Source organism: Podarcis liolepis, assembly GCF_965112155.1.
Source record: "Podarcis liolepis genome assembly, chromosome: 4".
Classification (NCBI taxonomy): domain Eukaryota; kingdom Metazoa; phylum Chordata; class Lepidosauria; order Squamata; family Lacertidae; genus Podarcis; species Podarcis liolepis.
In genome coordinates, this window is record NC_139558.1 from 90,104,078 (window position 1) to 90,680,793 (window position 576,716).

At 45.4% G+C, this 576,716-nt stretch overlaps 1 protein-coding gene and 3 long non-coding RNA genes across 15 annotated transcripts; 3 read left to right on the forward strand and 1 right to left on the reverse strand.

Annotated features, from left to right (window-relative positions):
- Positions 1-8,668: 8,668 nt before the first annotated feature.
- Positions 8,669-471,009, reverse strand: FAT3 (FAT atypical cadherin 3). 11 transcript variants are annotated; one of them, XM_083499062.1, is made up of 31 exons: positions 470,831-471,009; positions 355,550-358,858; positions 251,823-252,137; positions 178,298-178,359; positions 150,117-150,431; positions 144,875-145,085; positions 144,364-144,432; positions 127,160-127,299; positions 111,995-112,270; positions 109,800-110,010; positions 97,658-101,731; positions 87,780-87,976; positions 86,393-86,546; positions 81,233-81,466; positions 74,930-75,319; positions 69,247-69,461; positions 67,732-67,869; positions 62,441-62,584; positions 60,475-60,672; positions 58,750-59,548; positions 48,312-48,446; positions 47,447-47,604; positions 39,767-40,235; positions 32,022-32,081; positions 27,442-27,595; positions 26,018-26,670; positions 24,795-24,908; positions 22,476-22,535; positions 15,719-15,794; positions 15,290-15,325; positions 8,669-14,593 (listed from the first exon to the last, which is right to left on the reverse strand). In XM_083499062.1, the coding sequence occupies exons 2-29, from the start codon at positions 358,839-358,841 to the stop codon at positions 15,724-15,726; spliced, it is 13,308 nt and encodes a 4,435-aa protein (XP_083355188.1). In that variant the 5' UTR covers positions 358,842-358,858; positions 470,831-471,009; the 3' UTR covers positions 8,669-14,593; positions 15,290-15,325; positions 15,719-15,723. The 11 variants fall into 11 exon arrangements, with proteins under 11 accessions (XP_083355188.1, XP_083355189.1, XP_083355187.1 ...); XM_083499063.1 differs by lacking the exon at positions 32,022-32,081 and having other exon boundaries at positions 470,831-471,008; XM_083499061.1 differs by lacking the exon at positions 15,719-15,794 and having other exon boundaries at positions 470,831-471,008.
- On the forward strand, positions 190,381-191,853 carry LOC310705468. Its single transcript, XR_014525313.1, has 3 exons — positions 190,381-190,531; positions 191,048-191,230; positions 191,745-191,853. It is a non-coding gene; the product is annotated as an uncharacterized lncRNA (long non-coding RNA).
- A 25,443-nt stretch (positions 471,010-496,452) lies between the features above and the next one.
- LOC310705484 lies at positions 496,453-502,279 on the forward strand. Its single transcript, XR_014525330.1, has 3 exons — positions 496,453-496,740; positions 497,738-497,783; positions 501,690-502,279. It is a non-coding gene; the product is annotated as an uncharacterized lncRNA (long non-coding RNA).
- A 13,370-nt stretch (positions 502,280-515,649) lies between these two features.
- Positions 515,650-523,041, forward strand: LOC310705425. 2 transcript variants are annotated; one of them, XR_014525267.1, is made up of 4 exons: positions 515,650-515,854; positions 517,807-518,285; positions 520,026-520,163; positions 521,246-523,041. It is a non-coding gene; the product is annotated as an uncharacterized lncRNA (long non-coding RNA). The 2 variants fall into 2 exon arrangements; XR_014525268.1 differs by lacking the exon at positions 521,246-523,041 and having other exon boundaries at positions 520,026-520,566.
- Positions 523,042-576,716: the final 53,675 nt, after the last annotated feature.

Genomic DNA, 576,716 nt, shown 5'->3' on the forward strand with positions numbered 1-576,716 from the left:
TCTGTCTGAATTATCTCCAACAAAAAGGACTCTGGTGGGGTGTGTTTTTTTTGTTGTTTTTTGAGGGGGTTAGGTACTTTTAAACTTTTTTTCAATTCTTTATGAATCATTTCCCAATACTCTTTTACAAGTCCACCACATATGAAAGAACGTTCCCTCAAACTCATTACATCTCCAGCACTTATCTGGTTCAGTCTTATACACCTTAGCAGGCCTACTCGGAGTTAAATACCATCTGTAAATCATTTTCATGTAGTTCTCCTGCAAAGAATAACGTGCTGTGAACTTCAAATCACTTTTCCAAAGTTTTCCCCAGAGGTTGGGGAAACTTTTCCAGTCCAACTCCAACATTCCCTCCTATGGAACCATGTGGAGACCCTATGTCGGTGGTTGGCAGGCCAGAGGCAAAAGGGCCAGAGTTGTGGGTGCAACTCTTACCTTAGTTGCGTAGTCTACATTCCAGCCGCACAAAACTCAGAGGTTTCTACACATACACGCACTGGCCTCTATTCTCATGCATAGCTAAACCATGGAATTTGTGTTGAGAATTCCATTCCACCTTAAGGAACAGGGCATTGTCGGCCAGAGGGTGCTAAAGAAGGATAGAACTTTCTTTATGTATGCGACAACAGCTGCAAGAATACTTATTGCAAAATATTGGAAGACAGAAGATTTGCCCACGCTGGAAGAATGGCAGACGCAACTGATAGACTACATGGAATTGGCAGAAATGACTGGCAGAATCCGAGACCTGGGAGAAGAGACAGTGGAAGAGGACTGGAAAAAATTTAAGGACTATTTGCAAAAGTATTGTAAATTGTATGAATGCTAGAATGATGCAGGATATAAAGATAATATGGCCTTAGTGACTTAGAAGAGAGGAGTATGAAAATAATCTAACTATAAGAACGATGGTGGAATTTGAATAACATTATGTCAAGATTAAATACTTAAATATTTGACAACAAAGGGTAAAATTGGAGACATAATAGCTGAAACGTACAATTTAAAACAAGCTTGGAGAGAAGGTGAATTATTGCTGAACAAGTTTTTCTAAATGGGAACACAGAAAAGGGAGATGTGAGGGAGTCAGAAAAGAGGGTTATGGAAATCTGACTAACGAAACTGAACTATATTTTATGTCTTTTTTGTGACCTTCTGTTCGATGCTTTTTCTTTTTTCTTTGTGTGTGTTTTTTTTATTTTGGTGATGGTGTTTTTTATTGTCTTTGGGTTGTCGATGTGTATGGTGTTATACTGTTTAAAATCTTCAATAAATATTTTATATATTAAAAAAAAAGGAACAGGCATGTGGAATTATTGTGTGTCACGTGTCTGTTTACATTCCAGACATGAGAGCATTGGGCGGCTCTCAGTGCATCCTGCGAAGGCTCCATTTTCCTGCTCTTTGCTTCAGCCAGGAAAACAGCAATTACTGTTTCTTTAGCTGGCAATTTGCACCCACAGGCCACCATTTTGAATGGCTTTGAAAGAGGAACTGGAACATTCATGGTGGAGAAAGCAGTCGAGGATGGCTAGCCACATTATGGCCATCCTCTGGCTCCATGGTTGGAGAGAGCAATGTTTCTGTATACCAGTCACTGGAAACCACAGGAGGGGAGAGAGTGCTTGTTTCCCACAGGCAACTGGTTGGCCACTGTGAGAACAGGATTCTGGACTAGAAGGGCCATTGGCCTAGTCATTGGCAGGACACATTGCAGCTAGACAAAAGAACTTGGAAAGGGTGCAGAGCAGAGCTGGTGAGGGGTGTGGCCTGAGGGGAAGAGGTGTGGCCAGGGATCCCCCTCTTCATCCCTAATGGTAGTATAAGCACCCCCATCATTCTGCCCGGACGCTGAGGTCCAGCGCCGAGGGCCTTCTGGCGGTTCCCTCACTGCAAGAAGCAAAGCTACAGGGAACCAGGCAGAGGGCCTTCTCGGTAGTGGTGCCCGCCCTTTGGAATGCCGTCCCATCAGATGTCAAAGAGATAAACAACTACCTAACATTTAGAAGACATCTTCAGGGAAGTTTTTAATGTGTGACATTTTAATGTATTTTTAATCTTTGTTGGAAGCTGCCCAGAGTGGCTGGGGAGACCCAGCCAGATGGGCGGGGTATATTATTATTATTATTATTATTATTATTATTATTATTATTATGAAACACTGGCCTGTGAGCGCTCAAGTTGGAGAATAGCCTCTACCAAAGGCGTCTTGGACTTTGAAGAAGCATGAACCCAGGACAAAAAGGAGAAACGAGTTAAGAGGAAGGCACGTTTGCCAAATCCTAACCGTGATCAACCCATGTCCCTGCTGTGGAAAGACGTGTGGATCCAGAATTAGCCTCCACAGTCTCTTACAGACTCACTGTTAAATCTGTGTTCATGGAAGACAATCTTACTCTTCTACAAATGATAGCCAAAGAAGTAGTCATTACCTACTTCTGGAAGACAAAGGCTCTCATCTTTAGTTCCAGAAAACATTGCGAAGCAGTTGCTATCATCTGTAGCAGCATAGCAACTGCTGCCTTTCATCCCAGTACAGTTTTGCTATGAGAAAAGTCTGTCTTGAAAGGGAAAATGCCCCCGCCCAAACCATCAGAGCGATGCAAACAATAATGAAAGGGAACTTACCACCTCCCAGCGCTGACATCAGTGAACAACTCTCCCTTATTACTCACTGCTCTGTAACTCAATTTTCCTTGGTTTTCAGAGGGAAAGGACAGGTGACTTTCCATTGATCAGTTTCTGGATCCGGGTTCTGTTGAAGAGTGTCAGAGAGAACAAAAACCTTGCGCAATATTTCTGGGTCCAAGAGCAGGTGGAGAAGGTCCTCTGTGCCTTGGAGATAAACTCCTATGTAAAGGGAGGTAGATTATTACATCCCCTTCCACACACAACCACCACCTGACCAAGGGGATGGATGTTAACGGGCACTGGGTCACATATTTGCCTGCGGCTTAATTTCGCTCCTGCGCTATCTATCCTCCTGCACTTTTGCCACTTCAGTTAGAAGACTGTTATGAAAATGCAGCAGTCTGATTGGTCCTAGAACAATAGGATTCAGAATGCAGCAGTTTAATTGGTCCTGGAACAGTAGGATTCAGAATGCAGCAGTTTAATTGGTCCTAGAACAGTAGGAGCCAGAATGCAGGAGTCTGATTGGTCCACAGGAGTCACCCAATCCAGCTCCAGGTGGAAGTGAACCCGCAACCTGATTGGCCTACAGAAGAATCCTGGAATTAGCCAATCACGTGGGGCCCATTGTGTAAATAATGTATATAAAGCAGACATTCTGGGGGAACTTCCATTCCTCCTCACCACTATGAGCTGAATAAAGAGCATGAAATCCACTCTCGACTTCGAGTATATTTCAAAGACAAATGCAAAGGCTTCACCCAACGCCCTCCCATCAACTCCACATAAAGCAGACACGGTGCTACAACCATTTGCCTTAATTGCTGGTTGCAGCATGAAAAACTCTACTAAAAAATCTTATTACTTAAGAGCTGTGTTACACATCCAACACCCTTGAATGGCGGCCACACAGCAGAGGACCAAATACCTGGTCTCTGCTGCCCCCCAGAGGGCAAGAGTTACAGGTTAAGTTTACATATTTTGCTTGAGATTCGAAGAAGCAGCTTCGTGAAGTTCATAGCTGTTTGACAATGGAAAGGTAGAAACATACAATTGTAGATGTTATGTACTGAGTTGAATAGGATTAAAAATGCAGCAGTCTGATTGGTCCTAGAACAATAGGATTCAGAATGCAGCAGTCTGATTGGTCCACAGGAGCCACCCAATCCAACTCTGAATCCGCAACCTGATTGGCCTACAGGAGAATCCCAGAACTAGCCAATCACGTGGGGCCTATTGAGTAAATAATGTATATAAAGCAGACATTTCGGGGGAACTTCCATTCCTCACTACTCTGAGCTGAATAAAGAGCATGAAATCCACACTCGACTCCGAGAATATTTCAGTAGAGTTGGAAGGCACCTTGAGGGGTCAGCTCATCCAAACCCCCTGCAGTGCAGGAATATGCAGATCACTACAAAAAAAGACAGCCCCTAACGCCAGACGTAGAAATCTATAAAGCTGTGGCACAAAAGAAAAAAGAATTGTGAGGGAGGAGGGTGGGGGAGAGGAAGCAAAGTCATTCACAAGTTCTTAGTTCCTTGCTCTTCTAATGCTCAAGAAGAAACTGGAGCTCAAAGCTGCTGGTTTTTCTGCTGCGCTGAAGAAGTGGCCCTGCAGCCCTCCTCTCCCCTCTTCTGATCCAGCTTGATGGAACGCTTGCTGCCAGGTGATATAGGCTGTACGGATTGGGCCCAGAAGGAGGGGGCAAGTGGGTAGGCCATGGCAACAGCAGAAAGGACGAGGGAGGCCTGCTCACAGTCCAGGATCCCTCCAAAACTTGGAGCCAGTTCAGCCACCAGTATCCCAGGGGTTCCTAAACACCCAGGGGGAACCAGGTTGGGATTCCTTCCAGCTCTGCAATACTATGATGCGCTCCTAAAAGATTTGGCATTGCCAGACCAGAGAACAGTTCTGAGACATTTCTTGTCCAACACTGCCACCATGTGGCATTATTTCCTTCTCCCCACCCAAAGTCAAACTGGTCTTAAAAGGAAACGCTTCTCGTGGTGTTTCTCTCAAACCAACTTCAGGGTAGTTTCAGTGCGCACGCAGCCAGAGACTACGCCCGCGTGGAAACTTCCTCTACTCTTCCCATTTCAACTCTCTCCTGGATCTGGGAGACAGTGGTGCAAGAGATTGTGGGGAAGCACCTGTCCATTCACTTGCCTCTCCTGCCTCTTCCTCTAGCTTTGAAGCTTCCCCTGCGTCAGAATCTTGCCTCCTGGGTGGTACAGATCCCCACAAATCACTCCCCCCCTGCTCCCGAGTCAGACTCGTTCCCCTTCCCCCGATGCACAGTCGACATCCTTCTGCTAGCCTCTGACACAATGTGCCATTTAATTAATTCATTTATTTCATAAAATTTATATACTGCTTCATTTTAAAAAAAATAAATAAAACAAAGCTCAAAGAAAGGTTTTAGTCCTTCAAAATCGCCCTCCAAAGGGGACCTCTGCTGTTTCAAAATGCATGTTTAGTCAGCAGTGTGGTAATTTCAGAAGCTAGCCGCCTTTTTTTTTTTAAAAAAAAATACTTTTCAGTTTCTGAAGATGCTTATAACCAACAACCCCCATATATACCCCCCCCACCCCAAGAAACAATCCATGCATATACAGTGTAAACGATACTGTCAAACAGTAAGCCGATTCGTATAATATATAGTTGATAGATGGTGATCAGTTAAGTGTCTTCTGGTGGAACAGACTTCAATGTGAAGTGGTGGACACTCCTTCCTGGGAGGTTTTTAAGCAGAGGTTTGATAGTCATCAGTCATGTATGATTTATTTGAGATTCCTGCATTACAGGCGGTTGGACCAATTATTATTATTATTATTATTATTATTATTATTATTATTATTATACCCCGCCCATCTGGCTGGGTTTCCCCAGTCACTCGGGGCGGCTTTCAACAGAATATTAAAATACAGTAGTCTATTAAACATTAAAGGCTGCCTTCAGATGTCTTCTGGTAGTTGTTGTTCTCTTTGGCATCTGGTGGGAGGGCGTTCCACAGGGCGGGAGCCACTACTGAGAAGGCCCTCTGCCTGGTTGCCTATAACTTGGCTTCTCACAGTGAGGGAACCACCAGAAGGCCCTCAGAGCTGGACCTCAGTGTCTGGGCAAAATGATGGGGATGGAGATGCTCCTTCAGGTATACTGGACCAAGGCCGTTTAGCTCTACAGTTCTCTGATTCTACACTCTCAGTCTTAACCTATCATCTCAGAGTGACGGTCTCAGTAGCTGATCTCAACTTGTCCATGTCTGCTTTCCCCACTCCTTCAAATTCTTCGCCTTTTCATCTTCCCTACATGCTATCTTCCTTCATCTCTGCACCTCCTCCTTGGGTCTGGCTCCACCTACATTTGGCTCTGGCCCCATTTACCGGCTGCTGTGCTCAGTGCGATGATTGTTCCAGGCTGCCAGGGACTGGAAGCCCCCTTGGCACAAGCTGAATGTCGGAAACATAAATTCCAACTTTGCAATGCTTTCTTTGGCCCGCCCTGAATTTCCCAGCATTCAGCATTCCAGAACAGACCTGGGTTCTGGTGTTGCAAAACCTCTTTTCTTTGCTCACCTTTTCTTCCATGCCTCACATAACTTTCACACGTGGTCTCAGAGGAAGGGGGCTGCGTCTTTCTCCATGTAGATCATTTAGCAACTCAAACATAATTACCCAGCTCCTCCTGAGAGACAGCTGTGCTCCAGGCAACAGCACCACAGCACAGCTTTCTTTATTATTAATGACAATGCTCCAGATCGATAGCAGGGTATTGATTGAACTTCCAACCACAGAAGTAATTATAAGACTGATATTTAATTCAGCCACAGACATGTTGCTTAAATGGTGCATTTGTGCTCCCGGAACATCCGTTATTCTATTTTCTTTCCGGCATACTTTGCAATGTGCATAATTTCATTTGGATCAAACACCTAGGGCTGTAGCCATTGCTTTGCTACACAGAGTAAACCTGTCGAAATGACTGGACCTATGCAAGGCTGCTGAGCAGGAGCCAAGACCTTGAGAAGGGAGAGCTTGGGTGGACAGCAACAATATTGGATGCGTGCTGCTATACATAGTATTGGTAAGCCCTTTTATATTGCTCCCTTTCTTGTTTGATGCTGGCTTTTAATGCTTGCTTTTGTAAGTAGCTCCGAGTGCACCTTTCCGAATAATATTGTTATGAATTGGGGTGGCAGGGAATAGGCTACATGACAAGATCCTTCTACTCCCTGGATCCAGCAAGTGTTGAAATATAATCAAGGATTCAAAGCTGGCTTCCTGGTGAAGTGATAGGTTGTTAAGAGAACAAAGGAAGTGGATCTGTGCCGGGTGAAAACTTATTGGTAGTTAAAAAGACAAAGGGCAGAGCTGAGACCTGAGGTGTGTGAGCTCGAAGTAGATAGAAGCCAGAAATAGAGTATGATGCTCGATTTCCACTGAAATCCATGGGAGAAACAAGACCCTCTTGGGGTGTTAATACTGTGAACACCTCTGTCATAGGCTCCGATTGCATATATGTGCAAATAAACCATATATCATGAAGACATGATATATCTGCCGAGTGGCTGAATGAGTGAGTGGCAAGATGAATGTTTGGCAGCTTAGCTGAATGGCTCAAAAAGGGACCAGCTGAGTGAGTTGATGGGTCAGTAGCTGTGTGGCTACTCAGTGAAAGACTGAGTAACTGGGAGACTGGCTGAATGACTGGCAAAGTGTGAGTGGCTATATTCCAAGAGAGGAGCAAAATCTGGGACATGGCAGGTAAGGGCTCGTCCTATTGCGCGCGCGCGCGCACACACACACACACACACACACACACAAAATGAGCCTTGGGCAGTCAGGAGAACAAGAGAGCCAATGCTTGTCCACCTCCCTATTGACCCTAGGATGCAGGAATTGAGAACTATTCCATCAGGAAGTTTGAGGGCAAATCTACAGGGCTTCTGTCAATGGCAGGCATAGCCAGAGGCAAAAGTGAACCTTACCTTTGTACAAGAGGCTACAGTCATGCAGAAGCCAGAGGTTTCTATATATATGCAGGTCCCACAATCTGCCCGCCCGAAATGCAAAAATTCACTTATCTGAGCATAAAATAATTTTGCCCAAACCTCGCTATATGTTCTGCAGCTTCAGATACTGAACAGCCGGTTTGCCCACTTCCTTACGTGATTGTGCTTTGCTGGTCAGCGGTAGCCATTTTCAGGCAGAAAACAAGAAGGGAGAGAGACAGCTTTGCTATTGTTGTTGTTGACTCATGTCCGACTCTTTGTGACCCAATGGAGACAGCAAAATCAGACAAATCAGAGATCAGGAGAGATCAGGTATGTAAGTTTTCCCTTTGTCTCTCTTTTGCTGGTCGGCTGCAGACATTTCAGGAAGAAACCATGGAGTGGGGGGGGGGGGGGACAAGACTGGACAAATCCTGGAGTTGGTCAGTTTCATTGTAGATGGCTCTTTATTCAGAGAAACAAGATAGCTCAGGCCAGGCCTAGAGAGGGCACCAACTCTTCATGGTAGAAGTGGCCCCATGGGCCAGTCGTGAGCACTGAAGGTCCCTGATTTCCCACAGCTCTCCAAGCCTTCCTTCCCAGGCAATCTGAGGCTCCAACGCCTTGTCTGTTTTTGCTCCACCCTCTTCATACCTCTTCTGGTCCTGGGAGACCAGCAGGGAGGGGAAGCTGGTCACAGCAGGAGGAAGGCATTTGCGCCTCTTTAGCAGCCTGACATCTCTGCCTCTCAGCCCTGCTCCTCTCCTCTTCTGCCTCCGATTCTGGACTGCTCTCTGCCGCAGCCTCTCCCTGCTCACTAAAGCCTGTTACCTCTTCAGCTTCTGACACCTCCTCCCCCCAGTCTGCTCCCTCTGACCTCTCATCGCCATCCCACCACCAATCCCTTAGCTCTGAGCCTTCTTCCCTCGGGGGTTCCCCAGCTGGTGCCTATGACAACACCTCTGCCTCCAGCCAGTCCATGTTCACTTGTACTGTACAGTGCGAATGCACCCCAATGGAAAAAGCCAATGAAGAGTCAACTCGATGCGTTTTTGTTTTTACTTGAAAACTGGTTTTAAATTTTGGCAGTTACAAACCTGTACACATTTTTTTCTGTCTTTTTTTTTCTTTTTTAGCAAAATAACACAAGACAATACTGCCAACAGCAAATATGAAAGACCGATGCGTTTGCCGACGAGGGACCAGATCACACGAAGTGATAACCTTCCCTTTGCATAAAGTTGTTGTGTAGTTGGAATAATGGCGGAACCTCAAATGCCTAAGTGAAACAGCATTAGAAAACATGTCTGTAATAGCATTTGTGCAAAGACCCATTCATCTGAAGGGGTGGGGTTCATTAGGAAGCAGTCTTAGAAACTGAGAGAAATGTTAATGAGAAACAGCTGATTCAAAGAAAAGTTACAGTACATTCTGAAGTGATTAAGAAGTGTTGTTTTCCCGACCTATTCACCTTTTTTTGTTGATTTCTCCATTACCTTAAATCTGACATTGATGAGCTTCTTCAGAATACATAAATGAACACGGAAAAAAAGAAATTAAAAGCAACTTGATTGGCATCAAATATCTACAAAAGCCAGGTAATTCCAAAATTATTATGTACATTATTTTATAAACTTTTTTTTTAAAACACCAGAAACATACATCTTTTACAAACCAGCCTGCTTGCAACAGGTAAAATTTACAAGACAACTATCTTTCTTATACAGTGCTTCAAAAGAACTCCTTACATTTCCCAGACGACCCTCTCCAAATGCAGTTACTATGGGCTTGTAAAATTGTTCTGGAAACAACCCAGGTCTCTGATAATGACAGGATTTAGCTATACAGTGAGGGTTCAAATCTCCACCACCCGGTTCAATTTTATCCTTAACACTGCCGGTATCAAACCCTGGTTATGGCCTTGTAATACAACATTTGTAAATTATTGCTTTATAAAAAAAAATTACATGATGGGAATCATTTCATTTGCAGTACTCTCCAGTTGCCCCTCTCACATGTGAAGTAACAACGAACTCAGTGCCTTTTTGTTTGGTGCATAGCCTTGGAAACAGCAAGCTGAAATTAACAGTCTGCAACGGACAAGCTTACAGTAAATTGCATTACAGATATGTCGGGTGTGAGGACAAGTGCCAAACAGGCAAAACCGTGATTACAAAATGATTTCAGAAACACCAAATGTTGCATCATCACGAACACGCCTCCCACCTCCATTTCCTGATTTAAGGTCTTTCCGCAAACTATTTTTTGAAACTACAGTTCAATACGATAGCCCTGTCAAAACCTTCTTACAATTCTTTCCCTCTAGAATCTGAAAACTCAGCCCACTAACGTGACGGCAATGCCAAATTCTTACCACGAGGAAACCAGAAGTCTGTGACCCTTGGTAGTATATGAATTCATCATGATATACCATGAGAGGTTTGGAGTCACAAATACCTCATGGGCAATCCTTTTCTTTGGATAGATTTGGTTTACTCTTTTGTTAGTGGGACAATCTTTTAACACTGAAAGCAGATCTGGGCAGCATACGATCCACAAAACGTCTCCAGGATGTCCCAGTCTACTACATGGAGGGAAGAGAAGTCAGAAATGTGGTTTTCCCTGCCTGGAGTCTGAAGTGCTTCAGGGTAGAATCCTACTTCCTCAGTCAGGCTATGGGCACATTCATACCACACATTAAAAAAACGGCCACTTTACATAGTAATGGCTTCCTTCAAAGAATTCTGGTAGCTGTAGTTTGCAAAGGGTGCTGAGAGGAAGTCCCTGTTCCTCTCCCAGAACTACAACTCCCAGAGTGGGAGTTTAACAGTCAATCCCTCTCCTCGGGAACAGGATAGCTCTGGGAGGGGAAGAGGGATCTCTTTAACAACTCTTGGACAAACTACAGCCCCCAGAATTCTTTGGGAGGAAAGCCATGACCATTTCTAGTAGTATCATAGTGCTTTAAATGTATTATAGTGCGAATGTGGCCTGTGAGCCTTGCAAGACCAGCTCAAATTCAGTTGACTCAATCGAGTCACGGAACTTTCTTACAACTAACCTTTGCCACACGTCACTGGCGCTAATCCAAACCGAACACAAATCGGAAGCAGAAATGATGATTCACACAATGTTTTCTTCTAGATCGTGGCCAATGTTGTTAGGGATTTATTTATTTTTTAGCCTGGAGGATTAAGGGTGGAAACATGCTAGCAGGTCTGTGTGGAGTTAAGGAAGAGCCTAAATGAAAATATGGTGCATGGGTTAATGAATACAATTATTTCTGAGGTTTGCACAGCTGGACTTTCCCCCTTGCATAAGTTGGGCAACTGTATGGGCCGAGGGGGCAGAGAGCAGCTGGAGGAAAAAGAGAGAGGGGAGGAGACTGGTTGGCTGCATAGGCTTTGGGAAGAAGGGGAAGGACCGAAAACTGCAGGGCTCCCACAGAGGGGAGGGCAGCTTAGGATGTCCAAGAATGGAAGATATTCCCTGCTCAGGAGCCAAGGCTCCCACCATGCTGCTAACGTTAGGCAGCGTTAGAGTCCTTTGTGCGGAAGACTTGTAAAAAACAGGTGGGGGACACACCAAGTGCAGGGAATAGCGACGTTTAACTTCTGGCTTGTGCATTAAGGGGTTCCCGCTTTTCACTTTATTTCCCTGTGTGACCCTGTTGATATGTTGCAGTAAAAATAAAAAATAAACCTAGATATTGAGCGCCCCTGGGAAACACGAGCTGGAATGCACCCTCTGTGAAGTGTAAACCAGGTAGGGATTATTTCGCAATTACTTCGTGGTGGGGGACAGATGTCACTGGTTCAGTCGAAGAAAGGTTCAAAGTTCACGCGTGCAATAGCTGAAGCGACCCAACGCATACTGGGTGCGAACTACGGCAGAACACCTCACTGCCCATCCCACTATTGAAAAAGGAAGTTAAATTCTCCTGTCCCACCAGGGCAATTCACACACACACACACATCAGCGAGCTTCTCCATCGAGGAAGCACCTCTGAGTCAGCAGACCCTTTTGGCCAGTGTTGGCCGCCCCTCGCTTGGAAGAACTGGTTTGAGTTTGGGAGACAAATTTGCTATTTAGCTTCTTCTTCACAACTGGCAGACAGGAAGTTCAAGTAATATCGCTTCCCCACCCACCGACCCTCCCAGAAAACACATCGGAGGTGGAAGGACTGAGAAAGCAAAGGTATCACAAATTTGTTACGTCCATGATATTCTTGAGGGGAAACCAAGAAAAATGTCCATTAATTTAACAGGAAGTATGGACAGGCCTATATTTATCAAAATATTCATATGGGTGATATATTTGCCTTGGCTCAAAACCCATTTTTAACAGATGTCTCAGTGCTCTATCCAGAATGTTTGCTGCGGTACAAATCTTTGCGATGATGCTCTTAAGAGAATGTGGGGAAAGGGGAAGTAACATTGAATTACGAACTCCACGATGTGGATTTCAGAGTCCCTTTGCTATTAAAAGTGTTACATGGCGGTTGTGTTGTTTATTCCTTCTTGTTGCTTTTAACCATTTTGACTGCTGGGTGGCAGCTTATGAACAATATTTCTCGTGGCAGAAAGAACTGGCTGCTGATTAGCTTAATGAAAGCTGAAACGATGAAATTCGGTTCAGTCAGCAGAAAAGAAGAAAGGAAAAAAAAAACCCCAGTTCATGGAAGGGAAGCACTGGGAACACTCATTTAACGTCGTGTTGACGGGAACTTGGATAAGGCAGGGGCGTGAAAAACCTGTTAGGGCATCTATTCATCCGTGACTCCACTCCAGGGGGAATGATTTATTCATTCTGTACCCTTCCTGGCTGGCTGAATTCTCTTAGTAAAGGGAGAGTGGCTTCCCCTCCCACCTTTAAACTGTAAATAGGCAAAATAAAATAAATAAAAATTATTTTAAGAGACGGCAACCCCTTTCCCTTTTTGCAGCATTAAAGCCGGGGATGCAAATATGGCTGGGGAACACTTCCCCAGACCGCCACAATTTTCTAGTTTTTTTTTTTTTTTAAAGAGAGCATGTGGATGAACAAAAAGTGGTGATGAATCCCAAAAAGCCTACAGTGGGCCGTGAGGGACCGAACACACCAAAATAAATAAGTAAGTAAAAATAGTGTGGATGCCTTGGGAGTTTTTTTGCACAGACCACGTGTGGGATGCAGAAGCAGCTCTTCAGCAGAGTTCCTTGAAGAACTGCAAATCCTGCGTCCTTGGAGCGCCTCTCAGCAGAGTGGCCAAGTGCGAAGGAGAGCCGGGCTCCCGAATCCTTTCACTGATGTGCAGTGGCTGGAGTTTTTCTGCAGCTGCTGCTTACTCCTGCAAGACGAGCTGCCCCAATCCTCCTTCTTTCCTGGAACTACAGGATGGTCAGTATGGTCTTAAGTACATTTCATGCTCTTTTGATGAGATCAAGGCACCGATTGCTACTAAGGAGTTGGTCTGGCAGTGTGTTAGCTCACCATCGTGCACAAGCCGAGGCACAGTGACCCACTGGATTCAACTGAGAGCATGCAGTGATTGTTGCAGATTCCACATGGTTTGCAGCAGATGGGATGCCCCGCCACTCAGTGTCTCAAGATGGTGCCAAAGTATCTCTCAATCCCTCTTGCTTTGGGGCTGGAGGAATAACTACGACCAGCAGATCAGATCCACTGAAATTAACAGACACAGCTAACTTAGATGCTTAAGTCTACCCTGCGTGGGGCTAAAACTGGAAACAACTCTTAGAATACAAACACAGTCACTTTAACTACATCCATAACATGGCAGAAAGGGATCTTATTATGGACTGTTGGTTTGGAAAGGATGTCCCTTTCCCCTCCTTAAAATTCAGATTTACTTTGTGCAGCAGCAGCAGCAGCCTTGGCACCTAATTCACCCTTATTTCTCACTTCACCCAAGTTTGACCCATGCAGCCACAGTTCTAGGACCCAGGAAACGAGTTCCAGCTTTTCTTGAATACTGCAAGTGCTTCAGCCTTGTAACACTTTTAATAGCGTGATCCCCCACAAAGCCGGTAGGAGGAGAATTCAGTCTGCCACCACACAATGGAGAACCTCTATGCTTGGCAACAAACAAACAACGTCAACTCCAAGGGATCGAGAGCCTTCTCCAGCTACCAATTTTGGGAGGCAACCATTTGCTCTCTCCTTTCACATGGTCACCACGGATTTCTCGACAGGGTTAAAAATGGGTTATGCTATATTTCCACTTTGCCCCATATACAGATCTATTTATTTATTTTCTCAGTGAAAAGAAAGCCTTCTTGACAGTTAATGCTATGAATGGGACCAAATGACAGAAACAACGTCAACCAAAGAGGCTCCTTCACACTTGGGTCTGGTGGTGGGTCTCCACAAATGGAATGTGAACGTGGTGGTGGTCAAGGCGCAGCTCCTCAATGCTTTCATAGTCACTCATGGCCACCTCAGAGTCATCAAAGCCACAGCCCATAGAAACGTCAGACGACGATGCGTCCAGGGAATTGTGTAAGGACAAGGGCTTCTTGGCCAGGCTATTGTTCTCTGCGTTTGGTCCTGGGCCAACGCCAAAAGTACTAAACTCGTTCCCAGTCTGAGACCCGCCGTTGTCCATCTCGTTGGGGAACTGGTGCGGAGGGAGGTACTGGCTCGGGTGGAACTGTGGCCGCCGCCTGCAATCCGGGCTAAGTGTGCCAGCCATGGAGACCGGCTGGGATGAAGGAAGGGCTTCGTATTGGTCTGGGTAATCCTCCGGGAGGGGAGGCGGCAACTGGTCCTGGTTTAAAAACTCCTCATCCTGTGGCGGAGGGTAGTCGCTGTCAATATCGTAGCCGCCAAGGTAGTAGTCTGTTTCCAGCTCCCTTGTGCTCCCGTGATGCACTGAGCTGCCATCTGTTGTCTCATAATTGGGCACCTCCTCAATGTCAGATAGTCGAGCGCTCGGCATCCAATCAGAGGTGTCCCAGTGATAAGCTGTGGAAGGAAGCAAACCCACAGTGAATGGGGAGGGAGGCGTTAAGTCTTGGAAGAGAGGCAGTCAATGGCATGCACCCGGCATGAAACAAATCCCCACTGCGTCCGAGCATAATGAAGCTGTATATGCAAAAAAATAGCTGGCATGCATCACCGTTGTTTTGCTTTTTAAAACCCTGGCCAACCATGCTTTGGCCCAAGTGGAGAGAAGCGATATAACGTCACGACGACAACCAATGCAACACAGCCAAGTTTATGTTAGAAAGGAAGAGTCTGAGAAATAAATAAAAAATGCCGAAAACCCAACATAAGGTTCCACGCATGGGAGGCGAGCATCAAACTGTTAGCGCAGAACGCAAATATATACATTAATAGAAGTCAGCATGCTCTTGCTGCTGCGTTCTTTTCCAAGATCTTGGTCTGGGGAGGGAAAGCAAAATTACACAGGCACACAAAATAAATAGGCGGAGATGGAAAAGAACCAACAAATCCCTGGAAGAAAAAGGAAAACAAAATTCCGCCCCACCCCCGCCTTGGGCACCCAAAATATATACATGCTCAGACATGCAGAACGTGGGCACAGCATGATCTAAAAGGTGAAGGCCGAACTGAGTGTATTAGTAATGTGTTAAAACTCCGGCCTTTGAGACCCCCCCTCCACATTCCCACGAATTTCAGCAGGCAGGTATGCGTCACCTCTGTTGTAGTTCTGTCCTTGATCCATATCAGTCACTGTTAAATACAAAGTGGGAGAAAAAGCAACACTGGAAACTCTCAGGCCTGCACATTGCAGAAAAATCTCACATTGCTTCTAAAACACATCTGACTTAAAAGTATTATGAAAAGCGCTTTTAAGCAAAGCTTCAGTTTAAGGTTTATCTTTTTAAAAAGCAAATAAATCTGATTTTTCTAGGCAGAAGTCAATCGACACAATCGCTTTACGTCTAATCATTACGACTATAGTTATCTGAATCAAACATGCACAGCTGACTCAAGCACATAGCTTTAACACAAACAAAAAAACCCTATGCAGTTCCCCCCCTCTCTCGCTCTCTTAAAATTTGCGAAGTATGCTTTATCTCTCTCTTGCTCACTGTGATACAGAAAAAAAAAATAAGAATCTACCATTCTCAGGGCCGGTTCAAACAAATCTGGGCCCAAGTACGCTCAGATACCACGGTGAGAGGCACGGTATAACAACCTGAACAGAACAGAATAGAAAGGCAGTCAATTGGGCCACCGGAAGCAAATACGACAGAGCCCTCTCCTAGCTAGAAAGAGGAGACTTTCCATATGGAGCGTGGAACGAGGCCGGGGGAAGCAAACAGCCTGGGTTCCTTCTCTGCCTTTATCTTAGGGTCTGCTAAGGATAAGCCACCATGGTGGGGTGCTGCTGCGCTCCCAACACCGAAGTCACTGTTACTTACTGGGATGGAGCAAGGCAGGTGGCAGCAACCTCAGGGCCATGCGGGCACTTTGGTGGAGCCAATCCCTTGCTTCCACTGGTGCATCTACACTGTGCCAACTTTGCTGCCACCCCAGTAAGTGGTAGGGTGTGAGGGAGGTCCCCAGAATCCACCCCACTATCTTGGTGGCTCCAAATACCAAGTCCGACTGCTGGCCCAGGTTGTTGTTATCTAGCCTTAGGGCTCATGCAGACTTCCTTTTGCACCACACATTCCAGGCACTTGAAAGCTCTGTGTCTGGGAGGTTTGTTTTTGTTTGTCCCCATGCTTTACCCAGGAAAACCTTGAATCGGAGCAAACGGCAATCCGCAGAAAAGCCGACTGCCGTTCGCTCTGCTTCAGTGGTAAAAGGTGGGTTTTCCCAGGGAAAGCACTGGGACAAAAAACCAAAGACACCTCTTGGAAACAAGAGCTCTAAAGCCCAGATGTATGCCTAGAAACATGGACGAAAAGAAGACTGGATGAGCCCATAGTAGCAGATTGCATCTCTCCAAGCTTTCTTTCAGGCAGTGGTCTTTCTTAGCCTACCTAGAGGTGGCAGGGATTGAACCTGGGACCTTTCACATTCAAACTACGTTTCCGAGCACAATTCAAAGTGTTGGTGCTGACCTTTAAAGCCCTAAATGGCCTCGGTCCAGTATGTCTGAAGGAGCGTCCCCATCCCCATCGTTCTACCCGGACACTGAGGTCCAGCGCCAAGGGATCTCTGGTGGTTCCCTCACTGGGAGAAGCCAAGTTACAGGGAACCAGGCAGAGGGCCTTCTCGGTAGTGGCGCCTGCCCTGTGGCACGCCCTCCCACCAGATGTCAAAGAGAAGAACAACTATCTGACTTTAGGAAGACATCTGAAGGCAGCCCTGTTTAGGGAAGCTTTTAATGTTTGATGCATTACTGTATTTTAATATTTTGTTTGAAGCCACCCAGAGTGGCTGGGGAAGCCCAGCCAGATGGGCGGGGTATAAATAATAAATTATTATTATTATTAGCTTGTTCTGTACTGCTGAGTTGTGCAGTTTTTTCTGCAGGAATGCAAATAAGCACCTCATATCCCAATATAGGGTTGCCATTCTGCCGTTAGCAACAGTGTCTGGGCAAAAATCGGCAAAACATCTGGGAGAATCCGGATGCATGGCAGCCCAACAGCCTTGAGCAAAATTAGAAAAGCTCAACAACTTTGCCAAAAAAAAAGAAAAAGAAAAAAAGGCGCAACAATCTTTCTGTCCGGACTTTCACTGTTTGGAATATGGCAACCCTATCATAATAGGTGAACAGCAAGAGGGATTTAAAGGCATAGGATGGAAAGAAGCCAGAAAGTAGGCTGTCCTTTTGGAGAAAAGGGTAGTTATGATGCAGCCCTAATAGGACTTTTTTATTATTATCGGGAGATATGACCTGAACGAATTGTTCAGGGCAAACCTTCTGAAATCAATGGACATGATAATTCATTTCTACTCTTAACAAAACTTAGGTGGAAGCAACCCTACGTTTTTCAACTATGGAGCCCAGAAGTTTACTTTTTATTGTTTTTTTAAAAAGAAGGTATGGAGCAGTCTTTGGGGCAGAACTGCAGTGAAATTTATTTTGGGGAGAAAAAGACTTTCCCCCTGGAACGCTAACCCTGCAGAAGCTTGGTGAAGCATGGGATCCTTTCAGAAGATAGCATTTTGTGATATGTTTGGACCACGTCTCCTGTGATTATCATTTAAAGGCTTTACTTAATTATAAAGGCTGAAGTGGAACACGACAAAACTGGGCTGTCCTGGATGCAGAAATTCCTCAAGCCCCAGCTGGTGAACCTGAGGTTCTCGCCAGGATTTGAGCTGGGGCAAATTCTGGCAAAACAAAAACAAAAAACCTCAATCTCTGCATTCTTCACACGGGAGCTTTGATGGCAATGAAAGATGAACTGAAACGAGGCGAGCGAGATGGTCGGCAGAAGGAAAACCCTTTTTTGTGACCAGTGGTTACAGCTCAGGTAGCACTGTCTGAACCGGCCCTGACTGCTCCAAAAGAACAAAACAAAAAACTGACTCAAAAGCATTGCATTGAGATGAAACGAGGACCGTTTCTGGGTCACTGGTTTTATGCCCATACCCCACTCAGCGCGGAGGTACCGCGCGTCTTAGTGCATGCCTATATGGACAGTTTATATTTATGCTACACAGCAGAACCTCACTAACCTCCTCACTTGCCCACCATGCAGTTCAAAAGGACTTCCCTTCCTTTCCCACATTGAAGCAAGATTTATGCAAGCAAGGTGTTGTGGACATGCTGCCATCTGCCTCATTGCAGGGCAGATTTGAGGGTAAACCATACGCGGAACGAGTCTGCCCCTGCAGCTTGATAGAGGAAGAAACTGTCATGCCTTGTTACGCTGCCGTTTCTACGGGGATATACGCTCGGTATTTATTATCCCTGCTATGCAAAAATCTCCAAATGAATCTGAACTTCGGTGTCTAAAATCCCTGGTAGAGGACAAGGATCCTGAGATCACGTTAAGGGTCGCCAAATTCTGTGCGATTGCCATAAAATGTAGGGAACAAGCTGTGCTATCACAATGATTAAGGCCTTAAATGATAAATTTAGGTTATATGTTAGTGACTAAGTTTTAATTTATAAATTTTTTAACTGTTGCTCTATCTGTATTGTCCCTGTTATACCTAATAGCAAATTTAAATGTATCCCTATCGTGTTTTATGACTTCCTTGATATTTTATGTGGGCTGGAACTGGTCTGCGACCGAAATAATAAAATTCATTCAAGGTCTTGTGGATCCATCAAATGCAGAGCTGCGCTACAGAATACACTACAGAATATTTCGCTGTAGGGACTACAGGGACTATGGCCACCTAATTATTGAATGTCTTCTTTCATAAATCGGTTTTGTCCTGTTTACACACATGGTGCATGGGCAATTCACATTAAAACACCTATTTCTAATGGCATTTTCTCATAAAACCTGCAATTCTAAAATGTTTTCACTCAGAAAGCATCTCTATTAAAAATAGCATGTACAAATGCATATTCTTTTAAGTCATGACCAGATGGATGGGAGGTGGCCTGCTCCTGATGGGTTACACTCCACCTGAAGGATCAGGTAGTCAGCTTGCAGGTACTTCTGGATCCCTTGTTGTCACTTGAGGCTCAGGCGGCCTCAGTGGCGCAGAGTGCCTTCCATCAGCTTCGGCTGGTGGCCTATCTACACCCCTAACGGGACAGGGACAGCCTAACTTCTGTCATCTATGATCTGGTAACCTCCAGGTTAGATTACTGCAATACGTCACACATGGGGCTGCCTCTGAAGATGGTTCAGAAGCTTCAGCTGGGGCAGAATTCAGCAGCCTGGGGCAAGGCGGTTTAAGCATGTAATCCTGATTCTGGCCTGACTGCACTGGCTGCCAAATAGTTCCCAGGCCCAATTCAAAGTGCTGGTTTTTTTTACCTATAAAGCCTTAACACAGCTCAGAACTGCAATACTTCAAGGATCGCCTCTCTCCATATGAACTGAAAAGCAGCAATGCGGGAGCGAGCAGCAATGCGGGAGCGAGCTGCAGCTGGCTGGAATGCAAAACAGGATGTTGATGTTTGGGACTGTACCATGGGAACAAAGGGGCAGTCTATTCACTGTACTGAGCACCGGATGTTAGCTCAGAGTGTCATCTGACCTGTACTGGAAGTACAGGGGTGGAGTCTCTCTCTCTCTACTGTTGGAGATTGAACTGTGCAGACGCATTTCTCTGTACTGCTGCAAGGACAGAAATAAAGCTATGTAAATTGATTTCTGTCTGTCTCTTTCCCCTCCCTGGGGAGGCAGGGAGGAGGGAGGAGTGGTGTGTCCCTCTCACGCTGAGTGGGATCGCCGATAGTGACCTTGCCTGTATCCTGCCGGGAGACGCAGACGGGGAGGTCAACAAGGATCTCAAGCCTAGTGCCTGGAGAGTGGCCAGTTTCCTCTGACTGAGGCTAGAGAATCCGACACCCATACCCTGCACTCATCATCTGAGGCCCTAATGAATCTCTGAGGCCCCCTCCATGAGAGGTCCAGAAGGTGGCAACATGGGAACGGGCCTTTTCTGCGGTGCCTCCTTGATTGTGGAATGCTCTCGCCAGAGAGGCTTGCCTGGTGGGTTCACCACAAATCTTTAGGTCCCAGGTGCAAACTTTTTCTCTTCTCCTTGGCCTTTGGCTAATTAAATGACCTATAGCCTTTTAAACTGTGTGTGTATGAGGGGTTTGTGTGTTACTGTTTTGTCTGTTATTATGGTATATATTCCTGTGCTTTTATATTGTAAACCACCCTGTGATCCTCAGAGGAAACGTGGCATATGAATTTAATAAATAAAATAAAAAATAAATGGAATGAATTGCATTGCAAAAATAAAAATCTGAAGCACAGCTTTGCTTCGATCAGTATATTAGTCCAGGAGGCGCAAAGCAGGTCAACGGATGCTGGAATTTGCAAAGAACCAATTAATCAAACTTCTTTTTTTCACATCAGGCCCATGGGCTGTGCCCCAAGCTGAGGTCGGGTTCAAACTAAACTGGGGATTATTATTCTTATTTATTCAATTTATATACCGCCCTTTATCAAAAGATCCCAGGGTGGTATGGTCCGCCAAACAAATAGTCCTACTTGGATCTCCTGGTACATTTTTACTTTTAACATTGCTAGTTAGGGACATAGTTGGGTTTAGGGACTTTGGGGGGGAAAGAAAAGATTTTGTTAATAGAGAAAACTGCAATCTAGATTATTATTATTATTATTATTATTATTATTATTATTATTATTATTATTATTAAAAAGCTCCTTTATGCTAAACCAGAACATTGGTCCACTTAGCCCAGTATCATTTATTCTGACAGAGTCAGCTCTTTAAAGTTTCAAGCAAGGATCTTTCCCAGCTGTACTTCCTGAGACCATTCAACGGGACAAGCTGTGGATTAATCCTGAGGCCTTCTGCATTCAAAGCATACGCTCTACCTGGCAGACATCCAAGATGAAACGGCTTCCAAATCAGGCCTTTTGAGCAGGTGTGATCGCAACTGGAAAGCTTATCATGGCTGGGAGAAGCAGCCCAACGGGATATCAATGCTAAGGCAGGGACCTCAGCTTAAAAGCAAGCGGCTTCTATAAAAGCCAATTCTAAAGGAGCTTTCTTGAGATGGTCTGAAAGAGATCCTAGTTTTGCAGAAGATGGCCCTAGCAAAGAACGAAGCTATTTCCAGCTGGACTATACTATACCAGCTTCTTAATCCTGCCCACCGCGTTAGGATTTGCACTATGCTGAAGTTATCTTTGGCAGGCAGAGGCGTCTGGGATTGGACGTTTGGTATCTGGGGGATACAGAAAGCAACTTCTGGTCCTGGGTTCAAACCTCACTGCTAACACAACTGCATGAAGTAGCCTGAAGCCAGAGGGGAGGAAGCTTTTTCAGTCCAAGGTTGACAGGGGCAGGGGCCAGAGGTAAAAGTGAATGAAACAACAATTGAAATTTTTCTCATTTGCACAGCAGTCTGGTCTCTACATGCACCTGTCCATATACCACATCTATAAGAGCAAGAGGCATGATCAGAGTTCATGGACAAAATTCAGCCAGGTAAACAAACTCGGGGGCAAAGCAGGGCTAGTGAGGGTTGTGGCTTGGGGAGAGGAGGTGTGGCTTAGGGAGAGGAGGTGTGGCTTGGGGAGAGGGGTGTGGCTTAGGGAGAGGGTGTGTGGCTTGGGGAGAGTTCCAAGGGCCAGTCACAGAGGCCTGGACTGCATTTGGCCTCTGGGCCAGAAGCTTCCCAGCTCCATCTTAGGCAAACCACTGTTTCTCAGTCTCTGCCAGCTATATGCAGAAGACAGCATGATTGGCTTATTTTACAAGGTGATTTAAATTACGCTTTTTGAGGAAGCAGGGTCTGCCCCATTAAAAAATTGGCTAAATTTGGCTAAACAAGTTGGCTCCACAAAAACGTGAAGCTTTGCTCTTTGTGTATTGTTTATTTACCACGGTGTCACTGTGCTTTGGATAAGCTAGCAATGTGTCTGATGCCGCAGCATCTTCTCAAATCCATTTTTTCTTTGGGGACGCTTTCTGACAACGTAATCCCTCTGGGACCATTAGGACCGTAAATGACACTGCATGTTGGGGTGGGAGGGGCGAACCAAACCCCAAACCCGCTCTCCTCCTAAACACTGACTCTCTGATGTCAACAAAAGTCATAATAATGAACTGCTTGCCTTCCTCCCAGGCCACCCCTCTCCCCACCTTAAAGACCTTGCTTATTCGTCAAACGGAATCGTTTGCTGCGGCCTGGCTAGTTAGGGCGAGTTAATGAGTTTCTGCTGCAGCTTTTCACACAGAAGAACAAAACGGAAAAACAACGACGCGGCAATTCAGGAGAAATAAGTTTTTAAAAATGATTAAATACCTTCATTTTCTATATTGTCAACTACGTTGTTGACAAGCTGTATGACAGTCACTATGGAAGCTTGTGGGAGAAGGAGAGCAGAAATAAAGGGAAGGGTAGCTTCATGTTAGTATTTATAACACACAACGTTCTAAGGCTACCAATATTAAATTCTCACAGCGCAGACAGGGTTGCTGGGACCAGGGGTGGGTGGGGGAAGTCTATGGGCATGGGAAGGGGAGGCGGTGGCATTAATGAATTATGCAGCGGCTTGAAGGACATTTCAATTTCAGATAATCCCATACAATTCCACCACCCCCCAACAGAAAAGCAAATGGGGATACATTCAAAGGCAGTACTTTCAGAAAGCTCATATGCAGTGATGAATATCAGTTCATAAATTCAGCCTGGATTGTCCAGCAGATTCAATTAACCAGGACAGTATCTTGCCTACCTGACACTAATCTCTAATTAATCCTCGCTTAAAGGCCTCCAAAGGCAAGCTGCTATCCTCCTGGCGACCATTATCTTTTTAGGCAATCACAAGGATATGAGATGGTGTGAAAGTCTTTTGGTCTAAATCTTTTTTTCCAATAAGAACGCTTTCACTTTATTATACTGTGCCTACGAGAACAAAGCCCTGGTGGGGGAAACGAACAAATCGAGCAGTCTTAATTAAAAGATCATCACCGAATAGCTTTCGCTGAAGGCAGGGCTAACCAAAGTCGTGCCCTGCAGATGTTGGGGGCTAGCACCCCAATCAGCCCTAGCTAGCATGGCAAATCACCATGGTTGAGGAGAGTTGATGGTCTAAAACATCAGGCTACCCTTGATTTAAGGAACTGGCTTAAAAAATCCAGAAACTGTTATAGATCAAAGATGGCTACTAGGGGCATCAATGGACGGGGGGGGGGGGGGCTGACGGCCACCTCAAAAATTTTCAAGGAGAGGGCCGGGCTGCCTCAAAATTCTGCGGCGGCAACAAGTGCTTGCAGCACAACATGCTCACCTCACTCGCACGTGCATGAGTGACGTCAGCATGTTGCACGGCATGCAAGCATGTTGCACATGTGCGCATGCTGCGCCGGTCCCCTTAATTGTGGGGGCAAGCCGGCATGCTTGATGGCCACACTTTCAGCATTGGGGCTGCCGCATTTTCACCAGCTTTGTAGAAGAGGGACATTTCATCTCAGAAGGAACCGGGTGAAAAACTGATGGACTCCTTATCTGTGTCATATAGCAACATACTGAGCCAGACAGCTGGAGTTCCACCTAGTCCAGTATTCCCTACTCGGACCAGAAGTGGCTCTCTTGGTTCTCAGATGGAGTTCTTTTCCAACGACTGAGACCTGATCCTTTAACCCAGTGATGGCCAAACTTGGCCCTCCAGCTGTTTTGGGACCACAACTCCTGTTATGTACTGAGTTGAATAAGATCCTAAAAGCAGCAGTCTGATTGGTCCTAGGATTCAGAATGCAGTAGTCTGATTGGTCCTAGAACAATAGGGTCCTGAATGCAGCAGTCTGATTGGTCCTAGAACAATAGGATCCAGAATGCAGCAGTCTGATTGGTCCTAGAACAATAGGATCCAGAATGCTGCAGTCTGATTGGTCCACAGGAGCCACCCAATCCAGCTCCAGGTGGAAGTGAATCCGCAACCTGATTGGCCTACAGGAAAATCCTGGAATTAGCCAGTCACATGGGGCCCATTGTGTAAATAATGTATATAAAGCAGACATTCTGGGAGAACTTCCATTCCTCCCCACCACTATGAGCTGAATAAAGAGCATGAAATCCCCTCTCGACTCCGAGTATATTTCAACTCCCATCATCTCTAGCTCACAGGACCAGTGGTAAGGGGTGACGGGAACTGTAGTCCCAAAACAGCTGGAGAGCCACGTTTGGCCATCAACACTTTAACCAAATGCAGAATTTTAAATCTTCTGCACGCAGAACGTGTGCTCTGCCACTGATCTGAATTTGTAAGATTTTAAAATATCCTCTCTTGTGATGATTATTTTGTAGTAGTTTGTAAAAAAAGTATTTATACCAGAATAGCCGTCTTCAGCATAGCAAACTTTAGGGAAAGCATGGACTGTTCTTTAAGTCAGTTACCTCTGACTTAAGTCAGTTACCTCTGGCACATAGCTGTGCACAACTGATCGTGCTCCTTTCCCCTTCAGCTAGGAGCCATTCCAGGAGACTCTGTACTACAGAGTGGACACACCATGCTATTCAGCATCTCAGTTATCCACATCACAAGAAAGTCTGGTAGAACACCAGTATACATATAATACACTCTTGGTGATAAGTGAGGGGGTTAAAATAGTATGCCATTACCGTTATCATCGCCTGAGTCTGACTGGTAAGAACTGAGGGACTGGACTTCAGAGTTGCTGCCTTTATTGCTGCCTGAAAAACAGGTCACCTCTTCCACGTCATCAAGTCCTTTGCCTAGACATACAAAAGAAAGAAAGAAAAGGAAATCAAAGCTACTTCAACTATTATTACTACTGTTGTTATATTCAATATATGTACGACCTGCCCATTCCTGCCAAGTTGGAATTCAAGGCGGTTTACAACATTTAAAATAATTAATTATAAGAAACAACCCCGCTTAAAAGATTTTAAAAATAAAAATCTCTCCTTCGTGCTCTTTTCACCCCCTTCTGCTGCCTTATCTGCTAAAGGTAAAGAGAAAGGCAGCGGGAATATTTGGAAGGCTGGTGGTGGCAGAATTCTGACATCCAGATGTGGCCCAAAGGCTGGCAATTAATAACCCCCATTTTAGTGAAAAGGTTTGTGTATCTGCCTCACCACAAAAATGTGAGTTGTTTTCAGACCACTCCATGTGCAGCCGTAATGCACTCCCCGTTTATCCTTTCATGTTGTATATTTTTAGGTTGTGAAGGTGAGGGCAGGGATTGTGCGTTATTCTCTCTTGATCTGCAAGCCACTCTGACAGCCATGGTGGGAATAAATTAATGAGTGAATGAAGTAATAAATAGGGGGCGGGGAGAGCCCTGTAATCCACATGTTTAGAAAGCTGGCATGAGTTTGACTTTGTGGTTTTGACTTTCTGTAAGTTATGCTAGAAAAATGCGACCCGTGCTGCTGATAATGTGACTCATGCAATACATTGGCAATCAATCTACACAGAACAATAATTATAAATACTTTATCATTGTCTACAACTTTATTAACATCTATCTACAACTCCACTAGCATCTCTCGGTATTGTGAATAACACCGAACTTACCTTTTGTTGGTATCTTCATGAACTTATCTAAAAGACTGAGTTAAGCATTTGAAAAATCTACTGAAATCAGACATTATAAGTTCATTTTAAGCTGGGTAGTTCGCAAGTCTCTGTGGCTTTGTTTAACGTTTTGTATTTTTGTATTTTTCTCAGAAGGTTGATACAATTATTGTTTTCTGTAAGTTATGGCTGCAAAATTTCTAGTGATAATTTTATTGCTTCTATCTTGTTCGCAAGCCACTTTTGAGGTTTCTTCCTACAATCGAAGCAGTATACAAAATTTCGCGAAACCTAAACCACTCACTTTCAGTGCCGTTTTCCCAGGTCTTCCTGATGGAGTCGCAGTCGGAACGGCAGGGAGACACAGCAGGAAGGTTGGGGGCCACACTGCACACGACGACTCCTCGCCTGGCTGTCAGGATCCGAGGAGACTCTGGGTGGAATGTTGTCATCTCCTGATGCTCCACCCCGAGCCCATCAACGATCTTGTCCAAATTGTTCCTTGAGTCACTCTGGAAGCAAGGGGTGTAGGCCATGGGCCTCACGGGGACCTGAGGTGGCCCCACCTCCTGATAAATATTGCGGCCATCCCCGCTGTTCCTCATGTTTTTGAACTGAATCCCGTTGCTCTTGTGAAGCAGAGCGGCAGTCGCCGGGTCTTGCACCAAGGTGATGTTGTTGCGGGAGTAGTTCTTCCTGAACACTTTCTTGCGGAACACTACGAAAAGGACGACCAGCAGGAATATGACGAAAAGCACGACAGCAATGCCGATGAGCTCCTCTTTGCCCACGTAAGAATGGCCGGCTTGGATGTTTGGGACGACCACCGGTCTCAGCCCACAGTGTTGGCCCACGTATCCCGGAGTGCAGTTGCATAGAAAGGACCCAAATACGTTGACGCAAGAGCCGCCATTTTCGCACTCTTCTCTCTCGCATTCGTTAATATCCTCCTCACACCTGAAGGGGAAAAAAAGTAGGGGTGACATCAGAGGCCACAGGTGGCCCTCTAGGAGCACCTCTGCCACCATCGATCAGCCCGGGCACTGAAATCTAGCATCTAGCAGTTCCCTCCCTGCTAGAAGTGAGGTTACAGGGAACCAGGCAGAGGGCCTTCTCGGTAGTGGTGCCCGCCCTGTGGAATGCCCTCCCATTAGATGTCAAGGAGATAAACTATATGACTTTTAAAAGACATTTGAAGGCAGCCCTGAATAGAGAAGTTTTTAATGTTTGATGTTTTACTGGGCTAATGTGTTTCACTTGTTGGACAACCCAGTCAGATTGGGACAACCCAGTCAGACTGTGACAACCGAGTCAGGATTATCCCCAGGCCACACACCACCCTGAGCCCATCTCCTCCCCCTTGATTGTTTTCTCATGTGCCCTCAGATCATTACTTTATACACAGAGCAAAGGGCTGAGTTAGGCTAGCCTTCTTCAGATGATGTCCTCCTGAACTTTGGACTACAACTCCCATCTTCCCTGACCACTGGCTATCCTGATTGAGGACGATAGGAACTGTAGTCCAAATCACCTGGAGGGCAACGAGTTGGGGAAGGCTGAGTTAGGCCAATGGTCCTCATTGCGCTTACTTGCATTAACTCTTCAAGGTTTATTTCCCACTTTGCTACAAGATGAGGTCGTTTACCGGAGATGCTGGACCCGTAACCTAGGTGCATAGTACCGCATGACCTCCCACACCTCCCCAGGCAGCACAAGCATCAAACTTACGTCAGTCCCGTTAACCCGCTCTTGCAGTTGCAGATGAAAGCGTTGCCAATGGGATCGCATGAGCCTCCATTGCGGCAAGGATTTGGAAAGCAGGCAGTGATCTCTGACTCGCAGTTTCGCCCGGTGAACTGAGAGAGGCAACTGCACTGGTAACCTAAGGTGTTTAAAAGCAAACAAACACACAAATCAAAGATTGCTCTTCAAACATGATACAGTACAGTTTCCCTATTAGCATTCGTAAATGGGGCTTTATTTCCCCCTAGTGGCTGGCTTAAGAATACGGCTCATTTTGGAGCCATATAAATCTACAGCTTTCAGTTGCAAGGTCTGAGGAACAACTTCCCGTATTACATTGTTTAAGCATAATCTCTATTTAAGCAAAACGTCATGTCTGAATGACCTTAGGCGACAATGGTTTTAAAGATCCCATGTTGATCGCTATCTTTTTTTAACGAAGAGGTTGAAGGACATTTAAGCTTAATATAAAAGAAGACTAATGGCCTGGTTTTTTAAAAATATATATAAAAAACCAGTGTTTCTTTAACACTATCAAAGAGTAGTCATACTTCTGGATAATAGCTGACCCGTCTTATTGCAACGCTTTCTCTCCACAAGAGGAGTGGGGAACTTGTAACCCTCCATGTATTGCTGTATTCCAGCTCCCATCAGCCTCCGCGAACGTGGTAAATGGTCAGGAATGATGGGAGTTGTGGACCAACAACACTTGTAGGGCCGCAGGTTACCTGTACCTGTTCTATAACACACCTGTTTAAGCTGTGATCTTCTCCCTAAGCTGTATGCTGTTTTTGCAAGTCTCAGTTTAATCAATGTTCTGGTGAGCCATGTATGGGAGGGATGGGCTATATTTGGCTTAGTAAGGGTCACAAGCTGGGTCCAGCAGATGTACTGGGGGATTCTCAAAAGCGATTCCAAGAATGCCTTTCAGTTTGGAATGTGCTGCTTGATAATGCTGCTGGTGGAAGGTAAAAAGCAAGGGAGAACCAGTTTAAAATTGAATGCAAATTCTAGTCGACGCACACGCTGAATTTCACAGCTACGTGAAATGCAGGAGCTGATTTCATCATCATGTGTGAATGAAAAGTGAGAGAAGCTTCAGTGGCTGCAAACAAGTGCCATCAACTACTAGCACAGCTGTTTCTGTATTTGGCAGGTGGTGTGTGTTTGCAATTTACAACAAGGATATTGTAAGGAATGTTAAATGCCACCTGCAACTTTTCTGCCAATGGGTGATATCTCGGTAAGTCATACTCAGAGTAAAACCATTGGAACCAATGGACGTAATCGCACAATGTCCAAAATATTTTCCCATGACAAAAATAAGCACTGCCAATCCATCAGTAGAAACAGGTTAATTTGACTGAAGCCAAGGCATAAATGACTATCCCTTCAATATGGTTTCAAGAGATATTTCATCTTTTATCTCTCAAACTGCACAGAAGCTGATGAAGTTACAACAGTGTCTTACACAGGAATAACAAACAGGTCTTGATTCAGTTATTTCATCGTTTCTGCTGAAAACAAATGAACTTAAGGGCTTAAATCCACAAACCAGCTAGCTGGAGAACTCTGAATTAAGTATCCTTTAATTCCATCAAGCAACCAAATAAAATACTTTGGTTTAAATCTTTTCTGAAAGGTAAACAGAGGCTTCCTTTCTGAAGTGGAATAAATGAATACCTTTGCTTCCTGCGTGCTATTTTTGGGCTGGTTCATACATGACATTATTTATTTGTTTGCACCTGAGATGTACTCTTGACTAGATGAAGCGTGAACAACAAGAGAAGAGAAGAAACTTGTGTTTACAGACATGTGTACTCTTGCATTAGGGGGCAGCGGAGTTTTAGAAATTTGACGTTTCTGAATTCTGATATAAACTGATATGTGAACCTGAGCTTAGATATCCATTGGCTGTTGGATTTATTTATTTTTAATGTTCCAACAAAATTCTCATCTAAAAAAAAAGCATTAAAATGATGTTTAAAAACAAATGCTTGGAATCACGGAATCATAGTGTTGGAAAGGGACCCCCAGGGGTCATCTAGTCCAGCCCCCTTGCCATGTAGGAATCTCAGCTCAAGCATCCCTGGCACATGGCCATCCAACCTCTGCTAAAAAAAATGCATTATTCTGAGGGAAAACCTGTTTTTATTTTTGCCCCTCTAAATCTAACATTTTACACGAGGGACTTTTAAAAGCAACATTTGCAGATTAATGTGGAAATGGGGACAGAACAGACTATGGGACTCACTTCCAGAGAGGAGGCTGTGATCGTCACCAACCTGGATGGCTTTATAGAGGGCTGGCCAAATTCAGGGGCAGGGTGGGCTTTCAATGGCTACTAGCACAATGGCCATCTTTTGCCTCTACTGTCAGAGACAATATGCCTCTGGATACCCCAGTTGCTGGGGATTGCAGGTGGGCAGAGTGCTGCTGTGCTCCTGTCCTGCTGGGAGACTTCCCACAGGCATCTGGCTGGCCAGTCAGAATAGGATGCTGGACTAGGCCGGCCATTGGCCTGATCTGGCAGGGCTCCTCTTATGACATGTGTTTATAAGAATTTTAAGGTCTTAGATATATACTAAATGTTCATAAATGTACCAAGCAAACATGTATATAAATATATAAAGCACATGTCTGGAGCAGCACAGGAAGACAGTCCTGAAACCATTTTGACTCCCAAGCTGACCAAATGTTTCTCTGCAAAGGAGGGAGGAGGTGAAAAAACCTTCCTTGTTACAGGAATTTAGTAAGAAATGGCCAGACTACCAGGAAAGGCAATCAGATAAGGCATTATCAGACAACATGGCAGACAGGAAAAACAACAACATTCAAATTTCTGTTGTAGACCACTTTTTCTGTGATGTAGGTATGATGTTTTTGGGGGGTGGTCTTGGGTTACACCCCTTCTGTGATAAATGTATGATGTACGGAGGGGTGGTCTTGAGCTCCAGGGCAGGGAATTTAAAATGTCTATATAAGGGCAGGCACACTTTTTTCTGGGTCCTCCTCTGTGTGAGGGGAGCACTCTGTTGCAACAGCTTTAATAAAGATCAGGCTTACTAGCTGCTTTGCTTCTCAATATTCTCTGGTTGGCCTCTGTTATTTTCTCCTACCAATAGGGAACCCACGTAAGGACTCTATACTGTGGTACCTTGGATTACAGACGCTTCAGGTTACAGACTCCACTAGCCCAGAAATAGTATCTCAGGTTAAGAACTTTGCTTCAGGATCAGAACAGAAATTGTGTGGCGGCGGCGCAGCAGCAGTGGGAGACCCCATTAGCTAAAGTGGTACCTCAGGTTAAGAACAGTTTCAGGTTAAGAACGGACCTCCAGAATGAATTAAGTTCTTAACCCGAGGTACCACTGTATGGGCTTCTTGGATACCCCATAAGGGAAAAAGGGCAGATTTTGTTAACAACACATGTCCCTGGTTCACAGTGACTGAGTAATGTGCGGAAAGGCCTTCAGTCCTGTTCTACCATGGCTGCCACCAGCATCTCTTCCGGCAAACGCAATCCTCTGCCACACACGGCTGCAGTTTGAGGGCATCTGACAAAGTGCAGAGACTTTGCACCCAGCCCCATTTAATTACGTATGCTCTTTTTAATGTGCAGAGGATCTCTTGGGCTAATGAATTTATTTTGCCTTGGAACTGGGGGCGGGAGAGGAAAGGAAAAAAAGAGTGGCCACATCGATGTCACAGCAGATTGCTTTATAGATTGGCTGGCGCATAGTTAGGGTCCATTGCTTTAGAATTATGGCACCATAACAATCCTTTATTTACATATACTGCTGAGACAGTGAAAAAAAAAACCCCAAGCAAATAGATTTCCTAACGAGAGAAAAAGAGAGCGAGCCTGCATGCTGAAATATCCCCCCAGGGTGTTCGTTTTCCAGCGGCAGCAGCAGCAACAACGAAAGCATGGAGGCCTAAGTAGCTTTGGAGCAGAGAATGGAGAGGCAAACCATTTCACTGCAGAGCTGTTTATATGCCTCTCATAATAAAATGAACCCATCATTTGGAGATGTATTCACACAGCCCATTCCCCTCCCAGCAGCCAATGTAAAATTTGAAATATCTAACTCTGCCTGGGGGGAGGACAGAAGGCGGAAATTATCCTAAAGTGATTTGTTAGAAAGGTTTCAATTTGCACATCACGCTATTTGCTGACTGGTCGTGTAAATAGACTCCAGCGAAATCAATAGGAAGAGGAGCCTAGTTTCCTCCTTTTACTTAGTTTATTCATGCGGCGAACGCTTGACCTAATTTATTATACGCCATCCAAGTTAAAGTTAGGCATTTGTTTTATCCTCACTCCCCAGGGACGTAAATAATCTTGTTTAGCAATTTCCTTGAAAGCTTCTACATCTTTTGAATTATTACCCTTCTTTCCTTGCTGGGTCCTGCTACGTGCTCTCTTTCCTCAACCTCCTATTTGCAGATAAAGAGCCATTAAACATACAAGTTAGCCCCAACATGCGCCCTGATGCCTCATATTAAATTCCAAGCCTGCTGTCTTTACTTGTTTAATGTGCTAAAGCTTTTACATTCACTACCTTTCAGCTCTCTGGGCACCATCTTCAGTTCAGCTGACGTGCCCTCAAGCTCACTCCCCGCTAAACCAAAGCAAACGAGAAAGGAGTCAGTGTTAATATTCGTACCACAGAGGGGTTTTCTGAACCAAACGGGGAAGAACTACTGAGAGTGGGAATCAGGGTCATGCAGGACTACTGAGCAGTGTCCTGGCAAATGCTGAAATGGCCCCTGAACCTCCATAGCATATGATAGCTCGGTTGGTAGGAGCACGGTGCTGATGATACCAAGGTTGCAGGTTCGATCCCCAATAAGGGGCAGCTGCGTATTCCTGCATTGCAACTCTGTGATTCTATGGTTTCCTGCATCCCTGTATGGGAGAAGTGTCCTGTGTACAGCAACAGTCTGAGAAGGGTCCTGGACGTGTCATGTGAGAGAAAATGCAGGTCATGGGAAATTCAAATTCAGTTCCTGGGTGGTTTAGGACGCGAATGCCCTCTCACGGGCCAAGACTCAGGGCCAATCTGGACATTGCAACAAATTGCATATTTTGCGTGCCCCATGTCTAGGGGGCATATTTTGCATGCCCCATGCATTGCTGTTGTAATATCTGAAGAGCAACTCCTCCTAATAGGGAACCCAAGTGGTGAGTGCCAACAGACTTGGATGCCGATATGAGACCACTGAGAAGGAAGAGGGAGGCATCAAGGGAACCCCAAAATTTGCAACAGTAGAAAACTAAGGGGGAAACTCCTCCTTCCTCAGTAGCTGAATGAGGACTGCTCATGTTCAATAGCCGTGTACTGTTGAGTGCAAGCTGGAGGAGAAAAAATGGTGGGGAATTGGGGAGTGATTCCCTGCTTTAGTTTGCTGCATCTTACTCATATCCTGCAGAACAGCACAGTTGGCTGCCTGGAACCCTGAAGAGGAGCACTCTCCTCTTAGAGAGGAAGATAGGCAACCATGTTTTGTTGCAGGTCCCAGATGTAGAAGTGAGATGAGCGACGTTCAGTTGCACATCCAGCTTGTGAATCTTATCTACGCCAGTTTCCCTTTGTGATAGTGTGGCAGACGACAAACTGGGAATGCGAAACAGTTACACCTGTCGCTGTGCCCCTGCAGACACACCTTAGGCTCGCACAAGGATGCATCAGCACAGTGGAATCCTGAATGCTTGGGCTTGCACTGCAGCCTAAAGCAAGAATCATGGAATTGCAGAGTTGGAAGGGACCCTGGCGGTCTTCTAGTCCAACCCCCTGCAATGCAGGAATCTCAGCAAAATTCAGAAGCTCAGAAGGCATTCTCAGACAAAGAAATAATAAGCATACGTATGCATGTAGGTGTGTGTGTGTATATTTCTGTGATTAACAAAACAGAGGTTTTATTTTTGTGGCAAAACATTTCCGCCTTCATCAGTGTGTGTGCTTCTTTTTTAATCAGAGCAGCTGACGAAGGTGGAAAGGGAAACGTTTTGCCATATAAATATCTGTTTTGTTAATCACAGTAACGTACGTATATATTATTTTAGTGATGAACCAAATCCCCAGAGGGATCAAGAGCAAGTTTGTGTGAAGAGCTGTTTGATGCTTAGCTCTCTATCTCTCTATTTGTGGGGCAATCCTTGTTAGGATATTTCCGTTCCACCTTAAAGGGAGCAGGCTTTGTGAGTAACAGAGTCTGCGCATGTCCTAGTCATAGGATGTTTATGTTCTTGCTGAGATTCCTTTCGTTTTCTCAGTTGGCCGAAGATGCTGACACAGATCGGTCACATTTTCTTTTGTTCTGTTAAACGCTAATAAAGTCTGTAAATTATGCTCTTCTGCGGTGCAAGCTTTTGGCTGTGTTTCTGCTGATAAACAGTGTACACCCAGCCCTGGAATGTGGCTAGGAATTTCCAGAGGCTTCGTGTCGCTAACTGCTGGATCTGCCTATCTACGGGAGGCCGATGGATCGTCCAGAACTCCGGCTTGGGGGCTCATGATGGACACTATCTCCCTGGCAGTTTCCCAACAACAAGGTTTCGGGCCCAGATTCACGGCACCTACAGGAGAGTAAAGCTGCAACAGACTGCGTTTGAGAGGTATGAAGGGGGGAAAAGCAAAAGGGACGCTTTTTCTGTTATACCTCGGCAAAGAGCCTTTGATCTCCGGCAAGGCTAAATTGGCCTGGGAGCTGAGCCAAAGAGTTCGTGATTAATGAGCTGCCAAGATAAGGGGTCTTTGAAGGCATAGGGCTCACGGCTAAAGTAAAAGCTGGAATGGAGTTTTTCCAAGCTTCTGGAAATGCTGAATCCCTTAAGTTGCATGGGCAGAATTATGAACCCTGGGCAAAATGGTGTGAGAGTTTACTGCGTCAGTTTGGGGTGTGGCATGTTGTTTCTGGAGCCCCCCCAGTTCCTCTGACAGAGAGATGGAAATCAGCTGATTCGAAAGCGATGGACATAATAGTCCTATCCGTATCTCTTGAGGAAATTAAGACGCTGGCTGGCAACACCACTGCACGTGCAATGTGGTCTGCTTTAAAAGAAGCTCACAAAGCAAAAATCCCAGCCCAGAGTTTGACTGCATCGGAGGTCCTAGCTGTTTCCCAGAATGCGAATGAGTCCAGGGATGCTGAGGGCACCGGTTGCAAGCTGCAGGGGGAGCTGACCGTCACGTCATCCCAGGCAGCATTCCAGCCTCCAGGGGGAGCCAAGGAGTCGGCAGCTGAGAGCTCTGGTTCTCGTGAGAACCAAGGCCATCGCCTTTGCAGAGGCCGGAAAGGCAAAGGTAAACAGAGCCACAGGCAGACACCTGCAGATGGCCAGGAGCAGAGGGAGGGTGAAGAGCCCGCGCAAGGGAAAAACAAAGCGTTGTTTACTGGCACAGCTTCACCAAAGGCTAAAGGCACGTCTGCAGATGGCCAGAAGCAGGGGGGCGAGCTGCAAAAGCCCACGTCAGTGGAAAGCAAGGTTTTGCTTGCTGGCACAGCTTCACCAAAGGCTAAAGGCAAGTCTGCTGGCCAGGAGCAGCAGGGGGGCAAGCTGCAAAAGCCCAAACCGCTGGAAAACAAGGGTTTGCTTGCTGTAAAGACTGCTCCAACAGCCAAAGGCGACTTTGTTGTGGATTCAGGCTGCACGCGCCACATCTCCAAGGACAGGCATCTCTTTATCTCCTTCAAGCCTCAGGAAGGTGAGATCCACCTGGCTGATGGAAGGACGTTGCAAATTGCTGGAGAAGGGACTGTGAGACTTGCAAGTTTGCACACAACCATCAGCGGTGTACTGTATGTTCCAGGAGCGGCGAGCAACTTGTTGAGCGTCCCACAGCTTACTGGGCGTGGTTTTCAGATTTCCTTCAAGAGGAGCGTCTGTGTCATCAGTAAAGGCAAAGAGGACTATTTGCATGCAAAGTTTATGGATGGTTTGTTCCATATAACTTATGATGACACTGCTGTTGTATCTAATGTTGATTCTTGTTGTGTTGCACAAACTAACAAAGTTCTTCATGCAGGTTGCATTCATGATGCGCATCGAAGATTTTGTCACCTCTCTTGGAAGGCACTGGCCAAGATGCCAGAAGTGGTTGAGGGTTTGAACATCAAACCCTGTAAATTTCACATGAAATGTGTATCTTGTGCAGAGAACAAGGTGAAGGTTGCTCCAAAAGGCAAGGAGTCTAGCAGGCAGGCTTCCAAGCCCTACCAGCTAGTGCATGCGGACCTGGTTGGGCCACTTGCGCCCTCTTTAGGAGGAGCAAGGTACTTCATGATTCTGATTGATTCTTTTTCCAGGTACATTCATGTGTATTTGCTCGAACAGAAATCGCAAGCGTTTCCAAAGTTTAAGGAATTCTGTGCTTGGTTGGAGAATGTGCACAGTAAACGTATTTCTTGTTTGTTTACTGATCGGGGCGGGGAGTTTACTTCTCAGCAGTTTGAAGCTTTCCTGACTGAGAAGGGAATCCAGCATGACATGTCAACGCCCAGATCGCCATGGATGAATGGGCTTGCGGAGAGAGCAAATCAAACATTGCTGCAAGGAATCAAAACCTTGTTGCATGATGCCAATCTCCCTGATAAGTTTTGGGGGGAAGCTCTGGGGAATTTGGTTTACACCGTTAATCGCAGATTGTCATCACCCATTGGTTGTACCCCCTATGAGAAGATGTTTGGCAAGAAACCCAACACCAAACACATGAGAATTTTTGGTTCTGACATGTGGGTACGCACACAACAAACCAACAAGCTTGGGAAGCGTGGGGCACATGGTTTGTTCATGGGGTACGAAAAAGGTGCATACAGGGTATGGATGACTGACTCTAAATCCATTAAGTTCACAAGGAGTGTTGAGTACAATCCTAAGTGGGGGGAAAATGTGGGAATTTTCCAGAGTTACCCAGAGGAGGATGAAGGTGATGTCAAGCAAGCAGCTAAAGCTGAGGAAGCTGCTGAGGATGATGATGATGATGATGATGAGGATGATGATGATGATGATCAGAGTTCGGATTCCAGTTCAGTGGGCGGCGCTGCTGCTGCTGATGTCAGTGACAGTGATGACACAGCAGACTACAAGAGCGCACAGGCCTCAGTCAGACCATCTGATGCGTCTGACAATGAACTGGAAGAACCACTGTTCACCATTGGCCACTTTTCTCCTAAGAAAGAGGAGATGAGTCCAGAAGACTTGCGTCTAGTACGCAGATCTGAAAGGGCGACCAAAGGCAGACCTCCAAAGAGGTATGCTGATGAGTTTGCTAAGACAGCAACTGCTGTTCTTAGTAGCTCAGAGAAAGTATGGGAACCTTCAAGCTTCAAAGAGGTTCAAGAGTTAACCTCTAAAGATGCTGAGCCTTGGCTTAATGCCATGAAGGCTGAAGTTGATTCCTTGAACAGGAACCAAACTTGGGAATTGGTACCGGTAGTCCCAGGAATGAGACTGGTTGGCAGCAAATGGGTCTTCAAGGCCAAGACAGACCAGAATGGCAAGGTAGTCAGACACAAAGCCAGGTTGGTTGCCAGAGGTTTTTCACAGGTACCAGGACAGGATTACCACGAGACCTACTCACCCACAGTCAAATATGAGAGCATTCGGCTGATGCTCAAGGTCGCTGCGGAGGAGAAACTGCATGTTTCCCACCACGACATTAATACAGCTTTTTTGTACGGGATTTTGAATGAACAGCTGTTCATGCTTCCACCTGATGGGATGGAGATACAGAAGGGTATGGTCTGTAAACTGCGGAAATCCTTATATGGTCTCAAGCAGAGTGCCAGGTGTTGGAACACAAAACTCACTGAGACATTGCTTTCTCTAGGTTTTCACCAGGGCAAAGCTGATCCATGTGTGTTTGTCAAGGAGGAGGGGCAAAACAAACTGTATTGTTTATGTTTTGTTGATGATCTTCTGATGTTTTGGAAGAATCAGGCTTTTTACCAAAGCACCCTAGCTCAGCTGAAGGAGCACTTTGACATGAAGGATCTTGGTGAGGTATCCAACTATCTTTCTCTGCAGGTGGAGAAGGACCAAGCAGGTAATTTTCTGGTACACCAAACACAGAAAATTGCTGATGTGTTAACCAAGTTGAATTTGGTTGATGCAAACCCAGCAGACACACCGATGGTGACAGGTTACCAGGTAGACAGTACTGCTGAAGCGTTTTCTGACACAACGCTATACAGATGCATTCTAGGCAAGCTGAATTTCATTGCCAGATGTTCAAGACCTGACATTGCTGTAAGCTGTAATCTGCTTAGCAGACATGCCAACAATCCTACGGTTCAGGATTGGAAAGCTCTGAAGCGCATAGCCCGCTATTTGAAAGGGACTATGCACTACAGGCTGTGGTTCACCAGTCAGAAGACTGGAGGTCTTGAAATCTTTGCTGATGCAAGTTTTGGAAGTGACACCACGGATGGTACAAGCACTTCTGGTGTGTGCTACATGTACAACCACTGCCTGTTTGACTGGTTGTGCAAGAAGCAAACAACAGTGAGCCTAAGTTCCTGTGAAGCAGAACTCAATGCTCTGTCATTTTCACTCATGGATTGTGAATGGTTGATGCAACTGTTTAAGGACATCAGGGTGTCTGTGAAATGTCCTATACAAGTGTATCAAGACAATAGATCGTGTTTGGCTTTGCTGAACTCCGAGAGTTGCAAGCAGAGAACCAAGTACTTGCAGATTAAGCTACATCGTGCAAGAGAGTGTATTCAGAAAGGACTGATTCAGGTGTCCTACATGGCAGGAAATGAAATTCCTGCTGATCTGTTGTCTAAGGTTGTTAACAAAGAACAACATAAGGTTTATGTACAAAGGTTGCAATTGAGTGAACCACAGGTACAACAGGTTACACGGAAAGGGGGAGGATGTTAGGATATTTCCGTTCCACCTTAAAGGGAGCAGGCTTTGTGAGTAACAGAGTCTGCGCATGTCCTAGTCATAGGATGTTTATGTTCTTGCTGAGATTCCTTTCGTTTTCTCAGTTGGCCGAAGATGCTGACACAGATCGGTCACATTTTCTTTTGTTCTGTTAAACGCTAATAAAGTCTGTAAATTATGCTCTTCTGCGGTGCAAGCTTTTGGCTGTGTTTCTGCTGATAAACAGTGTACACCCAGCCCTGGAATGTGGCTAGGAATTTCCAGAGGCTTCGTGTCGCTAACTGCTGGATCTGCCTATCTACGGGAGGCCGATGGATCGTCCAGAACTCCGGCTTGGGGGCTCATGATGGACACTATCTCCCTGGCAGTTTCCCAACAATCCTATCTCAGGGATGTTTTTGATTGGGACAAGGGAGCTATTGGGTCTGTCTGAGGTCACGATTCTATGGACCAGTTCACATTTAAAGTGACCTGCAAACAGCAGCCAGGCAGAGGAAGGTCATTTGTAAGAATTGTACATATACAGTGGTACCTCTGGTTAAGAACTTAATTCGTTCCGGAGGTCCCTTCTTAACCAGAAACTGTTCTTAACCTGAGGTACCACTTTAGCTAATGGGGCCTCCTGCTGCTGCTGCACCACTGGCGCACGATTTCTGCTCTCATCCTGAAGTAAAGTTCTTAACCCGAGGTACTACTTCCGGGTTAGCGGAGTCTGTAACCTGAAGCGTTTGTAACCCAAGGTACCACTGTACCTCCACTTCTTCCAGGATACAGTGGACCCTCTGGATATGGATTTAATTTGTTCTGGGGGTCCGTGAGCACCCTGAAAAATCTGTAACCAGAGGCACCGCTTCTGCGCATGATGTGATAGAGCACTTCTATGCATGCGCGTGGCACACAGAGCGCTTCTGGATATGTGGCGAAACCCAAAAAATACTTCTGGGTTTGCCACTTTCGCAACCCGGAGATTACATATCCAGAGAGGTACGTAACCAGAGAGTACACTGTATATGTTTGCAGCAGCTAGATGTGGCACTTCCATTTATTCGGTCTTACGAAGGCCTCCTTTGCTGCTACAAACTCAGTTGTGACCCAGCCTACTCGGCTCCAGAAATGCTTCCACACAGCCTGCCATATTGGCCAAACCACCCAACAATACTATTGATCAGAGCTGGAAGGGACGCAGCAAGATGTTGCTAATTGAAATGAGGCAGATTATTAAGCTGGTAGTTCTGTGCCAAGAAGGAAGCAGAGGCTGTTTCCAACCCATTCCTTAGTTCAACAAAACCTCTTTCTCTCTCAATGCCCCCTCTGCCCCCAAACGGTGACTGCTGGCATGAGAAACTTAAAGCTCAACTCATCTCCCTCCCCCCACCTCTGGAAATGTAAGGCTGAATGCAAGATATTCACCACCAGATGGCACACTCAGACAAGTCCCTCCATTCTGGCAAGGGCTCCTCTCGCAGGCGTCCGGATACAGCACGCAGCCCAGCTTCAGCTCTGTAAGGCCGACCACTTCTGCAAAGCTGCTGCGCTTGTTCTGCAGCGGCAGCTCGTTGTTGTTGAGGACGACGGAGTCCAAGCAGCCCTGGAAGCCGCTCGAGACCTGCGTGGCTCTCTTGTCCGTCAGGCTCCGGACGTTGTCCACCTGCACCTGGGCGCCGAAGTAAACTGAGCTGTCGGTGCTGAGCGTCTGGAAGTAGAGCGGGGCTTTGCGGCGCTCCACGTAGCTGTCGTCGAGCGACAGGCTGGTGAAATTCCGGTTCAGCTCCAGGAAGACCGAGTGCCAGCTCCCATCATTAACAGCTCTGCCGGAAATCCCCAAGATGCCCGGGCCGGTTCCGCAGTCCAACTGGAACCACAGTTTGCCATCCACGATCTGCAATGGGAAAGTGGAAATGTCAGGTCAATGAAGGACTGCATGCCCTTAGATTTGTTCTGTAATGCAATGTGGTCAGCATCAGCAGTGTGCGCAAACATTCTGCTGTTATTGATCGCAGCAGGATGGTGGTTACATTTAAGTAACCTGCAAAGCACAGGCATCTCTCCACTTACATATGTACTGCTGGGAAATAAATAAACAGGTTCACACCTGGAAATGGTGAGAGAGAGCTGGAGGGTCCTCAAGGCTCACGAGGAGACCCTCCCTGGAGCCCAAAGAGGGTGTCAGTGAGGATGGAGGAAGCTCCAAACAGACCAGAGGTGCAGCAGGGCTTTGTTTACGTTGCTCAGCCTAACAGCTGACGTGCGGGGTAGTGCAGCAGCAAGAGTCACTTTCCCACACGTCATCTAGCCCCTTGCTGGCCCCAGAGCTTCAATTCTAGTTGTGGATATTTTGGGAAACAGTACTTTTTGTATTGATTGGAGAGAGAGCGGCAGAGAGGCTCTTTAAAGGGTTCTCCCCACTTCACGCAATTTCACTTATGTGTGTGGGGGCCTGGAACGTAACTCCCAAATTAGGGGGGGTGCACCTGCATAGGGATTCTGCACCAGCAACTTCTGTGTGTTAGGTTGCTTAGGGATATATTCACATTTTCTGATCGGTGCAGGACTAGCTACCGTTGAAGACTCCATTGCCATGACAATTTATTTTTAGCAGTTGACTTTATAACACCATCTCTGCACTTCCTGAGCTGAAGAAGCCTTCACCGCCCCTTTACCTTTGTTTGCATGTCTCTGCTATCTGACTCATCTTTGCCTCTATACAACAGGGCAAACCCTATTGCTCTTAGAACATGGTTTTTTTGCTTGCTTCCAGTCTTACTCCTGCTTCTGCTGCAACTTCCTAGTGTCTCTCTCAGTCACTCCTATTGCTTCTTCTCACTCTGTTAATAACCAGAATAACCAGAGTTGGCCTCTGCCCATTTACAGTACATTGCATTACATTGAGAATGGACTGCAATATTGCAATGACAGCGGGAAGCAGCTGCTGGCAAATGTCCTAAAAATGACCTAACCAAATGGCTTGTGACTAGTGATGGGCAAGCCACCCATGGACTGCCTGAGAGACAACCTTTACAGAACAACAAACCCCTGTGTTGCAAACTTAACACAACAAACAATACAAGCAACACAAAGACCAGTATACTAGATAGCACTGCAATTCTTATTGCATAATATACATGATTTAGTACAACAAAAACAAAATGTGTACACTTGTAAATTCTCTAATATATTTGAAATCAAATGAACACACGTCTGTCAATCTTTGAAAGTCCGTAGAAGTATAATAAGTCTATGGTTGAAACAAAGTAATAGATGCTATCCTGTAGGCTAAGCGGCAAAACTTTTTTTAGGCATTCATGGTGCCGAAGTAGTGAGTGGTTACATATTCTCATGACCACTGCTCCTTGTGCATTTTTCTAATTTATGGGTTGTGCTGAAGACGATTCCAGCAAAACAGTGAGATTATCCGGGATCACTGTCCAACGTTGTTATTCACTTACTACTTTGGCACCATGAAGCAACCTTAGCTGTCCTCGTCCCACACGTCCCGTCCCACCGCACAAGTTGGGAAATGGGTCTAGTTCCTCTTAGATCCCTTGCCCTCAACTGACAGCTTTTGCAAGGTCAAGGGTGGTCTAGGCAGTCCTTCTCCTGGCTCTGCAAAAGTTTTGTTTTAGGAGGTTTCAGTTTGGAAAGTGGGATGGTGATGAGCCAAGGATTCTTCTAGAGCTTGAATTTTAATCCTATCAGAAGAAGAATTCTTAGGGGGTTGCAATGCTTGTCTCTTTCTTGAGGTGAGAATTACTAGCCCAGGCTATGATATCTGGGGCCAAGTGTGGCATAATTCAATGCCATATCTGGTTGTAACCTATCTGTAGTCATAATAAACAAGAAAGAAAGAGATGTACAAGCCCGGTTCTGATACTTACTGGACCAGTGCTGCTATCTGTGTGGAAGAGGACCAGCTATGCCTCCCTCCTTTCCACCACATACATAACATAACATGAGTGATGGGGTCCTCATGGAAGCCAATAAAAGGTAAAGGTAAAGGGACTTCCCACAAACAGGGGAACAATATAAGGTAAAGGGACCCCTGACCATTAGGTCCAGTCGCGGCTGGCTCGGGTTGTGGTGCTCATCTCGCTTTATTGGCCGAGGGAGCCGGTGTACAGCTTCTGGGTCATGTGGCCAGCATGACTAAGCCGCTTCTGGCGAACCAGAGCAGTGCACGGAAACGCCGTTTACCTTCCCGCCGGAGCAGTACCTATTTATCTACTTGCACTTTGACGTGCTTTCGAACTGCTAGGTTGGCAGGAGCAGGGATCGAGCAACGGGAGCTCACCCCGTCGCGGGGATTCGAACTGCCGACCTTCTGGTCGGCAAGTCCTAGGCAGAAGTGAGGGTGGGTATGCCCTTTCTCCTCCATCACAGAATTTGCAGTACCTGCCCAAAAAGCATTTCAAGTAGACTTCAGATTCCATCTTAGGAGAGGAAAAATGAGGTTGAGCCTACATATGTGATGCTCCCACACAGGTGGCAGCCGAGGACAAACCCAAAAGCAAGCAGACAAAGAGGGACTTGAGACTTTGCTGAATGCCGAGGGAACAGATTGCAACCTGTATGCGAAGAAGCACATCAGCTGCCTTTCCACCTGGCCATTATGCAAATCCACCAGAACCCTCTGTGTTTCCGTGTCCTCTTCTTCCCTTACCATCCCTTCCCTTTTATGCCACATCTGCTAGATTGTAAACCGTTCTGGCAGCCATTCTGCCTATTTCATCCTTCGCGCAGTACAAAATAGAATTTTTAAGTGCTTCATAAATAAGAAGAATGAGGAAAGCCTGTGGCAGGTTCAAGGGTGGACGGCAGCGCTGAGGACACCACCGTTCCTGGCCAGGATAGCTGTCTGCCGATGCAACTCGCAGCCTGGAGACAGTTTATGGTCCTTAAGAGCAGTGAAGGCAGTATGAGAGAGACACCGTTTCCTGTGATGGTGATGTTGTGCCTCCCTTCAAGCAGGCTGGCAGAGTTTTGAAGCTCCTACCAAACCTTGCATGGGACGCGGATGGCGCTGTGGGTTAAACCACAGAGCTTAGGACTTGCCGATCAGAAGGTCGGCGGTTCGAATCCCCGCGATGGGGTGAGCCCCTGTTGCTCGGTCCCTGCTCCTGCCCACCTAGCAGTTCAAAAGCACGTCAAAGTGCAAGTAGATAAATAGGTACCGCTCTGGTGGGAAGATAAACAGCGTTTCCGTGCGCTGCTCTGGTTCGCCAGAAGCGGCTTAGTCATGCTGGCCACATGACCCGGAAGCTGTACGCTGGCTCCCTCGGCCAATAAAGCGAGATGAGCGCCGCAACCCCAGAGTCGATCATGACTGGACCTAATGGTCAGGGGTCCCTTTACCTTTTTTACCAAACCTTGCAATGCAGGTTTCATTAGAAACAAGAGTGGGAAGGAACACACATACCACAGGTGCCAACAGCAGTATCATTCCCTTCTCAACACTGCCGTTGTCTCTAGCCACAGTTGCAAGAAAGCCATTTAAGAATGCAAGTGAGTAAGAAGAGCTTGGCTAGATCAGAACAAAAGCCTATCTAGTCCAGCATCTTGTTCTCACAGTGACCAACCAGATGGGAAGTCTTTAAATAGGACCCAAATATAGCAGTGATGATCAGCAACTGGTATTCAGCTGCTGTGGTTCTCAGCACCTGGTACTCACACAACTGCCTGCAACACAACCTGCAACACAACCACCAAAGCTAGTGGCCACTGACAACCTTTTCCTCCATGAATTTGTCAAATCCTCCCTGAGAGCCATTCAAGTCTGTCGTTTTCTTTTGGGACCGCTGTATGCAGGAAAAGGGATGAATACTGCCTCCCCCGTACCACCCTCCCAATCCTGACCACCCCTACAATTTAGTGGGGAAAGGGCGTAGGGGAAAACAACAACAATGGCAGTGTAATTCTTTCAGCAAAGGTAATGGTTAAAATGAATCCTAGGGAGGAGAAACAGACCACAGAAAAGGAAATAGCTAGGACATTCTATGGAAGTCATAGCCAGACAGAACAGCAGCGGGCTGTGCACAACTGGGGAAAATACAAAGCTTTTTTTTTTTAAATCAAATTCTGAAAGCTGAAAAAGGAAGCCACAAGAGAGAGACGCTGATGATGTTTTGCAGCTGCCATGTAAAATGCTAGCCCCACAGGCTTAGTGAGCACAGCAACTCTTCATGGCAGAACTTGCCCCAATGAGGTAGTTGTGGGGGCTGAAGGTCCCCGCCTTCCCACAGTTGCCTAAGCCTCCTCCTCCTCCGGGTCCTTCCCAAGCAATCTGAGACTATGCTGGGGTGCCTGACTCTGCACCTCCCTCTTCATACCTCTTCTGGTCCTTGGGGACTGGGGGAGAAGAGCGTGTTGAAGCAGGAGAGGGCTACACCTTGGATTTTCACGAGCCTGACTCGTCTCTGTCTCTTGGCCCTCCTCCTCTCCAGCCTCTGAGCCTGGACTGCTCTCTGCCCCAGCCTCTTCCTGCTCACTAAACCCTGTTACCTCTTCAGCTTCTGACACCTCTTCTTCCCAGTCTTCTCCCTCTGACCACTCATCATCGTCCCACCACCACTCCTCTGCATCCAGCCAGTCCATGACATCACGTCACTCACCTGCTTTCCTCTAGAGATTCAACCTGGATAGAATATGCCCTTGAAATGTAGCAATACGTCTTGGCTGCCTAGACGGAGGAGGTGGTATGTCTGTCTGCAGCTGCTGGGGCGATAGCTACTACAGATATATGGGCACCAGAAAGCTGGGGGAAGTTCCCCTCCCCTGCTGTACCTAGATGTGCATCCACATAAAACCTCATTATCCTGACCAAGCAGGAGAGTATGAAGCAACCACTAAGGGGATATACAAATTGGCATGCTTGAACGGCTTCCCCAAATAAGCAAAGCGAGATGAATGGGCATCGTATATCATTTTAGAATATTAGCCTGGATAAGGTGCTTGGATGTCATCCATTTCTGCATATCAACACAGGCAATGAAACCATCAAACGGTCCTTTTGGGACCTCCCTAGACTTGCAAAGTCCATCTGCAGTCACAGCTCATGAATACAAAATGGTGCCTGCCCATCCATCCAGGGGAATATTTAGTTAGTGGGATTGCATTTCAGGTTCATTTGGGCGAAATGTTAGGTTTAATTAAAATATTACTTTCTCCAGCTCCTGCTGCACCTGGGATCACATCCAAGGCTTCCTGTAGCTGAAGCAATGGGAGTTTCAGGAGACCCTTGACGGGGGTAACGTATGGCAGCCTCACACTTTTCAGTATTGAATTTTACTCAGTGAGGCCACATATACATCACCAAGTGCCTCTGATGGCAAGGACAGAGAAACAGAGATTTCTTTTGTGTGCATTCTGGCTCCCACATGAAAACACAGGTTCTGCTAGTCCTGTACTGTCGGATGCAGATCAAGAGTTTTGAAGGCGGTGAGGACAGAGTTCTGTGCAAATGGGCTCTCAGAATTGCTCCTCCGTGCTTTTCAGGTAGAAAAACTGGGGCAGAAGGAAGAGGCATTTCACTGAACTAGATTAACTGCAACTAATCCATCTGCAGGAATATGGGACTGGTCTGATCCCATGTAAAAAGGGAGGTGGGAATTCTAACTTTAATAGCAAAAAGGAGTGAAATGCTCTTTTCCTTGCAGCCACCTCCTTGCAGTTCCCCAACACTATTGTTGTTGTTATTATTATAGCAGGAATAATATTTTTATTATTATTTATATGCCGCCCACCTGACTGTGTTGGGCAAGCCAGTGGGTGGTTCCCGGCAAAATATTAATAACACATTAAGACATCAAACTTTAAAAGCTTCCCTATACAGTTGTGCCTTGGAAATCGAACGGAATCTGTTCCGGAAGTCCATTTGACTTCCAAAACGTTCAAAAACCAAACCGCAGCTTCTGATTGGCTGCAGGAAGCTGTGCTGGACGTTCGGCTTCCAAAAATCAGTTGAAAACCGGAACACTCACTTTGCGTTTTGATCGTTCGGGAGCCACAAGGTGTTCGAGATCCAAGGTATGACTGTACAGGGCTGCCTTCAGATGTCTTCTAAGACTCAAAAAGCTGTTTATTTCCTTGACATTTGATGGGTGTTCCACAAGGTGGGCACCACTACCGAGAAGGCCCTGTCTAGGGCATCCAGTTTTTTGGGGCTGTGCTCTCACGTGGGTCATGTGAGCTCAGTTAGTTTGAGCATGGTGTTGATAAAGCCATGGTTGTGGATTTGATCTGCGTATGGGCGCATTGAAGGGAGTTGGGCTAGATGATCCATGGGGTCTTTCCAATTATATATATAATATATATATATAATCTTTTTACATTTTGAAATAAGACTTGGGAGATTAGGCTACCGCTTGCCAAAGGGAGGGAAAAAGTTAATTAAGGAAGATGGACGGCTAACAAGGCTGACTATTTTTTTATCACTCACTCTTGAGAGGGCCCAGAATACATGCACCCCATTTTTGCGCTGGGACATGTTGGGAGGGTATGGTGGCACCATTTGCATAACAAAAACTACAGCAGAGATATCGACCTTTTCAAAAGTTCATGGCTTGGCTTTTGAAAAGCAGGGGGTCCACCGTGCTTAGCTAATTAGGAATCGCTGCCACAGGTGATCAAACCTCGGGGAAGGGATGTAGTTCAGTGGTAGGGTATCTGGTTGCCTTGTATAGGGTCCCAGGTTCAATCCCCAGGTCTTCTGTCAATCCTTGAAAAGCTTCTGCCAATCAGTGTGGACAATACTGACCTACGTGGACTGATGGTGCTTCCTGTGTAACTAAGGGCAGCTTTGACAGGCATTGCCGGAATAAGTCGCCTGGGCTTGCTACAGCCTATTACACCCCCAGGAGCATTTCCCCCCCCAATAGAAACATGACTATCAGAAACAATGAGACAGTTCCCTCATTGTTGCTGAAGCTGTGGTTTCGTTCCTCATTATCCTACAGAAAGAAAAGCCCCAAGAGCGCCAAAGTTTCTGCATCCACAGCTAAAAATGGGGGCAGCATTCCCAGCAGTGGGAGCCCAAAGAGAGGGAAGCGTATAATCAAGAAAAATAACTGCGGGGAAAGATAAACTTATTTTCATTACCTTCAGAATTATACAGGGATTTGCTCTGGTGTACATTATAATCCCGTTGCTTTGCAGAGTCCGCAGACGCAGCGCCAACTTGAATTCCTCCTTCTTGCTATTTTCAGAAACCCGGTATTTGATGTAACTATTCCCAGCAAAGCTAAGGGAAGTGTGTCCTGAGAAAACCATTTGGAGAAGAGGCAAAAATAGAGAGAGACAAGCCATATATATATATATATATATATATATATACACACACACACACACACACACACACACACACACACTTTGAAATAAGACTTGGGAGATTATCCTACCGCTTGCCAAAGGGAAAAAAAAAGTTAATTAAGGAAGATGCACCGCTAACAAGGCTGATAAGGGAGAATATTTTTTTAAAAAAGAAGAGCCCATCTTCTGATAGATTAAAAACTTGTCCCTCTTGTACAAGCACCTTACATTAAGGAAGATTAATTCACTAATAAGGGGGGAAAATGTTGTTTCTTGATAGGAATTACTACCATGCATAAAATGCAATCGGGTCTATTTGTAGTGAACAAACCAGATAACAATTTTTATTATTATTTTAGCGCTGGTACATGGGGGAAGCCCTGTACAACTTGTGTTTTGCCAAGCTGAATACAGCCTACCAGCCATGTGTTCTGATGGACCTTTGTTAACCTGGCACCCTCCAAATAGATTTGAACTAAAATTCCCATCAGCCCTAGCAAAAATGCTGCATTTGCAAAGTCTGGCCGACTCAAGAACCAGCTTGGAAAAGCAGTAAAGCTCATTGCTGCCCCAACCCTCTTTTCATCCGCATTGAACTTCTACAACCAAGATGGTTTGGGTGATACCTGATGGTGCGACAGAACAGAGCGTGTACCTGAGCACTCCCCGAGCTTTCCAGGAGGGCACTGGCAGATGAATGGCCTCCGGTTGATTTCGTAGCCCACGCATTGCATATCTCCGGGACAGGGTTTCTCTGTGCAGGGATCACTAGAGCCTGGACACAATCCTCCTGTTGCAAATTGAGAAGAAAACAGATACTGCTACGTTATCCATCACATAAAGGAAAAACCTTCTTTGGAGGAATTACAGAATTTTAAGAGTCAGATGGTGTGAGGAATGAGGATGCTTTTTCACATAAACCACAAATGCAACAAGCCAGACAGATGTTAGGGGCGCAGGTGGCGCTGTGGGTTAAACCACAGAACCTAGGACTTGCCGATCAGAAGGTCAGCAGTTCGAATCCCCGCGACGGGGTGAGCTCCCGTTGCTCAGTCCCAGCTCCTGCCAACCTAGCAGTTCGAAAGCACGTCAAAGTGCAAGTAGATAAACAGGTACCGCTCTGGCGGGAAGGTAAACGGCGTTTCCGTGCGCTGCTCTGGTTCGCCAGAAGTGGCTTAGTCATGCTGGCCACATGACCCGGAAGCTGTACGCTGGCTCCCTTGGCCAATAAAGCGAGATGAGCGCCGCAACCCCAGAGTCGATCATGACTGGACCTAATGGTCAGGGGTCCATTTACCTTTACTTTTAAACAGATATTAGCAGTTCAGATCGATTCACATCTGATAACTAGAAAGGTTTAGAGCACGTGGCCAGAATGAGGTTATAACAGTTATTGACAAGACACCTGCAGTCTAGGTTGACTCACTTCTCATAACTGGAGATGTTTAGAACTTGTGGTCAAGGTGTGGTTATTTTTGCTTGGCTTAGCAAGTAACTGCATAGGAACATAGACCAAATAAGGGGAATAATAAATAAGGCTAGAGGGGCACTGAAATCAGAGTAATGGGAGATGTAAACAGGGGCGGGAATGTTAGCAGGGAAATTAGCCGGTCATGATAGGCTGTAAGCCTTGCAGAACCCAGCCAATGGGGAGACAAGGGAGGGAATCTGCGCTTTGGGTATAGGGAATATAAGCTTATGCTTTGCCAAAGCTGGGGTGTGCCTACTTTGGACACCTGATCTTGCAAGAACGTATTGCACTAAATAAACTCTTTACTGCTTCACTAATTTTGTTCAGATTTCATTTTAAGGTGTGGGATTCAGGGTCTTAGGGCCCACTTATTACAGACGGGACCTTGGCTAATCCAAATCTTGCAACAAATCTTGTAACTGGAGCATCTCTGAGATGCACGACTGTGGGATCACATACTCCACTTCTTCAACATTGTGAGCAACTTTTCCCTCCTTCCTCCTCTCTTCTGGATGAATTTCTATGTCCTTCCCTCTTGGGAACCATCCATGATGCAGTGTTGTGCTTTTACCAGTGTTTTTGCTAATCATGGCCATCTGAAAACACAGCTTGCAAATCTCATTCTATCCAAAACTCAGCCCTAATGGAAGGACACTTTTTTTTTTGCAAATACTTTCGAGTCCCAAGAAATATGGTTCCTTTCAGAGATCTTTCAGGGAGGATTGTGCCAGGGGCAAGTGCCTGCATTGCGGGGCCCCCCACAAACCCCCCCCCCCACTAATTCTAAGCGACAACTGGTGTTGCCATCCAGCTGAGTCTGAAGCTATGGGGCACCATCACAAAGCCAAATATGACTGATAAGATGGAAGCATTATATCAACATGTTGGCTATGTGATATCATGTGGTTAGCAAGAATGTGGAAGTTTGAGGAGAAAAGGCTCTGAACCATTAGCTGACCAAGGCTGTAAACTAAGAAAAACAGCACAAAAGTATGCACAGAGGGCATTGTGGAACCCTGAAAGTTCTGTTTTCAAAATGACCATGTTCTCCTGCAAAATTTTGGCTGCAATTCTCCTTCTGACCATAAGCTTGATCCACAGTTAAATGCGTTTGTCTGTCTGTTCATCTGGCTATAATATCTAAACATGGCATGTGCATGTGTGGTATCTTAAAACAAATTCAGGAAGAACAACTCCTTCCTGTTGCAATTAAAGCAATCTCTGTTAGTCTCAGCCAAATCAGGATTCTCTGACCATCTCATTTATTTGGCTCCCAAGTCTTATTTACAGAGTATAAAGGACACAGTGAACTTGTACGGGGGCAAAGACTCCTTGTAGTTATCACAGACAGTGAGTCCCTAATGCACTTCACCACAAGGGAAGCATGGTGTTGCTCGAGGCATAGCTCCAATTACTTTGCATCGTAGGTCTTTTCCTGGAAACAGAAAAATTATTACTGTAGGCTTCTAAGTGGACACGGCCTGCCTACAAATACGGCAGCAACCCGTAAATGCCTGTGCTTGATCTACAGTGCATTGCGGTCAATTTAATCTTTCCGGGCGCTCCTCTCACTTTGTCAAATATTTGCTTGCTAGGTCTTGAAGGAATAAAACAGCTCAAAGGGCCCTGCCTTGCCACCGCCGTGCAAAACGATGCGTGGAAATTCTTACAAACAATGTACAGTGCTGAGTGCGATATGGGAATATACGAGCCACAATGGAAAATCTTATACCAGGCTTGGTCTTAAGTTTATGGCACTGTGTAGGACACCTTCATATTATGGAGGCTTGCATCATAACAACAAAAGGCATTGACAAGCAAGCTGTCCGGCCAGAGGATGAATCTGAAATGGAAAATGTCCAACATGCTGTCTCCTCCCATTGAGTATATACAGTGGTACCTCTGGTTGTGAACGGGATCCATTCCAGAGGCCCGTTCGCAACATGAAAAGAGCGCAACCTGAACCGCCTTATCTGCACAGGTGCGTGGCGCGATTTAGCGCTTGTGCGCATGTGTCAAAACCCAGAAGTGACCCTTTCTGGTACTTCCGGGTTGCCGCGGGACGCAACCTGAAAGAACGTAACATGAAGCAAACGTAACATGAGGTATAACTGTACTCACTTTCCATTGCCCCAAATAATATTAATCTTCACCCCTCTTTTGCGTTTAGAGTTAGCCATTGTGGGGCCAAATATTACCAGTTCAGGAGACCATATTTGGCTCAGGGGATGCCGGTAGCAGGTAGAACTGCCAGCCTGCTCCTGTGTCAACAGCACAGAGGGAGGCAACCTGTGGCCATTCAGGTGTTTCTAGACTACAACTCCCATCATCCTTCACCACTGGCCATCCGGCTGGGACTGATGGGTGTTGGAACCCACGACATCTGGAAAGCCACAGGTTCTCCACACCTGCTGTTAAACCGTCTTGAGTTGCAAAAAATCAGTAGGTGAAGCTTTTCATACCTTGAGCACATAGTACGGCAGTCATGGAATCATTTATCCTGTTATTTCACATTCTCATTTCAAGGTTATTTTCTTCCTATCCTGCTTGCTTCTTTTAAAAATCATGGCTTCTCTTTCAGGGCTGGAGGAAATCCTTATTCTATTTTGTTGTTTTTATGTGTATTTTAAAATGCGTGGATAACTTGGCTGCAGTGATATAAGGCTCTGCTAAAAAATGCAAAGCAGTTGAAATAGTATCTTCCGGAGTTCCCAATTGTCCATCTGATTCCACTGGCTCTTTCAATGTATCTATGTATCGCCTAGGCACTTGCGCAGAGATCTGTATGCACAGGTTATTTGTCCTCAGAACACAATTAAATTTTATGTCATGTCAGGCGATAATTTTCAACAAGCCTCTCCGCGGCTGACAGATAGACAAGTCACTTGGGCAAAAAAGCTGCAGGACTCATGAATATACATAAGCTTGTTGGAAGACAACCCTGCGGAGAGTTTGGAACAAGGCACCGCATGTTTTCACAACCTTTTAACCTCTGGTGAAATCTCTGACACCAAGCAATAAAATCAATACACAGCCTTGTAATCAATCTTTGCCATGTTTCGGCTGATTCCCACTCTGGGCAGAATAAACTCCCCATGAAGCCCAGAGACATGTGGGAAGAAGCTTATAATTTAATGCGACAGGCCTGCATGACCCAGCAAGCCAAACACAGCTCACCAGTCATGCACTAGGGCATTCCAGGCCTAGGCAGGCAGCACAAACAGCAGTGTGTGGGTGTGTGATGTCAAACTCTTGCTGGGCTTTCACTCACGGCTCACGGGCTGTGTTCTGTTTGATGAGGCACAAGGTGTGTGGGCCTGAGCTACAAAGTTCATATAAACTGACAGGTGCGCAGGCAAACTGTCTCAGGTAATCTCTGTGATGGCAGAGGCCTTCAGATCCTACAGTAGCAAGACCCCAAGTGAACCACAACCCTCCACGCTAGCCAAAAAACACCCCAAAGAAACTCACCGATACTTTGGCTGAACTACAAATGGGTCATAAACCCTCAATCAGCCCAAGATACACATGGGTATGTGACTGAAAAGGTTCCTGTAGTTGGTTGAGATGCTCAAGGTGGCTATTTTCCGACACATTTGTGATGAGCCTCCCGATTCTCCAAGGAAGCAAATGACATTTAGGTTGCTGAACTGAGTCAACACGAAACAGATCCATTTATCAGCTGCCCAGCGGCAGACGTACCCACTGTCAGGAGCTACCAGGGCTGGAACCATGAACTTTAGGATGAGTGGCAAGCCACTAAGGTAGAACTGTTCCCAGGGCTGTGATGTCTTGTAGGCGGCAGAGCAGGGTTTCCCAAACTTGGGTCTCCAGCTATTTCTGTACTGCAACACCCATCATTCCTAGCTATCAGGATCAGTGGTCAGCAATGATAGGAACTGTACTCCCAAAACAGCTGCAGACCCAAGTTTGGGAGCTCAGGCTGTAGAGCAACCCTGCCTAGCTAGGCAGCTTATTGGCCTCCCCTAAACTGGCAGGGGCTATAAAATGTGCTGAATTACTATAGTAAATAAAATCTGCATGCAAAATGTGTGCTCTGCTGCCGGGTTGGATATACATTTGGGCTCTTTTCAGCAAGCTAGTCCCAGCTTGCGCACGAGCTGGTGCTAGGATGCGATCGCAGAACTAGGGTTTCATTAAATCAGCAGTTACCCCAGGCCTCTGTCACGACTGCAGCACTGTGGCAAAAGCAGAAGGGCACCTAAGTGCAAATGCCAGGAGCCACAACTGTTAGTGCTATCGTGTGCTTCTTCCGATTCTTTTCTTTTCTTATTTTTAATCGTCAAGAGGTGTTTTCCACCAAGCAACCGGGGTCACATAGGATGGCTCCATCCCGTTTTGCCAATACTGTGACGCCGCTCCAGCTCTGGCACTGCTGCCTAGTCCTTGCACAAAGCCACTATTCAGGCAAGCCAGCGTTCCCATCAAACTGTAAGAGCGGTCCTGACAGATAAACTACAGGCATTTCAACTTTTTATTCAAGCTTCTGTAGGTGAATTTTATAGCTGTCACAAAACTTTTAAAATATTGAAGCTCTGGAGAGGGTTCTTTATGTCTGCCTTTGTGGATATAAGGGCCCCAAGCTACAAATCTTGTCTTATTGCCTTGCTCCTGGCTAACATGCATTTTCAGGGTGATTTCACAATGGCAGGGACCAAAAGCCACTAAAGCACTCACCAGGACATTATCCACCTTTGGGGATTTATAGCCCAGGCTTGAGTCTCTGCTCTGAAGTCCAGCATATCCTCCGCCCCCCACTGCCCGCTGTTCTTTGTTTCTTCCCGCAATTAGAACCAACAAATATACAATCTCTAGGCAACCCCAAAATAAACAGATGACACTCCCCTGCGGGAACAGGAACAGGAACAGGACTGTGCTTCTGGACTACAGATATAAAGTAGAGGGTCAACCAATGTATCAAGTCTCTTTAATATGATGGGATGGATCCATCTGATTTTAGAAACGAGTAAATGTGACAATTAGTTGGAGAGCAAGTGTAGTACACTGGGTAGACTCAACCTCATCTTGGATTGGAGAGGTGAGGGGGTCAAATTCCTGTGTGGCCACAGAGCTCGTCACACCCCAGGAGGCAAGTCACGATATCTCAGTTTAAGCTACCCCAAGGTCTGCTGTGAGGTTAAGCTGGGATAAAAGAAGATGAGTGATATCGAATGAGTGGTCCTACTCAGAGTAGACCCACTGATGTCAGTAGGTCTGCTCTGAGTAGGACTTTGCTGGCTGTCACTCAATGATTTTATTTGTTGGGATGGAATCGTTTTAGTAGGGTTAGGGTCTGGCAAAATAAGGCCCAGATATAACTAATTTATTTTATTTATTATGCTATGCTTTTAAGTTTATTCACCAGTCTACACATATTTATGTTTGATTGCTGTGCATATTTTTATGTGTTTGGAAAATGAAATTAAATTCAAATATCAAATGGGAATATATGCAGGTTGCAAACGTGTCCCTAAAATCTTTGAGCTAGTACAATGAGCTGGAATGGGAAGATGGACCTCCTTTCCATCTAAGATTGCTATGGCAAAATACCAGAATCAGTGTTCAATCCTGACAATACTTGCAGATTTAGGTGTCGTCTTTTTGACATCTTTTCCATGGTGGTGATCACTATGGCCACCACCAACTCAACAACCGAGTGCTTCATCTGAGTTTTCCTTCATAATAATCACTTATTACTTATACCCCACCCATTTGACTGGGTTGCCCCAGCCACTCTGAGTGTCTTCCAACATAACAAAAACACAGCAAAATGTCAAACATTAAGAACTTCCCGATACAGGGCTGCCTTCAGATGTCTGCAGAAAGTTGTGTAGATCAGTTTGACATGGATTGGGCGCTGGCTACCATTACAAATAAGATCATATGAATGCACAAAGCAAAACACATGGTGTAGACTGCTTTCCACACAGGTACATGATTTGGAACTGTGAAAATGCAGGAAACTGGACACAAGGCAAACGTGAAGAAGCAGTATAGAGAAGGTCCATATGCACTACACACTAAAACCAGAGAATGATGTTGTTAAAATAGCAAAGCACCAATAAACTGTGGTCAAAACATGTCATTGCTGCAGGACCATGAAATCTAGCTAGAACTGGAGCGACTCTGGACAACGTCACCTTTGTTAGTAAGGAAGCGGCTGCCTGACAACATGGTGATGACTCCATGGATCCATTTTCCTGGATTTACATGGATATGCATTAACGCTCAACTGCGCAGTGCAGAATCCACCCACCATCGTGGATACATACTGATGTGTAAGCAAATGCTATTATCATGATGGCAGCATCTACATGGTGCCAAAACTGGTGTGGCTGCTACATCACCCAAAGGTAGATCGCTTCTGGCTCAGTACGTCAACTGTTCTTTGCACGCCACGCCATGTCAGAGCTGGTGCGATACTGTGGGGTGAGCTGTAAACTCCCTGCACAAAATCTCAGCTCGGCCCCAAATATTCACAGTGACGATAAGACAGAGAAAACCAATACTACTGATCCACGCTGCTGCGCTGTTGTGAGGATTACTAAGGCAGTCTATATAAAGTGCTCTGAACACCTAGGAAGTGCCTTTTGCTAAATATTATTATTAAGAGATTTGGCTATTATGTCATGTGCAGACACAGCCTACCAGCAGGAACAGGAACACCAATCACTTTTCAAAACTGGATGCTTATTATTAGATTACTGAAGTTGTAGTGGAGTGTAAGGTTCAAGCTACTGATTGCTTCTTTCAGAGTGTCAAGCTAGAAAATAAGACTCGAAAACCCAAAGCACTGCTTTCTCCCCCTGCCCTAGCCCCGGTCGCATCTTATATTTTATTTTCCAGACAGGAAAACTAACTGCTGTCATGCTTTAGAGTGACATTCTGTCAATGCTAATACTGACTTGTGGCAACTGGTATTTAAACTATATTGTATACTGTGTTACGGTGTCAGCAAAGTTCCTGAACGGTTACATCAATGTCACATTACTGACTCCTTAGTTTCCACCATTCTCCCTTCTAACTATGGCTCTCAGAATTGTTGGTGGGAGAAGAAAACTCTTAACCACCAAAACCGTAAGTCTCTAAAAGCAGAGGCTGTGGAGCCTGTGACCCAATTTTGTTGGGACTCGAACTTGCAATTGCTTCAGTCAGCATGATCAGAAATGATGGGACCTGAAAGTCTAATGACATCTGCAGAGCAACATTAAACAATACCATAACTAGACAATACTGCATGGGCTGCCTGGGAATGAGGCATGCCCGTAAGTGGGGTGGGTGGGAACTAGGTATCGGACATGAAAATTTTGTTAAGAAAAGGTCTTGCATTTCACCATTAATCACTGGTTGAAAGGGAATATAACCAACAGCAATGATGTGCAAGATCCGCAGGATTTACCGTATTTTTCGCTCTATAAAATGCACCAGACCACAAGACTGTGTTTTTGGAGGAGGAAAACAAGAAAAAAAATATTCTGAATCTCAGAAGCCAGAACAGCAAGAGGGATCGCTGCACAGTGAAAGCAGCAATCCCTCTTGCTGTTCTGGCTTCTGGGATAGCTGCACAGCCTGCATTGGCTCCATAAGACGCACACACATTTCCCCTTACTTTTTAGGAGGGAAAAAGTGAGTCTTATAGAGCAAAAAATACGGTAATTGTTTCTGGTTAGATGAACACATTTTAAGTCACATTTTCTTTACTTCTTTGGATGCAGGCGAAAACCCTACCTTATGGACATTAACATTACCAGAGAAGGAAAACAAAAGCACTGGACCCAGTCTCACTGAGGCATCTGGATGGGTAAACATGCTTCTGAAAAAATTTCATTACAGTCGGTGGGATTAGTTCAGAAGACTTAAAAATTAAACTTTATGGATTGTAGCCTAAAGATTTGGACAGAACCACCTACATATCTGGATGCTGTCCAACCTGAATCAAAGTTCCAAACCCCTGGAGATGCCCAAACCCTTGCTTTCCTGTCTTTCGGACTACGCGGTGTTTTGATAACTCAGTTTGCTAATCAAGGTAAACTAGGTAAAACTGCTGCACAGCTGGCCTGAATAAATAGTGAATAACCATGGCATCTGCCAGTGGGAATAGCATTCCTAGTAAAATACAAATTTCAAGAATGTTGCTTGCTTCTGCTCTAGATTTCTTGAGCTGCAAGCTGACCATTTATTTATCAGACCTGTAGCCTTGGATTTATACACTCACCTGGGAGCCACAGGGGGATAAGGAATTGCATGTAGGTGAGTGAGCAAGGTAATAATGCACAGACCCAAAGCCCACCTAGTCTAGCAGCCCACCAACCACATGCCTATGGGAAGCCCACAAACAGGATCTGAGTGCAATGATGCTCTCTCCAATAGTGATTCACAGCAACTAGAAGTGTGGTTGGGAAGGAGCACTCCATCCTTCCGCTGTGTCCAGCATGGAAATTGAGTGGGCTGTCAGAGCAGAGAAGCTCTCTTCTCCATGCCCAGCACAGAAATACAGTGGTACCTCGGGTTAAGAACTTAATTCGTTCTGGAGGTCCGTTCTTAACCTGAAACTGTTCTTAGCCTAAAGCACCACTTTAGCTAATGGGGCCTCCTGCTGCCGCCGTGCTGCCAGAGCACGATTTCTGTTCTCATCCTGAAGCAAAGTTCTTAACCCGAGGTACTATTTCTGGATTAGTGGAGCCTGTAACCTGAAGCGTATATAACCCAAGGTACAGAAAATTACTGGAGGGAAGACAGAGCTCTTGGTCCCTTCTCTGCCAGATCCCACCAAGCTAGCAACATTTTCCTGCAGATGAACGAGTAATTTTTTTGTGGGTATGTTTCCAAGCCTCACCTCCCTGTGATGCTCACGCCCCGGAGTGTCAATTCTATAAAAAAGAAGCAGCACCCCAAAACTGTGGCACGTACGTAAATGGTGCCTAATTTTAACAGAAAGCAAATGTGCAGTATTCCGCGGCAATGATAACCACACCCCCTTCAAGAATGGTACAAAAGTTTCAGATTACAATCTCACAAGGTGGTTTATTAAAGGGGGGGAGGAGCTACATCCTTAGCATAGCATTGAGCACAGGCAGAAAAAGAAGGTCAAGAACCCTCCTTTGCTATCAATTACTTAATGAAATGCTTTTTTGGTTTTCATTACTCCAGCAAAAAAAAAGGGAATGAGACAAGCCCTTTTTAACTTTATCACTTGGGTCAAATGTCACCTTCTATTTGAAAATACTGAATACAGTCTGGGGCTGTTCTTACACAGCCACCCTTCATGCCCCCCCCCCGATTCGGCTAGAAAGCCCTATAACCTTTCTTCGTGGCACGAGGTTTACGGATCCCTTTGACTGGCCTGCCCCTGGAAACTTTGGACAGCTTTGTTCCATGGAGGTCAAGGTTCACCGGCTCCCATTTGACATCAATAAACGCAAGCCATTCCTGCTGAGCGTGAGAAATCGATTCTCAGCTGTACATTTTCCAAAAGCTCTTTTTAAACTAACTGAATGGAACTGGCTGGCGTTAGAGAAATAAAAACTATGCTCCGATGTAAGGACGGGGAGGAATGGGATTGGTGGCGGCAGAAGAGAGGGGGGCAGGAGAGACCACTCACCATTACAAGAGCAGCGTACGTTTCGGAAGAATCGGGGACACACAAAACTAATCCGCGCTGTGCTGTAGGTCATCAGGGAATGGGAATCAATAGAGAGGCTTTGCTCACAGTGCTGCTCCTGACAATCCAATCCGGAGCAATTCTTCTCCAGTATAGCTGAGACGCGGATCACATTTTCCAGGTGTCGCCTTGCATTGGTGAGCTTCTGAATCAAGTAGGCAGGCTTATAGAAGCCGCCCGTGTGCATCTGAACCGCGAACAGCATGTCGAGCTGGTTGGTGCCCGCCACGGGCTGAATACTGATGATGTGCAAGCTGTCTTGCTTCTGGGTGAGCACGGCGTTGCGCAGGGTGCGCCTGAAGCCGTGCATATGGAGCCCCACAAAATCCTCGGGGGAGACGTTCTCGAAACGGATGGTGACCGTGTTCTGAAGCATTTCCTGCATCAGCTGCTCCACGTGGACCGTCACGTCCATGGGCACCTGGAACCTCCCGTCGCTGACCGATACATTCAGGATGTACTTCCCGCTATCCAACCCGCCCAGGGCAATGATCTTCCCATCGTGGTTGTTGACCTTGAACAAACTTTTCTGCTCGGACTTCAGGCCGTATGTGAGGATGTCGTACATGTCTTGGTCCGTCGCGTGTATCTTCCCGATGACGCCTCCTGGGAAGTCATCTTCCATAGTGACGATAAAAATCTCCAGAGGGATGGCTGTTGGCTTGTGGATACTTTCTTCGATGACCCGGATTTGGATATAGGTGTGGGATACCTGCTGAGGTTTTCCAGAATCCTTTGCCTAGTTTGATGCATGATAAAATTGCAAAACAAAACACACTGTTACTTCAAATAATGGTCGATGAAGATCCGAGCACTCCATTTTCTGGAAGAACTTCAGAGTCTTTGCAGTACAAACTCTGATCCCAAATAAACAGTTCTAAAATAATAAGGAAACACACATGCACAGGTAAATCTGCCAAGTTTCTCTGTCAGTGTTCGTTGTGCAGCCCACATTAGCTTTGAAACTTGACCCAAGGCTACAATCCTAAATGCACTTACTAGGAAGTGAGACTCAGCAAACTCAGTGGGAATTAATTACGAGTACCTGTGTTTCACACTTAGGATTGTGTTATGACTCTTCCTGAATTGTTGGAACTGGAACCTGGGAGAAATTCATGAGAAATTCATCTTCCCCTCAATAGTTTGGGTTGGAGGGTAGCGAGTGTATAGTTCCCCTGGACCCTTGCTATTTTTGCAAAGATTACCTGGATTACCCTCTTCCCAAATGGGCAGATTGCATATGCAGATTGCAAAACAGGATGTATACACAGAGGCCTAACAGCCTGTGTGATCTCTGTCCCTTTTATGTAATTAGATCAGGGAACATTTGCAAAATGCATGCTCTTTTTGGCAGCAGAGTTCTGGTCCTTCCTGCTTACACAGTAAAACAGTGGCTTTGCCTGCATGTGTGACAACAACAACAATAATTAAAATCCTGCATCATTAATGTTAATCAGCTCCCAAATTCCATTTAACGTGAACGGTTTTGTAAGGTATCTGGTTAATTAGCCATCTCTACAGAATTAAAAGTGGGTAATAAAATACACAATTTTGTGCACAGTACAAGGGGGTGAAATCAGAAAGATGGCACACAGGCCTAATGAGAGGACGACAGTTTGCCATGAGAACTGTTCCCCAACATTTTGTGTACGAAGAGAACAGTACCTGAATGCAGAGCACATATTCAGTTGCTTCCCTGTACTTGAAGACGACTGCAGATCGTAAGACGCCTTGCTGGTCCAATGCAAACTCTTCGCCTTCATTACCCGTCAAGATGGAAAAGGTGAAAGGGGGTCCATTGTGCAGAGAGTCTTTGTCTGTCACCACCAGCTGCAGAATGCTTGTTCCCACTGGTTTATTTTCCTTTGTGCATACACACAGTGTATATGTTAAGAAAAGGGTTTTAATTATACATCTCAATACATTTTTGCCTGCTGCATAGAATGCATACGAATGTGGGGTTTTTTTTATGAGGGTTCTTTTGTTTGTCTGCAAAAAAATCTCCCACTTTGATTCTGCATAAGAGCAAGTTGTAGCAAAATGCCTGCTAGGCTTGCTTATTTGTACTGATGGGATTGTTCTGATGTCTATATGGAGCAGGGGTGGGCAACCTTTGAACTCCCAGATGTTGTTGAACTACAACTCCCATCATCCTTGACCACTGGCCATGTTAGCCAGGGGTTGGTAGGACCTGAGAGCTCAGCAACATCTGAAGAACCACATATTGCCCACTCCCAATTCACAGCAAGATAGGTAATTTTTAATTAGGGATGTAGTCACACATTTTGGGGTGATTTAAAGGAGAGTGAATTGTCAGTGATATTTTATCACCAAAAAAGGAGGAGGGAGCACCCCTTTGATTTTAGACCTCTGTTGGCTGTTACTTTCTTTAGACTCTGTTCACTGCAGTGACAAAGTAATTTGCATCTGTACTGTCCCCACAACAGACCCATGTGGGGCGTAAACTGGGTAGGCAGTGCAGAAACTACAGAAGTACTGCTGGAGAAAACTACGCTTGCTGGAAGCATACATGTGAATGTGGACAACAGAGCAAGCAACTTCAAGAAGCAGACGTGCACTTGTTTCTCTTTCATCATTCAGCTGTGTGTTGCTGTACGAGTGCAAGCCAAACAGGAGCAAAGTACAGTTTGCCAAACACAACTGTGAAAATTGGAAGTGCTGAAACAGCGCTTCTGACTCCCAAGCAGGGATGGGTGACTCTGTCAATATCCGTTTCCCTCAGTTTCTATTTCTCCAGCCTTAAATTTGGTTCTTCATTCACATTTCTGCATCAGTTTGTAGTTATTTTGTTTGTTTTTAAGTCCTCTCCTCATGAAACTTCATCAGTGAATGTTTCGCAATATACACACGTTTGTGTGCAAATTTGCCAAATGTACAGATTTTTGCTAACCAATTATCCCAATTATAATGCATTTTTTAATTTTCACCAGCAATTACAGACTTTTGCTAAGATATTTCCCCTAACATAATGCATTTTATATCCCAGCCAGATGGGTGGGGAAGAAGAAGGAGGAGAATAGCAAAAATAGAGCACTTTCTGCTAACATGTACATATCTGTATGCATTACTAGCCTGGAGAACGGCAATGCAATGTGAAGAGAAGTGTGAATTTCGAAGAACAGTTGTGGCTTTGGTTTCTGAAAGTGTGGTTTGTTTCTGACTAGGAAGACCAAGTCTTCCCTAGGTCACATCCTTCACTTCCCATGCCAGGAGTGTGGCACCCCCAGATGCTACTGAACTCCAATGCCAATGAGCTCTTATCACTGCACATGGGGCTGATGAGAATTGGGAGTCCAACAGTGTATGGAGGCCACAGGTTCCTCAACTCCACTACAGGGACTTACATGGAGGTGCTCTTAGGTATATGTGGGCCTCTAGCTATTAAACTGCTACTTATGCAAATCAGTCATAAAATGCTGCAAAGGACCTAGATGGTTCCTTATCACTGCAAACATAAGACCTGTTACAGACCTAAGGAATAATGTTCTTATCCTTTCCAGGGGGGTAGGGACAGAAGAGATAATTCATTGCTGATAAGCTACTTAAATCGTACCTAAAGCATCAGATTAGGACTGGAGATTTTCTTTCTGATGTTCAGGACCAAACTTACTTGAATCACAGCTGTATAGTTGGCAGGTGTAAATACAGGGCTGTTATCGTTCACGTCAGAAATGTCAACGTTGACCGTCACAGACGCCGACAGAGGAGGAGTCCCACTGTCTCTTGCCTGTATGACTAACGAGTATCCAGAAACCTGCAAAAAAATTTTAAAAAATACATTACATTTTTAAATCGGCTTGAAAAGCCTTCGGAATTCCACCTTGGATTTGCTACTAACTGCATAGGTTTGCGTGTGGAACTGAATGAGGGAGCAATGGATGGGTGGAATTTTGTGGTGACAGAATAGAGACGGTGCCATTTCAGGAGCCAGGTGGCAAATTCATCTGTCTGATTGGTCCTCTGTGTAAAACAACAACAACAACAACAGTGTGGAGTTGGCTTATTCAGAAAAGGGAAAGCGTCTCTCTAAAGCTTTTGTCAGTTGAGAAAAACATTCATTCTTTCAGTAATTTAGGGAAGATTGTAAAAAAATATTTTTGTGTTAAGGAGAAATATCGTCCTCACTCTGGATTGGCATGCAAATTTTCATATACCCAAAATGGATTGGCTGCGTGGCGCTGTGTCAACAACATGCTCATTCCTGTTTTGGGGCCATATTCACAGGAAGATGCAGGTTTTATTTATTTATTTATTAGAAATCCAGTGCCAAAACAGCTGTTGATTGGATAGTGCACAGTCCTCAAATAGTCAATGTAATACATAAATACAAAATAAAAAAATGAACTCTTCCTATGAGGATTGCCCACCCCTCTGCCCTGTGGGGGTGAGTATTAAGAATCACACACCCCACCAGAAAACTGAAGTGGTACAGTCCACGCTACCACCTTATGCTGATTCATGAGTTCCTTAGAAACTTTTATTGCACGCCATGTATTCTAACACAAGGCCTCATTGCATTCTCTGGCCTTTATATATCTGTGTTTCCATGTTTACTGCTGCAGTGCATCTCAGATTCTGCTTTCTAAAATAAGGCAATCCATAACCATAATGGCTCTGTGGCATCAAAATTACTGAGCCAGATGATACAAGCTGCAGATAATGGGACACTTAAAAAAAAAAAAAACAATACAGCTCCTTGCATAAGAAATCTAGTACCAGCCATTATAAATTTAACTAAGTTGTGCACAGGAAGCAATTTTAAGCTTCATAAGCGTCAGAAATAAACTTAGGCACAGGAATGGATTTCAAAAGGCGTTACTGAAACCACATCCAGCATAGCTACCAGCCTGAGTGCCCCTTTGGTTAAAAGCTGAAGCCTTGAGCCCAATCCTGTGAGCAGTGGCAGTCAAGCACTAGTTCCTGGCATCACGCCACTCAAAGGCACTTCTGAAACTGGAACTTGCATTCTTGGGTTCTTACCAGTCATATATGCAGAAAAAGTGCAAGGCCCTCTCTGGGACTGCGAATGCCAGGGAAAGTCACATTTTTTTAGATGCCCTCATATATAACCAACAAACGTACATTTCCCCGTATATGCAAATCTAACAGATCTTCCTCTTCTGCCTGGAGTGCTAGCTTTCACATGCAGGGGCCTATTTTTTGTTTTGTTTTAAGAAGAAGGAACATTCAAACTCTGAGAGGTTGCAATCGAGAGATAGTCAAAGGCGCAGTACTATCCTATCTGTATTTATTTGAAAGCTAAACCCCATTAGCTTCCTTCCAGTAGCACCTTAAAGACCAACTAAGTTAGTTCTTGGTACTGGAAGGAATTTTTTTATTTTGACTATGGCAGACCAACACGGCTACCTATCTGTAACTGGACCCATTAGCTTCATTAGCCTGGCCTTTGGTTTGGACTCAGTCTGACCCTTCTGTTTCCCTCCCCTTATGGTCTTGATTTATCGGGTATTTTAAAATGAGGCTGCATTTTAAATTGCATTTTAACCTGTATTTTAAATTGGTTCCCCCCCTTTCTCTTTTCCCCCTATTATGTTTTTACGGTGATTTTATTGGTGTTAGCCGCCCTGAGCCCAACTCTGGCTGGGGAGGGCGGGGTATAAATAATAATAATAATAATAATAATAATAATAATTAATAATAATAATAATAATAATAATAATAATAATAAATGAACTATGCACTAAGGAGAACCACCCCAATGCCATTCAGGGAGGGGAGGGCCAGTTGTGACCCTCCAGGCTTCTCTATCTGTCCCTTGGGCTAGGCCACACCTCTCACTGGGACCGCTTAATACCCTAAGAGGTTTCATCCGGCTGGAATGTATCCTTGATCTCTGTTAATGCCTCCAGCTTGCCTGTATGGAGGACAGAGAGGGCTGTGTAAATGGGTTAGTTGCCCCGCCCAGTTTTGCCTCTGGCCCCGCCCACTTCCTGGAGGGTTTCCTCGGAAGGTTGCCCAGAATGGAGTATGTCCTTTAGCCTGGAGAAGGTTCTCTCCCCACACTGGGTTAGTATGGCAGTCAGAGAGGCAGAGCGGTGGGGTGGTAGTAGAACTGCTTGCTTGCTGGTGTCTCTTTCCCCTGTTATTGTACGTAACCTGGGAAATATGATGTGAGTTGCCAGCACTTGGGCAATCTCCCTGTAATATGCAATTTGGAATTTAGGCATGATTAGAAATTGTGAATAGTGATTAGGACGCGGGTGGTGCTGTGGGTTAAACCACAGAGCCTAGGACTTGCTGATCAGATCAGAAGGTCGGTGGTTCAAATCCCCGCGACGGGGTGAGCTCCCGTTGCTCGGTCCCTGCTCCTGCCAACCTAGCAGTTCGAAAGCACGAAGTGCAAGTAGATAAATAGGTACCGCTCCGGCGGGAAGGTAAACGGCGTTTCCGTGAGCTGCTCTGGTTCTCCAGAAGCGGCTTAGTCATGCTGGCCACATGACCCAGAAGCTGTACGCCGGCTCCCTCAGCCAATAAAGCAAGATGAGTGCCGCAACCCCAGAGTCAGCCATGACCTAATGGTCAGGGGTCCCTTTACCTTTACCTTTACCTAGGAATTGCAACTTTTGCCGATTTCATTCAGAGCAATGGGATTCAGTGTTTGCTGAACTCCCACCTGATCCAGCAAAACTCCAGCTCGGCTACTTCTTTCTCAAGATTATTTTTCCTACGGTCTACAGATGGCAATAAATCCACACACCCTCTGCTTCTCCTGCATTCTGCTGGCAAACTATCTGCAATGGTGATTCCAAATATTGACAGCTTTATCCAGCTGACATGTTAATACGGGTGGGATGTTTTCTTTTGCATTAAGCAGCCTTGAGGCAAACAGAATTATTTTCCAAGAGGAGGTTTTTATTTTATTTATTATTTAAAAAAAAAACACCTGTTTGCTTGTGGAATTTAGTACCTCTGACATTACCTTGTTTGCTGGGAAAAACCGAGCAGGATTTACTTCTGTTTTCCACAATTAAGAAAGCGGTGTCACTTAAAAAACAACAACAACTGCATGGCACACTGCAACAGAGAATCCGTGGTTTCTTTGAGGAAAAAGTGTTTGTGCATTCCAAAGACCCCTAGTCTAGACACATGCAGAAGACTGAGATGGTGGAATGTACTGTTCCATTGCTGGTGATATATGTATGTATTTGTAATATATTTTACCCGCCATTCCCCATTCTAACAGTATAATCAGGCAATGAAAAACAAGCAAAACAGTTCATACACAATTATAAAAAAAACCAGTAACACAATTCCAAACAAAAGCAGCCCAACGCAGATGAAACAGGACAAAAGAGGTGGGTCCCATTCCTAACTATCGAAAGCTGGGGGAAAGTGGTATGCCTTTAGCATAGGAAGGAAGCTATATAATGAAGGTGCTAGATGCAACTTTGTGGGGAGGGGGTTCCACATTTTAGGGGCTGCCACAGAGAAATCCCTCTCCCAGGCCATGATTCCCCCACTTCTGAGGGTGGCAGAGCTACCAAGAGGGTGCTGCTCCCAAGAGTGACTGAAGGGATGGAGGTGGTCTTTCAGATACTTGGGATCCAAGTCATGCTGCCATGCTGAAACTGGAATCCCAGTCTAATTCCAAACCAGGTTCACACTGGTGTTTAACATGAGCACATTGGATTGGGCTGAGTTTTGGCACGGCATGTATATAGATTATACACGGATGTGTATAATTGTCCTTTAGACATTACCCCATTTGGGCATTCTTCTTACTGGTGAAGACAGTCATGAAATGGAGAGGGGTGGGTGTGTGCTGGCAAGCTGCACATCTCCAGCATATGACCTTCCCTCAGAGCTCTCCTTGGTTCTGCAACTCCTGACCCGACTTGCACCAGGACAGGACAGAGTGTTGCTTCTTTCATACGCTTTGGAGACCAGAGGCCAAACTCATTTATTCCCATCTGTCCTGGGACCTGTAAATCCTACTGGCAACACTGGCTTCTATTATCCCCAGGGTCTTTGTGCCCCTTTTATTGTGTTTGTCCCTCCCTTCTGCTGTCAGCTAACCCTGTAGGCTCATCTTCCCACAGGAAAAGCTAACAGAAGCTGAGGACCCCTGGGATTTGTAGTTTGGGAATGCCACACACTCTTCTTTTGATCTTGGAAACTGTAGCTCTTAGAGCATGGGTAGACAATATAGTGCCCTCCAGAAGTTGTTGGTCTCCAGCAGTGTTTCCCAAACTTGGGTCTCCTTGAACTGTTTTTGAACTACAGTTCCCACCATCCCTGACCACTGGTCCGGCTAGCTAGGGATAATGGGAGCTGTAGTCCAAAAACTGCTGGAGACCCATGCTTGTGAAACACTGGTCCACAGCTAATCTCCATTCCTGACCTCCGACCAAGCTAGCTAAGGCTGATGGACGTCTTGAGGGCAATATGTTGGTCATCTCCGCCTTAGAGTTACAAAGAAAGTTGCCTTGTATCAATACAGGCCATTGGTCCATCTACGCTCAGTACTGTCAACACTGACTGGAAGTAGCTCCCCAGGGTTTCAGATGTGGCAGATTCCCAGCCCTCCCTGGAGATACCATGGGTTGAATCAAGGACTTCCTGTGTGTGAAGTGGCCTTTCCCCAGGATCTCTTATATTAACCACTGTAGTTTCTTCTTCTGAAAATCTTTTTCAACGGAGTTTTCAAACACCATTGGAAACAAGTGATGTCAAAGCTTGCTAAACGCTTTAAAAAGGCATTGGTACATTGGGGATGATCGAAAACAAGATATATAAATTCTGGAGTATTTTCTTGTGATAATTATACTGTTGCAAGAGGGACATTTAAACACTGATGCCCGTAGTCGTAAGCAAAGCTAACATGTGAAAATATTGTGTTTCCAAAGAAGTGGAAAAGCAATGAATCTGAGGTGGCCTTACCCTTTCTCGGTCCAATCTCTTCTTAACCTTTATAAGTCCCAAGCTAGGATCAATTGAAAACTCATTGCTCCGATCTCCATTGATTATGGAAAAATGGATCTGCCCATTGGGAGGACTGTCAAGGTCTTCAGCTATCAGCTTTTTGGAGAATGGGGGTAGGGAGGAAGAAACGAAAGTGAGAAATACGGATTCATGCATAAACAAATTCCATGGCACAATGATTCACTAGATACACATGCTTACACACTTTATTAAATAACACCATTCCAATGCATAAAATGGCTTGTATTTCCCCAGCACGAGACTTCAGCGCTACTACAAAAGGGATGAAATCTATGCATGTTCTGTGCAAATCTTAGGGAATATAACGCTGCTGCTCCTTGCTATTAATGCTCAACAAGAACATTTTTGTTAGGTGCTTGACAGTTCCGGGGCATGGAACCGGAGCAGTCAGGTCACAAAGCTCTGCAGACTTAGACTGAAGCACAGAGGGAAATGATGTGTCAGATCTTGTGGGAGGCCCAGACAGGCCTAGGAATGAGATGTGCAGAGAGACTGGAAAATTTGTATGAAAGGTGCCCCTTCCCCTATGAGTTGCCAACACTTATACCGTTATTATTTTGTAAAGATGTGATTCCTTCTATTTTAATAGTGCATTTTCACACCCATTCAAAAGTAAGCCCCACTGAATTAAATGAGGCTTACTCCCAGGCAAACCGCATAATATTGTAGCCTAAATCAGAAACCTGTACTGTTTTATTCATATATATATATATATAGTGTGTGTGTGCGCGCATCTGTATCTATCTTTTGCAATCATTGATTTTAGCTGCAGAATTCATTTTTCTTAAAGTTAGTGCTCACAACTCTGATGTTCCAACAGAAGGCAGGATGCAAATGTCTAGAATGAATTATGAAAAACTAAAGGCTGGTTCTTTAGAAAGCACTGAAAGTGAGGTTTGTATTTTGCATCAGTGGGCTAGAGGGTGGTGACCAGATATGACTAGAGGCTGGAAAGAGTTTGGAAACTCAATTTAAAATATATCAGCAGAAGACCAGTAAATACATTTTGGTTTACTCCATTTTTGCAGTAAAAAGGAGCCCTGTCTCCACTTATGGAGAGAACGACATAGGCAAACCAGGTCTTTACCCAGACCGTGACAGGCACGACTCTGGAGTATTTATAACCCGAATGGTAAAAGTAATGCACTGAATGGGAGGAGTTATGTCTCGCGGGTGGTGGTAATGCAACAGTTTCAGCCATCTCCTTGCAGACTTGCCCAAAAGGGGCTCCAGGATATATATTAGGGACCCCTCAAGATCTTGTCTTAGTGACTCCTGACAGTGCTGTACAAGAAACAGAATCCCTGCCAGCGGTTCTGATGCACTTCTGAAGTTATTGAAATTACCCACCAATAAAATACACAAACAAACACTTCATGGAAACCTAGGCAAGGATTTGGTTATACTGGCTCCAAGCTGGCGTATCAATATGGTAAACGTTTCGCAACTCACCGTTATCAATGAATCGCCTACTGAGGCATCCTCGCTGATGACGGAACTGTAGACTTCTTGGCTAAATCTCGGAGCGTTATCGTTAACGTCTGTCACATTTATATTCACTGTTGCCACAGCGCTTAGCGCCGGGCTGCCCCCATCTTTGGCTTCGATGACTAGGAAGAAGTCCTTGCACGTTTCATAGTCCAGAGGTTCAATTACAGATATGGACCCTTGGAGACGGAAGAGAGAATTTCAGTAAAGCACAACACTAAGGACACACAAGCAGATTTTGAATACTGATGTTAGCGACTCCAGTGAATGCAGAAGAGGCCAGGCTACATGAGGACCAGTTCTGATATACCTTTCCTTGTTTTGTAAGAAGCCTGTAAAAATTGCAGAAATCTAGGCAAGCTGTTAAATTGTTTTTATATGCAACAACTGCGGCAAGAGTATTGTTAGCCGAGAAATGGAAACAAGAAGAAATTCCGACGAAAGAAGAATGGCAGATGAAATTAATGGACTATGCAGAATTGGACAAATGATAGGAAGAATTCGAAACCTGCGGGACCAGAGATTTACAGAAGAGTGGAAGAAGCATATGAATTATTTGAAGATCAACTGCAATCAACAAATTACACTTGTAGGACTACAAGAAGTTTTGTAAGGAGAAATATAAGAAGTGTTACAAAGTAGAAAAAGATAGAGATACAGAGATATTGGTTATGAGTTTGAAATGTAATAGGGAAGATAAGAAATGCATACTAAGTGATTAGATTGGAAAATTTTCAGACAGGATTGTTGGAAGCCAAAAAAATTGAATAAGATCTAAAAGTATGTTTAATTACTGTTGAAAATAATATGTTAAAAAACTAATAAAAAATTATGTATTAAATTTTTCTTTTGCAGAAATCAGAGATACTATTAACCATGGTTAAGGACAGAAGAATAATCCTGTTGGATCAGGCCAAAGACCCATCTATCCAAGCATCCTATTCCCACAGAAGCCAACCAGGGTGGGCAGCCTGCAAATAGCTTCTAAATCCTCATGTAAGGATGAGTTGGGCACGAGGTTTATGCAGAATTCCCTATCTTAAAGTACAGTAATATAAGAACTGGAACCAAAAGAACTGTCACAGAAAGACTTCTGACCTCACCCCTCTTTGAGACATCCTCAGATTCACAGCACAAAATGGGCAATTGACTAGCCAATCTGAGTTTATGACTCAACTGTGCAGACAGGCAATGGACAACTGCTGACAAAAGCCCTGACGTATTCAGGTGGATGTCATAGGAGCCAACTCCTAGCGGCCATGGGGGCTTTGGTCCCCACAATAAAATATTTGAGGAGGCCGGGCTCCCACAATGTTGATGGACATTCCCATTCAAATTGTGTGTGCGCACCACATCATGTGATCGATTATGTGGGACGGGGCTTACCTGGCCCCCCACAACATTTTATGCAAGTTGGCACTCCATCCAACCTCAGAAAGAAGCCCTCTGTGAGGACAGACATGCACCAGCACAAAGCATCCATTTGTCATTGGTCCATGGATAAGGAGATTTCCTTTTAAAAGCCTCAATCGGGCATTTTACATAATTATAAGACAGCCTGGAATCTTCAGTTTCTGCCACCGAGCTGCTGATAAGGGAGCTGTCACACATTAATGCATAATAAATGCCTTTCCCCCTCCTTCTCTGGTGATTAAACGTCACCCTGGCTATTTTATTGATTTATCTTCCTGCCTTCGTTGTAAAATACAGCTTTAACCATTATTTTCCGTACCCATTCCAGGGGTGTTGATATGCTAATGCCATTAAGCTCTCCTAAATAATAAACCTTAAGGTGCACTTGAGTAGCATTTTTAAAAAAAATAAAACCACACACTTCAGGGTAAGAAATGAGTTTTCATGACCAAGGGAAGAGAGGAACTGCCAGACAGAGGAATATAGAGAAAGATCAACTCATTATTTTAGGCCAATGGTTCTCAAAAGGAAAAGACAGACCCTATAGACATGTGGAAATAATTTGCCTGGAGAAGCAAAAGGTTGTCACTCCTTGGTATATCGTGATCTGATCAAGAAAGGGCACTTGCCCAAACCAATAGGATTCACAGCTACAATATGTGGTTATGGCCTGCTGTTTGTACTTTCTGGAGACAAGTGAAGACATTTTTCAAATTTTTCAAAGTGCTGGTGCTTATCTTTCAAATGGCTTGCAACCTGGCATGAGGGGGACACCTCCTCTCATATGATCATCCGTGGAGACCCTCCTATTGGTGCCCACACTATCACAAGCGAGGGAAACCTTTTTGGATTGTGGCACCATGCTTGTGGAACTCTCTTCCCAGGCAAGCTCACCTGGTGCCTGTCATATAAAGGTAAAGGGACCCCTGACCATTAGGTCCAGTCGTGACCGACTCTGGGATTGCGGTGCTCATCTCGCTTTATTGGCCAAGGGAGCCAGTGTACAGCTTCCGGGTCATGTGGCTAGCATGACTAAGCCGCTTCTGGCGAACCAGAGCAGCGCACGGAAACGTTGTTTACCTTCCCACCAGAGTGGTACCTATTTATCTACTTGCACTTTGACGTGCTTTCGAACTGCTAGGTTGGCAGGAGCAGGGACCGAGCAACGGGAGCTCACCCCGTCGCAGGGATTCGAACCACCGACCTTCTGATCGGCAAGTCCTAGGCTCGGTGGTTTAACCCACAGCGCCACCCACGTCCCTTGGTGCCTGTCATATAACCTTTTCATTAACCTGGGTTTTTAATCTCTTAATGCGTTTTTAAACTTCTGCTCTGATAATGTTCAGCGCTGCCTTTTACAGCTGCAAACAGGTGCTTTATGAATTATTACAAGCCACCCTGACAGTTCTGAAGGTCAGGACAGAAGTGTTTTAAATAAAATCAATAATAAATAATTTACTGCACCAAACTAGGTTTTCTGGAATCCCCCCTGTATGTGGGTCAAGGGCTATTTCTCCCTTTCTCTTGCTTTGGTAACTATAATAGGGTGGCTGAATATTGACAAATTGAGTACATGGTTCTGTAGGACCCAGAAGAAGACGGGGAGGAAAAATTGGTTTGCTTCACATTTTAATGTGACCCAAATCCACATTTCCTGCACCAAAACGCAAAAAAATAAATAAAATGCAGCTTCCTTCAGAATCCACACTTCTTTGTATTTTGTGATACAGTTCTCCAGCCAAAAGTTGTGTATGAATTTGTGTACATTAGGAGAATTTTGCACAAAAATGCACGTTAGCGAAAATAACATACGAAGATGCACTATTGGGGGAAACTACTGTTATTCTTCCTATTGCAGCCTTCCTTTTGCAACAAGCCTTTCAAGTGGAGGTGGTTATCTCAGTCTGTATCTGCACTGGCCTTAATTTATTTATGTTTTTATTGTTAAAGTGAAATAATAGATCAAGTATATATTACACAAACATGTGTATATTAGGTAAAAGGTGTGTATTACACAAAACTACAAAGAAAAATGTCTGTGTTTGTGGAGATGTGACAAATTTTCATGTGAACTTTAAAAACGATTTCAAACAGATCTTGAAACGAGGTGAGCCAAACTTAATGAGAGAAGCCAAAATCGACAGATTCAGCTGCCATGAGCCTGAAGGTATGAACCTGGTCAATTACACCATCCCAAAGTGAGGGGAAATGTAGGCCAGCAAAGTTGGCTGAAGGATGAAAAGACAAAACCTGAAAGGATTTCACAATGCATTTTCAGTTTTTCCTAAGCACTGCTATCTGCTGATTTCAGTAAGGATTAACTGGCAAGTCCATTTTACTCTTTGCTGTTTGACCTGACAGAGGTATGATTAAGTCACTGACAGCTCACTGATGTCCCTGGATTCTTAAAAAAAAAAAAAAAAAGGAAAAGGAAATTGAGATTTTCACCTTGAAGGCCTCTATGCCAGGTGGATTGAACAAAGAATGAAACTTGTGTCCTATATTATAGTTTATACTGCATTTGTATGCTAAATGTATAGCATTGAATTGTCAGTTATTTTAATCATTGGCCATTGTGGCTATTTGAATTACGGTGTTATTAATTTCTTTTCCTCTGTCTAGTCGAAAGTTTCTCAGAAATGGCTTCATCTTCACCCAGGTGTTTTATAGGTGTGGGAAGATTTTCCATTGTGTTCACAATTAACTACATTGTTGTGTTAACTTCTGACTGATGGTGGTAGGCACATGTCGTTATGCTACCCTATGGCTTCTTAAGGATTTTTTGAAAATAATTATCCTCCTCACTAGGATGTATATATTGAAACTAGAAACTAAAGGGGTAAGCATTATCTGGCCTTCTGTAAGACTGGTTCTGTATGTCAGTATACCTACTTTTTATAATTCCAAGTATTTATGTTGTTTCAGTGCATGATTTAAACACCTTGACTTTGGACAATTATATTGAAGCCTATGGGCAATTGATGAAATTGCATAATGTATTGAGAGAGTTAAAACCTGGTCTCCTAGATCCTAGTGCAACACTTTAACCACTACCTCACAATGGCTCTCCGTGATAGTATTACCACAGAAAAGCATTTAGATGCACATTTTATCTCCATGTACCTATTTCTGAACACATTCCAGCCTGTTATGCTTTTAAAAATGTACTTTGTTATGTTTTTTGAGCCAAGAACTGTTATCAGACGATCCAGAGAAGTATGAAATCCAGAGGATAATTGATGTTCCAACTGGCAGATTAGTTCAGGAGATGCAAATTAAGGTTGGTTCACTTAAAAATGCAGAACAAACTTATCCTTGATCTCTAGCATGTGCTACATGCCAAAAAGTTTGCATTTTGAATGTTGATACACCATGAACCATCATTGGTCAATGCCAGTTCCACCCATATGCCATATGATAACAGTAATATTAGTAGGGTACTTTATAGGATTGTTGCAAAGAGTACTTTACAAAAGCATGTGAATATGATCAAAGTAATACACACTTGGGCTCCATGATCACTGCAGATGGTGACAGCAGTCACAAAATTAAAAAACGCCTGCTTCTTGGGAGAAAAGCAATGACAAACCAAGACAGCATTTTAAAAAGCAGAGACATCACCTTGCCAACAAAGGCCCGTATAGTTAAAGCTATGGTTTTCCCAGTAGTGACGCATGGAAGTGAGAGCTGGACCATAAAGAAGGCTGATCGCCAAAGAATTGATGCTTTTGAATTATGGTGCTGGGGGAGACTCTTGAGAGTCCCATGGACTGCAAGAAGATCAAACCTATCTATTCTGAAGGAAATCAGCCCTGAGTGCTCACTGGAAGGACAGATCCTGAAGCTGAGGCTCCAATACTTTGGCCATCTCATGAGAAGAGAAGACTCCCTGGAAAAGACCCTGATGTTGGGAAAGATGGAGGGTACAAGGAGAAGGGCAGAACAGAGGCCGAGATGGTTGGACAGTGTTCTCGAAGCTACCAGTATGAGTTTGACCAAAGTGCGGGAGGCAGTGGAAGACAGGAGTGCCTGGCTTGCTCTGGTCCATGGGGTCACGAAGAGTCGGACACGACTAAACAACTAAACAACAACAACAACAACAACACCACACACAACACAACCAGTCTTCTGCTGCTCCTGTTATGTCCCCTTTTCCTTTCCTGAACCTTCAGGATAGAAATTTAAACAGTAAAATTTAAATATTTTTTAATGACACTTTCCCTCCCTTACATACCTGTCTTTGAATTGATCCTGAATTTCCCCTTTTCATTCCCAGACCTGATGATGTAGGTGATCTCTGCATTTGTACCAATGTCTTTGCTTGTGGCAAAAACGGAGAGAACTTCAGCATTGGGCGAGGTGTCCTCAGGCACTGAAACAAGGTAGTCTCTCCTCTCAAAGACAGGAGGGTTGTCGTTAATGTCTAGAACCGTAATGGTCACGGTGGCGAACGAGGACAGGGTCTGCACAATGCTCTGGTCTGTGGCTTTGACAGTGACATTATACGATGGCTGGAGTTCTCTATCCAATGGATGCTCCAAGATGATGATTCCCGAGGATTTGTCCACAGAGAAAAAGCCGCCTGAAGAATCTGCTAGGGAATAGACAATCTTTCTGTTCACACCTAAGAAGAAAAGAAGAAGAAATAGAAGGCGCTGTTAATTAAGGAGACCAATGTTGTAACATCTGCCCTGTGAGAAATAAGAGTCCAGAAGGGAGGTAATCATTTCAGCATTTCATGAGACGAGATCCAATTACGCTTGCTCTGGGGCATTTCCAAAAAGGACACAGAGACACTGAAATATGAACAGAGCCCATGATGAACAGAGCAAGATGGTGGTGGGTGAGGGCAAGGTGGCAAACTGGAATTCCCAGAGGCCAAGTGTGATGTTAACATATGAGAGTGCTGGAGGGGAAATAGTTAAACAGGTTACCCAATCAGGATCCAGGGGGGTGGAGTCAGAGGGACTATAAAAGCAGCTCTGGGAGCGGCAAAGGGAGGAGTCCGTCGGGAGGTTGGTTGGAGTGGGAGTGAATTGGGATAGAGTTTGTGGGTAGGTTGAGTTAGTGTAGCGAAATAAGCTGAGTCAGGAACAGTTAGGAGCTAGGAAGACGAGTAAATATCTGAGAGGTGGTTTAGTGAGTGAGAGCAGGGAGCGGAAGTTATAGGTCTGGATAGGCACCCCATGATTGTAATTGACTGAGACTGTTTATGGAACCACACGCTTGTTAAACTGCAATAAATAAACAGAAGTTAATGTTCCAATTTAACCCTGAATGGACTCAGTATTGTACCAGGTAGGGCCTGGGTGGTGGCAGCGAGAACTAAAGTGGTGGCACAGGGATCAATAGACGGTGAAACGTCCGGGGACCCTCTGTGATCGCCACACCAAGTTCCTGCACCACTGAGGCAGCTGAAGGAGCCTCAGGCTGCACGGTGGCATGCAGAGGTACCACCTGGGCAGCCTTACAAGCTCTGTCAGTTGACTTGGCACCCAGTCAGGTGACCCAGGGAGCTAATACAATGCCACCTTTAGGACATGGTCTGTCCCTCAGCTGAAGCAAATTGTTTCCTAGTGTGATAATGTGCCAGACAAGAGGACATGATTGCTCCTCACCCTGCCTCTGCAATGTAACCTTTTGCGCCTAGCTTGAAGTGCCACTCATTAGTTACAGAACAAGACTACTATTTCTTCTTTTTTTTTTTTTGCCTGCTTTAGACTACACAGACTGCCAAGCCAGGGGGCTGACAGCTTGTTCTCTCCTCTGATCCCTGTACCGCTTGGGATACCATTCCCATTGAACTGTGACACAGAGCTGTCTTTGGTCATCCCACCAGAACGTGGTGGGATGACCAAAGTGTGTGCCAAAAAGTGTGTCTGGAGAGGAGGGGTTATGTGTACAAGAATCCTGCCCCAAGAATCCTATGCAAACTGGGCAGGTACGCTGCCCAGGTTGTGCTGGAAGGTCTAAAGAAGACACCTGTGCGTGTTTGACTAAATGTACTGAGAAGCCTCTTTATGATCAGGAACCCTGCTGATGTGCTTAGAAGACTTCACGTAAACATGTGAAGGTTGGGGGTGGCAATGTGTACAGGGGCATTGGGGTGGGGCATGTGTCGCCAACCTCCTACACATTTTTCTTCCCTCCCGTGCTCAGGCAGAACACCTGGAAAGGGCTGGTGCAATAGGCCAATCAGAGCTCTGTGTTGACATCAGGCACTGGAACAGCGTTAACTGCACTTCTTCTAAGTTGCAGTAATCAGGGCTGGTAACACCATTAAGCAAGATGAGAGGGTATCCTTCGGGCAATAGATTTTTGAGCACTGTGGAAGATAGTAAAATTGTCAGTTATTTTGCATATTATTTTCATTCCCATAGGGGATGGGTGGTATTTGGATTTTCTGTCTCAGATATCAGGTTGCCTGACAATGACTATTAAGTCAACGTTCTAATTACCAAACTCGGCAGGAGGAAGAAAGACGAAGAGAATAAACAAAAACCACTGCCCACGTTGTAAGAGGCAAGGGACAAGGTGTGACCAATGAAGCCGCTGAGAGAAAGTGGGAGAAGAAAAATGGGAGAAATAAAGCACAACGTATCACGTTCATATCTATTAAAAGAAACCCATTTTGCAATCTAAGATCTCTACAGATTGTGCTGAACAGGCTAGCAGGACCACCCCGGGGCAACATAGCAACTGTTCACAGTTCAAAATGGCAGCTCCTTTGAGGCACTTCCTGCTCCACTTCCTGTTTCCCATTGCCAGGGAAGCTGCCACTTGGAACTGCTCTTATTTCAAAGTGTCTTGTCTCTGGGTGCCCATCCTTCTCTGTTAACACTCAGGGGTGGAGATGTCTGCTAAACAAGAGAGCCAACCACAGCCACTTCCCGAATTACAGGGAGTCGTACGCTGAAGCTGACTCGAGACCTGAAGGGAAAGTATTGTTGTGATTGCCAAATTTCTTTCCACTGTAGCGGGACAGCTACTTGAAACCTAATTAAACGCCAATGCCAAAGCAAAGCCATATACGTTCCCATGTTGATGTATTTATTTCTACAGCCCAGCAACGGAAACAGCAAACAAAGAACATTGCTGTAAAAGTGACAATGTACTGAAGCTGGTGATTCCTTATCCTCAGAGGCAGTTGCAGAATTGCGGCCCCATTGTTCGAAAGCAGAAACTTAAAAGCTTGACATTAATCAGACACACCAGAGCTACTGATCTTCCTCCCAGGCATATTCTGTTAATTTAAAATTTTGTGTCGGTATTTTATGTCTTTTTGCAGTGACAGGAATGCATGGTAAAAAAAAAATTAAAAAGAAGGGGGGGGGAGATGATCAAAAGCAACGGAAAATTACTTTTGTTTTCTGCCTGATATAGCAGAAGTGCAGCTGCTTCACCAGAGGGATCTGGGGGACTCCGTTTCCTCCAACCATATTCGTAACGAGCAGCCACAAAAACAGAACACGGACTCTCGCTTAAATTGCATTACGAAAGATTAGATCACCCTCTATGGAGGAAGACTTGACAAGAAGAAGAAAAACCACCCTTCTTAATATAACCGAGACAGTATCATAAGCCTAGAAAAAGTCATTAAGCCCAAATGGTATTTAAACAATAATTTTACCATTTATCATCTGCAGGGTCAATACACATAGGATATATTTCCAAACACTCAGAAGTCATTAAAAGTATGTGGCATTTAAATGATGATTTTATTATCTGTCTATTCTGATACACAAAGGATATGTGACCGAGCATTCAGAAGCCATCACAAATGCAAGGCATTTAAATGATGGTTTTATCATCCATCATTACTGTTATTTATTTGTATTGCTAGAATTCCCCATGGCCTGAAGAGAAGGCATTGGTGGGTTTTACGGCACATAAATATGGGGTTACAGATAGCTTGGATTTTTTATTTGTCAGTGAGGATTTGGAAGATTTCGTTTTAGTAACTGTTCGGTATGGAGACATCACATGGGATCCATTTCTCCTGGTCTGAGATGTAATGAGGAGAAACATATAGCATGTCTTATAATGGGTTTGAGATCCTTTGCGATTTGTTGTGTTTTCCTTCCACATGAAGACAGAAACGTTGAGAGTAAGACAGAGAACATCTCTCATAACCAGGTGCAGGGATAAGCAAGAGGAGATGGTTTGCAACACCACTGGTGAGAAAATGCTGGAGCAGAAAGAATTTCTCATCCAGCTATGCAGTTCTGAAGATCATTAAATCTGGATTAGTCAGCCATCAACACCTGTGACCATCCTCTTCCATGCTCAAAATCACAGTGGGCTACTGAGTAAGTTTGTGGGTCCCTTTCCTGCACATCTCTGAGCTACGTTTTCACTGAGGTGATAAACCTATGCCTCGGTTGTACTGCTTCAACAAGGAAGGGGAACTGAACAACTGGATGCTTCTCTGTATATAACAAATTATAGAGCTGAGCCAAATATTCTCAGAATAGTTTTTTTCTGAAAGGGAACCCCCCCCCCCGATATTTTCCCCTTTCCTTAGTTCCCCAGAAAAAGGCCATTCTACAGAGTTTTTGCCAAATATTTCCCACAGTGGTGTGCCTCATCATCCCCAAGAAACTCTTGTACAATTTCTTTCCCCTGACACAGAGAAATATGGTGAAATTGTTCCTCCAGTTTCGTTGCCCAGAGATAGGCTGGAGACTTTTGAGAGGCCATTCTGGTAGGAGCTGATAGGAGTATAGTTCAAAACATCTCAAGGGCATTGGCTTGTGAAGGCTGGCACAAACTACCATGGTTTTGTGTGATGTTTGAAAGTAACAGATGTCTTAAGGTTACTTCATAGACTCCCCCCCCCCCAGCCTTTGACACAGAGAAAAGGTATGAGGAGCATGTCTGTGAAGCATTTAATTAGTTTACCTGGTTGTGGCTACTTGGATTACCACCAGCTGCCTGAATTATGTAGTTCTGATGAGACAAACTATCTTCTAATTATACACAGGGGTGTTAGGGAGGTCATTCTCCCCAGGATTTCCCTACTTCAGGGTTTTAAAAATCCCGAAAGACAAAAAAGAGAGAACCAATCTCAGGATATTGAAGAAAGAGTAATGCGCTTTTTTAAAAAAATAAAAGAAGAGAGTGCCCAACACAATTCAGCGAGAACAGGCAAGATATGGAGACAACACTGTTATTGACAATGGAATTTCTGTGTGAATGATAGTAATGAGAGTTTATATAAATATGTTACTTTTGAGATTGTATTTGGAGATTTTCATATGTTTTAAGTACAGCTTATTAATTGTTGTACCATTTCTTGCAGAACACCCCCCCCCCGGAAGGCCTGTTCTCATTAGTCACTAATAAAAACATGAATTACTCTTTCTGCAGCATCTTGAGATTGGATTTTTTTTTATCTCTTTCACAGGATGCTTCCCATCCCCCCCCCCCCCGTGCATCGTAAAAACTTTACTAACTTTCCTCAAACTAATAATTAGAAGCTGCCCTCTTGACTCTGCCCCCTCCCCACTCTTCTGTAACAGAAATAAACTTTTAAAGTGCACCATAAAACCAAGTGCAGGGCATGTTTGCAAACGGCAAGTGTGTATGATGGCTTCATGTCTTCAGTATGGAAAGATTTATAGCCGTATTAGCAGAGTGCTGAATCAAGAGATCTCCCTTTTAATATCCACATATCAATACTGTCATGTTTCATTACTAGCATTTTGCGTTACTAGCATTTGACCCTAATAGCTAATCAGTATGGAGAATTGAAGGTCTGCAGGATGAAAATTATAGAATGAAAGCTTCAAGTGATGTCTCTACTAGTAATCATTACCATAAAAGCTGCTGACTCCAAGCTTTCTTCTGAACTGCCGTAATCGCTTATTTCGGACATCAAGTGCCCTGGCTTACGGCATCACAAAAGTAGAGAACTGTAGATGCAATAAAATTTTGCAAAGGAATTTTACACTTGCATTTCCAAGCGCTAAAAATGTCTGAACCCGAGATCTAAACGCCAACATTTAACCTGAAATTCCAAGTTCAAAGACTCCCTTACTGTTATTCTGAAAGTTTGGATTTCAAAATACGAATCCCAAGTTTTGAATAATTCATATTGAAAAATCAAAACTTTGGTACTCAGAAGTCATCGTGCAAGTTAAGATTTGAGAAGAAGAACATTGTGTTTACAAGGAATTCAAAGGCTGTATGCTGCATTCCATATTGGTTTTAACACAAACTGTAGCTCAGTGGTACAGCACATGTTCCTCATGAGGAAGGTCTCAGGTTGAATTACCAGTATCTCTGGATAGGGCTGGCAATGTCCCTAGTATGATACCCTGGAGAGCTGCTGGCAGTCTGTGTAGACAATATTGAGCTACATGGACCAATGGTCCAACTAAGACACTTTCTTATCTTCCGATGTTACTAGTGTTCCGATGTTACTAGCGTAAGAAAGCAGAAAGTAGAAGAATGTAGGCAAAGAACAGAGATTTGCAAGCTCTGCCAACCTACAAAATATTTGTGGTTTGCGTCCATTGCAGTCTTATTGACTTACCTACATCAGGATCGTTGGCTTGGACTCTCGTCAGCAAAGCTTTAGTGGCCGTGTTCTCATAGACACATGCGGTGTAATGGTCAGAAGAAAACGCTGGTGGGTTATCATTAACATCTTCCAGGATGAGATGGATTTCGGACTGACAAAACCTTCCTCCTCCGTCCGTTGCCCTTGCGATCAGGTTGTACACAGGGATCTTCTCGCGGTCTAATGGGGCTAAGGTTTTGAGTTCCCCTAAAATCAATTGATTGGAAAATGGGGGGAGAAATGAAACCAGAGTCAACATCATACTTGCCATTTGTTGTTACTGTTACTATTGCTTTGTTGCTGCAATGCAATTTCACTTTCAAAATGGTTCACCAGTATGAGCCAGTATGGTGTGAGAGCCAGTGTGGTGTAGTGGTTAAGAGCGGTAGTCTCGTTATCAGGGGAACCGGGTTCGTTTCTCCGCTCCTCCACATGCAGCAGCTGGGTGACCTTGGGCCAGTCACACTTCTTTGAAGTCTCTCAGCCCCACTCACCTCAAAGGGTGTTTGTTGTGGGGGAGGAAGGGAAAGGAGAATGTTAGCCGCTTTGAGACTCCTGAAAGGGAGTGAAAGGCGGGATATCAAATCCAAACTCTTCACGACCTAAGAACTGAGCAAAAGGAATATCACAGAAAGGAACTGCCCAAGCTCCTCTTTCCCTTTGCATCTTGCTCAGGTGCTTCCACCCAAATTCAGGCAATTCCAGCTTCCCACACTGCAGTCTACTATGCCCCAGCACACACTGTGCAACAGGCCCCCAGGCCTCCATTGATATCTTTATGGGGTATGGGAAAGCTCTCTTGATATCTTTATGGGATATGGGAAAGCTCTCTTGCCCAAGCTACCTTCCACTTGCAATTCTCAGGAGGATACGTATTTTTGAACGTTTGCTTGTCTCAAGGACATAGTAAAATGATTCTATAAAAGGATGTGCCCAAGATCATTATCAGTTGAAGCAATCATGCTTTGTTCTTCAAATAGTTAATGCAAAGCCATTGATTTTAGTTGAAGCAAACCACCGGATTTTTCTCTTCCTTCTTTGGTTCTTACGCAATGAACAAATTTTGCATTCAACAACTTTTGACTTAACAAATAGGACGGGTAGTGGCATGCCAAGGTTTTGACAACTCATGGGTTTTGCAATCAAAAGAAATGCAGAATCAGACCAAAGGCCTGTATCGAGTGCAGCTTCCTGCTTCACCAAGTGACCAACCAGTTGTCTCTTGGGTAGTCCACAAGCAAGACATGGGGGCATTAGTCCTCTTCTCGTTCCCCCACTCCCTGCCAACTGGTATTCAGAGGTCTACTACAACTCATGCAGCATGTAGACATGATAGCTGGGGTAGCCAATGACAGACGTGTTCGCGCAACACTTTCTACCACATTGCCAGGGCCAAGGTGTGTTTGTTGGATTCAGACCTATACTTGGATGCTGTGTTCTTCATTCCAGGGACCCTGAAGCCAGTTGCTGGAATTGCAGCTTGAAACAGAAGCTGGAGAACACTAGGTAAAGTCTACTGTTATGCTGATCAGGCAAGGAAGGAAGAACAGGCTTCTGGTATTAGGTCTGTCCAATCCAAAGCATCCATAATGCCTACCAATCACATGGACTGCTGTTGCTCTGAAGAGAGCTGTGTGCACGCTGTCCTATGTTGTACTCTGCCTTCCCAGCCACAGTGGGTGCTTCTTGGTGACCTGTTTATTGAGCACTCATCCTGATTTGCTTGCAGGGAGATTAGACGATGTTGGCTACTTAATCAACAATGGTTCCAATTTGTTTGCATGGAGATTAGATGGTGTCGTATTAAATCAAGTGTTATGCAGTACATTCTAGCACATTTATTGCTAAAACTCTTATCTTTGGGGGTAGTGGATTTGTTGTACAAGACCTCTCAACAATAATTGCACAGCCTGAACCTGTCAGCAAAGTGACTAAGTCCCACACCAAGATGGCGACAGTCTGGAAGTGCCTGTACATCCTTCAATTTCGGTGTTATACTCACAAAATGTACTGCCTTTTTCTTTTTTTTGAAAGCACAAACTCCTTGCACCTGCTGATGGGATAATTAATTAACCATGGAGGTCTCTGTGCTTTTAAAGTGGCATCACAGCTTCTTTACTATCACAGCACATAACCCTTGCCTTCCTCGTGTCTTTCTCACTGCATGGGATATGGCAAAGCACCAAACTTACTGGAGCTTTCTGCTTTCAGTATCTGTGCTATGTTAAAATTAGCCAGCAACTCCATCTGATTGCAACTTCATTGAACATAAGCAGATATTCTTCCTGATCCATGAGAAAAGCAATGCTTTCTGCTGCATGCCAGCACCTAGCAACTGTGGGTAGCTGCTGGCATTGCTTTGGCTCTCCCACTGTGCCCATGCCTTGGTCTGAGAAGCTGCTGGTCATTACGATTTTCCCAGCATGCCCTGAAGCTCCCAGTGTAGCACAGGAAATTGAAATGGAGGGCAGTTTCCCAGACCCAAACCTTTCAATTAGGTAAGCCTGTGGTTTGGGAGAGACACACTATGGAGGGGGCCATATTGTCACTTGGTGTCAATTGGAGAAACTAACTTTGGAGGTGGGGGCTCAAATCTGGAGCCAAGCTTGGCCTCTTTCTAGGCCCAACAGAACCTTTCACTAATTGAGGAAGCTACTGCGACACACCAGTGTGTCTGCACAGCCCCAACCCTGCTGCCACCTTGCTCCTCCCAGTAAGCACCAGAGGCTCAGCTGCTGGGAGGCTATTGCTGCAGTTCCTGCCCCACTAGGAGAGCCATTCCTGGGATGAGCCAATAGCCCGATTCATCATAAGGCAGCTTCTTATGTTCCCTCCCACCCACCACGGTTAGGATCTGTCTGACACTTAAGGATGGATGGATCTGTCAATTTATGTTTTCTCGTTTTCCCCATCTTAAGTTGCGTTCTCCACATTTCCACATCTGTTTGAATTAAGAAAAAAAAGTCCGCATGAAAATTAATAAGGATTTTAGTGTATATTTCTCCTAATACATACACTTTTTTCTATGCAATTTCCCCTAGTATGTACATTTTTTGCAAACCAATTTTCCTCGCTGCAATGCATTTTTATGTTACATTCACCAGTACATTCATTTTTAAAAAAATAAGTGCACTTTGTACATGTCACCTGGCTGCAGTATCACATTGCAACATTTGGATAAGTTCGAGTTTTGAAGGCTGTTTGTGCTTCAGCCTGTGTATTCTTTTTTGGGAAAGTGTGAATCATGTAGGTTTCCTTTGAGTGCAAACTGTACTGAATTTCTCTGCATTCCCTGTTATCAGGTCCTCAGCCGGCCTTGCGGATAGGCTGTGTGGGGCAGCAGCAGTGGGAGCAGTGGTTCCTTTCTTCTCCCCTGCCCTTGGGAGAGGAAAAAGGAAGGTCTCACATCCATGCCTCACACAAACCTCTCATCCGCAGCCCTTATGGCTGTCTCTTCAAAGCAGGAGGTCCTTGCCTGCTTACACAAATCCCCCCTGAGCAAGCAAATGCAGCAGCTGCCTCAGCAAATGAGAAGCTCCAGCTTCATCAAAAGACAGCAGCAGGTTGGGTTGGTGTGTGGGAGATTTTCGTAGAGCAATAGAAAGTGTTAACGGCTCCTTCACCTTCCTTGTCTGAAGCCAGGCATAGGAGGTCTCTGTGGCCTCCGTATAGGGTTCTGACTGCTGCTACTGTGCATCTGGATATCTGTGTTCATTCGCCATATTTGGAGGCATAATATTGGTTGCTGGGGAGGAACAACTGGAGAGGGCTACTGCCCTTATGTTCTGTTGCACATGGGCTTCCTAGAGGCATCTGGTTGGTCACTATGGGGAAAAGGATGCTGGGCTGGTTGTTTTTTATTGTCTCGTGACAGGCTTACATGATATCGATCTGCAGGGAAACAGACTACTCAGATCTAGGTAAAAAAAATCAAGGAGTTGATGATAGCTCTACTCCATCCCTAGGAATATCTAGCTTTTCAAGCATCAGTTACTCAGCACAATAAGCTGTAAGCTACCTTGCCTCTGTACTGTTTACTCTGTCTTTTCAATGGGGAGTGAGCTGTTATTTTTCCTGTTCCCATTGTTCCCTCTAACGCAGAGCTTCCTAAACTTTTCATGCTGGTGGCACGCTTTTTAGACATGCATCATTTCATGACACAGTACAGTGGTGCCTCGCAAGACGAAAAGAATCCGTTCTGTGATTCTCTTCGTCTAGCGGTTTTTTCTTCTTGCGAAGCAAGCCCATTGACGGATTAGCGGATTAGCGCTATTAGCGGCTATTAGCGGCTTATCTGCTGATCGGATCAGCTGATAAGCAGCTTAGCGGCTTAGAAAAAGGGGGGAAGGGAAAAAAACCGGCAGGAACTCGCAATACATTGTCGTCTTGCGAAGCAAGCCCATAGGAGATTCGTTTTGCGAAGCACCTCCAAAATGGAAAACCCTTTTGTCTAGCGGGTTTTCCGTCTTGCGAGGCATTCGTCTTGCGGGGCACCACTGTAATTCAGTTTTACTAGCAAACCAGAGTTTAAACTAACCCTTTTCCAGCCCCAGGAAGAGCACGGGGAGTGTTCGCACGACACACAGTTTGGAAAGCTCTGCTCTAATGGTCACCCCCGTTTTCCTTCTACTTAACAAGTCCGCTTACCTTGAGGGTGGGCGGTTTTGAGGCCTTGCAGCAATCTGGCGAGGGGGACAGGGGTCTGGCTGTCTGCCTACCGGTGACTGGCCAGTCTGGTGGGCTTTTGGGTGGGCCTCCTCCTAGGGGAGGGCTCGGCTGGCCAATCAGACCAGTTGGGCCTTCCCCCCCGGGGGGGGGGAATAAATTGCAGCTCGACCCAGCAGTACTTCCTTCTGCTTCTCTTTGCCAGACATTTAACAAAGGGATACTGCCTTACCTTTCAAAGCAGCATCAGTCCTAACAATTTTCTTCTGCTCCTTCTTCAAGAAAGACAGACGTAACCACACCCTCTTCCAGAACAATTTAAACAACTTCTTTTATGAGAATCTGCAGCGCACATTTCTATGGCTCAGCAGTAACCTAGCATTAAACTCCTCAGCGTGACATGCAGACCATACAGAGAGAGCCATCACTCCAACATTAAACCAGCAGTGAAGACTATTTTCATCTTACCACTTTCTGGTTCCAAGAAAAACTTGTTGTTCCCAGGGCCGTACAGCGAGTAACGAATTTCCCCGTTGGATCCGATGTCCGCGTCTTTGGCGCCCATTTTAAGGATGACTCTGTTGGGTGGAATGTCCTCGGGAAACAATGCCATATATGTGACCTGAGGACCAAAACCCAAAACGACAGGATGTGATTGCTGTTGTGAATGAAACTGTATGTATGGCTTTAGAAAAGAGATGGCTTTTGCGCAATGAGGGGCCATAGCTCAGCAGCACAGTATCTGCTTTACACACTGAAGGTTCCAGATTCAATTCCCGGCATCTCCAGGTAGGACTGGGAATGTCCCCTGCCGGAGACGCCAGGGACCTGCTGCCAGCCCGTGTAAACGATACTGAGCTAGGTGGGCCAATGACAGCTTCACATTTCCAATTTCTCATTATCTCATGGACATCTCAGCATTGGACTTGCAAAAACAAAAAACAAAAAACAAACAAAAAAACCCAAGGTACAGAAAATACAAACCCAAGCTTTCCAGTATAAATTAAGTGGATACTCAGGGATGATAGAAGACCACCTTGGCTGTGAGTCCTAGAAGACCTATCCCCTGTTTTGCAGGCTTTTTTTCACTTGGCCTGGGAGGGTGGGGCCTGGACTGACTCCAGCTACAAAAGTAGAGGCTACTAAACAGGCTCTTGGGTTGGTATTGTTGAGGGTTTTTCGTTGGTGAGGGGGCATACTAATTTGTGTACAGTTGTACCTTGGTTCTCAAATTTAATCCATTCCGGGATTCTGTTCAACTTCCAAAACGGTTTGAAAACCAAGGCATGGCTTCCGATTGGCTGCAGGAGCTTCCTGCACCCAATCAGAAGCTGCAGAAGTCGTGTCGGATGTTCGGCTTCTGAAAAACGTTCGCAAACCGGAACACTCACTTCTGGGATTTTGGCATTCAGGAGCCGATTTGTTCGGGATCCAAGCCGTTCAATTACCAAGGTACCACTTTATCTTTATTTTCAGATTTTACGATTTATATGGAAATTGTTCAATATGGTCGAACTTTTTGGCATGCTTTATTTATCGTTTATGACTACTTTTGCTACATTTGTAATTATGTAAATGCTGTCATGTTGTAAGCCGCCTTGAGCTTGGTTTTAGCTCTGGAAAGGTGACATACAAATAAAATGATGTATGTCTGAGTTGTAGTCAACATATGGAGAAGCACCTATATACATCCCTGGTCTTTGTGATGCTCCTTATCTGGTATGATTTTGTACTGCATTGTCCAGGCATTTCACTGGCCAATTTAAATTTGCCAATGGGAAGGTGTGATATATATAAACCTAGACAACAACACTCTATTTTTAATTTTGTTAAAAAAAATATGTTGCCAACCAACCTGATCGCAGACAGGGCTGTTGTCATTAACATCTGTGACAATCACTTCCACAGCACTCTGTGTTACAAACAGTCCATCAGTCGCTGTAATATTCAGAAGGTAGACATCCTGTTCTTCCCGATCTAATGGTCTCTTGACATAAACCTTCCATTCATTCTGAACCATGCCAAGGGCGAACTTCCCTTTGGGATTTCCTCCTGTGGAAAGAGACATTAACTGTCATTAGAGCCACATATATTGTTCTCCAGGGACACGAGTGGCGCTGTGGGTTAAACCACAGAGCCTAGGACTTGCCCATCAGAAGGTTGGCGGTTCGAATCCCCGTGATGGGGTGAGCTCCCGTCGCTCGGTCCCTGCTCCTGCCAACCTAGCAGTTTGAAAGCACATCAAAGTGCAAGGAGATAAATAGGTACCACTCTGGCGGGAAGGTAAACGGCGTTTCTGTGCATTGCTCTGGTTTGCCAGAAGCGGCTTAGTCATGCTGGCCACATGACCCAGAAGCTGTACGCGGCTCCCTTGGCCAATAAAGCGAGATGAGCGCCGCAACCCCAGAGTCGGCCACGACTGGACCTAATGGTCAGGGATCCCTTTACCTTATATGGTTCCCCTGTTTGTGGGAAGTCTCACAAAAAGTGAAAGCCTGGAGGTGTGTTCCAACCTTGAATGGTTTTCATCAAGAGAAGGAGCTGACTTTGGTTTTATTTTACTTGCTTCCTCACCTGCACTCAACCCTCCCAATTTCACAAAATCTTTCCAGAGCTGACACTAGCAAAACAGTACAGGTGGTCAGCTTTGCTTTAGACTCCTGATAACTATTTGGCTAACTGTGGTCCTCTGTCTTCTGCAACTACTCCAAAAGCTTCTCCCACAAGTCAAAACTGGTAACTTTCAAGGAAACAATAACAATAAAGTTTTGAGATGATCCCGTTGTTTAGCTTGCATTAAGGGCAATCAGACTCAAACTGTGAACAATCAATAGCCTCCTCTTCACGACGGCACGACTGTCTTTCCACTTCAGTCTCAAGAGAGGATGTACTACAAGCCCCTCACTCTTGTTACCAAGACAATTTCATTAGCTCTTGATTATGCAATCAAGGGAGTGCAGCAGGTTTCCATTAAGGAATCGTCTAATGAAAGCTTTTATCACACTGCAGTGTTGTTTCTATTTTCATTACAATTTTTGTTGCGTGCGTGCGTGTGTCTGCAGAACACACAAAGACACATGTGCCTTAAGTAGACCTAACGAGGGGTCGTTTAAGGAGCAGCTTAAGATAAGGCCGGCAATTAGATCAAATTTATACAAGAGGAAAAGGCAGCCAGGAGAAGGGATGAAGCCAATCAGCTTCCTATTACGCTGAAACTGTGACACCGAACCCGACGATATTACTTTTCTGCATCATTACACCGCATGGCAACTAAATCAAGTCAGAATGCTTGTCCCCAGCTATCCTCCGAGAGGAAAATAAGACCATTTCACACACTAGGGGATACGGGAAATTAAAAGCATTGCCAAAACAGTCCTGGTGGATGGCCATTAACGTTTCCAGCGGTTATTTATGTTTCCGCTTAAAATGTTACATGTGCCAGTTTGTTCTGTGCAGTAATCACCTTCAACATGGCTATTCCTTGCTCATGAATTTCCCCGGGGCACCTGGCTAGCCATACTCGGAGACAGTGCACTGGGCAAGGGAGACCTCTGTTATCAACAGTACAAGCAATGCGATGTCTGCTCCGTTCCACTGAGTTCAATGGAGCTTACTCCCAGCGTAAGGCACCAGGAAATCAGGTCAGATCTTGTTACAACAGAGACGCAGTCTCGCCGGTCCTGCTCACCTTGTGATGCAAACATGGCGCAACAGCCATTTATGGAAGTCCACTAGGAGCCTGATAAAACACCAGTAATTTGTTGGCTGCCCGGGATTGCACAACAGCAGTGACAATGGTGGGGGTTGCGAACATTTGAAGAGCTGTTTGACAAGGTCTGCTATGTGAGAAGTGAGGTTACAGGGAACCAGGCAGAGGGCCTTCTCGGTAGTGACGCCCGCCCTGTGGAACGCCCTCCCATCAGATGTCAAAGAGATAAACAACTACCTAACATTTAGAAGACATCTGAAGGCAGCGCTGTTCACAGAAGTTTTTAATGTGTGACATTTTAATGTATTTTTAATCTTTGTTGGAAGCCGCCCAGAGTGGCTGGGGAAGCCCAGCCAGATGGGCGGGGTACAAATAATTAATTATTATTAATTATTATTCTGTGAAGAACATGTTGTGGAATACACCTCGAATAAGGCACCAGTCTGGATGCCTTTAGCTGACACCATCCTGCCTGACTTCAAATTACAAGAATGAGATTCTGACTAAACATCAGGAAGAACTTTCTGACAATAAGAGTTGTTCGACAGTGGGACGGTCTCCCTCGGGAGGTTGTGAGCTCTCCCTCCTTGGAGGTTTTTTAGCAAAGGCCGGATGGCCATCTGCCATGGATGCTTGAGCTGAGATTCCTGCATTGCAGGAGGTTGGAATAGATGACCCTTGGGGTCCTTTGCAACTCCACACTTCTATGAGGCCTGGTAGGTCACATGTTATGTAGACCTGGCCTCTATGGAAATGCATGTTCCTTTTGAAATTGGTGCAGAGAATGCAAAATAAATAAATAAATAAATAAATAAATAAATAAATGGCTTGCAGTAAGTCAGATCTCTTAATTCATTCAACCCCACAGAAGCAGATTTCCAAGGTTTCCGATGGGGCCGTTTCTCAGCCCTACCTGGAAATGCCAGGATTCGAACCTGGGACCTTCAGCATGTAAAGCAGATGCTCTCCCATTGGCCTGTGGTTCTTTCTCACGCATGAAACAGATATCAGCGCATGCATGTGTAGCGAGCTTTCCTACCAGGCGGCTGCGTTCAGCCACGCAACAATCCCTCTGCATTCTGATGTGTAACATGGTCTCTCCCTGAACTTCTGAATCACACTCAACAAAGATGTAACACAAATAAATGAGCCTTAACAGTACGATAGTTTAAATATTCTTGGGATTAAAGGGAGTGGGGAAAGTACACAGATATATTTCCTCCCCGCCTCTTGCAAAGTTCTATGTATGCTTTCCTGCCGACCTTGTTCTGTAGTGATTAATTAGCTCTCCCCATCAACATATTTAAGGCAGGTTCAGCATCTTAAGGGCGCTCTAATTAATTCATTTTTCATTGTAGATTTTTTTTCAAACGAAGGCTCCTGGCTGCAAATGTTAATGGCTAATTTTTAAAATCCACCCGCAGTTTTTCTTCCTAAGTTCTGCTTGGGCATCACAACATCTAAGCGTTCGCTCCAAAAAAACCCCACCACCCCAACTTTCCCCAAAGGCCTTGAGACAAGAAAAATATGCACTTTTCTCTCTCGTTTGTTTTTGTTTACTGCATGGTTGAATAACATCCCCATCCAAACCTTCCCTCCTCAGCAAATGTTGCAAAGCATACTTCAGAGCTCAGCGAGATGAAAGGGAATATGCAGATCAGAAATGAAATCTTTCAAGCACATTTTGGCGAGCCACATGCAAAGGAAGTTTAAGAGGCAGAGACTGTGTGATCGCATGAATTCTTGCTGTGAGTGCTAAGTTAAAAACGAATAAAGTCTAAATTATAAATATATTAAAAAGGATGAAGACGGGCCATAGCTCATCTCCCGTGCACACGAATGGCCGAAGGCTCAATCTCCACCGATGCCAGCATGCTTTTGCCTGGGATAGCTCAGCCGGTAGAGCATGAGACTCTAAACCTCAGGGTTGTGGGTTTGAGCTCCATGTCGGGCAAAAAGATTCCTGCATTCCAGGGGGTTGGACTAGATGACCCCTGTGGTCCCTTCCAACTCTACAAGTCTATGATTCCAGTGTCTCCAGGTGGAGTTGAGAGGAACCTCTCCGAAATCCTGGAAAGCGGCTGTGCGTATTCCTTGGAAAGTATGAACGAGGTACATTCTCCTTTAAATGTGAACTGAATAGAATTTCTTCTCCATCCCCTCATACTTTCTGCTTCTTCATGTCTGAATTGGCTAGAATCAGCATCATGGTTGAATAGTGCTCTTTCTCAGGTAGAACTAAATTAAAAAATTCCTTCCAGTAGCACCTTAAAGGTAAAGGGACCCCTGACCATTAGGTCTAGTTGTGACCAACTCTGAGGTTGCAGTGCCCATCTGCCGGCGTACAGCTTCTGTGTCATGTGGCCAGCATGACTAAGCCACTTCTGGTGAACCAGAGCAGCAAACGGAAACGCCATTTACCTTCCCGCCGGAGTGGTACCTATTTATCTACTTGCACTTTGACGTGCTTGTGAACTGCTAGGTTGGCAGGAGCAGGGACTGAGCAACGGGAGCTCACCCCATCACGGGTTTTCGAACTGCCAACCTTCTGATCGGCAAGTCCTAGGCTCTGTGGTTTAACCCACAGTGCCACCCGCGTCCCTTAGTAGCACCTTAGAGACCAACTAAGTTTGTTATTGGCATGAGCTTTCGTGTGCGTGCACACATCTTCAGATACAGATAGAACTGCTTTCCTTTCGCTGTGTCCTGGGCATTATACTGACTGAAATGTCTGAGGCAGCGCATATCCAAGCCTCTTAGGACACACATGGTGGGTGGGGAGTGTGAAAACACAATTCTACAGACGTTGCAATATTGTAATAATTTGGCCCATTATTAATCCCAATAATGGCAAAATGATGATTTACAGATCATTAGCATCAAGGAGCTCAGGAACTGTGGATCACCTACTAACCGCGGGAGTAGTTTGTTACTCAGACAGAGGGAAGCCTACAGCAAAACGCTGAAGTGAATGAAAGCATTCTTCCAAAAAGTGCTGAGATCTCTTGAGAGCAGAGCAGACGTCCGTATGATTTTACATTTCTAGCTCAAGATGGATTGTCCACATCTTGCAGGTAACCACTGCCTTCCCTTTGAGGGCAGATCTAAAAGACTGCTCAGACCGCAACAAACACTGTTCACATTAATTATCCCCTCTCCCTCACCTCTGGGTTCAGTGATCCGCTTGCTTGCGGAGACTTCGTGAAGTAAATGGTTCGTGCATGATTGTATTTACAGACCAGCCTTCTGAGCCTCGGAGTGACAGAATGGCATTGGCAAAGGAAAGCCAAACACTTGAACTGATCCCAGTGGAATGTTCCAGCTTGCAGAGTGAGCTCACTTTGGGGCGGGGCTACCGGTGGGAATAATTTCTAAAAACCTTCAAGTGTTAAGTTAAACCTTTAAAAATCCACAGTGCCACCAAAATTGCTGAATATGCTCAGAAACAAATGGAGCGAAATGCCCATGATATTCGTTTTCTGGAATTTGTATCTCAATAAATGACACAATGGTGACTGATGGGAAAAGATGTAGCTCAGCTGTAGAGCATATGTTTTAACACACAGGAGGATGCAGGTTCAATCTCTGACATCTCTACACAGAGCTCAGAAAGGGCCATGTCTGAAACCCAGTAAAGCTGTTACTGGTTCTTGTACACCGTGGTGGGGAACCTGAGGCTCTCTAGATATTGTTGGATGCCAGCTTCCATCAGCCCCAGCCAGCAGGGCCAATAGTCAAAGATGATGAGAACTGTAGCTGAGCAACATTTGGAAGGACTACAGCCCTAGTGTAGTAATTCCTGATCTAGTTGGACTGATGGTCTGACTCTGTACGAGGGAGCTTCCTGTGTTCCTATTTACACTCCTTCTGTACTAGCAGATCTTAGCCTTGAGTTCACATTGGTCTACTCTGAAGAAGGAAACCATGGCTTGGTTACATTTAATCGGATGAATTCAAGTCAATTGTAAATCAAGGGTAAAAATCGGCAGCAGATTGTTACATATGAGTATGCTCCACAAGATACAGGGCTTATCCGCACTTAGCTTTCCTCCGTTCTTTCCAGGCATGGTCCACAATTTAAAGCTCTGTGTCCAAGCACCCTTTTCTTTTGCTTTGGAATTTCCCCCATGAAAATCCACTCAATCAGAACAAATGTCAATCCACTGAAAACCTGAATTGACGTTTGCTCTGAATCAGCTTTAAAGAGCTGCTTTCTGCAGGGAAAGCTCAGGGCAAAAAACAACACTCAGACACGGAGTGGACCTTGGCCTGGAAAGAGCAGGGCAAAAGCTAAGTGTGGATAAGCCCATAAAGTACTGCTGCTCTATGATCTTCCGAAAATTCATGAGCAATGTTAGCTGCTATTGGACAGGTCTTGAGTATGTCACGTGAAGGCATCTAGCTTCAACCCACAGTCACAAGGAAGAAGATCACAATGTCAAATTCTTCCAAGTGTTTATGTATGTAGCAGATCCGCACCCTTGTGGATAAAGGCTGGTAGGAACTGGATTGTACACACAGCCAGAGGGCAGCTATTTATTTTTCTGATTGGGTCAGATCATGGAGGTAGCTGCTGACTTCTCATGTCCACAACATGGTTCACAGAAGGCTTCCTTATAAGGTTGTGCACATACCCAGGCGCACCCACAACGGTATGCACAAATCCAGCAGGATGCACTGGCTACAGGGAAGTTAACCAAAACGGGTTAATCTGTAATTGTCTTGTGCTGTGCACTGGAACTGGTGACTTAACACCACAATTTCCAGAGGGCTAGCTGTGTCATAGTGAAAACACTCATTACTGCTGTTGTCATGGGTCACTGTGCTTATTTTTGCATACATTCAAGCTCTAATTGAATCGGCTGATTAGCATTCTACGTCCTTTTAAATGTGTTTGTGGGAGAAGGGTTATTGTTTTTTTATTATGAATTTTGTGTTCTCATTTTTTATTTTTATGTTGTGAACTGCCCTGTGATCTTCAGGTGAAGGGTGGTATACAAATTTTAATCATCACCACCACCACCACTCACCATTTTCCTTTGACTTCATTGCTTACTGTTCCCTCCCTCATGTGTAAATATTTGTGCTATGGAGGATAACACTTCATAGAAATCTATCTAAGGCTTATGATCCGAGGCCCTGTTGTGAGTTAGAACAGGGCCTTTTCAGCAGTGGCACCACAGTTGTGAAGAGAGAGGCTCACTTGGCCCCATCTTTATGGTCTTTTTGATGCCATTGGTGCCAGGTGATATACCTTTCCATTCACCCAGGTCTTCTGAACAAGTTGTGCTTCACAGATATGCCTTCTTTCTGCTGGATATGCAGCAGGAACCTCGCTATGAGTTCTTAGGGAATGTGCTTCCATTTCCAAAGCACCCTTCCTTCCTTCCTTCATATGCATCTAACTGGCAATTCTGTGCTTTGGCCACATTGTGACTCTCCCTTATCTCTAGTCTGAAAATTAAAAGTTAATTGTGCGGTGATGATAATACATAAATATAGAGAGATTTATGAGTGTGGAAGATTTTACTTTCACACCAAATAACGTTTCACTTTCCTTTTTTGGGCGGGGGGGGGTTGGGGGGAGATAGTCAGGAATGAATTAAATCCCTTGAAGGCGGCAATACTTTGAACATCCACCGTCACAAATCCATGCCGATCGGTGCTTCATGCCTGTTGATGCACGTTGTGAGACAAGAGTTTTAAAATTGGAATTCACTGACAGCAATGAGAACTGGAGACTCAGCCCCCCAAACTGTGGGCTCCTCTATTAAAATGAGACTTGAAATCTAATCCTCTGCATGGACCGGGGGACTTAGGGCGGCTCTCTGTTTATTTTGATATTTAAGGGAAACCTCAGCGTGGCACGAATTCCTCTTTGCAGTAAGTTAAAAGGGTTACTTCATTAGGAGATCGGGATGATTAAACATGAGAGAGAGACTGTAGTCCTAAAACTGGCTTGACACGTATCTCCGAACACCGGGGAACAAAGAGCACTCAGATGCATTTGGGACTAACTATCGTAATTTGCTAATGTGTGAAACTGGTATCTCCTACAGCAACTGTAATGTGTGGACCTTACACATGAATAAGTGTGCACAGGACTGCAGCATAGCGCGCGCACACCCTGGTATCTCTATTACCACAGCAGAAGGGGCTTAAGGAGCCTCATTATGGGTTGGCATTTAAATGCACACAACGTGGCTCTTACTTGGCATGAAATGGTACCTGCTTAACGAGGACAAGCAGATGTTTTAGCGGGATAGTAACATTTCCACCCGTCCTGGAAAGCTTCATCGTTTTTCTCTGCTTCCAAGTTGTACGGTCACATTCATGTTTGGATACATCTTGTTTGAGCGGACGGCAAACGCAGCCCCAGCTTATCTGCCGCCATCTCATGCAAGATGTGAAGCTATTCCACAACCGTGGGCCCACACTACCCAATGGTCATTCCCATAAGCACGTGGAATATTCTCTCAAGTAATTCAACTCAGTCCTTATAGCTGTCCACAAATGCTCAAGGTGGTCAGTCATTTTTGGTTTTACCTTCACAGAAAGCCTGTGAGATAAGATTATTGTTTGAGGCACGGTGGCTGGCTCAATGGGCAGAATTCAGTTTGGCGACAGAACACATGGCTGGATGCAGAAGGTCTCAAATTCAACGCCTGGTGTCTCCAGTGAAAAGGGGATTTCAGGAAGAGGAAAGCTCCCTGCCCACAGAAACTCAGAGAACTAATGACAGTCAGAGGAGACAATACTGGGCTAGATGGACCAATAATCTGCTCCAGTGTAAGGCAGCTTCACTTACTCACGGCTGTCAGGGCCAAATTATATGGCCTAATCTGCTTAGAATTCTATTTTGCCATTAAGTGATACAGGACGAGGATGATGGGAGCTTTGGCTGCAAAAAGCAACAAGGTTGACACCGGGCAAGCCGCAGCAAATGGCTAGTGGGTTGAATTCCACTTGCTAGGCCACAAAGTGCTTGCACTGAATGAAAATATGAAAACAACATCCTTAAGACAATCGCTCAGCACAATGGGAAGAAAGAAAATGTGCTAATAGCAAGATGGCCCAACAGTTATTTGTGGTCCCAACCTTTAAAAAAGGTCAAAGAAGCCCAAGCCATATATTATTTATTTGTTTATATATATGGGAACTATCGCTTCTTTCTTTTCTATGGCTACTTAATGCCTTTAAAAACGAATGTTTCTAATGAGGTTTGCTATCTAGGAATGGAAAGGATGCTTTTTAATTAAGTAAAATAAGACAGTTATGAATGCACAAAAGTCTCCCACCCACCCAATGCCTACCCCCTCTGCCTACTCTGAAAAACAAATGTTGCTCATTTTCTCTGGCTGATGCACAATGCTACAATCCTTTCCATGCTGATAACATAAATCTTAAGGGGGTTATATAAAGAGGCTGCTAAACGGCAGCACAGTGTGAAGTGTGAGTTGGTTAAATTAAAAAGGCCCAATACAAATTATGCTTTCCCCTGTTTTTATGCTCTTAGGGCTAAACCAAGCAAGAGAATAATACCCTAAAAATGGTTTGTGTGGATCTGTGTCGTGATATGTTAAGTTCTCAGCAATTTCTGGCACCCAGACCTACACACATTACTCTCTCTGCTGGAGGTTTTTAAGCAGAGGTTGGGCAGCCATCTGTCTTGGATACTTTAGTCGAGATTCCTGTATTTCAGGGGGCTGGATGACCCTTGGGGTCCCTTCCAACTCTACAATTCTATGGTTCTATGATTGGTTCTTTGTGCCAGGGATCAAAACAGGCTTGTGATGAACATATGAAGCTGCCTTGTACTATGGCAAACCACTGCTCCACTTTCCATAATGCTCTCTATTCTGAGTGGTGACAGACCTCCAAGGTCTCAAGCAAAGATAGGTATTTCCTAGTTCTGCTCTGCAAGATGCTTTTTAAGCAGAAAAGTCATGGACTGAGCACCTGTGCTTTGCCACTGAGTTCAAACTCTCCCCGCCTTTAGCCCTCCAACCCGAGAGGCCCATTACCTGTAATGTGATAGCTAACTTGGCGGTTGACATCAGATGTATCCTCATCCCAAGTGCTGAGGACAGCCACAACTTCGCCTGGCGAGTCGCTCTCCTTCACGGACCCCCTGTACAGCTCATGCTCAAACACTGGAGCATTATCGTTGATGTCTGTCACCGTGACGGAGATCAAGGCAGTTGATGAGAGGGATAGGGCTTCTCCCAGGTCGGAAGACACTACAGTGAAGGCAAAGGTGGGGTTCTTCTCATGGTCCAAGTCTTTCAAGGTGCTGATCCAGCCACTGTTGCTGTCAATGGTGAACACCTCTGTGATTGTGTCAGCATCCGATTCTGCTGAGAGAGAGTACGTGACTTGACCATTTGCCCCCCAGTCTGCATCAATGGCTTTAACCTGGATAAGTTTGGTTCCTATGGGCATTCCTTCCATTATGATGGCTTCATAGCTGGCTGCCTCAAACATGGGTTTGTTGTCATTGACGTCCAAAATTTTAATGTCCACATCCACTGTTAACACAACATCCACTTTATCTAGCTGTATAGTTGCAGCAACCTTAAAGTGAAAGGCAGGAGTTGTCTCATGGTCCAGTCTCTTATCAAGTTTTATGATGCCGGTGTCCTGCTCTATAATAAACACTCCATCCTTGTTGTTCCCTGGCAATTCACCATTAACTGTGCTATAGGTGGCACCCTGACTTGGCAAAACATGCAGAACATCAACGGTACTACCTATTACAGTGTCTTCCGATAGTGTAAAGGAATATTGGGGTTGAGAAAAAGAAGGCAAGATGGTTTCTGGAGGTAAAACATGAATGTACACAGGGATAAGCGAATGCTTCACAGGAATGCCGCCATCAACTGCTTTGACAAAGAAGGAGAGCACTGTGTTTTTAAGCTGGTTAAAGTTGCCCTTGGTTACCATCCACCCATTGTCAGGGTCAATTTCCAGCAGATCTGCCACAGAAACCGAGGCCTCGCTGTACAACGAGTAGGCAATCCTCGCATTTGCACCATCATCTGGATCAACTGCTTGGACCTGGGTGACCAAATGACCCTTTCCAACATCTGCTTTGACGCTTGCCCTGTATTCAACTGTCATGAACTGGGGAGCATTGTCATTCTCGTCCACCACTATGACTCGCACGGTACAGAATGTGGTTCTCCCTCCTCCATCGAGGGCTCTCAGGAAGATGGTGATGTCACCTTCCAAAGGGATCTCCCGATCAAGTTTCTCAGTTGTGATGATCTGTCCGTTGTTATCAATCAAAAAACGATCCTTGGCAAAGTCGTTTATGATTGAATAGCTTATTTGCCCATATATGCCCGAGTCTCCGTCCGTTGCTTTCACATGGATTACCTTGGTTCCAGGAGCGGCGTTTTCTCTAACCTCCGCCACGTAAATACTCTGTGTGAAGACAGGACTGTACAAGTTCGCTCCGAGAATCCGGATATGGACCTGGGCTGTGCTTGTGAACAAACCATCGGAGACAGAGACATTCAGGCTGTACATTGACTCCATCCTCTGCTTCCGATGGTTTGACAGGGAGATGACCCCACTTTTGCTGTCCATCACAAAACTTGTACGGTCATTTCCAGACAAGATGCTGTACTCCAACCGGTCATAATCAGAGCTGTCTGCATCAGAAGCTTGGACGCAAGTCACAAAATGGCCCCGAGGAGCTAGCTCACTGACGTACGATTCATATATCAATTGGTTAAAAACGGGAGGGTTGTCATTCATGTCTGTTACGAAGATGCTGACTAGAACTTCACTGCTCAGAGGTGGGAATCCGTTATCCGTTGCCCGCACTTTCAGACTGCATTGCTGCATCAGCTCGTGGTCCAGCAAGCGGGCTGTTAGGATCAAGCCACTCGTGCCATCGATGTGAAAGTAATCTGTGCTGTTGAAGTTGTCCTGGACTATCTGGTACTGAACAATTTTGTTGTTCTCCGAATCCGCATCCGTAGCAACAACCTGCAAAACAGGTGTCCCAATCAGAGACGCTTCAGATAAAGTGGCATTATATGCAAAGTGGTCGAAAACCGGAGCATTGTCATTGACATCGTTGATAATTAAGTCCACCGTTACTTCAGCTCGGGCACCGGTGAGAGCATCGCTGGCTCTCACAGTCAATTTGAAAATGGGGTTTACTTCATAGTCTAATGGACTGATGACATTGAGGACTCCGGTGTCAAAATCAATGTTGAACTGATTATAGGGATCACCGTCTACAATGATGTAAATGATTCCTTGACCTTCTGGGCTGGTTGCGTTGATGCTCAGAATTGGGGTGTGCATTTCGATGTCTTCGTTTACAGAGGCCGTATAGAAAGGCTTGTTGAAAACGGGCATTGCTTTGTTAACTATCGTAATGGGCAGTTCTACAGATGCAGACAGTGATGGATTGCCTCCATCTTTGGCAATGACGATAATTAGATACTCGATGTTAGATAAGTCAGAATTAAAGGCTGCTTTTAATGTGACGCTGCCAGTGTGCCTGTCAATTTCAAAGTGCCCATAGTCCTCCTTCAGCAGGTACGATACGTCGCCGTTTGCATCCTTATCTTTATCAATTGCCGTGACTCGGTATATCAGGGTGCCGGGATCAGCTTCAACTTGTACAGCGGCATAGTATGGGAGCCCAACAAACACCGGCGCATTGTCATTGATGTCTTCAATGTGAACTCTGACAACCACCCTGGCTACCCTCAGGTGATCCAGCTCACGACTAGCCTCTACCACCAGCTCGTAAAATTCCTGTTCCTCTCTGTCAAATGGGATGCCAGTAGTTTGAATGACACCCAGAGTGGATTTGATCTTGAATTTGTTCCCTGGGTTTAATATGCTGTACTTCAAGGGCTCGTTAAGGCGGTTTCCAACAGCGTTGACCACTGCTACTTTTGTGATATTGGTGCTGTTTTCTGAGATGGATGTGGAGTAAAGGCTTTGTGTGAAGTGCAGGCCACTGTCCATGGCTTCTTTGACCATTATGGTCACTACGGCAGTGCTATAGAACTTCCCATCGGATACTTTTGCTATAAGCATGTAATGATCTTTGGAGAGGCTGTTGTTTTTTATAGTCAGCACCCCGGAAACAGAATCGATGAGGAAATACTCTGTGCTGCCTTCAATCAGGCTGTAGGTCATTTCAGGTGGGACTTCTGAATCTGGGTCCGCAGCCCTGAGCTTAAGAACCTCAACTCCAACGTATGTTGGTAGGAGCAAGATGGTCTCAAACATGGCCTGGCTGAAAACTGGAGGGTTATCATTGACATCTGTTACATCAATGGTGACTTCAGCTGGATTTTCTGCAGTAAGCTGTGGATTTCCACTGTCTCGAACGTGGACGTGAAAATGGAAATGTGCAATGGTTTCATGATCTAAGTCAGCAATAGTCCTAATTGCACCTGTACTGGAGTCTACGGTGAAATAGTTCTTTGCAGTGGACTCAACAATCTGGTAGACAAGCAAAGCGTTCTGATTACTGTCTGCATCTGTGGCTCGTATCACAAGCGGATTGTTCCCTAAGCTTCGGACGATGCTATTTACAGGTGCAGCCTCACTGATGCTGCCCAGGTATTTTGAGAAGAGGAAGACTGGTGGGTTGTCATTTTCGTCGATGATCTGGATGTTCACAGTGGCATTGGATGCCATCCCGGCCATGTTTGTGGCTTGTACGGTGAGCTGGTACGAGGAAGTGCGTTCATAATCGAGGGGCTTTTGAGTAGTGATGACCCCAGAGTAGGGGTTTATAGCAAAGGCTCCGTTGGTGTTGCCCTCCTTAACCTCATAAACTAGCGTAGACTGGCTGATTGCTGAGACCAAGATAACTGAAGTTCCAAAGTCAACATTTTCATTCACTTCAGCTTGCCATTCCTTGTGCGTGAACTTCGGATGAGAATTGTCTGACATGGTCACAGATATGCGGACAATGGCTGTGGCTGACAGTGGTGGAGAGCCCTGGTCGGTCACTTTGACTGACAGAACGAACTGGTTCATGGTGGTCAGGTCTGGTTCCTTCAGCACCGTGATGATGCCTAGAACTGGCTCAATCTTGAATGTGTTCCCAGTATTCCCTAAAAGAGAAAAGAAAATAGGAATATATATCAAAAATGAAATGTAAATATGTAAAAATGATGAGCAATATGTTCAAAGTTCACTTGTTGGTATCACGTCATGCTTGCATAGCTCAAGGCCCACCAATCCAAACTCAGTCCATCAACCATATACAATGGTACCTCAGGTTACAGACGGTTTAGGTTACAGACTCCGCTAACCCAGAAATAGTACCTCAGGTTAAGAACTTTGCTTCAGGATGAGAACAGAAATTGCGCGGCAGCCACGGCTGCAGCGGGAGGCCTCATTAGCTAAAGTGGTACTTCAGGTTAAGAACAGTTTCAGGTTAAGAATGGACCTCCAGAACAAATTAAGTTCTTAACTCAAGGTACCACTGTGTGGCCTGCTGCCAACCCAACCTTCACTATTTTTGCTATCCCCAGTGAGCAGCAAAAACAAGAATTTTGTCAGGAACAGGCATCTCCAAACTCAGCCCTCCAGCTGTTTTGGGACTACAACTCCCATCATCCCTAGCTAACAGGACCAGTGGTCAGGGATGATAGGAACTGTAGTCCCAAAACAGCTGGAGGGCCGAGCTTGGGGATGCCTGGTCAAGAACCTGGTAAGCCATCATTAATGGCCTGACGGTTGTGTTTTTCTTGGTGAGACTAACTCTGCATGCACACAGCTGCATTTTATACTAAAACCAAGCAGAACTAGGTCTGATCACTGCCCAGTTGGGATCCCTGTATAAACCACTCTGAGAAATCTGAAGTATGATCTTGATATAAGTACAGAATTCAAGCCGATTAATCTAATATGATGCAGAAGATCTGTGGGCAAGACTTTTAAAACCAATGGATTGCACTAAGACTACCAAGGGGCTATCTCTATACTAGAAAACATTATTCATTAAGAACAAATAAAACTTGGCAGATGAAGATGATGGACTATATGGAACTTGCCAAATGGACTGGGAGACTCCAAGACCAGAGAGAAGAGAGGGTGGAAGAAGACTGGAAGAAGTTTAAGGAATATTTGAAAGAATATATTAATATTTAAACCTTAGAATAGCTTAGGAAGTGGATATAGGCTGTAGGGTTAGAAGTAGAAGATAGGGTATTTTAAAATAGTATTATTTGTAAGTGATAAAATATGAAGTTATTTTAAGTATGATTAAAAAAAATGGTTAGAAATTATGATATTTGTAAACTGCTAAAGATGAAGTCAAATGAAAATCAGATAGGTGGGACTTGGGGAAGCCAACTTAACAATGTTTAGAAAAATAAGGATATAACAAGAATTTGTTTGTATTGTTTGTCTTTCCTGTCTGTGCTTTTTATCTGTGTTATAAAAGGAATAAAAAAAAAATTGGGGAAAAAAAGATCAAATAAAACTCTATTGCATTCCCCAAGGAGTTGCAGGAAACTGACATTTCAAGGCTGTGCTGATCATTCTCTCCAGAACACCTGTATCACCGACAAAATGTGGAATGATGCCCTTCCCTCATCCATATGTGAAGCAGCAACCATCAGTTGCTTCGGGTGTCTTGGCAACACTTATCTTTTTGCTCAGGGTTTGCGTGACTCACAAAAGTGGACCCTGATTTATGTGTATGAATCCCCAAAATCTTCATTTTCATTTGATTATATATGGTTTGAGGTTATATTTTTGTTTTCACGGATGTCACTTTTATATAGTACATAGTGTGCACCGCATAGAGGTTTTAAAATGTATATATCAAATGCTTTTACATAAATAAGTAAATAAATGTGTGATTACACTTCCCACCGCTTTTTGAAGAGATCACAGTAGTTTAAGTCTATAGTGCAGAGATGCTGTAAAAGGGTAAACAAACCATTGCCAACCTTGGTGCCCTCTAGACATTTTGGACTACAATTCCCATCGGTCAAAGCCAGCACAGCTGTACTGGCTGGGGCTGATGAGAACTGCAGTCCAAAATATCTGGAGGGCACTAGATAGGCAGAAGCCACCTGCAAATCATTAACTGGGCTGTAGTATTGATACAGTACCACCTGCTAGGATCTATGTGACCGACTGCAGCTGATCTATGGACTTTGCTTGCTTGCATTATGCGATTTGCACAGTAATCCTACCCAGAAGTAAGCCCCACTAAATTCAACAGGATTTCCTTCCAGGTGAGTGTGTATAGGATTGCAGCCTTATCCTAAACTCGCTCGCCCCAGAGTTAGTCCTATCAAATGCAGTGGGGCTTACTTCTAAATCAATATGCATAGGATTACACTAACAAGGCTGTGATTTTACACATGTTTACTAGAAAATGCATTTTACTGAAAGCTCCTGGACTTCAAAGAAGAAGGGTTTAAGATATGGCACAAAATAGAGATAAAAGACGAAGAAGCCAAATTGTTCAATGCATGAGCAACAGTTCACGGCCTGAAATAATGAGGATTTTGAGCAATTTAATATTACTGGTTGAATGCTTCAATAGGACTGAAGGCGAAGCATGAGAGCAGCATATATATATATATATTTCAAGAAATACACACAAAATAATAGCACATCAAATAGATAAAAGGAAGCTAATGACAGCAAGGTTTGTTTATTGATCTTAGTGGATAGGGGAAAATCAAGAAGAATCATTGTTCAGTGAAGACGTAAAAGGGCTCCTTGGAAGGTCAGGGTTTGCCACATAGAATAATCAGGCAGGATCAAGAGACTCTTTTGTCAAAAGCATACAATGAGGACCGAAATGACCTGTTCCAAGGAACATGGAGCTGGTGGTGGAATCAACAGAAACTCCCTGCATTCAATTTGTCCTCACCTGCCTAATGTGTTGTCAAGCTTATTCTATGCCCTGGAACACAGAGAGCTGCATTCTACTGAGACAGACCACTGGCCCATTTACTTCAGTATTGTCTACAATGATTGGCAGCAGCAGTCTAGGGTTTCAGACAAGGATCTAACCCAGTCCTAACCTGAGATGCTGGGGATTGAACATGGAACCTTCTGCCTGCAAAACAGGTGGTTTACCGATGAGCCAAGGCCCTTGGTTTAGTTTTCATTGAGTTCACCTTTACTGTATCTTTTTAACCTTACTGTACACAGCTTAGAGACTCTGCTGTTAAAGTGCAAAATGAATTGTGGAAATAAAATAGGAATAGATTGATAGGGCAAAGGCAGCACAGGGAAGGGGAGTGGTGGAGCTTGCTGAATATCCCCACCCTCCCTGGCATGATTTCCATCATGTGTAGTTTTTGGACACCATGAGACAAGACACAGGCTAAGTTCAACTCCATGTTGCAAAGGGACATTTCAACACAGGGCTCCTATTTTCAGCGAGACACTCCTGCCGCTTGCAATATTTTTGCCCTCTGTGTTACGTTCCATCTACAGCAGTGGTTCCCAACCTTTCTTCCCTTTGAGCCACCTTAAAGTAGCTGAGGATCTTGCAGGAGTGTTTAATGGTTGTTTGTCTTGCTGTAGCTTTGGGCCAGATGCTGTATGGTTTTTAATTGTATTGTACAGCTTCCTTCATTTCTTATAAATTGTATTTCATTTGTATTACACATGACCACAAATCCAGACAGGCTGCAGACCACCTGAATGAAGCATGTAGACCACTGGTTGTCCATAGACCACAATTTTGGAACTCCTGGTCCACAGATTGACAAAAAGGATGAGTTAATAGGTGACAGAGGTAATACATGATTCAACCAACAAATGGGCCTGTATGTGCCTCTACCATCTGTATAGTTTCTAGGATGGAAATATATGAACACATCTATACATTTCTGTGCTCATCACCTCTTATCTGGATTCAGATTTTGTTAAAGTGTGTGCGCATTGGTTTCTTTTACTGAGTGCTGTGCTCACATGAGCTGAATTCCCTGAGAAGTAAGGAACCATGCATATAAGCTGAACCCATCAGTTAAAATTAGCATCCTCCCTGCACATCCTTTCATGGGTCAGAGGAACAACAGCCTCAGAAAGTCCTATAACGCTGCATCGAGGAACATCTGGGGATAACGAAATGGTGGGAATTTGCAGCTGAAACAGAGGTTTGAAACCTTGACTTGCTGGCAACATAGGAGGATGAAATCGAAATCAGAGGCAGTCGTGGGGAGATAGTCTCATCAAAGGGTTTCAAGCTTTGGAATAATTGGTCTGGGTAGAAGCCTCACACTGTCCACACTTCCAGGCCACTGCCTCATCCCTCCCTCCTCCATGATTATGGGAGCCATTTTATTACACACTTTTCACAGCTGATCTTAACACCATTGTATCACTCTATCCATTCACCATAGGGCCAAATTAGACACTTGGAAGCAGATCTAAGTCTCAAAGCAACAGGAGCAAGACTGTTTGCAGCGAAGAAGCGTTGGACAAGGGGAGGGATGGCTGAGCCTTAAACCTGCCACTCCCTCCCTGCCTCGCAACCCCGCCTCCCCACCTTTCTACCCAAATGCGGTCCAAATGGATTTTTACCACAACACCAAGGGGTAGTGGCTTGAGGGAGGGAGCTGAAAAGTGCTGACTGGGTCATGCACTCCTCTTCCGCTTGCCATCTCCCCTGATGCTTTGCAGCTGTTTAGTAGCAACTAGGGTTTAAGATCTGGGTCTTCTGTCAATTTGCTGAGTTACCTCTGCTAATTCCCTTTAAAAGAAGCTAAACGTGTCAACCTCATGCACTTAGACGACAACAACCTCATGATGCCATCTTAATGATTCATGATGCTATAGAGCAGTGTGTCTCAACCGGTGAGTCCCCAGATATTGTTGGACTACAACTCCCATCATTCCTAGCCAGCATGACCAGTGGTCAGGGATGATGGGAGTTGTAGTTCAACAACATCTGGGGACCCACAGGTTGAGAACCACTGCTATAGACTGAGTGGGGAGGTGTATAGATCGGGATACACAAATTCAGTACTGTATAACATTGAAAATCATAAATAAAATACAATAAATCAGTGTTGATTGGTAAGGGTGATCAAGCCTGCAGTTCCAGGGGGAGGGCACACATAGGTGAATTGGAATTGTGATTGGCAGAACTGAAAGCAAATACAATGCAGGAAGAGACCTAGTCCAGGGGCCAGCAAACTTTTTCAGCAGGGGGCCGGGTCCACTGTCCCTCAGACCTTGTGGGGGGGCTGGACTATTTTTTTTTGGGGGGGTGAACAAATTCCTATGCCCCACAAATAACCTAGAGATGCATTTTAAATAAAAGCACACATTCTACTCATGTAAAAACACGCTGATTCCCGGACTGTCCCTGGGCCAGATTGAGAAGGCGATTGGGCCAGATCTGACCTCCGGACCTTAGTTTGCCTACCCATGACCTAGTCTAACGTGGTCCTGGTTGCAAGAATCTATCCCTTCTGTTATCATGCTAGAGTTATCCAAACATTGGCAAATTAGATAAATGTGCAGTAGGACAAGTGGAACATGCTCAGTCCATATCCTGCCCTTGCATGTTTGCTGTAATTGTGCATGCATAAGAATGTAAATCTGCTAATGCATGATCCATCCCAGACTGTGGATTTGTGAGCACAGGCCTGTATGTAGCAAGCCACTGGATAAACGTTCCACAGAACTCTGTGCACATGGTTGAGGTTAAGTGGGTAAGCCTGAGGGCAGGGAGGGCGGGCTCAAAAGACTGACCCAATGTTTGTTTATTGTACTCAGGTTGCCAGATGTATATCTATGCAAGCTGAAAGATCCGAGTCCTTGGCCACTGTTCTAAAATGCAGGCAGAGGAATGTAAGTCCAGAAGTAGCTGGCAATGGTTGACAGAAGCAAGTTTCCATTACCGGAAAAGAGCGAGAGGCTGCCAGTTGGGCTCCTTGAAATAAACGGTGGGGCAGGAGGCAAAAGAACAATGACCACAGGAAAGTAATGGAAGCAATGGCCTCAACTAGACAGGAAAATTGCTGCAGGATAAAGTGAACTGGACTGCCAAGGTTGAAATGCATCAAACTTGGAGTGATTCTGCAGCCATCTTCTACAACCAAATGAAAGCATTTATCTATCATGCTGAAACCGAGGGGGAGAGAGAAGGAGAGGCAGAGGAGGGAGAAGGGCTACTCATTCAGCTTTGCTGAAAGTTCAGCTCCCTTCAGTTCCTTCTCTTTTTGAGTTGTTTCCATGCCAGCTGGTCAACAAAAGAATTTTTTAAGATTAATAATTGGTGCTTGAGTTTGCTTGCTTTCCCTCTTCCACCCACACACCTTCTTTCCTTTTATGTTGACTGACCCAACCCAAAGAGTACTCATTAATGGTTCCTCATTGTTGTTGTTGTTTAGTTGTTTAGTTGTGTCTGACTCTTCGTGACCCCATGGACCAGAGCCTGCCAGGCACTCCTGTCTTCCACTGCCTCCCGCAGTTTGGTCAAACTCATGCTAGTAGCTTCGAGAACACTGTCCAACCATCTCGTCCTCTGTCCTCCCCTTCTCCTTGTGCCCTCCATCTTTCCCAACATCAGGGTCTTTTCCAGGGAGTCTTCTCTTCTCATGTGGTGGCCAAAGTATTGGAGCCTCAGCTTCAGGATCTGTCCTTCCAGTGAGCACTCAGGGCTGATTTCCTTCAGAATGGAGAGGTTTGATCTTCTTGTAGTCCATGGGACTCTCAAGAGTCTCCTCCAGCACCATAATTCAAAAGCATCCATTCCTCATCAATTCCTCATTACCCTGGGGAAAAAGTGGCAAGTGGGGTGCTGCAGGGTTCTGTCCTGGGCCCGTTGTTGTTTATCGTATTTATAAATGACTTGGATGAGGGAATTGAGGGGATGCTCATCAAATTTGCAGATGACACCAAACTGGGAGGGGTAGCTAATACCGTAGAAGAAAGTATCGGAATTCAAAATGACTTTAACAGATTGAAGAACTGGGTGCAAGCTAACAAAATGAATTTCAGTAGTAACAAATGTAAGGTTCTGCACTTAGGCAGAAAGAAGCAGATGCACAAATATTGGATGGGGGGGGGGGACACCTGGCTTACTAGCAGTACATGTGAAAAGGATCTAGAGGTCTTGGTGGACCACAAGCTTAGCATGAGTCAACAGTGTGATGCAACAGCAAAAAAACTGCTAATGCTATTCTAGGCTGCATCAACAGAAGTCTAGTGTCCAGATCAAGGGAAGTAATAGTACTACTCTATTCTGCCTTAGTGAGACCACACTTGGAATACTGTGTCCAATTCTGGGTACCGCAATTCAAGAAGGATGTTGACAAGCTGGAATGTGTGCAGAGGAGGGCGAACAAGATGATCAAGGGTCTGGAAACTAAGCTTTTTGAAGGAGCTGGGTAGGTTTACAGCCTGGAATAGAGGAGACTGAGAGGATATATGATCACCATCTTCAAATAACTTAAGGGCTGTCATATGGAGAAGGGAGCATGCTTGTTTTCTCCTGCTCTGGAGGGCAGGACTCGAATCCATGGCTTCAAGTTGAAAGAAAGGAGATTCTGACTAAACATTCGGAAAAACTTTCAGACAGTAGGAGCTCTTCAGCAGTGGAACAGACTCCTACAAGAAGTGGTGGTCTCTCCTTCCTTGGAGGTTTCTAAGCAGAGGTTGGATGGCCATCTGTCATGGATGCTTTAGCTGAGATTCCTGCATTGCAAGGGGGTTGGACTGGATGACACTTGGGGTCTCTTCCAACTCTAAGTTTTTATGATTCTATGTCAAGCTCTCTAGATTATAATCCTGTGAACATTTTGTTTTTACTGACCTCTGGAAGCTATTCTGGGAACCTTTCTGGTTGGGTATTGGTGATGGAGATGCTTTAAGTCAGCAAATAATAGAAAATTATTGGGCTCAATGGGGCTTATTCCTTAGTAAGTGTGTTTAGCAATGCAAGTACAGCAGCAGCAGCAAGAACAACAATGGTGCAATTCTGAGATGCATAAAAAGGCCCTGCAAGGCACCATCTCTTGAATGCAAGACAGAAGAAGGCAAACGAGTTAAACATAAGGCCTCATTGATTTCTAAGGAACCTTGGCATACTTACCTTCCTTGCTGTAATCTTTAATTCTATCCAACAATTGCATTACATCGTATGATTTTATTATGTGCAACCTCACAGTGCAAAAAACCTCACTTGCTAACCTGCTTCAATTGTGTAGATCAGCTCTGCGTTTTCGCCTTTGTCTTTGTCCAAGGCGGTGACCTGCAGAACAGCAGACCCAATGGCAGCTGATTCAAACACAGAGGCTTCGTACAAAGGGCTGGAGAAGTACGGACTGTGATCGTTGGAGTCTTCCACGTTGACAATTACCCTTGCCAAATTCCGCCGATAGGGGAACTCTTGGTCACGAACCTGGGGAGAAGGAGCAACAATCACTGGAGCACAGAGACAAACTGGTAGGGCCACAAAACCCGGTCAACGTTACATCTGGGGAAGAAGTCATGAATTCAATACTTCTTTACACACTGCCTCGTTAAACTAGGGAGTTTGGTACTGCAATGTGTAGTAACAAGTTTCTTTGGGGAATTATAGGGACAGAACTACCTAAAATGTACATAAACTTATTCATGCATGCTACTACAGCCCCCTTACTTTCCCCCAAATGGAAAAGGTAGAAGTCCCAGCAAAGGAAGAATGAATGCAAAAACTTATGGAATATGCAAAAATGGTGAAACTTACCAGAAGAATAAGAAATCAAGATAACAAACTTTTTATATCTGAAGAAGTGTGCATGCACATGAAAGCTTATACCCAGAACAAACTTAGTGCTACTGGACAATTATTTATTTGTTTATTTATTTAAACTTTTTTAATAAAATAATGGAAATGGTTTATTGAATATTTACAGATAAATTGCAAACAGATAAGAACATTGACAGGATTATTGTAATAACCTGCAGTTTCATAAGAGTATATATTTTAAGCAGATGAACGAATTAAGTTAATTTGGATATGTAGAAGATATGAAAAACCAATTTAAGGAACCGTAGAAAGAGGGGGAAGGAAGTAAAGTTTTGAAATGTTAAAATGACTGTAAAATTATTGAAATGTATAAACCTGAAAATCATGGATAAAATTAAAAAAAATATGTAGTAACAGATCCTGGCCTTGAGGGTAAAGCTATATACCTGAATAGTAGCTGGTTGGTTGAAAATACTTCGCTATCACCGTTTATTAGGTTTTGCTTCTGGAGCAGAACCAGTGTGCTAGCCATCCATCTTTTTTCCTGCTTTTTAGTTCCAGATTTTGTACAGATACGGCACATGCATCAACCGCTCTGGTTTTAAGGACACGTTCTCACTCCCAACCAAGCTAAACAGCTCCCTGATATGCTCCAGCATGCAGGCAAATCACAGGGCAGGAAAGAGATCCTGATGTGATTGTGCAATAGATCGTGACTAGAGAGGCAGCTGGACATTTGCAGGCTATGAAGTTGACTATCTCCGCGCTAAATACTATGACAAGGAGAACTGAGTGAGATACAGTCATCCCTGGAAAAAACTAGTAAAATTTCTCAGAAGGTGTGAGATGAAGGTCAAGGTTAGTTTGGAAGTTCTAACCCACTGCCAACAAACAACGATAATAATTTCTGCTCCATAATACAGTGGTACCTCGGGTTAAGAACTTAATTCGTTCTGGAGGTCTGTTCTTAACCTGAAACTGTTCTTAACCTGAAGCACCACTTTAGCTAATGGGGCCTCCCGCTGCCGCCGCCACACAATTTCTGTTCTCATCCTAGAGCAAAGTTCTTAACCTGAGGTACTATTTCTGGGTTAGTGGAGTCTGTAACCTGAAGCGTCTGTAACCTGAGGTACCACTGTATTCAGCATCCACTTCACAGCAGAACACCCCCCCCCCACACACACACAATTTAGGCGCATAAACTAGTGTCTTCTGTCTTGGGAAAATCCTACAGAAATGCAAGATGAATCAGAGCACTTTGCTTTCAATAACAGGGCACGGGCAAGGAGAACGATAATCACCTTGTTTAATAGATTCTGAAAGAACTTTAAAAACTTCTCCTGAGAAACACTTTAAGGGAGTCACCTCTGATAAAAGGCCCAGGCATTGGGAGATTATAATGTTTCTTCCGTGTTCTCCCTTAAGATGGCAAAACCATTTTGTGAGATAAAAAACGCTTTCATAGTAAGCCTCACAAAGCTTCAGCACTGAAAGAACGGAACGAATAAATAAATGCACGCCAGTGGAGGGAGGAAAATTAATTACTGCTTCCTTGCCAATTTTTAAAGCCCCTGTGCTTATCAGTAGACTATAGCATACACCTATTAATAGGCACTGATTGTGCCTGAGCACACATTTAATATTCAGTTCTTACCATTACGTTTAGGATGTGCTTATCTTGGGCTTCGTGGTCTAAGCGCTCGGCGGTGTACAGAACTCCTGTGTTGGGATCCATCCTGAACTTCCTCACACTGACTGAGTCAATACTGCTATGAATGATGTAGCTGAGCTTGTGCTTCTCATCTCTGTCTATGGCTTCGACTTGCAGGATCTCAGTGTCAGGGAGGATGTCCTCAGAAATCGTGACGTCGTAACTCGGGTGGGAAAATTCTGGACCGTTATCGTTGTTGTCCAATACTTTGATGAGAACCTGCAATATAAAAAGAGGGAAAGCGGGGTTTCGTGTTGGAGAAGAAGCAAATTATACACAGATACCTGCCACACTGGCTGTTTTCAAACATATAATGATGATAGATTACGCTTACTTGCACACAAGCAAATTGCACCTGCTTCACTCCTCCCAGCTCCTATTAGGAGGAAGCAAACCGCAATATCCGGCTTACAGTTCCATCCAAACTAGGGATTGTGGTTTGTTTCACTCCCAGAAAACAATAAACTTCAGACCAAGTTTGATCTTGGCTTATCATCTGGACTCAGTCCTTGGAACTCTTGGCTTGAGGAAACCCCAGTACTTTATTTAAGAAACACAGTCTCATCATGAGCTCCAGGTACAGGATACATGGTTCATAAAGCAAAGTTCCAGGATGCATCACCAGGCAGTAGAAAAGACACCGTGTCTTTGCCAAGTTTGGAGGAGTGTGAGTTTCAAAGGATGGTTGCGTTTCAGTTCCTGCATGGTTTCAGAAAGTGCAAAATAGGCTGGTGTGCCTTTAAATGAGAACTGAATCAAGATTCTCCCCCATCGCTATAGACTAACCATTCCAGTATTTCTGTGGGGAAGCCTTGGCAGGCCACAATAAAACACATAAAATAGATGTACGTGACCGTTCCAAGGTTAAGTCCCATTCAGTTCAATAGGGAATAGACAGGTGTAGGATATCACTGTAAAGAAATCATCCCTTCATTCCCTACTTGTTTCCTATCTGAGAAAGGAAACTTATATGAGACTTAAGTTGTCTGGTGCTTGAGGTTAATTGCCTGGTTTCAAAGCAGCACAATGAAGGTGTTAGCTTGCCTTGTAGCAAGTCTGACCAACAAGGTCAGAGACATAAGAAGAGCTTGCTGGATCAGGCCAGTGGTCCATCTCGTCCAGCATCCAGCTCTCACAGTGGCTAACCAGATGCCTGCAGGAAACTGACAAGCGCAGGATCTGAGCACAAGAACACTCTGTCGTCCAGTGGCTTCCATAAACTGCTATTCGGAAGTGTTACTGCCTCCAACTGTGAAGGCGCAGGTATCATGGCTAGTGGCCATCAACAGCCTTTTCCTCCATGGATTTTAATGCCATCTAAGTTAGGGACGCGGGTGGCGCTAAGGGACGCGGGTGGCGCTGTGGGTAAAACCACAGTGCCTAGGACTTGCCGATCGTATGGTCGGCGGTTCGAATCCCCGCGGTGGGGTGAGCTCCCGTCTTTCGGTCCCAGCTCCTGCCCACCTAGCAGTCCGAAAGCACCCTTAAAAAAAGTGCAAGTAGATAAATAGGTACCGCTTTATAGCGGGAAGGTAAACGGCGTTCCGTGTGCTGCGCTGGTGCAGGCTCACCAGAGCAGCGATGTCACACTGGCCATGTGACCCGGAAGTGTCTGCGGACGGCGCCGGCTCCCGGCCTCTAGAGTGAGATGAGCGCACAACCCTAGAGTCTGTCAAGACTGGCCCATACGGGCAGGGTTACCTTTACCTTTAAGTTAGTGGACCGGGATGCGGGTGGCGCTGTGAGTTAAACCACAGAGGCTAGGACTTGCCGATCAGAAGGTCGGCGGTTTGAATCCCCACGACGGGGTGAGCTCCCGTTGCTCGGTCCCTGCTCCTGCCAACCTAGCAGTTCACAAGCACGTCAAAGTGCAAGTAGATAAATAGGTACCGCTCCGGCGGGAAGGTAAACGGCATTTCCGTGCGCTGCTCTGGTTCACCAGAAGCGGCTAAGTCATGCTGGCCACATGACCCGGAAGCTGTACGCCGGCTCCCTCGGCCCATAGAGCGAGATGAGCGCCGCAACACCAGAGTTGGCCATGACTGGACCTAATGGTCAGGGGTCCCTTTCCCTTTACCTTAAGTTAGTGGACACCACTGCTTCCTGTGGGATCGAGTTCCATAGTTCAACTATGCACCGCATGAATAAGTACTATTAAAAAATCTGACCTGAATCTTCCAACAACTAACTTCACTGGATATCTATAAGTTCTGGTCTTACAAGAGAGGAAGAAAAAAACTTTTCTCCATCCACATTCTCCATGCCATGCACCATGATATAAACGTCTGTACTGAGAAGATGCTGATCTCCAGGATTTCAGATGGGGCTCTTCCAACTCAGCTGAAGATGCCAAGGATCAAACCCTGCAAAGGATGTTCTCTACCATGGGGTATAATGTAGTGAAGGGAGAACAGACTGTGGCTCAAATTCCTCTCTCTTCCACCGTATTCCAAAGCACCGCTGCAGCAAAAAGTTTATTTGATGCTCCACCAGATGAATCACTGACTTCTGTAAAGTTTTTTTTCTGAATGAATTGCCTGCCACTTCACCCCTGCCTCGTTCGGCTGCTTGTGTAGATGAGGTCGGCGTGGCCACCGTCTCACTGCTACCTCCATCAACAATGTGAGCCATTATAAAGCTACTGGCAGCACTCAGCAGCTGTTTTGCCTGACACAGGTTCAGTCAAGATGCGGAGAGTGTGAGTTCTGGAAAAAATCCGAAGGGCAGACGGAGCTAATAAGAAAACAACTCACCGCCCCCACACTTTTTAAGTGTGCGTAGGGGGTAGAGGGGTGGGTGGAGAGGATGTCTCCTCGAACGCGTTTACAAGGCTTCAGTCTGAGCCCAGTCACTTACACCCACACTTCGCGTTTTAATGGAGGAAAAGATTTACTTATAAGCTATTATGATAGTATTTTATTAAAAGAGGTTGCCCTTGGAGAGACATGAAACATTAGCTTTCCGCGACGTTAGTGAGACGTTTGCTGAATGCTTTACCAGAAAGTGCCTAAACAATTCCCAAAAAATTGCCTGTAATGACCTACCCTGGGAACAGTCTAGAAGGCAGTTGCAATAAAATTCCCTCTAAGTTAAGACTATATTGCATGCTTAGGGTAGGCTTGGGATGGAGTCGTTTCTGTGAGCTTTACACGCCTGGGGGAACAGAAGAGGGAAGACGGGGTACCCAGATTTGCTGAAGATGGAGGCAGCAGTAGAAACGATGGATACCCTGTAAAATCCAAACTGCTAATGATTACAAATATCCCTTGCATGCTATGGCTTGGGATACTCACTGGGATACTCTGTTGGCCTTCAGAAAACAAGGAATGGTAGAAATCATTAAAACTGAGCACACAGTTGGGAACTTAGGTTGCTAAACAACAACAGCAACAACAGCCACAACAATAATATGGAAAAATAAAAAAATTCCTTCCTGTAGCACCTTAAAGACCAACTAAGTTAGTTCTTGGTATAAGCTTTCGTGTGCATGCACACTTCTTCAGATACACTGGAAGTGTGCATGCACACGAAAGCTTATACCAAGAACTAACTTAGTTGGTCTTTAAGGAAGGAATTTTTTTATTTTGACTATGGCAGACCAACACGGCTACCTATCTGTAACAATAATATGGAAAGTTAAGAATGGAAGAACTGAAAACCAAAGGTCTAATTCTGTTTTGTTGGGTCTAAAGTAATGCCCCGTTCTATGCATATGATGAATGATATTACAACTAATGGCACCAACACGGCATAAACATACATTGTGGCTGCCATACACGATGCCCACGAACCTGAGTAAGTCCGTATGAAATTAAAGAGTATTCTGAGAAGATATGCACAGACCTGCTATATGTATTTTTAAAAGCTGTGATGTATCTGAGATGGACCAATGCATACCAGAGGATCAAAATTATTACTTTGCCACATTTACGGAAGAGATTGTGGGTGGGTGGGGAGCTTACACTGAGCTGTGTGTTCCCACAGCATTCTTACAACAATCCTCTGTAGCAGATTAGGCTCAAGGTCACCTGGCAACCTCAATCCCAGAATCATGAAACAGTAGAGCTGGAAGGGACAATCTAGTCCAACCCCCTGCAATGCAGGAATCTCAACTAAAGCATCAATGTCTGAGCACCTCCATCATTCTGCCCGGACACTGAGGTCCAGCACCGAGGGCCTTCTGCGGTTCCCTCGCTGCGAGAAGCCAAGTTACAGGTAACCAGGCAGAGGGCCTTCTTGGTAGCGGCACCCACCCTGTGAAATGCCCTCCCACCAGATGTCAAAGAGAAAAATAACTACCAAACTTTTAGAAGAAATCTGAAGGCAGCCCTAATTAGGGAAGCTTTTAATGTTTAATAGCTTAGTGTATTTTAATGTTTTGTTCGAAGCCGCCCAGAGTGGCTGGGGAAACTCAGGCAGATGGGCGGGGTATAAATAAATTAATAATAATAATAATAATAATAATAATAATAATAATAATAATAATAATAATTAGCAGGAATTCAAACAGTCATGTTGTACGAAGCTACCTTATACAAAGTCCATCTTATTGGTCCATCTATCCCAGCATGCCTTCTATTTGACTCCCAGAATGGTTCAAAAACCACGGCGTAGCTTCTGATTCACTGCAGGAGCTTCCTGAACTCAATCAGAAGCCATGGAAGCCGCGTCAGACATTCAGCTTCCAAAAAAAGTTTGCAAATCGGAACACTCACTTCTGGGTTTCCGGTGTTCCGGAGCCGATTTGTTCGACAACCAAGGTACCACTGTAATGTTTATTATCCCTTTTAGTAGTAGTGAAAATACAAGGAACCCAATCTGGATAAGAAGCCGGGGTAGTCCTGATGCAGATTGTTCCCCTGCCCTGCACACTTGTTATTTGAATTTGAAGCAAATGAGAGATCCCCCCCCCCAATTCAAAAGCCATTCACACAATTGCTAATTGCATAAACAGCATCACGTCTAGTTTGGCCCTGATGTAAAAGCCTTAACATTTTAAATGTCATAAGCTCCCATTTTCACATGAATATTGTTTTAGTTCAGGGGAATTGGCCCTGCTGGGGAGATTTTTTTTAAATCACACACAGAAGATTAATTGCAAGTCTACAGGGAAAAACAAAACCAGCGTGTGCTCACTTCAGAACGTTTGTTGCCCAAATATTGCAAGAATCGGCTGTTTAATGGGCTATCCAAAAGCTTTACTCCACTAAAGAGAAATACTAGAAAAAAATGAGAAAATATATATACATATCACATAATGTATATTTATGCATCTGTGCGTGAGAAGGGGGGGCAGGGCTTATCCACACCTGCCTTTGCTTTGCTCTTTCCAGGCATGGTTCACATTTTAAAGTTGTGTGCCAAAATACCCTTTTTTTAAACCCAGAGCTTTCCCTGCAAAAATCCGCTCTCTGTAGCTGAATCGGAGCAAACAGCAATGTTTGCACCAATTGAGCGCCAAAGAGCAGGCTTTTGCAGGGAAAGCTCTAGGGCAAAACAAACAAACAAACAAACAAACCGTTCAGACACTGAGCTTTTAAGTGCAGACTCGTGCCTAGAAAGAGTGGCGCAAAAGGCAAATGTGGAAAAGGCCAGAATGAGAGGGAAGAGAGGATGGATACGCAGACAGAGGTCTTTCAGCTACTGGTCCATCAATCTGTTAGGGAGAGATTACTCGTTAATATCCCAGAATGATAAGTCAACGTGGACTAATTGCTAGGAGATGTTTTCCTTCCACCAGGAACTGTTGAGTGTTTTGAAGGAAACAGAAAAGTTTGGGGGGGGGGAGGAGAGGAAACAGGATGCAGACACACACCTGGAGGATGGTTCGGAAAAGGTAAGAGATAGTAAACTGCATCAAGGTCTGGATGCAAGCAAGGCATCAGCTGGATTTGGGAACCAGAAAAGTAATTATGATGCTCAAGTAACATGACTACAGGCTGTTTGACACACACACACACACACACACACACACACACACACACACAATTCCTCTTCCTACTCAGAGAGAAAGTGTTGCTTCCTCCTTCCTACCACTTTCCTACCTTGTTGTTGTTGTTTAGTCGTTTAGTCGTGTCCGACTCTTCGTGACCCCATGGACCAGAGCACGCCAGGCACTTCTGTCCTCCACTGCCTCCCGCAGTTTGGTCAAACTCATGCTGGTAGCTTCAAGAACACCATCCAACCATCTCATTCTCTGTCGTCCCCTTCTCCTTGTGCCCTCCATCTTTCCCAACATCAGGGCCTTTTCCAGGGAGTCTTCTCTTCTCATGAGGTGGCCAAAGTATTGGAGTCTCAGCTTCACGATCTGTCCTTCCAGTGAGCACTCAGGGCTGATTTCCTTCAGAATGGAGAGGTTTGATCTTCTTGCAGTCCATGGGACTCTCAAGAGTCTCCTCCAGCACCAGAATTCAAAAGCATCAATTCTTCGGCGATTAGCCTTCTTTATGGTCCAGCTCTCACTTCCATACATCACTACTGGGAAAACCATAGCTTTAACTATACGGACCTTTGTTGGCAAGGTGATGTCTCTGCTTTTTAAGATGTTGTCTAGGTTTGCCATCGCCTTTCTCCCAAGGAGCAGGCGTCTTTTAATTTCGTGACTGCTGTCACCATCTGCACTGATCATGGAGCCCAAGAACACAGCAAAGCAATTGTCTCTTACTTCTATTAGGCATCAGGGTTATGACACCAGAGTAGAGAGCAGAAGAGATGTGCTTTCTGTCAGGAAGAGAAGGAGCTTGGAAAGACATGTTGCCTGCACCCAAATTCATGCCAAACAGTCTCCTTTGAGAACTTCAGCTCACCTGCTTATATACCTCTGCCTGTTCCAAACTGACTGCAGTCCACTATTCCTCATTCCTTCCTCTTCCTGCCTGCAGACCAGCTACAAATCTTGGGATTGTTCTTCTGCTTTCATTTCTATGCTCTGAGCAGACTCTGTAATTCATCCCATCTCTTGCCTTTGCTCTCAGAAAAAGCCTCTTGAATACTGACATCCTCACTGCAACAATCCTTGTTCCTCGGCTCAAATTTCGGCCCTGACCCATAAACAGATTGGGCACAGTTCTCTTGATCATGACAAACAACAACTAAATCAAACTAATATACAATTAATTCAGCGCTGCTAGTGTGGGCAGCTCTGAAAGATAAACATAGTGAGCAGAAGGCGAGTAGACCACTGAGCTGCTGCAACGCGTTTGAATTTTACAGAGGTTCATTCCGGTATGCTTACGCTTTCAGAAAGAAAGAAAAAAATGTCACGGGGAAATGTTAATGCTTGTGTTCTGCCAAGTGCCAATGGGCTCTGAAAGTTTCAATTTGTTGCAGAATTCCTCCTTAATTCACTTTCTGCAAGGTTAGTCACTCTGGTACAGCCTCATTTATCAACACACACTGGAGAACATGAGGTTTGGTGCACAAGAGCAATGTGTCTGTTACAGAAGGCAGCATAAAATCCATAGTTCTTGAGGGCTTGTCTCTCAGAGGAAGAGCAGAGCCAGGCTCAGCTGTTTGAGGTGTGCATTTGTGCGCCAGTGAATGTAGAATTTCGAGGGCTGTGTGTATATGGGCTCTTTTGACCCTATCCAATATTTATCTGCAGGTCCTGGGTTCAGGATCCATTGTGGGCTCAAGTCCAGTACATATAAGATGCAAAAGCATTTCCCTCACTGTTCAGAACTTCAGACAGTGGGGAGACCTCATGTTTTTTCAATCCCTTTGCACAGTGTGGCAAATTATCTTATCAACAGTGGGTATTCCCTCTCACCTCCTGAACTTCCAACAAAAGACCTGCTTATAGGAAGGGAACAATTTCTCCTTTTTGTTGTTGTTTAGTCGTTTAGTCGTGTCCGACTCTCCGTGACCCCATGGACCAGAGCACGCCAGGCACCCCTGTCCTCCACTGCCTCCCGCAGTTTGCTCAAACTCATGCTGGTAGCTTCAAGAACACTATCCAACCATCTCATCCTCTGTCGTCCCCTTCTCCTTGTGCCCTCCATCTTTCCCAGCATCAGGGTCTTTTCCAGGGAGTCTTCTCTTCTCATGAGGTGGCCAGAGTATTGGAGCCTCAGCTTCATGATCTGTCCTTCCAGTGAGCACTCAGGGCTGATTTCCTTAAGAATGGATAGGTTTCATCTTCTTGCAGTCCATGGGACTCTCAAGAGTCTCCTCCAGCACCATAATTCAAAAGCATCAATTCTTTGGCATTCATGGTGAAAAGGGGAGTTGCTCTCCCTCTGGTGGTTTTTTTTTTGGGGGGGGGGGTGGACTTTACCTAGGAGACCTGGTTTAAAATCGTAGCCAGATATGATGTCACTGGATTGCCATGGGCAAGCCAACTTATTTTTTTAATGATGGTTTTATTGTTTTATTAATACTAGTTTTGTTTTACGGATCTGGAAGCCACATTGGGTCTATGCATCCAAGAAGAGTGGGCAAGAATTATAGCAATAGAAATAGTTGCATTAGGCCCATGGATTTTAATGGCAAATAGCCATGAAAGAACAAACTGGGTTAGCAGACAAGCAGTGCATCAGGAGACAAACAGTCCATTTGTTTGCAGGTTCTCAGTTGGCATTGTTGATGCTCTACCATTCTGTTAGAAAGGATACTCAGAATAGGCTTGGTATACCTGAATATCAGAGAATGAAAGATGCAGCTTAACAAAAAAACCCTATTGTATAATCCTTTTATTGTGCAGAACTGACTGTCCAGGACAATTGAGATGCTCACCAAATGACGAGACTGAGATGTTCAACACAGCCCAGTTTGCTATTCTGAGCTCACATTTTTCGAACACTAAAAGGGGAAAGAGAGAAGGGAGTTGTGTGCTGGCTGCTGCTGCCAAAGTGCTTCAGTCTGGAGAGTCTTTTCCTTACTGCTATTCTTAGGGGGGTGGCTACTTGCAGCACCTTCCTTCCATATGGATGATTCAAGGTTACAAAGATGCCATGCAATCCTAAGCATGCTTATTCCAAAATAAATCCCACTAAGCTCGGTGGAACTTGCGCGCTAGTAGGGATGTTACAGAACTCTGATGAAAACAGAAATTGGAGTGGAAATCACCAATGTTCACTTATTTGCGTGTCAAGATCCCCCAGCTACCCCAGGAGAATAAAGACATGAGGACACAGAATTTTTGGTTAATGTTAGGAGTCGTGCCGCGGCTTCAATAGGCCCCGGCCACGCCCCCGAAGCGACCTGATTGGCCACCTGGCTACGTGGCATGGCGGGGTCTCACCCAGCATGACGTGGGATGCCGTTCCACCCCACACTGAGGGGAGTGGCCAGGAGGCCTGACTGCAACCCAGCCCCACAAAAAAGTGGAGCCAATATATCCCACAAATCAATCCAGCAAACACAATTGTTGTTTGCAGACTGCAAGCAATAGATAACAATACGGAATTAATGATGCTCTTTTTTCTGATCTGCATTGTGTTTCCTTTCATCTGAAATGAATGGTGCAGAGTTACATGATTAAAGTGTTTCTCCATAACGGACAGCGAGAGGAACAACATAGTTTTTGTTGGAAGCTAAATTGCAGCGGAACAGAAACAGCACTGCATGCAATGAATGCAGGGAAGAATGTAAATCGATACCTCCTTTTATCCCTACTTACTAGAAAACGAGTTTAGAATTGCAGCCGGACAGTCATGCTCCCAGACCCCTGGGATCTTCTGATTTTAAGATTCATTACTTCCACCTATTCCTAATTCAAACATCCTTGGTAAGCAAAGCTGCTAAGATGGCCATTAAACCACACAACATCTGTAATGTGGACAGAGTGAGTTCTAAACCACTGGGCCATTTCTGCTCACACTGTTAAGGCCTGTTTTTCACAAAGAGCAGATGGGTTGCATGGTGGAATGCACCCCTTGAGCACACACAAAATTCCTGCACACAGAAAAATGGAAATCTTGGAGGGCAGTCTCAATACCGAGGTGTCTCCTTCCATCAATGAACAGGCAGGGTCCTAATTAGAAGATTCTACCTGTGGGAGGGGCTATTTCACTCTCATCAGACCACCTGGCAGAGCAAGGACAACTGGGGAAAACTAGGTGTCAGAGAGAAGGATTCTAGTTCTGCCCTCTCCCTGACGTACTAGTTTTCTACGTGCATGGGAATTTATTCTCTCCTCCCATTGCCCCCATGGAAGAGCAATTCCATTCATATCAATTCACACATCCAATCTCAAGTGATATAGTCAGGATACAGGTATATGACCTCATTGGAAGTTTGAGAGAACTAGATCCAAGAGGCCTCATTTACAGTCAAGGGATGTTGCCTGAATATAAAAGATTTCCTTTTCCCTGCTTACTTCCGATTTCCCACAGTTAAAGCACTTCCAAATAAAGGCTCTTTGAGGCCCCTGAGCTTATAAATTAGCAAAGCAACACTCAAAGCATTAGCAAAGATGTTCTACTCAGGGGGTGGGGAATCGGCAGCTGAAAAGACCCGAAGAAATGCAGCTAAATCAAAGCAAATTAAAAATCCAGAGTAGGCGAGCCTCTTCCAAAGTGGGATCCAATGTTGCCCATCAGAAATACCTTTGGGTTTGGCCAAAACTGCATCTGAATAAAAAAAATAAATGTGATGTGCCAAGAACAATTACATTGGCCTTTGAAGCAAAATATTGTGGTGGTATAGCAGTCCAGTCCGAACCATGTCTACTCAGATGTAAATCCTATTGAATTCAAGGGGGTTACTCCCAGGTAAGTGGGGTTAGGATTGCAGCCTTAATACTTATTAAGTAGCTGAGTTATACAGGGCGTTTTGGAGGAAGAAGAGATGACAAGAGGGAGTAAGAGACCTACTGATTTAATATTGCTTCCAATATGGTTTTCACTAGACAAGCTGGATCATGAATCTGTGGAGGCTTCCTTCACATTTTAGAACCCATAAAGGTCCAGGGAAGGAATCATCTCCATGAATATAGGGGGCTTCAAACTCAAGTGGTTCACCCTCCAACTTCTGAAGGGCTACTAGAATGGAAACGTGGGGAGTGGATCTGCCCAACTCCTGTGCTTTGAGGACCTAGGCTAAGGTGGGAGCACCATGCATGGAAAAGCAATTCCCAACCAAAAATGCTAGACTAGCGGGGGGGGGGGGCGGCAGCGGCTTTGCCTCTTGATTCTAGGCTTCTTCACACATTACACTGAACACAGATACAAGCACTATTTACACCTGGTACAAGTGTGTACAACTGTTGATCTGCACAGGTTGTACACAAGTTCACAGATGATCTCCATTTCTTATATGTGAATAACTGTTCAGCTGTCAGGTACACAGGTTGTACATTTGTTGACTGCAACTTCTATAAACTAAGTCTGGGAGTCACTTCCCCATTCCCACAAATTTGTAACAACTAATTAAGATGTTCCTTTTAGACCTCTTGGATGAGACTGAGTTTTGAAATTTTGCAAAGTGCTCTGGCAATTTAATGGAAGGGAGAAATATAAATCCCTGACATAACACATACATACACTTATCACAATGATGAAGCTTCATTTTTTAAAATTAATACAGCGCTACTAATATGCAACATGAATTTGCCATCCTTTCCCCAAACATTCCCATAAGAAGTCTGTGGACACATCAATGCAATCTGCATTGTGCCACATGCAGGCTTTACACCAAATGATTATCACAGATGTGCGGCAAGCTCTTGATTTCCCTTTATGCACACGAGCTCGGAGTTACGTTCAAGCAGCAGAAGAGATGAAGCTGCCCCGTTCCCACCATTTCTGGAAAAAAAAGGTACAAGCCAAGACATCCCGAGGCAATTACACACACAAAAATAAAGCAAAATAATGGCGCGCGCACAAACCCAGCCTTCCGTAAATTACTGCATGCCCTCAGGCTGTGATGAATTGGGCTCAGAAAAACTCAGAAAGCCCATTGCTGGCGTGGTCCTCCTGGCTCAGTCTTTGTTAAAGTTAATCAATCTGACAGGTACCTTCATACTCACATGCGGATAATAAATCAAGTAAATCAACGTTCTCCCCACTGCCACCGTTCAGCTTGAAGTCCCAGCAAAATCCACATTAAGATGGATCTTTTCTGGCATTAAAGCATTGGTGGCGGCTATCTGTCCACAAAGAGAGTGTGATGGCTGAAGACAACTGATTAACACAAATATAATCTTTCAAAGTAGTCGCTTGGGGAGTCAAGTTGCTACACATACACACACACACACACACACACTTGACTTCTACCATTCCCCCCAGACCTCTCCTTGAATTTATAGAGAAGGGCTTAGTGCCTCCTAAAGTATCCTGAGTTTTTTCTGGTAAGCTGCCATCAAAGCTAACACACAAGTAACATAACCCCTGTGTGAATTTTAAGCCACGGTCATTTGATTCCCTTTACTAAGGTAGTAATGGGCTATGCGGAGAGCCTGGGGAGGGAGAAAAGGAAGTCATAATGGTTTTTAGGAGGCGAGGGGAAAACAACCCTGTAATAGATGGGCAACAGTGTTGGAACTAAAGCTGTTCAGCAGATCCACACCACTGATCACATTACTGAATAATAATAATAATTATTATAAAACAAGCTCTGGCATTTCTACAATGCTTTTTACCACCTCCGACTACATAGCGGACATGCTGCCAAAGGCAAGAATAAAAAAAAACTGAAGATGAGCAGGTGCTATTATGGAATGAAGATGAAATATGGTTTCATTCCATGGGTTGGAGCTCAGCTGTCTGGTGGACAAGTCTAGCTGTGACACAAGAGGGAAATTTAGGAGATATATATATATATATATATATATATATATATATATATATATATTTGTTTTCGTATGGCATGGCCCTCCTTCCTTATATCAAGGGCACTACAGATAAAATTAGCAAAATCCTCCATAAACACAATATCAAAACAGCCTTTTGCACCAACCAAAAAATAGCCAATATCCTCAGAAACCCCAAAGATAAAATCCAGTTGGAAAACCAAGGGGTCTATGAAATACCCTGCAAAGTCTGCCCAGCCACGTACATTGGACAAACAAACAGACGAATAAATGCACGTATCGCAGAACACAAGAATGCCGTCAAAAAAGAAGAAAAATCTTCCTCTCTTTTCCAACACATGAAAGAAACAGGACACGAAATTAATTTTGCAGATTCCAAATTGCTCTTTAACATGGAACATCACCACAAGAGAATAATCATGGAAGCCATCGAGATAGAGAAACACCCTCACAACATGAACAAGCGTGACGACACGTCCCGCCTGCCAGACATCTGGAAATTAACCCTCCCCACAAAAACCGACACCAGATCCAGAGGCACACAGAACGCCACCACCAATCAACCACACCAGACCCAAACCCAGACCCTCTCCACAGATAAATTACAGACACCATCCAGTAACCAAACCAGAGTGGCACCTCCGGATGCTGCACCCCCCTGCAATCCCTACACAGATCTGGCTGGCACAGGGCACAAAACCACAGCTCGCCCCTATACACGAAGCCAAGCCAAAGCACAACTAAGTGCAGTACAGCCATCTTCCCAGAAAAACTCTTCACAAATTCAAGAGGTCAAGACACGAAGGCTTTAGCAACTAATCCACACCTAATGACCCACCTAAGTGGTACTCAGAATATCACTCAAGAAATCACTCAAGATATCCCTCAAGTAATTAAGGAACAAAAGAAGAAAAGAACACTAGCCTGGGAACTTCCCCTCTGCCCAGAACTTTTGAGGCAATACACCACACCCCTCTACAGTATTTATAGGAACTCATACACTGAGATCCCGCTCTGTTCCAGTAACAAGAAGCCGAAAGCACCAGCCTGAAGATGACGAGTGAGACCTCGTCGAAACGTCGCCTAGACACCCCAACTTTTACACGGGAAGACACCCGAGGACACCAAAACCTGCATATATATATATATATATATATATAACAAAGAAGAGAACTGACATATTGGATGATTTCTTATAGCCACCCACTTCCCCAGAATCATGTTTTGGGGTTTTTCTTCTTTTCTTTTGGCAAGTATCATTGGAAGTGCAGGTGTCTTAAAGCATAAAAAGGGAATAGGCTACAGGCTGGGAGATGCTTAAGGGTCATCAAGAGATCTGCCATTGATACTTTCCTAGGGAAGGGCTTCATCCAGGCATATGGCCATATGGACAAACAAAAGGAGTTATTTCCCCCCCCCCTCCCCACATCAACTTAATTTGTTGCACAAGAGGCCTTAATCTGTTCCCAACTTTTGCTCAAGTATGTTGCTCACTCGAAGCTGTCCATGGTCCAGCAGCCTTGCATTTTCCCTTGTGTTTCTGGAATCGGACCAGAACACGAGAACTGAGGACCCACCAGGAGGAAAGGTTGAGGAGCAAACAAAAAGTCAGGAACAATGAATAGCTAAGGATGCAGGGAACACGCCAGAGATCAAGAAGACCTCAATAAAACATTGTTGCCCTATATTGGATGGAAGGCAGGCTTATAAATGTACAACTGAATGTGCAAATGGCTGAATCACTTCATTGTTAGTAATAGTAATACCTTCTCTCAGCATAGAATCATAGAATCATAGAGTTGGAAGAGACCACAAGGGCCATCGAGTCCAACCCCCTGCCAAGCAGGAAACACAATGGATGGATAGATTTTGTTTCTGGTCCAATAAGTTTTGCACTTGTTCATTCAATAGCCTGTTTCATCCACTTCTGAATTAAGCTATGGGTTTTGTTTCTAAAAGTACTGTTTAAATATGTGTTTTATCACAAACTACATATTTAAATAACAGATTTCATCTCAGCGTGTGCATTTCCAAAAGTGCCTTACTCTAAAATGCACATTTTGAATACATTTCGCTAAGTCTTTTTGCACTGAGAATTATATTGCAAAATTTGGAGAAGTGCAAAATTTGAATAACAGTTTTATTCTACTCTGCACATCAACCCAGGAGGTGACGAACAGATTGTTGGAATCCACAGAATTCAAAGGAACAAGATGCACAGCTTAAAACTGACATATGTGAAATGGTCTGAGATTCTTAAACGGCACTATTTTACATGATGCACTTGAAATAATTTGCAATTCCTGCAAAACAAAGCAGAAGCATTTGGCGTAGGAAACTGACGTGATATGCCTTACCTGAGTGCTTGCCACATTTGTGCCATCAGTGACTTCCACAGTCATGTTGTACACGGACCTCTGCTCAGCATCCAGGGGCTTTGCGATGACAATGGTCCCCACACCTTTGTCTGCGTCGAAAGAGCTCTCGAAATTCCCCCCTAGTTGTTGCAACATAAGGCACAATTAAATCTCTGGAATGTTTTTGTTGTTGTTGAGAAACAACACCTAGAGACCAGGGTATGGTAATTTACAGAGAAGCGCTGCACATAACATGCACTGCACATTTAGCAATCATTGTTCTAAGCTAATTTTTTTCCTTTCAAGCATCATTTGTACATTGTAAAACAGATGTCATAAAGGAAAGAAAGGGGGGGATAACGAAACAACCCATACTGCAGACAAAAGATTCAGCAATGCATCCAAGCGAAGCATAATTGATTCCTTAAAAAGGCTTTACAAGGCTATTAACCTACAAAGACTGATGCCCTCGTTAGTACGAACAAGCGCTTCCCCTCCTTCCTGTGATATTAATTTGGGAGCAAGATTCAAGTGTTATTTGTATGTCAATTCTGAGAAACTCACCACCACAGTTTTTAAAGCAATCTGACTAATTAATAGTCTTCTTGTGCCCCCCACAAAAAAACCTACCCATGAGGCATCACCTATCTAAAGAAGCTGCCTTAAGATTATTTGCCCAATAAGACCGCTATTGGCTATTTTGACTGGCCCAACGTGGGGCTCAAACCCGCGACCCAGAGACTGAGGGTCTCATGCTCTACCAACTAGGCAATCCCAGTAGATCTCCAGGGTCTCATGAGAAGTATCTCACATCACCTCAACTGCAGACTGAATGTGGAACCTTCTTCAAGCGAAACCTGAGGCAGATTCACTGATCTGTGGCCCTTGCTGTCAAGGACACGTATAAGAGCTGGTTCCCAACATCCTGTCACATTCTAGCATGACCAACATAATCAGGTCACAGCAAATTAAGGGAGGGTCCATGCAGATAGGATGGGGTCACTAGGAGTGCAAAGCAGGCTTAGCCCCCACACTGATGGGGTGTCCTTGAGTGCAACACTTTACTTTCTCCAAGTAAGTGCATGGCCTTCAAACACCCCGGTGAGGAAAACATAAAATGCTACACTATATATTTCTGTTGTTGTGTCTATTTATTAAATTTGCATACCACCCTTCATCCATAGATCTCAGGGAGGGTCACAACATAGAATTACAATATAAAAAACACAAAATGCACAAGAACAAGAAGAACGAAAACAAAACAATAATCCCCTCTCTCACAACACAGTTAAAGGGCATTGGACGTCAATCAGCCAAAGGCCTGATTGAAGAGGAAGGTTTTTTACCTGGCGCCTAAAGATGTATAATGAAGGCACCAGGCAAACCTCCCTAGGGAGAGCGTTCCGCAAACAGGGAGCCACCGCAGAGAAGGCCCGTCCTCGTGTTGCCACCTTTTGGTAGCTTTTGGCTGTACAACCGTTTATAAATTGGCAAACAGATGCATAAATTTTTGTGGGAACGGGAACCAGGGGGTCCGTTTCAAACACTCAAGCACATCTGGAGCTCGCTAACAGAGGGAGCAGTGATGGCCACCAACCTAGTTAGCTTTAAAAAGAGGATTACACAAATTCATAGCTATCACAGGCTAGGAGAAACAATGGCTATGGCAGGGTCTCTGCTTTCTTTCTTCCCTAGGTTACTTTTTTTAAGGGGAGTGGGGCTTATACTACAAGCAGCGGCAGCAGAAGCTACAGCAACCCTGTTGCTTGAAGCCTGACTTCTGATCTGCATCCTCCAGTATCTTGGAACCAGTGACGGAAAGGGGTGTTGAGCAAAAGGAAACTTTTTAATGGGGGGGGGAGCCTTTTGAGAATTTTCAGCTCAGCTTTAATGTACCCCCCCCCACTCTCTCACCCATCACAATGGCAAGTCTTTCGCTAGTCATAAATACCGGGCTGTAGGGTTCAAATCGTAAGCCTCCCGAGAAGGCACTTAATCCACAATCGGCAGCAAATTATTTATTATTATTAAAAAATCTTTCCTATTTAAATTAATAAGAATCTGGGTTTCTTTCACGTTTTAACACAAGACGCCTGCTGACTCAAGTTACGCGTTGAACCTCAGCTAAATTAAACTGGGAAAAGGGGGGGGGGGACCATATTTCTGTGACTCCTCCCCTCCTCACATTACTTTTTATTAAAAGTACAGATTTGACGTGAATGGGGGAAAGCCCCCACCCCACATGGTACCAGAGAGAGCCATCAATAACCCGGGACTAACAAAACGGGTCATTATGTTCAGAAACGCAACTAATCAAAAGGAACCGCAGTTGATTTCTTGTCCCCTGAACCTCCCAATGAAATAAATCCATTGCAACTGTATGTTTCCTGGAGATGGTAGGATTGGGGGGGGATGTGAGAGAGAGCTGGCCAAAGCTCCCCCCACCCCTCCATTTTAACTGAAAAAGCAAAACAGATTAATGGATCATACTGGCCTCATCCTTCAAATGGCCGTGCTGCGTCAAATCGCATGCTGAGCACTGGGAAACAAGGGTGCTCTCACCACTTCGGAGGTAGCTCACTGGCTTTCAGAATGAGCACGCACAGCGGGGGAAATTTTAACCCATTGATTAATATCACCCCCCTCCAGCAATTCTATTGAACATTTGTGCACTGGCGGCGGCGGGGGGGACGGGGACCCAACTTTATCGCTTTTTAAACCTTCCTGGGTGAGGGAGGGCAGAGAATGAAAGGGTTTCTCTTTTATTTCGACCTTGCAATTTATGCTGATTGTTTGCCGGAATTAATAACACTGAGGGGGTAACTGCATGTTTAACTCAATGTTTCCCCCCCCCCACTCCAATAAAATAAGGCCGTACTCATTTCTGATGTGCCGATCACCTGAGTTGCAACAAACCAGGGAATCAAAATAATGCCTTAAATTATGAGTTAAGCTCCTGACAGCCTCAGGACTCAACTCAACCCCTAGGGGTTTCCCATCAGGTGTTATTATCCCCCCCCCAAAAAAATAATAATAATGCAGTGCAGTTGCTTTTTCCTGCACCGGTGGATACAATAGCTTTTTAACTCTCTGACCCCTATTGTGAAGGCCCATGACGCTTTTGTAAGACACGCACTCTTATTATAAAATGCACCTCAGGCACAAAAAGGGTTTTAAAATCCACTTTTAACAGAGCCTATCTCACTGTTCCTCCTTCAGCCATCTCTGCTCTGTGCAGATTCAGGTCAATGGAAATGAGCAGGAATCCATTTCAGATTCACCTGGGATGAAGGGGGTTCAAAAGACCTTACTGCCTTCATCTCGCCCTGGGATGGCAGAACCAGTGTTATTGGCCTGGCAGGACTGCCATCAAATTTAGTGGACAAACACAGACTTTAAATAACTAAATACTATACCAACTGCACATACACACAACTAGTAATAATTTCAGTTTATCTTAAGGGTCAGTCGGATTCCATCTAGCAGCCATCAAATCTGGACTCATAGTGATCAAAAGGGGCCCAGTCAAACTGGGAGAGCCGCCATTTTAACAAGCGGCAGGAATGTAGGCTTGTGGGCATGTGTTTTAATCTGGTTTTTGGCTTACTGTTGGTTTTAATTATTTTTGAATGTTTTAAATACTTGTTTTAAACTGGTTTGTTTTTAAAAAAACAAAACAAAACTGAAAATTGTATTGTTTTATTCTTTCTGTATACCACTTGGAAGTTTACAAGCAAGTAGTATATAAATAAATAAAAAAGGGCCTTCTCCAACTGGCCCAGGGGGCGTGGCCCAGGCCCTTTCTCCCGGCTATAAAGGGACTCCTGCTGCAGGGAAGCCTCGGACCATCGGCTGGGTGAGGACTGCAGGGCCTGCTCCCTTCCAGGGCCTTCTCCAACTGGCCCAGGGGGCGTGGCCCAGGCCCTTTCTCCCGGCTATAAAGGGACTCCTGCTGCAGGGAAGCCTCGGACCATCGGCTGGGTGAGGACTGCAGGGCCTGCTCCCTTCCAGGGCCTTCTCCAACTGGCCCAGGGGGCGTGGCCCAGGCCCTTTCTCCCGGCTATAAAGGGACTCCTGCTGCAGGGAAGCCTCGGACCATCGGCTGGGTGAGGACTGCAGGGCCTGCTCCCTTCCAGGGCCTTTTCCAACTGGCCCAGGGGGCGTGGCCCAGGCCCTTTCTCCCGGCTATAAAGGGACTCCTGCTGCAGGGAAGCCTCGGACCATCGGCTGGGTGAGGACTGCAGGGCCTGCTCCCTTCCAGGGCCTTCTCCAACTGGCCCAGGGGGCGTGGCCCAGGCCCTTATTTGGAACAGACTTTTGGGGAAGCTGGGAAGTGTTCTGCAATTGCTTCCCTGTTCCAATGTGTTTTAAAATGTCCTCAAGCAGTCGGTGGCAATTTAAATTTGTATTTCTTTTTTTCCTTTTTTCTCTTGCTGGGGGTGGGTGGGTGTAATGGATATTTGGTTGGGGATTAATTTTAGTGTAATTGTTCTGTTTTTGTTTTCTGTTGTTTTATTGGTTCTGTATAGTTTGTGTTTTGTTTTTAAGGGGTGGGATCAGGGCTGCCTGGGAGTGAGGCCCCAGCCAACACGATGGCTGGGACAAGTTCCACAGGGGGGGAAGCACTGGGACATCCGATCTCGGTGATCATGGGCAGGAGGCGGAGTTACGCTAAGACCAGACCATGTCATTACCGAGGAGGCAGGTTTAGTCGTTGTTTGAAGACTATCCCTGCCTCCGGGTCTGGCCTTGACCAGATGGATACTGGAATCAACAGGGGAAACCCACATAACCTGAAGGTGTTGCTGTGTAATGCCAGGTCAATGGTGAATAAAACCACTGCCATCCACGACCTGATTGTGGATGGAGGATTTGACCTGGCTTGTGTGACAGAGACCTGGTTGAATGAGACAGATGGGCCCGTTCTTGCTGCCGCTTGCCCACCAGGTTTCTCTTACGCACAGCAACCCAGGTCATGTGGGCGGGGAGGGGGGGTTGCAGTGATTTTTAGGAAGTCATTAGTCTGCACCAGGCGTCCTACTGGGAAGACCCAGTTTTCTGAGTGCATGTTCTGGAAGTTGGGCAATAGGGGCAGTACAGGATTCCTTTTGGTGTACCGACCTCCCCGCTGCACCAAGGATTCCCTGTCCGAGCTGCTTCAGGTCGTGGCGGATGTTCTCCTGGAGACACCTAGTTTGGTTGTCCTAGGGGATTTTAACATCCACGCCGACACGACCTTACAAGGGGCCGCTCGGGACTTCGTGGAAAGCATGGCCTCCATGGGGCTGTCCCTGAATAAGTTGGGCCCAACTCATAGTCATGGACATGCCTTAGACCTGGTATTCACCTCTAGCGACGTGGGTGATCTGACACTAAGTAAAAATGAAACCAAAGAAGTGCCATGGTCAGATCACTTCCTGGTGCAACTGGACTTCTCCGCGACCCTTCCCCTCTGCAGGGAGGTGGGACCAATTCGGATGGTCCGCCCCCGCCACTTAATGGATCCAAATGGTTTCCAGAGAGTGGTAGGGGATGCTTTATCCCATGTTGATGGCCTTTCAGCTGATTCCCTGGTGGCCCGCTGGAATGCGGAGTTAACCAGGGCTATCGACTGTCTGGCTCCGAAGCGCCCTCTCCGATTGCATGGAGCCCAGACAGCCCCGTGGTTTTCTTCGGAGCTGAGGGCGATGAAACAATCGCTGAGACGGCTAGAGCGTCGGTGGCAGAAAACTCACTCCGAATCTGACCGGACACAGGTTAGAGCTCAACGTCGAGCCTACCAAGTGGCGATAGCGACAGCGAAGAAGACTTTCTTCGCCGCCTCTATTGCATCTGCAGAAAATAGTAGCAGGAGACTCTTTCAGGTGGTCCGCAATTTAACGGAACCGCCTTTACCATCGGGGCCTTGTAAAGACCCCAAGATCTCCTGCAACGATTTTGCAAAGTTTTTTGCAGATAAAATCACTCATATTCGGAAGGAGCTAGACACCACCGTGGGAGCAGGGCTGGGGCGGGAGAGTGCTAGAGCCCTGTCTGGTCAAGTTGCATGGAATCAATTTCAATCCGTTACCCCCGAGGATGTGGACAGGCTGCTTGGACGAGTGAAACCAACCACCTGTCTCCTTGATCCTTGCCCATCCTGGCTTATAAAAGCTAGCCGGGAAGGGCTGGGCGATGGGCTCTGCGGGGTGGTGAATGCTTCCCTCTGTGAGGGAACATTCCCAGATCCGCTGAAAGAGGCGGTCATTAAACCGCTTCTTAAAAAACCATCTTTAGACCCGGCCAGTATGGCCAACTATCGCCCAGTCTCAAATCTTCCATTCTTGGGCAAGGTGATTGAGCGTGTGGTTGCTGAACAACTCCAGGCACGCCTGGAGGATGCGGACCATTTGGATCCCTTCCAATCAGGGTTCAGGCCTCATCATGGGACTGAAACTGCCTTGGTCGCACTGGTTGATGATCTCCGGCGAGCTAGGGACAAAGGTGAGAGTTGTTTCCTAGTTCTGCTGGATCTCTCAGCGGCCTTTGATACAATCGACCATAACATCCTTCTGGACCGTCTAGAGGGGTTGGGAGCTGGGGGCACTGTTATACAGTGGTTTCGCTCCTTTCTCCTGGGCCGTGTTCAGAAAGTGGTGGTGGGGGATGAGTGTTCAGACCCTTGGGCCCTCACTTGTGGGGTGCCTCAGGGTTCCGTCCTCTCCCCCATGCTTTTTAACATCTATATGAAGCCGCTGGGAGAGATCATCAGGGGGTTTGGACTGGGTGTCCATCAATATGCAGATGATACCCAGCTCTACCTTTCTTTCAAATCAGAACCAGTGAAGGCGGTGAAGGTCCTGTGTGAGTGCCTGGAGGCGGTTGGAGGATGGATGGCGGCTAATGGATTGAAGTTGAATCCTGACAAGACAGAAGTACTGTTTTTGGGGGACAGGGGGCGGGCTGGTGTGGAGGACTCCCTGGTCCTGAATGGGGTAACTGTGCCCCTGAAGGACCAGGTGCGTAGCCTGGGAGTCATTTTGGACTCACAGCTGTCCATGGAGGCACAGGTCAATTCTGTATCCAGGGCAGCTGTCTACCAACTCCACCTGGTACGCAGGCTGAGACCCTACCTGCCCGCTGACTGTCTGGCCAGAGTGGTGCATGCTCTAGTTATCTCCCGCTTGGACTACTGCAATGCGCTCTACGTGGGGCTACCTTTGAAGGTGACTCGGAAACTACAACTAATCCAGAATGCGGCAGCTAGACTGGTGACTGGGGGCGGCCGCCGAGACCACATAACACCGGTCTTGAAAGACCTACATTGGCTCCCAGTACGTTTCCGAGCACAATTCAAAGTGTTGGTGTTGACCTTTAAAGCCCTAAACGGCTTCGGCCCAGTATACCTGAAGGAGCGTCTCCACCCCCATCGTTCTGCCCGGACACTGAGGTCCAGCGCCGAGGGCCTTCTGGCGGTTCCCTCATTGCGAGAAGCGAAGCTACAGGGAACCAGGCAGAGGGCCTTTTCGGTGGTGGCGCCCGCCCTGTGGAATGCCCTCCCATCGGATGTCAAGGTGATGGACAACTACCTGACATTCAGAAAACATCTTAAGGCGGCCCTATTCAGGGAAGCTTTTAATGTATGATATTTTAGTGTTTTTTGGTTTCTGTGGAAGCCGCCCAGAGTGGCTGGGGAAACCCAGCCAGATGGGCGGGGTACAAATAATAAATTATTATTATTATTATTATTATTATTATTACCGAAACCAAGAACAAAAGAGAAAGTGGGCTCCGCCATTTTCATTAGCTTGAGATCCAGCAACAGAAACCTGTTAAAAACCCCCAAGAAGATGAACAACTGGAAAAAACTCCTTTTGCACAGCAGGAGCTGCCTTAGGACTTATAATCTAGGCCACAGGAAAGAGACTTTGAAGCTGCACAACAGACAATTTACCGTCCAACATGTTTTTTTATGGGGTTTTTTTAGTACTCGAACTTCTCCTCAGAGGTGACTCTTATGCAGTTACTTTAAAGATAAATCAAAACTGTCTTCCACACTAGTTATTTTCAGATTGCTCCTTTCGTTTCCGGCTTCCGCACAAAGCAGAATAAGATAGTATTCCGAGGTAACAGAAATTTTGCTCTGTCACCGCAAGAGATGGCAGAGACCATTTCTGAACAGGTGCTTTACCAAACAGGGAGATTTATTGATATGGGGGGAGGCGCGTTCAAAAACCTGCAAACTAAACTATCCACCCTACACCTCAGAGGTCTTCCACCTCATTTTGCTGCATGTATGGCTCAGACCAGAGTTACTTCAAATTGAGATACACTTGGATCTGAGTAGGTCTGAGGGAGGAGGACCATTTTCATCCTGGGGGCCACATTCTGTCCTGGGCAACCTTTTGAGGTCCACATACAGTGGTGCCTCGCAAGACGAAATTAATTTGTTCTGCGAGTTTTGTCGTCTTGAGATTTTTTTCGTCTTGCGAAGCACGGTGTCGGGAAAGTTTTGGAAAAGCTTCAAAAATCACCAAAGTCTTCAAAAACCTCAAAAAAGGCTACCACACCGCGTTCTATGAGTTGCTCCTCGAAGTCAAGTTGCAACTGTATTAACGGTGTTAAGAAAAAGGAAACAAACTTGCAAGACGTTTCCGTCTTGCGAAGCAAGCCCATAGCGAAAATCGTCTTGCGAAGCAGCTCAAAAAACAAAAAACCCTTTCGTCTAGCGAGTTTTTTGTCTTGCGAGGCATTCGTCTTGCGAGGTACCACTGTACTAGCACTGGTCAGGGCCAGAAGCAAAAAGTACGCAGAGCAATGAATACATGCAACAACTATTACATGGAGGAGTTCAGTTTCTGGCCCCCATGCAAATTGGAGGAGCATGGCCTGCCCCATTACGTCCTGTTCTGCCCTCTTCTTCTGGGTTCTGTGTGTCGGTGATTGCGCATCAATTTGACAAAATGGCCGCCATCTGTGTCATTTTTTTTACCACTGCACATAGGGCCAGATTTAGGTTTGATGAGGCCCTAAGCTACTGAAGGTAATGGGGCCTGTTAGATGCCCAGCTGTCCTTTGTCAACAACAAATTGCCGCTGTTTTGTGTGTGTTGAATATATGCTATATGGTAATTTATGGACCTAATAGGTATCTAAAGCCATTTGCACATATTGCCATGCAACCAGTCCATGCTGAATGTAGGCACCCTATATATAGAAAGGAGCAAACTAGTGATATTTTAGGGAGCAGGCTAGCAGGCGGGGCCCATTACTTACATCATAGGAGCCTACACAGCAGAAAACACTGTTGCTGTATGTAGGTCTTATTTTATTTGTTTTTTATGTTATATTTTGGAAATGTACATCCAGGTTTTTTCCCTTTAATTTTTTTGGGGGCCCCCAAGGAAGTGGGTGACGCTGTGGGTTAAACCACAGAGCCGAGGACTTGCCGATCATAAGGTTGGCGGTTCGAATCCCCGCGACGGGGTGAGCTCCCGTTGCTCGGTCCCTGCTCCTGCCAACCTAGCAGTTTGAAAACACGTCAAAGTGCAAGTAGATAAATAGGTACCGCTCCGGCGGGAAGGTAAACGGCATTTCCGTGCACTGCTCTGGTTCGCCAGAAGCGGCTTAGTCATGCTGGCCACATGACCTGGAAGCTGTACGCCGGCTCCCTCGGCCAATAAAGCGAGATGAGCGCCGCAACCCCAGAGTCGGTCACGACTGGACCTAATGGTCAGGGGTCCCCTTACCTTTTAAGGAAGTGGGGCCCTAAGCTATAGCTTGTTTAGCTTATATGTAAATCCATAGCTGTCAACGTTTCCCTTTTTTTAAGGGAAATTCCCTTATTCCGAATAGGATCCCTCACAAGAAAAGGGAAAAGTTGACAGCTATGCAAATCTGGCATTGACTGTACAGAAGGCTAGCTTCTATGCATGCACCTCTCTCTCCTCCATCTCTCCCCTCTATCCCACACTGAAAGAGTTAAAAAACAACATGATGTCCCATCTGGTAAAATACTGAAGGAGGGGGTGAAGCTGGGCTGGGGAGTGCTGTGGCCTGGGGATAGTCTTGAGGGACACAGTCCCATGTACCTCTGAGTCTGAGGTACCCCACATCCAGTCTAGTCCTTATTAAATACACAAAGCAGAGGTTCTACCACTAAGCTTTTCATCCTGCCTGATGCATGGTACCCACCTCAGCTGTTCCCATGGGTCCTCCTCAGCCCACTGCAAGATATGGCACCGTGAACCTGGTGCTAACTTGATTTCATGCCCAAACCCCATCAATTCCCCACGTCCTTCTACGCGTGTCTCAATGACTTATCTCGGCTGTTATGTACACACTTAGCAGCAGTTAACTGCAAGCGACAACGTAATTGTTCCTGACATTTAATTAAAGTTCTGCAGACACCAAGGTATTAAAACATTTCTATTGGATTATCTGCTTTTAATTATTTGTTTGAAGCCAACCTTCAAAAATAAAAAAATAAAAATGCAAAGGAAAAGGACCTCTATTAATCGGTTATTGTGGAAGGGATCTTTTTGAAGACAAGATCTGCAGATTTCATGAAGAAATTTCTGATGAAAAAAGGGTAGCCTTGGGACTGCCAAAGCTTTTTATTTATTTATTTAAAATGAATGTTTTATGCTGATAACCGTGAAAAGGGGGGAGGGGGAATTCCGATTTTTCATTTAAGTTGCTTTGCAACCATCTTAATGAGCAATCAGAAAATCACAACGTTATCAGAGCACACTTCTTAAGACAACTTTGCCTATAAAACCTAGGAAGAATTCAAAGGGGGACGATAACGACAGCTGATGCCTTTAAAATGCCCCTTCTTTTGCTCACAAAATATAGATTAGGTTCAACTAAATCCAATATTTGTTTAAACTCTGGAGTTAGTATGTTGAGTTTCCTCCCCTCCCCTGCTAAAATTCCTACATTTTGCATAACCAATTACTCGACACATCAAATATATTTTGGGTCAAGTCCAATGATTAATTATGTTCTTGTTGCTTGGTTTCCTTTTGCTCATTTCAACATATTGTATGTACAGTCAACAATATCTGTTTGCATGTTTTAACATAGGCCTTAATATAATTATCTTGCAAAATTTCAAACTGTGTTATTTAAAGTAGGACGCCTAAAATGCAGGTGCATGCAAACATCTTTCTTTAAGACTTCTTCCTTACATCCCTGCTTATGGGTTAGTTTCCTCTGCTAATGAAGGAAACAGCAGCTAGAAATATTGGCCACTCCAGATCCCAGTGTACACCAAGACAGTGCTGTGGTACCTGCTATGAGCAATATTCAGCTTTTGGCATGTGCCAGCCACAAATATTATTATTATTACTACCTCCAGCTGGTTCCTCCCACCATTCCTTTGCAAGAACCAGTCCATGACAGCAATTTCTGGGAGGTGTGGATTAGGCTGGTATAAAATTAGGTTGCATAAAAATGTGGAGTAAATGAAATCTTTTTGCATCATTATTTGTAGGGGATTACTTGTTCTGCAGTGGTCCCCAAACTGTGGCCTGTGGACCACTGAGTTTCGTTAAGGCGGACTGTGGTGTGCCCATGAAGAACACGTACAACCTGAATTCAGTGGAAATTGAATTGTAATAATACAAAATGCCATATAAGAAATAAAAGAAGAGTTTTAAATGCCATTAAGAATGATACAGCATCCAGCACGGAACATTGTAACTGCTACAATGGGCAGAAAAATCATCAAGTGGTCTGCCAGAACCCTCAGCAGTTTTCAAGTGGTCCGTGGGAAAAGAAATTGGGAACCACTGCTCCACTGGAATGGAGCAGCAGAAGCAATGATGGCCTCATTGAAGAGTTTTTGCTGGGAGGTTAATTTCATTTCAGGATGCAGATCTGCAATAAAGATTAGCCATCCTGTCAAAAAGAAAGAAAAAAAGTTCCTGTGGCATCCTTGCTTCCTGAAATTGGGATGGCAGGTCCAGAATGAAACTGCAAATAAAGCCTGCCAATCGACTTCTTTTATCTGTTTGTTTAATCAATTGCTTTTGTAGTTCAGCATTAATGCTAGGCAATTGGAATTTAAATTAGTGTAAGGTAAAATAAATTAACGTTTGTGCTTGTGTGTGTGTGAACTCATTGATTCCACCTTCTTCTCCTTTTGAGATTTTATTTGCTTCATCTCCTTTGCCTGCAAGCAACTCTGCCTAGACCTCAAAAATAATCCCTCTTCAGATCAGAATACTAGAACAATAAGAACTATAAAACTCACAAGAGCTTCTCTTCAGGATGAAGCAGAAGCTCTGAAAGCAGTGAATGAAGAATTATTGCTGGTTAGGGAAAGGAAAAAAGAGCTTTGTCAGAAGCCCACAGATAGAAGCCACAGAGAATACCCTTCCTCAAATACATTGCTTTATTGCGGCTGAGCTCTGCCCTATATTCCACTCAGCCTGAATACTTTTTTAACTACGAGAATTACTAAAATTAATTCTGGAACTAGAACCATGCATGTTCTGCCACAGTGGTCAGTTCCTCTGCATCTCCTTCCTCGTGATAACGTGCTTTAATAAAATACAGCAGAAAACCAACCATGGTAGAATCCATCTCTTTTCCTGTGGTGTGCCCATGCTATCCTGCATCTCAGTAAAACACCACAGAAAAGTAACTTTTATATACACCAGCTTGGACAATAGTCTGCTTTCCACAGGAATTTCGCAATGCAGTGCTTTGGTAAAACACTGCAAGAAAAGAACCTCGGTGCAATTACAGATACAATCTCATCAAAGTAAAAAAAAAAATATTTTTTGGAGTGTGTTATCAAAGTACATTGGTGTACTTGCAGGCCTACGCAGAGCGGTGTGTGTGTGTGTGTGTGTGTGTAGCCAGATACACTTGCTCTAGGCCTTGGAGGGCTAAGCTGGCCAGGATGCCACACTGGGGGCCTCTTGGACTTACCCTGTAATGGCAAGAATGTCCTGTTGCCTCCCAGATGACCGGGGATTACTGCCTTGGGCCTCAGACGAGTTCTGCAGGGGCCTGTGCACTGGCAATGCTGATGGGGGTGATGTGAATGAACAATGGAGGATTCTAACAAAAGCAGGTAATTGAAGCATCCAAAATTCAGGGAATTCGCATGCAGCTATGCTGAGTTTTTTGGGACGCGGGTGGCACTGTGGGTTAAACCACAGAGCCTAGGGCTTGCCGATCAGAAGGTCGGCGGTTCGAATCCCCGCACTGGCGTCAGCTCCCGTTGCTCGGTCCCTGCTCCTGCCAACCTAGCAGTTCGAAAGCACGTCAAAGTGCAAGTAGATAAATAGGTACCACTCTGGCAGGAAGGTAAACAGTGTTTCCGTGCGCTGCTCTGGTTCTCCAGAAGTGGCTTAGTCATGCTGGCCACATGACCCGGAAACTGTACGCCAGCTCCCTCGGCCAATAAAGTGAGATGAGCGCCGCAACCCCAGAATTGGTCACGACTGGACCTAGTGGTCAGGGGTCCCTTTACTTTACCTTTATGCTGAGTTTTGGAGGCACTCTGGAGGAGAAAGGCTTTGGAAGTCCCTGCAGCTTGAAGGATTGCAAGGATAAGCCCGAAAGGACATCCCCACAGTTAAGACTGAGCTTTGGAGATGCTCAGAAGCAGAGAGAGAGAGAGACCCTAAACCCAGCATGTGGTCAGAGGAGAGTCCTTGCCCATCTTTAACTGTACGCTTACTACAAATGCACACACAAGGACAAGAGGAATGCTCTCCACTTGTGGATCTCTACCACTGTTGTTTCGGTTATCATAGAAACTTGACCACAGTAGTTTTTGCATTCTTTCCATAAACAACATATGATTCTGAAATTCAGTTCACAAAGATGAAAAGCAGTGCATGTTAGTAAATCTAGCAGAGGGAAACTGGCAGGCCTGGGATTTGGAAACTGGCTTCTAGTTGCATTTTGCAGACTGCTGATCCAGCTATGCTGCAGCTCAGACTGACAGGCCAGTATTTCAAATACCTGAATGCTATTTTTGCCTTTATTGTTTTGTGCCTACTTTCTAACACTCTTCAGTGGCATACGGGACAGAATCCTAGCATCCATTGCTGTTAGTGGAAAATGTAATCACCTAGTTTAAGTCACAGGTGGGCCAATCATGTGCCCAAGCTCTCTTTAGGTCAATCTGCTTTTAGCCCAAATGGTGAGCCATTTGTCTTGAGGTGCTCATCAGGGAGATGCCACACATTTTACTGCACCGCTACAAACCTACATTTCAGAGGCCCTGTAGTTGCATGCCTTCTGCAGACTGAGACAGCACCTTGATGTCATCAGGCCAACTGAGAATCTGTGCATTTTGCTCTTCCTGCCACCCAACCCTTCCTCCTTTCCTACTGTGCCTATTAGATTACAAACCATCCTGTCAGGAACCCGTCTATCCCCTCCTTTGTGCAGCACTCTGTAGAATTTAAAAGTACTAAATAAATAATAAAAGGGTGATTCGTTATTCCAAGAGTGCTGAGCTGCTGTTGATGCATTTACATGACAGCTGCTTTCCTCTCTGTTAATCCTGCCAGGGCTTTTACGTTTGTCCTTTAGGAGAAACTGGTACAGGTGACATCAGGTGTTTGGGTGGTCAGCAAAAGTAATCGCAATCCAGGAATAGATAGCCCAGACCAGGCATCCCCAAACTTGGCCCTCCAGCTGTTTTGGAACTACAATTCTCATCATCCCTGACCACTGGTCCTGTTAGCTAGGGATGATGGGAGTTGTAGTCCCCAGCTAGAGGGCTGAGTTTGGGGATGCCTGGCCCAGACCATCTAGTCCACAGGTGGAGAACATTTTTCCTACAGTAGGTTTTTTTTCTATTCAATATCACGCATCCATCCTCCATCCAGACTTGCAAGAGACATTTTCAGAGTTTAAAGATGCATCCTCCAAAAGGCAAAAATGTTCAGGGCACAAAGCAGAGGTATTGAAGGATGTGGCCCGAGGCAGCAACTTTCTCCAGATGTTCATGTAGAGAGAGGCCTTTATTTATCTAAACTACTTCTGTACCGTTTTGCGTTTTCTTTAAAAAAAACAAAAACCCTCTAAGCGGGTTTAGAACTTATCATATCACCTGCTTTTAAAATCTGTGGGCCTTTTTATTATTATTTTTGAGGATGCCAAGGATTGAATCTGGGATTTTCTGCATGCAAAGCATGTACTCCGCCCCTGAGCTAAGGCTGTCTCTCCCAACACATAAAGGTTACACCGGAATCGGGGAAACAGTTTCTCTCCTCTCCGACTTTCTTTCCCTAACTCAGCTGATGTTGCACCCGCTAGTTATAAATAGGAGAATCACCTGGCCTTGTCTCTGATTCAGCATGCGTCCATGAGGAGGCAATTTAGCAATATCAGCTGCAATCTCAAACGCTCTGGAGTGCTTGTTGAGCCCCGCTACAGTCAGCAGGATTTAGAAATATGCAAACCCTTCATATGCAAACAGCATCCTTCATTTGTAACACACCTGCCAATCTAGCATAGAATCAGACTCCTGGCTTCCCCCTTTCTCTATCTGTCCTCTTCTCTTTACCCCCACTTTTTTTAAAAAAACAGTGGTTACACTCAAGTTTTTTAATACAGGCTTATGAACAGCTACTTGCCTGCCCACCTGAGGCAAGGAACAATGGCCTCCAGGCGACCAAACCAAGCTACTTTTACAAAAGGTCTGGTTCTGTCCTCCTCCCCACTTCCTCTCTTTGTGACTGTCCAAATCTGTAATATAAATTACTAAGAAAGGCACAGGTGGACAAATTGTGTTGTTGTTGTTGTTTTGGCATTCATGTGTTAAGCTGCCTTTCAACCCAATGTCTCCAGGGTGGTTGGTTAATGAGGTATACGAGAGCAGCTACATATCATATAAAACATGCTAAAAGTAATTTAAAGCACACTATAGACACTGGCAGCAAAAAACAGGAGAGGAAGATTATTTGGGCCACCCAAAAGCCCTTCAAAAGAGGACCACATCTATCTAGAATCAATTAAGGATGGAGCAAGGAAAGCTTTCTAGGAAGGCAATTGCACTGTTTGGGAACCATCAAGAAGGAAGCCCTGTTCGCAGAAGCAAGTTGTCCAAAGGAAATCTCAACACATATACAGTGGTACCTCGAGTTAAGTACTTAATTTGTTCCGGAGGTCCGTACTTAACCTGAAACTGTTCTTAACCTCAAGCACCACTTTAGCTAATGGGGCCTCCCGCTGCCGCCGCGCCGTCGGAGCACAATTTCTGTTCTCATCCTGAAGCAAAGTTCTTAACCTGAAGCACTATTTCTGGGTTAGCGGAGTCTGTAACCTGAAGCGTATGTAACCCGAGGTACCACTGTATAGGGAGCAGGCAGTCCTAAAGATGTCAAGGGGCCCAGACCATTTAGGGGATTAAAGGTAAAAAAAGAAAAAAGAAATTGGCACTTCAAATTGTTGCAATATTGGTAAAATATTTCCCACAATGCTTATTCCAGGCCACATCCCAGGAGCTATTTTTGAACAAGCTGAAGTTCCTGGGCACTTTTCAAAGGCAGTGTGACGTAGGGCTCATGCTCAAAATTTCTAGGCACAAGTCCAGGCTTTCCTGGCCTGTATCAGGGTGTTGCCATTGTTTGTTTTTGCTCTGGAGCATTCCCTGTGAAAACTCGCTCTTTACCGATGAATCGGAACAAAGGGCAATCTGCAGAAAACCCAAATTGCTGTTTGTTCCGATTCAGCGTTAAAGAGCAGGTCTTCCTGGGGAAAGCAGTGGGGAGCAAAATAATAATAAAAAGCGCTCAGACACAGAACGGGAAGGTGTGACTCTGTGCCTAGAAAGCGAGGGGCAAATGTTAAGTGTGGATAAGTCCAAAGTCTAATCTGTCAAGTGGGCTTGTACAAACATTTACAGGTGGAAACATGTGCAGGCTGGTAACTTCTATGGAGTTATTTGCAAGGTCATTCCAAATTATTTAAAAGCTTGGGGTGATTGCAGGCGACAAAACTCTTAAAACTCTTCATGATCGTCAAGATATGCTGTAGTTAGAATGACTATAGGAATGGCTGACAAACGGCTTGCACAATTTCCATTTGTCGTCTCCGAGGTAGCTAGTAAAGATTTAAGTGCAGTTGGCTTCAGACTGCTCTCTTTTAAGGGTTTTTTCTTTTAAACACAACACCATCCCCCCCCCAAAGGTAAATAAATAAGGCAGTTTAGAAAGTGTACTGTAGCAAATGTGTTTGCACTGAAGGTACCTTCTGTTGAACAGTTCTGCCCACAAGCTGTCTGTAGGATATAGAACATCTCTCGAGCATGCTTGCCACCTTGAAGCACAGCAGTCGGAAGCAGAAAAAAAGAAAGAACCGAGATAACAGAATGCAAGAGGGAAAAATAAAAGCGTGAAGAGAAAAGAGAGAGAGAGAAATGAGGGACAGCCGATCTAAGTTACCATCAAAATACATTTAGAAATGGGATTAGCAAACTATGGCCAGAGAATTTAAATGACAGACAACATTAGGATTGCAAGTCAATCACATATTATGGAAGAGAAAAAGGAACAATCCAGCCATAAAAGCTTAGCTAAGGCATCATAACCAAAGCATGACAAAGTAGTATATTAAGTTAGCCATTTTCAAGTACAGCACCACAAATGCAGTCTTAATTCCGGGGAGCTAATCCCTTGTTAGTTTCCTCCTTATCAAAATCCACACCACACTTATTTCCTCCTTCTTGGAAGATGCCCACTGGCACCATGCCCACACTTACCGACAATGTCAAACCACAGCGGGATGTTGGCAGGTTGCACCGAGACCACGCCAACGATCTCCGTCACTCGGTCGCTTTCCATGACGGTGAAGTTGTAGAAGGGCTCGTCGAATGTCAGCGGGATGGGGGAAGGTGACGGTTTCTTAATCCACTCAATGTGGAGGCGAGCGGTCGAAGATTTCTGCGGCCGCCCATTGTCAACGGCTTTTATCTGTTGCACATGGAGAGAGGGAAAGAAGGCAGGTAACAATCTGGCAGACTCCTTTCTGAATAGAATTTATGTGTATTTCTCTCTCTCTCTGAAACAATCCACAATTTTCAGTTTTCCGGATGCGAGTCATAGCTGAAAGATTATTTGCCTGTGCCCAGTGCCAAATTCAATCATAAGATTTGTGTTTTGGTGGTTGGTAATATACATACCATATTTTTCGCTGTATAAGACACACTAGACCACAAGTTTTTGGAGGAGGAAAACAAGAAAAAAAATATTCTGAATCTCAGAAGCCAGAACAGCAAGAGGGATCGCTGTGCAGTGAAAGCAGCAATCCCTCTTGCTGTTCTGGCTTCTGGAATAGCTGTGCAGCCTGCATTCGCTCCATAACATGCACACACATTTCCCCTTACTTTTTAGGAAGGAAAAGGTGAGTGGTACACACACACACACATTTGGAAGGGACCACAAGGGTCATCTAGTCCAACCCCCTGCAATGCAGGAATCTTTTGCCCAACATGGGGCATGAACTCACAACCCGAGATTAAGAGTCTTGTGCTCTACCGACTGAGCTACCCTTTGGTTAAAGCAGGGATAGAGAACCTGTTTTCAGCCCAAGGGCCACATTCACTTCTGCGCAGCCTTTAAGGGGCCACATGCTAGTGGTGGGTGGGGCCAAAGGCAAATGTGGGCGGAACAACAACAGGAAAGAGCTGTATGCAGATATACTGCCCCAAATACTGTTGCTTTACTCCCATGATTTTCTGAGTTAAAGGGGGTGCAAACAGATTTTTCTCTGGACCCAAATAACGCAGAAATGAGCGCCAACCATGCACTATGCCGCATGATTGCATTTTGAGTGGGGGTTACCTTCTGGGGTTACTTGTTATATGCAAAAACATGCACAGTCAAACTGCCCCCGCATGACCATCCTTTCCAAAGCTGTGCACCGAGTCACCCCCCAAGCAAGGCTCTGGGATGCTCTTGCAAGATCTGGTGGTGCTGTCCAAGTTCCTGCGAGGTCTTGAGAGAGCATCCAACCTCAGTGTGCAAGGCAGAGAGCTTAAAAGCTGAAGGCATGGAAGTTTTTAATGTTTAATGTTTTTAATGTTTGATGTCATATTGTGTTTTCATTAGTTGAAAGGCACCCAGAGTGGCTGGGGTAACCCAGTCAGATGGGTGGCATATAAATATATTACTATTTCCATGCTGATAAAATCCTGTGCAAAAATAACTTTTAAGCTCCTTCCTTCCGTGAGTTTAACTCGTGTGATTTCAACCAAATAGTCTTCAACCATGCGAGGTTGAAATTAAATGTGAGTAAGATGTGATTGTACTGTATTCCATTCATTTTCCGGAAGTGGCTTTTGCATGATGTGAAAGCTCAGATACACTGTGATGCTGAAATGTCAGGGGGATGATGTGAATGCAGCCTAAGCTTCTATCCCATGCCAAAGAGGAAACATTGCGTATGGATCTGTAGCTGGGCTAATTGTTTAAGTGTGGTGCCAGAAGTACCATAACTCAGCTCCTGTCTTGGAAGGTGGCTACAAGAATCCATCCCGCTTATTTTCATTCTAATGAAGATCCATCCCATACTCTCGGTGGTGGAAATTCCAGGTAAAGTGCTCCTCTTGGGTGAAGATGCCACAGGATGAATTCACAGGTTTAGAACTAGGGCAGGACTGGAGAACCTGGGACCTCCCAGGTATTGCTGGACTACAACTCACATCAGCCCTTGTGTAAATGTAGATGCCCATAGACCAGGCATGGTCAAACTTGGCCCTCCAGCTGTTTTGGGACTAGAACTCCCATCATCCCTAGCTAACAGGACCAGTGGTCAGGGATGATGGGAATTGTAGTCCCAAAACAGCTGGAGGACAAAGCTTGACCATGCCTGTCATAGGCAGAGGAAGCTGGAGACTGTGGTGTGGTGTAGTGGTTAAGAGCGGTAGACTCGTAATCTGGTGAACCGGGTTCGATTCCCCGCTCCTCCACATGCAGCTGCTGGGTGACCTTGGGCCAGTCACACTTCTCTGAAGTCTCTCAGCCCCACACACCTCACAGAGTGTTTGTTGTGGGGGAGGAAGGGAAAAGGAGATTGTTAGCCGCTTTGAGACTCCTTAGGGTAGTGATAAAGCGGGATATCAAACCCAAACTCCTCCTCCTCCTGTAGTCCAACAACATCTGGAGGGACAGAGGTCCGTCCCCCCCAATGTGGTACATGGACAAATGCATATCTGCAGGGAGCTACATCAATTATACCTAGACCCCAAGAGGGAAAAAGCTTTGGTCTGGCATGGGAAAACGCAGCTTCATATGTTCCCCAGTATAGATCAGAAATAGGGAACTTTAAGCCTGGGGGCCGAATGTGGTCCTGCAGCCTTCGCTATCTTGCCCTCTGGACTTTTCCCAGGCTACATGTTCAATTGCTCTGCTTTGCAAACTCCTTAAGTGTGTCTGTCTGGGGTGGGGGTGGGGGCTGTGTCCTTGAACTGCAGCACTGCCTCTTCCTTGCCCAGATGGGGAGATGTGTGTGATATGAGGTCCATGAAGAAACATCTGACTTTCTCGTAAGTTGGAAGGCAGCCCGCTGTGAGTCACAGCTGTTGCTTCGCTCACTTTTGCCACCGGCCACAACCCCTGGCAGCTCGCCAAGCGAAGGATCTTGCTCTCTTATTAAGTTTGTGTACGCAGGTTTTCCACATTCCAGGTAATGCAGAGGATGGGGCTGCCTTTTGAAATCTGCTCCCGCTTGGGCAAATATCTAAATTAGTGCTCTATACGACTCGTGGCAGAGCTTGTGGCACCAGGCTCACCTTTTATGGCTATGTCAAACCACAGTGGGGTGGGATAGGTTTGCAGGGAGGCCAGTCCAGCAATTTCCACCACCCTGTCACTTCCCATGAATTTTTGCCTTCTCGCCTTAGTAGGTATTGCTGTCTCTAACAAGGGCTGCTATCCAAAGCAATTGGGTCTGCATAAAAAGGGAGAGGGGGGCTTCAGAGCTGCAGCTGAGCCACTCTGAGGGGCAAATCCCCACCAGCAGCCAAACCAGGGGGCTGAAGGGCGACAGCTAGATTCGGCACTCTGTGTTGAGAGTGGGTTGCCGTTCATTAAACCGGATCCCAAAGAGAGAAATCTCCTTTTCTGCTTCACAGTGTGAGTCGTGAAAAGCACCTGCTTACAGTGTTGTTTACTCTCACTTGGAAATCGCTGATAAGGCTTTTAAAAAGGATGGGGTGAGTGGGTGGGGGGTTGGAGAGGCTATCGATCTGCATGGCAGACCACCAAACACCTGTGCCCACTCAATACTTCACTGTTTACCATTTGCTTAGGTTCCTCCTCGGTCTATTTCCAATCCATGTAAAATTGTTCCAGCGAAAAACACTCCAATTAAACGTTCTGTGTTAAGGCGAGTCTGCCAAGTGCTTTTTATATTCATTAAAGTCTCGAAATTCTTACATATATTTTTTTGGGGGGAAACAATCTATTTGAATGCTCAGTTTGATTGAGGACACCTGAATTCGACTTAGTGAGATGCTTCTGGCAAAGTATGTTGTTGCCAATGAAAGCTGTTGTTGAAATACTCTTGCCAGTTTGTAAAATGGCGCAGCACTTAGGAGTCGCCCACACTTCTGCTCGTCCCTAGAAAACATGGCTATCAGTGGTTTTCTGCTTGACCTACACTTTCTAAGCATGGGTTCAAGCAGTTTCCCCCTTGCCCTACTCCTATCCCAGGGAAAACTTGCTCTTAAATCAGAGCAAATGTCAATCCGAAGAAAACCCAAATAGCTGCTTGCTCCCATTGGGCACTAAAGAGCAGTTTCCCCCTAGAGAAAGCAGAGGGACAGAAGAAAGTATGGATAAGCCTTTAGTCACAGGAAAATAAACTACATGGAGATACCTTTGAAGGCGAGTTGGAAACCTCAGCTAATCCAGAATGTGGCAGCTAGACTGGTGACTGGGAGTGGCCACTGGGACCACACAACACTGGTCTTGAAAGACCTACATTGGCTCCCAGTACGTCTCCTAGCACAATTCAAAGTGTTGGTGCTGACCTTTAAAGCCATAAATGGCCTTGACCCTGTATACCTAAAGGAGTGTCTCCACCCCCAACGTCCAGCCTGGACATTGAGGTCCAGCTCCAAGGGTTCCCTCACTGCGAAAAGTGAAGTTACAGGGAACCAGGACAAAGGGCCTTCTTGGTAGTGGCACCCACCCTGTGGAACGCCTTCCCATCAGATGTCCAAGAGATAAAGAACTATGCATTTTTTTAGAAGACATCTGAAAGTTTCTCCCACTACCTGGTACCTCATCCTCCAAACTGGAGAGGTTAGGGGCTGAGCCCAGGGCCTTTAAAGTGCAAAGCATTTGCTCTACGTGTGATTTGCAGAGGCTCAGAGGTTAGTGGCTCTGGAGATGCCAATTCAAGGAGCCCAACAGACCTCGCTATGATGTTTGGGCCTGGATCCAAGCCTTCTGATGGCGTTGGTCCAACTGCTGCTTCATGCTAATCTGGGTCAGAGTTACAGTCTGGTTTGCTGCTCAGGGTCAGATGTTATGGCCCCATTGAACGGGGTGTTGTTGACAAGAGGTCCGTGCAGCCCCTTACCCTTTTACCCCGGACTCTAGAGCTACTGCCCTTCCTCTCCCCTGTAACACACACACACCATGGACGCCTTAAGGCTTAGCCAATGTCCATATGTGACATTTATAGCAAGGAATGGTCTGTTCTTCAGCTCTCTCCATCTTCTTTTCAAAAGAAGAGATATTTTGGGTTTGTTCCCTTTCTCTCCCCCCAACCCCGGAAGCTGGGAGGGGAATTGGCAATAGTTGGCATTGTGTGTTTGGGGAAAGCCCCCTGGCATTCAGCAGGAAATCCCAAGGAAACCCAAAATGGTTTTTGTGGTGAACAAGGTGCAGAGTCCTCATAACATCAAGTCTGCTGCATAAAACAACACTGAAGGGAAGCCTTCCTATAAAACTTGGAAGTGGTGCACTTGCTCATTTCAACCATGGATGGCTTACCGTTAAGATATCGTAGCTCCCGGCTGTGAACTGCTTTCTTGAGGAGACCATCCCAGTCTTTGGGTCAATGAAAAACTTCCCGTCGTCATTCCCATCCACGATGCTGTAGGAAATCTCCGCATTGGGGCCTTCGTCCTTGTCGAAGGCGAAGGCTCTGTAGATCGGCTCGCCTCTCTTCTTCCGGTCCCTCTCCGGCAACTTGATCTGGTAGACTTTCTCTGGGAACTGGGGCTTGTTGTCGTTCTCATCAAGGACTTGGACCACCAGCCAGACTGTAGACTGCTTGGGAGAGGCGCCTCCATCCGTGACCGTAACCTGAGGGAAGAAAACGGTAACAGCAAAAGGCAAAATGTCCACAGGCGTTGTGAAAACTGTTGTGGGAATACAATGAACCTGAATGTTGGAAAATTTGGGGACAGCTAAAAGAAACCACTTCTTCACGCAAGCTGTGGAAGCCCCTCCAACAGGAGGCAGTGGTGGCCACCATCTTGGATGGTTTTAAAAGAGGACTGGACAAATTCATGGAAGAAGAGGCTATCAATGGCTACTAGCTATAATGGCTAAATTCTACACCCACGTTCAGAGGCATCATGCCTCACAATATCAGTTGCTGGGGATCACAGGTGGGCAGAGTTCTGTTGCATTTAAACTTGTGGGCTTACCCACAAGTATTTGGCTGGACACTTTGAGAATAGGATGCTAGACTACATGAGCCATTGGCCTGACCCAGCAAGCATGGTGATGTGGTCTAAACCACTGAGCCTCTTGGGCTTGCTGATCGGAAAGTCGGTGGTTCAAATCTCCACGATGGGGTGAGCTCCCTTTGCTCTGTTCCAGCTCCTGCCAACCTAGCAGGTCGAAAGCACGCAAGTGCAAGTAGATAAATAGGTAGTGCTATGGTGGGAAGGTAAACAATGTTTCCGTGCGGTCTGGTTTCTGTCACGGTGTCCTGTTGCGCCAGAAGCAGTTTAGTCATGCTGGCCACATGACCCAGAAAGCTGTCTGTGGTGAAACATTGGCTCCCTCAGCCTGAAAAGCGAAATGAGCGCCACAACCCCATAGTCGCCTTTAACTGGACTTAACCATCCAGGGGTCCTTTACCTTTACCTTTTACTTATGTTCTCAACATGGGATACTGTGTAGTTTTGGTCAACCCATGTTGAATTTGATGGGGCTTCTTCCCACATACAGGGGTAAGTGTAGTTCTGACTACAGTCCTAATCCACTTTCTACCGTGGATTTTAAAAACAGGTGGAATATACATCATTCATTATTGTCCCTTTTCACATGGAAATAAGAGATCTGATTTTTTACTCTGTTGTCAAATACAAAATCATATTTACCACAACAATTTAAAGCATTAATTAACTTGATAGTTATATTTCAGCAGATGCTCATGCCCAACAGTTTCCTGTACAAAATTTATCAAACAAAATGTTGCATCACACAAAGGACTTTTATATGTGGAATTAAGAGTGCTTGTAAAATGTTTTATATGCCCACAGGAATTCATACAATCCTACAAGGATGCAAAAGAGCAAAATACCAACAGGGTAAAAGAAAAAAACACACCACAAAACTGTCCTTCCCTGATGGCTGAGTGAGGGAAATGAAATAGGATTAAGTCTATATTGAACTGTAAAATCAAGGCAGTAAGGCTGCCTGCCTGGCAGAAAGCCCAACTGAAATCAGTGAGATTTACTTCTGAGTATACATGGCTAGGATTGCAGCCATAGATGGCTTTGTTGTAGGCCACGACTCAAATCTTTAAATTTCGTAAAGACTAACATGGCTATTCCACTGGAAATCCATTAACTTTGAAAAGGGAACACATAGGGAAGATACCGGTAACTTGATTTAGAAATGTCCGCTAATGGCTGAGATATGCCTGTTTACAATGTGCTAACATCTACATGGTAAAATTATGTAAATTTTGGGCCAGCGTGAGGATTGCAAATGCATTATCTACAATATTTTGAACTACTCAAATGCTCAAAAATGCACCAGAATGTGTATTTTGAGACAAAATATATTGGGTTGCTGTTTTTTGAGAGAGAGAAAATAGGTTTAAAATTAGTATTTAAATGGCGGGGGAGGGGGAAGGATGCAGATTAAAGGCTTCTTTTTTGGACTGGCCTTTGCCACTCAGGGTTAAGTCAGAAAAAAACCTTGAGGCCATTTCAGTGGATTTGAGCAAATGTTATTTTATTCTGCAGAGACAGAGGGTGGTTTTTTGTTTTTGTTTTTGCTTCATTCCCTCCCCTGAACTTCTTGGATCTGACGCGCTATATAAATCAAAATTACAAAACATATAAAGATTGTCAGATTCAACCCCCGCCCCCCTTGGTGATTATTCAGAACCACCAGTTTGCACTTTTAAATATAAAAAGATGAGGTAGGTAGGGGTGTGTGTGTGTGTGTGTGTGTGTGTGTGTGTGTGTGTTGGGGGGGGGGGCAGAGGGAAAGCCAGCTAAATAAACTAACACAGCAGTCACCCAGCAAAGCAATCAGTGTGAGATGGGAGGTCAGAGCAACCAGACTGAGCAAAATACAAGATCTTGGCTCGAAACCATCAAATGCTGCCACTGTGGGAATTGGGTACGTTAGCAGCTTTTTACAAAAGCAGAACCCACGCTATGTTCATGCAAGCAAAAATCCATTTCTGCCTCACCAGTGTCATGCTATAAAAGTTATTGCTGAAATGGGGGAGGAGAACGCTGAAACATATATGGATTTCAGTCTTGTTTCTAAAGTGGCACACATTACTTTTATCTCCTGGCAGCTCTCTGATCTTGCATTATCTATTTCTATGATCTCCCCCACAGTTCAATTATCAGCCATTCCACTTTAGTCTGAAGTCCGGTTGTTAATTTAACTCCTTCTGCTCCCCCCTCAGGGTTCGTTCAAATTATTTGCTCAATGAACTGTACTCTAAACCACAAGATCTCTCTCCCTCCCTCTCTCCATGCAAATGACTATGCTTCACATCAGAGAAGCTGAAGGAGGCAGAGGCTGAAATGTTTTGTAATAATAATAATAATAATAATAATAATAATAATAATAATAATAATTGTACCCCGCCCATCAGACTGGGTTACGCCAGCCACTCTGGGCAGCTTCCAATTTATATACAGTGGTACCTTTGGTTACAAACACTTCTGGTTATGAACGCTTCAGGTTACGAGCTCCGCAAACCTGGAAGTAGCTGCTCCCGGTTGCGAACTTTGCTCCAGGATGCGAACAGAAATCGCACGTCGGAGGCCCCATGAGTGAAAGCTCGCCTCAGGATAAGAATGGTTCCAGCTTAAGAACGGACCTCTGGAACGAATTAAGTTCGTAACCAGAGGTACCACTCTAAAAGCATAATAAAACATTACACATTAAATGGTTTCCCTATACAGGGCTGCCTTCAGATGTCTTCTGAAGGTTATATTGTTGCTCATCTCCTTGACATCTGACTGGAGGGTGTTCTACAGGTTGGGTGCCACCACCGAGAAGGCCCTCTGCCTGGTTCCCTGTAACCTCACTTCTCACAGTGAAGGAATCGCCAGAAGGCCCTCAGAAGTGGATCTCAGTGTCCGAGCTCAACGATGTAAGCATTTGACATCTTACAGAAAACCTTTGCCTCATTTCCCCACAGGGGCTACCACAACAAGAAGAGCTGCCAGATATTCCCCACTGTTCTTCAAAGTCCTACTGGTGAGAGGAGAAGTTTAGTTTAAACCTTTAGTGATGAACTGCAAACTACTGGGATCCACAGCAACAGTACGATCTAACCCTTTGCAACTTTGATGTCTCACTACAACCACACGCTTTCTTATGACACATGTACCTCTCAGCAGGAAAATGTGTGGTGGGGCAGCAGTGCTCAACTGACCTCCTGAAAGCAGAGTCATTTTCTGCACACTGCAAAGGAGAGAGGTGAGGCAGCAGGGAGATTCGTGGTTCAAACACATCAGGAGGAGCACCGGATTGGTTCGGCCTGTGTATTTGCAGGGCACTGACCTCCATATTGCCTTGCCCCTCTCCATTCTAGTAAGTACCAGCAGCTTTGCTGTCAAAAGATTAGGTGACTTCCCTTTCCCTACGGTGTTTCCTACTGGTAAAAAGATAAAGGTAAAGGGACCCCTGACCATTAGGTCCAGTCGTGGCCGACTCTGGGGTTGCGACGCTCATTTCGCTTTATTGGCTGAGGGAGCCGGCATACAGCTTCTGGGTCATGTGGCCAGCATGACTAAGCCGCTTCTGACGAACCAGAGCAGCGCACAGAAACACCCTTTACCTTCCCACCGGAGCAGTACCTATTTATCTACTTGCACTTTGAGGTGCTTTCGAACTGCTAGGTGGGCAGGAGCAGGGACCGTGCAATGGGAGCTCACCCCATCGCGGGGATTTGAACTGCCGACCTTCTGATTGGCAAGCCCTAGAGTCTGTGGTTTAACCCACAGCGCCACCCGCGTCCCTCCATGTAAATGAATTTTGCAAGAACGCATTCTTAAGATTTCCAGTAAAAATACAAGGCTCCTTTCCCAATCTAGGAAGAAATGTGTTTACATTTCCCTTCTACATGAAGAAGCACAACATGCCTTTGTTCTTCTGGTTACCTGAAAAGTGTTATCAAGAGTACGCAGCCACAGAAATGGATCTGAACAAATGAAGAAGCAAATCTATATGCATGGTCTAGATCTCACTTAAACTGGCAAACATGTCTCTGGACTACATCAGACTGCAGGTGGCCTTCACACAATTTGAATGGTCCTCCACAGAAACAAATGCATACAGTATACCAGGGGGAAGGGTTTTAGCCAAGGCAGGGACATAATGCAATATCTTTTATTTGGATCAATTTATGCTGGTGTAGGAACACGCATACATAATCGTAACATGTGTCAATTAATCAACAGACCAAGGAATGTTATGCTTTTTAGTGTACATGGGAAATTTTAACACATTTCTTTTTAAGTACTTGGAATCTGACAGCTCATTAATTGCAAAACTGCTTTGCATAGCTGCAGGGGACACAGAGAGGTGTGTGTGTGTCATACAAGTTTTAGAAAACGCACATTTTGATGCACAGTGCAGTTCAAAAGCATCCCCCCAACCCCCCCTTTTGAATTAGGTGTCAATTTCTTCCACTTCTACTCCATATCTATCTCAGGGTCAAATTAGGTATGAATGTAAGGGAGCCTTTTAAGGGTGTTCTTAAGATATGCCACGTTTCATTTTGAAAAGCAGCTGCGGAGGCTCTCAACCTGTACTCCATTATGGGGTGGAGGGGGGGTTACCCCATTCCCCCCCATGCTGTTTTCCAGCAAAAAAAGAAGTCTCGAAGCTTTGTAATAAATAACTTTTCATCACACACACACACACACACACACACACTGTAGTCACTCACACCAAGTTCCAGATCCACCAATCCATTCACCTCTTTCAGTGCAGGAAGGGAATGAACCTGCAATTGATGCTCATTGAATCTCTAAGATCATCGCCACCTTTTTTGCCTGTGCTCCTCAAAACTGTGCTGGCAGAAGGTGGGTCTGGTGGGAGGAGGAGAGTGAGAGCCACCGTGGAGATTCTGTAAGGGGGTGAGTATCTTGGGAGTACGTGTATATTGGTAAACACACGAAGACAAAGGGCATGCAATGAAGGCACACTTTAAGTGGAATTTTTCCTTTAATTGCATTTTTTTAAAAAAAGTTATCTGAAGCAACTATGAAATTTTTTAATCGTTGTTGCACTATAACTAAGAGTTACGCAAATAAAATAAAAATAAAAAGTACTGGGCTGCAATTCTATGCGCATCTTGGTGTAAATGCCACTGAACAAGATGAGACTTAACTCTGAGTGAACATGCAGAGAAATGTGCTGTTAGCCAAATACTCTTCTTTACCTTAAAAGCACAGGGAGAACAGAAATAAGGAGAGGGAGGGAAGGGCTGCCAACTGTGAAAAGAGAGGAAGGGGGCGAGGTTGCTTGGAATTTATTCTTTCTTTTTAAGCATTTCAACGGGCAAGAAATTTAGATTTCTGTATCCAGTTATGGCAGTTTTGCAGAGGTCTGTTATCACAGCTAGTTTTAAATTTACAGTGACTTCCACAATAGGTACCCCCCCTTCCTCCAGGATATTACGTGAGGGCTTTCTATTAACTTTACATCCTTCATAAATACACAAATATATACACGATGCAAGAAGGAGCTAGTAATATGCTGTGTGAGGTTCATCCACCAAAACAAAACAAAAATGCTCAGCATTTTTTCCCTATTCATTTTTATTGAGAAGAGGCAAATTTGTTGCTATTCTCATCTCTTTTCAAACTGTTCTTATTAATCAAGAGTGTGCTGAGGTGGCAGTATCATTTGAAGATGAGCGAAGTTCAACATTTTGAGGGATGCAGCATTGGGGATAGAGAGAGAGAAAAATTCTGCACCTGCAAGTCAGAATTAGTCTGCAGAGAAAAAATGCAGCAACAACTAAAACCGCTCAAGGGGCCTAATTTAAAGAATTTGAAGAACGAAAACCAGGAGAGTGGCACCAAAGCGTGGAGGGAAACCCAAATGCGAATTGCATGGGAAATATATAAATATAGAAAGACACCTGAAGGCAGCCCTGTTTAGGGAAGGCGGCCTTTTTCCATCTCCGCCGTATTAAGCAGTTGGTCCCTTACCTTTCTCGCCCTGATCTGGCCACAGTGACCCATGCGATGATCACCTCCAGGCTTGATTACTGTAATTCACTTCTACGCAGGGCTGCCCTTGAAGCTGACTCAGAAACTCCAGCAGGTGCAGAATGCCATGTTGAGACTCCTTACGGGTTCCTCACCGCGGGATCACATTCATCCAGTGCTTTATCAGCTGCACTGGCTCCCGGTGGAGTACAGGGTCAGGTTCAAGGTGCTGGTTTTGACCTTCAAAGTCCTATGTGGCCTAGGACCCTCGTACCTACGGGACCGCCTCTCCTGGTATGCCCCGTGGAGGACCTTAAGGTCCATAAATAACAACACTTTGGAAGTCCTGAGTCCTAAAATTTAGATTGGCCTCAACCAGGGCCAGGGCTTTTCAGTCTACCACAGGAGATCAGGGCCCTGTGGGATTTGACATCTTTCCGCAGGGCCTACAAGACGGAGCTGTTCCGCCTGGCTTTTGGGCTGGACTCAGTCTGACCCCCCTCTCATTTTTTTATTTATTTTTTGATGGAACCCCTTATATGGGATTTTGTATATAAATTTTCCCTCGGCTCTTTTTGCTGGCCCATGTAGGACCAGCATGGATAGTTGGCCCTGGTGAATATTTGACGTTTTCTCCCCTTATGATCTTGATTTATCGGCCACCACTAATACAACGTTGCATTTTAAGCTGTATTTTAACCTATATTTTAATCAACTGTTTGTTTGAAAATGTTTTTACTGTATTTTATATTTGGTCAAAATAAAAAAATTCCTTCCAGTAGCACCTTAAAGACCAACTAAGTTAGTTCTTGGTATGAGCTTTTGTGTTCATGCACACTTCTTCAGATACACAGAATATATATATATTTGGTGTTAGCCACCCTGAGCCCGGTCTTGGCCGTGGAGGGCGGGGTATAAATAAAAAGTTATTATTATTATTAACATTTGATATTTTATTGTGTTTTTAATATTCTGTTGGGAGCTGCCCAGAGGGGCAGGATATAAGTAATAATAATAATAATAATAATAAGGCTTATTATTATTATTATTATTATTATTATTATTATTAGGCTAATAATCAGGCTAGCACAAAGAAAGGCTCCCAGGTCACGGCCAATGGCCAGAAATGAGAACAATAACATTTGGAGGTACCGCATTGGCTACCACTGCAGCCGACAATACTGCAAAGACAAAGAATTTGACCTTGTGAAAGCCCAAAAGCCTGCAAGCGTTCTTTAGAACGTACCTTTAACATCCCACCTGCTTTTAAACTAGCTCCATTACTGCAGGTGACCGAGTTGGGGAAAGCTTTTATATCGAGTATTGATAGTAGGGGAGACATTCTTCTCTTAACTTCCACTGGCTCTACTTTGGTGGATAATAGTCATTCAAAACCTCTTGTCTGCGCACTTCGGGGGATAAAGTATCTCTCAGCCTGACTCCTCTCAGAGTCCTTGTGCCTGCTGAGAGCTACGCTCAGACTACAAAGCTCATCACATTACCATCTTTTCACAGGCTCATCTACCATTCATTTTCTATTCACGCAACTTGCTTGATTCCAATCTCCTCAGCCAGCGGGAACTAAACACCTTCCCTTCAAAGTTTCCTTAAAATTATGGTGATTGCTGAAGAATTCTAATCTCCCCCCTTTCCAAGCTGCCTGGCCCAGATACATATAGGACCCCTGACATCATCCCCCCCCCCCGCAGTAGCAAAGGTAGTTTCAATCCTACGGTCCTTCTCCTTTATTTCTCTATTTCTATGTTTTTAAATGCCTTTCATCTCCTATCCGTTTTGCATATGACTGGGGAAAAAACAGCATCATTTTGCAAGCTGGTAAACTATCAAATTTGACTGAATCCCCAAGAAATGGAAATCCATTCTTCAGCTGCTGTGCTGAAGTGAGTCTAAGCCTCTTTAGTTGGAAGTATGCATTGCTGACTTCAATGGGACTCACTGCTGAGTAAATGTGTGGACCTTTAGTGCACATTGTGGACAGCCTGTGGCCTAATTTCAAAAGCCCTTTGCAAGTACGGATGGACATTCAGTTTCAGATCTCCAACTCAGTCCTCCACATTTCCACATAAGTTTGCAACTCTTTTGTATGTCTTCATGCAAATTCATCAGCTGCGAGAATTTAGTCTAATACACACCTTTCTGAATATCCTTTTGCCTAATGCGCAAAGCAATTTCCCCTTAAAATGTTGCATTTTTTGCATTATATACACAGTATCTCTGCATTTACACGCATCCTTTTAATCACAGTATGTATGTGCACACTGTCTGGAGAACTTAAAGTAAAGATTTGAGTAAAGATTTGGTGAGCTCACTTTTAAATGCAAGCTGAACCGAGTTTCTTTCCCCGCTACCCCTATCTGTAAGTGATCACTTCAGACACCTGTCAAGGGTGATCTGCCCCTTCCCAGCAGCCCTCTGGATATGAAGACAGAGATGGAGAGAAGGGGTGTCAGAAATGAGAGCAAAGCAAGGATCAGAGAGGGGTTGTCAGAAAGATGGAGAGCAAAGAAGCTAGCTCTTTAGCTGAGAATCCTGTGCTTCAGGATGAAGAAGAAGAGGAGGAGTTTGGATTTGATATCCCGCCTTTCACTCCCTTTAAGGAGTCTCAAAGCGGCTAACATTCTCCTTTCCCTTCCTCCCCCACAACAAACACTCTGTGAGGTGAGTGGGGCTGAGAGACTTCAGAGAAGTGTGACTAGCCCAAGGTCACCCAGCAGCTGCATGTGGAGGAGCGGAGACTCAAACCCGGTCCCCCAGATTACGAGACTACCGCTCTTAACCACTACACCACACTGGCTGGATGAACTTTGAGGTCCCTTCCAACTCTACAATTCTGTGATACTGCTGCCCACTTCTGACTTCAGCAACAACTAGCTTCAGCCCCACACACTGCCAACCTATTCCCCCCATTTCCCATGAAGGAACACAATTTTGGTGTACACGTGGACATACAGACATTGGCAAACCCTGTGCTACGAGGTTTGTTATCTTCCGCAACCGTGTCTCTGAAAATTTTTACACAACACTTGGGAAGATGGGCAAACTAACGCCAGGGTACTGGAAGAAGCAAAGATCACCAGTGTCGAAGCAATGATTCTTCAACATCAACTTCGTTGGACTGGTCATGTTGTATGGATGCCTGATTATCGTCTTCCAAAGCAACTACTCTATTCCGAACTTAAAAATGGAAAGTGTAATGCTGGTGGTCAACAAAAGAGGTTTAAAGACTCTCTCAAGGCAAATCTTAAAAAAATGTAGTATAAATACCAACAACTGGGAAACACTGGCCTGCGAGTGCTCCAGCTGGAGAACAGCCTTTACCAAAGGTGGCATGGTCTTTGAAGACACTCAAACTCAGGATGCAAGGGAGAAACGTGCTAAGAGGAAGGCACGCTTGGCAAACCCTCACCGTGATCAACTCCCGCCCAGGAACCAATGTCCCCACTGTGGAAGGACGTGTGGGTCCAGAATTGGCCTCCACAGTCACTTACGGACTCACTGTTAAAACCATGTTCACAGAAGACAATCTTACTTGGCTACGAGTGATTGCCAAAGAAAGAAGACGAGGTCACACAAGTGGGAACAATGGCTGGGTACTATAAGAAAGCCAATGCCTTGATAATGAAAATAAGATCATGCGAGGACTTATAAATGCAGGTTTTGTCAATAGATATTTCAATGGAGCTTTCCTGCTGAATTGGGCTTCTTGGCTGCAATCTTAAGTTACAGTGTGCTTCCTAGGAAGCAGAAGCTGTTGAAACCAATGGGAGTTGCTCCTGAGCAAATAAAAGTTTGGGGTGGGGGCCTTTCAAGTCCTCCTTGCAGTGCAGTAAAAACAGCTTTAAGTGACATATGGAAAAATAATGACATAGGAGTATGTGGGAAAGGTCACTCAGGTTAGGAATAATGAGATTGCAAATGTCACTGAATACCAAATACATTTTATGCTTCACAAATCTTTTCGCACTGTTAGGAGGAAGCTTTGTTTTGTGTGCTTTTTTCCTTCCCTCAAAAAAAGAGGATTTGAAGAAATGTGTTTGCATCGAAAAATACATGTTTATTTGGTAGTAAACTGCTGCTTAAGAAAGAAAAAGCCTTATGGGAGCTGAATTGTAAACATCTCAAAACCCAGAGAGGTGCAGCTATTTAGTGCCAAAGGTAAATGCATAAAAACATACTGCGCATGAGCATCGTCTGTGCAAACCTATGAAAAGGCTGCCTTATACTAAGAGAGACAGTACAGTATTTGACCATTCTAACTGGGGGAGGCTTTCCATGGTCTAAGTCAAGGGTCAGCAACCTTTTTTACCCGTGGACCATTCCACCATCCCTCAGATCTTGTGGGGGGTCGGACTATATTTTGAAGGGGAAAAAATGAACGAATTCCTATGCCCCACAAATAACCCAGAGATGCATTTTAAATAAAAGGACATGTTCTACTCATGTAAAAACAGACTAATTCCTGGACAGTCCACGGGCCGGATTTAGAAGGCGAATGGGCCACATCCGGTCCCCGGGCTTTAGGTTGCCTACCCCTGGTCTAAGTCACTGGTCTTTTATATCCTCCAGTTAGAGATGCTTGTTAAGTATAGTAATTTAATTTACTGAAATTGTAAATGCTTGAATGCATGACTATGTGTTTAAATTTGATTGGTTGGTAACTGAATTCTAGAGAGTTCTCCAGTAGTTCTCATGTGATCGGCCAACACTGGTCACATGGGAGTCAAGGAGAGACTCCATTATATGTGAGCCAAGGTGACTGTGTTTTAGAATCCACAGTGAACACTGCTAAGTTGAATAGAGTGTGGAAGTGCTTTTTCTCTGCTGGAAAGAAAGAGAGCAAAAGGTGCAGCAGAAGGCAAAAGTGGAAATCTTTCATAGGAGCTGCAAGGCTTGGCCTGTATGAGATACAGAAGGCCGAGTGCCGAGGTCTGGAAAGAGAGGAAAATACAGTGGTTTGGAAGTTAGAAGAGGAGACTGCAAGCCCATGCTTAGAAAAGCATGCGGCTGTAAATATTATGTCTTAATTCATCTACAGTGGTGCCCCGCAAGACGAATGTCTCGCAAGACGGAAAACCCGCTAGACGAAAGGGTTTTCCGTTTTTGAGCTGCTTCGCAAGACGATTTTCCCTATGGGCTTGCTTTGCAAGACGAAAACGTCTTGCGAGTGTTCCGATTTTCCCCCGCTTCCCCCCCTTTTTCTAAACCGCTAATAGCCTTTTAGTCGCTAATCTGCTAAGCCTTTAATAGCCGCTAAGCCTTTAATAGCCGCTAAACCGCTAATAGCGCTAATCCGCTAATAGGGTTGCTTCGCAAGACGAAAAAACCGCAAGACGAAGAGACTCGCGGAACGGATTAATTTCGTCTTGCGAGGCACCGCTGTATAAGTTTCTGCAAGTAAAGCTTCTGAATGATCAAGTCTGGACATTGGTTTAATTTTCAAAGAAGGGTGTCAGTTATGTATATAATTTGAGCTACTTAGCTGCATTTCTGATACCCTTACTTCAACAACGCTGGGGACTGGCGTGGGAAAAAAATGATAAGAGATGTGCTCCTCCTCTCATTGGGGGCTGCCTACCAGAAATGACCGAGAGTAGATTCAGCACAGGCAAAACAAAACATGACACCAAGTTAAACTATGGAACTCGCTCTGACAGGAAGCAGTGATGGCCCCCAAGGATTGGACGTATTTATGGAGGAAGAGGGTATCAATGGCGACTAGCCATGATGGCTATGCTCTGCCTTCGGGGCCAAAGAGGCAGTGCCCTCATGAACTCAATGGCCAGAAGCCACAGGAGGTTTCCTTGTTCTTGCGCTCAGATCCTGCTTCCCAGGGGCATCTGGTTGGCTACTGTGGGAAAGGGATGCTGAGCTAGAAAGATCATTGGTCTAATCCAGCGGGCGCTTCCTGTGTTCTCAAGTACTTCTATTTCTTTCTGCAAAGCATTGCTTAATTTTGGAATTGGCTGCAAAAAAATATATTTGGTAAAGGCCACTGTCCCTGTGGGTTAAACCACAGAGCCAAGGACTTGCCAATCAGAAGGTCAGTGGTTCGAATCCCCGCAACGGGGTGAGCTCTCGATGCTCGGTCCCTGCTCCTGCCAACCTAGCAGTTCGAAAGAACGTCAAAGTGCAAGTAGATAAATAGGTACCACTCTGGCGGGAAGGTAAACGGCGTTTCCGTGCGCTGCTTTGGTTCGCCAGAAGCGGCTTAGTCATGCTTGCCACATGACCCAGAAGCTGTACGCCTGCTCCCTCGGCCAATAAAGCGAGGTGAGCGCCGCAACCCTGGAGTCGGCCATGACTGGACCCAATGGTCAGGGGTCCCTTTACCTTTTAGTGTCCATATTGCTGAATCCACACCCCATCAGGCCATGGCAAAGGTCTGCACCATAATGATGGTCTCTCTCTCTCTCTCTCTCTCACCATTCCCCTCCTCCTCACTTTAAAAAGGATTAGGCATAGATGGCATAAATCTGTAACTAGCCCTATACGTTACAAATCTCCCTGCATTACTTTTCTCCCAAGTTATTCGGAAGAAAGGAACAGATTAATTAAGTACTGACATTTTTATTCTTTTGGATATATTCATTCAGAAACTCCTATAGGGCTATTCGGAATAAGCACATTTCTCAGAAAGATAGATAGAAAAAAATAATAACATACTACCCTACAAACTATCTTTGTAATGTGACAGGTTAGAAAATGAAATTATGGTTCATGATATTCCTCTATTTCTTGGCATCTTGACTTCCTCAGGCTAAGAGAAAGAAATTGCTTTTTGAGGGTAAACTTCATTGCACTTGATACTTTAGAGACTTGGCACCTTTTCTTCCTCCCAAAAAAGATCTCCTGGTGAAAACCCGCAGTGTCTGGTCTGTGATTATAAATTAAATATTAACTTGCAGAACTGGTTAAACTAGAAAATGAAAACATCCAGCATTTATATACTGCGAAACACTAATAGTAAAATGCAGCAAAAACTTTTTTTATATAAAAAAAAATCAATAGCAATAAATATTATTTCGTGATGAAAATCTATCCCATTTTCTTCCACACACGTTTGGAAAGAAATTTGGCACAGCATGACCAATGGTGGCTATCTTAACATTTCTACTTGAAACCAAATCAATCTTCCAATGCCACTGGGCAACCAGTTTTACAGCCTCTCCCAGCATTAGGATTATAAAATAACAAAAAGTCTTGTGGCACTTGGAAGACTTAACAAATTCATTATGATTATATACAAGCTAAGAAATCTTCCCACACACACATGATGGATGAAGATACGAATTAAATGGATGCCAACATTAATTATCCTACAACTCTGAATAAGGTTTTTCAGCGTAGCCACTCACCATTTAATTATGCCCTCCTGCGCAAGAGATGGAAAAATCTACGGCTTTCTGTTGCCTTTGAAAAATGAGTTCAAGGAAAGATTGAAGACTACCCTATCTATTACACATAATCCTCATGTGATTCAGATGGTTTCCTATCCATATATTTTATTGGCACCACGCTACAAATTATGACAATTCTGGAGCCTTGCTTTCTTCTGCGACGGCTGGTGAATAATAGACATTTTGTTTGCAATGATACATTATTTGTTAAACTAGGAGGGGAAATAACAACAGGATCCTAAATTTTATTTGTCATTTGCTTACTCCTGCATGCATGACTTCTCTCTATTTGCGGCCTGATACAGATTTTAGTCTTTGCCTCTCCAGACACATTTTTCCTACCCGGAGTAAGAAGAAAATGTGGCTATTCTGCTAGGAACGAAATGGTGCCCTTAAATACACCTACAGTGGTGCCTCACAAGACAAAAAGAATCCGTTCTGTGAGTCTCTTCGTCTAGCGGTTTTTTCGTCTTGCGAAGCAAGCCCATTGACGGATTAGCAGATTAGCGCTATTAGCGGTTTTTAGCGGCTTATCGGCTTAGCAGATAAGCGGATAAGCGGCTTAGAAAAAGGGGGGGAGGAAAAAACCCCCGCAGGAACTCGCAACACATTTTCGTCTTGCGAAGCAAGCCCATAGGAGATTCGTTTTGCGAAGCACCTCCAAAACAGAAAACTCTTTCGTCTAGCGAGTTTTCTGTCTTGCAAGGCATTCATCTTGCAGGGCACCACTGTACTGCAAGGTCACCTCCATCCAGAATGATTTTGTCAGGAATGTCAACCCATGCTTGGCCCATTTTGAAGTCTATTTCAGCTACAGGGAAGAGTCCACAGTCCTTGTGTGCACCCCAGGAATTAAAGCAATACAGCAGTAGTAAATGAGAGGGCCTGGCAATGCTTAGGGGCTTTAAATATATTTAACAAAATAATGCAGAGGTAAAGCATACACTTCTTCTTACAGGAAAAGCTGGTAAAGGCAAACTATGAAAGACATCATGCTGCTTGAGTCTCTTTGAAGCGTCAGAACACTATGAAAAATACAAGCGCAGATATTTAATGAATCAGAACGCCCTTCTGGATGCTTGGAAGACGGTAAAAAGAAGAGCCCTTCTTTGTTTGGTAGGTAAGCCCAACATCACTGCAGAGCTACAGAGTTTAAGAAGCATGCAGCAAAGTGTGGGGTTGCAGGGAGAAGGAGAGGAGAGGTTTGAACCCTGAGCTAATCACAGAATTGTAGAGGTGGAAAGGACCTCAAGGGTCATCTATTCCAACCCCCTTGCAATGCCGGAATTTCAGCTAAAGCACACATGGCAGACGGCTACCCAACCTCTGCTTAAAAACCTCCAAAGAAGGAGAGTCCACAACTTCCAGAGGGAGACAGTTCCACTGTCCAACAGCTCTTACCATCAGAAAGTTCTATTGTTATTAGAGAAAGACAAAAACCTTTCTCTTCCCACTTTCTCCATGCCATAGTTACTTGGAAAAAAAAGTTGATTTTTTTTTAAAAAAATGTACAGATAAACCAGAAACTGGAAATTATGATAAGGCTACAATCCTAAGCATGCTGTCACGGTCCTGTCTATGGGCGATCAAAGTCCCAGTTGAGGACGTCGGGACCAGGGACAAGATGGCGGGGTGGGAGCAGGAATGAGAGTCCAGAAGTCAGAAAGCCAAGAGTCCAAGCGTCAGAGAGCCGGGAGTCAAGAAGCCAAGGGTCCGAGGGTCAGGAAGCAAGGAGTCAGGAAGCCGAGGTCCGAGGATCAGGAAGCAAGAAGCCAAACACAGCAAGGCAGGAAACATGCTGCTGTGGCAAAGAGCCAAAGGGAAATGCTGACCTTATATCCCTTCCTGGCTCTTGCCACCAGGTGCTGTGAGCTACCAAGCGGCCTCACCTGTGTGGCTGCATCTTGCCTCTCCAGAACAAACTTAGGAAGGCCCCAGTCCTGCAAAGCCCTACTGGTCACAGGGCCTGGCTCCTGCACACACTCCTGACACACGCTTACTTGAAAGTTAGCTCCAGCAAAACCATTAGGGCTTCCTTCTGATAAAACATGCCTCAGATGTGGTGGTTTCTTGTTATGTACTGAGTTGAATAGGATCCATCCAGCAGTCTGATTGGTCCTAGAACAATAGGATTCAGAATGCAGCAGTCTGACTGGTCCTAGAACAACGCAGCAGTATGATTGGTTGGCAGGAACCACCCAATCCTGCTCCAGATAGAAGTGAATCCACAACCTGATTGGCTTACAGTAGAATTCCGGAATTAGCCAATCATGTGCAGCCCATTGTGTAAATAATGTATATAAAGCAGATACTGTGAGGGGACTTTCATTCATTCCTCCTCACCACTATGAGCTGAATAAAGAGCATGAAATCACTTTGCAACTCTGGGTATATTTCATTTCTCATTTTGGAAATTGGGACGAAGCTCCTCACAGACACTTTGCCCATTCTGTGTCCTTCCGTAGCCTCCTTTCCCTTTGATGTAGTGCTTGGTAAACTGCAGCCTCAGCTAGGTCCCGCCATTTTGAATTTTGCATAAATTTGAGCTGCTCCTCCTCCTCCCTTTAAATGCCTCCACAGGGGGGCTGATGTAGTGCAGTGCTTCAAGGATTAAGCTGCAAATCAGGAAGTTGTTGACTTGAAACTCAACTTCACTTGACTCTCACAAGGGAACATGAAGCAAGCATCAGTCCTTGTAAGGATTACATGATGTGAAGTACTCTGCACTTAGGAATTATGTGCAAATGCTGCTGCTTCCGTTGCCCCTTCTCCAGTTCTATTATTACTATTACTACCCTTATTATTTTATAATACTGTATTACAATAATATTCATAAATTCGCCTCTTGTTCACTTGCAGCGAAAATCTATTAGAAAGAGCTACTTCAGAGAAGCCCTCTCAGCTTGAAATTTCTGCAAACAAAAAATGTGCGTCCCCATTACTTCGTCTTTTGTGAAGAATTCCAGGCCACCTAGCTGGAATAGTTTTCCACGGTGACGCATACACTGCCCAGTCAATGACCATTTAATTAATAATCTATAAATATTCAGCAAAGCTACTGTGCTGCTCTATAAACAGCTTTGCAAGCTGAAGGATCTATATTCTGGAACCGCCATTATTCTTATGTATGTTTACCTTCCTGTTTTGAGCCCTCATTCTGCTCCCCCTTTATCTTTTCCTCGAGCGAGAACCATGCAATTTTATTTACCCCGATATTCTCTTCTGCTGCCTCCTCTTCTCCTGATGGTCTGCTCCATTTATTTTAATTATGGGGTTATGTAGTTATTCCATTATGTTAGATTACGTTAGATTTCCTGAGCCTCGGGGGCACAGCAAGCAATAAATCTAAACAAACCCTTCGCAACAAATTTGGCTTACAGCTAGGATGCACATTGTACTGCCCTTATACAAACCTATGGCGCAACGACACTTAGAATAGTGCGCACGCTTCTGGTCACCATGTCTCAGAGATGTTTGATGTTGGAAATGGCTGGATATTCAGCTAGAAAAGGTGCAGAATAGCCAAAATCATCAGGGGTCTCGTAAAACTTCCCTAGGGCTAAAGATGAATACATTTTGTTCTCTCTTTTTAGTTTTTAAAAAAGGAGAGTAAGGGGAGGCAGGACAGAAGTCTAAAAATGATGTATGAAATCTCCCTCTCTCATAACGTGAGAACTCAGGGTCATCCAATAAAGCTGAATGGCAAGAAAATCAGGACAGACAACAGAAATAACTTCTTCACACAATGCATAGCCAAACCATGGAATCTGCTACCAAGGTAGTCACTAACAGGCAGACCAATCCAAATCCCTGGCCAGCAGTTATGGTGTGTAAAGGAAGGGGTGAAGCGACTCTTGCATCCACAGCCCCACTGCTTGTGTGTGGAAGAGGAAACAACATTTTTTGCAATGCAGCTCTCAGGGTGCGGCGGTGGAAAAGCCCAGTTCAGGTCTGTTGCCATCACAAAACAGCACAGCAGTTGACTCAGGATTCAGCAACGCATTGCCGGCCTTCCCAATGCCAAACACCTTGTTCTGAGGGTTTCTGCTGGTTACTGGACACTAACAGTGGTCACTTCCACCCAATTTGCTGTTTGGGGAAGCAGTGGCCGGCCATTGCACCTGTGGGCAGTGGAGCAACGGAGCTCGCTTGCCTGCAGGGTTGAAGAAGGGACACCCTTGCCTCATCCAAACTTCTTCCAGCCCAGCATGGTTCTGAATCTAGGTTTAGGGTTCTATAAAATGGGACTAGGCACATCACTGGAGACCGATCCAGTCACTTGCGAACAACAGCAGGAGAGGCCTGTTGCTCTCGTGTCCTTCTCGTAAGCATATGGGAGAGAGGATGCTGGGGGCCTTTGATGCATCAGGACTACAGTTGTACCTCAGGTTACATACACTTCAGGTTACAGACTCCAGTAACCCAGAAATAGTACCTCGGGTTAAGAACTTTGCTTCAGGATGAGAACAGAAATCGCACAGTGGCAGCGCAGCAGCAGCGGGAGGCCCCATTAGCTAAAGTGGTGCTTCAGGTTAAGAACAGTTTCAGGTTAAGAACGGACCTCCGGAACAAATTAAGTACGTAACCAGAGGTACCACTGTATTTTTATTCTTCTTCTTCTTATGTGATGGAGGAACCATCATTGTCCACAGGACAAATACCAGGCCTACAGTCAGAGGTGTTGAAGTGTGTGTCAGAGAATCACTGCTCAGTCGTAGAGAATCATAGCCCGATATGTTTAATGTTATTTAACTGAAGACAATCTTACTTGGCTACGAGTGATCGCCAAAGAAGGAGGAAAGGAAAAGTGACAGGCAGAGGCTTCCCCCTTTCTTTCTAACAAAAGTTGAAAATTCAGAGAAAGTGTCAGAATAATCCATAAGAGAACCAGAACCCAAGAGAGACAGAGAGGAGGAGGAGGAGGAGATGAAGATGAAGATGAAGATGAAGAAGAAGAAGAAGAAGAAGAAGAAGAAGAAGAAGAAGAAGAAGAAAACATGCTTGCTGTGGGCGATGCTGAAAATATTACACTGCCCTCAAGTCTTGTAAAATCTACTATATATATATATATCTCACAGCATAACTGTCTCATTTCTTTGTTCACACTCACTCCAGTTAAAGCAGAAAACCCTTAACTGCATTTTGTGTTATAAAACTGCTGACTAAAGGAACATAATTTAGCCTTCCTACTGTTTTTGAACAGCCGTGCTTCTCAAGTGCCTCTTTTAAAAATTAAGGGGCATAGAAGACTCCCCAAACTGCGGTAAGAGCAGGAGGGAGGAAGACAGCAGTCTCTGAAACGATGCTGTTAGCTGCTTGGCAGAATTTCACTGTAGACTGCAGGCCACATGTAAAAAAAAAGGGGGGGGGAGCTACTGGACCTGAAAATCAAATAGGACCGCTCTCAGCGATGCAGCTGACAATCCTTCATCTCTTTGGAACCTATTAATTAGGAGCAGCATGGCAATCTATGTGCCTACTTATCAATACAGACAACTGTAACGGCAGCCAGACTTTCTCATTCTGCGGAACAAGTTTTTTGAGTTTCGTTTTACAATTGTTCACCACCCGTAACAGCACTCGGCAGCCGATACAAGAAGAAAATAAAACAGGATATAAAATAATAAAACTGCACAACGCCTAATACTACTACTACTACTAATAATAATAATAATTCCCTGTCCTTCTGGCGGGGTTGCTCCAGCCACTCTGGGTGGATTCCAACACATATAAAAACATAATAAAAGATCAAACATTTAAAAATGCAACAAAAAAACCCAACCCCAATAGAAAAAGCTAGGTAAGCTAAGAACCAGCGTGCAGACACTGGGCAGTATCTCAGAGGGGAAACTCTTTAGAGAGCAGAGTGTTTTCACCAGCCACCCAAATTCTGTATGTATGATTTAGTTGAGATCCCTGCATTGCCGGGGGTCGGACTAGATGACCCCTGGGATCCCTTCCAACGCTACAATTCTATTATTCAAAATGAGAATAAGGCAGATTCTTAAACCTGTTATGGAGGACTTGCTCTGTGCACAGGATAAAGGGCTGGTGAAGTCCTGACCTTAGCATTCCTTTTATTACCACATGCGGTTTTTATTCTGCATTCTGCCCTCACTTCCCATTCTTACTTGGCCAGCCAAGTTCTCCAAAATATAGCCTTAACTACATAGCTGCTTTGTTTCTGGGAAACGCAGGAGTCATCCCAGAGAATTTCTGTCTAGTTATGCAAGCGAATATTCGAGACATAAGGACAAGTTCCAATTCACCGAATGCCCTCTTGGGAAACCATTAAGTCTCAGGCAGACTGTTGCCCATTTTAAAACCTCATGTCAGGAAGGGATAGTCAGTGTGCTATGACAAATGTGGGCAAGGTTATAACAGGAATAGCTGTACAAAATCTTAAGTTAGATTTGAGTCTGTTAGACTTGTGGCCAGTGTTTGAAAATGACTAAATCTCTTCTGTAGCAAAAACAGCAACAGCCAAGCAGACTCAGGGATAATTTGAGGTTTGAAGAAGTGCAAAAAATATTAAGAGGGGGGAGGAGCTAGGAAGAGAATTCCTGAAACATCCCTGGAGTGCATATTATGATTAGAAGCATATTAGCAGCATAGCTTGCAGCACGAGCAAAGTCGTTTCCGGTGAAAGACAAACTGCAGCAAAACAGAAACAGTGGTGTATGTGACAAATACAGTTAGGAATGGAAAGCAATGTCATCTGGAAAGCCCTCCCATCAGATGTCAAGGAAAAAAATAACTATCTGACTTTTAGAAGACATGTGAAGGCAACCCTGTTTAGGGAAGTTTTTAGTGTTTGATCTTTTATCTTGTTTTTAATATACTGTTGGGAGTGGCTGGGGAAACCCAGCCAGATGGGCAGGGTATAAATAATAAATCATTATTATATTATTATTTCTTTTAAAAAATATATTTAATCATTTTTTCAATACAAACAACAACCGCGAAAGACACATACAACAAAAACCATAATAACACAATTTGACAATTCAGATTTGAATACACTGATATACCTATGACTATACCTTTTTTAACAATATTTTCCCACCTCTCTCTCCTCCCCCTACTTCCCACCACTATCTGCCTTATCGCTTAAATATTCGTTCCAGATTTCTTCATATTTATCCATTCTTATTTTGCGTCGACATGCAATTCGTTCGTATGTAGCTAAGCTGTCCATATTGTCAATCCATGTGCTCAATGGAATCTTTTTGCAGCTCTTCCAATTCATCAACACCAGTTTTATTGTTCTTACATCCCAACTTTTTGTACCCCTATTATTGATTGAAGGGCTGTGTTCAGAAAGAGGGGGGGGGGAAGGATGCATACAGCAACTCTGCAGTGACAAGGACTGCTAATATTTCTGACCAGAGTTGTGCCTTAGTTTTTCTTCTCAGACCTCGTCTCAGGACAAATTACTTACATGGAAGACTCTTCATGGAGGTTTTTAAACAGAGGCTGAATGGACATCTGTCATGGATGCTTTAGATTGGATTAGGTGGCCGTCAAGGTTCTTTCCAAGTCTACAATTCTATGACTCCATGCTTCTATGCGTGCAGAAGCCTCATGCTCCACTAACTCACATACTCGTTGAACTTTGAAATGTTCAAAAATGTTCAAGAAGTCATGACTTGTAGTAACTAAGTAGAAACAGATAATATCCCACATGCCTCAGTAGCACGCATAATGACCAGATGTGGCTTCCCACATGTGTGAATTAAAGAACATAAGGGTCAAAGGTCAGATTTCACTCAGAGGGTGACTAGAGAAGACCTTGAAATGGATTGGGGGGGGGGAGGAGTCTTCTCTAAAGGCCTTAAAGCGTACAGGGGTATATATGAAAAGGAAAGTTCTTTAAGACAACTAAATCCACTAATAAATTGGTGGGAACAGGGTGGAGTTTATGCCTATTTCACAATATGAAAACACTTGCTGTTAATAAAGTTCACATGTGCGTCTGTAAAGGACAAAATTGCTCAAGAAACACATTTGTGGTGTCCAGATGGAGCTCTGTAAAGTGAAATCTGTCTCCTATTATCAACTAAAGCTCTCCTTTGCTAAAGAGAGAGCTCTTAAGGCATGAGGTTCTATAAAAATCTCAACTTACTAGACACAAAAACTGTCACGGCAGAACTAGATAAGAGCTTTGCCATTTTTTCCTCTCCCATTAAACATCCCTTACCTTGACTATTCTAGGTCAAGTAATGAGAAAAGAAATTGCATTCTGAGATTACCAAATGGTGGAAGATTTCGGTGAAATATTCCATGGCTGGAATGTGGGTGGTTGTTGTTGTTTTGCTTTTTGCACTGGTCAAGCAGCCATTCCTTTCATTCTGCAAATCATCTTTCCACTGGTCTGTGCCCTGCTGCCTTCCTAGGAAAGGAAAGCTGAGACAAGGATATCAGTGGGGGTTTTTTTGGGGGGTGGGGTGGGCTGAAACCCAACAGACTAGCAAGAGATAGCAAAGATGGCACCCCTCGCCCACTTTTTAAGTCCATTAAGTGCCAACGCATCTAAAATGAAACTACAGAATGATTTCTCAAGCACTGTGAGAAAGAGGCAGGAAAAACACTCCAGAATTTTTCTCATTACCCAAAAATTGGGGGCAGGATTCAACACAGATCTAGTGCTAACAGGCTGCCCAGGAAGGCATGAATGACCTCACGTACGCTAGAGCTCATTCCAAACCTTGGAGCCGAGCACAAAGGTTTGGATCTCTTTCCCTTTCCCCGTTTTAGAGCATCAATGTGCAAGTCAATGAGCTGTAACTGGATTAAACATTTCACTTCCATCAAACTGCACATGTACACTGGCAGAGCAGAGCAGCCGTAATTTATATTCTCTCCACCTCAAAGGAAACTGGTGGTAAAAAGAGAGGAGACGCTTGTATATTCATATCTGAAAATGATTCACTTTCAGCATGCGCGTTAAGACAGCTGTCACTCCGCTTGCTACCTGAACAGAATCAGACAACTAATTTCAGTATACGAACAGGCAGCAAAGAGACGGAAGGGAAAGGAAGCCCCCGGCAAAGAGCTGATTTGCAAAATGCTTACAGCCATGTTGCTACAGAGGTCTGGGCTGATTGATGTATATGCACTACAGAAAAACAACAACATGCAGCTGCCATGAAAACAGCAGCCTTGTCTGGAGCCCTGACCCGTCCCGTCCACGATCTGTTGTGAAACTCACCTCGTGTCTTGATACCATCATCACCTAAGCAAGAGCTAATCTTGCAGAAAGGAGCAAGGAAAGCAACAGAATGGTGGCACTAAAGACATAGAGCTTGATTTACTCTGTTACAAAAATTTGGAGGATGGAACGAAATAAAAGGCTGCCATTTTGGTGCCAGCCCTGCGGTTCTTATAACTTGCAGTTCTGGCCATCACTCTAAAAGCAACCGAATGCGACATTTTGTACCCCCATGGCCAGCTTCCCCAATAAATATTTGTGCTGAATGTTTGGGAAACCTTTAATTATGTATATGTGGTTTATTAATGCTTGGGCCATAGGCCATTCGCATATAAGATAAACAAGTGCAGTACAAAACCCAACAGTATGAAATACTGCATAAAACCACGTTGCTCCTTCAATTACGAATATATTATTATTGATTGAAACCGCACAAGTCCTTGCGAACACAGTGAGTCTATAGGATTAAAAGTTGTGATGGCAGGCCCAATGTTTAGTACAGCCATACCTCATGTTACGTTTGCTTCAGGTTGCGCGTTTTCAGGTTGCGTCCCGCAGCGACCCAGAAGTACCGGAAAGAGTTACTTCCGGGTTTTGCCGCTCGCGCATGCGCAGACAAGCAAAATGACATCATGCGCAGAAGCGGCGGATCGTGACCCACGCGTGCGCAGACGCGGGTTGCGTTCTTTTCAGGTTGCGAACAGGACTCCGGAATGGATCCCGTTCGCAACCAGAGGTACCAATGTAGTCTGAAGAGTTCTTGTGGCATGCACAGAAATGTTCTCAAATATTCAGTGCACCTTTTAAACAACGACAGCAAAAACGAACCAGGTAGCATGGGAATGTCGTTCCCACTTTTTATTATTTTTTATTCTCACATCTTGTTATGAAGTAATGACAATATAAGAAAAGATGATGGGGGCTTTCTCTGAGCGGGAGGGATAAGATATTAATCTCTTTTGCGCTCCCTCAGATACCTGACTGAGCAAAAGAAAAAGAGCGGCAGCCGAGAGACGAAGAAAAGAGACAAGAAGGCGGGAGGGAGAGAGAGACTCAGACAGAATTGCTCAGATTGTGCAGCGCTGCAAAGAAGTAAATACAGGTTTCCTGAAAAGCGCAATCACACCTCGCTTTGTAGGAGGTATTTATTTTCATTTATCTGTTTCACAAGAAGATAACCACCTAAATGTCATTTCTTTTACTACACCGAATGTTTTTCTTCTTCTTCTTTTTAAACCCACCATCCCAATCTTCCATCCATTTAAGGCATTTTTTTTTCCTGGCGAGTAATCAGAGGAACTGCATTTGGGGTTGCTGGAGGCTATAAAGTAATGTAATGCTCATGTAATCTCCGTCCCTTTTAAGCTTGATCTATTTTATTTGCAAGTTCGGGATGAAGCGGGATGGGTGGGGGATTTGAATGTGCGGCCCACGGAGTACCAATCAGTACCTATCAGAACAGAATAAAAGTGTTCAGATAGGCAATTTAAATAAGAGGATCACTGATTGGATTTTTTATTAAAGGGGCTTCGGGAACTGAGCAACACAGAGGGCCAGACCCTGTTTTCTGAGGGGGTGTTAAATGCAAGTCTCTGCTCATGTGGTTGGCTGGGCTAAGAAGCTTCCAATAGTCTGGTTACTCAACCTCCACAGCCACAGTTTCTTTTTTTTGCCATGTCTTGGGAGTGTCACTGGGCTTCTAATCACCAGTCCCTGAAGCCTTAAAAACATCATCACCAACAACAACTTGGGACTATAATGAGATTGCTTTTTACAAGCATATTGAGACCCGTGAAAGAGCCTTGAAGCTAGCAATCTAGAACTTTGCTTGAAGTAGGCTAGGCAAAGGTGATATTGGGAAAATGTACCTTTCTTAAAACCTCTCTATATCGATTTTATGTTATGGTTCTGAAATTGTGGAAGAGCTCAGGAGAGACACCTTATCAAGTGGAAGAGCTCTGCTGGGCATAACATACTTTGCTGGATGTCTCTGTTCAGAGGAAGCCCAAGAAAACTGAAATCTCACCCAAAGGTCATAAAAAAGTGGGACGGACTCCCCAGGAAGATGGTGGACTCTTCTTCCTTGGAGGTTTTAAATCAGATGGTGGATGGCCACAAATCAGGAATTAAAGAACCCTTTAATGAAAGAGAAGAGCGCAAAATATGGTTTGAAGCTCAACATCAAAAAAACGAAGATCATGGCCACTGGTCCCATCACCTCCTGGCAAACAGAAGGGGAAGAAATTGAAGCAGTGAGAGATTTTACTTTCTTGGGCTTCATGATCACTGCAGATGGTGACAGCAGCCGCAAAATTAAAAGACGCCTATTTCTTGGGAGAAAATAAATGACAAACCTAGACAGCATCTTAAAAAGCAGAGACATTACCTTGCCAACAAAGGTCTGTATGGTTAAAGCTATGGTTTTCCCAGTAGTGATGTATGGGAGTGAGAGCTGGACCATAAAGAAGGCTGATCGCCGAAGAATTGATGCTTTTGAATTATGGTGCTGGAGGAGACTCTTGAGAGTCCCATGGACTGCAAGAAGATCAAACCTGAGTGCTCACTGGAAGGACAGATCCTGAAGCTGAAACGCCAATACTTTGGCCACCTCATGAGAAGAGAAGACTCCCTGGAAAAGACCCTGATGTTGGGAAAGACTGAGGGCACAAGGAGAAGGGGACGACAGAGGACGAGATGGTTGGACAGTGTTCTCGAAGCTACCAGCACAGAGTTTGACCAAACTGCGGGAGGCAGTGAAAGACAGGAGTGCCTGGCATGCTCTAGTCCATGGGGTCACGAAGAGTCGGACACGACTAAACAACAAAAATTTAAGATGGTTGGACCTCAGGGTCCCTTCCAACTCTACATTACTATGACATCCCTGGAGCCTTGAAAATCTCCTTGTTTGGTGATACTGCTAAGGTTTGTTTGACATGGGACTACTGTCTCGGACCAGAACAGATGTTAAGATTTTAAACCAATATCTGAATCCATCAACACCCACCGGTAAGCCACAAATAAATAAATGTACGGAAAGTTCACCAAGGAAAATTCATCTCTGTATGCTGCGGCAGCAAAACGCCCTACAAATTCAGTGTCTTCTCCTTTGTCTATGTAGTTCCAACTCTTTCATTCCAATTCAAGCTTCACACTGATTTGTTCTGAATAGGCTAAAGAAAGACCTTTAAGGGTATTATGTCACAGTCAAATATAGAGGAAATAAGGGCAGGCTTATTTCATGAATCAAATAAAAGACCTCCATACTCCTGGGGCCCCATCAACGCCTCCCTCCGCCCCTCCTAGGCATGCACACACCATGCAAGCGAGAAAACGGAAGCTTTTAGGTCAATCTCCAGTCAGATATCTTTTCACGGGGAGCCAATTTTATTCTCTTTTTATGCCAATCAGACTCTTAATGGGAGGAAGAGTATAAAATAATTCCGGAAGGCAAAAGTGGTGCTATGGGGAGGCCATGGTTATACTGGCAATTAAAGGTTCCCCCAGGAGGTTAATTAACCACATTAGGAGCCAAACATTTCACAAAACGCTTCACAAGTGTCGTAAAACCGAGCTCTTCCTCTTCAGACAACCTAGTGCCAAACTGTCAACAGCCTGTCTGATTTTTGTTATTGAGAAACATGCCGTCAAATGGGCAAATTTTAATGCATTCTAATCACTTTGGGGGGGAGAGGTGGCGGCCAATCTGGACCTCTAATCTTTGCACCTGCCAGTCCACAATTTGGCTTCTACTAGTCACGAAAATCCTGGAGCAGTAGTGTGCTAAATCATCCCCCTTGACTATTCCATCTTCAAACAGCCTGCAACAGTGGGATTTTGTATTCATCTCCAACCTATTATTCTGAAATACCAGGTAACAGATTCCTCATTAGCCGCATGTGAATCAATCCGGAACAGACGACTAAAACCTAAGTGTAATAAATTAGCTGCCCTGCAACTCCTTCCCCAATTAAAAATAGATGCCTTTTTTCATTTTATTTGAAGGGGTATTCTCAGCAAGTATTCCGTCTGTTGTGCTCCAGTTATATGCTCAAGGCCTACAGACCAATAAAACACATATCAGGCCTGAAAACCTCTCATTAGTAGACATGCTTCTGCGGCAATTTAATTTCATTTGGCCGCTTTTCCTCAACACTGATAAATAAAGATGTTGCCTTCAAGCCCAAATGGGGCAGATGTATATGATTACTAAGTGGGTTGGGTTCGATGGAATACAAAGCACTAGGCTGAGAAGCTCCCTGCACTCCTTGTAAACAATCCAGTGTGGTGTAGTGGTTAAGAGCAGTGGACTCGTAATCTGGGGAACCGGGTTCGCTTCCCCGCTCCTCCACAGGCAGCTGCTGGGTGACCTTGGGCTAGTCACACTTCTCTGAAGTCTCTCAGCCCCACTCACCTCACAGAGTGTTTGTTGTGGAGAATGTTAGCCATTTTGAGACTCCTTACGGTAGTGATAAAGCAGGATATCAAATCCAAACTACTACTACTACTACTCTTCTTCTTCTTCCCACCACTGCTATCTCCATATTTTGCCATTTACATCCAAACTGGACAAACTATGATTTGTACAAGCCATACTCTGCCTTCAAACCAGGGTTGCAAACCCAATTCAATCGGTCTGCCATCATGGTTTGTGCGCAAACAATAGTTTCTCCAAGTTGGATGTAACAGGAAATGGTAACATGTCACTAAATCAGAAGTAACCAAAGGAATCAGACGGCACAAGGAAAGGAATGAGGGGAGAAGACAAAGGAGTGTGATAGCACCGGGCAAATTCATTTAGAATCATGTGGTTAGATCCTGCAGGACAAGCAGATTCTGCAAACCTGGTCTGCACACCCGTTTTAGAACACATTCCCTATCTCATCTTACCTCCAGAAAATGTTCTGCCTGCTGTTCACGATCCAGTTTTCTTGAAGTCGTGGTTATGAGACCTGTAAGAAAGATCAGAATTATTTTCAGTAACATGGAAAAAGAACAGGTCTCCAGATGGATCACTAGAAGCATCCAGAGCCAAACTTCCAACGTGGACCACTTTAGCATACAGAAAAAGGGTCCTTGTGCATTTCATGAACATGCTAACTGGATGGTGCTTAGGATAAAATACATTGAGGAATGTGTTCATTGGAATAAAAACAAGCATTTTAATACAAATTTCCACACTGATTTTTTTAAAAAACAAGAAACTGCAAATGAATGCACATTAACACTGGTGAAACTGACACAGATATAGACTGATCTGAGCTTCCCTACCTATGAGGACTGCACTAGGTATGTTGGGGAATGGAAAAGTTGCTTTTAATCAGCGATGACTGATTCAAAGTTTTTGCTTCATGCTACAACCAATGAGCAATTCATTTGCATGCATGAGTCTGAACGTTGTGGACAAAGAATAGTCAAGTTACCTTTGGCCCTCTTGCTAAATCCCCCCATGTAGAGTATCCCTCATCTCTTTAATAAGGGTTGAGTTCATAGAATCATGGAATCATAGAGTTGGAAGGGACCCTGTGGATCACCTAGTCCGATCCCTGCAGTGCAGGAATATGAAGCTGCCCCTTATGGGGATTGAACCGGCAACCTTTGCGTTATCAGCACCATGCTCTTAGTAGATGGTCTTCACCATCCTCCTTGGTAGAACCACTTATGATTCTATACACTCCAATTGATAACTCAATCAAAAATCAAGGCGTAGGTTTGTTTATTTCTGAGTTATATTTTCACCCTTCCCCCATAAAAACCTTGATAAATTGCATTTCCCATCCATTCTTAGTTAAGAAAGGCTCATTATCGCAACTGAAACGAGCTCTTGCATAGGCTAATACAATACATCAGAGGGGTTTTCTGAGCCAGCGCCACATGCAAGCGTCTCTAGTCTTCCTGATAGCAGGCATTATGGAAGGCATCAGAATAATAAGGGGCAATTTTATTACCCAGTATGAATAAAATGTCTTTTGAACACTAACAGCATGTTTGTCTAGCTAGCTTAGTAAATCACAGATTGGCATGATGAAACAGAGGTGCTTAGAAAAAAAAGAAAAAGAAAATAATAAAATACCCCGGAAAATAAGTTAAATGTGACTTTGGGTGTAAATAAACATATCATTTTATATAATTACTGATGTAAGCCTCTAATTTGAAAGTGAGTGTGTGCTTATCTGGGGGGGGGGGGGGAAATGGGAATTTGTTAAATATGAAATGGGAGGCAGATAATCCTGAAGACAAATGTATGATTATTTTAAAATCTGAAGCATTATTCCCCTTTTTGATTACTGGACGATGAGAGCAAAATGCCCTTTCTTTATAAGATAAGCTAAAAGAGAGATAAAGCTCTTGTTAACAGCAGTAAATGCTCCCTCATTCCAGGGGCTTTGTTTACTAGTTAAACTGCTAAACTAGTTTCTGGAAATTACACTTATTTCTTCCACACATTTCCCCCTCATGAAATAATAGTAGTGCTGGCTTTATTTTAAAATCACCATGCAAGCTCAGGTGCCGAGTTAACGGTCAGGGGTGTAAGAAAGCATTGCTTTCCGTTCTGCCCAGTATTTGTCGCAGGCACCACCGTCTCCTTTCTACTGCAGTTCATCTTTTGCCCAAGGCTACACTATCAGCCTCACTGTCTGCAACGGCAAAACTGTAACTGTGTAACTTACATAACTTACGTAATTAACTACAGTCATAGCTCTTGTTGCGTTCGCTTAATGTTGCGGATTTTCGGGTTGCAAATGTGGCAAACCCGGAAGTATATACTTCTGGGTTTCGCTGTGCGTGCACCCGCATAAGCGTTCTGCACGTTTTGCACATGCGCAGAAGCGCTTCATCATGCTCCGCGCCTGCGCAGAAGCGCCGCTCTAGTTGCGAACTTTTTGGGGTGCAAATGGCACTCCAGAACAGACCGTATCCGCAACTAGAGGTACCACTGTATTCTGTAAATTATTACGTTGTTGTTGTTAAGTTATGTCCGACTCTTCGTGACCCAATGGACCAGAGCACGCCAGGCACTCCTGTCTTCCACTGCCTCCCGCAGTTCGGTCAAACTCATGCTGGGAGCTTCGAGAACACTGCCCAACCATCTCGTCCTCCATCGTCCCCTTCTCCTTGTGCCCTCAATCTTTCCCAACATCAGGGTCTTTTCCAGGGAGTCTTCTCTTCTCATGGGGTGGCCAAAGTATTGGAGCCTCAGCTTCAGGATCTGTCCTTCCAGTGAGCACTCAGGGCTGATTCCCTTAAGAATGGATGGGTTTGATCTTGTCACCATGTAATTCCAGCCCCTTCATTTAAATGCAAAGGAAACACAATGCCCCTTGGGAAATACTGATTATCATTTGCTATAGGACTGACTTTTCCAGAGTTCTAAATCACACAGAGCAGGCTCCCCTTTTTGGAGCCATCCTTCCAACTTGCAGAGGGTGATGGAGTTAGCAATGTGGGGTGGAACAAACATGCTTGTCCTAGCTCTCCCCCACTGCGTGGAGGATATAGAACACTGGGGTAGCGCTTGAGTAGGGCGACCCCACTCATAGAGCTGAGAGCGTAACAACAGGTCAGACAGCAGAGGCAGCTTTAGGGTAACGCAACTGATTCAGCCACACTAAGTGCTGTGTTGCAGGGGGCGCCACACTAATGCTGTAGAACTGAGCACGAGGGGACTGAGGTTTAGCATCACACAAGGCGCCACTGAAATTTGAGAGCCCAAAGTCCCCCCACTGCAAGCAGAAGTTTTGAGGCTCTGGCAGAAATCCGAATTTGGGGGGCAATCTTGCCTTTAGCCCTGGGGTCCTCCACTGGGTGGGGGCAATTCCATGTGCTGCTGGTCAATGCTGCCAGAGTTGGCATGGCACTAACATTGCTACAATGGCTTTCAAGAGGGAATAAAAGGCTCCTCGGTGGGCCAATACATTCTACACACACTTGGGAGTAAATCCCATTGAACTCAGTGCAATTTACTTCAGAGTAGACATATGGTGGGTTGCTAAGGGTCTTGGTGAACGGCTTTATTTTCTTAATCTATTTCATTATACCAAATATAAGATAGAGAAAATATCTTTGAAAAACAACCACCACTTCCAGAGTGGCTCCCCATTATACTGCTACACAACACAGAAACCTATGTTTTAGCGGCAGACCACTTTTTCTGCCTGTTGCAGCAATCTTAATGTGATGTATGATTTTTAATTGGGTTTTTTATTGATTCTCTTATTTCTTAGGTACTGCATTTTATTGTATTACAATTTGAGTTCCTAATAACTCAAAGTGTAATACAATAAAATAGAATATAAGAAAAAGAGGAAGCAATAAAAATACTTTATGCAATGGATGTGTTGCGCCTTTAACCACAAATCCACAGCTATGCCATGGGCCACCTGAGCTCACAGACCACTGGTGGTCCACAGACCACAATTTGGGAACCCTTGATGTAAGAATTTGCACAAAACAAATTGTCTCAAGAAACGTTTTTAAAAAATAATCACAAGACAAAGTTACGGGCATTACATTACAATGTCACAGAAGGCACAATCACATCATAGAATTAAACTGTGTCAGTCATTCCCTTTTCACACACACACCCTCCTGAAAACTGTGGTTCAGAGAGAGGGAACAGTTGCTATTTCTAACGAAGAATTAGCCGCATCCTCTCCAAACTATAATTCCCAGGATTCTTAGGGGAAAGCCGTGACAGTTAACGTGACATAAAAAGCAATAAAAGTTTATAGCGCAGACAGGACCACAGACTATGGAATTTCTGCATTCCAAGTTATAGCCCGAGGTTAGTTACTATGATTGGACTGTGGGCAAGCTCTTGCCTGGGCTGATTTGGGTTTGGTCTGTTCCAGTCGATGTTTTATGTACCTTTTGAGATTTGAATTGAACATAAATTATCTTATTTACAAATTTTGCAGCGCACACCCTGTAACAGCCGAGCTGCCAGCAAAGGCTAAAGATATATTTTGTTCCTCCCCAAAGAACACTAAAAGTGAAACGACACCAACCCTTTATTTTTCTAATGCAACAAAGTGCCTTTCAATGAATATATTAAGATAGTGTATAAATCAAACATCACTATATAATTGCATATCCCAGATGCACTGTATCTAGCAGAAGGCCTATTTATGCTAAGCTCATAATGAGCTAGAAATGTAACAGTGGCTGAGGAAAAAAGGGAGAGTAAGTCTGCCTTGGTAGAGCTAGGCCAGGGGTCTGCAACCTTTAAGACAAAAAGAGCCACTTGGACCCGTTTCCGAAGAAAAAACAACTGGGAGCCGCAAAACTCGTCATTATAAAAATAACTTTTTTGTCACTTTTTTATTATTTCTTTGTTTGACCCCTCCGAATTACTCCTCCTCATAGAAATAAACATTAAATTAACAAGTTACCTTTTTGTGTGTGTGTGTTCTTCACTCCCCTTCAAAACAGTGACCAGCGTACATGCCCCTTACAATGTAGCGGGCGGGCAGGAAGGTGATGTCGGGACGGTGCTTGACTAACGTACGCACTGTCCCCATGCGACGTCACAGCCAGTACAGCGCCCGCCAGTGGGGAGTGTCGGGGCGCACAATGCGCCTCCTCCCCTCGCTAGTATCCGCCCCGGAGCCGCGGCAAAGGTGTAAAAGAGCCGCATGTGGGTCCGGAGCCGCGGGTTGCAGACCCCTGAGCTAGGCTATGGAAGGCTGCCTTGGTAGAGCTAGGCTATGGAAGACAGAGCTGGGGCTCACCATTTAGGGCAGCCTTCTCCAACACAGAATACCAAGATGTTGTAAGACCACAAACCCCAGTTCCATCAGTCACACTAGCCAGTGGTCTGGGATAACTCGGAAGGGGGCTTGTAGTCTCACAACATCCAGGGACCCAAAGTTGGCTGGTTTAGGTCAACCACACAGGCAGCATATTTGTGGCATCTCTGGATAGGAGATGATGTCTTGGTCTGCGCATGGTCCTTCTGCAGGTGTTAGATCCTGTTCTTGTCAAACTGGAAGCAGGAGGTAGCTGCCACAATGAGTAGAAAGAGAAGTATCTCCTTGCTCAGAATTAACCTGCAATTATCATCATCATCATTATGATTGATTGATTGTAAGGGTTTGAGATGGGAGGGTAACAGTGTGGAAAGTATCTGTGGCAGTGTGGGAAGTAATTTAGCATCATCATTGTCAATACCATATTATCACTGTCCTCCTCATCTTGCCACTGTCATCACTGCTGTATTCAAAGCATTCCACATACTCTTGAGCAACACCTTAGCAACACAGATCAGAACTTTTAGTCCCATAGTAGAGACGGGAGGCTGAGACTGACAGAGCGGTTTGTCCGAGACCACCTATAAGTTCATGGCAGATGTAAGCTTGCAGGAATCATAGAATCATAAACTTGGAAGAGACCACAAGGGCCATCGAGTCCAACCCCCTTTCCCAGTAAGATGTAATTTCAATGCAATACTGTTCAAACGATATCAACCTCAGCTCTCATCAGATTTTATAAACATGAAGTTTGAAACTGCTATCTCGCAGCCTTTGGGTGGCCAACTTTTTGAAATGCACCACCGACGTTCAAAAGGGCAAATGGTTTGGCGGCACCAATATGAATTTCTCCGCTACAGCCTGATCAGAAAACAAATGTATATATATGGTTTAACAAACATTCCTAAGACATATCATGTTTTGACATTACATATGCTTTCTAACACAACAAATAACTGCATAGTCACCAGGATTATTCAGGCTATTGATGCTGAGGGTGGTTCTGTTCTTCCTTTTGGGTCACACCTGAAATGTCCCACTACCAGACATTGCCCAGGGAAATGCAAACCTATTTGTCCGGTGCTGAAAGGATGACGAAGTTGGCACCTGCTGTGCCTCTCTGGAGAGAGCATTTAATAGATGGGAGCTGCTGCAGAAAAGGGCATTTTCTGTAGTATTTAATCCTATTTGTCATGGTGCCTGATGTGATTATGGAATGAAGAAGAAGAAAATGGCACCTGGAAGATGCATAGCAGTGCAAGAACACGAAAACACACACACAATTACAACCTGTTAATCCCAACAGGTAGATGCCAGATATTTTTCTGGAAATTGGGTGGTCTGCAGCTTTGCATGACTAAAAAAAGTTGTCCTTTTATGTACAACTGGCAAATGGGAAAAGATGGGTGCTTTCAATTTCGCCAGCTGTAATTCTTTCACAAAATACTCTATTTTTAAGAAGCGGCAAAGAGAGCATCTCGATTCTAAAGCACCAACTGCAGATGTTCCCTGTTAGGAGGAATGAATACGCATCCCCCCTCCCCTGCATTTGATAGAGCAGATTGCCAAGACGTTGCCACACTGTGACCTGAGCTTGTTTTAGGAAAGGAAAAGGCTAGAAACTGAGCTTCATCTCCCACATTAATGCAGATTTAGACTCAAGCAACACAATGGGATTGCAATTCACTTGAAGTGCAGAGTACCCAACTGGTGGATGGTTTGTTTGCCTACCCCCTAGCCTCTCCAAGTGCCACTGCCACCCCCATTAACATGGCACGAGCTTGCTTTCTGCTAAGGGGCCAAACCAATTAACATAAATTATACCCATGGGCTTCCCAAGTTTTACTCAGTTTCCCCTGGCATTTATGCATGGAAAAATTGAAGGAAATTGTATAATGATCATGTGTGCTAAGTACCAAGCTAGCCAGCAGTTAGGTAAGTATTTATAGCTACTGCTGGAAGTACTAATTACATGCTAATTACAAGCAGACCAGAATACCGTAATTTTCATTGGAATTGAGAGAGCTACACAGTTGTTAAAATCTGCGCCGAGGCTCCATATTAACAATTAGCTGTTTAGGAGACACTGAATTTTGTCTGAAGAGGCAGACAAAAAGGGACACAATTTTGTTTTATATCCATCTTTGTTTTCATTTGTCTGCAAATGAGGACAGTTTGAAACCTTTTAGCTACCAGGGAGTGAAGGGGGATATGGCTGATTGAAGAGGGTTTGTTTAAGGGAACAAGTGATTGCTCGCTTGCCCCCATTCATTAGAGACAGTTGCTCCAATTCTCTGGAGTGAGTTGGGAGTATCTTACTTAAGCTGTCAGTTTTGGAACCAATGTGATTTGGAACCAATTATTTATTTAGGGTGGACATGTGTCCTGACCCAGAGATCCATATCTGCATGTGCTACATTTGGATTATCATACTGAACCTTTTGGTCTACAGACCCAGCCCCTTGCTTTTCTCCTGCCTTTGCCATGGTTAATAGAGGAAGTCTCCCGTTTCATCCAAACTGGGAAACAAATAGTTCTTAAATCTGGAAGCCAGGTTCTTTGAAAGAACAATTGTTTGAAGCTGACTTGATATCCTTGCCTTGTAATAACTTGGTGAGCACAGTTCCCTGGTATGCACAAAATGGGAAACTGTAGTTTATTAGAGGCTCCCTGGTATAATTGTGGTTTGTGCAAAGGGAGGAGTGATGGGATTCCATACATGAGCAAAAGTCTTGTGTATATCTCAGCTTTATAAACTGAGATATGATCATCCAAACTAGTCCATTGTGTATACCAGAACTTGCAGCCCTCCCAGTGTTGTCAGGCTCTAACTCCCATCAGCCCCAGCCGGCATGGCCAACAGTCAGGGATGATGGGAGTCGTAAACCAACATCTGGAGCACCACAGGTTCCTCATCTCATTTGTGCCCAGACTAGGGTACTTTCAGGACTGGTACCTCTCCAGTTGGGAAGTGTTTGAGCAAAAGTGGTCTGCAGCTGGTGTAGAGTCCTCCTACGAGATCAGACCAGCCACCCAAGCACTTTTATAGGGAACAGGCCCTATAAAGACCTGGATTCATTCTGACTTGTTGCAATTAGAAGCTTCTTTGATGCTTCAGTTGGCCTCCTGGCAGTTCCCATTTGGGGACAAAGCAAGGCAACAATGCAAAAGCTGAACCCACACACGACATTCCTCAGGCCCCCAGTCAAGATCTGTTGCAAATTCAGATGCTGAAACCTAGGGCTCTGTGGTAGAACTTCCATGGCGTGGAAAGCAATGACAGCTGCTGTTCTGGATTATGTATACAGACGCCATTCTGCATGAGCTCCCTAACTAACTACGAACTACGTATTAGTTAGATTGACAGAATCGATGCGTTTTCAGCACCCAGAAATGGATACAGGGCTGGTGCTGTGAAGATAGTTCATCTATGCCAGCTATTCACGTCCTGATGCATCTAATCAATGCCCTTTTGCGTGTGGGAGGGTATCTATCAACTGCATAGGCTTCCTCCAAAACTGGATTAATACGGCAGCTGCAGAGCAACCTTATATCCTATGTTTCCTCTCCCACCTCATGCACAGTCCCAAGACCACCCAGGGAGCTTCACAGCTGAGTTGTGATTTGAACCCTGGTCCTAGTCCATTTTATTCTCTTTGCCTGTTACTTCATTTTCCCTTACCTGGTTTCTCTTAAATAACACTTCTTTACTTGTTCCCACCCTCCTAACAACAGCTGAGTAACTATGAACCTTATTCCAAAATGTCAAGTATGCTAGGAAACTGGGAAATTAGGATATGTTCTGGAGCTGTTGGACAACTAGATGGGGTGGAGGTGATTAGGAGGAGGTCAAATCCTTGGTTACGTCGACTGATGGCTTTGTCGATGCAATTACAATCTCATGAAACTCCTACTTTACATTATCTTCCAAGCACTATGTTGCTACTCTACACGGCTTTAAGTTGCAGTCTGACTTCTGGTTCAGAATATCATCGCCTTCCATATGACGATAATAATATACTTCGAATGAAGCAATTGCACATCAACGAGCCGATTGATTAGCTTCAGTTGCGATCTCGAGCCTGTGACCTTTTGTCACTGATTATGCTCTACTCCTTGACCCACTGGGTTGCTAACGAGCAAATCCAAACCCTGATTAGATAGCCAAATTAGCAGTGACTCCCACGCTCGCTTCTGCCATGCCCTCTGCTGGCATGCAGCCCTTGGGAAAGCTGCCCAACAGCAAATGATGCCCACGGGAGCGTTTGGAGGGGATACGGTTTTTACCAATTCCCTTTGCAGTCTCCTCAAACCTTCTGGAACCGTGGGGGGGGGGGGGGTTTGCACTGGGAACACTGTATATGTGTATGTGGGGGGGTGTATTAATCAGGAATGCCTCCTCTCTGTTTTGCCAGCAGGAGTGGAGCCCATCTCTCTACTGGTAATAAAAAGAGAGAGAGAGAGAGAGAGAGAGAGAGAGAGAGAGAGAGAGAGAGAGAAAGGAAAACATGATAAATATCCACAGTACCACGAAGAGATTAGGATGGGGTGATACCTGGTTTTCAACAGCGCAATACAGTGGTACCTCGGGTTACATACACTTCAGGTTACACACTCCGCTAACCCAGAAATAGTACCTCGGGTTAAGAACTTTGCTTCAGGATGAGAACAGAAATGGTTCTCCAGTGGCACGGAGGCAGCGGGAGGGCCCATTAGCTAAAGTGGTGCTTCAGGTTAAGAACAGTTTCAGGTTAAGAACGGACCTCCGGAACGAATTAAGTACTTAACCCGAGGTACCACTGTATATCACCAGCCCAACATGGTGATATATGATGGGAACCGGGGGGGGGGGGCGATGCACAGCCCCCGAACTAAGAAACCTCTCCAGCCGTCTTCCCTCTTGAGCACAGCACAGGACATTCTGTAACTCTTCAGTCCTGGTGCGCAGCAGTGACACATATCTGAAGACATGTGCACACTCAACAGCAGAGTGGTTGTGAAGTGTGGCATATGAGTTTATTAAGTAAAATATACAGGACAAAGCAATCATGGCGTCCCTCTCACATCTTCTCCGAGAGAGGGAGAGAGAGAGAACAAAGGACTGGCTTCCGTTTCCCACACTTTCCAAGCATGGAATGTAAACACAGACATGTGATGTAACAATCACACATCTAGCAACAGGAGAGAATGAAAATGCTGACATCATACTGATATGTCACAATGTCTGAAATAAGGATGGAGCTATGCAGAGGCGTTCGCTGGCTTCATGGTTTTTCCTGCATTGTGATTTTTGCATAGAATGAACACACACACACACACACCCACACACACACACACACACCATGATTCGCAATATATCGCCAAGTCTAAAACTAAGATTCCAATACAGTGGTGCCTCACAAGACGAAAAGAATCCGTTCTGTGATTCTCTTCGTCTAGCGGTTTTTTCATCTTGCGAAGCAAGCCCATTGGCGGATTAGCGCTATTAGCGGCTTTTAGCGGCTTATCTGCTGATCGGATCAGCTGATAAGCGGTTTAGCGGCTTAGAAAAAGGGGGGAGGAAAAAAACCAGCAGGAACTCACAAGACATTGTCGTCTTGCGAAGCAAGCCCATAGGAGATTCGTTTTGCGAAGCACCTCCAAAACGGAAAACTCTTTTGTCTAGCGAGTTTTCCGTCTTGCGAGGCATTCGTCTTGCGGGGCACCACTGTATCACAATATGGACGTCAAACAGGTTTTGGATGATACATCAATATTTCACCCAACTGTAAAGGAGACGCAAGGCATAATTGTGAAAACAAAACAAATACTCCGTTCAGCTGGTTTAGTGGTCAATTTTTATCTGATCCCCATTATTAGTTCGGGTAGTGAGAATCAGGCCACTTCACTTAGGGATGTAGGGTGAATAAAATCATTGAGTGTCCCCCCACAGGACACTGGGAGAGTGGATGTTACCGACTTTTATAGAGATAGATGGGCATGTTAAATGTGACTGAAGCCATCCGTTTTATTTGAGAGAGTTTTAAGAGCTGAGAAGAGGAAATGGCAAAGTCCACCTGAGGCAAGATTACAGCTCACACCCCCAAAGTCTCCACAGGCAGCAGCGCTATCAAGGCTCTATGGCATCAGCTGAAGAAACTTGCCTTTAATGAGCCATGCAATAACCAGAAAGGAAAGATCAGCAGTTTTGCTTCCTACTCCTGCCCTGAAGAGGATTCTCGGCTGTGTAAGTGGATAGGCTGACCCTTAAACAGCTCTGGAAAGGCTGGGCAAAGTGCTGGAGCATGGGCTCATCAACAGATATTGGCCATTATCAATGAAATATGGGGGGGGGGGTGTATAGTGGCAGGTACTCCTCCATAAGCAGAGGGGGTTTAAACAGACCTTCATGTTGACCTAAATGACCTGAGTGCTCAGAGACAACCAGAGCCAGAAACAGAGCAGAATGATCAAGATATAGGGAGGGTCTAGTCCCGCATGGCAATTCAGGCGAACTAATACCAGAGTACTGGAAGCAGCAAAGATCACCAGTGTTGAAGCAATGATTTTTCAACATCAACTTTGTTGGACTGGTCATGTTGTGTGGATGCCTGATCATCGTCTTCCAAAGCAACTACTCTATTCTGAACTTAAAAATGGAAAGCGTAATGCTGGTGGTCAACAAAAGAGGTTTCAAGACTCTCTCAAGGCGAATCTAAAAAAATGTAGTATAAACACAGACAACTGGGAAACACTGGCCTGCAAGTGCTCCAATTGGAGAACAGCTTTTACAAAAGGTGTGCTGGGATTTGAAGACACTCGGACTCAAGCCCCATTGCCTTCCATTGCCATCACTGCCCACCCCTGCCCTGCCTCCACTCTGATTGCTGTCCTGAGCCCAACGAGGAAGAAAACCAGTGAAATATATTCGGAGTCAAGAGTGGATTTCATGCTCTTTATTCAGCTCATAGTGGTGAGGAGGAATGGAAGTTCCCCCAGAATGTCTGCTTTATATACATTATTTACACAATGGGCCCCACGTGATTGGCTAATTCCGGGATTCTCCTGTAGGCCAATCAGGTTGCGGATTCACTTCCACCTGGAGCTGGATTGGGCGGCTCCTGTGGACCAATCAGACTGCTGCATTCTGGATCCCATTGTTCTAGGGCCAATCAGACTGCTGCATTCTGAATCCTATTCAACTCAGTACATAACACCAGAGTGCATCTTCCGGCTTGTTTCATGCGGGCTCATACACACTTTGTTTGTCTGTCAAAAGCACGGGTCCGAGAGGTTTCTTGTTTGTCCCATCGTTTTTCCTGGGAAAGCCTGGGCCTTAGTTCTAACACCAGAGGGAATGTGTGGAAGACCCAACTGACTTCGCACCAATTCAGAGGTAAAGAGCGGGTTTTCCTGGGAGAAAGCAGGAAACGAGTCGTGTGGGTGAGCAGCTGCACTAAAGGACCCAGGTGGATCCAGAGATAAGTGACACTGGCTTGGCTTAGACCAGCTACCAGCAACAACACTTGCCATCCCTACAACCACTGTTGGGGTTGTTTTTGTTAGGATGGCAGCACGCCTGCAGTTTGGGGAACTGATCTAAGTGCCCTCAAGGCCCCTAGGCGGCACAGCCAGGCTGCAGAATATACACCCCCAGTTGGTAACTAGGCTAAGTAACATCTACCTGGATTAGATATGCAGAGAACCCCAAGGAAAGCGGCACACTCAAAAGGGTTTCATTTGCATGTCAATAGGCAGCACAGTCTCTATCTCCTGGAGGCGGTTTCTGCACAGAATGGCTGCCCTGAATCCCAGGAAGGAGCTGAAAAGATCTAGGCAGTGTGCTTTCTTGTCCTAGTAAAGAATGGCTTTTGCATAGCGGTCAAATTGATCCCACTTTCTCTTTCTGCAGCCTCTCCTTCTAGTTTCCAGCTATCGTGCTCCAATCTCTTAACAAGGAATGAAATTATAGCAATGTGAGCCCTGCCTGGGGGCCTCTCTCTCTATCTCTCTCTCTCTCGAAAGCACCGAAGCAAGAATGATGTCCCACCTGCATTAAGCCAACGGGTACAGAAGACAAGCCACGCTTGGCCAGGTGCTATATTTTCCCTCTTGTTTACTTGAAACGAGTGTGCAGTGGGGTCTGTTAAAGGAAAACAAGGGCGACCATAATCTAACCGCATTTTATTCTGCTTGCTACGTTGCTCACCGGCTTACTAGCGGTTAGAATCACAAACCAGTTAAGCCTAATTAAGAGAAGAGTGGTCTTATTCAGCTATGCCCCCTCTGGCTTAATTAAGTGCAAAACTGATCTGATATTTAGTGCATTAAATCGGCTTCTTTAATGTAATAGCTGTGCTTCCCCCCCCCCCCCATCCCAATCAGGGTGGGGAAAGGAGCCAGGGGAATGAATACATTTCAGGGGGAAGATAAGATTAGCATACAGAAGGTCCCATGTTCAATGCTCAGCAACTCCAGGTAGCGTTAGGAGACACCCTTTTCCTGAAACCCTGAAGAGCCGCTGCCAGTCAGAATTTACATTATGGAGCTAGATGGGCCAATGGTCTAATGCAGTACAAGGCAGCTCGCTGTGTTCCTATGTCTTGTAGGAAAAACAATGGAAATGGATATCCTGAAGATAGGTATGGCTGGTTGACTGGCACAGCGAAGAGGCGCTGTCTGGATTGTAATTAAATAATAATAATGATGAGCACATTGCAAAAACATTTCAAAAGAAGCAAGAAGGTTGAAATTGAGAATAGTACTCTCACTCATACCAAGGCATGCATGCATATCTATATCTATATCTATATCTATATCTATATCTATATCTATATCTATATCTATATCTATATCTATATCTATATCTATATCTATATCTATAATCTCACCTTGCTTTATTGGCCGAGGGAGCCGGCGTACAGCTTCCAGGTCATGTGGCCAGCATGACTAAGCCGCTTCTGGCGAACCAGAGCAGCACACGGAAACGCCGTTTACCTTCCCGCCGGAGTGGTACCTATTTATCTACTTGCACTTTGAAGAGCTTTCAAACTGCTAGGTTGGCAAAAGCAGGGGCCGAGCAACGGGCGCTCACCCCGTCGTGAGGATTCGAACTGCCGACCTTCTAATCGGCAAGTCCTAGGCTCTGTGGTTTAACCCACAGTGCTACCCGCATCCCATATATATGTGTGTGTGTGTGTGTGTGTGTGTGTGTATTCTCTCTCTCTCTCTCTCTCTCTCTCTCTCATTTACCTACTCATATACTGCCCCACAATGAGGCCAAATCTAGATTCACAAAATGTTTAGGGGTATGCGTACCCTTGCGTCCCCTCAGATAAAAAGCACTGCATATATGCGAAAAATCAGCCAAACTGTGGACAAACTGTATATACCTTTCTTGTTTCCAGAAACGCAAATATTGTTCCATGGTGCCACACAATTTGAGGCCTAACATGTACTATGAGGGACGTATGCGCACTGATACACCCGTTCACATCTGCTTTCTTTCAACTAGCAGAGTATTTGGCCTGACCCGCTTTTGTACGCCCGCCACCCCCACCCCCTAAACACGGCTCTCTTTCCACCTTTATTTGAGGGAATTAACCGAGACATTTCAAAGCAGCTGATGTTTTGCAACAAGAATGAGAGGGCGACCTGACACAACTCGGCTGCGCTTTCCAAAGTCTCTATGCAAAGCAACGTCCATTTTCAACTGGCTTTGACGCAGGAGCGGGAAGCCCAGTCAACACTCAGCTCCCCTTTTGTAATAAAATAAAATAAGTGAATGAGTGAAAAAGAATTCTCTCTCTTTTTAAAAGGTGCTTTGTGTGTGCCAAACCTCAAAAAGAGGGCGATATTTGCTTGGGACCACTTTTATACGTTATGCTGGGACCAAAGAGTTGAGCTGAGCCAAGAGAGAAGAACGGGGCGATGAAAGCAAACAAGCAATTCAGCAAACGGCGTTTCCATGGAGAAATTGCTGAGCCAGCACAAAAGGGCGCAGATAAAAGTAGCGGTCAACCCAGCGGTACCCTTATTGTCGCATATAGATTTGCAAACACTGACACTTGAGCAATGCTAGGCAAGTGTGGGGTGGGGGTGTTTGAGAGGCACTTGGCCATCTGTTGCTAGGGATGACATCACCCCCTCCATCGCTTGGGCTCACACTTTTATTTCCAGCATCGTGTCTGACTCATTAAACAGCACGGCCCGTTCAGCGAGACCTCCACTGTCAGCGCTCAAGAGTCGGGGTGCAATGGAGATGATCCGCAAGCATCAGCCCGAGTTGGCACGCGGAGACGTCCATATCAGTAACAAGTGTGTGCTATCTTAAATAAGGTAAAGGTAAAAGGACCCCTGACCATTAGGTCCAGTCGTGGCCGACTCTGGGGTTGCCGCGCTCATCTCACTTTATTGGCCATGGGAGCCGGCGTACAGCTTCCGGGTCATGTGGCCAGCATGACTAAGCCGCTTCTGGCAAACCAGAGCAGCACACAGAAACGCTGTTTACCTTCCCACCAGAGCGGGATCTACTTGCACTTTGACGTGCTTTCGAACTGCTAGGTTGGCAGGAGCAGGGACCCAGCAATGGGAGCTCACCCCGTCACGGGGATTCGAACCGCCAACCTTATGATCGGCAAGTCCTAGGCTCTGTGGTTTAACCCACAGCGCCACCCGCGTCCCTTTTTTATCTTAAATTAGAGGGGGGGATCCATCATTTGCACCATTGCACTGGTCTGGAGAAGCAACAGTCGATGTTTTGCAGCAGGGCTGGGTGGCCTGTCCAAACGTTGGTAGACCACAACTCCCATCATCCCTGGCCATTGGTCAGGCCTGCTAGGGATGACAGAAGTTGGTAGCCTAGCAACACAAGGAGAGCCATGGGTTTCCCCTCCCTGTTTTATGAAAGTGCAGGTTTCCTTTTCTTTTCAAGAAGTAGGAATTGGTGCTGCCTGATATCAAAGGAAAGTCTAGACCGCAAACTGAAGCCCGTTCCAGCCTTGCTTAGTTTGGCTTCCAACAAGAACATCTGGAAACTGTATTTCTAGGAAGCCTTTCCCCAGCTTGCTGTCCTCCAGATCCTGGGGCTATAGCTTCCATCAGCTCCATCCGGCCAAAGGTCAGGGATTGTAAGAGATGCAGGCTGTGTTAGAAACTGAAAGAGGAAAACTAGGAGCTAAATGACACCTTAAGCCTAGGTTTTGGGCGCAACGATGGAATGTCTAGGCGGCGCTTTTTTTATAACAAGAACACAAAGCTGAAAACGAACGAATTTTTCACATGGTCTAGTCCATGGGTGGACAACCTAAGGCCCGGGCGCTGGATCCGGCCCAATTGCCTTCTATATCTGGCCCGCGGACGGTCTGGGAATCAGCGTGTTTTTACATGAGTAGAATGTACCCTTTTATTTAAAATGCATCTCCGGGTTATTTGTGGGGCCTGCCTGATGTTTTTACATGAGTAGAATGTATTCTTTTATTTAAAATGCATCTCTGGGTTATTTGTGGGGCACAGAAATTCCCCCCCCCCCAAATATAGTCCGCCCCCCCACAAAGTCTGAGGGACAGTGGACCGGCCCCCTGCTGAAAAAGTTTGCTGACCCCTGGTCTAGTCCTTCCCCTGCCCACCCCTCTAATATTCTTAAGAGGGTCTCTTCTCCAATCTTCAGAGTGTAGCTTGAAGTGGGGAGGCAGAAAAAAAGTCCTCCTTTCCTTCTACTCTGCAGTCTTAGGCACAGAGCTCAGAAACAATGGGAGTTTTGAACACTGGATGCTGGCCAAAACATATAGGTGCTGACCTTTAAAGCCCTAAACGGCCTCGGCCCAGTAGACCTGAAGGAGCATCTCCACCCCTATCATTCAACACTGAGGTCCAGCTCCGAGGGCCTTCTGGTGGTTCCCTCCCTGAGAGAAGTGAAGTTACAGGGAACCAGGCAGAGGGCCTTCTCGGTAGTGACACCCGCCCTGGGGAACGTCCTCCCATCAGATGTCAAGGAAATGAGCAACTATCCTACTTTTAAAAGACATCTGAAGGCAGCCCTGTTTAGGGAAGCCTTTTAGGGTTTAATGTTTTATGTTTTTATATATGCTGGAAGCCACCCAGAGTAGCTGGGGCAACCCAGTCAGATGGGCGGGGTATAATAATAATAATAATAATAATAATAATAATAATAATAATAATATCCCTGAGCTACAGCATCTTGCCTTGAGGCAGTGGGTCACCTCACAGTCAAAATGAAGCAGATTGGTGCCTTGGCCCAGACTGGTGCATGCAATATAGCCACTCTCATCACATGTGGGAAACAATGAGCCAGGACTCTCCAAGAAAGAATAATCTGGGTCAAATTTGGAGCAATACAAATCCAAAATCTGATGGGACAAGCAAGTTAGGATCCATCAGATCTGCAGCTCAGGTGGCCAATTCTTGGCTCAAGCAGCAATATGCCAGCATAACTAGCTCAACTGGGCTCACCCAGCTGAGTCAAGACCAGTAGGAAAATGGGTGTTCTGGGAGAGTAGCAGGACTGGGCTGGGGCAATAATACTGGAACACAACTCAGTTCAGCTCAATTACACGACCTGGCAGCCCAGCACTAGCAAAATGGGTGGCACAAATCAAACTCTTATTTTGAAGACTTTTTATGTCTCTTCCAGATTTAGGCCAGCTCAACTGAAAGTAGTCTACACTGAATAGAGTTTATCAGAGGTGATTTACACCAGCTTCTTATATTTAGGAGATTGCTCTCTCTAAATTTGGTTATGCTCCTATTTAATGAGTGGGATTTAAGTTATGTCACGGCTAACTTGTTCCATCGATTTCAACGTGACCTAATTTAGTCTGGCGTTGGGAAGAAGCCGCCATCAGTAAATCAAACTAGTAGCGAGGATGAGCTCAGCGACAAGGCGAAAAGTAGACCTCATCATACCATGCACCAAAATATAAATTCTGCACGAGGGAAAATGCGCACTCTGAGCTGACTTTATTGCTTGTGTTTTTGGCATGCATTTGTATGGATCCAGAGGTCTCTCTGTGTTCCAACGCCTCCAGTAGAGAACACTTATCGACAAAGACATTGTTTGGGGGATGAGCTTCACCTGGGTATCAGAGCTTCTGTGCTGTCAAGGGACTGCTGCGTAGGGATTGCTGCTTGAACATTTTTCTGCATGGGACCAATGAAGCCTCCTTTATTTGAAAGGAGCCACATAGTGAAGTCGAAGTGAAATTCCACGCCCATGGAATCGCGGAGGGTGCACAAATCCCTTTATCACAAAGCGTAGCACGCCTTAAACTTCCTGACATTCCCAGCCCAACCCAGGGCTTTCATGTGCTAGGAGAGCCGGTGGGAATGGCAGGAGCACTCTGGTACGCTAAAGGCATTAAACTTTCAGAGAGATGAAATGAAACATGACAAATTACTTAGCGAGTCCACAAAACTGTATAGACCAGAACACACTTGGGTCCTATTATTCATCCACCTTCTCTTCCAGTTTAGGGAAAGAAAAAGAATAAAGCAAGCAAGCACAGAACCTGGTTTCATTTGGCAAAAAAAGGTTTCACTGCTTATGCAGTCGGGTTTTTAAAGTGCTGTTCATTCTTTTATGAAAGGAGAGGCACCTTGGGGTCTAAACCAGGTTGCAATCTCAGCTATCAGTATCTTTAAATCCCAGATCACCCACCCACCTGCTACTTATATTTTATAAAATTCCTATAGCTATTTATATTTTATAAAAATAAATGTTACAAAATATATGTAGCGGCAACTGAAAAGGGTAGTCTCAGATCCCTCTATCCATCTCCCCTGTGCAAATACAGGGCTGAGTTCTGAAACAAGGGGTGTGCTTCATTATATTGTAGCATAGCCACATGGCTACATAGTACTGCAAAGTCAAAATGCTGATACCGGATTGGCTGGATCATGTAGTGGGGGGGGGGGAATAATTCTTTTTAGGGGGGAGAAATGTGTCAAAGGAAGTGCCAAGATTGGCAGTGAACAGAAAAAAACAACAACAATGGTGTAAGACAGGCAAACTCGGCCCTCCAGATGTTTTGGGACTACAACTCCCATCATCCCTGACCACTGGTCCTGTTAGCTAGGGATGATGGGAGTTGTAGTCCCACAACATCTGGAGAGCTGAGTTTGCCTATGCCTGGTGTAAAACAAGTTTCTGTTTTTTTGGAGAATGTTTCAGGAGCACCAAATCTTCCCCTTTCCGCACTGAAAATATGAAGCTATGAAAATTCAGCTCAGCACCAATGCTATCCAGTATGTGAAAACATGTGATATGCCATCATCCATTTTCTGTGCCTTCACAAATTGTGCCCAGCGAGATAGACTCCAAGGGAAGGAAAATCAAAGAACAATGATGTCACTTTATTTTGGGGAGGGGGGCACTTTCAAGGACAGCCATGTGCCTCGTACAACCTCTAGGGACGCCATAACAAGCCAACAGGCACATTTCCCCCTCCCGCTAAATATGAACTAGGTAAACTTAGCAAAACTACAAAGTATGAGAGGAAGCCACAGTCAACTATCAAAACCTATCCCCATAACAATTTTGATCACACACCAGTTTAGTACAGTGGTACCTCGGGTTACATACGCTTCAGGTTACAGACTCCACTAACCCAGAAATATTATCTCGGGTTAAGAACTTTGCTTCAGGATGAGAACAGAAATTGTGCCGTGGCGGCGCAGCGGCAGCAGGAAGCCCCATTAGCTTAAGTGATGCTTCAGGTTAAGAACAGTTTCAGGTTAAGAACGGACCTCCAGAACGAATTAAGTACTTAACCCGAGGTAACACTGTACAGTCATACCTCAGGTTACAGACGTTTCGTGTTGCGCACTGCGCTGAACCCGGAAGTACCGGAATGAGTTATCTCAAGGTTTTGGCGCTTGCGCAGAAGCGCTAAATTGTGCTATGTGCAGAAGCACCGAAAAACGACCCACGCGTGCGCAGACGTGGCGCTGCAGGGTGCGAATGTGCTTCCTGCATGGATCGCGTTCGCAACCCGAGCGTCTACTGTACAAATCATTCCCCTCAGTGTTAGCTTTGCAACCTATATTCGTTGTTAGAAAACAATGTTAAAGAATTAGAATGGGAAGGATCATTTTCTACATTACATCTTCCTAGAAAGCGGATGCACATCTTACATGGGTGCAGAATCCGGGTCCCCAAGAAATTTCAGCTCTTATTCAAACGAAAGCCGAAGATACTAGTCCCTGAGACTAGGCCTTGTCTGGGAAATACCTGCCAGAATCTCGGAAGAAGAAAAGGTAGCAGAATAATATGCCTGGCGCTTATTCAAACCACGAGCAATGCTACAATTATATGAAACAGGAATAACAACAGTGAGGGAGAACTAAGATACAAGAACATGCACAAATATTGGGGAAAGGTTTGTGGTTTTTTGTAATCTCAGGGAACCATTGTTTTGAAAGCACCCCTGCACCTACTCACCCTGCAAAAAAAAACACTTCAGTATTTCTGACAAACATATGCTGGAGCTTTCAGAAACAGGGGCTACGCCTACGCTTCCCACAAGTTCAACGACGCCTTGGTAACTGGGAAATTCTTCCCTCCGTCACCTTGCAGGTTGAGCGTGCCTCTTATCCTGCCTGTCACCACACTCACGCCAGCTCCAAATAATAGCTCCTGGCACACGACGCTCATATATTGTAACACATTAACAGCAAGCTGTGAGGAGCTGGCAAGTCAGAAGTAAATTGCTGGCACGGATTTTTATGAGGGCTTTTTTTTCCAGGGGGGGCAGGGAGGAATAATGTGATTAGTTGCGGTTCAATAACTGAACATATAGTGTGGTGGCGGGGGCAAGGAGGGAGGGAGGGAAAAGTTTGCATGGCTCCAGTTCAGAAAACTCTACGTGAGGGACAACAACTCTGCAATGAAACTCACAAGGAACTGTCAGTTACGACGAATCTTTTTTTAAAAAAAATAATTCAATTTTCTTTTTCATTCATTACATACATCTCATATCCATAACATTCACCATACATTCCTTCCTCCCTCCCCTCCTAGGCTTCCCCCAACTTCCGCTTCTGGTTTGTTTCTCCTTTCGCCCACCTTAACGGTAAAGGTAAAGGGACCTCTGACCATTAGGTCCAGTCGTGGCCGACTCTGGGGTTGTGGCGCTCATCTCGCTTTATTGGCCGAGGGAGCCGGCGTACAGCTTCCGGGTCATGTGGCAGCACACAGAAACGCCGTTTACCTTTCCGCCAGAGTGGTACCTATTTATCTACTTGCACTTTGACGTGCTTTTGAACCGCTAGGTGGGCAGGACCTGGGACTGAGCAACCGGAGCTCACCCCGCCGCAGAGATTTGAACCGCCGACCTTCTGGTTGGCAAGTCCTAGGCTCTGTGGTTTAATCCACAACGTCACCCGCGTCCCTTGCTACCTCCTAAAATAATAATAATAATACTAATAGAATCATAGAATCATAGAGTTGGAAGAGACCACAAGGGCCATCTAGTCCAACCCCCTGCCAAGCAGGAAACACCATCAGAGCACTCCTGACATATGGTTGTCAAGCCTCTGCTTAAAGACTTCCAAAGTAGGAGACTCCACCACACTCCTTGGCAGCAAATTCCACTGTCAAACAGCTCTTACTGTCAGGAAGGTCTTCCTAATGTTTAGGTGGAATCTTCTTTCTTGTAGTTTGGATCCATTGCTCCGTGTCCGCTTCTCTGGAGCAGCAGAAAACAACCTTTCTCCCTCCTCTATGTGACATCCTTTATATATTTGAACATGGCTATCACATCACCCCTTAACCTCCTCTTCTCCAGGCTAAACATGCCCAGCTCCCTTAGCCGTTCCTCATAAGGCATCGTTTCCAGGCCTTTGACCATTTTGGTTGCCCTCCTCTGGACACGTTCCAGTTTGTCAGTGTCCTTCTTGAACTGTGGTGCCCAGAACTGGACACAGTACTCCAGGTGAGGTCTGACCAGAGCAGAATAAAGTGGCACTATTACATAACATTTTTAAAAAAATAACATTTTTGTACAGTAACATCAAACCTAAAAATAAAAATGAATACACCATATTATTTCTCTATCTTCTACACATTTCCTACTACTCGTGATGTGAATGTTTATTTAAGTCAGTTCCGAGGAATTTTGGTAAGCAAGAGTGAGGCAGAACATTTGCCCAAGATCATTGAGAGCTGTTGCTACTGAGGTTTGCCCCGTCTCTTTGTGATGTGGGGATGAGTGGGATTTGCAATGGGTTTTTACAGCACGGACACCTCCCCTAAGGGTGCATTGTGACATGGTGAACATTGTGTTAGTTTTCCTGATTAATGCCAGTGTTTCTGTCCTGTTTTCCAATGTTCCTTTCACACAGCAGTGCCTGTCCTGTTACAGGCAGCCTCCCCGTTTACGCGGGGGTCACATTCTGAGGCACCGCACGTTTAAGTGAAATCGCGTATGTTGGGAACAACTTCGGAATAGCCTGCAAACACCTGGTACAGGCAACTTGCCATTTACGTTGGGGGGGGGTTACTTTCCCAAGTACCTCTAAACCTCTGGAAATCCTTGAAAAAACTTTTTTTAAAAAACAAGAATTCAATTGCTCCCTCCAAATCTCCTTGCTCAAAATCCAGCTCTCCACAGGCCTCAAAGGTAGTTGCAAGGGCTCCTGGGACTGCACTTGCAAAGGCTCGTGAGATTGCTAGACGCTGTTTTCGTGCCGTTTTGCACTCTCTGAGGGCTGTTTTCGCCCCTTTTGGTGCCGCTCCCGTGTTTGCAGCGATGCACGTATGCGCGGTCTTGCGTGCCTTGAATGCGCGTAAAAGGGGAATTGCCTGTACCAGCTTCTTGTGCTAAATTTCATGCGCAATAGTGGCTGTGGCATGACCAAAAAATGAACATCACTGGACAAGACCCCTACTCTGCCACCCTCTCTGCAGATGTGTGCTTCTATTCCCCCATGCTTACTCTATGAAAACAGCAGGAAAGAACTGTCTGCTGGTATACTGTCCCAAATCTTGTCACTTTACTCCAGGTTAGGAAGGCTGCAAACTGTTTTTCTTTTCTTTCCTTTCCTGGGATCAAACAGCATGGAAGTAAGCACTAAACAAGCATCGTACTTTTCTGGGAGTGTCATTTATGTTGCATGAAAACTCAAATATAACACGGTTATTAGCATTTAGGGAAATATGGGGATATGGAATGAAATGTTACGTGACTGCAAGTCAGTCACGTCGTCTTCCAAAGCATGCCATTCCACTCCAGGTTTTCCTCACTTCCCCAACAGTCAGCCTGCATCTGAGAAGGGGGCAGTTTTCCATTCTCCATACAAGAGTTTCTTCTATTGTGCTTCTGCAAACCTTCAGTTCCACTCCCTCCAAGCCTGCTGATGCCTTCCTCTTGTGCATAGATGGTACCCATCAGTTCTGTCCACACAAGGATCTAAGAACGAGCTCCCTATTGGTATGTAGGATCATTACATTTTAAGACTAATGAACTACTGAAAGCCATCAAAGCACAAGCCCTGTAGCAAGTTCTTCAGTACCCAACACTCCTAATTTGTACATACTCCTAATTAGCATGCAATGCTCCTAATTAGCCAGTGTTACTAATTAGCATGCAACCACCACCATCACTGCGGTAGGTGATGCAGTCTGATCATTGCTCTGGCCACTGCATCATTCTCTACAATGAGGGGCATGGGCTCTCCTGGGCGTCAGAGGCATCTCCCCCTTATACCTGGAGATGCCAGGGACTTAACCTGGGACCTTCTGCAAACAAAGCATGTGCTTCTCCACTGAGATATTGCATTCCTGTGCCATGTTAGGGAATGGGAATGTGTACTGTTTCCCAGGTAGCTTTCACTGATGCTCTGAAGAGTCACCTAACAAGTAGCTTTGAACTAGCAGTAAGAACTTCTATGAATGGAAAGTGGAGTGCCCAATTTTTGCCAGTCGGCCAACCCACTTTGGAACCAATGAAAGCTGCTCCTGGGGGTTGGGGGACTCTCTGGAGCAGTGTGGGGCATGGCACAGAGGGCTGCAGGGATGCAAGAATCAGATGCCCTGCCGTGCATGAATGGAAACACAAAGCAGTGTTGCAAAGCTGTCAGATGTTTCAAAGAATACCGCAGCAGACGATCAGTACCGGTTTGTGAGATGTCCAGTAACCATGTACAGTGGTACCTCGCGTTAGATACGCTTCAGGTTACATACGCTTCAGGTTACAGACTCCGCTAACCCAGAAATAGTGCTTTAGGTTAAGAACTTTGCTTCAGGATGAGAACAAGAATTGTGCCACGGCGGCAGCAGGAGGTCCCATTAGCTAAAGTGGTGCTTCAGGTTAAGAACAGTTTCAGGTTCAGAACAGACCTCCGGAATGAATTAAGTACTTAACTCAAGGTACCACTGTAATCAGACCGACATGAGCATTATCTTTTCCAATGTTTGCCGAGCTCTAGAAAGAGGTAAGCATGGTCAGCCACCATTTACATATTCAAATTAAGGTCTTTATTAAGGAACATTGACCTACCTGAAAGAGGGTATCTACTAGTCATCAACCATGTTTGCCTTTTGACACATTTACTCAAGTCCGCAATTTACTTCAAATTATTTATCTATGGGCCTGTGAGATTCTTTAATCCTTATTATGCTATCTTCACCTTGATCAATGTTTAGACTGCTGCTAATTATCACAGATATAGTCTACCAAGCAGGATATAGTGACTTATCAAGATGGATGGCCACAGAATTAAGGGACAGGGCAAATCTGAGTGTCTCTTAGCCCTGAAATTTGTTTTCAATACCAGAACCGAGCTCAGCTCACAGGCCTTTCACACAAAACCAGTTTTTTATTTCTCCTCAAGCTTTGTTTCATAGGCCAAAGAAAAGTTGTGTGCAAGCAAGAAAGGGCAAGAAAGGAGCAATTGGAGGAAAGGGGCCCAGGAAGGGCCAAACATTTCTCTCAATCCTAAACACATTTATTTAGAAGTAAGTCTCATCGATTCCAGTTAACATATTTCCAAGGCATGTGTTTAGGACCACAGCTCTGGCCTAATTATCTAAACATCATGATGCTCCACAGGCTGCCTGGATAAGATTGCTCTATAGATTGAAATAGAGAAGAAATTTGGTTCTGTCTGCATTTAAGAGAGAAATGAGCTAATTCACACTTTTTGACCGAATACAGCTACCTTTCAAGATTCATACTTCTCAGAATCTTGGGGTGCCATTTTCTAGCCAATTGTTGTGAATAAAAATGTGCAAATTACAGGAAATGATACATACAAATGCATACCTTAGCGAGCATGTAATATAATTGCATCGTGTTAGGGGAAACGGCTTCTAAAAATGTGTATTAGTAAGAAGCACATAGAAAAAATGGTGTATTATGAGAAAATGCTGATAAATTTTCATGAGGGCTTTTTTTATCTGTTCAAAAATTGCTGAGCTGAAGTTAAGACGGGGGGGGGGGGGGAGATGAGAAAGCCACAGAAATTGATATAGACAGGTGCATCCAAAACTACTTTTAGGGAAAAAAGCAACCTCATCTACATAGTGAATCCAGAATGAAAGCTCACATCCATATCCCAATCTTACTCCCCACCCCCCAACCTAAAACACTCACACATGGGATGTTTGGAAACCATATTTTGGCAGCCTCTTAAAACCATGAAGGTCTTGTTGACCTACAGCAGCATCTTAAGAGTCGAATGATGTCCATCCTAGAGGGAAATTAACACGCGCACCTTTAAGTTTTGATAAAACACAGCAACTCTTTTGCAGCACGAGAGCGAGCAGGGATTTTTTTTTTTTTTTTAAAAAGGTACAAAGAAAACCCGATCAGAGCTTTTCAACATGGCAGGTTATTCCCTTATTGAGGCCCAACGTATTGCAGCATCAAATGTCAACATCAAAACAATATAGGGGGAAAAAATAATTACAGACAGTGTTAGTGTTGTAAGCTGATAAGGACCAGATGGTCTTTTGTATTTATGGTTTGCTTTGTGCATACAAATGTGTTGGGGATCTAATTAGCCTTCTCCAAAACTCAAACTGGGTAATTACTATCATTATCCCCTTTTCAAATAAATCTGAAGTCTAAACTGCAATTAAGTTTTTTTCCCCATTTTGGTTGTTTTTTTACAGTTTTGTAGTCACACATTTTAAGGATTGTTCATTGGAATCCTTTTGCCAACGCCCCTCAAACACCCCCCCCCCCCTTATGGTGAGTGGCATAAAATGCCCTAGCTTGATTTGGGGTTTTTTATAAGAAGCAGAGTGGGTGGGAATGAAGGAAAACAGTAAGTCAGCAATATATATATTGTTGGTGATTCAGTGTTTCCCAGACAAACATTGACTCTCTTGTTCTCACAACAGCACCACTTCCATTCACACTGAGTTCACATCTACATCATACATCCAAAGCACATTTAATACACATTGAAAGCACCTGCCTTCTTCCAGAGAATCCTGGGAACTTTAGTTTGTTGAGGGTGTCTGTAATTGCAGCTCCTGTGAGTGGCAAACTACAACTCCCAGAGTTATTTGGAAGACGTTGGGTGCTTTTAACAATATGGTATGGATGTGACCTTATTTGATGGTATGGATGTGAGCCAGTGTGGTGTAGTGGTTAAGAGCGGTAGTCTCGTAATCTGGTGAACCGGGTTCGCTTCCCCGCTCCTCCACATGCAGCTGCTGGGTGACCTTGGGCCAGTCACACTTCTCTGAAGTCTCTCAGCCCCACTCACCTCACAGAGTGTTTGTTGTGGGGGAGGAAGGGAAAGGAGAATGTTAGCCGCTTTGAGACTCCTTCGGGTAGTGATAAAGCGGGATATCAAATCCAAACTCTTATTATTATTATTATTATTTATAGTTCGGGAAAGGAAGAAAGGACATAAAGAAAATCTCCATGAAATTATTTCCATCTTTTTTGGAAGATAAGAGGTGTTTTGAGACTTCCCAGCCTTGTCCTGAGGAAGAGCCCTGATGTTGTGATTCTCCACAGTAGCATCTCCTGGAAGCTGCACAACTCTGCAACTTCCTGTGCAGTAGCTCTATGTCTTTGAAACAGAGAAATTTCACCACTGGCTAAACCTCAGTTGAGAACGTAGGGGCTGACTTTCTTCCTTGGTAATGGTGTGCAAAGAGGAATGTATATGAAAATGTAGTTGCAGAAGCTCAAGATTACAACTGCTTCTTCAAAAAGCATTCCCATTGTTCAGTTTACTCTGGAGTAAATGATCCCGGGGGGAACATTTATTATCTAATGCAAACTTATTTATCAGGGTGGTAAGGGTGGAGGGGTAAGATATCAAACACCATCTGGCAGAGCTTCTGGTGCCCAAGATTCCTCCACTGATTAAGAAAATTATAAATTAATATATCTAGAATAATCCACTACTAGTTACAGAGAATTGTGCTGCCTTTCCAAAATTGTGAACATTGTAGTAACGCATAAAGACTTTGGGACTTTTGCTGCAGCCAACATTCAGTTATGAAAAACATGTACATTTTTTGCAGATATGTTTTTTGTATTTCTGCTGCTAGGCCTTAGAGCAAATTATTAGAGTATTGTTAAGCCCCCCACCACCACCCATTTACCATCTCGCACACAGCCCCCTTTCCTTTATTTCCCTTAATGGCCCATCACCCAGGCGATCACCTTGACACAGGAAGCCAGCTTGCCTTATGTTTTAACACTTGGTAGAGCCAGACGTTAGAAGGATCTTCCATATAGCCTACTTCCAACCCCCCCCCCAAAGAAATAAAAACTCATAACAAAATGATATGCTTGTCTGGCCCATTAACTTCTACACAACTATTTAACTATTGTTATGGGCTTGTTACAGATTTATCTTGAAATATTGTGATAACTTTTCTAATGTAGCGGTGTACCACTTTGAACAAGTTGTACCATGGATAAACAGCATACAAATTGTTGATGATGTTCCTCCTCTAACATTGGATAATACCTGCAAAATTTGCACATCTCCAATTCGTGTAGGGGGGGGGGACGCGGGTGGTGCTGTGGGTTAAACCACAGAGCCTAGCGCTTGCCTATCGGAAGGTCGGCGGTTCGAATCCCCGCGAAGGGGTGAGCTCCGGTTGCTCGGTCCCTGCTCCTGCCAACCTAGCAGTTCGAAAGCACAAAGTGCAAGTAGATAAATAGGTACCGCTCTGGTGGAAAGGTAAACGGCATTTCCGTGCGCTGCTCTGGTTCGCCAGAAGCGGCTTAGTCATGCTGGCCACATGACCGGGAAGCTGTACGCCGGCTCCCTCGGTCAGTAAAGCGAGATGAGCGCAGCAACCCCAGAGTTGGCCACGACCGGACCTAATGGTCAGGGGTCCCTTTACCTTTACCTTTAATTTGTGTAGGAGAGAGGGCAGAAGTTATGCACAAAATGCTTAACACACAAGGTAAATGGGCAGGCTTATTTGCTTGTGTGTGTGTGTGGTTCAGAAATGATCCAGCAAACCTAGTAAAGCTGGGAGATACAAACATGTGAGTGAGCCTTAGGGAAGAGTGTCAGGTTGTACGAAAGTGATTCATCAATAGGTCCATCTGGCTACAAGTACGAGAGAGGTGCAGAGTTTTGTGTTTCTATATAACTGCAAAAACTGGCACGTAGCCACATTGTAAATTCTCATATGCTCGAAGTAGTAATTGCTTATGAGATAAGAAGCGGCTGGTAATTCTTTTTTACGAGATAAGAAGCAGCACTCATTCTAATTGACTTTCGAATCTGCCCCAATAGGCAACACGTAGCCCGGTGATGGGAGGGAGGCCCAGGAAGCACGGCACGGCAAATAATTACTCGAGGCACGTCGATCCTCTTGGCTCCTTGCCCTCCGTATGGCAGATCACATGGCAAAAGTATCATGCCACATGAAAGCATGACAGTGCAATAGCACGCACCGGTGAACTCACTTAATGGAAAATTTAATCAAAATCTGTCCGAAAGCTAGATGAGTGGAGATGACAATGTTATAAGTTAATCACTTTTTGCTGCTCAGAAAAAAAATAATAATTACAAGTTTCTGAGAAATGGAACTCTCCTCACATCCCACTCCCTGTACCACAAATCAAAAAAACACTGTCTTGAATCTTGATTGTGCAAAGCTGAAGCGTAATCCAGACAAGACTGAGGCACTTTTAGTGGGAGGTTCCCCAGGCAGGACGGATGGGAGGTTGCCTGGTCTTGGTGGGGTTACACTCCCTCTGAAGGAATGGGTAGGTAGCTTCTGGATCATTTGCTGTCGCTTGAGGCTCAGATGGCCTTGGTGGGCTGGAGTGTCTTAAATCTGTTTCGGCTGCTGGCCTAGCTTGCGCCCCTATCTGGACAAGGATAGTGTAATTCCTGTTGTTTATGCACGGGTGAGCTCTAGGTTATAAGATGGTTTGGAAACTTCAGCTGACGCAGAATTTGGTGGCCAGGTTGCTCGCCGGGGCAAAATGGTTTTGAGCATATTACACCAATCCTGGTGCGACTGAACAGGTTGCCCATTACTTTCTGAGCCCAAATCAAATTGCTGGTTTTGACCTGGTAAAGCCCTCAGGACTGCAATACCTCAAGGACCGCCTCTCCCCGGACTCTGTGTTGATCATATGAGGCTTACCTTTGGATGCCTCCTCCACGAGAATGGGCCTTTTCTGTGGTGTCTCCCTGTTTGTGGAATGCGCTCCCCAGAGAGACTCGCCTGGTACAGGCAACTCCCCATTTACGTGAGGGTTGCTTTCGGGGGAACCTCTTAAAGAATATTCACCCAACTCCACCACAGTTGCTCCTTCCAAACCTTCTTGCTCAAACTCCAACTCTCCACAGGCCTCAAAGGTTAGTGCATGGGTGTCACGGTCTGGTTCATGGGCAATTGAAGTCCCAGCTGGGGACGTCAGGACCGGGGGCAAGATGGAGGGGTGGAAGCAGGAACGGGAGTCCAGAAGTCAGGAGTCAGGAAGCCAAGAGTCCGAGAGCCGGGAGTCAAGATGCCAAGGGTCCGAGGGTCAGGAAGCAAGGAGTAACAAAGTCAAGGGTCCGAGGGTCAGGAAGCAAAGAGTCACAAAGTCAGTGGTCCGGGGATCAAGAGGCAAGGAGCCAAATGCAGCAGGGTAGGGAACGTGTTGCTGTGGCCAAGAGCCAAACCGAAATGCTGACCTTATATCCCTTCCCGGCTCTTGCCACCAGGTGCAGTGAGTTACCAATCGGCCTCACCTGTGCGCCTTGCCTCTTCAGAACAAACTTAGGAAGGCCCCAGTCCTGCAAAGTCCTATTGGTCACAGGGCCTGGCTCCTGTATGCACTCCTGACAATGGGGATGGCCTACTTGACCCTTGAATTGCTTCCAACTCTACAATTCTATGACCCTTTTGCGGCACTGAGACACATAAAGGAGATCTGTGGTATCTGGAGACTTGATGGGATGTCAAGGGGGTTAAGGTAATGTGGTGTTCCACAGATGTTGCCAGACTCCAGCTCCCATTATCCTTGGTCACTGGTTATGCTGAATGAGTCTGGTGGGAGATTCAGCTCAGTGACATGTGTTAATTACTCCTGGATTATAAAGCAGGCAATTTATGTACACACTTCCACCAATTTTCCGATTGAAACCGGTAGGGCCATCGGCGTTAGAAAGCCAACGCAGATGAATAATGGTGTTCTGGGTTGGCCTCCCCTTACGGAACAGCCTCGTGTTGGATGATATATCGGTGCCGTGAAACGTTTTGTGTGGTATTTCACCGAGTCGCCTTGAAAGCTGGCGTCTCCGACCTTCACAAAACACTGTTTGCGGCTTGCAGATCAGCCACAGAAAGTTCCTGGGCACATCCAATTTCCTCTCCTGCCCCGGGGAGATAAATACACGTTTGGTATTTATGTATGGAGATTGTGCAGCAAATCCTCAATTAAGAAAACGCAGCATGTCAAAATCTAGCATCACCTCGCTCCTCTTTTAAGCTTGAAGGAGCTACTTTGTTTGGCTTTTTGTTTTTGCCTTTTTTCGATGGGATGCATTATTGGAACGAGCAGGTGAGAAAGGCCTTCTCTTTGTCTTGATTCTGGCACGGCATGTCATGCAGCCATCAAAACTGTTGCTCTGGTTTTACAACAATAAAGCCTATTCCAAATTACACAGCAGCAAAGCCAGGCTTGTGACTGAATGTTCGCTTGACAGAGAGTTGCAGCTAATTCACTCCTTGGTGAGTGAATCTGGATGATAGATGTTTCCAGCCTCTCTGCTTCCAGCTTTAAGGTTCACAGACTGTGGGGGGAGGGTATTTATTATGTTCCCTGGTGGCTCAAGTGGCCTCTGTGGCATAAAACACAATTAATATAGCAGTTGGTGCCCATTTGAGACTGCTGGGGTTGAAGGCAGGGAGGTCAACACTTGCTGGAGCTAGAATGACAAGCAGAAAGATGTCCTGTTCCTCTTTCCTTCTCAGTTCCACAACAGGCAATACTAAGACAAAGGAGTAGGAATGTGACAGACATTACCACCTCATGGAATGGTTGTTAGAAGGCAGGCAGGTGCTGGCTGAGACAGAAGTTTGGTCAGTGGTGGGACCTATATTATGGGTGCCCTGAAACTTGAACTGTTTTGGGGGCCTCTTCTCAACCAGCAACAAGGTCTGGGCAATTATTCAGCGGGGTTGTTCCATGATAGATCACATTTTAATAATAATAATAATAATAATAATAATAATAATAATAATAATAATAATAATACAGTGGTACCTCGGGTTACATATGCTTCAGGTTACATATGCTTCAGGTTGCAGACTCTGCTAACCCAGAAATAGTACCTCGGGTTAAGAACTTTGCTTCAGGATGAGAACAGAAATCGTGCGACGGCACAGCGGCAGTGGGAGGCCCCATTAGCTAAAGTGGTGCTTCAGGTTAAGAATAGTTTCAGGTTAAGAACGGACCTCTGGAACGAATTAAGTACGTAACCAGAGGTACCACTGTAATAATAATAGTAATAATAATAAAATAGTAATAATTACTACATCTCAGGTTTTGATTAAAATTGCTGCACTGGATTATCTCACATGTCAAAGCCCCCAGTGTGAATGAAAATTCCCTATGCCTGATAGTTTTTGAGTTACCATGACAGCCCACCTTTGTAACATCTGTGCTATTGATTCTCAACCTTTGAGATTGTTGAGCTATGTACAACAGCAACAAAAATGAATCAAATTGAGTTGTGTGACTCAAATTGGGTCTTCTAGACCCAGCATGGTTAAATCATGTGGACTAAAATCACTTCTTGGGCACTTCCGGGATGAGGGGCCCTGAATTTGAAGCTTCACTAGTTTCATATAGAGCCACGCCTCGGTTTGGTAGGGCAGAGAGCCTTATCCGTCCCTTGTGGAGCAGACCACACGGCCTACCGCCAGATAATGCTAGTGTGCCCCACATATCTTGCCTATGTGAGGACTACCTTTGAAGAAACTGAAGCTAACTCAAAACTAGATGCTGTCAAGCCTGAAGACTGGAATGTAGGGAAGATGAAACATATTGCGCCATGGTTGGAAGAACTAGAATGTTTCCCAGTTCACTTCTGAGCATAGCCTGTTGGTCTTAACCTCTGAACCTGTGGGGAACATGTGTCACTCCACATGCTTCTGTACTGGTGCAGTGGTTAAGAGCGGTAGACTCGTAATCTGGGGTACCGGGTTCGCGTCTCCGCTCCTCCACATGCAGCTGCTGGGTGACCTTGGGCCAGTCACACTTCTCTGAAGTCTCTCAGCCCCACTCACCTCACAGAGTGTTTGCTGTGGGGGAGGAAGGGAAAGGAGAAAGTTGGCCGCTTTGAGACTCCTTGGGGTAGTGATAAAGCGGGATATCAAATCCAAACTCTTCTACTATAATCACTGACCACTGACCCTGCTGGCTGGAGCTGATGGGAATTGGGGAGACACAGCTGTTTCCCACCCCTGCTTTGAAGCCCCAAATGTCACGAGGGCTGGCTACTTCAAAGGACTGACCCACTTGGAACATGAGCTGAGTACAAAGACCAGTTTGTCAAGGGCTCAGGTGGGAGGCCTTTTGCAGCCTTGCTACTTGTAAACTGAAGAGTGCAAGGATTCAACCTGGCTTGCAAAGCAAGCACTCAGTTACTGAGCTTGGTATAAGAACATGAAAATCACACATACTGTTCTGCTCCAAAATAGCCCCACACATTCCAGTCAGTGTGAGCCTACTGTGAACATTTTGGCCCTTGCTTAGTAAGATGCAGAAAAAACAGCAGGTGGACTTGTCCAGATTTTGAAACAAGACAGCACAACATACTTCTCCAGCCTGATTTGTTATCAGTTATCTCCCACCCATAATTTTCAACCTTTCCACTTAGTGCCTGGCTGGGAATTGTGTAACTCGGAAATGTGTGCCACAGACAGTTAATGCTGCCAACTGCCTTTATCTTGGAATCAGATGGTGAAGCATACCGTACCGGGCTGTACCTTGATGTCACATCAATAGTGGCAGCCAAGCTCCATTCTGCAAGCAAACGTGTCTGGCTAAGGAAGCAGATGGAACGCACTTTCCTCTTAAGCCACAACACACAGTGGCTTGCAATGTTTGCTTCTTCTTCTTTTTTTCAGAGGCAGAAGAAGAAAACAGTAAGCTCTTAATTATCAGCCATTCCATTCCTCTGAAGCACAATGTGCAGCCCTTGCCAGGAAAGTCACATATTAATTATTCCTAAATTCTGTCCTTCACTGTCATTTGGTTCTTCATTCTGCGTTACTACCTGACGTGAGGAGGACAGACGCTGAGTTATTTCTTTCATTTTGCTGCTATTTGGCACTCTTTATTATATCGGTTGTAGATTTTAAAAGCAATGAATAACACACGACTGAGAACTTTCTTGAGGCTGGAGCAGAAATGGAAAAACCTAACGGCCATCTCTATCTATCTATCTATCTATCTATCTATCTATCTATCTGTAATGTGTATGGGGTTGCTCGTGCGTTAAGTTGCCGCCTCTCCTGGTTATGTTGCCTTGTTAAACCTTTCTGTCTGGACAGCCCTTCAATTCGTGGCTGCCTCAGTCGCTAGCAGAATCCGTCAGTGGTCGTTTCTTAAATCTTTTCCAACATAAAAGTTGTTTGACACCCAGTCTCCTCCTACTCTCTCTGCGCGGAAGTCTTCTGCGCAGGGTGGGCATGGGTAGCGGAGGACCCGTGCTCTCCCCGCTGGTGTCCGGTGAAGAGTCCTGGAGCCCTCTCGCCGATTCCCCCATCAGCCCCTCTATATCCCTGGTGTTGCGCTGATTTGCTTCCCCATCTGCGGAGCTGCCTCTCATCACTTGAGAGCCTTCCCTCCGCCTCTAGCTCCGATGTCAGTTCCCTGACACTATCTATCTATCTATCTATCTATCTATCTATCTATCTATCTATCTATCTATCTACCTACCTACCTATCCATCCTTATTCCTGATTTTGCATTTGCATCCATGGACAAGAAAGAGGCTACTGGAGAGGAAGGCCAGACAATATATAAGTAGAGAAGGAAAAAGAGAGTCATCAAAGAGACTGGCCAGTATTATGATCAGAGGATAAATTTATGGGTCTGCAGTCATCACCAAGTATCCAATTCACACATGTATACATGTAAGTTTGAGTTCTCATCACCTTATGTTGTGAACCTCCCTGAGATCGATGGATGGAGGGTGGTATACAATGTTTAACAACAACAACAACAATTGAGACACCTAAGCTGTTTACATTATGAAAGAAACAAGAAAGAAAGGCACTTCGTTTTCCAAGATAAAATATTTCCAAATATTTCTAAAGTAGTGAACCGGGACTTATGCAGCCAAAAAATGGCATTATCCATGTACAAGCATCAAAGTGTGGTCGGTGGGCAAGGAATCATGATTGAGTAGGGGAGAAGAAACCAGGCAGAAGGGGCTGGAATGGAATATCCTAGAGCAGGGCAGATCTGGCTGTCTGGAACACTGAACAGGACCACCTGCATGGAACATTTGGTTAAGATAAAATACCTTTGTCCACTATCGCACCGGCCCACTCTGCTGCTTTGCCCCCTCCCTGTCTCTCTTTCCAAGCGGCTTGCCATTAGACCAGACCCCATGGGAGAACTGGCTGACTTTCATTTAAAATACTCCCAATTTCTGAACTGTAATGATATACTGCACTAGAACCTCATTTTACGCACTGATAATATATGGCACATAATGAAATATTTAATGCTGCAGGTGATTTGCAGACCACCTTTTTTTAAAAAAAGAACTGGTACCTTTGAGAAAACTATGAAAACCACACTAAGATATTCTGCTGAACGATCACATTTTCAAGCTTCCTCACCACCACTCTGTTTTTCCCCCTTACTAAGGAAGTTAGCATGAAAAATTGATTATTGCTGCTTAGGAAATAATCTGTCCCTTCTGCCTAATCTCTACCTGTAGTCATAAGACTGCCCTTGAGAATTCAAATTCATCCCAGCAGCAGCTTATTGTGATGTTAGAAGGAGAGGGTGTCAAGTTTGGGTGTGGAATAAACAAAGCAGTGGGGAAAAGATGAACTCAAAGCAAAAAAAAAAGCTGATAATTTCTTCAAAGCACACAGCCCCAAAGGGGAACCTTTAAATTAAAGAAAAGCTTATAAGCAAAGCAGGCACTATACTATAACTGGCTTTCAAGTGGATTCCTATCTCTAGCCTAGCTTCCTCTTGCAGGGGTGGGTGGAATTCTTTAAAGTATGAAGTAAATATTATGTGTCTCTTTTTTAACATTGCATGATTCATATATTTTGCTTTGCAATGTTCACTCTCTCTCACACACAGTTGCTGCACTTTACAGTGCGAGTATTTGGTTTCATTAAAATAAGCCAGAACACATCATAGTGAATGTCAAACTCTGCAAGTCACACTCTGCAAAGGACAGTAGCATGGATAGGAGACGAATTTTAAAGAATGCACGCTTCTGCAACGATTTGCACTCAAAGCTGCCCAAACCATATAAAAAAGGTCTAAAGTTCCAAAGCATTCTGGACAGTGGGGCTGCAAAAGACTTTTGCCTAAGACCCTGAAGAAATGCTACGTACCAAAACAGAATGATAGAATTGTTGAGTTGGAAGGGGCCACAAGAGTCATCTAGTCCAACCCTCTGCAAGGCAAGAATCTTCTGCCCAGAGTGGGGCTCGAAAGCCACGACCCTGAGAATAAGAATCTCATGCTCTACCAACTGAGCTATCCCAAGCTCAGCCCATACCAAGAGCCACAGACACCCTCCCGCTAAATACCAATGTTGGAGAGTACCAAGGGAAGAGCACTTCTGCCCTCATTCCCTGCTTGTGAGCTTCCTAAAAGCATCTGATGGAAGGCAGAAAGCTGGTCTAGATGATCCACTGGGATTCGTCTTATGTTCTTGCGGCCGATTCAATATAAGGGAGTTTCACATGTTCAAACTTGTTGTTGTTGTTTAGTCGTTTAGTCGTGTCCGACTCTTTGTGACCCCATGGACCAGAGCACGCCAGGCACTCCTGTCTTCCACTGCCTCCCACAGTTTGGTCAAACTCATGCTGGTAGCTTCGAGAACACTGTCCAACCACCTCATCCTCCGTCATCCCCTTCTCTTTGTGCCCTCCATCTTTCCCAACATCAGGGTCTTTTCCAGGGAGTCTTCTCTTCTCATGAGGTGGCCAAAGTACTGGAGCCTCAGCTTCAGGATCTGTCCTTCCAGTGAGCACTCAGGGCTGATTTCCTTATTTCTTTGAGAATGTTCAAACTATGGCTGCCCAAGTCATGGAACATGCACCGTGTCAAAAGCAGCGATGCACTTCTGTGTTTCGTTCTGCTCTAGGTTTTGCAGGTTTGTACCATTTCCAACCCTGGCGCTCTCGGAAGCAAGCCATTTGCACAGGAAGCATAGCTTCTGCCTTGCCCGGGGCCTGACGGAGCTGGCCCTGAACGGAGGAGTTTCTCAGGCAGGGCCAACAGATACGCAAGCCCGATAAATCAAAATGTTGATTTATGCTTTACTCTCTGGCTTCAACGTGTAGAACTCGTTTGACAAGTCAAAGGATAGCACAGCCACCTGCGGCAACATCGAGGCTTCGACGCCAACTGTGCTTTAGCCGCGTGAGTTGGTGTTTCACTAAAAACCCTGGTTCTTTCCAGTCTCTCTCTCTCTCTCTCTCTCTCTCTCTCTCCCCTGAAGGAAGAAAATGACTGCCCAGCACCTGGCCTGACGAAAATTAGATAAATTATGTATGTCGCGATGACATGCGCCGATAAAAGGAGTGGTGCGCAGAACTAGGAGTTACCATCATGCACGGTTCACCAGGAGTGAAAGAATGACACTTAATAGCAAGCAGAGCCCGTGGAGCAGAATAAATCTAGCATGGCAGGGCTAATAATAGCACATTGCAAATTTACTATACACTTCTGTTAACTGTTTGTTAGGGGAACAGAGCCCAGTGCTTGTAGCAATTCATCCTGTTCGTTGGGAATAGTGATGTGGGTTTTATTGTGGGGCAAGGGGACCCTACGCAAATCGGGTGAGGGTGATTTGCATAAAGTAACTTGCACCAGGGATCTGTATGTTTACAGCAGGGTTTTTTTTCTTCTGATGTCCTAGAGCAGGGCTGAGCAACCTCTCTCAGCCGTAGGGCCGCATCCCCTCGCTTTCTGGTGACGGCACTCCCAGAGGGGGCGGAGCAATAGGGAGGAGGACCTTCAACCTCCTGGAGTCTGAGGTTCTCTATTGCTGTGCTAGAGAGTGATCTAATTTAGCACGCTTATTTTATTTGCATACAGTAAGCAGAGCTAAAAACAGCGAAACTGCGCAGCTTGCCTAATCATGTATTTGCAATTGCCATTTGTTCATTGCTACTAATGAGCTGATGAAAGGGAGGGGGGAGGAATTCAATGGGGGAAATCCACCCCAAACCACCGATTCTTGTTGTTTAGTCGTGTCCGACTCTTCGTGACCCCACAGACCAGAGCACGCCAGTCACTCCTGTCTTCCACTGCTTCCTGCAGTTTGGTCAGACTCATGCTGGTCGCTTCGAGAACACTGTCCAACCATCTCGTCCTCTGTCGTCCCCTTCTCCTTGTGCCCTCCATCTTTCCCAACATCAGGGTCTTTTCCAGGGAGTCTTCTCTTCTCATGAGGTGGCCAAAGTATTGGAGCCTCAGCTTCACGATCTGTCCTTCCAAGTGAGTACTCAGGGCTGATTTCCTTCAGAATGGATAGGTTTGAAAACCCAAAACAAACCATCTCAGCATAGCATCTTCTAAAAATAACATACTTTTAAAAAACTTGGTGGCTTTTGTCAGTTCCCTTGGAAATGGAAAATGTGTAACACATAACCACAGTCACCATCTCACAACCAAGGACTGCAGTATTCGAAATTCTCCAGTCACTAGGCGTGTTTTGCTACTGGTGCGGGTCCAGCTATGAACATGTGGAGATCTCTGGATGCTAGATTGGTGACTGACATCTCCCTCTGGCTGGCCCCTCCAGCTTTCTTAAGAAGGTAAGCAGAAGAGCTTATTTATTGCATTCATATCCCATCCACCCCTCCAAGAAGTCCATGATTCATTCCTCTCCTCAGTTAATTCCTACCACGACCCTGTGGGGTAGGTTTAGAGGTCCAAGGTCACCCAGTGAGTTTCCTGACTGAGTGGGGATTTGAACCCTGATCTCCCAGGTCCTAGTCCAACACTCTAACCACTACAGCACCCGGTGAGCTTCCTAGCATACTTCTGCTATGGGGCAGCTATATAAATTAAGTAAGTAAATAAATATGGGGAAAGCAAAATGTCACTTAGAGAAGGATTTGAACAATATAGGGAAAACTTCAACAGTAGTACTCAAACCAGGACTATTGTTAGGCAACAGACACTAGTGTGTGTCTGTTAGTTGACAGTCTTAAGAAACATGGTTTTTCCCTCCATGACAAACTAAGGACCGGGATAACTGGATATCCCTGGGAGAGAACTGAATTAGGGGATGCCAGTAGAAGCATACGTTGTGTTGAGCTATTTCCATTGTCTTTTTTTCTTTATTTACAAACAGTCAAAACCGAATTTGCAATGGGGCTTGAAAAATTTTGATTGCAACTGTAATATACCACTTGACTGCAGTAAAATATTTGAGGGCTTTACAAGAAATATTTAAAAATTATCAATGGAAACAGTTCAAATAATTAAAGAAACGTTTTAAACAATTAGCACTAAAATAAATTAAAGCATTGTGTGTCTGGAGAGACTTGCCTAAGCAAAAATGTTTCAAGCAGGTACCCTAAAGAGTGCCTTGAGAGAGCCTGCCATATGTCAATAGGCTAGGAGTTCCAAAGTGCAATGTCACCACACTAGAAGGCAGGTTTCTTACAACTGCAGAAAGAGCATTATGTAACACCACCAGCTGCAATTGTAGAGCGAGGGAGGCTCTTCTCAGCTGCTTCCACAGCAAGCCACAAGTGCTGCATTCAGTGTTTGAGTGTGCAGACGGGTGTCTGTGCAGGGTTCACATATCTGAGCATCGCTTCCTGAATGCTCACGACACCACAATGACTCTTGCGGCTAGTCAGAAAGCCTGTTGGAGCTGGAGCGAAAACTCAGCTGAGAGAAGCACCAACAACACAAAGCTGCAATTTAACTAATCACTACTGAACATTTATGGGTGGCTTGCAGGCTCTGGAGCTATAAATAATATTGCAGAGCCGTCGCAAGCATAGCTGTCGGGGGCTGCTTTCAATAGCCTTGTCTTAAACGATGGAAATGAATTTGTCCTTTACTTTGTCAGAATCTATCAAACGGGCAGACACAATGATTGCTGCCTCTGCCCTTTGAAGTGAACCATTAGAGAGTCTATCTTGTTAAAGGTGACCCACAGAAGCTGGGTGGAAAACTCCAGCAGCTTTCGAACCGCACTGTGCCCTAACTAGCAGGGACAAAACACACACACATTGTGTTTGGAAGACACAGCAGTCAAATGTATTAGTGTTAGGTTTAATGGTCAATGCATGAGGTTCTTTTACTCTGAGTCAAACTGATCTCTCTAGCACAGTAATGTCTACACTAGAGGGAGTTGATGGTTTTCCTTTCATATGCTGCTGAACTACAGCTCCCATCATCCCAAACCCTTTGCCATGCTGGTTGGGGCTGATGGGAGTTGGAGTCCAACACTTTTCGGAGGGTCCCAGATTGGCTACACTGACTCCACCATCTCAAGCACAGATCTGGCTCAGCCTTCTTACCTGGGTTCCTTTTAAGTGGAGACGGTAGGCACCAAAATTACAAATTTCTGCATGCAATACAAATGCTGTACAGCCAACTCACAACCTGCGCTCGTTTAATGTGTGCGATCGCACAACACATGCAAGCCAGAGGGCTCAGAAGCTCATTCTGGCTCAGAAATTTCTAAGCTTTCAGGCTTGCTAACTGGGCTCTGGCAAGCTAAAATGGGAACATCCAGGAAGGTAGGGATGCGGACGACTCCAGCATCAATCTGGCAATACGTGATTTCAGCTTTACGCATAATCCCCAGACCCTACCCCCTGTGCAAATTGCGGGTCATCTGTACCACTGAACAATGCCCCGCTCCCTTTCTTCTCTTTGTTCTGCCATCCCTACAGAGCCTGACTGTCTCCAATCATGGAAACTTTCTGTTATGTGTGGTTGCATCACTTGGAAGTCTCTCCCTCAATCAGTTGTGTACTTCAGCTCATGTACTTCTGAGATTTGGAAAATATATGGAATTCATGGTGACCTCAGGGGTTCTTAAATTCTGCCGCCTCTTCCTGAAACCCTTAATTCACCAGCCATAACCATTAACTTTTAAGAAAGCAGATTCCATAACGCATTGCAACTGTGAGCAAGTTATATCCACGCAACACAACAAAATCCACGGCCGAGTACAGCTTTGAGCAAGATGCAGTGAGAATATTAAACTACGCAACCGGGAACAGTTGCTCAGAGGTGAACAATAGAATCGCACAAGGAAGTGGGTAGGTTTGTAGTTGTCAGGGGTTCAGAGACAGAGACACAGGTGAGGGAGGAGACGGAGAACGACGAGGAAGAATCCCAGGACAGTGAGGAAGAGGATGACAATGACTTGAGATCTTCCATGAGTCTCTCAAGTGAATCGGAGGATTCTCAGGAGGGGGCGCCCCTAGTCAGGACAAGGGGGGTCACAGGGGGGACCTGCCAGGAGCAGGGAAGCAGCAGGGAAACCCCGAGCGGGAGTGGGAGATCGGGGCCGGCTTCCCAGCAGGAACGAAAGGAAGAGAGGGGGGTTCCCAGTGTGACACACGGAGCGGAGCAGGAAAGAGACAGGGGAAGGAGATCTGGGGAGAACGTCCTGCCGGAAGAGGGGGAGAGTAGTACAGGGAGTAGTGTCAGTGTCAAAAGGAAGGTCAGGGGTAGCGAGCGCGCGCCAAGTTCAAATGTGGAGGCGCGCGGAAATGGAGAAAGCCCGGAGGAGGAGCCCAGCCCCAAAGCACGAAGGAGGGGGGAACAGGCATCTCAGGAATCCGCTTCGGGAGAGAGCAGGAGGGAAGGAACCCAGGGGGGCAGAAAGACCCTGCGGAAAAGGAAAGACAGGAAGCGGTGGTCTAGCACAAGCCTCATAAGTTGGTGCAGGGGCGGGGACGAGTCAGAGGGGACTTCAAACGTCTGACGTTAAAGACACGGGGCTGCACGCCTCGGTTGTGGAATCTATAATGAACTGCAATAAACATCCCTGTATATAAGAAGAGCTTGGCGTTGGTCTTTTGTGAGCTGAGACCTGAGGCAGCCCCTGACAGTAGTCAATTAATTTTTCTGAGGAAATACGTTGCTTGGGAATATTAAACAAAACAAAAAAAAAGGATTTGGGAATTGAATTCCTTTTGGGTTTCGGCACATCCACTCCAAGTTTTATCAAGTCTAAACTTCAACATCCATTAGCTGCTTGGGTGTAGGTGGAATCTTTGGCAACTAATCTGCACTTAGCAGGTCTGCTTTCTTTTCAAGTTTTTATTCCACCTAGGATAGATAAATTCTTCAGCTGTGTGAGGCAGAACACCTAGTGAGATGCAAACAGTTTCTGGCAGAAAAGCTCCACTGACACCACAACGGGGGAAGAGGTGGATTGAAAACTATAGTCTTTCATAAAGATCCAATAGAGGCTCATTTTGAGAGAGAGAGAGAGAGAGAGAGAGAGAAGCAGAAGTAGGTCATCATTTGACATACTAGAAAAGCATAAACCCTTTAAGCCTGAAGCCCTCCAAGACATTCAGTGCACTATTTATTGTCATTTTCCTTCCAAGGCTGAAGTCACTTCTGTTTTGTGGCATGGCAGTTCAGCAGCACAGAGCAAAGAGACCACCTCAATGGGTGCTTATGGTCAATAGTCAAGACATCTCATTTATGCCATGTATCTTCTCCTATGCCAGTAAAATCGCTCTGGAACAGTACAGTGTTATTGACAATCTTGAGTGGATCGGAGCAAGACAGAATAGGAATGAGGCGTGAAAAACCTTCTAGGCATGTGCATGATGGTGGCAGATTTGGTTGACACCGCGTAACTTAGCTCACCTGTAGCAACCACCTGACCAGAGGGTGGTGATGGTAAGATCAAGAATGGTGTTGCATGTTCCAAATAATTCCAAGTCACGGTTGCAAAGGAAGAAACTGGAATGCACTTTAAATGCAAATTCCTTTGCAGCCAAAGCTTGAATTTGGCACTTTATAATTTGCATGACAAAAGGGGCTGGGGCCTACGCTGGTTGTTCCACCTTCCGCTTTTCAACATCGAAATGTATCACTCTATTGCGATGTTTAGCTGGTGATGCATCACAGTGTTGAAAAGCTGGTATCTCCCAGCCCTCGTATCAACAGACATACAGTGGTACCTCGGGTTAAGTATTTAATTCGTTCTGGAGGTCCGTTCTTAACCTGAAACTGTTCTTAACCTGAAGCACCACTTTAGCTAATGGGGCCTCCTGCTGCTGCCACGCCGCTGGAGCACGATTTCTGTTCTCATCCTGAAGCAAAGTTCTTAACCTGAGGTACTATTTCTGGGTTAGCGGAGTCTGTAACCTGAAGCGTATGTAACCCGAGGTACCACTGTATTGGGTATCGATCAAGGGAAGTAATAGTACCATTCTATTCTTCCTTGGCCAGACCAAACCTGAAATACTGTGTCCAGCTCTGAGCACCACAGTTTAAGAAGGAGATTGACAAGCTGGAACATGGAGAAGAGAAAACTGAGAGGCGATATGATGGCCATCTTCAAATATCTGAAGGGCTGTCATGAGGAAGATGGAGCTTTCTGCAGCTCTAGAGGGTAGGACACAACCAATGGGTTCAAATGGCAAGAAATGAGATTCCAACTAAATATTAGGAAGAACTTTCTGGTGCTAAGAGCTGTTTGACAACGGAACAGGCTCCCTCGGAAAGTGGTGGACTTCACTGGAGATTTTTAGCAGTGATTCCAGCAATGTAGGCGGCTGGACTTGGACGTACAGTTCTGGAGGCCCACAGATTCCCCACTACTGAACAATGGTAATAATGATTATTTAATTTCTGTACTGATTCATATACTAAAAATATCTCTGAGCGGTGTGCAAAAAAACCTGAAGCAACAACAAACGACTGGGTTAAGTGGAAGAAAACGGTGACATTTAACATTCTCATGCTATCCTGTCAGTTGATGAGAACTTTTCTCGTATCATCAGTAGGAAAATAATAAGAAAAGATGAACGGGCCAAAAGGAAGGACATGAACGCCTCCAATTAAAGAAAGGTGTAAGTTTTACCAAATCCCTGTCAACTACTTCTATAAATTACAGTATAGCAGACTGCAAACCGGGAAGCTGACAGCTTGTCTACTAAATCTATATTGTAAAGAGGGAGTTTGCACAAAGACATCTTTGGTTCAAGGTTCAGTGTACCTGCATTCAAAGGGATTAAGGCACTGAAAAACTCTCCAAACGTAATTGCTTCCTATTTCACTTATGAAAGCTTCCATGGCCTCCCTGTCTGATTGTAAGAAAATAAGAAAAGACTTGCTTTTTTCGGTAAGTCCTTTTGCAACAATTTGCTATTATGCTTCCATTACAATAGCCAATACTGGATGCTTCCTAAGGAAGCATAAAGCCTCCATTATGTTCCCAACAATACAAAACTAGACATCATACAGGAGGGGTTTTTTTCCCCAAAAAAGGAAAAAAGAAAAATAGCCTCAGCAGGAGGTCACTTTCCAAATCCGTACCTAAAGGACGACAACTCTTGTACGGTACAAGTTATCTTCCATGGCAAAATGGCAGCTCTTATTCAATCTCCCTTTATTTGAAATAATGATCTCTTGCACACCCCGATTTGCTGAATGGAACTCTTGTCATCTCACGGCAAAGGTACTGCAAGAATCAACTCCACCTCTCCAACTGATTTGACAAAAGCCAGGATGTAGTTGCAAATAAGTGGAGGAAAGGAAGCTAGCTGAGATAGTTCCTTCTTAAACCCTCCAGGGAATGGGGCTGACGTTATGCATTCAGACACCTGAAACGGAGCCCAAACAACTCCCCTCCACTGCAAAATAAAGAAAAGCTGCTCATTTTAGAGCAGGAAAAGTATATTGAAGAGGCCTGTTTGAACCCCTGACCACAGCTTCTCTACTTAAAATGTGGCAGAATGCACCCTAAGGCAAGAAAGGCAACAGGATACCGTCCAGATGTTGTTGGACTACAAGTCCCATCATCCCTGACCACTGGCTATGCTGGCTGGGGCTGATGGGAGCTGGAGTCCAGCAACACCTCAAAGGCACCATGTTTGTTACCCTAGAGCAGGCTTCCTCAACCTCGGCCCTCCAGGTGTTTTGGGACTACAACTCCCATGATCCCTAGTTAGCAGGACCAGTGGTCAGGGATGATGGGAATTGTAGTCTCAAAACATCTGGAGGGCCGAGGTTGAGGAAGCCTGCTCTAGAGCAATTGCTCTGGGAGTTACAAGCTCCCACCCCAAAAATTCTAGCTCAGTAATTTGTGCACAGGCAGACCTCATACCTCAGAGCAAGGGAGTGGGGAAAAGCAAGGTTCTTGTGGACATGGCATTCAACCTGGGGTTGGAGTTATATTTCCGAAAGCAGCAAGCTACAGAGTGGAGCACTGGCTTCCCTGCTTTTAGGCCAGATTTAAAATCAGTGTGGCAGAGTTCGAGTTGTCTTTCTTTGCTGGTGGCACACCCTAGGAACCTCGCTTCAGGGGAAGAATGTAGAAAGAGCGACACATGTTAGGTACTTAGACCCACTGGGCCTGCCGCTTGCACAAGATTGATTTCCTGTATTTATGCATCCTTGCATGACAAATAGTTCCTGATACAGAAGCTGGCAGAAATGTGAATGACCCCAGTTAGCCTACGCTTGCCGATGTCTCATCTTTATTACGGAGGCAAGAGTCACTTACAGAGGGCTGGTTTTTTTATTTATTAAAAAAACGAAGTCTACCTTCAGGCACGCTTTGCGTAAGTTCAGTTTAAAGTTCTGTGTCATGTCCTGTAATCATCTGAGCAAAAGACAGCAGCAGAAGCAACAAATACATATCTAGGTAGGAGCCAGGTAAAACTGATTGCTGAACTTCATTTCACTTTCGCATCATTCTCTAGGCCAGCATTCTCCAACATTAATAATAATAATGATTAATAATAATAATAATGTATTTCTACCCCACTCATCTGGCTGGGTTTCCCCAGCCACTCTGGGCGGCTTCCAACCAGAAGGTTAAAAATACATTAAAACATCAGTCATTAAAAACTTCCCTAAACAGGGCTCCCTTCAGATGTCTTCTAAATGTCAGATAGTTGTTTATTTCTTTGATATCTGATGGGAGGGCGTTCCACAGGGTAGGCGCCACCACCGAGAAGGCCCTCTGCCTGGTTCCCTGTAACTTGGCTCCTCGCAGTGACAGAACTAGTAGAAGGCCCTCGGTGTTGGACCTTAGTGTCCGGGCTGGATGATGGGGGTGGAGACGCTCCTTCAGGTATACAGGACCGAGGCCGTTTAGGGCTTTAAAGGTCAGCACCAACACTTTGAATCGTGCTTGGAAACATATCACCAAATGCTGTGTGCTCCTCCCAGCAATCATTTCTCCTGTGGTTTACTAGCCACTCAATAACAAGAATTATCTGCAGTATCTGAATAAAATATTAGCTAGAGCTCACGGAATGTGTCGTCCCAAGTTGTCTGACAGCTCTTTCTGCAGCATTGTCATTTTAACTTCCAGAATGGGGTACATTTATGAACTGGACCTTTGCACTTTGAACAGCAAGTTGAGCTGCAGGCTGCTCGACTGGCAAGCTGAATGGTCAGTTTGCCACCTGGTTGCAAAATAAAGGGGAAGAGTGTTTCCAAAAGGGCTGTTTGGTTTTTCACAACCATCAATAGCAATTCCATTGGCATCTGAACTACATCATTGCTGTGAATCACCCCAAGATCTTTGAATTAAGGGTGGCATACTACTACTACTACTACTACTACTACTACTACTACTACTGCTACTACAGTGGTACCTCAGGTTAAGTACTTAATTCGTTCTGGAGGTCCGTACTTAACCTGAAACTGTTCTTAACCTGAAGCACCACTTTAGCTAATGGGGCCTCCTGCTGCTGCTGCCCCGCCGGAGCACGATTTCTGTTCTCATCCTGAAGCAAAGTTCTTAACCCGAGGTATTATTTCTGGGCTAGCGGAGTCTGTAACCTGAAGCGTATGTAACCTGAGGTACCACTGTACTACTAATATGACCCACATGTGAGATGGATTCATAAAGGCTTTGTTAAAAGTAGAACTGAATATAAACTTCATATTCTGCCTGCTACCCCATAGCATGGCAAGAATCTGATCTTGAGGTGCTTTTCGATGCATGCCTTGTGTGTGGGTGTGCATGATGGAAATGAAACACTTTTACTCCTAATGTAGAATAATAAGCTGACTAAATTAATTCAAAAAAATTGCTATCAACCCCCTTCTGGCTTTCTAATTCCAGCAAAACTACATGCATTAATCAGATGCACACAGACTACGTTTCTAATCTTTTATTTTTAAACGTATTGGCTACATCTGAGTTCATCTGAGCTCAAGGTGTGAAGCTAATATCCTTTTGCTGAACTGCATCTAAAACAAAATTTACCTCAAGTGCCCATGTCGTTATAAGGCTGCATATTTTGCTTTCAAGAAGAAAGAAAACAGGTGATTTTACATTCTGTGGGCAAACATTGGGGGGGGGGGGAAATCCCCTTGCTAATTTCACCTCTGCTGCCCAGCATCTATCTCAATCACCAAACTGAAGCCAAACTTTGTGAGAACTGAAAAAAGGTAGAAGCCAAACTGAGCTCCCACCACATAGGGGGACTGGGCCTTGTCCTTTGTCAATGGAGCCAGCAGAATCATGTAACATCACTGGTGGTGATATTCTGGCCCCATTTAGAAAACGTACAGTCCGTGTCACACTTTGAAGTTGCCCAATGTAACTCTGATTGCAAATTCCTGAGTACCACCCTCACCTAAAAGCCAAATAACCTCCTCTCCCTCCATCCATCCAGAATGGCAATTATTTCTACCCAAGGGGTGATGGTGTGTGTCCGTGTGTGCATTCACACCTGTGTGTGAGCGGCCTTGTGAACTGGCCTGCTGGCATTGAACACTAACACCAGGACACTAAGTCCCTCACTGTCATCACTCCTGCCCTGATCAAGGCTTTGGCACAAAGAAGAAGAAACCAGATGGACCAGTAACAGCAGAGGTGGCAAGCGGTGGGCATCTTGAGCCTTGTCCCTGAGCCTGAGCTGAACCTTGGTAGCTAGAGGCACCTTGATCATGAGACTCTGGAATTAGGGCACACCCCAGACAACACTGTTATGTGCTGGTGGCAACTTGCCCTCACAAGCTGCCATGTTTTACATCAGTGGTTCTCAACCTGTGGGTCCCCAGATGTTGTTGGACTACAACTCCCATCATACCTGAGCTCTGGCGTTGCTAGCTAGGGGTGATGGGAGTTGTAATCCAACAACATCTGGGGACCCACAGGTTGAGAAAGGCTGTTCTACACTAGCTGCAGCCTCTGGACGAAGCCAAAGGGAAGCCCCACAGGGAAGCCCCACAGAGAACGCACTGCAGTAACCCAACCGCAGTAACCCAACTGCAGTAACCCAACCGTGAAGTTGCCAATCCCTTAGCCGTGGCTAAGCTATTCTGATCCAGGAACAGCTGTAGCCATTTTACCACTCAACATTGGTAAAAGGCACTCGTGACCACTGAGATCACCTGCTCCTCCAGCGACTCCAGCTGGAGGAAGAACTTTCTGACAGCAAGAGCTGTTCGGCAGTGGAACAGTCTCCCTCTGGGGGTTGTGGACTTTCCTTCCTTGGAAGTTTAAAAGCAGAGGTTGGCTGGCCATCTGTCATGGATGCTTTAGTTGAGATTCCTTCACTGCAGGGGCTGGGCATGATGACTCTTGGGTGTCAGGTGTGCGTGCAGGAACCAGGCCCTGTGACCAATAGGACACTGCAAGACTGGGGCCTTCCTAAGTTTGTTCTGGAGAGGCAAGGCGCGGCCACACAGGTGAGGCTCACTGCACCTGGTGGCAAGAGCTGGGAAGGGATATAAGGTCAGCATTTTCCCTTCGGCTTTTTGACACAGCAACACGATCCCTGCCTTGCTGCGTTTGACTCCTTGCTTCCTGACCCTTGGACCCTTGGCTTTCTGACTCCTGACTTCTGGACTCCTGTTCCTGCTCCTACCCTGCCATCTTGCCCCCGGTCCCGACGTCCCCAGCCGGGACTTTGGTCGCCTGTGAACCGGACTGTGACACTGGGGTCTCTTCCAACTCTATGATTCTACGAATCTATGGGGGGGGGTCTTCTAGTTGCAGCTAAACTACCATTATCCTTGAGTACTGGCCATGCTGGTTGGACCTGAAGCCCAAGAACATAGGAAAGGCCACAGGCCCTGATCTGCAGCGTTTGCTCCAAATACAACTCTCACAACAGGAGCAGCTAATGGTAATAATAAAACCTTCCCTCAACATGCGCTATTTCACACACATCTCCTCAGAAACCGAAATCATTCTGGCAAAAGCACTCCAGTTGTTTCTTCTACGTTTTCTGTGATATCAAGAGAATAGCACTCTCCCACTCACCTCGCCCTCTAGCTATGCTTTACTGCTCTGCTTGGAAGGGTGGCAGAAGAATCAGCACGCAGACGGATCCCATGTACCTTTCCCCCCCAAGGTAGCGGAATAATAAGAGTGCAGATGCATGCTATATGTATCTACTTTCCCACATGAAATTGCTTGTTGCTTTCTTGCCTGAGGAGTAGTTCAGAAGCCTCGGGCGAAGCTGTCTGCTAAATTTGCACATGCCTTTCTCTTTTAAAGCAGCTGTCTCAATGAGAATTTCAACCGGTTAACCCCTCAGCCTTGCCTTTCAAATGCCCTTTGGACATTTTCTCCAGCTGCTGGGGAGCTGGTAATCTATGAGTGGCTCCCCACATGTCTGGGAGAACATTGAAACGGCCCTGCCAAAGGGGTGGGGCAGAAAGGATGGATCGTTCCTGCAAAAGCGGCAGCTTCTTGAACTGATACAGTTTAAGAAAAAAGCCCACCAACAAACCATTGAGTCATGTAAGTATTTCCATGTATGAAAGGCCTTCCTCAGATAGGGCCTTCCCAATAAAAGATGGCATCCTTTTTTTTATTTGCCAGAGTTTATTAATGTGCAGTGGTTTTATTATTTATTATAGGGGTTGGCAACCTCAGTCCCGGGGCCAAATGGGGCCTGCCAAGCATCTCAATCGCCAGGGCACACCCCTGGTTTGCAGAAGTGTTGAGCTCTGATCAGAAGTGTTGACATCTGATGATGTCTCTTGCTTGCCTGTACGGAGATTGGAGTGTGTGTGTAGAAACTAGTGTACTGTATAAGGATTGGGACATGGGTGGCACTGTGGTCTAAACCACGGACCTCTTGGGCTTGCCAATCGGAAGGTCGGCGGTTCGAATCCCGGAGTGAGCTCCCGTTGCTCTGTCCCAGCTCCTGACAACCTAACAGATCGAAAGCACGCCAGTGCAAGTAGATAAATAGGTACCGCTCTGGCGGGAAGGTAAACGGCATTTCCGTGCTCTCTGGCTTCCGTTACGGTGTCCCGTTGCACCAGTAGTGGTTTAGTCCTGCTGGCCACATGACCTGGAAAGCTGCCTGTGGACAAACGCCCGCTCCCTCAGCCTGAAAGCGAGATGAGCGCGGCAACCCCATAGTCGCCTTTGATTGGACTTAACCATCCGGGGGTCCTTTACCTTTTTTTACCTTACTGTATAAGGATTGAGTTTGCATTTGTTTCTCCACCCACTTTCGTCTCTGGCCATGCCCACTACGGGCACATGCCCATGCACCCTGTCCAGGAAGTCTGCTCAGAAGGCAATACAGCCATTGGGCTGACAAAGGTTCACCACCCATGCTTTATGAAAGTGTGGGGCCATCAGCTCAACCGACCTATTCCTTCCCATTTCTGCTCCTTCACAGACTCAGAAACCTCTGACGACGGGGTACTTTTAAGAGGAGGGCAAGAAGGCTTTAAAAAGCACACACTCCCGTTTTGCCTAAGGGCAAGTAGTGGCGCCAAGCAGCCTTACCTTACTCACTTTAACCTGCTGTAAATCTGATCCTGTTCTTTCCAAGGACCTTGGGACATTCTGATCAGTTATCAACATTAATGGAAATGAGGCACTTGCCCTTTTTAAAGCTTGCCTTGGAGACATATTCCCCCAAATATCTGCTGAAGGAAATATTTCGCTGGTGACTTCCACCTGACGCAGCACCTTCTGTGTTTGTGGACTAAGGGTTGTCGTAGGGGAGAGGAACAACCTACCTATGAGGACGGCAAGAATTGGGGTGGGGGTTTTTTACACTTAATTCATTTTCATAAACACTTATGCACAGCCAAATACTCAGCTTGTTTGGATATATCCTAGAATCATAGAACTGAAAGGGATTCTGGACATCACTCAGGGTGATAACCCTGGACATTTGGGGCAGATAAGACCAGAGTGGACAATGTCTTTGAAAAGGGAATACACCACGCAAGGATTTCTTCCAGGGTGTTTTATACATTCAAACTCCATAACTAACCACATTATTGCTTTGCGTTATAGCTATGCTGTTATTATTTTCCCCACGATGTATGGAACAACGTCAGGATGGGATACTTTAACAGTTGTTTAAACTGACATCTGGCTCGAGTTGCCTGCAGGTAGCATTTTTATCATGTCAAAGAAAGTAGAATCAAATATTGGCACACATGCACATGCACACACAGAACCCAGATCAATGTAACAGAATGCAACTCAAGTTAGCAACGTGGTGCTTCCATGTGGCATGGAAAATCTCTACACAACTTGAATGAATCATGAGGGCCGGAGCTACATGTTCTGGAAGCCGTGTGGAAGAGATAACAACAACAACAACAACAACAACAACAACAACAACAATGATGTATTATTTATACCCCGCCAATCTGGCTGGCTTTCCCCAGCCACTCCAGGCGGCTTCCAACAAAACACTAAAATACAATAGACTATTAAACATTAAAAGCTTCCCTAAACAGGGCTGCCTTCAGATTTCTTCTAAAAGTTTGGTAGTTGTTCTTTTCTTTGACATCTGGTGGGAGGGCGTTCCACAGGGCGGGTGCCACTACTGAGAAGGCCCTCTGCCTGGTTCCCTGTAACTTGGCTTCTCGCAGCGAGGGAACCGCCATTCATGGATCAGCACTCCAAACTAGGGGATGGGTGAAGAAAATAAAACATGCACTCTGAAGAGCATGCACCCTTCAAAATTCAACTCCTCTGAATTTTGCAGCACGGTTCTCCAGCCGAAACATGCGTGAAGGTACGCATAAAGCAGCATGCTGTGATGAAAAAACTTTCAAATGTGCATTATATTAGGGGAAGCGACGGGCAAAGAGGGGAACAAAACCGCAGGCAAAAATGTGTATATATTAGGAGAAATGTGCAATAAAATGCCAACAGCCTTTATGTGAGCACTTTGCAAACACTTTGCCAGCAGAGAAATGTGACGTCTAAGGCCTCTGATTTCTGCTTCTGATTTTAGTAAGGGGTTACTCCTGAGCGCATATGATTACTATCTCATGCAAAGGAACCTCTACAAACCCCAACCCATGCACACAAACTCTCTCCTATACAGATATTCAGTATCCAAGCACCTCCTAATAATATATTCTAGTAGACTCTGATGCCTAAGGCTACTTCAGATCCTGGTTCCCTCCCCTTTTCTTCAAGCAGCGGAATAACAGAGCTGATAAGATTCTTTTCAATTTCACTTCTATCCAGAGGGTTGTAAAAAGCAGAAGAGAGAAAAAAGAAAAGCCTCGGTGAGGAGCCCATTTAATTTCTGTTCTTGTCCAACATGAGAGCTGTCCTTATGGGCAGCAAAAAGAAGGGGGGGGGGAGCACTTAAAATGTAGATGTGCGGAATGGCATTACGGTCTCTGTTTACATCCAGCATCTGTTCACAACCACAACAACAGTAAACAACTAAGAAATCCTCTGGTTTAAAGGCTCAATAAAAACAGTACTTTTTTGCACATATTGATTGCTTTTATGTCCCAAGGATGGAAACGTACCAAGTTGATGGAAATAATAAGGCCTTGCTTTATATGACTGCTGCTGTTGCTGTTTCTACTTTATATTATTACCAGCATTACCGTTTCCTGAATAACCTGCTGGCTATATGGTCATCATTAGGGAGGTGCAAGAAAATACAGGTGAAACTCGAAAAAGTACGCCATAATCATCACAATTATAACAAATAAAGGCTTGACATATCTCGCTTTGCATGTCATGAGTCTATCTCATATATTAGTTTCACCTTTTAAGTTGGATTACTGAAATAAATGAACTTTTCCACGATATTCTAATTTTTCGAGTTTCACCTGTATGACGAATGACAAACCCATCTGTTGAGGACCACACCCTTTCCCATCACTAATTCCTGGAGATCCACGTATAACCCAAGGCTAACTCTGTTAATATACTTACCCTGGATGATAAAACCATTATTGTATACTATAATAATATTCAGCACACCTGTGTATTCACACTTTTTTTCAGCCATCAATTGCAAGCCCAGTTTGCCCACCATAATTTGACTACTGTACACGCAAGCGACCCCCTGCTTGATGGGGATTTTAAATGAGATTTCCTACCCAAAATCTGAGGTGAATTTAGAGGGTCAGAGGATCTTCCTAAACCCAAACGTTCCATTTAGGAAGCAGCCACAGAATTTTAATAATATCTACTCGTATGGAGGTTTTGGTAAAACACAACTTTTTTTAAAAAAATGCAAATATATTTGTATCTTAATTATTTAGCTGATTAAAACACACATGACTAATGAAGTTTTAATGGATCAATTGCTTGACAGCTCTAATTAGCCTGCTAAAAATCAGGTCTGGTTGTTTGTGTTTTTGGTGCAGCTATAATTAGACACGGCGATGCAAAGTTTCTGCGACTGTTCAGTCTTTGGTACTTTATTTCACATGAAGGTGGTTGCGAAACAAATGGTCCCCAATGACTCAAATAAGTGAGCTAAGCCACACAAGACAGACTGAAAAAGGTCAACAACCTTTTTCAGCTGTGGGCCGGTCCATTGTCCCTCAGACCATGTGGTGAGCCAGACTATATTTATTTGGGGGGGGGGGTGAATGAATTCCTATGCCCCACAAATAAGACAGAGATGCATTTTAAATAAAAGGACACCTTCTACTCATGAAAAACATGCTGATTCCCGGACCTGCTGTGGGCCGGATTGAGAAGGCGATTGGGCAGCATCTAGCCCCCGGGCCTTAGGTTGCCTACCCCTGGACTAAATAATAGAAACATTTACATCACAGTCCTGTGTGGTGACTGTTACCATTGGTTACCATTCACTAAGTCAGAAGTTGGCAACCTAAGGCCCATGGGCTGGTTCCGGTCCATGAGCTTCCTGGAACTGGCCCACAACCGTTCCGTGGATCAACGTGGGGATTCTGTGCTTTTTTTTCTTTCACGGCGCCATTTTTTTTCTTGACACGGAGACCGACTTCCAGGTCAGAAGAGCGCCGGAAATAGCTTGAGTGCACGCACAGGCGCGCAAGCTCCAGCCCACCAAGAGGTCTGCCGGGGAGTGGACCGGACCAGCCTCAAAAAACTTTGCCAATCCCTGCACTAAATTCTGCTTCAGAGTTCTTGATTTGGGTTCCCTGAACATCTGGGGAAAAGTTGTGCTGGGACATTGTCTGTTCAGTTTCTGTTAATTGATTCTCATGGGAACTTACAGATTCTGGCTTCACACAATTAACTCAAGGCAGTGTCAATTTACTCTTGGCAGAAAGCCAAGGTCTGCTTGACCTAGAAACTACTTACTCTGATTGGTTAACGACCAGCACTCAACTCTGTTATCTGGGAATGCTAGCACAGTTTGGTGTTAGGTGTGTTAGGGGTAGGAGTAGAAGTGCTGTGTATGGTTATGAGAGAGAGAGAGAGAGAGAGAGAGAGAGAGAGAGGATTTATTTTGCTTAGTTTTGTATGCAGAAACTCTGCTGGTTTTATTTTTCCTGTAAATAAATAAATAATAAATAATAAATCCTGTAAATAGTTATTCTGAGTCTAGCTGACTAGTCATTACCACCTCAACTAGCTTCTTCACTGTGCAGGAAAAACTCTGCTACGTTTGGGCTAAAGCCATTAGGCCTATGCCTGACACTTCAAAGTTCCATGATTGTCCGAGACCTTCAGAAGGCAGAATCTTCAAACAGGAGCTGTGATGGAGGAGACATCATCCTCACTCTCTAGTCCTCTACCCTAGATCTACACCTCCTCCTGAACCGATGCCAGTGGATATCACAGAATCATAATCTCATAGAATAGTAGAGTTGAAAGGGACCCCGAGTGCCATCTAGTCCACCCCCTGCAATACAGGAATCTCAAATAAAGAAACCATGATAGATGGCCATCCAACCTCTGCTCAAAAACCTCCAAAGAAGACTTCTCGAATGGAGCTGTCGTCAAAGATATTATGACTTCAGGTACTTGCTACCAAGCACATTCTTTTATAATAATAATAATATATTTACACCAGAGAGAATCATTTCTATGGCCAAGGTGCCTTCAAATGCTTTGAAACGAGGACTGGAGGCAGGTTTGCAAAATGTATAACGAATGCATAACAAATTGAGACGGCGTGTGCATGCCCCTGTTCAGGTGAAACATCTGAGGAATTCTGAGAAGGCTACCAAAATCCCTTTGCCGGGGAGGGTGTAACTCTGTACATCTGTTGGCCGTCAACTGGATTTCGCCTAAAACAAAACCTCAAGCAAGTTTCATAGGAATTTGGAAAGGGGTGGGGGAGTCGAAAGAGCTTCAGCTAAACAACCAAAATGCCTCAGAGCGATTCCACGTGCACCTAGATGGAGAGGGAAATAAAAACACACATTCCAACCTTTCGGTGGATACACAAATGTCTACAGTCCAATGCAGAGGTTGCAAATGTAAGGAATGTAAGCGACAATTCCAAATGTGACATTATTGCCTGCTGCACAATGCTATAAGATGGCATGGCATTAATGCAGGAGGGCACTGTAATAACAATAATAATAATGATGATGATGATGATGATGATGATGCCCAGACACTCTGGGTAGCTTCCAACAAGAGATTAAAAATACATTAAAAATTAAAAATACACCCACTCCCATTCCAGTTACAAAGGGAGATTGGCGACATAGCATCCAAATTATAAGATCAATCAAATATGTTGAAATCTAGACAGGGTTAACACTACAGTGGTGCCCCGTAAGACGAACACCTCGCAAGACGGAAAACCCGCTAGACGAAAGGGTTTTCCGTTTTGGAGGCGCTTCGCAAAACGAATTTCCCTATGGGCTTCCTTCGCAAGACGAAAGCCCATAGGGAAATCTCCGGGACCGCGGGGAAGCGCAGCGCGTCTTCCCCACTGTCCTCGGACCTCCTCCGAAGGCTGGTGGTGGGAGGAGGGCTCTCCTCCCGCCGCCAGCCTTCGGGGCAGCCTTTCGAAGGCTGGCGGTGGGGCGGGGAGCCCTCCTCCCACCGCCAGCCTTCGGAGCAGCCTTCCGAAGGCTGGCGGTGGGGCGGAGAGCTCTCTGCCCCACCGCCAGCCTTCGGAAGGCTGCTCCGAAGGCTGGCGGTGGGGCGGAGAGAGCTTCTCCCCGCGCCAGCCTTCGGGTGGCTGTCCTGAAGACTTGCGGTGGGAGGAGGGTTTTCCTTCCCACCACCAACATTCAGAATGCTGTTCTGAATGTTGGCGGTGGGAAGGAAAAACCCTCCTCCCACCGCAAGCCCTGGGAACAGAGGAGAAGCGCTGCGCCCCTTCCCCTCTGTTCCCGTACCTGTCCTGAAGGCTTGCGGTGGGGAGAAAAGCCCTTCTCCGCACCGCCAGCCTGGCAAACGGTTTCCATAGGAACGCATTAATTGATTTTCAATGCATTCCTATGGGAAACCGTGCTTCGCAAGACGAAAAACTCGCAAGAAGAAAAAACTTGCGGAACGAATTAATTTCGTCTTGCGAGGCACCACTGTACTAACATATGAGCTTCCCTAGATATGACATGAAAGAGTTTCAAATCTGGCCAAAGTTATATCATAAAAGTAAATAAAACGTTTTATCCACTGGCTGATTACTTACCATTGAACCAACCAATATCCGATACACCAATCACGAACCAATTTGGATTAAGTGATCATTGATATAACTTTGCTCTTAACTGGATTTTAGATGCCGATATGACAATAATCACTATTTTTGTTCTCTCAGGCCTTTTGTGAATTCTTAACGTGCTTGAAACATCTGCCCCATGTTATCAACATCTCTATATCTTTCTCTCTCTCCTGTACTGTTTTCAGACCCTTTTAAAGTATAACTGATATTTTAAACCTCATTTGTTTAAAATTTGTAAATGAGATTGAGGTCATTGGACAAAGGATGGTTTGAAAAGCTTCTAAATAAAATAATAAATTCTGGACTGCAGAACTATAGGGAGCCTTGTGTCTCATGCTTTAGGCAAAGTAGAGTCCCAAAGCATTCTTGTGATAAGTAATTTAACAAGTTGCAAAAACACACTGGGTGAAATATTGAGTTCTACCCAGACCCACTGAAATCAATGGATTTAAATGTCCACCCACAGCTTAGAGAAATTTAAAAAAAAAAATTATTTGGGATTAACTGTCGTTTTAGGAATTGCAAATTAAACAATATGTCTTTGTTTTTGAACAAGCAGTTAAGAGTTATTTGAAGAGCATGATTTCTGCCGATTCTAATACAGACTGGCCCAATTCACACCTCCCGGACTAATTTGTGGATCAGGCTGTAATTATACTTTAGATTTCATGCTTTTCCAAACAGTGTGATATACTTCTTGGCTTGAAAGAACTAACAAAATGTGCCAATGGATGTATTCTAGGATAAAAAAAAGTTTAAAAATGCAGTATGTTGAGATAAAGTATTATTTAATACTCCCCCTCCCCAAACACACACACATATTTAACTACTTTTTAAATATATATATATATTAAAATCACAGATTAAGGCAGAAATGGGATGTAACAGACTTATGAATGAACATAAACTTTGACATGGATCAGACATCCTTAAAAAGCAGTAGGAGAAATTTATTTATTTATTTATTTATTTATTTATTTATTTATTTCCACCCTGCCCATCTGGCTGGATTTCCCCAGCCACTCTGGGCGGCTTCCAACAAAATATTAAACGAAATATTAAAATACAATAGACTATTAAACATTAAAAGCTTCCCTAAACAGGGAATATGATACAGAAAAAAACAAGAGGAAAGGATCAGGAGGTGAACTATTAGGTAAGAAGAAAATGTGATTGAACCACTTCTTTCCTCTCATTATGAGTGAAATCTTACATGAGCGCAACGTGACAGAAGTCAACACAAGATCTAAACCAAAACCCAATTTCGCTCTACTGGTTTCACTTTCCCGGTGTATCATTAAAACACCTCACACATTCTTTCCATCTGCAATTTGCTTAATGCGAATATTATATGTCAAGAGTGCACTGAGTGACAGACTTTCAGAGGAGAGAAAATTCTTACTCATTTTATTAATGTGCATTACCGGTTCCCATCAATTTTTTTTTTAAAAAAAGAAAACAAACCTTTTTTTTCCACATAAAGGAAATTGAATATCTAAACGCAGGTTTTTTAATTTGAAGGGTTATTTCTAATTACATGCACAATTGCTAATCCATCTGTTTACCCCATGCTGTAAATTTCTGTGGTTATGCATGCTTGAATAACGATTAAAATTTTAAATATTGTAAGGAGTCAAGTTAACGTCTCAGGGTACAAGTCAGGCAAAGTATTATATATAAAATAGAGGGGGGTGTTCCTGCTCTGGAAACAAAATTAAGCCTGCTGTATATTTTGCTCAGTTTGTTTACTGCAAGTATTTCCTAAACATGAAAAGTTCGAACTCTATATACCTGACAAGGGTTTGAAAAGTGTGTTCATGGCCTTAGCAAGAACAAAAATGGGGTGCTCTCTCTCCCTCTTGTTCACCCCCCCAATCTTTCCAGCTCTCGATTTTTCCACAAAACTCCTTGAGTATCTAAACTGTTGATTGACATCCCTCTGTCTTAGGAGACAATGGGGGAACGCACCTTTTGGGGGGTGAGGTCAAGCTGTTGGAAGGTTGCAGCAGTCAAGCTGGAAACTGGGCAATTTAGTTCTGTGAAGAAGACCAGAGGCCTGTTAAGAGATTCTCACCAAAGTACCATTCCCATAATTCCTTGAGGGAAGCTACAAAACAGGTATAAAAAACATCAGTCTGGGTTTTCCCCGGATTGACATTTGTTCAAAATGAGCTTTAAGGAGCAGATTTTTGCAGGAAACGCTCTGGGGCAAAAGAAATGAAGGGAGCTTGGATACGGAGCTTTAAGTCGCAGACCATGCCTGGAAAAAGCAGAGGGAACCTAAGTGTGGATGAAGCCCAAGAGCTTCTGCCGGTCGCAGTAGACCAGATTTCCCCAACTGCCGCCCTACAGACTACAACTCTTAATACCTCCCGCTAGCACCTTGATGGCAGAAAGTGAGGAGGAATTAAAGAACCTTTTAATGAGGGTGAAAGAGGAGAGTGCGAAATATGGTCAGAAGCTCAACATCAAAAAAACAAAGATCATGGCCACTGGGCCCATCCTGGCAAATAGAAGGGGAAGAAATGGAGGCAGTGAGAGATTTTACTTTCTTGGGCTCCATGATCACTGCAGATGGTGACAGCAGTCACAAAATAAAAAGATGCCTGCTTCTTTGGAGAAAAGCAATGAGAAACCTAGACAGCATCTTAAAAAGGAGACACCACCTTGCCAACAAAGGCCCATATAGTTAAAGCTATGGTTTCCCCAGTAGTGATGTATGGAAGTGAGAGCTGGACCATAAAAAAGGCTGATCACCGAAGAATTGATGCTTGTGAATTATGGTGCTGGAGGAGACTCTTGAGAGTCCCATGGACTGCAAGAAGATCAAACCTATCCATTCTGAAGGAAATCAGCCCTGAGTGCTCACTGGAAGGACAGATCCTGAAGTTGAGGCTCCAATACTTTGGCCACCTCAAGAGAAGGGAAGACTCACTGGAAAAGACCCTGATGTTGGGAAAGATGGAGGGCACAAGGAGAAGGGGACGGCAGAGGACGAGATGGTTGGACGGTGTTCTTGAAGCTACCAGCATGAGTTTGACCAAACTGTGGGAGGCAGTGGAAGACAGGAGGGCCGGGCGTGCTCTGGTCCATGGGGTCGCGAAGAGTCGGACACGACTAAACGACAACAGCACGATTATTGGTTAGGGATGTTGGAAGCTGAAGCCCAAAATGTCCAGAGGGCACCAGGCTGGAAAGTGCTGAAGTAGGCAATATTGAGCTAGATGGGCATCTGGCCTGACTTGGTATAAAGCAACTGCTATTGTTTCTGTGATTTCTAAATAAAATTAGGTATTGAATGTGGAGCCCTTACTTGGCTCCTAGCCGCAGTGTCTAAGTTTTACATCCACTGTCAGAGGCATCAGGCCTCTGAATGCCGGCATCTGAGAACTGAAGGAGGGCAGAGGAAGATATCATGTCCAGTTTCCAATGTGCATCTGGTTAGCCAATATGAGAACAGGTGTCAGGAGTGCGTGCAGGAGCCAGGCCCTGTGACCAGTAGGGCTTTGCAGCACTGGGGCCTTCCTAAGTTTGTTCTGGAGAGGCAAAGCGCAGCCACACAGGTGAGGCCGCTTGGTAACTCACTGCAGCACCTGGTGGCAAGAACCGGGAAGGGATATAAGGTCAGCATTTCCCTTTGACTCTTTAGAACAGCAACGCGTTCCCTGCCTTGCTGCATTTGGCTTCTGGCTTCCTGATCCTCCCACCCTTGACTTCGTGACTCCTTGCTCCTTGACCCTCGGACCCTTGACTTTGTGACTCCTTGCTCCTTGACCCTTGGACCCTTGACTTTGTGACTCCTTGCTTCCTGATCCTCAGACCTCGGCTCCTTGACTCCTTCCTTCTCGATTCTCGGACCCTTGACTTCATGACTCCTTGCTTCTCGACCCTCAGACCCTTGACTTCATGACTCCCTGCTTCCTGACCCTTGGACCCCTGACTTCTGGACTCTCATTCCTGCTACTACCCCATCATCTTGCCCCCGGTCCCGACGTCCTCAGCCAGGACTTCGAGCACCCGTATACCGGACCGTGACAACAGGATGCTGGACTAGACGGGCCATTTTGCTGATCCAGCAGTCTCTTCCCACCAGAATGGGATCCATTTAAGGTATTGCTGCCACAACACTTCTGGGTTTTCTGCTCACCTAATTCCATTGCTGGCAGAGAAGGCACATTAGAACCATGCAATCAGGGCACTTACTACAATCTATTCCTGCTGCCCTCCTTCCCGGTTGTCAAGAAATAGGCCAACGTAGCGGAGATGAAAGGGGCAGGGAGGGAGAGGAAAGTAAGCCAGCTCTCCGACTGCCAGCTGAGCCAGAGGGAACAAGCAAATTAAGAGCCAAGTCATGGGGGAAACTAGATAGAGAGGGAGAAGAAGAAGGGGAGGAATAAAACTGCATATACCGCAAGATATGGAGCACGCGCCTTCTATATAGTTATCACTGAAGCACATACTACACATGCAGTATTTGAGGAAACGAGGGCTTTGAAGGGGGAGGAATCAGTTCTGCGGAGATAAATCATGCAGCAAGGCGGCTGGAGACATCAGCCAAAAGCCCCCAGAGCTGCCAAGGAAAGCTGCATTATCTCGGCTCAACAGCCAGCTTGGGATGCTTCCCTTCAAACATGGTGCAACCCTTCTGTCACTTTCAGACTCTGAGCCTGGAGCTGAAAAACGTCCACCTTCGGAGGCCTGGATGTGGGCCTCTGAACCCACATCAAGGAAGGCCTTCTCCTCGCAATCTCCAAGAGGCAGCTGAAAATAGTGGGAAAGTTTCCACACACACACAGTCAACTGGAATCCTATAAGGAAGAGCTTTGGGGATTTTTTGTGTATGTGTGTGTTTTGGGGTTTTTTAATGCATGTGCAATATAACCTCAAGGAGCACTGGGAGTTTTAGAAAAGAATTGAGACTGAACTGACATTTAATAAATTGGGTTGCACAGTATCAGCCACAGAGCTCCCTCTTAACTATTTCACACACCATTAGCATCTTTATAAAGTATGTGCAAACATTTCATTTATAATGGCTAGAAATGTGCCAACTTCAATGTCAGTCACAGGATCAGGGGTTGGAGAACCTGTGGATCTCCAGGTGATCTATTTATAAAATATAATTATTTACCAATATTTCCTTATAAAAAAAATCAGAGCAGTTTACAAGCACTGTGCTTAAAAAATTAATAATAATAATAATAAATTATTCAATTTATACACCGCCCTACACATACACACACACATGCCATTAAAAAAAGTTAACGTCCAAAATCAGACCACTGTTTTGGAAAGATGTATTCTTAATCACCTGACAGAATAGAGAAAGGTGTTTAAAAAGTTGAAACAGATGATGCCTCCGAAACCTCAATTGGCAGAGTATTCAACAGGACTAGGAGGAATAATAATAATAATAATAACAATAATAATAATAATTTATTATTTATACCCCGCCCATCTGGCTGGGCCTCCCCGGCCACTCTGGGCGGCTTCCATAAAAACCAAAAATACAGTAAAATATCACACGTTAAAAAGTTCCCTGAACAGGGCTGCCTTAAGATGTCTTCTGAATGTCAGGTAGTTGTTTATCGCTTTGACATCTGCTGGAAGGGCGTTCCACAGGGCGGGCGCCACTACCGAGAAGGCCCTCTGCCTGGTTCCCTGTAGCTTTGCTTCTCACAATGAGGGAACCGCTAGAAGGCCCTCGGCGCTGGACCTCAGCGTCCGGGCAGAATGATGGGGGTGGAGACGCTCCTTCAGGTATACTGGACCGAGGCCGTTTAGGACTTTAAAGGTCAGCACCAACACTTTGAATTGTGCTCGGAAACGTACTGGGAGCCAATGTAGGTCTTTCAAGACCGGTGTTATATGGTCTCGGCGGCTGCTCCCAGTCACCAGTCTGGCTGCCGCATTCTGGATTAGTTGTAGTTTCCGGGTCACCTTCAAAGGTAGCCCCACTTAAGAGGCTCAATTTCTTCTTGTTGATCAAATGAGCTGCACTAACTATGGGAACAACCAATGCTGTTGGATCCGAACTCGCGCCAACCTTCAGCAAGCATGGCTAACGGTCAGGGATGATGACAGCAGTTCAACAACCCTGCAGTATCTGCGTTTGTTTAGCACTCTTTCAGCCCTCAGACTGGCTTTCTGACTGACTGTGGAAACTCCTTCCTGACCTGACCCAGTTTTAAAACCACTGCAGCAGCACAGATGAAGAAGCGCTTTCCTTCAGGCCAAGTGGAAGAAGATTTTCCTTTGAAAAGGAGAGCGGGTATGCCTTGTACATCAATTAGTAAATCAGTGTTGTTGTTGTTAAAAAAATAAATGAATTACTTTCCAAGAAAGTAAGAGATCATTTGGCAATTTTAGATTTTTAAGAAAAGGTATAAAGTATGGCTAGTAAAGTCTATTTATTGGTTTGTGGCATTTACGTCCTACCCCAAAATGGCATGCAGCGGGGGTAGGGCACCCTCTTCCTACAAAGGGCCATGAGGCTTCACAAGCAAACTTCCAGGGGCCGCATGCTAGCAATGAGTGGGGCCTCATATAAAAAATAACAGAAATGAAAGAGGTGTGAGCAACTGATGTGGCTCTAGAAGAGGGTATATTCCAGCCATGAAAACTTCAAAGCTTCCTGTGAACACCCATTCACATTCTCAATCCAGGCAAGCAACAGTCATTATCCCAGGAACACAGTAAGATGCCTAAGCCAGATCATTGGCCCTTCGACTTTTGTAACGTCAGCTATGATTGACAGCAGCTGTCCAGGGTTTCAGGCAGGAGTTGAGCCGAGTAATGTGTACAAAGGCACACATACTAGGGTAAAGCATAAATGCACTGTATTAAGGATAACGGCTTTGGAAAAATGTGTGCATTCAACAAACATATATGGAAAGGTGTATATTAGGATAAATCTGCACTAAAATGCCCCCCCCCGGTAGAAATAATGGCACATGACACAATTATTAAAGTTAATGGGCTAAAAAAGGCCACAACTTTATTGGTTACAGGTGATGAGCGGTATTGGCTTAGGCATTGGAATTTGGACCTAACTGACTATATCTGACTTCAGCCCGTCTGCTTGAAGTCCGGGAGGGGTTAACCACCAGTCCTGCTAATGCACATCAACTAGGAAATCCCCCGGGGTCACCGATAGGCCCTAACCTCCCTAGGCTTCAGACAGGGCCCTGCCCCCTGGAATCCTTTAATGGACTACCCTTCAAAATGCGGGGCAGGTGATGGCGCTACCTCCCCTTTTTCCGAGCAGCTGGCGTGCGTGTGGGCAAAGAGGGAGATCCCCAGCCGCGTCCTGCCTTTAAAGGGGCAGGCCACACCCCCGGAGCAAGCCGATTGGCCGGCCCGGGGGTGACGCATCCGGGAATCCCCCAATCGTGCAAGGGCTGGCCTCCCACCCCCTGGGCACGTGGAGGGGCTGTGAAGCCCGCAACCCTACCTCCTCCCTAAGGCGGAAGTGGCTTTGCTCCTTTTGTACCATTCCTTTTTTTCTAAGAGAAGCCCAAAGCTGCTGACAGCAAAGAGAAAAACAAGTCAATTAAGGCAAAATATCAGAGCAAGCAATATAATGAAACAAAGCATACGTCAAAATACAAAACTGGGTCATGGCCATGTCCGTGTTAAAATAATAACACCATAAATCTTTCTAAGCCTCATTGATTCAGGTGGAGCGGTTTTCAGGGAGGAGGTTGCGAGTAGGGAAGGGAATCTCTAATCATTCTCCCTGCATTAATTAGGCTTACCAAGGGTGGGTGGGTGTTTCTGAGCCTAATTGCTGCACAGGAGGCAGAAGGTTAAGTCCAGTCGGATTCAACTATGGAGTGTGGCGCTGGTCTCGCTTTTCAGGACGAGGGAGCAGGCATTTGTCCACAGACAGCTTTCCGGGTCATGTGGCCAGCATGACTAAACCACTTCTGGCGCAACGGGACACAGTGATGGAAACCAGAGCACACAGAAACGCCATTTACCTTCCCGCCGCAGCAGTACCTATTTATCTACTTGCACTGGCGTGCTTTTGAACTGCTAGGTTGGCAGGAGCTGGGACAGGGCAACGGGAGCTCACCCCATTGCAGGGATTAGAAACGCCAACCTTCCAGTTGGCAAGCCCAAGAGGCTCAGTGGTTTAGACCATAGCGCCACCCACAGGAGACAGAGTCAAGGAGAGTCAGCTGGCAAAATCCAAAGGCTCTAGTCACCTAGCAGTTCCCCACCAATCGACAACACACATGCACTTTGGGCAAGAAAAAGCGACTTGCAAATAAAATGAATGAATGAATGAATGAATGAATGAATGAATGAATGAATGAATGAAATGGCTACATGCACAAATGATCACAGCCCTTGAGGGGAGCATTTTCTTAAAGCAGGCCCATAGCTGAAAAGGTGGCCCCTCATCCTTGCATATGGTTGTTCCAAGAACCAAATATATACAAACATTAATGAATAGAGCTGTGTGCTGTTTTAACTATATCCAAATTAGTTGCACTCAGGGTAAACCCAGTGAAATCAATGGATTTAAGACAGTCAAGTCTGTCGATTTCAATGGTTCTATTCTGAGCATGACCCAGGGAGCAACCCTACACACAAGAAGCTGGTGTAAAAGCAAGGCGGCATAACTTAAGCTGGAGTAAAGTAAACCAGATTCAAACTCCATTCAGGAGCAGTGTTGCTGCTGGCTGAGCTGGCCTAAACCTGACAGTAGCAAAACAAGCCTTTGAAATAGTGCTTGAGGTACACCAATCTTTTTACCAGCTCAACTCATGCTGCATGACCAAGTCGAACAGGCTTAGGATGCAGCCTAATTCCCTCTCTTTGGTCCTGCCCCAATCCCATTTTCCATCAGTAACCATGCTGCAGCATTCTGCACTAAACTGGCATTCTGCACAAAATCTCAGGGTCCTGGGTTGAAGCCCCATTTGGGGCAAAAAAATTCCCACATTGAAAGGGGTTGGATTAGATGACCCTTGTGGACCCTTCCAATTCTAAGATTCTATATAGGGCACTGCAGTCACCCAATCCTGAAGTCACCAGTGTCTGAACTACTGTGGCAAGGCTCTCCAGGAACGATTGCAGCTGGCATATCGTGTAGTTGCAAACCTTTGCTTCCAGGTACTGAGGCTACTTGCACTTCCAGTGACCAGGTAAAGGTAAAGGTGAAGGACCCCTGGACAGTTAAGTCCAGTCAAAGGCATAGCTGTCAACTTTCAGATTTGGAAATAAGGGATCAGCAGCCTTACCTGTCCCGGGGACAGTCTACGGGATATCTAACAATCTTTAGTCTACGGGATATCTAACAAGCAGCGGGAAACGGTGCTGCAATAAGGGAATTTCCCACAAAAAAGGGAAGGTTGACAGCTATGGTCAAAGGCGACTATGGGGTTGTGGTGGTCATCTCACTTTCCAGGCCGAGGGAGCCGGCGTTTGTCCACAGACAGCTTTCTGGGTCATGAGGCCAGCATGACTAAACCACTTCTGGCGCAATGGAACACTGTGATGGACACAAGAGTGCATGGAAATGCCGTTTACCTTCCCGCCACAGCAGTACCTATTTATCTACTCCTATTGGTGTGCTTTCAAACTGCTAGGTTGTCAGGATCCAGTGACCAAGCACGATTCAAAAGTCCCGTCCCCCCCGACTCTGTACCTACTCCTTCGGGCAGAGTGAAATCCCATTAAAAGTTCAAAAGGCACACAGGAGAATACTTTAAAAAACCCACCCATATTTATGAGGCACATAAACTGACCTGCCTGAAGGCTTAATTGAATATTTCATGGTATGTGCAACATCACCTATGCTTATTGCAGAGCATAAAAGTACCCATGAACCTTTTATCTCTCAGAAGTAAGGGCACATTAAAAGAGCATTTATTTACTTTGTCCAAAAGAGGGGAAAGATGTTCTAAAATGATTGTGGCAGGAAAAGAATCGCTACTTGCTTCAAAGATTCAATTAGGTAATATTAGATCTCATGGTTTTTTAAGGGGGGGTTAGAGTAATCCACATTATTGCTATCCTCATTATTGCTATTAATTTGCACGCCACATTAAACCATAGGTTAGCAAACAAACTATGGTTTAGTTCAGTATCGCGGTAAAGGTTTTACTCTGTTCCCCGGCACCTCGCTCCTGTCAACGACTGAATCCATGGTTTGTCCACCCCAAAGAAACCATGAGCAGTAGGCCAAGAACAAACCTTGTTTACTGATTATGGTCTGTGTGAGAGAATACAGTGGTACCTCGGGTTAAGTACTTGATTCGTTCCGGAGGTCCGTTCTTAACCTAAAGCTGTTCTTAACCTGAGGTACCACTTTAGCTAATGGGGCCTCCTGCAGCTGCCGCACCGCCACCACGCAATTTCTGTTCTCATCCTGAAGCAAAGTTCTTAACCCAAGATACTATTTCTGGGTTAGCGGAGTCTGTAACCTGAAGCGTCTGTAACCTGAAGCGTCTGTAACCCGAGGTACCACTGTACAATCACAAACCCGGGACTGGACATTCCAGCAAGCCAGGCTGTGGCAGTACAGCAGCAGCAGCAGAAACAAGGAAAGAGCAGGGTGAAAACTTTTCAGCAGCCTCCGCCAGCACTGAACCCTAGTTTTTTCTGACTACAGTAAGCCTGCAACTTGCAAGGGGGTTGTGTGCCAGGTATTGTGTCTAAAGCCAAAATTGTGCATAGTCAAAACGTGTTGGATTCAGGGTCAGGTGAGATTGTCCAAGTATTTTTTTCCGCAGAACCCCACCTGCTTTTCGACTGATTTTTATTTATTTATATTTATTTCCCACGCACATAAAGCTGAATGCACACAATTTAAATGCACCTAAAATGCAGGCTTACGGTACAGTTTGATTTAGATAAAATATACCGTTTAATTTAGTTAAAATATAGTGCAGACTAGGACACCACGGACTTGCATTTATTTAGTTTGAAAATGTTTAAACCCTTCTATCTGATGAATATTTGATGAATTATTGTATTTTAATATTTTGCTGGAAGCTGCCCAGAGTGGCTGGGAAATAAATAAATAAATAAATAAATAAATAAATAAATAAATACATACATACATACATACATACATACATACATACATAATTCTATTGATTTAATATAAAGACTGAATTATTTTTTATTTTATTTTTGCTATAATAGTTCCAAGACAATGCTTTCAACGCTGCATAGATTAGAGAGTTTTAACTGTACTGCATCTGACACTTTGGGTCAATTCTATATATCCTAAGCAGCTGAAACTGTTCCATCGCTGGTGGCTGCACAGCAGAGCAGCTGAAGTTTCTGGAAGGAGGTTCAAGGGCACCCCCACACAGAGAATAACGCCACAATACTCCGATCTACAGTTTCCAAAGGTTTTGTGATGGGAGAGAAATGCTGGCAAAGGGACAGAACCTGGAGAAAAGCAATCCTGTACTATAACCGGCTGTTTGGCAGTACCAGCTGATTGTCAAACAATATAATCAGTCCCAGTACTTCTCCAAGATGAAAAGCTTATGAGTCAAAGGGAGTTCATCCACATCGTATGGGAATACCATGGGATTGCCTATTGCATTCTGCCTGGTGCTCCCGTGTGTCGCAAGACTTCTTTTTTTTAAAAAAAAAAAGTGTGTGATGGTTTGAATTAAAATTCACTGCTTCCCTCGGAGCACAAAAAATTGCAATAAATCAATGCAATAAATTACTGCTATGCTTTGCTGTGAAATTAAGACCCATATATGGGAAATAAAGCGGCAAATTTATGGCTGCAATCAATCTGTTTTAATGTATATAACTCCATCATGTGTTTTATTTACCTTCCCACCATTCCCTGCCTCTTACTCAGGGGTCAGCAAACTTTTTCAGCAGGGGGCCGGTCCACTGTCCCTCAGACCTTGTGGGGGGCCGGGCTATATTTTGAAGGGGGGGGAATGAATGAATTCCTATGCACACAGGGAATAATGGGGCGGGGGATTCTAGAGTAAAGTTATGGAGCTCTTGCTCAAAACCATGGTTTGTCTTTTTTATGTCTGGAAGAACCAACTATAGCTAGCAAAACCATAGTTTGATATCATGGACCTCTGCCCTGAATCAAATGGAGGGGAAACAACATTGAGGCATGATAATGTGAACCAGTACAATGCCTGTTTAAATTATGTGTAGTTAGAAAGAAGGAACAGATTTTTATACCCCATCGTTTTCATACATATGTATTATGCAAAGTAGTGGCGCTGTGGTCTAAACCACAGAGCCTAAGACTTGCCGATCAGAAGGTCGGCGGTTAGAATCCCCGCGACGGGGTGAGCTCCCATTGCTCGGTCCCTGCTCCTGCCAACCTAGCAGTTTGAAAGCACGTCAAAGTGCAAGGAGATAAATAGGTACCACTCCGGCGGGAAGGTAAACGGCGTTTCAGTGCGTTGCTCTAGTTCGCCAGAAGCGGCTTAGTCATGCTGGCCACGTGACCCGGAAGCTGTATGCCGGCTCCCTCGGCCAATAAAGCGAGATGAGCACCACAACCCCAGAGTCATCCACGACTGGACCTAACGGTCAGGGGTCCCTTTGCCTATTATGCAAAGCAGCTTGCAATACTTAAAGCATATAGAATATGCATGTTAAAATATAACAAGCAAACATAATGAGAGCGTGCATAGCTGATGAAAAAGCATGCACAGAGAAATGACCAAAGTTAGTATTGTAGACAATATGCAACCTTTCTTAAACTTGGCAAAACAACAACAACAAAGGGTCTGATCATTCTTTTGACTTGTAAATACTCTATATGCAAAATGCATGCACACATTTTAATGGCTTCAGTATAATGGCATGTGTTTGTTTTGTCAATGTGACGGGACAGTTGGTTGCATAAATTATGCATAGACCATGGTTAATGCTTAAGCCTGCAGCATGAGGAATAACAAAGGAGGAGTCAAGTAATGAATCATATTGGGAAGTACAGTTCATCTAGAATTCTAGGCTACATTCTAAATAGGTTACATACATACATACATACATACATACATACATACATATTATCTTGCTCTTATTTTTTATCAAGGGTGATAAGTTGGCAGCCTAAACCAATCTTCTTTGACTCCTGCAAATGTCAATCAAGACATAACATCCAAAACTACTGGACATGTTGAAGGGACCTGGAGTCCAATACATAATGATTTCTTTGGCCTACAGTGTCAGTTGGGAAGGGGTATGGAGTGAGGGAAACGTTTTCAAAAGTTGTAAAATTATCCCAAACTATAATGCTACATATCTGATATATGGAAGCAAATGTGTGAATTGTTTAAGCAGCAAATGACTTATATTACAGAGCATCATCACCACCACCATCACCATTTATTTATTTATCATTTACTTATTATTTATTGAATATACACACATCCATGGCAGTTCACTGATGAAGGAACTGGAGAACACAATTTATCTGGGGTTTTTTTGCTGCCTTAAGTTTGTATCAGTACCACAGCTTGCTGTTTAGCAGAAATTGTACGATTTTCGTGTTTCAATTTGTTTTTAACAGGTCTGTGGCCGTACAATAAAATTTGTCATTGCTGCGGGAGAAATCGGTGGCTCTTCAAGAATACAGAGGCAACTGGTGACTGCAGCAGTAAGACATAGCTGGCAGATACCCAACCTGCCTTCTTAAAAAGGAAAAGTGATTTCACAATCACTCTAGGCAACACGGTTATACCCATGTTGGTTTTGTGTGTGTTTTACATGCTCAAAAAGCCACGCTGCAGTTTAGCTTTTGTCCCTTCCATTCCAAAGCAACCCCATGAACGGGTTGATCTTAACACCTCTTGCAGAGTAAGCTTGTTGGAAGCATGATCTCTCTCTCCCACGTGGCCCTCCATGTTCGAAGAACATCACTAATATCTACTGGTTTATGAAGACTTCATTTCAGAAAACTGAGGTTTTACGGATACGAACTCATTGTAGGTGCATGTGCTGTGCCTCACGGTTTGAAATTTGCATCTGTAGTACTATGAAAGGCTTTCCAGACTAATGAAGAAGCAAAATAAATTACAGGGGTACATGGAAAACCTAAAATGTGTTTCCAGAACCTATTACATTTGAAGAATCCAAGGGAGGGTCTTGAAATCAGACTCAAGAGTGAACCAATAACACAAGGAAGTCTTTGTATAGATAGCCATCAAAAAATAAAATTCAAGGTTGTATAGCGGGTGGGCATACCGGTGCAGTTAGAGGAGGCATCGATAGTTTAATAACATTAGAGGCGCGGGGGGGGGGGATTTCCCCAAAAGCTTAAGAAAATGCTTAAAATGTAGTTTAAAAGCCTTGGTAAAGAAAGGATTCTGGCTAGCCTTTGCTGTTCTTAAGAGCACTAACAAAAGAAGGGCTTTGTTGTTGTTTAGTTGTTTAGTCATATCCAACTCTTCGTGACCCCATGGACCAGAGCACGCCAGGCACTTCTGTCTTCCACTGCCTCCCGCACTTTGGTCAAACTCATGCTGGTAGCTTCGACAACACTGCCCAACCATCTCGTCCTCTGTCGTCCCCTTCTCCTTGTGCCCTCCATCTTTCCCAACATCAGGGTCCTTTCCAGGGAGTCTTCTCTTCTCATGAGGTGGCCAGGGTATTGGAGCCTCAGCTTCACAATCTGTCCTTCCGGTGAGCACTCAGGGCTGATTTCCTTCAGAATGGATAGGTTTCATCTTCTTGCAGTCCATGGGACTCTCAAGAGTCTCCTCCAGCACCATAATTCAAAAACATCAATTCTTTGGCGATCAGCCTTCTTTATGGTCCAGCTTTCACTTCCATACATCACTACTGGGAAAACCATAGCTTTAACTATACGGACCTTTGTTGGCAAGGTGATGTCTCTGCTTTTTAAGATGCTGTCTAGGTTTGTTATTGCTTTTCTCCCAAGTAGCAGGCGTCTTTTAATTTTGTGACTGCTGTCACCATCTGCAGTGATCATGGAGCCCAAGAAAGTAAAATCTCTTACTGCCTCCATTTCTTCCCCTTCTATTTGCCAGGAGGTGATGGGACTCCTTCATGGATCACTGCCTTGTTGTGGCGAAGGGGCTTGAATAACTAAGAGAAGCTATGAGCTATGTCATGAAGGGCCACCCAAGACGGACAGGTCATAGTGGAGAGTTTTGACTGCATGTGATCCACCTGGAGCAGGAACCGGCAAGCCACTCCAGTTTCCCTGCCATGAAAACTCCATGGACAAAGACAACAGGTATATAAAGAAGGGCTACATCTGGTTGAATCCAGAAGATAGGGCTCCCCCAAATTTCAGGTGGGTGGAATTCCGCAGTCTGGTTGAAATCCTTTAACTACAGGCCTTAAATAGATTAACATCTGTCTCAACAGGAAATGTTCACTGGCTGATACTATCACATTGTCAAAATAGGTATGTATCATTTCATAGGATACCTGAACACCTGAACTCCAGGGTGACATAAACATTAAACCAAGGCTCTCCAAGGTCACAAAATGTGAGAATTATCTGCATTTTTGTTTAATGCATACATCAATTTGTTTACAAACCTATATGATTTCCTGCTTAATTTTTCACTCTTACATCATGACTAATTGCACGGGTTGATTTAACGCTAAGTGGCAGTTACGAAAAAGACAACCACCCATCAGCCATCAAACTGAGCACTGTGGGAGTCCTTAAGAGCTATTTCTTCATGGGATTATTCCTTGCCGCACAATTCCAATTAAACAGAGACCGTCTAATCAGCACTACGCTTCCCTCAACACAGCCAAGAGACTTCTTAGGACAAAGACACCTCTAAGCTGCAACTCGGATGACAGAACTACCGGTTTTTCACCCTCTTCATGCGTCAAGGACAGTTCATAATTGCTAGATTGGTTGACAGCTGATGAAGACTTCCCCAGTTAAGCCATGACAAATGTAGCTTAGGGTCTGGCTACCATTTCGGTATGTTCTCATTAAGGCACATATCTGAAAAGATGTGCAATAATCATACAAAATCTTTTGTTGACATTGGTGATGCGGGTTGCAAATTTTCCTGCTTCACTAAGTTCAATAGTGTTGCAGGAACTCCCCCCCAATCCTTCAGTTTGTACAAACATGACACACACACTCACACACAACGTTTCTGTTATAAATTCATAGTAAATCAACCATACATCGGATTTACACCGGTCCACTTTTATTTTGCTCCAAGAAGGACCATCAAAGGGGGACGGTTTGATACAGGATGGCCATAATCCCTTAAGCGTACTAACACGTACTCAGGAGCCCTACCCAGTTGGCATGACAACCTTGATGGTCCCAGACAGAAGACCATCAAGGTCACAAAGGACTTGCATATAGGAGTGGATTCAACATGGACTGGAACAAAGGACAATGATCAGATCTTCCCTCTGGGGGCAGGAAACTGCCAGCTCCCCTTTGTCCTCTAGAAATGACTCATGGGGAGGGGGAAAGGAGGAACCAGCCAGGTGACAAGATACTCAGGTTACCTCCATAACTCCTCCCTCAACCCCTACTTTTTCTGATGTGTCAATGATGTAGTCATGATGTAGTTGTGATGTAGTTCTAGGGGTGTAGCTTGGGGGATTAGTAACTAATAAAAGTTGGGGTCTTCTTTTGTTCTGGGCTTCCATTTTGTTCCACCTTGTGGCAGGTGGGAGTCCTGTCGCGACAGTCTTCAATAAAAACCAAGCCTACTGGCTGCTGTTTTGCTCTGGTATTCCTGGCTGGTGTCCTTGTTTTTTGTCCAAGGGAGCCCACAAATTCCTCCGTTAACAAGACACAATGAATGTATGCAAACCCCAAATAAGTATGAGGCCACTAGCACCATGTTGGTTTCCGCCCTATGCATCTCCCTGTTAGCAACAGCTTAACAAATGGCTGGTCCAGAAAGAGATAAAACAGTACGTACACATTAAATATGCCAATCATCTGTACACATATCATGTCAACAGCATACAAAGTTGGAAGACATCTCCTTACCTGTTTTGGTATTGATGATGAAAAAGTTCTGAGGGTTCCCACTGGTAATCCTATAGGTCATCTTTTCATTTGTGCTGGAGTCAGGATCCTGAGCCTGTATCTGAATAACTGATACATCCTTAGGAGAGTTTTCCAAAACAGATGGGTAATATATGGGTTCAGAAGTCAACGGAGCGTTGTCGTTCACATCTTCAACCTCAATGTAGACCTCGATGGTGGTGTAAAGTGGAACAACACCACGATCTGTTGCATACACAGTTAACCAGTAGGACTGAGTCGTCTCTCGGTCCAGGATATCTGCAGTATAGATAACTCCTGCAAAAAAAGACGTGGGGGGGGGGGAAAGAGATTCAGGATCATTGGTGAAGATAAGAAAACATAACTGTTTCAAACACAAGGATGCCCCATTAAGGAAACATGAGAAAGCATTCTGAAGCCATTGTGTGTTCTTGATTTAAACAATATGGCTGTTACATTCAAGTCACCATGTGGACACATCACATCAGTTTTTGGTTATGCGCATCCTTCTTTTCTTCCATTTTTCCTCTCACATTCCTCCCTTCTTCTCCCATTTCATCATTATCCTGGAGCACTCATTACTAGCTGCCTCTCCCCACATGCATACCATGAGCACATGCTGATATATGTCAAGTCTGAGCTTATCATTCATTCATTCATGACATTCAACACACTGAAATTACACTAAAGCTCTGTTTTTGCATTCAGGTCATGCATTCCATGGACAGGCATGGAGGTAGCATAACAGGCTCTGCCTCTCACCTTACACGGACCCACTGAAGGGTTGGACAGAGCCACTGCGCATGGAACTATACGCGGGGAAGGCTGCATCCATGGGAGCAAGCAACTGCCATCAAACATCTCCTCAATTCCAAAAAGCCTTTCATGGATTCAGCTGCAGATCCAAGTGTTCAATGGATGCACATAAATAGAGGTTGCACATGGCACCTGATGCCTTTCCATTGGACCCCTGAATGGGGCATTCTTTTTGCACAAAGGTGTTTCATTTTTTTTGAGCTTTGCAAACTGCGAATTAGAAGGGACGCGGGAGGCGCTGTGGGTTAAACCACAGAGCCTAGGACTTGCCGATCAGAAGGTCAGCAGTTCGAATCCCTGCGACGGGGTGAGCTCCTGTTGCTCGGTCCCTGCTCCTGCCAACCTAGCAGTTCTAAAGCATGTCAAAGTGCAAGTAGATAAATAGGTACCGCTCTGGCGGGAAGGTAAACGGGGTTTCCGTGCGCTGCTCTGGTTCGTCAGAAGCAGCTTAGTCATGCTATCCCCATGACCCAGAAGCTGTACGCCGGCTCCCTTGGCCAATAAAGCGAGATGAGCGCCGCAACCCCAGAGTCGGTCATGACTGGACCTAATGGTCAGGGGTCCCTTTACCTTTACCTTAAACTGCAAATTGGACTTCTTTGGACTGTTTCTCTACAGCCTCACTTGACTTTTCCCTAAAGTGGTTTTAGTAACCATTCCTTGCTTACGATGAAGGTTTTATGATGGATTGACTTCTGCGAATGTTGCACTGAGACTTTAAATGGTTCGATTTCAGCAGCATGAATCAAACATTCCCAGTCCTGCTTAGAAGAGGCAAAACTGCCACAACAATTACCAAACAGTGCAGACAGCATTAAGCATACAGTGATGATGCACACCAAGTCCTGCTTCTAAAACCAGAAAGTGCAACCATGTAATTCCACCACTTTTGGTCATCCTAATCCATCATTAATATTCAGGGATGAAATGTTTTGAAAGAGATAGTCCAGGACCAAATAATAAGAGAGATATTAGCAGGAAAGCTTCAGGGCAAAATGGGAGGGAAAGAAAGTTGGGTTCAGCTATCGATGGTAGTTAAAGAGTTTGAGTACATCAATTTGTCATTCACGGGAGAAAGATTTAGCTCCTGGGCAGTGCTAATAGAGAATTTTTGATTATGCCACCCTCTGAACACTTCTCTGAGACTGCCTAGTCTTATAGAAAGTTTCAAACAGCTAGCATGTGATTCTTCCCACAAGGAATAATCTTTCTTCGTGTACAGCTGTTTTAAACCCAGGTGCCCTGAACCAATCCTGACCTCCAAAAGCAAAGTTTTAAAATGTCTAAAATTAATAAACCAATGAAGAACAGAAAACCACCACCTGGCAACAGAGAGGAAATCAGAATTGACAGATTCATGCATCCTTAGGTACAGGGCATCTCTCCCCTGGAAAGCTTTCGGTTAACAATATCGTTTTCAATATAGTTTCCTCTGCTGAGTTAACGTCACTGTTAATCTCCTATATTAATTGGCTCCTATGAAGCATCTTGAAACAATTTCACAATACAATAAAAACTTACGTAAAACCAGTTGAAACAATTACATATATAAAAACAACTTCAAATCCAATACAAATACAAGACTGGGGTTTTTAAAAATCCACTCAGAAGGCTTGCCGAAGTGTTGTTTCAAAGTGTATTTTTGTTGTGACTGTAAAGTGGGCTTCTTGGAAAAACAACAGAGAAATACTTTGTTGTATCAATAAAGCAAATACGAGGCAAATGCTATGCTTCTGCGGAAGAAATGCCAAACATTTGTCCGTTATTTTACAGAAAAGCAAACTTTGCTGGCGTATTAAGGAACCCACTGCCTAAACCTCCACATAAATGCACTCTTTTCATCCCCCAGTGAGGTGCCCCAAACTGGTCACCTGGAAGAAGCCTCCATAATTAGCGGCAAAGCTCCACCTTGTCTTTGGTCTGTGTAAAACAGGAAGCGATACATATGCTAAAAAGAACAAGGTCCATTTATCTCTGATTTAAGCCCTATGCATATTTATGTGCAAATTCAAAATACCCTTAAGGCTCTTGGCGGTGTGCCAAGGCAGCTTTCATTGATGGATAGGCTGAGAAGAACTTATCTGCTTCCCATAAGCTGCCTCTGCTTTCTCTAAGTCGACTCTTTTGAGACTCCACTTTGGATTGAGTTTAGGCAGGATTGGAGGTGCCACAGATATCTTTATTTTCTGATTCCGAAAGCCCAACACACACTCACATATTCCCTGGCTGTGCCACGGATAACAGTATGAGAGGAGTCGGGAACCAGGGCATGAAGTCAGTAATTACAACCAAAGAGCAAAGTCAGAACCAAAAGCCAAAGAAGGAGGCAGGATAAAGTTGGATATCCAGAACCAGTGTCTTCAAAAGAACACAGGAACATACCTAAGTTCAAGCTCAAGAAAGACTTGCTATGACTAAGTTTGTTTTTGACAATCACGTTTTTGTTTCAGAAAGCCTATCCAGTCATGGAAATTTAACACAAAAACTTATCATGTATAGTTAGTTTTTTTAAAACAACAACAACACCTGCTGGTTTTGTTTTGATAAAAAATTATGGCAACATGTTTCTAAGGGTTTTGTTTTAGCTGCTATTTTTCAATGAATACTTGAGTCTAATCAGGACACTTTCCCCTGCTCTTAAGTGTCCATGCAAACTGCTGTTAGGAAGCTGTGAGGCCCAGTTGGCTCATAAATTACTTCCTGAACGCGACTGGATGAGGTTAGAGGTCTGCTCTACAAGGGAGAGATGATGAATTTGGCCACGACTGCAGCTAAGGGTACGGAATATGTGAATATTCTCCTCGGATATCTGGAGACTTGATTGCGCAAGTTGTTGGGCAAATTAGGCAAGCACAGGAATAATTCAGGGGGGAGGGAACATTTTACTGCCAGGGATTTGAATGAGAACAACACAGATTAAAAGCGCTTGCGTGTGTGATGTGCAGGAATGATTTCAACGTGTGTTGTACTGTTGAGAAGTCTGCTTTTGAATGGGGATCTCAATGCACAAGAATGCCAAAAGGAGTGCACAATGCAGAACAATGATGCAGAAAATAGCCAGAAATATCCCAAACAAACAGTGCTGGTGTTCAGAAAGGCAGAAACGCCCACAACAATAGACCGAAAGCTGTTTGCACATCTTTATCCAGGAAGGTGAGTTCCTTTATTAATATGCAAGTAGAACTTCAAGTGTATGCTAACAAATGCTTGCCTCAGCAATCCAAAAACCAAAGTTGTGCCATTAGCTGGTGCAAATCAAAACATAGTTGCATCAAGGTTCTTTAGTTCATCTAATTAATTCTGATTACTAAGGTCGGAGCAGGGAGTACCAGTCAGGTTTACCCCTTATGTTAAGGCACACTCTGTCTCTGAAGAAAACTATGAACATGGAAGAGTTTAAGCGATATAGAAAGCTGCCAGTGAGTGGTTTAGTCGGGGGGGGGGAGGGACCTGTGCCCCTCCAGTTGTAGCTGGACTCCCATCAGCTTGAATTCCCATCAGCCCTAGTCAACATGGCTAAAGCTCAAGAATGATGGGAGTTGCAAACATGGAACATCTGGAGAACTGCAGGCCCCCTACTCCTGAATTAAGCAATGTAATTGTATATCTCCATTGGCTGCATGGTAGATAAAAACCAATGATTATTTTTTTAAAAATCAGATTTTTAAAAATTTAAATCAGATTTTTTAAATACAATGCTTTTGGAGGAAAAGTCTTTCTAAAGATAGTTTTCTATTTACCGTACTTTTCGCTCCAGAGGGCGCACCGGACTATAGGGCACACCTAATTTTTAGGGGGGGGGATAAAGAAAAAAAATTATTCCTCCCCCCCAGCCGCGGGGCTGGGGCGGGGGAAGCCCGGTGGGAACTCCCACCGCGCTCAGAAGGCTTGCGGATAGCTCCTTGAAGCCTGGAGAGTGAGAGGGGTTGGTGCGCACTGACCTCTCTCGCTCTCCAGGCTTCAGCGAAAGCCTGAATTCGCTCCATAGGATGCACACACATTTCCCCTTCATTTTTGGAGGGGAAAAAGTGTGTCCTATAGAGCGAAAAATACGGTAAGTTACATTATAGTCCAAGGGCTATTCATCAGGAAATAAGGATTTGTTTTCATGTTTGCTAAAACTCAGTCTAAGTTTTTTTTTTTTTTTATCGTTTAACCACATCAGTTAACAAACATGGATACATATGCTGTAATGTTATTGTTTTAGTTAAATAAATTGTTTAAATTGTTATTAAGGAAATGATTATTTTTCTCCTTCCAATAAAGTACAGCAGAAAAGTTGTCCAAATATAAGCAGTTAACTTAATAAACCTCACAATAATTTCATAATTACCTGTCTATGTGTTTCTAATAGTATAACCAAATCAGTAATTTTTATATAACTATAAAAACTATCCTGAAACTTTATTATTTCAATAGTGAAACCTTCATCTGGTTGTAAGTATTAAGATTATACCAGCAAGAATGAGTCTTTCTGTAAAAAAAAAAAAAAATGGTTTAAATCAAGTCTTACTGACTAGTGATTTAAATCATGATTTAAATCAAATCCACCCTGATTGGTTGCTCAGGATAGTTTACTCCTAGATACCCTACATAGTCAAACCACATCAATATTTATGGAGAAGGATTTTTCTTTATTTTTGTGTGTGTGCGCCCTCACCAACTAGTGACAGGGAAGCTCTCCCAACTAAAATTTGCTGAGAGTATCAGCTGAACAGAAACCTGATGGATTCCAAGCCCGTCCTCCAGGATCTTTGCCCATCCTCCCACAAGCCTGCAAATCCAAAACGGACAAGAATCCAGGGGTTGTAATATCTGCTACACATGTAAAACATAAGCAATACCAGACTCCACAACTTGTATTTCCAAGCTAGGAAATATGAGTCTTGGTGACATGTCTGTGTTGAAGCACTGCTCGTGGGCAGGGTGAGTTTAAGGAACATCGGGGGGACAGGACACCCAGGGGTGACACATTTGGTGGGTCACTTTAACTGGGGAGGGAGGGGGGAACTGTGGTCCTTCATATGACGATGGACTAAAAGGTACCATCAACCCTGAGCAGTGGCTATGCTCACGGAGGCTGATGCGACCCAACAACATCTGGGAGGCCAAAGGTCCACCAGTCCTGCTTCAACCAGAGTTATACCCACCCACATTAGGCGAGAGACACCAATCCTCCAGCCCCTGCTGGCTGCTGCCACACACTTATTGCATTATCAGATCTGTTTGTCACAGGCTCCGTACACACCTGCATTCATTAATTAAAAGAAAGGAAGATAAAAGAGAAGCCAAGTTGCTGACGGCACGAGTTGCTGCAACCTACATTGCTGAAGTTACTGCAATCTTCAAAGCATGGATTTGGTCACAAGCTTTAATACAGTTTAAGCGCAAGATTATATGGGTGTGCAACCAAAACCAGTAGCTTTGGGGTGAATTCTTGCCACCGCGTCCACAGCATCCAGTTCAACTTGTCTGGCTTCTTGACATCATGAAGTGGCGGCATGTATTCCATCACTTCATTCTGTGACACTGGCTGCCATTGCAGCAAAATGCACAATACAGTGGCTTCAGGACATGAGACAAGTTGTGTTAAGATGACTTGGAGGTGTGTAACCACGGGCATGCCATTATTTTTTTACGGCTGCCCTGTGTTTCTCGGGACCATTTTCTTTTTCCCACGAAACTGAAGGGGGAAATACAATAGTCTAGCTGGATTTATTTGTTCGTTTATATTTATTTATGTCAGAGATATATGCAATGCCCCTCAACAAAACCCCAGGTTGGCAATGAAGCACTGTGTACAGAGTTAATTGCACATCTGATACTGTTTGAAGTGGTACCCTTAAAAATAAAAAAAATCAACAAGGAATTGTTTTAAGTCTTCGAAACACAAGGTTTCCAGAAATGAGATATAAAAGAGATGAGATATAAAAGAGATGTGAAAGGTTTGTGTGCGATCAGTTTCAGTATGAGTAAACAAACACTGCGGTTTATCTTATGTTATTTTCAAAATGCTATTTTGTCAGCCAGGTTGCACTTTTTTAAAAGATGGCAAAAAGCTATCCAACGGTTCAAGAGAAGATAAGGTTCTTTTAATCGAGTTTCCCTTGTTCTTATCTTTTAAAGATTTCCTTGATCGTTCTCCAATTTCCATTTCCAGTCCTTCTATTAAACGACTGTAACCCCGTGACCTCCATTTACCGGACCACATTTATCTTCGGCTCCTAATTGAGATGTAATATGTCCTCCTGCCAGGCACAGACTACCCAAGACAACTTGCTTGTAAAAACAGACTGTTGTAGGGACCTCATTCCAGCTTGAGAAGTCCAGGACAATAATCTTGGACAAATTTTATTTTATTTTATTTTGCTTCCCACCACCTTACCCCTCTCTTTACAAATGTATTTGTCTTTCCAAGATCCAGCCATGGCAAATAAGTGAGAAGACAACACCGGAGGAGAAGGCAAACAAGACACACAAATAAATACTATTAATTGTGATCTGAATGGGGCTGATCACATTGGGATCACAGTGGAAACAGCCCAAGACAGGAAGCCTTCATTTAGACTTTAGAGCAAGGAGTTTGAGTTACCCACTTCTTTTCCTCCCTTCATACATGGTGAGCCTTTCCCTCCTTTCCTGGTTTGAAGCAAAACATTGCCCGAAACAGCAAACAATAGTTTGTGCTTTCCTTAGAAACCAGGATTCCAGTTTCCCTACAAACCACTTTTGTTGTTTTGTGTGAACGGGGGGGGGGGGGCAATTATGGACACTGCTCCTTCGAAGCACAAATATTGCCTTGCTTACTTCAGGGAATTTAGTAAGAAACACACAATTATTTTGATTAAAGTACACCAGTGTGGTGTAGTGGTTAAGAGCGGTAGACTCGTAATCTGGTGAACCGGGTTCGCTTCCCCGCTCCTCCACATGCAGCTGCTGGGTGACCTTGGGCTAGTCACACTTCTCTGAAGTCTCTCAGCCCCACTCACCTCACAGAGTGTTTGTTGTGGGGGAGGAAGGGAAAGGAGATTGTTAGTCGCTTTGAGACTCCTTCGGGTAGTGATAAAGCGGGATATCAAATCCAAACTCTGCTTATTTACACATTTTGGCAGGCACTGAGTGAAGCAGCTTTGTGGCTAGGTGTGCCAGTACAGAAACACAGAACGATAAGACAGCTAGCTAAACAGTTCCTACTGCAGAGAGAGAGAGAAGAGAGAAATTGCCTCACATGGAGGGAAAGAGGATGCTCACTAAGCGGGAAAGTGAAATGGAGGCATAAATGGCTTGGGCACCTTTGGGAGGAAGGGAAGGATATAGATAGACTTCCTAGTAGTGCAGCAGTAAAACTGCTAGCACATTTGCAAAGATAAGCAGGGTCCGGTATGGTTTCAAATTGGATGGGGGACCGCATGCTCACTGTTATGGGGTTGGACTAGATGACTCTCGGAGACCCTTCCACCTCTAAAATTCTATGACTCTGTGAATGGGTGATTGATTGAATGAATACTCAGGGTTGGGGGATCTCGGATGCAAAGACTGGTTTTGGGAGTAGCATGTTAAAAGGCAGAAAAAATAGGAAAATGAGAAAAGTAGATGCAAAATAAAGGGAGGGTGGAAGAAAATAATTACCTGTTCCAAGGAAGGGAGGGCAAATAAAAGCAGCTACCTGAGTTTCAGCGTGACCTGCAGATCAAGTGTGTCTCCAGGACCACTGGGGGGGGGACCTAAGCCCAAATTCTTCGCGCTTTACAGGTCATTGACAGCGAGAATGTGAGCTGTCAAGTAACAAAGGCTCTGCTAGTTATGGTGTGGCCAGAGACAGGTGACCCTTTCGCAGGTTGCCCTTGAGCTAAGTCCACTCACCACCTCAGGCCCCTAGGAACCCTCCCGATGGAGTTCAAAGGTTTACAAGCAGCAATAAGAAGGGAAGAGGAAGATACAGACACAGCTAAGCTGACTAAGAGACATCTATGGGGTCAGAGCACACTCTTTAGAAGGAAAAGAGTGGTGCGGAACAGTTTGGTGAGTTCAGCACCGAAGATCTGAACAGGACGGACTGCAATGTAACCACTCGTAGGAAACAAGCTTTCTGATAGGCTCTAGCTGTAAAACAAGAGGGTGATCTTCTTAAGGACGGAAGTGGCGTGAAATGACAAAGGGCACAGGTAGCGAGCTGCCCATGAGCACCACAATGCAATTTCATCACCAGAGCGGCAGGTAGGTCACAATGGTCAACTGGAACACAAATACAAGTGAACGCGGCGAAGACCTTTAATATGATTATGACTATTGCTTGTCCTTTGTTCTAAGGTCGCAGGGTGGGTTCTATTTAAAATGCACCAGTGATATTAAAACACAATTTTATGCCGTTTTAACAGCAACTTGTAACAGCTTAAAATAAAAAAAAAATAAGGTGGGTCCCCAAAATACGCATCTCCAGCGTCAGTGAGCAGATGCACCAATGAAGATATCAGACGCAGCTCCTTGGGAAAGCAGTTCCACAACTTTAGGGTGCTGCCAAAGAAAATGCCCTCTTCTGGGTGCCGACCCCTGAGCTTCTAAGGTGATAGAACAATGAAGACTCTGCAGGAAAACTCCAAAACAATAGCATCCCAAGACTACTTTCTAGAAAGAGCCCTGGAGGTAGGAGGGGAGCCACTGGTACAGTTCCCCCAACCGTCCAGAAGGGTAGTGTGGTCAACAGCATCAAAAGCCACTGAGAGATCTAGTTGAACCAGCAAGCTGAAACAATATAAAGTGGTCCAGGATAGAAGCAATTTAGATTCAGTCTGATTGGCAGTAGAAGATACTTGCTGGAGGAAGTCCTGTTGTTACTATCCTGGAGTTAATTAATAACTGAATAAGGCTGTCTAATTGTATTAGATATGTGAAAGGTTCCAGGCACTAATAGGGTTTGTATTTGTGTTATAGTTCCTGCAAATAAAAATAAAAATAAAAAATATATGCACATCAATCACTGGGACTTCCCCAGATGGCTCAAACTACAGCTTTCCCTGTTCTCTATCTGCTTTCTCCATGCACAATTTTATAAACTTCTATCATGTTGCTTCTAGCTCTCCTTTTCTCAAAACTAAAAAGTCCCACACGGTACAACCTTCCTTCAAACGAGCGTCGCTCCATCCCTCTTGATCATGTTGTGTTATTAATTGCTGTAGGCAATCCTAATAAACTGTATTTACTGAAGTGGACGGTATTTAAATGATCCTCTGTGTTTTAATACTGCAATTAACCTTCCTTGTCCTACTTAATTCCAAGAAACGATACAGTGTGACATCTACGGCAAACTGCAAACCTCTTCCATAATAATTCTTTCTTCTTCTTTTTCGTCTTCTACTACTACTACTAGTAGTAGTAGTACAATTGCCACTGCACGTTTCACTTGATAGTGATAGCAACATTACAGGAGACTCCCTGTGAAAGATTACCTGTGTGAACAGAAACACGACTAAAGGCTGCTTTTTGGACTTCACTCATGGTTTTTTTGAGATGATACGTGGCCAAGCTGCAGGCTGGGGCTGATGTAAGTTGGAGTCCAAAACCTCTGGAGAGCACCTGATTTGGGGTAGACTATCCACAGCTAACTCTGCCCATCTCCACTTGCCATCAAGCAGAGAGAGAAAGATCAATGGCAGCAGCACAGAGAAAAGAAGTTAAACCACAAGTGTCAAATGGGCACATGACAATGATTCCTTTAATTCGCTCACCCTTCTCTATCTGTGTGTGTCTCTCACATACTTTTAGTGAGAATTTATCATCGCAAACACACTTTTGCATGCAGTTTTGAGAAATATACACATTTTGCATGCAATTTTCTCTAATATAGTGCATATTAGTTTGTCATAGGGGACGCGGGTGGTGCTGTAAAACCTCAGCGCCTAGGACTTGCCGATCGCATGGTCGGCAGTTCGAATCCCCGTGGCGGGGTGAGCTCCCATTGCTCGGTCCCAGCGCCTGCCAACCTAGTAGTTCGAAAGCACCCCCGGGTGCAAGTAGATAAATAGGGACCGCTTACCAGCGGGAAGGTAAACAGCGTTCCGTGTGCTGCGCTGGCTCGCCAGAGCAGCTTTGTCATGCTGGCCACGTGACCTGGAAGTGTCTGCGGACAGCGCTGGCTCCCGGCCTCTAGAGTGAGATGAGCGCACCACCCTAGAGTCTGTCAAGACTGGCCCGTATGGGCAAGGGTACCTTTACCTTTACCTAGTTTGTTATATTCACGAATATGTGTATTTATATGCATAGTTATATGCAAGCTAATACATGCATTTTGTACATGAAGAACAACACTGCAAAATTCAGGGGGGAAATGTGACTTTGAAGGATGGTTGTGTTTCGGTTCATGTGTTCTTTCAGAAAGTGTGGGTTAGGCAAGTTTGCTTCTGAAAGTGAACAGAATTGAATTTCTCTGCCATCTCAGGGCTTCTCAAGGTTCAAGTGAGCAACCTAGTTGATCATGTGAGCTTGAAGTCTGCTACAACTGCTGCTTTATCCATTCATTTATGGTACGGATCGGACATAAACATGGTGCAGTGTGTTAAAAGTAACACACAGAAATAATGCTGCAAATACATGAACGATGAACCACTACAATCTGAACTGGACGAATGGTTGCATTTGATCCTCATGAAATAGAGCTCATGAAAAGCTCATAAATCAAGCAGGGCTCATGAAATGCTTATAAATCTAGGTTAGGCTGAGCAATTCGTCACCTCTTAGCTAAATCTGATCCCTTGAGAGGTGATCCCTGCTCCCTCAAGCTGCCAATTCTGTGATCCTCCAGCTCCAATACCTTCCACTGTCCAAAGTTCTTATCTCTGGAGAGACTCTGTTCTTTCTCCACTACATATGCAATGGGTCAACCCCAACACTACCTTGAATATTGCTGCCTTGAATATTCCTCTGTCCACTTCCTTCCCTCTCCTCTGCTTCCTCATCAAAGCAGGGACCGGTCTTCTTTCCACTCTGATGGTGTGTTATTATTACTGTAATATCATTTCATCTTCAAGAACAACAGAGTGTTCTCGAGACTTGCCTCCAGGTAAGTGTGGGTAAGTTTTAGTTCCCAATCTTCATAATGGAATTAAAATATGCACTCACCAAGTTTAGCAATTTTTGGTTGCAGACTTGCTCTCTAGCCTTGGTCAGTCACTTCCTTCCCATCTGTGTTGGACTGGAAAGGGTTTAAGGTGGGGAGAGCTACAGCAAGCGAGGCATGGATCAGAGCTGGCGGATGCACATCTGAACAAAGCTAAGTATTTGGTGGCACCCATTATCACAGTTGGACACGGGTGGCACTGTGGGTTAAATCACAGAGCCTATGACTTGCCGATCAGAAGGTCGGCGGTTCAAATAACCGCGATGGGGTGAGCTCCTGTTGCTCGGTCCCTGCTCCTGCCAACCTAGCAGTTCAAAAACACGTCAAAGTGCAAGTAGATAAATAGGTACCGCTCTGGCGGGAAGGTAAATGGCATTTCCGTGCACTGCTCTGGTTCGCTAGAAGTGGCTTAGTCATGCTGGCCACATGACCCCGAAGCTGTACGCCGGCTCCCTCGGCCAATAAAGCGAGATGAGCGCCGCAACCCCAGAGTCAGCCACCACTGGATCTAATAGTCAGGGGTCCCTTTACCTTTTATTATCACAGTGCCATTGGTCCATCAGACTGACAGTGGTTCACCAGGGGTTCGGAAAGGGCACATTCTCAGCCTGACCCTTGAGATGCCGCTGGGATCTCCTGCATGAAAAGGATGTGCTCTGGCGCTCAGCCACAGCCCCTCCCTTGCCATTGGAAGCCATGGCCCTCCGAAGAACATTTGCATTCCCGGCATGAGGGCTCTTTTAACATGCGCGCTACCCAGCAAGCATCTGGTGCCAGGCAATTGAAGTGCCAGTTCCATTAGGTGGCACTAAGTGTCGTGAATCAACGGAAACATCTGCTAATTCTTACAACAGGCAGCCAAAACAAGCCAAGGGGGACAAAACAAACACATGCAAAGGCGCGTACATACCCTTACCCACAGATTACAAAATTTTGGCACGGGGAGCGCTCCGCAATGTAAGATCAGTGCAAAGATCTCACACATCATTAACCATCAAGCTTAACTGAGTCACTGTGCAAACATCCCCCGACTATTGTGCTGGGACCCGGCGCGCAAAATTAGCCAAGATGCTGTGACGGAAAACTAATGCAAGAGCTGCAGCGTTTATGTTACAATGTGGTGGAATTGGCCAACGGGTAAATTTCTCTCTCTCTCTGTCTCTCCCCCCAACCCCCTCTCTCCAGTTTGAATCCAGCAGGCAAATAAATGGAGCATTATTAACAGAAACGATAAAAAAATCTCGGGGAAAACCCAGACAGTGTAACGCTGCTATGCGAAAACAAAGCAAAGAGCCTTGTGGCACCTTAAGGTCTTCATTATGGTGTAACTTTAATGGGTCATTAGAATCCACTTATCAGGCACACAGAGTGTAGTCCTCAGTGTGCACATGTGAATAATGGCAGCCATACGCAGCTGCATACCCTCCAACATTTCTCTGATGAAAAGAGGAATGTCCTGTTCCATTATTATTATTATTATTATTATTATTATTATTATTATTATTATTCCTCACCCATCTGCTGGGTTGCCCCAGCCACTCTGAGCAGATTCCAACATATACAGTGGTGCCCCGCAAGACGAATGCCTCGCAAGATGAAAAACTCGCTAGACGAAAGGGTTTTTCGGGTTTGCGTTGCTTCGCTAGACGAATTTCCCTATGGGCTTGCTTCGCAAGACGAAAACGTCTTGCGCCTTTTTCTTAAAGCCACTTGAAGAGGCGCAGTTGCGACGGACCGTGCTTTGCAAGACGAAAAACATCACAAGACGAAAAGACTCGCGGAACGAATTATTTTCGTCTTGCAAGGCACCACTGTACAGTGGTACCTCAGGTTACATATGCTTCAGGTTACATACACTTCAGGTTACAGACTCCGCTAACCCAGAAATATTACCTCAGGTTAAGAACTTTGCTTCAGGATGAGAACAGAAATCGTGCTCTGGCGGCACAGCGGCAGCAGGAGGCCCCATTAGCTAAAGTGGTGCTTCAGGTTAAGAACAGTTTCAGGTTAAGAATAGACCTCCGGAACAAATTAAGTACTTAACCTGAGGTACCACTGTATATAAAAACATAATAAAACATTAAACATTAACAAAATTTCCTATACAGGGCTGCCTTCAGACGTCTTCTAAAAGCTGTATAGTTATTACCTCCTTGGCTCAGGGGTTGTGTAATTCCACAGCCTCCAACATTTATCCAATGAAAACAGGAGCATCCTAAGGAAAAGTCAGACATTCCGGGGTCACATCGGAAACTAGGACTATTTCTGTAAATCTGGGGCCGTCCCTGGAAAATAGGGGCACTTGGAGGGTCTATAAATAATTTTTTTGTGTGTGTTAAATGTTAATAGGTTAAGATAATCAGGCATTTACATTACTTCCTGCTGTGCTGCGATATTCAAGCATGATCTAAAAACCCTTTTTGCAAGCAGAGCACAAACTCTGCAACTTGCTGTTTACTATCTAACACTTCCTTTGGGCACCAACACACTCACGGAAGGTTATTAGGTTTGCAAACGTTGAAGAAACTCTGTAAGCTGCATAAGCTTATTTGCTTATTTATTGTTTGCATTGGCCCCTCTCGTTTTTTTCTTTCAAAAACTGAAACTCAAAGCGACTTACAAAAATCAACATTAAAACTGAGGGTGAAACAACCTAAAATATCCTTAATATTCCTTTATATATAAAACAGATCCAACTCCACTCCACTAGAAAGATAAGCAGAAAATGAAGACACAAAGGCCTAGGGGGAAGAAGGATGTTTTTGCCTGGTGTGTAGAAACATACAGGAATGGTGCCAGGTCAAATAGCTCAGTTGGTCAGAGCGTGGTGCTGATAACGCCAAGGTTGCAGGTTCGATCCTCGTACAGGACAACTGCATACTCCCTCATTTCAGGGGGCTGGACTAGATATTCGGGGTCGCTTCCAACTCCACGATTCTATGAATTCTATGAAACTCAAAGGGTGGACTTAAGTAACTCACCTGCCTCAAAGGGTTGCTTAAAACAAAAAAGGGAGGAAGCTTGGCCAATGAAAGTGCAAGCTGACGACTGATCAAGTGGCAATCAGAAGGATGATCAAGTGAATTCACAGAAATAAGACCAGAGTACAAGAGCTGCAGAAAGCTGGTGTACAATTGTGTCAACCTGTGGTGGGGGAAAATCCACACCGCATACATAAAAGGGAGGACAATTGAACCAGCTCATACCTGGTGGCAACGAAGCTGGTCTCTGAGGGTCCCCAAAGCAGAAGTGGGTAAGTGATCATTATTCTTTCCTTCCCTACTCTGGCATTTTGTCATTTAATTAAAATGATAACAGATTGGTTCTGAAGTTACTTTTCAAAGCTTCACAGCTATTCATGTTAAGACTCAAGTTGTGTAAGAGCTTTCCAGTTCTCTCCAGTAGGTTAATCTTCAAAAAAGGATCCAAGAGTGTCTCATATTTATATATTAAATGCGGGCAAATTAACCCCGAGAATAGAAAAGGCTGTATTAATGATTCAGAAAACTGTGTAACAGGTAGAGATATTGGTAAATTCCACTGGAAATGGGAGCAGAAATTCCCACAGTTCCATGTTCTTTAAATGTCAGGTATGGAAATCATGCAAGTGAATACAGTCATGTTTGGTGTAGCTGTTTTAGTGAGCAAACATTATGTAAATATTTATATTTATCACATTATTTTTGGTGTTTCCCTTGCACTGAGATTAAGTAAAATAAATAATTATGTTTATTTTGGCCACAGCAGATAGCAAGATGAACCATGTAGGTTTAAGTGGAAGTGTAACTGCAGTTTAATGGAAACAGCATTGATTGCGGCAAACCCACTGCAGGATCGAAACTGCTACTTCCTCACATCCTCAATAACAAGGACCCATGCTGACTTGAGATGCTTGCTGTTCTGTAGTTATCTAGGCATATCTCAAGATGGAAAGGATGCCTACTCTTTGTTTTCTGTGCTTGCCCACTTTCAGCATTGGTTTACATGCTCACCTAAGCTGCTTCTCTATAGATTTGGTGCAGCAGTTTGGTCACTCTCACACTGCCACAAAGGAAACAAATTCACAGACAATTGCTTTTCGTTTTTTCCCCCCAATCCTCCCAGTTCACAAATAGCCACACCACATGTTATGTTGAAAGCAAATGCTCACTAATGTTTCAGCAACATATAAAAGGTAAAGGGACCCCTGAGCATTAGGTCTAGTCACGGATGACTCTGGGGTTGCAGCGTTCATCTCGCTTTATTGGCCAAGGGAGCCGGCATACAGCTTCCGGGTCATGTGGCCAGCATGACTAAGCCGCTTCTGGCGAACCAGAGCAGAGCACAGAAACACTGTTTACCTTCCCGCCGGAGCGGTACCTATTTATCGAATTGCACTTTGATGTGCTTTTGAACTGCTAGGTTGGCAGGAGCTGGGACCGAGCAACGGGAGTTCACCCCGTCGCGGGGATTCAAACCGCCGACCTTCTGATCAGTGAGTCCTAGGCTCTGTGGTTTAACCCACAGTGCCACCCGCGTCCCTTTTTCTGCCCCTGGGTACGAGGACCATGAACAAAGCATAGAAAGGCTGCCATAGGTGTGGGGAGTGGCTTTCTCTTACATGGAAGGAAAGGTCCATCTAACATTTGGATTACCCATAGAATTCACTCGTTTTTTGACAGAAAAGATTATTGTGTCATGACTTCCTCCTGTCATTTTACCACAGAGACAATTCCTTTGCAATATCCCTCTCTTTTACCTCACAGTAGGCCAATTTTCTCTCTCTACTCCACAGTGTAGACGATGTTCAGAATCTGTACATGCAGTTCCTGATGTGACTCAGGCTTCAATCACCGGCTTCATTAATCATCTCCTTTATTAAAACGTTGTTTCAACATAATTATATGTTGCCACATAATCATCTACTGTAATGGCTCTACAGCCAACTCGGAAAACAGGACCTCCGCACAATTAAAACAAAATTACACTTTCTGACCTCGACAGTAAAGCAGCCACTGTTGGGAAATCCTACATAAATGTTTTACGCTCCAAACTAATTAAAGACCGCCTTTCCCGTATAGCCAGTTCACAGATACGAGCGCCAACTTTGGAGGCATGGTTCCTGTTTTGAAGGTTACCAAAATTAGCAGGAACTCACAAGGACGAGTGAACTGAAAACAACCGCAGCGGGACACTCAAAACGAAAACTCTGCCCAATAAAGTAATAATATATTAATAAATAACAGCAGTGTCAACAAGAGATGCCATCAGAGCAGGACAGGCTAGGGCTGTGCTTGGCTGAATCTCAATCTCTAGTTCAGGTCCTTGACATCAGTAGATGCAGAAGCTACGAGATCAAACAGAAGGCGTTGGTCTATTGACCAGGTAGGGACAGAATGCCAGACTCCACTATTTATATTGGAGTGGGCCAGTCCAGAGGCTTCATGGCAATTGCAGAGGCTGATGTTTCCCTTCTCTTCCTTAAGAGGTCTGAATAAACATAATTTTCGTAATTTCCTAAGCCTGGTCTGATACAGTGGTACCTCTGGTTAAGAACTTAATTTGTTCCGGAGGTCCGTTCTTAACCTGAAACTGTTCTTAACCTTACTTTAGCTAATGGGGCCTCCTGCTGCTGCCACACTGCGGCGGCGCAATTTCTGTTCTCATCCTGAAGCAAAGTTCTTAACCCGAGGTACTATTTCTGGGTTAGCGGAGTCTGTAACCTGAAGCGTCTGTAACCCGAGGTACCACTGTACTCAGGAAGTCAAATGGCATGGTAGAATCAACAGCACTGCTTCATGAAGCAGGAAAGGAGAACTGCATTTCAGAAAGCTCCCTTGAGAGAAACACCTCCCATCAACTAGAGATTAGGAACCTTACACCAAGTCAGACGATTGGTCCATCCAGCTCAGTACTGTCCACACGGACTGGCAGCAGCTCTCTGGGGTTCTAAGACCGCCGTCTCTCCCAATCCTACCTGGGGATGCCGGGCATTGAACCTGGGACCTCTTGGGTGCAAAATAGATGTTCTACCAATGGGATATGGCAGTTCCCTCTATTAGCATAACAGGGAATGACCTTCCCCCCCAGTGAGTTTTCCATGTGAGGATGCATCCAAAATCAATATCCCTACCCTGAATATTGAAATGGCACAGTCTGCTCCACCAGTCCAGGATTTTTAACATCAAATTTTGCTAGATGCGTGAAGACCAGGCCACTGGCTCTGGGGCATCTGGTTATGAAAAAGAGGTTGAGGGTAGGGGTCTGCTCTGAAGAGCAAAAAAGGGGCATGGTGCAAAAACGGGGCCTCTTCACTGCCTCCACCTGCTTACTCCCCATGCCTACAGTGGTGCCTCGCAAGACGAAATTAATCCGTTCCGCGAGTCTCTTCGTCTTGCGGTTTTTTCGTCTTGCGAAGCACGGCTATTAGCGGCTTAGTGGCTATTAACGGCTTAGCGGCTATTAACGGCTTAGCGGCTTTAAGAAAAAGGAAACAAACTCGCAAGAACTCGCAAGACGTTTCGTCTGGCGAAGCAAGCCCATAGGGAAATTCGTCTTGCAAAGCGACTCAAAAAACGGAAAACCCTTTCGTCTAGCGAGTTTTTCGTCTTGCGAGGCATTCATCTTGCGGGGCACCACTGTAGCTGTTTTTTTTACCCTCAGCTGGCTCATTTCCGATTCCAGTACCCACCAAAGGTAAAAGTGAGTTCAGCAAAGATACTGCATTGGGGTTGGGATAGTTCACTTCTACTCACTACAGGGGTAACCATCATGGTGTCTTCAATAAGTTGCAGGACTACAATTCTCATCAGCCCAGCCAGCATGGCCAGTGGGCAAGGATGATGGGAGCTGAAGTCCAGCAACATCGGGGTGGGGTGGCGGTACCACGTCAGTTATCCCTGCCTTGTTTGCTACTTGTTCCCTCACTGGTTGTTGTTGTTGTTTTTTCAGGCCCTCCAGATACACATGCATATAAGCAACATGAGCAGAACGAGCTTTAAACAAACTATCACCTGGAGCCTTCTCAATGACTTCCTTATACAAGCAGAGATTCAGAACAAAATACCACTATCGCAACAGTGCACAAATTCTGAATTTAATATACTAATGTGAGAGATTCAATTTCCTTGTTGTCCAAGCCAGACACCGTACAGGCTACAGTGGTGCCTCGCAAGGCGAAATTAACCCGTTCCGCGAGTCTCTTCGTCTTGCGGTTTTTTCGTCTTGCGAAGCACGGCTATTAGCGGCTTAGCGGCTATTAACGGCTTAGCGGCTATTAACGGCTTAGCGGCTTTAAGAAAAAGGAAACAAACTCACAAGAACTCGCAAGACGTTTCGTCTTGCGAAGCAAGCCCATAGGGAAATTCGTCTTGCGGAACGACTCAAAAAACGGAAAACACTTTCGTCTAGCGAGTTTTTCGTCTTGCGAGGCACCACTGTATATTATTGTGGTATTAAGGCGATATTCCACAAAAAGCCTCAAGCACCACTATATATATATATATATATATATATATATATATATATATATATATATATCTCCTCAATTGCCTGGAGGTAAATTATTTATATATATATATATATATATATATATATATATATATATATATATATATTTGCTTTCGTAGATTTTCACGGGTACAAGAATGCAGGTTTTGGTGTCTTCGGGTGTCTTCCCGTGTAAGAGTTGGGGTGTCTAGGCGACGTTTCGACGAGGTCTCACTCGTCATCTTCAGGCTGGTGCTTTCGGCTTCTTGTTACTGGAACAGAGCAGGATCTCAGTGTTTGAGTTCCTATAAATACTGTTGAGGGGGTGTGGTGTATAGCCTCCGACGTTCTGGGCAGAGAGGAAGTTCCCAGGTTAGTGTGCCTTTTCTTCTTTTGTTCCTTAATTACTTGAGGGATATCTTGAGTGATTTCTTGAGTGATATTCTGAGTACCACTTAGGAGGGTCATTAAGTGTGGATTAGTTGCTAAAGCTTTCGTGTCTTGACCTCTTGAGCTTGTGAAGAGTTTTTCTGAGAAGATGGCTGTACTGCACTTAGTTGTGCTCTGGCTTGGCTTCGTGTATAGGGGCGAGCTGTGGTTTTGTGCCCTGTGCCAGCCAGATCTGTGTAGGGATTGCAGGGGGGTGCAGCATCCGGAGGTGCCACTATGGTTTGGCTACTGGATGGTGTCTGTAATTTATCTGTGGAGAGGGTCTGGGTTTGGGTCTGGTGTGGTTGATTGGTGATGGCGTTCTGTGTGCCTCTGGTTCTGGTGTCGGTTTTTGTGGGGAGGGCTAATTTCCAGATGTCTGGCAGGCGGGACGTGTCGTCACGCTTGTTCATGTTGTGAGGGTGTTTCTCTATCTCGATGGCTTCCATGATTATTCTCTTGTGGTGATGTTCCATGTTAAAGAGCAATTTGGAGTCTGCAAAATTAATTTCGTGTCCTGTTTCTTTCATGTGTTGGAAAAGAGAGGAAGTTTTTTCTTCTTTTTTGACGGCATTCTTGTGTTCTGCGATACGTGCATTTATTCGTCTGTTTGTTTGTCCAATGTACGTGGCTGGGCATACTTTGCAGGGTATTTCATAGACCCCTTGGTTTTCCAACTGGATTTTATCTTTGGGGTTTCTGAGGATATTGGCTATTTTTTGGTTGGTGCAAAAGGCTGTTTTGATATTGTGTTTATGGAGGATTTTGCTAATTTTATCTGTAGTGCCCTTGATATAAGGAAGGAGGGCCATGCCATTGTTTTCTTCTGTGTCTTGGTCACACTAACCTGGGAACTTCCTCTCTGCCCAGAACGTCGGAGGCTATACACCACACCCCCTCAACAGTATTTATAGGAACTCAAACACTGAGATCCTGCTCTGTTCCAGTAACAAGAAGCCGAAAGCACCAGCCTGAAGATGACGAGTGAGACCTCGTCGAAACGTCGCCTAGACACCCCAACTCTTACACGGGAAGACACCCGAAGACACCAAAACCTGCATATATATATATATATATATATTTGCTTTCGTAGATTTTCACGGGTACAGGAATGCAGGTTTTGGTGTCATATATATATATATATATTTCTCTCTCCTCAATTGCCTGGAGGTAAATTAATATGTTTCTCTCTTGTACCACAGGCTCATTGAGTTGCATCTGGCAAGCCGCAGTAACAGTTGGTGCATTCTGCACAACATCACACCTGAATCCCGATGTCTCTGTTGTACAACATATGGTTCCCTTTAATTACTTCATCCGTTCTGAGATCGGCTTTCACAACAGCTAAGCCCCCGTCTAAGTAAGACAGCGAGGACTTATTTTGACCAGGTATTGGAAGTAGCACAGATATCGATTGCCAGCAATGGTGGGCTTGCCATGGGCGAAAGACAAAAGGAATGATTGGGGTATATCAGGACAGTCATCAAATAACTAGGGATTGTAGTCAAGAGGCTATAGATGGCAGAGGTGGGAAAGAGATTAAATAGCTCCTTATCCCCTTCAGAAACTAAACCTGAGGCTCGAATTGATGTGCACCTACAAGGGAGTTGATCCCAGTGAAATCAATAGGGATTCCGTCCAAGCAAAAATGCACATAATTATAATTGAGGTTCATGTAACTTCACAAGGCCTTTGCTACTCTTGCCCTCTTGCCTATGTACTCTGTCAAAATAGAAATATTGATGATTCTGAGAGGTACCTGAAGAGGAGTCGAGCTTGACTCATTATGTACTGTACTATATTTCACTTATTTTGCAAATTCTGGTCCTGCGTATGACCTAGGCGAAACGCTTGTGAAGCCTTGAAGAAAACTCCCTATGTAATAAATTCACAGTTCGTATTCCCCAGGACTCTGCAGCTATAACATATGAGATTCCAGTTGTATATGTGTACCAAATCCCTGATCGCTTTAGCACTGGTACGATTCCACCGAATCCAAATGAAATTGAATGCTGTCACGGTAGAATACTATAAATCATCACTACACTGCACCTATGAATGAAGTGCAGGTTGGTGTGTTTTGCATTTTGCACAAGTGGAGGGGAAAACAAAACCTCAAATGTGTAGCAAAATGCCAGTTTCCCTAGAAACCCCTCCCACAATGTTAGCTTTGCTAACCTAGCTGCATTTAATACATATGTTCTTAATTAGAATATTGTCGGAAAGGGCTAAGTCTTTTGCTGGCAGGTCCACCCTCAGACTTGGCATCTAGCTATGTGTTTTGCAGGAGTTAATTGTAATTAGCCTTGATGAAAGGCCAGTTCTTTTGTAGAACTGTTAATTTTGAGCTGGTTGTAGTATATGCTTAGATAATGATGATCAGTTTGAAAACCGCCACTACTCATAACTTATATGTATACTTTATAGAACTCTGCCATTAAATGGCTTAGTACTACATACAGAAATTTACTAGCAGGTAGACACTAAGATCTGAACAAATGTCTCATATTAAACAAGGAGAAAAATAGAGATGCCACAGATATCTGCTATATTGCGTGGCAAGGTCCCAGACCCGCCCGGGAAGTGGAATAAAGACACATGAAACAGTATTTTAGGTTAATTTGGCACTTATTTTATATATCTGAGTTTCTAACACTGATAACACATAACGGTTCCAAATACGCAGCCCCATCCCTGGATCCATGAGGGTAAAATTAATCTCTGCCTGCAAAACTTACTGTATACTCAAGCAAATTCATGTGCAATATTCATATACACATTTTGCTGCTTATAAAAGCGTTTTTGAATATGGAACATGATGGGCAATGATGTCGAGACAATAACACATGTGCAAAAAAAAAAGAAGAAAAGAAAAGTTTTCTTATAGCGAAGTGTCCCCCATCTGCTGCTCTCCTGCCATGAACTTTTTGCAGTGAAAAACTGACCAGGTTTTGCACTAACAGATTTGAAAACAAACAAAACAAAAACATTAAGGTGGGGTTTGGGCAATCCAGAATTATTTTTTGGAAGGGCACGTACACCAATGTGCATGTCTATAGATGTCACCAGTGCCTTCCTAACCATTGCATATATGTAAATTGCTCACCTCTGTTGTTTGAAGCATTAATTACAACTAGATTTGGACTGCCTGGAAGCCCATAAAAGAAAGAAGGTAAGATCTATGGTTTAGACCTTTTCAACTTCTCTATTAAGGCATGTAAGTTGCCTGCCAAAAAATGGCTTTTGAAGTAAGGAGCGATAGCTCTATTTCAGGCCCAAAGTCAATGACTTGCTGACATATGCAGAATTATCCAGGGAACTTTTGTCAAAAAAATGGGAAGACAACTCTACTTCGAGAGACACCTACGCCACTCATAGAAATTCTGCGTCAAAATACTCCAGCTGATCATGGCAAATTATGGGCAGTTCAGAAAAGCTATAAATAAAATGGAAACAAACATATATAGTTACGAGCAGTCTCATATCCTGGTATTAAAAACGCTTACTTGGAAGGACATTTTGTTGGTTTAACTGAAATAGTTTCCATGATGGATGCATTTAAGTACACAGCTATTGTCATTATGCACCAGTCCATACCTTTTAAAGATAAGCACTGTCTGCTAATCAGAAACAGTAATTTTCACAGATTTTGCAAGCCCAGGCAGGCACACAAAACAGGCTTAATGAGCTTTTGGTGCCTTGCTGGGTGGGGCTTGGGTCACGAGTTGCAAATATCTGACATAGCTTCAACTGATCTGGTTCAAGCTTCTTGGGAACTAAAATACAACCAGTTAACAGCTTGCAGCAGCAATATTGACTGGTGTCCATTGGGACTGGTAGGGTGGAAGTCAACGGTGGAGCCAGTGGCCAATGGCAGGCAGGGTCACCGCATTCCAGTTTTGCCCCAATCTCGCTCCCTGCAGAGTTCTATCAGGGCAATGTTAAGGAAGAGGAAATCAGCAGCCAGGTTGCAATGGGTGGGCTGGATGAGGGCAGACTGAAGTTCATGGGGCAGTACTCTGAGGTTCAGCCACTCTCACCTGGGCAGGAGTGGCTAGCTCACAAAAGTAACTACAGAAATTGGAGTTAACTTTAATTATTTGCATTTAGGCAACACTAGTGGGACACAGGTGGCGCTGTGGGTTAAACCACAGAGCCTAGGGCATGCCGATCAGAAGTTTGGTGGTTCGAATCCCCGCAACGGGGTGAGCTCCTGTTGCTCGGTCCCTGCTCCTGCCAACCTAGCAGTTCGAAAGCACATCAAAGTGCAAGTAGATAAATAGGTACCGCTCTGGAGGGAAGGTAAACGGCGTTTCCGTGCGCTGCTCTGGTTCGCCAGAAGCAGCTTAGTCATGCTGGCCACATGACCCGGAAGCTGTACGCCGGCTCCCTCGGCCAATAAAGCGAGATGAGCGCCGCAACCCCAGAGTCGGTCATGACTGGACCTAAGGGTCAGGGGTCCCTTTACCTTTTAGGCAACACCAGCAGATGACATCCCCCGCCCCCGCCAAGCAAACACAAAACCTAAGTATTTTCAGCATAATTGGACGCATGTTTTATCAGACATCAGTCCTAATGTGTTCGGTGTGTATTACTCCCAAGTAAATCTGAATGGGATTGCTGCCTTCATTTATTAAACACCTGCCTGCCTGCCTGCCTGCCCTAGAAAGATCATAGAATCATAGAGCAATGAATCACCGCTGGCTTTTCAAATGTTGCGCCTTTTCCAGTTGTGCAGCATTTATTAAATCTAATAAGCGCAAGAGGGAAGAATCCCCTTATGCTTACTATGAGGTATTTAAATTCAGTTATATGCACGATAAAAGCTGCATTGCATTAGTTTACACGACCCCAGAGCTGCCGGGTATCTCCCACAGGCAAAATTCGCATTCTTATAAACTGCCAATAAACATGAACATATGGTGGTTGAGGGCATCATGAAGCCGTCATCTCTTTCGTAAGGTGAGCATGCTGCAGCCTTTCTAAGCCTAGGCAAGCAGCCCCTTTGGGATAAGGGCAAAATACCTAGCTTCCTTTAAGCGATGAGTATTTATTACTAGTATCAAAACAGCGTCCAGTATTTGAGGCACCAGTGATAACTTCCTGAGTGAAAGGTTAGGCCTTGGCTTGTGTGCATTCTTCACCAAGTTTGGGCAAAGCCTGCAACTGAAATATCAAGCAAATGCCCACATTTTGCATCATTCCTTCCATTCCAAAGTTGTATTTTCTTTTTTATATTTTTAAAAGATCTCCAAGAGTCTAAGAATTGGCATGTTGTTGTTGTTGTCATCGATGAGGATGATTTGGGGATGTGGCCAGAAAATAATTACAGAGAGATGGAGAGCAAAAACGTACAGTACAGCTAGGATTGTGTCTATTTTCTTTGTATTTCAGTAGATATATCTTCAGCAACTGGCAAGACTCAAAAATTGTGGCCACCCAGTGGTAAGAAAAAGACACTGCCTGCACAAATGCTTAATTGACACAGTGGGTGGCTGGGTGGGGGGCTTATTCATATGGTTACCTGTAGAGAAGTTTTGAAATGCCAGAAAGGCCAGAATGATGCTCATTATCACTTGTGGTTCTGTCTCAACTATCAGAGTTGCAAGCTTGCCTCAACCCTCCACCACTGGCTCCAAATCCCAGAGTCTGAATCAGAAGTGGCATCCTTCAGATGAAGACACAAGGTCTCCAGGACCTTCAAATGGAGGCATTTTCAGCAATGGAAGAGGGGCCACCACAGGTCCATTCCCCCAACCCTCCATGTTCATGCTGGGGACAGGAGGACTCAACACACTTGGGTGAGGATTTCAGCCGCAGAAGACGACCCAATGCTACAAAATGATGGATCTGAGGATCTGGGAATATGCCCATTGTCTCATGTTCTGGGTGGCTCACTCCTTGACACAGGTCAAGACAACCAGATTTCTGAAAGATGTTTATCATTTCACTTCAGCGGGTGGGGAAGCAACCTTTGTCCAGGGGCAGCCTTTTTGGTTGGTGCGAGTAATTTTTATCACATGGGAAAAGTCTTGCAATGAAAGTGGCTGAATACCGCAAGGCGCCTTTAGAGTTGCCACTAAAGGGACCAAGGGAGGTAGAGATGCATATGGGCTGCAAACAACGTTCGTAATTCATCTTGAGTCATTGATGGGAGCACATTTTTGCTATGCCAAACACACCGAACAATAACAGAACAATGTGACCTGTTTGCACTTTTCTTCTTACAAAAATTAATTGCTGTTTGGACTGCATTATTAGATGTATAAATGTAAGCATTATAAATAAAATATCAGAGAGAGGTCTTTCTTACTACAGTCATACCTTGGTTCTCAAACGCCTTGTGGCTCGAGCGTTTTGCCTCCCGAACGCCGCAAACCCGGAAGTGAGTGTTCCGGTTTGCAAATTTTTTTTGGAAAGACGAAAGTCTGATTCGGCTTCCGAATTAGTGTGGGAAGCTCCCGCAGCCAATCGGAAGCCATGCCTTGGTTTTTGAACATTTTCGGGAGTCGAACGGACTTACGGAACAGATTCCATTTGAGAACCGAGGCACGGCTGTACTCAGATTCAACTCAATCAGAATAGGGTTGGGTGAAGGAGGAGATATTCTGATGGCCAAGCTGATGCTCACAACAACCCTGTGAGGGAGGTTAAGCTGAAAGGCAGTGGCTGGTTCAAGTTCTCTCTGTGAGCTTCATGGTGGAGTAGGAGCTTGAACCTCAGTCTCCCTAGTCCTGGGAGTGGCAGTCCAGGTGCTACAGTACACGGGTTTTGATTTGATATGTTCGGCAAAATCAACAGCAGCTTCTCATTCGCTTCACCAAATAAATGAAACCCTAACCACACTTGTTCAAAAAGTAAGCCCCGCTGATTCCAGAGGTACTTACTGCCAAGTAAAGATGTTGACCTTACCTTGCCAACAAAGGTCCATATAGTTAAAGCTATGGTTTTCCCAGTAGTGATGTAAGGAAGTGAGAGCTGGACCATAAAGAAAGCTGCTCGCCGAAGAATGGATGCTTTTGAATTCTGGTGCTGGAGGAGACTCTTGAGAGTCCCATGGACTGCAAGAAGATCAAACCTATCCATGCTTAAGGAAATCAGCCCTGAGTGCTCACTGGAAGGGCAGATCGTGAAGCTGAGGCTCCAATACTTTGGCCACCTCATGAGAAGAGAAGACTCCCTGGAAAAGACCCTGGGTGTTGGGAAAGATGGAGGGCACAAGGAGAAGGGGATGACAGAGGACGAGATGGCTGGACAGTGTTCTCGAAGCTACCAGCATGAGTTTGACCAAACTGTGGGAGGCAGTGGAAGACAGGAGTGCCTGGCGTGCTCTGGTCCATGGGGTCACAAAGAGTCGGACACGACTATACAACAACAAGAAAAGATGCTGACAATTGCAGGGCAAATTATGTCCCACCAGAAGTTTGCATGCGGTGCTTTCAATGATTCTATATGTGGGCAAGGGGCTGTTCTTTCGTTGCTCCTGCCTTTGAAGCCCAAAAGTTTCCGTATTTAGGATGCAACTTTTTTTAAAAAAAACGAACAAACTAGAGAACTTGCCGGAGTTGACTCTGCTTTTCCTACTAATACATAAAGGCAGGCCAACTTGTGAGGACTTCCCGAACACAGAGATAGCAGCAATTAGAGCAGCTCCACCTCTCTTCCATGAGGCAACCGCAATTATCTCAGCGCATAGCCTACAGGTTTGCTCCAATCCCCTTTGTTTTGCTAACAGAAGACAGATGGCAACTTGGGCAACAAAATAATTCTGGTAGGCAAATAAGTGCAAAATGGGCTGCTTTATAAACAAGGGCTATAAAGAGCTCTCATTTTTATTGCAGTTAATGCGAAGCAATCTTTTCCTAATTACCTTTGTAAACAATAAATGGCAATAATTTAGCAACTCAGTATGTTCCATTAGCTCAAATGGAGGGCTGCTACTCTCCCATTTTTTTGCTACGTTATTATTCTCCATCAGAATAATGTTTTATGGCTTGTCAGCTTAAACCGTGTTGATGTGGATTTATTGGCAAAAAGTAGCATTACATTAGCATTAAAGCTGACGTGTACTTTTATTTCGGACCCAAACCCACAAAAAACCAAGCTAAAGCCAGCAGATATTGCTTTCACAACAATCGCTTTGCTTCCCACAGACAATTGCGATTTATGCCTCTGTCAACTCCTAACGCGGCTTTATCACAGGTATTTGCTCGTAAATTCTTGTGACCCGACAAGCCAAACGCAGAACCACCAACCATGCAGAGTGGGCTGCTGGGTGTTTTGTGGGCCTTATTGCAAAGCAGCGTAAAACAGAAACGCAGAACAGGAATCGGGTGGCACTGGCAGGTCATGCAGCCTAACCGCCAGAAGGAAATATAGAGCCGGCGTACAGCTTCCGGGTCATGTGGCCAGCATGACTAAGCTGCTTCTGGCGAACAAGAGCAGCACACGGAAACACCATTTACCTTCCTGCCGGAGTGGTACCTATTTATCTACTTGCACTTCGTGCTTTCGAACTGCTGGGTTGGCAGGAGCAAGCACCGAGCAATCCCCCGTCGCGGGGATTCGAACCGCCGACCTTCTGATCGGCAAGTCCTAGGCTCTGTGGTTTAACCCACAGCACCATCCGCATCCTGTTATTATTATTATTCCATAAACTGAACCTGCAGGCCTCAACATGGCATTGCAGCAAGTACCATATTTTTCGCTCTATAAGACGCACCTAGTTTTAGAGGAGGAGAACAAGAAAAAAAAATCTCTCCCTCTCTGCGCAGCACCTCTTCAGCACTGAAGAGGCGCCGCGCAGAGCCACTCCAGTGAAGCGAAGTCAGAACAGCAAGAGGGATCGCTGCGCAGCGAACCCTCTTGCTGTTCTGGCTTCTGGGATAGCGGTGCCAAGCCTCTTCAGCGCAGGGGGAGCGTTCCTCCCGTTGCCCTGAAGAGGCTTCGGACGGCTATCGCTGAAGCAAGGAGAGCAAGAGGGATCGGTGTGCACTGATCCCTCTTGCTCTCCTGGCTTCAGCAATAGCTGCACAGCCTACATTCGCGCCATAAGACGCACACACATTTCCCCTTACTTTTTAGGAAGGGAAAAGTGTGTCTTATAGAGCAAAACATACGGTAAGTTGTAGACAAAAGGAAAAGTTTTACCCTTACTCTGCACTGCCAGCTGAGAGTAAAAAAAGAACACCAGCAAACAAACAAACAAACAAAATGCCTCCCCCAAAACATCACTGAAACATTTATTATTTTTTATTGTACTATTGCAGCTTCTGCCCATCTGTTTCTGTTCTTTTATCTCCCCCATCTGCTTCTATTTTGAGGCCTATACAGTAATAACGCTTTTGTGCACCAAAACAGAGAAGTAATTTGCATCGGGGAGGTGGGGGGGGGCGAGAATCTTAACCTCCTTCCATTATTGGCTTTGCTTGAACTTTCCCGAAACAAAATGAACTGCAGTCCCAGAAGGATCCCGGCATCTACTGTAATTCCGCCGGATTTCAATTAACAGCTTGCACACATCCAGGCAAAATAAATTGATTTAGCATCTTATTCCTTTGCTACCGGAGTCTAAATGGAGGGGTTTCCACCACCCCCACAGCCCTGTTCGCTCGCCTATTGTATGCTGTCCGCAAATATTAGTTACCATAACGGACTATCACGTAAATCAAATAATGGACTCTCTTCCGTAATCACCTCGGCAGCTGCAATGGCATGTTTCAGTAGTTATCCACTGGAACTCATTAAGAAAGCATTATGTATAGTAAATTAAAATGCAGGGTCCATGATCTGCAGACAAAAGATGACAAAGCTTATCATATGTATGCCATGGACTTCTCATTAACGGAGCTGGAAACAGCATTGTCCTTTTAGAGCAGGTCACGGCGCTCTTAGGATATTTCGGTTTTGTAATGAGTAGGTTAGAGCAGACAATGAGAACCTAGATTGTATGGGAGAATTTCTGAAGAAGATGCTGCAGTATCTATTATCAAAATGAAAAGGGGGAAGGCAGCTAGGAAAGGAGCCATCTTGACACCTCCTGCATCTGACATGAGACCAGCTACTAGAGCCAGGCTTAATGTGAAGCGGTTAATCTCTGAATGCACAAAGGTGTCATAGGCTTTGAAGATGCTCAAACTCAGGACAAAAAGGAGAAATGTGCTAAGAGGAAGGCACGTTTGGCAAACCCTCAATGTGATCAACTCCTGCCTGGAAACCTATGTTCCCACTGTGGAAGGATGTGCCTTGCAGTTAGTGTAAAAAGGCCGCATACAATCCGAACACAAGCAACTATATGCCTAAGAATCTGTGTTTCTGAAATGTGTCATGAACAGTGAAATGGGAGTCTGGTAGGGGTGCAGCAGACAAAATGGGGAGGGTACCTCATGACTGGCAGATCTCCTCTAATCTGGCTTGTTCATCTTAACGTGGGACTTGTTTTGCAACCATAAAAATATTGAGAAATCCAGAAGTGACAACACAAAAAATTCTACGCATGGAACACTGAGACACAGAGAACAAGTCCATTTATCTGACAGGACTCACAAAATCAGCTCCGTCCAGCAGCAGTTCTGCATTAGCCCTGAATTTGCTCCAAACATGACAATGTGAGGATCGCTGCCATGCTTCGAGGGGTCTTTGATTTCCCCAGCGACAGCTCTCTTTGAAGACTATCACTCATTGAATGCAACATATAAAACACATCAACAAGCTTGCCCAGAACCAGGCAACTGTTTAATTATCTACACCCTCTTTAACATGGCTAAGGCCTCAGTATTTCTGCCCCTTCTCTCACCTTTGGAAGGGAAAAGGCCGATCAAATCTATCTCCCAAGGCTCATTTCAGACAGTTGCCTAATGTTAATCTAGGCCTGCAAAGTAGACAAGCAGTAAAAATTTAGACAGAGGTGGAGGTTAGGGAAAGGAAGGTTAACGGCTGCACTTTGAAAGAAGACTGGTGAACATGACTGGAGACCCTAATAAGCCAAAGGGAACAGCAATGCTGCCTGTCTTATTCTCATTGTCTCATGTTCGTTGCATAAATAAATTGAAGAAGAGAAGTGAGGTATTAACCACACTTACCTTCCTCCACTTTTTCCAGGCACAGTCCGTGATTTAAACTTCTGTGTCTGAACATCCCCACAGACCTTTTTGCTTTAGAGACATTCACAGCGAAAATTCGCTCTTTAAAGCTCAATTGGATCAAACATCAATCCACAGACAACCCAATTTGAAGTTTGCTCTGATTCAGTTTTAAAGGGCAGGATTTAGCGGGCAAAAAAAAAGCTCAGACACAGAGCGTTAAAGTGTGTCTGGAAAGAGCAGGGCAAAATATAAGTGTGGGTTAAGTCCTGGGAGGCACGCATTGTTATAGGAGCTGGTTTGGATGAGGCCTGTGTGTCCCAACCAAGCCTGTGATTTTTGCATTTGTAAGATGGGAGTTAGTAGTAGAAATGACTGGTCCAACCAACCTCTTTGTTAAGGTAAGGGACCCGGCCAAGTCTGATAGGCAAGCATTTGCATGTCTAAAGATACACAGAATGTATGCATGCACACAAAAGCTCATACCAAGAACTAACTTAGTTGGTCTTTAAGGTGCTACTGGAAGGAATTTTTTTATTTTGACTATGGCAGACCAACACGGCTACCTATCTGTAACTGGAACCATGTCTAAAGAGTTGGTCAAGTTCAGATGTGTTGCCATACAGGCAAATGGCAGGTGATTATCTATCAGGAAAAGGTTATCTATCAGGAAAACTCCCCAGCCTCACCTGGCTGGAGGTGACATGATCTTGTAGGTAGAAGAACAAGAGCTTTTGCTAACCTGGTCTGAAGCTGGAAAGAGACACAGAGGTCTGACTTGCTCTCTGTGCTGAATCCTAAGCTATCGTTCCAGGCACCCACTTTGAAACCTAATGGGAAAGCAAGATCTATTGGAATGTCAGTGTGGCGAGTCCATGCACCTTATGCTCAAGCTGAAGAAATGCAGTTCATTTTATGAGGGTGTGGTAATGATGATGATGATGATGTTGCATTTAATCTACATTTCAGTGAAACCCCCGGCACATAAAGGCTTTCCAATACTTGCATTTTAATCCAGAGCAAACCTACACCACAGGAGAGTGCAGTTTAGAAACGTTGTTCTACAAGCATGCAAATAATTCTTGCACATCGCTTTGTAAAGTTAGAAAAGCTCATCGGGAGCGTAGTTAACACCTGATGTCAGAACTTCAAGTCTTTGGTTTTCTCCCCTCTTTCCCTCACCCCCCCAAACTTTTGAGTGTTCTACCAGCTTAATCAGAAGCTATGAAATCTCTGGGTGAAACCATCAGCAAGCTGAGCATCACGATAAAAAGGGAAGGAAAGTGGCAGGAGCCTAAGTGCCAGTTGTCTGGATTTATTGTACTTGCTTTGCAGGCAACAAAGAAAACCACCCTCACTGCGTTCTTTCCAGACTCTGCGTAGCTCTCAACGACAGTTGTCAAAAGCCCTGAATACTATCAAAGACTTGGGGAGAATCAGTCTTCTGGAAAACACTGACACGTTTTAACAGAATGCATTACAGCCTGTCAGGGAAAATTACTTAAGAAGGGGAACTCCTCTACAGTAAAACCATATTGGCTGTTTAAACCAATTAGGTATTGTTTGATCTTTCCAGGCCCTCAAAGGCCAACTCTCTCCACCTGCCTAATTGGTCTCTCTCCCTCTGTCCCCTTCCTTCGTTCTCCTCCCCTTGCTCCCTATACCTTAGGGCCAAAATGGCACCTATAGCAGTCACATAATTCACACAGGGATGCAAATTGATGCCAAGCTCCGTCACCAGGAAAATTTTGTTGCATGGTGTGTAGACTGTGTCGCTTCATAATGAAGACAGAAGGGAACAAATGTCCTCTCACACTAAATAAATAAATAAAATTCTCACTCCACCTACATATTAGACCAGGTTTGCACATAGAAGCAGTGTGTGTGTGTGTGAGAGAGAGAGAGAGAGAGAGAGGGAGGGAGAGAGAGAGAGAGAGAATGAGGAAAGCATATGACACAGTGAGGGCTTCTCCCCACACCTGATCTACCGTACTAAAGCCCAAATAATAGATTCCTTGGGAGGAACTACACACACACCTGCATATGGAGAAATTGGGGGAGGGGGGTTGCCAATGTTGGGAATCAAGCCTTTATCAGGAGAAACTGGCCACTCTCCAGGCACCCGTCTTGATCTCCTGTTGACCTCCCTGTCTGCATTCCCCGGCAGGATACAGGCGAGGTCGCGATAGGCGATCCTTCTCGGCGTGAGAAGAACACCCCCCCTCTTCCCTGCCCCCCCGAGCAGGGGAAAGAGATAGGCAGAAACATATTTGCATTCCTTTATTTCTGTCTTTGCAGCGTTACAGAAAACACGACTGCTCTCTTCAAACTCCAACAGCCGAGAGCCTAACTCCTCCTGTACTTCCTGTACAGCTCATATTACACTCTGAGCTAATTCTGGTGCCCTCTGCACTGTGAATTGACTGTCCCTCTGTTTCCCACGGAACAGTCCCAACATTCCCATTATGTTTTGCTTTCAAGCTAGCAGCAGCTCGCGGCTGCATTGCTTCAATATCGTAACAGCCTTCTCATGAGTCAGACCATCAATCCACCAACCATCAATCGGCCAAGCTCAGCATCACCCTCCACTGGCTGGTGGGAACTTTAAAATTGCCTAGAATGCTGCTCTAACGTTACTCACCTGTGGCCCTGCTGACTCACCTGTGGCCCTGCAGGTGCTGTGTTGTTATTTACTTTATTTATTTATTTATTTATTTATTTAATCTCATAAGATTTGTATATCGCTTGATTGTGATTTTTTTAAAAAAACAAAAACACCTCAAAGTGGTTTACAGAAATAAAAAGATGAAAACGTTTTTTGATCAAAACAGGTATTTAAACTACAGTGGTACCTCGGGTTAAGTACTTAATTCGTTCCGGAGGTCCGTTCTTAACCTGAAACTGTTCTTAACCTGAAGCACCACTTTAGCTAATGGGGCCTCCTGCTGCTGCCGCCACGCCATTGGAGCATGATTCCTGTTCTCATCCTGAAGCAAAGTTCTTAACCTGAAGCACTATTTTTGGGTTTGTGGAGTGTGTAACCTGAAGCGAATGTAACCTGAAGCGTATGTAACCCGAGGTACCACTGCATTCAGAAAATAATTGAAACCAACAATAAGCTGAAAACGGATCGAAGCACTGCTGCTACTGCTGCTGCTGCTATTATTATTATCATCATCATCATCCCATTTCTTATTTATTTATTTATCTATCACCTTTCCTGCAAGGAGCTCAAGGTGGCGTACATAATTCTCCTCCCCTGTTTTATCCTCGGAACAACCCAGTGAGGTGGGTTGGGATGAGTGTGAGTGGCCCAGGGTCAACTGATGAGCCTCATAGCCGAGAAGGGATTTGAACCCCAATCTCTCAGGTCCTAGTCCAACACTCTAACCACTACACCACACTGGCTCCATATACAGAAAGGATTCCCGTTATCATCACAAACTCTTCGTTTACATTGGTCAGATTTAAATCAGTGGCCTGATTTGGCCCACTTGGAGCTCCATCCATCTGGTTTGAACGCTCTTTCCAAGGAAAGAGCTTGGAAATGGGGTGTTCTGGGGCACAAACACTAAACTAGCTTGATTGCCCTGCCCCCCCCACCTGGGGCTGGCATAAGCAGGGAGGGTACAGATGAAGCAGGTACACCATCTCTATTGTCAGGGTTTGGACTGCAGAACTGTATGTTTATATGCAGTTACATCAACTCTGCTACTCCAGATCAATCCCATGAACACCCATACAGTGGTGCCTCGCAAGACGAAAATAATCAGTTCCGCGAGTCTCCTCGTCTAGCGGTTTTTTCGTCTTGCGAAGCAACCCTATTAGCGGCTTAGCGCTATTAGCGGTTTAGCGGCTATTAAAGGCTTAGTGGCTTAGCGGCTAAAAGGCTATTAGTGGCTTAGCGGCTTAGAAAAAGGGGGGGAGCGAAAAAAATCGCAAGACTCGCAAGACGTTTTCGTCTTGCGAAGCAAGCCCATAGGGAAATTCGTCTTGCAAAGCACATCGAAAAACCGAAAACCCTTTCGTCTAGCGGGTTTTTCGTCTTGCGAGGCATTCATCTTGCGGGGCACCACTGTATCTATCTGTCTATCGATCTATCTATCGATGTATCTATCTATCATCTATCTATCTATCTATCTATCTATCTATCTATCCATCCATTTATTCATCCAACCATCCATCCACACACACCCTCCCTAGCTGTGATTTCTGCATTGCAGGGAATTGAATGAGACAGCTCTTCCAACCTTTTCAATTCTATAGCTCTATGACTGCTACAGCAGGTTGAAAGCACCATAAGGTTGAGCATCATCACTGAACTCATTGTTCCAAAACACTGCAAAAAAACCACAAAACTCATTTTTCCATGAACCTGTTAGGCTGGTTTACAATAAGCCAACGTAATAACTATGGACCAAATGTTCTCAATCCATTCTGATGCATTAGGTGATATGCTTTTCCCTCCCCAATTCCAAGCCCCCCCCCCCAAAAAAACACCATGCTGTTTTGTCTATTTAATGCAAAAGGTTATTGAGATGGTCGGCTGTGGCCTTAAGTGATACGGTCTCACAACAGGTATATATATCCACAGGCGGCTGATGGGAGTGTTTTGGTGGCAGAAGGCAGTCTACTGGAGTTGCCAAACACTCTTACCGCAGAAGCTTGCCCACTGTGACGTCTGTTTGTTCAGGGCCCATCTGCCAGTTCCACAAATCTGACTTCAGATTCACAGGCCTGCCACCTCCGCCTGAGCCTCGCAGTCCAGAACACCCACTGCCGGCAGAATGCGACTGTGTCTGGTAGGTATATGTCAAACCCTGCTAGGATTCTGCCCCAAACCAGCCTTGCCTTTCAGTGGTTTTTATTTATTCATTTTAAAACATCCCTTACCCATTCTTACTCGAAGACGCAATTCCACAGCAGGTTACAATGCAGACAAATACACACAATTGATTTAAGGCAGGTGGAATTGCAACCGGCTAATGTTAAAATAAGCACCAAAATCTGCCACTAAACTCCGTCAAAGGTTCTGAGGTGCCACCACTGAGAAGTATCTGTTGTATGCCACTGCAGAGCAGATCTCAGTTGGTTGTAGTCAAGTTTCATTTCACTGTGTGTTCGTTTTACAAAAGCTCTATGTTTTGCTTATAAGCAATTAGGTCCCCCACAAACATATAGATTTCCTCCCTTTCCTTTATTCCAACCCAGTCTGCAGACTTAGTGTATATCTCTGGGTCCTATGATGAGCAAGGATGCATGAAAAAAAATCACTTTTAGCGGTCACACCTCAGCTGTGAAATCTGCCTCACACTTAACAGCCATGAACCGAGAGCCAGCTATGTAATGTTGACAATGGCTCGTGGCCGGTCATCCATTTTGCTAGGTTGCTGGTCAAGGATGATGTTTCATCAATGACATGTAAAAAGGGGAGATGATCTCCCGACATGTGGGAAATATTCTTTGGGCTTTTGAAATGCAAGAAACTGGAAGGCCAAAATACAGTGGTACCTCAGGTTACATACGCTTCAGGTTACATACTCCGCTAACCCAGAAAATGTGCTTCAGGTTAAGAACTTTGCTTCAGGATAAGAACAGAAATCGGGTTCCGGCAGCGAGGTGACAGTGGGAGGCCCCATTAGCTAAAGTAGTGCTTCAGGTTAAGAACAGTTTCAGGTTAAGAACAGACCTCCAGAACGAATTAAGTTCTTAACCCGAGGTACCACTGTAATAGGTCCATGTGCGCACACATGCCCATACACACACCTTCCAGGAACGACGAATAAGAAACTTCAATAACTTTGTTTCAGTCAAGAGAAACTGGGGAGAGAAGAGGTGACAGTTTTAAGATGGTGTTAGCTAGGATAGGGGGAGTAGCTTGGGGTACAGAAGATGTTCTTTGAGTGGGAGAAATGTAATTCACTTGGAATTTTAATGCAAGTCTACCTAAGCCTCACTTCTTTTGCAAAGCATAAAACACAGCTACACTTCCAGGCTTGAAATTTTGTAATGCAGTTTAACAAGAAAATAAAATCTGTGTACAGTATTTGGGGAAAGTGTGCTTCAAAATGTGTTGCATTAGAGGAAATGGCTTGCAAAAATGTGCATATTAAGAAAAAATGCATGTTAAAATGCTAAGAGATTTTCACAAGCACTTTAAAAGAAAAAGAAATCTGAGGCAGAACTGTGGTGGATGGAACTTAAGACTGGGAAAGCAAGAAACGAGACAAAACAAAATGGACAGTCACCCATCCCCACTGCCGTCGCAAGCTACACTCCTTTGAGCTGCTCCTGAAATTTAATACCACTCAGGAGTGCCCAATACATTATTTTAAACTCATCTGCTGATTTCCAAAAAAACCCCACAAATAAATAAATCCAGATTTCTCCTGATTTTATAGCATGGAAAGAAGAAGAGAAAGAGGCACATAAAGGAAAGTTGGCAAAGCGAACTCTGTCCGGTGGCTTCACCGCCGTAAAAATTAGAAAGTGGACAAGGACTATTACATCATCTAGTCGGCGTCCTTGCCAAATGAGGGTTTAGGAAGAATCGTTTTGAGAATTTGAAAAGTGTTCTAAGCCCTCTCTGGAAACGGCAATCTGCAGACTGCCAGCTAGTAGGAGTTTTACAGCTGCTCCACAATGCCCGCAGCAACAGCAGAAAGCAGCCAGCAACATGGGGATGAACTTGCCCCTTAATCTGCACTTAATTTATTGGCTTACTTATCCAGGATACAAGGGATTTGTTTTCTGTTTTCTGTTCTTTCAATTATTAGCAATGCGAACGTGCAACGTCCCATGCAAATGAAAACAGCGGAAATCCAGCCACAGCAATCTCCTTAGCATATTCGTTTCCAGTCTTCTGTTACACCGGACCGAAGCTATAGAGTCATATCGCAAGATATCAAAACGTTTACATCCCACCTGTCTTCCCAGTAACTCAAGGTGATGTACATGGCTCTCTGCCTCCCCGTTTAATCCTCCCAACAACCCTGTGAGAAACAGTGACTGGTCCAAGCGAGCTTCATAGCTGAGTTCTGGCTGGGGGGGGGGGGGAGGTCCTGTTTGCGATGATGGGATGGGGGGTGATACACATACCTGACCCCAGCTCCTTGGAGGAAGCGTGGAATGAAGATTCCACACTTATGACAGATAGGTAGCCGTGTTGGTCTGCCATAGTCAAAATAAAAAAAATTCCTTCCAGTAGCACCTTAAAGACCAACTAAGTTATGCACACGAAAGCTCATACCAAGAACTAACTTAGTTGGTCTTTAAGGTGCTACTGGAATGATTTTTTTTTATTTTATCCACACTTATGAGTGACACCCTTTAGGGTCCCTTTGCTGAGAAAAACCACCAAACAGCCCTTCCAGGAGCAGTAGCAATGAAAGTTGCGTCCTCCCAGTTCATACTAAAGGCCTGTTTCATCCATCACCCCACCCACTCAGTCTAAATGTTTCTCCACCATAGATACAGAGGATATTGCTTTATCCCTCATATTTTCTTTCTGGAGCCCTAACATCAGGCCTAAACAATCTCTGCTTCACTTTTATGTAGTCACAGTCGGCATTTAAGCACGAACCCGCTGGATTTAAATGTTAGCATTTTAGTCCTCTGAGAAGATTCTAAAATGTCAGAACTCTCCAGTTTTGCATTCCGCCCCACCCGTTTGCAAAACGAGCCGCTTTATATCACGTAATTGGCCTACCGATTACAAAAACATGTTTCTGTTCATTTCTGTTAATTCGCGAATGTGCTTTAATGGGATTTCGTGCATGTTGCCCTTTAAAGCACTTAATAAATACTTTGTCTTGTGTGCAATATTTGGACTGCATAATTGTTGTTTCTGGTTGCTTATTATGCCGTTTTGGTATCCAACATTCGGCACATAGGCTGCCTTGAACATTATTTCATGAGTGGGGGTGGGGAGGCAGAAGAAAGAAATCGCTGAACTAATAACAACAAGATGTCAATGAACAGTGTGGTGGCTGAGAAAGCCCAGATTCATTCCCCAATTATTCTGCTCTGAAGCACACCAAGTGGATTTGGGCAAGTTGCTTTTGCTAGTTGGGAAGCCAAAACGCCACTCCACTCTCAACTCCTGGAAGACAATACAGGATACAAAAACTGGCTAGATATTGCTATGCTTTAAAGGGAACCCAAAATCATTCTCAGTGTTCTGTCACATTTGAGAGTAACCAAGAAACCGAAACCAGGTTCCTATCCACAGCATACATTTAAAGCACATGGTTTCACCCCAAGCATCATGGCAACTGCAGTTTACTCCTCACAGAGCTAAAATTCCCAGTCTCCTTAACGAATTACAGTTGCAAGGACTCTTTGGGGAAAGCCATGGGGTTCGTGGTGCAGTTGAGACCAAAGATGCGCAATGGTAGGGCAGGGCAAGTAGAGTGGGAACTACAAAAGAGTGTCACTGTGCTCATGTCCTGACTGAGGGCTTCAAACAGGTTGGCCACTGTGAGAACAGGATGCTGGACTAGGTGGGCCTTTGGTCTGGTCCTGCCGGCCTCTTGAGATTATGGAAGGACCATGATATTTGTCTTCAGATATCTGAAGGGCTATTGAGCAGAAGATGAAGCAGACTGGTTCTCAGCTGCTTCAGAGGGAATGACTAGAACTAATGGGCAGGAAACTGGAGAAACCTCTTAACAGTAACAAATGTTTGACAGTGGAGCAGTACTCCTTCATTTACGGTGGCCAACAATTTGAACCCAAGATGGGCCCATGCAGTCAGGGGCGACATGGTTCTGTGGAACAAAGTAATCAGGCTGCAGTCTGGAACACAATTTGGGTTAGATGAAGCCCACCCTCCTCCCCACCTGCCATAACAACAACAACAACAATAATTTATTATTTGTACCCTGCCCATCTGGCTGGGTTTCCCCAGCCACTCTGGGCAGCTTCCAACAAAGATTAAAAATACAGCAAAATGTCACACATTAAAAACTTCCCTGAACAGCGCTGCCTTCAGATGTCTTCTAAATGTTAGGTAGTTGTTTATCTCTTTGACATCTAATGGGAAGGCGTTCCACAGGGCGGGCGCCACTACAGAGAAGGCCCTCTGCCTGGTTCCCTGTATCTTTGCTTCTCGCAGTGAGGGAACCGCCAGAAGACCCTTGGCACTGGACCTCAGCATCTGGGCAGAACGATGGGGGTGGAGACGCTCCTTCAGGTATACAGGACCGAGGCCGTTTAGGGCTTTAAAGGTCAACACCAATACTTTGAATTGTGCTCAGAAACGTACTGGGAGCCACTGTAGGTCCTTCGAGATCGGTGTTATGTGGTCTCGGAGGCTGCTCCCAGTCACCAGTCTAGCTGCCACATTCTGGATTGGTTGTAGTTTTTGGGCCACCTTCAAAGGTAGCCCCACAGAGAGCGCATTGCAGTAGTCCAAGCAGGAGATAACTAGAGAATGCACCACTCTGGCGAGACAGTCCACGGGCAGGTAGGGTCTCAGCCTGCGTACCAGATGGAGCTGGTAGACAGCTGCCCTGGATACAGAATTGACTTGCGCCTCCATGCACAGCTGTGAGTCCAACATGACTCCCAGGCTGCGCACCTGGTCCTTCAGGGGCACAGTTACCCCATTCAGGACCAGGGAATCCTGGGAAGAGACATTTCAAGAACAACAACAACTACAACTTTTCAATCCTGGGTTCAAAATGGCTCATCTTACACACTCTGACATGCATCTCACCACCATCAACGTGGCCATAACTTGTTCCACCTCTGACTGTCCGTGACAAACAGCTCTAACCCTGTATATGAACATGCACATTCTCAGCTGCAATACTGATGCAGAATTATCCTTCTGTGTTACGATATGCCTGCATGTGTGGGATAAATCTCTCCCGCTCCGCCCTCAGGCCACGAGAACCAGACAGAGAACACAATAATATCTACACTTGGTATGGAAAAATATGAAAAACCAATGACGCAGCTTAGTCTGATCCTGCAAGTAGCCCCGTATCTGTTGGCATCTTTCATCTGCTCAAAGCAGAGCATATTGTGGTTAATATACTCTGTGTGCCTTAGGTCTGAGACCCGAAACAAGGATCTCAGGAAAGAGAAGACTACTGGAAGAAACCAATTAGGTTTACTGGTTGGTTTGACATGTCTCTCTGGGAGATCTGTCATCCAGCACATTATTCCTAATTGCTCACCCTGGCTTCATTTGTCTTGGGACCTAAAATTTCCTCTGCCGCCCAAGAGTAAGAGAACAGCAGGCCACTAATTGTTTCCAGGTCCAGGCAGTCTGTGGCTGTGCCTGTTCAAAAAGCATCTTGTTGTTTCTCTAGCTGTGCCATCAAGGTCTGGCTGCCTGTCAATCCAGACTCTCTCCACCCAGCTCTTCAGAAGATCCGGCTCTTGGGAATTAAGCATGCAAATCCTCCAGGCTATGCACAGCGAGATATGCACCCCACTTTTCCTGAAGCATGTGTAAAATCAAAGATCCTGTTAAGAGCCCTGGAGAACAATATGCAATCCCCTGTAGCTAGCACACTTCATCCAATATTCAATTTTTTAAAAAATAAATAAATAAGAAATTCAGGGGGTTGAAAAAGCAAAGAGCATTGGTAGTGGAAAAACTTAGGAATCCATTTACCATTTCAAACAGCTTTGTAATTATTTACTTGGACATCATATAAATGCAGTATGGAGACTGGAAACGGATAAACTCCTTCAGCGCAGATCAATATGCACGTATTGATTTAGGCAAATAGATAGCATGAAGAAGAATAACTGTTGAAGAGGGGACTGTGAGTAGTGGAGGAAGGAGATTATGGCCTGATCCATAATAATTGTGATTTTTTTCCCCCTTTCCTTTTCAAAATGAATTTAATACCGTGAACAAAAACTTTTAATGTATCCTTCAACTGTTCCTCATAAGGCTGTTGCTGAGATGATGGCCTGAGGGGATCGGATTTAACCATTGTTCCCTGTTGTGGTCCCAAGAGGAATCCTCCAGTTGCATGCACTATGCACTAGAGGGGCTGCAAATCAATGTTTAGGAACGCGGGTGGCGCTGTGGGTTAAACCACAGAGCCTAGGACTTGCTGATCAGAAGGTCAGCGGTTCGAATCCCCACAACGGGGTGAGCTCCCGTTGCTCGGTCCCTGCTCCTGCCAACCTAGCAGTTCAAAAGCATGTCAAAGTGCAAGTAGATAAATAGGTACAGCTCCCGTGGGCATTTCTGTGCACTGCTCTGGTTTGCCACAAGCGGCTTAGTCGTGCTGGCTACATGACCCGGAAGCTGTACGCTGGCTCCCTCGGCCAATAAAGCGAGATGAGCGCCGCAACCCCAGAGTCGGCCACGACTGGACCTAATGGTCAGGGGTCCCTTTACATTTACCTAGATCAATGATGGAGCCCATGAGGAAGGTCCCCTGGTTTAAATCCTGGCACCTCTGAGCAGGGCTGGGAATGCCTCTCACCTGAAACTGTGGAGAGCCAGTGCTACTGAGTGTAGACAGTATCACTGGCCTGATGCAGCAGAAGACAGTTTGGGAGGTACGTCCCCCCAAATACCCATGGGAGCTTGCTTTCCCCTGCAAATGGAAGATGCGAGGGCAAATACAATTAGGACAGGGCAGAGACAAAGGCTTAAAACCTCCCTCTTCCCACGCCACAGTTCAAATCTTGCACCCAATCCAGCATCAGCTGCTTATCTTTCTGTGTTGTTTTGTTTAAATCAGATATGCAAGGGGAAGTTAGGTCTGCTTTGGCCCTAAGACGTTGTTTTTTTAACATAATACTAAGATATGCCTGTTAAGCTATTTCGGGGGAGCAGTACCGAAAATAAAGGAATATCTGCTTTTTAAGAAATGATAATTGCTGCCAGAATAGTTTTTAACCAGACGGCTGGAAAGAAAATAATATTCTAAGCACTTAAGAAGAATCATTAAAATTACGGGTAAAAGAAATTGCCCAACTATGTGCATGTGATGGAAAGCAGACAAAAGGAAAATAGATTTCCGGGGTCTTCCTATGCTAGACTTTTGGAACGATGAATGTAAACTAAGCATGGCTCTTGATAATAACTTTGCTTTAATAACTTTGAATTATGTGTTTCGAATATATTCATATGCAGCCGATTCAAAAAGACATGACTTTTAAAGGAAGAAAAATTTCTCCATACATGGCTATTCAAACATCTTAACCCCTGCTGGCGTCTCTTACCTTGCTCCAGAGATCCCAGGCTGAATAACTGTAGCAAATCCTCAAATAGGGAAATTGCACACATCCCTACAATTTTGCCACCAACCTTCACTCACTGCTAAATAAAAATATGATGGTCTGGACCAGGGGTCACCATTCTTTTTTCTTGACCAGTGGAAACATTTTGAATTTAGAGAGAGTGCTGTGGGCATCAGTTTCAAAAAATATAGAGAGTATATTCATGGTGATTCCCCCCCCCCAATACTTGTATTGCCATATTCTTTACCTGTTGAATTTCTACCTGCTAAAGAGCTGTTAAAGATACAGAAACCCTGTTTTTACCAATGCCAACCCTAAATCAAAGGCAAGCCTAGAACCGTATTGCAACTTACCTGGGACTAAGCCCATAACACACAAAAGGATTGACTTTGGAATAGATATGTATACCATTATACATGGAATTCTCAGTGAGTGCCTGGGCACCACTCCTGCAAATAAGATGGCATGGCTAAGCCTCTTTGCAAAGCTTTCACATTTGCCTCTGAGGAAGGGGGTGTTCTTTAACATCCATCAACACCATCATGTAACAGTATTTGCAGAAAATCACTTCTAGGGAGTACCTGATCTCAGACAAATGCACCACAGGAAAGAAGCATCCTGGTTGCTAGGAGAAAGGAAGGGCAAACTATGGAGATTCCAATGGCTATATAATAAGGCAGAAGCAGGAAAGTGTGTAAAAAAACAGGAAAAGGAGAGCCAGTGGGGTGCAGTGGCTAAGAGCAGCAGACTCGTAATCTGGTGAACCGGGTTCGCTTCCCCGCTCCTCCACATGCAGCTGCTGGGTGACCTTGGGCCAGTCACACTTCTCTGAAGTCTCTCAGCCTCACTCACCTCACAGACTGTTTGATGTGGGGGAGGAAGGGAAAGGAGATTGTTAGCCGCTTTGAGACTCCTTAAGGAGACTCCTTACCTGGGACTAAGCCTTAAGGAGACTCCTTACCTGGGACTAAGCCCCTTCTGGCGAACCAGAGCAGCGCATGGAAACACACAGAGACTCCTTAGGGCAGTGATAAAGCGGGATATCAAATCCAAACTCTTCTTCTTGTTGTTGCTAAAGGGGAGTAGGAAACAGCTGCTCTTTACGATCCCAGGATTCCTAGTCTGTGTTGTCCAAATAACTCACTTATTGTCAGAGCTGCTTGAAGATCCTAGCTCACACAGGATCACGCTAGCCAGCGATCATTAAGTAAAAGTCTTTATTGAATTACAGTTTCCATTCTCACGCTGCTGCGCGCAACTCTACGCCTAGTAGCTAGGTCGGCGAAGCTCCGTCTGAGTCTCCGCCCCGTGTGCACCAACTTAATATCCTAGCCTTGCTCCACCTTTTCCGCCTGACTGTCCTCCTCTGGGTCCCTCTACCCCCCGGGGTTTCTTCCTTCCGGGATTCTTCTGACGCTGACCCGGACCCTCCTGTCTCCTTGCGCCGGGCTTTAGGACCTGGCTCTCTTTCGGGGCTGCTTACTGCGCCGCCTTCCTCTGCATTTGAACTTGGCGCGCGCGCCCAACCTTCCACTTTCCTCTTAACCGTTTCTTCGCTCCCCGATGGAGGTGTGGCCACTCCTGACTCATGCCCTCCCTCCTGTGGTGAGCTGCCAGCGCTTCCCCCCTGGCTCCCTTCCTCTTCCCTGCTTCCTGGCGGTGACGCTGGTCCCGATTTCCAGCTGCTCTCCCCTGAGTCCCCTCTGGCTCTATCTTCCTGGGGTGCCCCCCTAGACTCCCCCCTTGCCCTGGCCACTGGTGCTCCTTTCTGTGAATCCTCTGATTCACTGGAAAGACTAGGAGATCTCGGGTCGTCGTCATCACTCATCTTTTCTTCTGCCTCCTCCCCTTCGCTCTCTGTTTCCTCCCTTGCCCGTGCCTCTGCTCCTAAACCCCTGACATCCATCCCCCCCTCGAAGCCCCCCATTCCCCCCTCCCCTCCTTCCGGTGCTGGAGCTGGGGGCTGCTGTTGCAAAGGGACGAACGTCGGATATCGGTCGCTTCCCGTGGCGGGCCTCCATCTGAAGTCTCGCGGGTCTTCCTCCCTGCTCTCGTCGACAACGGTCACCTCCGCTTCCATCTCTGTGCCGCCGTGCTCGAAACCAGGGTCGTCCCCGAAAACGTCCATGTCCGTCTCTCCCTCACTTCCTCCTGGCGGTGTTGCTCGTCCTGGGCCTTCCAGCCACCGTCTGCGGAACTGCTCCTCTGGTCTATCGTCCCACCAATACGAGGGTTCTGATGCAGATCCCGAGGGTGACCCCTCCGGGGAACGGACGTCTTGTGTCGGGTCCTCGTCCGAGTCGAACCCCCGGAAAGTGCTGGCCGAAAGCGTGGGCGTGAAAAGCCAGTCGTCGAAAAAGTCTGCTGGCATAGGTCTATGGGGGAAGAGGGCATGAAACTCGTCTTTGAGGAGAGGTTCGTCCAAGGCGTAGCCCGGCACCCAGCTGTTCGCACTGGCCGGGGTGCCCTCCTTGGCGAGAAAGTATTCTACCCCCTCTTCCCCCCATCTGGAGTCCAAAATCTCCGTGACTTCGTTGATGCGCTCCTTCTGTGCCACTCCCGCGTGCCCTGTTCTGTCTCTGACCGGACTCGGCGCTGTTTCGGGTTCCTGGAACCTGTGCGGTGCCTTGTAGGGAGTGAGCACCGATCTGTGGAATACCGGATGCATTCTGGAACCCTCCGGAAGTGCCAGTCTGAAAGCTACCGGGTTGACCTGCTCTTCGACTTGGTAGGGCCCCAGTTGTTTATGCCCTAGTTTCTTCTTGGCCAACGACCTGGCCGGCACTGCGTGGGCTGCTAACCAAACCCAGTCTCCCACGTGGAGCTCTTCGCCAACCCTTCTGTGCTTGTCCGCTTGTACCTTGTATGCGTGTTTGGCCAGCTCCAGGTGGCGCCTCAGCTGATCGTGGACTTCCTGCAGCTCCGACGCGAACGCATCTGCTGTCTGCGGCTCCCCCTCCCCCCTTCTTTCCAGTCCCGGGAAGGTTCTGGGGTGCCTCCCGTTGTTGGCGAAGAACGGCGTGACCCCCGTGGACACGTGCTTCGTGTTGTTGTAGGCGAACTCGGCAAGCGGCAGGTAATCCACCCACGTCGCAGGCTGTTGATTTGCATAACATCTCAGGTACTGCTGCATGATGGCATTGACCCGCTCTGCTTGCCCGTTGGTCTGCGGGTGTCTCGCCGACGCCAGGTTGATCTTGACGTTCAGGAAGCCCATCAGCTTCTGCCAGAAATTTGAGATGAACTGCCGCCCCCGGTCGGACAGAATAGACCGTGGCAGACCGTGAACCTTGAACACGTGGTCTATGAACAGTTTGGCGGTTTGCTCCGCCGTGGCCACCTTAGCACACGGAATGAAATGCGCCATCTTGGAAAACAGGTCCACCACCACCAGCACTGCCGTCTTGCCCCTCGAGCTGGGCAGATCCGTGACAAAGTCCAGGGCCACCCTCTCCCAAGGTTCGACCGGAGTTTGCAGCGGTTCCAACAGTCCGGCCGGCGGTTTGTGCACTGGTTTGGCCCTCTGGCAGGTGTCACACCTCGCCACGTAGTCTGCGACCTCCCCTCTCATTCCAGGCCACCAGAAATCCCTGGCTACTAATTCCACCGTCTTCTCCTTGCCAAAGTGCCCGGCCGTGGGCGCGTCGTGCAGCTGCTGCAGCACCTTGGCGCGAAGGTCGTCTCCCGGCACGTAGATGGCCCCCTTACGGATGAGCAAACCATCTCGTAGCTGGAAACCGTCGGCCGCAGCCTTGCCCCTTTGCACCTCTGCCATCTTTGCTTGCGCAAAGGAGTCATCCTGCAACGCTCGTCGCACCGCCTCCAGGTCCACAGTGGCCGCGGCGCACGCCCATACTGTTGGTGCGAAGATGTGCATGGCGGCCGCTGGCGTTGCGTCCTCCAGATACTGTGGCTTACGGGAGAGGGCGTCCGCCATGATGTTAGTGTCCCCCGGGACATACTCTATGCGGAAGTCGAAGTTCGCAAAAAACTCCGCCCAACGTATCTGCCTCTGGTTTAGGAACTGTGACGTGCGCCAGTGCTCCAGATTCTTGTGGTCCGTGCAAACCTGCACCGTGTGCTTGGCGCCGATCAGGAAGTGCCTCCACGCTTTGAACGCTGCATGAATGGCCAGCAACTCCCTGTCCCAGATGGTGTAGTTCTGCTCGGACTTGCTGAGCTTCCTGGAGTAAAACGCTGCCGGTCGCCACACCCCCTGCTGGTCCTTTTGCAGCAGGACCGCCCCCACGGCTCTGTCCGAGGCGTCTGTCTCCACCCTCATCGGCCTGCTGGGGTTGACGTGAAGCAGCTGCTCTTCCGACGCGAAGAGACGCTTGAGTGCCTGAAAGGACTGCTCCGCCTCCTCTGTCCAAACGAACTTCTTTTTCTTGGAGCTAAGCGTGTCTGTGATAGCCGCTGTCTGCATCGCGAAGCCCTTGATAAACTTGCGATAGAAGTTCGCAAAGCCGACAAACCTCTGGACCTCCTTCCGGTTGCGTGGACTCTTCCAATCCAATACCGCGCGAACCTTGGCGCTGTCCATGGCGAGCCCCTTGTCAGACAACTTGTAGCCCAGAAAATCCACCTCCGTCACGTCAAATTGGCACTTCTCCAGCTTGGCGTAGAGCCTATGTTGCTTTAGTCTGGTCAGCACTTCCTTGACGTGTCTGTCATGCTCCTGCTGCGATTCCGAAAAGATCAAGATGTCATCTAAGAAACAGACGCACGTCTTGTAGAGAAGTCCCGCCAACACGTGATGCATGAAAGCTTGAAAAACGTGGGAGCCATTTTGCAATCCCAAGGGCATAACTCTGTATTCGTAGGTACCCAGTGGCGTGAACATGGCCGTCTTCCACTCATCTCCCTCCCGCATACGAATGAGGTTGTACGCCCCTCGCAGGTCTAACTTGGTGAACACTTTTCCCTTCCGCACCTTCGCCAGGAGGTCGTCGATTCGGGGCATGGGGAAGTCCGACGGCTTGGTCCCATTGTTTAAAATGCGATAGTCCACGACCAGTCTTTTTTGGGGCGTGTCTCGCTTCTTAACAAAGAATACTGGGCTGCCCCCCGCTGCCTTGGACTCTCGGATGAAACCGCGCTCCAAATTATGATCTATGAACTGTTTGAGTTCCTGCAGCTCGTCCTCTGACATGGAATACAGTTTCCCCTTAGGCAGCGCCACCCCCGGCAGCAGGTCAATCTTGCAGTCATATGGTCTGTGAGGGGGCAGCCTGTCCGCCTCCTTCTCGCAGAAAACTTCCAAAAATTCTGCGTACTTGTGGGGAATCGCTTGCAGCGTGCCTAGCAGCAGCTGTGACTCCTCTTCCTCTCCTTCCTGCCGGGGCACGATGCAGTGCTCAGCACAAAAGGAAGAGCCGAAGATCAGCTGCCTCTGGTACCAAGCCAGCGTTGGGCTGTGCTTGTCCAGCCAACTCATTCCCAATACAATGGGCGTATCCGATAGTTGAGTGACATTGAAGCTGATGATTTCTTTGTGATTTCCAAGTCGCATCGCCATGGGCGGCGTCTGCTTCACCACTTGCCCCCCTAGCAACTCCCTGCCATCCACCGTGACAACCTGCAGGGGCAGTGTGGCCGGCAGCAACTGTATAGCGTGTTTGTCGACAAAGTCCTGCCCTATAAAGTCCGCATTGCTGCCTGAGTCAATGGTGATTGGCACGTCAGTGGTGATTCCATTGGGCAGCTGGAGAGATGCGGTGAGCCTCACCACTGGTTTGGGCGGGAGGGGGTTCACGGACTGTAAAACCTCTGGGGACTGCGCCACTAACACGTCTGGCTGGGCCCCAGGGCCTCTTCCTCCAGCCAGACTGCGTCGTTTCCCTGCTGTGGTCCTCCTTGCTGCGGTGCTGCAGTCACCATTGCCGAGGCTGCAGTAAGCTTGTGGAGCCTCTGGGGACACTCTTTTGCCATATGCCCTGGCTCTTCACAGACGTAACACTTCCTGTTCCCTCTAGGAGGCTTCGCTTTCACTGCTGCCGGTGCTAGGGCTCTGGTTGCTGACTGAGCCCTTGCACCTCCAACCTCCATAGGTTCGGCTCCTCCTCCTGGCGGAGGCGTGGATTGCGCCCGCGCTGCTTCTCTGGGAAGGAAGGAGGGGCCCCTGGCTGGTTCGCGCCCTTCACGCCCTTCGTCCCTGCTCCACGGACGTCCTTCCAGCCTCACCCCCACTGCCAGTGCCCTCTGAACGACCTCCTGGGTGGTTCGGGGTCTCTCCCCCCTCGCGATCTCATCTTTAATCGAGTTGTGCAGCCCCTCCCAAAAGAGGTCTCTTACAGGAGCCGAATCTCTGTCCCATTCCAGGGCACTGACCAAGGCGAAAAAGCGGGCATGATACTGCCTGACGCTGGCCCTCCCTTGTCTCAGCCCATGCACCTCCTTCCGTGCAAGATCCACGTCAATACTTGATAAAAAACACCCATCCATCGCTTTAATAAAGGCATCTGCATTCTGGAGCGCCGGATCCTTATCTCTCCATAAATTGCGTAGCCATGCTTTCGCATCCCCATGCAAATGGGACATGATGAACCCCACTCTCTCTTGTTCATCTCTAAAGTCTTCATGCAGCAGTTGCAGTGCGCACAGTACGTCGGCTCTAAAGTTGGGATACTGTTGCAGGTTCCCATCGAAGTGAGAGACCAGCCCGCCTGTCCGTCTGGCCAACCCAATTCCCTCCTGCCGGGGTGTCTGCTTTGTCAGCACGTCTAACCTGACCTGGAGATCCCTGCAGGCGGCAGCTGCCTCCTCCTCTCTCTTCCTGGATGCGAGAACCTCGGCGTTCAGTTGTGCCACTGCGTTTCTGAGTTCCTCTATCTGCTGCTCAGCCGTCATGTCGTCTGCCGTTCGTGAGCTCGCTAGTAGGCACCTGTTTCTCTCCCCTCCTCGAGGCTGTAGATGCCCACAAGAGGGAGACGGAGCTTACTGTCAGAGCTGCTTGAAGATCCTAGCTCACACAGGATCACGCTAGCCAGCGATCATTAAGTAAAAGTCTTTATTGAATTACAGTTTCCATTCTCACGCTGCTGCGCGCAACTCTACGCCTAGTAGCTAGGTCGGCGAAGCTCCGTCTGAGTCTCCGCCCCGTGTGCACCAACTTAATATCCTAGCCTTGCTCCACCTTTTCCGCCTGACTGTCCTCCTCTGGGTCCCTCTACCCCCCGGGGTTTCTTCCTTCCGGGATTCTTCTGACGCTGACCCGGACCCTCCTGTCTCCTTGCGCCGGGCTTTAGGACCTGGCTCTCTTTCGGGGCTGCTTACTGCGCCGCCTTCCTCTGCATTTGAACTTGGCGCGCGCGCGCCCAACCTTCCACTTTCCTCTTAACCGTTTCTTTGCTCCCCGATGGAGGTGTGGCCACTCCTGACTCATGCCCTCCCTCCTGTGGTGAGCTGCCAGCGCTTCCCCCCTGGCTCCCTTCCTCTTCCCTGCTTCCTGGCGGTGACGCTGGTCCCGATTTCCAGCTGCTCTCCCCTGAGTCCCCTCTGGCTCTATCTTCCTGGGGTGCCCCCCTAGACTCCCCCCTTGCCCTGGCCACTGGTGCTCCTTTCTGTGAATCCTCTGATTCACTGGAAAGACTAGGAGATCTCGGGTCGTCGTCATCACTCATCTTTTCTTCTGCCTCCTCCCCTTCGCTCTCTGTTTCCTCCCTTGCCCGTGCCTCTGCTCCTAAACCCCTGACACTTATCATTCACAGCTCTGACTTCACACCTTGGCTAAAACACTGATAGGCAAGAGCAGCTACTCTCGCTCATGGGTACCTGCACATTTTGCTTCATAACTTTCTTTCTAGGAGGGCTAGAAACTTTTTTTTTTTAAAAAAAGGTCAAACTCTGGGACCCCCACCTGAGGGCACCAATGAACACCTCCTTGGGTGCTATGACACCCATAGGAGCCACACTGTTAATGTCTGGAGAGTGGATTGGTGGAGCGAAAATACTGAGATGGGAAATGAGAATCAAGTAGACTTAGGGTAGAAACCTGTAAAAAACAAACAAAAACCCTAGGTCAGGGTGAAAAGCCAAATTTCTTAACAGGTTTCCGTGGATCTGTTAAAATATATGCAAGAAAGGGTTTGAAGAGTTGCTTCCTCTGCTGAAATAATGCCGCAGCCTTGAAGGAGAGATCCACATGCGCATTAGAGCTGCTCTTGGGTAAATGCAACCCTGCATGTTTCCGGTCAGCAGAGGGCACTGCTGAGAGACTAAAAGTCGGGGGGAAATACATTTTGTAGTTTTCTGTCCAAGTCCCAAGCTCCACCCCTTCCTCTTCCTTGCTCTCTCCTGCATGAAGCGGACACTGGGAACCAGGATTCTCTTATCTGTGCCCCCAAGGAAATCTTAGCACACCCTTATTTTGTGCACCCATAAAGACATTGTTTCTCATCTACTGGCAGAAGGTGCAGGGAGGAGGAGATTTAGGGGTGCAGGGAGGTAATTTGGGGGTTGAGTAACCAACATTGTGACCTCCAGATGTTGTGCACTGCAACTCCTGACCCCCTGTGTATTGGGACTGATGGGAGCGCAACATCTGGAAGGACCTGGCTTGTTACCCCACAGAACTGGGTACCCACCCCAATTCAAATGGCATGAAGGGGTGGGTGCAGCTGAAATGGAAACTCAAGTTTGCAAAGACAGCGCAGTTCTTCTGGCGGCACACTAGTTTGCTCCGGGATGCATTTTGGGCAATCGTTTGTCTGACAACATAAAAACTTCACATTTTTAATGGTACTGTAGGAACACCCCAATTAAAAAAATGAAATGAAATAAAAAGGCCTTGCATGTGTTTGTGCTTAGTGAGGAAGAGCACTGCAGCGATGTTATATTGGCTGCCATTTTTATTGAATCTCTTCCAAAACTATATTCCTTTACAAAAGAATGAGGTTATTATTGTGTTTGCTATATTTATCCCTCTATTCTTTATTAGCATTGCTCCTGATTCATTGCTGGCAAAATTCTTTACTGCACATTAAATCTCTTTAGCTAGAATGGAGGCCTTTAAATGCTTTTCTAATGAATTGTAGTTACAAACCCATAGCCATCCCATTTACATAAAATGAATATATATTTATTTACTCGCCAGCAACCAAATCTATAATGCTTTTGTTGCAAGGCTGGGCATCCATCGTGATTTTTCTTAATAGTATCAGCATGCTATTCATTTAAACATATTTGGCTGGATTCTTATCAAGGTTTTGTTTCAATTTATTGCAGATGTGCCCAAACTAATAAAACGTGTTGAACTCTTTGTCCTCAGCTATGGCTGAATATTCCAATTTCCGATATCCTTCAACTGGTGCCTATTTAGGACTGAAACAAGCAAAGAAAAGCCATGGGAAAACGGCATTAATAATTTTACATAATAGTCCCATAGCTCTTGGCAGCCCAAGGGACCTCCTATGTTAGTTCTCCAGCAAAGACAAGACCCCACAGAAACCTGTCCCAATCGGCTGTAACTGGGAAACTGGGGTTCACTTTATGCTGTAAGAAGTTAGGAAATACTAACTTATTGCAGAAGTTACAAGAAGTTAGTAATGTAACTTGTAAACCCTCCGCCCCCCGAAATGATAGTGGAGCATAGAAATACTAATTATGCTTTTGAGATGGCAAAGGTAGAACTTTGGAATGACAGGCGCTGTGTGGCCCAGATGTTGCTCTTCTAGGATACAGAATGATGTCATTAATTTCAAACAGAAATAACTGGGTCCAGCTACAAAGCAGTCAAGGATGTCCACCAGGCCACACGCATCTTGAGAAGAGAGAATGGGGAAGAATGGCTCGGGAGCAATGTACAGTAGGGAGACATATTCTTATGTACTAAAATACAAAATTAAGATAATTAGGAACATATGCTTAGCTGTATAGATTAGGGGTGTACATGAACCACAAAATGTAATTCGGACCCCAGTTTGGTGCTTTGTAAAACAGCCCATTCCAGCTCAGAACAATTGGGAGGCTATCTGATATGGCTCCCAGACCCAATTGTCACCCTTCCCTCCCTATTAGGTAATCAAATAATTTTGTTTCTTCTTTTGGCAGAAATGGGTGAAATTTTCCATACTCTCCATGGAGAATAAGCTGCCAAACAGCAGACAAAAAAGGTCAAGGCAATTTAGCACCGACTATCCTTTGAAATTGCGGTTGTTGTTTTAATTCTGTTTTTAATGGTTGGTTCCCTTCCTCTTACGTTTTTAGCTGTTCCTATGTTCACTGCAAGCTGCCTTGAGTCCTTTCTTTGAGTTAAAGGCAGGATATAAATAGTGTAAATAGAAAAACAACAACTATTTCACCTGTATTCTGGCTCACAGTATTTTACATCCTGCCAAGAATGTGACGTGAAAGTAATGCAGATTCTGGGGCGTGGAAAGAATGCGCTACCAAGAATCACAGCTGATGGACCATCACTGAATGAGCAAAAAAAGGACCCTAAATCACATCCTTGCCCAATATTTAGAGGTTGTCCCCATGTTACTGAGGCCCTGTGCCCAAAATGCTTTTAAGGGAGCGGCTCTTCCTATCTCCTCGTAATGAATGGCTGCTTCTGATGATCCATTTTTCATTACCACCAGAGGCACAAGATTAAATATATTTCTGACGCAGCCGCTCCTGTTGGTCTTCGTACCGCCGGCTCAGGGTGAAGCTGTCAGCTCAGGGAAACGAATGTCACCCCAGTTGCCAAAAGAGCTACGGGAACCGAGGGAAAGAGTTACTAAACACATAACTGCTGCCACATGAGAGTGGGGACAAGGAAAGGGAAAGGCAGCCAGACACGGGGAATTTTGCATGGTAGCTAATGTGCATGTGAGATCATGCAGGAGGGACGAGAATTTGGCCCAGTAGGAGCAGCTGCCTACTGGAATTAGGGCAGAAGGCAGAGAGCCCCAAAATAAGTAGAAAGAAAGTCGGTGGCAGCCACAGTCAGGGCCAATGAGATGAGCAGGGCTAACTAATTGTAGGCCTGTAGGACGCAGGTGGCATGTGGTCTAAACCACAAAGCCTAGGGCTTGCCGATCAGAAGGTCAGCGGTTCGAATCCCCGCGACGGGGTGAGCTCCTGTTGCTCGGACCCTGCTCCAGCCAACCTAGCAGTTCGAAAGCACGTCAAAGTGCAAGTAGATAAATAGGTACCGCTCTGGGGGGAAGGTAAACGGCGTTTCTGTGCGCTGCTCTGGTTCACCAGAAGCGGCTTAGTCATTCTGGCCACATGACCCAGAGATGAGTAAAGGGAGATGAGCGCCACAACCCCAAAGTCCGCGACTGGACCTAATAATAATAATATAATAATAATTTATTATTTATACCCCGCCCATCTGGCTGGGCCTCCCCAGCCACTCTGGGCGGCTTCCATAAAAACCAAAAATACAATAAAATATCACACGTTAAAAACTTCCCTGAACAGGGCTGCCTTAAGATGTCTCCTGAATGTCAGGTAGTTGTTTATCGCCTTGACATCTGCTGGAAGGGTGTTCCACAGGGCGGGCGCCACTACCGAGAAGGCCCTCTGCCTGGTTCCCTGTAGCTTTGCTTCTCGCAATGAGGGAACCGCCAGAAGGCCCTCGGCGCTGGACCTCAGCGTCCGGGCAGAATGATGGGGGTGGAGACGCTCCTTCAGGTATACTGGACCGAGGCCGTTTAGGGCTTTAAAGGTCAGCACCAACACTTTGAATTGTGCTCGGAAACGTACTGGGAGCCAATGCAGGTCTTTCAAGACCGGTGTTATATGGTCTCGGCGGCCGCTCCCAGTCACCAGTCTAGCTGTCGCATTCTGGATTAGTTGTAGTTTCCGAGTCACCTTCAAAGGTAGCCCCACGTAGAGTGCATTGCAGTAGTCCAAGCGGGAGATAACCAGAGCATGCACCACTCTGGCGAGACAGTCCGCAGGCAGATAGGGTCTCAGCCTACGTACCAGATGGAGCTGGTAAACAGCTGCCCTGGACACAGATTTGACCTGTGCCTCCATGGACAGCTGTGAGTCCAAAATGACTCCCAGGCTGCGCACCTGGTCCTTCAGGGGCACAGTTACCCCATTCAGGACCAGGGAATCCTCCACACCTGCCCGCCTTCTGTCCCCCAAGAACAGTACTTCTGTCTTGTCAGGATTCAACCTCAATCTGTTAGCCGCCATCCATCCTCCAACCGCCTCCAGACACTCACACAGGACCTTCACCGCCTTCACTGGTTCTGATTTAAAAGAGAGGTAGAGCTGGGTATCATCCGCATACTGATGAACACCCAGCCCAAACCTCCCTTTACCATTACCTTACACTATCCTTCACCTACTGATTTCTACAAGACAACACTGATGCTAAGGAGCAGGAAGAACGCAGCTACTGATACACACTGGACTGAATGTAAGTAAGTCATCAGACAAATGTGGGCCAGATAAGGTCAGAGTGAGAGTGGTGGGGCATTCCCCCATTCGCCCTAAAGGGCTTTCTCAACTATATGTACCTCTGAGCACAACCAGGGTAGAAACTCTTGCTTTGGGGACGGGCTGTGACAGAATAGGTGCAGCACATGTTTTACACACTGTCAGGAGCTGGCAAGTTGGAGCCAACTCTTTATCAGCTAAACCACGATCTGCACAAACTTGGTGGCGTGTCAGGCCTAATGAGCACAGCAACGCATCTGCAACATGAAGCAATTGTTGGACTGGAGGTCCTTGCCTCTTCACAGCTGCATAAGTCACATAAAGGGCTTTCCCCCAGCAATCTGAGACTGGGCCTGCATGCGGTCAACCTCTCCTCCACCCTTTTCATGCCTCTTCTGGTTTGGGGAGAAAAGGAGGGATGGGAGCTTGCTGCAGTAGCAAGAGGAGACACCTGTGACTCTTCAGCAGCCTGATTCATCTCTGCCTCTTGGCCACCCAGTCAGTGTTTGTAAAAAAAAGAAGAAAGGGTACTAACCTCCCTTTGTCACCTCAGCCTGGTCCTCAGACCCTTGTCGGCATAAAAGAGTCCACGAGAAAAGTATCCTTGCAGAGTACTTTCTGCTTTTATTCTTAAAAAGTCTTTCTGCAAAAGCGACTGACCAACTATACGCACCTCAACACTACCAGCTTTCACTAACTAACTAACTAACTAACTAACTAACTAACTAACTAACCAACTAACTAACTAACTAACTAACTAACTAACTAACTAACTAACCAACCAACCAACCAACCAACCAACCAACCAACCAACCAACCCAACCCAACAACAAACCAACATTTCTCACTCTATATATACAACCCGGTGCAGGCCGCTGACTCAGCTTTTTTAAGCATTAAAGAAACAGCGGCCAATTTTTAGCCGTGACACCCCCCCCTCCCACTCTCCTGCTTCAGCTTCTGCCTCTGATTCTGGACTTCCGTCTGCCACAGACTCTCCCTGCTCACTAAGCCCTGTTACCTCTTCAGCTTCTGACACCTCCACCTCCCAGTCTTCTCCCTCTGACTACTCATCGTTGTCCCACCACCATTCCTGGGCTCCAAGCCTTCTTCCCTTGGTGCTTCCCCTGGTTCCTCCCACCATTCCTCTGAGACCAAGCAGTCTGTGATGCACGCAAGAAACTGCGGGAGGCAGTGGAAGACAGGAGTGCCTGGCGTGCTCTGGTCCATGGGGTCACGAAGAGTCGGACACAACTAAACGACTAAACAACAACAAACTCAGGGCATGATTGTTGCTCTGGAGGGGTTTAGGTGAAAGGGATGGCGCTTGCCCTGTCAGCACTCAAGTGGGCATTGCAGTTAAACAGAGACTTGAACCCAGACCTCCTACTGCTGTTTGCTAAGCGAGCCCCTGCAGGAGAATACATTCCAGCTGCGGAATGAAAGGATCAAGAACAGGGTCGCACTGGAAATGCAAACAGACCGTTCCTATCAAACCCACTTTGATGTGAAAATCCAATGAATACCAGCTTTGCTCGCCTCCCTTTCGCCAACTTGCCAGGCCTTTAAAATCTTCCCTGCTCTCTTCTCCACCATCACTGCTCTCCCCCCCCCCCAATACACTCCCCCCAAACTGGCTCCCTGTTTTGACCTCGCAGTAATAATAAACTGTAGATTAAAGAAAAACTCCACCGCCTATTTACCCAAAGCCGTCTGCAGAATTTAAAAGTTTAATTTAGAGAAAGAGAAATGATGTTTCCCGCCTTTGTAGTTGAAAAGATAACCTTTTACCCATGAAATGATTCGGAGCTATGCTTTTGAAGCTGCGGCAGCTTAGGGGAGATGGGGGTGGGAGTGAGGTGCTAGGTCAGCTTCTACTGCTGGTTAAAATCTTCTTCTGAAGTTTAAAAAAAAGAAAAGCTGACAACTGTATTATCCGTTTGAGCAGGGGGGGGGGGGCAGGAATCTGAAGAAGGAGCACCATCACATAGCAAAAACTTTTTTTCCTTTCCTGGTGAATTTCTCTCTGCCTCTGTATTGTGTGTGTTTAAATGCTCCCACACTAAGAACAGGAATCCAGTGTTGGACTTGAACCCACAACTCTGAGATTAAGAGTCTCATGCTCCAAAGACTGAGTTACTCCAGTATCAAGTTTATATATATAATTTTAACATATCATTCCCAACAATCATTTAACGTATTATCTTATGCAATGTTTTGGACTTCCATCAACCGCATCTGAAGATTTTTCAATCTGTATCACTTAGTCTACATTTCTTAATTTCTCTGTTACTTTTAATTTTCCTTAACTAATAACTCTCTTCGTAATCTTCTCTGCAATATTTCGCATTGTCCTCCTTACAAAACTTCTTGCCGCCCTACTAGTGTAATCTGTTTATTACAATTGCTTTCCAAATAGTTCAAATATTTACTCCAGTCCTCTAAGCTCTGGTCCTGCAGGTTTCAGATCCTTCCTGTCATCTTACCTAATTCTGCAAAGCCCCTAATTTCGTCTGCCACTCCAGTATCGAGTTGACTTTGCGACAGTGACTGGCCCAAGGTCACTCACCCATGTGCAACAAGCCATACATAGGTAAACTTGCAACTTTCGTTTGGGCTCAAATGCGAGGGGAGACAACCCTTGGAAAACTTCCAAGAGCAAGGATTCATAGGGCAAAACTCTTCAGCTGCCTCAAAATCACCACGAGGGTGCACAGGATTGCTCCCAAGAGCTTTGGGGAACAACGGAATTGTAGACCCAGAAGAAGACACTCCGAAGGTTGATGGTTGAATTTCACCCACCCCTAATTCTCATTTCTTCCAAACACTGGGCCCAAAGTAGGTGGGAGCTTAAATGTCTCCCCACCTCCAGGGAAAATCTGTCCTGGGAATAATCTCAGTGGGAATGGGGGATAAATATGTTTGGTTCACGTTTTAATGGGAACCTCCCTAATTAGCGGTTCCCAAACAGTTACAGGAACCGAAATACAACTAGCCTTCAAAAGTCTCACTTTTCTTAATTTTGTGGTGCAGTCCTCCAAGTAAATAATGCATGCAAAAATGCATGTTTGTATTAACGAAAGCAATGCAAGAAAATACATTATATTCAGCAAGGTGGCAAAAAAGAAGAAGTTACGTATTGGGTAAAACGTGCGTACACAAAAATGCATACAAATTTTCATGCTTTGAAAAAGAAAGAAAGAATTGCAAGCTTATGTCGAAACAGATGGGGAGAACCTCCGATTTTTGGGGGGGGGGATGAGAACCAGAGAGAAATTCCTATATTCATCCACCCCTAAATTCAAACAGCCTCGCAGCATGAAACTGGCTCTTCTGACTCCCACCCACCTTGCCCGCAGTGTGAGAACAGTTTGCCCAAAGCTATCACTGCTGCATGGCAGTAACAGCCAATGTGCTAAGGCAGAACAGGGCAACTTCCATGCCAACATCAGCATTGCTGCAGCTTAGTTGGCTGGCGCAGGGCTGGCAGTGAGGTTGGGGCTGTGCAGAAAACGCTATGGAAGAACTGGATTGGATTTATTCATACTGTTATCTGCAAAGCCCCAAGCTCACTGCTGCCCGACATCCCCACCCCTGGGTGCCTTGTCCAGGTGGGCAGTAGAAATGCCAGCATCAAGGGGACAGCTCTCCAGTTCTGCCCGCTAAACCAGCCACTTGTGCCACAAGGTATTCCAAAGGAGTTGAGGAAACAGTTCACGTGCTACATATGTAAAATAATGTTTTCATGTGAAATGTTCCCCTGAGCCAATGCATGGTTTGTTGGTGCATACATGACATATAACTGGGTGCTTTCTTCTCTGTTGTGCCCTCCTCCTGTATAGAGCAGCGATGCAGGGCTAAGTTCTGGAAAACCTTTGAGCTGCCCTTTGAGGGGCAGCTGTTTATCATCTCTTTCTGCAAATCTACCACCACACTTTGCATTGCTTCCCAGACACAGGCACAGATTGCTGCTCTATTTTAGATGCACAGAGCAGAACAGCGAGGGACTTCGCTACACAAGAGCCTTTGCAATGCAGCTGTCACCTTCCTGCCACAGATGCCCCCAAACGTTTTGCAATCTTGCTGACTGGTCAGGACACTTGCCTAGCGAAGGCAAACACGCTGCTTCCGCTTTGGGAAAGGGAAAGCCACAGATATTTGCTGCATCCCCAATTAATGTAGACCCAGCCTTCCGAATTGCACTCAACACTTCAAACCGCTTGCTGCACAGCATACAAGCCTGAAGCCATAAAGGAACAGATGGCGTTCCCTTGCTGCAGAGCACACTTTAGGTATCTGCAGCATTCGTGCTCAACATGTATTCCATAGAATCAAAACTTCTCTTTACAACTGGCTTTCAGAAGCATTCAAGGTGGCGAGATCCATGCTGCAAAACCACCTCAAGTCTTTCTGTTCTTCCACCGCGTAAGTTTTTTCTTGCATCTCTGCTTTCCTCACCTTTTCGCGCGTTCAGAAACATACCAGAAGGAGCCACATTTCCTTGTTTTAGTCACCTCTCGAGGGACGGCTCAAGTTAGCATTTGTGTTGCCGCATGCATGCCTAACACAGACACTCTCCAAGGGTTTCACTCCTCCGCAGAACTGGAAATTGTTCTCTTGCTAGCTCTGTTCTGACACTCTGCGGCACGTGTTACACTCAACGAAATCTGGGCTCTTTTTTTCTGGAAAAGCTTCCCAGCGGACTTGCCATTGTAGAGCATTTGGGGCCAGAATAAGACAGCTGGTGCAGAGCAGTGCTCTGAACGTTCTCCATGCAGCCTAGAGTCAAAGGGGAATTTCTATGTAAAGTGTTGGCAACCAAAAGCCCCCAGGCACAACCTGGCCTGAGCAAGACTGTTACTTGGCCCTGTAATCCAAACTTTCCCTCTACTCGCCAGCTGTGTCTAAACTTTGGCTGAAACTGTCCAGTGCTCTATGCTACTAACTGCACGTGGTTGGATATGCATCATCTCCCTTCCCAATGTCACCTATTTCTTGTGGCATAGAAGAAACAGGAGCTGTGAGCCTTCAGTAGGCAACCACACACGCAGTTATCTCAATTTTCTCCAGTGTGGTGTAGTGGTTAAGAGCGGTAGTCTCGTAATCTGGTGAACCAGGTTTGATTCCCCGCTCCTCCACATGCAGCTGCTGGGTGACCTTGGGCTAGTCAGACTTCCTTGAAGTCTCTCAGCCCCACTCACCTCACAGAGTGTTTGTTGTGGGGGAGGAAGGGAAAGGAGAATGTTAGCCGCTTTGAGACTCCTGAAGGGGAGTGAAAGGCGGGATATCAAATCCAAACTCCTCCTCTTCTTCTTCTTCTTCTTCTTCTTCTTCTGTCCTTCCACAATTATAAACCGGTTGAAAGCTACCAGTATTAAAATCTACTGTTGACAGGAGCGAGCAAGCAATAAATCACACCGAGTAAGTGAAATGAACACTATATTAGAAGAAACAGGATGTACTCAGGAGTGCCAAGCATAATAAGCACAGCAACTCTTCTTTGGTAGGCCCTGACCTTATGAGGCAGTTGTAGAAACTGAAGGTCCCCGCCTTCCTAAGTCTCCTCTCCAAGGTTTCCCCCCAAGGAATCTGAGGCTGTGTCTGTGTATCGGTCTTTGCTCCTCCCACAGCACGCCTCTTCTGGTTCTGGGAGACCAGGCAAGAGGGGACCTTATCGCAACAGGAGGGGGAGACACCTGTGCTTCTTCATAAGCCTGATTCCTCTCTGCCTCTCGGTCTTCCTCATCCCACTCTTCTGCTTCAGCTTCTGTCTCTAATTCTGGTCTGCTCTCTGCCACAACCTCTTCCTGCTCACCAAGCCCTGTTACCTTCTGACACCTTCTCTTCCCAGTCTTCTCCCTCTTCTCCTTATGACCACTCATTGTCACTCCCTGGACTCTAAGTCTTCTTCCCCAGCCGGTGCCTACCACTATTCCTCTGCGCCCAACCAGCCCATGACATACGATACGATAATCTATATTGTCATTGTCCCATACAGAACAACGAAATTGGGGGGGGGGGATCTACATAAGACATTCAAAACCAACAAGCCTGCTATCCCAGCTATCCCAACCTGGTTAGCCCCCTAAAAACTCTGATACCCCCTTTTAAATACAATATACTCCCATAGAGACTCCTTACTCCGTGTTTAAAACTGTCCAGTTTCATTCCCCTGCCCCTTTCTTACCTGATACATCATCAGGAACCTACTAGCAATGGGGCAAGGAGCGATCCAGCACCAGAATATCCAAATTGCTGACCAAAACTACGCAGTCATTGGGTCTGGGAACATGACCAACAGTAGCACCAAGTGTTTTAACCAAGTGCGTTATGAAAAGTAGGCCTGGACTTACTAGATTCAGCCAGCAAAAATCATTGGGGTAAATCACCCACAACCTCAGTTCACTACCTTCTAGAACTGAGAAGCATGCCGTAGCCCGTAATGAACTTTTGAAACTGAGATTGCTCCCTCTAATAAGCAAACTCAGGTACTTGGTGCAGAAACAAGAGGGAGGCATCAGCAGGTACAAGGGAAACCTGAGACTTGAAATAAATGAAGCAGAGGCTAATAAGGGGTCCACCATGTTCATCAGAATACCGAATGCCGCTGGAAGGGCGCAAATGAAAAAAGGGGACATGACTGCTGGATAGAACCAAGATCAAGAGAACTGCTATTAGGAGAGGAAAATACATTGCAATGTTGTTATGGATGCCCACTATCTATCTATCTATCTATCTATCTATCTATCTATCTATCTATCTATCTAATAATTATTATTAATAGTAGTAGTAATGCATTCTAGTATTTTATGTCCGTTCGTTCGTTCAGGCTCTTTAATACATTGAAAGAGCCTTAATGACAGCGACGACAACAGCGTATCCCAGCGATACTTCCTAGCCTTTTAGGTATTTTCGTTCTGATTCCAGGAGTGGAATTAATCATCTGTTTTATTACTTGGTGGGAGATTTCTGGTCAAAGCAGTTCAAGGAGCCTTCTCATGATCAGCCAGCCTAATTTGGCTACTCCCCCAATGAGCTTCAACAATGCTTTGGTGCTCACTTACGTATGTTCACAGCGTATGGCCCCCTTTCAAGACCACAAGTATTTGGGTAGATGTGTTTTATTCCACTGTAGCAAGTTAATTAGGAACGTTTATTAGCGGGGCTGGAATGTAGACACTGTGAAAGAAGATTAGAGGGACTGAGACTCTTTAACTTAGATCAAGAGGTTCATACGGTAAGCCTCGCTTCATCAAAGGGGGGAAATGGCGCTGGCCTTCACACAATTCACCTCCCACACACAAACTTTTCATGAAAATATCTGCCTGCAGTTCTGCCCTCTTGCCACCTTAATCCAGCAGCAGTTGGTGGCTTGTGAAATACGAATCTGCAAGGAAATAGCAATAAATATGCTTTCTTACAGTGCAATGTTTCTTCATATGCATCTTTTACACCAGAGGGAAATTCACACACACACACACCAAACAGCCCATGAATCCACCTTTGCACATACAGTCGTTTCTGGATACCTGTAGTAGCAACAGGCTCCAACATCCACTACAGGGATCCAGTTATAACCCATCTTCCTCCTAGGAGCTCCAGGCAACATACATAGATAGCAATGGGGTACCTCAAGCAAGATTCATGGTAATCTTCAACCTCACGGTTGAGCCCTGATGCTTAGCCCATTATGGTACACATATATATTTTTTTAAAAAAAAACTGTTTATAATCAAATGTATGACCCTCTCTCAATGCATTTGCTTCACACACCTTTCCCTCCAGAGATCAAACACAAAACTATTTTTCTATGGGTGCCACACGGCAGCCTGGTTTGCACATTACATTAAATCATAGTTAAAACAAGCTATGGTTTACTGTGAACAAGCACCATGCCGGCACACACAGCTGAAATCACAGGCACTTTGTGCCTCTCATGTGGACTTCATCTTGTGCTTAGGTTTTCTCCCCAAACAAATCATGAGCAGGAGTCAAGATTTCTTCCCGGAGTTTGTTGGATGGAAAAAACCAAACCAAAACAAAACCCTATGTGTTCACCTGTAACAACAGGTCAGATTACATCTTGCTTCCTCAGCAGCAGAAACAAGAGCATGGAAACAGAGAGGAACCCATTATTCCTGTGTTGCACCAGCACGCTCTTGATTCACATTAAACCATTGTTTTTTTTAACTATGGTTTAATGTGGCGGGAACCAGGCTGGTGGAGCAACCACATGAAGACGTCATAATGGGTTGGGCTTCCTGGAAACGATTAAAGTAGCAGCAGGCTATTGTTAAGAGTTGGACTGACAAACCGTCTTTCCATTCAGTATTTTTTTTTTCTACTAAGGGATCAGCAATTCGTTCAACATTGTCTGCTACAGGGTACAGCTCCTCCATCATTGGCTCAGTGATGTTTTGTGCTTTTGTCTCAAAAGTAGCCCACTGATTCCTTTCCAAAGCATTATGAGTCTGTCCTGAGGTGGAATATCCAGAATGTGATTAAGTACTTAACACAGGGCTGTTTCAGAAGGGCACCAACAGTAAGTAATTGACTTGGAAAGAGTCTCAATTGAAATAACTCTTCTCAACAAATCTGGCACTATTTCCAAATACAGTTTTTGCCAGTGCATACACGATACTACTTACACACAGATTCTCTTCAGAAAACGTGCATGAATTCTTGGCTTCCACTACAAATCCCTCTTCCCCCAATACATTAAGTTTTTTCAAGGGGGAACCCTCAAAAGCTTCTATTTTTGAAAAGCAGTGTTTGGGGGCAAATTTCAGAAAGGAAGGTCCTGAAAACATACGTTCACAGTTCGAGAAATCAACATCCCATTATGAATTCTGACTAAACCGCTCCGAATTCAAGCCTGGTTTCTTTTATTTTATTTTTAAATGGGTTTCCTGTTTTCATCACCTCCAGCCAGCCCTCCCTCTCAGGTGGGCACAAGAAGCGACACTGCCCATTCCTCACATTGGGAAATTTTGTCTAAAACGTGACTGGCGAGGTGGTCATGGGCACATTCCCCCCAAAAAAGTCATCAGCCAAAAAGGAGAAGAAAGGGCGCACAGATTTGCTTATAAAATGGGCATGCTAGTTTCCCCTGAAAATTTAGAAATAACTACTGTGTTTTAGTGGGACACGGGTGGTGCTGTGGCTTAAATCACACAGCCTAGGACTTGCCGATCAGAAGGTCGGCGGTTTGAATCCCCGCGACGGGGTGAGCTCCCGTTGCTCGGTCCCTGCTCCTGCCAACCTAGCAGTTCGAAAGCACGCCAAAGTGCAAGTAGATAAATAGGTACCGCTCTGGCGGGAAGGTAAACAGCATTTCTGTGCGCTGCTCTGGTTCGCCAGAAGCGGCTTAGTCATGCTGGCCACTTGACCTGGAAGCTGTACACTGGCTCTCTTGGCCAATAAAGCGAGATGAGTGCCGCAACCCCAGAGTTGGTCACGACTGGACCTAATGGTCAGGGGTCCCGTTACCTTTACCTTTTACTGTGTTTTTAAACAGGAATACAATGCATCTCACAATTGTGAGCATGGAATCTGTGTGTCTGCTCTGCCTGCCATTCAGGTGGGCACCTCCAAAGCCTGCCTGCTCTCTCTTCTCAGGGCTCTCGGACTTGCACTTCAAGGATGCCTTTGGACAGAACAGGTGAGGAGAACGTTTGGCCCTTCAGATATTGCTGAACTGCAACCCCCATCCACCACAACAAGCATGGATAGTGGCGAGGGGTGATGAGAACTGTAGTTCTGCAACTTCTGAAGGGCAAATATCCCCCACCTCAAACAAGAGGATTGCCCTGTGGTAGCCCTTCAAATAGAGGACTGTAAAGGAGAACACATGGGCACCGCTGAAATGTGCTGGAGTTCTGGAAGCTCCTTCCTGCCCCCCCCCCTTGAGGGATTGTTATATCCGACAACTTCAACAAGCATTTCCAGGCCAGGGTTATTGTCGTTGCTTCAAAAAAGTTTTCTTCTTCTTGTTGTTGTTGTTGTTCTTCTTCTTCTTCTTCTTCTTCTTCTTCTTCTTCTTCTTCTTCTTCTTCTTCTTCTTCTTCTTCTTCTTCTTCTTCTTCTTGAGTTTTGCAGTGACCTAGATACCCAGCGGCAGCTGAACCATCAAAGGGTTCGGGAGAGGCAGTGGCGTAGCGTGGGGGGTGCAGGGGGGGCTGGCTGCACCGGGCGCAACATCTGGGGGGGTCCGCTGGCACTCGCAGTGCTAAAATCAGTGCTAAAATCCACGGGTTAGGGGGCGTAAATTACTTGCCTTGCCCCGGGTGCTGACAACCCACGCTACGCCACTGGGGAGAGGCTTGCAAAAAATATTTGCACTCTGGGATTTTTTCCAGCAGGAACTCACCGGAACTCACTTTTCAGGTGAGCACCATTGCCATTCTAAAAGAACAAGGGAGGCCTCGTTCATGGTGAGTTTCTTTTTTCCCCTTGGTAAATCTTTATTAATTCAAAATACAAACGTACGACAAAGATAAGTATAGCAGAGTTAAATACAAAAGAAAAAAACATCAAGACATAAAGGTGAGAAAAAATTTAAAAAGAAAAAACCCAAAAATTCATACAAAATCATATCCATCAAATAAAAAATTTCTGCATAAAACTTCCAATCATTCTTATTATACTATTTTTATTGTCATGGTTTCGACGCACAGCTTTACTTTATATCCTTTTTCATACTGTAATGGGAATTGGGGTTGCTCGTGTGTAAAGGATGCTGAAGCTCTAAGCAACGTTGCCTGGCTAAACCTTTCCCTGGCTGGACAGCCCTTTCTCCATGACTGTGTCAGTCACTGGCAGAATCCGTCAGTGGGCGTTTCCTGAACTTCTTCCAACATAAAAATTCCTGGACGCCCAGTCTCCGCCTAGCCTCCCTGCGCGGAAGTTTCCTGCGCAGAGTAGGCGTAGCCAGCGGAGGTCCTGGACTCTCCACGCTGGTCTCTGTGGAAGAGTCTTGGAGCCCTCTCTCCGAAGTCCTTCCCTGATTCCCTTCCTCCCCGGTGTCACGCTGATTACCTTCCCCAAAGGGAGTGTTCTCTCTCCCTCTACTGGTCCCTTCTCCTGCATGGTCGGGGAGCCTTACCTCCACTCTTGGCTCCGATGGCAGTTCCCTGACACGTACATTCCACTAAAGTATACGTTTCATTCATTTTTGTTCACAAGCATCATTCAAGTTCTGCTAAGATGGTATTCCAGCACCTCTTTTTCCATAAAAATAGCACCATTTGCACCCCTGCCCTCTAGCAGAAACAAGGCCTCTTGCAACTGCCACCAGGATTGGAGCAACCAGAATTAGGAAGCCTTGCCCACAGAGAGTGTGCAGTATTTTAAATATACTGTGAACTGCCTTAAAAAACTTTGATCGGTAAATATGAATATTTCAGCTGAAATAAATAACCGGATGAATTTCAGCTTCTAATCTGCTGGGGAAGATGCCCTACCCATCCTGATACCCTCATGAATAAGCAAGGGTGCCAATGCATCTCGATATAATATGAAACTTTATATTTTGGGGGGAGGGGGGATGTATCCGACGCTGCATTCGCCTCCCCCACTTGCGATGCAGTGTCATTCTGCCGTTTGAGGCTGTCAAAATTTCCTCACTTAGGGAGGCACACAGAATCCCAATTGGACAGGGCTGTCAAGTCCATCAGTCATCCTCTTGAATGAAACAATGCTGTGTTAAGGCAGAGGGAGAAGTCTAAACAGCTGAATATTTTTAAAGGGTGCCTTTTTTGCCGTTTTTGAAACTGCCATGCAGTTTCCTTACTCCTCTGCCCCTCTTTTGAAACACAACAGGGGACAGCACACTTTATCCTAAAGTAATGAATGATACCATTCTGAGAACACAAATGCCAGCTTCTTGCTTGGCAATTATCGGTCAGAGCAGTCCTAATCCTACTGAGGAAGCGGGGCTTGGGCTAGCCCATATCTGCCCACTTGCCTCCTGTACCCAGAAGAGCCAGTAACAGAGCAGCCCACAAGAACATAGCTAACTCATAGCCATCCCAGAATTGCAGAGTTGGAAGGGGCCATGAAGGTCATCAAGCCCAACCCACCCTGGGATGCAGAAATCTTTTGCCCAACATAGGGCTCGAACCCAAAACCCTGAGATTAAGAGCCTCATTGCTCTGCCCAATAAGGTATACATAAAGCTCTTCTCTGGACCATGAACTTTTACTATACGAACTTGGACCAGACTTGGTACGTGTGCTGAATTTTATTTTTTATTTTCTACTTGCTCTTTACCTCAGCAATTCAATCACCATCACCAATAGCTGTACAGTGGTACCTAAGGTTAAGAACTTAATTCGTTCTGGAGGTCCATTCTTAACCTGAAAGTGTTCTTAACCTGAAGCACCACTTTAGCTAATGGGGCCTCCCACTGCCACCGCGCCGCCGGAGCACGATTTCTGTTCTCATCCTGAAGTAAAGTTCTTAACCCGAGGTACTATTTCTGGGTTAGCGGAGTCTGTAACCTGAAGCATCTGTAACCTGGAGCGTCTGTAACCTGAGGTACCACTGTATCACTAACAGCAAACCCGTTCTCCTACCCTACGTAGGGCCCTGTGGAAACGTGAGGAATATTAGACAATCATCCTAAACATTATCACTGTGTTCTGCTCAAGATGGGATGTCAGGGAGACTCTTGACATCAGCAGGTCACAGTCGTACTCTCTGACCCTTAAAAAGGTCTATGTGGGCCCTGCTTCCGTATTAGTTTTAAAAAACTAGGTTATTCTAACCTTGCGTCAAGTTGGTAGCTACAGCTTGCCATCATGCCCTGCCCTCAACACAATTTAACAGTGTGACACACCCTTCAATTGTCCCCAATTAAATCAGGATATCCCATTTTCATGCTCTGTGCTCTCACGCGCGTCATGTGACTTGCATGCGAGCGCAGCCTGGAAGATGTGCGTCTCGGTTTTTGGCTGCAATACGTTGGAAGGCATGGGGTGAGCTTGCCAAAATATGCGCCCTACAGAGCACTGAAAGGCATCTCTAAGTTTGGGCAAAGTCTCTGACTCACAACTGTATCTGCAGAGAAGTTTGGAGCCACCGTAAGTTATGCGAGTTGTCAAACAAAAGGGTAAAAATTAACTAGCTCATTAGGCAAAAGAAACAAACTCGATAAATTATATATACGGAGGGATAAACAGCCTTCATCAGAGACACCCACACTGCCATAAGAAAAATAAATTTGATGAAACATGAATGCATACATCAGGGAAAACTGTTATAAACATTTTCATCAACTTTCTCTGGGAAATGGTAGAACAGTTTCTTTTCTTTTTCTTTTTTTGTATAATTAATCACAACAAATCTTTAAAGTAATAAATCAGCACCATGAAGCATAATCTCAGCATATGCAAATACTGAGCACTAAACAGTTTTTAAAAGTTAAGAACCACCACTGAAACTGATTCTCTGGTCTGAACCTGTTGGTTAGTCTTCCACAACCTGGTTCCATCCATATCTTCTTCACTATAATTCCCATCACCCCTGACCACTGGCTATGCTAGCTGGGGCTAATAAGAATTGTAAGGTAAAGGTAAAGGGACCCCCGACCATTAGGTCCGGTCGTGGCCGACTCTGGGGTTGCGGCGCTCATCTCGCTTTATTGGCCGAGGGAGCCGGTGTACAGCTTCTGGGTCATGTGGCCAGCATGACTAAGCCGCTTCTGGTGAACCAGAGCAGCGCAAGGAAACGCCGTTTACCTTCCCACCGGAGCAGTACCTATTTATCTACTTGCACTTTGACGTGCTTTCGAACTGCTAGGTTGGCAGGAGCAGGGACGAGCAACGGGAGCTCACCCCCTCGTGGGGATTCGAACCGCCGACCTTCTGATCAGCAAGTCCTAGGCTCTGTGGTTTAACCCACAGCGCCACCCACGTCTCCTAATAAGAATTGTAGTCCTCCATAATCTGGGGTGCAGCAGGTAGGGGAAAGTGCTGCAGATCCTCAGGTAAAGTAGCCTTCAATACAATCCTACTCAGAGGCCACAATGAGTTCAGTGTGACTTACCCACCTTCTCTTTGTAGATAGTAGATCTGTTATTTACTGACTGTTACCATGTCTCCATCTCCTCTGGCTTCACACATAGGCTAAGAAATTCCTGCTAACCTTTCTCTTAATCACCCCCCACCAATACCTGAAAGTACAGATTGCCAACTTGGTTTTCCACCAAGGCTCTTCAGCTCAACAGCAAACATACGGACGTTCTGTGGGGAGAAACTGGAGACTGTCCAAGGTATAAAAACCAAGCTGGAAATAAAGGTGGCATCCCTATTCATTGAGGAGGAAGAGCAGCGGCGCGGCGGCAGCGGGAGGCCCCATTTGTTGGAAGCCACCCAGAGTGGCTGGGGAAGCCCATCCAGATGGGCAGGGCATAAATAATAAATTATTATTATTATTATTATTATTATTATTATTATTATTATTATTATTATTAATGAAAAGGTTAGCTTGCAAGAGAACCACATTGTTAGAGGGAGGGAAGGGTGGGTGACGATTCAGAGAGATGGTCGGCTGGAGCCCTGCAATACTTGGTCTCTGCTTGCCTCCCCCCCCCCCACCAGCCAGCAGCCGATTGGGTCGCTGAAAAGGGGGCGGAGCAAGAGCCAGCAACAAAAAAGGGGGTGTCACCCTGGCACAGGAAGCCCACACAGGGTCGCAAACCCCGCCCCCTGCTTGGATGAGTGAGTGGTAATTACTGTGCCGCAAAATGATGCAAAACTGAATTACCGTGTCACGAAATAAAAGTGTGCCACCAGCATGAAAAGTCTGGAAAGATCTGCTGTAGAGCATGAGGCTCTTAACCTCAGGGTTGTGGGTTCGAGAGCCATGTTGGGCAAAAGATCCGTGCAGTGCAGAGGGTTGGACAGATGATCTTCATGGTCCCTTCCAACTCAACCATACTATCTATGATTCTATGATTCTCCATCGTTACTTGGGTCTTTCACAAACACCATGCATCTTCAGAAATTCCCAAATAACATGCTAGAACATTCCTCCGTTTCCAACTATTAGTTGCGCAGCTCTGCCCGGTCATTAATTTCGCAACAACAAAACTCTGATTCACGCACCACAAGTCAAATACAATCCATCGCACTGCAGTGTGACCAAAAAACGGAACCTAGGATGCACTCTGCAGATGGGAACAGATTTGATTATTAATTGCTGAGGTAATCAAAGGCAGGGAACAGATTTAGTCCCCGAGCAAATGCTGTCCTCAAATTCATGTAAGTGAATGACTGTGCTGGGAATGAAGCATGTCCGGACAATGTTGTGATATCAGCGGGGAGAGAAAAACCACACTCCCCACAGCATTTAATTGTTGGATTTGATTATTTATATCCTGCTTTATGCTACATAATTCAAAGGGGCTAATAAATAAAGTCATTAAAACGTCAATCAGCCAAACTTTCTGGTCATGGCAATTTTATCATATCCTGAATACCAACTACGGAGGGAGGGTAGAAGCAATGTCCTGTTTAAGTTTAAGTCCATCTTAAGTTCAATTCACTTATACGCCTCTTATCCAGAAAACAATCTTCATCAAATGCCATACAATGAAGAACAGTCAATATGAATAAGCATTAACAAAATCTAAGAAGTCAGCACACTGCAAAAAACAGTCATAGAATCATAAAGAGTCATCTAGTCTACCCCCTGGAATGCAGGAATATTTTGACCAACATGGGTTTTGAACCCCAAACCCTGAGATTATGAGTCTCATGCTCTTCCGACTGAGCTATCCTAGTCATGTGACTACAAAACAGATACAGACATCATTTTATTAGTATGCCATCTCTCCACAGCTAAAACCATGCCCAATGCGGCCTACCACATGAAAAACTACGTAACTACAAACCTAACAAAACTAGTCATAATTAAAACATCAAAAAGTACACTGCCACATTAAAACAATTTCCACATAAACCATAATGGCATCTAAAATAAAGATGCAAAAAATAAGAATATCAAGAGCAGCAACAACCCCAACCCTGCAACAAAACCCAACCCAAACAACGTCCCAGCCCCAAAGTCTGTTCAGCAGCCTCAGCTTTTGTAGCTGGAGTCAGTCCAGGCTCCTCCCAGGCCAGGTGGAAAAGGCCAGCGAGGCAAGGAGCAGGTCTTCCAAGCTTCACAGCTGAGATGTTACCCAATAACCATCAGGCAGACTGTTTAATGTTTCACAAAACCATTCCCACAAGGCCAGATGTTGGTAACACTCCCCAACCCCTTGTGGTGAATAACATCCACACATGAGTTAACAGCAAATACGGAAGGGTGCAGATGGTGCTCTCAAAGAAGCAGCGCAGAAACATTTTTAACTTCAACCAAATAAGCAATATACATTCCCGCATACGCAGGGATGGAGAAAAAGATTCCACACACTTACATTTTATTGTTTCCAATTCATACCTGAAAGCAAGTTGACATCGGCATTGCAGTGTTCTCCTGACAAGTTCAGAAATGTATCTGAACGCATGTCATCTTTTTCAGGACTGACAGGAAGTGAATAACAAGAAGATGAAGAAAACGCTATATAGCATAGAGACTGGAGCGCTATAGAACAGCATTTGTGAGCCCTGTGAGCTCCACATGATTTCGACTATAACTCCCATCAGCCCCAGCCACCTCATTACTTACATAAAATTCCACCACAGCGGACAGCAGGAGGATTAACATGGCTTTTGTCAGAAGCCAAACTGCAGCAGAATGGAAACAGAACGGAATGGGATGAACACAGGTCACATTAGAAATCAACATCCCTATTTGCAAGAAGGCTGATAGCAGGCAGTCAGAGCTCTAACAGAGCATCTTCTCTTGCTGGGGTTAGGACTGGGACTGCAATTTCCTTTCTGCCACATGTCCTTTCTGTCCTCACCTCACTGCCTCGGTCCAGTATACCCGAAGGAGTGTTTCCACCTCCATCGTTCTACCCGGACACTGAGGTCCAGTGCCGAGGGCCTTGTGGCAGTTCCCTCGCTGCGAGAAGCCAGGTTACAGGGAACCAGGCAGACGGCCTTCTCGGTAGTGGCACCCGCCCTGTGGAACGCCCTCCCACCAGATGTCAAAGAGAAAAATAATTACCAAACTTTTAGAAGACATCTGAAGGCAGCGCTGTTTAGGGAAGCTTTTAATGTTTAATAGGTTATTGTATTTTAATGTTGTGTTGGAAGCCGCCCAGAGTGGCTGGGGAAACCCAGATGGGCGGGGTATTATTATTATTATTATTATTATTATTATTATGCCATGGCTGGCTGCCTCCTTCACATGCCCCAAGGCGGAGGGAGTTGTGGCAGGAAGGAACTGGATCCCTGTACGTGAGGCAGTCCTTTTGCCACCGATTTGACTGAGGCTACCTGTACTTCGACAAGCCCTTAAGATTTTCAAGGAGGAAAGCTGAAAACATGGTGTTTGAAACCAAGAGGCTGATTTTCATGGAAACTGGTCTGGCCATTTCTAATACCCTATTCCTAGAAGGTGTGTTTTATTATTTTTATTATTATTATTAGAGATGGCAGGAGGGATGATTTACATGACAATGGAATTATTTCAATGTTTCACTCATGTGTGTGTGTGTTTAAAGAAACTCACAATCCCGAGCGGTGGCTTTGTTTGTTCCTGTTTTTGTGTGACACAGCAGGCCGGAAGAATGATCCGATAAGGTGCGCAGCTAATGCAACATGAGGAAAGTTGATAAATGGGAGTCAAACTGGGAACATTACAAGCGAGGGCGAAAAAACACAATTCACGGGAGCAGAATGCTACTGCACGCCTAAATATAATAAAGCGGTTGCCTAGCGTACAGACTATGAGCTATGGAAATAATCTTAAATCAAGTGAGTTACTGTTTCTTAGCAATTTGAAAGAAAGGGAAAAAACAGTCTAATTGGCAATCAAGTGCTCCTCCGGGAGTTTCTAAGCAGCCAGCTCAATTTGTCGGCACGTGCTAAATTCGTCTGGGGCAGATCCTGACACAGCATAAACTTGCAGAGACAGTTTCACGTTTGATGTGAAGTCAGTCGGAAGGAATGTGCGTGAACAAAAAGGAACATCATGGCTAGATGTAAATACAGTCCATTGTCCAAAACCTTGCCATGACACCAACTATTATTATTAAGCAAGGCCTAACCTCTTCTTCCTTGGCAACCACTCCAAACCAAAAAACAACCACCACCACCACCGATATTTAACTTTGCATTAAACAGCTTGAAGCTGCCAATTGTGCCATACTGCTACTATCTATATCTATATCTATATCTATATCTATATCTATATCTATATCTATATCTATATCTATATCTATATCTATATCTATATCTATAAAGGTAAAGGTAAAGGGACCCCTGACCATTAGGCCCAGTCGTGACCAACTCTGGGGTTGCGGCGCTCATCTCGCTTTATTGGACAAGGGAGCTGGCGTACAGCTTCCGGGTCATGTGGCCAGCATGACTAAACTGCTTCTGGCGAACCAGAGCAGCGCACGGAAATGCCGTTTACCTTCCTGCTGGAGCGGTACCTATTAATCTACTTGCACTTTGACGTGCTTTCGAACTGCTAGGTTGGCAGGAGCAGGGACCGAGCAATGGGAGCTCACCTTGCTGCGGGGATTCGAACCGCCGACCTTCTGATCGGAAAGTCCTAGGCTCTGTGGTTTAACCCACAGCGCCACCCGCTATATCTATGTCTATATCTAATCTATACAGTCATACCCCTGGTTACAGACGCTTCAGGTTGCGTTTTTTCAGGTTACAGACGCGCCGAAACCCGGAAGTACCGGAACAGGTTACTTCCAGGTTTTGGTGGTCGCGCATGCGCAGAGTGCTAAATTGTGCTTTGCGCATGCGCAGAAGCGCTGAATCACAACCTGCGCATGTGCAGGTGCACCACTGTGGGTTGAGAACGGTGTGGGTTGCGAATGTGCATCCCACACGGATCACGTTCACAACCCAGGCGTCCACTGTATCTCTAGATATCTCTGTATCTCCAGGGCTTTTTTTCAGTCAGAATTCACCAAAAGTCAGTTCTGGCATTTCTCAGGTGAGTGTCATTGTCATTCTAAGAGAACAAGGGAAGTGTTCATGGTGTAGTCTGACACCTCTTTTTCTAGTAAAACAGCACTGGATATACATCACACATCCTTCAATGTGCTCGGGTTGGGCAATACAAAATTCTCTTCCTCCTGTGTTATCCTCATAATCCTAGATGGACGAAGGTGAGAGGCCGTGACTGGTCCAAGGTCCCCCAGTGAGCTTCATGGCTAAGTGTTCAGATCTTCACAGTCCCCATTTTATGTTCTAACCAGGTGATCACTAAACCTTGCTCACCTATGGAGAGTAATAATGGATTCCAGGGGACCAAGTAAGGAAGCATTGTCCTGTTTTTGTTTTTTCTTTCCACAATGTGTGACAGTATGTTGGAAAACAGTATATCTTCCAGCTAGCATTTATTTGGACCTTTTGGTTCTGGTATTCAGGAAGGCCTAAATACTTCACCTTCTTCAAGTGCCTTTCCTTCAGAAAATCTTGATGATCCAATTCTATATCTCTCGTATTCTGTATTTATTCCATGATTCATATTCTGAGTTACAACTACTACTACTACTACTACTACTACTACTACTACTACCAATAATACTATCGTCACATTTCTCTCTCTCTCTCTGTACACTACTTTGTCAGGGCTGACTCTGAAAAGCAAGTAATAAATAACTGGAACAAATAAATAAATAAGACAGGGTACTTAATTTTTATTTTCTGTTGATTTAGCCATAAGACAAATTTATTTAAAATGTTTGTATCCTGCTTCTCCTGTCTCCCCCCACACACATATACCAAAACTAGCCTATAAAAGCTACATATACATATATACATGTGTGTGTGTGTGTGTGTGTGTTTGTTTGTTTGTTTGTTTGTTTTTCCAGTGCTGGTTTAGCACTGAAGAGCGAGTTCTCCAGGGGAAAGCAGCAAAGTGAAGGCAAAACTTCTTTCTTCCTTTGAATATCTTTCAAAGGGAAGAAGAAGGGAGCAGCATTCTAAAGCTCATTTCAAAGACTTGGGGCCAGTCCTGAAAAGACCCTGCTCCTTCCTTCTACAAAAACACAGGGAATGAGAGGCTGCATAGCCTCTGAAATGCGTTGGCCTGAAAGGTGACACTGGGTTCTTCCAATCACAACTTTGCAACTCCAGAAAATAACAACAGTAAAACTTTCTCTGATCCTAAGCCTTTATGCTTTTGGATGGGGGAAACGCCTTCTGCCAAATCCTACTACTTTGATTAAGTGTTTTAGCCATTTGGGTTCGTTTGTCGGTTTTCCTGACAATTCAGCAGAAAAAGGAGGGTGGGGGGAAATAAAATCCTGAAGCAGAAGAAATCAAATTACTTAAGCAACAATGTAACAAAGGGGGCCCTGGAACACAGCCTTGCACTGAACAGCCTAAATGAATAGGTTATTATTTATATTGATGGATACTGCTATTTTCTATTAAGGGGATTTTGATACATGAACCACTGCTCCAAAATAAATCTCACACCAGCACCCCTAAGTCCCCTGACATCTTAAAATGTTCTTATTTAACATTTTCCACTGAGCACAATGCGTCAAAAAGCACTGCCTGAGATGTCACTTTCAAAATCAAGTGACTATTTAGAAATAGCAAGTAGCACTATTTTTAATTTTTTTAACAGTGGGTAGGGGGACGAGATAAAGAGGCAACATAAAAAGCAAACAGAGGATATCTGAAGCGATCGCATCTCTGAGGAAGCCCATGTTTAAATTCATTTCCCCCCCGTAGAAAATAAAAGTATCCCAAGGAAAACAAGCTCACAGCAGAACCAAATGCAGAACCAAATTCAGAAACACATCCCATGAGTTGAATGGGCTTTACTCCCGAGTAAGCAGGTAGGGGGACTGCAGCAGGCCCAGTGAGTTTTAAGCAGGGAGGGAGGGAGAAATAGCTTCTTCATCTCTAAAAATGGAAGTCTGCAATCAAAGTGGAGATGTAGCGATGAAACATAGTAATTGTCTCTTGAGCAGTGATCTAATTTCCCCCTGAATGCCCTCAAATGAAAGGTTTCTTTTAATACATAATACAGAAAAGCGAGAGCTTTAAAAAGCGGTAATTTGACAGCACGCAGAACGGTAGATGCATTTTATTTCCGCTCATGGCATTAATGAATTCCAGGTCACTCCAGCGTCTACACGCTGGGGGAGATACCAACGCTGACACAGAGTTCTGGGAAAAGTGCAGAGATATAAATGCACCCGGAGTCGGGGATGATGCTCGTCAGATTGCTAAGCAGCCGAGGCTTATAAACAGAATATTTAACTAGAAGCTACAAAAGCTGCTCCGGAAGAGCCTGCCAGAGCTTGCTTGCAAGCTTTTGCTGCTCAAAATGAATGGGGGGAAACAAGAAAAGTGTGACATTAAAGCTCAAAAATGTGAACCTCTCAGGATTAATAAACTGTCTTTAAGGAGATAAACATAATACATAACTCTGCCACGGAGTCCCATTTGCGACCAGTTCTTGAGGGAGGATATTTCCCTGTCTGCCTCTCTACGCCACAGAAATGCGGCGAGCACCAACTTCGCTTGAATCAGCAAACTCTCGTTCAGCCTGGTAGAGAGGCAGAAGGCAGAAGGAAGGTGGATGGTGGGGGGAGAGCCATTCCCCAAGAGTATTATAAAATGCAGAGGAAGCCGGAAGAATATTTTATAAGAAAGCCAAATGTTTAATTCATCAAGGCGCGATAAGAGATCTATTGAGGGGAGGAGGACCTCTCCGTACCACTAAAAATGAATTTAAGGGAAGAATGGGAACACCACAGAAAATTATTCTGCTCTTTCCACCACCCCAAAAGAGTTTAATGCTTTGCATCAATCATTCAATGGGTTATCTCAGATGTTTCACGTGAAATCAAAATCTGAAATGGCATGACGGACTCGCTCGGAAGGTGGCGGACTCTCCGAGGTTTCTAAGAGGAGGTTTGGCCATCTGCCACCTAAAAGATGGAGTAAGCTTGGTGTGTTTTCTCCCCTGCTCCGGAGGGTAGGACCTGAACCAATAGAGTCAAGTTACAAGAGAGGAGATTCCGACTAAACATCAGGAAGAACTTTCTGACAGTAAGAGCTGCTGAGCTCCCTCGGAAGGTGGTGGGCTCTCCCTCCTTGGAGGTTTTTAAGCAGAGGTTGGGTGGCCCTCTGTCATGGATTCCTTAGCTGAGATTCCTGCACTGCAGGGGGTTGGACTAGATGACCCTCGGGGTCCCTTCCAACTCTACAACTCTATGATTCTATGACTAGAGAGGTTACAACCCAGGGACTGGGGAGCATGGCTGGCTGATCTGGAAACAAGCTGGCTGAAGCTGTGAGAGTAGCAAGGGAAGACACTCTGGAGATGTAATGCTGTGAACTCACTTCCTCTCCATGTAGAGCCAGGTGTATACAGTGGTACCTCGGGTTAAGTACTTAATACGTTCCGGAGGTCCGTTCTTAACCTGAATCTGTTCTTAACCTGAAGCACCACTTTAGCTAATGGGGCCTCCTGCTGCCGCCGCGCTGCCAGAGCCCGATTTCTGTTCTTATCCTGAAGCAAAGTTCTTAACCTGAAGCACTATATCTGGGTTAGCAGAGTGTGTAACCTGAAGCGTATGTAACCTGAAGCGTCTGTAACCCGAGGTACCACTGTATAGGTGTAAAATGAACCATTTATCTCAAAATCCTACAGCTTCTGCTGTTCAACGAATTCCCATGGCGGTTTATTCCATATTCACATTTCCCTAACTTTCAGTTTCTACATTAGAGAAACCTTCTACCTTGGTTTTCTAACAGGTTAGTTTCAAACATTTTGGCTCCCAGGCGATCGAAACCCAGAAGTGAGTGTTCCGGTTTACGAACATTCTTTTGGAAGCCGAACATCCGACAGGGCTTCCGATTGGCTGCAGGACCTTCCTGCAGCCAATCTGAAGCTGCGCTTTGGTTTTCGAATGCTTTTGAAGTCGAACATACTTCCGGATTCCGTTCGACTTCCAAGGTATGACTGTATATTTGAGCTTTCTCACAATGTAAAGGTCACTTGCATACCCAACAGCAGAGTCCCCTGCCCCATCCCCGAGGGCCTGGCCTACTAAAGGGAAAGAATAAAATGGACACAGCAACTGCCCGGGATTAAAAATGGCCACAACTTTATTGATTTCAGGTGTAGGAGGCCTTGGCATAGGCATTGGGCATGTATCCCCTCAGTCCCCTGCTGTGGGTCTGAGGTCGATCTTAGAATCATAGAATCATAGAGTTGGAATAGACCACAAGGGCCATAAAGTCCAACCCCCTGCCAAGCAGGAAACACCATCAGAGCACTCCTGACATATGGTTGTCAAGCCTCTGCTTAAAGACCTCCAAAGGAGGAGACTCCACCACACTCCTTGGCAGCAAATTCCACTGTCGAACAGCTCTTACTGTCAGGAAGTTCTTCCTAATGTTTAGGTGGAATCTTCTTTCTTGTAGTTTGGATCCATTGCTCCGTGTCCGCTTCTCTGGAGCAGCTGATCTTGGAGATGATGGGTCTAAGGCAAAACACAGGTCTACGTGAATGGTGCCCCAAGGCGCTGAGAGAAGCTCTATGGTCTGCTAGCCCCAGTCCGCCAGCTCTTTGGAGACTTCCCTCACAACCCCTCTAACGGGGTGCCCTGTTTTCGTCGCCAAAGAAGTGAGTCACCACTTCAACCCCAGTTCAGATGCTTGACTAGAGGGTTCTGCCCAAGGCCTAAACCACCAAGTTGCGACAAATGCTATGGGGAAGGTAAAACCTTCTCAGGAGCAACAGGAATGGCTGCTTTGGGTCGCAACAGCCTCCCACCCCAGATTCGAGGTAAGCAGCCATTCTGAAAGCATAGTGGAATGTAGCGCAAGCTGACCACTCATTTCCCTATTATTGACAAATGAGTTTTTTTCTCTGGATGCATATACAGTGGTACCTCTGGTTGCGAACGGGATCCATTCCGGAGGCCCGTTCGCAACATGAGCAGAACGCAACCCGCGTCTGCACGTGCTGCGATCCACCGCTTCTGCGCATGACATCAGTTAGCACATTTGCGCATACGTGAGTGGCGAAACCCGGAAGTAACCCTTTCCAGTACTTCCAGGTCGCCGCGGGACGCAACCTGAAAACGCACAACCTGAAGCAAACGTAACATGAGGTATGATTGTAATATGGAAATGAACACTGTATTCCACTATAGTACCAGAAGTGACTTTTACACCACATGAAAGCACAGATATTGCATGACATGGAACTTAACACTTAGGGGAAAGTAACGAAAGCAGAATAAACTGTGAATGCAACCTTAATCTCTCCCAACCCGGCATCCAACTTAACTATCAGGAACCAGGAAAAGATTAGCACATGTAATGGAACATTAAGATGGATTAATTTTTCCCTGCATGAAATCTGGTAGGACTTCTTCCTATGCAGTGATCTCTGACGATGGCGACGATCCTTGTGCAAATAGGGTACACAGTAGGAGAAAGGAATTCATGTGCAGGGCTGCGATAACTAATTTGTCAAGAGCTCCGCAATAACTCAGTACAAATTAATGTCCATTTAATTTAAAACATTACCAAATCTATGGCTTAACAGACAGCTAGAACTGGTATTAATTGATGTCATCTGAGTATGAGAAAGAAATCCATTTGTGACCCCCAAGTGTCATGAAATTTAACGTAATTACACACTTTATCATCTGGTTTATTTTTTTCCATTATATTAGTTCATAGGACAGTTACACTCCTTCATCACTTTATTATGCTTACCTTATGCTGAAACACTTCCTTCCAGCTAACGTCTCAGAAGATGAGCTATGCCCCTGAGAGATTACAGCTCAGCGGCAGCAAAATACATGCTTTGAATTCAGGGTGCCCCGGGTTCAAATCCTGCTATTTCCAGTCTTAAAAAAGGGATCAAATAGCAAGTGCCGAGACCATGAAAAGTCGCTCAGTGGCAAAGGAGACAATACTGGGCCAAACGGGCAAATCATGACTTTGTAAAAGACTGTTTCCTATGCTCCCAAGAGCTGGGTTATATAGAGAAAGATGAACAAAATCAGAATAAAGCAGGGGTGATGAAGCTTTTTCAGTCCTGGGTAACCATGTGGCAGTGGTGGGCAGGACCAAAGGCAAAAGGAGAGGGAACAATGAATGCAAATTTCACTGATGCACAGCTAGCTTCTACACACACTTGCACAGCAGCGCTCTCTCTCACCTCCATTCAGACCTATGTGAGACCAATAAAAGAAAAACACATTCCAGCCATGGAAAAATATTTGAGGTGTGAATCGGGGCTAGATGGTGAGGCCTGGAAGGTTGCATGAGAACTGGGTCTAAGGTTCCCAATCCCTGGAATAAAGCAGCAATGCAAGAAAGATAGAAGTGGACACCAAAAGCTCAAGAGGAAATTGGAGCAGTGGCAAATCTGCTACAACACAGCCCTGATGATAGCACACTGTGTGTTACCAAGTCATTTTTCCTAGGACGAAAACAAACTTTTTCCAGCTTAAAAAACCCTCACCCCTGGAGAATTTTGTGCTGACGTTGAATTGTTTTGAATGGTAAGTAGAGTCCAAGGGTACCCATAGAGACCCCCCCCCCAACAGGCCACCCTGATTCCATCTAAAGTGACATTTCTTAGTCCCTTCTTAAGAAGAAGAAAAAGAAGAGGTTGGATTTGATATCCCACTTTATCACTACCCTAAGGAGTCTCAAAGCAGCTAACAATCTCCTTTTCCTTCCTCCCCCACAACAAACACTCTGTGAGGTGAGTGGGGCTGAGGGACTTCAGAGAAGTGTGACTAGCCCAAGGTCACCCAGCAGCTGCATGTGGAGGAGCGAGGAAGCGAACCCGGTTCACCAGATTACGAGTCTACTGCTCTTAACCACTACACCGCACTGGAGTGACTTCATGGGAAGCCAACTGATTAAGATTATTTTGATCATCTTTGGGGGGGGGAGTGTTGCACACCCCAACTTTTTAGGCAGTTTTTGCCTTAAGCAGAAGCTAATTTGGAGGCGAAACATTGGAAGAATTTCATGGGGAGCCAAAAGAACTTCAACTAGACTTGAAAAAATTATCAACCAATTTTTGTACAACTGCAAGAATGCCAGTGGAGTAAAAAAATCTACACACTGACCCAGGAGACCCCACTATCTAAGTCATGAAAAATATATAAACACTCCTTTAACCTCCTAAAAACACTCATGATCTCAAATACAATCTGTTAACCCTGCCCCCTAGAACCCAATGGGATCTGCTGAGGACGATGTTCTTCCATAAGAAAAAAACCCACACACACCAAAGTGCATTATATCAGAAGTTACAATAATCTGAATGTACACTAAGCTTGTAATTTAGGAAGCACTGTGGGACTTATTTAAGCAAAAGTTTCTTAGGGCCAGGCCAATTTTCCTCTGCTTTTTTGGAAGAGAGAGAGAGAGAGGTAGCTCACGACGTACTAAAAATGCAATTAGATAAAGTAACTTCATGAAATGCAGCTAAAAGCGTCAGCCGTATGAGGAGCCCCAGGACCATATGAGAAACCAGCCGGTGCTCCAGATTTCTGACTCTGTGAAAAGGTTTCTTTGACATGCTGCCAGGCGACATCTACTCTGAAGAAAAGCAGCTGAATGCACAAGCCCAGAAGGTTGAGGAGGTACCTCGGTTTATGGACAGCAACCTGCTTGGTAGGTCTTTGGGAGATGCTTTGCAATTGTACCTGACGTGAAGTCAGGATAACAGTAGGATGGCAGGGTGGGGAAGCAGGATATTCACAATTCGTATCATTTGCATGAATTACCTTAAAACACTTCATCGTAAGATCCCAAGGCAAAACCTGGCAATCAATCACACAAAATGCAATTTAAAACAAGGAAATAAAAATAACTTTCTTTTTTTAAAAAAAGAAGAAGACGAAGCTGAAAACAGATTAAAACACAATTTTTAGAAAACCTCATCTAAAATGCCTGGGGATATAACTGCACCATGCACTCTCATACTGAAATAAACGTCCAAAAGCAAAGCTGGGTGCTCAGAAAACCAAACATTTCTCCAGCCTTTCAACATGCCTGATCTAGAAGCATTTATAAGGATCAGGCAGTATCAGCCACGACACAAGCCACATTCACACCATATATTGAAAGCACTAGGATACACAGTCGTGGCTTCCCCCAAAGCATCATGGGAGTTGTAGTTCCCTAAGGCTGCTGAGCGTTACTAGGAGGCGCCTGTTCCTTCTTACAGAGCTACAATTACCAGAGTTCCCTGCAAAGAGGGACTTCAGGATTCTGCCCTGCATCCCCACATACATTCTGGTGGTACAAGGTCTGCAGAACATCTCCTACAGGCATGGCAGATAAACAACTTTGAGGAATGAATATCAAGGTCACTCAGTGCTTTAACAAGAGTTTTCCATTGCAGAATGACTCCCTTTGTCTCCAGTGTCCTTCTCTTTTCTAGTTAATTTGTTTTTCTAAAAGATGCTTTTAAGCCTGCTTCTTTCTTCTCAAACTCAGCATGACTGCTGTGGCTTTATTTCTCCTATAGAGAACTCAGAGCTACTCCTATGCAGCCACCCACCCGGTCTTGTCTGCAGTTTATTTACAATGCATCTGATTGCCTGATGCTAATCTCCTGCAGACGAACTCCTGGGCCAGCCTTTTGTGAAGCATCCAATACGTTCGCGCCCCCCACCCCGGCTTCCCGCTCTGCCATGCTTCCTGCTGCTCGAATGATGCTGCCTCTGCGGTCATTAAGCATGGCAAATGGATGCATGGTTCAGAAGCTCCCTATTGAAAAGGTACCGCATTTAACTTTGGAAATTGGTTCACAAACTGGTTTTCAGCTGCGGCTACAGGCGTATGGCTTTATTGATTTGTGCTGTGAAAGGGGAAGGATCTGCAATGATGGACTGAGGGGGACATTTGCCCCTGAACCCAGCCCCCTGCAGTCCCCAGGGTCTAGAGCAGAGGGCAAGGAAGTTCACCAATCAATGCGTCTGTTCATCTCTCATAATCTTGCTGTTATAGATTCCTTACCACGTTCTATCTTAAAAAGCAGAGACATCAGCTTGCCAACAAAGGTCCGTATAGTAAAAGCCATGGTTCTCCCAGTAGTGATGTATGTAAGTGAGAGCTGGACCATAAAGAAGGCTGATCGCCGAAGAATTGATGCTTTTGAATTATGGTGCTGGAGGAGACTCTTGAGAGTCCCATGGACTGCAAGAAGATCAAACCGATCCATTCTGAAGGAAATCAGCCCTGAGTGCTCACTGGAAGGACAGATCCTGAAGCTGAGGCTCCAATACTTTGGCCACCTCATGAGAAGAGAAGACTCCCTGGAAAAGGCCCTGATGTTGGGAAAGATGGCACAAGAAGAAGGGGACGACAGAGGACGAGATGGTTGGACAGTGTTATCGAAGCTACAAACACGAGTCTGACCAAACTGCGGGAGGCAGTGGAAGACAGGAGTGCCTGGCGTGCTCTGGTCCATGGGGTCACGAAGAGTCGGACATGACTAAATGACTAAACAACAACCACCACGTTCTGCCTCCGTTCTACACCGCTTTGTCTCAACCTCCTAACTCACTTCTGGGTCCTCCTAACTCACTTCTGGGTCTGTGCAATACTGATGATGATGATGATATAACAACAACAAAAACAACAACAACATTGGATGAAGAAGTGTTGGTTTGGTTTCTTTGGGGTGGGGGTGGGAGGAGAGACCACAGTGAGAACTTTAAACTGGCTTCTGGACTTTAAAAACACATCAACAACCTAAAAGTGTGTTCCCAGAACACATTCTTTCATGCGTATGATCTTTCTGCACAGCAGAACCAAAGAACATCCAGGGCTGGTTTTTGTTTTCAGTAGAATCAAACGGTTATGTTCTCCCTAGACTGCACCATTTCTGCCTGCAGACAAATAACAGATCTTGTCTGGAGAAATACATATTGTTAAAAGTAGAAAATATCACATCAGGTGGAAGGCTAAGCTGAACCCTCCGTGGATGAGTATCACCCACACCTTCAGCACAAAACAGTCTAGGGGGGAAATGTAATACCGAATGAATCTGCTGAAATGTATACATTTATAAATAAATTCATTGATAGGCCCAATTTGAAGGATCGGACATGATGTTTAGGCACTTCTCATTCCTGCACTCTATACAAGGTCAGCCTTCCCCAACCAGTTGCCTTCCAGAAGTTCTTGGAATCCACCATGGCCAACCATCAGGAGTGCCAGGAGTTGTAGAGGACACCCATGTTAGAAAGATCTAAGAAAGGTGCCTCGGAAATGGTATTGGTTTCTGGCATGACCCAGAGTGTGCAACGGAGGGTTCTGATGAGGATGAGGGTCAGGCCACTCCCTTAGGGGAAGTACTGCCAGAACCTTATCTGAGGACCTTTTGGATCAAGTACACAGCCCCGTCACCATCCTCTGACTCAGAGGATGAGACTCCTGTAGAATCTTTGTCGCTCCTGCCTTGCAGAGATCCAAGGCTATAAAATAAGGTGAGGGAGCTTTTCCCAGCAAGCCGACCACTTCAATGAGGATAATAGTCGGAGTTTTGTCAACCGGCATAAGCACTTGGGTTGTCTCTAGCTCCCTGTAGTACTAATTCGGGAAGTATTGTCCTCACTATGAATAGGCTTACAGTCATACCTTGGAAGTCAAACAGAAACCGTTCAACTTCCAAAACATTTGAAAACCAAAGTGCGTCTTCTCATTGGCTACAGGAAGCTCCTGCAGCCAATCGGAAGCCGCAGAAGCCCCATCGGACATTCGGCTTCCAAAAATAGTCCATAAACTGGAACACTCACTTCTGGGTTTGCAGCATTTGGGAGCCAAAACGTTCAAGAATTAAGCTGTTTGAAAACCAAGGTACGACTGTAATTATCTTTCTAGCAATATTGTGTGCCTCACTCTAAATAGGCTTAATTATCTTTCTAGGCATTTTTGTGTGCATACACAAAAAGATCTCTGAAGCTCTACAATGCTGCTGAAAAATTCCAACTCTCACTCCCCTCTTTACTCGCTCCTAAGTTTTTTACCACCTTGAGCCACCATAGGAATTTTGGCCTAGTTTTCAAATTTTCAGATCTACCTACTGCTAAGTCACCCAGCACAGACATTTTGAGAATCATCATATGAAACATGACTAGCTCAGTTGGTTAGAGAGTGGTGCTGATAATGCCAAGGTTGCAGGTTTGATCCCTGTGAAGGGATAACTGCATATTCCTGCATTGTGTATGGGGTTAGAATAGATGATCCTCAGGGTCCCTTCCAATGATACAATTCTAAATTCTATAAACTGCATTTTGTTTCCTCCTCTTGCCTGGTATTTAATGGCCCATCATATTGATACTGCTGAACGGAGCCAGAGCAACATTCTAAATTTTAGTGTGAAAAGCTTTTGCAGGGAGGTTATATCCCATAATCTCTGTACAAGCCAGCGCACTGATAACATAATGCAGAGCAAAATGATTTTCTGGATATTAAGAAGATTATTTGGATAGGTCAATATTTTTATCTAACAATACAGAGTTCCCCCGAACTTTATCAAGGACGGATATAGGTTATCTGGGTTCCATTTTGATGATGAAATGTCAAATGAAGAATTGCTGGTTCACTGCAGGTGCTGCCGATAATGGATTTGCCAAATAAGGAGAGAAAGAAGAAGGGTCAGGAGCTCTGATGTCTACTGAAAAGGTTGTAATCCTGACTTCTGGTACGGTACATGTCTTGTTCACCATGAGTATGACGCTGTTTCAAATATGTACCAGATGGAGGTACGACATGCAGGTTTCTGAGCCTTCAAGATGATGATCTGACTAGTAATGTGCCCTAGAAGCTTGTTTTCCTTTTAATACTGAGAGGTTCCTGATCAAATAAAGAGTTGCAACTAGATGAGCAAGATACTGTGCAATTAATCCACCTACAGATAATGATACAGATGAACTGCACGGCCACGATAAAAGATTACTGTCTCCATTATACTGCTTGAAAGAAACGATAAAAGATTCTCATCTGTACTATATACTGCTTACCGATGTCTGTGTTTTTGATGTACAACCTTGCACACTGCAGATAAGCATGTGGTGTGCAGCAACAATTTAAATTGCACGCTGTGAAAATACTCCCCACCCCACCCCACCCCTGGTGGCTCTCTACATTTCCCAAACTTGTGTCTCTAGCTGTTTTTGGACTACAACTCCCACCATCCCTGCCTGGGCAGTGGTCCTGCTAGCTAGGGATGATGGGAGTTGTAGTCCCAAAACAGTTGGAGACCCAACTTTCAGAATCCCTGCTCTAGATGGTGTGGAACTACAGTTCCCTTGATCTCGGGCAACTGACCGTATAGCCTGGGGTTGCTGGGAGTTATAGTTCAGCACCATTTGAAAGGACACAGAGCAACTACTGCTGGAATAAAGGAACAGGTTTTACACATTGCTGCTTCCTGGGAAAATATATGTAGTATAACTCACACAAGTAAATATTGCCCAGCGCAACTACTGTATCCCCAACCCATAACAAACCTTCACTACTCGCGTAAACATGGGCATTAAAGTTCCCAAGCCGCCATTCTAACCGTTCAGCACCCATCGACAGGGTGTTGCGACTTTTTAAAGCACAAAGGGTACCTAAAGCAAATGACAGGGTGTCATTCGCCATGACATTTTGCTAAGGCTACAGATGAAATCAGAAAACCAGGTTGGTCCAAGAGGAGAGGGAAGTGAAAGCGGAACCTTAAATAGAGACCAAATGCAAAAGAATCCATAGTGGAAGGGAAGGGATTGTTAAATATTCTCATTCATTTAAATTAATTCTCTCTCTTTTACACACAATGTAAACAAGATCACCGTATCCCCCTGGAAATTACCTTTCTTAATGTTTGGGTAAATACATGGGCTAATCTTGAAATCCTAGAAAACACAGTAAATGGTTTTGTTTGTTTAAAAAAAGCAAAAGCCAAGCAGGAAAGGGCTTTGTAAGTAATACAGGCCTTCAAAGGATCTGGCACTTCAATCCACTAAGACCAAAAAACTGTGAAGGGAAAGGAGGAGAGCGCTTAAGGACATAATTGCCGTTAAGTGGAAATGAACACGCTAATGCTAACACCTAATTTGCAGTAATCATGAGAATGAAACCTAAGCGTTAGCAGAATGAAAGTATGGATCAGACACGCAACATTTGCAGAGGCGGAAAGTAATAGCTACGGGATAGCATCAGAATATGGCCGTAGGAATTCCAAGGTGATACCTATTCGAACACACCTTTCGAACATCTCTGGGGAGCACGTCCACAACTGAGGTCCTGTCAGGTGAGAAAGCCATCTCTTGGGTAGCCTCACCTAAGATGGGAGACCCAGAAGAGTGTAGTGTTACAGTGCGATTCAGGGCCCATAATTAACATCACCTTCCAACATGGAGTACTCTCTCCCCACTCTTTAAACTTTGAAAGCATTTATTAGTCTTCTTCCTTCCCTGTTTTGATGCAGATGCAAAGGGGGAGAGTTCTCTTACATATAATAGCTGTACAGTCATACCTCATGTTACGTCCGCTTCATGTTACATTCTTTCAGGTTACGTCCCACGGCGACCCGGAAGTACCAGAAGGGGTTACTTCCGGGTTTCGACGCTCGCGCATGTGCAGACGCGCAAAATGATGTCACACGCATGTGCAGAAGCGGCAAATCGCAACCCGCATGTGCGCAGACGCGCCACTGCGGGTTGCATTCTTTTCATGTTGCGAACGGGCCTCCGGAACGGATCCTGTTCGCAACCAGAAGTATCACTGTATTCGGAAGAACATTTTGGCTGGTGCAGATTGCCATTTAGATTTTAGAGGAGGGAACTCCCATCTTTAAAAAATCTCTACAGGTGTATCATTCCCTGTGTCTTCCACTTCTCTAAAAAATAAAATTGTCTAGTGAAGGACCAATGGCCAGCTCCACGTTGCAACTGCGAACTATCATCCGCTATCATATTGAGCCGCCTAGTCCCTGATACCTCAGAGATATGCCCTAAATACCTCAAAGATGCCTTCTTCATTATGGCTCCTTCACACAAATACTACTATCAGCCAAAGCTATGACTTAGCATCCCCGCTGAGATGCCACCTTTGAAAAGGAAGAATACACAGGTAATTTTTGTTGTTGTTGCAAATCTTTCTTCCTTTTGTGCGTCACCAAATATATCCCTGAACATTTCAATACTGGGTGACTGGACGCAAGTAATGAATTGTATTACTTAGCACTGCTATCATGCTGCTTCGAAATATTTCATAGGCATTGTCATCATGGTAATCTGTCACCACCCCAGGGCTCTGAGTCCTCATCTTTCACCAGTGTTTTGGAGAAAATACCGAAGCAGGAGAGGGATTTGCCCTCCAGGCCAGCCCTAGAGTTCTCAACTGCCCTAGAAGTCCCAGTGAAAGAGAGACCTGCTTTTCCAGCACTTATCCAGCCCAAGGTCAGTTTACAGTCGGACTCTGAGCACTGGAGCAAAGTTTGAGCCTGTTTGCAGGACTCTTCAGCCTGAACTTCAAAGAGAGCTATCGAGGGTGATTTGCCTGTACTGCGCCTTACCAGAACCCCTGGCCTCTTGAGTTGCTTGGACTTTGCCCATCCAGAACCTGAGCTTTGTGATACTGGACCCCGATCCTGTTTTTGTCTAACTATATCTCGTAAGGATTGGGATGTGGGTGGCGCTGTGGGTTAAACCACAGAGCCTAGGACTTGCCGATCAGAAGGTCGGTGGTTCAAATCCCCGCAATGAGGTGAGCTCCCGTTGTTCGGTCCCTGCTCCTGCCAACCTAGCAGTTCGAAAGCACGTCAAAGTGCAAGTAGATAAATAGGAACCGCTCTGGCGGGAAGGTAATCGGCGTTTCCGTGTGCTGCTCTGGTTCGCCAGAAGCAGCTTAGTCATGCTGGCCACATGACCCGGAAGCTGTACGCCGGCTCCCTCGGCCAATAAAGCGGGATGAGCGCCGCAACCCCAGAGTTGGCCACGACTGGACCTAATGGTCCCTTTACCTTTACTATCTCATCAGAACTGGAAAATTTGCTTGACTTTGCCTTATAGAACTTGAACTTGGATTTGCTTGAGCTTTCCCTTGCTAAACACACACACACCCCAGCTTGGGCTAGAACACCATCTGACTGAGACCACCACCTGGAACTGAACATAATCCTTACAGCAGGCTTGTAAAGTAAGTAATATTATTACTCACATATTATAAATGGGGAGCCGAATGGTTTGCCCAAGGCCACCTATTGGGCAGAATCGGAACCAGATCTTTCACAGATCACACCTGTAGCCCAGCAAACAACCTCTTGTTTAAAATGCATGTGTTACGCTGTCGCAATATTATTTCTGCTTCTTCCTGGGCACACGCCAACAGAGCCGGGCTCGAATTCCTTTGCTAGCTCAGAAGTGAAACATCAAACAGCACAGGCTTTAGCAATTCAAGTTCCCTAATGTCGTTGTCTTCAAGAACCTGGCCTGAAGCCCTGAAACGGAAATTGCTTAACTTGTGTTAATTCTCATCAGGGGGAGAAGAAAGATATATCCTTGAACAAGATTTAGCACAAGGACATCGTCTCCATATCTTTCACTTGATGGGATCACGTCTTTCAGGGAGACTCCACGAAGCACTTAACAAAGACAACACTCTCGCAAAAAGCAGCAAAAAGTTATCTAAACAGGGTAAACCCAAGCATGCAACGCAGGAGAGGCTGGATGGGATACATCCTTGCTTTTTATTAAGACGAAACTGTATATCCATGACTGGAGCAGAACATACAAGGCATGCCTCTACGCCCACAGACCACAGTGCCCGTTGCCAGTCTATGTGCATTCACACAAACCCATGTGAATGCTTGGGACAAGAAGGGTGAACGTTATATACTTCCTTGGCCCAATGGAAAATAGGAAACATAATTACTAACTGGGATGAGGTGGATCCACTCGTACAATGGGATTCCCTCTCCCAAAATCTTTTGGGGAGGGTCTCCCAACCCCCAGAAGAAGGTTTTGAGGGTGCGCGCTGGGGAGAGGAGCAGAAGGGGGAGTTCTGTCGCGCAAGTGGAAGTCTTGACGTTTTCTGCAAAACCAAGCCACTGCGCCAACATCTGTTTGAAGCTGCGAGGAGGCATAAATTAACTATGTGTTATGTCATGAAGTACTTTATGGAACCTGCCTTAAATCTACTGGCAATCCATTTCATACTTGTCGGGAGCCAGTCCTACCAATAGGCAGAGCGAGGTGGTTGCCTCAGGCAGCTGTTTTGGGGCGTGGTGGAAAAGCAAGCAAGTTCTTTATTTCATTTTTTGTTGTTGCTGTTGTATATTTAGCCTCTCCTGAAGAGCTGTTTGTGGGATTTTCTGCCTCAAACACCAAAATAACTTGGCTGACCTCAAAGTACTCTGCACTGTGACTTGTGGAGAGGGCACCAATTACTTTTCCACTAAGTTAGCAAAACGTCTTGGGCCAGACTGCTGTATCTAAGAATCTTCTGGTCATTCTGCTGTGTTCAATGGCCTTTTGGGGTGGATGGGTTGCTCATCCTTTCTTATTGGTTTTTTTTAAAAAAACCACAAGATGGCAAGAGCACTGTTTTCATTCTGTTTCCAGACTTTGCTCCTGTCCAGATGTTCAGATGAGGACTGGATGAAGTTCATGCTGTTGACATAGGCGAAGAAATCTAAACAACAGAAACAGAACCCATGACATAGATGAGCAAGCGTGGAAGATTTTTGCAGACACACAGTTTTGATGATGGCAGAATGCTGACAAGAGGGCTTTCCTGTTCTACACAAGAGAATATTAAAAGTTAAACAATTGCAGGTCTCTGAGGTGTGGGCTTCAAGTCCAGTGGTCCACTGGGAAGAGTTAAGCATGGCTCAAAGAAAACCCAGCAATTCCCAGCTCTCGGAGTTTTCAACACTTATTCTACTTTTAGTTATGAAATCTGTATCCTCTCAGTCATGCAAGAAACTCATGAGAAACATCAAGAAAAGTCTTCACTAACCATCTGCCTGCTAAGTACATTTTGCACAGAACACTTAGGTCCAAAGGAAACGCGACTTTAAATGTGCTCCTGCATCCGACATGTAGAGTTTTTAACAGGGTTCTTGTATATCCCAGCAGTTGCTTGAAATAACTGCAAAACTTGGACCCCATTTGTTCAGTATTGGAACCCAAACAGACCCAACAAAATATTGGCTTTGGACTCCTTTAGGAGGAAAGGGGGATATAGGTTTAATGGATTGAAAATACTGGGTATGATATGAGCTATTGTGTGTGTATGATGCGGGTGGTGCTGTGGTCTAAACCACTGAGCCTCTTGGGCTTGCTGATCGGAAGGTTGGCGATTCGAATCCCCGCGATGGAGTAAGCTCCCGTTGCTCTGTCCCAGCTCCTGCCAACCTAGCAGTTCAAAAGCACACCAGTGCAAGTAGATAAATAGGTACCACTGTGGCGGGAAGATAAATGGCGTTTCCATGCACTCTGGCTTCCGTCATGGTGAACGTTGCGCCAGAAGCAGTTTTAGTCATGCTAGCCACATGACCTGTAAAGCTGTATGTGGACAAACACCAGCTCCCTCGGCCTGAAAGCAAGATGAGTGCCACAGCCCCACTCTACGTAAATATAAATATTATTTTTAATTCTTTTTATTGGCTTCTTTCAGCATAGAAAAAAAGAAAACTGTGTCCTCTAAAATACAACAAAAACAAGAGCAAAACAACAACATATGTGCCATGGCTTACAAATATGAAATTAACCACCTTCCTCCTTCCATTCCAGATCACACAGAAAACTCACAGCCTGTGAATGACTACAGCTCTATATAGAATAAGCATCAATTTCGCCAAATACTCCAGGCCTGGAGTGTTGGACGTTTTGTAAATGCTCCTTGTGATGTATATGCAATAAAATAAGGGCATATCATATAAAAGGAGCCAGGTGTGACATGCCCTTGTACAAGCCTACTTGATGGCTTATTTTTTCCATTATAGCAATACTCCACAGGGATTGGTACTAGCAGTCTATGTGAAGGTCTTGCACCATTTTTCATTGACTATGGGTGTAGTTGTATTGTGCTTTTTCATAACTCCCACCACTTTCTCCATATTTCAAAAAATAAATTACTCTTAACTTACCAGGTTATTGGGGTCCGATTTACTCCTGCCGAAATAAATGGGGAAATGAAACTGCTGGATGCCTTAAGCTAACTTGGTTGTGTTCTATCCCAAGCAACCTCTCAAAATAATGTGTGGGGGTGTATCTGTATCATAAATTCTTTGCTTTAAAATGCTGTTATACCATTTCAAGAGCACTGGGGTAGATTTATTTCCTCATTCCTGTGTTGTGTTGTGGTTTTTTTGTGTGTGTTCTTAAGTGAGGCAAGCCACACAATGGCAAAGAGGTGGATTAATCTGAGGTGTTGTTATGTGCACGGCTGAATGGCCTTCTGCTTCCTTACAACTTACAACCCTATAATTCCATGATAAAGGGACAGCGAAATTGCCTATCTAATGAGAATACCTTCCCTGTGCTCTCGGACTCCCCATTCATCAGCCTCAGACAGGCTTGTCAAGGTTATATTCCAGGCCAAAGTGATTGTGGCAGTGCAACCGGGATTCCGCGGCAGAACGCGACCTGCAGTCCACAGCGCCACTGTAGATCATTATTTCACACTCCCTGCCTCACCGATTCAAAAATTATTGCAAGATACTGTCGCCCTCGACCAGTTTCGGCTGACACAGCCTTTTTTGCTGTTGTCGTTAACGCAGCCTTCAGTGTTCGCAAATATCCACAGCAGCGCTAGCTGGTTCATATCAACAACTAATTTATCGTTCATTCATGAGCTTTCTCTTGGTCTGTAAAACTATTTCACTAAGCTGATTTGGCCCCTAATTTCATCTCAATTCACCCATGAAACTGCTGCTGCCACCTTGGGGTGTAGTGTGGAGCTAGAATGAGTAAATGAGTGGAAGAGTCTACTGAAAACGATCCACATCGGATTATGATTCAGGGCCTTGCAAACCATTGTTAACAAAGATGGCTACGGCATTAAGGCCAAGCATCCACTCCTGCCCAGTCTCTGCTCTCACTAGGGCTGGGCAATATCTGTTTTTCAACATTGTGATATATCAACAGCTAAACATCTCGATAAACCGATGCATCACAATATCTGAAATAAGGATGGAGCTATGTAAAGGCACTGGCTGGCTTCATGGTTTTTCCAATGTTATGATTTTTGCATAGCACACACACACACGTTATGAAACCAGTATCTTGATATGGACTTCAAACCTGTTTTGGACAATATATTGATATATCGCCCAGCCCTAACTCTCACCTCTCAAGTCAACTCTACTTTGCCTGCAATGGCTTCCGAAGTTGACTTGCTCATCCTCCTCTCCATACTTATTCATCTCATCCCAAATCAATTCTACTCTTTTCTCCCAGCAGCAAGATTCACAAGTTTTCTGCAAAGTGGAAGTTTCTGGTGGGGGACACGTACAAGGCTTGAGGCGGGAGGGGTGTCCCACAAAAGGGAGAGATGTGGGGAACATGCTGTACAATATTGAACCATCCCTTTTCCTACTTAACTGCATTTTATCACATCTAGAAACAGCCCAGAGATAGATCAATGTGTTTGTGATTAGGTTATTATGCTAACTCGATTTATTTAGTAGAATATTAACAGGAAAAGGGATTCACCTTCTTAAGAGGGCACCGAGATAAGCACACTGGTGGTTCTGTTAAAGAGCCACGCTTTCAAAAATTGACAAAGGATTTTAGGCTCCTTCAGGGAAGTACAAGAGGACTTTGCTCCAGGCCCTGTTCTTTAAAAATAAAAAATCATTAAAATTTCTACCTTGCCTCTTGTCACTTACAAATGAATAAACAAGAACAACTGCAATGCAAAACGGTAAAACATGCAAGGGCATCTTAACACAAGTCTTACTTAAAAACAAACTGATAGAGCAAGCAGTTCTAAAATTAATTTTCAGTTCTGAAATTGAGCATCTGTCAGCCCAAAAGACGCCTTGATGATTCCAACACCCCCCCCCCCCCCAGTTTGAAGAATGACAGGTGGAGGGCACTGTGATGTGAAAGGAAAATTTCCAGTAACGTCTTCTGCACATCCCATTGAAATGAATGGGAGCTGCATGGGGGACATGTTAAAAGCAAGAAAAAAACCCAGCTAGTCCAGAATTCTGCTTCCCACAAAGATATGTCTGGGAAGCTCACAAGCAGAGTTTGAAGGCAATAGCTCTAACTCATGTTTTGCAGCAACATATTCAAATATACAATACTTCTGAATGTGGAGTTTCCATTTAGGTGTCACACCAAATAGGTAAAGGTAAAGGGACCCCTGACCATTAGGTCCAGTCGTGGCCGACTCTGGGGTTGTGGCGCTCATCTCGCTTTATTGGCTGAGGGAGCCGGCGTACAGCTTCCGGGTCATGTGGCCAACATAGAATCATAGAATCATAGAGTTGGAAGAGACCACAAGGGCCATCGAGTCCAACCCCCTGCCAAGCAGGAAACACCATCAGAGCACTCCTGACATATGACTAAGCTGCTTCTGGCGAACTGGAGCAGCGCATGGAAACGCCATTTACCTTCCCGCCAGAGCGGTACCTATTTATCTACTTGCTAGGTTGGCAGGAGCAGGGACTGAGCAACGGGAGCTCACCCCGTCGCGGGGATTCGAACCGCCGACCTTCTGAGTCCTAGGCTCTGTGGTTTAACCCACAGCACCACCTGCATCCCGTCACACCAAATAGCCACTAGCAATTAGAACCTTTAAACTGTTCCTGTTCATGGCTACAACAAACGAGCCTTTTCACTCCATTTCCCTCTTGCCTGGGTGGTTCTTGTGCCGTCAACAGCTATGTCTCTAGAATCAGGAACAGCAGGACATAGCTGACTTCCTATGGTAAGCATGCAGTTGTGCAGGAAGGGGGCAACATCCCAGGGGTCAGCAAACTTTTCAGCAGAGGGCCGGTCTATATTTTGAGGGGGGGGGGGGAAATGAACAAATTCCTATGCCCCACAAATAACCCAGAGATGCATTTTAAATAAAAGGACACATTCTACTCATGTAAAAACACACTGATGCCTAGACCGTCCACAGGCTGATTTAGAAGGCAATTGGGCCGGATCCAGCCCCTGGGCCTTAGTTTGCCTACCCAAGGACTACACTCTAATTTTGTTTTATCCCATGCCCCTTTGGCAGTCATTCTGTGGCTGGGGCCTTCAGCAACATCTCAGAAATTGAAATGTGTTCCCTGGTCCAAAAAGGTTGGTGACCTTTGATGTAGAGATGGCTGACAATGCTTGGATGGTCACCTGTCATGGATGCTTTAGTTGAGATTCCTATATTGCAGGGAGTTGGGCTAGATGACGCTCTTACAATTCTGTGATTCTATGACCTAGGCGGAACCAACGTTTCTGATTTGGTGTAGGCCCACGTCTTATGTTCCCACACAAACGTACAGTGTGGGAGGGACAATGGACAAAAAAATGCCTATAAACCATGAGTTTCGTCTTCTTGGTCACACTCCAGCATGACCAAGAAAGTTTCTTAAAACTGAAAACCAGTAGGCATGGTTTTGAGTGGAGAAGCAGCTCTTAATCCTTTCCTTGCCAGTGATTATTCTGCTTAATGTCAGTAACCCAAACTCTTTTTTTCTCCTTTAAATTTCCAGATGTGCCTTTATTCTTGTAAGCATGCATCTGTAAAGGCAGCTGAGGCAAAGAGGAGGATCTGGAGAGTGAAAATGGCCTACCATGGAAGGACTGAGCGCCTCCCCTCCCTGTACAGTCAAAAGCACGTCCTTTCGATAACTTTTTATTTGAAAAAAGCAACTATCGAGGCTTTCTTACACACGTTTGCAGGCAACGTGACACTTTACCCTCAAAATAAATTGTTAATGGGTTGTAAACCTAGGTTCTTCCGCCCTCTCCTCTTCTGTAGGTGCAACCGCCAGCATGGGTTTTTAATAATAATACATAGTTGTGAGACAGTCTCCATAAATCTTTTTTTTTTTTTAAATAGAATGCATTTTGCTAATTCTGTCAGTTCCACAGAGCTAATGGTTTTCTTCCTTTTATCTGCAAAGGCCAAATAACTTACTTACTCAATCGCCAATTTGTTGTTGCTGCTTTTTAATCACACACTTATTTTGTACAGTACAGAACGGGATGTGTTTTACTGAAATTTCGCCAAGGGTTTAAGCACGGAGGTGCTTCTTACGAAGCACGGAACATGTTCCCAACACTTATAAAAACAATTATGCTACACTAAGGTCAACAGTACAGGTCTTGGTGGGATGAATCCAGCACTGCTTTGAGGGTCAAGACTTTCCTTACTTTCCCTTTCATTCAAACAAAGAGTCATAACAACAGTCCAGGGAAATTCCCTAGCCAGAGAAAGATGTTTGGCGGGGGGGGGGGGACAGAGACGTGTTCAGACAATATTGATCGGTTTATACTTAGCTGGCAGAAGGGCTAAATGACTCAATTCAATGTATTGTGTCAAAAGGAAAATAGATGTTCTTAACATGGGGAGGTTTCTAGAGTGTGCTCTTAGCCACTCAATTCCATTTATTGCTCGAGTCAAAAGTTAACACTTGAGCACTACTCGTGTTACAAAAGGAAATAAGATGTTAAGCAAAGGCAAAGTGAGCCAGGATAGTAGCAGCAGTAGTAGTAACAATGGCACAGGTATCAGTATAAAGGAGAGACAGGATGGCGATGGTAATTAAAGGCAGGTGAGTCTTATATGAATGGTCCATGGTTCTTGTATTATTTGTTTGTTTTGCTTTTTTATAATCTGCCCTTCTATTGAAAAAAAAGTATCAAGGCAGTTTGCAATGTACAAGAATAAAACCAATAGGCTTTTTTATAAACAACAACAACAGTATTTCAAGGTGTTTTAAAGCACATGAGAATAAAAATCAACCGGGTATCCATAAAATCATCAATAAACTAATATACAGTCATACCTCGGCTCCCAAACACCTTGGGAGTCGAACATTCTGGCTCCCAACGATCGAAAACCAGAAGTGAGTGTTCCGGTTTACGAACGTTCTTTTGGAAGCCAAATGTCTGCCGTGGCTTCCGATTAGCTACAGGAGCTTAATGCAGCCAATCAGAGGCCGCACCTTGGTTTCCGAACGTTTCAGAAGTTGAATGGACTTCCGGAACGTATTCGGTTTGACTTCCGAGGTACGACTGTACAGTGGTACCTCAGGTTAAGAACTTAATTCGTTCTGCAGGTCCGTTCTTAAGCTGAAACTGTTCTTAACCTGAAGCACCACTTTAGCTAATGGGGCCTCCCATTGCTGCTGCGCCACCACCGCACGATTTCTGTTCCCATCCTGAAGCAAAGTTCTTAACTCGAGGTACTATTTCTGGGTTAGCGGAGTCTGTAACCTGAAGCGTCTGTAACCCGAGGTACCACTGTATTTACTGAACTGCTCATCTCTGCATAATTCCATCCTTATTTCAGACATTGTGATATGTAGCTATGTTTAGCTGGTGATGTATCACGATGCCGAAAACTAGATTATCACCCAGCCCTCACATAGATCATGATTTGCGATATATTGCCAGGTACGAAATAGTTATCATGATATGGACTTCAAACCGGTTTTGGACAGTAAGTTGCCCAACCCTGTACCTGAGATATTTAAACAAGAGGTGGTGGGGATTAAATCAGGGGATCTTTCTGAATGAAAGGAAATTGCCTTGCCACTAAGGTAGCATTGCCAGCTTAGAGGGGGCAAGGTTATGTAAAGCTCCATCTGTCTTGATGGCAACGTCACCAACATCATGGCGTAAGAATGAATGCCTTGAACAATCTTTCCAAAAATGCAAAGCGAGAGGAGCTGACGCAATGAAGTTTAAAAATTATAATTCTTCTGTAATAGCATTTGGAGTATAGCACACTTGGCACTCCATATAGCATCTTGCTATATGGAAAGGCTATGTATTCCAGTAATTAAAAACTGCTCAGCACGACGTCAAATCCAGCCTCCCTTTTATAGCTCACGTACCACTAAGCCAAGAATTTAATATAACTTCGGATGAATGGTGCAGGCAGCTTCTCAAGAGATCTGTTCCATAGATAAGACACCCTTTCATAAAAATGGAAGCTAAAAATAACAAAGGTAGGGCTGGCTGGTTGTCACCCCCCCACCACCACTCCCCCCGCCAGCCAAATCTTCATTTTTATTACATTTTCCTTTCAATGAAACTCTATCTCGGCAGTGGCAAAACATACATATTTATCAAACTCCTTCAAACGGTAATGATAAATGAAAGCACCCTTCAACTCAAATATACCTGCAGAAGCATTCGGAAAGACTGAAATGAGATGCAGCTTGTCTCGAGCAATGTGTTTACCCTACTCATCTCCCCAAGATGAAACAGTAGCAGGAAGAGATCACCGCCGCCTCCTCCTTCTAAAGCTTTTCTTAGTGTTATAAGTTCCCAGCACAAGTTAATTTGGAGCCGCAAATAAGGCCTTTCCCCTCCTCCCACTTCCAGCCCCCAAATTGGAAAGTTTCTATTTCGATTCATGCAAGCCCATCTTTGAGGCCATTTCAATCGCTACTGTCATTTAATATAAGAAAATTTAGAACTGTGTTATGAAACTGCTGTGCGGGCTCAGAAGAATTCAATCTGCCCAATTTATAATCATTTAAAATCCCACCTTTGCTTAATGGAATTTCCAACTGTTTTTATCACTTAAGGAGGGGATATAATTCTTTAAAGCCCGAGGGTAGGTTAACATTTTAAAAACTTCAAAATCAAAAACACTTCGATCAACACCTACAAACCTTCAGGCACTGGAAGCAGCAACATTTTGGCTAAGCTGTTTGTGGCCTCCACATATTTCCTAGACCAGGTGGTCAAGGATCTATATGCCTCCCTTACCCCTTCTTGAGGTGAATTTTAAATAAGAAAAACTTGACTCTTGTTGTGCATGGAGGCTTCATTTGACAAAAAGCCGTGTCACCCTGACATCAAAGTGACAGGGCTTCCCACCTGACAAATTTGGCCCACAACGGCAGGAAGAATGAGGGTGTGACCCCCGCCACCAAAAAAGATTCCCCATTCCTGCTTTAACACTAAGATAGTTCTCTAAAAGGTAAAAGTAAAGGGACCCCTGACCATTAGGTCCAGTCGTGGCTGACTCTGGGGTTGTGGTGCTCATCTTGCTTTATTGGCCGAGGGAGCCGGCGTACAGCTTCCGGGTCATGTGGCCAGCATAACTAAGCCGCTTCTGGCGAACCAGAGCAGCGCACGGAAACACTATTTATCTACTTGCACTTTGACGTGCTTTCAAACTGCTAGGTTGGCAGGAGCAGGGACCGAGCAATGGGAGCTCACCCCATTGCGGGGATTCGAACCGCCGACCTTCTGATCGGCAAATCCTAGGCTCTGTGGTTTAGAGCAAAGTGCCACCCGTGTCCCTCGAGTTCCCTACCCCACCCCAACTCCTTTGCTTAACATCCAACCTGAAAACAAATCCTGCAGAACTCAAAAGTTTGCTGATTATCTAGTGACATTATGAACAAGCTTTATGGTCACCTAGGGACAGAGTGCCACAAGGGAGAAGGTCCTATGGCTATCTTCTGGGGTAGGGTTTTCCAGACAGAGAACTCTTTAAAGGTACTTGTCATCTGAAGCTGAATCTCTGGGCCATGTAGTTGTGAACTACGCTACCTTTACACAATGCAAGTGTCAGGGCTGCAGCTCAAACAGACTTTTAAATGTTTTCACTGCCTTTTTTCCTAAACCAGACCCCAGAGCGTATACAGTGCTGTCTGGCTTTCATAATCAGCTTGGGATCTTGATGTCTGATTAAACAGTTTGAATTAGCCCAAACAGAAACTTTTTTCATCTTGTGCTTTAATAACAAATGAAAAAAATTATCATAGGCCTTTGGAGAAAGAAATGCATTATGTACTTCAACCACAGCAACCCGTGAATGACAACTATATACATAATGACTGTTCTTTGAAACCAAAATAGCAAGTGTGCTGCGTATATTACAGTGTGGGTCTCCAAATCAGTGGGCAGAGAGGGCCACTACGGTGTATTTATTGGGGAGCTGGTATGCTTGCTCCCTGCTTCTTGAAAATTCCCAGCAGGGAAACTTGTTTATTTATTTATTTTTTATTACTGCATTTATATCCCACTCTTACTTCTGAAAAAACTTGCAGGACTTTTCTCATCGCATGCTGTTAAATTGGGGAAATCTACTATGTTGCTTTACTGCACTCAATGGTTTCGTATAGATGCTAAACAGCATGGGGGAATCAAACTGAATATAATAATTTATAATAATAATTTATTATTTATACACGCCCATCTGGCTGGGTTTTCCCAGTCACTCTGGGTGGCTCCCAACATCATCACCATCATCACCATCATAATGATAAAAGACCAAACATTAAAAATTTCCCTAAACAGGGCTGCCTTCTAAAAGTCAGATAGTTGACATCTGATGGGAGGGTGTTCCACAGGACGGATGCCACTACCAAGAAGTCCCATTGCCTGGTTCCCTGCAACCTCACTTCTCGCCCCTCACTTCAGTGTCCGGGCTGAACAATGGGGGTGGAGATCCTCCAAGGAACCCCACACTGAAGACTCCACAGGGCCAAGCAGCACTGCCCAAGCATCACCCTCTGGATACGACCATCCAAGTAGTACTGAAACCATTGCAAAGCAGTGCTGCCCACTTCTAACTTGGACACTCGCTCCAGAAGGAAACTGTTTCTCAGGCAGCTAGTCCTGGCCTTTATAACCCTATACCTTCTTCCAGAAGGCAGAAGCTGAAAGAGATCATTTCCGGGGTGCGTACTATCCTGCGCTATCTCTGCCGCTTTCTTATAGCACCTGGAAGCATAGATTTGATCCAAGGTGGGAAGAGTGCACCCAATTATTCTCTCTGTGGTCGATGCTCATTGAAAACTGCTGAGAGGTCAAGGAGAAATAAAAGGGCCACATTTCCCGTCTCTCTCCCAACAGATACCACCAAACAGGGCAACCCAAGCAGTTTCTGTGCCCAATCTATGACTGCATATAGGTGGCAGCAAGGTCAGGCTTATGTAGGTGCACTGTGTAGTTCTGGATTGGGTCCGCTGGTGGATTTGCAGAAACCCAACCTTACTGCAGTCTCATCCCTTCTGACGGGAGGCTTCCTGCTCTGTCTCTGCCCCACCAGGCCAGCTACTCCTGCTCCCACCATCGCTGTCTTTCATCTACGTTGCCGAGGGCAGATGTGAGATCCACGCCAACAACATCTGGTGGAAGGTCACAGTTTCCTTATCTCTGCTATAGATCTCCAGCTTTTAAGGGTTCTTTAAGCAGACAAGAGGAAGGGGAGGCGGCGGCGAGTTCGCGCTGCAGATCCGCGGCTCGTCTCGGGGCAAAGCTCAATGCAAAGGCAGCTCTTAATGAAATTTCTGAAAAAATGCAAACTAATGCTTTCTAATTTCCTCACTTAATCTAATGTCACAGCTGTCCCATTAACGCCAGCAGCTATTAGATACTTAAACAACCAGCTTGTTGAACTGCAATTTTATCATATGGCTGTATCCCTCCACTCCTTCCTTCTCCCGGTTTTGATAATGTTCCATAATGGCAGTGAGGGGGTAATTTAAATCTCTGAAAGCCATCAGACCCATAATCATCTCTGGAAAATGAGTACATTTAATGCATTTTGCATAATAAAAAAGGGACACCTGATACAAGCACGAAGTTCAAACATCAAGCCGACTCACCCTACTACAGCTTATTTCTACAGTAATTAACGTTCCTTCTGAACTGCCCTTTTTTTGTTAAAAGAAGCCAAACAACTCCATTGAACAAAACACATGGAGAACAAGACACCCAGTAATGTCTCCTCCACCCATCCCAAAGCCCATTTGGCAGAGTCTCACGTTTTTGATGGGGTCAGGAGTGCACCGACTGTCTCAGCGCCACCACGACCTGCATAATTTACAGTTATCACAACATAATACACAGGCAGTAATGGAGTCACCGATAGGCCACCATTTGCTTTTCAGTAAGAAGAGGGCAGCAGCAAAGGAAAGCATGGGATTTTGTGTCTCCACTGGGATAGATATAACTGAGCAATTAACTCTTTTTCATGGCTATGGTGATTGACAGATAGGATTTCATTGCTGCTGAAATAATTAAAGAAAAGCTAGAAAACATTCGTTCAGTGCCCAAAGCTTAATATCCAGCACCTAATTTTTAAAACCCGAACCAAGGCCCCTTGAGACAGCCTTTTTTATTGCAAATACGTTATTTTCCCCCCATTATGTTCTTCGGATGGTCAAATGCAATCCCACTTTCAATGTTGCTTGTGCATGACGATTTTGGGGTGGTCACACTGCTTCGTTTCCAATCCGTGCATATCTCATAACATCCCACAGAAATCCCGTAACTTTTATTCTTCTTCAACTTTCTATTGAATGAAATCCTGTAACTTCTTAGACCACAAACATTCTGGTTTGTTTTTGTCCTACTTCAGCTGCACTGTAGCCCCTCCAGAAAGCAATAGTGTGGTAGCATTGAGGAAGCACCTCAGAACTTAAGTCTACCACTAACAAATTATAGCTGCCTCGAGAATATGTTGCAAAATATACCCACAGTAAAACACGTCTGGAAGGACCCCCATCTAGCAAATTTGCACACAAAAGAAGCTTCTGTGCCTAGATTTACTTTACAGGAAGAGAACTATCAAGCACTGTGGGTTCCGATGCTTATCTGCCTTGTGAAGTGAATCCAAAATTGAACCATCTGGTGTGGCTCCCATTTACACCACCCAATGTGGATATCAGTGCACACTTCCATTACCCTGAAGGGTTAACATCCATTGGCTAAGATTGAGCATGGTTATATACAGAACATAGTTCTACTCAAGAGTAGACCCACTGAAATTAACGGACTTACGTTAGTCATGTCAAGGAGCTTCAATGGGCCTCCTCTGAGTATGCATAATATTAGATATAATCCACAGAGACTATACTTGGATCGCCAAGACACCTGCAACTTATCCGATTTGGTTTGCAGCAACACTTACCCGTTTCCTCATCTACATTGAACCGTCCAAGCCCACTGCCATCTCGGATAGAGTACTGGATCTCGCCATCCCTGCCGGTATCGTCGTCCCTCGCGCTCACTTGCAAAACGCTTGTTCCGATGCGCGAGTTTTCTTTTACTGATCCAATGACGGCAAAGTCGGGGAAATAAGGGGTGTAGAGGTTTTCGTTCACATCCACGACTTCGACTTCCACAAAGGAAACCGAGGATAAAGAAACCGGGCGGCCTTTATCCTTTGCCCTCACGGTTAGGTTGTAGAACTGTTGCTTCTCGTAGTCGAGTTCTTTGCTTAGGCGGATAGCGCCACTGGCTTTGTCGATTTCAAACCTCCCATTGTAATCGTTCACCAAGGAATAGCGCACTTGTCCTCCGAGACCAAGATCAGGGTCTTGAGTTTCAAGCCAAGCAATGACGGTACCAACTGGCAGATCTTCCAAGACCTTCACACTATAGCTAGGGGGAATGAATGCTGGGGAACAATCATTGACGTCATCCAAAAAAACATTCAGAGGGACGACAGAAGACTGCTGGTGCCCACTCTCTGCTCTGTCTCTCGCCTCTATCTTTAATGTATAATTTGCCTTCGATTCCCTGTCTAAATGGTCCCCCGTGTATACTATTCCTGTGGAGCTATTGATAACAAATTGCTGCGTGTCTGTCAATATGGAGTAAGTCACCTCCCCGTTGGGCCCCAAATCTCTATCTCTGGCCTCTACCTGGATAATTTCCACACCAATACCAGTACTTTCCAACATATTAACCGAGTAGCCTTCCTGCAAAAACAGAGGTGCGTTGTCATTTGCATCCTCTACGGTTATAGTAAGTAATCTCCACGTGGCTTTCTGGGGGCTACCTAAGTCATAAATGGTAATGTTCAGGAGATATAGCTCTGTTTTTTCGCGATCCAGGGGCAAAAGGACCTTAAGCAGCCCTGTCTCCACTTCGAGGTTAAAGCAGCTGTCTGTATTGCCATCTGATATGGTGTACAGCACTTTCCCGTTAAAGCCGGAATCGGCATCATAGGCCTTGATTTGGAATATGGTGGCCCCAATGGGAAGGTCCTCTCTGACGGATACGTCAGAAGGAAAGGATTTGTCAAAATGTGGGGCCTGCCTGTTCACGGAATAGAAATCCAGGAAGCCGTCTTCGGAATTTAGCTTCACATTGGCTTTAGCCTTTTTCAGCAACTTCTCCGCCAGCCTCTGAGCAACTCTGGTCTCTCGGCAGCTAAAGGTTTTAGAAGACACTTTCCCGTGAACCACAGAGATGTTGACGAACATGGAATCGGCAAAATTCTCCCCGTCGGTTGCTGTTATCCTAAGTCCAAAGTTGTTGTTCTTCACGCCGGCACCAGACAGGGACTTTTTGAGCTGCAGAACCCCCGAGTCTGGATTCAGGTAGAAAAAGCCCAGCTCGTTACCGGAAATTATTTTGTATTTCACAAGCTCCAACTCGTCTATATCTATAGCAGAGACCGCTGTGATGTGCCCGCCAACAGGGAAATCTGATGAAATCACTCCCTGACAAGCCACCTTTTCAAACAACGGCTTGTTATCGTTTACATTGCCTATGTATATTGTGACATTCACCTCGCTTTCGTGGCGGTAAGGCGAGCCCCAGTCTGAGGCCCTAACAATAAACCTGTAGCTCTCCGGGGAGGACTCAAAATCCAGCTCTTCAGATGTGCTAATAACCCCCGTAAACTGGTTGATGGAAAAGGGGAGCGAATTTAGACTAGCAATGCTGTATGTGATGTAGCCGTTTTCTCCACGATCCTTATCAAAAGCAGAAACTGACAAAATGCTAGTACCCACGGGGACGCTTTCGTTGACATAGGAGCTATACGAAGGTTGTGTAAACTCTGGGATGTGATCATTGGCATCTTCTATCCTGACAGTAACATGTGTTTTCAAGTATCCGTCTTTGTTCGTTACTTCTAAGTCGTAAAATTCCTTGTCAACAATTTTTAAAGGGCGTGCAGTGGTAATTAGACCTGTCCTGGGATTAATCTTAAAATACTCTGCATCCTCGCTAGGAGACAATTTATATCCTTCGCCCTGCAGTTCTGGGGTTAGCTTAACTATAGCAACGACTACTCCGGGAGGAGAGAATTCACTGATGGCCACATCATATGTTTCCTTTTCGAACTTTACAGGGCTGCTTCCTCTACTGGGACTGGCAATATGTACCAGTTTCACAGCCGAAAACTTTTGAGGGGACCCTTTGTCTTTTGCTTGGAGCGTAAGATTGCAACCATATGGGAAATGGTCCCAATCAATGGGCTTTTTCTCTTTGATTTTGTACTCGTTCATCCATCTGCCATCCTTAGTCAAGTGGAAATGTTCCAAGGGATCTCCAGCAACAATAGAAAGAGATTCTATCTCGCCGTTGGCACCTTCATCTAAGTCATCCACATTAACAATAGCATATGTAGGCTCCTTGTCCGAAGGGAAAGGAATGTGGGTTACGACATTGATAGTTGGGGCGTGCTCATTTATGCGCTCAATATGTATGTAAAGTTTGGCAGTGCTGCTTACTCCGTTGTTACCATAGAGTTTCATTCCACGGTCCACAGCCAAAACTTCAAGATCATACCTGTTTTTCTCATCGTAGTTTAGCCGGCCACTTAAAGAGATGACCCCACTAGTTGGATGGACAGAGAAGAGGTCGACTTTATTTTTAAAGTAGTAATAGAATTCACCGTTGGAACCAATATCAGCATCTGTCGCTGTAACCTGTGCGATGCTAGTTCTTAGAGGAGTGCTTTCTGCTATGGTTACGGAATAGGTGGTTGGTGAAAACAAAGGCCGCAAATCGTTCATGTCTAAAACCTGGATGTTCACTTTTGTCCATGCTTCCAAGTCTTCTCCACGGACAGAGCCCTTTATTATCAACAAATAGTTGTCCTGGATTTCTCGATTCAATATGGCAGAATTCCCACCTTTAGTCCTTATCCTAAGGAAACAGAAATCAGCTATTACAACTTCCTCTGCCTTGAAAAAGCCTTCATCGTCGCCAGACACTATCCTGTATTTGATATCCCAAGAGAGGTCCGCCATAGTGATGCCCATTCTACTTTGGCTGTTAAGATAGGTCCGTGCCGCAGAGTTCTCGTACACTGTGGTGTTGTATATGGAATGTGTGAAGTGGAAGCCAAATGGCATTGCCCCTTGAAGGCCATGGCAGGCGCTGGCCAAAAGCTGAACAAGCAGGAAGACTAGGCCAGGCGTGGGGGCCAAAGGACCTGACCAATGGCCCATATTTCTCTCCATCACATCATTCTTTCATCCTATAAGAAAAGAAAAAGATAGGCATTGATTAGTGGAAGACAAATATTCCACATGCTGCCATTATTCAACTGTGTTTATAGATTATGTAATTTTTTTATATAAAAAAAAATCAGTTCCCAACATTCTGCCCCACTCTCCAAATAGTCTATCACATTCTAGAGCAGCCTTTCTCAACCTGTGGGTCCCTAGATGTTGTTGAACTACATCCCCCATCACCCCTAGCTAGCAAGGCCAGAGCTCAGGGATGATGGGAGTTGTAGTCCAACAACATCTGGGGACCCACAGGTTGAGAACTGCTGTTCTAGAGAAACCTGAACAACCCATGTTGCAGAATAGCTGGTTGACCACAAACATAAATCAACTTTCGATGAGCAAATATGACAGGTTTACATCTTGGTGGGTCACAACCTGCTCAACCCGACTCTAGCATGACTGAGATCTTCAGCTCCGACCATAGATACCTATAAATAAGCTGTAATAAGGGGGGAAAGTCTGGGAGATATATGGGAACCTCCTCCAGCCAATGAGACCACCAAAAGCATGGGTCAAGTTCTACCTTCAACTGAAAACACACCTTTTATTCTTGCATGCACAAAGGACTGTCATTCGCTCACATGGGGGAAAGCAAAGAGCTGAACTTGCTGCAGTGTTGTGGTGGTGCCAAGACCTGCCCAGTAACCCTGGCACCTAGCTGCCCTGGCATCTATGAACAAAGTGCACTGCATTCATGTACAGAGAGTGCATAAGACTGCAGCCCCAGGCATTCCTAAAATATGTGTGCAGGAGCATCTACTGAGCATCTACTGAGGGTCCACCAGTGCTGATGCCTGCTACAGATTGGGCCCACCCACCTGCACATCCCAGTTGCTTCTACTTATCAGAGATCAACTGCAAGCTGTCCAACATTTTAAATTATCTGCAATCCTCCTAGGCATTTAAAGATAATTTGGATGATGGGAAGCTCACTACCGTTGCCCAATGGCACCGGTAAGCCCACTGTTGCTGGGGTGTGGGTGGGCATCACCAAATGTTGGGGGCATCACAACTTGGGGGCGGGGGTCCACAAACCCGGATCTGACCCTGACCATATACCTTCCCTCGCCATATAATTTGTCCCACATAATGATGGACATTTTTCCTACCAAAAATTTAAATGTGGCTTCAAAAGGTTGCCATTCCAAACTTTTCCCTAGGGTAAATTCTCCTGTTTAAGTAATCCCACTGTGTGTGTGGGGGGGGGGTTATGCTATTAATTTCAGGAAAATGTTTTTTCTGGCCTATAACCAACGACAGCCAATATTTCACCAAGACAGCATGCTCTTCTTATTCAATTTACAAAAAATATGCTGGACAAAGAACAAATCACAGGTTAGGTTGTTTGGCGAAAAGCACCTTGTTCCCTACTGATTCCTGATGCTTCCCTGAAGCTCGGACACTCAGTTATCTTGTTCCACGAAACAAGCTAATGGACTTCAGTTAAGAAAACACCCATCGTTTGCTATACACCATGAACGCTCAACTATAACACTGGCAGTGAAGTGGCCATAATTTTGGTGAGACTTTAAAACATCAAAAATAGCAGGGCGCAGAAAAGAGAGGACGCTGCCTCTGATAAGAGTGGAAATTTCTATGAGCTGCACACAATTTTTTATGGCATGATTTCAGACCACAGTCGTCCTTTCAAACTGAGTATAATTCTGTAACTCTGCTGCTGGTTTTTAAATACTAGTGGAAATCGATTTATTGCAATGATGTTACAACACTCCCACAAAGCACCTTAGCTCCGACCCCAGTCTATATTCAACTGCAAAGCGCATTAATCAATAATACCTGATCAACTCTCCTGTGTGTTTCGTCAAGACATGCAGCTTTTTCAAACTGTTTACTTTCATACATTACTCCTTTCTTCCTCCTTGTATTGATCCCTGGCAAGTCTGAGCAGCCAGGAACCTCACAGCTTTCAAGGCTCCTTCACTGGTGGCATCAGGAAAAGCGACAAGTATAGATATGTTGTCAGGCAGGTTGGACTGGCACTAAGAAAGCATTCAGGGAATCATAGAGCGGAACAGACCTCAAAGGTCCTCTAGTTCAACACCTGACAGGGCAGGAAATCTACTGCTACAACATCTCTGACAGGTGGTCATCCATCTACTGCTAAAAAGCGTCAAAAATGAAGGCAAGTCCACCCCCTTCTGGGACAGTCTGTTGCACTGTCTCACTCAGGGTGTCGTGGACTGGTTGGATGTAGAGGAATGGTGGGAGGAACCAGGTGGGAAACCACCAAGGGAAGACGGCACAGCCCAGGGCGTTGTGGTAGGACAATGAAGTGGGAGAAGATTGATGGGAGGAGGGGTCTGAAGCTGAAGAGGCAACAGGACTTAGTGAGCTGGGAGAGTCTGTGGCAGAGAGAAGTCTGGAATCAGAGGCAGAAGCTGAAGCAGAAGATGAGGGAGGCCAAGACACAGAGATGAGTCAGGCTAGTGACGAGTCACGGGTGTCTCCGGCTGCAACAAGATCTTATCTCTGCTTTTAACCCAGAACCAGAAGAGGCATGAAAAGGGTGGGGGAGGCAGGGTTGCATGCATGCAGGGTCTCAGATGCTTGGGGAAAGCCCTGGTGAGGAGGTGGGGACTTTCAGTCTCTGCAACTGATTTCCATGGAGGAAGACCACTGGGAATGAGCTGCTCTGTTCATTAGGCCTGAGAATCGGTCAAGTCTGTGGAGATTGTGTTTTTGCTGATAAAGGGTTAGCTCCATCTTTGAACTGTGTGATTACTGACCAGCAGGGCTGCCAACATGGTAGTCTCCAATTGCTGTTGGACTACAACCCCAATCATCCCTAGTCATGCTGGCTGAAGCTGAAGTTGGATTGCAGCAACTTATGGAGGGCAACACATTGGTTCCTCCTAGTCTAGCTGCTCATGTCATTATCAAGTTCTTCCTTCCATTAAGCCAAAATCCTCTTTCTTGCCATTTGAATCTTGTTTAAGGTCCTACCCTCCGGGGAAACCTGTATAACTCACATTAAATAGCTGACAGTGAGACAAATATTTGGCAGAAACCGAACTGAAACAGTAGGATAAAAACAGCGCTGACAGTAATGAATACAGATCGGAAGGGAAATCGTTGCCTTTCTACATCCCTAACGTTCACAGAGGAGCATTTTTAAAAAACTGCATTTCTTTATTTGGGGGATTCATGCCCAACCCTTCAATAAAATTCCCACGGCAGCCTAGTAAATTTCAGAACACTGAAAACGTACACAAATATGCAAAAAATAAAAATAGCAAAATCAATAGCAGTGGCAAAAACAATAAGCCCAGCCAAGAGAAAACAGAACAGCATGCCAGAGACTAGCTCATTATTGGAATTATACAGAGAAACTGCTCCACCAGCTAAGCACTGTACAGGGGGGGAAATCCACTTTGTTCCCACCATCACTGACTTGATGACAAGTAACATGTGATTCTGGGATGTCACCAAAAACAACCGGCCTATGGTCCCTTCTCCTTTCTGCTATAAAGGAAAGAGATCAGGGGGAGATTGGCATTAGTTAACCTCCTCTGCAGCTGCCAAGAGACATGGACCAAAGAGCTGGAGATTCACATTGGGGCAGTGGTAAATTTGTTCCTACCATTATGGTGGACCTTGGGCCATCTGCTACACAGAGGACATTTTCCCCCCTACCATCTTGGTGGCAAATACAATGGATGTTCCTGGCCTCAGCCACAAACAGAAGCACCAGGTCTACAGGAGCCAACTCCTAAGGGCCGAGGTCCACCCCCATAAAATATTTGAGGGGGCTGGGCCCCCAAAAGTTGACGGGCATTGCCATTCAAATGGTGTCCATGGTCCATCTGACCAGGGGTGACAACTTGAATAAAATATTGGGGGGAAGGACTTACCTGCCCCCCAAATATTTTATTCAAGTTGGCATCCCTGGTCAGATCACAGGCTTCCATTCTTATAGTAGCCAAAGGGCTAGGCCTTGGAAACATAGTTGGGATTGGGGATATCCAACATGGTGCCCTTCAGATGTTGGTAGACTACAATTTCAGGCATCCCTGACCACTTGGCATGCTGGCTGGGCTGATGGGAGTTCGCTAGACCTGAGAACTGGGTTCGCTAGACCTAATCAAAACCTTGTTTTCAAGGTTTAGATGATAGAAACTGTTCCTAAACGGACCTCTGGCATCAGAAGATCTGAGTTCTCGACTGTTCAGCCGGGCAAACAGGATTCTTTGAAGGAACAAGAAGAACATATGTTTTCTGCAGGCTCTTTCTTGTTGGGTATTTGTTTTAAAGAGCCATGCCATGTTTAGAAGGCCGGAAATGTAATGCGATAACACGCAGCCCATTACAAAGGAGCAGAACGTGAACGGACAAAAATCACTTCGTAAACATTTCTGATTTCGGGAAGAAGAAGAAAACCCGCTCAACTAAATATTATGGTTTCGAGTGGGAGATTAAGGGTGTGATTACTTGAGTGCGGTTTTAAAACATCCAAGCAGGAAACTACTTAGAATGGCGCAGGTTTCATGAAAAGGGGTGGGTGGGCATGAGCTCTCGTTTGTGCAACAGTGTTAATTAAAAATGGAAGTCATGCTCCAAATATGCCTAGCACCAGCCAAGGTGACTTTAGTTAGGCGAACAGCACCCTTTGACAACAGATACTAGTCTCTCGCAGTGCTAAGAAAGCTCTGAAGCCATTCACCTTGTAAATGCAAATTTTCCAAGTCCAAGACAAATACATCATTACCATACTGATGAAATTTAGAGCTATTTCCTTGCCTCGGTATATCAGCGGCGTGTAACTTCACCAACGGTTACAAGAAACGCAGGCAGGCAAAAAAAGGGGGGGCGGTCATCAATGACACTACATGAAAGGACAATATAAGCCAATCTTCACATTCTGAAAAGGACCACCTACTCAGATACATTTCCTCAATTAGGATGCAGTGGCAGCCCACAGTTTGATATTAAGAGTACATGGGGAGCCTCAGATCTACATGCTTCTTCATTACCTTCCCTCTCTCAGCATGCAAGCGGAGACCAGAAGCTTCCCTTTTTACTCTGCAGCACAGTCGTACCTTGGTTCTCAAACGTCTTGCGACTCAAACGTTTTGGCTCCCGAACGCCGCAAACCCGGAAGTGAGTGTTCCAGTTTGAGAATGTTCTTTGGAACCCGAACGTCCGACGCAGCTTCTGATTGAGTGCAGGAAGCTCCTGCAGCCAATCGGAAGCTGTGCCTTGTTTTTTTAACCCTTCTGGAAGTCAAATGGACTTCCAGAACGAATTCCAGATCTAAGGTATGACTGTACACCCATCTGCCTATTCATCCCTATACGGTGAACAATGGATTGCACAAACCATTGTTCTTCCCCACAAGTCGGGGCCCCAAAACACAGTATAGCTTGAGATAAACTAGGAGGAGAAATTTCTTATCTCCTTCTGCTACTCACGAAGGAGTATAAGGGCACATGTGAGTTTAAGATGCGCCACCGCTTGTTTCTGAAGGGACAAACCATAGTCTGCCGTTATGTCAACTGAGCCAACTAGGCTAGCTCAAAAGATGGCCTTCCACACGTAGAAGAAGGTTAGTAGAAGGGTTACAGTACAGAAACATAATAAAATAAATAAAATAAAATAAAAAAATCCTTCCAGTAGTACCTTAGAGACCAACTAAATTAGTTATTGGTATGAGCTTTGGTGTGCATGCACACTTCTTCAGATACACTGAAACAGAAGTCACCAGACCCTTATATATAACAGAAACATGTGAATAAAGTGAAGCTAAATCTGAATGTGCTGCTTATTGGTGCAATCTCTTTCACAAGCAGAAGCATGGGAAGTGCTATTAGAACACTGTGTAAACATTTGCACAAGCTCTTAAGAGATACTAGCGGCTATTTTTTCTTCCTTCTCTAAGTCCTTTCATTTCCACACAAACAGCCATAGCTCCAAGCATGTTGCATAAATCCCATAAATGCTCTTGGCATTAGCCGGTGGATCAACCTCTGCTCAGGTATTCCAGAGGGAACTGTATTTATTTTGGAGGGTTTTTTAAAAGTACCTATGTATCCACACATCTCCCAAGGAATAGAAAGAAACACACAGAGCTCCACTTCACCATCCACACTACAATAATATTAGCCTAAGGAACTGTAACTTGTCCACAGACACTCAGTTTAACTTTGGTTCAGCTGCAGCTCAACAGAGAGTCCAAATATCAAATTTGTCTACCAAAAAAAACACACACACCCCTATGTATCAAGCTCATACATGGGGAACCAGCTGCCCTTCAGATATGGTGAGATAATAACTCCCAGAGATATCTTGGAGACCATCAGCAACAGGCTCTCCACCCCTATGATAGACAATACTCTCTCTCTCTCTCTCTCTGTGTGTGTGTGTGTGTGAGAGAGAGAGAGAGAGAGAGAGAGAGAGAGAGAGAGAGCTTCCTATCTTCAAGGACAGAAATACATTTTTTCCAACTGTTGCTCATAAAAAGATTCCTAATGCATTCATATCCTCAAGAGACGGGGGTTAATGTATTGAGTCTGACTTCGACTAGATCAGTGTTTCCCAACCACTGTTCCGCGGCACACTAGTGTGCCGCGAGATGTTGCCTGGTGTGCCGTGGGAAAAATTAAAAAGATTTTTTTTTTTTTTGTAAAAGTCAAATTAGGTCCTAATCTATCCCTCGAGCGCCCCTTGTCCGTTATTGTGACGCATGAAGCGTGTTCCCGCCCACTCCCCGCCCTCCCTTGCTTCTCTCTCTCTCTCTGGCGCTCTCCGCCGCTTCCTGCTGAGCATGCGCAGCTCGCCTCGCGCTTCCGTTCCGGCCCCTCCTTCCCCCGACTACCCCGCCGCTCCATTCCTTTCTCTTTCTCGCGTGTCAGAGAGCGGTGGCGCGAGCGCGGCGGTTCCCTCAGGGCTGACGGAGGGCTCGAGGAGGAGGAGGCAGGACGTGGAGGCGGAGAAAGCGGCGGCGGCCACCCCCCACCTCCGGCTCCAGGCCCGTGTAGAAAGCTGAGGGGGAGAGATAGATAGAGGTGGGCGGCGGCGGCGGCGGCGGCGGCGACCACGACCAACCGCCACAGTAGTTGTAGCGGCGGCGGCGGCGAGCAGGGACTCCGGCTCTCTCTCCGTCGTGTCTCTCTCTCTCTCTCCCGGGCCCGTCCGTTGAGTCTCCCGCGCGCCTCGGCTACAAGATGAGCATCGAGATCCCGCCGGGTCTGACTGAGCTGCTGCAGGGCTACACGGTGGAGGTGCTGTGGCACCGGCCGCCGGACCTGCTGGCCTTTGCCGCCGAGTACTTCGCCAAGCCGCGCTCTCCTTCCTGCCTCGCTTTGCTGCCTCCTCCCCCCCACCCCCAAAGCTTGGAGGTTCCCCGGCGCCGACCCGCAGGTTTGACCCCCTTCTCACACCTGTTCGCGCTCCTTGCACGGAATGGGGCGGATGGGGAGGAACGGGGCTCGCCGCTGCCTCCGCTCGCCCTCCCCCCATCCGCCGGCGGTCCCGCGATTCTTGGCTTTTTGGCGGTTGGCACAGAAGGAAGGCAAGGGGGAGGGAAAAAATTGAAACTTACACTTTCGTGCGTCCCTCCCGGCGTGACGCTCCGCGCTGACGTCACGGGGCTGTAATGGTGGTGTGCCTCGAGATTTTTTTCATGAAACAAGTGTGCCTTTGCCCCAAAAAGGTTGGGAAACACTGGACTAGATGAAACTTCAGATCATTCCAGCTCTAAGACTCTAGGATACTATTTCCTAATCATGCTCGTTAACATTCAAAAAGTGGCCTTTTTAAGTTCAGAGACCAGGGTCTTCAAATCAATAATTTAAAACGTCAAAGTGAGCACTTGGGTACTTCACTCGACTGCCCGACAGAGTCTGGTGACAGAATGCAAGCAAGCTGTAGAATTTTAAGTCCTTGTCAAACGCTGAAGTCTAAATAACTCAATACAATGTGATGTGCCCACAAAAGTGACAGGGACTCCATATGCCCTAAATCTCCATGTGTCCTAAATCCACAGTGTATTCTTTTGCTCTTTTCTTTTCCAAAGGCTGAGCGCATTCTGAGCAAATTCCTATCCATCCGAACTACACTGCCAAATGCACGGCCCTGTGAGCTACGTATGTAACATGTAAATAAAGAGACACCAGTAAAAAATTTTTGCTGCTATCTTGCCTTTTATATGTCTGTTGTCTTTGTCCATGGAGTTTTCTTGGCAGGGATACTAGAGTGGCTTGCCGGTTCCTGCTCCTAGACAGCATCTTAAAAAGCAGAGACATCACCTTGCCAATAAATGTCTGTATAGTTAAAGCTATGGTTTCCCCTGTAGTGATGTATGGAAGTGAGAGCTGGACCAGAAAGAAGGCTGATCGCCAAATAATTGATGCTTTTGAATTATGGTGCTGGAGGAGACTCTTGAGAGTCCCATGGACTGCAAGAAGGTCAAACCTATCCATTCTTAAGGAAATCAGCCCTGAGTGCTCATTGGAAGGACAGATCCTGAAGCTGAGGCTCCAATACTTTGGCCACCTCATGAGAAGAGAAGACTCCCTGGAAAAGACCCTGATGTTGGGAAGATGGAGGGCGCAAGGAGAAGGGGAAGACAGAGGACGAGATGGTTGGACAGTGTTCTCGAAGCTACAAACATGAGTTTGACCAAACTGCAGGAGGCAGTGGAAGACAGGAGTGCCTGGCGTGCTCTGGTCCATGGGGTCACGAAGAGTCGGACACGACTAAATGACTAAACAACAACAACCATCTTGCCTTTTCAGAATATGCTGCATGGGCTCAAATGTGCATATTTCCTTCAAAAAATTCTTTTGCATCACATCCACAATTGCTTTTCATTTCCAGATGCCACAAAAATGCTTGCAAGCTTGCTCCCTGGTTTGGGAGACTTATCTGGTTCAGCAAATATGCTGTGGAACAGAAAAGTGGGGGTATTTTCAGCGTTCATGCATAAAAGGAAGTATCACAGGAAAATCTAGAGGCTGCCCTAGACTACCAGGAAACAGGTTTAGATGATTTTAGCAAAAGACACCCCACAACACACTGACCAGGAAACAAGCCTCCCCAAGACACACAAAATATAGTAAAGGAAAAGGCAAGGTCAGAGCGGCATGGCAAGTAGGACCGAGGAAGATTTGATTCAGTTCACATTTAAAGGCCAATCTACCCAACTTGCACTTTCTGAAAGAATTTGTGAACTAAAAAAACCCAGTCATCTTCCAAAATTCACACTTCTCCAAATGTTGCACTGCAGTTCTTCAGCCATGCAATGTGTGCAAAACTCCGTAAGGTAAAGTGTGCTTAAAATGCATATGCTGGTGAAAATAGTGTGTAAAACAGTATTATATTAGCAAAAGCTGCTTTGCAAAAATATGTATATTGGCCAAAGCTGTGTACAAAAATGTGTGCACCTTGCACTAAAATGCTAGTGAATCTTCATGAGACTTTTAAAAAGAAAAGTCATCGTGAGCTGATGTAAGAAAACTAAACTTAAGGTGAAAAACTGAGAAACACCGCAACTGACAGGTGCATCCATCTTTAATTACAAGACATGATATTGTTATGCTACAGTGGTGGTTTCAGACTTGTCCCTGCATAGGTTTCTCTGTGAAAAGGAAAGAGGCGAATGCCTTCATTCAGGAGCAAGGACCTCAGGACAGGAGAAGACTACCGTATTTTTCGCTCTATAACACGCACTCGACCATAACATGCACGTAGTTTTTAGAGGAGGAAAATCCGTAGGCATACCACCCGTAGGCATTCCCTCCGTAACACGCACAGACATTTCCCCTTACTTTTTAGGAGGAAAAAAGTGAGTGTTATGGTGCAAAAAATACGGTACTTCAAATTGTGATGATCAAGTCCCCAATGTAAGTTGGCACGGCCTCAGTAGAATGGCCACTCTTCAGGTGCCCAGAGTCAATGCCTGCTTCATCTACTGGGCAGCTCCCCACAGACTCACTCCTTCATAGGTGGGAATATGTTGGATGGAATCTCTACTGCAGTTGTAGTTGTGGCTCACTGCAACCATCACCGGCTCCTGCAAAGACCAGTTCTTTCTTTCATCCCACCCCAATTTCCGCTGGCTGCAGCGCAATTTGTTCAGCCTGAGGAAAGTGTCTATAGATGCCAGTTCACCAGCAGTACCAACACCACTCCTGCCCCGGCTGTGTTTAATTCTGACCAGGTCAGGTGCGTTGTGGGGTAGGGTCAGCATCAGAAATTCGCCGCTTTAGAGGGACGCGGGTGGCGCTGTGGGTTAAACCACAGAGCCTAGGACTTGCCGATCAGAAGGTTGGCGGTTCAAATCCCCACAACGGGATGAGCTCCCGTTGCTCGGTCCCTGCTCCTGCCAACCTAGCAGTTCGAAAGCACGTCAAAGTGCAAGTAGATAAATAGGTACCACTCCAGTGGGAAGGTAAATGCTGTTTCCGAGCGCTGCTCTGGTTCGTCAGAAGCGGCTTAGTCATGCTGGCCACATGACCCGGAAGATGTACGCCGGCTCCCTCGGCCAATAAAGCGAGATGAGCGCCGCAACCCCAGAGTCGACCACGACTGGACCTAATGGTCAGGGGTCCCCTTTACCTTTTTATCGGCAACCAAGTGAAGATGCCAGGGTGGCGTCTGACGTCTCCACCATCTGGAAGTGCATGCCTGGGGCTCCTTGGATCTTGACTGTTTTCACACGCTAGCAACACATCCCGTAGAATTCTATCCGTTATATTTTATCTGCACAATCAAAATTAATTTCAGGAGCCAAAAAGTCATATTGAAACTGTTATGTACTGAGTTGAATAGGATCCAAAATGCAACAGTCTGATTGGTCCTAGAATAATAGGATCCAGAATGCAGCACTCTGATTGGTTCGCAGGAGCCACCCAATCCAGCTCCAGGTGGAAGTGAATCCGCAACCTGATTGGCCTACAGGAGAATCCCAGAATTAGCCAATCACGTGTGTAAATAATGTATATAAAGCAGACATTCTGGGGGAACTTCCATTCCTCGCTACTATGAGCTGAATAAAGAGCAGGAAATCCACACTCGACTCCGAGTATATTTCAGAAACATATGACTTTTGAGCCGTCTGGCCCCAAATTGGCAACCAGTCATTCCATTTTGGCAACTGGTTTAAGGAACCATTTGGTGCTTAGCTTATATATCTTGAGTTTCGTACGGTGTGCACTTAACCACACTTAGGATGGGCTGTCTAACACTGCACATATTCCGGGCATACAGCAGGCTTGACAATATTCAGCCTACAAAGCCCAGAACACACCCCCACCAGCTCTGTATATTGGTCCACCAGGGACTTGAGATGCCTTCTGGTTCAAAGGTCTACCTGGGCCTGCAAAATCTGCAGTACAGCCTTACTTGGTTTTGCAGCCTTCCTTGGTCGGCAAAAGCGGCTGCTCTCCAAAGACCTGCCAGGCTTCCAATTCAAACTGGTAAGCTGTGCTTCTGGTACAGAAATGTGTATATTTTCTGCCTCCATGACAACTTTAAACTTTACACAGACGTGGATATATATTAAAAGCCTCCACCGCAGTAGCATTCCTCCCTTACAGAAGCTGACGCTTGTGTCACACAAGAGTAACTACTATGGGCATAATACATTTCTATATGTCATTTTCTAAAAAGGAAGCCTGAAACAGCTTTTGGCATTCGAAAGCTGGAAGCTTTATGAACGGAATTTCAATAAAGCCGAGGCGGCTGCAAAAAAACCTCCATTTTGCACCTGTCCCATGAATTTATGTCCAAATGATATTGTAGTATTATCTGTGCTTTCTACGCCTCAGAGACAATGACTTTATTTTATTAAATGAACTGGGAGATATATTGCTCGTCTAAAAGAAAAATGTTTATAAAGGAACCTCAAGGAGCCTTCCTACGCAGCAGGCAGAAAGCTACTGCTTGCTTATCAATAGCCTTTGCCAAGAGGCCATCACGGAAGTAAGTTTTGAGAACAAATGCTGACACAGCGGGTTTTATGTCTGGACTGGTACAGATCTGGAAGCTTAAGAAATACAGTCCCTTCATGGGGAAAGGTATGTATGGACAGCCATTTGCCTGGAGGCCATCTCAGATGAAAATTGTGCCATGTATGTATATGTGTATGTATGTATGTATGTATGTATGTGTGCATGGACAGATAGATATAGATATAGATATAGATATAGATATAGATATAGATATAGATATAGATATAGATATAGATATAGATATAGATATAGATATAGATATAGATATAGATATAGATATAGATATAGATATAGATAGATGATAGATAGATAGATAGGTAGAGAGAGAGAGAGAGAGAGAGACAGACAGACAGACAGACAGGACTCCTCTCTGACATTGTTCCCCCCCCCCATGGAGCAATTTATTATTATTATTGTCTTACTTGTTTGCTGTAGTTCTACATACATTCCCTATAATAATTCCCTAAAATCCTTTGATAAAGGGTGGTATATAAATGGAAATCATAATCCCATTTCCAGTTGTTTAGTTGAGGGTGAATGTGGTGGGATCATGGCCCCAGGACTTTTTTTCTTTTTTTTATATTTTATTTATGATTTTCAGTTTTATACATTTCAATAATTTTACAATCATTTTGACATTTCAGAATTTGACTTCCTCCCCCTCCCTTTCTGCAGTTCCTTATATTTATTTCTCATACTTCTGCATATCCAGATTAACTTAATTTGCTCATTTATTCATCTGCTTTAAATATATGCTCTTAAAAAAACCTGCAGGTTATTACAATAATCCTGCCAATGTTCTTATCTGTTAACAATTTCTTTGCAAATATTCCATAAGCCATTCCCAGGACATTTTTTTTTCCAGAGTGTGAGCTATGGCATCAGTGGCAGAAGTACCAGAGAAACCAAAGTCTCTGCCCAGAAGCCAAGGCCAGAGGCAGATGGGCCACAGAGCTTCCTTCCATCCGCGTAGAGACCGCGTCTTGTGATGGAACTATCTATCGCATGATCGGCCCTGCCATGCCTCAGTCCTCCAACAGGAGGCTGAGAGGGGTATATGTCCAATGCCTGTGGCCAAATCCTGCCTACATCTGGAACCAATAAAGTTGTGGCCACATTTTTTGAATACCAGAACGTTGTCTTTTCCAGTTTATTCACCTTCTCCCAATGGGCCATGCTTCTGGGGGTGGGACTGCAATATGTTTCGCAAGCTGAACTGATGCAGTCGGTGGTAAGCGCCACTAAATTGAGTAGCCCTTACTCCTAAGAAACTGTGCATAGGATTGCAATCAAGCTTCCCACAGGCATCTGGTTGGCCACTGTGACAACAGGATGCTGGACTAGGTGGGCCATTGGCCTGAACTATGTTCTTCTGCTGTGCCTTATGTTCTTATGTTGACCGTACTAAATTGCTATGGTGATATGCAGCGCTTAGGAATGTAGGGTGTGTGTGTGTGTGTGTGTGTGTGTGTGTGTTATAATGAATACCACTTGTTATCCAGTTGGAGAACAGCCTTTACCAAAGGTGTCATGGACTTTGAAGACACCCAAACTCAGAACGCAAGGGAGAAACATGCTAAGAGGAATGCACACTTGGCAAATCCACACCATGATCAACTCCCGCCCTGGAACCAATGTCCCCACTGTGGAAGGACGTGTGGGTCCAGAATTGGCCTCCACAGTCACTTACGGACTCATTGTTAAAACCGTATTTATGGAAGACAATCTTACTCGGCTACGAGTGATCGCAGAAGAAGAGGAGGAGGAGGAGGAGGAGGAGGAGGAGGAGGAGGAAGAAGAAGAAGAAGAAGAAGAAGAAGAAGAAGAAGAAGAAGAAGAAGAAAAAGAAAAAGAAGAAGGCGGCATAATGAATCAACAGTGCTACCTGCATTTTTCAACTCTCCTTGGGTGGGGGCTATGAATGTAGGACGGTCATTATGAGCTCCTTCGCAAGTTATTGCTACACCACTGCCAATAATTCCACGTGAACCCTAGCTGCAAGTTCCGTGTTTTGCAAGACACTGCTCTATCAACCTCACCAATTAAATCTAGGAAGTCTTCAAGCTAGCATTGTGGGGGGTTTTAGGACAGCCACCAAACTATGCACTTCCTTTCAGAATAGGCTCACCTAAACATGGGATTACAACTTTCTGAGAGAAAATGCAAAAATCCACCAAGCCTTTGGCTAGCTATCAGATATATCGACAATTCTTTGCGTCCTGTTAAACAAGGTTCTGCAAATCCTCAGTAGCCCAATTCACTCCTTTCGGGGTACTCTATCGTTCAGTATATATACCAGGGTAACTTACTTCTGTACACAAAACAGTGCAAGACTTAATGCAGAGAGAAGACAAACCTTCTTTCATAATCTTTACACAAGCATTTACTTCCTTGGTTGCAACTCAAGATTCACAGCATAACCCAAAGTGCCAACGCTTCCATAAACAAACCCAAGCTTTCCACAGTGGCTCCAACTGCAGCCAGCTCTGCACTCAAAGCAAACTGCACAGATTAATTGCCAAAGTTAAGACTCCTCTCCCCCTGCCACCCTCTCTGGTGATGAGAATAAAAAGCATTCATCTGCCTTCGCCTCCGAGCGTTCTTCTTCTTCTTCCAAAGCCCCAACTTATTGGAACGATTATAGCAAGAAAGCTTCTATGCAACTCTATGCAAAAATGTTCCGTATCCAAGGAAACTGTAATGGTGAAATTAGAGAGTGCTACGTTTGCCCTAACTCCTAAATCACCACCGAGAATTTCCAAAGCTTTTGGACCATTTATTAGTGCGAAAACTGTCAATGCCACTGACGCCGTGATAGCTTAAACATGCTGCAAACCCAGGAAAAGGGGGTGGTGATAGCAGAATTGCTAACAAGGTACCTTTCAAGAAAGGATGCTATTGTTTGGTGTGTAGAAGCACACACACCCCGTACGCGTCTTAGCATCTTGTTACGGAGTTAACGGCAGGAAATAACACACAGCAGATGCATACATGAAGCTGTTGTCGCCATTCTTTATAGCGTTACCCCCCATTTAAAAAAAAACAAGAAAATGTGTCTTTTCGTTTCCAGAAACAGTTATAACACCCCAGCAAGCGGCAAAAGAGCATAATGATACGTTTCAGTTTGCCCACAGCTGACAAAGGGCAGCTGTACCATGACAATTTAACTCAAGGAAAACGGTGTTGGGTCTGTTGGTTTTTACACTCTCTTTAGTGCTTTGGACCAGCCAAATGAAAGTTTTGCCCTTTCCTTTTTTATATACAGTGGTACCTCAGGTTAAGTACTTAATTCCTTCCGGAGGTCCGTTCTTAACTTGAAACTGTTCTTAACCTGAAGCACCACTTTAGCTAATGAGGCCTCCCGCTGCTGCCGCGCTGCCAGAGCACAATTTCTGTTCTCATCCTAAAGCAAAGTTCTTAACCCGAGGTACTATTTCTGGGTTAGCAGAGTCTGTAACCTGAAGCGTATGTAACCCGAGGTACCACTGTATATACTTTGGCACTGTCACTAGTCCCTAAGTGGCCGCAGGAGCTGATTGCCTTTTTCCAACTCCAGATCATTCACCAGCTACGGGCGCTTTTGGACAGAGATGACTTGCCATGGTACTCCAGATTGCACTCCATGCTCCACAGGGGCTGTCCTAGAAGACAACTCGGGAACTTCAACCAGCCCAAAATGCAACGTCCAGATTCTTAGCAGGGGTTTCCTTCAGAACTCACGTAACCTGCATTCTAAAACAGCTACACTGGCCGGCAGTTCATTTCTAGGCCCTCAATGGTGTTTAAAGCCCTGAAAGACTTAGGTCCCCAAGTATCTGAAAGACCACCTCCTTCCCTACAGAACAGACCCTCCCAGGTGCTAGAATCAGCAGAGGAGACCCTTTTCGTAGCTCCAGCTCACCCAGGCCGGCCCACACACAAAGCAGGGCCTAAGCCCCTGAAGCGATGTCAGCATCAGCGACGATTTCCGGCAAGATTCCATCGAAATATCAGGAGATCTCGTGGAACTTGGGAGATCTTGCCAGAAATTGGTGCTCCCATGAACCTCCCTCAAAAGTTTTTTTGGGGGGAAAGAGCCCAGAAAAGGGCATTCTCTGTGTCAGCCCTTAAGTTGTGAAATTCAAGCTATTCATTTAGTAGTTGTAGTAGTAGTAGTAGTAGTAGAAGAACAACAACAACAAGAAGAATTTTATTAAAGTTATTCTATCCCAGTGTTATGAGAGCTAGGAGCTAAATGGCACCTTAAGCCGAAGTCACGGGTGCAGAAATAGAATGTCTAAGCATGCTTTTTAATAACAAGAGTACAAAGCTGAAAATGAATGAACTGCAGCTGAAATGTTATGTTCATTTTTCACATGGACTAGTCCTTCCCTTGCCCACCCCCCTAATGTTCTTAAGAGGGTTTCTTCTCCGGTCTTCAGCAAGTAGCTAGAAGTGGGGAGGCAGAAAAAGGTCCTCCTTTCCTTCCACTCCACAGTTTTAATCTGAAATTTTAGGCGCAGTACTGCGCCCAGAGCTCAGAAACTGCTCATGCTAATGAAATTACCTGTCGCAAAATGCGCCTAGAACAATGGGAGTTTCGAACACTGCTCCATCCATATAACAGGATGAGTTAGATAGCTTAGTGCAGGGTTCCCCAACCTTGGGCCTCCAGCTGTTTTTGGACTACAACTCCCATCCTCCCTAGCTAGCAGGACCAGTGCTCAGCGATCATGGGAGTTGTAGTCCAAAAATAGCTGGAGATCCAAGTTTGGGAAACCCTGGCTTCATGCCTGAGTGGGGATTTCAACCCTGGTTGAAACTGTACCTCAACGGCTCAAAGACTTCTTGTAAGAGCATTGTTGGGTTACTCTTCCAACCCACAGTTCCTTAAGAACATACCATATGGGCGGGGCATAAAAATTATTATTATTATTAAAAGAGGACAGACTTTTAGCAGCTAGATCACCTTTGCTTGCATCTTGGTACAGACTCGTTACTTTGCATCTTATCTGGGAGCATCTTGCACAAGATGCTCATGTTGCAAAAGGAACTCCAGATCTGGTGCACCGCTCCATTTTATATCGGCAAACTTTGCTTTCTTGGTGCAAAGTTCTTGTTCCAGATTAGCAAATGTTCAGCTTCAGCAACTCTGCCCAGATGTTGATCCCACCCTGCAATCCGCTAATCTCTTCCCTGCTGTTGCAAACTGCTCTTCATCTAACACACACCTCAATCCTTTGTTGTTCAAACAGGTTTCTTTATCTACTCAAGCTTTGCAATTCACCTTGACACCATCCTTGCTGATCTTTCCTTACTTATCTACTTTGTCAGATTTCGGGATTTCCTTAATCTTTTTTCTTGAAGACTGTACATTGTATACTTCTCTACATAGCATCTCTACACAGCAAATTTTATCGGAACTTTGGATTTGCAAGATAGGAATTTACCCAGCTCATCTCTCATAATATGTGAGTAGATTGCTTGAGGTCCAGTAATATGACCCGTCCCACACAGTCCCTCACCCTTTCTCCTAAGGCTAAAACTACACATTACAGGGAGTGTGTTTTTTACCTGTTTCGTTTGTAGGTTTTGGTTGGTTGGTTGGTTGGTTAAAAAAAGCAACACCAGCCTGGACAACTTGGAAGACAAAACAGAAGCAGTATCATAAAGTGTAGATAATGAAGAGAATTAACACAACCCTTTCCCTCCCAGCATTCAAATATCTCAGGCGCTGGCACATGGAAGTGGGAACAAGCTTGTTTTCTCCCACTCTGGAGGGCAGGACTCGAATCAGTAGTAATGGCTATTAACTTCAGTGAGTTTACTCTGTAGTAAACGTTAGTTGAATACAACCCATTGTCTCATGGAAGGGACACAGGAAGATCACCTCAGGCAGCTATTGTGTACAGTGGTACAGACACTTCAGATTACAGAAATATTACCTTGTGTTAAGAACTTTGCTTCAGGATGAGAACATAAATCGCACGATGGCAGCGGGAGGCCCCATTAGCTACAGTGGTACCTCAGGTTAAGAACAGTTTCAGGTTAAGAATGGACCTCTGGAACAAATTAAGTTCTTAACCCGAGGTACCACTGAACTTAAAAAATAATAATGGCTTACGAAGAGTTTGGCCTTTTGCATTTCTGTTAAATTCTGCAGGAGAAAGTGGAGACTATTTATGGCACAAAAAAGTGGTTTTGCAGGCTCTGGAAATCACAACAGTCCTGGTCTCCCTCCCCCCTCAGTTCTGCATGGGCATCTTAAACCAACACACCATGAAGCCCCTTCATTCTCATGCTAATGCTCTTCAAACAAGAGAGCCCTGTATTCTCTCTCATTTGGGCAGTAAGCCTGTCTTTAGAATCACTTTTCCTTGTCATTTTAAGCCACAGAGAAAATATGATCTGTTCATTTATTTGGAAGGGTAAGGGGGGGGGAATAAGTGGGGAGCGATCCAATGTCTTGGGGGGAGAGAGCAGCCACAAAGCTACGAGCAATTTTCCATGGAGCTTGCTGCATTGCTGGGGAGCGATGGGAACGGGAACTGTAGTTCATCAACACCTGGAGGGCCAAAGGTTTCCCACACCCGACATATTATGTCAGTGGGATGACGCCACAAACTTGAGAAGTGGTGTTAAGTCACTTATGGAGGAAGAAGAAGACAGCAGTTTAAGGTCTCTGATATTAAATCCCTAGCCAACCTTCAAAACTCTTTTGTCACGTTCTGCCCCAGAAGAGAATGTATTAAAAAAGAAACCTCCTAGTTTTTCTGCACACATTCTTAACAACTGTGACATTGAAGACATGCGTGCCCTTCAGAGGGGATTTTCTTTCCCCTCGCACCTCGGATTTTGAAAGCACCGCAGATGAGAGCTTTCCCCCTAATCACTGGGCTTTTGGTAGACTTTCCACTTATTTAAAGCCTGCATATAGGCAAGGCTGGAAGCAAAGTCGGATTAGGAAAAGGAGGCTGTTCAGCTGGATTTCCTCCTGATCATCTTAAAGGAGATGATTTGAAAAGGGGTGCCTTTAAACATGGCACGGTTAAGCAAACTCAAAGAGCAAATGGAGCCCCTCTATCCCCAAAATCGTTCAGAGCAGCATTTCGGATGTGGTCGATGTTCCAAAAGAACAACACTTCTCAAAGTGTTTGGGCAAAATTCAGCAAAACTGAAGAACACAGGAAGCTTCCTCACACCAAGTCAGACCATTGGTTCATCCAGGGCAGTAATGTCTACACTGACTGGCAGCAGCTGCCGAGTATCTGTCCCAGCCAAACCTGGAAGACTGAACCTGGGACCTCAGACATGCAAAGGATAATAATAATAATAATAATAATAATAATAATAATAATAATAATAATAATAATTTATTATTTATTATTTATACCCCACCCATCTGGCTGGGTTTCCCCAGCCACTCTGGGCGGCTTCCAGCAAAGTATTAAAATACAGTGGTCTGTTAAACATTAAAAGCTTCCCTAAACAGGACTGCCTTCAGGTGTCTTCTAAAAGTCTGGTAGTTGTTCTTCTCTTTGACATCTGGTGGGAGGGCGTTCCACAGGGCAGGTGCCACTACCGAGAAGGCCCTCTGCCTGGTTCCCTGTAGCTTGGCTTCTCGCAGTGAGGGAAATGCCAGAAGGCCCTCGGCGCTGGACCTCAGTGTCCGGGCAGAATGATGGGGGTGGAGACGCTCCTTCAGGTATACTGTGCTTGATAGGGCTGGGCGATATATTGATATATCACCCAGAACCGGTTTGAAGTCCATTATTGTGATATTGGTTTCATAATTTCTGACCTGGCAATATGTCATGGTGTGTGTGCTATGCAAAAATCACAATGTGGGGGAAACCGTGAAGCCAGCCAGTGCCTCTACATAGCTCTTTCCTTATATCAAAGGATTCCCAAAAATGAACAGTTTGATTCCCAAAAATGAACAGTTGCATATTTCTGCATTGCAAGGGGCTGTGCCACTATATAATCCTCAGGATCCCTTCCAACTCTACAATTCAATGATATATGAGTATATTGTGATGTTTAGCTGGTGATATATCACAATGTTGAAAACCAGATACAGTGGTACCTCGGCTTATATACGCTTCAGGTTACATACACTTCAGGTTACAGACTCCGCTAACCCAGAAATAGTACCTCGGGTTCAGAACTTTGCTTCAGGATGAGAACAGAAATTGTGCTCCGGTGGCGTGGCAGCAGCGGGAGGCTCCATTAGCTAAAGTGGTGCTTCAGGTTAAGAACAGTTTCAGGTTAAGAACGGACCTCCAGAAGGAATTAAGTACATAACCCGAGGTACCACTATATCGCCAACCCCGCTGCTCAACCACTGAACTTCAGCCCTTCCTGTGTGCCAACAGCCCAGCACCCAATGTCTGCAAATTTGGGAGGCAACATCTTGGTGCATGCTCACCTGTAAATGTGGGCAGACACAAAGTGTGTGTGTCATCCTCCCCACCGACACACAGCAACACCTCCCACAAATTCAGTGAACTTGAGTGTGGGGGTGTCTGATCCACCCACCAACCCTTTAGTTTCTGGTCACCACCATGAAGTTCCCTCTTGAACAGTGAAGAATGAGTGCGTAGGAAAGGGCAAGAAGGTTGCGAACCTAGTGAGATTTCTCCTAAGTGAGGACCATAACAATGCCAGACCAAATGAGTATCTGTGAATGTCTGGTTTAGCATAAAGAGATTTATTCTGCCCTTTCCACCACCCAGCTCGCCTGCTGTAGCAGATAAAACACCTTTCCCCCTTTTTCTTCTGACACTGGAGGGGAAGCTGCAAAATACACCTTTGATTGTTGTGGCCTATATTACTTCCTTAAAAACGAAGGCATTTTACACCCAGCCCTGGATGTGCTACTTTACACAAAGCCTTAATTAGCTGTTATGAACGAGGGACAACTACACACTGACTTCTCCCACACACGGTCCAGCGCTTTGCCGCCAAAGAAGTTTCCCAAGCAGGAATGCACAATGTAGAATAAACGCTGAGCTGATGCAAACCCTGGGGACGGGACCCACTATGCCTTTATTCTGTTTGGAATTGCAGCCACCTTGCCACAAAAGCTCCGGGCAAGTATCAACATCAAAGCCGAATGTTGGGAAAACCTATAAAGTCTATAAGCATTAAAGATGGGCTTGTAAATATCCACTGTCCTGGGTGCCTCTGGCAAGGAAGAATCAACTCCAGAAGATCAGGCAAGTGGGGAAAAGGAAAGGGGGGGGGGGACACACTTGTAAAATTGGAAGAGAATTGGATTGGCTTATGGAGTTTATTTTTTACTTCTTCCAAGCAATCACCGTGCCAGAAATTACTCACACGGGTTTATATTGGCAGCAATTTGTGCACTACTAACTTTTTTGTGGATTTATTTCCTTTTCCACCCATTTCCACATTTGCTTTCACCCTCCAAAGAACTCAGAAGGATCTACATGAGCTTTTATGGATTTCTCCACCCAGTAACCTAGTGAGGTAGGGAAAGCTGAGGGTCAAAGTCATGTACGCAACTCTTATCACTGTGTTAATGTTGTTTTCGTACCCAAATTCTTTCATTGCAGCGTAGAAGCTGCAATGCAATCTGCAGGAAAAAACTTGGGAGAGTCAAGCCTCTCTGATCCTGAAGTTTTCCAGGTAAAAATCCTCCCCACCCCAAACTATGGGCAGCAAGAAGTCCTTTTACCACTCACCTCTGGGCCAGTCTTCCTACACTTTAGTCACATCCATAGTAAAGGTAAAAGAACCCCTGACCATTAGGTCCAGTCGTGACCGACTCTGGGGTTGCGGCGCTCATCTCGCTTTATTGGCCGAGGGAGCCGGCATACAGCTTCCGGGTCATGTGGCCAGCATGACTAAGCCACTTCTGGAGAACCAGAGCAGCACACGGAAACGCCGTTTACCTTCCCGCTGGAGCGGTACCTATTTATCTACATGCACTTTGATGTGCTTTCGAACTGCTAGGTTGGCAGGAGCAGGGACCGAGCAACAGGAGCTCACCCCGTCACAGGGATTCGAACCGCCAACCTTCAGATCGGCAAGTCCTAGGCTCTGTGGTTTAACCCACAGCGCCACCTGCGTCCCTAGTCACATCCATACTATACATTTAAAGCACATGGTGTCCCTTAGAGAACCCTAGGAACTGAAGTTTGTTAAGGGTGCTGGGAACTGTAGCTCTGTGGGTGGAAAACTGCAGCTCCCTGGAATCTTTTTTTTGGGGGGAAGCCATGTAGTTTAAATGCACCGTGTGAATGTCAGTTAGCTAGTTAAGTTTATTTCAAAATGAAATTAAAGACAGGAAGGTTGCAAAGGGCAACGTCATGGGGAAACCATCTGGCCATCAGGGATGCCTCAAAAGAGATAGTTTTGCAGCCCTGCATTGATACCCGGGTACAAAATAACACAGGCTGAACTCCAGGACCGAAGCATTTGCAGCGTATATCTTCTTGCCTCCTGCGTCTCTTCCGCATGAATGGTGTGGGTGTTTGGGAGAAGACTTCCTTTTAAAGGCGCAAAACACACACAGAGCGTATTTCCCAACACAGCCCAGGCGTGTGTGTATTTCCGCAACCCAGGTACAAAACCTATCTGTTAGGAGGTATCCCCCATGCACCAAAGGGGGTCACAGGTTTTGAGAAGCGTTGTCTGAGAGGGGCAACAGGAGATGAACGGAACAACTTGCCACAGCAAGAGCTGTTCACGCAAACAGGCAATCCTTAAACTTTGAATAGATAAGATCCCCTTACCTGAGGAGAAGTGCCGAGGACATCAAACTTCACCATAAAAGGGATGAATAGCATCCACACTGCTTATTGCTTCTTATTTCTTCTTTTCCCACCCACCAAGTGTCAGTAATATACACATCTGCCCCTTCTCTGTGAATCTCTCTTCCTCTCTCTCTCAGGTCTTGCATGTCGCACAGGCAACCCCACATGGCAGAATACCATGGGAATAACAAGGAAACGAACGAAGCACTATTTCTGCACTCACGATTCATTTCACCATGTTTTTTTACTAGCGGGAAACACTTGTGACACTGGGGGAAATTCTTATGGACCAAGCACTCTTCGGAGGTTGGAGGGATGTACTATTTGCAAGATGCAAAACTCCACCTTTACACTCTTTCTTTCTTTCTTTCTTTCTTTCTTTCCTTTTCCTTCATTTCTTTCTTTCTCTCTCTCTCCCCCTCTCTCGCTCCCACGAGCTAATGAACAGCAAGCTCTCGCAACTGAACAATGCACACAGACTTTTACCCGAAAAAGGGATCCAAAACAAACAAGCAACCCACTTATAGAGAAGCTCTCACCTTTTAACCGGAATAAGTAGCACATAACAAACTCGGTAGGGCATCCTTGCCGCGAACGTCCCTCTGAGGGCTCCTCTCCCGTAATCCCAAGCGCAAGGGGCAGAAGCAAAAACCGCTGCCAGCTTGCCTCATTCTCCGGCACTGAGATGCACACGCTGCCACGGTAACAAGCGAAAGCAGAGAGAGAACGGGGCCCAGTCTTAGTTTTCTTTCAAAAGCTTTGTGTTATAAATAGAGAGAAAGAGGGAGAGGAGAGAGCGGAGGGTGGAGGGGTTTGGTTTTTTGGGGGGACAACAACTCGGGGGGGAGGAATGGGGGGAACAGAGTAAGCACTAAGCTGCACTCATCTTCACTGGGTACTCAGGCTATATGAAGGCTGTTTAAAGTTTGAATTTCCCTGCTTCCACGTTTCCTCGGAGGGGAAGGGGAGAGGATGGGGAGGGGGAATCTGCCTTTAGGAGTTGGGGGAGGGGAAGCAATAGATGGACGGTGGGAAGGGGAGCGAATCGGTGGGGGACGGGACGACGAGCGCGCAGAGCTCCTATGTGACATACATATGGAATTAGTACCAGAACAATGCTGACAAGGACAGGCATGGCAAATTGCACTCTGGAGTTTGCAAAGGAGAGACCTTGCAAAGGGGGAAGATTAGGGAGATTCCCTGCCTCCCCCTTTTACCCCTGTTCTTCCTTAAAGGCAGATTGCATCCTCGAATAAACTAACAGCCCCCCCCCCCCATCATAAACTGCATAAAGCGGGTGTGGGAAAAGAGTCACTTAAAAAAACCAACCCTGATTGTTGCAATATTGCACATAGAATCCTTCTCTGCTTGCGGCTGACGCAGCTGGCTTGCATATATTTCCTCTCTTCCCTCCCCCCCCCCTCGGTGAAGCTCTCTTTTTCGAGGAGCCCCCATGGGAATGAGAATTCCACTGGACCCAATTAACACTCTGCTTTGCTAGCTGCGCAGCCTACGATTGATTTAAAAATAAGCTGTGCTTTAGAAGCCCTGGATATCACGGAAAGCGGTGGGGAGGGGGGGGCAGTTCCAGAGAGAGAATCTGCGGTTCCTAAAGGCTGGCGCTTCTTCGGGGTGGGGGTGGGGAGAGGAATGATGAGTCAACAGAAAAGAGGATGGTGGTGGTCAGTGAATGGCTGTGTGATGATAATAGCTGGCCTTTAAGCATGCAACAGAACACACTGGCTGCCCATAATATAAGTTAGTGGCTTCGGCAGAGATGGAACAGACAACCGGGCAGTGTGTGCATCACTTTTACAGCAGCCGCCCCCCCTGCAAATGTCTAAAGACAGATGGCCAGGATCCGTGCACGCCATCTGCAAGGAATGCACCTCCACGTGGGGATTAGATGTGTGGACGCTGCTATTTACGAGGCTGCAGTACTCCCCAAACCCGCAATATTGCTGCAGTCATGGCCACCACGTTTATAGACCCCTGGCCGCACCATACATTCCGCTTTAAACACTTGTGGCTTCCCCCCAAAAAAACAATTCTTTGTAGTTTGTTTAAGCTACAGTGGTACCTTGGGTTAAGTACTTAATTCATTCCGGGGTCCATACTTAACCTGAAACTGTTCTTAACCTGAAGCACCACTTTAGCTAATGGGGTCTCTCGCTGCCGCCGCGCGGCCGGAACACGATTTCTGTTCTCATCCTGAAGCAAAGTTATTAACCTGAAGCACTATTTCTGGGTTAGCGGAGTCTGTAACCTGAAGTGTATGTAACCCGAGGTACCACTGTACTGGGAATTGTTAGGAGACCCCTGTTCAACCTCCCAAGGCTACAATTCCCAGAGTTGTTTAACAATCAGTATGTTTTGTTTTTAGACACCCTGCCCCTGATACGCATTTTTGTAAACATTGGTTGGAGAGCAACGTTGCAAAATTTGGATAAGCGCAAATTTCAAAGCATCGCTGGGGGGTTTGGGGGGTTGCAGACTTGCTTCGGAAACTGTGAATTTCATTGGGCTTTAAATGTATTTTGACTGGAACTGCTCCTGCCCCCCCAATGGTATTGCTAAAATTACTATGGACAACTGCTTACTGTATTTCAGACAGTGAAGAGGCTGGATAAGGCCTGCAAGGAAGATCTTAAATCATATTTCAATCATATCGGTTTCTTAAAAACATATTTGTAACCCACGTCGCATCAAACTGATCTCAAGATGGAGGGGGAGAAAACAACATGCGAAACAACCCTGCAATTCATTTAAGAAAATAATAATATTCATTTGGTGGGGATGCCCAAAGGTTTGAGGGCTGAGGAACGTGTTTCCATGTTTTTAGCAGTCCCTGTTTCTATCAGCAAGTTGCCTTGAGTCCCATCAGAGGGAAATGCGGAATAAAAATAAATATGTTATTATAACAAAAACAACCACCTATCTGTTAGTGACTACGAGGGTTTTCTTCACATCAGACCATAGGTAAGACCTGAATCTATGCTGCTTCTTCATTACTCTACCTCGATCACCAAGATCTTCTGATAGGGCATTTCTGGTGGTTTTGCATGACCCTAAGGTTCAGATGGCCTTCACTGGGGACCAGGATTTAGTGCAGCCGAAGAAGAAGAAGAAGAAGAAGAAGAAGAAGAAGAAGAAGAAGAAGAAGAGTAGTAGTAGTAGTAGTTTGGATTTGATATCCCGCCTTTCACTCCCTTTAAGGAGTCTCAAAGCGGCTAACATTCTCCTTTCCCTTCCTCCCCCACAACAAACACTCTGTGAGGTGAGTGGGGCTGAGAGACTTCAAAGAAGTGTGACTGGCCCAAGGTCACCCAGCAGCTGCATGTGGAGGAGCAGAGACGCGAACCCGGTTCCCCAGATTACGAGACTACCGCTCTTAACCACTGCACCACACTGGCCCTGCCACATTGAGCTCCCTACAAGTAGAGGTTTGTCAGGAACCAGCCTTACCCTCAGTTAGATGTCTCCTGAAAATTGCCTTTTTTAGACACAATAGGACACAATAGGAAGTTCCATTTTTTCACCAACCAGTATCTACTGATGTTTTATTGACGGTTTTCAATTGCCCTTTCATGGATACTATGAATGATTTTATTGTATTCTGAATGTTGTATGCCACCTTGATATATCTAATTAAAGAGTGGTTTCAATAAATAAAACCTGAACCTAATGACCGTGGACTCCTGCCCAAAGACCTTATTAAGTAATTCAAACTGGCAGCAAAGATGTGGATTGCATATAACTGGAAGTCTCCCAAATCAACCTTCTAAATAGCATTGGACTGATAGCTTGTGATAAACAACTAAATTTCAGGTATTATGGGAAATCCTAGGTGGGAGATCCCTAAACTTCTGACCACATTCCAATCAGACCTAAGGTGTGATTTGTAGAATGAAAATATGTTCACCAAATCTCTCAGCCACCTTGAAAGTCAACAAAATCCTGCACCTTTCCCCAAAGTATCCTCTTCCCTTGATAATTTCCCAGTGTGACGTCAAGTTAACTGATGGGAAATGGTTGGTAAGCAAACACATTTTTAGCACAATACTAATTCTTACAGCGCCCAAGCATTCTGCAAATCTTGCAAGCGGCTTTGAGAATGTGAGCCGAAAAGCAGGATATGTAAATCTACAAAATAGGAAAAAGGTTCCATATAACTGATGCTTTAATATTTGATTTATTTATTTTTTTAAAAGCAAGGGGGGAAAAGCAGGTAGCCTATGTGAAGCATGGCAGGAAGGGTGAAATTGACGGTTAAACCAGCGTTCAGTTTGCCAAGATGTACATCTGTCACGCAAACTGAAAATCTGGGAGAAAGCTGAGCCTACAACACAGGTCAACAACCAACTGTGCCTTTTCTTTTTATACAGCTCAAGAACATGCCACAACAGATTGCATGGCAAATAGCTATCAAAAATAGCACAGGTGTTGGTTTCAAGTGTGATCTGTTTGCTCAAAACTCTCGATTTAACGAACTTATCTTTTACAGATATTTAATCCCCCACCCTCCTTTAATCTTACACAAATGAAAGGAAAACGGGGATCAAGAAAGAGAAAACCAATCGCTGCCTTCAGATCACTCCCACGAAACAACCGGGGGGAAAAGGCAACCCCCTGCGGTTAACTTTCACAAAAATACCACTTTTTGCTATCAGCTCCTGCTACCTTTGTAAGAGACAGCACGGGTGGGTGGGTGGTTTGGGGTGTGTTTCTGCCATCAACAATGAGAAAGGTTCAGCAAATATATTGGCAGAACAGCTGGGTTTACAGTAGACTCTATTCTGTCCTCTTGGATTAATGGGAGATCACATTTCCATACGAATAAGGTCAATTTAAAATGCTTCTGGAAGGAAGTATCATTAATGCAAGAGTGCTGCTGAAGCCAATGAAGAGTTAAATTAATGAATATTAACAGCCTATGTTTAAATTATTTTCGGGGTGATGATACTAAGCCAGGGAAGAAAACAGAACAAACCGAAAAGGTCACCAGTGGCCTGAGTCTACCAGCCTGGGTCGCAGAAGTTGTTGCGTTTCATTTGTTTTGCATTTTGCATTCAATAGCCACAAACATGTAGCCCACTAAGCCAAACATAGCTCCACTGGGCATGGAGTTGGGGGCACCATGATCATGAATAATACTAATAATACAGTGGTACCTTTGGTTGCGAACGGGATCCGTTCCAGAGGCCCGTTCACAACCTGAAAAGAACACAACCCGCACCTGCACACGCATGGGTCATGATTCGCCGCTTCTGCGCATGACATCATTTTGCACGTCTGCGCATGCACGAGCGGCAAAACCCAGAAGTAACCCTTTCCGGTACTTCCGGGTCGCCGCAGGACACAACCTGAAAACGCGCAGCCTGAAGCAAACGTAACATGAGGTATGACTGTAATAATAATTTATTATTCATACCTCGCCCTGGGCTGCTTCCAGTAAAATATTAAAATACAATAATTCATCAAATATTAAAAGCTTCCCTAAACAGGGCTGCCTTCAAATGTCTTCTAAAAGTCAGATAGTTGTTTATTTCTTTGACATCTGATGGGAGGGCGTTCCCCAGGGAGGGTGCCACCACCGAGAAGGCCCTCTGCCTGGTTTCCTGTAACCCCACTTCTTGCAGTGAGGGAACCACCAGAAGGCCCTCAGCACTGGACCTCAGTGTCCGGGCAGAACGATGGGGGTACAGACGCTCCTTCAAGATCTTTATGAGTTTGCTGATGAAATGAGCAAAAACAGAAAGGCTATCGATCACAATCCGGAGGCCTACACATCATTTTCAGGCTGACTTAAACTTAGCAAGTGCTGTGAATTAAACATAGCTCACTTCATTTGGCGGTTCCTTCCCACCGAAAGCCCTCCAAGGACCATGGTAGTATCCATAGTAGACCATCCATAGTAGATGATACCCTAGATAGGTGTTGCAGTGAAGGGATGTGGTTCAACAACAGAGCATCTCCTAAACTTGCAGAAAGCTCCATGCTCAGTTTCTGGCAGCTCCAGCTAGGGCTGGGAATACTCCCAGTCTGAAAACCTGAATGCAGCTGCCAGTCAGTGTAGACAACAGAGCTAGATGAACAAATGGTCTGTCTCAGTATAAGCCAGCTTCCTATGTAGTCCTGAACTAAACTAGTAATGAGCATGGGGCATTTTTGAATTTCACTTAATATCTGGTTACATCTGTCCTTAAATTTGTTTCAAACGCGTCCTATTGTTTTTCAATGTTTATATGTGGTTAAAAAAGGTTTTTATTTTGCTCTTAGTTGTAATTCTTATCACAAAAGTCTTTGCTGCCCTGTGCTCCTTTAGAAGGAATGGCGTGACTTAGTTTCGCGAATAAGTAAACATAAAATTAGTATTAATCACTGTGAATTGTTCAGCGCTCATAAGGATGGAGCTGAGACTTGCACTGACATGAAACAGAACCCACATAACCGGGTGTAGAAATGGAGTACAGATCTGTCCATGGTTAACAGACATGAAGGTTTGCTCTACGTTTACACACCTGCAAGGGTGCCAAGTTCCTCAGGTGAGCTCCTTCTTCCAGCCTGATCAACATCAGCGGCACAATTGGTGGGGGCAAACTACAAAGCCTTCTCTGTGGCTGCTCCCAGACTGTGGAATCCCCTCCCAAGAGAGTTATACGGACTCCCTCTCCACGCGGGTGGCACTGTGGGTTAAACCACAGAGCCTAGGACTTGCCGATCAGAAGGTCGGCGGTTTGAATCCCTGTGATGGGGTGAGCTCCCGTTGCTTGGTCCCTGCTCCTGCCAACCTAGCAGTTTGAAAGCACGTCAAAGTGCAAGTAGATAAATAGATACCACTCCGGCGGTAAGGTAAACAGCGTTTCCGTGTGCTACTCTGGTTCTCCAGAAGCGGCTTAGTCATGCTGGCCACATGACCCAGAAGCTGTACGCCGGCTCCCTCGGCCAGTAAAGTGAGATGAGCGCCGCAACCCCAGAGTTGGTCACGACTGGACCTAATGGTCAGGGGTCCCTTTACCTTTACCCTCTCCGTTATCCTTCCGCAAGCGGGCTAAGGCCTTCCTATTTGAAAACTGAAGATACAAAAGAAGCTGAGCAACGGTCAAACTGTATTTTAAAAAATTGCTAGTTCCAAATGTGTTTTCATGTATTTTGACTATTATTTTTTAAATAGTTCGCTTTTATCACTTTTTTTGTTTCAGAATGGCATTATTTAATATTGCAAGCCGTCTTGAACCCCAACTTGGGAGAAAGACGAGGTATAAACGAATAAATGTTTACAGGTGGTAACCCTCTGCATAGCAGTTGCTAGGACAAAAGGAAGAGGGAGATAGCCTTTACGGCCAGCTCATGGACTGCCATTATTGTGCAGGAAACAGTGGTGCTGGACGAGGTCACCCTGCAATTTAATACCCATCTGTCAGATTTTCTGTTGCCGGGCAATGGAACTGAACTTCCAAATAGGAAATTGGCCTTTATCTCCAACGCTGGCAACATAATAGAGCCAGAATGACTACTCAGCTGAAATTCAGTGGGGGTTTATTGGGCAGTCATAAATCGTAATTATCTATCCAACCACCTCAAGGCTCAAACTGTGCAAAATGGGTAATTGTGTTCTTTGAGCATTCTGTTTATGCCATATAATACTACAAGGAGGGGTTTATGGTGATGAAGCAAATGACCCAAACTCTCTATTAGCCAGAGGGTGGGACTGATAAAGCGTGGATAAGCCAGTCCCTTGAACCCCAAGATGAGTGCTTTGCAAATGAGGCTGTTTAAAATGTTCACAGGCATGGCACCTGTGTTCTGTACTACAAAGTCCAGATCAACATGCATGTTCCACTCCCCCTGCTTTGAAACATCAAAGCTTACTGACGTTCATTTTGCATAAGATCTCCTACCACCTCCTTTCTCCCAATTGAAGTTCAGAGTGTTTGAGGACCGGGACATTTGCAGGGAAACCAAAATGCTTGTTTACAAAGCTATTATACTACCAACTTTACTGTATGCTTGTGAAACATGGACCACTTATAAACGCCATCTCCAGCTCCTTGAAAGATTCCATCAATGGTGTCTCTGAAAATGTTTACACATCACTTAGGAAGACAGGCAAACTAATGCCAGTGTACTGGAAGAAGCAAAAATCACCAGTGTTGAAGCAATGATTCTTCAACATCAACTTCGTTGGACTGGTCATGTTGTGCGGATGCCTGATGGTCGTCTTCCAAAGCAACTACTCTATTCCGAACTTAGAAACAGAAAGCGTAATGCTGGTGGTCAAGAAAAGAGATTTAAAGACTCTCTCAAGGCAAACCTTAAAAAATGTAGTATAAACATCAGCAACTGGGAAACACTGGCCTGCGAGTGCTCCAACTGGAGAACAGCCTTTACCAAAGGTGTCATGGGCTTTGAAGACACTTGAACTCAGGATGCAAGGGAGAAACGTGCTAAGAGGAAGGCACGCTTGGCAAACCCTTACCATGATCAGCTCCCACCTGGAAACCTATCTCCCCACTGTGGAAGGTCGTGTGGATCCAGAATTGGCCTCCACAATCACTTATGGACTCACTGTTAAGACTTCGCTCATGGAAGACAATCTTACTTGGCTACGAGTGATCGCCAAAGAAGAAGAAGCCCACCTCCTTTCTTTTGATATTCAGGTGCTAAACTTTGTGGCTCCTCTGGCTTCAACAAGATTTAGAGGAGGAGCAGAAGATTAAAACCAAAATCTCCCACCCACCCACACGGACACCTCTATCTTTCAAATCTTCAAAATGATATCAGAACTACAAGGCCAAGCCGCCATCACCTAAAGCCTTAAAGTACAGTAGTGGTTAAATTGTGAGGCAATTGCTAAGACAATTGGCGTTGTTGCCAGTTTCTAATAAATTGGATTAATTGCTACACGATGTTAAGACAATTTGTATCTTCTCTTGCCTTCCCCTCTTAATCTACAACATTTGTTATTTGGGTCAAATGTGCATTGGGAGCGTGTGCACAAATTACAACTTTCTGCCATTTATTTTGAGCAGTGGCATTTTTTTTTTTTTTTAATATCGCTTCCCTTGGAAAAGGGGGGCAGGCCAGAATCCCCCACAGGGTTTTCCTTGCCAGTTCCGGCATGTTCTACAGTATTGCTCCATTAGCGTTGGTCGTTAGTTCTTGCCCTGAAGCAGTAAACACTAATTGTGCTTTCCCTTTTTGGTAAGGAGCTTTTGTTGCTTTGACAAATCTTTCCAACGGCGACTTTTATTAGGTGCTCATTAATGCTTTGGTAGAATGGAGACTTCCGGATGAGTACAGAAAAAAGAAAAAGAAAAACGTTAGGGAGAAGGAATGACTCACATAACTGTAGGAGTGTTGCTCCTTCCCCAAACAGTATTAAAGCAAACATAATGATTTGTGCAGTCTGACACGTTGTCGGCGTAACGTGACTTGGACGGAGCTTCAAAAAGGGGCACTGCTCTTTTCCTCAGAGGCCCCGGGCTGAAGGCATCTCGCTTTTCAGAAAAGGCACTGTTGAATTTTCTCACCCTACTTCTGCAACAAGGCCTCCTGGGGGAGGCGAGGAAAATCAACAAGCACCACTTGACAAAACTCCCCCTTGCATCCAGTTCCAACGACAGTGGTTTACCTTGGTTTACAACCATAATCCATTCCAGAGGTCCGTTTATAAACCAAAACAGGTTGTAATCCAAGGCGTGCTTTCGCCAATGGGGCCTCCCAAAAAAAATTGTTCATAATCCAAAAAAAAAAAGGGAGGTTGTAATCCAAAAAAAGTTTGCAAACAGGACACGCACTTCCGGGTTTGATGTGTTTGTAATCCAAAATGTATGCAAACCAGACTGTTCGCAAAGCAAGGTACCACTTTACAGTGGTACCTCGGGTTACATATGCTTCAGGTTACATACTCTTCAGGTTACAGACTCTGCTAACCCAGAAATAGTATCTCGGGTTAAGAACTTTGTTTCAGGATTAGAACAGAAATCGTGCTCCGGCAGCGCGGCAGCAGCAGGAGGCCCCATTAGCTAAAGTGGTGCTTCAGATTAAGAATGGTTTCAGGTTAAGAACAGACCTCTGGAACGAATTAAGTCCTTAACCCGAGGTACCACTGTACTGCTAAACGTTTTCTCTCCGGTATGGTAGTTTTCTGTCTGCAAGGGATACACTGCACATGGGAAAGAATTTTATTTTTCTGTCTGATTTTTTTAAACCACGCCTCTTCCTTTTCCACCTGAAGGTCCCCCAAAATGGTTCAAATTTAAATTATTTAGCATCCCACTATGCAATCCTCAGCTGTAATGTGAACCACACCACATTCTGTTTATGACTGAATCAATCCTAGAAACTGCAAAAGGGAACCTCTGTTTGCAAGGCAATTGTGTTTAGTGAATGGACACCAGCGATCGCAGTCAGACACACCAAGTGAAAATGACAGGCGCATATCCTTCACTGTCCATGTGCTACACACACCGAGCATGTAACACTCAAGTAACTGTGGGGAATGCAACTGCTGGGCATCTCTTGAGCTGATCTGGGCAAATCTCACACCATGCTGCTATACGTTAGAAAGCAAGCTTCTGTTATCTTCTGGGACACTCCGCTCACAAGACTGCGATTCGGGAGTCAGAAGTATATTTCTGCGCACCATCTGATTTCCTCGCAAATAGACTCCATTAACACAGTTGTTGCCATCCAGCAGGCACTGCTTCCAAGTTATGGAACAAAGGTGCCTATGCATAACATTATATATGAATCGGAATAGGCCTTCTCCCTGCTCCAACGCACAGGAGGGAAAAACTCTTTCAAATACAATAATCACAGTTTTTTTCAAGCATTAAAATAAGAATCGCATTTTGAAAACCTACCATCCAATTATGGCTGCAATCATATACACACTTACTTACAACTAAGCTTCCCTGAACACAGGAGGACTTATTTTGAGATAATCATACACGGCATTGCGCTGCTCGGCTATAAACCTAAATTAACCTCCTAGGGACTATTGAGAATAGTGGGACTTACTTATGAGTAAACATGCATAAGATTGCGCTGTCAGGCTGCAATGCCAAACACGCTTGCTTAGGGGTAGGCCCCACTGAACAAAGTGAGGAGGGCTACGTGAAATATACTTGGAGCTGAGTGTAGATTTCATGCTCTTTATTCAGCTCATAGTAGTGAGGAATGAAAGTTCCCCCCAAATATCTGTTTATATACATTATTTACACAATGGGCCGCACGTGATTGGCTAATTCCGGGATTCTCCTGTAGGCCAATCAGGTTGCGGATTCACTTCCACCTGGAACTGGATTGGGTGGCCCCTGAGGACCAATCATACTACTGCAATGTTCTAGGACCAATCAGACTGCTGCATTCTGAATCCTATTGTTCTAGGACCAATCAGACTGCTGCATTTTGGATCCTATTCAACTCAGTACATAACACTACAGGTTTGCTTATGTTAATTATTATTGACCAATATACAAATCCTGTTTTACATGTTACGTCCAAAATCAGAGAGGAGGGCATTAAAATGTACAATATCAACACTTCTTACAACCTGGAAGCTGTCCCACCCTTCCAGCTTTTTCTGCAGCCAAACTTACTACCATACCTTGAAATCTCTCAGGGCAACAAGTGGCCAGATTAAATAGCCCTGGAAGCCATTTCTGGCCTAGTAACTGCTGGTCACCCATGTCTCCAGCATAGCACGGAGGTCACCACAAAATGAGACCCCTTGTGTAGAAAGCGCAAGTGTTGTAAATGTCAGTGGAGTGCCTTCTGATTAATTAGGTTCATGGTTATTTCCTGGAAGGGTAAGCAAGTTTCTTCTCTCTGCTAAGTGCTGTATATTTTTATATCATTCTCTGCCCCCCCCCCCCTTTCACTCTCTCTCTCTCTCTCTTCAAACCTACAGGAAGCTGCAGACACTTAAGACCTTTTAAATAAATAAACCATGTTGGGATCTTGCATAAAGAGCATTGTATGAACATAAGCCAACAGCTATCAAATCCGTCGTTGCGGAAGATTTCATACAGGAGGTGGGAATCATCTGCAGAGGCGGAGAAACTTTAAGAAGAGAAAACAAGAAACACAAAAGCTTATGGTGTGTCAACATGCAAAAGACACCAGGAAGAAAAACTAGCAGAAGACGCATTTGTGCCAAATTTTGCTTGCAGGACAGAAAGAGGACAAAGTCCGTTTCAAGAACGGGGATAACCTGTCAACATGAAGCAATCATACACACGAGAATAATTTGGGTGTCAGCTGCACAACCAGGCCTAAAGGCCAAACCTTTTAAAATAAAAAAACACACACCATGCAATTAATTTTCTGGTGGGCATTCTATTGCTTAACCCGTTTTCTATGCATTAAGTCTGAATCATCTCAAGGGGAGGAGCCACCCATCGCTATATATATATATAAACAGCTGCTTGCAGCTGGATTTGCTTCTCTCCAGCCCTTCCCTTTCGTATTTTTAAACACAGAGAGGATAGCAGGCAATGAAAGAGTTACTCTGCCACCTGCTGTGTCTGGTTACAAGATTCGGCTGCAAGCAGCATATTCCTAACACCTGCAGATATAAACGGGAGACAAACAGCAGGACAGAGAAGGAAAAGGAGGGTGCAACTGAATACAGCAGCCCGGCTATTGCGATGCATGCAATACTGTGCAACTGTTATGTAGGACTGCCACTAAGGGTGGTCTGGAACTGCAACTGATGCACAACAACAGCAGGTAGGTTGTTCAGCGGGGCTTCCTGCTGTGCCCACCTTACACCAGTAGCAAAGGAGCTGATGAGCTACCAAGTCACGTTTAAGACATTGGTTTTGTTCGACAAAACACCTAATCGCTAAGGCGATCTGATCCTATATAAGCAGGTCAAGTCACTGTTGTTCATGGGTGAGGACCACCTGACTGTTGAGCAAGGATGGGATGTCTCCACCCCCATCGTTCTACCCGGACACTGAGGTCCAGCTCCGAGGGCCTTCTGGCGGTTCCCTCACTGTGAGAAGCCAAGTTACATGGAACCAGGCAGAAGGCCTTCTCAGTAGTGGCACCCGCCCTGTAGAACACCCTTCCACCAGATGTCAAAGAGAACAACTACCAGACTTTTAGAAGATATCTGAAGGCAGCCTTGTTTTAGGGCAGCTTTTAATGTTTGACGTATTATTGTATTTTAATATTTTGTTGAAAGCCGCCCAGAGTGGCTGGGGAAGCCCAGCCAGATGGGCGGGGTATAAATAATTTATTATTATTATTATTATTATTATTATTAAGTGTGGCCCACGGTCAGGGATTATGGGAGGTGCAGCCAAGCAACTTGGGGAGGGACACAGATTCTCCATCTCTATAGCAGAGTTTGAGAATAGGTGTGTTCTATATCTCCATCTTTGGCCACAGAAGTAGACATGATGTAGGCAGCCATGGTTGTTGACATCACCTGCCCCGTTCATGCAAAAATGAGAATGAAGGGCTAATTCTGCAACCCACAAATGGATGAACTGAAAGTACTTCACGCAACACGTAACTGACCAATGGAACTAGCTGTATATGACAGGATGCGGAGAAGGCCAATGGCTTGAGCAACGCCGAAGATGAGTTAAGACAAATTTGTGGAGAAGAAGTCTACTACTTATGGTAGGTCTGTGCCACGCAGTAGTAGCTGATGGGGAGGAACAAAGGGATTGGGCTATTGCTTTTCTGATGTGCTTCATGGCTTCACGGTGAATCAGGTTGGTCTTGTTGCAAAAGGATGCTAGATTAGCCAAACACCTTTTACCTGTCCCAAAGGAGCTCTTCTTGTGCCTTCAAAAATTAGATGTTCATCAGGCCTGAAAATGTCCCAGGTGATGGCACCCAGGACTTCTGAAATAATTCTACAGCTTTTAGAGGGCTGGCAACTAAAAGCATGGCTCATATAAACTGGGTGCTGGAACTGAAGAATGTGAAATATTTTCCCAGCCCTACATTAAATATTTGCAATCGTAACGCAAAATGCCAGTTGCTGTCCACTTTCCTTTTTTGTTAACAATGCAATGAGAGAGAGACAGAGAAGGTTAAGTAAAATGTGTATGGCATGTCTGGATATGTGTGGAAGGCCAAATTAAATCTTCACATTGCTCAGAAAGAGTTAAACGCTTCACTGCTCAGATCTTCCCCTTTCCGGTGTCTCCCCGATAAGTACAGAAGATTTATGTGCAATGAATTTCCAATTACTGATCTCTACCAGCTGGGCTGTCAATCAGATTCTAGCGTACACTGGATGGCTTCACCCACCCACCCACCCCCGTCCTTTCCTTGTTGTTAACAGATGCATGCAAAATCACAGTATTATATACATGGCAACTCTGATAACCAGCTATGTTAGAAAAAAGGCATGGCTGAACCAAATATTCTCAGGAACCAGCATTAGCTATTAGGCAAGTTAGGCGTAGACCTAGGGCACGGAAACTGGGTCAGGGGGCAAGCTGGTCAAATTCCCATTTCCCCTCAATGCCAGTAGCCTGATCAGGAATAGACAGAAGTCCTAAGCCACGAGTATAGGTTCTCTTTCAGAGCAAGAGTCTCATCCCTTTTAATATTCAAATGGGATTGTTTCGTTGCCTATTTGTATTATGCAATTTTTATCTGTTCGTGTCACCCTATTACCGTGACTGTAATTTATTTTAAACTGTTTTAATGTTGAATTCTAAATTGCTGTAACCCGGCTGTAGGATCTGATGGTGAAGGAAAGGTAATAAATTGAATTATTATTATTATTATTAATGATGATTTTATACTTTTAAACCAGTTAAACGCCTATTTTTGCTTTAAGGTGTATATAAATTAATTAATAATTTAATTAGCATAATAATAATATTTATTCATTTTAGAATTTAATATACAGTGGTACCTCTGGATGCGAATGGGATCCATTCCGGATGGATGGTGGCCAACAGATTGAGGTTGAATCCTGACAAGACAGAAGTACTGTTTTGGGAAAACAGAGGGGAGGCAGGTGTGGAGGACTCCCTGGTCCTAAAGGGGGTAACTGTGCCCATGAAGGATCAGGTGAAGCCTGGGAGTCATTTTGGACTCACAGCTGTCCATGGAGGCACAGGTCAAGTCTGTGTCCAGGGCAGCGGCCTATCAGCTCCATCTGATATCAGCTCCATCTTACCTGCCCAAGGACTTCTCGCCAGAGTGGTGCATGCCCTGGTTATCTCCCACTTGGACTACTGCAATGCGCTCTACGTGGGGCTACCTTTGAAGGTGACTCAACAATTGCAAATAATCCAGAATGCGGCAACTAGACTGGTGACTGGGAATGGCTGCCAAAACCATATAACACCAGCCCTAGATCTTCATTGGCTCCTTGTGCGTTTCCGAGCACAATTCAAAGTGTTGGTGCTGACCTTGAAAGCCCTAAACAGCCTTGGCCCAGTATACCTGAAGGAGTGTCTCCATCCCCATCATTCAACACTGAGGTCCAGTGCCGGGGGTCTTCTGGCAGTTCCCTCACTGTGAGAAGTGAAGCTACAGGGAACCAGGCAGAGGGCCTTCTTGGTAGTGGCACCCGCCCTGTGGAATGCCCTCCCATCAGTTGTCAAGGAAATAAACAACTATCTGACTTTTAGAAGACATCTGAAGGCAGCCCTGTTTAGGGAAGTTTTTAGAGTTTGTTCTTCTATCGTGTTTTTAATATTCTGTTGGGAGCCACTCAGAGTGGGAAACCCAGCCATAAATAATTGTTGTTGTTGTTGTTGTTGTTGTTGTTGTTGTTGTTGTTACCATTAGGCAAGCTGGACAGTATCAAAGCTGCTATAAATGTATTTCAGGTGCTTATCCCTAGCAAGTGAGCAAATGTATCATGCATAGTTCTTTGGGATGGCAGAATATAGTTGCATGTCAACAGTTTTCAGTACCTTTGGCTTTTCTTCTTAAGTTTAAACAATGTAAAGTAGGTATGTGCTATTGTGTTTACATTTATATATGCATTCCAATAAAAATGTCCACACGCTTTTTAAAACTTTGATTCCCCCCACCCTTGCCCAATATTTCAATACAGTGGTACCTCAGGTTACATATGCTTCAGGTTACAGACCCCGCTAACCCAGAAATAGTACCTCGGGTTAAGAACTTTGCTTCAGGTTGAGAAAAGAAATCGCAGCAGTAGCAGGAGGCCCCATTAGCTAAAGTGGTGCTTCAGGTTAAGAACAGTTTCAGGTTAAGAACAGACCTCCGGAACGAATTAAGTACTTAACCCGAGATACCACTGTATTGAGAAACACATACAAAAAATCACTGCATACTTCTTTCTTTTTTTTCTTTGCTTACTAAATACAAGTAAAAAAAAGGCATACAAAATTGGATCACTCTCTATGACACCTGAATAAAAAAAAACTTTGATGAAAATGTTCTGGTATACCTGAAGGAGCGTCTCCACCCCCATCGTTCTGCCTGGACACTGAGGTCCAGTGCTGAGGGCCTTCTGACGGTTCCCTTCCTGCGAGAAGCCAAGTTACAGGGAACCAGGCAGAGGGCATTCTCGGTAGTGGCACCCGCCCTGTGGAACGCCCTCCCACCAGATGTCAAAGAGAACAACAACTACCAGACTTTTAGAAGACATCTGAAGGCAGCCCTGTTTAGGGAAGATTTTGATGTTTAATAGAGTATTGTATTTTAATATTTTGTTGGAAGCCGCCCAGAGTGGGTGGGGTATAAATAATAAATTGTTGTTGTTGTTGTTTGTTGTACAAATTACCCCACACAAATTCTGGAAGGCCCACAACACTACTTGGGATGCAGTGCAGGAAGGTTCATAATAAGAACTTCCTCCGGAGAACATGGCACATTTGCTTCCCAATTTGTACTCCTGAAAGCTTTTATTCTCCTGGGAACTGCGAGCGCAACACAGAAACAGACTGCATCAGTCTGTGGGAATCGAGGTGGCATGTGAAGTAGCTGCTTCCTCAACATCTGCATAGGAAAGAAGTAAAATCTGCATGGCCACTGTGCGTTTGAGGATTCTGAGACTGCTTTAAATTGTTGACAGTTAAATATAAGGTGGTTTGAAGGTGTCCTATTGTCTTCTGATCTATTACGAACTGGAAACATGCAATTTCCAGGAAGCATTCAAAGTAGTGCCCTCCAGAAGTTGTAAACTACAACTCCCATCAACTTCAGCCAGCATGACCAATGGTCAGGGCCTGTAGCCCACAATGTTGCGGGGGTGGGGAGGCACACATTGGCTGCCCCTCTGCTATTTAGTCAACCATGAGGGTCCCATGTCCCAATTCCCCCAGAAGTCAACGTCTAAATCATGGGCCTTTCTCCGCTTATAAACTGGTGAATCTGCTATCTGATACTCTTAAGAGTGAAACTGGAGCTGATTGTCTGCATCTTTGGTCACGTGTTTTTGTTATTAGAATGTAAGGTTTTCCTTTCCAAACTAACAGCAGATTGCACCTGAACTGAGGAAAGTTCGGTGGCTGGAGTCATGCCCCTTATATGTACTCCTCCTGATCTTCCAGCTAATAAAGGTCAGAGTGATGAAAATGTACATGAGGGCATCGCTTTTGCGGCTTTAGAAAAAATGTACTATTTAATACCGCATACAGTCAAACCTCAGGTTCCAAACGCCTCCGTTTTGGAACGTTTCAGCTCCCGTACGTCAAAAACCTGGAAGTAACTGCTCTGATTTTTGAACCATTTTCAGAAGCTGAACGGCTTCCAAGCCACGTTTTCCATTTTTTCTCTACTGACTTTGCAGCCAGCCCTTTGAACCCTGGTTTTCAAACTTTTCAGAAGCCGAACGGTCTTCTGGAACAGATTACAGTGGTACCTCCGGTTACGAACGGGATCCGTTCCGGAAGCCCGGCCGTATCCCGAAAATTTCGTAAGCGGAGGCACTCTTCTGCGTGCATGCGTGGTGCATAGAGAGCTTCTGTGCATGTGCATGTGGCAAAACCCGAAAGTATACAGTTCTGGGTTTGCCGCATTCGCAACCCAAGGATTATGTTACCTGAAAGTAATGTAACCCAAAGGTCCACTGTAAATTCTAAAATTGAGGTTCCACTGTATCCTGAAATTCTAATCCTGTGTGAGTTTAGGAGATTAGAAGTGGAACTAGGTGTCTGCCTCAGCTAAGGGAAGGCCTGGTTATTGCGAGGAAACTTTGTCTTCAGCTAATGGCTGCTATCATGGGCAATACATTGACCCAGGACAATAGATCGTCCTGATCTAACATGTATCTTCTCTAAACCAAGCTCACAGACAGACTGCTTGCATGGAAACAGACGTCTCCCAAACCATGCTCACCAGGCAGAAACCTGGGCAATACTTGACACATATGAAAATACTGAAGATTCGTTCAGGAACTTTTGCGAAAGTCGGGGAAGGTTTTGAGTAGTAGAAAAAGGGTGAGTATTCTTAGTACAGTACATTAAACCAGAATATTAGCTGAATAATGGCAATGTTGTGGGAGCATGACAAAAAAATAATAAACCACAAACTAAAAAATAATAACCCAGCCCCACATTCCAAAGCAAAGTGCTCCATTTCATATCAAACTAGCGGCACATCGATTTCTCTCATGTTGCACACACAGCATTTCAAAAGGAAACACAGGACAGCTTTGAATCAGCCCAGGAGCCGCTCGGCAGAAGAAAACACATAAATTCAAGCGCGGAAAGGAAGAATTAAAGGAAGAGCATGTAAAAAGAAGCTGGGATACTAGGAGAGGGTGTGTAAATGGATGTACTAGATATTTATTCCCCGTCAAGGAAAGCTGTTAATCCTCACAATGGCGTCTCCTCCAAACTGCACGCCAAATAAATACTTGAGACGGAAAGGACAATCGCTTCTGCGAATCCACACCGACAATGGGAGCAGCTGCCAGGTTTAAAGTGGGTATTTAGAAAAGGAACATTTCCTTAACTTACTTGTCTTAAAAAAAAAAAAGCAATCTGACTGCTGGCACTTGCATTCATGGTTAGTTACAGAATAGTGGATCCCTGTCGCCAGCCCCCAAGGGGAAAGGGCCTGTAGCTCAGTCCCAGAGTGAATGCTTTGCATACACAAGATCCAGCCCCTGACAGCTCCCAGGGAAAGAATCCTGCACAGCAGAGGTGGGAAAGGCCTCATTCTAACTCAGACCCCCAAGAGCTGCTGCTGCTGCTGCTGCCACCCAGAGGAGATAATAATGGACAGGATGGAGCCATGGCCTGATTTGGCATGGGGCACGTTAATAGATTCTACCCATCAATGGATTTGACTTTGATTTCTGGTTCTTTTCATACAACCACCGGAACACATGTTAGAACGCAACTGATATCTGCATTCTTGTTGCACAATTCGGAGAAGTACAAGTTTCAAAGGACGGCTGCTGTTTCAGTTTGTGCCTAATTTTCGGGAATTATGCAAACGGAACCGAAATTCTCTCTCATCCCTAAAGATAAGCTCAAAACCGCATCCGCAAGAATTCGGGGGGGGGGGGTTATTAAGCACCCAGAAGAAGAGGCAAAAAGCAGCCACAACTTTTGCAGGGTAAAGAAAACTTTCAGGAAATTAAAGGACAGGTTTCCGCGCAAAGAGCAACACGCCAAGCAATGAAAAGCGACGGCCTGAATAAAACCACAGAGATAAAACTTTTCTATCTGAGTACTGGGTAAACATCAAATCTCTTGCTTCTCCAGAATACACACCAATGGTTTTCAAACATATCACCCCTCAAGGGGCTAATTTTGCAGAAACAGTCCAGCAAGAATCAGAAGGACATTTCAGGGAGGTTTTTTTTGGTGCATATATAGATAAATAGAGAGAGAGAAAGAAAGAAATATGGTCCTATAGGCCTCATTATAGGAGGAAACAGCCGTTCTGTAACCTCCCCCCAGCCTCTGCTCGCGGTTATTGTTTAACCCTCTTGCATCTCCAATTTCAAAGTGGCATCCCCAGCCGTCATGATTGGCAGCGCACACTAATCCATAGACTACAGAAGCATATGAGGGAGAATTCAGCCATACAGGGAAGATTTCAATGCACACATTTCCCATGAGCATTAAAAAAAAAAAGCCTAACAAAACTAACAGTCAGGCTAAGAATTCCCAGCATTCCATTGTCCCAAAGCCATTAAAAACACGAGCTTGTGGTCAGGGGTAAAGACATACAAAGTGGCTGCAGATTTCTGAAAGAAAATCTCCCTCGAAACAGGATAGCATCAGTGTTTCTGTTTGTTAAGAAAACATTAATTTGTGTCTTGCTGCAGAATACCAGTAGAGAGACTCAAGTCCCCTAGCGAATAATGTCTCTACCCGCTCCCCCTTGCTTTCTCCGGAATAGCCAAAACATTATGGTTTACCTGCAAATAGAGAGAAAAACCTTCGATTGCTTAGATGTACCTTCCCTCACTGAAATAGCTGTCATTTGGGGGGCATCGTGAGCAATTTCAGCACCCCAGCTACATTGGTGGCATCGCAGAAGGAACACAAGGAACTCTTGTAAATGCAATGATGTCAAAATCATAGGGAGAAAATTGATTTTAGGGAGAGGAAGCTGCACAGATTTAATACTAGGCTATTAGCGAGGCTCAGCGCTGTGCAAATAAATAAATTAATGCATGCATTAAACAGACACACAGATGAATAGGCTTAACAAAGCGAGACAGAAAAAAACACCAAACCCAGCAACCTGAGCTAAGTTTAGAATTTGAGGTAGGGGGAATACATGGAATTCTGTGACTGAGCCACCATATGCAAGAACTTAACACTCCCCAAGGAGTCGGACGAAAACCATTCCCAGCCCCAACTCTCTAAACCAGAGGTGGATGACTTGTAACTTCGTTTCTTAAACTGATATATCATCCTTCCTCCTGAAGGAGCCCAGGATGGCAAAAAGCAAGTGATAAAATAGTAACAACATACTTAACGCCTATGAGGCTTACTGAAGGAGGTCTTCAGCTGGCACCTTCTAGGTGTTACTGGGGTGCAGCTCCCATCATCCCTGGTCCCTGGCCACACTGAATGGGGCTGATGGAGAGAAACGATATGAGGACCAAAGGCTAATCATCTCTGCTCTAAGCCATTCTTCCCAGTGCTTTGGTTTCAACTCCCAACTACTGGGCTTGCTGACTGGGGCTTGATGGAGGTTGAAATCCATCAGGGCACTACAATGGGGAAAGATCCTATAACTTCCCAGAGTTCCCTGGGAAGAGGAACCAATCAAACCAACCTCTGTGAGAGGTATAGGGGTCTCCTGACAGCTCTCAGCACCCTTGAAAACGACAGATCGCAAGGTTCTTTGGAAAGAAAATCACAGCAGCTTTTCAGCCGTATGATATTCCTTTAAACATATGGTGCAAATTGGGCCATTCTTTTCTCCAAACGAAAACCTACACTGTAATTTTAAATTCTAGGGCAGGGGAAACCTACATGGTTCCCTCTTGAGAATATTGGATTACAATTCCCATCACCCCCAGCCAGCATAGCCAAGGAACAGGAATGATGAGAGTTGTGGTCAAATGACATATGGAGAGCAGGATATTGGCTTCTTCTACTCTAGAGATGCAGGTGGCGCTGTGGGTTAAACCACAGAGCCTAGGACTTGCCGATCAGAAGGTCGGTGGTTCGAATCCCCGCAACGGGGTGAGCTCCCGTTGCTTGGTCCCTGCTCCTGCCCACCTAGCAGTTTGAAAGCACAAAGTGTAAGTAGATAAATAGGTACCACTCTGGCAGGAAGGTAAATGGCATTTCCATGCGCTGCTTTGGTTCGCCAGAAGCGGCTTAGTCATGCTGGCCACATGACCTGGAAACTGTACACCAGCTCCCTTGGCCAATAAAGCGAAATGAGCGCCGCAACCCCAGAGTCGGCCACGACTGGACCTAATGGTCAGGGGTCCCTTTACCTTTACTCTAGGGTTTTAAGAGAGCATGCATATCACCTCCCCCCCTTTCAGGACTGTTTATTGTTTCGCTGACCTGTACCAAATCGCTCCCACCCACCCCTAAATCTCCCTTAGCTACCCAGCCTTTCTTCTTAAGGAAAAGACACACACACCCTCCCCAAACCTCAATCGCCAATCATTTTAGCTGCCCTCTCCTTCCCCTTCCCGAGCTCGACGGCTTCTGAAATAAGGAGGCTAAGGAGAAAGCGCAGCGCCACTGATGCATGAGCGAGCCCTCCTGACCTCTGACTGTGGCAGATCAACAGCAGGCAAGAGCGCAGGACGCAGTGATGGGAACTGACAGGGGTTTCCTCGCGGAGATGGGCTGAACTGAGACATCACCTCGCCGATGACAAAGTAATAAGGGGTTTCAAACGTGAAAAGTGGGTCAGGGACAATACGACAGGACACACCCTGCGGTCGAAGTCGTAGTGGGGGGAAGCGAGAGAGAGGCTGGCGGTCAGCTCGAGGCGCTAGGAGCCAAGTTCTCAGAAATGCCAGCGCTTGTAAGATGAACAGCGTGGCTTTTTCTTATGCGCCTTTTCCAAGCTCCTTAGAGGTGCCCCTTCCCCACAGGGCGCAAATCAGACACAAAACGTTTGGCTCCTTTGAGTGACATATCTGGTCCAAGACAAACATTTGTTTAATACAGTTGTGTTATAGCAGAGAATCACACACACATGTGCTAGCCTGCCAAACCTCATGTATCATTTTTAGTAGCATGGAAGCAACGTGAAAAACGGATTAGAGCTGTGAAATGGCGCATGGTTGAGGAACATGGCAAATACAGTGGTATCTTGGGTTACATACGCTTCAGGTTACATCTGCTTCATGTTACAGACTCCACTAACCCAGAAATATTACCTCAGGTTAAGAACTTTGCTTCAGGATGAGAACAGAAATTGTGCTCTAGCGACACGGCAGCAGCAGGAGGCCCCATTACCTAAAGTGGTGCTTCAGGTTAAGAACAGTTTCAGGTTAAGAACAGACCTCCAGAACGAATTAAGTTCTTAACCCGAGGTACCCCTGTAGTGGTGAGAAGGCAGTGAGCGACAAGGAAGGAGAGTGAAGTATGGAAGCAAAGGAAATGAAATGGAAGTTGGACATGGACTTCCAAGCTGTGAAGTGGGGAGGGGGGAGCAAAACATTCCCTACGTTATTCAGAAAAGCAACGTTAGGAAAATCGGCACTCAGCCATGAAGCTCACAGGGTGACTTTGGGTCACTTCCTGCCTCTCAGCCTAACCTACCTCACAGGGCTGCTATGGGGATTAAATGATCTGGCCCCCTCTCTGGGGCCATCCTGTTTGGGCCTGATGGACATTGTACAGTGGTACCTCGGGTTAAGAACATAATTCGTTCTGGAAGTCCGTTCTTAACCTAAAACTGTTCTTAACCTGAAGCACCACTTTAGCTAATGGGGCCTCCTGCTTCCGCTGCGCCGCAGGAGCACGATTTCTGGTCTCATCCTGAAGCAAAGTTCTTCACCTGAGGTACTATTTCTGGGTGAACGGAGTCTGTAACCTGAAGCGTCTGTAACCCGAGGTACCACTGTACTCCAAAAACGCCTGGAGGGCAGCAGGTTGGGGAAGGCAGCTTTAGACCCACAACTCTCAGAGTAATAGGCAGATAGGAACTTAGGCTGCCATTAGCTTTTTTCATCCCTGTCTTTATCTGTATGGCTAAAGGGGCTTAAATTTTGTACTGGTTTGTTTTTATTGTTGATTTCTTCAATGTTAAACCACTTCAGGATGTTTCGTGGGATGTGATTCATGAACGAAGTTAAATAAACAAATGCCACCGTCTTCCCAAAAAATACTGTGATGCAATTCCTGGCAGTTTAAACATATCAAAATACACAGTTAATTACATACTGAAGAAGTGTGTGTGCGCACGCACACACATAAACACACACACATTTAACAAGATATCTTGAGAGAGAAAATGCCATTTTTAATATGCATATTAAGATGAATATATTTTACAATCTTAAAAATTGTTTTCTTCAATCATGAGGACTAGAAACTGCTTAGGGTTTGGTTTTGCCTTGCTTTTTCAAACCAAGGCTAGGCACACCTTGGGACCTTTGACTACTGTGTTCAGCCAGATGAGGCTGGCATTTCCCTTCCGCTGCGGGGACCATTTGAATTGTCACAGCTCAGCTGCCTGGACTGAGTGGCCATTGGATTGGATTGTTTGTTTGTTTTCTTAAGAGAGGAAGGTGCAGGGGATGCTAAACAGCCCTTAGCCGCGCTGGCAGAGGAAAAGGAGCAGCTGCGCTCTTGCAGCTGGTGGCATGTCAGCCAATCTGTCACACTGGCAGGATAATAGAGAGTGCAGGAGCTTTGCTCCGTGAGCACATGACAAGAGTTCGTCACCCCAAAGTTGAACTACAAGGGCAGGCAGAGAACAGTATATGACAAAGGCTAGAGAGCAAGAGAATGTGGCGTCTAGTGTTACATATAAAAACTCAGATATGCTTTTAACGTTCAGCCCATTACATTGTTTGCATTGAACTTTGGATCCTACCCTTTGCAAAAAAAAAAGTGATTTTTTTTTCCATTTCAAAAATAGCTCTTAAATGGTTCTCTGTCCCACAATAACTTGATCATCACTCACACGGTTCATCCAAGCCTATTAAAAATGTATACATACCTTCTCCATTTGGAGGGTAGAGACCCTTTCATTTGTCTTACGATGAAAGAATCTTTGATTTGAAGTTCTCCAAGGTTATGGTTTTGGATCTGCGGGGTTTTTTTTTTAATGCACCGGTTGTCTCTCATTAAAATTAAAATGCTTCCAGCCTCCCAAAATATGAAGTTCTGCAGAGTTTATAAAATACCCAGTAGAACTTGGTGCAGAGGCAAGATTGCCCTTCCTGCAAATCGGCTATCTAATAAACAGCCAACATGTGGGATACAAGTATGCTCACCTTTTTAAAAAAAGTTAGTTATTTATTACATTGATCTTCCAGGCATCTTAAGGTTCTCCTCCTCCCCGTTTCACCCTCACAACAACACTGTGAAGCAGGTTGGGCTCAGAGAAGGTGACTGACCCAAGGTCACCCAGGGAGCTTCATGCCCGAGTGGGGATTCGAACCCTGCTCTCCCAGGTCCTAGTCCAACACTCTAACCATTATGCCACACTAGCTCTCCCATCTACTAACCACATTGGCTCTCCCTTCTACAGATCTAGCTTCCCAGTTTCCTCTTGGCAAACCCTGCAGCACAATCAAAGTACAACCGAGCACAATTCAGAGTGTTGATGCTGACCTTGAAAGGCCTAAATGGCCTCGGTCCAGCACACCCGAAGGAGCATCTCCACCCCTATCGTTCAGCCAGGATACTGAGGTCCAGCTCTGAGGGCCTTCTGCGAGAAGTGAGATTACAGGGAACCAGGCAATGGGCCTTCTCGGTAGTGGCGCCCGCCCTGTGGAACACCCTCCCATCAGATGTCAAGGAAATAAACAACTATCTGACTTTTAGAAGTCATCTGAAGGCAGCCCTGTTGAGGGAGGTTTTTAATGTTTGATGTTTTATTGTGGTTTTAACATTCTGTTGGGAGCCGTCTAGAGTGGCTGGGGAAACCCAACCAGATGGGTGGGGTATAAAGAATATATTATTATTATTATTATTATTATTATTATTATTATTATTATTATTATTATTATTATTATTATATCTCAGGTGTGCCCACTGAGAAGCAAGCCCACAACATGCATAATGGAGCTTATTCCCAGTGCAGTACATGTGCAGGATTGCTGCCTTCAATGTGCTGAGCCAGTGTGGTGTAGTGGTTAAGAGCGGTGGACTCGTAATCTGGTGAACCGGGTTCGCGTCTCCGCTCCTCCACATGCAGCTGCTGGGTGACCTTGGGCCATCACACTTCTCTGAAGTCTCTCAGCCTCACTCACCTCACAGAGTGTTTGTTGTGGGGGAGGAAGGGAAAGGAGATTGTTAGCCGCTTTAAGACTCCTTAGGGTAGTGGTAAAGCGGGATATCAAATCCAAACTCTTCTTCTTCTTCTGCATCACACGGTGGATGGTTCCCACTTTTTGCTCATAAACCAGGGTTTGCAACCAGGCTTACAAACCATGGTAACAAAGGAACGCTGATAGCATCGCCATTAGATAGACTCACACATGATGGTAACAATATCAGCAGCATCACACAGAGCTAGTGTGGTGCGGGGATTAGGAAATCAGATTCAACGACTGAAAGCAGGGTAAAGAAATATGGGGCCCTCCAAACATTGCTTGACTTCAACTCCCATCAGCCCTAGCTACTAGGGTCAAAGGTCAGAGGTGAAAGGAGGTGCAGTTCAGCAACAGCTGCAGAGCCACATGTCCATGCCATCTCCCAGGCCGAAGCTTACATAGCTTATGCACTCTTGGGAGCACAGAAAAAACGTGATTAATAAGTTCTTTCATCGCTGGAACAGACACAATCAATTCAGAGCAAACAGCTGGAGTGATGTATTTAAGAGATCAATGTTAACTGTCAATGACAAGGAAAATCTAGTGACGAATTGGATAATTATTATATCCACACTAGTATAATAGTAATAATAATACCCAGCTTTTGAGCCCTGTTCAGGCACATGACAATTACAGCATGCAGGACTACAGTGTGGCGATGAACATTTGCCCCATACGGGTGCCGGACCCCTCCCAACACTGTCCATGGGCAAAGGGCAATGTCTGAAACAGGGGAGTCTGCCAGATACCTGTAGTTTATTCCTGTGGGTTGGAATCCTTAGGATTCCAAGTCATGGGGTCAGTCTACGTATTTCTGGCAAGGCTGCTGAAATATTCTCGGAGTCAAGTGTGGATTTCATGCTCTTTATTCAGCTCATAGTAGTGAGGAATGCCAGTTCCCCCGAAATGTCAGCTTTATATACATTATTGCACAATGGGCCCCACGTGATTGGCTAATTCCGGGATTCTCCTGTAGGCCAATCAGGTTGTGGATTCACTTCCACCTGGAGTTGGATTAGGTGGCTCCTGTGGACCAATCAGACTGCTGCATTTTGGATCTTATTCAACTCAGTACATAACAGCTGCCCTCCTGCAGATATTGCCATGCTGAAAACAAGATTGCCAAGATGTGCTCTGCAAAATGGGACACGGGTGGCGCTGTGGGCGCTGTGAGCTCCCATTGCTCGGTCCCTGCTCCTGCCAACCTAGCAGTTCGAAAGCACGCCAAAGTGCAAGTAGATAAATAGGTACCACTCCGGTGGGAAGGTAAACGGCATTTCCGTGACCTGCTCTGGTTCGCCAGAAGCAGCTTAGTCATGCTGGCCACATGACCCGGAAGCTGTACGCCGGCTCCCTCAGCCAAAAAAGCAAGATGAGTGCCACAACCCCAGAGTCGGCCACGAGTGGACCTAATGGTCAGGGGTCCCTTTACCTTTACTCTGCAAAATTAACACACACAGCCCCCTTACTCTGCTCTCATGGGGGATTTTTTTGGGGGGAAGGAGACACGGTAATTCATTTCCCCTTTCTCATCTCTGCCATGTTTCTATTTAGGTTTAACATTGACCACACACCCCAAATTGATTTGGGACCAGATCCAAGGGTGGATTGGCCCCAGGTTGGCCTGACTGCAGGTAGAGGGGCTGAATTTGAGCCACAGTGCAGATCTGGGGGCTGTGTGTATTTATCTTTTTTATTTCTCTAAACAAGGACAAACATTTTAATGACACAAAAGAGGGAGACAAAAAAAAAACTAAAATTAAACATACACACCAAGTACAAATGTTGGTAGTTTCATTCACATTCCCTATTCAGCCCTGGTGATTATTATAATGCTCATACCCATTATTAGAATCATAAGCACACAAACAAAGCTCTGTAATAAAACTGGGAAATACAAATCCCATTTAAGCCATGAAGCTCAATGGATAACCGGGCACCAGTTGCTATCTCTCAGCCCAACCTACATCAAAGGGTCGTTTTTACAATACAATGTGGGGTGGAGGAGCTGACCAGGGCTTCTTAGAGGAACGTTCTGATAATAATATATAAAATAAATAAAACACTGGTTAAAACTACCAAGGGCAGGCAAAGAAATCCACTTCAGAAGTGAGCAGGCTTCAGAAGTGCGTGTCTTTGAGGCTAGCTGTTTGTTTGCAGAGAGCCAGTTTTATATGCACAGCAAGCTTCAGAATATGAAGCCGTTATGCGTTACCTTGCAAGCGGTATCAGCTGAAACTTTTTCAAAATCCAGAATGGATCTTCTTCTTTGGTACAAAGCTATAAAACTGCTGTTTCGCTGTATTGCAGGGGCGGGGGGAGAAAAACATTACGGCACGCAAGCCGCCCCATGTTTACAGAGAAGACCGCAGAAAGGTCAGCTTCCTTTCAGGCACAAATCCAAACACTAATAAAGCTCCACTCCATATCTCCGCGCCCAACGGTTGGCAAACCAAGCCAACTTTCAGTCAAAATGATGTACTGAATTATTCTCCGCCAGACAGAGTTTTAATGTATACCAAACCACCCCGAATTCGGCCTTTTCCAAAAGATGTTTATAAGAAGGTGCTTTCAGATGCTAAGTGCCAGCCTCAGCAGATAGCCTAGAGAGAGCATTTCAGATGGATTTATTCCCACTACACCCCCAAGGATATTCTTCTATATCATGGCCAAGGTCAACAGAATTCTCACAAGGAGCAAGAAGTTTTTAGGGAGCCGTGACTGGTGGTAGGAGAGGTGGAAACTAATTTGTGGCAGACACTTCAGGATTCGAAGTAGAAGCTTTGAGGGTCAAAATGAGCACCACACTCCGCTTGCCAGTAAATCCTCTCGGGTGGCCCTTAGGGAGTTGTTCTCTCTCTCAGTCCCTGAGCTGTGAAATGGGAAGAATGTCATTCCTCTTTCCTGGGGCTGTTGTCGCCACTGAAGAGGAACGTGAAGGGCTGCGTACAATAAGAAGCAATGTTAAAACTGTTAAAAGCTATTTATTTGCTTACTGCAATTCTATACTGCCTTTTAACGCAATCATCAGCAGTCCGCTTAGACTACTGCAATGTACTCTACATGGGGCTACCTTTGAAGGTGACCCGGAAACTGCAATTAATCCAGAATGCGGCAGCTAGATTGGTGACTGGGAGTGGCCGCCAGGACCACATAACACCGGTCCTGAGAGATCTGCATTGGCTCCCAGTACGTTTCCGAGCACAATTCAAAGTGTTGGTGCTGACCTTTGAAGCCCTAAACGGCCTCGGCCCAGTATACCTGAAGGAGCGTCTCCACCCCCATCGTTCAGCACAGACACTGAGATCCAGCGCCGAGGGCCTTCTGGCGGTTCCCTCATTGCGAGAAGTGAGGTTACAGGGAACCAAACAGAGGGCCTTCTTGGTAGTGGCGCCCACCCTGTGGAACACCCTCCCTTCAGATGTGAAGGAAATAAGCAGCTATCCTATCTTTAAAAGACATCTGAAGGCAGCCCTGTTCAGGGAAGCTTTTAATATTTAATGCTGTACTGTTTTTAACACTTGACTGGGAGCCGCCCAGAGTGGCTGGGGAGACTCAGCCAGATGGGCGGGGTATAAATAAATTATTATTATTATTATTATTATTATTATTATTATTATTATTATTCCCAAGGCGATTTGAAGTAAGTTTCTAAAAAGGGAGAAAGAATCTGCAAATGTGCATAGAATGTTTTAATAAAACAGATTTTAAAACTGGAGCGACAATAAAAAGCACTTCTGATTAACTGATATACTCCTGTGAGAATAATAATAAAAAGGCACTTAGAATATATTCACTTGAGAGTCTAGTAAGCTCTGGTCTGAGCAGAAGCTCATCTCAGCTCCCAGTAAGATAGCACTAGGGGTGTTTGCAATGGCAGATCTTTAAACCTCAAGGTGAGTTCAGACAGGAGAACATGATGCTGAAATAGCCCGGGCTAAGCCTTGTAGGGCTTTCAAGATCAAAACTAGCATATTGTGGGGATTTCAGTATCCTGGTTGGCTGCGGAAATGCTTCTTCTGGATGGGATTGGACATTCCCCTATGGAGTAGAATTATAGTTTGTGGGGCTCTTGGATCCCAGGATTGCAACAAGATTCTGCAAGGTCAGCCGTGCATAGAAAGAACCCTTCCCTAGATAGATCCATGCTCTACCCATGGATCCTGCAGAGGAATGAGCAACATCAGGTGTGGTGCTGTGATGAGCAGGGGCTGTGCTGTGTGCAACACAGGGGCAAAGAGCCCCTGAATATGGCTCCTGGCTTCCTCTTGGGGACTTCAAAGCAATTATTTAATGAACAGACCAAATGCTGAAACTGACTTTCGTTGGTATTCTGTTATTAATTGCACTTACTGTATGTACTGTAATTTAATAATTGGATGCATTCAACAACTTATATGGGACTGAGTACAGCACAACTACCATTTTAAACATTTTGAGGTCTTGTAATTGTGGCACACAGTATCAGCATATTGATGACAACTCACGCCTTATCTTCCGGACGATCTCTCTTAGCCCATTTCATGAAGATGTTAATCAAAAACAGGTCCCCAAAGGGAGAGCTCTCGCCAAGACATTTTGTCTCAACATAATCATGGTAATTTCGACGCTCTGCTAAACAGGGGAGCACAACTACGGCTTAACCACATGCCACCAGATGTTGATGCAGACTATGGACTAGCCACTTGAGCTGCACTCTTCAAAACGTGTCGCGCAGCAACAGCAAAATGAAAAATTGAAAAATGAGGCACTTCTCAATCTGCAGTGGGTGCAATTCCTATTCAATAGCGGTGTGGCATTTGGCTGCAGAGTACCCAGAAGCTTGCTCAGCATATTGTGCTTCCTATCACCCTTATAGCTAAGTTGTTGAAGATAATTTATTTAGAGGACCTCTAAATACACGGCAGCTTCCTGCATTTCAAGAACAGAAGACTCGCACCTCTCCAGCTCAAGTTAGCTAACCCTACAAAGAAACTTCAGTTACTGAAAATAGGAGCAGCATCAATGGGATTCCCTTCAGAAGTTGTTGGGCACCAACTCCCACTGACTCCAGCCAGCATGGGACAGCGTTTGAAATTTGCCAGGCTCCAGGTACATTTTGAAGCTGGCTATTGGTCACTTAAGACCAAGCGAAGATGCCCGGGTGCCAGGATGGTGCTTGACATCTCCACCATCTGGAGGTGCATTCCTGGGGAGATTCTGGGACATTTGAGCCGTTTGGCCCCAAAATGGCAACTAGACATCCCATTTTGGCGACTGTAACCCTGGTTTAAGGAGCCTTTGGTGCCTAGATTACCGTATTTTTCGCTCTATAGAACGCACTTTTCCCCCTCCAAAAATTAAGGAGAAATGTGTGTGCATCCTATGGAGCGAATGCAGGCTCCTTGGCTTCAGCGATAGCAACGCGAAGCCTCCGAAGCACAGAGGGAGAGCTCCCCCCACGCTCCGGAGGCTTTGCTTTGCTTTCCCTGAAGCCCCTGGAGCACAGCGGGAACTCCCACTGCACTCCGGGGCTTCGGGCAGCTATCAGCAAGTCTTCGGAGTGCAGCAGGAGTTCCCGCTGTGTTCCGAAGGCTTGCGGATAGCCGCCTGAAGCCTGGAGAGCAAGAGGGGTCGGTGCACACCGATCCCTCTTGCTCTCCAGGATTCGCTTCACTGGAGAGGCGCTGCACAGCTTCCCCTCTCTGCGCAGCGCCCCTTCAGCTAAGCGGGAGGAGAAATGGAAGGAGCTCCGTTTCTCCTACCGCTTCGCTGAAGGGGCGCAGAGCAGAGAGGGGGAGAATTTTTTTCCCTGTTCTCCCCCTCTTATGGTCCGGTGCGTCTTATGGCCCGGTGCGTCCTATAGAGCGAAAAACACGGTATATACCTGAGTTTCAAACACTTATTTGGGATGGTGGGAGGCTGCCGTAAATCATTTCATAAACCAGGAGTGGGGAACCTCAGGCCTGGGAGTGGCCCTCCAACCCAGTCAGTGAGTGTTGAGGCTTGGGCGCCATCCCAAAGTGACCGACAGAGAGACATGGAAGGCAGAATCCGGCCCCTGAGCCTTAAAAGCTCCCACCCTATATTAAAAAGCATCCCAGGTATGTAAACATGGCCAGGATTCATTGCAGAGAGACTTGCACTGAAGAATACTTTAGCAATGGGGCCCCAGAAGCTTTTTTGTTTTTTTTAATAAATATTTTTATTAGATTTTCTTATACAAAGTCAGAAATGTAATAAAGAAGAGAAAAAAAGAAATGAAGAAAAGAAAAAGAAATATAAAAAAACCAACTTTCCAAACTTTTTACCAATCCAACCGGACTTCCCCACATCTTCCAGACCCTGCGTTCTTTGTAGTAAAAACATCAGCAATTTGTTACCTTGTTTCATACCTTACTGTATCTTTCAAATATTATGTTTCTAAGTTCAAGATACTGTTTCTCAATTACTTATGCCTTAAAATAAACATAATAAAATTACTTCAAATTTCCACCTTGTCTTTCTTATAACTTAATTTCCAGTTCATCAAATCTAATTGCTGAAGCTAAAATTTCCAAATCATGCACATTCTTAACATTCATACAGCTTATAATGTTTTTGCAAATAATCCTTAATTTTTTTCCAGTCCTCTTCCATTGTTTCTCAGAAGCTTTTTTGGACAGGTGAGAAGAAGCCGTTACTTTAAACAGCTCTGGCTTCTGAAAGAGGCAAACAAAAACGAAAGGTATTCAAAGTCTGCTTCAAAGCAGGCGTCAGCTATTAATGGGCAGGCTGGGTGTGTACTTGGTACCCATAATGTTCACACACCCTGAGAGGGAGATAAAGCATGAGAGGCACTCGTTTTTCCGACGGCAGCCATGCCGTGCCCGTGCATTTAAAGAAATGTGCAGAATGGCACAGCCTTCATTATTCTATTGCTTCAGACATCAACTGGCCAAAGGAATCTAATTTAAGAAAAAGAGGGAACGCGAGACAACGATGATTTATTAGTCTTTTTTCTTTCTTTTTCTTTCAAAAAAATGAACTCAAAGCGACTTGCAAAATGCAAAGATCAAAAGGAGATTGAAATAAGTGCTTTGGTATTGAAAATGGAAGGCTTCTTTAAAGAAAAGAAAAAGGGACAGGAAAAATACTCTCCCTTTCACGATATCCGATTGTTCCTCGCAAACTAAGCACCAGGCCACGCAGATTAAGAAAGCATTAAGGAAGAATGTGGAAGGAAACTTGAATTAAAAGGGTTTTAAATAAAATAAAATAATAAAGCTTGATTCCCAAGCTCTGGGACTTAATCAGATTTATATACATGCATACACACACATAATAATAATAATAGGAAGTTCTCGTTAAAATAAGTGTAACTTAACTGATTCATAAGAACGTCTACATGGCAAATGGCCATTTCTCGAAAGCTTGGGAACTGCAGTCTGACATGTGATGAGGATTTTAAAGAGAGCGATCAGTGAAAACAGAGTTCCCGGGCTTGCTCCAACCTCCAGAGTTGCAGACAGATTAGGACAGTTGATGCTGCATGTCACAAATACTCTTGATTTTCTTTTAATAAAGGAATGAGCTGTGGGAAGCCTTCAGGCACCAGAGAAAGGAGCAGCCCGCCGCTCAGTCCCCTACCCAACTTCATCCACAGCTGCCGGCTGCCAGCACTGCTACTCTCTCGCTGTTTGCCAGAATCTGTCACCCTCTTGGAAGGAGACAGGAGAGAGGAGTCGGAAGTGCCATGTCCCTCCTAGATGGCCAGTGAGGTGACCACCTGCAGCCTATTTCCAGTGGTTCTGCAGTTATGGCAATTTCAGACTCTTGACATGTTGGGCGAATGGGGTGCTACCCTATGGAGCTCCGGGTGCCACATCCAGCTTCCACCTGCCTGCCATTGCAGGAGCTGCAGACAGTTTCTTCCTCCTTAATTTTCACTGTTCCCGTTGAAGAACTCAACAGGGAGGTGGATTGGGCTGGAACTAGAATTCGCTGGCTATGCCTGACATTAGCTCTGGCCCTGCCGACTGTTGGCCTTCCTTTGCCTTCTGCCCTACGAGTCACAATAGGTACACACACAGCTCTCTGGGTGTGGTGATCTTAGCAGGGAAGGGGTGCTCTTCAGGTGGCAAACAGACATTGCTTCAGAACCTTAAGTCAGCCCTGCTGTCAGGGCATCTGCAATGCATGCAGAAAGTCTCAGGTTCAGATGCTGGTATCTCCACGTGGATCTGGGAAACTCTGTGGAGAGCCGCTGACAGCCAGTGTAGACCATGGTTTCCCAAACTAGGGTCTCCAGCTGTTTTTGGACTACAAATCCCACCAACACTGGACACTGGTCCTGCTAGTTACGGGTGATGGGAGTTGTTTGGGAAACCCTGCTGCAGGCAAAACTGAGCTAGGTGGGCCAAGTATAAAGCAGCTTCCCATGCCACAAGTTTGAGATGTCTACAAGCAGGACATGGAAGCAACAGCACTCCCAAGTGTGGGAAAGTCAGTACAAAGGCAGATCTGCAGCACAAAGTCTGCAAAAACCCTGCATCTCCCCCCATCTCTATCAGAAGGCTCCAAGGGAAGTCCTACCATGCTTGTGCAGAAGTGTTGATATGGGTTAGGAAGAGGACAGACTCCTACAGCTACCTACCTCTTCCAACCCCACAAATGGGAGAATTCCCTGCTTCTTTCTAAAGACCTCTGCATGCAACAGAAGGCACTTCTTCCCAGGTGGCGGGTAGAGAGGGACTTGGTGACAAGACTTGTGGAACCTGTGTCAATAAACTGTCAGCAAGGGAATGTAGGAGGCCTGAGAAAGCTCTGACAATCCACATTTGTTGGATTCTAACTCCCATCATACCAAGCCAGGATGGCCAAGGGTGTGGCTGGAGCTACGTAATGGTGTTCTGCCCCCATTTATATTCCTCAGGAAAACTCGCAAGTTTTCTGGTGGTTGCTTTACTTTTTACTTTTGTGGTCAAAATTAGTTTCGCCTCCCTTAAAGGTAAAGGTAAAGGACCCCTGACAGTTAAGTCCAGTCGCGAATGACTCTGGGGTTGCGGCGCTTATCTCGCTTTACTGGCCGAGGGAGCCGACGTTTGTCAGCAGACAGTTTTTCCAGGTCATGTGGCCAGCATGATTAAGTCGCTTCTGGCAAAACCAGAGCAGCACACGGAAACGCTGTTTACCTTCCCACCGGAGCAGTACCTATTTATCTACTTGCACTGGAGTCCTTTCGAACTGCTAGGTTGGCAGGAGCTGGGACCGAACAATGGGAGCTCACCCCATCACTGGGATTCGAACCAGCGACCTTCTGATCGTCAAGCCCTGGGCTCCGTGGTTTAGACCACAGCACCACCCGTGTCCCTTTCGCCTCCCTTACCCCCCCCCCTCAAAAAGCCACCCATCCTTTGCATTCTATTCTTTGTTTCAGCTCATTTTCTACAAGGTGTGATATCCAACCACACAGGCACTTTTTACATTACTATTGTTTTATAAAGTGCAAGAATATGACCCACTCGCTGCAAACCCTCTCTGCAGGATAAATTTATTGCTAGATCAATATCCCAGCCTCGCATTAAGTGGCTGCGCAGCTAGTCACAAATCTTCATTTCATTATAATTCAAATCCTAAAATATCTGGGGGACTTTATAGCCTAAATAATTGCTGCATGTGTTTTATGCGAGGAATTCCCTCCCAGGCACCCATTCTGTTCATGCAAGTATTCCAATGATGCCTCTTTTCACTGCTTTTTTTTATTCATGGTTTTCGCTGGAACAGCATCTTTGGAACTAAATGTGTGAGCTGGAAACACCAGTTTCCCAAACTGTATAGTCCTATTAAGACCTAACCCTAACCCCATTAAGGTCTTCTTCCCGCGATTCACAGATTGTGAAGTCTTGCAAGCAGCCCCCACTCCTCTGTGTCCTTCAGGAAAGTGGGAACGTAGAATGCTAAAGTCTGATGGGAACTTAGAAGTAGTCTATTCCAACCCCGCTCTTTACTGGAGGATCTACAATGCAGCATGTGACATCTCCAAGAGACAACCATCCAGTCTATGCTTTAATACCTTCAACGAAGGAGAGTCCACCATCTCTTTCAAGGCAGGTTAAGGTGACACATTAGGCAGTCTCTAGTAATGTTTTGCTACAATCAGCTTCCTTGCTATTTCCACCCAAATGTGTCCAGCTGCACCCTCTGGAGCAACTGAGAACAAATCTGCTCCATCTTCTGCAACAAATAGCGAAAGAATGCTAGTACAGTATGTCTCTCCTTAATCTTCTCTCCTCTGGGATAATCATACCCAGATCTTTCAACTGCTCCACATCAATGGACTTGGTTTCCAGGCCACACATCATCCTGGTCAACCTCACATTGGAGGAGGCCCACCTAGTCAAGTTCTCAGAGTGGCCATCTAGACGCTTAGGGAATCCCCACAATGGCCACCCTCTGGACTCACTCTTGCATTTGGGCAGCCACGTCCGGCCACAGTACTCCAGAGGTGGCCCTGACACAGCGGAACAGTATAGAGCTCAAGTCATCTTCGAGGGTTCAAGTCTCATGCAATCAGAAGGAAAACGGCAGGATAAGCCCACAGGCCCCACCCCTTGTCTGACATTGTCCCTTCATTGCAGGGACTTCTCTACACATGTACACTCCCTGTGCATCTACATGACTAGAAGCTTGTAAGACTGGAGTTCTAAGTCACCCAAGGAGCTTATAGACTCCCTGCTGAAGCAACTGAAGGATCATATTCACTCTCCCCTCCAGTAACACAAGTTAACACCCTTTCCCAAAGAGACTTAGTCATGGTTAAAGGGCACACCAGGCTTAAGTGCTAACTAAGTACCTTCTGCACTAGGATTTCAGAGCGATGCCTTACTCTGATTCCAAAGGCCAATTACACTGGAAACCCTTGTATGGCCAGTGTGAGCTTAGCACTTAGCTACCGTTAAAGCCTCTGGAGAATGGAGGCTGGGAATGAGGTGCCAGTGGAAAGGTTATGGCTGACTTCATGGTCCATTCCCAATCTTTATCCATGATTAGAACTTAGGAGCAAGTGCACACCTGCCCAAAGCGATGCACATGCAGAGAGAAGAATGAAACCTTTCATTTAAAGGACTACAAAAAAGGCAGTGTCTTGCACTAATTAAACGATCCCACCCAAGTGAGCCACATGCCATTAAACCAAAACAAACAGAACTGAAAGTGGATTCTCCCATTCACGGGCTTTTTTGGGCTGCGTGCCCCGTTTGAAATCTCATATTAATTGCCTTTTCCTCTGAAGGAGCAGCTAAGACTTTCCATTCTTCCCCGGTAAGCCAACAAAACCCTTACGTACACTTCAGAGGCCAAAAGCTATAATAGCTCCCAACTGCTGAATTAATTCCATTAATTCTCCTTCCCTCTTTGGTGTCACTCAAAGTGAGACTTCTATGAGTTTTCTGGCTAAATTTAAAACTACCTCAAAAGTCACCAGAGATCTGCCTTGATCTGCCTGGATCTAGCGATAAGGAGCTGAAAGGCGTTTCGTATACTTTCAGGACGTTCTCAGCGAGAACTCAAGGACGTCACTTGAAGTCAAATCAGGAACTATATCTGTTTACAGGAGATACAGTGATTCCACAAAAAGTCACCTGCTCCCACGTAGCATCACTTGCTCCCATATTATGAAGTCAACACATAAAGTTCTCCCACCACCCACTTCATATCACTGGCTGTCATTGGCTGGGGGATGACGACAACACATTATTATTATTATTATTATTATTATTATTATTATTATTATTATTATATAAATAAATTTGTATAGCGCCCATACTCGTAGATCCCAGGGCAGTTCACAACACTACCTACAGGACCGCCTCTCCCGGTATGCCCCACGGAGAGCCTCAAGGTCCATAAATAACAACACCCTAGTGGTCCCGGGCGCTAAGGAAGTCAGATTAGCCTCAACCAGAGCCAGGGCCTTTTCAACTCTGGCTCCAGCCTGGTGGAACGCTCTGCCTCATGAGACCAGGGCCCTGCAGGATCTGATTTCTTTCCGCAGGGCCTGTAAGACAGAGTTGTTCTGCCTGGCCTTTGGCTTGGAGCCAATTTGATTCCCTGCCCCTCTTTCTTTTTTCTTTTCCTTTCTCCTCCTGCGATGAGGCTACATTTTAATATTTTAATGTTTCAATGTTTTAATGTTGTATTTCAAATTTTTTTTTAGTTGTATTCATTCAACTTGTTTTTACTATTGCTTGTTAGCCGCCCTGAGCCCGGCCTTGGCTGGGGAGGGCGGGGTATAAATAATAATAATAATAATAATAATAATAATAATAATAATAATAATAATTATTACTTTGTGCCATTGTGACACGGAGCAAGGAAGGGAAACCTGTGGCCCTGTACATGTTAGGAACATAGGAAGCTGACTTATACTGAGCCAGGCCATTGAGCTACAGTGGTACCTCTAGTTACGGATTTAATTCATTTCGGGGTGCCATGCCCACCCCAAAACATCCGTAACTAGAGGCGCCACTGCTGCGCATGCACGCGGCGCTCAGAACACTTCTGTGCATGCGTATGCCGTGCAGAGCGCTTCTGCACATGTGCGAGCGGCGAAACACGGAAGTATACACTTCCGGGTTTGCCATGGCCGTAACCCAAAGATTCCGTAACCTGGAGGTTACACAACACGAGGTACCACTGTATTTATCTCACTGTTGTTTACACTGGCTGGCAGCAGCTCTCCAGGGTATCCGACACCGAATTCACCCAACCCTCCCTGGAGATGTCGGGGATTGAACCTGGGACCTTCTGCATGCAAAGCAGATGTTCCACCATTGAGCTACAGTGCTCAATGTGGACCCTTTGGTCCACATTCTGCAAGCATTTCCAGTGAGTCGTTTGTGTGGCCGCCAGTCACCTGCAAGTTTTAGTCATGCAAAAAGGTAATTAACCGACTTGGTCCCAGCCATTAACTTAGCAAAGCGGGTTGTTTAACCACTCTGCCAGTATTTTTCTACAAAACCCCATCATAAAGCCACAGGTCTGGAGGAGCCTCTCAAAGATGGCACCCAGACCACAACATTCCCCAATCCTATAGCAAAAACTTGACAACTTCTGGCTCTATGCGACCATAGCTTTTATCAGATTCCTAAGTCACATGCATTCCAAGGCCCATTAAACCTCGTGACAATCCCAACCTGTGACAACCAAGGAAATTCCTTGCTACTTCAGGACAGTGATGTGAATTTTCAACTGCTTCTAACATGTTACACATAATAATAATAATAATAATAATAATAATAATAATAATAATAATAATAATAATTTATTATTTGTACCCCGCCCATCTGGCTGGGTTTCCCCAGCCACTCTGGGCGGCTTCCACAAAGACCAGAAATACACTGATATGTCATACATTAAAAACTTCCCTGAACAGGGCTGCCTTAAGATGTCTTCTGAATGTTAGGTAGTTATTTTTCTCTTTGACATCTGGTGGGAGGGCGTTCCACAGGGCAGGCGCCACTACCGAGAAGGCCCTCTGCCTGGTTCCCTGTAGCTTTGCTTCTCGCAGTGAGGGAACCACCAGAAGGCCCTCGGCGCTGGACCTCAGCGTCCGGGCAGAACGATGGGGGTGGAGACGCTCCTTCAGGTATACTGGGCCGAGGCAAAGAACATTGTGCAACTTTTAAAGCTTTCATACCGGCAAAGTGCATTTCAATGCTCCAACGAAAAGCATTGTCCTTTGCACATTTTACAACTCTTAACTTTCTCTGGAGTGAGGAAGGCGAGCCTGCAGCAAACTTATTTGTGCAGGCACATGGTTTGGTTTCTTCTTTCCAGTAAAGTCCAACTACGCAGGCCACAACACAATGCAGATTCCCTGCCTCTTGGGAGCAGAGAGAAGAGAAGAGAGAAAGAACTGGCTCCCTGAGCAAATCCAGCTCGTGATCCTTCTTTAATTGTCTGTTCTGTACACTTCACATTCATTTTAAACGGCAGAGAGGAAATCAATGCTCTTTTATTTTTAGGAAAGCTTCCCTCCTCCACCACCACCGCCCCTCCCGCTTGCTTTCCTTGCGACTCTATGCCACAAACTCTATTCACATTATGTCAGGGAATATCAAAGCTATTTGCAGATCAATCAAACCAGCAAGAAAAAAAACCCTACTCTCCCCAGCTTAAAGTGAACCTCGAAACCCAGCCGGGCTTACTTGCAGGAAGAGGCAGCCTTAAAAATATATATATGTGTGTGCATCTCGACAGAGCATCTTCTTGAACCCCATCGGCTAAAATTACTCTGTCTGGAATGGGCAATAAGAGGCACTACCACCGAAGTGGCAAGTTTTATTTCACATGTATTTCTGTGCACAGGTCAGGAGCTGGTATGCAGAGAGAGGAGGCAGGTTCATTTGAATTCAGGTCACTATAAGGTGAGGGGAGCGGGGGGGGGGCTAGGCAGACAACCCTCTAACCGTGCATTAGTGAATTAACCAACTGTTTACAGATGTGTGGTCTCTTCCCCCCCCCACCCCCAGCGCACTCTCACTCTCTCTCATTCTCTCGATATTCTGAATCATTCTGTAGCAGTGCAAAATTTTAACTGCTGATCCCCGAGTCCAGTACAAATCTCTTTTAATTCACCTACTTCAAAGTCCTGAATTATTCAGCTAATGTGCTGCAAGCAAAGGCTATTTAAGATACGGCTATTTTTCCACCCCGGGAGAATGCAGGGGCCAGGGGAGGCACACTTTACATTCCATCCCAGGCTCCTCACATAAAAGACTCTATAATCAATGTCTTTGAGTCTTGATCTTGTTTGGGAGGAGGGAGAAGGGAGAGAGGGGGGTGGAATTAAGAGAGAGGGGTGGCGAGAGCTGGGTGGGAACAACCCGGAACATAATTACTTCAGAGCTAACTCAAAACGTTTGGTAATGACGGCCGCTCTCGCAAAACACAAGCCACCCCTTTCTTCAAAAGAGCAAAATTGCAGGTCAGACTCCACACACTTACAAAAGGGTGAATTTTAGCTATGTTTCTAAATGGTAATCAGTACCATTCTTGAACCTACGCAGACTTGCCTTTAGAGACGGCCTAGGGAAATAGGGGAAGTATTAATCAGTAGGAGGGGAAGATTTGGCCACACAAACATCAGCTGAGAGAAAGGAATATATATTTTTTAAAACTCTGAAAACAGTGTAGCCTGAGGAACACTGTGTGGTCCAGTGACATCTAGAGGTCCACCTGTCACCTGACCCTTGATATGTTCGATGCCGTCTTTCTGAACCCAGCACCAGTGCACAGCTTGCAAGTATGCGCAGCTGTACTTGAATCAGAACCCTGTCCAGCTGAGAGCACAACATGGGGCAGAACATGCATTGACATCACTGTGGAGCAAATAGAAGCCACATTCCCAACACTATGACCGGGAGAAGGAACATGTCCCTATGCCCAATGAAACTGGACCAATTTTTTCTATCTGGCTGCACAGAATTGGTGGCTTTGCTACACGGACTTGCTGTCAGCTCCTGAGCATAGCGAGAGAGAGAGAGAGAGAGAGAGAGAGAGAGAGAGAGAGAGAGAAGATGGGTGCAGCTAGAAACACGCATTACTTCTCCCATTTCAAGTGGGAACACGTCACTGGGCTTCCTTGACCCTCGCCACTAAACAATGAGCAAACCCACTGCCTCACCTTCAAAGCACCTGTGGGTGGGAAAAAAAATATCACAGTCCACAGTGGCCCAAAGTACAGTGGTACCTCTAGTTACGAACTTACTTCGTTCCAGAGGTACCTGAAACCGATCTTAACCTGAGGCACCACTTTAGCTAACGGGGCCAACTGCTGCCGCTGCCATGCAATTTCTGTTTTCATCCTGAGGTAAAGTTCTTAACCCAAGGTACTACTACTGGGTTAGCGGAGTCTGTAACCCGAAGTGTTTGTAACCCGAGGTACCACTGTATTTGCAAACGCAGACCCTTTTCTGCCTCGGCCCTACACAGAATTCAGCTCCCAAGGAATTTCAGCTTAAAGTTGTTGCTGTGATGGTATTGGCAATACACTTCCACTTGCCCTGTTCCTGGAAAACACGGGTCTGAGCAGTTTCCCCTTTGCCCCACCAGCTTCTTGGTAATGGCCCCCTAAGTATGGGTCGTTCAGGTAGCAAAGGCTATGGCTCTGAGCCAGAGGACAAATGGGTTGGCCACCTTTCCCTCAACTAGCTGTTAACTAGAAGGGGGAAAGCCAGAGTTGAGGTGTGTGAGAGAGGCTAAAAGCAGACTTGGCAGCTGGGAGACGGAGCCATGTCTGATTTCTGATGGGATCCAAGGCTATGGGAGAAGCAATGCCTTATTGGGTGATAATGCTATGGGCCTCTCCATCGCAGGCTGAGGTTGCATATATGTGTAAATAAACCATATATCCTAAAGACAGACTCCGTTGTCCCCCATTCCAAGGAAACTGAACCGTGGGTAAGCGCCTGGGACCTCTCAATGCTCAGAGATTGGAATTGATGCAACAATTCTCTTTCTCTTCCTGAGCAAGATCAGAAAAGTGTTGTTGCAAATGTCATTCTGCTTCTCAGCTCTCTCACCGTTCCAGGACTTAAGATGCGCTAGCAGAACTTTGTCAAATGCAGGATTCCCCCGCACAAAAGCAGTGAACTTCCCCTTCCCTCTCTCCCAGTTATGCGTCCTGGATTTGATAGCATGACAACAGCTCCCACAGAACGCTCTGGGAGACATAAACTCTCAGAGATATCCTTTTATAGACTCGGCAACAGCTGCCGTATAGTCAGAAATATGCCACTATATATACATAGGGTTATATATTGTCATCTTCGCCCGGGAGAAAAAAAAGGCATCGGTGCCAAGAGATACTAATTCCGTTCCGCTTCATTCCATAGCCTTTATATGTGTGAACACACACATCGCGCAAGTTCTCCGGGCGAAATTACGGCAATCCAACGTCATTGAGGGAGGGGAAAAAATTAAGCTCCCCAAGGCCTGAGCTGCATATGAAAAATTGGGGCTCATTCAGAAACAATAGTGGGTCCTCAAAGGCTCATCTAGTCCGACCCCGCTGCTTTGCATGCAGAAGCTCCCAGATTCAATGCCCAAATTCTCCAGGTAAGACTGGGAATGCCCCTGCCTAAAATTCAAAGAGACCATCCCAGACTGTGTAGAGTACTCAGCCATTACCAAGAAGCTGGGGGGGGGGGGCAAAGGGGAAACTGCTCAGACCCATGCTTTCCAGGAACAGGGCAAGTAGAAGTGTGGACGGGAGCTCCAGATACTGCCAATGGACTGATCTGGCCTATACAGCAGCTTCCCATGTCCTTAGTGATTAAAACTGTGTGTGGTATACATAATACCAAAAGGTCCCACGAGTCTTTTTTAAAAAATAAATAAATACAAAAGCTAAGCGATTTTTGCGCATTTTCCGTCATAGTACAGTGGTGCCTCGCAAGACGAAAAGAATCCGTTCTGTGATTCTCTTCGTCTAGTGGTTTTTTCATCTTGCGAAGCAAGCCCATTGACGGATTAGCGCTATTAGCGGCTTATCTGCTGATCGGATCAGCTGATAAGCGGCTTAGTGGCTTAGAAAAAGGGGGGGAGGGGAAAAAACCAGCAGGAACTCGCAAGACATTGTTGTCTTGCGAAGCAAGCCCATAGGAAATTCGTTTTGCGAAGCACCTCCAAAACGGAAAACTCTTTCATCTAACAAGTTTTCCGTCTTGCGAGTTTTCCGTCTTGCGAGGCACCACTGTATAAGTTATCACATATTTCCAGGAGTTCACCCAAGTGGCTGGGGAATAAGAAACAAAGATGGCTCAAAAGAATGGTTCACAGAAACACGTTGTGATTGACATTAGAATGCTTTGCGGGGGGTTCTGGGAAATGTTTCAGGGTGCAGCCGGAACGGTTCACCTGGGGTGTTGGTTGTGCCAATCAGGCCTCCACCACGAATGAGACCGCACCCAAGAATACACACATTAGCCCTCTGTTGCCAGAACACTATTAGGAAATGTAATGCTAGAGCAAGTTGTGTTTAAGGGATGCTCGGTGGACGTACTATCTTACAGCAGGAATGAGGAAACGACAACTCCAAATGTTGCTGCACTAGAATTCCCACCATCCCCTTCCAGCATGGCCAGTGGTCCAGAATGACAGAAGTTCTAGTCTAGAAAGCATTTGAGAGGGCTAAATTTTCCCCATCCCTGTCTAATAAGCTTCTTAGGAATCTCAAAATTCCCCAGAACAGTTTGTAAAATTGGTGTCATACAGGAACCTCAGAAGGAAACAGTTTCCTTCCCACCGCTGCCAAACAGAAACAGGTTCTGATTTAATGACAGCCACAGCGCAGTGGAAATAACACACATGCTTCTGAATGTTTGCAGTTGCCAGGGGCTTCCATGTTCACCTTGAAGTTTGGCTTGAGAGAAAAAAACTAGGCTTCCTCTCCAAGTCCAATTTGAGACACCCGCTGTTATCTCTCACTTTCCCAGAGGAGGGGTTAATTGCCGTTAGGAAATGGAAGGCTTTTTATTTTATTTTAATGGCCAACATATGAGAGATAAGATGGTATTTTTATAGTTAATGCTAGCCTTGTGACTCAAGGAACACAGCGAGAAAATTGTTAACCTGTCTAATCTGTGGAGATAATTTTGTCCCTTCCCCAGTAAAAAAATATATTGGCCCTGTCATGTCACGGCACAACAGAGCTTTTGTTCTCTTTCCACTAATGCTATGTTTACACATTGTCAAGAGTGTTTATCTTTGTCTACAGCCAGACGCATAAAAAGAAAGGCCTCCCATCCCATAATACAATAAAGGAACAGAAGCGATTGCAAAAGTATTATGAATGTGTAATTTTTCGTGCATGCTAGCGAGTTTTCGATCTACCCACCTTCAGGGCTGAAAATTCGCAGTCCCTGCAGGGCTGGTGGTTAAGTCTGGCCAACCTGATGGGGTGTCGCAGAAGACTTCCCAGAAGCCATTGCAAATGCAAGGCTTCAGTACGGGTGTCTTGCTGTCCAGAGCCCGTTTTATAAGTGTTCTGAGCTCCCCACCCCACCGTCCCCTGCTGTTGGTGTTGCAAAGAACCCAGAGGCATTAGTAGGAAAATATATAACAACTGAAATGCCATACTATTCTGTATTTCTTCCAATGAGTTCAAAGCGTGTCATGTTATCCCAGGGTTTCCCAAAGTGGTCAGTGTAGACCCCGCCCTCGGGGTCAACTGGACTGTGTAAGAGCAAGGGGTCGTAAGTGGGTTCAAAAAGGGCCCAGGGTGGAACATAACTCATCTTGCAAAAAAAGATGATGATGCATAAAGATTAGAAACTACAAATAACTACACGTAAAACCTGTATTGTTTGTTGTTCTTTATTTCCTTTCAAACCCAGTAAACTATATTTTGCAGAGGGGTGGGAAATAAAGGACATGTGCATGTACAGATTGGTGTGGTAACATTATTGTGTTTGCTTGTTTGACTTCCTTATTTTCTACATACCCAGTTGTGGGTGGAGGGGGGTTGGGTTAAGAACATGAATCCCTCCGTTTAACTCTCTCTGGGCCCAGCCAAACTCTCACTGCCTGCTAACAAAAGAGTGGAATAAGTGTGATTTTGTTCCCTCTTAACCTGCTGAACATTGGCACTACAACTGGCACTGCAGCCCCAACACAAAACCCCTGAAACAGTGTGTTCCAGGGGCAGGGCTGAGTTTGCCCGAGATCCACTATATCTCAGCCCTTGAAGGCCGGCATCAGGCCCGATCCTCTGTGCCACCTTCCGCTGTGGAAGGGTGGAAACGTGGCACCACTATTCTGCAAAGCCCCACCACTAAGGGATGGGGGTGTTCGCTGCAATTCTAAGCTGCAATTCTACTGCTGCAATTCTACTGTTTCCACACCGTTTTTTGAAGGTAAAGGATTCCTTTGCATTTCAGTTACCCTAAGCACGGATTTTGCACACTACGAACCATTTCAGCGGAGGCAGGGAGCTTGCAAAAAGGTCTACACAGTCTATATAACCCTCTTCCCCTTCAAGCATCTCCTCACAGGGAAGATCCATTTCGCTGCCCATGGTTACAGAAGTCTCTGGATTTGCATAGCCTCTCTGTGCTCTCTCATTTGCAAACACTGACAAAGATAACAGCCGAAAGCTTACCTAGAGGTTTTAGCAAATACAAGGCAGCACTGTAATTCAGCCCTGCCAATCAAGGAAGCCTCCAGCACAGGGCATAAACAGGACTTAGCAAAGGAGATACAGAAGCCGCTCACGATCCTGCCTTTATTAAGAGCTGTGTCCCATCCCATATATTGATTCTGTTTCCAATGACAGCCTATTAGTTGTGGCTCGAGGAGCAAAGACCGTACATCTGGTGAGGTGCTATTCATAGACTAAACTTAGTAATTTTTTAAAGAAAATTATCCCATATCAAAAAGACAGAGGGGGAAAACTGATAAATGTATTTAAATATAAAAATCATTCCTTTTGTTCTTGCTTCTATTCCTTTTGGCTCCAAAGGGGAGGGAATCACAAGTGCTACACTGAACTTTCAAAAAGCTGCTATTTTTGTAGTGGCATTCATCACTCCCTCTCCCACCAAAACAATATCTCTCGCAATGAGCAATTTTGGAAATGTTGGCTGCCATTCCAATGGACCTTTGTAGAGTTCTAATACATTTTGCCTCCCCACGCCCCCCAAAATAGTGAAATTATCCCTGCACCCACCCATTTGATAGTGAGTTGCATCACAAAATTCAGAGGGCCATTTCACCCAGATATATACAATTTACTACCAAACTTTCTTGTAACTTGGGTTCAGGTGCTACCCTTCGGAGCAGATGAAAACAAGCTTGCTCTCTCTTCCATGTGACAGCCCTTGAGATATTTGAAGATTGCTACCACATCTCTTCTCAGTCTCCTCTTTTCCATGCAAAACACACCCAATTCCTTCAACCGTTCCTCATAAGGCTTGGTTTCCAGACCCCTGATCATCTTGGTTGCCCTCCTTTGCACACGTTCCAGCTTGCCAATATCCTTCTTAAAGTGTGGTGTCCAGAATTGGACACAGTATTCCAGGTGGGGTCTGACCATGGCAGAATAGAGCAAAACTGGACACTATACTTCTGTTGATGCAGCCTAGAGTAGCATTAGCTTCTTTTGCTGCTGCATCACACTGCTGATAGCCTTATTCTCCAGGAATTTGCCTAATCCTCTTACAAAGTCATTGAAGTTGGTGGCAATCACTACTTCTCATAGGTACGTATTCCATAATTTAACTACGGGCTGTCTGAAGAAGTGCTTCCTTTCGTATTTCCTGAATCTTCCAAAGTTCATCTTCATTGAACATCCATGAGTTCTAGTGTGATGTTCCAGCTTTATGGTCACCTGCTACGGCCTAGGCTTTTCAGTGGCATGAGATGACCGGGGCAGAATCGGCAGCTCTGACTATGCAGAGATTCATTGAGCTGGGTGTGCAATGGCACCAACACGGAGAACACCAAAACAGCGGAAGAATCCTACCGACTGCAATCAGCTCCTCCCTGTTTGTTCACACAGAGACATTTCTAGAGAATACCCTTTCCATTTATTGCTTGATTATCGCCAACGCTGCTGTACTTACAAGCCATAACACTGCAGGGCTATTTTATATGAGTCCATTAGCAATGGCCACGGCAAGCTTTGTGACACTTGCTGCACACTTTACCCAGAACCTGACCTTCGAAAATAACCCAGGAAACTTGGAAATGAAAATGCTTACCGGCTCATGTAAGACAATATTTCACCAGATGCAATCATCTGCAATGAAATCTCACCCACGCAACACTCCCAATTTCTGCTTCTTGCTCCTTGAACTTCATTTTGCCATCACACTTCCAGATCATTTGCTTCCCTCTGAGAATGTCCCTTCAGATATTTATTTATACCTGAACTGTAGTGCATCGCACATATCAATTCAGATATCTTATACATTTCTCCCTCTCTATCTCTCTCCCCCACCCATCTTTCATCACCCCATTCATGACACTTTTTGCCAGGTTGATTCCTAGGGGAATTCCAAATTTCGCATTATTCAATCTTCTCCTCCCCTTTTTGGGTGGCAGCCAACATTTCCACCCCTAAATCCAGCATATGGTGGAAGACAGGACATGGTTGCCTGGCTACTAACACGGTTGCTGTTGGCGTTTGCAACAGCACCTGCCTCCTACCAAAAAAACAACAAACTTTATTTCCTAAAGTAGCTGCCACTGCTAATGGTGGGACTCCCTCCCAACCTGCAACTGCTGGATATTGATCACCCCCAATTCTTTTGTCCAAAAACAGGGTGGAGAATTGCAAAAGACCATCGGCATGCAGCTGAAAAAGAAAACGCATTGTGTCAGCTGTGAATTTTGCCTTCACCTGAGCATTGCATACCTACCTGGCTTGCAACTTAGAAGATACTCCTGGTTGCCAAGTGAGGACTGCATTTCTATGAGCCAAACAGCCATCTCTTTGCATCGTTATGTTCATGATTATTTTCCTTCACACGGCAGACTTTAGGATCTTGAGGGATCTCGAGGATCTTGCCCTCCTTTGCTAGACCTCCGCAAATGTACACTGCAGCAAACAAGCAAGTCCCAGAGAGACTGGGGAGATTACGACTGGTATTGATTCCTTTGTACTTTAAAAAAAAAACTTTTGCGCTTGATACTGTGTCATTGTGTAACCGTCATTGGATTTAAGTTGCACAATGGCACTAGGATTGATCCGAAAGCACTGCTCGATGGAAACAATAATGGCATTACAACAGCTATCACAGAGTCAACTTCGAGCTCACAGGCTGATACTTTTGCAGGATTTTGCTTTGTCTATTGTTCCCCCTCTGAACGGTGATCAATGCAAAATCGCCGCCACCAAGAGCAGAGCAGTCTGAGCAGCACAGCAACACTTTCCAAAACAACCTATAAGTGACAGGCATTGTTTTCCTGAACCAACACTGGTAGCACATTTCACGGAACCGAACCCAAAAGGCTTAAATTGGGTGGAGGGGGGGTGAGAGCACTACCCTGCCCGTCTGCTCCTTTGTGACGTCCAGTTACCATCTTTGAATGAGACTACTAAACAGACGCGGATGGCGCTGTGGGTTAAACCACAGAGCCTAGGACTTGCCGATCAGAAGGTCGGCAGTTCGAATCCCCGCGACGGGGTGAGCTCCCGTTGCTCGGTCCCTGCTCCTGCCAACCTAGCAGTTCGAAAGCACGTCAAAGTGCAAGTAGATAAATAGGTACCGCTCTGGCAGTAAGGTAAACGGCGTTTCCGTGCGCTTCTCTGGTTTGCCAGAAGCAGCTTAGTCATGCTGGCCACATGACCCGGAAGCTATACGCCGGCTCCCTCGGCCAATAAAGCGAGATGAGCGCCGCAAACCCAGAATCGGTCACGACTGGACCTAATGGTCAGGGGTCCCTTTACCTTTTACTAAACAGAAATCTGTAATTTTGCAACAGCTCCCATGCTTCTAAAACACTGGAGCACAGAAAACTACCTTCTACTGAGTCACAGCACTGGTCTGTTCAGTTCAGTATTTTCTACACTGACTGGCAGCAGTTGATTTCAGACAGGGGTCTCTCTCTGACAGAATCACAGAACTGTAGAGTTGGAAGGGACTGCAAGAGTCATCTAGTCCAACCCCCTGTAATGTAGGAATCTTTTGCCCAATGTGAGCATCGAACCCACAACTCCGAGATTAAAATACCATCTGGAGATGCTGGTGACTGAACCCAGAACCTCTTGCATTCAAAGCAGATGCTGTGTAAATGAGCTATGCAGATGTTAGACATGTGGATTGCAAGGCCACAGGTTCTGGATCAGTGTCCTATCCCATCAGATATTGATGAACTAAAATTCTCATCATCCATCTGCATTGGTCGAGCTGGCTGGAGCTGATGGGACTTGGAGTGCAGGTTCCCTCCCACTGTTCCCTCCCACTGTTGACAGGTGACAGGTTACCTCCCACTGTTCTACACTAAACTCCTAAGTAACACAAAGACGAAACTTAGTTGCAAAGTGGTATGTTCCTACTGTTATAGCAACCAATTCATATGCATGATTGTTTAGGAAGTACGCAGATGAGAAAACTGGAAACTTGATTTAATCAACTTTCATCCCCTTGGAAACTTAAAATCAATTCACCCAGCGAAGTTCACAGGACACTGATCACACAGCGAATCACCTGCCTTACTATGGAATCCTCATGTTTCCTCTCTGCTTTGCCTTGCCTGACTTCACAGCAATTCCGCAATTAGGGACGGGCGAATATTTTCATTTTGGTTTCTCTCAGTTTCTCATTTTTCCAATCTTCAGTTCTGTTCTCCACATTTCCACATCAGCTTGGGATTTTTAAAAACAAGTTGCCGTGAAAATTTATGAGCATTTTAGTGAAAATTTCTCCTAACATACAGGAAATTCTGCCTAACATACGTATTTTTGCAAACCAATTTCCCCTGATTAAACACATTTCTGCATGTTACTTTCACTAATGTAAGCATTTTTGTTTGTTTGTTTTTGTTATGTTCACATTTAATGAGGGTGGATTTCTGTATTGGGGGTGGGGGGGGTTATGTTATGTTGCAAATAAAATTTCCAATAAAAATATTTTTTTAAAAAACTAATGTAAGCATTTTTATGCAGACTTTATCCTTGCATATAAATAATTGGCTGGAGGAATTAAAAGAAGTTCATAAGGGGACTGTGTTTTGGGTTTGCATCTTGCGAACTGCATTGAATTTCAACCCCATCCCTAAATTTAACGCACCCCAAAGAGGTAAGGTATGTGTAAGAAAATTGGCTGAGGCAGGGTAGAACCCACCAATGTTCATTTATTCTAACATTTTAGCATTTAGGTAACTTCTGTATATGATGGAATACAGTGGTATAGAACATTTCTGAAGGATGCACACTGATACAATTTAAAGCAATATAAAACTTAATGAACTGCAGGGTGGGGGGCACATTTATATATCCAAATGCCCGTTTGATGGGGCAAACTTTTGACTTCTTTTTTTTAATGACCTGATAACATAACACAGTGCTTTGCTAAGCTGCTATCCAGTCCCTTGTGTGTCTTTTCCAAGCAGCTCAGCTTGACACATCTACTGTCTTGATGTCTGAGACGGAACATCTCTGATCTAACTACCAGATTAATCATTTCAGCTCTACTTCGAATGGAGCAGACAGCTGTGAAAGAGATCTCTGCTGAAAATTTATCTAAGATGTTCGCGCCAGCAAATGCCACACGTGTTCTTTGCTAATGGCAAGAGAAAAGGGGTTAAACTGCAGAAGCGAGGGTGTCGGGGTAATGGCAGTAAATTGGACACAGGCTGGTTGTCAGAATCTAAATCACTATGGCACCTCCTGACGGGCAGGAGCGTCTTACTGTAACCGTCATTACAAAATGATTGCCTTTCTCAAACCAACACCACTTGTGACCCACCAAGCTAAACACACTCGAAACACCGTGGGTTATGGATTACCACGTGCTTGGCTAACCCCCACACAGGTATTTGGTTTTCTGCATTGCAGGCAGCAAAATGATGAAGATGTTCTTCAAGGTGGGCTGTGTTTGGTTGGGTGAGTCTGAAGTCACAGAGGCCTAGTCTATCGGCATGTGTAAACTTCTCAGCAGTAGAACTTGGGAAGCCATCAGTAGGGCTGGGCGATATCCGGTTTTCAAAATTGCGATATATCACCAGCTAAATTTCGCATTACAGTGGTACCTCAGGTTACAAACACCTCAGGTTACAAACACTTCGGGTTACAGACTCAGTTAACCCAGAAGTAGTACCTCAGGTTAAGAACTTTACCTCAGGATGAGAACAGAAACCATGCACCGGTGGAATGGCGACAGCGGGAGACCCCATTAGCTAAAGTGGTACCTCAGGTTAAGAAAGGTTTCAGGTTAAGAACGGACCCCCGGAACAAATTAAGCTTGTAACCAGAGGCACCACTGTATACTGATATATCATGATGCCTGAAATAAGGATGGGGCTATGTAGAGTAATGGCTAGCTTCAGTTTTTCCACACTGTGACTTTTCCATAGCACACACGCACGCACCACAATTTGTGACATATTGCCAGGTCAATTATGAAACCAGTATCACGATATGGACTTCATGCTTGACAACCACATGTCAGGAGTGCTCTGATGGTGTTTCCTGCTTGGCAGGGGGTTGGACTCGATGGCCCTTGTGGTCTATTCCAACTCTATGATTCTATGAAACTGGTTTGGGGCAATATATCGCCCAGCCCTAGCCACCAGGTCTTCATGTAGAGTATCAGGAATTGGCACTGCCAGTCTCTAAGACAGCAACTTCCACTGGGGAGCCCTTGGTCCTCAAGCTATTGTAGGACTCCAGCTCCCATCAGCCCCAGGAAGTGCAGCAAATGGCCAAGGATGATGGGAGTTGGAGTCCAACATCATCATCATTACTACTACTACTACATCTGGATGGCGACAAGTTCTTTGCTAACCCTTGATATAGTACCGGTCAAAGAGTCCTAGGGGGGCAAGCCAGGCACACTTCAGAGGTTGAGGAACATGAATGGTTCCCTTGAACCATGTGCTGAGGCTCCTGAGGACCCCTCCAGGGTGAGAGCTGCTGAACAACCCTTGGAATTGCCAAAGGAGGAGGTGGACCCACTCCCCATTCCTTGTGAACTACCCGTGGTTGGCAGGACCTAACTGAAAGACCTCACTCTCCCATTCGTACTCCCAGTGACATTCAGAGGTGTATTGCCTTCAATAGCGGAAGGCGAAAAGCTTAAAATGGACACAGGAGGATTCTCCTATAGGGGCACGGAGATATTTGCATCCCAAGTTTCCTCATCTCCCTGAAAAAAAACAAGCTAGCCAACTGCAATTCTGCCGGAAAGTTTGGGCATCGCTATTAATATATTCATCTGGTTTGGCAAACCTCTTGAGAAAATAACCTGCTTGCTGATTGTAGGATATGACCTTTATGTGGTTTTCCCCCAGTGTAACACATTAAGAGCTTTTGAAATAAAAATAAAACTAGAACGAGTTTGGAAGCATGAAGGAAAGAGAAAGTGCTTCCAAAATTCACTCTTTGCAAACTCTATTAGAACATGACAGCCCAAGATAAGGTTATTATGGAAAACTCTACTGCACAGAGTGGTGAATACTTCATTTTCTCTCCTTGCCGCTTCAGTCCTCTCACACTGAAAAATGCATAGGCTGACTTTTCACTCTAGGGATCCCCAGCGGCTGGACTCAACTGGGAGCAGGGGAGCCTTGCTAAAGGTTAAGGAAATGTGGGTTAGATCTGACTAAATCTAACTGACGCAGAAGTTAGGCCCCATCTGCGCTCCACATTTAAAGCACTATGGTGCCACTTGAAAAAGCCACAGCTTCTCAGAGTGCTTTTAACAATCAATTGCTCTTCACAGAGAATGCTAGAAATGGTAGCTTTGTGAGGGGAAGAGGGTACCCTAACAACGCTGAGCAAACTACAGCTCCCAGAATTCTTTGGGGCAAGCCGTCTCTGCGTCATAGAGCTTTAAATGTATGGGCTTGATCTCCCTACTCTATAACAGTCATAATACAATGGTAATTTAGGACAGGGCAGCACAGTTTTGAACCCAGTTCTGACTTGTATCATCTGCTGAGGAGCTAGATTCCTTGTTGTTGTTGTTTAGTAGTTTAGTCGTGTCCGACTCTTCATGACCCCATGAAACAGAGCACGCCAGGCACTCCTGTCTTCCACTGCCTCCCGCAGTTTGGCCAAACTCATGCTGGTCACTTCGAGAACTCTGTCCAGCCATCTCGTCCTCTGTCATCCCCTTCTCCTTGTGCCCTCCATCTTTCCCAACATCAGGGTCTTTTCCAGGGAGTCTTCTCTTCTCATGAGGTGGCCAACGTATTGGAGCCTCAGCTTCACGATCTGTCCTTCCAGTGAGCACTCAGGGCTGATTTCCTTCAGAATGGATAGGTTTGATCTTCTTGCAGTCCATGGGGCTCTCAAGAGTCTCCTCAAGCACCATAATTGAAAAGCATCAATTCTTCGGCGATCAGCCTTCTTTATGGTCCAGCTCTCACTTCCATACATCCCAACTGGGAAAACCATAGCTTTAACTATAACTCAGAGAAGTTATGAGCTATGCCATGCAGGGCCACCCAAGATGGACAGGTCATAGTGGAGGGTTTTGACCAAACGTGATTCACCTGGAGCAGGAACTGGCCAGCCATTCCAGTATCCCTGCCAAGAAAACCCCATGGACAAAGACAACAGGCTAGATTCCTATGCTCTAATAACTACCTGAAAGCAAACTGAAGTAAGGGAATAGGATATATACCACATAAGGAAGCCATAGAACATCAACAGGCAACCATATTATGTCCAGAATGATACCTCCACCCAAGCTCTCTCCTAGCCACACCTCCCCCTTCCCCCCAACCATGCACCCTAATTTCAGCCCCTCCTTGTATGTTTTCGCCTAGATGCAACCCAAAACAAAATGCAGACCTCAGACTGAAAACGTCTCTCCATCCTTGAGACAGAATTATCTTCCTTGGAGAAAAGAGTGCATACTGTTATGAGTTTGTAGGCGCCAACCCCCCCTAAATTCCTGGGTCTGGTAGGCGTTAGAATTGAATCAACGCTTGGAGTGTTGAAACTGGGTGCATTAAGACTTCTTCTTGAAGTGTGTGCTAGACACCTCTAATCCCCTGGAATCAGCAAATGTTAACAGCTAATTAAGCTAGGCGAAGCTTCCCATGTCCACGAAATTGCCTGGGGCTAGCAGGAGAACGAAAGAAAGGTGATGAACCATTAGGAAAGCCAAAGAGAGGGGGAATGAAAGGCAGATGTTTTGCCACTGAGCTACAGCCCTGCCCTGAAAGGGGCAAGCATGCTTGAGATGTGAACTACCCAATATCAGAACACATCTCTCCAAAGACTGAGGGCCTTTCTGACACTATTGTGCATACAAGGCAACCAAAAGAAGCCAGTTGGCCTGTAATACCTAGAGTCTGAACGAGTCTGCAAAAGAGGCGGCCTTTGGTGCAAATGGGTAGCTCCCCCGAAATTGCCAACCTTCCCCTCCCCCACTTCACCAGCATAATATGGCAAGGGAAAGATTTTGCCCTTCATGCACATTGATGCTCTTGGCTCAAGCTTTGCTTTGGTTTTCTATTTAGTACCACATTGATTTGTACAGAGGTCCCTCATAGTATATATTTTCTATTTTAACTGGAATCAGATTGAACAAATTGCCTCTCTCTCTCTGCTACAAAGAGTTCAGCTCATAGTCTGCAAACTGGATGAGGAGGGCGGGAAAATATATCTGGTTGTGACGTGGAACAATGGGATTGACCAACAAGAAAGATGTCGTGTGTTTCTGCTCCCTTCCTTTAAAGCTTTCCACATCTTCTCCCTGGCTTGGTTTTCTTCCTCGCCTCACCTTAACTCCATCCCCCCCCTTTTGCGAGGCGAATTCACAAAAGCATCACCTTCGCTTGTGTACTGCAACTTCCAGGTGATTACCTGGAGACTAAATGGCCACATCCAGAGCTTTCGAACTACTCAGCATCATTCCCAACACATATTTTGAACCGAGGGAGCCCACATATCAAGCTAAAGTTAAAATTACTTCAAAACCTGAAGCTGATGTGGTGTAGTGGTTAAGAGCAGTGGACTCGTAATCTGGTGAACCGGGTTCACTTCCCCGCTCCTCCACATGCAGCTGCTGGGTGACCTTGGGCCAGTCACACTTCTCTGAAGTCTCTTAGCCTCACTCACCTCACAGAGTGTTTGTTGTGGGGGAGGAAGGGAAAGGAGATTGCTAGCCACTTTGAGACTCCTTAGGGTAGTGATAAAGTGGGATATCAAATCCAAACTCCTCTTTCTCCTCCTCCTCCTCCTCCTCCTCCTCCTCCTCCTCCTCTTCTTCTTCTTCTTCTTCAGAAAAGTGGTGTTTGGCTGGATCTCTACAGTACAGAATTAGCTAGGCCAGATTCACTGCAAGGCAGTTCTCTCCCAGTGTATGTTAACAGGTCTTAAGAATTCCTCTCGATTTCAGGTTGTCAGATGTGTGCCCTGTTTTCTGTGGCCTAGTTTTCACAGCTTCCGTGCACATAAACATTTCCAAGGAAGCAGACGCTTGCATAAATATTTCAAGCCCACCAATTTTAAGACAGTTAGGCTCCCTTCTGCATTAATGCTTTCACAGACGGAACGGGGAACGTGGTTTGTTTGTTTGTTTACTGTATAGGGTAACCTCTTGACACTATAGCAACCCAGTGGCAGTGCATCTTGGGAGGAAAAAGTCATGAAAAGGAGAGCCTGCACATCTTTCTCGTGCCCAGAAGCCTAGTCTCAAGCTCAACTGAGACCAAATTTTGAATGCTGGGAGATCTGGTTTAAACTTCTCATTTGCTTAAAGCAAGGAAATGCAATTTGGAAATTCACCTCCCCTCACATTGCTTTGACTGCTGGCAACTATTTTGCTCCCTTGTGATGCAAAGATGAAAGGGGTCTCACCAGCGCTCATCCGGGTGCAAACAAAACGCCATCTTCTCCAGGGTGCAAACAAACTATTGACATACACCATTACAAGATGTCAGGCAAACGGCACAGGCGAGAAAGGATGAAACGGGAACACATTTAAAGTACATTCTAATATGCACTGGGAAATTTGGGTACCACTCATGGCCACAGCTTATCTCCCATAGTCAAAACAATCTGGTGCTCAAATTCTACTTCTGGCTTAACCCACATAGGCTTGCAGTGGTTTTGACCTCTGGCATAAATACCTCACCCTGCTTCTATAATGGTAAACAAAAGGTCACTTCTGACTCTCCAAAGATCCCACATCACCAAGAACAGTGCTATCATATGAACAGAAACAAGACCCAGAATGTAATCCAAGTGTGTATTGCAGTCTCATCGTTGCGATACTATTTATTTAAACAATAAATAAGCATGCCAATTACAAAAACAGCAAGAGAAACAGTGTTTCCAAAACTTGAAATACTCCCAAGTACCCTAGGAGTCAGAAATGGGGAGTGAAATGGTTAACTTGAGCAAGTTTTTGTGCTGCCCACTGCAACAGATGACCTTCCCTGCACCTCATTTGCATGGCAATACTGTGTGATAAAGGGTGTGTGTGTAAAGATCCTATATTCATTCAACACTGAGCATACCAGGATTTTACAGAACCCTGAATAACTTTAACACCAGGGGGAAGTTACAAAACAGATCACTGGGCAGAGATTGAAAGCCAGAGCATGGTCTTGGGGTAAAGAAAAACAAGAAACACACACACGTATGGCCATATCTTTCTTGGAAAATAACAACTGTAGAAGAAATAAAGGAGCACAAAATAATATGAAGTTTGAAAACCTTTGCACAATGGGAATATGGAAATTTATTTTCTCTCCCCCTGTGTAAAGTTGATCAATGTGATTTATTTTGTTGGGGCGCAACACGAGTCACGCAGCATTTGCAAAGCAATTTATCAATGAAATGGGTTGGATCCACATTCAGAAAATAATGTATGCTGCAGCCTTAAGCTATTTTCTGTTGTTGTTTTCCCCGAAATATGTAATTTGACACTACGTTTAAGAAAAATGAGGTTGTGCTGCCACACAACTTAGTTACTAAGCAGCTCCTGGGAGATAACTTGGTTCTCTTTGAAGCAATACCTGCATCTCGGTAATTATTAGAAAAGATGCAAATGTACACTGGAAGGCTACCAGATAAAACGTGAAAGGCCAGAAGCCTCTATGCTAGCTAGGGATGGGTGAAATCCATCAATTTCGCTTTCTCTCAGTTTCTCATTCACCTAATCTTAAATCCAATCTTCTGCATCACCACATTTGCATTTCAAAAAAAGAAGTCCTAATGAAAAAATACAAGTTTGCATGCCATTTTGCCTGAAAGGGAAAATATGCTTTAATATCTGGCTTGCTATCAACGCTTCACCCTAACATATTCATTTTTTGGTACGCACTTGTTGGCTGGAGAAGTGCACTGCAAATTTCAGAGAAGTGCAAATGTCAAAGGATGGCTGCATTTCTGTTTGCATACGTCAAAATAAAAAATTCCTTCCAGTAGCACCTTAAAGACCAACTAAGTTAAGAACTAACTTAGTTGGTCTTTAAGGTGCTACTGGAAGGAATTTTTTATTTTGACTATGGCAGACCAACACGGCTACCTATCTACTACTGTTTGCATACGGTTTCAGAAAGCGTGGATTGGGTAAGTCCCCCTTTAAATGTGGATTTCTCCACCATCCCTAATGCTAGCCCAGCCTGTGACTCTCCACTGTGAACAGCCGCACAACACTGAAGATGGGATCACTTGCATGGTCCCACTCTGCCCTCCACATAATAGTTTTATGCGCGGAGTTAATGTGTGAACAGGGGAGCTGACACTCTTTTAAGAAATCAGCCACTGCATGAAGCAGCGACGGCCACCATTGTTGTTGGTTTTAGAAGAGGATGGGGGCAAATTCATGGCAGAGAGGGCTATTGACGGCTGCTGGCCACAAAGGCTATGCGCAGCGTCCAGCAGTATGCATTTCTCAAAATTCCGGTTGCTTGAAATCACAAATAGAGAGCCTGATTGGTCCAGCCATTATTTCTTGTGCGTTTCCTGTGAGAGTGTGATGATGGACTAAATGGGCATCTGGTCTGAGCATTTGGATTGGGGTTAAGAGGACTGTGCATGTTTTATCCAGGTACAATTACTCTTTCTAAGCCTCCTTTAGTCTCTTGGAATATAATAATAATAATTTATTATTTATACTCCGCCCATCTGGCTGAGTTTCCCCAGACACTCTGGGCGGCTCCCAATCAAGTGTTAAAAACAGTACAGCATTAAATATTAAAAAGTTCCCTGAACAGGGCTGCCTTCAGATGTCTTTTAAAGATAGGATAGCTGCTTATTTCCTTCACATCTGAAGGAAGGGTATTCCACAGGGCGGGCGCCACTACCGAGAAGGCCCTCTGTCTGGTTCCCTGTAACCTCACTTCTTGCAATAAGGGAACTGCCAGAAGGCCCTCGGCGCTGGATCTCAATGTTTGGGCTGAACGATGGGGGTGGAGACGCTCCTTCAGGTATACTGGGCCGAGGCCGTTTGGGGCTTTAAAGGTCAGCACCAACAGTTTGAATTGTGCTCAGAAACGTACTAGGAGCCAATGCAGATCTCTCAGGACCGGTGTTATGTGGTCCCGGCGGCCACTCACAGTCACCAGTCTAGCTGCCGCATTCTGGATTAATTGCAGTTTCCGGGTCACCTTCAAAGGTAGCCCCACATACAGCGCATTGCAGTAGTTAGTCCAAGCGGGAGATAACTAGAGCATGCACCACTCTGGCGAGACAGTCCATGGGCAGGTAGGGTCTTGGCCTACGTACCAGGTGGAGCTTGGAAAAATAGGTGGGACACGGGGCTGGAAATAAAGCAAACAAAATGCCATTTTGATTGGACTCAAAGGTTTATAGTGTCTTGCCCCAACCCATTCCAAACTGAGCAAGGGAATGAGCTGAATCATCAATCATAAAATGTTCCTTTTGTGCATCTGGAGGTAGCACAGGGTGATTAGGACTTTTACCACCCAAGATTCTGCACATAACTAGTATTACGCTTAATCACTTGTCATTAATACCAGTAACATAAGGGTAAGGGAAAAAATTCTCTATAATCTAGACAGTGTGTCTCAGATTGCATTGACACCAGCTTTTAAAAGTGTAGTAACATTTAAGTGCGGCTTCACTTAAATTTTACAGCTGTGACTTAGAAGCAGTAATAATATTTATGACTCAGAAACCACATACACCCTACAGTCAAGAGCGGGTAGGAATCCAACAGTGTGTTTGGGTTTTTGGAAAACAGGGTCCACATTGTTTCAGCCACCTTTGGTTTCTCTGTATAATAATGTCTGCCACACACATATATACATGCATGCATCCATATATAACACACACACATTTTATTATCTCAGGGGCTTAGGACAGCATCTAAGCACAGTTAGATAACAATAACAAATGCCACGTCCAAGACATAAGATCCCGGTGGCCCCACTGGGATCCCACCTTACAAAAGCCTGGAAAAACTGAGACTTGTACATTGTCTAGGCACACTGATGGTTCAGGCTTCAAGGGAACTCTACAGCAGAAAAGAAATCTATAATCCCGAGAAAAGATGCAAGAAAGTCAATCTGTGTGGCATAATGCAGTGGATAGGATGTACTCATCAATTCAGGGCTGCTGCAGACAAACGCAGCAGAGTTAAATGATCTTTTAAAAATGGGATATATAACTGTGCAGTTATGATCAACATGTAAACTATTTTAATCCTGATTACAACCAGCATTGAGGTGCCCTGAAACTAGCTTTTAAGATTTCCATCAGTCAGACATAATACTAAAACAGCGTAAGGGGAGCCAAAGCAATTCAGGCTCAGTAAGAAAGGCAACACAAAATGCCACAGCTCAAATCTCCATCCTTTGACCCTAGTGAATGGCCACCCATTATTCTGCACCAGTCTCTATCAGTGATGCCTTTCTGCATTGTCCCTGACAAATCCAAAAACCTCCCCAGGCTCATACAAAAAGTACAACTCACTAACCCGAAAGTGGCTAACCTGCAATCCTCCAAATGTCCCCGGACTACAACTCCCATCATCCTTGAACACTGGCCATGGGACTGATGGGAGCTGGAGTCCAGAAACATTGAGAAGGCCACAATATAGCTTGCTGGAGACTTGGGGAAGTCAGTTGACCACACGTCAACCGGTGTGATTTATCAGCACAGCAGAGTCTTCAAATATTTCCTGCTCTCAGCAGAGGGGCTGCTTCCAGAGTCCCCAAATTAAAGGGAAAACTCCTCTCCCACACAGTTCAAAGTAACAAAGTGGTGGCCCTTAAAATGTAAGTAAGTAGTAGATTTAATAAAAAATATTACATAAACTTCCATATAAATAACTACCTGACATTTAGAAGACATCTTAAGTTCAGGGAAGTTTTTAATCTGTGATATTTTACTGTATTTTTGGTTTCTGTGGAAGCCGCCCAGAGTGGCTGGGGAAGCCCAGCCAGATGGGCGGGGTACAAATAATAAATTATTATTATTATATTCCAAGAGACTAAAGGAGGCTTAGAAAGAGTTGTTGTTGTTGTTGTTGTTGTTGTTGTTGTTGTTGTTGTTATTATTATTATTATTATTATTAATATATTTAAGTGATTTACTAGTCAAGTTGGATCTGCTTCCCCACTCAGAGGTCTAAGTGGAATCTGTACATGCATTAGCCCCACTGAGTTCAACTTAACTTACTTCTACTTTCCTGGGAGTAAGCCTCATTGAATTCAGTAGGGCTTGCTTATGAGCAGATACGCATTCACTTGCACTGCTTGCTGAAAAACACCCTCCCCAACATTCTTGCATAGTACCCAACCTCCCATTTCAGCATAAGGCAGCCCTTCTCCCCTCCATCTCCCCCCCCCAAAAAAACCCCTCATCCTACCACTCTCTCTTTTTACCAAAGGGAGGGCAAGAAAGCGAAAAAAATAGTCTCCTTTAAATAAATAAACACCAGGACTAGGGCTGGGCGATATCTAGTTTTCAACATTGCAAAATATCATCAGCTTAACATCGCGATATACTGATATATCGCGATGTCTGAAATGAGGATGCAGCTTTGTAGAGCCATTGGCTGGCTTCACGGTCGCCCAGTCCTAACTCTCATCATGATTCGTGATATATTACCAGGGCAAAACCTATGAAATTACTATCATGGCATTGATATCGGGATATCACTCACCCCCATTCAGGACATAATGAAAGCAATGCCCTAGAGAAGGGGTCAGTAAACTTTTTCAGCAGAGGGCCGGTCCACTGTCCCTCAGACCTTGTGGGGGCTGGACTATATTTTGAAAAAATAATTATACCCCACAAATAATCCATAGATACATTTTAAATAAAAGCACATGTTCTACTCATGTAAAAACAGGCTGATTCCTGGACCGTCCACAGGCCAGATTTAGAAGGCGATTGGGCCGTATCTGGACACCGGGCCTTAGTTGGCCGACCAATGCCCTAGAGACTATTATACTCATCTCAACACGTAGGCATACAGTGGTACCTCGGGCTACAGACGCTTCAGGTTACCGACTCCGCTAACCCAGAAATGGTATCTCGGGTTAAGAACTTTGCTTCAGGATGAGAATAGAAATCACGCAGCAGCGGTGCAGCAGCAGCGGGAGGCCGCATTAGCTAAAGTGGTGCGTCAGGTTAAGAACAGTTTGAGGTTAAGAACGGACCTCTGGAACATAGCTGTCAACCTTCCCTTTTTTTGTGGGAAAATCCCTTATTCCAGTGCCGTTTCCCGCTGCTATCCCGGATTGTTAGATATCCCGTAGACTGTCCCCGGGACAGGTGAGGCTGCTGATCCCTTATTTTCGAGGCTGCTGATCCCTTATTTTCAAATCTGAAAGTTGACAGCTATGCTCCGGAACGAATTACTGGTAAGTTCTTAACCCGAGGTACCACTGTATTTCCTGAACCAATGGTAGGGCAAACAACTCAACACTCGACCTTGCTGGTGTTGCTATGGTAACCCAGTGCACCTGGCACCCTTATCTCAGAGCATCAAGATGAATCCAGGATCTCTTGCACCAAGCTGTTGGCTCCTCCCTATGAACTACTGTATGCCGCAGAGCTTCCTTGCTTTAATAAACTTCAGCCCATTAAGAAAGTTGCCCTCACCCGCCTCCCATTAAAGCCAAGCAAATGAGTATCATTCCCAGGAGCCTTTCCCAAAGAAGGACCAAATTGCTTTTAAAATGCGTGTGGACATTTGTCTTCCATATCGGCATACTGTCTCTCCCCGCATCAGAAATCTCATTAAAACAGATCAAAGGCAAAAGGCGACACCAGAAACAGAGGAGCGCAGCGGCCGAATGGCACGCACACAGTGAGATCGTTGCAGGACGTTTCTGATTAACTTTCGTGCCAGTTTCCCTTTCGAGGCAGTTACCAAACAGCAGTCCCAGGTGCGTCTTCGTCACCCGGTTGTGTGCTCCAGTGAAAGATGATCTAGGTTGGCAGGGAATGGTGGATTGCCTCAATTTGTGGTTTTTTTTACAACAACAATAACGGAGTTCCTGGACAACAACAACAACAACAACGGTGTTCCTGGATAAATGAAGTGTGCTTAAGAGAGCAGCGAAAACTATCAGGATCAGGGAGAAGTCGTGAAGAAATGACGGATAAGGTTTTGCTGACGACCAAGAGCACCCACCCTGACGAAACTCCATTTGCAGCCAAGGGAGAAAGGGAAGGCGGGGGAAGGAATTACATGCTGGAATAGCTTCTGGAATTGACAGCGCTTCTAAGTCTAACTGACGTAGCACTATTAAGTTTAGGCTGTGGTGCTAAGGTGGTCTCCTCCCTTCTTGTGGGGGCATCAGAGTGGCTGCGTTGCTCAAGAAAACAGGATGTGGCATTTTTTCCAATAAGCAAACTGAAGGAAGCCCAGAATCCGGGCTCAACAGAGCACTGTTTGTTGAACTTTTGATAATCCAAGCATATTTATCTCTTTTTTCTGAATTAAACCTAGGTGTACCCCCTTCACACAGAATTTGAAACAGGGGACCCTAACCTGCGTTACCCTAACCATGAGTTACTGTTCTGCATGTGCCTCTTCTGAGAAGTCCGCTCACCTTCTATGGTGGACGGTGTTGTGGCCAGGCCTTCAGCCACGCCAGTGATCCGGCCAACAGCAGGCCGGATCGCCGGGCAGCCAGCTACTGACTAATGCTGGCAGGCTTAGGCGGGCATTCCCCTGGGAGCAGGTCCAATGGACCAATGAGCAGCGCTTGGGCCCGCTCCCAGGGGGCATAAATCACAGCCTGCCATGCACTCTTCCTCTGTCTATTCGCTGGATCTGTAACCAATAAAGTTGTAGCCTATTTGAGCCCATAAACCAATATGCTGTTGTTCGGTCTGGTTATTCACTTCCCAGCCACTGCGGGGTCTTGGCACACAACAGATAATGCTGAATGAGACAGTTGCAGATGCAGCAAAAATCCCAAACGCACACCTTTGTTGCTGAACCGATTGCTTAAGCAGATGATCCTGGAACTGGATACTGCTAACAGAACTACTGGTATGTTTTATATGCACTTAAAATTTCTGAGATGCTTTATGCTTTGATGCAGGGTTTTACGACGCCAGCTTGTTTAACCTAAATGTAGTTAGCAGTAGCCGCAAATTTCCCCACTTCAGACAGACCAGCAACCTGTGGTTAGCTAGAAGAAGCAGCAAATGCTTCAAACTCCTCCTCCCAGCCACATGGGATGAGAGTGAGGCACACACAAACGCAAGAGGAGGCAAGGCTTGTCCACAGTCTTCCCCAACCCGAATCCCACTAGACATTGTTTGTTTATGACTCCCATCTGCCCCAGCCAGCGTTAGCAGGGATGATGGCAGCTGAAGAATAGGGCTGGGTGATATCTGGTTTTCAACGTCGTGATATATCACCAGGTAAACTTCACGACATACCAATATATCACAATGTCTGAAATAATGATGGTACTATGTAGAGGCGAAGTAGGGCCGGGCGATATCTGGTTTTAAGTTTTGTGATAGACCACCAGCTAAACATCACGATTGACTGATATACTGCAATGTCTGAAATAAGGATGGAGCTGGTTTTCAACATTGTCATATATCTCCAACTAAACATTGCAATACAGTGGTACCTCGGGTTACGGGCGCTTCAGGTTACACACTCCGCTAACCCAGAAATAGTACCTCGGGTTAAGACCTTTGCTTCAAGATGAGAATAGAAATCGCGCGGCAGCCACAGCCACAGCGGGAGGCCCCATTAGCTAAAGTGGTACCTCAGGTTAAGAACAGTTTCAGGTTAAGAACGGACCTCCAGAACGAATTAAGTTCTTAACCCAAGGTACCACTGTATACCAATATGTCACAATGTCTAAAAAAAAGGATGGAACTGAATGGCAGATGAAAGTGATGGACTACATGGAACTGGCAGAAATGACTGGCAGAATACGTGACCAGGGAGAAGAGTCGGTGGAAGAAGACTGGAAGAAATTTAAAGACTACTTGCAGAAATACTGTAAAATTAAGGAATGTTAAAACGATGTCTGATGGAAAATAAGTGGTATTGGTAAAAAGATTTCTAAGAAAATGTAAATAGGGATTGACAATTGGATAATTGATATTGATAATAGGTTAATATCTTGAGTGAGGATAAATGCTAGAGGGTAAGGACTTGCTGAACTAAATATTTTGAACTGGAATACAAAAAGGGAGGTGTGAGGAGGTCAAGAAACTAGTGAATGAAGTTTAAGATATGAAAATACTAATCTATTCTCTGTTTTACTTTTTTTTCCTTTCCTTCTTATGTTAACTGTTGTTTTTTATATTGTGTATTTTTTATGTCTTTTGTCTTTGTATTTTTCTATTTTTGTAGGTTCTTTTATGTTTAAATTTTGGAATTCTTTATTGTTTGTGAAACTTTAATAAACATTATTAAAAAAAAATAAAAAAGGATGGAACTATGTAGAGGCATTGTGATTTTTGCATAGCACACACACAAACACAATAATTTGCAATATATTGCCAGGTCAAAGATTATGAAGCGAGCATCATGGTATGGACTTGAAACCGGTTTGGGACAATAAATCGCCCGGCCGTAACACACGATTTGTGAAATGTTGCCAGGTAAAAAATTATGAAACCAGCATCATGATCTGGATTTCAAACCATTCTTGGACAATGCGTTGCCCAGGCCTAAAGGTAAAGGGACCCCTGACCATTACGTCCAGTCGTGGCCGACTCTGGGGTTGCGGCGCTCATCCTGCTTTATTGGCCGAGGGAGCCGGCGTACAGCTTCCGGGTCATGTGGCCAGCCCTACTGCACAGCTAAACCATGTAGAGGTAAACCACTGTTTAGCATAGCTTTGACCAACTTGGTGCTGTTATTTACTATTCCTCTCAGCACCATCCAGCACAGCCAAATTTAAGGGATGATGCAATCTGCAGTCCAAGAACATCTGAAGGGCACAGCAGGTTGGGCAAGATTGACTCACCATTATGTCTGAAAACGGGCACAGCGTTTGCCAACCTTCTGGCTGGCTGACCTATACATAGTTGGGCAGCCCACAAGTTGTGCAGGCCTAACTCAGAGATTGCATATTGATGCTTTTGAATTATGGTGCTGGAGGAGACTCTTGAGAGTCCCATGGACAGCAAGATCAAACCTATCCATTCTGAAGGAAATCAGCCCTGAGTGCTCACTGGAAGGACAGATCCTGAAGCTGAGGCTCCAATATTTTGGCCACCTCATGAGAAGAGAAGACTGCCTGGGAAAGACCCTGATGTTGGGAAAGATGGAGGGCACAAGAAGAAGGGGACGACAGAGGACGAGATGGTTGGACAGTGTTCTCAAAGCTACCAGCATGAGTTTGACTAAACTGCGGGAGGCAGTGGAAGACTGAAGTGCCTGGCGTGCTCTGGTCCATGGGGTCACGAAGAGTCGGACACGACTAAACAACAACAAAGAGTTTCAAAATGACACGACAGATCAAATATGGCTGCAAGCAAAGGCGGAATACTGCATGAAGCGAGTTTGCTTTGTGCTAAGCCGCCATTAACCTGACAACGCTCAACTGATGGTTCCCACACTCCGTTGTGTTTTTTAAAGTACCCATCCATTCCTGCAGTGGCAGGAGGGGAGGAAGAACTCTACCGAGGGAGCAAATTGCTTGGGAATCACAAAAAAAAAAACTCAAGGAGGGAGGGTGAGGCGTAAGGTCAAGCCTGGGGGTATCATAAAAATATGACACGGACACATAAATCTGAGCTGGAAGCCTGCAAAGAATCTCAGCAAGACAGAGAGCAGCATTAAATGCGCAGAAGGTCAACGGTAAGGTTTTGAAACACTGGGAGAGTAACTACACAAATACGAAGACACTGTGTGTAAATCTCAAGATTAAAGAAGCTAGCGGCATGCTAAATCATGTGTATAGGAACAGGAAGAAATATCCTTCCGAGGGAGCCCTGCCAGTATGATGGAAGCTCTAACAGCTAAGTGATAATGGTAGGAAGGTACCTGGAACATTTGCACTGAAGCAAAGCATAGAATCATAGAGTTGGAAGGGACCCCAAAGTTCATCTATTCCAACCCCCTTGCAATGCAGGAATCTCGACTAAGGCATCCATGACAGAGGGCCACCCAACCTCTGCTTTAAAAACCTCCAATCAAAGAACATTCTGATTGTGTTCTGCTACTAGAAAAGTAGAAAGAAAGTGAAGCCGAAGTATTCCTTCTGAGTATGCTACTCGTTTTTAATTAAAACTGGAGACCTGCTAAGCATTTCTGTTAGAAACCAGAGGGAGTAAGGTGGTCTAATTGGCCTCCAATACCTCAAGCTATGAGCCTTGTTACTGGAAGGCTGTGTGCTGTTTTCTGAAAGCGCTTGCGGGAAAATAACCAATTATGCACACAAAAAATCTGCTTTGGCTCTGTTTACATATGGTCTACCTCACCTATTATCTGAACTGAAAGGGCTCCCCCACACACAAACGTATAAAGGCTGCCTGTCTCAATTGACAACACTGTTCTCAGCATGGAATTATGTCAGATCGATTTGCATCTCATGGGACCTACTCCTTAGTAGTACTTATTATTCTGCACTTTTTTAAAGCTACCTGCACCATCTTTTAAGGAGGTCATGCCTGAATTTTAATAAACCAGTAACAATGTTTTGCATTTAATTAGCACTTTATAGGGCAATGCTAAACACACTTACTAGGGACTGAGACTGCAATCCTTACTTGGGACAGATGGGATGGGCCGGATCTGTCAATTCCACTTTCCCTGAGTTTCTCATTCTTTCAGGCTTAAATTCAATTATCAACATTTCCATATCAGCTTGGAGTTTTGTTTTGTTCTTTAAGTCATTATGAAAATGCACCAGCACTTTATTATGCATTCCCACCAATAAATAAAAATAACAGATTAAAAATGTATTTTTGCAAGCGATTTCCCGTAATGCAACACATTTTTGCTTTGCAATTATGCACAATTGTGCATTATGCACCCTTCTCCCCAATATATACATTTCTGGTTATTGAACTGGGTTGCAAAAATCCAGAAACAAGAATTTTGATGGACAGCTGAATTGTTTCAGAAAGTGCAAATTAGGTAGAGGACTGAAGTGAATATTTTAGTATTAATTGTAATATTAAGAATAATAATTTCATTTCTATAGCACTTTATATTTTTCAGAATGGAAACCTGAAAGCGGTTTACCATCCATATTAAAACACACCCCCCCCCCCAAAAAAAACCAATCCAGAATAGAACATTATTGAACAAAGTCAAGTATACATTCAAAGCAACACAATTAACAGGAAGCTAAAATATTATTTTAAGGTCTTCAAAATAATGGTGGTTCATGGTGGGTGGTGGATGTGGAAGCTCATGCTCTGTGAACTGGGTCTGCACTAAGAGACAGACAAGATGTTCTCTGGCCTCTTCCACAGCCTCAGCTTTTGTAGCTGGAGTCAGTCTGGGCCCCGCCCTCCCAGGTCAGGGGGGGGGGGAGGCAGGGAGCAGCTCTTCCAGGACTCACAGCCAAGATGGTACTAAGCCCCGCTAACTGAGTCAGTATGCATCTAGATTCAGGTAGGTAGCCGTGTTGGTCTGACACAGTTGAAATAAATAAAAAATTGTCCAGTAGCACCTTAGAGACCAACTAAGTTTGTTCTGGATATAAGCTTTTGTGTGCATGCACACTTCTTCAGATACACTGAAACAGAAGTCACCCACCAGACATATCTGTGTTTTAGCATATGGAATGAGACAAGAATCCAATATCTCTATTCAGACCTGGTCTCTCCATAGTTTTCAGTTTAGTAATAAGTTGTAATTCAGCAACTTCTCTTTCAAGTCCATTTCTGAAATTCTTTTGTAATAAGACAGCTGCTTTGAGATCCTGTATTGAATGTCCTGGGAGACTGAAGTGTTCCCCTACTGGCTTCTCTGTCTTGTGATTCCTGATGTCAGATTTATGTCCATTTATCATTTGGCTTTTTGTCCAATATAGAGAGCTGAAGGGCACTGCTGGCATTTGATGGCATACACAGTGTTAGAAGATGAGCAATTAAATAGGCCTGAGATGGTATGTTTGATGTTGTTGGGTCCAGTGATGGTGTCAACAGGTTTACCATACCCATTTAGTCAATCACCCATCTCCTGCTACTCTTCTGAGAAAAACCTCACCCCACCCTCCCACTATATGTAAGGGTCTGGTGACTTCTGTTTCAGTGTATCTGAAGAAGTGTGCATGCACACGAAAGCTCATACCCAGAACAAACGTAGTTGGTCTCTAAGGTGCTACTGGACAATTTTTTATTTATTGAGTTAGTATGGACAGAACTGCACTGTAAGCTCCCCTGAATGCAACAGGACTTCCTTGTGAGTAAACATGCTTAGAATTATATTCTATGAGTCTTAAACACACTTCACATGCTATCTCTGCCTGAGCAATGAGTTGTTCGGGCTAAAGAACCAAGCCAAATCCAGGAGCTTTCTATTTATTTATTTTTATAATAATATTTATTAAAGTTTCATAAACAATCAAAAGCTTCCAAATTTAAACATAAAATACAAAAACCAAAAGAAGCTACAAAAATGAGAAAATACAAAACACATAAAAGTACACAATAGAAAACAGTTAACAGAATAGAAAAAAAAGAAGAAACACCAAAAAACAAGACAGAATTTTTTTTTAGTATTTTCATATCTTATACTTCATTCACTAGTTTCTTGACCTCCTCACACCTCCGTTTTTGTATTCCAGTTCAGATATTTAATTCAGCAAATCCTTGCCCTCTGTCATTTATCCTTACTCAACATCTTAACCTATAATAAATATATTATACAGAGCTTTCTAAAGCCATGGGAACTCCCCCTACTAAGGTGGTAGCTGTAATACTATCCTTGGTCGGTTGCATTAACTGTGTCCCAAGGAGAGCACATGTGTCTGTTGTTAGAGCTGGAAGAAGAGTTCTTCCTAGAAGAAACGGATAGGAAGTTTCAGGATGGAGTAAAACTACCCAACTCACATAACCTGAATGCACAAAATGATGCACAGCTATCCTTTGTAATCTGTAATTCTCCAGATTTTGCAATGCAATTCACCAACAAACACACAGGTACAACAATGTACCTATTAGAGAAAGAGTGCATAAAAACGCATGCATCTGTGGCAATAATATACAAGACATGAATTTGCTGTAAGCTGCTTTGAGTGTGGATCCTTCTGTGGAAAAACAGTAATGGAGGCAGCGACCATTTTAGGCGTGCCCGATATATCTGCGACCACGCCAAATCCAAAAGTGACATGGAAACATCACAAAAAAGGGCAGAACGGGGTGTTTCAAAAGCGTTTCTAATATATGCAATTTCACTTAAGCGCACAGTACCTTGAAAGAAAACCCCACGTAAACTGGGAGCTGCCCGTACAAACAAAATTATGAATGAATGAATGAATAGGATTAGGCAACATTGCTGGCGAACATGAGCATTAGGGCAAATGTGCACTAGAACAGATTTCATGACATATAAAAAATAGGAAACTGATGGGGTGAATGGGACGTGAGACTGGAAAAACGAGAAACTAAGAAACCAAAGTTGATAGTTTCATCCATCCCGCTACACGGAAGGTTTTCAAAACCAAGCATTCAGATCAAGCTCAGGGATTGCTCCCAAGGGTCAGGCACTTCCCTCAGTTGGGCTCTGTATATAAGATGAGGGATGCAAAGTCCACTGGAACCTGGAAAATCAGCCTTTGGAATTTTTAAACTGTTGGGACTATTGTGCAGGACTTAGCAGCGGGGAATGAGGAAGGGTGGGAGTCTTGAGTGGTAAACCCATTGGGAAATGGTGGTACTTCTTAAGAACAAATGTGGAAATCGGGGGGGGGGGGGACCACCGAAAAGCCCCTTGCAACATTCTGAAGACCCACCCAGAAAGTTCGTGATTCCTGAGCTCATTCCAAATGGAGTTGAGTTAACCTATGCCTAGCAAAGGGGTCACACTGCAACCTTTTTTTTGCATAAGTGCAAACCAGAGAAACTGGACAAGGACTTGGGTTCAAATTCCCACATGAGGCTCACTTGGGACCTTGGGACCAGTCCGCATCTCTCAGCCTAAGCTCCTTTGCCGAGTTGTTTTGGAGTTAAATGAATGGGAAGAACCACGTATGCCACCTTCAGCTCCTTGCATCAGATATAAATGCAATAAATTAAATAAAAAATAAAGTAAGTAACGGGCGCTGTGCACACAGTACAACATTGCGTGCCAGCACAGCAACCATTGCATGTTCTCTCCCGACCATCCCTACCCCAAATTACGTCTGGAAAATGATGTGACAGGAGCATTCAGAATCCGAAAGTGTCAGATCCCAAATCTCCGCATGACTATATGGGAGTGCTCAGCGTTGCATTACTAATACTAAATGAGTACGCGTGACTGCACTGAAAAGATTGTTGCAGGCTCCATAGCAGACACGCCGGCTTCTAAATGTCCATCATCCTCAATGTCTCCAATTACAGAGTTACGGGCTGATACCAGTGTGCCAGCCAAAGCTGTATCAGACAGTATATTATCGACATTTTCAAAACAGCACAAAAAGTCCTTTCTCCATCAGTGCGAAAATGCACACGTCTGTGTGTGCATGGTCGTTTTTTGTTTTTTTAAAGCTGATGACAAAATTGTCCGGGTTGTTACTTATGCAGCAAAATCTACACATACACACACACACACACACACAAACTGCACTGATGTGGTCCAGTCCAGGCTATAGTAGATATAGCAGGCAAATTGATGGATAGAGCATACAAGGAAGAAATTGAATACTGAGGAGGGAAACCCTATCAAGCAAAAAATTGTTAGCCTGGGTCCTGATAGGGGGAAGCAACATCAACAATGATCCGCTAATATGCACTTATGCGACAGTAGGAGAGCGGACTGTCTGTTTCAGAGGAGTAAGTGATACATCAGGAAATGCAGGCGCGAGGGTATCTGAAAGGCGCGGGAGGAAGAGAAGTAGCAAAAGCAAGAAGAGTCCTTAGAATGATAACAAGGCTATTTTGACATGTGCACGGTAGTGGATGCATGTCTGAAGCTGCAAACTCACAACGCAGAAAAAAGCAAATGCCGAATGCAGAGTTTGGCCCCCTGAACCATGGCAAAAGGAGCCCTGCTGCATCAGACCACATGTGCACTTTGGCCAGCATCCTGCTTTCCATAAGGGCCAACTTAATGCTTCTGGGAAACGCACAAGGACGGACTGAAAGAAACAGCCCTTCCTTCAATGACTGTAACCCCACCAAGCGATATTCAGTGACAGCGTTAGAAATTAGCCAGGCGCATTTTGCACCTGGCTTTCGACCACCTGCAACCAAGTGAAGATGTCCAGGTGTCAGGATGGCACCTGGCTACTCCACCATTTGGAGGTGCATGCCTGGGGATCCAGACTGTTTTCACACTCGAACAGCACATCCTCTAGAATTCCATCAGCTATATTTCATCTGCACAAGTCAACTGAACTTCAGGGTCCAAAATGCTCTTTCTGTGCAGCTTGAGCAGGAACAGTGAACGACGTTATAGTTAATTGTTGCCGCTTGCCGTTACTCACCCCACCCCACTGCCCTGCTCACAGTTGTGAAGAATATCCTTACATTATGAATGGTCCATGTCACCATTAAGAAAAAGAGGTCGGAATGGACTGATAAATATGTGGACTGGCCCTGGATCAACTGACTTTTCCTCTTTAAGTTCTCAAAGCTTTTAACCAAGCTCAAGGTTGTCTTCTGAACTAGTCAGAAGCTTAACTGAGAATCAATCACAGTCAGTCCATTGTTTGAAAAACAAGACATTGCAGCCGTCTTGCCCCAAAACGGCAACTAGACATTCGGTTTTGGCGACTGCAGCCTTGGTTTAAGGAGCCATTTGGCACCTAGCTTCACTTAGCTCAGTGAAGACCTTACTTGGAAAATCAATACGACCCAAGAAAGCCCAACAGAGACTCCATCTCCTCAGAGTATTGCGAAAGAACGGTGTCAATCAACATTTGATGATCTCCTTCTACTGGTCAACAATAGAAAGTGTCCTTTCATACTGCATCACGTTGTGGTACGCTGGTTTGACATCATCTGATAGGAAGTGCCTACAGAGGGTGGTGAATACAGCATAAGATATTATGGGCTGTCCTGTGAATCCTCTGGATGAAATAGTGGAAGAACGTTGCCTCGGGAGAGTGAGGAAAATTCTCAGGGATGATTCTCACACTGGCTGGCACTTTCTTGATCTCCTGCCCTCAGGCAGAAGATATAGAAGCATGATTAGTCGCACCAACAGGGTAAAGAACAGCTTCTATCCGTGGGCTGTTAGGCTGCTGAATTAAAAGATAACAACAGGGCAACTGACTTTTGGGTTTGGTGGGTGTGCGTCAGTAAATGAGGGGAATTAAGACTAAGAGAGCTGAGTGGGGGGCGGGTGCTCGTGTAATTTCAATGTATACAAGTTGTACAAGTGACAATAAAGTATTTCATCTTCATCATTTCATCTTAATATAGCTGAGTTTCTAACACTGTTCAGTGATACACTGCCACTAAATATGAAGGTTCTTTTAGGCCATTATAACTAATAGCCACTGGTGGACTTACTCTCAAAAACTGGAAAAAAGAAAGAATGAAGGGTGGTATACAAATATAACAATAAAAACAAAACTAATAAAAATAAAAGCAAGAAAGCTCCTCAGACGGAGAAGGCAGGAACTGTTAGTTGCAATACCATATTTTGGGCTCCTCACAGTGGTTCTGCCAAAGTGTTGCAGAGAGCAGGCCGTGGTGGTGCAGCAAACAAGCCGATGCTGAAATGTTCAACGAAAAGAGGTTGGGAGAACGTGGGCATCCAATAATAGTCATGAGGTGCACATTGCTAATGAGGTGTTAAGGAAAATCACACCACTGAACTGGCAGAAGTCTTCCATCAGCATCCCTGCTGAAGTGATAATCCAGCTTTTGGCTGCAATCCTGCACATAATTAGGCTTCTTATATTCCAGCATCTTCAATGCGAATTAAGCAACCTTAAATCTGTGCAGGATGACAGCAAGGGTTTTCTTATTCCCCCCCCCCCCAGGTGCAGAAAACTGTTCTCTTCATCTGGATTAACTCATTCCAAACTTAGAAGTCTACTGGGATTTGAGAAAGCAGGCGACCCCTCCTCTCTTTCTCCCCCTCCCAGTCTCTGAAGATACCAAGATTATGATTGTGTTTATTTTTAAAGTACATGCATACTTTCTTCTCATGTTGACGGGGCTGAAATAATCTGTTTAACTATTATGGCTGTGAAATGTCAAACATGCTTTGGTTTCTCAGAGCACGATGTAGTCAAAAAGTTAAGCTAAATCCCTTTCCTTTCAATGGGCAGTTAAGTACATTCCCAAATCTCCCCCCCCCCCGTTGGTGTCAGTAGGCCTTTAAAAGTGCTTAGCTGAAGGTGGATCCTGCCCTGGTTTAAATGTGTGTTTAAAACTAATGCGGTTTGGCACATATCATGATTAATCCCGGAAAGATCCATGGCTAATCTAGGCCCTGACATTGACCCATCAGAGTCAATTGAGGCTGGGTTTCTTCTTCTTCATTGACTTCAAAAGCATCAATACCCTCCAATATTGTCAGAGGCTGAAAAAAGTGAAAAATAGAGGGAGGTGTGTGGGGAAAACACCTTTATCTGCTGCAGGGATGGCAGCTGGAAGTAGCGCAGAGGCAAATTCAGAGGTGCAGAGCCGTTAGGGTAGGGGGGGGGGAAAGAGATGCAGAGTGCCTTCATGAGAATCACAACCATTCCCCCTTCTATGATGATACAACCTTCTAAAATTCTACAATACCTTGGATCCCAAACGCCTTGGTACTTGGACGTTTTGGCTCCTGAATGCCGCAACCCTGGAAGTGACTTTTCCAGTTTGCGAACGTTCTTTGGAACCCGAACGTCCGACGTGGCTTCCGATTGGCTGCAGGAGCTTCCTGCAGCCAATCGGAAGCCACGCCTTGGTTTCCAAACGTTTTGGAAGTCAAACGGACTTCCGGAACGGATTCCATTCGACTTCCAAGGTACCACTGTAATTTTATACAATTATAATAAGGCCGATTCCCCTCGCAGGAAGTCGACATTGTGGGCAGATCATGAGCTTAGGTAGCTCCGCGTCACAGGGAGTTCCTTGCTGTGTCATTTCATATTGGCCAGTCCGATCGGTCGAAGGGGGCATGGCTTAGCCCATTTAAACATGCCGTGACCAAGCTTGTGCCCTCTTTTACCTTGCTCCCCCTTGCGCAGTTCTCCCTCCCTCCCTAAGGTTAGGTCTTTATCCTTTGACCTTGCTATGGACCTCGGTTGGTCGCCTTGGTTGTCCCAGAGGCCTGGTAGGAATTTTTTTTTCCACTTGGCAAATTGGCACCAGCCACTTGGTTTTTCGCCTACCTCATAGCAAATCGTCACAACTTTGTAAGGTTTGTTGGTTAGGCATTGGAGTATTCGGTTGGAGGGGAGGGGAGGTGGCGGCCATCAACTACCCCTCCTATTTCAAGGGTATTCCGTTAAAGGAATCCGGGGTGTGTGTCCTCTGTCCAAAGCCCAGACTGGAGCCAGGGCCATAGCACAACCCCTATCGGTGACCCTGGGGGACTTCCTAGTTGATGTGCACCAACAGGACTCCCCCTATCAGTGGTTAACCCTTACTAGACTCCCGGCAGGCAGGCAGGCGTCAGATAATAGTCATTGGTTCCAATGCCTAAGCCAATACCACTCACATTCTGCAATCAATAAAGTTGTGGCCTTTTTTCAGCCCATTAACCTAAATTTTGGTGTCAGATGTCCTTATTCTACAATGGTTCAGGACCTTGCCACGCAAATGGGGATGGCACCGCAACCGTCAACGCAGAACCAACACACAAGAGCGACTGGAGCAGTGGCGTAGCGTGGGAGGTGCCAGGGGTGCCGGCCGCACCGGGCGCAACATCTGGGGGGGCGCGAGTCCAGAGCGCCCAGCCCCGTCGTGCCCTCGGCCCGCCCCTATTGTCAGAGCGGCCGGCCAGCCTCTGCCTGCTCCTACCTTGCCCACCCGAGGACTGCGGCAGCACCCGCCCCCGTGGCCACCTACCCCCGCCTCGCCCATTGGCTTGCCTCCCTCGGCCCCGCCTCTCTCCAATGGCCGCAGGGGTGTCCTGCTCGGCGCCGGCGCCTTTTTTCAGGAGGTAGGGAGGCTGGACGGGGAGGTGGGGTCGGAAGCGGGCAGAGAAGGAGGGAAGCTTGTAGCCAAAAGGGCTGCACCGGCCGGCAAAGGGCCAGGGAAAGTTTGGAGAGGAGAAACGCACCGTCATGATTTCCCGGTGGAAGCGGCAGGATTAGGGATGGCGAAGTGTAATTACGCATGAATTTCGCTGGGTGAGAGCTTCGGGGATCGATCGGCGGAAATGGGAATCAATTGGAATATGACAAAGAGAGAGAGAGAGAGGGACCATCATTCATAGGAATAGATTTGTAGGGTTAGGGGGCGCAAATCCACGGGTTAGGGGGCGCAAATTACTTGCCTTGCCCCGGGTTAGGGGGGGCGCAAATTACTTGCCTTGCCCCAGGTTAGGGGGCGCAAATTACTTGCCTTGCCCCGGGTGCTGACAACCCACGCTACGCCGCTGGACTGGAGTAATAAACTGCAATTAATACTGCTACTTATTAAAACCGACCCCACAAGTTGCACATGAAGCACTACAGGAGTGTGGGTGAGATGGGCCTCAGGATCTCTTCCCACTCTATGATGCTCTGATTCTAACCCTAACACCGTGGAAGATGGACTCCAAAACCTCAGTGTTAAACAGCGTCAAGGACGCATTTCAATCAGAGAGCCATTGAAATGTTCCACCCTGCAGCACTGCCTAGCTCTTCCTTCTTTGAGAGCGCTTGAATGCCATAACAATTTGTATATGCAAAGCGAGATGTTATTGAAGAGCCCAGTGTGTAAGAGCCTCGTATCCCAAGGCAAAACTGGCATTTACACTCTCATTACATCCACTTCACACTCCGCACTTAATCCTCACCTGTATGTGCTCAGGTGCTTCTAAGGCAAGATATGATGTTAAATTAGAAATTAATATTTTAATAAATGCCCATTTATTATGAAACTTTGAATGCTAATAAATAACTGGAAGAGATTGTGCATAACTAATTTTATGTATGCAACTACGGATGCATGGACGTTATTAGCACAATATTGGAAAGAAGGTTTCCCAACTAAAGAAGATTGGCAAGATAAATTAATGGAATATGCTGAAATGGCAAAACTGACAATGAAACTAAGAGGAAGAGATGACAATGAATTTAAAGAAGAATGGAAGACATTCATTGCATATAAACAGAAGCACTGTACACGGGTTAATACATTAGCAGGGTTTTAAAAATTACTTGCAATTTTGTTATGCAATGGATAATAAGTAATTTAAACAGCTTATAAACTGAACCATAGACATGTGGTATAGTGACAAACAATGGAACCAAGGAAGAGACTAGAGGGAAGTCAATTTGTTTTGTTTTGTTCTTTTATTTTTTGTTACTTTGGAAAATCAATAAACTGTTATATACAAAAAAAGAGATTGTGTGTAACTAAGAATGGGACGCGGGTGGTGCTGTAGTCAAAACCACAGAGCCTAGGGCTTGCCGATCAGAAGGTCAGCGGTTCGAATCCCCGCGACAGGGTGAGCTCCCGTTGCTCGGCCCCTGTTCCTGCCAACCTAGCAGTTTGAAAGCACATCAAAGTGCAAGTAGATAAATAGGTACCGTTCCGGTGGGAAGGTAAATGGCGTTTCCGTGTGCTGCTCTGGTTTGCCAGAAGCGGCTTAGTCATGTTGGCCACATGACCCGGAAGCTGTACGCCGGCTCCCTCGGCCAATAAAGCAAGATGAGCGCCACAACCCCAGAGTCAGTCACGATTGGACCTAATGGTCAGGGGTCCCTTTCCCCTTTAAGAATGGGCTGAACAGCTAATTCCAACCCGTTTCACTTTCGGCAGATCTCAGTCATAGATCTGTTCCATTACGTCCAACCCCTTGCATACCATTGCATCACTGTGTACACACTGTGTGCACTTTTCACATAAATTTGCACACTTTTTTCAGTGCATTCGTCAGTAAAAAAAATAAATCACACTTTATATGCATCTTTTACGCAACATACATATTTCTGTGTGCATCAGAAAACGTGTTCCAAAATCCAAAGACCAGAAGTCGTGTTCCAATCCGCTAGCAAGTTTGAGAGCATTAAGTTGGCCCACTGCAAAAGACAGAGCAAATGTATTCTTCCCCCCATCCCTGTGTTTAACCTTTTTTTACAACTTCCAAGTGGGTGCAGTCTATCAGTCAGTTTGGAATTTGATTCACTAAGTCCTGAAGCTACTATTAAAATTCACCATTCCCCCCACCCCACGCCAAATGATGCTACTTTTCAGCAGCTGAGGCAATCTTTGAAGCATGGGAAGAAAAAGGAGGTGTTGTAGCAGGTGTTATGGTCAAAACGAGTGAAATATTACTTGCAATCGGATTACACCGGGCAAGTCCCAGCAAGCTTTATTATATATTTTCAACACCAGCATGCAAAACAACATTTCTCACTCACGCTTTTCAAAAATAAACAGAACTCCTGACTTGCCCCACCCAACTTGCACGCGCGTAACTAGATACCAACAAATACTTCTGTCGGGGGGAAATCCCCAATTTTGCTGATGCCACCATGAGAATTCTTGAAGTTACCAGCCGGCGGTAATCCAATACTGTCTCACAATAAAATCCCCTTTGCATCCAACCGTCCCAGAATCAGACTCAACAGCCGACAAATACCCCCGTTTTGGGAACGGAGGGATAAACAATGGATGCCCACCAACAAAGCAAAACACACAAACATACACCGTTTATCCTATGTGCACATAGGTGGATGAAAGCTGCGTTATGCCTGGATTCATCCCTAAGGACTGTTGGTGAAGGCCGAAAATTCACACAGGCCTACCTGTTCCTGAAGATCTGCAGAACAAGGCCTTCTGGTTGTTCCACCACCTGCACAGATGCACATTGCCTTTTCCAAGATGGCGCCCAGACTTTGGAATCCCCTCCCCACTAGAAATGGGGCAGGAACCATTTGAGGCATCATTTCAGGATCTATAAAGGACTCACTTTGTCCACCTTTGCCGACTTTTCAATACTGGGCTTTCAGTGCCAACCTCCCCTCAAAAAACGTTTGACAGGCATTCCTGCTCACTGCCTGTATACATTGGCTTAGCCGTTCCTTCACTGAGCACCAGGGTGGATAAAAATCAATGATTATTTTTTTTAAGTCCCATTTTTTTAAATTTAAATTGGATTTTTAAAATAAAATGCTTTTGGAGGAAAGATCTTTCTAAAGATAGTTTTCTATTTCAGTTACATTATAGTCCAAAGGCGATTCATCAGGAAATAAGGGTTTGTTTTAAGTTTTCCATGTGTGCTAAAACTCAGTCTAAGTTGTTTGTTTTTTTAAAACCCTTTTAATCACATCAGTTAACAAACACGGAACATATGCTATAATGTTACTGTTTTAGTTAAATAAATTGTTTAAACTGTTATCAAACAAATGATTATTTTTCTCCTTCCAATAAGGTACAGCAGAAAAGTTGTCCAAATATAAACAGTTAACTTATTAAACCTCACAATAATTTCATAATTATCTGCCTACGTGTTTCTAATAGTATAAGCAAATCAGTAATTTTTGATATAGCTGTAAAAACCACTCTGAAAATTTATTATTCCAAAAATGAAACCTTCAACTGGTTGTAAATATTAAGATTATATCAACAAGAAAGAGTCTTTCTGTTAAAAAGAATTATTTAAATAAATTCTTATTGACTCGTGATTTAAATCAAGTTTTACTGACTAGTGATTTAAAACGTGATTTAAATTGATTTGATTTAAATCAAATCCACCCTGCTGAGCACGCCCCCTTAAACATGGCCACGTTTCCTTGGATGCCAGGATCACCCACCCCTCTTATCCAGTCTGAACAGAGTAGAGGGGCGAAGGATTTTGCTGTGCAATTGGTATTAGTGTGATTAGATTTCTATACCGCCTTCCATTCAAAGATCATGGGGCAGTTTACAGTATAAAAGCACAGAATACGTAACATATCAACAAACAAACCAACAAAAGCAATACCCTCCCAGTATAGATGTCTTCCACCCCCTCCCCACTGACTGGGTAATAGGCAGCCTCATCGTCTCTTTGGATGCAGCAGCCATTTTCTACCGTAACTTGCCCCCACAGCAGCCATTTTGTGCCTGGCACCAACCACGCTTCCTCAGAATCCCAAATACAGTCATACCTCGGTTTATGGACGCTTCAGGTTGCGCGTTTTTGGGTTGCGCACCATGCTGAACCTGGAAGTACTGGAACGGGTTACTTCCGGGTTTCATCGCACTTTGCGCATGTGCAGAAGCGCTGAATCACGACCCACGTGTGCGCAGACACGGCGCTGTGGGTTGCAAACGTGCCTCCCGCATGGATCACGTTCACAACTCGAGCGTCCACTGTACTCCAAAAAAGGCTGGCAACTCCAGTCGTAATTTGATGGGGTGGGTGGGCGTTAACACAACCCATCACGCACGTCCATCGAACACATAAGGCAGTGTTGGGTCTACATGGACTATCACCCTGTTGAACCAGCAATACATTTGTCAACCATAGCTGTCAACTTTTCCCTTTTTTCAAGGGAAATTCCCTTATTCCAAATAGGATTCTTCGCAAAAAGGGAAAAGTTGACAGCTATGTGAGCATGTGTTCAGTTGCAAGGAGAATGGGGCACCTAGATGCATGATGCACAAAATGGATTCTGGACCCTTCCACCTGCCTTCATGCGTCGGGGTGGGGTGGAAATCTCCCTATAATCCCAAGCAAGCAGATTCTCACTGCTCAGTTTTTACCTGTGCTGTAGAAACTCCAAAGGCAGCTTCCATTAGAAGCAGGATAGAGAGCCACGTGCCAGTTCAGGCAGAGCTGCAAGGCCCAAAATTCTTGTACAACTGGCCTGTTCACTGTTATCACCCTGACACAATCCATCAAACAGGGTTCCGGCGGGTCATACTGCAGTCCTGGATAATGGCACTGAAGAGAACTCCGCCACAAGAGATGTTGTCTGTGGTTAAGATGGAGGGAGAGAAAGAAAGAGGGGCAGAGTAGCAAACAAGGAAGGCGCGGGCAAAAGAGGTGAGTGGCATTAAGGACAGCACTGCAGCCATCTTCCCTGTTATTACTGCCAGTAAATAACACAGCACAGCCCCTAAGAGCCATCTCCTAAGCAACATTTCTCCTGCACAGTGGAATACCTGCGAAGTGTGTTAACTGAGAGGTGCAATGCCCACAGAGGCTCTGGGAGGAAAAGACTGCTGCACAGAAGCAGGCTAGAATCTGCTGCTTTCCCCCTCTTGCTTCGCTCCTGCAAAATCCACACCAATTCTGCACTCCTGCACACAACATAAAGCAACATTTCTCCCTCTATGTGCATTGCAACAGAATTTTGTCAAGGCTCCATGGAATGAGAGTTGAGTCCCAAATAAGACTATGCATCCTTCTGATGAGAAAATGCCACTAGGCTCTTATTCAGCTCTGATTAGCTATGACGTGGGTGGCGCTGTGGGTTAAACCACAGAGCCTAGGGCTTGCCGATCAGAAGGTCGGCGGTTCGAATCCCCGCGGCTGGGTGAGCTCCTGTGGCTCGGTCCCTGCTCCTGCCAACCTAGCAGTTCAAAAGCACATCAAAGTGCAAGGAGATAAATAGGTACCACTCCGGCGGGAAGGTAAACGGCGTTTCCGTGCGCTGCTCTGGTTTGCCAGAAGCGGCTTTGTCATGCTGGCCACATGACCCGGAAGCTGTACCCCGGCTCCCTCGGCCAATAAAGCAAGATGAGCGCCGCAACCCCAGAGTCGGTCACGACTGGACCTAACGGTCAGGGGTCCCTTTACCTTTAAACATGCTTAGATATATACTTCACAATGTACAAAAATCACACCATATTGCCCAATTCCAACAGCCCACCAGGAAATGATAGCCATAATATGCCAATAATAATGCTGATCTACTATTCAGAATTGTTGTGAGGATTACAAGCAGTTTACAAATGCATATGAATAACAGAATCATACAGTTGGATGGGACCCCGAGGGTCATCTAGTCCAACCCCCTGCAATGCAGGAATCTCAACTAAAGCATCCATGACAGATGGCCTTCCAACCTCAGCTTAAAAACCTCCAAGGAGGGAACACAACCTCCCAAGGGAGACCGTCCCACTGTCAAACAGCTCTTACCACCAGAAAGTTCTTCCGGCTGTTTAATCCGAATCTCCTTCCTTGTAACTTGAATCCATTGGTCCGAGTCCTACCCTCCAGAGCAGGAGAAAACAAGCTTGCTCCATCCTCCACATGACAGCCCTTGAGATATCTGAAGATGGCTATCTTATCTCCTCTCAGTCCTCGGTCCAGTATACCTGAAGGAGCATCTCCACCCCCATCGTTCAACCCGGACACTGAGGTCCAGCGCTGAGGGTCTTCTGGTGGTTCCCTCACTGCGAGAAGTGAGGTTGCAGGGAACCAGGCAGGGGCCTTCTCGGTAGTGGCACCCGCCCTGTGGAAAGCCCTCCCACCAGATGTCAAAGAGAAAAACAATGACCAGACTTTTAGAAGACATCTGAAGGCAGCCCTGTTTAGGGAAGCTTTTAATGTTTGACGGACTATTGTATTTTAATATTTTGTTGGAAGCAGCCCAGAGTGGCTGGGGAAACCCAGCCAGATGGGCGAGGTATAAATAATAATATATTATTATTATTATTATTATTATTATTATTATTATTATTATTATTCCAGGCTGAACATACCCAGCTCCTTCAAGCATTCCTCATAAGGTCTGGTTTCCAGACCCTTGATCATCTTGGTCACCCTCCTCTAAACACATTCCACCTTGTCAACATCCTTCTTAAATTGTGGTACCCAGAACTGGACACAGTATTCCAGGTGTGGCCTGACCAAGGCAGAATAGAGTTGGACTATTACTTCCCTTGATGTGGACACTAGACCTTTGTTGATGCAGCCTAAAATAGCATTAGCCTTTTTGGCTGCTGCATCACACTCATGACTCATGTTAAGCTTGTGGACCACCAAGACCCGTAAATCCTTTTCACATGCACTACTGGCAAGCCATGTGTCCCCCATCTTATGGTTGCTATACAAATATTATTATTTTGACTTCAATTACACTTACAATCCCATCCTCCCCCCCCCCCAAGGTGCTGATGTCAACATATATGGAGTTTTATTCACATTTGATCCTCACAACCCTGCAATGTAGACTACACACCAAGAAATAGTGAGTGGTTCAACGTCCACCAGTGGAGCTCATGGTAGAGAAGGGAACCAAATGTGTACCTTCCCAATCCTAGCCTGTTACACTAACCACTAAACCACACCATCCTGTTTGTTTGTTTGTTTGCCTGTTTTGAAGCACCAGATGAAAGCAGATTTATTTACTAGGTTCAATTAATTCAACCCTCTTTTTTTCTTGTGCTGTTGCTGTTTAACATTTTTTTTAAAAAAAAACCATTTGTGTCACTTTATTGATTAACTTGTTATTTAAAATAATAATGTAAGCTGCCCGGAGGGCTGTTGTCTAAAGGAAGTACAAATATTTCGTTAAGGAAATAAATAAGCTCCACATATCTTTTTATTAGTATGATTAATACCTACGAACATCTGGCCCTTCACTCACAATATGTGGATTTGATGGGGCACTTCGCCCATCCAGAATCACCGACTAAATGTGGGGGGGGGGGTGTCTCCATTTTTGAACCACTATTCAAATATTTACACTACGCTGAACAATTGTTACTTGTTTTTATTTATTACCTGCCCTCCACCGTAAGGTCCCAGGGTGTGTCACAACAATGCAAAATATAACAATAAAAACATTTCCTGACGATAACCTCAAACTGAGTGGGTTCTAAAATTATCCCCCTCAAGTTGTGAAGTGCCCTGAGAACTACGCGTATAACAGTGGTACACAAATTTAATCAATAATAATAATTAATAAGAAGTCTGGGGTAAAGAGGTGGGTCTTCAGCGTATGAGGAAGGCTATATAGTGAAGGTGGGGTGGGAATGCCACAAAGAAGGTCCTATCCTGGCCCACCAGCAACCCCCCAGCTTCAGGTAGGGATGTGGGTGTGTATGACTACCAAGAGGCCAGGCTCTGTCAATTTTAACACCTGAGGATGTCTGTAGGGCAGTGCCAACTGTGAGGTTTTGTGCAATCCACACCAAGAGACAAGCGTTTCAAGAGCCCTTTGCCTGTACAGTCATACCTCAGGTTAAAGTTGCTTCAGGTTGAGTGTTTTCGGGTTGCGGCCCGCAGCGACCCGGAAGTAACAGAATGCGTTACTTCCAGGTTTCGCCGCTCATGCATGTGCAGACGCTCAAAATGACATCACGTGCATGCGCAGAAGCGGCAAATTGTGACCCACACACCCGCAGGCGCAGGTTGCATTCTCTTCAGGATGCGAACAGGGCTCCGGAACGGATACCATTTGCATCCAGAGGTACCACTGTATCTTACACATGAGTCACTGTATGGAGCATCTGCGACTTGCAATCTACACTCGTACAGTGGTACCTCGGGTTACAGACACTTCAGGTTACATACGCTTCAGGTTACAGACTCCGCTAACCCAGAAATAGTACCTCGGGTTAAGAACTTTGCTTCAGGATGAGAACAGAAATTGTGCGGCAGCAGAAGGCCCCATTAGCTAAAGTGGTATCTCAAGTTAAGAACAGTTTCAGGTTAAGAACGGACCTCCAGAACAAATTAAGTTCTTAACCCGAGGTACCACTATAGATGAAAGGTTAAAGAGCCCTTTGCCTGTGTCTTATGCAGGAATCACTGTGTGGAGCATCTGTGACTTGCAATCTACACTCGTACAGTGATACCTCGGGTTACAGACGCTTCAGGTTACAGACTCCGCTAACCCAGAAATAGTACCTCGGGTTAAGAACTTTGCTTCAGGATGAGAATAGAAATCGTGCGGCGGCGGACGAAGCTGAAGGTCCCATTAGCTAAAGTGGTACCTCAGGTTAAGAACAGTTCCAGGTTAAGAACGGACCTCCAGAACGAATTAAGTTCTTAACCCGAGGTACCACTGTAGATGACAGGTTAAAGAGCCCTTTGCCTGTGTCTTATGCAGGAATCACTGTGTGGAGCATCTGCGACTTGCAATCCACACTAACAGGCGAGAGGTTGAAGAGGCCTTTGCCTGTGTCTTTCCCTTATGCAGGACTTTAGCTCAGGGGTGGGTTAAGCGCTGCCTTTCCAAGTGCATCTTCCCACTGCCTAATTCAGCACAGGATTTGGGGGGGGGGGGAGAGACTTTACAACAACCATAGACGTCCAGTGAATTTTGTCCTCCTCCTCTTACAGACACGTGTTTAGGCTAACAGTTTGTCCAAGGCTAAGTGAGTTAGTGGCTGGAATGAGTTCTCATAACAAATGCAGTTAAGTTAACAAACTTTAAAAAAATAATAATAACAAATGCAGTTATGTTAACAAACTTTTTTTTTTTAAAGGAATACACTAAAAATGTTTGCTGGTGCCTTCATTTCCCTGCAAAAGCCGCTACGCATAATCTCTGAAACGTCTGCTTTTCCCAACATCCCTCTTTGAAGAGATCAGGGCAATATGCACTTTGCTCCTTGCGATTTTGATGCTCTGCAACAGTCCTGCAAGGTAGCCTCAGGCGTCATCAAGGTCACCCGCGAGCTATGCAACCAGGTCAGGATTTGAACCTGGGTCTGCAAGGTCTCAGCCGGGCACTCTTACCACTTCACCAGCACAATCCTAACCACATCCATGCAGAAGCAAGTCTTGTTGAATTGAACAAGGTTTCCTCCCAGCTAAGGGAGCCAGACTCTGCTAATGTTTCAGTGCCTCTTCTCAGACCGTATGCGTGTGTGTGTGTGTGAATGAGAGTGCAGCTTTTTCAAGGAACCGGTCTCAGTTCAGCTGTTACCGAACAGTTGATCTTTTCCCCTTTCTAAATCCAGCAGACCTCTCTCTTTGCAAGTCTCTTATACCAGGAGCAACCTGAGCAATCGCTCATAAAGTTAAGAGCCAGGGCAGCTTCTGTGTGCATATATATATATGTGTGTGTGTGTGTGTGTGTGTGTGTGTGTAATAAAGGGAAAAAATCACTTGCTAAACGCTGAAGGAAGTTCAATGCCTTGTGCCTGCGGAGAATAAACCGGGATTGAAGCTGGTTCAGAGATTTTGACAGTACACAAAAGCCAACAGAGGATGCTGCAAAAAAAAAACGTGGTTGTTTGATTGCAATGAAAGGAACAAGCACTATGCAATGAGACAGAAAGGAGCAGCCAGCTACACAAGCAATCTCTTTGAAAGAAGGTGAACAGGGGGGCTGCCCTGGGTGCAGAGATTTTTTTTATATTATTATTATTCCTATGTCGGTGCCTTTGTGCTCCCTTACACTTGCATTCCTTTTAATTGGATGTGGGACGGGTGGAGGGAACAAATTTCTCCCAACAACAAAGCCAGAAGCAGGAACAGAGAGAGAAAGGGAAGGAGAAAGGATTCACAAAAGCAGGCAACAATTGCAGCTTAATCTCTTAACAGGATCGGTGGGTAGTTAAAGGAGAGTCTTTGTTTGCACCTTATATTTCCTTGCTCCCGCCCCCCCTTAAAAAAAAATCACAAGGCGGCATCCCTAGGGGCTGCAACCCTATACCCCCAGTTACCTGGGAGAAAGCCCCATTGAATTGGGATGGGAGGGGGGCTTGCTTCTGAGCAAACATTGCACACCATCCGGCTGTAAAAGAAAGTTTGTAAAAGATATCTCGAAACACACTGAAACTGCGCGGGGGGGGGGGGGGCAGGTTTGCACCTTTCCAGGCAACGTTTACCAACAAAGTTACAGCACCATCTGGAAAACCCGTTACTTTAGATTTGTTTTAACTGGATGTTCCTCTCCACCCCCTTTCTATAATGGGAGTTTTACCCAAGTTGAACAATAAATGCACAAACGTGCGGGGGGGGGGGTTGGTTTAGGAAGTTGGAAGCAAAGCTCACAAGATCCTTTGCCTTAGCTGCTAAAATCATTAGCTGCAGAAGCGTCAGGGGGTCTCTTATGCCTCCCCCCCCCTATGGCTGCTGGGGGGAGAAGGAAGGACCCGCCAGCTGCCGCTCCCCCCCCCAAAAAAAAAGACCTTCCCCTTCCCAGCCTCCCTGCCAAATGTTTTTGGGTGTTTTTGATAAAATGTTTCTAAGGATGCAATCCAATATACACACACTTAAACTGGGAGTTAAGACCCACTGAATAGCACAGGGCTTGACTTCTGAGTACATATAAGGTTGCACTATGACACCCCCGTTTCCTAGCCACCACAAAATTTGCTCGCTGATTTCAACAGGGTGGTGGGTGTATTTCTCAGGCGTGCCTGTCTGAAACTCCTTTCCCAAGCCAGCCCTTAATGTGTGGAGAGAGAAAAGATGCTACTGGACCCCTTCAAAGGTCTGGGAAGACTTTCCACCTCCGATCTGGAAAACCGTCCATTTCCAACACACACACACCGATGGGGGGGGGTGCACTCTGCACTAGCTCAGGGGCAAATGGCATCTGTTCCGAGTTTGCTCCAGGAGGGTATTTAGTCCTGCCACCTAAAGTACCAGAGCTAGGCAGATGTAAGCCCTATCCTCCCGTCTACAGATACATACATTCGTAATTTTATTTGTATGCCGCCTTTCCACAGTTCAAACCACGCTCGAGGCGGCTTACAACTTGAAAACCCCCCGCATAACTACAACATAACCCAAGCAGTCATAAACGATAAGTAAAACATTACAAACCACACAGATTCCACATAAATCACTACCATACGTGACAGACACACGCGCTGATCTATGGAAAGCGCTGGATCATTGTGATCTATTGCGGGAGGCGGGGAATCAGCCGTGGGGCATCTTCTATGACCGTCTCTCCACTCACAAATCCCCTTTGTGCGCGGTCCCCGCGAGGAATCTCCGGCAAAGGAACCCCACCGGATCGCCCCAGGAGCCGCAGCCGGGGCAGCCTCCCCGCTTCCACATCCGCGGAACTCCCCGCCCCGGTAAGTTCCCAGCTTCGGAAGATGCAAGCAAGGCGCCCCTCTCTCTCTCCAGCAGCTCCTGGGACGCAGCAGCGAGCGAGGATTGCAAAGCAGAAGCGGCCGGTTCTCACGTCTTTCTCCCCACCCACAACACCTCCTTTGGCAATGCAGAAACGCGCTTCTTCGGTCGCCTTTTTCTGGAAGCAGGCGAGACATCCACCGCTCCCCGCTGCTTCCCCGGCTCCTCGCGCCCGCCCGCCCGCGGCAGAAATGCTCCCTTCCCCAGCGAGATCGCCGCTCGACTCCAGCGCTAGCAGGTGAAAACCAGCTCTCTGGCCACCCCCGGCAGCATCCCCCCCCCAAAAAAAACCCCTTCCGACCGCCTTTGAAATAAGCCGCTCAAAGCCCGACACAATAAATAAGAGATTATTTTTTTTAAGGGGGGGGGGACCCAATTGCAACACCCGCCGCCGCTCTGCACCTTGCACTGCCTAAACCGGGGATCCCCTTTTGCAACGAGGAAAGCACACGCGCGCCAAACGCAGGAGAAGGCAGAGACCTAGCAAGCAAGTTAGCCACCCGGTAGAACTGCTTTAAAAATAAAATAAAACCGGGCGCTAGGGAAAGAGGATTCTTTCTTTTTTCGGGAGGGGAGAGAGACAACAAGCACGAACTTTTCCCTCTTCTTCTTTTTTTTTTTTTTGCAACTTGAAAGCAAATAGAGATCTCGATGCAAACCAAGCCTCTCCGAACACGTTGCGGGGAAGAGACGACCAGCCGGTCCGCGTTAGCGCGGGGCTCCGGCGCTTCCCACGCTCGCAAGCGGCTGCCGGAGAGAGGCTGGGCTTTTTGCAAACAGTGGCAAGTTTGCAACAAAAAGATGGGACGGGGTTGGTTGGTTGGCTGGCTGTGCGTGGAAGTTTCGCGTGCAACTCTCTCCCCACGCTGACTCCATCGCGGATCCCCCTCTCCAAACCCATTCATCCAGGCAAATGAAAAGCGAGGCGCCTGTTTTCAAGGAAATAAAGAAAGCCCAGCTCACGCACCCTTCCAAGCGGCCGATCAGCTCCGGAGCTTCGCAGCTTCCCTTCTGCATAACGTATCCATAGACGGGGGCGGAAGACGGGGAGCCAAGCGCCGCCGCCGCCGCCGCTGCTGCTTCTTTTCTCTCGCCTTCCTGGCGCAGCGCGCAGCGCGGGACTGGTGCCGAGTGGAGAAGCGCTCTCGGTAGCAACTCCTAAGTCGGGGGGGGGGTAGGTGGGGGGGGTGCTGGGAGGGGAGGGGAGGAAAGGGGGCGATTCCCAGCCCGCGGCGCCGACGATCGCAGCGCAGCCTACCGAGAGGGAGAGCGCGCCAGCGGCTGCAGCCAATGCGGGGAGCCGCGTCTCCTCGTTCGCCAGCCCAGCAGGGAGAGAGCGCGAGGCGCGGCGACGCGAGAGAAAAGGATTGCTGGATGCACAACGCCGGGGATGCTGGCGGGGGGTGGGGGGAGCGCACATGCACGTGCACACAAACCCCTTGCACACGCAGACGCGGTGCAACCGAGCCCGGCTTCTCCACCGCCGCCTAAAATGCGCCTGCAAAAAATAAAATCTCTTCCCTGCTGCTCCTTTTCAACCGAGAAGGAGGCAGGCTCCGGCGTGGCTCTTCGCGCTTGTGACAGGCAGACGGGCTTGCATGCATGCTGTGAAGTAAGTCCCATCAATAAGGATCCCCCCCACACTTTTTTTGGGCGGGGGGGAGGTTTAATGATCCCCTTCCTCCACGCAACTCAAGGTGGTCCCCACCATTCGGCGCTCCAATTTGCGATGCTCACAACCGCCCTCTCGGGTAGGTTAGAGCAAAGAGCAGGCACCCCCAATCTCGGCCCTCTAGATTTTTTTGGGACTACAATTCCCATCATCCCTGACCACTGGTCCTGTTAGCCGGGGATGATGGGAGTTGTAGTCTGAAAAAATCTGGAGGGCCGAGTTTGGGGATGCCATGGTCAACTGGATTTGAACCCAAGCCTGACCGGTCTTAACACTGCGGAGGCTGGTTGGTTACGGCAAGTGGGGCGCTGCCCCCAACATCCTCATCTGGGTCTCATCCAGCCCTAGCCTGCTTGCCTTCCTGCTTACTTGCCAGGCCAGGGGTTGGTAGCGGTACCTATCAGCTTCCTCCTCCTGACTCTCAGTATTGCCCCTGGCAGCGGAGAGGATGGGGACAAAACCAGAATGAGTTGGCTCCGCCTATCACTGGCTCTGGCTCCACCCACTGTGGGCTCCCTGCATTCCGCCTAGCCAATCTCAATGGGCACCAGCCACCGCTGCAACTCTACCAAGCACCATAGAGGGCGCCAGAGTGGTGTAATGGTTAGAGTGTCTGCCTCCGACCTGGTAGACCAGAGTTCGAATCCCAAAGAGGCGTAAAGCTCCCTGCGGTGACCTTGTGCCAGCCACTGCCTCTCAGCCTAACCTACCTCACAGGGTCGTCGTGGGGATTAAAGAAGGAGAAAGGAGAGCCAGGTGCACCGCGGAGAAAGAAGGTGGGATATAAATTAAATAAATAAATTTAAGAAATTTAACTTGTAAGACAAGTATATTCCCTGCTCCATCTAAAAAACACACTTTATCCCTTATACATATATTGTTATTATATCATATATCTTAATTGTGTAAGGGATGAGATATGTCCTACCTGTTTTTCCCTAGTGCTCTGATACTCACCCTGGCAACCCACACAACTGGAGTGGTCCTGGGTCATCTCATATTGGAAGCAATTATCTCTACAGTGGTACCTCAGGTTACAGACGCTTCAGGTTACAGACTCCACTAACCCAGAAATAGTACCTCGGGTTAAGAACTTTACTTCAAAATGAGAACAGAAATCATGCGGCGGCAGTGAGAGGCCCCATTAGCTAAAGTGGTGCCTCAGGTTAAGAACAGTTTCAGGTTAAGAATGGACCTCTGGAATGAATTAAGTTCTTAACCCGAGGTACCACTGTATTTCAAAATTTAGGGATGTCACAGTACAAATTTCTCTCTGTGTGTGTGTGTGTGAGAGAGAGAGAGAGAGAGAGAGAGAGAGAGAGAGAGAAAATGTTTCAGTAGCCTAGCAAAAGTGGTTTTTATTTCCCTCTAAATTCCAACTACCGTCTTAAAATTGGCTTTGGATTAAATCTAAGGACACAGTGCCCACACCACACACAAAAAAGGAAGGAAAGAAATGACTGCCATAAACACATTTTCAGGTAGGAAAATAGGAAGTTGCCTTATACTGAGTCAGATTATTGGTCCATCATGCTCTGTGCTGTCTTCACTGACTGGAAGCAATACTTTATAGAGTTTTAGGCAAGAGTCCTTTCCACCATTACCTGGAGATGCTAGGGATGGAACCAGGAAGATGCCCAGCCACTGAAGTTTTGTGTCCTGGCTACAAATCCACATCTAGCTTTCTCTGGATGAAAGGAATTTCAGCAGATTTACTACTGCAAGTCTCTCTCAACTTCCAGCAAAATTCACCAGGCTTTCCCCAACAGAGTCTCTTCAAATGTGGATTTGGGCCAAATTTTGGTGGCAAGTACTTCTTTATGAGGGACGCTGGTGGCGTTGTGGGTTAAATCACAGAGCCTAGGACTTGCCGATCAGAAGGTCGGCGGTTCGAATCCCCGCGACGGCGTCAGCTCCCATTGCTCGGTCCCTGCTCCTGCCAACCTAGCAATTCGAAAGCACGTCAAAGTGCAAGTAGATTAATAGGTACCACTCTGGCGGGAATGTAAACGGTGTTTCCGTGCGCTGCTCTGGTTTGCCAGAAGCGGCTTAGTCATGCTGGCCACATGACCCGGAAGCTGTACCCCGGCTCCCTCGGCCAATAAAGTGAGATGAGCGCTGCAACCCCAGAGTCGGCCACGACTGGACCTAACGGTCAGGGGTCCCTCTCATTTACTGTTCTGTATTACACGGAAACCTAAGGATGTTTGCAGGGCAAAGGGAGAGAAGGAAGATGTTGGACATGGGATGGATGTTTTCCCAATGTTCAGTCATAATTAGTTGCTGGTAGAAGTTCCCAAGCATTTCCAGAGGGCTGGCATAAAAAGCAACAAGGTGGAAAGGTCCAAAACCTAGAACAGCTGTTTCAGAGGGAAATATCGTATAGGTCAGGGGTCCCCAAACTAAGGCCCGTGGGCCAGATAAGGCCTGAGGGACTCGTTTATCTGGCCCACAGCGACCCCCGCCGCCCACGGCCCGCTCATACTGGCCCTGCGCTGCGTGGCTGCCCACTTCCAGGTCGAAGGAGCACCGGAAATAACTTGTGCGCATGCGCAAGCGTTATTTCTGGTATACATCCAGGTCGGAATGTATACCCGGAAGTGCGCCAGAAATAGCATGCGCAGACATATGGGCACACGCTCCCCCGCCCTCCAGCACGCTGCGTGATCGGCACTGGAGACACCGGCCCAAGGCGCAGTAAGTTTGCTGACCCCTGGTATAGGGTGTTCTTCTGCAATGTACTTCGTGCAACCTGCTAGGCCTGCAGCAGAGCCGTAACATTTTCCTTATCTCTATAGTGTGCAAAATAAAAAATAGTGTTTTGAGCATGCCCAGAGTGCACCTCGCTCACCCAGTATGTGCAACCAGAACCTAAACTTCTCGGGTTATTGGGGGGGGGGGGAGTGAGCTCTGCAGGACAGAGGATGTGATTATCAAGCTGACTTAGATCCCAAATGCATCCCTTAAAAAAAAAAGTTCTTGTTTTGTTTGTTTTGTTAGCCATACTTAAATTTTATTTATAGATTTTTCCAAATGTAAAAGTAATACCAGTAATACAACATTTTTCCAATTTGCATTTGGTAAGTAATAGTGTGTTTGAGCATGCAGAGTACATTTCTTTCACCCAACGTGTGCAGAATCTGAACATCTTGTATTGGGGGAAAGTAAAAGGAGGAGGACATTATGATCAAACAGGCCTGAATCCCAAATACTGAATCCTCAAAGAAGTACTTTTTGGTTAGGGCAAGCATCTCACTTGAATGAGTACCGAGAAAGCTTGCTTCTACACATCACATGATGAGACCTCCAGGAATGTTTCCAGCCAGTGCTGGAACACACTTGGAAAGTTTCCAGCTCTAGTTTATGCTTACTGCTTTTTGTACTGGGTAAGAATCTGCCTGTTTTTTCTCAGAGAGGTAATTTACAGCCGTCATCTCTGTGGGATCCTCTCCCTACCTGCCCTTTCTCAGCTGAATCTTTTCTTCTTCTTCTTCTTTGTCTTTTATAATTACTCGCTTTGGCTTGCTTGGGATAAAAGTGGAACAAAAATGTTTTCTTTGCAGCCAATTTCGAAACTGGCAAAATAGTTTTTAGTGCAAGAGTTTCGCAAGCAAAGAAGTGCCTGAATCTTTCCCCTCCGCCACCCCCTCCTGCGACCAAACCTGAAAACAAAACAACAACCCCCCTGTCAACCTTTCTTTAGTCTCCTTTTTTCAATTGAATTATTGTTCTCCTATCTGTCCTATAGCAACACTGCTGTGGAGGTCAGAGGGGAAGTTACACCATTGGAGAATATTATGGCAAATTTCAGAATTGCGGTGAATGTTGACATTTACTGGCCATTATTATTATTTTCTTTAAAGAAGGCCCAGTGGGAAATTTCCAAAAATGTGTCATGAAGCACTTTTTTGACATTTCGGTGCAGTAGCACTGAAAAATGTCCTTTGGCAGAAAGCACTGGAGAGAGATATAATATTTGGATATTTACTGGTAAATGTCAGCATTTTATTGTTCATGTTCGAATGATTAAAAAAAACAAAACATTTCCTTCTGGGTGTCTTGAAAACTTACTGATGAATGCCAACATTCACATTTCTGACACCGATTGCAATACATTTATTTATGGGGGGGGCGGGGTGTTTCAATGCAGCATGTGGCTTCACCGCATTCTTCTCCCCACCCCCTTGAATTCTGTAATCAGTTCAAGGTCACCCATTCCAAATTCTGCAGTATATCAGCTTGTGGGTTGTTGTGACACCCACAGGTCGCTTCAGCAAGGGAGCCAAGCTGAGATTCAGAAGCTCTGGAGCAGACCTTGCTTTCAAGCGCACTGTGATGCAAACCAGCTGTCTGTCAGAGCGTTTTGGCATCTGGATTCAGGGAGCAAAATCATAGAATCAGAATTGTAGAGGTGGAAGGGACCCCAAGGGTCATCTAGTCCAACCCCCTGAAATGCTGGAATCTCAGCTCAAGCATCCATGGCAGATGGCCACCCAACCTCTGCTTAAAAACCTCCAAGGAAGGAGAGCCCACAACCTCCTGAGTGTGCTGGGCCCAGGGGTAACCCGTGAAACGCGGTCCATAATCCGAAGGTTCTTCTGGGAGTCAGTCCAACAGGGCCAAGGCAGGAAACCAGGCAAGGACAGGTGCAGGATCTAGCATACAGCAATGTTACTCCCGCGACCTGGGGAGGGGTCCGACAGCCTTTTATCTTTGTCGGGGTAGCGGCCGGTCCTAATCCCCCGGCGATTCACCTCCCTGTCTCGCCCAAAGGCGAGCACTCCTCCTGCGAGTACTCAGGTATCTCCTTCCCTCAGACCTTAGTCTCTGCAGCTCAGGAGACGTCGGTGGGTTACTAGACCCAGAGGCCGCCTCAGCCTCCCCTGACCCAATCGGTAGTGGTGCAGCTGTACGTGATGGCCCAGCTGAAGGCAACGAGGTCATCCCCTCATCTGGAGCCAGGGCAGGCTCAGGGCCCTGACTCGGCCCAGCTGGCGCTTGTTGCAGTGGAACCTGTGCAGACTGGGGCTCTTCAGGATCAGGCCCCAGACTTGGTTCAGGTGATGCCTGAGGCAAAGGATCCGGTGCGGACTGAGACTCCTCTGGTTCCGAGTCCAAGCCCAAGTCCCAGGCCATCACACTGAGGGAGACCGCCCCACTGTCAAACAACTCTTACTGCCAGAAAGTTCTTCCTGATGTTTAGTCAGAATCTCATTCTTGTAATTTGAAGTCAGGCAGGATGGTGTCAGCTAAAGGCATCCAGACTGATGCCTTATTCGAGGTGTATTCCACAACATGTTCTTCACAGAATAACAGTATGTCACTGCTGAATTTATTCTGCTTTGTTAGTTGTTATGCGATGTTGCACCACGTCATTGCTGTCCAGAGGGGCTTTAGCACAACAAAAGTGGATTAAAAAACCCCCAGAACATATATAGTATAAAAGTTTATCGGAGCTCAGCAGGAATATATGGGATATGCACCGAACGAAGCAATTTGACTGTCCCAGCACTTTTTCAGGTGCAGATAGCACTGAAAAGAGGATTGTGTATGACCACCCTGACAGCATCATGAGCACAAATAATGACCAATGCGCGATAAAAAAATGATGTCTGGGGCAGCCCTGAGAGATACAGTGCAAGCGAAATAATATTTTATTGCTCCAGGTAATAGAATAAAATGGAAGGCAAGGTAGTCCTATATCTCAAGTCCTGGAAGAAGAAAACACAGAAAACAGGTAAGGGAGAAGGAAAGATGTTTTGGAAAAGTCCCAAACCTTTCAGAGAGGGAGAGGGGAACAAGAGATCTTTTGCAGCCTGCAATACCCATACTTTGCCAGAATAGTTCAATGGCAGCATGTGAAAGCATCATGGAAAAAGCAAACAGTCAATCTTTCGCCATACGAGACACCTATGATTTTATTAAAGTCTGTTTTATTCTTCCTTAGACCTGGGATTGTAGCCCACTAAGGAATGAAGTCATTGAACTGAATGGGCCTAAATGAGTTATAGCCATTAATTTCAGCAAGCCTTCTCCGAGTAGGGCTATCAGTTTTGCGATGATGGCTAACTTTTTAAATTTTTTTTATTTTTTGGTGGCAACTAAGATTTCCTTTATTCTGGAAGCATCGGATTCAGGATTCTACCACCACAAGGAAAGCACTGTGGCGAAGAATTTAACTATTTCCAAAGAGGGATTACATAACAGTAAAAAACAACCAAAAAAACCCAGTCATTGCTAGCTTATGACTCTTCCTCCCTCTGCCACCATTTTGAAACTGGCTCTATCCCATGCCACCATTTTGTGACTGTTGGGCCTCAGTTATTTCCATCTCTTTTGAGTATGCCCTAGGGGCTTCAGAACCCCTGGCATTTTTTTAAAAAAATCATTTTTAAGTGCATATATTAGTAAAATTGACAAGCGAAAATGCATTATATTAGCAAAGAGCGCTGGGACAAATATGAAATGAAATGCTGGTTTTATTTTTGTGAGAACTTTCTAAACAAATATATTAACAAACTGAAAAGGTGGCAAGCTGAACTTGAGGTCGGAAAAAGGAAAAATCCGAGACAAGCCTTTATCCCCCTCCTTCTCGCTGTACAGTATATTTAGAGAGGTACGGTTTATAAATGCTATTAGTAGGAGTAGTTAATTCAGTTTTCCTCGTTAATCAATCCCCTTGGCCCTGTAATGATTTTTGTTGCTGCTGCTGCTCTCCTCTGAACTGTCTCCAGCCGAGAGGAGGGTCTGTTGATTAGCAGCAGCGCTCTCTATGCCTATGGGATATGTTCGTTTCCAGATCTCTGTCTACCCTGGTAGAATAGTCAATAAGTACTTTCTAACATGACAGTGTGGTAATTGCATATGGTTAAGCGTGTGGTTTGAGGAATACTGAAGAGCTTAGAGGAGCAAGAGAGCTCTCGAGAGGAAGCCCTTAAGTCGGGGATGGGGAACCGAGGACTTTCTAAACCAGGCATCCCCAAACTCGGCCCTCCAGATGTTTTGGGACTACAATTCCCATCATCCCTGACCACTGGTCCTGTGAGCTAGGGATGATGGGAGTTGTAGTCCCAAAACATCTGGAGGGCCGAGTTTCGGGGTGCCTGTTCTAAATGCTATTGGACTACAGATCCCATCATCCCTGACTGTTGGCTGATGGGAGTTGGAGCCCAGCAACCAGCAGCACACACGTTCTTAACCTGAAACTGTTCTTAACCTGAGGTACTGCTTTAGCTAATGGGGCTTCCCACTGCCGCCGCGCCGCCGCCACATGATTTCTGTTCTCATCCTGAAGCAAAGTTCTTCACCCGAGGTACTATTTCAGGGTTAGCGGAGTCTGTAACCTGAAGCGTCTGTAACCCGAGGTCCCACTGTATGGAAAAGACTCCTAGGCAGTCGCTGTCTTTCATCCAAGACATGTGGATTTTTAATTTTTACTACCTCAGAGATAAATTTTGCCATTACATTGGTACCTTGAGTTACAGACGCTTCAGGTTACAGACACCAACCTCTGTTTAAAAACTTCCAAGGAAGGAGAGTCCAGCACCTCTTGTGGGAGTCTGTCCCACTGCCGAACAGCTCTCACTGTTTTTCCAAAAGTTTTCCCGAATGTTTAGTCAGACTCTTCTTTCTTGCAACTTGAAGCCATTGGTTCGAGTCCTACCCTCCCAAGCAGGAGAAAACAAGCTTGTTACCTTTTCATGTAACAGCCCTTTAGACCAGTGTTTTTCAACCACTGTTCCGCGGCACACTAGTGTGCCGCAAGATGTTGCCTGGTGTGCCATGGGAAAAATTGAAAAATTCAAAAGATTTTTTTTAAAAAAAATGTCAAATTTTCGCCCGCTACGCGGGCGCCGGACTGTGTCCACCCTATTTTCCATCCGTCCTGGGTGGAGATCAGATCGGATGGGATCGGATGAGAGCGGACAGGCGGTCCGCTCTCATCCGATTCCCCATAGAGAGCAGCAGGGCTCTGACATCTCCCTCTCCGCACACAGTGGTGGTGTGCCTCGTGATTTTTTTCATGAAACAAGTGTGCCTTTGGCCAAAAAAAGGTTGAAAAACACTGCTTTAGATATTTGAAGATGGTTATCCCATCTCCTCTCAGTCTCCTCTTTTCCAGGCTAAACATACCCATCTCCTTCAAGAGCTCCTCGTAAGGCTTAGTTTCCATATACAGTGGTACCTCGGGTTAAGAACTTAATTCGTTCTGGAGGTCTGTTCTTAACCTGAAACTGTTCTTAACCTGAAGCACCACTTTAGCTAACGGGGCATCCTGCTGCCACTGCACTGCCGCTGCACGATTTCTGTTCTCATCTTGAAGCAAAGTTCTTAACCTGAGGTAAGATTTCTGGGTTAGCAGAGTGTGTAACCTGAAGTGTATGTAACCTGAAGCGTATGTAATGCAAGGTACCACTGTATCCAATATATCCTAAAGACATCACAATCTTCACTGTCCCTCATTCCGAGGAGGCTAAACCCTGGGTAAGCTCCTGGTACCCTGGATTCTGCCACCAGATATTGGGATGGTTTGTAACAATATTCTTAAGTCCGAAATCACATACCTTCCTGTCTCATTGAACTCACTGGGCCTTATTTCTGAGCAGACGTAAACAGGATCGTTCTGTAAATAAATTTCTGGCCTCTGAAGGGATTCCATAGTTTTGTTATTTGCAAATAGCCGGTTAGATCAATATGATAGCTGTTGCTGCTTTTCACCAAGCACAAACCCAAAAAATTAAAATCTGAGACAGGGTGGAGGCTTTCGGACATGCCAGGAAATATCTGACTCACCTTGGCATTAGATACAATCTTAGTTGAACCTTCCTCAGCTCCATTGCAAAAAGATCTCCGCATAGTGTCATGAATTATGAAACACTGACATTTCATGTTGAATTAATGCAAAGGGCTCTTTAAGGAGTAGCACGGAGTGAGTTGCCTAGATGCCAGGCCGGCTATTTTTCAGAATGAGTTGGTGGTGGGGGGGATGTATTTGCATAATGGAAATGACCTATTAATACAAATCCTTCCCCTGGGAAAGACATGGGGAGATTATGCTACACAGGTAATCAGCTTGCCACACATCACCAATGCACTTGCCTCAAAGTTTGACCAATAAGTCACCCTGCATTGTTCTCCCATAGAGGATGATGATTCGCTTTTGACTAGGTGAGCTTATCTTCATACATGGGTACAGTGGTACCTCGGGTTACAGACGCTTTAGTTTACAGATGCTTCAGGTTACAGACTCTGCTAACCCAGAAATAGTACCTCGGGTTAAGAACTTTGCTTCAGGATGAGAACAGAAATCGCGCTCCGGCGGCACGCAGCAGCGGGAGGCCCCATTAGCTAAAGTGGTACCTCAGGTTAAGAACAGTTTCAGGTTAAGAACGGACATCCAGAATGAATTAAGTTCTTAACCCAAGGTACAGATGCTTCAGGTTACAGATGCTTCAGGTTACAGACTCCGCTAACCCAGAAATAGTACCTCGGGTTAAGGACTTTGCTTCAGGATGAGAACAGAAATCGTGCGCCGGTGGCGTGGCGGCAGCTGGAGGCCCCATTAGCTAAAGTAGTACCACAGGTTAAGAACAGTTTCAGGTTAAGAACGGACCTCCAGAATGAATTAAGTTCTTAACCCGAGGTACCACTGTATGTGCAAGAGGCGCATGTGTTTGTGCATGCAGGAGGTATGTGAGGCAGAGCTGCATCGCTGTCCTGTAATGGCTGAAAGTTTCCAACCTCCCTTCCCGGCCCACGATTAGTAACAAGTCACCGGGTGTTGGGAAAATTTACTCGGAGTTCTCATGTTTTCCGCTGCTGTAGACACTCACAGTACCTGTTTCTCCCCCCGCTCCTCCAAAGCATACATAAATAATGCATTTCAAAATGGGAATATTTTTGTACTCATTTCGTAGCTGCCATCTCAGATTAGGAGAGACATCTCTCAGTGCGAGATTTAAGCAGGCGTAACTTTTCTTCTGCCTCTTGTCCCAGATTCTATTGTTAAAAAGCTGCTCCGAACAGAAATCTGGAATTAGAAAGTTTGCAGAAACCAACTTGACGTGGCACAAATTTATTTTGACATATCTCAGTTTCCTCGGCTTTGCCCATCCCCGACATCTCTGTTTGCTGAATTTGTACTAGCGACAGGTTGGCAGGTAAAAAATAGCATTATTTGTTGATTCCGTTGCCACCTACCTCCCATCTGGCTCCAGATGTACCGTTCTGTATAACTTTGTGTGTATAACTAACTCCTGTGCAACTTTGCAATATGATAGTTTGAGAAGAGGCGGGTTGAGTGTGATATATAAAAACGATATAGGGAGAATGATGGAATACGCCATATAGTCTTGCATGAGCTGTCTCTGGTTCTCTGATCCCTAGCCATTGGCTGAACTGCTGTGATGTCGCAGAGTATTCTGTCCAATCATAAGAATGCGTAAGGAATAAGCATAAAGCAAGGAATGAACGGCATGTTGCAAAGAGTGCTGCTTTGTGTGTTTACATTTTGTTGCGGGGGAATCTTGACCTTTGGGTACAGCTTTTGGGTAGAAAAAGCTGAAAATTTTTGCAAATAAATGGAGGCACAGCAAGTGGCCATGGGAAGACAAGGGAGGCCAAGGGCAGCAGAGTAAACGGACAAGGGTCGTGCAAAGAACAGGGTCATTGAATTAAAGCAGCTTGGAATTTAAGCATCTTGTGAGCAGCACAGAATTGCAGGGGAAAATCAGGGACAAACAGTGGTGTAGTGGTCAGGGCAGGGGTCAGCAAACTTTTTCAGCAGGGGGCCAGTCCACTGTCCCTCAGACCTTGTGGGGGGCCGGACTATATTTTTTAGGGGAAATGAACGAATTCCTGTGCCCCACAAATAGATGCATTTTAAATAAAAGCACACATTCTACTCATGTAGAAAAACACCAGGCAGGCCCCACAAATAATCTAGAGATGCATTTTAAATAAAAGGACACATTCTACTCATGTAAAAACACGCTGATTCCTGGACCATCTGCGGGCCAGATTTAGAAGGCGATTGGGTCAGATCCAGCCTCCAGGCCTTAGTTTGCCTACCCATGGGCCAGGGGTTGGGAAGGCTGAAGACCCATTGCTATTTCGTTCAGTATCCCTGTCTCCAGTATCCTAGAGTTGTGCCATCAGCATGAAAGAGGAGCTTTTTAGCCACTGTATGCTCCAAAGCTAGGAGTCAAGACAGGGTCGGCCGGCCCATGAGGCAGAGTGAGACAGCACAGCTTGGGTGGCAGAATCCCGCAAGGTGGCATCCTCTCACCTGCCCCTGCCAAAGCCAGGATCACATTCCAGGATCAAATCAGAAACCGGGGTGATTTCTGTAAATCCTGGAAAACAGGGACAGTTGGAGGGACTGTTAACCCCTTATTTCTAACTCTCATAGATGTTGGCTTTTTATTTTATTTTAAGGCCTTTCTTCTGTGGCTACTCTTTCAGTAATTCCACCGTATGAACATTTTACTGGTGAGCAAACAGAATCAGAGATGTCATCAGCATGGGTCCGGAGGAAATCAAAAGGGGAGAGGCTGCCACAGAAACAAGTTTATTGGAAAATGAGCAGGTGGTGGGAGCTGGGGGAGGTTTTTGGGTCCAGCTGTACATCTGCAGCTGTTGAGCTGTCAATATAGCTTCTAAGAGTAAAGCTGTGTTTTTAAGATTTATTCCTGGTTAGATATGGATGAAAGTGGCCAGGTCTCCCTTTAAAGGCACCCTCTTCTCTCTCTCTCCCTCCCTCCCTCTCTCTCTCTCACACACACACACACACTGACACACAAACACACACATTGCAAGGTTTCTCTGGGGGACTTGTTAGCGGGAAGACAGGCAGGGCAAGGAGCCAGGCAGAGTGAGGAAGGATGGAGACCAGCACCAGCGAAAGAGACTTAATTTCATTTTTGAGTCCCTCACCTGTAGCATCTCTGTAGCCGAGTGAGCAGCAAGGGCAGAGCACTGCAACAAACAAAGATTAAACTGGGACAGCAAGTTTTGGACTTGATAACAAAACTACAGTCAGCATAAGTCAATATTCACAAATGATAAAGGTAAAGGGACCCCTGACCATTAGGTCCAGTCGTGACCGACTCTGGGGTTACAGCGCTCATCTCGCTTTACTGGCCGAGGGAGCCGGCGTACAGCTTCCGGGTCATGTGACCAGCATGACTAAGCCGCTTCTGGCGAAACAGAGCAGCGCACGGAAACGCTGTTTACCTTCCCACCGGAGCGGTACCTATTTATCTATTTGCACTCTGACTTGCTTTCGAATTGCTAGGTTGGCAGGAGCAGGGACCAAGCAACAAGAGCTCACCCTGTCGCGGGGATTCGAACCGCCGACCTTCTGATCGGCAAGTCCTAGGCTCTGTGGTTTAACCCACAGCGCCGCCCGCATCCCATTCACAAATGATAAGAACATCCAAAAATGCCCTGCCATAGGTCCATAGAGTTTGGCATCCTGTTCTCACAGCGGCCAGTTGGATGCCTATGGGAAATTTGCAAGCAGGCTCTGAGTACAACAGCATTCTTCTCCCCAGTTTGGTTTTCAGAGGTGTACTTCCTCTAACTGTGGAGGTCGAACATAGTCATAGTGGTGAGTAGGCTTGCTAAGATGTATAAGGCTGAATCAGAGAAGTGCTGGAGATGCAATAAGGTTGAGGGAACATTCCTTCAACTGTGCTGGACTTGTAAAAGGGTAAAAGAGTATTGGGAAATGATCTATAATGAATTGAAAAAAATGTTTGAAAGTACCTTTCCCAAAAAACCCAGAGTCCTTTTTGTTGGGGATAATTCAGACAGAAGATCCCAGGTGTCAAAAAAGGTTATTTATGTATGCTACAACTGTGGCCCGTGTTTTGTTAGCCCAAAAATGGAATGTGATGTCCCAACTAAAAAAGAATGGCAACTTAAGCTCACAGAATATGTGCAGCTTGCAGATTTAGAATAAGAGAACAAGAGCATATGTTTAGAGAAGATTGGAAAATGTTTATTGAATATATGGGGGGGGGTTGTACACTTGAAAACGCTGGCAGCATTAAGATAAGTTCAACAGTGTAAATAAGTTTTGATAGATGTAATAATGGAATACTGATTGGTTTAGTTTTTGTAAAATATGCTGGGATTTATGATACGTAAAATGAACCATGGAAAAAGAAGAAGGGAAGTCATTGATACTTTGAGGATGTCTAATGCTCTTTTGATCCAAACCAAGCCGGTGGTTATCGTGGGAACGTCAAACCGTGGTCTATGATACTAGTTTGCCGGCTCCAAACAAATCAGTTAGTGAGCCTGGTTAGTTTGAGATATGCGAACAAACCAAGGTTTAGTGTTGTGTTCAAACCAGACTAACGGGTGATGATGGAGACACTGGAAATGATAGGGACTATGGAACGATCTTTGGTATAAGAGGGATATTGTAGTCATGTCCCTGTTTTAATCTGTGGCATTCTGGAGGCTATAACTTCAAATGTGTACTTCAGACAACCTTCATCCAGGCTTCCAGCTAATCTAGCTTTGATCCGGCCAGGACTACAGCACAAAATTAATCACTCCAAACATGTGAAAGAAGTAAAACAAGATCCAATCTGCGACTTAAAAATGCTTTCTAAATTCCAGCGCTTTCTTGAAGGGGGCAGTGGTCGCATTTGGCAATTGCACAGCATTTAGCATTTGAAAGCCGTGTCTCTATAGCTTTGTAGAATGACAACAACGTTTTAAACAAAAAACAGAAAAGGACAAAAACAAAAACAAAAAAACCTTGTAGATCATAGGAAATTATCCCTCAAGGATAGAAGCAAAACCATAATTAAATCAGAAAGTGATAACTGATAGCTGGGTCTGTCTTTTCTTTTTTCTTTTTGTGGCTTGCAAAAAAATAAGACAAGGGAAAAAAGCACAAGGAGGGGAGGAACCCCTCACTTCAGAAGTAGGAAAAGCCCCAGCGCCTTATCAAGGCAAAAGGCTATCAAAAGAAAAGAGATTCAAAGAGATATATTTTTCTTCCCCTTTTGAAAGGCAATCTGGCAGTGTTTGCTGAAAGTCTGGATTTCGTTTCAAGAATGTGAAAACAGAACAATTTCCGATTACTGTTTGTTTTTCCTGAGTGCGATTTGATAGGATAGACTGCCATGAAGGGGAAGGAAGGGGAGGGAGGAAAGAGCGCAAGACGTTCTCTGATTACTGACCCTCCATAGTTAATATTTACAGCTCATTAAGGCCCTTTCATCTTCTACAAACTTTTAAGGAAGAGCTGCTCCATGCGAGGACCTGTTAGGAGATTTGAAGCTGAAATCATCCTACAGATGACCACGTATACACAGGGCAAGACAGATGCGTGTGTGCATGATGCAGAGATGTGTACATGATGCACACATGGCAGGAGGTGACTTTGACATCTCTATTATCTCCTCTCGCGAACCTGAACGGGCAAGCTGAAGATAAACAGAAAAGGAGCTCCATTGCAGCAGGAACTTCCCTGACATCTCTGGTTCTGCATGCAGTTCCCTTTTTGTCTGCACATTTGTATTAATTGCATATTTATCCCACCTGCTAATGCTTCAGGTGTGCCCTGACTCTGCTATGGCTGTCCTCACACTGAATGGGGCCCAGGGGTTACTGTGAAGAGACTTCCCTCTGCTGTCCTTTAATGTCATATTGAAGAATATGCCTGATATGAAATACTATGTAAAGGGCAGTGTCAGGGAACTGACATCGGAGCCAGAGGCGGAAGCAAGGCTCTCAAGCGATGCTGGAGAAGGGCCCAGCAGGGAGAGAGGCAGCTCATCAGCTGGGGAAGGAAATCAGCGTAACACCAGGGATAAAGGGGGGCAGATGGGGGAATCGGCGAGGGGGCTCCAAGACTCCTCGCCGGAGACCAGCGGGGAGAGCACGGGTCCTCCACACCCTCCCTGCGCAGAAGACTTCCGCGCAGGGAGAGTAGGAGGAGACTTGGGGTCAAACAACTTTTATGCTGGAAAAGGTTTAAGAAACACCCACTGATGGATTCTGCTAGCGACTGAGGCAGCCATGAAGTGAAGGGCTGTCCAGACAGAAAAGGTTTAACAAGGCAACATAGCCAGGAGTGGCGGCAACTTACGCACGAGCAACCCTTATATTCATTACAGGCAGGATTGATATAACATTTATGAAGTAAAATGAATTAAAGTAGTAAATAAGGAGATGAAATAGAATGTGTAATTATAATTATATGCAAGAAAAGAGGGCAAAATATGGAAACCAGGGTGGGACGGGGGGAAATCTGAGGGGTTTGTATAATCCCAGTATTGTATATATGGAAAATGTTTGGAGTGTATGGAAATAATGTTAACATAAAAAAACTGGGGGAAAAATAAAACCAGGGAAACTCTGGATTAGATGAGCAGAGGCAAACCTGGAAGGCTGAAGGAATAGCCCTAATGTAGAGACAGCTTGGGTTTTCTGCTGATACAAAGCCACCACCTAAATTTCCTGATGGACTCAGGCACTAGAAGAGAGGTAGGCAATGTTCTGCCCTCCAAATGCTGTGAACTACAGCTTCCAGCAGCTCCAGCCAGAATGGCCAATGATGGATGGGAGTTGAATTTCAGCACCTATCTCTGCAGTAAAACATAACCATTGAGGCCACATGCTCAGTTTTGACCCATATTAATTGATTCCACCATTTTGATTCTCAGAAACAATTACAGTGGTACCTCGGGTTACATACGCTTCAGGTTACAGACTCCACTAACCCAGAAATAGTGCTTCAGGTTAAGAACTTTGCTTCAGGATGAGATCAGAAATCGTGCTCCAGCGACGTGGCAGCAGTAGGAGGCCCCATTAGCTAAAGTGGTCTTCAGGTTAAGAACAGTTTCAGGTTAAGAACGGACCTCCGGAACGAATTAAGTACTTAACCCGAGGTACCACTGTAGTAGAAAATTAGTGCTATCTCTACAAAAATTAACAGGCAAAAGCAGTCAATGAATGCACTTCAGAAATACGAATCATAGTCCATTACAGTTAAATGGGTGGTGATGGTCCTAACCGATTTCTAAAAATGCATAGGAAGGTAACATAGAAAGCTGCATTGTACTGAATAAAATCATTGATTCATGCTGTCCAGTTATTGTTCATACAAGACCATACCCTCTTAACATCCTGGGGTCTGAAATCGGGATGCTCCATTTTTAGTCGCTTGCTCTTGTGCACGTGTGAGGGCAGGAGGACAAAAAGACACTCATTTTTTGGTCTTATTAGACCATATAATGAGAGGCTTTCGATCCAGCCCTCTGGAGCAAGCCAGCTGATTTCCGCCAGACCCAAAAGAGTAGTTCACTGAGACGATGTCGTCTTGCAGCTGAAACTCTTTAGATACAGTGTTTGGAAGTGAAAGGCAGACAAACAAGAAGTGATTCAGGTGGAGGTGGGCAGCCAATTCCGCTGTCAACACACTCCAGCCAGACTGGTCTTTGGGATCTGGGCGTAAGCAGACATGCACCATTAAACAGCGCCACGTACAACTTGTCATTTCCTGTTGGGGCCCATTTCTCAAGGAAAACTAGTGAGTGGTTTCCTTCTGCTGCCAGCCTCCTTGATCAGCGCACGCAGAGCCAGATGTCTTTGTTTTTCGCAAGATCTTCTATCTCGGTGATCATATGTGGAGAAAATGACAACACCATATCTACCTGGGAAGATTATCTATTTACTCCTTGCAGAGAAGCAGTGTATTGGCCTACATATCTCTAAATGTCAGCTTGCCCTGGGCAGTTCCATGTAACAGGGAGATACATCTGAGAAGGCTGCGAGAACGCCTCGGTGTGAGTGAAAAATGCTTCCTCTGTGCTTCGAATAACCCCACGCGGCTAAAGTGGTGAGCCTTTTGCAGCTTTCGGCTGGGTCTCACTGACTTACAGAGCCATCTACCTGGTGTTTTGTTTATTTGTGGGCAAAAGGAGAGAGCATAGCTGTCAACTTACAGATTTGAAAATAAGGGACCAGCAGCCTTGAAAATAAGGGACCAGCAGCCAAAATAAGGGACCTGCAGCCTCCCCTGTTCCAGGCACTCCAGTCTTCCTGTCCTCCTGCAGTCTGGTCAAACTCATGCTGGTAGCTTCGAGAACACTGTCCAACCAACTTTGTAACCAGAGGTTCAACTGAATAGAATCTGAATCACATGCACCACAAGGCCTATGCAGCCTCAACTTAAGATGCCTCCCCGGCCTGGCTTTGCACTGCAAAGTTTGCAGCAGCACGTGCAACAAAATGGCGTCCAGCATTCAAAAAACCCCTCAGCTTGCATTAACTAGCCACACACGGCATGCAAGCTCCACCCCCCAGTTGTTCTTAGACTTCTTATTGGGTGAACAACACAGCTAAGCAACACAGTTGGAGCTTCCCTCCTCCCTGGCCAGCAGGGAGGGAGGGAGAGGAGCTGCTTCCTTTGAAATTTAAGGGACATCCATCAATAAGGGACACCAGCGGGACTGGAATAAGGGGCTGTCCCTTCAAATAAGGGACACTTGACAGCTATGGGAGAGAGGGAAAGGCAAGAATGTGAGCGTGGAAATGTGCTGATAAGCGATTTTGCTCTGTGTCCAGATACACATTGCAAACACACATGCCTTCATGAGCAATCACAATGAAGAACAGGCTCTCTGGTGTTGCAGGAAGGAGAATCATAGGTTTTGCCTTCCCTCCCCACCCTAGAAGTGAATGATACCCATACTCAGAGGAGCACAGAGAGAAGAATGCCATGGTGCAGCTACTGCAGCACAACTGGATGCCTTCATCTCTGCCCAGCTGCAACAAAACATGTCTCTCCTATATTGGTCTCTACAGCCACAGGAGGCATTGCAACCTTCCAACAGTTTGACTTCACCCCAAAAGGCACACTCCTCCATTATCTTCCCAATACATTATCTCCTAATTTATAACTGGAAACTGCAGGGTATGAACCTGAGACCTTCTGTGTTTTATCACTGAGCTACAACCTCTCCTAGGGATGCGGGTGGTGCTGTGTTAAACCACAGAACCTAGGACTTGCCGATCAGAAGGTCGGCGGTTCAAATCCCTGTGACGGGGTGAGCTCTTGTTGCTCGGTCCCTGCTCCTGCCAACCTAGCAGTTCAAAAGCACCTCAAAGTGCAAGTAGATAAATAGGTACCGCTCTGGTGGGAAGGTAAACGGCGTTTCCGTGCGCTGCTCTGGTTCGCCAGAAGCGGCTTAGTCATGCTGGCCACATGACCCGGAAGCTGCACGCCGCCTCCCTCGGCCAATAAAGTGAGATGAGTACTGCAACCCCAGAGTTGGCCACGACTGGACCTAATGGTCAGGGGTCCCTTTACCTTTACAACCTCTCCTAGCATTGGGATGGGGGTTAAATCTCTTTCCTATTTTGTCAGGTGATCCCAGTCAGTATTAAGGATCAACCTTTCTCCTAGCCCTGTCGTGGTTCTGTTTCTTGGTCACTCTCGTGCGTGACAGAATGTTGGGAATTGTCTCTTACATAGATTGAGATGCACATTAGTTTTGAGAGTTGGCATCCTTTGAATTAGTTATTGCTGGCCTGCTTTGCATCTGGAACTGCTGCTTTTTGGTCTCTGGAACAAAAGGAGATTGAACTGCTGACCTTGGAGGAAGAAGAAAGCAGGTCCTCAGTTCAGCTCAGCTCAGTTTTTTGGGTTCTTTTTAAAATACATATCTGCGTACTGAGTGAGATCTGAAAAAGATGGTACATTTCTTTCAGTAGAGAGTGGAGGAGAGAAAGAGCTGTAGAATATCAAACAGTTGGTGGTGGAGAGAAAAGTAGGCCAGAATCTTGTGAACATTAGTGAGTCATTCCATCAGGCTATCTTCTTGCCCAGCATGCTCACAGAGTGCCAAAAGCAAGAAGACTCGCGTCACTTTCTTTCATTATGATGACCTTACAGGAAAAAAGAAAGATCTTGACATCTGAATGGCCCATCAGGAAGGAACAAGCACCAGCTTTCTCTGCAATATGGCAAAAGGCTGACCTGTATCTGAGGTGTGGGAAGATAGGACAGAGCAAAGATCTGAAGGAGGAATGAGATGGTTGGCCATGCCTGCGGTTCTGTGACTCCAGCGAGATAGCTTTAGTAAGAAGCTTTAGTTCTGCTGCAAAAGGACACCATATCTCATGGAAGAAAGCTGTGACCTGCTTGTGTGCTGAGCAGTCTAATGCAACTTAACTTTTGTCAGGTGATCCCAATCTAATGCAACTTGTTGCTGTTTAGTCGTTTAGTCGTGTCCGACTCTTTGTGATCCCATGGACCAGAGCACGCCAGGCACTCCTGTCTTCCACTGCCTCCCGCAGTTTGGTCAAACTCATACTGGTAGCTTCGAGAACACTGTCCAACCATCTCATCCTCTGTCGTCCCCTTCTCCTTGTGCCCCCCATCTTTCCCAACATCAGGGTCTTTTCCAGGGAGTCTTCTCTTCACATGAGGTGGCCAAAGTATTGGAGCCTCAGCTTCAGGATCTGTCCTTCCAGTGAGCACTCAGGGCTGATTTCCTTCAGAATGGATAGGTTTGATCTTCTTGCAGTCCATGGGACTCTGAAGTCTCCTCCAGCACCATAATTCAAAAGCATCAATTCTTCGGCGATCAGCCTTCTTTATGGTCCAGCTCTCACTTCCATACATCACTACTGGGAAAACCATAGCTTTTACTATACGGACCTTTGTTGGCAAGGTTATGTCTCTACTTTTTAATGCAACTTAGCTGTCCATAAAGCAGGGGTTGCCAATGTGTTGCCCTCTAGATATTGTGGACTACAACTTCCATCAGTCACAACCAACATGACCAGTAATCTGGAATTAAGGGAGTTGTGGTCAGACAACACGTAGAGGGTACCATGTCAAGTATCCCTACTCTAAAGTATCTTCATGTGTCAACAGCTCTTTCTGAATTAGGAAGAATCCTCTCTTCTTAGTTGGCCAACCTGCGGCTTAGGGAGCAAGAGTTGGTGGCATGTGAGGATTGGAATGGTTGTGAACCTTGTTCTAACAGCATCAAGCTTCCATTCCTCTCTGTATTTTGAGCCACACAGGTGCTCACCTCTCAGCTCAGTAGGCTGAAGAGCTCACTCACAGAGGTACTAACTTATACATTGGAAGCCGGCCAATCCAAAAAAATAAAAAGACCACTGCTGCATTAGCATGAAGGTGATCATGGTGATGTACCTGAATTTAGCAAAGTGGTGTCTTTGCTCTGGTCAGACCTCACCTGGAGTACTGTGTCCAGTTCTGGGCACCACAATTCAAGAAGGACACTGACAAACTGGAACGTGTCCAGAGGAGGGCAACCAAAATGGTCAAAGGCCTGGAAACGATGCCTTATGAGGAACGGTTAAGGGAGCTGGGCATGTTTAGCCTGAAGAAGAGGAGGTTAAGGAGTGATATGATAGCCATGTTCAAATATATAAAAGGATGTCACATAGAGGAGGGAGAAAGGTTGTTTTCTGCTGCTCCAGAGAAGCGGACACGGAGCAATGGATCCAAAGTACAAGAAAGAAGATTCCACCTAAACATTAGGAAGAACTTCCTGACAGTAAGAGCAGTGGAATTTGCTGCCAAGGAGTGTGGTGGAGTCTCCTTCTTTGGAGGTCTTTAAGCAGAGACTTGACAACCATATGTCAGGAGTGCTCTGATGGTGTTTCCTGCTTGGCAGGGGGTTGGACTCGATGGCCCTTGTGGTCTCTTCCAACTCTATGATTCTATGATTATTTGCTTTGCTTTCCAGCCATTTGTATGTTTTGTTGTTTCATGATTCTATCACTGAACACTGATATATGAAATTTGGTAGGTCCATTCAGAGCACAATTCTTCACCTGTAGGTCTGCTCTGATCAATCATAGCAGGTTCCAGATGGGGCTGGATGTCAGGGTCAGGGAAGGAACAGAAAGAAGCTGTGACTACATTCTTTCTTACCATGTCAGGATACTCAAAGGCATGTACTCTGGCTAGTGGCCAACACCAAATCTTGTACATACTTTTTCCATACAATTAAATAAATAGTCAAAAATCTCCAAACAAAAACCTAAATTCAGATGGTAGGAAACACATTCACTTCTCTTACCCTACACTTTGGTTGCTACAAAGCTGGTTGGATGTGAAGAGCTAAGTGCTGGAATTTATCCCAGTCCCACATTGCTGAGGATGTCCATGTGGACCTATCAGTCCTACCCTTTCCAAAATATTTTAATTGAATTTTATAATGACAGGCAGGTTGTGGAGGGGTGGTGGTGGTGGTGGAGAGAAACAAAAGAAAAATTAGTTCTTTAAACAATGATAAGTTGTCACAATTGCCAATAAGGAAATATAGGATACAGCTATGTGGTTTACTGAATCAATAATAAAGCATACCGAGAGAAAAAATATGTGTTGTCTGTATTTGCATAGGGCCCATGGTCTGAATAAAAACAATTGCACTCTATTTATTTCAGAAAAGAAGATAGAATGTCACCTTGTGGACATGGCTCAGTTGGTTAGAGGATAGTGCTGATAACGCCAAGGTTGCTGGTTCGATTCCCATATGGGACAGCTGCATATTCCTTCATTGCAGGGAGTTGAACTAGATCAGCCTTTCTCAACCTGTAGGTCTCCAGATGTTGTTGGACTACAACTCCCATCACCCCTAGTCACCAATGCCAGAGCTCAGGGATGATGGGAGTTGTAGTCCAACAACATATGGGGACCCACAGGTTGAGAACCGCTGGACTAGATGATTCTCAGGGTCCCTTCCAACTCTACAGCTCTATTATTCCAAATACTAATCCAAGCACTCACATAGACCTGTGCTACCTGCTGTTCCTGAGCTGCTATGTTTGTATATGAAATAAAATTTGACCAAATGGCAAAGAAGCAATTTTGAGCACTTTGACCCTGACACATTTATCTTATGTGATTTTTTTTCTTCAAGAATGGCAATTTGTCAAGTCTGGGAACAATCAGTGATCCAGATTGTTGACATCAAAAGTCTTCCAAAAGTTGACAGTTGTGGCCTGGGCCATCATTGGAAGATGTGAGATCAGGTCCTTGTTATTCAGGTCTCGATGCGAATCAACAAACAAATCCGAAAGGGCCCAACAATCCTATTAATGCAAACAGCACGGAAACATAATTCAGATATATATAAAGGCACCGAGCAGAAAATACATTTAATCATTATGCTGCTGGCATTTTATGAGGCGTTATCAATTAACCGCTGAAATTTAACAAGCGCTTTAGGTCAGAATCATATCCTTTTGGAATAAAAAATATATCTTCACGCCGAGTTTTCCAAGAAAGGCTGCAGACATAATTGGTTACAGGACATGTAACAATCTAATTGCAAGTCTTGTCTCTGCTGCCACGGTAGAATCAGAAGGGGCTTATCATTTAGAAATCCTTTACAGAGCATCATTTTCTTCTCCTCCAGAGCTGTTAAAATTACGTTCTCTCTCTCTCTCTCTCTCTCTCTCTCTCTCTCTCTCTCTCTGTGTGTGTGTGTGTGTCTGTCTGTCTGTCTGTATGTGTGTTTGGCTCCACTACACCAAGCGCTGCTCAGTTGTGTCATGAGACTTTTTGCCGTAAATATCAATCTCTCTAACTGTACCAAGCCAGCTTTTAAGACAAGACTTAAAAAAATAAAAAGCTTTAAGAATTGATATCCTTACTAAGGCTTCAAGAAGTTTAACATGTGGTGATGGTATCAAGGGAAGCTTCCAAAAATATGATTCCTGTGAAATATTCTGGAAACTTCTTCCAAGGTCATCGCCTCAGGTTAGCTCAGTGGTGAAGAACCTCTGGGTTAATTAGGTCCACCAGACCTCCACATTTGGCCCACATTTAAGCCAAGCCACACCTCCCTGCTTGACACATGACATCAGGTGGGGGGCAGGTAAAAAAAAACCTCTGGGTCGGTTAATGGTTGGCTCTTCACAAGCCCCCTTCAAAGCACTGTGCAAAATAGCACCTTGAGAGGGGCTTCTGAAAACATCTTTCCAAAGACTACCTATTTCCCTTATCCTGCATATATCACCCTATCAAATATTGAATCATTGTGAAGTTCCATGGTTCTTCTTTGATATTTTCTAAAAATCTAGTGGGGTCCCTGAAGGTGCAGGCTGTTGTGGAAGGCTGGCATGGGGACAGACAGGTACAGGGCTCGTCAGAAGCTTTCGCCGATGCATTGTTTTTCTGCTGAAAATTGCCCTCCGCCTCGCTTGCTGTGGAAATGCTATGGGTGCTTGTATATTTTCCCTAAGGTAAAGGTAAAGGTACCCCTGACCATTAGGTCCAGTCGTGGATGACTCTGGGGTTGTGGTGCTCATCTCGCTTTACTGGCCGAGGGAGCTGGCATTTGCCCACAGACAGCTTCCGGGTCATGTGGCCAGCATGACTAAGCCACTTCTGGCGAACCAGAGTAGCACATGGAAACGCTGTTTACCTTCCCGCCGGAGAGGTACCTATTTATCTACTTGCACTTGGATGTGCTTTCGAACTGCTAGGTGGGCAGGAGCAGGGACCGAGCAACGGGAGCTCACCCTGTTGCAGGGATTCGAACTGCTGACCTTCTGATCGGCAAGCCCTAGGCTCAGTGGTTTAGACCACAGCGCCTCCCGAGTCCCATATTTTCCCTAGTAGAGGAAAAAACAGGGATGAGCAAAGTCATCCCTGTATATATACACCAGCTGCCTAATACTGTAGTTTATTGGGCGAAGTATTCTATTATTATTATTATTATTATTATTATTATTATTATTATTATTATTCCCTTCATCACAAGATCTCAGGGCAGTTAAAATAGAAACAATAAGCACCCTCACACACAGTGGCGTAGCGTGGAGGGTGCCAGGGGTGCCGGCCGCACCGGGCGCAACATCTGGGGGGGGGCGCGCTCGCTGCCTCCGGAGTCGCCGAAGAGCCTCGGGCGCAGGCTGTAGCGGAGCCGCATGTCTCGCGGAACCGACGAGCTGTGCGCGCGTCCGGGCTGAAGGCGCCCGGTAGGCAGCGGCTCTCAGCGCTCGCCGCGGAGGACGCGCCAGGCAGCCCCTCCTCACAGCCCCGCCTCCGCCGCTGCTGCTGCAGCTGCTGGGCCGTTGCATTTTCCTCGCCTCTCTGCCCCCCTCCTCCTCCAGGCAAGCGGCATCGTTTGGGCGGCAGCGCCAGCGGCAACTCGCAGGTTAGGGGTTGGGGGGGGCACAAATTACTTGCCTTGCCCCGGGTTAGGGGGCGCAAATTACTTGCGTTGCCCCGGGTGCTGACAACTCACGCTACGCCGCTGCTCACACAAACACATTTAAAAGGCCGTTGAATGTTAATCAGCCAAACCGCCAGGTTGAAGAGGACTGTTGAAGGCATCAGGCAAACCTCCCTGGGGGAGGGCATTACACAAAATTAAGTTGGCATGGGTCCTCGCTTATAGATTTTCTGAACTGCAGGCCTCAGTGAGGGCCCGTTCAAGTGGTTTGATGCAAGGATACCAAAAAGATGTCAAAAAACACCAGAATGGCCAGTTCTAGTGATTTATTAAAGAAAGGTGTACATTTACAATGCAGGGAGCAGAGCCTCACTGCCTTTACAGACGCAGGATGGGTACCGGAGCAGTGAGAGGTCATTGTGACTTGACCACACCCAAGCAAAAGCGTATACATTCTTTATGCACAACGCAGCATGCGTCAGCTTACCCACAGCCTCCCAGCACACCTAGGAGGGAAACCAACCAAAGCGTCTTCCCTCTCTGGGCCTAGAGCCCAGCATTCCAAGGCCCAGAGATAAGCATAGCATCAAAACAAGCCAATTAGCATACATCAAAGCAAGTGAAAATATAATTTATGAGCTCATTTTTGCCACAATTGCCAATTAGTTTTTGAGGTCATATTGACTACCAAGATGGCATTGGCAGGCCTTCCAGAACATTCCGCTTTGGGTTTGACACAATAGAACATAGTCACCTGTGTGTGTGTGTTTGTGTGTCTCCCTAAGTGACTGTGATGTCACTAAGTGAAAGCATTTCTATTTAGCCAGACTTTTAACTTGCAATAACAATTGTACGTGGGTTTTATCTGCTTAGCCTAAACCAGGGATTGCCAGTCTGTGACCTTCCAGACACGATGAAGTTTGCCCTTTTATCTGTTTATTTTATTTATTAAATTTATATAATGCCCTTCGTCTAAAGATCACGGGGCAGTTTGCAGCATAAAAATACAAAGTGAGAATATACAATATATACTGTACCAAACAAACAAACAAACCAATAACCTTGCCTTTCACAAGCACATTGAAAAGACCATAGATTGTTTAATCAGCCATAGGCTTGGTTATAGAGGAACATTTTCTCCTGGTGCCTAAAGTTATGTAATGAAGGTACCAGGCGAGCCTCCCTAGGGAAAGTTTTCCACAAGCGGGGAGCCACTGCAGAAAAGGCCCTTCTTTGTGTTGCCACGCTCTGGACCTCTCGTGGAGGAAGCATGTGAAGAAGGGCCTCAGATGATTATTGTAGGGTCCAGGAAGGTTTCTATGGGGAGAGGCAATAAGCTAGTTTCTACACACACTCACACTCTTCCATCTAGACAAGCTAGAGATGTTATTAGAGCTCAAGGGCACATCCCAGCCAGGGGAAAAAAACACTCAATGAGGGTGTGAAGCAAGGATTGTGAGTGGCCTTGGGAGAGGTGGTGTGGCTGGAGAAGGGATCTAGCATGAGTTTCTGCCGCAAAAAAGCAAAAACACGCAAGGAAGTGGGAAAACTCAGTATCTGAATCTGTGGTATGTATAGCGAGGCTTGGGCATAATTCTTTATGTTTGGATAAGTGAATTCTTGCATAGTGAACAGGCGGATAGTGGGAGCTGTGTGTACAGTGGTACCTCAGGTTATATATGCTTCAGGTTACAGACTCCGCTAACCCAGAAGTAGTGCTTCAGGTTAAGTACTTTGCTTCAGGATGAGAACAGAAATCGTGCTCCGGCGATGCGGCGGCAGCAGGAGGCCCCATTAGCTAAAGTGGTGCTTCAGGTTAAGAACAGTTTCAGGTTAAGTACGGACCTCCGGAACGAATTAAGTACTTAACCTGAGGTACCACCGTATATGGAATTTAGTAGCTGTAAAGTGCAGTTGCAGTTAATGTCACTAATTGATGCTAATGATAACAGTCATATAAGATGTACCGAATCAATCCCAGGGTTTCTGTCTCCTCCTTCCTGTGCAGAACCCGCAACAGAACATCCCATGTTTCTCTATGACAAGTCACCAAGGTAGGAACTGATTGTTTTATACTTTGCAAGAACTGTGCATGTTGATAGCGCTATGGAAACCAGGGGTAGCTAATAGGTTTTGGCTCAAGGGCCATGTCCACCCTTGGCCAACCCTCCAGGGGTCACAGGTCAGGAATGGGCATGGCCAAAAGGGGGTGTGGCCAATTTCACTGTAATACACACACATGGGATGTACATGCACAATTGCAGAGGCACACACACACGCCCTCTCCTCAGCTCAGCTATGCAGATCTGGCACTCAGGGCCGAGAGGAACCAAATCCATACATGTGCAAACAATAGAAGTTTATGGTACTGGCTGTATTAGTTGGAGACAAAGAGCCGCAGTGGATCTTGCCTGCAGTTCTGACAACAACTCAGAGCTGTCTATACTTAGCTCATCTCAGACACACACCACATTATTCAGCTTGCTTCGGAAAAATAATTTTGTTAAATTATGTAGCTAATAAACAAGAGAAGCCCATTTGCAGAATGATAAACAGAATTCTCTCTTCCTTAAAAAGTGAATAATTCCCCCCCTAGAAAATAATCATTGCACACCAGAAACTCTAAATTTGATTAATAGTGTCTATTATATATTGATGGGGGGAATAATTACATATTAGTCGTGCATTCTGATTACCTGCGGAAGGTTCCACTTGTAATATAATTAAGAGCAGCTCCTCTGGAGTTGTGGGCGGCTGGCTGTGTGTATACACATTCCCCCTGCTGATGGAAAGTCGAGGCATTAATGAAGAAGGCCACGTTTTAATTCCTGCACTTCTAATGCAAGGGAATTATTGTGATTGCCCTACTTATTTATTTTATTAATGTAGCAGTGCCTTGAGTTCCTGAATGGACAGGAAATAGCTTTGGCTTGCAGATCTTGATTGGACATGGAGAGTGGCTTCTTCAGAATCCATTTGCAAGACATAGAAGAATCACTGAGTCACTCCATAAGGAAAAAATCCAAAGTCCACAAGTGGGCAATGCCTTAATTGGGACTAGGTTTGGGGGAGAAATTGTTTGGATAGCACTTTAAGGCAAATAGACCAGATTTGTACTTCCTGAACTAATAGGCGAACCAAAACCCAGCTAGCCTTAAAAATCCACAGTTCTCTGAATTTTGGGATTAAGGGAGCAATCCTGTGTACAGGAAGCTGGCGTAAAGTGTTGTTGTTTAGTCATTTAGTCGTGTCTGACTCTTCATGACCCCATGGACCAGAGCACCCCAGGAACTCCTGTCTTCCACTGCCTCCTGCACTTTGGTCAAACTCATGCTGGTCGCTTCGAGAACACTGTCCAACCACCTCGTCCTCTGTCCTCCCCTTCTCCTTGTGCCCTCCATCTTTCCCAACATCAGGGTCTTTTCCAGGGAGTCTTCTCTTCTCATGAGGTGGCCAAAGTATTGGAGCCTCAGCTTCACAATTTGTCCTTCCAGTGAGCGTAAAGTAAGTCGGTGTAAATTAAGCTAATGTAAAGTTACATCGGATCTGAACCCTGTTCAGCAGCAGGACTGCTTCTGCTTTGCCTAAACCTGGCAGAAGGAAAACAAGCCTTTAAAAGAGTCTCTACGCTAGGTTGCCAGGTCATATGACTTAAGTGCCCATGGGGCTTGCCCGCCTAAAATGGTAGCAGCTTTGAGTTAAGGGGAAGCCTTTCAATGAAGGTTTATACAGGCTGTGTATCCACTTTTTATTCACTCTTTAAAACACACATTTTTAGCCTTTGTGGTTCCATAGCCAGCTTGGAAATGCATTAGCGAAGTGTATAAGAATTGCCTTACTAGGTCAGACCAAGGTCAACATAGTCTAAGCATTCTGTTTCCAATTTAAAATATCATCTAAGGGTCAAACTGATTGAGGCAAAAGAACGTAAGCAGCGGCTTGCTGGATCAAATCCATGGGCCATCTAAATAATAGACTATAGACAAAATACAAACAGGCAAAACTTGGGTCCGGATGGCATTCTACCCAAGAGCTCTCAAAGAATTCAGATGTGACGTTGCTGATCTTGTAACAAAAATATGTAACTTGTCCCTCAGATCAGCCTCTATACCTGAGGACCGGGAAGTAGCCAATATATCACCCATTTTTAAAAAGGGATCTGGGGGATCCTGGAAAGTACAGGCAGCTTAACGTCTGTCCCAGGAAAATTGGTGCGAAGTATTGTTCAATGACAAACCTGGACAGCATCTTAAAAAGCAGAGACATCACCTTGCCATAAAAGGTCCGTATAGTTAAAGCTATGGCTTTCCCAGTAGTGATGTATGGAAGTGAGAGCTGGACCATAAAGAAGGCTGATCGCTGAAGAATTGATGCTTTTGAATTATGGTGCTGGAGGAGACTCTTGAGAGTCCCATGGACTGCAAGAAGATCAAACCTATCCATTCTGAAGGAAATCAGCCCTGAGTGCTCAATGGAAGGACAGATCGTGAAGCTGAGGCTCCAATACTTTGGCCACCTCATGAGAAGAGAAGACTCCCTGGAAAAGACCCTGATGTTGGGAAAGAGGGAGGGCACAAGGAGAAGGGGACGGCAGAGGACAAGATGGTTGGACAGTGTTCTTGAAGCTACCAGCATGAGTTTGACCAAACTGTGGGAGGCAGTGGAAGATAGGAGTGCCTGGCGTGCTCTGGTCCATGGGGTCACGAAGAGTTGGACACGACTAAACGACTAAACAACAACAACAACATTGTTCAAGATGAAATAGCCATGCATATAGAAGAACAAGCCCTTACTGAAGCCGAGTCAGCATGGCTTCTGTTAGGGCAAGTCTTGTCTCACAAACCTATTAGCGTTCTTTGAGAGTGATACCAAGTATATAGATAGAGCTTGACAGAGTGCCCTTGAACTTTCTAAAAGCTTTCAACAAACTACCTCATCAAAGACTCCTGAGTAAGCTTAGCAGTCAAGGAATAAGAGGAGAGGTCCTCTTGTGGATCAGGAACTGGGTAAGTTGCAGAAAACAAAAAGTAGGAATAAATGAGCAGTTATCTGAATGGAGAGATACCTTAGAGTTGGAAGGATCATTGAGTTCAACCCTCTGCAATGCAAGAATATGCTGCTGTCCCTTACGGGGATCAGACCTACCACCTTCGCCTTATCAGCACCATGCTCTGACCAACTGAACTATCCATTTAATGTAGAAAGTGAAGTCCCCGTAGATCAATACTGGGACCTTTTTAACTTGTTCGTAAACTGGTTAGGGACATGGGTGGTGCTGTGGTCTAAACCACAGAGCCTAGGGCTTGCTGATCAGAAGGTCAGCGGTTCGAATCCCCGCGACGGGGTGAGCTCCTGTTGCTTGGTCCCAGCTCCTGCCCACCTAGCAGTTCGAATGCACAACAAAGTGCAAGTAAATAAATAGGTACCACTCCGGTGAGAAGGTAAACGGTGTTTCCGTGCACTGCTCTGGTTTCCCAGAAGCGGCTTAGTCATGTTGGCCACATGACCCAGAAGCTGTCTGCGGTCAAAGCTGGCTCCTTGGCCAGTAAAGTGAGATGAGTGCCGCAACCCCAAAGTCGTTTGCGACTGGACCTAACAGTCAGGGGTACCTTTACCTTTAAACTGGTTAGGAGTGAACAGTGAAGTGGCCAGGTTTGCTGGTGATACTAAATGGTTCAGGGTTGTTAAAACAAAAAGAGATTGCGAAGCGCTCCCAAAGGACCTCTGCAAAGCGAGTTGATAGATGGTCAAATGACAAATGCGATTCAGCATCAACAAGTGCACCGTGATGCATGCCAGGACCAAAAGACCTTAATTTCATATATATGCTCATGGAGTCTGACACAGCGGTGACTGACCAGGAATGAGATCTTGGTGGTCTGCATCACAGCAGTTAAAACGGTAGCTGCTGGTTGCCAAGTCAGGCAGAGTTGTCTAATTAATTTTGCCTCAATTTCCAGAAAGGAAATGATATTGCAGAAGGAGACAGCTACAGGGCAGGATCCAGTAATGAGGGTCAAGATGCAACGAGCCCCTTGAGGAGTAAAAACCCTTCTACAGGCATACAAGGACCAGAGTAACAGCAGCAACAGCAGCTCAAAATACCCAGGTTAAAAAGCCGGTTTTTAAGAGGAACACGTCTGCTACTGCACCACACTCCGGCGCTGTCAAGTGCGTGAGTGTGTGGGATTTGAGGAGCTGACATCTCTGAAGGACAGTGGCAAGTGACAAACTTCATCCAGGGGAAAGGAGATCAAGACAGGACGTGTTATAAATACAGTGGTACCTTGGTTTCAACGCTTTGATTCTCAGACTCAAAAAACTTGGAAGTGTGTGTTCCGGTTTTACTCATGGTCGGCGATAAACTTCATTTCATTTGTCTTTGCTTGCAATTATTGTATGCATTTTGTTTCTTATAATATTGATCGTAACGATAAGGGTTTGTAACCAATGTGAGTCCTGCTCGGAGTAGACCCGTTGAAATGACTAGGCATTAACTAACTTGTGTCCATTAATTTTAGTCTACTCTTGAGCACAACTTGCATGCATTCAACTCATTGTTAGTTATACAAATCTACGTTTGATTATTAATTTATCTTTTTTTTTTAAAAAAAAGCAGATGGTTATTAAGATTCTTGGAGTGAATAAGAACATGGAAGAGCAGAGAGAGAGTGAAGACAGGAAGCAAACCAGTGCAAGAATCTCTGTATTTTCCTTTAGCAAAGCTGCATGCCAAAGGTTATGACAGCTTCTCGGTGTAGAGATTTTATGGGAAGTCTATTGGAGGATACCTGTTTCTCCCATTTCAAAGACCAGAGTGGATGAAGAATAATTTCGAGGGACTGTATGGGAGGAAAGGCTTTAATCCATTACTAATTAAGGCAAAAGAGAAAATAAGGGTAGCTACCATGAAAGAGGGCCAGCTGCGGTGTACCACATAGTATGTAAGGAATCCAACCAGAATTTTGACTTCTTTTTATTTGAGATCTGGCCAAGCACTGAGAGAACAGATTGGAATGCCAAATGATGGGAATATGAGTTCTAATTGTTTGTGCAAATGTCACTTTTCAAGATTCCTGTTTTTTAAAGAAGATGCGCAGGTAATTGGCAAGCCCATGTGCAGTGCTATGCTTCATTGACAGGTAAGATGTGATTGCTTTCAGCAGCATTTATTTGCCTCCTCCTCTCCTTTTTTGAAAAAGCATCCTTGTGAAAATGTTAGGTCAACCGCCGGCCATCAAAGCGTGCTTCAGGAGACGAACAAACGCTGCGATGTCTTGTTATGAAATGTTTATGTTCGGAGCAAATGGATACGGTTTATTATTCCTCGTCTTCTGTGAATGAGCTTTGGAGTGGGTGGTAGCAAATATTCTTTAAGCAGAACGGACTTGCTTGTTTTAATGGTGCAGTAGCTGCCCCAGGGCTAAGCTATATTTCTGGTGAAGTCAATGTACCACCTGTTAGATTTTGCTGGACTGCAGCATCCATCACCCCTAACCATTGGTCATGCTGACCAGATGATGGGGCACAACAACAGCACCTGGTGAGTACCATATTGGCAACCTCTCCTATATCTGATGGTGGCAGAGCTGCGCTTCTAAATATGGATAAATCTGCAGTGCAGAATAGTATGTGAGAGGGTGCAGTTTAAAAGGGAGTTGTATTGCAGGAAAGAATGCTGAATATGGCCCTCATTTATTTCCCAACCACCCCGCTGTATCCCTGAGTTAATCCCCAGAAGTGAGCACATCTGGAAGAAAAACAGCTGTTGGGAAGGGCCCAAGAGGTGTGGGGTGGGCTCAGATCCATCTGCCCATGGTTTAAATTGCGGGGTTGGCATTGATAATAATTTTTCACTGCTTCTTATTATCAATTACATAGTATTTTGTATTGCATATTATTATGGATTATATTTACCGTCTATAAGACGCCCCCATGTATAAGACATCCCCTATTTCTGGGGACTCAAATTTAAGAAAATGGGGGGAAATTGCCCAGAGCTGTTGAGCTTTTTTTTGGGGGGGGGGAATTGCAGAAAATCGCTCACCAGAATGACCAGTGCAGACAACAGCACATGTCACGGAAGCAGCCTGTGCTGGTCCCGGGGGTAAGGTACCTTGGGTGTAGCAGAGTCCACACGAAGAGGGGCAAGGTCCGAGGCAGAGAGCCGGGCGGGGAACAGGAATGCTGGAACAGGAGGCTGTGCAGGGAACAGGAACACCGGATGGTCGGGAACAGGAGGCCGAGCAGGGAACAGGAGTACCGGATAGTCAGGAACAGGAGGCCGGGCAGGGATCAGGAACACAGGAAGGTCCGAAGCCAACAACGACGTTGCTCCCGCAACCTGGGGCCGGGCTGACTGGGCTTTTATCCTCTTCTAAGGCCAGGGGCGGTCCCGGCCCCCAGGAACCCCGCCTCCTCTGGCCTTAAGGCGAGCACTCCTCCTGGGGGCAACCAGTTCCCTTCGCCTCTCTGCCCTAAGCCTCTGCAGATCAGGAGAGGCCGAAGGGTTACTGGGCCCTGGAGGAGGCTCACCTGTGGCCACTGAGTCGTCAAGCCTCTCTGGGGCCAGAAGGGTTTCACCTGGGGCCAGCTCCTGATGCACTGCCACAGGTGCAGGTTCTTCAGCATCTAGGCCTTGCCCCAGTTCAGCCGGCCCTGGAGGCGGGGACTCTTGTGCAGGCTGGGATTCCTCTGTTTCATCCTCCGAATCGGAATCCCAGGCCATCACACCATCCCCCCTCCCAGGCCCCCCCCCTCAACCGAGGGTCCGGACCCGGCTTGCCGGGGTACGTCGCATGGAACTCTCGGAGGCAGGCAGGTGCGTGGACGTTGGCCGCTGGTTCCCAGGAACGGTCCTCCGGTCCGTACCCCTTCCAGTCAATGAGATACTGCAGCTTTCCCCTGCGGTATCGGGAGTCCAGGATGCGTTCCACCTCATACTCAGGCTCTCCCCGAACCAACACTGGCTGCGGTCGGGGACGGTTCGGGTGGAACTCGTCGGGTGGGGCCACCGGACTCAAAAGGGACCTGTGGAAGACCGGGTGAACCTTCAGGGTTGCGGGTAACTGGAGATGAAATGCCACAGGAGAGACTTGGTCTACGATAGGGAACGGGCCGGTGAAGCGGGCGTCCAACTTCCGCGAAGGTCGAGAGGGGTGGAGGTGGCGAGTGGAGAGCCAAACCAGGTCACCGACGCGGAGTTCCGGCCCCACCTGGCGGTGGCGGTCGGCCTGGGCTTTGTACGCTTCCTTGGCCTGGTGCAGTTGCTCCACCAAAAGCTGTTGCTGGGACTGGAGCTCTTGAAGCCACTCCGTCACCGCCGGGACCGCGGACGCCGGCAGCACCTCTGGAAACAGCCGTGGATGATAACCATAACTGGCCTGGAACGGGGTCTGCTGGGTGGACGCATTCACCGCGTTGTTATAGGCGAACTCTGCCAATGCCAGGTGGTCGACCCAGTCATCCTGCTGGTAGCTGCAGTAACACCGGAGGTACTGCTCCAGCACCGCGTTCGCCCGTTCCGTCTGGCCATCGGTCTGTGGGTGGTAGGCTGACGAGAGGCAGACCTCTGTCCCGAGGGTCTGGTGTAATGCTCGCCAGAACCGGGATGTGAACTGAACGCCCCGGTCGGACACCACACGCTCAGGTAGGCCATGCAGGCGGAAGACATGCTGAAGGTACAGCTGAGCAGTTTCCTTGGCTGTGGGTACAGATGGACAGGGAGCGCAGTGCACCATCTTGGTGAAATGGTCGGAGAAAACCAGAAGGCAGGTACAGCCACGAGACGAGGGTAAGTCCACTACAAAGTCCAATGAAACCGTGTGCCAAGGGCGCGGTGGAACTGGCAATGGCTGAAGTAGGCCGGGGGGTCGCCCGGTAGGTCCCTTGGCGCGCCGGCAGACATCACAACCAGCAACGTAGCGAGCCACGTCAGCCTTCAGGCGGGGCCACCAAAACTCTCGACTGACCAGATGGGTGGTCCGATACCGTCCAAAGTGCCCCGCTGCTGGGGCATCATGGGCCATCCGGAGAACCTCCAGCCGTAGTGGCCCTGGCGGGATGTACAGACGACCGTGGTGCAGCAGAAGGCCCTGATGCAGGACCAGCCCCGGATACTGTGGGCTGGACCCTTCAGCCAGCTCCCGGAGTCGTTCCTGGGCCCAAGCGTCGACCCGCTGCTGTTCCCGCACCCGAACCTGCAGTGGCTGCGCCTCCTGGGTGGCCAGGAATGCAGCCGGAGGTAGGATCGTGGTGGGTTCTGCTTGCTGTACCGTGTCTGTGTTGTCTTCAGGTTTCCGGGACAGGGCATCCGCCTTCTGATTCTGAGAGCTAGGGATGTAGCGGATCCGGAACTGGAACCGGGAAAAGAACAACGCCCACCGGATCTGTCTTTGGTTCAGCTTGTGGGTGGTCTGGAGGTACTCCAGGTTCCGGTGGTCGGTTCTCACCTCCACCGGATGTCGTGCCCCCTCAAGATGGTGGCGCCAGACCTCAAAGGCTACCTTGATGGCCAGTAGTTCCCGCTCCCACACAGTATAGTTACGCTCCGCTGGTAGGAGCTGGCGGGAATAGAAGGCACAGGGTAAGAGTAGCGCTTCAGGACCAATCTGTTGAGACAAGACGGCACCGAGAGCCGTACTGGAAGCGTCGGTCTCCACCACAAAGGGTCGAGAGGGGTCAGGATGTTGTAAGATTGGTGCCCTCTGGAAACAGGCCTTCAACCCCTGAAACGCCTCCTCTGCCTCCTTGTCCCAGGAAAACGGCGTCTTTGGGCGCAGTAGCCGGGTCAACGGGGTGGTGCGATGAGCATAATCAGCGATGAAGGTCCGGTAGTAATTGGCGAACCCCAGGAAACGCTGTAGGTCCTTGCGGTTCCGGGGTGCCGCCCATTCTTGAACCGCTGTCACCTTCCCCGGGTCCATTTGCACCCCATCTGGAGAGAGCCGGTGACCAAGGAAGTCCACAGTCCGCTGATGGAACTCGCACTTGCTGAGCTTTGCGTACAAACGGTGCTCACGCAAGCGCTGCAGCACGGTCCGGACATGTCCCTCATGGCGAGCCGGGTCACGGGAGTAAATCAGTATGTCATCCAAATACACCACCACGTACTTGTCTAACAAGTCCTGAAACACGTGGTTGATGTAGCGTTGAAACACCGCAGGCGCGTTGCACAAACCGAAAGGCATAACCAAATATTCGAACTGCCCGTACCGGGTCCCAAACGCTGTCTTCCACTCATCCCCGGCTCGGATCCGAATCAAGTTGTAGGCCCCCCGGAGGTCCAGCTTGGTGAACACCTGTGCCCCTTGCACCCGCTCCAGCAGCTCCGAGATAAGGGGCAAGGGGTACCGGTCTGGGACGGTAATTTTGTTCAGGGCTCGGTAATCATGGCAAGGGCGGAGTTCCCCACATTTCTTCTTAACAAAAAGCACTGGTGCCGCGGTAGGCGAGGTGGAAGGCCTAATGAACCCACGCTCCAGGTTCTTGCGCAAGAAGTCCTGCAAAGCCTCGCGCTCTGGCTCTGTTAGGGAATATAAGCGACTCACTGGTAAAGGCGCTCCGGGTTGGAGGTCTATGCCGCAGTCAAAAGGCCGATGCGGCGGCAGCTGGTCTGCCCCCCGTTCCTCGAACACGTCCTGGTAGTCCTGGTACACGGCTGGGAGCGTGGGTGCTGCCTCCTCTGAGGGCGCGGCCGCCAGCGTTCCGGATTGAGCATGGGAACATGAGTCTGGGAAGTGCACGGTCCGTTTGACCCAGTCAATCTGAACGTTGTGGGCTTCCAGCCAGTCCATCCCAAGCACCAGGGGGAAGCGGGGCATAGAGGCAATGTCCAAAGTTCGCAACTCCCGGTGCTGCTGGAGACACAGGACCAGGGGCTGGGTCTCCTGAGTAACGGCACCTGAGCGCAGAAGTCGTCCGTCAATCGCTTCCACCTGGACCGGTACTGGCTTGTTCCGAAGTGGCACCCGATGATGGGCGGCAAAAGCAGTGTCCATATAGGAGCGGGTTGCCCCTGAATCTACCAAAGCATGGGTGAGGATCCAGGGCCCACCTGGAGGGTATAAATGTACCGAAACCATAAGATGTTGCAAGTCCATTGGTGCGGGCCCATTCTGTACGGTTTGGGACCCCCGGTAGCTAGGGCCATCAGCTACTGGGGTTGGCGGTTTCCCTGCGGCTGGCGTTTCTCAGGGCAGGACCGAGCGAAGTGTCCACTTCCGCCACAGTAAAGACAGAGATTTCCCTCCCGACGCCGCGCCTTCTCTGCGGGGGAAAGGCGTGGCCGCACTGCCCCGAGCTGCATAGGCTCCTCCGTTAAATCAGTTGTGACCGTGGGGCTGCCGGAAAAAGCTGGTGCCGTGAACTGGAAGTGTCGGCGACCCCGGGCCTGACGACGATCCTCCAACCGGTCGTCTATTTGTAGACTCCGTTGAATGAGAGTGTCCAGCGTGGTGGGGCGTTCCATTGTGGCCAACTGGTCCAGTACCTCGTCCGAAAGCCCTTCGAGATACTGGTCCCGCAGTGCCGAGTCATTCCAGGTCAAGTCCTGTGCCAACAGCCGAAACTCCGTGGTATATGTGGCCACCGTGGACTTGCCCTGTTTCAAACGCCGAATCGCCCGGTTGGCTTGACTCTCTTTCTGGGGGTTGCCAAACGCGGCCTCCAAACGATTGCAAAACCCCGTATAGTCTGCCAGCAAGGGGGAGTCTTGCCTGAGTAGCGGCAACGCCCACTTGGCCGCCTGGTCCTTTAACAAACTAATCAAAAAGTGCACCTTGGTGCGATCGTCAGGAAAGTTCCGGGCTCGCCCCTGAATATACAGCTTGGCCTGGGCCAGGAACATGGGAAAGCTGGCCGGGGCTCCATCAAATTTCTCAGGCAAAGCCACTGGGTACTTGCCCGGAGCCGGGGCGTCGGCCCCAGGAGCCGGTAGAGCTTCCAAGCGTTGCTGAAGTGCCACAACCGCGTCGCTGAGCTGCTGCACGGTGTGAGTCAAGGCCTGGTTCTCCTGGGCCAAAGCCACCAGTGCAGCCGCCTGTTCAGCCATGGCCTCTGGCTCTTCCCGAACGCACCCCTACGAAGGGGGAGTGCGGGTGTGGCGGGAGCAAACTGTGCTGGTCCCGCGGGTAAGGTACCTTGGGTGTAGCAGAGTCCACACGAAGAGGGGCAAGGTCCGAGGCAGAGAGCCGGGCGGGGAACAGGAACGCTGGAACAGGAGGCTGTGCAGGGAACAGGAACACCGGATGGTCGGGAACAGGAGGCCGAGCAGGGAACAGGAGTACCGGATAGTCAGGAACAGGAGGCCGGGCAGGGATCAGGAACACAGGAAGGTCCGAAGCCAACAACGACGTTGCTCCCGCAACCTGGGGCCGGGCTGACTGGGCTTTTATCCTCTTCTAAGGCCAGGGGCGGTCCCGGCCCCCAGGAGCCCCGCCTCCTCTGGCCTTAAGGCGAGCACTCCTCCTGGGGGCAACCAGTTCCCTTCGCCTCTCTGCCCTAAGCCTCTGCAGATCAGGAGAGGCCGAAGGGTTACTGGGCCCTGGAGGAGGCTCACCTGTGGCCACTGAGTCGTCAAGCCTCTCTGGGGCCAGAAGGGTTTCACCTGGGGCCAGCTCCTGATGCACTGCCACAGGTGCAGGTTCTTCAGCATCTAGGCCTTGCCCCAGTTCAGCCGGCCCTGGAGGCGGGGACTCTTGTGCAGGCTGGGATTCCTCTGTTTCATCCTCCGAATCGGAATCCCAGGCCATCACACAGCCTCTCACCTACGTGTTTGCCACCAGCAGTCCTGAATCGCCCGCTCGATTGCTACAGCGGCAGCCAATCAGCAGCAGCCCTTGCCGCAGCTACCAATCAGCTGCCGAGACGCCACTGACAATCTCCAGCTCCCAGCTGCAATCAATTGCATGTCACAGCACTCCACAACCCATGTATAAGACGAGCCCCATTATTTGACATCGTTTTTGGGTCAAAAAACCTTGTGTTATACACAGAAAAATACAGTATATAGCCGTTTTAATTTTTTGCATGTTGTTATCATTATATTAGGAGGGACGTGGGTGGCGCTGTGGTCTAAACCACAGATCCTAGGGCTTGCTGGTTAGAAGGTCGGCGGTTCAAATCCCTGCGACGGAGTGAGCTCCCGTTGCTCGGTCCCTGCTCCTGCCAACCTAGCAGTTTAAAAGCACGTAAAAGTGCAAGTAGATCAATAGGTACCTCTCTGGCGGGAAGGTAAATGGTGTTTCCGTGCACTGCTCTGGTTCGCCAGAAGCGGCTTACATGCTGGCCACATGACCCGGAAGCTGTACACTGGCTCCCTTGAGATGAGCACTGCAACCCCAGAGTCGTCTGCGACTGGACCTGATGGTCAGGGGTCCCTTTACCCTTTACCTTTTATCACTATATTAGGGGAAATGGGAATGCCTGAAGATGGCTTCTAAGCATGTTTATCCAAACATATGACTGGGAAACCTGCGTTGCCAGGGGTCCTGGTTGTCAACTTCAGACGAACACTTTTGGGATCTCCCCTTCAGATTTTTCCGTTCAACACAGGAGGGTCAAAAGTGGAATAGGCTCAACCAGGGTACATAGATGCTAGGAGCAGAGCCAGCAAGTACCCCCTCTGGAACTCCTGCACACTTTATGCCTTCACATTTTGTTTTGAATAGATGAAGAGGGCTTATAATTGTTGCTGCTGGGATGTTAATTGCTCAGAACTGGAAAGCAGCCAAAAAAATAAAAGAAATCCCAGAATTTACTGAAAGGCTTTATAATATCTGGGAGATTGACTTTTTGTGCAAACAAATGCTGGACAGGGAAAAACGAAGTCTCTTCAGAACTTTGCAAATGACTGGTCTTTATTTATTCAGTGCTGGAATGCAAAGTTTACACAAATCAAGGTAAATACCCAAGTCTTACCCAAGTGGATTTTTCTTTTTTCACTTTGACTTATTTTATAATTGAAGTCTTGATTGATACCTCCTCCTGATAGATCTATCTATTTTCAAAGACATGTTAGTCCATTTTATAATTTATCTTCTTCTTTATTTGTTTTGTTCTCTGTTGATTCTAGATCAGCAATGGGCACCACCCATTGTTGCATTCCAACTCTCATCAACCCCATTCAATGGTCAGGGATGATGGGAGTTGTAGTCCAAAAATATCTGGAGGGCCATTGGTTCCGCTGCCCTTGGTGAGGGTGGTTATTAGTGTTGTGCACAACTGTGGTTTTATAATTGTTGGGAGCTGGCCAGAGTAGCTGGGGCAACCCAATCAGAAGGGTGTTGTTGTTGTTGTTGTTGTTGTTGTTGTTGTTGTTGTTGTTGTTGTTGTTCCTCCAGGGCATTGTGTGTGTAAGGGAAAGAAATAGGGATGGGTGAATCTGCCCATTCCAGTTTATCTCTTAACTTGACTTCACATTTCCACATATTTTTAAAGTCTTTGCGAAAATTCACCAGCACTTTAGTGCAAATTTCTCCTAGGTTCTCCTAGATTTTACCCTGCTACATTCATTTTTGTACATAATCCATGACTGCAGAGATGCACTGGAAAATTCAGGGAAGAGCAAATTTCAAAAGACGGCTGTATGTCCATTTGCACATTGTTCTGGAACTTTGCTGAATTTCTCCTCCAGCCCTAGCATGAAATGTTAGCCACCACAGAAGAAAATGCTACAGGCAGAGAAAAAAATAAGCTTTATATTTTGGTCAGGAAGGCAGGGAATATGAGTTGAGGGAAAAAATATCAGAAAATTTCTCAGAAATTTTTTTGGCCCAACTACAGATTGCACTGGAAGGACAGATCCTGAAGCTGAGGCTCCAATACTTTGGCCACCTCATGAGAAGAGAAGACTCCCTGGAAAAGACCCTGATGTTGGGAAAGATGGAGGGCACAAGGAAAAGGGGAGGACAGAGGACGAGATGGTTGGACAGTGTTCTTGAAGCTACCAGCATGAGTTTGGCCAAATTGCGGGAGGCAGTGGAAGACAGGAGTGCCTGGCGTGCTCTGGTCCATGGGGTCAAGAAGAGTCGGACATGACTAAACGACTAAACAACAACAACAACAACAACAGATTGCACACCGTTCTTTCTGTATTGTTTTCCTTTCTTTAATTAATATGCTCAGTTAAAAACTGAGAAGCACCCCACATGCAGAGAGTTCTTTATACTTTTCATCTTCAAGGAAACCTTTCCGTATCAACTGATCGCTGCCAGCTTGGAGCTCTGCCACACATGCTGTGGAACCCCTGGGAACTGGGGAAGAAATCCGGAGCCCATTCTAGGATGCACAGTCATTTCATGCAGAGTGTGGGCCAAGCCTAAGTATTGCCCCAGAAGAATTGAGAGTGCATTTTGGGATGTGTCCAAAACTCCCCCGGGGCTGCAAACTGCAGGGAAGACTCCAAAGCAGTAGGAGGACTGCCTTTCAGTGACGCTTGCCAGCTATTAGGGATCGTCTCCCTGAGGAACCCACATGAAGCTTCCAAGGGCTCCTGGGAGCACAGCTTGAAAAACAATGCTATGCCACATGTTGTGGGGTCCCAGCTAGGAGCCCCACCCACAGACTCCCCGTGGACAGATGGTGAGAAGAAAGGTGCAGGATCTTACTCTGGAGAGCACGCAAAGGAATCATGCCGGATAGAAAATGTTCAACAGCGTAAGTGAATGAAGCTAGCTGGTTGACAGTGCAATTACTGCAATGTGTTGTGCCTCTGAAGACGGTCAGGGAACTTCAGCTGGTTCAGAATTTGGCAGCCAGGTTGTTCACCGGGGCAAGACAGCTTGAGCATATAATGCCAATCTTGACCTGATTGCACTGGCTGCCGATTAGTTTCTGGGCCCAATTCAAAGCGCTGGTTTTTAATAATGATGATGATGATGATGATGATGATAATAATAATAATAATAATAATAATAATAATAATAATAATAATTTATTTATATCCCTCCCCAGCTGAAGCTGGGCTAACAACAATAAAAGTAACACAGCATTCTAAAATCAATTCATTCTAAAATCAATTCAGAATCAAATTAATGGCAACCATCGGGCTAGAGTTCTGTGTGGATTACCAAAGGAGGGGGTCAGACTGTGCCTTGGCCAAAGGCCTGGTGGAACAGCTCTGTCTTGCAGGCCCTGTGGAAAGATGTCAAGTCCCGCAGGGCCCTAGTCTCTTGTGACAGAGCTTTACACCAGATCGGGGCCACAGCCGAAAAAGCCTTAGCTTTGGTTGAGGCCAGCCTAACCTCCCTGTGGCCCGGGACCTCCAAGATGTTTTTGTTTGAAGACCGTAAGGTCTTCCATGTGACATACCAGAAGAGGCGGTCCTGTAGGTACGAGGGTCCTAGGCCCACAAAACCTTAAATGGCTCAGAACTGCAATATCTCAAGGACTGCCTCTCCCGATATCAACTGACCCGACCCTGTGCATTTTTGTATCTCATGTTCACACACACACAGAATTGCATTGCTAAATTAGGGGAAGTGCAAATTTCGAGAGATAGCTTTAGTCCTGTTTGTGCAGATTAGGTAAGGTCACCATCCAACGTAAACAGAATCACATTTGTCCCCCATCTCTTGTGGCAGGTTTTCTCCTAAGCATCAGAATGTATTGGGTCTGCCCTGGGTGAATTTTGAGTCTCTCAGCAGCAGCCTCAGAGCTGGTCGAGGCCAAACAGTGAACATCGTCTGGGTGGAAACTGCATCCTAAAGAGTGGGTGGTTGATAAGATGCTTTTACTGGGACAAAAAGAGCTAAGGCTGGCAACTTAAACATGAAAAAATAAAAATAGTGTTGTTTTTTTAAAAACTACTCATCATTTGGCGTTGTTATGAATAATGTATTTTACTTGTTTAACACTGCTACTGTGCTTAGGCTTGCGTAGGTAGCATTCATTACAGGATAGGAAAATGCAATTATTAAAAATAGTTCCATTAAAACTGTACATTTGTTTTTGAATCAGCCGTGTCTTTTAAACCTCATTAATTAAATTAAGGTCCGTCGTACCTGATAAATTATGATACCAGAGCCATCAAAGCTTTCTTCACAGTTGAGGATGGGGCAATTTATGTAGCACGAACCCAAGGACTGTTCCTTAGGATGGTTACCTTTGGGGTGTCTCAATGTAAGGACTGCATTTAGGTGGAATTGGAGACCAGCAGCATCACCCCATTCCTGGTCTAGAGCATGCCCTGATATGACTCACACATACTAGGCTTTGTTTGCACTGGCAGAATGCATGCGGACTGAGGATCAAAACGTTTTCAGCTGGATTCAGTGCGGAATTAACCATCAGCAGAAGATTTCCATATTAAAGCTATACAGACTCCTTTGCAACCAGATCCAAACATGTTTACTCTTTTCCAGGTGGAGCTCATTGGAACTGTCTGCCAACGGGGTTTCAGACTAAATTGAAAATGGTTTTTTCCCTTTAGAAACCCACTTGGAACTCTGGCGCTGACCTCCAGTTTCGTTTTTATTATCATCATTATAATAAAGTTTTTTTAGTTGTGCAAAATAATGTGAAAATGAAGAAGACGAAAGTGTAATATATGCTACTATATGTAGGATTCTTATATATACTAGTACATACAGTGGCACCTCAGTTTAAGAACAGCCCTGTTTATGAACAATTCGGATTACGAACTCCGCAAAACCGGAAGTAGTGTCCTGGTTTGCAAACTTTACCTTGGTCTACAAACGGAAATTGAACAGTGGAAGGGCACTGGCGGCGGGAGGCCTCATTAGGGAAAGCGCGCCTTGGTTTAAGAACGGGTTCAGTTTAAGAACAAACTTCTGGAATGGATTAAGTTCGTAAACCGAGGTTTCACTGTATATGATTATTAATAACCTACTATATTCTGTATCAACTCATTCCAAATATCAATATATTTATCCAAACAAAGTCTGTGTCTATAAGCAATCCATTCATATGTCGCGAGTGCTGTCATGCCTCCAATCCATTGATTAAAGGGGACCATAGTTTTGTTCTTCCAGTTCATCAATACTAATCTTTTGGCCATAGTTAGGGCACGTACAGTCGTACCTTGGTTCTGGAACGTAATCTGTTCCAGAAGTCCCAGAGCGCAATCTGTTCTCGAACGTAATCTGTTCCAGAAGTTCCAGAAGTTCGAAACTGATTGGTTTCAGGAACTTCCTGCACTCAACTGGAAGCCGCAGAAGCCAAGTCGGACGTTCGAGTTCCAAAGAACTTTCGCAAACCGGAACACTCATTTCTGGGTTTGTGGCATTTGGGAGCCAAAAGGTACGAGTACCAAGGCGTTCGAGAACCACGGTACAACTGTACTGTGTTTCGTCTGGAGGCATGTTGTGTGCTACCTTGGCTGTCTGATAGTGCAGACCCAGGCCACTGAGCCGGAGCTTCTACAGCCGCCTCTCACCATGAATTCCCATTGGCAAGATTGCCAGCAACAGCAGCAGATATGTCCTATGCTTAAGATGATCTTTTATTCTCTTACTACTTACGCTATTTCAAATGTGCATTTTATACATCCTTTAGTGATGTTTTCTTTTGAAAAAAGAAATGTTAGGTGTAGCTTTGTTGTGTTAAGTATGCATTCTGTAGCTGACCTCCTTCGTACTTTTTTCTTTTGAAAACTTTAAAGATAATATTTTAGCTTCCTGTTAACTAATTTGGTTTGAATGTGTGCTTTATAGTTGACTTTCTTTTCAGTAATGTTTTATTCTGGATTGATTTATCTGATGCTGTAAACTGCTTTGAGGTTTTTTCCCTTAAAAAAATAAAGCGATATAGAAATAATAATAATAATAATAATAATAATAATAATAATAATTTCATCATCCCCTGTTTATTTTCCAAAACATTGTGCCCCAGAGTGTCACAATCCTTTTTTTTTATGGGCAGTGATTTATTACTAAAATAAATAAACAAACAAATAAACCCAAACTCGGAGCCAAGAGCAGCTGAATAAATCATATAAAGTAAGTTCAATTCCATGTTTGTTTACTTTGTATAATTTATTCTCCTCCTGCTAGCCAGAAGGGATATCAGCACTGAAGCCTCACCTCCAGACTTACGTCTTGAATAGAGATATATACATGTCTACTAAAAAATAAGCCCACTGAATTCAATGAGATTTCACTAGCAGGTAAGTGGGTATAAGCTTGCAGAAAGTTCCGGGCAACATTAGTACCATACATTTAACAGTGTTATTTTTCTAGAAAAAGAAGTGTTGGAACTCAACCTGAACATCTCCCTTGTTCTCTTATAATGGCAAGGGCACCCACCTGAGAGATGCCAGAACTGAGTTCTGGAGAGCTCCAGCTGAAAAAAAGACCTACATCCGCACCAAGGGGCAGAAGCAATAGACAAAATCGATAATTTCCTATACAGTGGTACCTCGGGTTAAGCACTTAATTCGTTCCAGAGGTCCGTTCTTAACCTGAAACTGTTCTTAACCTGAGGTACCACTTTAGCTAATGGGGCTTCCCGCTGCCACTGCACGATTTCTGTTCTCAGCCTGAAGCAAAGTTCTTAACCTGAGGTACTATTTCTGGGTTAGCAGAGTCTGTAACCTGAAGCATATGTAACCCGAGGTACCACTGTATACTTATTTATCAGCTAAAGTAGCAGAGTCTAAAATCAGTATTGATTCACTGACCGTCGCTGTCACCACGACCTGTCTTGTCCTCATTGCCATAAAACAGAATTTCTTGACAGCCCTTGTGACATCTGGGTCTTTGTCAGCAAGAAGGTGTTCAACATAGGTTTCCTCTGAGCAGCCAGACACAAACTCATAAAATGCAATTTTTAGCAGTGGTTCCTGCATTTCAGGTGACTGGAGCAGATGATTCTTGGGGTCCCTTCCAACTCTACAGTTCTGTGATTCTATGAAAACAAGTTTTGTGGCACCTTAAAAAATAAAAATGAACATATTGTGCCATTAGCTTTCAGGAACTAGAACCCACTTTGCCAGATTCATGAATAGTTATTCTTACTTGTCAGGTGTGTGTGTGTGTGTGTGTGTGTGTGTTGGGTTTGGATTGCTTCAGTAATGATAATCAAAACACTACTAAACCTTAGGTTATGCAAATACAATCCTGGTAACAAGACACACAACGTTACAGGCTGTTTTTGACTATGTAACTTCTATTTCAAACACAATTCAACATATAATATCTCACAATGTGTATCTCACAATGTGTAATTCCATAGACCAACACATTATGCAAACAGAACATATTCTGAGAAATTAAATATTGGCATATTGGCAATAACCACAACAAGATAAGCATACCATATTGTGGTTATTGCCAATATGCCAATTTAGGAACTGAATGGACTTTATCTCCTGACCATCCATTGGACTTTAATTTCTCAGGATATGTTCTGCTTGCATGATGTGTTGGTCTACAGAATTACACATTGTGAGATATTATATGTTGAATTGTGTTTGAAATAGAAGTTACATAGTCAAAAACAGCCTGTTACATTGTGTGTGTTGTCAACAATGATAATCAACAACAGTTACAAAGGCCTTTTGGTTTCCTGTAGGTAGCTGGTTGGCCATAGTAGCGGTGCCCGCCCTGTGGAACGCCCTCCCATCAGATGACTAACAGCTAACTGAGAGCCAGTGTGGTGTAGTGGTTAAGAACGGTAGTCACGTAATCTGGGAAACCGGGTTCGCTTCCCCGCTCCTCCACATGCAGCTGCTGGGTGACCTTGGGCCAGTCACACTTCTGTGAAGTCTCTCAGCCCCACTCACCTCACAGAGTGTTTGTTGTGGGGGAGGAAGGGAAAGGAGAATGTTAGCCGCTTTGAGACTCCTTAAAGGGAGTGAAAGGCGGGATATCAAATCCAAACTCTTCTTCTTCTTCTAACTGATTTTAGAAGGCAGCCCTGTTCCGGGAAGTTTTTAATGGCTGATGTTTTATTGCATTTTTAATATTTTGTTGAGAGTTGTGCAGAGTGGCTGGGGAAACCCAGTCAGATGGGTGGCAAATAAATAATAAAATTGTTGTTGTTGTTGTTGTTGTTGTTGTTGTTGTTGTTGTTGTTGTTGTTGTTGTTAATAGATGGGTCTTTGGTCTGATCCAGCAGAGCTCTTTTTAGGTTTTTAACCCACCCTCAAAGCTCTGATTGACCAAGCTTTCGTGCATCTTGGCGACTTCTGATTTCAAAGATCCTCGAGAGAAAGGAACAGCGTGTGGATTGTCATAAGCCATCTGGCAAAGGACTGGCAGATAAACCTCTCAGATCGTTCAGCACGGATACAGATTCTCCATCGTCTAACACCAGAAAGCGGCGTCTTGCGTGCGACTTGGAAGGCGCTGCCCTGCTCTGCCGAAGCAAGGGGATGCACAGAGGCCAAGCCTGAAATCCTGTGCGCGGTTCCGCTTGACAAATGGCGTGCTAAAAATGGAAAGCACAGAACAGAAGGCAACCAGTAGGATAAAAAAAGAAGACATACACATAGAAAGAGAGACTTTGGTTCTTCAGGAAGGATGGAGAGGGGAGCAATGGAATCCCAACAGCAAAGCCTTTGAAAACCGAGAGCTGAACAGAGGGACCTCGTTAAGGTAAACAAAATTTTCATAAGGGGAGCAGAAAAGATAAACGCTACCTGGGTTATTATTAGCTCACGTCAAATACGGGAGCAGCAGGGATGTGCACTTCAGGCACGGTGCAAGAGCTTTGCAGAGTTTAAGTGGAATTCCTTGCACAGAATGTGGTTAATAGATGGAATGTGGCATTGCTGGCAGCAGGAGAAGCAATCAAGCTAAACAGCCTGCAGAGCTATTAGAGGGTGAAATACATATTGTGGAATGAGAGACAACAGGCTTGCCCATCCTCGTCTGTGTGTTTACTTAGAAGTCAGCTCCACTGAAACCAGCAGGGCTTTATCCCAAAGACGTAGGCGCAAAACGGCAGCCTCAGAGGCAGAAGGAACCAAAATAGGAAATCTGCTGCTGGCAGAATAGTGGCTGTTATATTTATTTGTTTGTGGCTTTCCCCCCCTTCAGAACCCTGAAATGCTCTTGATCTGGCAGTTGAAAGGATGACTGACTATTGTGCGTAGAGAACAAAAAGGGTAACAGAGGACGAATGGAATGCAGAAGCATGAAAAAGGACCTGGCCGGCCAGACCCCTGAAAGACAGTGCACTCCACGCTGCAATGTCTTGTTGCAGGCCCCACTCGCTTTGACGATAACAAATGTCAGATTCACGGGTGCGAGTGTTTAATGATGTTGGGCATACAACAACCGCTGTACTCTTTTTGTCTGCCTGAAACATCTGCAATAATGTCCTGAAAGGATTTCTGGGCATTTTTGCTGTGTGGAAAACACACTTCACCTCTGCTATTTGGTGGAGTAATATGGTTATTTGCTATTGGTATTTCTTACTATGTTTTTGCTGTTATTCTCAGGGCTTAGAAAATGCAGCGGATTGATTTTTCCCCCACTGTGGTAGGCCAGTCCCGTGATTGTAATAAGGGCCAACTGCTGGAGAAGTATTGGGATGAACCATTGATTAAGTTGACACCGCAATCTATTTTCCTGTGCGTCGCAGGCTGAATTTACAGTCCGTGTACACCCACATTACTGACACATTGTTCTGTGTGAATAATCTTGCCTGGGCGACTTTGCCTGCGCTTGGCTTTTATTAATATTAGAATACCTCTCGGAGCTCTTGAACAGAATGAAAGGGGAGGCTGAGGAAATTATACCAAAGCGCTTCCCCCCTTTTTTTAAGGAACAGGAGGAAGTACAACGGGGAGAAATGACATAGATGTTCAAAATGGCTGCCTGAAAAAGCCGCATTTTCCAAACAGAAAGGCCACATTCGCAATCCAGGTGAGCAACTTTGATAGGTTGTTCTAAGCAGTCCTTTTTCTGGGGGGGACGCAGGGGCACGCATACCCCTAAACATTTTGTGAATCTAAAAAAATGAAACTAAAAAACTAAAACTAAACTAAACGAAACTAAAAAAAATGAAAACTTTTAGTTTCTTCTCTAGCACGGTGAATCGTTAGTTCCGTTGCTACTCCTGATGGTGGCTTCATTTCTTATCATGGTTTTTCCTGAGACTCAGACAGAAGCGAATGTTTCATGTGTGAAGCAGGAGTTGGAATCTAGCACGGTGACTGGTCAGTTTCGTTGTTACCACCTCCGATGGCGGCTTCATTTCCTTTCCCAGTGTTTCCTGAGTTTCAGTTGGAAGTGAGCGTTTAATGTGTGAAGCAGTGTGGAATGCATCTAAACACTGTAGCCAACTTAATGTTTATAAAATTGGTACGTCCTCCTTTGTGTTTGTTTAAGCCTTCAGTGTATGGTTTTTGAAAGGACGACATCTGGCGACAGACGCCAACAGCAAACAGAGGAATCGGGAAGATGTTAGTGCACACAACCTCATGCCAATGTGGAAGTTACTGTGAGCTGTCAGCTGTGTAATATGAGGTAATGCATGTTCTTTGTACTTTTGTCCATTTACTGTATTTATTTTCCCCGATTTGAACTAGAAAATGGTGATTTTCTTGAGTCAAAATGAGAGTACCCCTAATTTTTTTTTTAGAGGAAAAAAGCACTGGTTTTAAGGTACTTACTTATCTCATGACAGTTCTTGCCAGCACCTGCAATTCTGTAAATATGGCTTTTGGATTTCATTTTGTGTTGATGTTTTACTTACGTTATGACTCATAGCTGTAAGATGAATGCAGACAAGCTGAGATGTGGATGTCCAAATCACACAAAATCTTAGCCAGGAGGGCTATGCTCTGCTTCCTTAGTTGGAGTCAGTAGTGCTTCTGAGTACCAGTTGCTAAAAGTCACAGGATGCGCTCAAATCCTGCTTTGGGGTTTCCCTCAGGCATCGGGTTGGCCACTGTGAGAACAGGATTGTGGCGATCACACAGAGTCCCCAGACGTTTAACTGTGTCTTGATCCCTGTGCCACCACTGTGCTCGCTTCCCCGCTGCCACCAACCCATTACTCTCTGGTAAAACACTGAGTCCAGACAGTTGTTAAAAGTGAACCAAAAAAACCAAGTGTATTTTACAAACATTAACAAGTTTATGGTTTCTCTGATAATATTCCTGTCAGTATCTTAACTTTAGTTTCTCTACCAGCCTATACCTTCCTAATACCTTCTGACTGATTATCTCAACTGTTTGACTGACTCCTCTTAACAAATTCTCTCACTCTCTCACACCAGACTAGCCCAACCCACAGACTTCTCTTCTCTGTCTCTTCTAACTCCAGACTGTCTTCTCAACAACTCTAACTCCATAAAAAAACCTCTGTGCTTAAACCATATACACAGTTAACTCTGCCCCCTGGGTTCTCATTGGTTAGTCATTTTACAATTAGTTAAGCCTTTCCCTATGAACCCAGTATGATGTCACACACATAGGAGGGCAAACGCCACAAAGATGTTGGCCAGATGGGCCGCTGGCCTGATCCAGAGGGCTTTTCTGGTGTTCTTAAAATGAAATGACGAAAACCCTAAAATGAAAACTAACACAAATGCATTTTGATTTAAGGTCTTCTTTAGTGGTTTCTGGCAAAGATACTTACAGTATATAATGAAGAAAGAAAGAAAGAAAGAAAGAAAGAAAGAAAGAAAGAAAGAAAGAAAGAAAGAAAGAAAGAAAGAGAAACCTGTGACCCTCCAAATGTTGACATTAAACTCCCATCATCCCTGACCATTGGCCATGCTGGAGTTGTCATCCAATAGTAGCCAGAGGGCCACTGGTTCCTCACCCCAGAATTGTAGAATGGGGCAGAGAAGGGAACTCAAAACGAGTTTGCCACAAGGCCAAAGTTCTCTCCGTAGGCCTATGCAGAAATCTTCCCTGTTCTTCTATGCCCATGTTCAATTTGGCATGCCTGCCACAGCCGTCTCGACTAAAATAAATGCATAACGGATAAAATGAGAGCCAATAACGAAAGATGACCTCTCCCAGCTGCAGTGGGCTCTCCTTTAAACCCTTGGCGAAGATCATTAGTGTCTTGTCGTAAATGCAAAGCTAAAGGTTATTGTTATTGCCAGAGCTGTCAATCTCCTTTGCAAATAATGAGAGCAACAAGAGCAGCAGCAGCAGCAGCGAATGGCCGCTTGAAACAGTTGGAATCCCTCTGTGCTCTTGCACACTTCCCTTTTTTGGGAAGGAAAAAAGAGCTTTCGGAGCCGTTGCAAATGGCAGTTAAGAATAACAGATCTCCGCAGCCTGTCTGGCTCCAGGGTCATTTAATTCATATACCGGCGCAGGCAGCTTGAAGGGGAATCGAGAACGGAAGCCAGCTATGCGTGGAAATCCTTTATTTTTGATTTGTAATGTCTCAGCATGGAGGATCATGGGAAATCAAGAGAGATTTCTTGTGTTGCTTTTTTTTTAAAAAAAAAAAGCAACACAAAATTATTTGTGCAAAACTAACTGGTGCGGAGAATAAGGCATACTTAACTAGAAACTAAATACTAAATACAGGCTGCAGTTTGAAAGCGCTCTTTTCAGCCCAGAAAGACTGGCCAGGCTGGCCACAGAATGAGATTTGGGCCACATTCACACAAAGCATTTAAAGTGCTGTGATGCCAGTTTAAGCAGTCAGGGCTTCTCTCAAAGGATTCTGGGAACTGCCATTTGTTAAGGGTGCTGAGAGTTGTGAGGGGACCCCAATTCCCTCCCTCCCCCCCCCCGCAACAGTTTCCAAAGTGGTTTAACATTCAACCCCTCTTCACAGGGGAGTGTGGGAACCGTAGCTCTGTTAGAAACACAAGCCTGCCATTCAGCAAGCTAAGTCTGAAGTTACACCGTGTGTTTAGATACTCTGCACAAGCTCAAGAGCGTTCTCTCTTTTAGAGCCAGTGTGGTATAATGGTCAGTGTTGGAGGCTGGGGTTCGAATCCTCACTCAGCCTTGATCTTACTGCGTGGCCTTGGGCCCGCCATTGCCTCTCAGCCTGACCTCCCTCACAGGGTTGTTGTGAGGATAAAATGGGGAGGGGAGAACCATGTATCCTCACCTTGAGCTGCTTGGAAGAAAAGGTGGTATATAAATCTAATAAACAAAGAAACAAACAAATCAGTGCAAATTAAACCATATGTACCACCCTAAACCACAGAGCCTAGGGCTTGCTGATCAGAAGGTTGGCGGTTTGAATCCCCGCAACGGGGTGAGCTCCCGTTTCTCGGTCCCTGCTCCTGCCAACCTAGCAGTTCGAAAGCACGTCAAAGTGCAAGTAGATAAATAGGTACCACTCCGGCAGGAAGGTAAACAGCGTTTCTGTTTGCTGCTCTGGTTCACCAGAAGCGGCTTAGTCATGCTGGCCACATGACCTGGAAGCTGTACGCTGGCTCCCTCAGCCTATGGAGCAAGATGAGTGCCGCAACCCCAGAGTCATCCGCGACTGGACCTAATGGTCAGGGGTCCCTTTACCTTTACCTTTTACCACCCTATCAAACGAATTATCAGTCTGGCTTGTAATCTGTTCGTTTTGGATTTACTTTTGTGGGATGTGAAACTTGTAGCAGTCAAGAACAACATTCCTACAGTGGACATGTTAGGGAATGTTTTGTACCACTCGGGAGAAAACTTCCTGTTTCCTGCTGGGCTGGGACAGACCTTCCACTGCATGTGACTTGAAGTGGGTGTGGCCTATTCTGGATAGAGGAGCACACCTCCTCTGTGTGCTTCTTTTTCTTCTCCTCCATTTTTGTTTTCCTATGTATTAGGAGAAGTGACTCAGTCACTGCTCGGTCGCACTCACTTGGGACTAAATCCCTTATGGGATAGTTCATGTAGATATGTACTTTTGTAACCTAAGTCTGCCTTCAGGGATCTAACTGTGAACTGAAAGATTGTAAGTAAACTACTTTTATATTGACTTTAATAAGACTGTCGTGTCTATTCTTTTCAAGAGGGACAAGAAGGGATCTTATCAGGAATCTTATATTGAGAGGCTCAGACGAGCCTGCAACAAGCTAACCGCTGTGCGATTAAAAGGGGAATGTTTAAACTCTGCCAAGATACAGAACTTGCTAACGCAAGTTAGGAAGAATATCATCAAACAATATATCCTCTCCTGCCTCCCGGAACATTCCCACAACTTTTTCATGATTGGTTTGGTTTATTGTATTTTTGCGTTGTGCTTCACACCACTTTCTGATTTATTTATTTTTTAAGAAATGAAAAGTGGTATATAAATATTTTTTAATTTACACTAAAATGAAGAAGAAGGGAAACAAAAACAGAGCAAAATGGTAAAGGATCCATAAAGGCAGGGAAACCTTTTTGGCCCTAGCGTTGGAAAACAGTAGGAAGGAAAGGTACCCATGTCTTGTCTTCTGCTTGTGGTTCGCTTTGCCGGCGTCAGTGGAAGATGCTGCCTGTCTGATAAACTCGGCACTCTCCATCTTCAGGGCCATTTGCCTTGGGAGCCAGGTTCACGTGATGCTATCGGCGGATGATTTATGGCCGTTGCCTCTCGCCTGACATTTTGGGGGAAAGTTTTCATTGTTCATAACCGGCTTGCAAACAACGGCAGACGTTGCAGGTGCAGCAGAATTTTAAATGCGAGTGCAATTAAATGGGATGTGGGCCGCCGGCCGCCAGCAGGAAGCTTCCGCGTAATAATACAGGAGAGTGGAACTCTCTGCAGTATTGATCTTGTGATGTTTCAGCGAGAGGTTGCTTCAAAGCACAGTTGCTACATAATGGCATATGGTCTCTCTCTCTCTCTCTCTCTCTCTCTCTCTCCATTGCTGCTGCTTCGATATTTTCTGCATAGCGAAGATGCACTCTGCCAGCACCTCTGTGGCAATAATTGGATCAGATGTATGTTACAAGCGAAAGATGATTAAAAAACAGCTCGCTTGATTGTTGTTTAAGCTCTGCGGATATCTCCCGTCTTGTCCCTTTGATAGATTCCGCTCCTTTTTTTTAAACAAGCGTACAAAGTGCATCTCTTAATAACAATTAAGACTCTACGGTAGCGGTGGGGTAAGGGGAAAGAGGGGTGGGTGGGGAATTAATATACATGCAAAGGATGTAAGTAAAAGAAGACAGAAGTTTCTGCAAACAACATTCTTTCGACCTCCTGGGCGAGGCACGTGGCCAAGACTCCCGCTGGTGGAGCAATGCCATCCACGGTTGAGTTGTCTATATAAAGGCACGCGGCTCAAAATATTACAAGTTGCAACACCTTGTGAGATTTATTGGTTGAGAGTCTGGCAAAGCTGATGAGGCAGGGAATATAATGCACACCTAGCCAACATAAATCAGAGCCGGGGACACGAGACACCAGATTCGTCTCTTGTTATACAGCTAATATCTCCAGATTGCTTTTAATCATTTTGTTTTGTGCCCTCCAGAAGCAGGAAGGGAGAAACATCATACGCCACATGCAGCGAGCGTCATCCATCTGTCAGTTCCCAGCCCAAGGCGGTGCAACGGTTCAGCTGATCCCTGTGCACAAGGAGGCAACCCTGATGTCTTGGCAGTGCTTCTGATTTACAGATGCTCTGCTCTGAATTCGGATTCTAAAGCAGGGGTTAGGAACTTCTGGTTTGCAGGCCTAATTAGGCCCACCAGGCATTTTGAGCCAAGCAACACCCACCTGCTCTACACCTGACATCACGTATGGGACGAGTTTAGTTGCAGCTGGGCCAAAGAGGGATTTGTGGGTACCTTTGATCGGCTGATCGACAGCACCTGTAAAGCCCCTGGCAGGGCTGATTTTCCAGGGCTGCAAAGCACAGCACAGGATTTCAGCAGCCACCAAGACTGAGGTGATCATTTCAATCCAGGGGGCTTGGAGGATTCCCCATTCCTGTTGCGTGGTGAGTTCCCGCCTCCCCCCGGTGGAAATGAAGACACCAGACATGATTATTTAGGTTAATGGGCAAAAATGGCCACAACTTTATCGGTTACAGGTAATGAGTGGTATTGGCTTAGGCACTGGTCCTAACCGACTATCCAGCTTGAGCCCGATTGCTTGAAGACTGGGAAGGGTTAACCACCAGTAGGGGGAGTCCTGCTGATGCACATCAACTAGGAACTCCCCCGGGTGTCACCGCTCGGGGGCGTGCCTTAGGCCCTGGCCTCCATAGGCTTCAGACAGGGCCACGCCCCCCGGAATCCTTTACAGGACTACCCTTTGTTATGCGGCGGAAGTGATGGCGCTTCCTCCCCCCCTTCCATCTACATAACAATACCCCTACCAATACCTAACCGCCAATGCTGAGAAGGTTGTGACGATTTGCTACGAGGTAGGCGAAAAACCAAGTGGCTGGTGCCAATTTGCAAAGTGGAAAAAAATCCTACCAGGCCCCTTGACCGCCGTCCAACCAACCAAAGTCCATAGCAAGGTCAAAGAAAGGACCTAAAGGGCGACGGGGGGGGGGGACACCTGAAGAGCTGCGGCGTCCAAAGAGGGATATCCCCGGTCACACCAGTTTAATAAGGTGCAAGCCCCGCCCCTCTAGGCCAGCTGATTGGCTGGCCAGGGGATGACGCGGCTGGGAATTCCATCAATCACATGGAGGCTGAGAGCCAGCCCCCGCATGTGTGGAGAGGGCGTGAAGCCCGCAACTCCACTTCCTCTCAAGTTTTCCTGCATTTCAGGGGGTTGGACTAGATATCTCTTGGGGCCCCTTCCAACTCTACAATTCTATGATTCTATGACCATAGCTCAGTGGTAGAGCATGCAGAAGATATCAGGTCCAATTGCCAGCATCTCCGGGTATAGCTGGGAAAGGCTCCTGCCAATCACCCTGGAAACTGGCTGCCAGTCTGTGTAGACAATAGTGAGCTAGATGGACTGAGTTGGCGTCAGGCAGCTTGCTATGTCCCCATGAATGCTGTGCAGTCAGCAGCACAGTCATGTGCTGTCCTGAGCGCTCTCACTCTGTCCATTTCTCACAGCTATTATTACAGGAACATTGCACAGGTGCGAAGCTATACAAAGCCTCTCACATGTGTGGCAAGCACAGCCTGGAAGTTGGGACAGTTCTTATGCTGCAGCCACCAGAGACTCCTTCCATAGGTGCAGATGAAGCTATCGGTTGTCTGTGTAGCGCTGCGCAGTGTGCTCAAGCTGTGTCTTCATAGGCAGAGATGAGCCAGGAGTCACCAGCCAAAGCTGGTAGTCATTAATGCAGGAATGGAACAGAGCTATGGGTAAAAAACAAAACAGGGAAAGCAATACAGATCGCAAGTAGACAGATTCACCTGCCAGGGAAGAATTAAGAGGTCATAATATTCTCAAGTCTTCTGTGAGGCAAGCATTATGAACTCCCCGAAACTCATAATACCCCAGCTTGGAAGTAGAGTTCTGTGGTTTTTCTATACATATAGGCGGGACCTCCATATGTTGATATAATAATAATTTATTATTTATACCCCGCCCATCTGGCTGAGTTTCCCCAGCCACTTTGGGCGGCTCCCAGTCGAGTGTTAAAAACAATACAGCATTAAATATTAAAAACTTCCCTAAACAGGGCTGCCTTCAGATGTCTTTTAAAGATAGGATAGCTGCTTATTTCCTTGACATCTGAAGGGAGGGCATTCCACAGGGCGGGTGCCACTACCGAGAAGGTCCTCTGTCTGTTTTACTGTAACCTCACTTCTCTCAATGAGGAAACCGCCAGAAGGCCCTCAGTGCTGGATCTCAGTGTCCAGGCTGAACGACGGGGGTGGAGATGCTCCTTCAGGTATACAGGACCGAGGCCATTTAGGGCTTTGAAGGTCAGCACCAACACTTTGAATTGTGCTCTGAAATGTACTGGGAGACAATGAAGATCTCTCAGGACCGGTGTTATGTGGTCCCGGTGGCCACTCCCAGTCACCAGTCTAGCTGCCGCATTCTGGATTAATTGCGGTTTCCGGGTCACCTTCAAAGGTAGTCCCACGTACAGCGCATTGCAGTAGTCCAAGCGCGAGATAACTAGAGCATGCACCACTCTGGCAAGACAGTCTGCAGGCAGGTAGGGTCTCAGTCTGCATACCAGATGGAGCTGGTAGGCAGCTGCCCTGGACACAGAATTATCCTGTGCCTCCATGGACAGCTGTGAGTCCAAAATGACTCCCAGGCTGCACACCTGGTCCTTCAGGGGCACAGTTACCCCACTCAGGATCAGGGAATAGATAGACTACAGCTCCCAAGAATCCTGACTGGCTGGGGCTGGTGGGAGTCCAAGCACATTCAGAGGGCCACAGGTTCCTGAGCCCTGCAATATATAAATAAACAGGGACACGGGTGGTGCTGTGGTCTAAACCACTGAGCCTCTTGGGCTTGCTGATCGGAAGGCTGGCAGTTTGAGTCCACATGATGGGGTGAGCTCCAGTTGCTCTCTCCCAGATTCTTCCCACCTAGCAGTTCAAAAGCATACCAGTGCAAGTAGATAAATAGGTATCGCTGTGGCGGGAAGGTAAGTGGTGTTTCTGTGGGCTCTGGCACTTGTCATGGTCCTCCGTGCGCTGGTAGCGGTTTATTCTTGCTGGCCACATGACCCGGAAAGCTGCCTGAAAATCGAGATGAGCGCCGTACCCCATAGTCACCTTTGACTGGACTTCACTGTCCAGGGGTCCTTCCCATTTTCCCTTTTCCCTATATCAATAAATCTTTGCATATATTGGTGCCGCTTTGCAACATGTCTGGCAGGGTTGCACCTAAATAATTCCCATGAGAATCAGGATTCCTCCAGCACTTCCAGATTGTAAGCCATTTTATTTTTTGGAATCATTCCTTGGACATATATGATTTCAGAGAAATTAGTCAAAGAGACTGCAGTCCTAAGCATATTTACGAGGGAGTAAATCCTCTTCAACACATTCAAAGTCCCTGGCAGGTTCTGGTCATGGTTTTTTCCCCTTGGAAAACCTGCTTCTCTCTCTCTCTCTCTCTCTCTCTCTCTCTCTCTCTCTGTCATAGATATACTTGAATCACTGCAAAAGCAATCTCTGGAAGAAAAGAAAACATGACATCAAGCTTGGCCCTCAAACATGCAGGATTACCATTACTATGTCATATAAAACAAATCCTCTTTGAAACACGGAAGTCAAATGACCTATTTCTGCAGGAGGGTTCCAAACTTGTCGTATAACTCATTCAGGTTCCAAAAACAAATTGCCTGTAAGTGGAACAAGATGAACCAGAACTTTCAGAAAGCACCATTGAACAGCCTAAGACAGCTACATGGGATCAATTATCATTCCCATTGTTGTTGTTTTGTTGAATTCCTATACCCACCCTTCCTCCCTAAGGAGCCAAGGATGGCATCATCTTATTGGATTTGTCTGCCTATCCATCTGCCATGGATGCTTCAGTTGAGATTCCTCATTTGCAAAGGGTTGGACTAGATGAGCTTCAGGGTGCCTTCCAACTCTGCGATCCAATGATTCTAACATTATCACACCATCAGTGCTCATGGCGCTTTGCAGAGCGCATGAAGACAAGGCCTTTGCCCCCCAAAGGTTACAACCTGAACTCAGACAAGAGGGAAACTTGGCAGAATGGATTTGTTCCATTCCGGCGAGGGGGTGTGTGTGGAGCCCTACTTTTGAACGCTCTCCATGTAACATAATTGCCAGCAAGTAAAAACTAGCACAGTGGGAAGCAGACGGAGCCAGAACTTCCCCCCTGATGTTTTATGGGCTTCTCTTTTCTCACTGTGAGGATTTGGTGAGCTGCAGAGAAGATGGTTGGAGTTTCAGGGCTGCCAATGAAGTGCTCGGCTAGTTGCTTCTGAGGCTACTTTGAGGAGGGGAAGCACATGTAAACAGAGGACCGCAAGTTCCAGACGTATCATACATTTACCTACATTGCAAATACCATCAGTTTTACAAAAATGCATCTTGAAATCTCTTGCATGTTTATGCTTACGAAAAATGTCTGGAAATCAAGGCTCTAGAACACAGAAAGGGCAATTTCCCATAAAGATCACCATGAACTACCTGAACATGCTGGCAGGTAGTTGAGGTGTGTGAGATTTGATTTAGTTCACATATGAAAGCGAACTTGTTGTTGTTTAGTCATTTAGTCATGTCCGACTCTTCGTGACCCCATGGACCAGAGCACGCCAGGCACTCCTGTCTTCCACTGCCTCCCGCAGTTTGGTTAAACTCATGCTGGTAGCTTCGAGAACACTGTCCAACCATCTCGTCCTCTGTCATCCCCTTCTCCTTGTGCCCTCCATCTTTCCCAACATCAGGGTCTTTTCCAGGGAGTCTTCTCTTCTCATGAGGTGGCCAAAGTATTGGAGCCTCAGCTTCAGGATCTGTCCTTCCAGTGAGCACTCAGGGCTGATTTCCTTCAGAATGGATAGGTTTGATCTTCTTGCAGTCCATGGGACTCTCAAGAGTCTCCTCCAGCATCAGAATTCAAAAGCATCAATTCTTCGGCGACCAGCCTTCTTTATGGTCCAGCTTCACTGTGTTAGGCTGCAGAAACGGAGGAAAAACTGCAATGATACCTCCTTTTCCTGGTATGAATGCCTCCAAGCTGATATATGACTTTCCTGTCTGCCAACCTGAAAAGGTGTGTTACTTATTTCAGGTTTTTGAAACAGTTGACCTGCCTGGATTGAACAAAAGGTGAGGGTGTCCTTCTTGGCCACAGTCTAGTCACACTTCTGATTTGCCACCTGCTCCAGCAAACAAGCTTTTCCTGGGAAATGACTCTCTATGCATTCTGCATTTTTCTTAAGCAGAGCTAAGCAAAGATTTCTTCTGAGAACTTCTCAAGTATGAAACTGGGTTTGGGGGAAAGGGTTGGAAGTTTGATGAAGCCAGTCCCTCCCATTTGACTGAGTGAGGGCAGGATCGGGAAATAACTATTGCATGGGCATTTTCTGAATAGGTAGTATTGAGAAAATATAGCACCAGCAGAAGCGGGGTGCTGGGAAGTGGAGTTGGGGTGCATTTTCGCTCAGCACTACTGCCTAATAGTTTTGATGCATTGCTCTAGAGAAGCCAGAACAGCGAGTCTCTTTCTGAACCTTGAAGTCAAGAGCTTAAAGAGGGGGGAGGGAATACAATCTTCCAGCAACTATACACAGCTCCTCAAAAGCAGGAAAATAAATAGTTTCTTCACTATTCTGCTGACTTCATAATAATTCTCTTTTTGGGAGGGAATTATGCACATCGCAAAGCTATGCAAAAAATGCCTTCTAGCCAGGACAAGCTTAGCAGAGATCGCAATCATAGTTTAACCTTTCCTCATTGTGTCAGATTTGCCAAGTTAGGCATATTTGGGATTAGTCCCCAAACGTCTGTGCGAAATACATGTATCACAGAGTTTCCATGCTGAAGCCCCGGAAATATAGAACAGGGGAATGCTTAAGATCTTTTCCAACAGGGTAGGACCTCCTGCTCATCATAGCTCTAACCTGCTCAGATGTCAGAAGTTTTGTCCATAAGAAGCAGAACAATTCTCATGGGCTGAGTTTACCCTAGGGCTGGCAGCAAGGGACAGCATGATTGGCACCTGTCTGGTGCCCATCAGTGGAGGATCTTGGGCTCACAAATGTTAGTGGAGCTCTGTGCGACACCAAAATCTGGTGCTCCCCGTTTCCGTGCTCCCATTCTAAATCATATTTGTGGTGCCACCTGTGGTGTCAAGACTCTACACCCACTCCCCTAAATCTACTGCGCTTTACGTGGGGCTACCTTTGAAGGTGACTCAGAAACTACAACTAATCCAGAATGCGACAGCTAGTCTGGTGACTGGGGGCGGCCCACCTAGACCACATAACACGGTCTTGAAAGACCTACATTGGCTCCCAGTACATTTCGGATCACAATTCAAAGTGTTGGTGGTGACCTTGAAAGCCCTAAATAGCCTCGGACCAGTATACCTGACGGAGCGTTTCCACCCCCATTGTTCAGCCTGAACGGCTCCTCCGAGGATCTTCTGGCAGTTCCCTCACTACGAGAAGTGAGGTTACAGGGAACCAGGCAGAGGGCCTTCTCGGTAGTGGCACCCGCCCTGTGGAACACCCTCCCATCAGATGTCAAGGAAATAAACAACTATCTGACTTTTAGAAGTCATCTGAAGGCAGCCCTGTTTAGGGAGGTTTTTAATGTTTGATGTATTATCGCTATTATTATTATTATTATTATTATTATTATTATTATTATTATTATTATTATTATTATTACTATTACTGCTGGACTCATCCCTCAGCCAGGGTTGAGTCAGACAGGCCCCCTGGACTTGCGGCAGTGAAGTTGTAACCTCATTGTACAATGGCAGAGTTGTGCATCTCAATAAATGTCGACTTTTTCTTTTGCTTCCAGAAACATGTTTGAGAAAGGAAGAGGCAATGAAGGGCACAAGCAATTACGCTTAAGGAAGGAAGAAAAAAAAAGGAGCCAACTAGGATATATTGTAAATGACACTATTTTGTTTCTCATTAACTGCTCTGAAACTGCTATTTGAGATAACAAGGGGGCGTAATGGCCAGAAGCATCAGTGCCTTGTTTTGCTTCCTGTCTCCATATTTAACCGTTAAAATAATTTAGGGCTGAGCGAAAGAAGTTTTCCAGAAAAGGATGTTCAGCTTGCCACATCAGTTTGCATTTAGAAAAAACCCTCATGAATATTCACCAACACTTTGGCGTGATTTTCTCCTAACAGAAACATTTTGTCCAACGTGCAGGTATTTGCAAAGCAATATTGCTTAATGCAATGCATCTTTGTATATTATTTCCCCTAATATAGGCATTTTGAGGTACACTTTACCCTAATACATGCATTCTTCTACATAACACTTGACTGGAGAACTGCATTGTGAAATCCAGAGTAGTATGTCTTTTGAAGGACGGCTGTGCTACAGTTCTCCAATTGTTTGGGAAAGTAAAAATTAGGTAAGTTTGCTTTCTTTTGAATTATTATCTTCTTTTGAAGATCAAACCTATCCATTCTGAAGGAAATCAGCCCTGAGTGCTCACTGGAAGGACAGATCCTGAAGCTGAGGCTCCAATACTTTGGCCACCTCATGAAAAGAGAAGACTCTCTGGAAAAGACCCTGATGTTGGGAAAGATGGAGGGCACAAGGAGAAGGGGACAGCAGAGGACGAGATGGTTGGATAGTGTTCTCGAAGCTACCAGCATGAGTTTGACCAAACTGCGGGAGGCAGTGGAAGACAGGCGTGCCTGGCGTGCTCTGGTCTATGGGGTCACGAAGGGTCTGACACGTCTAAATGACTAAACAACAACACAGTGAAGCACATTCACAGAGTGAGTGCATGCCAGTGGGGTGCAGAGATTCAAGTGTTGGAGACCAGGGAGACCTGGGACACCAGGGTTCAAATCCCCACTCAGCCATTAAGCTCATTGGGTGACCTTGGGCCACACACAGCCTCTTAACCCAACCTACCTCACAGGGTTGTTGCGAGAATAATGTGGGAGAATGACATACGCTGCCTTGAACTCTTGGGAAGAAAAGGTGGTACATAAAATGTCGCAAATAAAATTGTGGAAAGAGAAAACCAGAGACGTGGAATTATGGGCAGCTGCTGATAGGCTGATTAGATGGCAGTATTGAGCAACGTTTTGTCTGCACGGCTGTCCGTATTAACACGGTTAGCCCATCCCAGCTGTTCCCACCAGCCTCATGAAGAAGACAACCTGAGCTTTCTATATAAAAGGGTCTAAGCCACCTCCGCCCCTCACATTGCAGGAAACGCCCTGCAAGCTGTTAGCACACAAGACAACCCAACAGCATAAATTAAAATTTGCGGCCAATTGTGGGGTAAGCCCATGGTACAAATTGGTCAGTGCATCTGGCTGTTAGCCAGAAGGTTGGTGGTTCAAGCCTACCTGGGGACAGCTGTGGGCAGGATTCCTGCATTGCAGGGGGCTGGACTAGATGACCCTCGGGTCCCTTCCAGCGCTACAATTCTATCATTTCAATCCCAGGTACCTACATATAGGGCTGGGAAGGATTTGTTTCTGCAGCCTTCTGAAGAGCCTTGGAGAGCTGTTGCCAGCCAGGGTAGCCAATACTAAACCAGACATAAAAGTAAAAGTAAAGGACAGTTAAGTCCAGTCAAAGGTGGCTATGGGTTTGCAGCGCTTTTCGGGCCGAGGGAGCCAGTGTTTGTCTGCAGACAGCTTTCCGGGTCATGTGGCCAGCATGACTAAACCACTTCTGGCGCAACGGGAGACCATGACGGAAACCAGAGTGCAAGGAAATGCCGTTTACCTTCCTGCCACAGTGGTACCTATTTATCTACTTGCACTGACATGCTTTCAGACTGCTAGGTTGGCAGGAGCTGGGACAGAGCAACGGGAGCTCACTCCATTGAGGGGATTCAAACTGCCAGCCTTCCGACCGGCAAGCCCAAGAGGCTCAGTGGTTTAGACTACAGTGCCACCCATGTCCCACGAATATACCAACGGTCTAAGGCAGCTTCCTATGTATGATACCATTTTATCAGAAAGATGCCACAGAAAGGCCGTTTTGGTTAAGTTTCAAATGAGGTTGCTTCCTGTGGGGAGTGACCTTTAAAAATAGGTGAATAGAAGATGTTACACAGACATACGAACGTGGTGACATTTCAGCTTAATTAGGAGCACTGCTGTGCAAACAAGTGTTGGTTATATCAAAACATCCCCACTTCCAGATTGCAGTTCACAGTAAAAAAAATGAAGTTGGGTTCAAAGATAACTGCATTGGGCTGTTCGGGAGCTGGGTCTTGTTTTAAACTGGGCCAAAGAGCTAAGGAGCAGTACACATGCTGTATTCTCAATACTTTGTTTGCAGAAGGATAGAGCCAGGGTCTGTGCCTTTCAGACAGTCGTACCCTCTAACTCAAAAGCTCAGCTGTTCTTTATCAGTCGAATCAACCAACACACAAACTGAAACACGGATATCGCAAGCGCCTTCCCTAAAAGCACACTTAACGTCCAACCCCTTTTAGCAAACCTCTGTTTGGAGCTTCTCTCTCGCTCAATAGAATCATAGAGTGGGAAGGTGCCGGAATCTCAGCTATATCATATGTGACAGATGGCCATCCAACCTCTGCTTAAAAACCTCCAAGGAAGGAGGGCCCACTAAATCTTAGTATCAGAACTTTCTTCCTGATGTTGAGTGAGAATCTTCTTCCTTGTAACTTGAATCCATTGGTTTGAATCCTACCCTCCAGAGCAGGAGAAAACAAGCTTGTTCCATCTTCCTTGTGACTGTCCTTGAAGATGGCTATCATATCTCCTCTCAGTCTCCTCTTTTCCAGGCTGAAGGTCTCCAACTCCTTCAACCGCTCCTCATAAGGCTTGGTTTCCAGACCCTTGATCATCTTGGTCACCCTCCTTTGCAGGCGTTCCAGCCTGTCAACATTGTTTTTAAATTGTGGTGCCCAGAATTGGACACACAGTACTCCAGGTATGGTCTGACTAAGGCAGAATAGAGTGGTGCTATTACTTCTCTTGATCTGGACACTAGACTTCTGTTGATGCAGACTAGAATAGCATTAGCTTTTTTTGCTGCTGAATCACCCTTGTCAAAGGGACCACTTTCCAGGGACCTGTCAAATTGTGAAAGGATCCATTTGTGGCAGCTGAACTGCATGATGATTAGGGTACATTTTGCAGTAAAATCTGGATCGTTGTCCTTGAGTCAGCTGTGAACTTTTGCATTCTGGGAGCATTTTGCACACTTCTACCATATACATCAGCGGTTCTCAACCTGTGGGTCCCCAGATGTTGTTAGACTACAACCCCCATCATCCCTGAGATCTGGCCTTGCTAGCTAGGGGTGATGGGAGTTGCAGTCCAACAACATCTGGGGACCCACAGGTTGAGAAAGACTGATATACAGTGGTACCTTGGGTTACATACACTTTGGGTTACATACGCTTCAGGTTACAGACTCCGCTAACCCAGAAATAGTACCTCGGGTTAAGAACTTTGCTTCAGGATGAGAACAGAAATTGCGGCACAGCGGCAGCGGGAGGCCCCATTAGCTAAAGTGGTGCTTCAGGTTAAGAACAGTTTCAGGTTAAGAACGGACCTCCAGAATGAATTAAGTGCGTAACCAGAGGTACCACTGTACATGGTTTAAGCTGACTGAGCTGTTTTGGATGTCGAAGACCAAGCATTTGGGAGACTGGTTCTGTCAGTGTGCCCCAGAACCTGGCTGTATACAGCACTGAGCACTTGGGCTCCCCACTCTTGACAGGTCAGATATATATTATAGAATGTGTAGCAAAAGTGGGGTGGAAGCTAGCACTCTTCCATGGGACCTCACCTCCCACCCAGCACAAGTTCCTGTTTAAAGGTACTTCTGTCATCCGCCTTAATTAGTCTAGTGGCTTCCATCTCATTTAGATAATGCGGTTTGCGTTCCAGAATGCTTAATGTAGTCTCTCTTTTTCCTTCGGGGCTGGCATGCAGTCCTTGGCCAGGTTGCTCAGCGACCAAGAGCAAGACGGTTTGAGCATGTTACACCGATCCTGGTCCAACTGCACTGGCTACCAATTAGTTTCCGGACCCAATTCAAAGTGTTGGTTTTGACCTATAAAGCTCAGGACCGCAATACCACAAGGACTGTCTCTTTCCATATGAACCTACCCAGACCCTGAGATCATCTTTTGAGGTCCTTCTTCATGTGCCTCCTCCTTGAGAGGTCCGGAGGGTGGCAACATGAGAACAGGGCCTTCTCTGCAGTGGCTCCCCGTCTGTGGAATGTTCTCCCCAGGGAAGTTCACCTGGTGCCTTCATTATAAACCTTTAGGTGCCAGGCAAAAATATTCCTTTTTAACCAGGCCTTTGGTTGATCTGTTTGACATCCTATACCCTTTTTAAAGTAAGGACGCGGGTGGCGCTGTGGGTTAAACCGCAGAGCCTAAGTCTTGCTGCTCAGAAGGTCGTGGTTTGAATCCCCGCAATGGGGTGAGCTCCCATTGCTCCTGCCAACCTAGCAGTTCAAAAGCATGTCAAAGTACAAGTAGATAAATAGGTACTGCTCCGGCGGGAAGGTAAACGGTGTTTCCGCGCGTTGCTCTGGTTTGCCAGAAGTGGCTTAGTCATGCTGGCCACATGACCTGGAAGCTGTACGCCGGCTCCCTTGGCCAATAAAGCGAGATGAGCGCCGCAACCCCAGAGTCAGCCACGACTGGACCTAATGGTCAGGGGTCCCTTTATTTACCCTTTTAAAAATGCTGGCTTTTTAAAGGTGTTTTTTATTGGTTGTTGTTTGTATTTTGATTTTATGTATGTGATCCTTTATGTGAACCGCCCTGAGACCTTCGGGTATAGGGATGTATAGAAACAACAACAACAACAACAACAACAACAACAACAACAACAACAACAACAACAACAACAACTAGCCCCTGCCACCGTGCCCCCCCGCTTCCCCGCCAGAGCCTCCCCTTGCATGCCATCAGCGAAGAACAGATGGCTTCATAGAAGGTGCTCCTTTTAGCTGGGGGATTTTTAGATTTCTCGAGAAAGCTTCCTCTCCCACCGTTTGCCAGCCATCCAAAGGAATTCTTCTGCGGGTTTTAACTCGACATCTTTCGGATGAATCCGATCCCCAAAGACACGGCTACAGGTTTGGCTCCCTGTTAATCTATGTCATCTCTTTAATTGCTTGTAAGCTATTTCCCTCCCTCTCCGAACTGGAAGAATGCACCGATGTTCCCAAAATGCAAGAAATGTAGTTCCTTAGTGGGAGTGACGCTGCCAGGAGTTCTTGCTTGGCTGTGTTCCCGGCGAATGTAATTTAATAGGTGAGAAGCAAAATGTGTGCGAGAGATAATCGTGTGATAGTCTAAATTTAAATGAGATTGAACAGGAGCAGATTGGGGTTGCTTTTTTTGTTGAAGGGCGGAGGGTTCATTCCCCCCCCCTTCGTCTCAATAGTTTCTGTTTTCCTAAAGATGTTGCCCTTGTCTGCGCTATGTTTTGAATACTTACTCCACCTTTTTGTGTACAGCATTCCTCCTCTATAGACATAGCAGATTTCTCCATTAGTCCTTCCATGTTCTTTGACCTCATCACCTCTCCCTGTGCCGCTGACATGGACGGGGTATAAATAATAAAATTATTATTAAAATTACCATTATTGAAAAATAAAAAGTACAAAGAGATGAGTGCACAGAGTAAGATAACACACACACACACACACACACACACACACACACACACACACGAAGGAACAAGGAATAATACCCATGTAGAAAACAAAACAGAAAAATAATAATATTGTGTACATTACAGAAAAGGGGAGGGAGGAACTTGCTATTGTAGTTAACACATCTGGTTAACCCCCATCATGCTTGATGGAAGGCATGTAGGGGAAAGAGGTGCTTCTTAGGGAGCCCCACATCTACTCCATGCCATTTGAAGCTAGGAGATGCAGGATCATTGAACAACTAGGTACTGGATGATGTCCTCCCATTGCAGTCCTCACTGCCTCCCATTGCAGTCCTCACTGCCTCCATGTTGCAGGAGCTGATGCCTACAGAACAGGGCAGTGGCCCTTTAAGAGAACTGGCAGCTCCTCAGAGAGGGTGGGGCCAGCAGCCAAGACCACACTGCCCAGACCTTCAGAAGTCATCGGTCAGGAACAGCCAACGTGGTGCCCTTCGGAAGTTCTTGGACTCCGCCTCCCATGAATCATAGCCAGCATGGCCAACGATGGCTGAGGACAATGGTGGGAGAAGAAGAAGAAGAGTTTGGATTTGATATCCCGCTTTATCACTACCCAAAGGAGTCTCAAAACGACTAACATTCTCCTTTCCCTTCCTCCCCCACAACAAACACTCTGTGAGGTGAGTGGGGCTGAGAGACTTCAGAGAAGTGTGACTGGCCCAAGGTCACCCAGCAGCTGCATGTGGAGGAGCGGGGAAGCGAACCCAGTTCACCAGATTACGAGTCCCCCGCTCTTAACCACTACACCACACTGGAGTTGATGTCCAGCAACATTAGGTGGGAATCATATTGTCTACTCCTGTTTTTGATGCAGAAACAGCTCTTCTTGTGCGAGTGGTCATGCCAGCCAGATACTTGCCATATCCCCCATGTTCTAATCCAGGCACGTCCAACTCCCAAGAGTATAAAAAAAACTGGCAGTGATCTACCCATTATCATTGGAGGTAGGAGGAGTGTGCGTGGGGTGGGTGGATTGGCCACAATTTTGGGAGTAGGATTGCCTACAGTTCTTCAGCCTTTATTTGTTAACTTTTGGTAAACTGTATTTAATCCCACAATTGATAAGGGTCCCGCGATCCACCATGATCAGCTGGGGATCTACCGGTAGATTGTGATCTACTGGTTGGGCATGCCTGGTCTAATCCAGTTCCCATCCATACTGGCTTTTTGTCCCCTCCTACAAACAGACTCTTAGCATTCCGTGGCCACTGAACATGCCTATTCCTCATTGGCTCTTTTGATGGGGGGGCGGGGTTTTTTGACCTGTTAGTCCCACCCACCCAGCAATACTCCCCTTGTTCTTCAGTGGTCCTGTTTTGGCTACAATCCATTCAGCAGCCAAGTTGATCTTGATATCCTTCTTCTTTCCAAATGCCATCCGTTGCTTGTAAGTGTATCTGTACCTGGAAACTTTTATGTTTAAAAGAGTTTATTTTTGTAACTTTTATATGTATCTTTTTATTTTAAAAAACCATAATGAATGCTGAATTCTATTATATGTTTTCCTCCCTTTATGCTACACGTTTTTCCTCGCATGCATGCAAAAAATAAGTTTTGCGGCTCATATCACTATAACTAACGTATTGTCAAAGGGAAGTTTGTTTGAAAGGATTCCAGTGTGTTAGGATTATCCTGTAAAGATGACTCATTGGCAAATCTATCTCTTATAAAGGCTTCCCTAATTTCTTCCTGCATGTTGACACAGCCATTCTCCATGCATTGTTTATCTGGGTTTCTAAAGCATTTTATCGATTTGCTAAAGTGATATTTTGATGTGCTGGAAAAGCTTAAGAAGCGTTAACGATCAAACCGGAAATAGATGCTTCATATATGCATTTGTCAAGAAGCAGAAGGAGAAGAAGGAAGGTCTCCTGGATTCTATACCCTTGGGTTAGAGGTGGAAGAGAAATTTGATTTAGTTCACATTTTAATGCAAACCTACCTGGTTCTCATATCCTGAAATTGCACACAAGCTGAAAATTTTCCACTTCTCTGAATTGTGCGACGCACCTTTCCAGACGAACCATGTGTAAAAGGTAAAGGTAAAGGACCACTGACAGTTAAGTCCAGTCATTAACGACTCTGGGGTTGTGGCACTCATCTCGCTTTACTGGCCAAGGGAGCTGGCATTTGTCCACAGACAGTTTTTCTGGGTCACGTGGCCAGCATGACTAAACTGCTTCTGGCAAAACCAGAGCAGCGCACAGAAATGCCGTTTACCTTCCCGCCAGAGCGGTACCTATTTATCTACATGCGCTTTGATGTGCTTTCAAACTTCTAGGTTGGCAGGAGCAGGGACCGAGCAATGGGAACTCACCCCATCGCAGGGATTTGAACTGCCAACCTTCCGATCGGCAAGACCTAGGCTCAGTGGTTTAAACCACAGCGCCACCCGCTTATCATATCCTTATCCTTATCTTATCCTAGGGTGAAGTGTGCATAAAATTCAACATATTAATGAAAATAAAATATACAAAACCTCTATGTTCAGGAAAAAATGCATTAGTTGGCATCTCTCTGTCTCAAGAGACAATGGAGTGTGCCTCTGGGGGTGAAGTCAAACCACTGAGTTAGCAGCACCGAAGTGACCTCCCCAGGGCATAAGCCTGGGCAGAGTGTATGGAAATCCTGGGCTGCCCAGATGACAAGACTGCCCCTCTCAGCCTCACTGATATGGTCCAAAGGAAAAATGTGTCTATTGAAAAAAAAATGTGAAATTGCAAACAAAAAATTGTATATCGGGAGAAATTTGCACTCAAATGCTGATGCTTTTTCATGAGTTTATTATTATTATCATTGCAAACTGAAGCAGTAATGTAGAGAATTAAACTTGCAACAGTAAAAATGGGAAATGGGGAGAAACCAAAATGGACAGACTCCCCCATCCCCCACTGCTAGTTTCTGCGGAGGGTTTTCTATGTACATGTGGTTCCCTTTCATCCTGACGGGTTTTAGCCAATATGTGTCAATCACATTGACAGTGGCGTCTTTTTTCTTTACGCAACGTCCTTCATCACTTGGACCTCTTTGCAAATTTATCATTCAATGTGATGAATCTGTTTGGAGGGTATACAAAATGCCATATTTGGGGCAAGAGTTTAGAGACCCATCTGCACCATACATTGAAAGCAGTTTCATACCACTTTGAAACAGTCATGTCTGTTTCCTCCAAAGAATAAATCTCAGGTTGTTGTTAAGGGTGCTGAGAGTTGTTAAGAGAACCCCCTCTATTCCCGTCACACAGCTACCATTCCCAGAGTGGTTTAACCAGTGCTATTTTCCCTAGAAAATAGAGTTGCTGGAACTCACCACGAACACCTCCCTCTTAGAATTGCAGTGGCACCCACCTGGGAAAAAAAAGCCTTGAGTTTAACAATCAACCCCTCTTCCTAGGGAATTTCTGGGAACGGTAGCTCCAGGAAGGGAATAAGGGGTCTTCAGGCTGTGGGTAGGGTCTCCTCACAAGCCACAAAGGCTCTCCACAGTGCTCCTCACTTCTGGGTTCCTGGCCCCACGTATGTTCATGGTCATGGAGAAACAGGTCATGTGCGAGTGGGGAATTGCCGGTATTCACACACCAAATCCACTTTAAGTTCATCCCATTGAAACCAGTAAAACAAGTTGTGATGGCCTGGGACTCGGGCTTGGGCTCGGAACCAGAGGGGTCTCAGTCCGCACCGGATCCTTTGCCTCAGGCATCATCTGAACCAAGTCTGAGGCCTGATCCTGAAGAGTCCCAATCTGCACAGGTTCCCCTGCAACAAGCACCAGCTGGGCCGAGTCAGGGCCCTGAGCCTGCCCTGGCTCCAGATGCGGGGATTACCTTGTTGCCTTCACCTGGGCCAGGGGTCTGCAACCTTTAAGACAAAAAGAGCCACTTGGACCCGTTTCCGAAGGAAAAAAAACCTGGGAGCCGCAAAACCATTGTGATATTTAAAACAAATATATCTCCAGAGCCGCGATCTGACAGCGGGCGGGAAGGTGACGTCGGGACTAACGCACGCACCGCCCCCATGTGACGTCACAGCCAGTACAGCGCCTGCCACAGTGGGGAGTGTCGGGGCACACAATGCGCCTCCTCCGCTCGCTAGTATCCGCCCCGGAGCCGCGGCAAAGGTGTAAAAGAGCCACATGCGGCTCCGGAGCCGCGGGTTGCAGACCCCTGACCTGGGCCATCACTTACAGTTGCTCCACTACTGGTTTGGTCAGGGGAGGCTGAGGCGGCCTCTGGGTCTAGTAACCCACCGACGTCTCCTGAGCTGCAGAGACTAAGGTCTGAGAGAAGGAGAGACCTGAGTACTCGCAGGAGGAGTGCTCGCCTTCAGGCAAAACAGGGAGGTGAGTCGCCGGGGGATCAGGACCAGCCGTTACCTCGACAAAGATAAAAGGCTGTTGGACCCCACCCCAGGTTGCGGGAGCAACATTGCTGTATGCCAGACCCTGCCTGAGATCCTGTACCTGTCCTTGCCTGGTTTCCTGCCTCGTGTCCTGCCTTGACCTTGTCGGACTGACTCCTAGTGGAACCTACGGATTCTGGACTGGACCTGGACCGCGGTTCATGGGTCACCCCCAGGCCCAGCACACAAGTTAAATCGTGACCAGCTGAAGACCAGTGCTTTCCATGAGACACACAGGTTCCCATGGGCATCTGGGCAGCCACTGAGAGAACAGAGGGATGCAGTAAGTGGGTCTTTGGCCTGATCCATCGGGGGTCTTCTTGCATTCTTCAGACATAGCAGGGGCTCTTCCTGGTGTAACTCATCAAAGTGACATGAGTGCTTTGGTCTTAAGAGTCACCAATGACTTGCTTCTGTGGAAAGAGCTGGCAAATTCTGCTTCAACTGGAGGAACTTTTCAAAGGAGAAGGAGACACCTGGGAACCCCACTCCTTGGGGCACCCAGCCTGCACCTTAAAGGAGATCAGCTGGACCAAGAGCTGCAGGTTAGTTGATCCCGCTTTCACTGTGTGATCTCCTGGTTGTTGGCGAATCACTTCAACTTAGGTGTTGCCCGTTGGCTGCACAAAGCAAGGAGGAGCCAGATCAACTGGTCCCCCAGTTGACAATGATTTTACATAGGCTGGAGAGAGAGAGATCTTAAAGTGGGATCAAAGGGGAGACAGAGTCACTGGGTACCTCGGCTGCTTTCAGCGCCATTAATCATAGGCTATTCCTTTACCTCGGCTTAAGCTTGGCTGTTTCCCCCCCGGGTTTTCATGATCCTTATCGTATTGCACTCCTAGCCCTTTAATGCGTGTTCATCTGTCCCCCACCCCCTTTTCTTTTTACTGTTGCAGCTGGTATATTTCTCAATAATATTTGAAGACGGCCACGTAACACCTCAGGCATCTACCAGCCTGACTGAAGGTTAAAAAAAGAAAGGACTCCATCTGCAGAGAGCCATTAGTTACCGATGGAGCAAGTATTTGGAAGTGAGTTCTGTCAAAGTTGCAGCCATTTTGAGGGGATCGAGAGATCTTTCTGAAGCTTCCTCTTGACCTCTACGTTGTGCCAGGGAGTTGTTTTCTCATCTAATGCTGACTCTGCAAAAGAAGCAGAATCAGGGGGGAAGGAGGCAATAGAATGGGCCTCACCTCTTCAGGCTACAGATGGGGGAAAGCACCTGCTGTGTGCATGCAAAATGTCCCAGGTTCAGTTTTGGGGATCTCCACATGGGGTTAGACCAGTTCCTAAAGTCCTGGAAAGTTGGTGAACGTGCACCACAATGGCAAGTTATTCTGCACATTAACCACTCTACTTACCTTCCTCTTAACATTAGCACATCACAGAGGAAGGTTTTACTCCATTGTGTTAGTTTCTTCTTTCTAAGGAGTTAAATACAAAGCTTGCAACAGCCATGCATTCAGTAAATACAAAGGCCTGGATCAGAATTGCACTTACTGCGGTGGGGCATTGGATGGGGCATGCTGAGAAGTGAATCCTTGGAACTTTATTCAGAGCAAGGGTGATGTTCGCATCTGCTGGAGTGCCATTGTGGTGTAGTGGTTAAGAGCGTTAGACTCGTAATCTGGTGAACCGGGTTCGCATCTCCGCTCCTCCACATGCAGCTGCTGGGTGACCTTGGGCTAGTCACACTTCTCTGAAGTCTCTCAGCCCCACTCACTTTACAGAGTGTTTGTTGTGGGGGAGGAAGGGAAAGGAGAATGTTAGCCGCTTTGAGACTCCTTCGGGTAGTGATAAAGCGGGATATCAAATCCAAACTCTACAATGTTAACTGATCGGCATCCCTTGCTCTGGCAAAGGAATGAGGCGATAATGAGGCTTACGAGTTAGTGACAGATTAGCAGGGAAGGAGGTGGGAAGGCACCCCCTTGGCTAGGCACCTGTCGTTGACTGGCTGGGTGCAGAGGAACGGTGGGAGGCACCAGCTGAGGCACCCACATGGGAAGGAGGCTCAGAGCCAGGGGATTGGTGGTGGGACGATGATGAGTGGTCAGAAGGAGAAGGGGCAGACCAGGAGGAACAGGTGGCAGAAACGGAAGAGCTGACAGGGTTTAGTGAGCAGGAAGATGCTGCGGCAGAGCATAGTTCAGATTCTGAGGCAGAAGCAGAAGCCAGGGAGTCTCCCCCTCCCGCTGCGACCAGCTCCCTTCTCTGCTAGTCTCCTAGAACATTCATAGAAATTAAACACGCAGAGCAGAGGGTGGTTGTGTATAGACACAACCTGAGGCTGCGTAGGGAAGACCTTGGAGAGGAGGAGTCCCTAGTGGGCACTGGGAAGGCAGGGGGCCTTCAGTCCTTGCAATTGCTTTATCAGGGCAAGACCTCCTAGAAAGCATTGGTGAGACCACTAGGCCTGAGCTGTGGTTTGTTTCCTTGAATAAAGAGTTATCGTACTTTCCCATGTATAACATGCCCCCTTGTATAAGACGTCCCCTATTTTGGGGGACTCCAAATTAAGAAAATGGCCCAGAGTTGCTGAGATATTTTTTTTGGGGGGGTGGGATTGACAAAGGTTGTTGAGGGTTTTTTTGGGAGGAAATGCAGTAAATCACTAACCAGACGGTTACAATTGCTTGTATTGCTTGATAACAATTGCTCCTTGTGCAAAACACGTCTGCCTGATTGCCAACGGCGGAAGGAAATCACAATCCCAATTGCTGAAGCTGCAGCAAATAAAAAACTACCCTTGACGCAACAACCAACCACACACCCTTTTAACGTAGCATCAGCCAATAGAAAGCATCCTTTGCCACAGCCACCAATCACACACCAAATCGCCATCAGGCGAGAGTGGGATGGCTGAGGTTGGGCTGAGAGTGTTGGGGCAGTCCCCATTAACTTCAGTGGGTTAGCACATACAGTCGTTAAGTTTGTCAGGAGCTCAGCCTACACTCGAGTAGGACCCTGCCAGACTGGCATGTTCTCTCCCTCCTGGTCAATTGTTCAGGAGCTTCATAAGCTTTCTTCATCCCGAACATCACAGCGACCGATGCCAACCAACACCGGCACACTTAGGGATCCGCAGAGTTTGTGTACCTTGCATGACAGACCTCAGCAACTCAGCATTTTGCGTGGCAAGTTTCCTCCCCCAATGAAATGAAGACACGGACACAATGATATAAGGCTAATGGGCATATAAGGCCACAACTTTATTGATTACGGAAATTGAAGGTATTGGCCTTAGGCATTGGCTCCTACCGACTACCCGGCATGGTGACCGGGAAGGGTTGAACACAAACTGCGGGAGTCCTGTTGAAGTACGCCAACTAGGATCCCGCGGGTGTCACCGCTCGGAGGCGTGCCGGCCCTACCTCACCAGGCATTGGACAAGGCCACGCCCCCCGGAGTCCTCTACCGGACTACCCCTTCACCTTGGGGGAAGGTGATGGCGCTTCCTCCCCCCCCTTCCAATTGCCTAACATTTGCCCCATGCCAATGCCTAACCGCCAATACAGGGAAAGTTGTGACGATTGCTACGAGGTAGGCGAAAAAACCAAAAGGCAGAAATTGCGCCAACTTGGAAAAATTCCTACCAGGCCCCATGCGGCGACCAACCGGAGTCCATAGCAAGGCCAAGTCTAGCTAACCTAAGGGTGGGTGGGATGGGAAAAAACCGCTCGTCAGCTGGGCAAGGGGGGAAAGAGGGCGGTCCCCGGGCGTGCCTGGCCCTAAATAGCCTGGGCCACGCCTCCCTCGCCCGCCGATTGGCGGGCTGGGGTTGCAGGCACGCCCGGGGATTCCCCGAAGTCTCGCGGGGGCCAGGGAAGCCCCCACGAATGTGGGAGGGTCCTGCCCGCAACACCCTCTCCTCCGCAGGCTCGGAAAGGGCTTTGGCTAATCTACTTTATTCACATATAAACACACACAGAGCACTGCAACTGCCCCCCCCCCTCTAGCATCAGACAGCAAAGAGGAAAAGAACGAAGGACAATAGTCCCACTTCACAGAACACAGTAACACAAACATCCTGTCTTTGTCACTTTCTACTCTATGGAGTCAAAACACATACAGTCATGTGATAGACAACAATCCCATGACTGCAATCATGGAGCAGGAATTCTAAGAAAGTTGACCCCACTGAGATCACGCAGAGTAAGTTTCCTTCTGATGATGTTCCACCAGAGACCACACAGGCACTTTCAATGTAGAGACCAATTCGCCTGTCACAAATCAATCAAGTGCACCCATTGTATCTCAGTGTTGGAACAGGGGCAAAGCATGCTGAAGTAATAGCAAATATAGGGAGGAAGATTTCATCCCCACCCATGTTTCCTAAACCAGACCTTTTTTGCCAGTAGCTTTAAGCAGTTTCTTCACCCAGAATCTTTGTAAGCATCAAATGCTTTGTTTTGTGGAAAGGGCCTACACTGGAAAGAGCTGAGCATCTTATACGGCAAATATCAAATGCGCCTGTGCTCAGTCTATCATCAAAAGCAAGCCTAAGGGAGAATCCTGGAAAGAGGAAAACTCTCTCACAAATATCTACTGTCAAGATCCTTTAATCTCTCCAAGAGCCCTGAGGCTCCTCCAAGTCCGTCAACCACATTTTAGTTTTCAGGAACAATTGTGTATAACTTCTCCTCCTCCTCCTCCTCCTCCTCCTCCTCCTCCTCCTCCTCCTCCTCCTCCTCCTCCTCCTCCTCCTCTCTTTCGCCTCACATTTTCCCCACAGCTTTTCCAAGGCCTTCCCACACATCATAAAAAAGCAGAAATTACCTGAGGGGGAGCTGAAGAGAAAGATGGTTGTGGGGAACGCAAAGCGTAGCAGAATATAAAAAATATCAAGTTCAACGCAAAGTAAGCAATCCTGGTAAACGAAACCTTAAAAAACAGAAGAAGCGGTTATTCCAATCTGGGTTTGCAATTGTGGAGCTATACCTTCCAGTTAATTTTCAGGACTAAGAGGGTGTGATTTGAGAAATGCTCCCTGTGTGAAAGTAATTTCTTGTCCCTTTAGACTCAGGCGAAGGTTATACAATAATCTGTAACGGAAGAAGTTGCCACCTAGCACCTAGCTATACATTACAGATGATTTAGGAGCCATTCTGCAGGCCCCGGGAATTCTGGGAGCTAGACTTCTTCTCAGGAAGCTGAGAATATCTTAACAGACGTTCAGTGCTATTGCCGGACTTTGAGCCCCAGAAACGTTGCAAGGAGCCATGACAGCTAAACAGATATTAATTTATTGATTTGCCCATTAGTACCTAAAAGGTCTATAAATGACCACATTTATAAACATAAACCTAACCCAGATACACTGTAACATAGAGAAACAGGAGACTTCATATAAGGCATTAACATTTTCATGCAACACACAGGCACCAGTTACAGCCGCAGAAAGCTCTAGATCAAAATTAGCTCAGCCAAGGTTTGGAGAAAAAAAATGTAAGTTTTTCCTTGGTGCCGAAAATATGTCACCAGGTGAACTTTGCTGGGAAAAGCATTGCACAAGTGGGGAAAAAAAGACCTTCTCCTTTGTCATCACCCTCTAAGCCTCTCTCAGAGGAAGTATGTGGAGAAAGGCAATTGATGAAGATCTAAGGGTCCAGATAGCTTGATGAGCAACCAAAATAATTTTGCAGTGTAGATATGCCCAAGTAGCTTTTCTTGGTCATTCCCCAGGAATAAGCTTTATTGTGAATGTCCACCTACAAGGTTAGGCTTGTAGGAAAAGTTAGCCCTCCCCCACAATAATTCTTCATGCCCAAACTCCATAGGGGTGTTCCTACATTACGCTTGGCAAGTGTGCAATCGATCAACCTGTGCACTCAAATAGTTGAGCTGTAGCCTCATACGGTTATTCACATGTAATGTTCAACGAGAATACCATCTGTGTACCTGTGGACACAATAGCTGAGCTGCAGAAGTCAACAAACATACCCCACTTTTGCACAAACACGTGTAGATTATGTAGAGACAACTGGTACCTGTGTAACATGCGAACAAGCCTCATTTGAGGCCTGCAGACCGATGTCAGGATTCAACCCTGTCCAGATATGGAATCTGGGTCTTCTTGAAAGGAGGAGGACACTCCACAGATCTTCACTCTGCCAGTGACTTTGAAGGGATGTTGGATTCCTGGCCAGCTCTTGGCTCCTTCCTCAGGTCCCCCATGTTCACAGAACCAGAAGAGATGATGAGCCAAGCAGCAGTTTCAGAACATGAGGCTACTTGGCCGAAGCACCTACCTGGATCAGTGCCTAGCTGAGAGTCAGGAAGGGGTGAGCTCCTGTAGAAGCTCCCAGTATGAAACTGTTCTTAACCTGAAGCACCACTTTAGCTAATAGGGCCTCCTGCTGCCGCCGCGCCGCTGGAGCACGATTTCTGTTCTCATCCTGAAGCAAAGTTCTTAACCTGAAGCACTATTTCTGGGTTAGCGGAGTGTGCAACCTGAAGCGTATGTAATCTGAAGTGTATGTAACCCGAGGTACCACTGTACTTCATTTCTGAAGCACCAGCTCTCTTTCAAGCCCAAGCCTTCCTGAACTGAGCGGCCTGTATGGCCTGATGCAATCACACCCAATTTTCCTCATGCCATGACCACCACTGATGCAGGTTACCCCTGAAGCTGCTATTAGCAGGACGGGATGAAACATATGGGCATAAATACTTGAACCCCCTGCCATCTCCCTGCAGCCCAGGCCCAATTTGGGTTTATCTGCAGCTACTTTTACAAGAGATGGACGGGGGGGGGGGTGCTGTGGGTTACACCACAGAACCTAGAACTTGCCGATCAGAAGGTCAGTGGTTCAAATCCCTGCAACGGGGTGAGCTCCCATTGCTTGGTTCCTGCTCCTGCCAACCTAGCAGTGCGAAAGCACACCAGTGCAAGTAGATAAGTAGGCACCACTCCGGCGGAAAGGTAAACAGCGTTTCCATGCACTGCTCTGGTTCACCAGAAGCAGCTTAGTCATGCTGCCCACATGACCCGGAAGCTGTACGCTGGCTCCCTCGGCCAGTAAAGCAAGATGAGCGCCTCAACCCCAGAGTCAGTCATGACCGGACCTAATGGTCAGGGGTCCATTTACCCTTTACCTTTTACTTTTACATGAAGGAATTTATTTCGGGAGTTCAGAGGTTCAGAAAGACGAAAAGCCAACTGAGCAATGGCGTAGGAGCAACACTTGTGACTTTCCTCTTTTTCGTTGCTCCCTCCCCTTGATCATTTTGCTCGATGTTTTCTGAAACTTTTCCAAGTGTGGTGGCCAAAACTGCATTTCAAGTGTGCTTGTGCTATAATTGTGTGTGTGTGTGTTTTCTAGTTTATCTTCCCTTTTTTTGTGTATGTCTTGCTTACATTAAAAATAAAAATCCACTGCTCTGTGACACCTCAAATTTCACACCGAGGACCCTAAAGAGTTCACAGTGTGCTTTGGTTGATGCTGGATAATGATTCCAGCAGTTTGCGTCAAGGTGATAATCTTTTCTTCGCTCCTTTTTTTAATCAGCACCATTCATCTGCGTCAACACGAGTGCCGAGAAAATCACCTTCGATGTAAACCAACCAGGTGGACGTGTTGAAGAACTCTGCTATTTGTACCCCTCCCCCAACACACACACTCTTTAAATATTTTATTCATGATTTTGGCACTCCTAGCCATGTTTATTTCTATAACCTTCTGCAGTTTCAACACTTATGATTAATGCATTGCCTAATGGCTCCCCATCAATTAATTGGCCAAACCAGAGTTTTCTGACACATCAGATCCAAGCATCCATTAAGCCAGCCTCTCCCAACCTGGTGCGTTCCAGATGTTTTGGGATGTATTTTCCACCAGTGCCAGCCAGTATGGTCAATAGTCAGAGATGGTGAGAACTATGGTTCAACATGACGCTTATAAGGACTTTCCTTTCGATTTTCCAACATGGTGAATTGGGGGTGACCGCATTTCAGAGAATATTCTAAATACACTGGCCTCATCCCGGAATTACTATTTGTGATGGCCTGGGATTCCGATTCGGAGGATGAAACAGAGGAATCCCAGCCTGCACAAGAGTCCCCGCCTCCAGGGCCGGCTGAACTGGGGCAAGGCCTAGATGCTGAAGAACCTGCACCTGTGGCAGTGCATCAGGAGCTGGCCCCAGGTGAAACCCTTCTGGCCCCAGAGAGGCTTGACGACTCAGTGGCCACAGGTGAGCCTCCTCCAGGGCCCAGTAACCCTTCGGCCTCTCCTGATCTGCAGAGGCTTAGGGCAGAGAGGCGAAGGGAACTGGTTGCCCCCAGGAGGAGTGCTCGCCTTAAGGCCAGAGGAGGCGGGGCTCCTGGGGGCCGGGACCGCCCCTGGCCTTAGAAGAGGATAAAAGCCCAGTCAGCCCGGCCCCAGGTTGCGGGAGCAACGTCGTTGTTGGCTTCGGACCTTCCTGTGTTCCTGATCCCTGCTCGGCCTCCTGTTCCTGACTATCCGGTACTCCTGTTCCCTGCTCGGCTTCCTGTTCCTGACTATCCGGTACTCCTGTTCTCTGCTCGGCCTCCTGTTCCCGACCATCCGGTGTTCCTGTTCCCTGCACAGCCTCCTGTTCCAGCGTACCTGTCCCCCGCCTGGCTCTCTGCCTCGGACCTTGCCCCTCTTCGTGTGGACTCTGCTACACCCAAGGTACCTTACCCCCGGGACCAGCACACTATTGTTTCTTTGCCCACTCCTCTCTTTGATTGCTTCCAGGTGTTATTGTTATTAAACATTCATCCAGATTTATTTTGCCTTCAGATCAGATGACATTGGCTATTTAATGAGCCTTTTTTCTGATTTGTTTGCAGGCAGGTCAGATTATAATTGCACCAAAGCAAGTGCTATCCCACATTTCCCCATCACTTTCCTTATTGCAAACAGTCCAATCATTTGGATAAGCGGGTTTGCTGCGCAACAGCTCCAGATCAGTTTTAACCGTCAATTTGCCAAAATGTGATTGAATCCCATTGCAAGAAAATAGTGACAGCCTGGAAGTGTGATATATATATGTATGTATACATAGGACCCATTCATATGATGCATTTAAAGTACTGCGATACTACTTTAAACCACCATGGCTTCTTCAAAGGGATTCTGGGAGCTGCAGTTTGTGAAGAGAGGTGCTGAGAGTTGTTATGGGCTGTCCATTCCCATCACAGAACTACAGTTCCCAGAGTTCCCTTCAAAGAGGAGTTGACTGTTAAGCTACTCTGAGAATTGTAGAACTGTGAGGGGAATGGGTGTGTGTGTTTCTCCTAACAACTCTCAACACCCTTAACAAACTACAGCTCCCAGAATTCTTTGGGAGAAGCCTTGACTGTTTAAAGTGCTATCATGAAACTTTAAATGTATAGTGTAAATGAGGCTTATACTCTCTCTCTCAGCGGTGATTTCTCTGGCCGACAACAGGTCACCCAGCCTTTGCACTTAACAGAACCTACGGAAGCAAAATATCTATTAAATGTTGTGAAAGCATTATTGCTGATACCTGCAGTTTTATAGTATTAAAAAGGCTTTTGAAAGTCAGTGTTAGTTTATTGCTGTACTGACAACCAACCTCTATAAGAGAACAGAATGAAATAAAAAATGGAGAAAACACTGGACTGGTAATTCGGATTTTGTTTTGTTGTTGTTGTTGTTGTTGTTATTATTATTTTAAGGATGAAGAAAAATTACAGGGGCATTGCTATACCTCACGCATCTCTTTCTGCATGAGAAAACATAGGCTTTCAGAAAAGGGACCATTGACTCAGCGGCGTAGCGTGGGTTGTCAGCACCCGGGGCAAGGCAAGTAATTTGCGCCCCCTAACCCGGGGCAAGGCAAGTAATTTGCGCCCCCTAACCTGCCGCCGCTGCCAGCTTCTTCTTGCTGCTGCCTGGGCTGGGCTGGTGTGGTTCTCTCCCGTGCTCAGCGCTGCACTGGGCGGCCGCTGCACTGTCCCTCCCCAGATAGTCCCTCGCTCTCTCTCCGCACCGCACACCTGGCACCCACCCCTTCCACAGTGGGCGGCGACCCAGCGGCTCGGATCGGATTTGCACAGCCAGCACTGCAGTGAGAGAGAGTGAATGAGCCAGGTAGGGGCAGAGAGCTGCGAGTGCGAGTGCGCCCACCCCAGATGTTGCGCCCGGTGTGGCCGGCCCCCCCTGCACCCCCCACGCTACGCCACTGCATTGACTCCAATAGCTGAGAAAATACAGCAACTTTCCTGAAGCTGAATTAGCTATTTCATTTTTGTTCAGTACATGTGGTTTGACAGTGGAGGTAGAACATAGCCATTGTAGCTAGTAGTCTTTGAGTCTTGTCCTCCTTGAATTTGTTCAATCTTTTGAAGCCATCTAAGTCGGTGGCCATAACTGACTCCAGTGGGAGGAAGTTCCACAGTTTAACTGTGTGGAGCTCATGGAACATATGGGGGCAGAGGAAGATATTTAGGCTGTGGCATCTAACTGAAAAACATAGCTACTCCCAATATCTTGAACTTGTCAGAAATATTGGGCGTATATACTACCCCCTCCGCAATAAAAAAAACTATGTAATTTATAGGGAAATTGATCTATTACATTATAGCTTGAGCAGGAAACCAAATAGCTAACAGAAGTACAGAGTCGATTTTTATAATATACTGGAATGATAAGTATAGAGATAATAAAGTTCTATGTTCAGTATTTTCTTTTTTATAGTTGATACTTCATTTATATATATAGTCATCTGTTGAATATATATATATATATATAAAAGAGGGAAGGAAGATTGCAAGTATGGCTAGTCTACACTCAAATGAGGTCTCCTCCCTTCTTTTCTTTTCTCATTTGCTTTCTATCTTTTCCTAAGGAGTTCACGGTAACGTGTGTATATATTGTAATGGGAATTGGGGTTGCTTGTGCGTAAACTGCTGGCTGTATAGCTAAACCTTTCCTTGGTTTGACAGCCCTTACAACGCGACTGTCTCAGTCACTGGCAGAATCCGTCAGTGGGCGTTTCCTAAACTTCCTCCAACATAAAAATTCCTTGACTCCAAGTCTCCTCCTAGATTCTCTGCGCGGAAGCTTTCTGCGCAGCTTGGGCGTGCCAAGCGGAGGTCCTGTGCTCTCTCCGCTGATTTCACTGGAAGAGTCTCGGAGCCTCCCCTCCGCAGTACTCTCAGCCTCCCCTTTCTCCCTGGTGTCCCCTGGATTTCCTTCCCCAGCGGAAGCTCTCTCTCTCTCCTTGCTAGTTCCCTCCCCTGCATCATTGGAGAGTCTTACCTCTCCTCTTGCCTCTGATGGCAGTTCCCTGACACATATCTTACATACCAATACTTCTTTTCTTAGTTTTCTTTTAATTAGTACATAGAAACCCGGGCTTTCTTCCAAAGAATTCAAGGGGGCAAGCATAGCTCTCTACAATCTTTTCCCTTGCCACAACCCTGTGAGGTAGGCGAAGCTGAGAGATTTTGTGATGAGTGCAAGGTCTTTGAGGGGGGGGGAGAGCTTTTGCAGACTGAGTGATATAGCGGGGGGGGGGGGAGGGGGGCAGGACCACAGGGGCAGTTGCCCTGAGTGCAAAATGGTTAGGGGCGCAAAAATGTCAGTGTCCGGTGCTGCCTTAATACAGCTTCATGCTTCTAATAATAATAATAATAATAATTTTTATTTATACCCTGCCCTCCCCAGCCAAGGCCGGGCTCAGGGCGGCTAACAAGCAATAATAAAAACAAGCTGAATGAATACAACTTAAAAACAAGATTAAAATACATTAAAATATTGAAATGCTAAAATATTAAAATGCAGCCTCACAGGAGGAGAAAGGAAAAGAAAGAGGGGGAGGGAATCAGATTGGCTCCAAGCCAAAGGCCAGGCAGAACAACTCTGTCTTACAGGCCCTGCGGAAAGAAATCAGACCCTTCAGGGCCCTGGTCTCATGAGGCAGAGCGTTCCACCAGGCTGGAGCCAGTGTTGTAAAGGCCCTGGCTCTGGTTGAGGCTAATCTGACTTCCTTAGGGTCCGGGACCTCTAAGGTGTTGCTATTTATGGACCTTAAGGTCCTCCGTGGGGCATACAGGGAGAAGCGGTCCCGTAGGTACGAGGGTCCTAGGCCGTGGACCCTCATACCTACGGTCCAGGGTCGCTGTACCCTGTTGAAAATGGCTTCCCTGTGCAAACCAGACAACGGAATGACTCTTCTTTTCTTATCTCTGCAGCTGTGATCTCCTGGGTGACACAGATGCCGTTAGGCAGTTGAATGGGGATGGGTACACCGTCTGTTTCCCTCCCTCCCAACCCTCTGCACATCCTTGGGCTCTGGCAAACCATGCTACACCACTGCTGCATTCTCATCTGCACATGCAAGTGGTGGGTGGAGCGAGATGCAAAAATGGACAAAGCAGTGGATGCCATTTTTACCCTTGTACAGTAAGCCAGTTTCTACACACCCTTCTCTAGCCTCCGCTAATGCAAGCAGGAAGCGTCGCTAGAGCTCAAGGACACATTTCAGCCAGACAAAGGCATGAAGGGTGTGTGGGCTGAGAAGAGACTCCATGAAATCGAGTGTTGGAAAATGCAAAAGAATGTACACAATGCATAGTTAGACCTTCCAATTCGCTCTTACAAGTGGCAGTTAAGGCGGTCAATAGCTACTAACCCCAATAGTTATGTTCCACCTTCACGGCTGGAGGCAGAAATGCTTCCATAACCTTCCAAGTCTTCCTATTTCCCATGGACAGTTGCTGATTTAGAGAAGAAGTCCTGGTTTCTGATTTGATCCTGAAATATTTTCCCCAAATTTCCTTAAAAAGGACCCCTGACAGTTAAGTCCCCTCGCGAACGACTCTGGGGTTGCAGTGCTCATCTTGCTTTACTGGCCGAGGGAGTCAGCATTTGTCCGCAGACAGTTTTTCTGGGTCATGTGGCTAGCATGATTAAGACGCTTCTGACGAAACCAGAGCAGTGCATGGAAATGCCATTTACTGTCCCACCAGAGCAGTACCTATTTATCTACTTGCGCTGGCGTGCTTTTGAACTGCTAGGTTGGCAGGAGCAGGGACTGAGCAACTAGAGCTCACCCCATTGCGGGGATTCAAACCGCCAACCTTCCAATCAGCAAGCCCTACACCACAGCGCCTAATTTCCTTAGAGTGTCCCTATTTTCACTGGAGAAATGTAGGACGGTACTGTATGTGCTTCTGAATATCAGTTGCTGAAAGGCACAAGATGGGAGAGTGCTTGTGTGCTCTGGTTCTGCTAGTGAGTTTCCCACAGGCCTCTGACTGGCCACTGGGAGACCAGGATGCTCGATTAGGTGCCTCAAGGACCGCCTCTCCCGATATGAACCGACCTGTACCCTGCGATCATCATCTGAGGCCCTTCTTCACATGCCTCCTCCATGAGAGTTCCAGAGAGTGGCACCATGAGAACGGGGCCTTCTCTGTTGTGGCTCCCCGCTTGTGGAACACTCTCCTTGGGGAAGCTCGCCTAGTGCCTTCGTTACATATCTTTAGGCGCTAGGAGAAAACGTTTCTCCAACACCAGGCCTTTGGCTGATTAAACATTCTACGGTCTTTTAAACTGGAGGGTATTGTTTTTGTTTGTTACTATGTTACATGTTCTGTGTTTTTTATATTGCAGACCTCCCTGTTATCCTCAGATGAAGGGCAGTATAGAAATTTTATTCATTATCATCATCATCATCATCAGTACTATTTTTCTAGAAAAAAAGAGGTGCTGGAACAAAACATGAATTCTCTAATAATAGCAATGGCAATGACCTGAGAGGTGCCAGAACTCAGTTCTGGTGAGTTCAGGATAAATAAAGAAATAATAATAATAATAATAATAATAATAATAATAATAATAATAGTAGTAGTAGTAGTAGTAGTAGTAGTAGTAGTAGTAGTAGTAGTAGAAGATGGGCTGCAGCCCTGATCCAGCAGGCTGTTCTTTTGTAAAATAGCAGCTGCCTGGTGGCAATGAGTGCCAGTTTTGAAAATGGCCCCCAGGACAGACATAATCTCATTGGAGCTCTTGCAGCTTCCAGCAGTGCTGTGGGTTCCAAGGTATCATTGCGCAATGTGTACGTTCAATAAGCTTGCTTCCTGTGGTGCGCAGATCACGCTGACCTTGACTGAAATATAGATGATGGGGGCAGAGTTCGCATTCCTCAGGGCAGGTGCACATCAGAACGCATCGTGGATGACTCCGACCGGCAGCTGTGCAGAGGCATTCTGCCAATTATTTACAGTGCAATTTGCTGCTTACTGGTGCACAAACTTAACACGCAAGATTTCGAGGAACTGACTGTATAATGAGCGCGAAGCGCCAGGCATTCCTCAGAATGACTTTTGCTCTCTGTAGTTTGCAAGACTTCATCAACAGCATGCTCCTGTCTCAGAGTCTGATTTACAGAATGCCACACACACACACACACACACACACAGAGTTATACCTCATGTTACGGATGCTTCAGGTTACGTGTTTTTGGGTTGCGGGCCATGGAAAACCCGTAAGTACCGGAATGGGTTACTTCCGGGTTTCGCTGCTCATTCATGCGCAGAAGTGCTAAATTGCTCTTTGCGCATATGCAGAAGTGCCAAATCGCACCGGTGCCTGCGGAGACGTGGCACTTCAGGATGCGAATGCTGCGGGTTGTGGACGTGCCTCCATCACTGATTACATCCGCAACCCGAGGTTCCAGTGTGTGTGTGTGTGTGTATACCATTGCTTGGTCCCTGCTCCTGCCAACCTAGCAGTTCGAAAGCATGCCAGTGCAAGTAGATAAATAGGTACCGCTCCGGCGGGAAGGTAAACAGCGTTTCCATGTGCTGCTCTGGTTCGCCAGAAGCGGCTTAGTCATGCTGGCCACATGACCCAGAAGCTGTACGCCGGCTCCCTTGGCCAGTAAAGCGAGATGAGCGCCGCAACCTCACGACTGGACCTAATGGTCAGGGGTCCCTTTACACACACACACACACACACACACACACACACATATAATGGCCAAAGTGAAATATATCTGCAGAAATATTTCAAAGCTTCTGGACCCCAAACTAGATTAGCAGTGCCACTAAAAACAGCCCCATCCTTGCAGTCCTGATCAGTTTGCAGATCAATAAAAAGTTTGTTCTGCATTTCAAACACAGCATGTAAGGAATGCCCAAGTATAGGTTTTTTTTTATGGGTTTCTGGAGTAGTCATACTCTTCCTGAATACAGTGGTACCTTGATTCTTGAATTCAATCCGTTCTGAACTCAATCCGTTTGACTTCCAAAATGTTTGAAAACCAAGGCACAGCTTCTGATTGGCTGATTGGTCCCAGAAGCAATGCCAACAGCTGTAATGGATGTTCGGCTTCCGAAAAATTTTCACAAACCGGAACACTTACTTCTGGGTTTGTGGCGTTCGGGAGCCAATTTGTTTGTCAACTAAGCTGTTCGGGAACCAAGGTACCACTTCAATTGTGGTTTGTACCTAGATGGCCAAGCCAACATGTGGGGCTGAACAGTGGTGATGTATGGAAGGCATAATAAGTCATGGCACCACTGTGCATATAGCTCAGGGCTGTGTGAGGTCTTCTGCCAGCCCTACAGCACATCTGGCCTCATGCAGAAGTGAATGGCTATGACTGGCACAAACAAACAGAGCCATCGTCATCATCATCATCATTTTTGATTTGTATACCGCCTTTCTATCTTACAATACTCAAGGCGGTTTACAAGCTGAAGAAACAAAAAATGTACATCTTATAACAATCTAATGCAATACAAAAATGTGATAATAAAACATAACTTTAAAATAGGCAACCTCCAACAAAAAAGTAACATTCAACAATCATTAGAATAGTATAAAATAATAATATCAACATATAAAAGTTAAACAGAAATCCACTCAACAGTTACAATAATATCTAAACTATAATCAATAAAATGACAAGCCACAGAACATAAAACAATACAATACACATTGAGAGGCAGAGAGTAGAGCAAGGCAGGTGGAAGGAGGCCTTGCCTGATGGAGTCTCTCCCCTCACAGTTCTTCCTCTAGGAACAGCTCCCTTATGAGGACTCCTAGGGCCGGAGGCTGGGGCAAGGCAGGTGGAAGGAGGCCTTGCCTTATAGAATCTCTCCCCTCACCAGAACCATGCAATGGCCATCCAAAGAGCTCTGATGTCGAGATGCTAGTTTTACCTCTTTAAAAGGTGGTTATGCTATGAGCTTTCAAGAAAGGATCATAGGAACCTAGAAAGCTGCAGTATACCAAGTCGGAACATTGGTCCCACTAGCTCAGTACTGGTTTATCATGACTGGCCATGGGTCTCCAGGGTTTCAGATGGGAGACATACCTGGAGATGCTATGGATTGAGTGAGGGACTCTATGCATGCAATGCAGACATCTTACCACTGAGCTATGGCGCTCTCTCAATCTTTAGAAGGTGGTTTTTTAAATAACAGCAGCAGCAACAACAACAATCAGTGATGAAAGAACTAATGTCAGATCCAAAGGCAGTGGCATTTCATACCAAATCAAACACGCAACAATGTCCTGCTTTGAGAGAGAAGGTTGACCATGATGCAACCACAAATCTAGAATCTAGCTTTGTGATGAAATTGGCCATTGGCCATGCTGGCTAGGGCCAATGAGAGTTTCAGTTCTGCAACATCTGCAAGGCCACAGGCTCACCAGCCCAACTCAGCTCTGGAGCTGGCCCTGTCTAAGACAAACCACTGCATCCTCTGGCTTGCCATTGTCTGTTCCAGGAGCAAACAAGATTTTTGGCTTGGAAGATCTAGTTTGTCTTTCACTAGAAGGTCCGCCAACATGAGCCAAGTCCAAAACAGCAACTCAAGGAGGAAGACATGAGGATGGGCCATAACTCACTAGCAGAGCATCTCCAGAGTTCAGTCTTTGGCATCTGCAGGCAGGACTGGGAGAGACTCCTGTCTGAAACCCTGGACAACCACTGCCAGTCAGTGTAGATTATTCTAAGCCAGATGGACCAATGCTCTGATTCTGTATAAAGCATCTTCCTATGTCCGTATCATAGATTTGAGGAATTAAGTGCTCTGAGCACATGCTCAGCCCAGGAATGTTGAAGAGTGCACATAGAAATAATTTCTCTCTCACACGTCTATTTCTGTTCTCTCTCCCCCTCCCAGCTTTCTTGATTTCAGCAGCTTAATTTAGGAGGGATCGGCAGAAGACTTTTTGTTGTCAGCATTGTTAAGCCATTAGGAGCTGGAAACTCTTGCTGTCAGCAAGGCCACTTCAGACCTTCCTAATAGTGTTGGGAAATTGGTGGTGGAGCTCACACATCCAGTGCAGGTTGGGATGATACTTCGTGTGCCCCCGCTTCACCTCCCTCCTTTCAGCACTTTCACGGCTGGGATGGAATTTGGAAGAGGGCTAATTTATCTTCTAATGCAGATATGTGATATGATCCAATCAGCACAACAGCTTCCCAAGAGTCACAATGCAACTGGATCATCCAGGCCTTTACATTTTGGCTTGGAAGCATGCTCAGAGATTGCTTGGGGGGTGAATATGGTCTGCATCAGCTCGATCGCTTGACCCTGCAAAACTCTAACATCTGAAAATATGTGCATGGCTTAGAGACGCAATGATATCACACTTTGCTTGAGCTATTGTTGCCTGGGGACGGAGGAAAGGGGATGGGACTACAAAGGGTTACGTTAGAGCTGGCCAAGCAGCTGATAAGGTGCGATTCCAGCAAAGCAGTTTCTCCTCTGCCTGTAAAAAACCTTGCTGAGCCATCATCTTCATCAAAAATGGGAGATAAGCTGTCAGCCACAGCTCTAAGCTGCTCGACGCTAACAATACGTCTGAGAACCATCATGGATTTTATTTTTTTATCACTTCATTTATTGTCAAAGTTCTTACAGCCTTGCATTTTCCATTAGGCGATCCAGATATTTCAAGTCAGCACACCACAAGGTACGTATGGCCTGCATTAGTGGGATTGATTGTTTATCCATGTCAGTTGGCTGTTATCGCCCATCCATTTTGGAAGCTGACTTAAGATATCTACCAGGCTTTGGAGAGTTTCTGTTCTATCACATAACCGGAGCTTTGCACGTTATAGCACCTTAATTGCTTGCCTTTCCTGACATCTTTGTCTTCCGGGGAAATAAATGCAAGTTGGAAAGAGCTATTTGCAACATGGCGGGTGGGGATGGAGGGCAGAAGAGGAAAGACAGTCTGAAAGCCCTGCGGCGGTCATAACAGGAATACACACACATATATAAGCATCTCCAAGAGGTGCCTTGACAGTCAAATTGAGGATGTCTGCCAAATCGTCACTAGAAGCAGGTTCCACAACAAGGAGGGTGGACATCTTCACTGCTTCTGTCCAGTTCTGACCATATTGCTGTCTTCTTCAATTCCTGGATCGTGATGCCTGAATTCTGTGTCTTCTATTGCTCCCAGTTGCTGAAGAACAAAGACTGGACAAAGAGTTCTTTCAAAGGTCTTTAATGCTTAGATTACTACAGTAAAGGTAAAGGGACCCCTGACCATTAGGCCCAGTTGTGGCCGACTCTGGGGTTGCAGCGCTCATCTGGCTTTATTGGCCGAGGGAGCTGGCGTACAGCGTCCGGGTCATGTGGCCAGCATGACTAAGCCGCTTCTGGCGAACCAGAGCAGTGCACGGAAACGCCGTTTACCTTCCCGCCGGACTGGTACCTATTTATCTACTTTCACTTTGACGTTGGCTAGGTTGGCAGGAGCTGGGACCAAGCAATGGGAGCTCACCCCATCGTAGGGATTCGAACCGCCGACCTTCTGATCGGCAAGTCCTAGGCTCTGTGGTTTAACCCACAGCGCCACCCGCGTCCCTAGATTACTACAATACCTGCTAATTATTGGCTTAAGGCAAATATAGCGACAACAATGGCAGGTGCTCTAGCTGGCAAGCTTTGAGAATTGACCTGACACTGTCACACCCATTGGGGTGGAATGGGATGGACTTTTCTTAAGGCTGGATGTATTTCTGCAATCTTTCGCTATGTGTAATAGGCAGTGTTACGTATACGAACAAGGGGGTAAATGGCATTACAACAACCTCTCCACTAAATATTAATATCTGGAACATGGGCTTTTCCTGTTTTAAAAACAGAAAAAGAAATCTCGGAAGAACTAGGTCATGTTGTCTGATGGAGATGTTTGTCCTACAGTAATTCATGGCTGAGAGTTTAATTGAATTTTCATATGCATTATGAAGTCGAGACTGTAAGCTCCCTCCCACACTAGTCCAAATGGGTGACTCATTTGGACTTACAGTAGAAAAAGCACTTTTATTTATAGTTTTCTTCTCACATTTGTCTGACGTTTGAGTGCCCATTGATTTTTTCCTATTGTCCCATTTAATTATGAGCATTAACATCAGTTAGAGGATTTATGTCTTTAATTAAGTGGGTCCCAATAGGAAAGCTTCAAAATAATACGTGGAGATATATTTTTCAAGCTGTTATACGACTGTACATTACTTTTCTTAATCAAGAGGTATGAATAACAAGAGTTAATTGCTTTATTTTCTATAATCAAGAAAGAGCATTTTTTTATTTATTTTCTAAAAGCCAAACAAATAAACAAAGGAAGTAATGAAAGCCCATCTCAACAGTAATTTAGATTTGAGGGCTTGCTTGTTGAAAGATTAGCAAATGCATTTGTTTGTTTATTTATTAAAGCATTTATGCCTCACCCTCTAGTTTCAAAGGTATGACTAACAATCAAAGTTATACTATTAAGCAATATCTTTTAAAAACACACACATAAACAACAGGCAGAGGAATCCACATGGGGCAAGAGAGGAGATCAGCCCTGTTTAGGGAAGTTTTTAATTTTAGAGGTTTTATCACATTTGTGATTCTCCTCCTCCTCCTCCTCCTCCTCCTCCTCCTCCTCCTCCTTGGCGATCACGCGTAGCCAAGTAAGGTTGTCTTCAATAAACACGGTTTTAACAATGAGTCTGTAAGTGACTGTGGAGGCCAATTCTGGATCCACACATGGTGTGGATTTGCCAAGCGTGCCTTCCTCTTAGCACATTTCCCCCTTGCGTCCTGAGTTCGAGTGTCTTCAAGCGCATGACACCTTTGATAAAGGCTGTTCTCCAGTTGGAGCGCTCGCAGGCAAGTGTTTCCCAATTGCTGGTGTTTATACTACATTTTTTCAGATTTGCCTTGAGACAGTCTTGAAACCTCTTTTGTTGACCACCAGCATTACGCTTTCCATTTTTAAGTTTGTAATAGAGTAGTTGCTTTGGAAGACGATCATCAGGCATCCGCACAACATGACCAGTCCAACGAAGTTAATGTTGAAGAATCATTGCTTTGACACTGGTGATCTTTGCTTCTTCCAGTATGCTGGTATTAGTTCGCCTGTCTTCCCAAGTGATGTGGAAAATTTTTCGGAGACACCGTTGATGGATTCTTTTGAGGAGTTGGAGATGGCGTTTATAAGTGGTCCATGTTTCACAAGCATACAGTAAAGTTGGTAGTACAATATTCTGTTGGGAGCCACCCAGAGTGGCAGCCAGATGGGTGGTGTATGTATGTATGTATGTATGTATGTATGAATAAATAAATAATAGAATCGGAAGATACTCTAAGAGTCATCTAGTGAAACCTCCTAGACCAACCCCTGCGATGCAGGAATCTCAACTAAAGCATCCATGACAGATGGCCCTACAGACAAATTAGGATGAGTGCTCAGTGACAAGGTTGTCTGGAAACAACCAAAACTCTTCAGATAGTCCTTCCCCTGAAATGGTACAGTCCGAAACAAAGCTTTACCCTACTGATGGAGCGAACTGGCATGGCCCTTGCTCCCAGGCCTTTACCCTCATTGATCAGAACATAAGAAGATGGGAGCGGGTCATTGTTCCTTTGGGTACCACGCTGCTTCCCAAAGCTTTCTGCATCCACAACCTTGTTGGACTTGGCTTGTATGTTTTAAAGGGGCTTTTCAGCTCTCTCAAATAAGCAGATCTGGGGAAACTGGAAAGTGCTGAAGGTAGTTAATTATTAACCACTTTAAATAATTTATAGTTTAATTTTCAAGTGCGTTTTTTAAAATAAAAAAGACTTCATTTAAATCTACTGTGATTTTTATATATATATATTTTTAAAATAGGCTTTCCTGAATAAACTACTCAGCAATGCAAGGCCTTTGGAGAATGCGGAAGTTGATGTGAGAGAACAAATGACAGAAAGATGGGCAAATTTATGGTCCCGGTTCCTTACTATTTTGTTTTTATATATGTTTATGGAAGTTTTAAAGATATAAGGAAAGGGAAATATTACAGAAAAAGAGAGGAGAGGGAGGAGATTCCAGAAGTGAAGCATTATACAGTATCATTGCAGACATGGAACATGAGCACTGCAAAATATTGTTGGACAAATATTTCAGCATATCTGGAGAAGAAAAGACCGTGGTGATTACAAATATGCATGGTGGACCAAACAAAAATGTCTGGTCTCTTATCATTTATACACCACACGAACGACAAAAATAGGATTAAAATAAAATATGATGAAATAAAATAAAAGAGCATGGGTGTGTAGTATCTTAATGTTTGTATTTTCATGTAACCCATACTTTAGCATAAACTGGGAGGACCATCAGTCCATATACCCCCTTATTCAGAATTGAAAAGAAATCAATCCATGTTTTTTTTCTAGACCCACTAGAAATTTTCAATTTATGGGATTCCCCACTCCCAACAAGGATACCAATAGTCCAAATTAACTAACTCAAACCACTCAACACTACTACTACTACTACTACTACTACTAATTTTATTAGTGTAGATGGCTTTTTTTAAAAAAAAACCCCTCAAAAACCTCAATGTGGTTTACAAAAAGACAATGAGAAAGTAAAACTTTCAGAAAACAATTAAAATCAACAATAAGCGAAAAGAAAATTGATTAAAGAACGTGTCAACATTCTACATGTCTAGGAAGGCTTGCTAAAACAGATTTTTTCTTTAGCACACACTGAAAAGAGTGTACTGAAGGCGCCCATGCCCTCCAACATTTCTCAAATGAAAATAGGGACAACCTATTTAACAACAACAACAATTTTACTATTTATACTCCACACTTCTTACTGGGTTGCCCCAGCCATTCTGGGCGGCTTCCAACATGTATAAAAAACATAATAAAACATTAAAAAATGAGAAAACGCCCCTATACAGGGCTGGCTTCAGACGGCTTGGGGGTCAGATAACTCCATACCCTCCAACTTTCTCCGATGAAAATAGGGACGTCCTAAGGGAAAGCGGGGCATTCCAGGATCATATCAGAAACTGGGACGCAATGGCAGAGCTTCATGTTCTGGCACCGGGGGGTGGAGAGCAGGCGGGGTGGGTCTGGCATGCATCCCGGGGGCATGGCGCACCACCCACAGGGGCGTGACGAGCATCCTGAGGGTGTGGTGCGCTGCCCGCAGGGGCGTGTCGCCCAGTGTGGGCAGGAGGGGGCAGCGGCGATGGCACCCCACAGGGATCGTGCTGCCGGGGGCGGTGCGCTCCCCCACACTCCTCTTCCTCCGCCACTGCCGGGACGATGTCTGTAAATCTGGGACTGTCCCTGGAAAATAGGGAGGGACACTTGGGCACTTGCGGGATGTCAATAGGCAGGGACTTCCAAAGCGCAGGTGCTGCCACACTAAATGAGTCAGTGCTTAGAAATGCGGAACGGGTATTATGTGGCATCTGTAACAGTGGTCAAGGGGGTGGGGAGCAAATCTCACAGGTAAACTGGTCCCAAGTAACTGTTGGGATGCGTCCAAGGGAACAGGGGCAATTGGCAGGCCCCCAGCTGGCTCCAGCCCACCGGCCGGCAGCCGGTCGATCTCTTGAGAGCCAGTTTGGTGTAGTGGTTAAGAGCGGTAGTCTCGTTATCTGGGGAACCGGGTTCTCGTCTCTGCTCCTCCACATGCAGCTGCTGGGTGACCTTGGGCCAGTCACACTTCTTTGAAGTCTCTCAGCCCCACTCACCTCACAGAGTGTTTGTTGTGGGGGAGGAAGGGAAAGGAGAATGTTAGCCGCTTTGAGACGCCTTAAAAGGGAGTGAAAGGCGGGATATCAAATCCAAACTCTTCTTCTTCTTCTTCTTGTCCTTGGATCAGCATGTAAATGCGACTTGAGCTTCAGAAACTTTCAGAAGCTGAGCACGCAAGCCAGCAGAGGGAAAAAAAAACCCTTTGCAACAGAAGGGCAGATAGAGGCTGTGTAAAGCATACATACAGACATTTTATTCAGCATCAGGACAAAGGGGAAAACATGTCTTCTCCCCTTCATGTCCAAGCAAGCAGACATAGGCAAAAGGTATACACACAACGGAAGTTCCCAGCAAGCTGTGCTGGAATATAAACAGACATGTGACATACAACAATTCCACATATCTGTTAAGTTGGAACGGAATATCGTAACATCTTCCCCCTTTCCGTGTAACCTGTATCACCTGTGTTTCAACCCAGTTGCAACCGCTGTACATAAACCCTAAGTTGTTCTCTGTTAACAACCTTAACAGATCTGCAGGAATTTCGTTTCCTGGCATGTAGGACACCTGAATGAGTCCTTTCTGAATACACTCTCTTGGCCTTGGCCTGGCATCAAGCTGGCAACCAGTGCAAGTCGTCTCTGAGCGCATGTGTTATATGCTGGCAGGGTCTCACCCCAGTCTTGAAGTAACCACTGCATAATTCATGGGTAGGCAAACTAAGGCCCCTGGGGCCGGATCCGGCCCATTCGCCTTCTAAATCCGGCCCGCGGATGGTCCGGAAATCAGTGTGTTTTTACATGAGTAGAATGTGTTCTTTTTTAAAAAAATGCATCTCTGGGTGATTTGTGGGGCATAGGAATTCATTCTCCCCTCCCCCCGAAAATATAGTCCGGCCCCCCACAAGGTCTGAGGGACAGTCGACCGACCCCCTGCTGAAAAAGTTTGCCGACCACTGGATAATCTAATACTTAACCCTCCCTCCTGGGCCAGCAAGGGATATTAGAATCTGACCTAAGATACTGGAATCACAAGATGGATTCCTTTATGAAAAACCATTAAGGGCTGTGCTTCTCTAAAAGCACAAACAAAAACAAAGGCTGGGCTTTGAGCGTATCCTGACAATCAATAGTCCAATAAATTTACGGGCTTAATGTGGGCTAAAGGGTCAAGCCTGCCAACACATCCATGGCAAGGAGAGAACTAACTGCTGTGCTTAGGAGCTGACAAACAGCGGATTTCTAGAGGACAGTGGTGAAACGATTAGCATAACAGATTACTGTTCGGTGGCTAACGTGCGGCATTTTTCATCCCTGTCTTTTGTCTGGATGAAAAGCAGATGCAGACGTATTATGCCACATTCCCACCGACTCTCATGCACTCATGTTTCTTATCAGCAAAATGAATTTGAAATGAACCGGAGGGGTTGGGAAATGGACGCTCCTTGTCTGAGCAATGTATATCGGTTGGCCATTCATCTGACATAATCCCTTGGTTATTTCTTCCCTGCTATTTCTCAGGGCTCATAAGATTTGTCATGTAAATAGCCAGCGGACTTTTTTATAGACCTAACGCGCCTGTATTTTTGGATGCCAGCACAATTCGCCTGCAAACAAATAAGGGGGGAAAAATTAGAGATGAGCTTAGCAATAGATTTGGGATTTTTATTTATTTATTTGGGGCTCTTTTTTTTAAAAAAAAGGGAGAATCAAGCAGCAAGGTTTTGAAAGAAGCATGCAAGGTGACTTTTCAGTGAGAGAGTTATCAAAAGAGCGGAGATGTGACCGGAATCCACAAAGGAAGGCGCTGAAATGGTAGGGAAGGCAGCCAGCGTGCAGTTGACCTGCGTGGATTTCCCTGGAGTAGACGCGGCCTTAGAATTTGTTTGTGTGTTCTCTAGCTATTGATAGAGAAATGTTTCATCTTGACATGCCAAGCAGGTTTTCGTTCCGGTAGCAAGCACAGTGCAAATATTTTTATTTTTTTAAAAAACCCTATGTTTGTATACTCTACAGTAGGGTTGGAGGAGAAAAATTGGGAATGCATTCGGAAGGGAATCAAACTCATTTGCAAGGCCTGGACTTATATGTGGATGAGAACACAGCTATCAATCAGATTGCATATGTCTTTGATTTTGCCATGCAGTTTTGGCTGGGACACACACACACACACACACACACACACACACACACACACTGTGTTTCATGGGGGGAAGTGTACAATGTACATCACTTAGCATTTGCTAACATTGAAAATTGTTTGCTGTTTTCCTGCCCGTTCAGTTTGCAAAGATCTCTTTGGAGCTCCTCCCAGTTTCATTGTTCACTTACCATTCTGACAATATGGTGTTCTCAATAAACCTTGTCACTCACTCCACTAATTGCTACTTTCTGCTTTCTCATCCTTAGATTAGTTACTGATCCATAAGAGGACCTATCCTCTTACCCTCGTAAGAGGACCTATACTCTTATCCTTGGACTGCTAAGCTTACTCCAGATGCCTTGGTGAGGGACATTATTGAAAGCTTTTTGAAAGTGCGAGTACACAATTTACAGAAGCTGGAGGAACTGATAGTGGATTAACGTGCTATGAGACACTTTTATTCATGCATCTGTCTTGTTGATCTAGGACAGACCTGGGCAGAAGGTGGCTTGGGATCTTGTGTAATAGATCTCTGGGTGATTTGCAGTAGATCGTCAACAATTGTCAAGCAATGGCAACAATTAAGAAAATTAAAGTAGGTTCCTGGAAATTAATGGTTGGGGGGGAACCCAGGAGTGGATTTTTGTGTAAAAGGACTTGTGTGTAAAAGGACTTGTGAGCTTGATTCTGATAAATAAAAAAGATCTAATAAAATAAAAATGTAATAAATAAAAAATAAAAAATCCATGTGCTGAGCATGTGATCAGAGACATCATGCTCCTTAATATTTAGAGGATGTCTACCTATCTGAGCCACCATCTTGCAGCTGATTCTGCTAGCTAGACCTACTAAAAAAAGAAAAGAAGGTACAGTAGATCCTACAAGTCAATTAATATAAGTTTATTGCTCGAAAGGCCATGACAGACCTGCAGCAACAGCAGCAATAAAACAATACAGATCATACATCTATAATGTCATCATGTCAAATCCTGTGATGCTGGACAGCAAGCCAAATCATGCTTTGTTGGAAGCTGAACTGCAGCAGAACAGACACAGTGCTGCATGCGATGAACATGGACTGGAACGGCAATTCATGCTTTCTTACATCCCTAGGTATGAGTTCTACAGAGGGTGGGAGATGTTCAAATGCAGCATTCTGCTGGATGCAGCTGCTTGGAGCAACATCAAGCAACGGCAATTGCTTTCCTCCTTGCTTATAAGCTCCACAGAGGTATCTGGTTGGCCAGACCCTGTAGGAGGCACGATGCAGAACTTAATGGAGTATTGCTTCCAGTCCTTGAAGACCCAGTAGGGCTGATTACACGTTCCCTTCAATTTGCTTTTGACGCAGCTTAGCAGAATACAGCCATCTCTTTTGCCTCAGATTTTGAGGCTATGTTGATGCAAGCTGTTGTGCACTCAGCACATCTTTAAGAGTGGAGTGCCAGTTCTTTTAGCAGCCCACTTTCACAAGGGTACCCTTGTCATTCTCTTGCTGCAAAACCAACAGAGAGTCTTCTTGCACTTTCAAGACAGGCAGAGCAATCCAAAGTATAGTTAGAATCCCCAACCCTGTTCCAGTCCCACCGAATGGCCATTTATTCAGGGCTTACGCCGGCATATGATCTTCCAGTCTGCTTACTTATTACCAGCTGGGATGTGTGGCTTATGTGTGCCATAGCCCAGCTCTGCATGAAATTAGGCAGCTTAGCAAGAGATCCTAGCTCACTTACTTTGGTGGATCCTGGGTTTGGATCACTCCCGAACGCATTCATCATGGCATCAGCTCCTAAAGTCTCCTTGCATCTGATGATGTGGATTCAACACAGTGAACGCTTACGCCACAATAAATGGTTTAGTCTTTAAAGTGCTGCAGTACTCTTTGTTGGTTTTTCATCAGCTACCCATAATCTATCATGGGTCTGAAAAAACAAAACCAAGCATGTTCTCATGATATATTTAATTGCAAGCGTAAAGTGTCTGTAATATTTTCAACTCCTGCTTTGTAACCACCATGCAATCCATCGCAGGCTCATAAACCCTGTCTACCAATTTATATGACCCCCATCGGCAAATGTAATTTTTGATACCATAATGCCGCACCGTGCTGAGAAGTACATTGGAAAATATTACAGAAACTATGCGCATTTACGACACTCGGGAGCACCGTTCTCTATCAATCAGATACCAATCATGTACTATCCATTTCCATTTTATTAGATTTTTATGAAAATAACAAGAATATGAAGTCGGTAGGTCATAATGTACACTTAGAGTGCATTAGATGCCTCGTATATACGCTGCAGATAATGACAATAAAGTGAGACAATTTGCTTTTCACAATGGCCACGTTACTTCTCTTATCCCAATAGTTTCAAATAAAAAGTTAGCATCTATCGTTATGTGTATTTGCAATTTGTCTTCCTTGACGTACGCACAAGTGGTAAATTCCCGACATGATTGCCGTATCCCATAATTTAAATAACCGTATTTCTCAAAGCTTACCAGTGCCTGCTCTCAAACTAGCCTAGCTGTCAGTAACGTCAACAACAGTGCAATCCTACCCATACGGAGCTGGCACGGCGCATGCCAGTGAAAAAGAGGCTGGGTGAGGCCACATCAGATTCTGAGCCCATTCAGAAGACCAGGGAAACACCAGCGGAGGCAGCAGAGCAGGAATTTACAAAGCTGCAACACAATATGGTGGACTTGGCATCACCATGGCAACTGAGGCCTACAGGGGAGCTTTCCCAAGCCCAGTTGAGAGTAGATGCCCTGTGAGGCCATGCAGAGATAGGTTGCCCTGATGTCCCATTCAGAGTGCCTGGGGATGTTAGGGCTGCCTGGTGAGTTTGTGCCTGAGTTCTGAGCATTGGGCTCGCCCCATTGACTTCTATGGTAGGATTTTCCTTAAGATAAAGGGACCCCTAACCATTAGGTCCAGTCGTGACCGACTCTGGGGTTGCGGCACTCATCTTGCTTTATTGGCCAAGGGAGCCAGCGTACAGCTTCTGGGTCATGTGGCCAGCATGACTAAGCTGCTTCTGGCAAACCAGAGCAGCGCACGGAAACGCCGTTTACCTTCCCACCTGGGTGGTACCTATTTATCTACTTGCACTTTGACGTGCTTTTGAACTGCTAGGTTGGCAGGAGCAGGGACCGAGCAACGGGAGCTCACCCCGTCGCGGGGATTCGAACCACCGACCTTCTGATCAGCAAGTCCTAGGCTCTGTGGTTTAACCCACATTGCCACCCGCGTCCCCTAGGATTTTCCTTAGACCCGCCTTTTTGCCAGTGCAAATTATGCTGGGTGCCTGGTGTCCTGTGGCCACAATGAAGGAGCTTTGGATGCAGTGCATGTCCACCTTTCTCTTGTCACACTCCTGGGATGCCCTCTCCTCAGGGCTTGTGCCAGCTTCAGATCCACCAGTCTTGGATGGGCTGGCTGGATCCTGGATGCACAGGTGGGCAGCCAGCGGTGTTGTTTCTGGCTGCTCTGGGCTTGGGGACTTGGGCCAGGGTAGCCTGGCCGCACCAGGGACCTGCTGCATGCTTTGCCGCTCATATCAGTGGATATTGCCATAGGCCTGCCCCCTAAATACTAATTCAGCAGCTTTGTTGCCTATTGTAGAATTTACAGGTTAATAAAAATATGAATGCGTGCAATTGACAGTGTTTCCTGTTGTTTCCTTTATTACACTTGATACGTTTCTAGTAATTTGTAGCTGCTGGATATAATGCTCACCTTCTTGGTCCTTAACACTTTCATCAGCCGTGCCGGGAAAAAATTCCCTTTCTCTGTTATTTTATTAGCATTTGTTGGGGCAAGACAGGCTGGAAGATGAAATTTAGGAGGTCCCTAGATTAATGAAGGAGTAGGAGTTTGTTTGTCTGCTGTATATTGCAGCTTGCTAGGCTGTATATCTGTATAATAGTAGTAGTAGTAGTAGTAGTAGTAGTAGTAGTAGTAGTAATAATAATAATAATAATAATAATAATAATAATAATAATAATACCCTGCCCATCTGGCTGGGTTTCCCCAGCCACTCTTGGCGGCTCCCAATCGAATATTAAAAAAACTATACAGCATTAAACTTTAAAAACTTCCCTAAACAGGGCTGCCTTCAGATGTCTTGTATCTGTCTTTTAACTGCTATCAATATTATTATTCATAGTGCTGTTCTGATACAGGGAACGTCATGGGGACCTGGGGCCACAGATTCTCTATCTATGGCATTATTCGTAATAATGAATAAAGTCGTGGTCCTTGTTTATTCCAGTTCCACGTGCCTTGCCTTTCTGTTTTGAGTACAATAGCCGTACAATTGTGAAAAGCAGACAGAGGGGAGGTGTCAAGCACTTTGCTTCACTCACCCAGCGCATAAACATTTTTTTCAAATTAAGCTTTAATTTAGCATTTGTCATTTCAAGATGCTCAGAGGATGTCTTTGTCACCCGGATAATATAAAACCCTATTCTCTCTCTGAATTACGATTATTAATCACTATTGTCAAAACATTATGTGTTGCAGAAAGCCAAGTGTGTCATCAGTAATGAAATCAAATCAACCTGCCTTGATTACCAACAAACAGGAGGTTAAGACACTTTGAAACCACTCTGAACCACATTTTCAGAGTGGTTCAATGGTCAATCCCTTTTCACAGGGAACTCTGGGAACTGGAACTCTGGGAGGAGGATAGGGGTACCTGAACAACTCTCAGCACCCTCAACAAACTACAGCTCCCATAATTCTTTGGGGGAAGCCATGACTGTTTAAACTGATGTCACAGTGCATTCAATGTATGGTGTGGATATGGTCTTCAAAGCATCTTCCTATATTCCCACCATCCCTGATCATTGTCCCATGCTGGCTTGGACAGATGGCGTTTGGGATCCCAACAACATCAGGAATGGCCACAGGCTCCTCATTCCTGATGTAAAGGAGTTAAATGACCTACAGAATCTACAACCAAATTATTGTTGTTTTTGTTAAAGCCAAAGAGTTTGCTCAAGTGCGGCTTGAGTTTGCTATGGCCTGCAAACTGAAAACAGGATTATTATTATTATTTTTTTTCAAATGCTTGCTCTGAATAAGACATTTCACATCTTATGCCTGCATCTCTTCATTTTGGTAAGATTTCACTTGGCCAAACTGCTCCTGTGCAGAGCTCAATTGGCTGGAGCCTCGTGCTGATAATGCAAAGGCTGCTGGTTCGATTCCCGTAATGGACAGCTCCATATTACTGCATCGCAGAGGGTTGGACTAGATAGTCCTAAGGGTCCCTTCCAAATCTATGATTCTATAATTCTAAGCCTTTTCAGATCCTGGGCATTGCTGAGATATTTCTAGATTTGGGAGAGGTGTGTGAATTCTTTTTAGGCTACCCAGGGCTGTGACTGCAGCAGGGGCTGGGAGGAAAAATTCGATTCCTTTCACACTTCATAAAATTGTAGTGTTGCGGGGGATCTGAGGGGCGTCTAGTTCAACCCCCTGCAATGCAGGAATCTCAATTAGACGATACATGACTGATGGCCACCATCCTCTACTTTAAAACCTCCAAGGAAGGAGAGTCCAATGCAGCCACTTATTTTTATTTTTTTGAATATTTTTTGAATTTTATAACAATGATACAAATCTCATTCATCGTGTTATTTACAATTATTCTCCCTCCCCTCCTCTGGACTTCCCTCAACTCCCCCTCTGCTAAGTTATTTAGTTTTACAGTGGTACCTCGGGTTAAGTACTTAATTCGTTCCGGAGGTCCGTTCTTAACCTGAAACTGTTCTTAACCTGAAGCACCACTTTAGCTAATGGGGCCTCCTGCTGCCGCTGCGCTGCCAGAGCACAATTTCTGTTCTCATCCTGAAGCAAAGTTCTTAACCTGAAGCACTATTTCTGGGTTAGCAGAGTCTGTAACCTGAAGCGTATGTAACCCAAGGTACCACTGTATTCAGTGGCGTAGCGTGGGTTGTCAGCACCCGGGGCAAGGCAAGTAATTTGCACCCCCTAACCCGTGGATTTTAGTAGGGGCAGAGAGCCGCGAGTGCGAGCGCGCCCCCCCGATGTTGCGCCCAGTGCGCCCGGCCCCCCCGCACCCCCCACGCTACGCCACTGACTGTATTTATCATATGCTGCTTTTCCTACACAAAAATAAAATCCCATATCATTTCTCTGAAATATCTGTTACTCAAATGAAATTGTGAAAGTTTATTTGAATCCTGCCAGTGAATCCAGTCCATTCTGTTGTTTCTGCAGATAAACTGTAAATGGTTCCCAGACTCTTTTGAAATCCTTCTTGTCCTTCTCTTGTAGTTTGTCTGTTAGCTTAGCCAATTCTGCATAGTTCACCAGCTTTTCTTGCCATTGTTCCTTTGATGGTATTTCTTCTGTCTTCCAGTATAGTGCCAATGCAGCCACTTAATATGCACAAAATATGCACGCTGTGTCCATAAAAATGCACATGTTAGCGAAAACAACTTACAAAAATGTGTTATATTTGGGGAAAATTGATCTGCAAAAAAAAAAGGGTACGCTATGAAGAATTACCGTATTTTTTGCTCTATAAGACTCATTATTTCCCTCCTAAAAAGTAAGGTGAAATGTGTGTGCGTCTTATGGAGTGAATACAGGCTGCGCAGCTATCCCAGAAGCCAGAACAGCAAGAGGGATTGCTGCTTTTGCTGTGCAGCAATCCCTCTAGCTGTTCTGGCTTCTGAGATTCAGAATCCCCCCCCCCTTGTTTGACTCCTCCAAAAACTAGGTGCGTCTTGTGGTCTGGTGCGTCTTATAGAGCGAAAAATACGGTACATACAAAGTGTCTATACTATCAGAAAGCCAACAAAAAATGCTGATGACTTTTCCACGAGGGCTTAAAAAAGAATTTGCAAACTGGTGTGGAAATCTGGAGAAGCGAACGGAAGGAGGGGGGAAATGAGAAATGAAAACTGACAGGTGCCTCCATCTCTAGACAGTGCCTGAATCAATCTCCCACCTCCTGCCTCCAGTCCATTCACACATGTGTCCAGAATGCAGTCAACGGCCAAAGCACAGAGAAGTCGTTTCGCAGGCCTGCGAGGGGAGTCAGCCGCCAGGCAATACCATGCACATTTTATGTATACATAATATGAATTAAATTAGCATGGTGGTGCCACACCACGGGTTCTGATCCTGTTTTATACACACGCTGTAAAAAGAAGATAAGGGATTAAAATAAATAAATAAACAAACAAGGTCTCCTTAAAACTTGCTGACGACAAGAGCTGCAGAAATGATGACTGTGAATTGCTTGAATGGTTAAGTCCTTGGTATTACCACTGTGATGGTTTTAATTGGGTTTTAATTACGTTTTAATATGATGGCTTTTATTGACATTCTAAACTGCTCCTCTAGTTGAAAAGGCAGATTAGACGTTTGAAGGTTTTTTTAAAAAAAAATAAATTGTTGTTGCAATTGACATCCAGGGCTGTTTTCTTTTGGCTTAGACGTTGCAGATATAAATACATCCATCAAGGCAAAGGTCTATGGAAGGGGCTGTCAATACTGTGTCCTTCAGATGGGAGAGTACAGCTCCCATCATCCTTCATGCTGGCCTTACTGGCTGGGTCTCATGGGAATTGTAGTCCAATATTGGCTTCCCCTGGTCTAAGGCTGTTGTTGTTGTTTAGTTGTTTAGTCATGTCTGACTCTTTGTGACCCCATGGACCAGAACACGCCAGGCACTCCTGTCTTCCGCTGCCTCCCGCAGTTTGGTCAAACTCATGCTGGTAGCTTCGAGAACACCGTCCAACCATCTCGTCCTCTGTGGTCCCCTTCTCCTTGTGCCCTCCATCTTTCCCAACATCAGGGTCTTTTCCAGGGAGTCTTCTCTTCTCATGAGGTGGCCATAGTATTGGAGCCTCAGCTTCACGATCTGTCCTTCCAGTGAGCACTCAGGGCTGATTTCCGTCAGAATATATAGGTTTGATCTTCTTGCAATCCACGGGACTCTCAAGAGTCTCCTCCAGCACCATAATTCAAAAGCATCAATTCTTTAGCGATCAGCCTTCTTTATGGTCCAGCTCCATACATCACTACTGGGAAAACCATGGCTTTAACTATATGGACCTTTGTCGGCAAGGTGATGTCTCTGCTTTTTAAGATGCTGTCTAGGTTTGTCATCGCTTTTCTCACAAGAAGCAGCCATCTTTTACTTTCGTGACTGCTTTCAATGCAGGAGTGAAATAGGCACACACATTTCTCCCACAGAAACCAATGGGGTTTACATATGCTGGACTTTGGATTGTGCCCATTGAGTACTATTTTGTTTTTAAAAATTATTTATACTTTCCAAGTTTATGCATTTCACTAATTTTGTACATTTCACTAACTTTATAATCATTTTGACATTTCAAAACATGACTTCCTTCCCCCTCTTTCCACAGTTCCTTAAATTTGTTTTTAATATCTTCTGCATATCCAAATTAACTTAATTTGCTCATTTATTCATCTTCTTTAAATATATACTCTTACGAAACTGCAGGTTATTACAATAATCCGGCCAATGTTTTCATCTGTTTCTAATTTATCTGTAAATATTCAGTAAACCATTTCGATTCTTTTATTTTTTTAAAAAAATGTTATCTTGATTTCTTATTCTTCTGGTAAGTTTTGTCATTTCTGCATATTCCATAAGTTTTTGTATCCATTCTTCCTTTGCTGGGACTTCTTCTTCTTTCCATTTTTGGGCAGATAACATACTTGCTGTTGCAGTAGCATACATGAATGAGTTTCTATACATTTTAGGTAGTTCTGTCCCTATAATTCCCAAAAGAAAAGCTTATTCTTTTATTTTTACAAAGGTTATTTTAAACATCCTTTTCATTTCATTATATATCATTTCCCAGTAAGCTTTAACCTTACTACAAGACCACCACATATAAGAAAAAGAACCTTCTTTCTCTTTTCATTTCCAACACTTATTTGATTTAGATTTATACATTTTTGCCACATTGTGTGGTATTTTGAATGCTAATAGTACAAAAAGTCTACTTGTTTCTCCAAAGGTGATGGTTGGGGGGGGGGGATGAGTGCACTAACTGCAGTGCATTGTCTATGTGAGTCACAGCATAAAGAACCAAAAACAAAAGTTGACAAAGTTATGAGCTCTTTGCAAGCACATGATGGATGAAAAGGGAAATCTAGCCAAGGGCTGAGGAACACGATCTGGTTGAGAAACGCGTGATATCAAAATCTCACAGAGATTTAGTGCCGATTAGATGAGAGCTAATGAGAGGACTTTAGGCATAATTATCCGCTGGTGATTAATCACTAAGGTT

Bases quoted from the DNA above. Each gene is read 5' to 3' on its own strand.
- FAT3 (XM_083499061.1), bottom strand. From the start codon at position 358,841: ATGGAGAGAAATATGGGCCATTGGTCAGGTCCTTTGGCCCCCACGCCT. The intron at 26,671-27,441 runs GTAAGTTTGATG...TTTCCCCTTCAG, and splicing joins AGCGGGTTAACGGGACTGAC to GTGTGAGGAGGATATTAACG. The intron at 24,909-26,017 runs GTGAGTGGTTTA...TTGTATGTCTAG, and splicing joins CTGGGAAAACGGCACTGAAA to GCAAAGGACTTGATGACGTG.